The 483,845-nt window shown below is 36.0% G+C and overlaps 5 protein-coding genes across 16 annotated transcripts; 4 read left to right on the top strand and 1 right to left on the bottom strand.

Annotated features, from left to right (window-relative positions):
* Window positions 1-1,807: 1,807 nt before the first annotated feature.
* Window positions 1,808-61,525, top strand: LOC145663904 (uncharacterized). 5 transcript variants are annotated; one of them, XM_081730086.1, is made up of 6 exons: window positions 1,819-2,096; window positions 5,444-6,693; window positions 27,542-27,766; window positions 31,256-31,422; window positions 47,065-47,183; window positions 61,258-61,525. In XM_081730086.1, the coding sequence occupies exons 2-6, from the start codon at window positions 5,492-5,494 to the stop codon at window positions 61,501-61,503; spliced, it is 1,959 nt and encodes a 652-aa protein (XP_081586212.1). In that variant the 5' UTR covers window positions 1,819-2,096; window positions 5,444-5,491; the 3' UTR covers window positions 61,504-61,525. The 5 variants fall into 5 exon arrangements, with proteins under 5 accessions (XP_081586215.1, XP_081586212.1, XP_081586214.1 ...); XM_081730088.1 differs by having other exon boundaries at window positions 1,819-2,123; window positions 5,448-6,693; XM_081730085.1 differs by having other exon boundaries at window positions 1,820-2,123.
* Window positions 61,526-81,534: 20,009 nt separating this feature from the next.
* LOC145663903 (uncharacterized) lies at window positions 81,535-125,864 on the top strand. Of its 4 annotated transcripts, none has more exons than XM_081730083.1 (7): window positions 81,535-81,665; window positions 101,054-101,623; window positions 105,453-105,677; window positions 108,336-108,520; window positions 110,749-110,867; window positions 113,870-114,144; window positions 125,621-125,864. In XM_081730083.1, exons 2-6 carry the CDS (start codon window positions 101,100-101,102, stop codon window positions 114,104-114,106), a joined length of 1,290 nt encoding a protein of 429 aa, XP_081586209.1. In that variant the 5' UTR covers window positions 81,535-81,665; window positions 101,054-101,099; the 3' UTR covers window positions 114,107-114,144; window positions 125,621-125,864. The 4 variants fall into 4 exon arrangements, with proteins under 4 accessions (XP_081586209.1, XP_081586210.1, XP_081586207.1 ...); XM_081730084.1 differs by lacking the exon at window positions 81,535-81,665 and adding an exon at window positions 81,675-81,718; XM_081730081.1 differs by lacking the exon at window positions 81,535-81,665 and adding an exon at window positions 81,746-81,872.
* Window positions 125,865-137,537: 11,673 nt separating this feature from the next.
* LOC145663901 (uncharacterized) lies at window positions 137,538-178,810 on the top strand. 4 transcript variants are annotated; one of them, XM_081730078.1, is made up of 7 exons: window positions 137,538-137,741; window positions 156,837-157,278; window positions 161,132-161,377; window positions 164,264-164,448; window positions 167,912-168,030; window positions 176,670-177,008; window positions 178,584-178,810. In XM_081730078.1, the coding sequence occupies exons 2-7, from the start codon at window positions 156,878-156,880 to the stop codon at window positions 178,656-178,658; spliced, it is 1,365 nt and encodes a 454-aa protein (XP_081586204.1). In that variant the 5' UTR covers window positions 137,538-137,741; window positions 156,837-156,877; the 3' UTR covers window positions 178,659-178,810. The 4 variants fall into 4 exon arrangements, with proteins under 4 accessions (XP_081586204.1, XP_081586198.1, XP_081586199.1 ...); XM_081730072.1 differs by having other exon boundaries at window positions 161,129-161,377; XM_081730073.1 differs by having other exon boundaries at window positions 137,538-137,745; window positions 161,129-161,377.
* Window positions 178,811-186,331: 7,521 nt separating this feature from the next.
* On the bottom strand, window positions 186,332-245,568 carry LOC145663902 (RNA-binding protein 34-like). Of its 2 annotated transcripts, none has more exons than XM_081730079.1 (7): window positions 245,415-245,568; window positions 228,815-229,212; window positions 209,093-209,335; window positions 205,992-206,176; window positions 194,924-195,042; window positions 189,426-189,635; window positions 186,332-186,605 (listed from the first exon to the last, which is right to left on the bottom strand). In XM_081730079.1, exons 2-7 carry the CDS (start codon window positions 229,039-229,041, stop codon window positions 186,579-186,581), a joined length of 1,011 nt encoding a protein of 336 aa, XP_081586205.1. In that variant the 5' UTR covers window positions 229,042-229,212; window positions 245,415-245,568; the 3' UTR covers window positions 186,332-186,578. The 2 variants fall into 2 exon arrangements, with proteins under 2 accessions (XP_081586205.1, XP_081586206.1); XM_081730080.1 differs by having other exon boundaries at window positions 228,815-229,208; window positions 245,415-245,552.
* Window positions 245,569-263,010: 17,442 nt separating this feature from the next.
* Window positions 263,011-459,581, top strand: LOC145663900 (uncharacterized). The gene is made up of 31 exons (XM_081730071.1): window positions 263,011-263,180; window positions 270,721-270,833; window positions 274,660-274,743; window positions 277,422-277,529; window positions 280,763-281,007; window positions 283,408-283,567; window positions 296,546-296,751; window positions 302,718-302,862; window positions 306,299-306,424; window positions 308,932-309,042; window positions 329,881-330,182; window positions 332,292-332,484; window positions 355,108-355,319; window positions 359,357-359,498; window positions 363,658-363,759; window positions 368,377-368,484; window positions 381,911-382,051; window positions 385,297-385,431; window positions 385,916-386,040; window positions 388,101-388,296; window positions 391,812-391,879; window positions 392,221-392,437; window positions 394,885-395,003; window positions 409,670-409,853; window positions 415,657-415,959; window positions 433,559-433,797; window positions 436,452-436,524; window positions 438,994-439,205; window positions 442,893-443,098; window positions 455,308-455,440; window positions 459,278-459,581. The coding sequence occupies exons 2-31, from the start codon at window positions 270,761-270,763 to the stop codon at window positions 459,464-459,466; spliced, it is 4,857 nt and encodes a 1,618-aa protein (XP_081586197.1). The 5' UTR covers window positions 263,011-263,180; window positions 270,721-270,760; the 3' UTR covers window positions 459,467-459,581.
* The last annotated feature ends 24,264 nt before the right edge of the window (window positions 459,582-483,845 follow it).

The raw sequence follows: 483,845 nt of genomic DNA, 5'->3' as shown, positions 1-483,845 counted from the left end.
AATTGAAGAATGGGGTAAGTTGGAAGGAGTAAACGTATCGGAACATGTGAAATCCCAGACTAGTGCTTTTCCACTTTTCCACGGTACCAAGGTCATGCCATCAGGCCTTTTACCATCAGAGCGGCAACAACCATTTGGTTCTTTTATTGAAGGAACTCCCGTTGAAATGAGGGTTCTACAAATAATGTCGTTTACAATATGATGTCGAGAGTGTCATCCCGCAATTTTTTTTATATGAAAAACTATGTAATCCTTTATTTTCAACATATGCGTTGCAAGCAGGACAAAAGTCCTAATAGTCCAAAAGTCTAAGGAACTAATAGAAAAATATGTGCTCTATCAAAAAATACATGCTTCAGAATCCTGCAGTACTTCCGCAAGAATTTTTATAGAGGCAGTTAGTGAGTACTTCAGATTATATGCCAGTAACCAAACTGGCTGTACAAAAATCGTTACGTGACAACCTTAGGATTCTGAAACGTGTATTTTTGGATAGAGCACATATTAGTTCCTAAGGAAAGTCTTGACCCGACGACGGTAGGTCCCATAGTTTTGGAGCTATGGACACTTAAAGTTCATTTTTCATGTTTTCGTCAGCCTATAACTCCGAAGGAAGCACTTGTGCACCAAGGTTGGACTATATTGTTGAACTATATACTTTTTGACTTATTTTGATGTCAGGAATCACCTCCCAAACATTGTCCGTGTTGTTTTGAAACACCCTATATATATATATATATATATATATATATATATATATATATATATATATATATATATATATATGTATGCAATTACCAAATTTAAGAGTTTGGTATATGTTTCTCTGTCAAACTTTGAGGAGAGATCATCAATGCACCAACGTCGTATCATAGAGAATAGGCTCCTGCACTTAACCATATAACTATACCTAGTATAATGTGACAAAGGCTCATCAAAGAAGACAAATTAGGTCAATAATTGTCCACATGGTGAGCACATGGCAACACAAATAATTTACTCACAGAAAGTGATAAGATGGACTCCCCAAACTTTATATATATATATATATATATATATATATATATATATATATATATATATATATATATAACTCCTAGAGAACATTTATCAAATTTTATTTTTGACAAGTCTAAAATTTGCCTATGCGCCCCTCCGGAATTCATACTACATGTGCCTTATGAAAGTTTTATCAAAGTGTATAAAACAGGTCAAGAAGTTTCGAAATCAGAATTATTATACCTTTTTTTACCCATTAAAGGGAACGAGATGTACCAATCAAATTTGTATGCACCTCATATTTGTCATATAATACCCTATGAAAATTTTAAATTTGCTAATTTCCAAAATATAAAGAGATGGCCCCCTGCATCCCTCTAAAATTCTAGGGAGTTTTCAAAGTATTCGTGCAAAAATTTAGAGGAGGTGGTTCTATGTATTCATAGGCCCACCTTGCCTCTGGGCCAAGGGCCCGAAATATTTTGCTATCTGAATCGTGCCTACAGCCTTATTTCCTATCAGTTTGCGTTAACACAACTCATAATTCGAGTTTTAGTTTGCCATGTTTTGTATCAAACACTGATTTTATAATATCACTTGCTTTTGATCCCAGACTTTTTTTATTCAAGAAAAAATTGAACGAAATAACTACCTTTGGATGAAATAACCGTCTCCATTGACTGACAAATCCACACAAACAAGAACTTTGAATATGCTATTTAGAGTGATCCTCCCACACACAGACAACGGATATATCCTTTGTCTGTGCTCCCACAAGTGTGTAAAATCTCAAAACGTTTTTCTATTTTTCTTCGTTGATTGCAAAAAATTATAACTGCTGTGCCGACTATTCCTATTTACTACTACACTAAAACTTCGCATTACGTTTTGCGAAACATTCCGGAATGAGGTCCTACCAGTTTTGTGTTTGCTTCTGATAAACTTTCGAACATTAAACATACGTCTGAGAAGCCATAATGTTGATACAGAATAGATTTGATTTGGTGGTGTTCATAAATAGAAGAAGAATGCATTCTTGCACTTATCCATGCTACTGATCCTCAATGATCCTTGCACTGCTATATTTATTACATGTGGTATTTAGCTATGATGTAATTTTAGATGTGAGAGTTTTAACTTGTTTAATATTTTGTCATTGACGAAATTACGAAGTTTCAAATTATGATTGTATACTAATTTAAAATGTTTTTTTTTTTTTTATGTTTATTTTGTGCTGGTCAAGTTTTGACACACCACATTTTGAAAAATTTACAGATAAAATTCAACTCTCTGTATGAAAAGACATATTTATAAGAAACAAAGTTCTGCAGGCGGGAGAACTTAATACAAAGCAATGCAGTTGTATTTTAGGTTTACAAGTTTAGGGTTACTAGTCTAAAATCATTGCAAGTACTATACGACGGCTAAAATAAGTGAGTGCATGTGAAAGATGACTCTATTAGATGCTATTTTCTACCGGTGATGTATTTCTGAATAGTGAACAGAAGCTGTATTTTATGTTTAGAAGTGGAGCGTTACTAGTATGAAACTATGACAAGTGCTATTGAAACTCGGCAAGTTTTTACTTAGAGTAAAACATTCACGGGAGACTAACCTAAGCTAGCATAACCTATTTTAAATGAAGTGAAAACGAGCTTTAAAGAGGACTGGTTCCAGCCACTGTTCTAGTAAATGTAAAGTCCTACCGAAATGCACATTGTTAAAGTGTACTTCTTTTCACTACTCTCGCTTACGCGTATCCCCATCGTCGCTGACGCCCTGTACCCTTCAACGCACACCCTCGCTGTCGCGCGCGACCAGCAGCTTCACTCTGCCCTGACTCGGTTAAATAACATTTATGCCACAAATCCGGATGCCATATTTATACGCAAATCGTAAAAGAATTTTAATTTTTCAACAATTACTTTTGGTGTCCCCTTGAATTTTATCTATGCAAAGTAAGATGTTTTCTTGTCGCCCAGGGAAATCTTTTGGAGGACAATAAGAGGGAAATTAGTGAAAGAATTATATATATATATTTTAAACAATTATTTCGACTGGTGTGCCAAAACTTGGCCTGCGCAGTTTATTTCCATATTAAAGTGGAACTAGGTATTAAAGTGGAAGATAAGGTATTCGTGTGAAAAGGAAAATATATTATTTGCTGTTGTTTTTCTTTCAAGAATTGGTTTTGCATTGGTTTACTTATATTGTTAATATTTTGGGCTTCGTTTGTTTATATTAAGTATTATACTACGAAACTGTAAATTTTATGTTTGTGTAACCGAATCTAACGCGTTGTTGCGTTATTAAAATTATGGGCAATTTTCGAGTTCTAGTTTTTCATCCTTAGACAACACCGAAGTTATGTACGTCATAACCTGGTGTATACGGGATTTAGTTTCCACGGTTGTGAACCAAGAATCTAACATAAGGTAAGCTAACAGGTAACCCAGCTAACTATGGTACCAAAGGAGAAAAAAATAAGATCTTTAAGCAAATTGCAGTTTAAAACATACTGGTCCCACATCTGCGGAAATTACTCCTTAACGTGGACTGCGAATCACGATCGGTGACTGAATCGTGTGCAGTGGGATGCACAGACATCATTTAAGATTAACGTTCAACAGTATAGGTCATTCCCCACCCCATATATCATCTCAAAGAGAACTGGGTTATAGGACTATGGCACTAATCCTGACATGACAATTAGTAATATGCAGTTTGGTTCTTTCTCCGGAATCGATTCCTTTCAATCCGTTCCGAACAAGGATTCGTACTTCCGAATCGAATCCTTTGGTTCCGTCCAGTTAAATGAGTCAGAGTTCTGTGGTTTTCCAATTTGATTTCTCAAAACAAGAATTCATTCCTTTCTGGATTGAATCCTTTGGCTCCGATTGGTTGCATAATTCCGAGTTTCCAGATGGCTCTCCATTGTGACTCCTGTTTTCATCGAAAGTTGTCAAATCACTTTTATCGGCTAAGAAGTTGGTGCAATATGGTGTTCCGATGGGACGGAAGATTAGAATGAGTAGATAGAAATTATACAAGGAGAGATTGCGGTGTTACGAAACATGTTCATGAGGTTCCACTTTTCCTTTAAGAAATAATATTATACATAGGATAAGAACAAATACAAATATTGTTGTTTTTGCAGTTTTCTATGTATTAAAGCGTGTTACTATGAGTATGCATTAAAACTCTATCTATCTATCAATCATATATATATATATATATATAATTAACACTCAGAAATGTGTAATTCGGTCTTTTTTTTAGACTCTTAATTAAAAATAAGGGAATACATGTTTCGACAATTCTGCCTCTAATGGGGAAATGGGACAGTCTACAATATTCAAATTCCCGATTTTTTGTACGGTTAAACTTTATGTAAGTATACTTGTTTAATTTGGATTTAAGAAATCTGGTATATAAACTCCAACTTTAATTCGTCGGAAACGTGTTTTGGCCTTTTCAAAACTTTGGCTTGTAAAGGGAACAATTTCTAGCATTAAAATTGTCGATTCTTTATTCATAAAATGCTCAATGTGGTATTCGCTTATGTGAAAGACGTGAAATTCAATGTATAAACTCATAATTAAAAATGAGCAAATGTATGTTGTAGCGTTTCGACAATTCTGCTTCTAAAGGGGGAGAGGGAGGCATTTTTTACAGTATTCAGATTTCTGGTTTTATATTTATTAAATCTTATTCTTCTTCCCATGTAAAGAACGGCAACTTCTATTTGATCTATTACAAGCATTCATTTGCTTTAGTTAACATATTAAACACCTAACAGTTCAACCCCATTTGGGGAAAAAAATAGAGTTGAGAGTTCGATTTGTAAATTTTCAAAGTTAACAATTTATAATTAAGCCTACTAAAAAAAAATCATAGGAAAAATAAGTTACTCTATTAAGTTCGGTAAGTTGAGTGTGGAAAGGTGTACGAACTGTTATTTTGTAACTAAGACTCATGATGTGTCACTGGAATTTAAAACGACATTTTTTTTTTCATCCATATGTAAAATAACTTTCTAAATATATCAGTAACAGTTATAATTTAACGCTCAGGAATATATTTCTATAAGTAAGGAAGTGTGAGGAACAAGTTTAATAGTATTTCCGGGTATCCAGTGATTTTAAAATATTTCCTCTTCAAGGATAAATATGTAAGGAAAGAGCAGCAACCAGGCTCCAGAGAGAGCTGAAATGATATAATAAACCGAAGTGAATCAGTTATACAAGGTAAATGCTTTTTAGTTATATATTCTGTAGCATCCATTAGCGAATAGAACAGTTAACCTTTCATATATTACAATATATACTGTCAGCTCGCCTAGTAGATGACTGACTGTACATGCGTATAAGACGGAGTATTTTAAAGAAATATGTTTAATTAAGGTCAAACTACAGTGTTGCTAACTCTTTTAAATGTATTTCAGGTAGATTTCAAAGAAGTGAATTGGTGCTAAGTAATTTCAAGGGTAATAATGGAAAACTACGAAATAGGCAGTGTAGCTGATCTAATCTCAAGTAACATTCGGTCATTAAAAATATTGTACAAAACGCTTGGCCAAGTGAAGCATGAAGATTTTAAACAGTCCTTGCTAAGGAGAAAGGATGAGGAGTCGTCGGTTCAAGGGGTCAAAAGAATAAAAGTGAAAGAAGAGAAAATGAATGAAACTTCGGCTGATAACTGTGGCACACAGGGATTCAGTGGAAAGAATTCTGACATTAAGAACGAAAAGATCGAACTCTTTTGGGACGATTTGGAGTCTGATAGTCAGGTTAGTATGGATGGTGAACAAGATGAAGGAGCCAAAAGAAAAAAAGGGAAAGGACAGAAGATGGAAAAAACTCTGGAAATGGAAAGCTATAAAGTGGGGAGTGTAGCTGATTTAATCTCAAGTAGTAGTCAGTCAGTGAAAAAATTGTACGAAACGCTTGACCAAGTGAAGGATGAAGCCTTGAAACAGTCCTTGCTAAGGAAAAAGGAACAGGAGCCGTCGGTTCAAGGAGTCAAAAGAAAAAAAGTGAAAGAAGAAAAGATGAATGAAACTTCGGCGGATAACTGTGGCACACAGGGATCCAGTGAGAATAATTTTGACATTAAGAACGTAAAGATCGAACTTTTTTGGGACGATTTGGAGTCTGATAGTCAGGTTAGTATGGATGGTGAACAAGATGAAGGAGCCAAAAGAAAAAAAGGGAAAGGACAGAAGATGGAAAAAACTCTGCAAATGGAAAACTATAAAGTAGGCAGTGTAGCTGATTTCATCTCAAGTTATAGTCAGTCAATGAAAAAATTAAGCAAAACGCTTGGCCAAGTGCAGCATGACGACTTTAAACAGTCCTTGCTAAGGAAAAAAGAACAGAAGTCGTCTATGCAAGGAGTCAAAAGGAAAAAAGAGAAAATGGATGAAAATTGTACTGATAACTGTTGTGCACAAAGTTTCAATGAGGAGGATTCGGCCATGGTAAACAAACTCCCTAAAAACGATTCCGATTCTGGAAGCCACTTTAGTATGGTTGGGGAAGAAGATATACATGGTGAAGAAAAGGATGGAGATAGTGACGAAGAGGATGAAATTTGTGAAGAAGAGTCTGTAGAAGTTGATGAAGATAGTGAGGAAGAGCTATCTGGACAGCACCTTCGAAGAAACAAGAACTCGCCTAATAAAAGTAGGAGAAGGTAGGTTGTTATATTGAATATTAAAAGCTGTAAATATACCACTTTTGTTTACCTGAAACAATAACTTAAAACTAGGCTTATTATTATATAGTCCTGTCCTGATATTGTCTTCCATAAATCTGAAATCATCGAGAAGAATTATTACTAATAATACAGGCACGTGCTTCGGGTAGGGGAATGGATATTGCGCCATATCCGGCTTCGATTCTTGGTTTGGATGCAAAATTTTATTGGAGTCAGTCGGTGAGCTATAACAAGTAGAAATTCCAGCTTAGAAGTAAAAATCGTTGAGATGCGTTATGCTGACCACGCATTACTGAGTTAAAAATGCCCAGTAGTAACCTTTTGTGGGCTGTGTCACCAAGAATTTAATTTATACTGCAGAAATTAATATGGCTTATTGTAAACTAATGTGTCGTCGGTCCGACTTTCGCAATGAACTTAACACCATTAATTGTCAGAATCTGACCACGAAGTTAAAACTTAAACTGTATTTCCGCTCTTGTGCACTATTTTACCGCATTAGAAGGGCATATGAATGAACCACAGGTTATAAACATTTCTATTTAGCACCGAAGTTATGTGAGATATGAACATCCAATTTAACTTGGATCTCGAACCGCATGAGTTCTCACCGGAAATCGAACCCTTTACTCGCAGAAGGAGAATATAAAATATGCCCGTGAGTATAAGGGGTATTCAACTCCTCCTCTCAACATCGTCGGATAGACCAGATTACCGCTTCTCATATGTCCCACGTATTCACCAATGTGTTCCGTATCAGTCTGGATAATGCAGAGATTTCAAAGTGGCTTAGTAATTTGAGTCACCACCGGAACCATTTTTTTTTTTCGCAGAAGGTTGTAAAAGATCCGCGGATTGTAGAAAACAGCAGTACCAAGCAGGGCCGGCCTTAGGTGGTGTGGGGCCCCAGGTTTACAACTAACTTGCACCAAGGTCTGTAGAACTAATATATATATATATAACGAAAAAGGTTGAAATGAAATGAACGGAACAAAACTCAAATAGGAAATGCCATGGGACATATCGAATGGTGTTATCGCGGTGCCCCTCAGGGCCACCCTTCATGGGGGCCTACGGTCCAACTTTAAAATTTTAAATGGAACTATAGGGCAAGTGATATCTCGATCGATAGATCTTTAAAAACTAAAAAGCGTTGTGGTAAAAGATTTGTCATATCGATCACCGTATTCAAAATGACCACCAAGACATGGTATCTGTATCAGGTAAAACGTTCAGTGCCGTTAAAATGAAAACAGTTAAAAGATAAATGAACAGAATAAAACTCGTACAGGAAATCACAGAGAGTACTTATCATTCCACGGCTCGAGAATGATGCAACAGAGAAAAAGTCGATTAGAGTAAAAGTGCCATAATACAAAGGAGGAAATCTAATTCTTATAAAATTATCTTTCCGACCTTCCTCTGTAAGTGGGTGAAGCGGGAATGAATGGTAAAATCTCAAATGAAAACCCCACTTTTACTTCCAATAGGTATGGTTTATATGAAGCATTTGTGTGTACAAGTGACTGGTACTATAATGAATAAAAATAAGGTGAAATTCGATGTGAAGAGTAACATCCATTTTATTGCAAAGTGTGATTTGTTGGGGAAAAAGAAGCAACTGAAATGCGAAGCAGAGTTTTTAATAATAAATGTTTGGTATTTGCAAACATTTTGCTCATGAGAATTTAATGTAATGCGTGTAAAATGTTTGGGAGGCGTATGTACCGTTTCGTTGCTGAGGATCACAACTGAAATTATCGCTGAAAGTATTCGGAATATAACTGTGGACAACATCTCAGTGAACCGCATATTCTATCGCCTAAATTTTCCTCGCAGTTATACTAGGTAGGTTGAAAAGGGTATGCACAGGGACTCACGAAAAAAAAAAAAAAAAAAATACAGGCGAGGGGACTCACGCAGACAAAAGAACGGACGTGAGAGGCGAGGGAAATCACGAAAAAACAACACCCCGGACGTGAGAGGTGAGGAGAATCATAAAGGAAAACTCTGGACATGACATGGCAGGAGACACAGAAGGAAAAGAATCGAACCAATATCGTGGAGACGACGGTTGAACAAAACCAACGTTGGTACACATTGTTCTAAAAATTGCATTATTCAGCAATTTTGTTTCTTATTTCAGTTGATCCAGTTTTGCCTCAACTCATTGCCTGCAATAAAAATTGAAGGTGCTATTTGACATAAATTTTACTTCCTTTTTCCATTACAGAGACGCTTATCTGTTATAAAAGCATTTCAGATACTTTTGTTACGTAGATTCAATTTAGCAAAAACTAAGATTCTCATTTGAAATGCCACCCTTCCTTCCAGCTCAACTCACGTACGGAGGGAGGTTAGAACGATAACTTTCTAGCAAATAATTTCCTTCTTTGCATTATGGCACTTTTATTCTAATCATCTATTTCTCTGTTGCAACATTCTCGAGCCGTGGAATGATAAACATCCTCTGTGATTTCCTATTCGAATTTTTGTTCTGTTCATTTATCTTTAACCGTTATCATTCTAAGGGCACTGAACGTTTTATCTGATATAGGTACCATGTCTTGGTGGTCATTTTAAAAACGGTGACTCATATGAACAATCTTTTGCCACAGCACAAGTTGGGCCCAAGGCCCCCATGCAAGGCGGCCCTGGGGGTCACCGCTACATCAGTCGATGTGCCCCTGTCATTTTTCTGTTTCACTTTTTTGTTCTGTTAATTTACATTCAACCGTTTTCATATGAGTGGTACTGAACGTTTTATCTAATACAGGAAACATGTCTTGACGGCCACTTTGTATACGGTGATCGATATGACAAATCTTTTACCACAACACTTTTTAGCTTTTAAAGATCTATCGAACGAGGTATCACTTGCCCCATGTTTCCATTTAAATTTTAGAGTTCGGCCCTGGGATCCCATGAAGAGCGGCCCTGGTAGACACCGTGATAACACGATTCGATGTGCCCATGGCATTTGCTATTTGAGTTTTTGTTCCGTTCATTTATGTTCAACCATTTTCGAGAGATTTCCGTGGAAAGATTAAAATAGGCCATCCTGTATATATATATATATATATTGCACTCCCTACTGGTCTAGTGGTTATACCCATTTCCCTTTATAACGTTTTTCCATCTGCTCTGCTAAATGTTCTGGTGAAGACGCTCACCCTGTTCATTGCTTAAAGCAGCTAATTTTTCTGAGAAATAACTCAAATGGAAATGCAGACTGTGAATGATTTTAAAATACATATTTCACCCTTGTGCCTCGCAAATTTTCTTTTCTTACAAGTAAACCTATCGATGTCGAAATCTAGTTCCTTGATCGAACTTGGCAGAGAAGTGTGGAATATCAAGAAACGAGCGCAATCAAAATTTAAAGTGCTTCCGTCCACAAAGACGACCGCAATGGCCAAAATCCTAATTGATCAGGATAAGCCATAACAATGTGTTTCAAGTTTGAAAATTTCATTTTATTTGTAAAACGGGTAAAGGGATGAAAAACACAAACACATTAACCGACACCGGGAGGAAGTATATCTATTTGAGGTCAGCTTGAAGTGGCCATCTTGTATCTCATTCGCCTTTTTTTTTTTTTAAATAATAATAATAATAATAGGAAGGGTATATCAAATTGGGTTAGAATTTTAGGAGAAATACAATGGTGAAGTCTATGTTTCCATAAGTTTATATTTGTAAGACATAATGAAATGCACATTGATATGCAAGGATTTCTTAACAGCTGTATCTTTTTTGAATACAATTCGTCAGGAAAACCCCATGTACGCTAGTGAGAACATTGTAGGTAGCTACTTATGAAAGGTATAATCAGCTTGAAATCGTTATCGACTGCAGACAAAATGAAATAATGATGAGATGATCACAAACCTTAATGAACTGATGGAAGATGGATTACATATTTTCCATTTGATTAGTTGAGTTAGAAGACAAACCTTCATAAGTAGCCACCTATTTAGTACGCACTAGTATACATTACGTTTTCTTGACTTGATTTTAAAAAAATCCACGAGAGGGCAGAATTTGTTCTCAGGTTTTGTAATTTTTAATATAGCTATAAGAGAAAGGATATGCAAAGAAGTCGCTCATTTATTTGATATTATCTCGGTATACACGGTAGTATCACAGACATAATCAGTGAAAACACCAAGGACTTTTATTTAGTTTGTTGTTCAAAATAAAAGAGGGTGTGCACCGAGAATAAATACAAATCTTAAAACAAACTCAAAGAAAACAATATTTTTATGCCCGGGGTTATGTGTAAAGAAATTTGAGGAAGTATTAGGGATGTTTGAGGTATGCAGAATACTCCCTGGACATAATATTTATTTTTACAACAAAAGTTGTAAACTTATAAAAATCAAGGAACTACTGCAGCATTAAATTCAGAAAATATTTACTTATGCCCGGAAACTTAATATAAACTATTCATTTATTTGTTAGGGAAAGGCCATACCCTCCCTTGTAGAGTCCATGGATGTACCTGTATTCAATATATTGTTGTGTGTACTTGACAATCGAGAGTACCAGAGCCATCTTAACGGTACAATAGCCACTTGGTTGGGGGTCGCGCGAGCAGAATGGCATGTATTAATTACATGTATTAGGAGCAAAATTTAGTCATAGGAACCACAACACACTTGTGTAGAATTCTATATTCTTACTAAAAGAATATAAACACACCTCAATAATGACTAATGTATTACTGCAAACTTGTCCAGATCAATAACGCACTTAAGTATCAATGATCACTTTTATTTCTATACCTCTTATTGGTATACACTTCACAAGAACTATCCAACTATTATTAGTGGATATACAATCGCTACGGCTTCTAACTAAACATATTAATCTCAACTGACAAGTACATCCATTATTTACTTCGTAATCTAGCGATTCTCTCTTTTTATCAACAACACATATTATTTTTCTAACAACAGCTACTTAAAGGCATGTGTACAATTTCATGTAACTTCTTGCCTATACTACATCCCAACAACTTGTTGGTTTTAGGGCCTAATATGCTGTTAAAACGGCACTGGAGAGTAGATTAGATTCAAGACTAGACAGTAGAGTAGACAGCACTAGCGCGGGGCCCGATTGGGAGCAATCGGTCCAATCGGCTTAAGGCCGGCCCTGGTACCAAGTAGGTGATGTTGCGCACAAGTATGAAATAAAGGTGACAATTCAAGAATTAGAAGATATTTCCAAACGCATGAATTTGAAATTATAGGAAAATACGTATGGATTCAATAACACTAGAAAGTTTGCTGAAATGAATTACATTGATAAGTATGACATGAAAAGATAAATCTGTTTCAAAATCATATCAAGGAAGTAATAGTGATTTTGACGTAATAAAGCATTGAGAATGTTACACTGAAGAAGTAAAATTCAGCGCAAAACATAAAGAAATATGAAAGGAAAGCATGCATTATAAATATCGACGCAGAAACTTATATATATCACATATACTCAATAAAATTATGTGTATTATATTTTATAATTACTAGTAGAATCTATGGAACACATTATGTTATAATGAATTACTCACGTACTCATGTTCCTGTGTCAATTATTACATCGAATATTTCGAGTACTTCACTCGAGTACTCGTTGTCAGGAACAAGCACAGGCGTAAGTATTTTCTTTAGAGTAAGCTCTTTACATGATTAGTTGTATCGGTGGAGTGGAAATTATAAGAATGATTTACAAAAATAACAATACTTGGTGAGAATTTACAACCTCCCTTAAAACTGTAAACAAATATAGTTTTCTGTCTATGTAGAACAAACTGTGGGTCTATATAGTTACCGAAACACCTCCAATAAATAATTTTAGACCGAGTTTCCCCTAATATTGAAATAAACTGTTGGAGACATATTTCTTTAGGACAGAAGATCTAAAATTAAATACCAATAAAGGAAATTTAGAATGAGATTTGGACGTCATCATTACTACTTTTATCAACAAAAATAAAAGAAAGCTATAATAATCTTTATTACATTTAATTTCGACAATGTAATTTGCATAAACCTGGATGTTATTGCATCCTGAATGCATAAACCAGAAAATTTGTGGTATGGATGTTTGTACCAAATAGAATAATTGGTGTGGTTACACTGAACACACATTGATCTAGATGGCTCCCGACAAGAGGTAAGGATAGAGAGTCGAATATTTTTACAGTTGAATCCATTTGCTGATGAAATCTGGAATAAATAAGGAAAAAAATCAAACAGGTATTACTGGGTAGTTGGGTGTACTAAACGTTTGTACTTAGATTCATCGCGTATTTGTTGTATATAGACAGAAAATATAGTAGTTGCCTACTATTTTACTGGGGTTGTAAACTACCATCAAATACTCATCATCATCATTCTTATGATTTCCCTTGAACTGATACATCGAAACGTGTGAAGAGGTTATAAACATGTTAAAGTTTATAACATATATATTTATACAATAATATGTGTATGTTATAAATAGACTTCGGAATTTTAGGCACCAAAAAGTTTAATTTTAGGCGCCTAAAATAGGTACTAAAAATAGGAAAATAGGCGCTAAAAATTAAAAATAGGCTCTAAAAATAATAGTATAAATTATTACATACCCCTTTTTATTAACATCTTTTGTTTTCAGTGAATCAGGTGATTCATTCAGTACACAACTTGCTCATTCGTAATTTTGGAAACAGTAAATTACCAACAGTTTCTCAAAGTTTTCGACTGTCAATCTCTCTCTTTTGTCTGTAAGGATCATCTTTGCTGCCGAAAACGATCTTTCCACTGAGACAGATGTTACAGGAGCATACTTAAATTTCGATACATTTTTCATTTCCACTTCGTCGGGGATGGTTTCATCCTCTCCCATCAAAACTTTCCCTATACGAGCCAACACAAGAAATCCCTCATTCTTCTTCACTACACTTTCCCACTTACACTGCACTTTTTCCCCAACTTTCCCCGTAGCACTTTGGATTTTCTTTTCGGCTTCGTTAACTACTGACACCTGTTCACTAAGTGGCTTTCCCGTAGCTTCCAACTTAGTGATCGTCGTAGGTAAGAATGAAAAATTTGACTTGATATATACAAGATCTCTTTTGAGAATGGGATCTTTGAAAAGTTCCTTCAAAACTGAAACACTTGCAATGTTTTCCACACCAGGAAGTTCGCCAACAACACCAGCAATAGCGTCCAAGTTCTCTGCGTAATACAAAGCTGCTTCAAGCCATGTTCCCCAGCGCGTTAGGACAGGTTGTGGAGGAAGAGAAATGCCAGGCAGTTTTTCTTTAAAGACAGCGATTCTCGATGGGGCTTTGCAAAAAGTTTTTTTCATGTTAGAAATGAGGGCATTGACTTGAGGAAATTCGTTCCTGATTGTTTCAGAAATTCTATGAAAAGCATGTGCTACACAGGTAACATGGATGAGGTTGGGGTAGAAAGGTTTTAGGTTCTTAAACGCAGCAATCATGTAAGAAGCTGCATCTGTGCAAAGAAGAAGAATTTTAGAATCATCCACACCACTAGGATACAGAAGTTGCAAACTTTTGTTCACGGTGTAAGCAATTGTCTGGGCACTCACTTTCTTAATTTCCTTGCTACTTAACAAGTGAGGAGTTGAAGGTCCATCTTCATCAAGTTTTCCTACAACAACATTCACTATGTATCTATTGCATGCATCAGTAGTCTCATCGACGCCTACCCAAATGCTGGAATCGCCAATATCCTTTCTGATTGTATCAAGTGTATTGTTGTATTCAGAATCCAAACACGTTTTCCTGAGTGTTGACTCACACGGTATCGATTGCTGGCACCACTTCTGTAAAAACTGTCGGAATGTTTCATTTTGAAGTGTGTTCCATGGGATGTTGGCAGCGACAAGGGCTCTAGCAAGATCCGCATTAAATGTGTTCGCAGTTCCAGATTCAGATCCAGATCCAGAAGGCTGAGTTAACTGTGTCTGTTTCTGTTGTTTCTTCGCTTTAGATTTGGCAAGATGTCCAGCACCATCAATGTGTTGCTTTAAGTGGCACTTCTTTTCCTGAGAAACCTTAAAAAAAAAAAAAAAAAAAAAAAAAAAACGCTTAGAAATATATTTTCAAATGCTTCTTACAAAACTAGTGAAGATGGTGGCGTTTTAACTTTAATTTCGGTTTCAAATTCTCTAATTTTCTTCGTGTACATTGCGACTAGTATTTTCAAACGGGTCAGTTCGGGTCAGCTTATTGTTGGACACCCTCAGTAACGGGTCGGGTCAGGTCAGCCTAACTCGGGTCACGAGTCTGGTATCGTTAGACCAACTCAGTTCACCAGTCGGGTCGGGTCAAACTATCTCGGGTGACCCGACTCGACCGGTGAACTGAGTTGGTCTAACGCTACCCGACCCGTGACCCGAGTTAGGCTGACCTGACCCGACCCGTTACTCGAGGGTGTCCAACCAAAAGTCGACCCGAACTGACCCGATTGAGAGCACTAATTGCGACAACTACCATCACTGTTTGCTTGCCTTTCTGGTCGTAATGTGCTTTTTTTTTTTTTTTTTAATCGGTGAACGTTACATTATTGATTTAAAGTTGACAAAAAGGCAAACTTGTTGGCCTACCTCGTTAAAGACCAATATACCCCAGTCCCATTTCGAATCAGAACAGATCAAATAAAAGACTAATCGATGAGCATTTTACTTCAGAATAATCCCCAATTTACAGACAGAAGCAATAAAATTGTATATCAATATCTGAGAAATAATATTTAATTTTAAGCACTGTAACTAATTTAATTTTAAGCACTATATTTTATTTAATTTCGAATGCTGACACACTCCAACTTGGCAAAAATTAAAACATAATTTGGCAATATTTTGTTTGAGATTTGGATGCCAAAATAATTGCATGAAAAATTTCAAAATATCGTCCCTTTAAAATTTTCTTTAAAACTGTAATTTACAAAATTTTTAACTGATTTGAACCAAATTTTCCCCAAAATATGATTAAAATGTTTCAGTGTGAAAATCAGTGACCTGTCAAAAATTTAAAATAAGGGCCGTTTTAAAATTTCAAAAATTCAAAATTTTTGCAACTATCAACTGACAGAAACCAAAGTTAGAACGAAAATAAAGTATTAGCAATGCCTTAGTTGAGCGTGAACATCAGCATGATACAATAAATAAAATTGGCGTTTTTTAATTTTTTTTTTTTTTTGGAAATTAGTTGTCTCTTGCGGCCCTGCGACAAAAGGTGTATGGATATTCTTCATCAGGAGAGAGAGAGAGAGAGAGCAATCGATTAGAATTCCTTTTTTTTTTTTTTTTGGCTTTGGGGAGAGAACATCAGAGACAAATTCTTCCTTTCTTAAGATCTGTCCTAAAATAAAATTATCCGCAATTGTAATTCTTGTTAGACGAGTGTCAGACTGTTCTTTTCTTGCCCCTGTGTGGAATTTATTTGTCTGTAACTATGGATGGAAATCAATAGCATCTTAAGACAATAGACAGTAGCACCTCGAGCAAAATTGATAAATAAAAAAACAAAGAGACAAACAAGTTTCTGCTTCGTAAAACAAGTTCTGAGACAATCTATGAACCTCAAACGCCGTTATTTAACTATTAACAGATCTTTTCTTTCTTTTTCGAGAAAAATAACAAAAAAAAAAAAAAAAGGCCTTTAAACATTTTTCCTATCTTTTATGCTTTTCAAGATATTGACATTTCTAGTTTTTCTTTCAAACTGAAATCCTCGTTTTTAGATATTTTCGGGATGAAAGGATATATCCAGTTCCCTTAACTTTTTAAAGATAATCAATATTGGCATTGCACATTTCTTCTTTCAAACTTTTGGAACTGTTGGCATTTAAAAAAAAATTGAATCCCGCCTTTCTTAACTTCTTTCGTATTTTTTTTTTTCTTTTGAAAAACGAGATAGCAAAAATATGTTTTCTTAAGCTCCTGAAACTGTCGAGTAATTGCTGGCATTAAACATTTTTCTCCGAAAAGAGGACCCCTTTTGGAGTTACTGACACAATATGTCAACTTTAACTTACATTGTTTTTAACCTTTACCGCTTTTTTCGGGGGGGGGGGAGTCCTTCGGAAAGAACCGAGAATGCCATGTCCGCTTTTCTCAAGATCCCCGAGAATCCCTAAAACTGTTGAATGTGTAAGTCTAGACACTTTCTTCCATTAGCACTTTCAAAACCATCGTTCATATATTTCATTTAAGCAGGCTGCTAGAAGTCTTTACATTTTAAAGATTTTCCTGTGTTACAGGATTATTTTTATGTTTTTTCTTAACTGATCTAAATTCCATGTAAATTAGATTTTCACGAGTTCAGCAGCTCAGTAACGTTGTCTCTTAAAATAGTTAACCTCCCATTGATAAAGGTTTTACTTTAGCTAGCTATACAGAAACAAGGAGGGGGGGGGGTGTACAATTGATTTAATTAAATTTATAAATTCTGTAAATAAAAATAGCTTTTCTTACCTGCTTGCTGCACAATGGACAAAAGATTATTCTTCCATCGTATGTTAGATCTGGAAATTCTTGCAACCACTGGCGAATCAAGGTACTTTTTGAAGACTTCTCCTTTGGCATTGTTGCGTATGATACAAAACTTCTTTTTAAGAATCCTCAAGATCTGTGACTGGGCTGTAAGCCGTTGAGTCCAATTGTTCATGCGTTGTAGAGACGATGTATCGTTCTTGAACTACGTGTTTAAGATAAATCACTGCACTGACCCGAAAATGATACATGGATGGATACTCCAGTCAACTGAACCGCGTCACTTCATGAATCGTTTCTGTTCGTGGACTTTGGTTTTTCCCAAATATTGAAAGCGAAGACCCGAAGAGATTCTTGCTTCAATAGAGCTGTGTGTTGATTTGTGAATGTGTGTGTGTAAACTATTGTCCAAATTCCAGAGAGCTGAACGGATCACAGAAGAGCTGAAGTGAGCCGCTACAGAAGAGAAAAGGTGGAATAGTTCCAAGAATGCAGAACGGCAGGGAGGGGAATATTGGTTACTGCGATATGCACTTAGCAATAGCTTTGGTTTTGCCCCTGGGGAAAGAGAGACAGACAGAAAGAGATAGAGATCTTTCAGTACAGTGTCTGCAGGATGCAAAGGGATGGTTTGTCTTTGTCTTTCACAAATGGGCTTGACCTTGAGCAGAAATAGCTCAACTTTTAGAAACAATTTTTTACATACAACCACCCTCTGCGTTTCACTTCTTCATACGAGTTAGACTAAAATTAGCCTCGACAAACACACTCACTCTGCCTTCAGATTTGTCAATTAAATTTCACTCAACACTAAAAAAAAAGTTTATTTAAAAAATACAGGAATTTTGTATTTTTTGCAGTTTTAGGCATTTTTAGGCCAAAACGGCCAAAATAGGCGCTAAACTCCATTTTAGGCATTTTTAGGGCACTTATAAAGTGTTTTAATAGGCTTAATTCCTCATGATTCGTAAAGATCCGAAGTATTTTTTACTTCCTATAAAGGGAACAAAATAGGCATTTGCCTTAAAATCCGAAGTCTAGTTATAAACCTTAAACCTGTTTGTCCGTGAGGACAAGTGCCCGAATGAAGCACTCGAAATATTGGGTGTAATAATTGATGTACGAACATTAGTGTATGAGATTCGTTATATTTTATTTTAACTAGTATTGTTAGTTTTTCGAAGTGAAAATACGAGATCTATTCAAGAAAAACAATCGAGCTTTTGCTGGCCTTGCTTTATTGCTCATTATACAAATTTTCAACCGTTATCTTCTTCGAGGTGCTCCCGTCTACTGTCTATACAGCATTGCCATTTTTTCTTCCAATTTTAGAACGCCTGTTGGAAATAACTTTTTCGATGGTGTACAGTTCTCTCGTCGCATTTTCTTGAATCTCCTCTATGAATAGTAAGGATACCTGTTCCAAGTGGTTTTAAATTTGGGAAATAGAAAGTCTGCTGGGTCCAAGTCTGGAGAATAGGACGTGTGGAGCACAACGGAAGTTGATATGTTCTGCCAGATAATTGTATCAAGAAGCGATGCATGACCAACTTTCTCAGTCAAGGTTGGTGGCAAGATCCTAAACAGTAGAACCTCTTTAATCCGTCCCGTTTGGGACTGGGGGTATGGTCGGAACGCAAAAAAGGTCGGATTATCAGGAAATACAGAAGCTTTATTGTCGGAACGCCTACATTGAGTTCCTTGTGGGAATTTTTTTTTCAGTGAATCCCCTTTGTTCAGTTTTTGTATCACTACTAATTTTTTATTTAATGAAAGAGTAACGTGTTTACCTTTCACTGTTGACATGTTGAAAAAACACTGTACTGTAACGAACATAGAAGAACGCTGTCGTAATACCAACGAACAGTAAGCACTGAAAATTGCACAGTACAGTACAGCACAACGAAAGAAACGACACCGGAGATAACGGACCACTAAAGCGGGCAAGCGGTAACAGCTAAGAAATAACAATGTCGCGACGGCAGTAAACGACAATGGGCCTCCTGACTCACTGACGAGTCGGGACAAGTTCGGCTCGAGCACGGTCGGATAACCAGAGTGGTGGACCGGCCGAGGGCGGACGAGAGGGGTTCTACTGAACTTACGCCAACATCTTCAGCAAATTTACGGACAGTTAAACGACGATTTTCACGAATTGAGCGCGCACAAACTCAACATGTCGCGTCATATGTTGACATGGAAGGTCGTGTCCTTGGATCTTCGGCAGTCGAACTTATGCCCTGTTTGAAATTCTTAAATCAATCATAGTACTTTGTTCTGCTCATGCAGTCCTCCTTGTGTACTTGGTTAAGCATTCGCAATGTTTCCGTGAAAGTTTTCCCCGTTTTACGCAATATTTTACATAGATGCACTGTACCTTCAACTGCTTAATTGTTATTTGTTTTTATTAATTCGACGTCCGGCTTATGCACGACTTCACTCAGTGGGTAGTTACTCTACAACTAACACATAGATAGGAACCTCGTAAAAGCCGATCTTTTACCAAGATATGCCACTAGCAAGGGCGCCCCCTTTCCTAGAGGAAATTGTACTTCAGAATATCGAAAATCCAATAGGATTTTTACATTAGTTACAGCAAAATTTGAAACTCGCTTATACTTGCCCCCCTCCCCCCCTGGAAACCACAACATGGGCGCCTTTGGCTACTAGATGCGCACGGTAGCCGGAACATACCATTTAAAGTTGTTGGCCTGCTATTTTTTTTAACACACCTCGTATGTTATCTCGCATTGAAAATCTTCCTTCATGTTACTTCCTATGCTTTAAAATGTTAGCAATAGCAGTTCATTATTATTAGTATCGTTCTTCACAAATTATATGATGGCTTCATGAGAGTTCACGTATCAATAGGACTTCCTTACTAGGGACAAGTTATGTAGTTTCAAATTAGAATTATTTAATTAAGTGGTCAGATAACTATGGAAACGTATAAAGGAATCGCGGGGTTCTCTAAAGTAGATCTATACCCTAGGGTTGCCATTCATTCCGAAAAATCCGGAATCGAGATCTGCGTCCCGAAAATATCTCTCGGGACGCTTAAATGTTTCGGATTTCAGCGAAAAAGAAAGGAAGGAAATATTATAGTGTGTTTTTTTTTCACAGGATTAGGTATATAACTAGTCTCTTCAACTTCTAAGTATTTCAATTCAAAAGTTGGAAAAAAAAAAAAAACTTGAATACACAAAACATGGATTTAATTAATTTGACGATTTAACTACTTTGACATCGAGCGAAGCATTCGTTTGTCGGCCAGGGACAAACGGTTTTACTGCTCAATCTTATTGTTATATTTAGTATTCTGTTTCAATCTGCATCTTGCTTCTGAAATATTTAAATCAATAATCGCTGATCGATATTTTTGATAATTTTCCTGCTGATCTTTGAAGAAGAAATATATTGTTTTAATTGATAAAACTGAACAGACAACAATGGGAAAATGTTCGAGCTTTTTTTTTTTTATATATATATATATATATATATATAGAAGCTTATGAGATGGGGGAAAACATATTTTTTGAATTATTTGCGGCAGATTCTTTTTCGTTCTTTTTACGCAGCAATAGTACGCGTTTACCTTGCCCCTTCTGTGCCCGGCGTCCCGGATTTTCATTTTCGAACTATGGCAACCCTTCTGTACCCACATGTTAGCATGTTATGATTTACATGGCATATAGGTATTTTCAAACTTATATAAAAAAATAGATGACATAATCTTTAGGTTTATTTAACGGAAATCTTATACGTTAAAAAACAGACTTTGTTGTATTTCAGTTTTCGGGAAACTTATGCTGTAAATGGGATTCACTCCTTAAAGGTAATCCTTCAACTTATGCATGTTTTGGTTGATGTTTTCCATGTTTAAACATAAATCCAAGTACATATAAGTAATAAGCAAAATTTATTACCTTGACCTTCCAAAGTTATCTTCATTCATCGTACTAATTACGGCGAATGCCTCTGGTTCTGCTAAAATTAGCCGTGCTCAGCACTTGAAATGTGTATATATATATATATATAAGTTAGGTATGCTTATATTCTTTCTATCAGAAATAACACCTTCAATCAGCTATCACGATCTATCTATATTTTGTTGTAAGTTCGTTTGTTTTTGATCAAGATGACGTTTCACTTTTCATTTTAAAATTTGTAGGCTTCAAAGTTGCGCCAATGTAACAGAATAAAGTAATTACAAAAAATCAGTGCGTAAACATGAACGTAATACATAGAGGAATAAATCTATCAAGATAAGTACACGAATAAGGAAATTAAAATGTAATAAAGCGAGTAACAAAACAGTAAACAAGAAAATAGATATGTTTAAAATGAGGATGGGATTGGAGCTTGAGCGTAGAAAAATGGAGCAATATCAAGGGGCATAGACTACTGTTGAGAAACAGAATATATATATATAATGCACATTTTTATGATAACTTTACATTTTGAACGGATCTTTGGACGAAGTGTAATTCTGCCCTTTGAAGGATCGTTTTTGGAACCAATGTCTAAACCATAAATGCAACTTGACTCGCGTTTCCCAGTTTCCAGTATTAGTTATTTCTTCAACAAAAGGAGAAATAATTTATTTAAAAAATAAAAGAATAAAATAAAAAAAAAAAGTTGATAAGGAGTTCGTTAGCTATATGTATTTTACATTTATTTCGATACCCATGGACGTTAAATTCTTTCTTTGTGTTAAGATTCAACGTTTTAAACATTCTTCGAATCCCACTGGGTATTTTTCTTTTGATTTTTCCGCTCTTCTTTGGTTTACAGTTTCTGATTTGATGATTCATTTCCTACTTTGCCTCTTCAGAAGTCATGCTTTAGAAAGTAGGCGCCTGGTCACCGTTGGTTTTCACGATTTCCCAAACGATCAAGGGAACGAAGAATCTGATTTCTAAGTTGTGACAAAAATTGGTAAAATGTGTTCTTCTCCATTTTCAGGTATCAGAAATTAAGTCTAACGTTTGATCTCCTAGTGGATACTTCACCTTTCTCTCGTTCCTTTTGTCGTTTCAATTACATAGTCATTATTGCTGTCCTAGTTCAGTTTAAATCAGTAATTCACAGATTTTGTGTCGCGGTTCCTTAGTGCTCCATGAAAAACTTCAGTGCACACTACAAATTCTTTAATGATATAATTACGAACATAATTATATTTTTGGCAGAAAAGTCTTAGTGCATTGATCAAGGACGCAGGTAGAATTTTGGAACACTGACTAGGGGCCCGCGGAAAGACCTAATACAGAACTTACTTAAGTTCGAGGTCGCGGTCAAACGCATTTTTTCCCCCTTGAACAGGTGTGGTGACAAGTATTGAATTAAATGCATCTGCAGCTTTTGTTTAACAAGTTCTAAAAAGTGGTAATTTGAACAGGCACGAATCCCTAGGTAAATAAGTTTGTGGTGGACAACATCGTGTTCTTGAGTTTTGTTGGAATACTCCCGTTTCCTCCCACATTCTCATTCCACCAATGCTTCCATCACCTTTGATTTGCCTTAATTATCCGTCTCCTTTAGCCTAAAGGCCATAATTGTGGGACGTTAAATTGAAAGATTTCATTTATGAATAAGCACGGTCGTTCTGTGGGTGGTGAAACAGGAGCCGTTGCCCCCTCCGCGCTGTACAGGTTGGTCCGGAAGCGGGCGTATCCCCCTTTAGTTTCAACAGTATAGTGTTAGTTATGGTAGAATGTCTGTACTCAGTTACCTTGAAGTCTTAAGAATCATAAACATCGGTATCATCACCATCCATGTCGTAACACAGCTGAATTCTGCATCATGTTCTCGCAGATGTTTTGCAGAGATACTTCGGAGTCACGAGGGTGAAGGCGTGTTCCACAGCTCCTCGTAATTCCTGCGTTTTGTGATATCGAGTGTTTCTTACTTGTTGCTTTATGAAACCTCAGACAATGCCAAACAAATGTGGGTAAAACCTAAAACCGTCAGAATACACCAATTAGGGGTACGCTCACTTCCGGACCACGCTGTAGGGAGCCTGCCTCCCTCTATAGGAAGAAAGAAGGAGGGTAGGTCGTTTAGGAAGAATAACAATTTACTATTTCTGATTTATTCTTTGAAATCAAGATATTTAGAGATGATTGACCATGGTTTTGTAAGGCATTTTTACGACTGTATATTGTTAGTGTCGCGAAAGTTAGTCATGAAGTCTATAATGGCTACATTAAAGATAACTGAGATCCGATTTTAGCTTTAACGAGGCGAAAGTTCGTTGTAAATTTTACTGGGATCAGATATGAATTTGTAGATTATTCAATTCTAAACCGGAATGCCCTATATTCAAGAAAATAAAGCGCTGCGTATCAAAGGGTTCAGGCAAATGAATGCGTTGATAATTTATTATGTTAAAACTGGAGTGATTGGTCCGATCATTGTCTCACTGAATGTTAAAGCGCTGGTTACTGACCTTTTAGAACTCTTATCCTAATATAACAATAGCCTATCATATTGCCATTCCATTTGCCATTTCTATTACAGTTGCATGTGGGGAACACAATTTTTCAAAGCTAACAATAAGCCGACAGACATTCATGAAATGAGAACGCTTGAATAGGCGATTTCTACTGAAAGTGAAATAACAAAGGAATTGAGAAAGAAGGATTGATGTAGAATTTGCTTCTATATCAAGAAGAGTTCCTTCATTTTGAGGTTAAGTCTTCTTGTGTCAAATCAACAATGTAGCATGATTAAATAGTTTCCAATCCAGCCAATGGTAGTAACTGTCCACTGAAATTATTATTCAGTTTAACTGTTTTTCTTTCAATGACAAAGTGAGTGTCGTTGCTTGTTGTGTAAATACGGTAGGTTCCAAACCACGAGGTTTAATATTAAAACCGAAAGGGATTGGTCTATAACTTCCGTTTCCAATAGAGGGATAAGGTCGGTGCTGAATCTATTATAGTTCTTGCTTTTAGAGGATCAGAATATAAATCGAAAGTGGTGCAGATTTCTACAGCTTCCGGTTTATTTAGAAAGAATAGGGCGGAAATAGAACCTTTTCTTGTGACACTGAATTCCTATGAAGAAACCGCGTCTCGCTATCTATGAATATTTCTTTGTTTAAACCATTATCATTTTCCGTTTAAATAGGAGTAGAATTAAAGATAAAATCTATTCATGGGACGCTGAATCATTTCAAGAAACAGCTTCTCGCTATCTACCACGCTTCTGCTCTATGGAGATCAATATTGAAACCGGAAATAAGAGTAAATTTCTACCACACCTGGTTTTAGTGGAGAGATAAGGGTGGAAATAGAAGCTGTTCTTGGGTCACTGAATCCATAAAAAAAAAGAAAAAAAACTTGTCACGATGTTTGTATTATATGATTTTTGCTCTGTGTAATCGGTGTTGAAACCAGGAATAGTTTATTTCTACCATTTCCGGTTTGAATAGAGGGTTTAAAAAGGAGATGGGACCACTTGTTGGTATACTGAGTCCATATTAAGAAATAGTTTCTCGCTTTTTCTCACGCTTTTGTTCTGATACCTGTTGACATTCAAGACAAACGAGCGGACATAACAGTTCTATAAGACTTCCATACTATGCATAGCATATTTGAAAGTAGGATATAGACAATAAGTTGCTACTTTTAAAAAGTGTATTCTGTTGTAAATAGAACAAATTTGATGGTATGTGAAAGGTAGCAAATGATATTAAACGCATACCAACCATTGTATTGTATTTGTTATGAAGTGGGTTATTACTAGGTATTTATTATTTTACTATTATTGTCATTTTGTTGTAAATATTTAATAAGGTATCACTACCATTGATATGAAAAGCTAAGTTGGCTCTAAGTGATTTACTCATGCTGAGTATGGAATACTCACAAGGAACAGACATGAACGTGTCATCCGGACATCGGAATCAAACCTAGTCCATTCGATAAACATAACAAAGATATGTTCGTGCACAAAAAATTAGGTGCTATAGACAACGGAGTAAGTCCCTGAGACCCTCTTAACCCTGTTAGTATAAAGAAAATCGTAGACTCGCAGTGAAAGAGCTATTGCATCAACATTGTTCATTGGCAAGTCACGGTTCTCTTCAGCATGAAACAAGCTTTCCAGAGGTGTTATGTGTTGGGACCCATAACATACTTTAACAGGGAAAATTGGGAGAATGCGAAAATTTCCTCCAGAAATCTCATCAACTTCAGACCCCTCTAGAGTGGCCCGGGGTAAAAGTACACAATCCAAATGTATCTCCAAAGATACTATAGGGGTAAGAAATGTGTATACCAAGGTTTGTATTGATAGACAGAGGGAAAGTGTATATTGGTATACAAGCTTTTCCTTCATATCTATCCGTCTATCAATACAAAAGTTCTTACAATCATTTCGTATCCCTTATAATATTTTTCGAGATACATTTACCCGGGGCCACTCCAGTGGGGTCCAAAGTTGATAAGAGGCATTTCTGGGGGGAGGGGATTTCCAGACATTCTCCCAATTTTCTCTGTTAAAGTACGTTATGGGTCCCAATACATAGCACCCCTGGAAAGCTTGATTCATGCTAAAGAGAACCGTGACTTGCCAATGAACAATGTTGATGCAATAGCTCTTTCACTGCGAGTCTACGATTTTCTTTATACTAACAGGGTGAAGAGGGTCTCAGGGACTTACTCCGTTGTCTATAGCACCTAATTTTTTGAGCATGAACATATCTTTGTTATGTTTGTCGAATGGACTAGGTTTGATTCGGATGTTCGGATGATACATTCATGTCTGCTCCTTGTCACATACATTAATCCCTTAATTTACTTTTCCTTCAGGCTCCACAAATCAACGGGACGGCCCTGTGAATAGACATGACCGAGGAACAGTCATCTAGTACGCCATTATGAGAAATTGAGTTGCATATTTCAAAAGGGGTCATACGTCCATTGAAGATAAACCTCGTTGTGGTGCATCCTACACAATACCGATTCAGAAAACTTTTTGATGCCATTCCTGACATTGCATTGCAGAACCGAAGAGTAACCTTTTAGTGTGTTGTAGAGACAATTGGCATTTCGTATAAGAGGTTAAAACATGAAGTACCGAGCGTGAAGGAAATATCGGCCGGATGGAATCCCGAATTTCTGAATGCTAAATATAGCTGACAGTGAGTGCGTGCTGTGACAATATGATTTACTTATATGAATAGAATAAAAGCAGGTGTTACTACAGATGCGTGACTCAGTATGAGACATCCACTGCTTTGACCCTGAGACTAAATGAAAACATACTTCTCTTTCTGCTATCAAGTTATTTCATGTTTGATAGTTCACAACAAGGTGATGTCTAGTGTTTTACAGATTTCTTACAGTGGACTATCTATCAAAAAATGCTACTATAATCATAGTCTACTCTTGCGAACAAATAAGGCGTTTCGTAAGAGGTAGAAACAAAATTCCGTGAAAAGCTGTCAGAAATCGTCATAATGCATCAAGCTAACACAAATGTCTCAGATGTAACAGGAAACTGCGAAGAAATCAAATGTTATCCCACCTAATTTACACCTTCAAAAAAGTTTTTTTTTTATCTGTTTTCAGCTAAAAAAAAAAAAAAAAAAAGAAATGCTTAAAGGACTGTTCTATCAATGAAGGAGTTATTATGGCTGTTAATGATTTTCTCAACACTAGCACTCTAGATTTGTTCTCTATGGACTTGACGAAATTCTTCTGAAACAGTGTAACAAGTACTTTGAACTCAAGAGGAAATGCATTGAAAAAAGTAATAATAGTAATAATAATAATAAAAATAATAATAATAATAATAATAAAGTTTCATAAATTAAGATTTTCTTATTTTTGGTTTATTAAGAAAGTTGTCAGTCATTCCTGTAGATATATATCATACTGAGACTGTAAGGCAAGAATAGCGGAAAAATTATGTTAAAGAGATAGAATTACCAGTGAGATTGAAACCAGGTTCACTAACATTAAATCCGAACACAAAGAATCAATTTATCACGCATGGCTATCGAAACAAATGTCTTCAGTTGTATCTGTAGCTAATGAACTTAGCAATTTTGTTATTTTCCTATATCAAAGTTTTCTGTGTTCCGCACGACACTATTTTACTCTGAATGTAACATTGCATTAAGAGCGGAATATTTTAAACAATGGCTGTGAGCCCCTTCGAAGCTCATTTATCAAAGTGCAGCTTAGGAAAATTCACATGTACAACTAAGATTTGGAGTGTACATAGAGATATATTTTGAGATTTCTAAAAATTGTGAAACAAATCTAAGAAACTACTACGCTATACTTTTTGTTTACAGGAGCAAAGAAGATGAAATCGTTAAAGAAAATTCTAAAGATAAAGCAACTACGAGAAAAACAGCCCAGAGTGAAACGTTAGGGGAGGCAGCTGAGAAATCCTCTCGTACCATCTTCATAAGTAACTTGCCCAATAATACCACCGAGGAGCAATTAAAGGCGTTCTTCTCAAAATTTGGAAAGACAGAGACTGTCATGTGCCTATGCCGACCGTTGACCAATGGAAAGTGAGTATGATGTACTTCGCACTTTATATATTATATGCTATTTCGTAAGTACCTAAGTATCGCTAGCATTAATAGAACAAAATTAGTTTTTTTTTTTTTTTTTTTTTTTTTTTACGTAAATATCAAATAGCATTATGTTTTTATTTTGTTGTATCTAGTTTTTCGTAGTGCAGACCAAGTTAATGAAACTACCGTATGCTAATATTTATTTCTAGTCAGCAATTGACAGGTTTTTAACATTAGGAGATAAGTGTAATACTTACATTTTAATTCGAGGAGATTTCCTGAACAGATTTAACAACTTATTTGGAATAAAACAATATGTAAGCGTTTGCGAATGGTATTTCCAGACAGAAACAGGAAGATGAGTTTTTTTTTTTTTTTAATTTTTATTTTTTTGTCTGCATAGAGTAAAAGTTCAGCAAAAATGTTTTATCCCATTCGAGGTTCCAGAATCTCATGCATCTCTTGAAGGCACTTTCGTCAGCGCTTGACAAGGGCATTGATCCCACAGAAAAGAAGTTGTTTTGAATACATGCGTTACCATTCATACAGCACTGACTGGATCGTCATTTTGGAACCTCAATCCACTTAGTGCATAGTGGGTCAAAAGCATGGAAATTGTAACAAATACACTTATATGTGTGTATGTTCTTAGAAAATTAGTGGGTGAAGAGAAACCATTTTATAATAATGTGTCCCAGTACCGGGATTTGAACCTAGGTTCTTGTAGTGATGAAACTTTATCCTAAGGACGGGAATGCAATGATAAAATTAATCGCAAGAGCGCTTTCTCCCTAATACAGGTGTTTTAATTTTCTTCCCCACAACACGCAACAAACTCAGAAATACTTTCTATCAAAATAAAACTAAAGAAGTAATATTAAACGAAGTATTTTTACAATCTTCACGTCAATTGAAAATCTGTATGATGGATATGATACTTATCTAAGCATGTGTTTAAAATAAAACGTTCGAAAAAAGTCAAATTTTCAATCCCTTATATCACTGCATCTATTTATTCGAATCGGCGCTAAGATACTTTGGATGTAAGTTTTTTCGTCAGTTCAATTGGGTTGCTGTTGTAGAAACCTCCAACGTTCGGTTGTTTTGTGATGTTTGTGATGTTTTGTGATGTTTGTGATACTATAGGGTCCTTAGTGTGTAACACTGAGTTATAGATGTAGTATTATTAGTTTTCATGTAATATATAGAGTTGAAATATGTAATAATCTGACGTAATACCTTAAGAAATATTACTATATGTTGGACTGGCAACACTGTTAATTTGGTGGTATTGTGGAATGTCAAACGATGTCTTCGTATCAATATTTGCATCGTAGAAATTTTCATAATCTTTTATCAATTAATTAAAAAGGGAGTATCGGGATAAATGATTCACCTTATACATTTTTTTTTTACAGAAGTTACTAATACTATGGATTTTTTACAGGGGGTTTATAAATTCCCTTATATGTATTATTAACATACTTAAGGTTAGTGTAAAGGGACAAGTTTTGCCGATAGATGCCACTATACTCTTCGTATCTCTCCCATGTATTTTTTATCTTTCATGAAAATTTACAATTTCTTTTATAAATTTCAACCTAGAGACTTCAAATTTTTAGAGAAGGAACTTCATAACCTATTAAATGGAACAATCCCTGCCGATTTTTTATTTAGAATCTTCTTCATTGTTGAAACAATTCCATTGTTAAAGCTTTGGATATCCATTTCAACAATCAAGCCATTTCAACAATGAAGAAAATTCTAAATAAAAAATCAGCACGGACTATTGCCTTTGACAGATTATGAAGTTCCTTTTCTAAAAATTTGAAGTCTGTAGGTTGAAATTTGTAAAAGAAATCGTGAATTTTCGTGAAAGATAAAAAAATACATGGGACAGATACGAAGACAGTAGTGCCATTTATCGGCAAAACTTGTCCCTTTAAACCAACCTTAAACCCCAAGCAGTGGAGTGACTGGAAGCTTCACAGAAGATACAAGTCTTATTCTTGCCTCAAAATCGGATCATTTTGGTGAAAGATATCAAATTTTGTAATAGGGAACTTACCCTTTTAAGTCGCCTTTCTTGACCCATTTCAGCTCCAGCCAATGGAGATTATCGGGATGCCCTAAATAAAGTATACATGCTTTATCAAAATCAAACAATTTAAAATAGTTTTGCGTATATATGTTCAAGCATATAACACGAGATGTATATGTTCTCTTATGGTTTGTGGATTGCAATTTCAGAGCAAAGGGTTATTTTGAATGGTTGAATGAAGGCACATCCGAGTGTAATTAAAATTAGATTAGTTTTACGAAAGTTATTGTGGAACAGACAGCGAGCGAGCGAGAGAGAGAGAGAGGCAGGCAGGCAGGCAGGCATCCGATCAAGTCGAATGGTAGAGGCACGATACACTCTCTTCAATTGTTGAACAACTTTTGGGTTTTTAACAAAATGACAGGGAGCACACAAGCATGTACACTCATGTCCAAAATTATTGCCGCATGTCTATAAATATGTTGTTCTAGGAATATAATTTTATAACGAATTCTCCCGGTATTTCTTATAATGTTAGTATCTGTATAATCGGCAAAGACATGTATGGGGCAAATTTCATATCAAAAGAGCAGTAAATAAGAACAATATAACGGAAATAAATCTTTCTTGTCCATTTAGCAAGATTTTGTTTTACTCATTCTAATTTTCGTATTTATAATTCTTTCCCTATGAAATTTACCACAAATATACATGTCCTGATTATATACATAGTATCAGTATTAAAAGTGCTCTGCAACATCATTATCAAATTATATTCTTACCATAAGACAGCTATAGATATGCGACAATCATTTTGGACATGAGTGTACCTGCGCTATTTTCTTCATTCTTCCGTTTCTATGTCTCAGCCTTAGTTGCCTACTTTCTGCTAAGGACAACATCTTGTCTATATGCATGAATATTCGAACGAGAAATTTTGCTTCTCTGTATCCGCAAGATAAGAAGTCGTGGTAAGAACTCTTGTTCTAACTGGTTGAGTTTTTTTTTTTTTTTTTTAATTATAATTGTACATAACTTTCACTAAACAGATGACTGCAGACACAATTAATACAGATAATGATGATTCCTGGCGGGAGCGCATTTGGTTTGAATCTCACGTTAAGCTATAGGCCTATGCATATTCAGCAGCTGCTGAAGGGAACGCTAAACTCAAATCCATCCATGGAGAGAGACATTTTTCATCTAAATTACAGGTGAGTTGGTGATATATGTAGCAGCTAAATTTAACATTAAATGGCAACAAATATTAAAATATTAAGATATTTACAATTATAGTTACTTATAGGCACCATAAAACACAGTTCTTCCCCCATATATTCATGAAAGGTAATAGGAAAGCTTTTGTGTCTGATCTAAAAAATGCAAAAACAAAAACTTAGGTACTATTTATAACATATTAATATGATATTTGGTTGTTCTAGGAATTCCCATAAAAGCAGAACAAGTGTAGAGGCGTATCTAAGGTTTTATGAAAATGTGAGCGCTGAAAAGGCTGTAAGCGCAAACGGTAAAGTTTTCGAAGGCAGCCATCTGGTAGTTCATTTAGTGAGCAGCAACAGAACTATATTCGTAAAAGATGTGCCATGCGGTAAGTTTGCCTCTTGTCTATGAATTTAGTACAAAATGATTACTTCTTGGCAGGGGTAAAAGTGGATCTCAAAAGGAAAGGGGACGGTAGGTAGCGGCATGACGTCACGATGTCCCCCTGCCTATCTTTGTCCATTCTAATTTTTTTAGGAGCTGGGGGGACACCGTACATAACTTTTGAAGGCGGGGACGGCGTCCCCCGCGTTCTCCCTCACATTTACCCCTGCTTCTTGGTTATTCTTGTTTACTCTTTTGTATACGTTACGCAGTTGGGCTTCGGGAAGTAAGTATATGTGGTGTATACGTAAAAAATGCTCTTCCGATTCTCGCAGCAAAAGGTGGGATTTTAGGTAAGTTTTTATTTTGACGGACATACATTTGTCGGTACGGGTATTAGAGATAATATATTCTATCTACCTCCCTATCTACTTTCTTTCAAAAGAACACAGTCGTATTTGCTGGATTCTCCCATACATTTCTTTCTCACCCCAACCTAATTCGGTTAAACAAGCTTGACGACAGGGAACAGTGTATGTAGGTAGACTGCTATAGCGGTACAAATAATTGTGTATAAGTAAAGAAACCATGTACACTCATGTCCAAAATAATTGTCGCATATCTATAACTCTCTTCTTATAAGAATATAATTTGATAATGGTTTTGCAGGGTACTGGCACTATGGCTTCCAATAACGAATACTGACTGTAAAAGGATTTTTTTAAAAAAAATACAGCTTGGTAATCAATGATAGAAAGCTATAAATGAAAGAAGGAAGTGTTGAAACATGCAACATGCTGCACTTTCATCAGAATAATAATCCCCTGTATATTCCTACAACAACATATTTATAGACATGCGACGATAATTTTGGACATGAGTGTACATAAAGTAATTTTTTCGCAATATGTACTTTTCTTTCTGTAGATAATTCTAATAATATAAGAACTGTAATGTGTAAACACAATTCTTCCAAACAGTGGTGATATTCTTTTGATGCAGGGGTTCTCATCCTATGTTACGCGTACCACTGGTGGTACTCGAATCGCTGATAGCGGTACTTACTACGTATGGTAGTACTGATTAATAATATGCTTTGCTGGTACGTCGATGGGAAAGATTGAGAAACCTTGTTTTGATGTATTGTTATTGACTCTTGAAATTTAATACTGTAATTACAAAATTTCTGGCTGTGTTTGAAGTCAGCAAAAGAATTATAAATTTGCAGCACTGTATTTACAGTAAATTTTGGAAATTGTAATGACAGCAATTCATAATAATACTTGTAAAGGTAATTAGTGCTAATCCTATTCAATCATAAACGAAGTAAATTTTCCATATATATTACACCACCCCACTGTTTACACCAACGTTTTCGTCCAAAAGTATTGAATATCGAGAGAGTACAGTACGAATTGTCTGTAATACAATTTAAGAAGTGTTAAAGGTTTCCTACATTGCTGAATTTTAGAGAATAACTCCCAAATGCGGAGAGTAGTCAACTATCGTAAACACAGTAAAGAGGATCACACGAACGTAAGTCACCGTTATCCGTGAAGATGTTAACGGATTGATTCCATTAACGAACTGGGCCGAAATAATTGCAATAAGAAAAACTACTTATCCTTATATCATAGGCAACCAACATTTCTTTGCTACTGCACAGGTTGCATAGAAGCTAGGGAATGTTATGTAATAAACGGGATATGAATAGCCACTGTCACTCGTGAAGATGTTAACGGATTGACTTCATTATCGAACTCAAACGAGATAATTGCAATAAGAAAAACTACTTATCCTTCTATCATAGGCAACCAACATTTCTTTGCTACTGCACAGGTTGCATAGAAGCTAGGGAATGTTATATTTTAAACGGGATATGAATAGCCACTGTTACGCCTGAAGATGTTAACGGATTGACTCCATTGTCGAACTCGGCCGAGATAATTGCAATAAGAAAAACTACTTAGCCTTCTATTTTATTCAACCAGCATTACTTTGCTACTGTACAGGTTGCATAGAAGCTAGGGAAGTTTGTAGATTTTCAACGGGAAAGATATGGGTAGGCACAGTTAACGTAATTATTACTCGTAAAAATGTCAACGAATTGACTCCAAGGAAGTGAGTCTGATGGTGTGGTGCTTCTTGCAGGTGAAAATTTGTATGCAGCAGCTAGTCCTTGTGGTAGCGTGAAGTTCACAATGATTTCATTCAACTCACAACTGATATTTATAACTTTTGCAAGCCACCAATCACAGTCATACACATAAGCCACAAATATCTCTCTTTGTAGGATGTAAATCTGAATATTCTCCTGCCGTTCTGAGATCTCTATTAGAAAATGAAATTTCATCTTTCTTGCTTTTTAAAGCCCGTGCAGTATAAGTTCGTCCATCACTGAGAGTCCATATATGTGACTTTTGAATTCCCTTCATACCTTCACAAGGGTATTTTTCTTGGACCATACGTTTATTTTCTGCTGGCGAGATTTTTCAACTTCCTCTTTGGGCAATGAGATGAAGGCTGTTGATGCGCATGACTTCACCACTTCCGTAAAATTCGCGAGAATGTGAATTGCAGCTGTACAGCCACCAGCAAAAATATCTTCTCCCCTAAGTAATCTAATTACATTACTTGGGGTCCAGATTATTTCCAGTTTGTGAAACGACTGGACAGATGCAACCCAACTTACACGTAACTTTTCTCAGCACTAACAGCAGTTGGTAGCACTGAGTCAGATCTTTATGCAAGCAAAATTGTGAGTAGATGACGCACGAAAGAGTTCTCCATTTTGAGATAAATCTCTATGGTTCAGAGCGTTTTGTCCAATGAACACCATATATTAATCTCAATATTGCTGTGTATGTAATGTATTATTTCGCTATATACTGTATGTTCAGAGAAATAAAAATACTGACCACGCATGAATCAGAAAATGCTTGAAAGTAGATGAAAATATTAAATCTAGAATAACTACTGGAAATAAGTTTGTAAATGATGGCCTCCATTCACAGACCTTACCTTCTCCAATTCTCCTCATTTCAACGTCTTTTTCTTTCTGGAGAGAAGATCTTGCTTGTCGCACTAAGCACTTATTGAAATTGATATTGAAACATTTGAAAAAGTTTGAACCTGGCCGGGGTTTGAATCCGGGTCAGCCGAATAGAAGTCCAATGCGCTAACTATTTACCTACCGCGTCACTTCATCTTCCACGCAAACTATTAGCTAGTTAAAATCGTTACATGTAAGGCTATACACAAGATACTAAGCTCCTATAAGGAGACGTTCCTTATGTAAGTGTCACAATGACTTATTCGAGAATTCCTTCTTTACCCCAAAAACAAATTATATAGACCTTTGTGGATGAGAAAAATATCATAAATCGTTTTACAACTTGAGACTACCTCATTGATTTAACGATGGTCCAGATTTACATTACTATTCTTCCTCACGTTACCTTCAAATTTACAAAGAAGAAAATACGGCAGACATTATTTTCGCATTCTTTGAATTGTATCATTACGTATAGAAATAGCAAGTTCTATTTTTATTTTCCGTAATTACTAGTTTATTTTCATATCTTTGTATGGGGAATTTGTAGAGGAGTCGTAGGGAATGAAACTCGTATGGCAGAGATCCGGGTTCGAATCCCATTGTGGCAATTAGTTTTTCTTTATTGGATGGTATTTTTTACGTAATTGATATTGTAATTATGTTATTCCTTTATTATTATTATTATTATTATTATTATTATTATTATTATTATTATTATTATTATTATTATTATTATTATTATTATTATTATTATTATTATTGGAAAGTCGAGACTTGGCTACATATTTCATATTTTATGAAGCTTTTGATTGAATTTCAAGTCTTTTTGTTGATATGGAACGTATCTGAAATTGTGAATTGCTTAAAACATTAATATTTCTAGCAGCAGCAGCAGTAGTAGTAGTAGAAACTTATAAGCAATTGCTCGGAAACAATAACGTTTGTGTTTGATCAGTCGTATTTTTACCCATACTAACGATATGCCTTACGTATTCATCAATTGTTTTAAGGTTTATACGGCTGACGTCATGTTGTAGTCGTGTTTCGTAGTTTACTTTTCTATTGCGGGTGCACTGAAGAAAGTCGTCTCGACACTAAGACCGAGAGAAATTGAATATTTTTCACGTTACCTTACATTGAAAGTATCAATATTAGAAATGATAAAAATTTCCTTTAATTACCCAACGGGAATCGAATTCAGGACCATCGGGAGATAAAACCAACGCTTATCTCACTACTTTTAAGACATTGCTGTTAATTAAATGGGAAAAAACTTGGTGTGAAGTGTCTTCAGTAAAATGCACACTTTGACGATTCCATCGGTCATAATAAAATTTAAAATAGAAAGTGTTATGTAGAAACAATAGTGAAGAGAATTCAAATTTAATTGTCAAAGTAAATTGTTGAAAATGAGTGACAGAAGTAGTATTAGTGTCTGTTATTGCAACATTTAAATATGAGGAAGTTTAACATCCTGCTTGAGTATCGAGGCTAAATGTTTGTGAAACTACAGTTTAAATATATCTCTTTGGATATTTCTTTATAATTATATTCTTTCACGAGCCATTAATATGCGCTCAGATTGTCGAGTTCAACATTTTATCCAGTCTACTCGATATTGGGGAAATAAAAATCTCTAACTCTTGACCCGCGAGGACGTGATGTGTGGCCCGCGCACTCAAACGTATTTTTTAAACATCTTTTCTGTTTATTACGTTATTTTGTGTGGAAGTTATGTTTTTGTGAAATGCAGAAAAAGAAAACTTATAATGTAAACAAACTGAAACTCAAGCTACCCCATGCCGAAAGCGTCGGTGGACCAGCGATGGGCAACTAGTAACCTCTGGCAAAAATTGGACGCCCCGTAGCGACGTTCTGCTGTGATCTCACTTCCGTTTTGAAAAGTATACCATGAGCGGATACGCTCGACGAAACGCCAATGAATCATAGAAATACTCTCCGAAAATATGTTATATCGGTATTACTCGTTAGACGGTTCTACCAAATTTTGAAACATTGTTACATTTCAGGTTAGGGTAGAGTTTTGTGTTTCTTTTATCAGAGCATGCACTAAATGAGGAGCTCCATTGCTACTTGCAGATTGACTTCAGGAGGACTCAGCGTAAATACAAAGTGGAGGTATAGCATAAATACTACACTGCATAAAACACGAACCAAATTTTTTAGGTGGCCACTAAAAAGCACGAATGCTATCTAACCGAGTCAGGGCAGGAGCGCAGCAGGAGGTCCCGAGGAGTAGGGATGGGGTGCGTCCGTAGAAAGCATGCGCGTCAGCGACGGGTGTATACGCGTAAATGAGGATAGTGGAAGAGCACACTTACACATATGATACTTTCACTATCATTCCAAATTCATTTCAGTATGATGTGCACTGACAATAATTATTCATATTTACACTCTCATTCCTTCACGAAAAATGTTTCACATCGTATTTTATCTTTAAATTTTCTATTTGGTACAACGGTCTGCTCGAGTGAACCCGTTAAATCACCTATATGAGTGACTTGTTTACATTAAAGTGTCTAAAAAAACACTAAAAAAAATACCCCGATATGCGCGCGAATCACCAACCTTAAAATTACTAGCCGCGTCTTCTTTCGACTTCACCACGGAGGCGATGAAGGAAACGTCGCATGTAGAGGAATAAATCATTGAGTCTTCTTAATTTGGCCAGTTAGAGTGCTCCTTTAACCGTGTATATTCGGCGATAACCGATTGGGATCACATAAAATGCGTTTGCCATGTAATTTTATAATAAAATTATGCGCATCTACTTATTTCATAGTTCTTCTATATTCTTTCTAATGATAGCCAACAGTTGCCATCTAAATTCATACAATTATACGCACTCATGTCAAGATTTTTCACTTCATGATGTAGAGGCAGGGGTTACTCTTGACCTGCGGAACTCACTTTAGAAAGAAATCGTCTGGAAAAAGTAATATACAATAATAACCGCATGCACATGACTGGCGATAGTTCATGTTGATCCCTTAGGAATTCTTCGCGACGAATCGAAGGAGTGGGGCCAAAATGAAGTCCTCGTTGCCAGAGGCGGACTGGCCTGGGCGGGAAGGCAGGGATTCGGCAAGTGAGCCACTAGGTGTTGGCAAACGTTTATGGCATGGAGAATTGGCTTTTACAACCCAAGGAAAGCTAAAATATCTTTGAAATAAATAACATTTGTATTAATAATGTCCATTATGGGAAAAATCAATATAAAAAATATTTTCAAATTTGCCACTTTTCCATATAAATGTAAATGGAGTAAAGTTTTAAATTCATATTAACTTTAAAAAATAAGGATATATTTACAACTACAAAACCTCAGTTTTTTGTATTTAACTTTTACAAAATCGTTGACACGTATTTAAAAAAATGATTTTTTGGAAGAACACTGCTTTCATTTTTTAAATTGTGGCTCGCAACATGATGCCCAACTGGGCAAGTAGCCCGATGGAATCAAAACAACCTAGAGCATATTGGGCGTACATGACCTAGAGCATATTCATTATATTTTTCAGTTTTACATATATATATATATATATATATATATATATATATATATATATATATATATATATAAGCGCCGATCCATAGTATAGTCAAGGCTAGTAGACTTGGACGGTTAGAGAAATCGTAAACCGTAGTTTCGGTTTGTAATATAAGCCGGTTTCAAACGGTTAACAGAAACCAAACCGAACCAAAAAGTGGCTACAAGTATTTTCTATTGATTATTAACGTGTTCTTCCAAAGTAAGTTTTTAAGACAGAGACATGGGAAATCATAATTTCGTTCAAAAGTGAAATAGCAGATCCCCAATACTTAATCTAAAAAGAAATCATTACATATAGTTCGGGCTTTGTTTCAAAATATATAAGGATATTCTGAAAAAGTTCAATCCAGTGTCTGTTTCAAACCGAATAGAACCAATTATGATTTGTTTTTTGAAATAAACCGACATATTTGGTTTGAAACTTAAACCGTACCCAAACCGATTAAGCGCTTAACAAATATTTTGGAATGTAGTTAGTCTTTCAATTGTCTATCGTTATTTTGAACGCATCGGGCCACTTGAGCAGTTGGGTATTATGTTGCCGGCAACAATTTAAAGAATGAAAGCATTGTCCTTCCAAAAATCACTCTTAAAAACGTGTCAACTTTCGTTTAAAAGTTAGAAACCAAAAAATGAAGTTTTGTAGTTGTCTCAATTTTAAAAGTTATTAATATGAATTTAAAACTTTACTTCGTTGGTATTTATATGGAAAAGAGGCAAATTTTAAAATATCCTTGTTTTAACAATTTTTTTTTCCATATTGGACATCACTAATATGAATATTTACTTCTAAACTATTTTAGCTTTCTTTGGATTGTAAGGCCAATGGCTTGAGTTTCAGGTTGTTTATATTTTAAGTTTTATTTTTCTACATTTCACAAAAATAAAACTTCCATACAAAATAACGCAATAAACAAAAAAATGTGTTTAAAAAGTACGTTTGAGTGCGCGGGCCACACATCACGTCCTCGCGGGCCACCAGTTAGAGATTTTTATTTCCCCAATATCGAGTAGGCTGGATAAAATGTTGAACTCGACAATCTGCAATGTATATTAGTAGCTCGTGAAAGAATACAATTATAAAGAAATACCCGAAGAGATACATTTAAACTGTAGTTTCATATAACATTTAGCCTCGATATCTAAGCAGGATGTTAAACTTCCTCATAGCTAAATGCAACAATAACACCCACTAATACTACTTTTGTCACTCATTTTCAGCGATTTATTTTGAAAATTTAGATTTGAATTCTCTTCACTATTGTTTCTACATAACACTTTCTATTTTAAATTTTATTATGACCGATGGAATCGTCAAAGTGTGCATTTTACTGAAGACACTTCACACCAAGTTTTTTCCCATTTAATTAACAGCAATGTCTTAAAAGTAGTGGGATAAGCGTTGGTTTTATCTCCCGGTGGTCCTGAATTCGATTCCCGTTGGGTAATTAAAGGAAATTTTTATCATTTCTAATATTGATACTTTCAATGTAAGGTAACGTGAAAAATATTCAATTTCTCTCGGTCTTAGTGTCGAGACGACTTTCTTCAGTGCACCCGCAATAGAAAAGTAAACTACGAAACACTACAACATGACGTCAGTCATATTAACCGTAATTCGTACTGTCAGGGAACGTAACGTGTTTAGGGAACAAGTATAAGTAAAAAATACGACTGATCAAACACAAATGTCATTGTTTCCGAGCAATTGCTTATAAGTTTTTACTACTACTACTACTGCCAGAAGTATTAATGTTTTAAGCAATTCACAATTTCAGATACATTCCATATCATCAAAAAGACTTGAGCTTCAAAAACTTTATAAAATATGTAGCCAAGTCTCGACTTTTCAATAATAATAATAATAATAATAATAATAATAATAATAATAATAATAATAATAATAATAAAGGAATAACAAAATTACAATATCAATTATGTAAACAATACCATCCAATAAAGAAAAACTAATTGCCACGATGGGATTCGAAACCGGATCTCTGCCATACGAGTTTCATTCTTTAACACTCTTCTACAAATTCCTCATGCAAAGATAAGACAATAAACTAGTAGTTACGGAAGATAAAAGTACAACTTGCTATTTCTACACGAAATGATACAATTTAAAGAATGCGAAAATAATGTCTGCAGGTTTTCTTTCCTTGAAAATTAGAAGTGAGGAAAAATAGTAATGTAAATCGGAACCATCGTTAAAAACAATGAGATAGCTTCTACTTGAAGAACGTTTCGTGATATTTTCCTCATTGGTGAGGGTCTATATAATTTGTTTTTGAGTTAAAGAAGGAATTTTCGTCTAAGTCATTGTGACACTCACATAAGGAACCTCTCCTTATACGAGCATTAGTATCTTGTGTATAGTCTTACATGTAACGATTTTAACTAGCTAATAGTTTGCGTGGAAGATGAAGTGACGCGGTAGTCTGTTCGACTCACCCGGGTTCAAATCGCGGCCAGGTTCAATCTTTTTCAAATGTTTCAATATCAATTTCAATAAATACTGAGTGTGACAAGCAAGATCTTCTTCTCTCCAGAAAGAAAAAGACGTTGGAATGAGGAGCATTGGAGGAGGTCTGTAAATGGAGGCCATCATTTAGAAACTTATTTCCAGTAGTTATTCTAGATTTGATATTTTCATCTACTTTCAATCATTTTCTGATATATGCGTGGTCAATATTTTTATTTCTCTGAATATACAGTGTATAACGAAATAATACATTACATACACAGCAATATTGAGATTAATATATGGTTTTTATTTGACAATACGATTCGAACCATAGAGATTCATCTTAGAATGGAGAACTGTTTCGTTAGCCACCTACTTTACAATTTTACCTGCATAAACACTTGGATCAGGGCTACCAACTGCTGTCAGTGCTGAGAAAAGTAACGTGTAAGTTTGGTTGCATCTGTCCAGGCGTTCTCACAACTGCGAATGTTCTGGACCTTGGTAATGGAATTAGAGCACTTAGGGGGGAGATACTTTTGCTGGTGGCTGTGCTTGGAATGGGAAGATTAGGTTTTCGTGGCGTGGTGCTTCAGCAGGTCTATACCATCGCAAAGTCTCTTCCGATGACCAGTAGCACTGTATACCCACTCCATTGACACAGGCGACTTCGTCAATTCAAATAGTTGGTAACAATTTTTGAAGTGGCTAGGAGCACCATTAGAAATAATTATGATCTTTTCTGCCTGTGATTGCAGCTCTTGAAGAATTTTGCGTATTGCCAACAATGCATGTGCTGAGTTATGTCCTACAACTGCATCTATAACTGCAATACTTGTAATCTATTGTAAAAACACGTGGCTCTTGTTAAAATTGAAACTTGCTCATTGCTTCAGTGATACGCTAATATTTCTTGTGGCAGAATCACAGACAGTGTTCAGCAAAGTCACAGCGAAGCACTAAAGGTAGTTGTTCATCCTTGACACTTCCCCTTTTCCAATGTGTTTTTGTTGCAATTTCTTCAGATGTTAGTGTGTTACTGCTTTCAGTGTCCATTTCCCAAGTTTGTCAATGAAGTCAACGGGAACAGTTTTCTTAATGAGTTTATTTTCCTTCCATGTTGCATATGTAACCTCAAGAGTGTCACCTGCTATGTTTTCCAGATCAAGTGTCTGTAAGACGAATTACCCCTGTACAGCAGTACTACTCAACGTTTTTTTTCTCGCGTACCCCTAGACACAGTTCGCCATCCAATTGTGTTCCCCTGAAGCTGTTTAAAAGAAATTAAATCGAAATGAACTTACTATACTTAATACTATACTGTTGATTAAAAAGGGGGACAAATAGAGACCCAATAAAAGACAATCAGTGTGCCAATCAAAAAGACTTTACCGGGGGATATAGTGCACATCCGAAAAAAAAAAATAACATGGAAAATTTCAAAACATATGGGATACATCCAGTTCTACTAAGGTGGATTTTCCCCTAGTAATTCGTTCACTGAGGACAACGTTAAAAATTCAAAAACTAAAACTAACTTTAGAACGTACTACATGTATTTTCTCCAAGTATGATCATTCAATAAATATTGGAAATATACTTATTTTAGGATTATGTACCCCCAGAAACATCTTCGTGTACCCCCGGTTGAATAGCACTGCTTTACAGGGCAGTCACGACATTCCTCAAACAAAGAATCACTCGTTATATATCACAGACTTCTAACGACTTTTTATGTCACGCGTTCAAATAAGTAACTAAGAGTTATCGCGCAAGGTTCAAAATAGGTACAATATTTATAATACAGACATCTCGAGATGGATGTGGAACCACCCACATAGATATTAGTGCATAAAATTTTAATCTTCTAATGTGGGATATTGAATGCTCCTTCTTGTATATGGCACAAGTTCCTTTACTACTGGTCATGTATCTTTTCACTTCTGCTATTTTTTCTTCTGCTGCTGGTATAGAGATAGTATCCTTTTTTGTTGATGCTCTGGCAGGATTCCTACTGGTCAGGGAAATCAGGGAAGTCAGGGAATACTCAGGAAAAATGGCGCAGGTCAGGGAAACTCAGGAAAAATAACTTGAAATCTGGGAAGGTCAGGGAAATTTTATAAAATATGTTAAAAGAGAACAGTCCTAACATTAATTGTACACCAATTTCATTTTAGCCAACCATTAATGATCACAGTATGGAATGTTGCTCAGATTTTTATGCGTTGTAAGTGGAATGTACGTATGAACAATTGACTATTATTTATTTTTATAGAATAAATGTTTATATATTTAAACATTCACCGTTATTTATTCCTTATTTATATGTCAGCATCATTCGATACCTGTCATGAAAGTCAGGGAATGTCCTGCCAAAGGTCAGGGAGAAGTCGGGGAAATAGATTTCTCCATATCAGTAGGAACCCTGTCTGGAGAGAACAGTCCCATTTACCTTTTATATAAAATGATTTGTAATTTGAACATGTGCTTCATTCACAGGATGATTCTAATAGGAGCCGATTTTTGAAACACTTATTTTGAAGACCTCACATTTCTTGTTTCGTCCACCATATATTTTATTGCATATGGAATGTAGTGCAAAATTAGGGACAGTGGTATAATTGTTAGAACATGCATCTTTTAATTTTAGGATTCACACGATCAAGGGCGCCGATTTCTTTGTATTTGGGGGGGGGGGGGGCTATTCAGATACAGAAGGTATGTATATGAGGATTTTAAGACAAATTGCATTCAAATTATACAAAATATTGTATATTCATAAATGCAACACGGGGGCCACATGAGCTTTGGGGGGGGGGTGACACGGGCCCCCTTTCGCCCTTGCACACGATTCAACAGCTGGATTGATGTTTGATATAAATTCCCGGTAAGTCGCATGAAGAGTTCGGTAAGTTTTTATTTGGTTTACTGACCCAGAGCTGCACTAGTTTTCGCTGGGCATTCTTGATGCGTACAGCTTTCACTAACCTTAAAAAAAAAGTAATAATAAAAAATAAAAAAAAAAAATAAAAAAATAAAAAATAAATAAATAAATAAATAAACTGTCCTGTGGTTCTGTAGCTCCAGTCAGAAGACATTTCGAACTCAATTCTTTTCGCAAAATCTCCTACAACTCGATCAATCAACAGGATCCCCACAAAAGCTTACATTTGGTAAACTGCTTCCTTTGTTTTCTCTTGACAGCTTAATTGTATATTCATATGTCTTCCCTCTTATATGCTAGGATAAACACACAGAATTATCGGTATCGTTCCAAAATGTTCTAGAAGGTTGTTACGTTCTGGATTTACGTGGATGGTTCCATATTGTCCCACAAGACCTTTCATGATGTGGAAGGTACAAAATCCAGCAGAATAAAACATGTTTCAGCTTTGTTTAATTTATCGTTTCTATTCCGTCACATTAAGCACATTAGTATGGGAGTGGATTTTTTTATATATATATATATATAAAAACACTGCAATGAAGACATTAGCCACGGAAGTTAAAATATCATTATTATCTTTCAAATAAATATCTTGAACCGTTCGAGAGATAGAGCATGTAAATATTTTGCCGAAATTCGCACGTGAGAAAAAATTACAACCTTACAAGGTTCACTAGCGTGATTCTAATAAAGAAAATAAGTTAGATGTATCCAGAAAATACGTTAAATAAGCTAATGAGCACTCCCAGCTTAACCAAAAGCCTGGGAGGACAAATTATGACGTTGTAATTGTCAGACATTCAATATGAGAGGCCTTAAAAACCAGTTATTAATTAGTATTAATTAGTTCATTTAATATTTTGTTAGTATCTACTGACGTACTTTCCACATTTTGGAGTGCAGCTTCTCTTTCAACACCGAAGTTATATGAGACGTGGACCTACAGCTTAACGTAATATCCTAACAACATGAGCTCCCGCTGGAAATCGAACACGGTCCTGCTCGCCGAAGGCTGTTAGGCTACGAGACACGGACATCTTTCTCAGCTGAAGGAGGAGTAGAGGAGATTTTGATGTTTCCAATCCACGTAAATTTCTACGTGGTTAGGTATTATTTTATAAGTCTTAGGCCAGCTTTAGACGAAAGCATTTATCGTAGCATTTATCGTAGCAGATGTGCTGCCAAAAATCTCGTATAATATTCTATGGCATGAAAAGTATATTGTGCTTTTACATGGTAGCACTTTGATAAGCATTTTGTCGTGACGTAGCAAACAAATCACTGGAGAAGAGCGCAATTATGGCTCCAAAACTAAAAACAGATATTTCAGTCACTATTTCTTCTAAAGCCCGTTTTCGCATATGGTTATTATGATACAAAGGACTTTTAACGGTGCAGTTATACTATACAGATCCATAGATTTTAAAATTTACAGAAGAAATTTCTAATGTTTTAATAGAGTAGTGTATAAGTAATGGAAATATGGTGTGCACTTACATCTGAGATGCGTATTTATGTGGAAATATAGAAATTAAAGTCGAACCTGAAATGCACGTAATTTTCAATAAGCTGCCATAAAATTTTGGCAGGTCTGTAACTTCCCCATTTTGTATCGAAAACAGAACCCAACCATCCCCATCGGGGCTTCTAACCCATTCCCACTACTGCTGCTACTACTACTACTACTACTACTGCTACTACTGCTACCACTACTACTCCTATTCCAACTACTACTACTATCCGTTCCTACTCCTACTGCTATTCCTACTACTACTACTCTTACTATTACTACACCTACAGCTACTGTTACTATTACTAAGTACTCCTACTACTACTGTTACTACTACTTACTTCTCCTCCTCCTACTAGTACTACTACTACTATTATTACTACTACTACTACTACTATTACTACTACTACTACTTATACTATGGATCCGTATAGTAAAACTACACGTTACCACCTGTTAAAGTGAACCTGCACCGGAGAATGCAAGAGCACACCAATAAATGAAACGAGAAAGTTTTTTTTTAAAATGAATTTCTGTATGTATCGGTATAGTGAAACTGCACGCTTTGATGTTCCTCATATTTTTTTAATCAACATAATAATAGTACCCCTACTCTATAACTTTTTTCTTTACTACAATTCAATTTCCCACACATCGCTTCCTTTTAACACACCACGGCGCTGCAATCGGAGCAGAAATGCTGGGGAAAATGCTACGAAATAGAGCAGGTTCTATCGACAAGAAATGCCATAGGATATGCCATGGCATGGGAAATGCTATAGCATTTGCCACTTTACATGGTAGGATATCGATGATACGATTTTTGCTACGAGAAATGCTACGATAAATGCTTCCGTCTAAAACTAGCCTTACAAGCTTCAGAGACAGAATCCTTGGCTCCTTTTCAAGAAAATTACAGAAGAAAATTGAAAAAGAAAAACCAGAGAATGGAAAGCATTTAGAAATTGTTATAAACTTCTCTCGAACGCATCTTTTTTATTATGCGCTTCCCTAGTCAACTGCTTTAAGTTTGCAACAAGGAAGCAGGCGAGGTTAGATTTACATCGAATTTGCACCACCCGAGTATTAGGTATTATCATGGGTGTCAAGGTAAAAAAAAAAAAACGATCCCTCCGGGGCTTCTAACCCCCTTCGCTTGCTGACGCTCGCTCAGCTATGCTTTATAACGTAAGTAAATCACTCTTTTAAATCAATAAAGTTGTGTGCAAAGTCTTTCTCCTTCCTGGTGTCTCCAGCAACTCCCTCTCGCTATCTCCCACCTACATCTTATAACCCATCGCTTCGCGAGGAACCCACTTCTCATTCTCCTATTGGTTTATAACGTCATTGTTTATAAGGGTTATCAGAAATCTCTAGGTATATGTTGGAAAAAGCACAATTAATGCATTATATATTATATACAAGGGCAAATAAGTATTATTTTCATCTTATTCTAATGATAAAAGTATTATGAAAATTTTAAAAAATAATAAACTTGCCTTGGTCCGGGTTCGAGTCCACGCCAAACGATTTTTACCACTAGCTTACTTGCTAGCATGCTTGGCTACGTAAACCGACAGCATCTGGCGTTTGGTTTGTGCTATATGTATGCTATGTGATAAAAAAAAACGGACAACTCCGACCAATCAGAATCGTGTATTTACTTCGTATTGCTAGGGTCGAGCGTGATTTAAAAAATATGCCTCTTGAACATTCAAAGATGTATGAATTTCGTTTACACAGTGCAAAGTTTTCCTTTTCTGTGGGTTTAGAATTGTTATTTTGTGTATAATACTGCTTATAAATGGTTTCTACGTAGCGGGTAAGTTCATTAGTATTAATAATGTATTTTTATGTATTAAAACCACATGGGATACTTTTCTGTGTGTAAATTTTCTTGTGAGTATTCATTTCAGTCTAACATGTGCATTTAAGAATTATGTATATCCAATACCCCATACAACCCAAATTGGTCCTACAGTTCCGGAATTAAACCCATTTTTTTTTTTTTTTTTTTACCACTAGTTAGGTGGTGTAAAGTAAGTGATTACAGAGAGGTAAAATAATAATACATAAACCTTTATTTTCAGACGCAAAGAAAATGGACTTACGGAAGATTTTTAGCGATTGTGGAGATATACGGTCCATAAAACTGTTTCCTAATAAATCCAAACCCACGGGGAAACGACATGCATTCGTTAATTTCAGAGTACGTATAATCTCACTTACCTGGGTAGCAAGTGTAATAAGATTAAAGTAAACTTGTCAACATATATATGTATATCTTGATTTAAATACTAATTGAAATCCCCGTTCTTCGCACGGGAGATTAAGATTTATGTAATATATCATATTTGAAGGTAAATAAATAAGGAAGAGCAACGTCTTTGGCGTTGCCCCTGTCAATATGAATGAAATATATAAATATCCATGAGCGACACCTTAAGCGGTGCCCCTGTCAGTTCCCGGACTGTCTGTCATGTTCTTTCTTGCCTAAAGTTGGGCTCAAATGTCCTCAAGACTGATACCAATCAGTTTAGCTTTCCCGATAGCTATAGATTCGGTACTAATATCAGTTAATTTTGAACATGTTATTTTTCACACACCCCAGTCCCCATTGCGATAGGGAGAATATTTGGACTTAACTGTGTCGGGAGCTACTATCTATCTCAGCGACCCCAAAAACTAAGAATTTGACACTAATATTGGTCATTTGTACATGTTATTTTTCACGCCCCTCCCTCCCATAATAATGGGGGCTAATGTTAGACTTGAACAGCGTCGGGGATGTTATTATTCATCTCAACAACTCCGAAAACTATGAATTTAACACTAATATCCAGCGTCCCGGGTATTTATCGTCTTCCTTCATGCATACATTTGGACCCACCCATTGTTTGTCCACGTGTCAAGATTCGAAAAAAAAAAAAGCTTCGTATAAGGTTTGATCTGATGAAGATGTGTTCGTGTACGAATTTGGTTCTATTTGGTGGTTCTAGGTCACTTCTTTCTGTGAGAAAAATTGATGATAGATAGATATGGTCTGCCATACCCCAGCAGGACATTCAAGCCTTTTTTCGATGTCGGTGTGTTGCAGTCATTCTGACTGCCCATGGTTTGCTTATAGATTATTGACCGTCGTCATTTCTCCTCCGCTGTTATCAGGTTGTCATGCGTCACATAGAGCATTAAGTTTAATCATTTGCTACTTGTACCGTCCACAGCAAAAAAGCTGCAACATGAACATTAATTTAATTGTGAAACTACGCCAAACAGCGCAGGGAATCAACATAACGTGTAAGTGGCACGAATCACGCCAAGAGACACCTCGGCGTCCTCTCCTGCAGACTTATTTTGGAGCGAAAGACTTCGTCGTTTCACAATAAACCTACATGCTCATGTTGCAGGTTTTTTGCTGCGGACTGTACAATCAGATCTCTATCTCCCAACGCTACTATCTTCGCTCCTTCTTCGTGCGGGATTTTTAATAGTAAACAGTATATTAGAAGATTATAAAACAATATTGTGGGAAAAGTGTGAAAGTCGGAAGGTTTTTGTGCCTATTTTTTTTCGAGCGTGTAATATAAGGAGAGTTCAAAAAGAAACGAGCCGAAGGCTGTAATGTGCATACCGGTGATGGAATGGGAATATTGTTGCGTGTGGAACAAATAGACAGCGGAAGTTCACAACCCGTCGCTAGAGGTCACGTGTGCAAGCCACGTGACTTATAAAACTAGCAGAAGCAAACGCCAATCGTTCAGCGTGGTCAGTTGTGTTGTGAGCAGAGCAACAGTGAAATGGAGGCGTCAAAGGAAGAGCTAAGAGGTGTTGTTCGTTTTCTGACGGCGGAAGGAGTAGGGGGAACTGACATTCATCGAAGAATGTTACACGTGTCCCTTGCAAGGATCAAGGAGTAGCACCAACGCTTCAGAGAAGGACGGGTGTCGTTAGCCGATGGTGCACGGTCTGGAACACCACACCACATTACCGATGACATCGTCCAGCTGATTGATGCACTCATTACCCGGGACCGCAGAATTACAGTGAAAGCCGTAGCCGCCGAGGTCAACTTGAGCGTCGGAAGTGTGCACACCATCATGACGAGAAGACTGAACTGGCGCAAACTGTGCGCACAGTGAGTGCCCCACAGTGTTCAACCACAACAGGAAGCATGTCGAATGACCCACTGTCTTGATCATCTCCAGTGCTATGCTAGGGAAGGGAATCAGGTTTTTCCACGAGTGGTGGCTGGAGATGAGTCTTGGTGTCATCACTTCGAACCAGAATCGAAATGACAAAGTCTCCAGTGGAAGCATCCAGGGTCACCACCTCAAAAAAAAAAAAAAAAAATCCAAGGCCATCCACACAAGTGCAGGAAAGGTTATGCTGACGTTCTTCTTTGACCAAGAGGGCCCCTTTCTGATAAGACTTTCTGCAGCACGGGACAACAGTGAGTGCCAAGCGTTACGCGCAAACATTGACCAACCTTCGCCAAGCGATCAAATCGAAACGACTAGGTAAGCTCACCCGTGGGTCATTTTGCTTCATGACAATGCCCAACCTATACGGCCAACACAGTCAGGGCAGTCGTGCAGAAATTCAAGTGAGAGGTTCCCGGTCACTCTCCATACAGTCCAGACCTCTCTCCCTGCGATTACGTTATTTTTGGTTCCCTTAAAAAGGCTCTGAGGGCAAACGATTCACCTCGGACGACGATGCCCAGCAGTACGTTCGGAACTGGTTTGCAACGCAGCCCAGGGAATTCTACGAGACAGCCATTCACCGCCTTATGTCGCAGTGGGACAAGTGCCTCAACAGCTAGGACAATACTTCTAACATACAGGAAAGTGTGTTCCTCGGCCTCCGGCTTGTTTCTTTTTGAACACTCGTTATGCATTTTAATACAAAATTGAGATCAATGAGATATGTGGTAGTTTTTTTCAGGGATAACTTCCTATTTTTTCTCTGTACGTCGTGTTATAATTGCCAAAGATCGTCGAAGTACTCAGGACGTCCTTGTCATGTGAACAGCGGAGTGTTATTTGTGATGCAACGGACACAGCTACAGATATCCACAAGAAAATTGAACCGATGTATAGGGGAAGTGTTTAGCAGTGCGAAGTGTGCAGTGGTGGTGTAAGAAGTTTGAAAACGGACGAGGAAATGTTCAGAACAATGAGCGATCGGGCCGACCTCGTTCCTCCGTTAACACCAGACAACATAACGCATGCTGAAAAAATGGTGAAAGTGGATCGACGTGTTCACCAGAAGGACATTGTCAAGGAGCTTGACATTTTCAATGGTAGTGTTCGTGACATTGCTCACGATTCGTTGGAATACCATAAAGTGTCACTTGGTGAGTTCCTAAGCTTCATATTGTGTCAACAAGAGCAATCAAATTGTCATGTCACTGAATCATTTACAGCCTTACTTCGAGGAGGGCGACAAATTCTTGGCCTTATTATCATTTGCTAAGAAACGTAGATACTGTATTACACTCTCAAGTCAAAACAACAAAGCATGATGTGGAAACGTCCTGGTTCACCAGTAACAAAGAAATTCTCAACAACACCCTCGTCCGGTAAACTAATGCTCAGGGTGTTTTGGGACAGTCGGCGACCACTCCCACTGAATTTTTTTGTCAAGAGATGAAAGCAATGCAGGACGCTACTGCCGGACTCTCTCCCATCTGCAAGCTGCCATCGGAAAAGAGTGTCAGGATGTTCTGGATGTGTTGACGATGCGATTTTCCTCCATGACACTCAAAACCGCACATGGCCAAAAAAGCAATCGCCAAATTTCGCTCTTGGGGGTGGGAGATTATGAAGCATCTCCCTTACAGTCCAGAACTTGACCTTGGTCCATTGAAGAAGTTCCTAGCAGGACAAAGGTTCACGAATAATTCCGAAGCGCGAAAAGTTGTTCGTCGTTGGTTCCGTAATCAGCCGGACGCCTTCTATGCAGGGGGTATCGAGAAAATTGTCGTACTGTGGGACAAGTGTCTCAACAGATAAGGTAATTATGAGGAAAAATAGACAAAGGTACGTAGAATATTGTGTCTATCGTATTTTTCGTTTATGGTTTGTAATCTGGAAATAAATTAGTAGGCGCAAAGACTTTGATTTTTCCTCGTGTTTGTTTTTCATCTCCGAATGGATCTTTACTTAAATGGATTTAAAGCCAAGGACAGTATTAAACATCTTTTTTTTTGTGTGTGTGTGTGTGTGTGTGTGTGTGAAAAGGAAAGGCCTTCCTATATTTCTCTGTAACTCAGCAACCACAGTCTTCACTAGTGTCTGCGAAGTAGTCAACGCTTTCAAATTTCTAAACTAAACGACTTTTTCTTTTCTCAGGTGAAAGTTTCGTTTCTCCTCCGTTTTTCATTACACTGTTCACTCGTATATGTTCGTACTATGGTTTCGTTCTCCAGTGTCTCCCTGTCAGAGGAAAAATCATTCTACACATATGCAAGAGAAGACGTGATAGCCTTGTCTCCTAGCCTAGCACGTGTAGGAAATACTCATGTGGTTACTTGGTGTGCTTGCAGGAAATCCTGTTTCTTATGAAGGGTATGGATAAATGCAATTTTTTAAATGGTGCCCCTCGAGTTGTTGTTAAATCATCTTTTTTTTCATATTTGAGTAGCAGATGGATTTCATCTTCAAGTTTGCATTGTTATTATTTTTTTCATTATTTTCTAAATCGTAACGAATAGGGATGCGCACGAGACGAGATAACATTTTTCTGACAAAATTGGAGTCGAGACACAGCTCATCCAACAGAGAAGTGTACTTTTTTTGAGTCAAGACATCACTTTTACAGCACATTTTCGAGACGAGACAGCCTGTAGCGGTATTTGCTTATTCCTCACTTGAAGCATTCCGCTACTTTCACCATTAAAATGTAGGCGAGTGGGTGAGTGATAAGATAGTTCTTTTGTACCGGTACTTATTTTGACCTTAGTGGTTAGGAACATTACCGTCATAATAGCCTTGTACTATTGTTACCTTGCGAGTTCTCCCAGCTACACCCCGCCCGAATCCACCATGCAATAGTACCGTCTTTATTGCATACCGGACCCGCGCACTCACAAAGTTAACCTGTCACAACCATCACTTCCAACCTACTAAACCCAGAATTCGAAGACCAGAATGTGCTCGTGTAACCCAGTGTAAGGGTACAATATTAATCTGTATTCACAACGTTAACACTACAAATTAAATTAGACGTATGAACGGAACTTAGAGTTACTTGCTTGCTTAAAATGTTTTGTTTTCATGCATACAGGAAATAAAAAAAACACACACACACAAAGATATCATGCATAACTAGAAATTTATATATATGTTTCAATTAAATATCACTAAACACTCATGACAATTATTTTTATTTTATATTTAATTAAGGCCCTTTAGCTCAACTCGCGGTTCCCGTTCGCGTAAATTTCTTTTTAGAGGGGAAAAACTCTTTCAACAACCACTTATTTGAATTAAAAAGTTTTAGTCTGTCCTCCTCTCACGAGGCTACACCGCTCCAGCGCTCCGCTTCCATTTGTGACACTTATATTTCGCTACAATTCAAAGCCATCAATAACTTTTTTAATTACAAATTAAATAAATCGAAGCACCAAGTCTCTCCTGTACTTATACGTTTGACGTCTTCGTGTAGAATGAATGCACTGTTGCCAGTGCCTTCTCACAAAGGTGCTCCCAGCCACCATCACAACGCAATAGATAACGTAATAGTTAAAAATAGCCATGAAGCACTGTGATTAAGAATGCAGAGGGAGTAAATTTTATAATCATATTTGTAGAAGCGAAAGGATATTCTGCGTCGCAAAGACGCACACATACATATACACCAGGGGCTGCTAAATATGCGATTCGAACTGGCATTGGTCGCTGGAAGTGTGACGTTACGCGGAAGAGAGGAAATCGCGTCTTCTGCTTTTAGCATATACGTTTTGTATACTACGAGCATATTCTAATTTCATTTGATTGTTGAAACTACATAGAGATAAAAATATTACTAATTCTAACACTACAAATACGCAGGGTAAATTGCTGTATTATAATAAATTTATATTAACGTTATCATCCACTCATTGTTATTGTTTTATGGATATTGATAGGAAATGTTAGTGATAATTCTAATTGCAGCCCTCAGAAGTCACAGAACCCGGAATGCATTAATTGTTTTCCCTTGCACTGTGTTTCTTCATTGTTTGGGCTTTATTTTTTTTAGGTTGAGATTGCTCAAATAAATGGTCTTGTTTTTACATGTGTTTCTACTATATTTTGGGTTTAGTTCACGGAAAATGTGCCCGAATAAAATTCGTAAGCGCGAGTGCCAGGAGGCTAATAACTGTAAGTCTCATTAAAGGATCTGAGCCAGAACCTGACTAAGTACGAGCCTGAATGAAGGATGTGAGCTGAAGCAAAAATGAGTACAAGCCCTACCAACGCCAGTGAGCTCGAGTCCCACTGAGTGTTGAAGTCTGAGCCCAAGTAAGCGCTTGCCCGAAAGAGATCAGAGAGCACGAGCTCCAAGGAACCTAGTTAGTGCAAGCCTCATTGAAAGATATGAGCCCGAGGCCAAATAAACACGAGGTTCTACGAGAATAATGAGCATGACCACACTAAAGGTAATGAACCACATTAGTGAAAACCGCGCTGGTATCAGTGAGCTCGAGTTATATTGATGGTAGTGAGAAAGAGCCCAGCTGGCGGAAGTGAGTCAACACAAGTGAGCATGAGTCCAATCCAGATTAGTGTGCCCGAATCCAAGCAAGTGCGTGATCAAAGGAGACTAGACAGCACGAGTTCCAAGGAGCCTAGTGAGTTCGAACTTCATTAAAGAATGTGAGTCCTAGACCAAGGAAGCGCAAGCCTCAACGAGAATAAATAGCGCGAACCTCACTGAAAATATGGAACCCGAGCCCACATTAATACACACTGGTGTCAGTGAGTTTGAGCCCCATTGATAAGTGAGCTCGAGCCCAGTTGACGGGAGATAGCACGCGCGAGTGAGCAAGAGTCTAATTAAGATCAGTAACCCCGAACCTAACTAATCGCGTGCTCGCTCGAAATAGATTAGGGTGCGCGATCTCCAAGGAGCTTAGTGAGAGTGAGCCTCACTGAAGGATGTGAGACCGAGACCGAGTAAACGCGAGCCTCATTGAAGGATAGTTCAAAAAGAAACGAGCCGAAGGCTGTAATGTGCATACCGGTGATGGAATGGGAATATTGTTGCGTGTGGAACAAATAGACAGCGGAAGTTCACAACCCGTCGCTAGAGGTCACGTGTGCAAGCCACGTGACTTATAAAACTAGCAGAAGCAAACGCCAATCGTTCAGCGTGGTCAGTTGTGTTGTGAGCAGAGCAACAGTGAAATGGAGGCGTCAAAGGAAGAGCTAAGAGGTGTTGTTCGTTTTCTGACGGCGGAAGGAGTAGGGGGAACTGACATTCATCGAAGAATGTTACACGTGTCCCTTGCAAGGATCAAGGAGTAGCACCAACGCTTCAGAGAAGGACGGGTGTCGTTAGCCGATGGTGCACGGTCTGGAACACCACACCACATTACCGATGACATCGTCCAGCTGATTGATGCACTCATTACCCGGGACCGCAGAATTACAGTGAAAGCCGTAGCCGCCGAGGTCAACTTGAGCGTCGGAAGTGTGCACACCATCATGACGAGAAGACTGAACTGGCGCAAACTGTGCGCACAGTGAGTGCCCCACAGTGTTCAACCACAACAGGAAGCATGTCGAATGACCCACTGTCTTGATCATCTCCAGTGCTATGCTAGGGAAGGGAATCAGGTTTTTCCACGAGTGGTGGCTGGAGATGAGTCTTGGTGTCATCACTTCGAACCAGAATCGAAATGACAAAGTCTCCAGTGGAAGCATCCAGGGTCACCACCTCAAAAAAAAAAAAAAAAAAAATCCAAGGCCATCCACACAAGTGCAGGAAAGGTTATGCTGACGTTCTTCTTTGACCAAGAGGGCCCCTTTCTGATAAGACTTTCTGCAGCATGGGACAACAGTGAGTGCCAAGCGTTACGCGCAAACATTGACCAACCTTCGCCAAGCGATCAAATCGAAACGACTAGGTAAGCTCACCCGTGGGTCATTTTGCTTCATGACAATGCCCAACCTATACGGCCAACACAGTCAGGGCAGTCGTGCAGAAATTCAAGTGAGAGGTTCCCGGTCACTCTCCATACAGTCCAGACCTCTCTCCCTGCGATTACGTTATTTTTGGTTCCCTTAAAAAGGCTCTGAGGGCAAACGATTCACCTCGGACGACGATGCCCAGCAGTACGTTCGGAACTGGTTTGCAACGCAGCCCAGGGAATTCTACGAGACAGCCATTCACCGCCTTATGTCGCAGTGGGACAAGTGCCTCAACAGCTAGGACAATACTTCTAACATACAGGAAAGTGTGTTCCTCGGCCTCCGGCTTGTTTCTTTTTGAACACTCGTTATGCATTTTAATACAAAATTGAGATCAATGAGATATGTGGTAGTTTTTTTCAGGGATAACTTCCTATTTTTTCTCTGTACGTCGTGTTATAATTGCCAAAGATCGTCGAAGTACTCAGGACGTCCTTGTCATGTGAACAGCGGAGTGTTATTTGTGATGCAACGGACACAGCTACAGATATCCACAAGAAAATTGAACCGATGTATAGGGGAAGTGTTTAGCAGTGCGAAGTGTGCAGTGGTGGTGTAAGAAGTTTGAAAACGGACGAGGAAATGTTCAGAACAATGAGCGATCGGGCCGACCTCGTTCCTCCGTTAACACCAGACAACATAACGCATGCTGAAAAAATGGTGAAAGTGGATCGACGTGTTCACCAGAAGGACATTGTCAAGGAGCTTGACATTTTCAATGGTAGTGTTCGTGACATTGCTCACGATTCGTTGGAATACCATAAAGTGTCACTTGGTGAGTTCCTAAGCTTCATATTGTGTCAACAAGAGCAATCAAATTGTCATGTCACTGAATCATTTACAGCCTTACTTCGAGGAGGGCGACAAATTCTTGGCCTTATTATCATTTGCTAAGAAACGTAGATACTGTATTACACTCTCAAGTCAAAACAACAAAGCATGATGTGGAAACGTCCTGGTTCACCAGTAACAAAGAAATTCTCAACAACACCCTCGTCCGGTAAACTAATGCTCAGGGTGTTTTGGGACAGTCGGCGACCACTCCCACTGAATTTTTTTGTCAAGAGATGAAAGCAATGCAGGACGCTACTGCCGGACTCTCTCCCATCTGCAAGCTGCCATCGGAAAAGAGTGTCAGGATGTTCTGGATGTGTTGACGATGCGATTTTCCTCCATGACACTCAAAACCGCACATGGCCAAAAAAGCAATCGCCAAATTTCGCTCTTGGGGGTGGGAGATTATGAAGCATCTCCCTTACAGTCCAGAACTTGACCTTGGTCCATTGAAGAAGTTCCTAGCAGGACAAAGGTTCACGAATAATTCCGAAGCGCGAAAAGTTGTTCGTCGTTGGTTCCGTAATCAGCCGGACGCCTTCTATGCAGGGGGTATCGAGAAAATTGTCGTACTGTGGGACAAGTGTCTCAACAGATAAGGTAATTATGAGGAAAAATAGACAAAGGTACGTAGAATATTGTGTCTATCGTATTTTTCGTTTATGGTTTGTAATCTGGAAATAAATTAGTAGGCGCAAAGACTTTGATTTTTCCTCGTGTTTGTTTTTCATCTCCGAATGGATCTTTACTTAAATGGATTTAAAGCCAAGGACAGTATTAAACATCTTTTTTTTTTTTGTGTGTGTGTGTGTGTGTGTGTGTGAAAAGGAAAGGCCTTCCTATATTTCTCTGTAACTCAGCAACCACAGTCTTCACTAGTGTCTGCGAAGTAGTCAACGCTTTCAAATTTCTAAACTAAACGACTTTTTCTTTTCTCAGGTGAAAGTTTCGTTTCTCCTCCGTTTTTCATTACACTGTTCACTCGTATATGTTCGTACTATGGTTTCGTTCTCCAGTGTCTCCCTGTCAGAGGAAAAATCATTCTACACATATGCAAGAGAAGACGTGATAGCCTTGTCTCCTAGCCTAGCACGTGTAGGAAATACTCATGTGGTTACTTGGTGTGCTTGCAGGAAATCCTGTTTCTTATGAAGGGTATGGATAAATGCAATTTTTTAAATGGTGCCCCTCGAGTTGTTGTTAAATCATCTTTTTTTTCATATTTGAGTAGCAGATGGATTTCATCTTCAAGTTTGCATTGTTATTATTTTTTTCATTATTTTCTAAATCGTAACGAATAGGGATGCGCACGAGACGAGATAACATTTTTCTGACAAAATTGGAGTCGAGACACAGCTCATCCAACAGAGAAGTGTACTTTTTTTGAGTCAAGACATCACTTTTACAGCACATTTTCGAGACGAGACAGCCTGTAGCGGTATTTGCTTATTCCTCACTTGAAGCATTCCGCTACTTTCACCATTAAAATGTAGGCGAGTGGGTGAGTGATAAGATAGTTCTTTTGTACCGGTACTTATTTTGACCTTAGTGGTTAGGAACATTACCGTCATAATAGCCTTGTACTATTGTTACCTTGCGAGTTCTCCCAGCTACACCCCGCCCGAATCCACCATGCAATAGTACCGTCTTTATTGCATACCGGACCCGCGCACTCACAAAGTTAACCTGTCACAACCATCACTTCCAACCTACTAAACCCAGAATTCGAAGACCAGAATGTGCTCGTGTAACCCAGTGTAAGGGTACAATATTAATCTGTATTCACAACGTTAACACTACAAATTAAATTAGACGTATGAACGGAACTTAGAGTTACTTGCTTGCTTAAAATGTTTTGTTTTCATGCATACAGGAAATAAAAAAAACACACACACACAAAGATATCATGCATAACTAGAAATTTATATATATGTTTCAATTAAATATCACTAAACACTCATGACAATTATTTTTATTTTATATTTAATTAAGGCCCTTTAGCTCAACTCGCGGTTCCCGTTCGCGTAAATTTCTTTTTAGAGGGGAAAAACTCTTTCAACAACCACTTATTTGAATTAAAAAGTTTTAGTCTGTCCTCCTCTCACGAGGCTACACCGCTCCAGCGCTCCGCTTCCATTTGTGACACTTATATTTCGCTACAATTCAAAGCCATCAATAACTTTTTTAATTACAAATTAAATAAATCGAAGCACCAAGTCTCTCCTGTACTTATACGTTTGACGTCTTCGTGTAGAATGAATGCACTGTTGCCAGTGCCTTCTCACAAAGGTGCTCCCAGCCACCATCACAACGCAATAGATAACGTAATAGTTAAAAATAGCCATGAAGCACTGTGATTAAGAATGCAGAGGGAGTAAATTTTATAATCATATTTGTAGAAGCGAAAGGATATTCTGCGTCGCAAAGACGCACACATACATATACACCAGGGGCTGCTAAATATGCGATTCGAACTGGCATTGGTCGCTGGAAGTGTGACGTTACGCGGAAGAGAGGAAATCGCGTCTTCTGCTTTTAGCATATACGTTTTGTATACTACGAGCATATTCTAATTTCATTTGATTGTTGAAACTACATAGAGATAAAAATATTACTAATTCTAACACTACAAATACGCAGGGTAAATTGCTGTATTATAATAAATTTATATTAACGTTATCATCCACTCATTGTTATTGTTTTATGGATATTGATAGGAAATGTTAGTGATAATTCTAATTGCAGCCCTCAGAAGTCACAGAACCCGGAATGCATTAATTGTTTTCCCTTGCACTGTGTTTCTTCATTGTTTGGGCTTTATTTTTTTTAGGTTGAGATTGCTCAAATAAATGGTCTTGTTTTTACATGTGTTTCTACTATATTTTGGGTTTAGTTCACGGAAAATGTGCCCGAATAAAATTCGTAAGCGCGAGTGCCAGGAGGCTAATAACTGTAAGTCTCATTAAAGGATCTGAGCCAGAACCTGACTAAGTACGAGCCTGAATGAAGGATGTGAGCTGAAGCAAAAGTGAGTACAAGCCCTACCAACGCCAGTGAGCTCGAGTCCCACTGAGTGTTGAAGTCTGAGCCCAAGTAAGCGCTTGCCCGAAAGAGATCAGAGAGCACGAGCTCCAAGGAACCTAGTTAGTGCAAGCCTCATTGAAAGATATGAGCCCGAGGCCAAATAAACACGAGGTTCTACGAGAATAATGAGCATGACCACACTAAAGGTAATGAACCACATTAGTGAAAACCGCGCTGGTATCAGTGAGCTCGAGTTATATTGATGGTAGTGAGAAAGAGCCCAGCTGGCGGAAGTGAGTCAACACAAGTGAGCACGAGTCCAATCCAGATTAGTGTGCCCGAATCCAAGCAAGTGCGTGATCAAAGGAGACTAGACAGCACGAGTTCCAAGGAGCCTAGTGAGTTCGAACTTCATTAAAGAATGTGAGTCCTAGACCAAGGAAGCGCAAGCCTCAACGAGAATAAATAGCGCGAACCTCACTGAAAATATGGAACCCGAGCCCACATTAATACACACTGGTGTCAGTGAGTTTGAGCCCCATTGATAAGTGAGCTCGAGCCCAGTTGACGGGAGATAGCACGCGCGAGTGAGCAAGAGTCTAATTAAGATCAGTAACCCCGAACCTAACTAATCGGTGCTCGCTCGAAATAGATTAGGGTGCGCGATCTCCAAGGAGCTTAGTGAGAGTGAGCCTCACTGAAGGATGTGAGACCGAGACCGAGTAAACGCGAGCCTCATTGAAGGATATGAGCCCGAGCTTGAGTAAGAGCGAGCCTTAGCGAGAATAGTAAACGCTTTTCCCACTGAAAGTAATAAACTCATTGCAAGCCCCACTGACGTCATTGAGCACGAGGTCATTAATGGTAGTGACCCTTACTGTAATTCAGATTAGTAAGCCCAAGCTTTATTGAGTGTAGTGAACCTAAACCCAATAAACGTGTACTCCAATGAAATGAAAATGAAAATGAAATGAAATGAAATCTTTAAGTTTTACGTCCCACGATTATGCCGGTTAGGCTAAAGGAGACGCTGTTTATGAGAAATGAATGAAATGGTGGAATGAAGAAAGTGGGACGAACCGAGAGAATCCCAAGAAACCCACGAGCACGGTGTTTGTCCACCACAAAGTCCACACGGCGCGAGTTGGGATCGAACCAGGGACCTCAACCACCGGAGGTGAACACTCTACAACTGAGCCACCGCGCCTCCACCCCCAATGAAATTAGTGAGCACGAGCTCCCAGCAGTCTAGTCGCCCGATCGCCCCCCTGGATACACCCCTGCAATCGATTAAATTATATGTATTACTTAAACTCTTGGGGGGTATTTGCCCCCTCCTGCCCCCCTAAATGATGCTCCTGTGTGTTCGTTCTTAACAATTCCATACCAATTCGATATATGCAGAAAAGAAATTGCATAAGGGCGGAACTTTTTTTTCTTACAGATAGTTTATGAAGTTCGTGTTGTAAGTATGTCTCACAATCTTTCGGTAAGAAATGAATAAAATAAATATTAGCATTGTTTACATCGACTCTGTCTGCGCGTTTTCACCGAGAAACTCACTGTCGTTGTATCAACAACATTTTAGGAAAGGGTTGCTATGTTATACATGGAGTCTTCCTTTCTCAATTCGGACATTGAGCAACTACAAAGTTATTTTTATTCATTTTTGTCTCAATAAATTACCCATTCTGTAAAAATTTCACGCATCGACACCGTTTACTGTATTCCCTACAATGTGTTTGTTTCGTGCTCTCTTCCACGTGACGTCACGTCTCGCAAGAATTCTGGGTAATTTTTTCTCTCGATAGCAGAAAATGTGCTACCTGTAATACTGTATATACATTGCATATACACTTTTGTCTGTTTGCGAAGAGAAATTTCTCAGAGCTGCCTTTGTACGAGGTTTACTTAGAAAGTTAATTTTTTTTAGCTAATAATAAATGAGTTATCCTTTAATGTTATAAGCCTCAGATCTTGTCTCGTGCGCATCCCTAGAACGATAGTTTCACTGAACGAGCAGTCTGATAGTTTCACTATTAGTTTCACTTCTATTTTTATTCCTCCTGTCGAAGGGTAGAAGCCTGTGGGAAATATATGTTGCGTAATTATTTTCTGTTTTTATTCATTGTTATCAGTTTGAACATTGGGGATGTCTAAAATTGATCATGCCTGAAAGCATTAATTTTGTGATTAGGTTAATCATGACGTTACTTAGAATGCTAATTGTGACGTTTTATTCAACAGGATTCCAATGCAGTAGAATTAGCACTAGAAATGAAAGGAGCCACATATAAAGGTCAGAAGTTGACAATCTTGAGATCCGTACAGAACCCAAAGTGGAGATGGAATGAAGGATTTGGAATAGAAGGGAAACGTCCTAATTTTTCTAAACGAAGAAGGCCGATACGAAGGAGGAAATACAGTTCTAAACGAGGAAAGCCCACATCAAGAAAGAACGAGAATCCAGTTGGACCGCCAAAATCTTCCTAAGAAGAGATATCATCGCAACAGGGTAGGAAATACAATTTTAAGTATTTTGATTTAAATATAGCCGTTAGAAATGTTGTTATTATTTAGTTATTTTGGTTCACTGTCTTCTGCGGATTGCATTAGTAACTAACTTCTGAGTGAAATGTTTTTTGATTAGATTGATTGATTTTTACGTCCCGTTCAGCAGCGAGGCTATATGAGACGTGGACCTACTGATCAACGTGGAATCCGAACCACATGAGCTCCCACCGAAAATCGAACCCGGGTCTCCCGCGCCACAGGCGCGTTCGCAAACCGCTTAGCCACGGAGGAGCTCTCTGAGTAAAATGTGTTTAAAACTAATTTAACATTATAATCGCTAAATAGATCGTATGGAATAGAATTTAGAAAATAAAATTATTATAACTTTGTTTTATTTGTAAAGTATAACTTAAGCCTCGTGCACTTCTGTTCACAGAAACTTAAACTTGGATTCGCTTAAGTTAGAGATCTGAATTTACGTATAGCCTCTTATTAAAAATAAGGAAATGCGTGTTTGAGTGTTTTTGCGAAAAATTCCGCTTCTAAGGTGAAAAGGGTTGAGTAATTTGAATAATATTGAAATACCCCCTTATTTATCCACAAAGTGCCAAATGTAGGGATTTACGTAAACTAGAGATGGAAAATAACGATATATAAACTGTTAATTAAAAATAAGAGAGAATACGTGTTTCAGCTTTTTCCAAAATTCCACTTTTAAGGGAAAAAATGGAGACTATTTCCGTAATGTTGAAATTTCCCTTTTTTATTCAGAAAACGCTTAATATAAGGATTAATCTTAAGTTAGAAGTGTGGAATTCGGGTATATAAACTCTTTATTAAAAACAAATGAGTTCAGTTTCACATTTGTAAAACTACGATAGCGGTCAATACGAATTCAATATTGAAACATTTATAGCTTCTGGCTACAATAAAGGGATAATGTGCGAGAGAAAACCTGTTCAACTAATGCTGAATCTATACCCAAAACATCTCCTATCTCTTTTAATTATCTCTTACAACCACTTCTATGTAGGAATCAATATCGAAACGAATTAGGGATGCGAACGAATCGAGTCGAGTCGAAATTTAAGCCTGTCTCGATAAAATGTTGTCTCGACTCGAAAATATGTTTCTGTCTCGACTCGACTCGATGTCCCGAAATTCGAGTCGAGACAAAATATACGAGTTAAAAAATACGCACACATTAGCCAGAACATTATGACTAACTACCTACTTATCAGTATGTCCAACTTTGGCACAGATAACAACGGCGACGCGTCTTGGCATGGACGCAATAATCCTTGGTAGGTCGCTGGAGAGAGTTGGCACCACATGTGCATATACAGGTCACCACATGTGCACAAAGAAAGCTAAATAAATTCATATTAAATGTTATATCAGTGTGTAAATACGGATGCGCACCAAAGCTCGAAAATTTAATACATTGTTACTCCTATATAGTCAGCATGTATCAAGCAATCGTTCAGCTTTCATTTGAGAGGATGGAAATCCCAAGCTCCTGAACAACTATGTTACTAGAGTAAAGTGAGGAGTATATTTATCTTACAGTGAACTGCTCCGATACCAAGTGACCTAACTCCAAAATTGAAATTGTCCATGAACAATCCATATTTCTTTTATGTTGGGAATCAAAACCATAACTACTGTATGTAGTTTATTGTTTTATGATTTAGTTTACAAAAATTCTTTTTAAACATACCTATCTATAGAAGTGACAGGTAGTCTCGTATCATAATATGTGGCGTACAACAAATGTTACATTATATATTATCTATAACTAGTGATACGCTGTAACACATTAAAGCCTCAAAATAGTTGAAGCGAATAATCCAGAAGTTATGTAGCCCTATTGCGTTCATGGGAACGAAAACACAATAAATATAACTATACTAAATTACTAGACTGCCAATTGCTTGTTCAGATAGTTTATGAAGTTCACTTTATCGCAATAGTTTTATACAAACTAGATGTAGGCTACGGATAATAGTTTTATACAAACTAGATAATAAAATATTATTATTATTATATTTGAAGTAGAATCAACTATCACGACATAAATTATTAGTTTTAATTAACTGAATTGAGCTGAAAATTAAATCTTCATCTCGAAACATTAAGTATTAAGTTTATGCGTACTGTACCTTTCTAAAGTAATAAATGCTGAAATTGGTTTCAAGGCTGTTTCTGAGTGAATACTTTCTTCAAAATAATATTAAAAAATACAGAAAAATTTTCGATATATTTACGAGCAGTCTCGACTCGAAAATTCGAGTCGAGAAATACGTTTGTCTCGACTCATCTCGAATTTTACAATGTGTGTCTCGACTCGAATTCGAGTCGAGTCGATATTCGAGACATGTCTCGACTCGTCTGCATCCTTAAAATGAATGTTCTACTATTTCTTACTAGTTTCGGTTTGAGTCTCTGCTTCAATCCCTGGCCAAGTAAATTTGTGGTTAGACAACATCGTGTCCGTGTTTTTTTCTCGGGTTACTCCCGTTTCTTCCCACATTCTCATTCCCCCAATTCTTCCATCATCATCCTCTTGCCTTAATCATCCACCTTCTTTCGCCTAAAGGGTATAATCGTGGGAAGTTAAATTGAAATATTTACTTACGGTTTGAGTAGGAACATAAAAATAAATAATAAAGGAGTAAAATCGGAGATAGAAACTATTCTTGCGGTACTGAATTCATACCGAAAATTTGCTTCTCGCTCTATTACCATTTTTCAATATGGGGGATTAAAATCGGAAATAAGATTTCTACCACTTCCGATTTCAATAAAGATAAAGATAAAATTTATTCTTGGGACACTCAGGGACGGATCCAGGTCGGACTTCTGGGGGGCGGGGCGGTGGGTTGTAATACTACTACTTAAAGCTACTTTTAATAACTCAAAACTCTGCGATGGGTTTTATTTATATGTGTAAAATGAGAAAGTTTCCTCTTCTGGGGGAAGAGAGGGGCGATTGCCTCGTTGCCCCCTGGATCCGCCACTGGGGGACACTGAATTCATGTCAGAAAGCCATTACTCATTTTTTTTTTTCCGTTTTTGCTCTGTGATGATCAATATTGAAACCTAAAGTAGTACTCAAATTTCTACCACTTTCGATTGAAATAGAAGAATAAAGTTGCAAATAGAATTTATTGTTACAGTATTAACACCATATTAGAAAATAATCTCTTTGTATTATCGTTTTGCAGTATTGTGTTGAATGTTGAATCATAGATTTCCATTACTTGCGGTTGACATACAGAAATAAATATTGGAATTAAAGTTTTTCTTAGAATGCGGGATTGCTCCTGAAAGACTACTTCTTGATATCTCTTACCGTTTTCCCTTTATGGAAATCAATGTTTAAACAGGAAGTAGTACTAAATTATACCATTTCCATCTTAATAGAAAGATAAGTAGAAGATAGTCTTCCCATAAGAAGCTAAATCGATTCCAAAAAGCACTTATCACCAGAGATGGGCACCCTCACTCATTTTTGCCCTCAAGACGGCCGCCCTCACCCTCATTTCGGTAGATGAGGGTGTCTGAGGGTGAGGGTGAAAGAGTCTAATGAGGGTGAGGGTGTCTGAGGGCGACTATGAGGGAATCAACTGAGGGTGAGGGTGAAGGTGTCGATTGAGGGTGTCTGAGGGCGAGTATGAGGGAATCAACTGAGGGTGCCTGAGGGTGAGGATGAAAGTGTCGATTGAGGGTGAGGGTGGCTGAGGGCGAATATGAGGGAATCAACTGAGGGTGAAGATGAGGTAGTCAACTGAGGGTGAGGAAGTCGATTGAGGGTGAGGGTGAATGAGGGTAAGGGTGAGGGAATTGATTGAGGGTGAGGGTGAGTGAGGGTTAGCAAAAATGCCCATCACCAATCCAATCTCTTGGACCTTTCTCCACGTTGAGTGGGTCAGGTGAAAAAGCAAAGCTGTACACGAGTTGAGTTTCCGAAAGTTGCTTTTACAATCTGCATTTCCGCTATCTCGAAATCCATAACCAGAGGTACAGGGTCTGGGTATTCACTAAATTCACTGCACTGATGCACCACCGCACGAAACAGTTCTTCATATGAATTTTGTGTCTTGCTCTGCATTAGGGCATACACCTAGTAAAGGAAGTCTCACCTCAAATAACATATAGAGCCTGCGTGATTTTTTTTAAGGAGCCATTGAAAAGTTTCCGTCCACCATCCATGTTTCACTTCTCAATTGTTCCATAAGGCTATATTTAAAGGAAACTGTTAGAAATATTTATATGTTTTTCTTCCTTTATATAAATTTGTTTTCTTCACATATAAATCCAATAAGAATTTGCCAATGTTTAATCAGAGTTGAAATATAACATTCTTCTTTCAATAGCTCCTAAAAAAGATCTCTCTTTTCACATAACTTAGATAACGTGGAGGAAGGTCCAAGAGTTTGGGCTCGGAGAACGTACAAGAATGATGCAAATTTTCGTCTAGTTTGCGGGAAAATGAACGGATTGGCATATCTTCTCATATTTGTTTGCAATTTTCTGTTCTGAAATTTTAATATTGACGAAACTTAATATTTGTAAATAGTGATATATGAACCAATTAGTTCCCCACGTTGCTTTTGCTTTTAACATTTGCTGAAGCTGACACTATTTTCTTGTACTGGTGCTTGCTCCTGCGTCGACTACCCAAAACTTAAATTTTGCAGAGTTCAACAACAACCGAATGTTTTTCCAAGTTTGATTAAAATAACGTTAGCTGTTTAGGTCATTTACTTTGCCTCTACTTAGTTCAAGAAAGGTGAAAAAATAACCATGACAAAATTTCCTATATGATATGTATTTCTGTGATAGAATTACTAGAATTATTATTATTATTATTTATTTATTTATTTATTTCAACTTGCTTCAGTTGAAGATTAAAGAAAGCAATTTCAAAAGCTTTTTCGATTCATTCATTGTACTTGTATTATGTTCTAAAAGACACTGGTAATGAAATTATCATGACAAAATTTTTGGTGACGAAATTACCTATATGGTAATATTTTCGTGACAAAATTACCGGTGACGAAATTACCGTGACGAACTTTCCGGTGACAAAATTACCGCCGCCCGTTGGACATAAGTTCATCAGAAGTCTTATATTACAGGGGCGGACAAAAGCTCACCGATAGCAAACATAAGTTTATTTCAGGGACTTTTAATAAAATTCACCGAAATTTAGGCGTTGGCTACTTCCTAAGCGGAAAATGGAGCTACTATCTTATATCACTTATCAGGTGTAAAAAAAAAAAAAATAAAATAAAATAAAAAAATAAAAATAAAATAAAAATAAGGACGTTGGGGAGTTGCGTTGTATTAAACGTGGACAGACCTGGAGGAACTTGTAACAAAATACCCCGGATATTAAACTCTAGACATTGTCTACAATTGCAAATAGGCCTAAGAATTCAGTAGAGAGCAGAGCTACTAATGTTGCATAGCAGTTATCAGATATCAGAATAAAATAGGGATGTTGCAAGTTTAATGTGTTAAGCATGGGCGACAGTAGGCGTAATTTTTGCCCTGGAAATTTTGGAACCAAATTTTTCTTATAGGTCGGACAATTCATCACTGCATTAAAATATTTTCATGATTAGGCATGCATACTTACATAATAGAATTTGGTTATTTAACGGGATTCGTGATTCTGGTTTTTTGATTTTTTTTTTTTTAACGAATTCATCATACTCAGATGTATTTAGGCCTTGCTTCTTAGTGCTGTCGTCGTGTTTGCAGCTTACCACTCAAAGAAATCTCTTTCTTATTTACTAACACAAAGGTTTTTCTTTTGGTTCATAAGTTGTTGTTTTGTTCTTAATAAATAAAATAAGAAAGAGATTCATTTGATGAGTATTGGTCTGCAAGTATAATAACAGCCTTGAGACTTGAACTCTGCAACATTTAATATTTATTCTGATGTCTGATAACTCCTATATGACGTTAGTCATATAGCCTACTTTCTATTGAGAAGGTAGGCTTACTAGTAGTCAAGGCCCAGATTTAAATATCTGGAGCATTTTATTACAAGTTCCTCAAAGTCAACCCACGTTTAACACATTAAACCCTGCAACATCCTTATTATTTTATTCTGATATCTGACAACTGATATACAGTTGAGTTGAGTTGGGTTGATTTTGAGTTTTACGTCCCGTTCAGCAGCGAGGCTATATGAGACGTGGACCTACTGATTAACGTGGAATCCGAACAACATGAGCTCCCGCCGGGAATCGAACCCGGGTCTCCCACGCCAAAGGAACTGATATATAGCATTAGTAGCTCTATTTTCTATTGAATTAGGCCTACTACTAGTCAAAGTCTAGATTTTAATACATCTTCATACCCATCATACGTTTTTCTAAAGGGGGAGAGCGGTAGCTCAGTGGTAGAGCTTTCATCAATGGTGCTTCGGTCCCGGGTTCCATCTCAGTCCCCACCAAGTAAACCTTGTGGTGGACAACTACCTTGTAAGTGGGTATCCTCGGGGTTCTCCCACGTTCTTCATTCCACCATTTCATTCGTTACTCATCCGTCTTCTTTAGCCTAACCGGCATAATCGTGGGACGTAAAACTTAAAAGATTTCATTTATTTTTTTCTAAAGGAAAATGAAATATTTCTGAGTTGATTTCAGCCATAGTAAAAAAAAAAAAAAAAAAAAAAAGAGACCCTTTCACCAAAATTTCGTTTACCAATATTTCTGTGCTGCAAAATTTCCTGCACCGAAAGTTTCAGCATAGGGGAGGGGGTTGCATTACTTTCTTCAGTAAAAGGAAGTAGTACTCTTTTGTTTGTCCAAATCCGTTCTCAATTTATATTTTAATATTCAAAATCTACTTCATATTAACATTCAAAATCTGGTTTTCATTTTTGTCATATTTTCTGTTTGCCATTTTTCAGTGGCTTCTTTTATTTTATTTTCCTTTGCAGTTAAATTAGTTATCCTATAAATGTATTTAGTTATCATTATTGTATTCTTTATTGCATTAATTTCTTATAATATAATTATATTATTAGTGGTGAGCGTATGTCCGGGGAGCTTTTGTCCGCTTTTGCATTAACAAAGGTGAGCTTATGCCCGGTGAGCTTATTGCCGGTGAGTTTATGTCCGCGACCCTTTGATATTCTTTCTTGTCTTCGTGAACCCGAGCGCGAGCGATCCTAGTGCAAAATGGCTATTATATATATATATATATATACAAGTATATGAAATATAAATAACATTATACCGTAGATATAATGTATATCTACGTATATTACAATATATAAATTTCAATCACTTGAATGAGAATCATATTAACCCTTACTTATTGTTTATTTAGTACATAAAGGAAACTGTGAGTGTGAGGGAGTTGATAGAGGGTGGCTGAGGGTGAGGAAGTCGATTGAGGGTGAGGGTGGCTGAGGGAATCGATTGATGGTGAGGAAGTCGAATGAGGGTGAGGGAGTCGATTGAGGGTGAGGGTGTCTGAGGGTGAGGGAGTCGATTGAGGGCGAGGGTGTCTGAGGGTGAGGGTGTCTGAAGGTGAGGATGAGGGAGTCGATTGGGGATGAGGATGTCTGAGGGTGAGAGAGTTGATTGAGGGTGAGGATGAGTGAGGTTGAGGGTGAAGGAGTCGACTAAGGGTGAGGGTGACTGAGGGTGAGGGTGAAGGTGTCGATTGAGGTTGAAGTTGTGTGAGGGTGAGGGTGGTTGAGGGTGAGGATTAGCAAAAATGCCCATCTCTGCTTGTCACTATCAGTTACCATTTTTGCTCTATGACAATTAATGTTGAAACCGGAAATGGTGGATTTGCACTACTTCCGGTTTGAATAGAGGATTAATGGAAAAAGTGATATGTATTGTTTGGACCCTGAATGTAATCCTATAAACTACTTTCCCATACCTATTTCCGTTTTTGCTTTATGAAAATTAATGTTGAAACCGAAAATACAAGTATGTTCCTGTTTACCGTTTCGGAATAGAGTTACTGAGCTAGGCTAACTTATCTTGAGACACTGAATCAATTTCAAATAAGCGTTTGTCACTATTTATTATCGGTTTTTTACTACGGCGATTAACTTGGAAATGATCTCTACCACTGCCTGTTTGAATAACTTGTTAATGGAAGAAGTGAAAGTGATTCTTGGGACGCTGAATCAATTCCGAAAAAAAAACAAAAAAAAAAACTACTTCTCGATATCGATTATCTGGTTTTCTCTATGATCAATATTAATGCCAAAAATACCACTTCAGGTTTTAGTAATGTGTTACGGGTGAAGAAGACATGTCTTGTTGAGATAGTGGCTGGAGTAAAAAAAAAAAAAAAAAAAAAAAAAAAAAAAAAAAAAAAAAAAAAAGAAGAAGATTTATCGCTATCAGTTATCATTTTTGTACTATGACCATCAACGTTTTAACGAGAAATAATTTGTTTCTATCATTTCCAGTTTCCATAGAAGATTAATGGAGCAGATGAAATTATCTCTTTCTTATCTTTTACGATTTTTGTTTTACGGCGATCAACGTTGAAAGCTGAAGTAATATTAAATTTCTATAACTTCCGGCTTAAATAGAGTCTTAGCGGAGATGGAACCTATTCTTAAAACGTATATTGCACTCTCCACTTTTCTTAGGGAGAAACGGCTTCCGTTGAGTTTCTTAAATGTGCTGAATCGATCGCAGAAAACCGCTTCTCAGTATCTCTTACAACTCAACAGACGGACCTATTTCAGCGTTTTTGAAAATTTCGCTCGTCAATCAGACCCAGTCTAACGTATTATCTTAAAATGACACTCATAGATGCCCAGGTCATACTAGTATGCCTAAAAACGTGAGATTTGGACATAAAATTCCTTTTACTATGAAATCAATGAATAAGAAAAGTTTTTACGTGTGCGCTACGTGAAGTAAATGAGATTCAAATATTTTGCCCAGGATATAGAATATCACGTAAATTCCTGAAATTGGCAAGGCGAAACTCGGCATATAAACACCTTATTGAAATACACAGACATGTGTCCTCATATTCTTGAACATTCTCACTTTTAAGGGAAAGGGGTTTCTATAATTTTTTTTTTCTCTACAGCCAGTGGCCTTGTCTGTTATTTATAATCGCATCAGGGGAAAACAGCTGATAACTTTGAAATGAATTATGGAAAACACTTAGTAGTAGATTTCAGTCATTACTTTGGTTAAATGACGTATTCTAAGGGAAGTAGTGGTTTCAATTAATGCAAAAAGTATAGTAACTCTCCATCCCTCAAATGAAAATGAAATGAAATCTTTGAGTTTTACGTCCCACGGTTATGCCGGTTAATCTAAAGGAGACAGTGATGATGAGAGATAAATGAAATAGTGGAATGAAGAAAGTGGGAGGAAACGGGAGAACCCCGAGAAAACCCACGCACACGATGTTTATCCACCACAAAATTCACTTTGGCGGGAGCAGGGTTTGAACGCTCTACCACTGAGCCACCGCGGTCCATCCCTCAAGTTAGAAAGAGGGCACTCTGTATATAACTTCTCATTACAAATAAGCGGACAGATGTCCCAGCCTTTTCCAAAATCAAGTATAAAGGGGGAGACGGTGTTTCAGATATTTTCCATAATTCTATTTATCTCGTGCGATGAACGAGCATTTCAGCTAGTAATGTATATTGCACCCTCCACTTTTCTTAAGAAGAAACGGCTACCGTTGAGTTTCTTAAATGTGCTATACTTCGATTCTTTATATCTTTCTAAGCAAGAGTTTTAGTGGGCACAACTGGAAAGACCTTAAAATAAGGTTTCCTACCAACCAATGATTTAACTTCAATATGATCGCACAACTGATGCAGTAGAATCACTAACGAAAAAAATATATAAAGTTTTTGAAAATAAGGGTTTTGCTCTATCTACATTCTGCGATTTAAGTAAAGCATTTGATTGTGTAGATCATAAAATCCTATGTGATAAATTAGCGTATTACGGATTCCATAGTAGAAGTTTAAACTTTGTAAAATCCTATTTAAATGAACGTAAACAAATAGTTAGTGTTAACAATATGCATTCAAGCATCTTAGAAGTGAAATATGGGGTACCGCAGGGTTCTGTTCTAGGTCCGGCACTATTTTTAATAATAATAAATGATTTGCCTCTAAATAATAATACCACATCAATTCTATACGCGGATGACACTACCCTACTTAACATAAATACAAGCTTTGAAGAAGTGTATATAGAAGCTCAAGCTGCATTAACAGATGCAGCGACATGGTTTAAAACAAATGGTTTTGTGCTAAATCAAGATAAAACAAAAAAAGTAACCTTTAGTCTCAATCACTGCAATGATAGAGAAAACTATGATGAATCTGAGGTAAAAATTTCTTGGTATTCGTATAGACAGCCAACTAACCTGGGAACGTGTCAAATATGTATGTACAAAGCTCGCCCGAGTGCTCTTTCTGTTTAGAAAACTGAAAGATACAGTTCCGTATGAGTAGCTAAGGAATTCATATTTTGCATTTTTTTCACAGCATAATTGGATATGGGATTTTGCTTTGGGGTAACAGTAGCCAAGCACATGATGTTCTAGTTTTGCAAGAGAAAGCCATCAGGATTATTGTTGGAACACATGATAAAGAACACTAAACCACTATTTATCAGGCTTAAGATAATGACAGTAGTTAATGTATATATTTATCAAGTCCTAGTTTACACTAAGCAAAACCTTGCAAATATGTCACTCAGGGATGAAGTACATACATATAATACTAGATTGTGTAAGAAAATTGATATACCCTTCACTAGATTATCGAAGATCAAAAGTAGTTATTTAGTTATAGGACCGAAGATTTTAAATAAACTAACACCCTCCATATAGCAGCTGCCATTTAAGGTTTATAAGAAAAAGTTATATGATTGGTTAATAACGAATCCATTTTACTCGATTCAAGAGTTTAGTGAGTGTCAAGACATTTCGTCCTAATTTGCAGTCACATAAATTCAAATATTATTTGGTTGTTCATTATAATATTAACCAATAACTGATTGTCTGTATGTTATGATTACTTTTTTTTATATCTGATCTATATGTATATCTCATTCGGACATTCTCTATTGCTTGTAAAGCTCAATGACAATAAAATATTCTATTCTATTCTATTCTAATTGAATGTCACTTTCGTTTGAGTGATCATCAAAAATTAAGTTGTTGAAAATGCTTAATTAATAAAAGAGTTTAGTAATTAATTTATTAGATAACTGGATGATCCAAAAAATGGATTTTAGTATACTTGTCTCCAGAAGTTAAGAAAAGTATCACAAGAATGAAGATAGGAAACCAATGCCGATTAGGGATGGCCAGAACCGGTTCCTGTTGGAACCGGTTTTCGGGTCTGAACGGATCCGGTTCTAGAAGATCCGGTTCCGGAAGCGGTTTTTCGGATTTAGATCTGGAACCGGTTTTTCGGATCCAGGTTTGGAACCGGTTCTTCAGATCCAGGTCTGGAACCGGTTCTTTGGATCCGGGTCTGGAACCGGTTCTGAAAACCGACTATCCAAGAACCGGTTCCGCTAGAACCGAAACTTTGTGACGATCCCTACGCTAAACCCGAGCTGTTGAAAGGTTGTGAACAGTGTGTTAGATGAAATGGTGGAAGCAACAGGCAGGCACCCAGGCGGCGGCCGCTTGTCTCATTTGGCTAAATAAACTGGGTAACTGGCAAACTCAATGGTTAAACAGGCAAACTGGCCAACTCATTTGGCTAAACACCCACTAGTGGACCAAAATTTTTTTTCTGGGGGCACAAGCGAGTCTGGGTGGGGAGGGCTCAAGCGAATGGTCCTCTTTGCAGTATTTTGAAGGTAAAATTTGTGCCTCCTTTACGGGTCTTTGGGGGCTTTCGGATCCAGGTCTGGAACCGGATTTTCAAATGCAGATCTGGAAACGGTTCCTGAGATCCGGTTCTGGAACCTGGTTTTCGGATCCAGGTCCGGAACCGGATGATCATAAATGAATAAAATATAATTACCTGTACGAATCCTCCAAATGTTGATTTTTGTTTCAAAATAGTCACCATTACATGCAATACACTTGTCCCAACGTTTTTGCCAGACATCAAAGACATGCTGGAAGCCATTTTTCTTTACCAGATCCTTCAAAATCGCCTCCGCAGCTTTCACCACTGTCCCTGAAGATGCAAAATGCCGTCCCCGGAAGTATTTCTTCAAAGTTGGAAAAACAAAGAAATCACAAGGGGCTAAATCGGGGCTATATGGAGGATGGGGTACACACGAAACGTTGATCTTTGCAAGATAGTCAATAACAACATTGGCAATATTGGGCCTGGCGTTATCATGATGTAGCATCCATTCTGTTTCTTTCAAATGTGGTCGTTTCCGATAAATGTGACCTTGGAGGGTTTTCAGTACACCCTTATAATACACTCCCGTGACAGTTGTATGTAGTGGGGTGACATGTTGGTACACCATGCCTCGAATATCGAAAAATGAGATGATCATAACTTGGTTACTAGAAGCAACCACTCTCTCTTACTTAGATGTTGATGATGAAGAAGACGTTCACACAGAACTCTGCTGCTTGGACTCAGGGCCATAATGATGAAACAGAATTTCAATGAACTGTACTGTTCTGCACGTGTCACGTTCATGTTGCCTTATGCGAAACTAAAAGTACGTGTGCTTGAACGGCTTGCCAAGGTCACATTTCCGAAGTCATGGCCTTCAAACTTGCTCGATCTATTCGTCACTTCTCTCACTATACAGACGTGTTTCGTTTTCTGTGCTTTGCTCTTGTATTCACCTCATAAACACAGATGATCAGTCATTATTGATCAGCCTACGTAGTTTGATATAACGGATCTTTGGGGATATAGTATTCCTTATACCTAGTGAATAAAAATGAAATTTTTGAGTTTTACGTCCTACGGTATGCCGGTTAGGCTAAAGGAGACGGTGATGAAGAGAGATGAATGAAATGGTGGAATGAAGAAAGTGGGAGGAAACGGGAGAACCCCGAGAAAACCCACGCATACGGTGTTTGTCCACCACAAAGTTCACTTGGCGGGAGCAGGGTTTGAACCCGGGACCCCAAGCACCAGAGGTAAACGCTCTACCACTGAGCCACCGCGGCCCCACTACCTAGTGAAAGAATTTGTCATGTATAAAATGGAAATTATGTTTTTATTCAGTATTGATAGTATGCTTAAATTTTCTTATCTGATGCGATTCAAATGTTTTAATAGTTACGATTTACTTTGTTTACAGAAGAAAAAATGGAAAGAGGTCAGCAGAGGAAACAAAGGGTAACAAGCTGACTAGACTGACTAGAAATTACAACTAACAGTGAACAGTGTTATCTGCTTTTGACGAAGAAAAGAAAAACACACACACACACAAGTAATGTTAATATTACGACGTTTCGTTAAATGTATTATTGATTGTAAATTATAAATATTTAAGTAGTGTCTGTGCATAGGTTGACTTCGAAAAACGACCTTTTCTTGTGATGAAAATGAATTGCTAAAAACTGACATGTATATGAAGAAGTTTTATTCTTTAGAAATACGGAAATATCGTTATTTAATCATTTTCCTTTTCTGCATGACATTGTTTTCTATGATATGTAAAGTTAGTCTTGGTAAGAATTTTGTTATGTCATTAAAAAATAAAAACAGTACCAGTAGCCTTTCTTGTTTCATTTAAATCATTACTGGCGTGTCATTGTATGCCTGGTTCACTGTTACAGAAACAAAACTTCATCCTATGCCAAGTTGATATATGCCAGATTATCACCTTTCTCTCAAATCAGTGTTTATCCTATGATCCGCGTGGTCTATCCTACCTGTAGTGCCGGGTTCCTTGGTTCTATTCCAGGTTATGAAAGTTTGTGGTGAATTTCCGGGATTCTGCCGTTTCCTCACATTCTCGTACCAATTCTTTCAATCCCGGGTTCAATTCCCCTGAGGGAGCACTCGGTCGAAAAAGTGTAAAAGCTTTTTCAGGCCACCATGCTGAGTGCAGTTTTCCTCATTCGCACAAGGCAAATGCCGGGATGGTACCTAACATACAGGTCCCAGGCCGCTTCCTTCCCTGCCCAATCCTTTCTTTCTTCCCTTTCCTCGGATAGTGTAAGATTCCATGGCCTATGTTTAGCAGAAGAGGTCCCGCTATTTTTTTTCTAAAACCATGTGACGATTTTGGTAATTTCTGTTCACATTAGGTTTAGGTTAGGTTAGGTCAGGTCAATTTAGGTTAGTTTATATTATATTATGTTAGTATATGGGTCCAGCATAATTTTCTAAAAATCATAGAATTTCCCTTATTTCTACTAATATTAGGTTAGATTTGGTTACGTTATGTTACGTCCAAGTATTTGCATCATCCATTTCTCCTGTAAATTTTGTTTTTTTTACGTGCTTCTGGATCCCTTCTGCTAAACATACTCTGATTTCATTTTGTTAGATTTTGCAAATATAATGTTTAGTTTTGTGTCTGGCAACAGTGGAGTTTTTTTGTGTGTATTCTCAAGAAGAAGAAGAAGAGAGACAGACTGCCTCGTGCAAAGAGATGTGTGCTAAAATGGTAAAATAATTGAAAACGTTCTTGTTTGTATTATTAATATTTAGATTAAATAAAACCATTAAATAATCAAGTCCCTGTGCATCTACTCCCAATTTTTAAGAGGTTATGGGCCCAGACACGTTTCACTTACTACAATGCTCTCGATGATCAAGAAATTCAGACTTCAGAAACCCGTTAATCCGGCGGTCCATGGGAGGGCTGGGACCTCTTGAATCTTCGCACTTCAAATAATATGCTTCTTGTCTTAATCAATATTCCTATTGTTTATTAGTTTAGTATAATTTCCAACAGTTTTACTTGCAATGCTATCGCACGCTTAGAATTTGATTCTTTAGGTGAAACGACCAAAGACAAAACTGCATTGTGTATTATACGACATTTTTTATTTGTGCTAAAACACAAAAGTCTGTTATGGAATTATTGGAAAATTTCACTATCAATATTAATGTATTTTGTCGTCAGAACTGATCGCTGAAGTCCATGCCCTATATTTTTTCTTTTAAGCAAATTGTTGAGAAATATGAGAGAAAAGACGGGCGAGTAAAATATGAGCTAGTTATGGGATTGAGTCCTGTTCAGAGCATGGTTTATGATTTACTGACTCATTGTTTGAATTATTAGGCGGGCCATACACAACGAGATCAATCCTAGGAAATATCTTAGGATTTATCTTCGGAAAAATGTTATGACATATCTTGTAGGAAATCCTACCCTTTTGTGCCATACACGTGAAGAGTTTTCCTGTCTGATCGAATGACGTTTATCAACGGTAGTTGTATTTAATAAAAGTACAAAGTTGAAGAATTATTATGCTAACCAGACTGCACATCCTACTGACATTAATTTCAGGCGCTATTGTTAAATTGGATACCTATAAAAAAAAGAAAAAGGAAAAAGCATAAATGTCAGAAGGGTGCTGGCAAACTTTTGGCGCACCACATTTTAGAAGATTTACAAGTAAAATTTAATACTTTGCATGAAAAGACATATTTATAAGGAACAAATTTTTTGCAAGCAACATAACTAAATACAAAATAATACACCTGTATTTTATGTTTACTTAGGGTTACTAGTGTAAAATCATTATAAATGTTTTAACGACGGATAAAATAGGTGAGAGACAATGTTTAGCAGAAAGAGTCCAGCTATTTTTTCTAAGAAATGTTACAATTTCGGTAGTTTCTATTCACATTAGTTTAGTGTAGGTTGGTTCAGGTTAGTTACACTTATGTTACGTTAGATTATATTGGTATATGGGTCCAGCACAATTTTCAAAAAGCTATAAAATTTGGCTTACTTCTATTAATATTAGGTTAGTTTAAGTAAGTTAATTTCATTAGGTTAGATTTGGTTAGGTTGTGTTAGGTCTAAGTACTTGCATCTTCCACTTCTCCTGTAAATTTTTGTATGTTTTGCCTACTTCTGGACCCCTTCTGCGAAACATTTACCTAAGTGAATGCATATGAAAGATGACCGGTGATACTAATTTCCATCACCGGTGTATTTTTGCATAGTTTACAGAAGCTATAATTTATGTTTACAAGTGGAGCGCTACTACTACGATACCATGACAAGTGCTATTCAAACTCGTATCATTGCCAAAACCCACTCGTTTTCACTACATTCACTGAAGCGCCTGCTTCCTTCGCTCGCACCCCCTCGCTGACGCTCCGGCCCCCGCTACGCCCTGCTATGACTCGGTTAGATAGCATTCGTACTTTCCAGAAACCACCTAACAACTTGGTTTGCGTTTCTTGCACTATAGTTTTTATACTATATATCCGGCCCCCGTATTTGTACGCAAATCGTAAAAGAATTGCAGTTTATCAACAATTGCTTTTCATGGTCCCGAGGGATTTTATCTATGCTATGTAAGATATTTTCATGTCGGTCAACGCAAATCATTTAGGAAACAGTGAAAAATTATAATTTTTCATCAATTATTTCGAGTAGTACACCTAAAGTAAACCTGCACGATCAGAAGATACCTCATCAGTTGTGTTTTCACTTGTTTTCACTTTCTCTCACCTGATGTCGCTTAAATCGAAATCTTACGAATTTTCTTTCCGAAATAGAGCGTGCTCTAAACAAGAGAAATCTCATACGATCGTTCAGAACACAGGAAATGACATGCGATATGTTGCCATACACGTTGAGATTTTGACTCTAGGACAAATCGTAAGAGATTTCCTAGGATCTATCCTATAATGTATAGCGGGCCTTATTTTTTTTTTATCTTACACGGCAGGACCGTGGAGTATAATTAAAAAAGATAACATTTAATCCTCCAGTTGTTGCATATGGTAACATAAACCACCTGCGCACCAAATTTTTCTTGGAGGGGTCCAAAGTCAAGAGACTGGAAAGGGTCCAGACTCTTTCTACCCCCATGAATGTATCCCTGCTGCAAACAAGACACAAAATATCATTCGAAATGAGTTACGAACTATTAGTGTGGAAGGTTCAGACACGGTTCTTCCGTGGATGGTTTGTATATAATATATCTCCATACTAAGTGTAGGGATATTTTTCCAATATGAGTGATGTTTGACTCTAGTTATAGTTTTTTACCAGCGAGAACCTGGCAACACTGATTATTTGTGCATAATTATAAGAAAGGGGAAAAAAAAGCCGAACCTATAGATTAATACTAAAGAAATTTAGGAAAGGAGAAATTGGGAAAGAAGAAGTAATTCAAGCATGGAATGTGTATATATAAATAGCAAGGAAGATGCACACATAGCTAAAATGAAAGAAATAAGAAATTTCAATGAAGAAATAGCAGAAGAAATTCAGTCGGGGGGGGGGGACAGGGAAAAGATTTTGGAGATATGTCAGACAAAAACAAAACGAAACAAACAAAAAGACATTCTTAGAAATGAAAGGGGACAAATGCTGAAAGACAAGACGGAAATTGAGACGTACTTAACAAATTGAGCGATGAAGTAAAATTATGAAGAGCGGATAAATGAAACAAATAAATTAGCAAAAATAAGTAATAAGAGTGCAGAAGAAGAAAGTCAGGAATTAACATATGATATTGAAAATATGGAAATAGAGAAGGCTAGGAAAAACTAAGAAGAGGAAAAGCATCAGGAACAGATGAGGTGTCAAATGAGATGTTAATAAACCTAGATAATAAATCTTTGGAAAGTTTAAAGGATATTTTGAGTAATATACTTGAATCAAGAACCATTCTTCTAAGTTGGAAGCAAAGAAAGATTAAGTTAATATATAAAGGAAAAGGAAAAGATAAACATGACATAAAAAATTATAGACCAATAGCTATTACCAGCTGTGTAAGTTCTTTGCAATTATTCTAAGAGACAGATTAATGAACTGGCTAGAGAAAAACAAAATATTAAGTGAGTTACAAAATGGATTCAGAACAGATAGAAGAACAACATATAACATCTACATTATAACACAACTGATAGAAATATGCAGAGAAAGAAAAGAAGATTTCATAGTAGCATTTATTGATATTGAAAAGGCGTATGATACAGTCAAGAGAAAGATATTTTGGGAAGTAATGGAAAACTTAGGAATATCAAAGAAATTTATTATGCTCCTTAAGGAACTATATAAGTATAACAAATACAGATATGAAATGAGAAACATAAAATCAAAATGGATAGACAGTAAAAAGGTTTGAAACAAGGATGTCCTCTTTCACCAGTTCTATTCCTGGTATACATACACGAAGTGGAAGAAGCATTGATCAAAGCAAACAGAGGGATAGAATTAAGATTGCAAGGAAAAGAAAAAGTAAGAAAAATCCCTGGCACTCTATTTGTAGACGTTGTAGCATTGATGAGTAGTAATATTGAAGACATTAAGGAAATGTTAGAAACAATAATAGGAATGAAGAAGAAATTGGTTTAAAAATAAATAAAAAAAAAAGCAAGTTCATGGTTTTTAGTGGAGACATAGAGGATCAAAATATACAAGCAGGAAACATAGTAATAAACAAGACTGGAAAAATAGAATTTTTAGGAATTACTCTTGAAGAAGGAGAACAATACTTACTTGAACACGAGAAAAACTGAAAAACAAACTTCAAAAATATACAGCAATTATAAAAAATAAAGTAATGTGGTCATACAACAGATATGAGGAGTCAAGAATAATATGGAAAAAAGTAGCAGTACCGGCGCCAGGCCGATAGCCAGCCAAAAAATGTAGGGGGCCCGGTAGAAGTTAGAGGTGGGTGCGACCCAACTATACTATAGTTCATCACCATGTTATAGTTCATTTACAAGCCTATTGTGAAAATTTTAGGGGGAACAGTGAAAATTTAGGGGAGGGGCGGCCCACCCTAGGCCCCCGTGGATACGGGCCTGACCAGCGTTAACATATGCAAATGAAGTAATAACTTTAACGGATAAAACCAGGAATATTTTACAAGCACAAAATCAAATAGGAAGGTTTCCCCTAGGAGCAAATAAATTAAGTGCAAATGTAACAATAACAGGAGAGATGAGTAGAGTGATTTTAAAAAGAGAAAAGTAATGAGTAAAATAAAATATCTTGGAAGATTAAAATTTATGGAAGAAATAAGATCAGTTAAAGTTGTGCATGAGGCCACTAAACATATGAGAAAAAGGGAGAACAAAAAATGGTTTAGAAGAGTTAGGGAATTAGAAAGAAAATATGATCAAACTACCCGCTGGCACAGAGAAGAGAATTATAAAAATTAAAAAAAAATCACTAAAAAAGAATTAAAGAGAAAGCGCAGGAAAAGTGGTATGAAGAAATAGTCAAGAAGAGCAGTTTGAAAGGAATATACACATATAAATAGCGTTATGAGAAAATAAATTATATGGATAATGATTTATGGAGCATTTTAGTTTTCAAAGCCAGGTCAGGGAGCCTTGAAACAGGGATAAAATTTTAAAAAATAAATAAGTAAGTGAACGAAAAATGTCAACTATATTTTTAAGATGAAGCACTAAAATACTTATTATTAGAATATAAAGAAACCCTAAAAATAAGGGAATTAGCTTGGAGAGTAGGCTTTAATGTAAATGGAAAGGAACTCAATGAGAAAGAAATGAAAAAAAAAAAGAACTTCTTGAATTTTAGTGGAAAAAGATACTGGAAAATGTTAAATGAAAAAAAAAAGCAGTACTTGTTATTTCTCACGAATTTTTAATTTTTTTCTTCAAGAACCAAACTTCCGAATGAAGGAGGGAAAATACCTTGAACCCGATTATGAAATACAAATTAGACTTTTAAAAGATTAGATTTAAGTGCCGGCCACACATTGTATGTACGACTAATTATCGTAAATTAAAACGCAAACTTTGTGTTTACATCTACTGTCTTATGCAGAGTCGTTTTTACCTATGATTAGCGTCACACTACTGCAGGAAACATATGTTAGTCGAACTCTTTAGTATGACACTAATCACATTTCAGAACGACTCTACATAAAGCCCCTACTGTTTAAGCTTGCTTACACCTGGCTTATACAAAATACATATTCTTATGGAAGACACGTGTCTGAGAAGCTGTAATGTTGGTTACGACAGTGTTTAATCATTAGTAAGTAAATAATCTGTTTTATTTCTTATTACTATATAGGTCGCACGTGTTAGGTAAGAGAGAAATGTAAATGCTTCATGTGTTTATGTATTAAGACGTACATCAATTTACGGAATTTTGTAAGGTCTTATATTTTAGTGTGCTGTTTCAGGTTATTGAGTTCTACATGGTTCAACATTTTGGTATGCTGTTCGTATTTATTTCCGGGTAAAGTTTACAATACAGGCTCCAGGTGCCCATCGGTAAGTGGGACCGCTTTAAAATGTACAGTAGGATAATGTTGCATGAGTTTAGCGTTAGGGAAGTTTGGACCCATGTCACAATTAATTGAGTTAGCGTTAGGAAAGTTTGGACCCATGTCACAATTAATTGAGTGTAATGTTTGCCGAGTAACAATATAAACTGGGGCGTATTTTGTAAAGCTAGTAATTACTATGCTGAAGTAGAATTGTGAAAAATATATATTAAAAATTATACCTATGTATTGTTTTCTGTTGTTTCTCTTTAGGCAAGAATTAGTTTTGCAGTTTCCTTAACCAAAACTAAGGCGGTAAATGTTTAGTAATGGGGGGCCAACACTAACGAAGACAGAAAACAACGTGCCCTGCGAGGCGCTAACCCGCCTTAACTCGCTGAGGATTGCTCGGCAATACTGTCTGAATTAAATGTTATTAACGGCCTATGTTTAGCAGAAGGGGTCCAGTTTTTTTCTCTAAAAAATGTTACTATTTTGGTAATTTCTGCTCACATTCGGTTAGTTTAGGATAGAGTTGGTTAGTTTAAGTTAGGTTAGGCTAGTTTAGGTTACGTTAGGTTAGTTTAGTTTATGTTATATTAGTGTAGGAGTCCCGCATAATTTTCCAAAAAATGATAGAATTTCGCTTATTTCTACTAATATTACGTTAGTTTAGGTTAGTTCAGGTTAGCTTACGTTAGTTTATGTTAGGTTAGCTAAGATTTGGTTACGTTATGTTACGTCTAAGTACTTGCATCACTCATTTCTCCTGTAAATTTTGTGTTTTTTACGTGCTTCTGGACCCCTTGTACTAAACATACTCCTTATTAACCCAACCTAACCGAATGTGAATAGAACAAAATTCTTCTAAAAACCTTGCCTACCAAAGCTAAACAATAGCCAAAAAGGTCTCCGTTAACTTCCGTTAGATTATAAAACTCATGTTGGGTTAGGTTTAGAGGGTAGGCTATTATTTAGTTTCTCCTCCAGATCACTTGCTGGTGACTCTGGCTTACTTCATAAAGATTTTGGTTCGTTATTTGTAACTATGATGTAATCCTATAGGATCAATGTGGATGTATGTCATAAGAATTACAGTGCGTAAAACACGAACCAACTTTTGCGAGGTGGGGACTAGAAAGCACGAAAGAGATTAGACTGAGTCAGGGTGGGGGCGGAGCAGGGGGGATCGAACTGCAGCGAGGGAGTGCGTCCGTAAGGAGCAGGTGCGTCAGTAACGGTGGGTGTCAACATGAAGTCGTTTACAACAGAACACTGTAAGTCATAGTATCGGCAACGGACCCTTCGATGGATTTCGGGAAGATACTAAATATTATCCAGGTTAGGTTACATAGCTGAAGCTAGATTTATTATGATATAAGTGATCGTGGGGAAGTTAACATAACTCATTAACATAGCACGGTAGTTTTACGGTTAAAATGAGCGTGCATGAAATAGAAGCCGGCAAGATTTTCCTTTGGTTATTTCATTCATTTTATTCGATTCGGTGATTTGGATCTTTGGGTTCCGGTTTTAAAAATGTGTATGCTCTTCTAAGTTCCTTACTGGTATCGAGTCACATGGTGACTTACTGTTGCTTTTGTGCTTGTGGGCGGTAGTGTGAATGTGACTTGACGTCATGTAGTCTTGCTTATGATTTGATCATGCACTGTTCTTGGAGGTACATTTTTTGCGTGTTGCTGTGGTACTTTCTTGTGTGTTACGATGTTTTTCCTGGCGACTCATCGTCTCATGTAGTGAATGTTCCTTTGTCGTATATAGTGGTCAGTGACGACATTTAACTGCAACCACTCCTCTTATTTCATCAATCGTATTAGTAGAGCATGCACACAAAATATTGATAATGGTGATGTAGTTCGGCTAATGAAGTAGGAAATTTTGTTCTTGTTGTAATACTGGAAAGAAATAGTTATTCAAGAAATTAAGGTGCCGATGTACCGTACTAAAATTTTATGTATTTATTTCTGACTTTTTACAATTATAAGATATATGGGGCTAGTTGGTTGTGGCCGAGGGGTTCAGGGGCGTCTTCCCTTTCAAGTATATAATTTTGTGAGATGTTCGTATTAGTTTTAGTATTTTTTTAAAATTTTAATTGTTGTTTAGGGAGGTTAGGGGGACTTGCCCCTTCCCCCTCATGAATATAATCTAATATATGGCTCATATTTTTAATTTCTCTCTTTGTGTCTTTTCGTTCACTTCTGGTGCGTCGGTCTCTTTGTTTGATCCCAGCTCGCGCCAAATGAACTTTGTGGTTGACAAACACCGTCTGCTTGGGTTTTCTCGGGGTTCTTGTGTTTCCTCCCACTTTCTTTCTTCCACCGTTCCGTTCATTTGTCATCATCAACGTCTCCTTTAGTTTAGCCGGCATAATCGTGGGACGTAAAACTTAAACATTTCATTTCATTATCTTGTCTCTTTTCTACTTTGGATTTCAGGTTTCTTATTGTTTGTTGTGTGTCCTGTATAACGGGGGAGAAATTTGGAAGTATGATTCATCTTGCTGTAGTTTAGGTTTTCAGAAATTTAGGACTTTATGGGAAGTTAGCATAGTTCTAACTCTGTTAGCATTTGAATTTGGTAATTTTAAAATTAATTGTAGAATTATTACAGTTTGAACCACCATGATTTCTATCTGATTTAATTTGTGGGGAACTGGATGCTAGGGATATTTCACGCGAGCGATAGCGATATTTTAGGGAAGAACCAGTTCCCTACGAATCGATTCATTGAATGAAATGACCAAACTAAAAACTTGCAGAGAATCCGACTGAGGGGTGTTTAAGGTACTAATTTCCACCGGCGGGATATTTCTATAGAATCTGTATTTTATGTTTGTATGGGGAATCTATATTTTATGTCTAGGCTGCGGCCCAAGTAGAACCCACAGGGAAGGGCGAACTCACTGAATCCAAAATTTTGCAAATAAAAATTACATCTTGTTTCTTTGAAGGATTGAAATTATGGACCTTTATGCCGCAGAGTAGGTCCAGAATTTTCAGGCTTAAAAACTTTAAAATGCCATTTATCAGGAAACTAGTTGTTATAACCTTAAAAAGTGTTTATCAAGAATTCCTCGGTGCACATTCCCTTTAAGAGGATATCACCCGACTATTGGAATTTTCTGATTCAACGAGGAATTGAATGACCTTTCACGTAAAAATAAGTATATATATACTCACTATCTGTGTCTCTCTTCCCTAATGTTTTTATTTGATTATTTCAGCATTCCCAGTAGTGACAGCTTCCAATCATATATACTTTCCTCCCGGTTGGCTGCTGGGAAAATCAACAGGAAGGTGAATGTTTGCCATAGAAAAGTTATGAATAACAGGGCTTATAGCGAGTCACTTTTTTTTAAAAAAAACTAAAAGTTACTTTTTTGGGAGGTAAAGTGACTTTTTCGTGTAATTTATGTTTTTCATTGGAAGTTTTCTAAGAAAAATATACAAGTAAATAGAAAAAGGCAGAAACTTGTTACTCATTACTCTTCTGAAAGCTTCAGTACTTGCTGCCACACGTGAAACAGTCATCTTTATTCTCACTTCAGCTTTTCTTCTTTCTAAAGCACAGTGGATGGTTGGTGGATGCTTCACCTCTCAAGGTGGGGTTGAGGACCCTTCTGTGTCTATTCTTTCTTCTATCATAATAGTCTTTTGGTTTTCTCTCGTAATAGTTAATGCTCCGCTCAACGTTGTGAGTGTATGTTTGTGTGGTTATCATGTTCGTCTTGTGTGTTCTTCTTAAGAGTAGATGATGAATTTGAATATTTCATGGCTTTGAGAACTCTCAATGCTAAGTTAAATATAATGCCTGGGATGAAAAAATTCGGAAATAGGTCAGAACTGGTTCCACTTACTGAGAAGCTTCTTACATCTGCTAAATGTGCTTACCGTAACTACAAAGCATACTTAGAAAACCTAAGAAAGGAGGAAGCTCAAAAAGAAGAAAAGATGAAACAAAACAACAACAAACGAAGAAAGGTGATGGAGAAATTAACAAAGGAGAAAAGGGGCATGATGAGATTTTGGTCAGTTTTTCGTGTGCTTTTGGTGACTTTCCAACTATTTTCAAGAGACCAGACCACTATGACCCCTGGAATAAAATGAAATGAGAAAGATTATTGATTTAAGACGTGCAGACAATTATTACTACTATGCCACCTGGAAAATTGTTCACTGAAATTAAACATGAAATATTTCTTGTGAGATAAAATATACACATGATCTAAATAATAATTAGATTAAATAGTAATAAACCTTTTAAAATATGTGTACGCTTTCTTATAATTTTACTTTTTTAGAAAACAAAACGTATATTCTGGCCTTTTAGTACTCACGTGCTCAAGTTACGTGGAATAGGATGAACTTTATTTTAATAACACTGTAGCACTCGCAAATTTCACTATCGAACTTCACTTATTGACACTGGGGGGAATAAGAGTAAAGTGTTTCCGGTCTGCTTCGGGCGATGCTTGAAATCCTTTAGAATGCATATACCCATTGAATGCAAGTGATGGTTTTGCTCCTTGATGGTATGCTTTACTGTACTATGAGCTGCTTAAGCTCACTATCACCACCGCAGTGAAAACTAACAAATTATGAGGAAGCCTCATATTCAGCGGCATGAAACTGACGACTTTGATGTATTGTTCAATAATTTATTCGCAGACTAATATAATGAAGTGACCATATCGTCAGACTAATGATAAACACACGTACTTGCCTTTGGCTAAGGCCTCCGCACCAAATTTAAATAAATTGACTTTATGCTGTGCAAACTGATGCCTCATTTGCGTGCTTGCCTTTTGAGTCAAACCACCGAACAAAGTATATACATCTGAAATTATATTGTATAACAAATCGTTTTCATCCATTGTGTTTTAACGCTAAAATAAATACCATCTTAGGGTATTGGAAAAAAAAAAATCAAGGTTATATTAGACTTAATGTTCAGGTTGCATTAGCTTTAGCAAACAAAGAAGAAAGACGCAACGATAAAGTTATTATTTATCATCAGAAGATTTCCAAATTTTTGTTTTGTGGCCAACCAAGAAATAAGAGTTAACATTGTCCAGCTTAATTAGTATATATAAAGAAAACAAGCAATTATAACTGTCTAAGTTCAAGTTTATAAATCGCGTTTGAAATCATAAAGTCAAATTCTCAAGACTAGTTTATTTGTGCCATTAATTAACGATTACATTATAATAGATTGTTTTTTTTTATTTAAAAAAAAAATGTCATTAAACATTTGCCTCCATCATGGTATCTCAAAGATACTTTATCGACATTTTATATGGAAATATGGTATCATAGTAGTTTATCATATCCATATTATCAAACATGATTCTCAACGTTGATACATATAGGAAATTCTTAATACTAAAACAAAATTTGCGATCCATCCTCTCTACTTCTAGATTTCTAAATAAACATCTTAATTGAGCGTTCATTTTTTTTTATAGTATCCCTGTCGTATATCAAATGAAACACAAACATAAGCCATATCATTACTACTACAACGTCATTCTTTTAACTTCAATTGAATAAGTAGCATTATTACTTCACATTAGCCTATTCATCATTTTCATAACACATATAACGGGGAAAAAAAACACTGCTATCAATGAAGAATGACATATTTACAAATGTATAGTGAGTGAATGAAAAGAAAAATCTACTTGACAGGTTCAAATATTAGAACGCCTTTCCAACTATTATTATTTTAACTTATTATTGTCTCTGTTCATAATCAGTTTATCTCGAAGAGGAATGGATACGCATAAGGAATCATACTCTAATTGGATGAAGCAAGTTGAGACATATTGCAACGTTATTAGTTTCGATGAGGCAAACTGTATGTTTAATGGATTGAATAGGCACGTAATTATTATCATGACACGTTCAAAGTAAACATCTACCTACCGAAAGGAAAGAAAGAAAGAAAAAAAAAAAAAACGTTGCACGCAGTGATAGTTTTAGAAATAATGATATTAAATCCAAAGGTATGTCCGAATAAAATTTCACCGGATCAGCATAAACCGATATCGACATCAAAGAACACGTTAATTTTCTCTTAAATTTTTCCTAACCTACAATACTGAATATATGTTACGAAAACAAATGTGACAAGACATATGAAAGAGAATTTTAAATTACGAGCATATTACGAGATACTATGGAAAAGGGCACATCACTAAATACTAAAACATGTTCAAAGTACAAATTTTCCGATTTCATACATATTGCGCATGTAGAAATGTATTACAAATCAATATTAAAGAGCACACGATGAAATATGGAAAGCGCACATACAAGATATATTACGAACTAATATCAAAAGGACACACGACAAAATATGGAAAACACGTTCAAAGTATGATTGTTACTGGCTCTACACTTACGATATACTTCTCCCTGACCTACGCAAATGTATTTAAAAAAAACACACACACAATAGTATATATATATAAATGAAGACACTCTCAAAGAAATTTCATCATCATTAACATTCATCAGTGACATACGTTACGGAGCATTTAATATTCTAACATAAACCGTCAAGTTATCACAAGTGCGTTCAAAGTGAAGTTCACCCCGGCAAAACAAAATATATCACATGACAAAATAAAAGGTACGTATTAGATTTGACATCACAGGCAAAATTTAAATTCTCTAACCTAACCAAAATATTATGAGACACATCTTCTTTAAGTTCAGATTTAACCTACCTACAGACACATATTAGATTCGAAAGCACGTACAAAATTTAATTTCCTAACCTAACCGACATAATTATTATGATTCACACATTAAGTTTGACCTAACCTAACCTACCGCAACTACTTCACGAAACAAAACACCATTATGGGACGTGTGTTTAACTAAGCCTACCTAACCTAACATTCAAAAAAAAAAAAAAATCTCACAGTACATTACTATGAAAAAAAAAATGCGTGCAAAGTAAAGTTTTACCGTATCAACACACAAAATTTTCAGGTTCACGTATCAAGTACATAAGATAATACTTCGATCATACATGCTTATGGCATGTAAGTGTAAGTACATGAGTGGACTATGACAATGAGCTTGAAAGACGCGTAACGCTTTTCGATTTAACTACACATAGTGATCTTGAAGCACTTCATGACTGAACAAGAGAAAAACAAAGAAAAGATATTACCAGTTAGGAAGGTTCCGCAGGTTATGCAAGTCCAATCTTTCAGTTCAATAGGCAGGTTTCGTATACCCACTTCTTAAACTCCAAAATTGATGCCACTGGATCACCAGTTCGATACCCTACAGTCGTAAGAGACCGTCCGTGTGGCCCATTGTCGTCAACTTTGAAAAATTACATCCCCTTTGCCATCACTATACCTCACCAGCAATGGCGGAGATGGTATTTGGCGGCCTTGAGCCTAAATGCGTTTAAATTAATTTTGAAGTCAGGCTCCTCAGTTGCTTTCTTCACTTTCTAATTGTCTAGATTCACCAAAAGATTAAAATTTAGACAAGGTTAATTTCCTAAATATCTACTTTAGCTATCAAATTTCCAAATTTAAAGGAGCCTAACTCAGACCGCCTTCTATATTCTTTACATCATGGTGGTAAACTACGTCATCTTAGTCGCGTCACCAGACCTTAATAAACGCGATTTTAATATTACATAATCGACTACAAACTAAAACAAATTTATATGTCTTCTGTGACTATACAAAACCCTATTCAAATAAGCAGTCATTCTATCTATTAAATGACATTTCTTAATTATCGGAAATAACCACCATAAATTTCAAACTCACCTAACCACGTCTTGAAAATAATTCCCGTTGTTATGACGACCGCTGTTCTCACTGTTTAAGCGGGTCGCCATTTGCAAAATAGATGCCCGCATAGCGATTCAAACGCCCTCTTGTAGTGATAGCCAGAATGAGTCACAAATGAACATCAGGATGAACAACAAATGAACATCAGAGCGCATAACAAATGAACGATGGATAGAATTACAACTGAATAACTGACGGAATTATATAAGGTAAAGTAAAAGTATAAATTAAATTTCACTATATAAGCTATGATTATTAAAGTAACGCGAACAGTTGCAGAAAAGACAGTTCGAAATTTTGGTGGTAAATTATTGGTGTGTTTGCGTATTTCATATAAAACTAATCACCCTTTGCACCATTTATTTCATTGGCAACGAAACAAATTAACGTCAAAACAAATCTTTAGAAACATTAGGGCGCAGTATTACAATACAATAACCAACTTTAACGCTGCGTAAACCACCGGTAGACATTAAAATACGGGAACCAACTTAAACAGAAATGTAACCGGTAATCAGTCGGTTACAATTGTTCCTAATTAAAAACTGGTTTACGTGCTTGCTTTCTGAGCGAGGCCGCCACACAGTGCTTATATAGTTGAAATTACCGCAAACTGACAGTACTCGTATGTGCTTGCCTTACGGCATGGCAACGTTTGAGCGAATCGAAACGAAAATTTAACGAGGTTAACGCTTTCCAAGTCGATGATCGAGTCGTGATGCGTTGACGCAAAGCCACGATGAAGAGTGGTTTGCTATGATTGGTTGAATTAGACACGTGGTTAATAGTTCTCTTCAGATATCACAAACATTTAACAAATGATCGGGAATGGTTTCCAGGGCTATAGTTGGAAGTGCGTGAGAATGTGAACTTTACTAAAGCACTGAACAAAGAATTCTTTGTTTCAATCACAAGTGCAGTGGGTTTTATCAAATTTCACCAGCGCCAGAATTGCTGCTTCACAGAAGTTAACTGTTCACAACATAAAGTTAGAATAAATATTTCGTCCAAGTAAAAAATATAATGTTGAATAAAACTTTATGAATTTCCTGCCGCTGAAAATTTGGTCTTACGAGCTGTATTTAAGGAGTGACTCATTTTGCGTGTAAATACTGCGTCCACAAATAGCTATATTATAAAAATCAGAAGCCAACCTGTGCTAGATAGGTATTTAATGGCACGGATACTATCTAACCGAGTCAGGGCAGAGCACGATAGGGAGGTAGTGTAGAGTAGTGTATGTTAGGTTTGTGGGATAGGGTGTGAGTTTTGGGTAAATTTTACAATTCACCTTCTAGCTGCACATCGTTAAGTAGGACCGTTTTCAAATAGTATAGAAGAGTAATGTCGGGTTAATTTAGTATTAGGGAAATCGGGGCCCTTTTCTTAAAATTCAACGAGCATAATTTCTCGTGTCTACGTAAGGATACCAACTGGAGTAGGCATTGTAACGTTTATCAGTTTATTTTTTTTTCTCGAATGTAAGCCAGTACTAGGCTAACGTATTCTACCTTACCGTACCTTAACCTAACATATGCTACCCTACCCTAAACTAACCTAAAAAAGGATCATACCTGCAGACTATATCCCTAAGGTGCAAGGATGGGATTCTACCAAATAGAAAATTTGCAGGTGGAATTAAGTATTTGTGATTCTTCAGCAACATATAGAGTAACATTTTTTTTTTTTTTTTTTTTTAATCTTGTTTCAACAGCACTAAATTTGATATACTCGGGTTAAGTATGCAATCATTAAAAAGCTACATAGTTCGACAGACAGAAATATTCTACGGTAGAGGTTCCAAGAGTATTGATATAAAACAGATATGCTAGGGTTAAAGCTCGTTAATCTGGAAGATGCTCAGTGAGACAGATTCCTGCGCATACTCCTTTTTACCTGAATGGTTAACACGTTTGACGTTAGTTTCGATTTTATATGGGACACATTTTGCACTTCATCCAACATTGAGAGTGAATTCGGGAGCCATTTGAAATAATAATAAAAAAATTAAATAAAAAATAAAAAAAAAAAAAACTGAATTAATTACACTAGGAGCCTGCGCGCCACCTGGTGAACATCTTCGATCCTAAGCTCGACCAGGACTCTGGGTAACTTATTAATGACAACGAACGACGTCTGTAAAGTTGCAGCAGTTCCATTCAACAGTACCAACAAATGTTGTTCTAATCTTAAAATAGAATGTTTAAAGATTTATTTGACATGTATTTCGCATGCCTGTTTCTAGTACCTGATACATATGCACCACATCGGCGGTAAGTTGAAATAAGCCCAAGAGCGAAAGTGTTCAATGTGCACCATCTGGACGTGCATTCACTATTTAGTCTGTTGTAGCAGGGTTAACCGTGCTTGTATATTACGTTTCTCCTCGCTTAAATTTTTTAAAACTTCTTTCGTCTTTTTGTTTCCAAATAAAACTTTTAACATTATCTTTATGATATACTGTACCGTACATATATATACAGCTTGCTTATGAATAAATGGAGTAGTTTTAAAACTTTTAATAATAAATCTAATACCTTACACGACTAAAACATACACCTTAAGGAGTGGCAACTGTCCAAGTTTCTCATGCGCTACCTGATGTTTGTTTGTCATTAGTGCGATAAGCCCTTACACCAGCAAAGCGAAAAGGCATGATTTTTGTCAAAGAAGCAGTTAAAAATGGAGAGAAGATGGTTTTTGTAGAAAGATTCATCTTCTGCGATGAAGCCACTTTCAATGTAAGTGACGAGGTGAACAAGTAGAATGTCTGTATCTGGGGAAGCGAGAAACCACATATACAGATAAGAGCATCAGCGTGACTTTCCAAAAGTGAACGTTTTCTGTACAGTGTCCCGCGAGAAAGTGCACGGCCCATCTTTTTTTCCGAACAAGAAACTGTGACCGGTGACCAGGGTGGATTGATTTAAATCAGTCTGATTTAAATCACGATATAAATCAAGATTTAAATCACTTGATTTTTTAAATAAAAATCGTTGATTTAAATCGAATTCCGAAATAAATTAATTTAAAGTGAAAATAAGTAAAATCCCGCTTATGTTCTGTTATTTCGATTATGGAAGTTAATAATCATAATACAATGAGACTCAAATGTACAGTATAGTATGAAAACAAGTGTCATGCAGGGGATGATTAGGGAAAATCCCGTTTTGAACAGGTAACGGAGCAATCCTACTTTCTTCTTTTCGTAACATTGGGTTTGGGTTTTAAAATCGTTAACTATTCCAACGCGGAAATCACCATCGACATTAAAGATAAAAATTCCTTTTTGTGCGTGTCTGTTTGTTCCCAGATAATAGGGCGTATTTAGAGGGGTCCTATCCCCTCCATTTTTTTTATTAATTTTATAGCTTTAGGCGAAATTTGTGTATTTCATGCGGCAAGCTAGCTCTGAGATTTTAAAAATAGGCCCTTGCCAAATATAAGTAACTTTTGTGATAAAAGGGACATGATAGGAAAATGTGAATGTTACCGTTTCGAAAGCTGTTCTATTCTACGGAGAGTAATGTAAGTACCATGATCCTAGGATGAATAGGGATGATGCTGTAGCTGCTTGACTGAAAGTCTATAATTTACCTTTGAAAAGAGCTATAATTTAAAAGGGTTAAGAAACATTCTTTGGGATTGATATAGGTTAACGATTGGGGGTAATTCAAAATTCAACCCCAATACTTTCACTTAAATGGCATAATTAGCATTTAATACTAACTCCTAATGCTTTTTCTTCAGTTCGCGACTTGTGTTATACAAGAAGAAAGATTTGATTTAAATCAAAAGAATCAACGAAAATGATTTTTTTAAAAAAATCATGATTTTTTTCCACTCTGCCGGTGACTCATTTCTAGTCATGATGGAAATATGGTTGTTGTCCCAGCTGAACACCCATTACGATGATTACATTTTGCAACTGGATGCTGCTCCGCCCCATTTTCACAGGAATGTAAAGAGCTTCTTAATCGTGTTCTTCACCACCGCTGGATTGGACTTGCTGCAACAGAAGAAAACAACCTTGTCCACTGGCCACCTCGTTCGCCGGATTTAACACCATGCGATTCTTTCTTTGGGGATTTGTTAAAGGCAGAGTTTATGTACCGTTGCCGTCCCGTGAGGAAGTTTTTGATTAGATGACTATCACGGCGGACGACCTACACCGAGTGTGGAAAGAATTTGATCATTAACGTGTAGATATGTATCATGTGACCAAGTGTGCACATATTGAAGAATTGTGATTAATGCATCAGAAACTTGGACAATTGCTGCTGCTTATGCTGTAAGATTTGCCCATATAAGGTAATAAATAGATTTGTTATTAATTTTCAAAACTGAACCATTCATTAACACACAGTGTATATGCAGTAGTATGTTCAAAAATTCGATGATCAAACACCGGGAAGAGGTTCCTTATATCAGATGTTCTAATAAGAAAGAAAAGTTCTAATAAACGTGTAAAGTGTCTCCTTTCAAAGTTACAAGCTGCCGGAAACTATAGAAAATAAACATTACAGCTAGATACTCGAGAACTACGGAATTTATCGCAAGCGATTCAAGAAATCTCACAGAAACTAGTATACACTCTAGGTAAATGTTAATGGTTTACAACCCTCCGATAGCGGCGCAACCAATTGTACACAGGAAGTTAGGGTTCAGGGTGATACTTTTAAGTACTAGTTAAAGATAAATATCAATAGTTAAGTAATTCCCGTTTAAAAATGGTTTCATTTCTCTGTTAGTATTCGAAAATGACTAATATCAGTTTCCGTTCAGGTAGTAGACAGTGTTATTCACAAGAGTTATGCAACCTCACACAGCTTACTTCAACTTCAAAGATGTTATTAAAAAGCGGAATCCAATTTCGATATTAATAGTATAATGTGGAACGTTTTTAGGAACGCATTACAAACCTATTACTGTTTAAGAATAAAAATACATTATATCTTAAGAGTTCAACATCCGTTTGTATCTGGAAATACTTGCGATCGTAATTGTTTAGTACGAGCGAATTATTGTAATCTAGTTCGTCGTTAGAAGGTTGTATGCTAAATCGAGATCATGTCGTTCAACTGCAGATAACTGAATCCATGTCTCATTTGTTAACAGTTTCACAACCACGGAATTATCAGAGAAATGAGTTCTTTTGAGTTTTTTATAATGAAAATTTTCGAGCGTTTGTAATACAAGATTTCCTTTAAATGCTTTCAGAAAAGCCAGTTTTCTCTGGAAAATGATTTCGAGAGTTGTTAGGTTAACAGAATTTTATGAAATAAGCAAATACAAGAAAGTGACCATATCCGTGGCAGTTCAGCAATAGAAAACAACCGAAAATACTGAAGACTGTGTTTTCGGTTTTAGTGGGTTATTTGCGTTGCACGCTGCGAATGTTCCATCATATGAATTAGGATTATTTCCAAAACAATTATGTTAATTTTTGTATTGCAGAGACTGCTAGGCAAAATGTTGGACGATTGGGTTGGTTCATTTATAGTTCTGATGATAAGTAATGTTGACCGCGAGAGGAAACGAAAGAGAACTTTCGTGACGGGACCGTTTTAGCAACACAAACGACGAGGCATCACTTTCACAAGATTTTCTCAGACGAATGAGCTTAAATTTGTCTCGTACACTCACAGATAGTATTCTTTAGAAGACTGAACACTAACTCTTTGTAGACGTGTATAGAAAAGCATAAAAAGGAGGCAGTTGAAGATCTTATTGATCAACAGAGTTAATAGGCTCTAATTATACATTTACTGTTAGTATTCTCCTTACTTCGGATCCCTCTTCCAGACTTACGCCCAGTCATCTAACAACTTGTTAATAAATACACAATTAATGAGAACATGTTTAGTAAATAATGATATAGTAGAATAAATTCTGCATATCATGTAATATTTTAGTTAGTTATCACTTTACTCTTTAAAAGTAGGAGTTATTGTTGAGTCAACAAAACAATGTTGAATGTAGTCGGGGACGCGAAGAACGGCCAGCGACTCTTAGAAGCGAGATAATGTGGTGAGAGCGGGCTATATTGTGAGAAGTTGATATTTGAATGGTAGTCTGTGCACCCGCCAACTAGTTAAGCTCTGGTCATTATTTGGAGCCCCCACATTGATAAGTATCGCCATGCATAAACTCGATGTCGCATAAGGACACCGAACATAAAAACTCAAATATTAAATTGGTGCGAGCGGATCCGCGTTCGATTTACGGTGGGGACACTCCGTCGAAAAGGTGTACAAGGTTTTTTTTTAGACCAGCCATCCGGAATGAAATTTTCCTTATTCACACCAGGCAAATGCCAGGATGGTACCTAGCATAATGGTCCCAGACCGCTTCCTTCCTTCCCTTTCCTCGGATAGTGTGATCACCGAAGAATGCCATTCTTCATTCGTAACGTACTAACATGGACATAGAAACTGAAGCCCAGAAATCTAAATCCTAAATCCTTAAATCAGAATATCAAATTTCTTAGATTTGGATAATTATGTAAGTATTTCTGATGCCATTGATCCAATTTGCTTTAATCTTCATCATTGTTTAATTCATTCATCATGAAGTTGTAAGTATTTCTCGATGTCTACTTTCCGAACATCTATTTCGTTAAAAGCTGTCACCAACTTCGTGGATACAATTAACTAGATATTTTGTGTTAAAAATTAAAATTTGTTATTTAACTAGATTAAGAATATATACACCCTCCATTCCAAAAGAAACCGAACGTTAACCCTTAACGGTTCACTACTTTTCAGTCTGCTTTCGGCACTGCTTGCAAAACAACATATCCACAGACTACTTCCGGCGTAAAATTCATGAGAATTGTCACCAAAGGGCAAGAGATGCCCTACCATCGCGGAAAGTATGTACACAAATAACCACAACAAACAATTCCTGAAAATAATACTCTTCAAACGCAATATGCAAGATCAAAAAATGTGTAACCAAATGGTTACGAAAACTCGTTAAGGGTAAAAAAAAAAAAAAAAAAAAAAAAAAAAAAAAAAAAGCAATGTACATTTTGGAACAGATCATTTTTATTAATCAATGTATTCCCTTTCTGCATCGATACACATATTTGCACGCTCCAACAAGTTGTCAAACGACTTCTCATGCCCTTTATTGGAATGGTCTTTAGGACGGCGGTCGTCGCCTTCTCAATGGCATCAATCGATGCGTGCCACTTTCCTTTCATCGCCAAATGCAGTTTCGGGAACAGATAGAAATCGCACGGAGCGAGATCTGGTGAATAGGGCGGATGATGCAACCGAATAATGTGATTTTTGACCAAAAATTCAGTTAAAAGTCGCGAACGATGTGATGGTGCATTATCGTCCAAAAGAGTCCAACTGCCGATTTCGCGATATTCGGCCCGAATACGACGAATTCTTGCCAGCAAACGCTTCATGACGCCCAAGTAAAACTCTCCAGTGACTGTCTGGCCGGACTGAACAAATTCTTTGTGGATAATTCCTTTTGAATCGTAAAAACAAATCAGCATCACCTTAACTTTTGACTTCACCAAGCGACTTTTTTTGGGTGTTCCTTCATCCGGCGCTCTCCATTCAGCACTTTGCCGCTTTGTTTCGGGCTCATATTCAAAACACCACGTCTCGTCACCAGTTACAATCGATTTCAAGAAGTTTCGATCCTGCCGAGCACTTTTTACGATGTCTTTGCAATGCGCAATTCGATCAACTTTTTGGTCTTCGGTGAGTTTGTGTGGTACAAACCGCGAATTAACCTTCTTAAGGCCCAAAACTTCGGTCAAAATGCGGTATGCGGTTGTTTGAGGAATGCCTAATTCCATTTCAATAACTTTCAGCGACGATTTTTTGTTATGTTTGATGAATTCACGCACTTTTTCGATGTTTTCTTCCGATAATCCGGTTCTGGGACGGCCTGATCTTGCGTCATTATCCAGCGTCTCTCTACCCGATTTGAATCGCCTGAACCACTCGTAAACTTGCGTACGGGATAGACACTCATCACCATATGCAGTTTGTAGCATTTGGTGCGTTTCACTAAAAGTTTTACCCAGTTTAACACAAAACTCAATTGCAGCTTGTTGTTTGAAACTCATTTTCCGACCGATGTACACAACACACTGACAGTTGAAACGCAATAACTTTGTTGCCGTGCATCCAAATGTCATGACATTTATACCAGTTGTCAATGAGGGACTACGCCATCTACCGGTAAAATATTACAACAGATGGCACTAGTGGTACTATTTGTTTTCAAAAGTTCGGTTTCTTTTGGAATGGAGGGTGTAGCTGGATACAAAAATATAGTTTACACGCAGTGCACTGCACGTGCAGGAATGAAAAAAAAAAAAAAAAAATCTGATAGCTTGAGTGGTGACTAACCTAATCCCAGTCTTCCGCATTTTAGAAAGTCTTTCGTCAAGTTTTTCAAGCGAAGCTTAAGTGACGAGATGAATTCTGAAAATTATTTTACAGAGATAATTAACAAATTTGTGAATATTTTAAATTAAATGTACGTGATGTTGTAATGCATGAAAGAGGCAGCTGCCAGGCAAACAGAGATCGAAATGCCAATTGTATCCAGGCCCGTATTTAGGTAAGTGCTATTCTGTGCTCGAGTACAGTGTGGCAGAATTTAGGGGGCGGCAAAATTTTGGATTTTATAAAAAGATTCACAATAAAGTAATATTTACATGGGTAAAACTAGCAATCCGCAGTCTCGCGCAAGCGCAAGAAAATATGTTCATGTGTTTAATTCGCTCTAATTACAGTAGTTACTAATTGGGTAGCTTATCTGATTATTTTTAAAAAGTTTTCCTCTCCCACCTCCACCCCAAGGGGTGAGGCTGACCTTGAACATCATGAAAACTGATACCGTTCAACTCAGCGACCTCGAAAACTATGAATTCAAACTAATATCTGTCGTTTTCGATTATTTTTAAAATCTCTCCCCCTTCCTGGGAAGTGGATTATGACCTTGAAGTTGAATTGGATTAAAACTGTCACTATTTATCTCAGAGATACCAAAAAACTGTGAATTCAACTCAAATATTAGTCGTTTTCGGCGGGCGAGGCAGAAAAATTTGTGCGGGGGCGGCAAATTATTTAGAGCACAGGAGCGCACAATATATAAGTACGGGCCTGGTTCTATCCATTCCAACATCTATATTTTTTTAAGGCGTGGAAAGTGTTAGTGTTTTGTACTGAAGAAATGCAAAATAATAGTAATAATTAAAATTTTGATTATTTTTTCTATTCTCATGACATGGACCAGAGTGAGTAACTATGATACCGCAAATTCCCCAAGTGATTGAGAAACCATTGTCAAACTAGAGGACCTACATTCAATTCTCTGTCAGTTTAACAAGATTCTTGTTTGTAATACATTATATATTTTCTAACGACCAATCTGTAAATTTCCTTGCTCTTATTAAAGAAATTACGATCACAGATATTTCCAGATACACACGATTTTCGAGCTCGTAAGATATAACGTATTTTGTAATTATTATTTTTAAACAGAAGCATGTTACTAAATATGGTCTAAAAATGCTACCACATCATATGTTAATATCAATGTAATGAAAAATGAAGTGATGGAATTATTTTATAATGAAAAACTTCTTTGAAGATAAAGTATGCCGGGTGTAGTTGCAAAACTATTGAAAATAATATTGGCCACTACATGAAAAGGAAAGTTGTATTAGTCATTTTCGATTACTAACAGAGAAAACAAACCATTTCTAAATACAATTAACAGAATGCCCGTTCTTCGCACGGGAAAAATATATTTCATTTTGTATATAAAGGGCACCAAAACTGTTACTGATCAACTTAGAGACCCCAAAAACTGTGGATTTGACACTAATATCGATCATTTTTAATTATTTTTACATATCACCATTCCCCATTGGGAGTACTACTGAAGACTGAATTTAGATTTAAATGGCATTGGAAGTGTCACTGTTCGTCTCAGCGACCTAAGAAACTATGGATTCGACGCTAATATCGGCCATTTGGATCATTTTTATATATCTCTCCTTCCCAAGTTGCGAGGCTGAATTTGGATTTAAACGTCATCGAAAGTGTCACTGTTCATCCCAGCGATCCCAGAAACTATGGATTAGACGCTAATAGCCAGTTGGATCATTTTTATATATCTCCCCTCCTCCTTTGCTAAGTTACGAGGCTGAATTTGGATTTAAACGTCATCGGAAGTGTCACTGTTCATCTCAGCGACCCCTAAAAGTATGGATTCGACACTAATATCGGTTATTTTCGATCATCTTTATATACTCCCGCTTCCCCAAGTTGCACATTCAAAGTGAAATGATAAAAAGCATCCCAGGCCCGAACCTCGCCTATGTTGAAAATTCGCTCGAGATCGGTTGGGTGGTTCAAGGGTTATGAAGTTACAAACATAGTCACTTTAATTTTTATATGTGTAGATTTTCTTGAGTATTGCCATTTATCCATAACATATACATGTACTTCACCACGTATTCCAATACAATCCAGTAGTCCAGTATATAATTCGTTGCACCGGTTCGTAGGGTTGTGGAACACGGATATTTAAATAGAGCGCATGCTGGTTTCTGTGAAATTGCTTGAATTGGTTGCGGTCGGTCGTGTAGTTCTCAAACTATGTTGGTTTAAGGGGGCAGACTACTAAATATTTTTGAAAAGCTAACAAATTTTCTTTTGTCCGAAGTACGGAAGTTAGTACAAAAAAATAAGTTATTACAAAATAAATACAAACATTATTTAAAAAGTAGTAAACAAGGAACCAAGACAATATGATAAGTAATCAACTACCGTTGAGTTTATTTTTCTAGTTGCTGCCTTATCCTAGATTTTTGGGTAATTCAAATTTTGGACACACTGTAATTTCTATGGATGGCAACACTGATCATAATTCCGATTCGTATTTTCGGATGTAGAATAACATTATCTATTTTTGTGGTAAGTTACATTTCATTATCTCTTTTCACTTACGAAAATCGGGCAAAAGAAAATTTGTTAGCTTTTCAAAAATATTTAGTAGTCTACCCCCTTAAAGTTTATTTTTCGTTGTTTTTGGAAGCTTATCTTTTTGAGGAGGTGTTATTTTGATTAAGTTTATCAGATTTTTGTTCTCTTTCATTTCATATAAGGAATCACCTCCCGGAGTTCGGTATTGAATTTTTTGAACTGTCAGTGTGCCTAGCAGGTGGTTGTGCATGGTAATGTGACGGAGTACTTTAAGGAAATATGTTTAATTTAATACACAATGTAGTGTTGCTAAGTTTTTATGAATGTATTACAGGTAGATTTGAAAGAAGTGAATGGATGTGAAGTAATTTCAAAAGGAAATGGAAAGCTTTACAGTAGGCAGTGTAGATGATTTAATCTCAAGTAATAGTGAGTCAGTGAAAAAGTTGAACAAATCGGCTGGCCAAATAAAATATAAAAACTTTGAACATTCCTTATTAAGGAAAGAAAAACAGGATTCGTCGTTTCAAGAAGTCAAGAAAGAGAAAGCGAAAAACAAGAATATGAATAAAACTTGGGCTGGTAACTCTGACGCACAGGGATCCAGTGAGGAAGGTTCTGACATGGAGGACGAGGGGATCGAATTCCCTGGGGACGATTCAGAATCGGGCAGTGACGTTAGTATGGATGATGAAGAAGGGAGTGATAATGCTGAAGAAGAGGATGAAGATAGTGAAGAAGAAAATGATAATGCTAAAGAAGAGGATAGAGATAGTGAGGAAGAGAGTGAAGACGGTGAAGAAGAAAATGGTAATGCTAAAGAAGAGAATGAAGATGGTGAAGAAGAGCCATCTGAACAGCTCCTTCGAAACAACAAGAACTCGCCTAATAAAAATAAGAAAAGGTAGGTTGTGATATTGAATATTAAAAGCTGTAAGCATACGAATTTTGTTTGTCTTGAGCTATAATTTTAAAAACTAGGCTTTATTATTATGAGACAGGTGACCAACTTGTCCAAATTTTCCTCACCGAAACATCCCACCAGTGTCCGGCAATTACGCACTGTTTCGTTTGGACGCCACCGCAGCGCTAGTGTCGGCGCTAAACGCTGTGGAGTTATCGTTGTCTTTACTAAGAGAGTGTTTCTTTGACGAAAATTTGGACAGGTTTATCATCTGTTTGACAAGTGTTTGAACATTCGTGGAAACTAGGTCGAAAAATAGATTAAGGTGTGTTCTTTCATGTAAAATAGAATTTGGCTTGAACAAACTTTTTTATTTCTTTGAAACTGTACTCACTTTCCGGATACGCCTGTAAAAATCATTAAGATGAGTTCAAAATGTCCAGTCATAACCTTCCGTGTGCTGCGGGACCATTAATTTAATTTATACTGCAGAAATTCATATGGCTTATCGTAAACTGGGTCCTCCGTCCCACTTTCGCAGTTTACATATGAACGTTTAAATAAATAAATCAATAATAAAAAACTCCATTAATCGCCAGAATCAAACTGCGTCGTTATAACTCGACTCTTATTGTCTCTCTTTCTGTGCATTATTTTGTATAGTAAAAGGGCAAATGAATGAACAACAGATTATTAATAATTATTGTTTAGCATCGAAACTATGAGACGTGGATATCCAGTTTAACGTAGCACCCAAACCACCAGTCCCCACCAGAAGTCAAACCCGCATTTTCCATCGAATTAACCATGCCGTTACAAGGAAGTTTTCATTTTTTTTATTTATTTATTTATTTATTTATTATTTTTATGAATCTATGGAAATCACTAAACTAAAAAGACGAGACAACTTCTGGTAATCTAATCCGACATTCATGAGTGTAAGAAGTCAGGGTTGGATCCAGGACCGACTTCCGGAGGCGGGGGGTGTCATACTGTTACTTTTAAGGGCTCCAAACTTTGGGATGGGTTTTATTTATATATATAAAATAAAGTTTCCTCTTCTGGGGGGAAGGCGATCGCCCCCTCCCCTGGATCCACCCCTGTAAGAAGTTATTACAAACTTAGACTTAGCTGGGTTTGTGCCAATATTTTTAATTATTATATAGTTTCACTTGCGGCATGGCATTTAAATGTAAAATTATGCTGCTTAAAGATGTCAGTACCTGTACAAGGTAGTAAACGTCTCGCTCAAGAAAATTTTACATTTAAATCCCAAGCAGTCTGAATTAGTGATGTGATTAACAGCCAAAGTTTCACTACTACCATTGATGAAGGGGAATCTCTTTACTTTGAAACTGTTCGGTAATTAAAAATATTGACGCCGATCAAGGTACGTCGTAGAGTGTAATTTGATTATGTTTCCTTTGCCTCATTGGGAATAAGTTAATGTTAAGACTTTAAGTACCATGTGCGTATATTCTATATACACTTTGTCTAATACTGGGACCATGTGCGTATGTTTTATGCAGCTTTCACGTGTCATTCAATAGGCTTGTGTTCAAAATGCACTGCTGGCCCCGGAGTATAAGATCTGACTTCGAGGTTTGGCGCTTGCCTGTTGTTCGCCGAGCTGACCCATGTTTTGAATTTTATTGAGTAACATAAAAACTATAAAGAACATCAAAAATATAGAAAGTAACCATAAATATCTGCAAAACACTATTATGAACTAATAACTGTTTTCAAGAGCTTAGTGTATCTTACGTTTATAGAACAATTGATAGTGTATGAAGTTTTGATGCCCAACAATTGTGACGTAAGAAATTGCATACACAAATTTCTGGTCTTCTAAGAAAAGGTTTGGAGTCGATTATTAGCTTATTTAATTGCGAATAATTATACTAATGCATTATAATGTTGGAACTAGAAAAGAAGTTGGCGTATAAAGTAAATTCCTTCAGGAAATTTCTCCTCGCTTCCCTTTTCTTCTTGCACGTATATTACTATTTTGAAGTTTACTATCCATCACAACAGGACAAATATTGGGAAGTAGGCTTTGGGATTATCAGCAGTCAAACTACATTTAATCGTTTTCTTTGTCTCCAGGAACAAACCGAAACACATACACGTGACGTTGTAAGGGGAGAATCAAAGAAACCTACCTGTTGAGCTCCAAAATGAGCATCCAACTGTTGTCAAATGTAGACAGTGTTTTAAATAGCTTTCAAATGGAAGAAGGGTGGCTTAGCGGTATAGAGCTTATCCCTGGTTCGATCCCCGACCAAGTATGTGGTGGACATCTGTCCTTGGGTTTTCTCCGGGTGCTCTGGTTTCCTCCCAACATTCTCATTCCACCAATTCTTTAATAATCATTCACTTGCCTTAATCACCCGTCTTCCTTAGTCTAAAGGACAAAATCGTGGTACCTTAAACTGAAAGATTTCATTTTTTCAGATGGAAGAAAGAAGAAAAAAAAATAGCGCGTTCTAATATTACCTTAGCAAGAAAAAGTAAATATATAGCATTAATAATAATAAACATCTGAACGAATTTCGAAATGTTTAAAATAAAGTTTCCATAATACTTTGGAAAGAAATATGTCATGTTATTATATAGGGGAATTCTGTTGCATCACAGGTGTTGGACACAAACATCAACTCTGTATTTTTCAGTGTCCTATTCCCTTTAAATTTTTCAGGGACAGAACTATTTAGGATGGGTACATAAGGACGCAATAAGGAAAAGTGATATTTAAAGAAAGGTCCTTAAAAGGACCGATTTTATGTACAAAAATTTGCACAAGATACAGAGGTAGTTTACTTGTTATTTACGACAGAATCCCAATTTCTATATGGAGATACTGCGGTTACGCTATGGTTAAAGACATGCTATTAATAAATTGTGTTTAACTGGAGACCACAAAACGGAAGATGCATTATTTTCAATTGTGGTGGTGTTGGAATCGATGCCAGATTAACACAATTGAATAAAAGAGAACTAAAATCGCTAAGGTTTCTTAGAAGTTTTAAATATTTCTACCATGCGGTTACGCATTGTTTTATTTATGATTTACATAGAATGAGACATAAGCTAGAGGTATTTATAGTAATAACATTTTTGTTGTTAGTAATTTAGACATTGATAATTTTGTACCATATATATATATATATTGAAATGAAGGAATAGAATTTGTGGGGGAATGTTTTTAATGTGTGTAATTTTTGTTTAGCTGAGTTTATTTGAAATTTTTTAAGCACTGACTTAGGACTATTCATTGACAAATATGAAACAGTTATATACCTTTAAATTATTGATGTAGATTTTTGATGATTGATGTAGTACACTACCAGTAACAACGTGTTCCTCGTGGGAAGGCTTCGTCGCTACTAGTATGGTTTTAGAAAAGCCAAGTAGTTTTGATGCCTGACTCGAGCTGAGGTTATTTAACTTGTGGCGAAATATATAAGGACGTCTACCTCTGAAATTCATTTTAATATATATATATATATATATATATATATTTGTCAATGCATGATTTTATATGTTGAATTGCGAAAGCTAGCTGACTTCAGTGCGTGACAACGAATTCAAAGAGGAATTACATAGCAGTTTTACAGATGAAGAATTAATTAATTAATCACAATTTAGTTTTGAAATATTTACTATTTTTGTCGCTGTTCGTTGAATGTTTTTTAAAGAATATTGAATTAAAAGTATAATTATGGATAAAAGTTTACTATTAATATTGATGAGCCTTCGTGACAATATTTATGAACTAAATTATGAAACAAATGTAACTAGTTCTAATGCTATACTCTTTTGTTTCCAGGACTAAAGAAGATGAAAGCAACGAAGGAAAAACATCCCGCAGTAAGACGTCAAAGAATGCGGATGAGAGAGCTGTTCGTACCATCTTCGTAGGCAACGTGCCAAAGAATATCGAAAAGAAGCGATTACGCGCGTTCTTCTCAAAGTTTGGGAAAGTTGAAAATGTCAGGTTCCTAACTCCGCCGATAGCTAATCCCAAAATAGCCAAGAGAGTGCCTGTGAAAGAGTGAGTATGATATATTTTATACTCTGTATGTAATTTTAAATGTCATTTATTAAGCACTAGGTTTTTCTAACATTAATGCAGAAAAATCTAAAATCTTCATAAAAAATATTAATAGCATCGTAATTTGTTTTTGTTGCTCGAGGGCCGTTCGGAAAGTAACCTCCGATTGGTTAAAAGAGAAACACCAATGTAAATAAGAATAATTTACTATATATATCTCAAAACTACTACTTTGCTCTATTTTTCAACATAGTTTCCATAAACATTTAAGCACTTATGTCTCTGTACTAGCTTAGAAATTCCATCAGCATAAAATCTCCCGCCTGTGCCTTGAGCCACAGTACTTCCTGTAGCCTCTGTGTCACTGCGTCATGTAACACAGTCCTGAAAATATGCGGAAATTCATTAAAAAGCTCCGAGATTGTGAAACGTCGATTGTCACAAACTTTTCCATCAATTTTCTAAACGAGTTAATCAGTGAATACTGATGGCCTGCCACGCCTCTCTTCGTCATGAATGTTTGTTCGTTCATTTTTAAATGAACGAACCCATTCACGAACAACTCCTTCACTCATCACACTTTGTCCGTACACGGCAAAAAGTTCCCGATGAATAGCTGCTGCTGAATATTGTTTTGCCATAAGGGAACGTATAACAGCTTGCACTTGGCGGGGTTTTCTATTGCAGCACACATTTTGAGATGCTACAAAAGTGGAACTAGTGACAGACAACTTTCACTTTACCACGACTGGATGCAGAATGATCTACCGCGCACGTCTTCTAAAAGATGGTAGCGCTGCTTCCACAATTTCACGCGGTGACGAATCTGAGGTTACTTTCCAAACGCGCATCGTATTTACTTTTTTTCGATTAATGCAGGTCAAGTTAATGAAACTGTGGTACGTTAATATTTATTCATAGAATGTAATTGACGCATTTTAAATCTAATTTACAAAAGAAATAAGGAACGCTTACCTTATTGGTCAATTGTGTGTGTGAGAACTTTGCTGAGCAATTTCAACCACTTATTTAGAATAAAGTAATGTTATCATACGTGAATAGGAAAGTGAGATCTTAATGTCTGTATGGGGTAACGAACAGTTCGAGAACGAGCTGAAATCATCACCTGAATTGAAGGGTGTGGATATATACATTGGTGCACTCATGTCCAAAATTATTGTCGCATATCTATAAATATGTTGTTCTAGGAATATAATTTGATAACGAATTCTCCCGGTATTTCTTATAATGTTAGTTTGTGTATAATCGGCAAAAAACATGTATGTGACAGATTTCATGTCAAAAGAGCATTAAATAAGAACAGTGAAACGAAAATAAAATTTTGTTGTCCATTTAGCAATATTTTATTTTACTCATTATAATTTTCGTGTTTATAATTATTTTCCTATGAAAGTTACCACAAATATACATTTCCCGATTATGCACATAGTATCAGTATTGAAGTTCCCTGCATAATCATTATTAAATTATATTCTTACAAGAAGACAGTTATAGATATGCGACAATCATTTTGGACATGAGTGTACATATGCACATAAAGGGTGGACTATTTATCTTGTAACGTCTAAACTAATGGATAAAAACGCTGAAATTTCTAATTATTCAAATATCAAGAACGGAAAATTACTTAATAAACTTCGCAATACTACCATATTAAGTGTTGCCAACCCACATAAAGACTTTTTTTTTTTCAAATGACACTACATCAGTTTATTATGTATTAGAAATCTACAAGTTAAGCGAAAACTTACAATACCACAACTATTATTCAGTGGTGCAATCTAAGGACACTTCATTGTCGTAAACACTTTTAGTCTTCTACAACGGTAATAACGAAACCACAGTAGAACCACATTGAAATTTGAACACATCACAGTGCTTGTGATTGCATCTGAAACTGTTGCTCTACCTTTTACGTAGGATCGGTGCTGGAAAGAAATAATAAAAATAAATAAATAAAACTACCGACATTCTAAGCCAAAGCATTGTAGGGGAGGGGGGGGGGAGGCTTGAGATTGGGAAACTTCAGATAGCATATATTCCATATTCTACCAAAACTACTATATTTAAGACGAATGGTAGAAGCACGCTACACTCGCTTCAGTTATTAGAGGAACAATTTTTGTCTTATCAAAATGACGGTTAACATACAAGTGAGTACCGATGCTTCCTTCTTTATACTTTTGCTTCAGCATCCCAATCTCGGTTGCCTACGCTTGAGCTGGCGAATAAGAAACGTTGCCTGTTTCCATCCTGTGGATGAGAGAATTGTGGTTCTAACTGGTTGTCTGATTATTCTAAGCATACGCCAAACAGACGACTGCAAACGTAAATAATGGAGATTATGATGAGAGCTGTTTACATTTTTCACCAAGGCGCGTCTTAGTTAAAATTTTCTCATAATCACCAAAAGTGAGTTGGTTATATATTTAACGGTTGAGTTTATTTAAAATACAGTAATTAACTATCTAAACAGGCATTTATAGGCACCCTAAAAGTACTATCCATCTCCATATGTGTGTGAAAGAAATCTGTAACACGAAAGCGTATATGCTTCTGATCAAACAAACGGTATAGGCTTCTAGGCAAACATTTAGGTTTTATGTACAACATTAATTTAGTGTTTGATTATTCTAGCCGTGAATTGTATGAAAAGAGAACGAGTATAGAAGTGTATGTGAGATTCCGGAAGAAGGAGAGTGCTCAAAAGGCATTAATTGCAAACGGTGAAGTTTTTGAAGGCCACCATTTGCGAGTTGATTTGGCGACCAACAAGAATCACGGTACAGGAAAAGCCATATTCGTGGGAAATTTGCCATTTGGTAAGTGCCTGTCAATCTTTCTTATTATTTGATTACTCTGATTACTTGCTCTTGCATACTTGACGCACTTGGACTTCGGAAAACAACATGATACGAAAAAAAAAAAAAAAAAAAAAAAAAAAAAACTACACTTCTAATCCTTGCAGTAAGGTATGGTATTTTAGATAAGTTTTCCTTTTGTCCGTCATAAATTTAGCAATACTGGTATTAGAGAAAATCTAATTGTCTCACTTAACTATTTTCTTTCAAAAGGACGCTGTCATATTCAGTGGATGCTGGGAAATTTCACTCCTTTTTCACGGCAACCAATTTGGCTTAAACTATTATCAAAGTTTGACGACTGGAAACTGTGTACTATAGCGGTAAAGAAAGCATACGGTACATAAACTTTTCCGCAATATGTACTTCCATTAGATACTTCTAAATAATAATAATAATAATAAAATGCTTCTTCTACACAGTGATGCAGTTTGGTGTATTATTATTAGCAGTAGTAGTAGTAGTAGTACTAGTAGTGTTATTTGTCAAATAACTGATTGTGTTTCAAGTCTGCAATAGAATTATCTTTCAGTTTAACGTCCTACGATTATGCCTTAAAGCTAAAGGAGACGAATGATTAACGTAAAGGAATAAAGATGGAAAAATTGGTGAAATGAGAGTGTGGGAGAAAGAGTACCCCATGGACACTATGTTGTTCACCACAAACTTACTTGGCCGGGTATTTGCAGTATAATTATAATAGCGATAGTGCATTTATAGGATTTTTAAAAATTTATTTTATACAGAAATTACGATTCTTTTTAGTATTCATTTGTAGACAGTTATTTTAGCATCGGTATTTCGGATTCTGTAATCGAGTATCTCTCTTCAGAACCGGACATCAGCTTAAGTCATGTTTTGCAATAAGTTCATGTGCTCATTGTATCAATATATTTGGAAGTATTGAAATTACGTAACACAATGTATCAATACGCATTAGTAGTAGAGATTCCCAGCTAACATGAAAGCATCACCATTTTATATTTAAACATCCAAAATTACAAACGTATGCACAAAAGTTTAGTGCACTAAAGTACTAACAAATACCTGTTTATTTTCCTTGTATTATAATGTATTTCAACTATTAGGTTCTTCTATGAGTATAGGTGTAACAGAGTCCACATCACTAATAAGGTGAAATCATTGTAGGTTCAGTATAGCCATATCAAATTGTTATTGGTGTTAGTGTATTCGGTGATTTTCTATATGTACCAGATTTCGTATGCCAAATGGAATAATATGTTTTTTTTTTTTTTTTTTTTTTATTCTAATATTTGTGTGGATAGAGACAATGACAGTCCGGGATTCTAGCCCTTCACTTAATTTATTTTACAAAATATTACAAAAAAGTATTTGTGTCTACAAATTTAATATCTTAGATCTTCCTTATGACCAGAGAAGTGAAGGAAGGAAATGTTTTATACAGGGACCCCTTTAGCTCATAGCAGCCTCCCGGATGTCTTTCAGCGACTACAGGATATAGTCCTTTTGGTAACCTCCTTAGCTCATGGCAGCCTCGTGAGGTACAGTTTGTGATTAGGAATCCCCTTCATTCAAAGCCAACCCCCAGGGGTTTAGGCAGGGTAGTGCTCCTTTGTCCAAGGGTGACCTCCAGAGCAGGTATGGATTAGCGATCAATAGTCATCTGATGCCACCGTCTTCTTTGGGTCCACTTCTATAGGCCATTTCTGGGTGGCTCGTTCCTCTTCGGTTCCCATCGTGCTGTTCCTCGTGTCTTCCTGGTTTTGTGTATCGTGTGCTGCACTGATGCTTATAAACGATAGCACGTATTGCTTGAATAACATGTGCTCACGCTGTAAGGTAGGGATCATTACAGTATATATGGTTATAATTGGTCTTATTTTTATTGATAATATTAGTAATGATGTTAATCTATTCTATGTCTAAATTACCCTTTTCAGTGTTTCGTTTTGAATTTTTGTTCTAATATTATGTACCTTTAATCTCCATTTCATCCCCTTCATTTTTAAGACTACTTCTGAACTACAACGGCTGATATCTCCTCCCTGTACGGAGGTAAGTATACTCATCACTTCATACAAACCAAATTTTTTGTTCTTTTTTTACAATAAAGCTCAACTTTTCGTCAATAGTGAAATTGTGTTGTAAAATAAATAACTAAAACGGAGATAAAAACAAAAATTAAATTCCGTATTTTTTACTTTCAGACGCAGAGGATGAGGACTTATGGAAGCTTTTCAGCGACTGTGGAGATATAGAGTCCGTGAGAGTGGTTCGGAATAGTTTTACGAACGCAGGAAAAGGAATTGGATATGTTAATTTCAAAGTACGTATAATTTTACTTCTTATCTGTGAAGCCAGTACAATTAGATTAAAGCTTGACCTTGGTTTGTATAGTATAACCGTTTACTTTGCTTAGTGATGTCGAATGGTTTAGCTCATCTACGTTTCCGCTTGTTCCAGGATTCGTTTCCACGGCTGTCTACAAAGCGGTAAATAGAGGCTAGAGAGTTGATGTGCAAACCACATATTACTCAGCGAAAATCAAGCTGTTTGCCTATAGCCTTTCTTAACGTTAGGAAGTGATTTATTATATTATGAAATATTTCAATCGAATAAAAAGAAACTCATTTGGTTGTTGGATTGGAGTTTACGAGTGTGATTCAGAAAGTAATGCCTCCAAGGTGATGATACCTTTATTTGTGTTTGGCAGATAACACCGATATATTATCATTTTGGCATAATTTTTCAACAAAGTCCCCATTACGGGCAACACACTTGTGCCAACGCGGAACAAGATTTTTTTATGCCGTCGGCGAAGAAGTCTGGTGGCTGCTGGCGACACCATTGCTGAACTGCGGCTTCCACCTCCGCGTCACAACTGTAGCGTTGGCTCTTGAGGTGATTCTTAAAGAAGAGTCAAAAGTCGCAGGGCGCAATATCTGGACTATAGACAGGATGAGACACAATATGAACAATACTTTTTTTTTTTTTTTTTTTTTTTTTTTTGCGGAGGAGAGGACGTATGATGGTACTATATCGACTGACGCTTCGTTTCCAGACGTAATAGTGTATCCATGACTCGTCGCCGGCGATGAATGCTCCTGAGTGCACAACCTTCCGCAGTCAGAAATTCAATGACAGCCTGCTATTTCAACCGGACGTCACCAATGGATGCCCTGGATTGCTCCATTACTCTGGATCGAGAAGAAATAGGAAGGGGAGGTAACGAGAAGAGATAGGAAAGTGAAACAAGTTATGTTCTATAGCTTAAACATCTGTACATTAATGATAAACAGTTCAGAATGTTTCCAGTACTATTCGCCAAGTAGTGGACTTGGGAGCATTACCTTCTGAATCACTCGTATTATCCCTTTCAGCACCGAAGCTATATAAGACGTGAACTTATAGTTTAGTATGGAATCTGAAACACCGTAATACGTTCAAATTGCAAGGCTCTGCAATCGGCAATCGACGCGCGACCCCGTGCACCAATACCTTTTAAATAACCAAGTAGCTATCACGTATGGTTTTGGGTTCGGCGCGCAAGGAGAATACTTCCTAGTTCGTACACTCACTTTACGCAATGAATATGGATCTAGTCTGAAAAAGACCATCTATCGGTAAATTTTAATCAATCAATCAACGGATGATTTAAATCCGTTGTCAGCAGCGAAACTATGTAGGACGAGACCAACAATTCGAAGACTTAACAGGAATCGAAGCCGGGACCTCTTGCACAAAACACACATTCTTGCAACTAGATTAAGGAAGAGGGCTTGTCAATGAATCGAGTAGAAAGTAGTAATTAATTGTATTAGCACAGTTCTTTAACAATATTAGGTTAGCAGCAAAATGCATTTGCCATGGATGAGATAAGAGGAAAGGGAAGTGCTTTTTATGTATTAGTTTCCAAGTAGAAGATGGCTTTTATATCCAAATTTGGATCTTTTTTGTTATTTTGAAAATGTGCCAAAGAAAAAACATTTTGATAATTATGGTAGCAGTATAATAATTTCACTTATTGTTTGATCTCTTCTTTTACTCTGCCTGTTGGAGCATGTAAGTTCAGGTAAATATATTGTATGAAAGTAACGTATGTAGTTTTTTGCTACCAATTTGAATGAGATAGAGTGTAACTAAAATTGGTTAGACCTAAAAGAAGTACAGGTTGTTCGCTGTATATCAGACCATTTTCGATTCGGTGCTGCCACCTGGCATATCATGTTGGAACTATGGGTTTGCTGGCCGGAGCAGTGTTGAGTCTGACTTTGTAGATGCGTGAGTGTTATCAAATTCCGCCGAAAACCAACCGGAAGGGGTACGTAATGGCCCTTTGTCATGCTAAGTTTTCATACGTACGCATTGTGAAACAGTGTCGGGAGAATGGGTTAACACTCCGGATGATGACTGCGGAACTTATTGAGGCTCCCCTTGCGAATCATTCACCCACGAAAACCACTAGGAGAAAGCTGCGAGCAAAGTGATACCCATAGTGCTAAGGGAGATCAGTCGATTGGCGTGCCAAGAAAATCCCCCGACTCATCGGAATATGGGCCACAGATTCCAGCTCGCACCGTCAACTGTGAACAAAAGAATCACAAGCGCCTTAGGCTGAACTGTGTGCGGAAGGCTAGTGTACACCATGTACTACCTCGTCACTTTGCCGAACGTAAAAACTGTAGAAAACTATGAAAAATACCTAGCGGGTTCCAAATGGAAGAAAGTTGTCAATTGATGAATCATGTGTCAATCTCATTACTGGTTGTCACATTCGGGCGATCACATGCTGTAACATTGACGACAAGGGGCGCAGCATCTTTATTCGTCAGTGCAGGAAAAGCTTCCCTCGTTGCTTTATGGCTACGGGATTCGGATATATGGGTAAGTTGATGATACACAAGGTGGACAAAAACGTGAAGGTAAATGCAAGATATTTCCAAGAATCCATTCTGGTCTGGTCGGTCGGAGAGACATCTTACAGTTGTATGGAATGGACGTCTTCAACATCTCCGCCCGCGCACCCTGGATGGTCTATAGAGAGTTTGCAGGAAGGAGTGAGACAATTCCCGTGTTTGTCCTGCATCGGAGATTGCAGCAATGGAAACTGCGATGCCGTGTGATAGTCCACAGTGTTGGGGGTCCAATAGAACATGATCGGTGGTGGCGGTGCGGTATCTCTTAAGGTGAGTACCCGACAAAAATGGTGGGATATAAAGCGAGCAACCTTCTGTGATTACAAATTTTTTTTTTTTTTTTTTTATTTATGGTATACAGTTTTATCTTGATGCCATTACTTATAATGCTAATGATTGTTACATTCAACAGAATGCGGCTGCAGTCGAATCGGCATTAAAAATGAACAAAAAATTTAAAGATCGGGAGTTAGTAATCCAAAAAGCGGTAAGGAAATCAAAACGGAGATCGAATCGAAGTTTTGGAAACCGAGGAAGACGCTCTTCTTCTTCTTCTTCTGGTCGAGGGAGGTTCACACCAAGGAAGGACAAGAGTCCTAATTTTCGTAGACAAGGAAGGCCCACAGCAAAGAAGAACGATGGATCATAGAAATTTCCAAGCAAGGCAACGGGATAAAGAGAAAGAAAGTAAGTGGTGTGGTTTAAATATGGCTGTTGTATTATTATTGCAAGTAATACTGTTATCTGCGTAAAGAATATATGTATAACCGTTCGCAAAAGACAAACATCAGTAGATAGGATCTGGTAGTTAATGCTGTATTTTACTATATATAAAGGGTATTACAATATTTTGGGAGCAGATTCCTTACACCAAAATAAGAAAAAATGTTCATATAAACCTGTGCTCAAAAGTGGATAGTTTCGTCATTTATAGGGTGCTGAAAACGTGAAACAAGTGAACTTTTCAAGTTCATAGCTGCACTACTGTGGGACCTATCGTAGTCGGGTCAAGACATCACTAAGTAACTGGTATGTGAACTATTCAAATATCCATGTTTAAGAATGCTCGAGTACTTGCACAACAATTTTTTAGAGAGGTAGTTGGAGAGTGATCAAGTACTCCCAAACAACCTCTCTAAAAATGATTGTGCAAGTACCCGAGGTTCTGAAAGACGGATATTTGGATAGTTGACATACTAGTTCCTCAGTGATGTCTTGACCCGACTTCAGTCAGTCCTATAGTAGTGGACCTGTGGACCTTTTAAAGTTCATTTTCTGAGTTTTCGGTACCATGTAACTACAAAACTATGTTCTTGCGACCACAGTCCATATAAACTTTTTTCTTATTTTGATGTGAGTACTCTATTCCCAAACTATTGTGACGAATTTTTGTAACACCCTGTATATACACTATATAAATACAGTAACTATTTTTTTCTAGCAAAATAAAAGAACTATCCGTTATTATTGGAACGAAGGACGAACATTTTAGCACTTAAAAATGTTTGTTTTTTCGAGTTTCTCAAAAACTACGCATGATAATTTATCTTCTAATATGGCATTATGTTTAACTTGATGCGATCTATCAATTTATGTATATGCCTTAGATTTGTAGAATATTTTAGCTAAACGAACATTAAAATTTGAGTTAACCCTGATTTTGGGCTATATCTCATCAACCAAAGCACTTAAAAAGTTTGTTTTTTCATGATAATTTATCCTTTAATATGTTTAACTTGATTCGATCTATCAACTTATGTATATGCCTTAGCTTTGTAGAATATTTTAGTTAAACGGACATTAACATTTGAGTTAACCCTGATTTTGGGCTATATCTCATCAACCAAAGCACTTAAAAAGTTTGTTTTTTCATGATAATTTATCCTTTAATATGTTTAACTTGATGCGATCTATCAACTTATGTATATGCCTTAGCTTTGTAGAATATTTTAGTTAAACGGACATTAACATTTGAGTTAACCCTGATTTTGGGCTATATCTCATCAACCAAAGCACTTAAAAAGTTTGTTTTTTCATGATAATTTATCCTTTAATATGTTTAACTTGATGCGATCTATCAACTTATGTATATGCCTTAGCTTTGTAGAATATTTTAGTTAAACGGACATTAACATTTGAGTTAACCCTGATTTTGGGCTATATCTCATCAACCAAAGCACTTAAAAAGTTTGTTTTTTCATGATAATTTATCCTTTAATATGTTTAACTTGATGCGATCTATCAACTTATGTATATGCCTTAGCTTTGTAGAATATTTTAGTTAAACGGACATTAACATTTGAGTTAACCCTGATTTTGGGCTATATCTCATCAACCAAAGCACTTAAAAAGTTTGTTTTTTCATGATAATTTATCCTTTAATATGTTTAACTTGATGCGATCTATCAACTTATGTATATGCCTTAGCTTTGTAGAATATTTTAGTTAAACGGACATTAACATTTGAGTTAACCCTGATTTTGGGCTATATCTCATCAACCAAAGCACTTAAAAAGTTTGTTTTTTCATGATAATTTATCCTTTAATATGTTTAACTTGATGCGATCTATCAACTTATGTATATGCCTTAGCTTTGTAGAATATTTTAGTTAAACGGACATTAACATTTGAGTTAACCCTGATTTTGGGCTATATCTCATCAACCAAAGCACTTAAAAAGTTTGTTTTTTCATGATAATTTATCCTTTAATATGTTTAACTTGATTCGATCTATCAACTTATGTATATGCCTTAGCTTTGTAGAATATTTTAGTTAAACGGACATTAACATTTGAGTTAACCCTGATTTTGGGCTATATCTCATCAACCAAAGCACTTAAAAAGTTTGTTTTTTCATGATAATTTATCCTTTAATATGTTTAACTTGATGCGATCTATCAACTTATGTATATGCCTTAGCTTTGTAGAATATTTTAGTTAAACGGACATTAACATTTGAGTTAACCCTGATTTTGGGCTATATCTCATCAACCAAAGCACTTAAAAAGTTTGTTTTTTCATGATAATTTATCCTTTAATATGTTTAACTTGATGCGATCTATCAACTTATGTATATGCCTTAGCTTTGTAGAATATTTTAGTTAAACGGACATTAACATTTGAGTTAACCCTGATTTTGGGCTATATCTCATCAACCAAAGCACTTAAAAAGTTTGTTTTTTCATGATAATTTATCCTTTAATATGTTTAACTTGATGCGATCTATCAACTTATGTATATGCCTTAGCTTTGTAGAATATTTTAGTTAAACGGACATTAACATTTGAGTTAACCCTGATTTTGGGCTATATCTCATCAACCAAAGCACTTAAAAAGTTTGTTTTTTCATGATAATTTATCCTTTAATATGTTTAACTTGATGCGATCTATCAACTTATGTATATGCCTTAGCTTTGTAGAATATTTTAGTTAAACGGACATTAACATTTGAGTTAACCCTGATTTTGGGCTATATCTCATCAACCAAAGCACTTAAAAAGTTTGTTTTTTCATGATAATTTATCCTTTAATATGTTTAACTTGATGCGATCTATCAACTTATGTATATGCCTTAGCTTTGTAGAATATTTTAGTTAAACGGACATTAACATTTGAGTTAACCCTGATTTTGGGCTATATCTCATCAACCAAAGCACTTAAAAAGTTTGTTTTTTCATGATAATTTATCCTTTAATATGTTTAACTTGATGCGATCTATCAACTTATGTATATGCCTTAGCTTTGTAGAATATTTTAGTTAAACGGACATTAACATTTGAGTTAACCTTGATTTTGGGCTATATCTCATTAACCAAAGCACTTAAAAAGTTTGTTTTTTCGAGTTTCTCAGAAACTAGGCATGATAATTTATCCTCTAATATGGCATTGTGTTTACTTGATGCGGTCTATCAACTTATGTATATGCCTTAGCTTTGTAGAATATTTCAGTTAAGTGGAAATTAAAATTTGAGTTAACCCTGATTTTGGGCTATATCTCATTAACCATAATTTTGAGTATCTTTTAACTCCCAATATTTCCTTCTATTTTTCAAACATCGATCAGTTGTATTCTTGTTCCTATTTCTCGCTTTCGTTCCATCTTCCCTGGTATGGCGGTATGTAGAAGACAATTTCTTCTCAAGAAGTGTCCAATTCAGTCGGCCTTCCTACGAAGATGCTGGTTAAAAGCGTCCTCTTCTCGATCTTCCTCCAATACTACATTTTGAGGCTCTCTAAATATTTCTTCTCTAGCTTCCGTAATTACCAAGTTCAGGGTTGGCTGGTTTAAACCAAGGTGGTTTAAACCAGCTGGTTTTTTTTCAAAAAAACCAACTGGTTTAAACCAAAAGACAAAAAATGTTCGTAAAAGTGTAAGTGTTTGTAAAATCTTGATGAACACACATTTGTGGGTTATCACGTTTCACTCCCGTATATTATTCGTATTATATTCAGACCTAAATTCCCCATTCATTACTCAAAAAGATTATACTACAAAAGCAACTTTTTTTTTTTTACAAGTTTATAAATGTTTATTTTGTGATTTTTTGTAGTTGTTATTATTGTTATGTAATTGCAATCGAAGAAAAATTCTAAATACTGTTTCGTTTCAATGTTTACTATGGATAAAATACATTGAAAATGTCGTACTTTTTGTGTGTGTGTGGAGGGGGGGGGTGTCATACAGACCCCACAAGAGGCATTTAGTGAAATAAGTATCTTTGGTATCTATCTAGGTATAAATGAGTTTGAGCCAAAGTGGACTCAAATAATTCGTACCTTTATTCACTTTTCTTATTGATATGCAGATTAAGTCGGTATATTTCTTTAATTTGGACCAATAAAAGTCGTTGTTAACTAACTTGAACTAAATTAGTTCTTCTGTACTCCGTAGTACTTTGAAATTGTTCATATGTAATTCTGTGTAATGGTTTCACTTGCGCAACTGTTTATCTTTTTGTCCTTCTGAAATGACTCGTGACAGTTATATTAAGAAGCATGTAAAGATCAGTACAACGTATTTTTTTTTATCAGGATTCCTTCGTGAGTGAGTCGGCAGACGTATCTCATTTGTGGCCAATTAGTCCTGGTTCTGAGTTCAAATGGAGGACAATTTCTCTCGGATGTAACTCGAAAGCGGTTTTTATTCCGCTTTAAGCTTATGTGACCCCTTCCAGCATAACCCGGTTGTTCCATAATAAGATCAAGGCGAAACAAACTTATTTCTGTCCATATATGATATGTAGAGCAAATCATTTAAACCATAAAAACCTGGTTTAAACCAAAAAAAAACCTGGTTTAAACCAAAAAAACCTGGTTTAAACCAAAAAAACCGTTTTTTTTTGTTTTTTTAAATAAAAACCATGGTTTTTGCCAACCCTGACCAAGTTTCAGAACCATACAGTCCAATCTTCATACGAGGGCCATCCGGAAAGTGATACCCGTTTGTGCAATAAAGACATAGTAGTACATATTAACAAATATACACATTTTTATTGGAAAGAGCATACTTTACACTATTTCTCCACATAATCACCAAGCAAATTGAGGCATTTGTCATACCGTGTGACGAGTTTTTGTATTCCAGCGTCATAGTCCTCCGCCGCCAGCGTGTTGAGATACGTAGTCACGCCTCGTTTAAGTTCATCTCTGTCAAATCTTTTTCCCGCCAGAAAGTCTTTAAGCTTCGTAAAGAGATGAAAATCCGAAGGGGTCAAGTCCGGGCTAAACGGTGAATGGTCGAAGGTTTCCCACTTGAATTGCTGCAGAAGTTGTTGTGTTTTCGCAGCTGCATGGGGCCTGACATTGTCATGAAGGAGAATGACGCCTGTAGACAACAGACCTCGCCGTCGATTTTGTATTGCCCGCCGTAATTTCTTTAATGTTTCACAATACGCATTAGCATTAATTGTATCTCCATGGGCCATAAAATCAATGAGCAGTACACCTCGTCGATCCCAGAATATGGTTGCCATGAGTTTCCTGGTGGACGGAACTGTCTTGATTTTTTTTTTTTTGGTTTGGTTGGTGAATGAGTGTGGTGCCACTCCATGGACTGTCGTTTACTCTCAGGTAATGCATAACAAACCCATGTTTCGTCCCCTGTAATGATGCGATTCAGGAAAGAGTCTCCTTCATCGGAATAACGTCCCAGAAACGTCAGTGCTGCAGACATACGCTTGGTTTTGTGCTCATCTGTGAGCATGCGAGGGACCCACCTTGCACAGATTTTTGAATAATGCAGATGGTCTTTGACAATTTCATGAACAATTGTTCGAGACACATTAGGAAAATGTACACAGAGTTCATCAATTGTGATGCGCTGATCGTTCCTCACGCATTCATCTACTGACCTCAGCAGTTCGTCTGTAATGACAGATGGTCTCTCTGAACGCTCCTCGTCGTGTGTACTCCCTCTCCCCAGTTGGGGTCCCGGGTTCGATCCCAGCCTCCGCCAAGTGCTCGTGGGTTTTCTCGGGGTTCTCCCGTTTCCTCACACTTTCTTCATTCCACCATTTCACTCATCTCTCATCATCACCGTCTCCTTTAGCCTAACCGGCATAACCGTGGGACGTAAAACTCAAAGATTTCATTTCATTTCATTTTCCCTCTCCCCAGGTTGAAGTTGCGACACCAGCGCCGAACAGACGACTCGTCGATCACATTTTCTCCATACACCTTCTTTAATTGGCGATGAATTTCAAAGGTCGAACGTTTCGTGCATTAAGAAATTTAATCACGGCCCTCACTTCGCAACTGGCGGGGTTCTCAATTCGTTTAATCATTATAAACGAGCACAGACACAACACAGGCACTGCTAGCGTCACGCAACCTCGCACAGAGCAGGCAGACAAGCCACTGACGCGGTCTGATTTTGCCCAGCGGCTCCCCGAGTCATCAGCGCTTCATGCGTCGCTAACGGGTACCACCTTCCGGATGGCCCTCGTATATGAGAACTCGACCAACTTTTTCCTTACTCCAGCATTAAGCCAGCTAGTTAAGAATGATCTTTTCTTGTTGAATGCTTCTTTGGCTATGGCAATTCTTGACCTGATATTTTTGGTGCAGTAAGCATCTCTTCTCAAAATACTTCCCAAATACTTGGAAGTTATCGACCTCTTCAAGTACTCCTTGTTCTTCTTTGACCCGTAACGACGCGTTTTCACGCGACATTCTCATGACTTTCGATTTTTCGATGTTGATTTCCATTCCATATAGTTTTCCAGTGTCAAGTATTTTGACAATCATTTCCTGTAGTCCTTCGGTTCTAGCTATAATAACGGTATCATCTGCATACCTGATCTTGTTTATGATATGCCCTCCAATCATGATATCTCCAATTCCCATTAAACGTTCACATCCTTGTCTGTGACTCCTCTTCCAGTCTCCACACTATTGGTTTCTACTTCATTCAAGCGCAATTGTACTAAAGTCTGTTCCAGGCAACCTGATAGGAAACTCCCCTACCTCCCTCCACTTACAACTCCAGAAGGCGAAAGCAAATCGCTGACCTTCATAGGGAGGGTAGCTTTTCTAATAAACAAAATCGTGTAAACTCTTAAATTCGTCCGTCAATTCGCTCGCGTCTAATGTTGAGAAAGCACTGCTGTTCCTTTTAGCTATTAACCCCGAGTAACAATCAACTACTGTTTTTAATTTTTATCCTGTAGAAAATTTACCCTACTGTAAAACATGTTCTTGTCTTAATAAATATCGAAAACATTAAAATTAATAGGAGCTCAATCTGTTTAATTTTGTATGAATGTGAAAGTTGATCCCTAACACGAATACCAGAACGGGAACTGCGGGGTTTCGAAACTAAAATGTTGGATACAAGAGCATACAAATATTTGGAGTAAAAGAGGCATACATTCAGGTGAATGAAAACGCTATACAAGCTTTTATTTCATAACTACAGGTTACCGAATAGAAATAGTTAAGTTAATATGTATAAGATAAGCATAACACGTTGCTTGTATGGGAAATAAGCACTAAGTCACCAAGTCCTATTCAAAAAGTCTAGAAGAAAGAGACTATTAGGTGGCCTTTCGGCTTCAGGACAGTTTAAAGCGAATCTTTCAAGGATGCTTGATAACAAACATGGTACATTGACATGAGCCTTTGAGCCCTAAGGCAAAGTGTTCGTTATTCTTGTATAATTGAACAAACTCGTATTCATCGTTACTCTTTTTTTTTTTTTTTTTTTTCTTATACAATAATCAACTCTTGTTACAACATTAGACTATTCTGCACGCTTGGAGCCGCTGTGGCTCAGTGGTATAATTTTTACTTGTGATGCATGGGGTCCCTGGTTCGATCCCAGCTCGCACCAAGTGAACTTTGTGGTGGAGAAACACCGCGTGCGTTGGTTTTCTCCCATGCTGTTCATTCCACCATTTCTTTCATTTCTCATAATCACCATCTCCTTTAGCCTAGCCGGCATAACTGTGGGACGTAAAACTCAAAGATTTCATTTCATTTCATTTTATATTTGCACGCCATAATCGTCTCTCTCTTGCAACTTAATTATTGCAATGATTATTCCTATTAATGGAGACCGATAATATTTTTAAGACAATAAAATGTCATTTTCCCCTCTTCTGCAAGAGAGGCTCAGCACACAAAATTAATATTGGAACACTATTATCAGTGTATTTTTTTTTTTTTTTTTAATGTAAGAACATCTGTTAATAAGAGAGGAAAAGAGAAGTTTTTTAGCATTTCAGTTCTATTGGTATCATCTTAACGCTCTGATAATTTAACAATACATATTGTACTTTATTTTCGATTTTACACCGTATGCGTGGGTTTTCTCGAGTTCTCCCGTTTCCTCCCACTTTCTTCATTCCACCGTTTCATTTCTCATCATCACTGTGTTCTTTAGCCTAGGCAGCATAATCGTGGTACATAAAACGTATAAAGATTTCATTTTCGGTTTTCGATGAAATTATTGTATTAATAAGTAAGCACCCATTCAATTACCAACCCTGCCATCCGTTGCTATTCCAACATTGTCTCAACCCGACTGCCAAGAAGGAAAATATCCGTGCTAGGGGTCCCGAGTTCGATCCGAGCCCCCGCCAAGTGAACTTTGTGGTGGACAAACACCGTGTGCGTACGTTTTCTCGGGGTTCTCCCGTTTCCTCCCACTTTCTTCATTCCGCCATTTCATTCATTACTCATCATCACCGTCTCCTTTAGCCTAACCGGCATAACAGTGGGACGTAAAACTCAAAAGATTTTTCAAAAGAAGGAAAATAAAGAACACAACTGTTCAATAAAATTTCCATTATAATAACACGTGTTACTTACTTCACCAGTACAGGCAAATGTAATTAAGTGTTTTAAAATACGTCGCGTTATTATGAAAGTTATAACTTATTATTTAGACATATTTAGATACACACTATACTTCCGAGTGCGGAAGCTGATGGTGGAAGACGGAACACCAACATTCACCTGTACTTGAGCGTGGTGGTGGTGGTGGGGGGGAAACTTCTTTTTCCTATCAGGTTACGTGAAACAGATTATAGTTGTCCCACATACAGTTTGCGATTGAGTCGTCGGTCTCTTAAGCTGAACCCGATTTCTTTAATTATCTTCAGAATTTTGGTCGATTCGACCCGGTCGAAAATGTTTTGCCAGTCGGTGAAGCACAAACTCTTTCTTTATGTCGAGAACTCATACTGATATAATTCTCATCAATTCAATAAGCTTCTCTGGTGCCTTTGTCTTTCCGGAATCCAAATTGATCTTCTTCCAGCATCTCTTCTATCTTACTTTCCAGCCACTGGTTCAGCGAAATAATCTTTCGAGTGTGTGAAATAAGGCTAATGGTTCTGTGATCGCTGTGCTGCTTTGCTTGCATATTCTTGAGTAATGCAAACATTGTAACATCTAGAAAATCCCTTGGCCATTCTCCACTCAAATAGGTCTTGTACAGTCCGCAGCAAAAAACCTACAACATGAGCATGTACGTTTATTGTGAAATGACAATGTCTTTTGCTCCAAAATAAGTGTGCAGAGGAGGACGCCGAGGTTTCTCCTGGAGTGATTCATGCCACTTAGACGCTTTGTTGATTCCCTGCGCTGTTAGGCGTAGTTTCACAATAAACTTACATGGTCATGTTGCAGGTTTTTTGCTGCAGACTGTATATAAAGTGAAGTCAGTACTTTCATTGCATTATCTCTTAATCCCTTGAGTAAATCTAGTATGTTGTTGTCTGCAATGGCTTTCCTCCTTCTCATGTCTTTGATGGCTTGTATTATTTCACTTTTCAATATACTGGGGCCTTTTTCATCATCATCCACCTTTTCCTCTGCTTCGACCGCAATATCTTTGATGAATGATTATGAAGGACTTAGTAAAATGAGGAAGTGGGAGGAGACCGAGCATTGTTGTCCACCATAAACTTATACGGCCTGGGATCGAACCAGACCTCTCGCACTAGAAGTGAGTGCTGTACTATTGAGCTACCTCCTCAGCTGAAAGGCACTCGGCGGGGCCGGCAGGGCGTAACTATATAGCACACCTCCATATTTAATACCGTATAAATAGGTCGTTTTCTTCACATAATACGTGAATTGAAAATGAATGATACTCTGGAAATATTTCAAATAGACTTCCTAAAAATAACGTCAAAATTCAAATACCTGCAAAAGAATTCTAATACATTCAACCTTACGACAACGAAACGCTATTTGATCATTACTTGAAAGATTCAAATAAGGATAATAATAACGTTCCCAAAAATTCATTGGAAATATATATAACCATAAATGTCTCCGAAAAATATATATATGTATATTAAATTCACAGAAATAACTATAGAAGATTACGCTCAATACTATACAAAAGACACGAATATCTAAATTGAATAGCAAATACAAAAGCCAGCTTATTAAATAACTGGTCACTTCCAACATACCACATTTTTAACTTGTTGCGGTAGACGTCTGAATATTTTTAACTATTAATCTTAAAGCCACAATATAATCGTGCCTTACTAAATTCTATAATATTAGCGTATAAATCACAAGAAATATAACTTATCGTTAACACGGAATACAATTCGTTCACTTACTATAATTCTGAATTTAGATTAAGCCGCTTTCATACCCAGTCTAAAAATGGAGCTGGTGACTCCCTCTTCATTCGGTTCGAAGTCTAGTTAATTATTATTGCTTGTCGCGCTATTAGTCTAAACAGCGTTTTTCAGAAATATGACTTTTTTCAATTATCCTCAATTCATTACACGTGAGTAACTTATTTTTAAAATTTTTATTACCATTATTGGATTTTACATTTCCGGCCCATGAACATATTCGCCACTTTGTTTCCAAACTAATGTGTACCAGAATCTTAAACTTTATGATTTATGTATAGTATGTTGAAAATAAATAAATAAATAGCATTGAATAGTCCTGTATTTGTTATAGATGAACTAAATTATTTATATATAGTGGCGGATCCGGGGGATATGATCAAGGGAGGGGCTAAACCATAATTTGCCACTTTATCCAGTGTATACCTGAGCATCAAGCGGGGCTGTAGCCCCGCCCTTGATCTGCCAATATATATATATATACTTTAATTGAAACCTCTGTCAAACTAGAAAACTAAAATATAGTGCGTAAGATGGCAAGAGATGAGTACCTTTAAAAGATGATGAGTACCAGAATTTTTTTTTTTTTTAAAAAATAACTGTACCTGTATGCGTTCTATGTCTTGAGTGAAGTTCCCTTTAGATTTTAGAAAATCGGATTGAATTTGCTAGTTATGGGTAAGTGATGAACACCTCCATAATTTTTGAAGTTTCGCCATCGACGTCGAAAATGACATTTAAGAAAAAAAAATCCTAACGCAAAAACTGTATAGTCCCTTCAAGTCATTTATTACACTTTTTCATACGTTTTTCTTTCTTCTTTTCACTTTGTTAACCCTTGACCGTTTAAGGATAATTGGTGTGGTGCTGGAGGGAGATTATTATTTGTTGTAACAGATCGCCCGAAGGTAATATTCTTTAAACGTAATGAATTTTTGCTTTGTGTAAAACTTGTTAGTTTCACGAAATGTAATTTACGTGTATTGTTACTTTAATTCTGACAATATGCTTGAATTTTTCTTATCAGATGCTTAGTAATTATAGTTTACATGTGTTTACAGGATGAGAGATGAGTCGATAATGGGCCAGCTGACTAGAAACTTCATATCAGTGACGAGTATTATCAGCTCTCAGAAACATGCACCAAATTCGTATCGATGGCGACGTTTCGTTGATTGACTTGACTCATACTATCCATAGATTGACTTTGGAAAGCAACCTACTTGTGATCTAATAGGATTTTTTTTAAAAAAGAACGACATGTGTAAAGTTTTATTGTGCAGAAATATAAGACATAATTGTGTATAGCTTTGTTTTCTTATCTGCATGACCTTCTTTCTGTGTGTGGCATGTGATGTTAGTGTCGGCAAAAGATGTACCATACAAGGATGATTCATAAGTCTTGTAGTATTACTTATGGTTGTGTAACTATGTGAGAAATATTGCAAGGACTACTAAATTGGTTGAGACATTACAGAAACCTCTGCATAAAGGAAAAAGTTGGGTGGGTCGAAGAGCAGGAAAAGGAGTTTCAAAAATTAACCCTCTCGAGACAGGATCACTTTCGTACTTTCAGTTAATGAATTATAACTCAAAGACTACTCGATTGATATGGTTAAGACCTTGTGTTTAGAAGAAGGACGTGGCAAATTTATGACATAAGTTTGATTGCAGTGTTACCAACGGGAGGAAAATTATGAAGGGAAATGTAGGGATGAAAATTCACCAAAAAATCCCTAACCGAATTTTAAGATTTTTGGGAACTGGCCCCACTGCCACATGGGTTCAAGTCACCTGAAAAAATTCTTCGGTGTGTCAATAACATACAATCAAAACGGAAAGTCGTTGGCTGTCACACAAATACAGAAAAAAATATCTCACCGTACACACAAAAATTTTACACTTTTTGCCTCAGAAGCAAAAATCAACAGTTATGCAGGTGCTGCAGCTTCCCTAATTGTCTTATTGAAACTTTTTATGCTGCATTGTGTTGGCCAAACACAAGGCTTTCAGATACTGGTACGTTTGTTCCAATGTGGCCAACAAGAGGGAAAAGTGGGATATTTTCCAAATTTTTAACCAGAAATCAGGAATTAAAAATGTTCTGTGGCTGGGAACACTGTTACCAGACAAGCGCAAACTATCGTAAAATAAATTTTGGTATCCCTCTAAAATATACTAGAAGTATCGTGACTATATCCAATAAACCAAGCATGTCATTAAAAAAAAAAAAAAAAAAAAAAAAAAAATCTCATTCTACCTAAAAAAAATCTATCAATTAGAGAACAAGATCTACTGTAAACCTCAACTTACTTCCCCTAATTATCCTATTGAAACTTTCTATGGCGTGCTGTATAGGGCAGGGACGAAGCTTTCAGACACTGGTACGTTTGTTTCGGTGTAGCCAACAAGACTGAAAAAAGTTTTTGGAAAAAAGATTTTTTGCTTAAAATAGGGAATTAAAGTTTCTATGGCTGACGTATGTCTGGAAAACACTGCTAGCAGACGCAAACTATCTTAAAATAAACTTTGGTACACCACTAATAGGCCTATATCCTAAAAGTATCATGTCGATATCTAAGAGACGAAGCTTGTAATTGAAAAAATAGATTATGGTAGATAGAAAAAAAATCCCTCATGGTTTAGGACCTAAATTCGAATTGTTCCTGCGCCTCCTAATTACCCACTTGTAACGATCTATACTTGCTTTTGTTCAGTAAGGACTGATGTTCGACTGGCGTAAATTGACTTGCGTTCTTACGTATAGGTAGGGATTTACAAATAATTTTCAAAAATTAAAAAGTTTTGACCGAAAATAGGAAAATTTTAATTTTCCTAGTTAGTAACACGAATTGTGAGTTGTTCAAATTGATTTGGTATCCATGTAGAGTATATACATGACAAATTCTATGTAGATCTCTCTAAAACGAAGGAAGTTATACTGAAAAACTAAACAAGGAAATTAGAAATTCGAAGTCTCGAATTTTTGTCTTTGGACTCAAATTTTCCCGGTATCTTAATTAGTGTTCATACAGGAGAGGATTAAGTAAGTGTCACCACCGTTAGTGACACTGGCCACCCGATCTCGAAGGGGTTAAAAGCAGTGGCAGCCGGTGGATTGTGGTTTCGGGTGTTGCAGTACGAACGATCGGAGACAGAAGATATGAAATGGACTCATTGACTAATCAGCATAACTTTAGATGCAAATGCTACGTAACATGTGAAATTAAATAACATTCTGTTAAAAAAAATAATAATGTGGAACATTTTAACCGATTAGTCACCTTATTTAATTAGTAAGTTTATTCTTCTCTATTTGATTGGAGCAACTCTGCCTAATACATGCTGGTTGAACCCTAGTATTCTTATTGTCAGGTCTTTTCCGATGGAAAGCATAACCAATGGTGATAACCTTTCTTCGGACATTCAATTTCTTGAAAGTGTCAATTCTTTTTGATGTGAAAAAAAAAAAATCTTTTACTGACGCCATAGGTACAGTTAATGTTAATTTCAGAAGCTTTGTAGATTATTGTGAACAATTCATTCTAGCAAACTCAGTCCCTGACAGTGATCCGAATTCCTCTTCAGTGTAGACTGAAGAGAGTTCGTAGCAGAGATTAATGTTATAAAAAATGTACATTGAACACGCTTTATTCACAATTTATCTAGGAAAATTTTAAATAAATTGTGGAAATGTATCTAGTGCATACAACATTACTGCCATAAGATGTCCTGTAAATTTAAACCTTTTTTTTTTTTTCGAACACACTCCTGAATTGCACTTTGCTTGTTTTGTCTAAGCCTTAATTGTAAGTTTTTCCTCAGTTGAAAGCTGGGCAATTTTTCTTTGTAAGTTATTTACAGAAGTCATGGTATGCAATTCATTCATTATGTAGGTTATGTACAGAATTAAAGCGCACACAATAAAATTAGATCTAATAACTAATAACCAAAACAGCTGATACAAAAGAGATACTGGTATATGAATTGCGAATGTCACATATTCATATATAGGGCTGTCAACTGGCCGGCTTTTCATTGGCCTGGCCGGAAAAATTGCTGTTATTTTGATTAAAGCCAGTGACGGGTACAAACTTCTCACCAGCCCCTTTATAACCAGGTTTTTTTTCTTTTTTTTTCAAATTTGTATCTAGTTCGAAGTACAGATATTGAAAAGTAGTTGTCATTCTGTAAACTCAAAACTGTTACCTTTCACCATCTATCAACGATTAATATATTTTGTTCACCTGTTTAGAAACTTTTAGAGAGATGACAGGGACTGTATCAGGGAAAATTTGAAATTTACTTTCAAGGAATTTTATACATTTATTAAGAGTGGAAAAGGACTTCTTAAAGCAATTTCCTATAGTTGAAGTAGAGAGTATATGTTTAAAGAGTGAATTTCATTTTTCAAATCCAAAATTGTCACGTAAAGATTATTATACTTTTGTTCATCTGTTTCGATAATTTTAAAGAAATGATATTTACTGGTAAATACAATAAATTGATCAATGCCGATTGATCAATTTCAGTTTCTCATTTATAGCACAATGTATCTATTAAGCTTATTAGTGAATGTTTTAAGGACATACAGTATATATATGTGTTAATGCACTTTTGTTCACGATAGTACATTTCTTTTCCATGGATAGGTCCGAACAGAGATACTTCACGCTGACAGACCAATATCATAGAGAATTTTGAGGAAGTGCCTTTTTCTTATTTTACAGAGTTGGCAACCCTATTCATACATCAACACACACGCACATACATGTGCGTAAAAGAAAAAAACTACATTCCAAATCATCCGTCTTGGTTGTTACGCAATGCACGATGAACACAATATACTTCCACATGAGAGGAAACAATTTTTATCGATGTCATACGTTCTGGAAAGCAACCTTGTATCCCGCCAGATATAGGAACAACATGTTGACTGGGAGGGGCCCAAAGTATTTTAGGAAGGTCCAATACGTCTACGTAATAACGAACCTGTCTTATACAGTAAGTTTTACCCGAAAAGATTAGTAATTCTTAATTACTGTCACCTATATTTTTAGAAAAAATGATAGAACGATTATTTCTATAAGAAAAGAAAGAGTACAGATGAGACGTAAAATAAAATATTTAGCTCACATCAATCATTTCTCTGTTAAACAAGTATAGTTCGTTAAGAAAGTCTACAAATGCCAATCGAGTTTCGAAATTTTGGGGAGGTGGCTACGCCTCTGAGCATTGCTAACTAGTCCCAAATTTAATATGGCGTTTTATCAAGAGTATAAAATATACTTATTTTATAAAAGAAATATGTGTATACTATAATACTATCCACAGGGGGGGGGGATTCTGCATATTGACTTATTAATATTTGGTTCATAAATTACTGTAGAAGAAACCTTCATTATCTATATAAGCTAAGAATTTACTCTTAAATGCGGATCTACTTTCATTTGATTTCTGTTCTACTACATATTTTCTTTCTTATTTTGTAATTCTGCTATTACTTTTTTTAATTATCATTATATTGATTTGCTTCAGTATGGTCCTGTAATTTAAAAATATGAATGCATAAAAACAAATTCCATTTGTTAAGTGCTAGTGAAAGAAAATTTAGAAATCTTATTTAGCGTGAAAAACCTTCTCGTTCACTGGAAACGGTGCTGTGTTGCAGAAGCACTGCAACGACCAGTCCCTTTAACTTCTGAGATAGGGGAAAGGAGACTTAACATTTGCTCCAATTGCCGCGCTGAAGGAATATGGTCGTTGTATGCTCGCTGCAACACAATATAAATTAGAAACTCTGTGACGGATTATTTTTCCCTTTTTAAAACGGATTAACGAAACGGACAGTTACAGAAAAAAAAAAGTTATTTAAAGTATATTTGGGAGTATTAGAAAGTTTTTCTAAAAATACTTTGGTCGTTGCGCAACGCTGCAACACTAACATTAGCTACCACTGGTTAAAAGAAGTTTTGGGAAAGCCCCGTCTACATTGAAAGATAATCGTTCCTGTTGTTCCTTCTTCCTATTTCCTTCGTTATTCCACCTAATTCTGTAACCGCCGTGGAGTTATTTTCTCACCCTCAACATCCTCTTTGTGTCAAATCATTAAAACAAGGCCTGCATTAACCACAACACTAAACTCTTGCGGTATCGTTCTGACGCGTGATTAGTCTATACTAAGGAGTTCGACCAACATATGTTTTCTGCAGTAGTCAGGCCTTTAGTATAACGCTAATCACATATCTAAACTACTCTGCATCAGGCCCAATAGTTATAATTAATTTTTGCATAATTTGTATTGCGTTACACTCCTCAATCTTTGCGAAGGCTGGCACGGAGTAAGGCTCCAGTGATCTTTGTGATTAGAACTTTGACCTGTGACTGATCACCAACCACATTATGCAAAGTCGTTTTGACGTATGATTAGCATCATATTAAAGTCCTTTCTACATGAACTCAGGGAATTTTTGACACCCTCCTTGTGATAGGGAATATCACCCCCTGGCAAGACAGGTCGATACCCTCAAGAGGGTGTACAATTTTTTATGTTATTACTATCATCGGTGTCATAACTATAAAATATAGCCCAATAAATAATCTCTTGATGATACTCTTCTGGTATCTGGCATGAAACTCAACAATCTAAATATTAGCTTCAATAGCTTCCATCCGAGTTCTCAGACATAAATGGAAGATAAATTCTGGGTATTTGTATACGTTACATAGAGGCTTGCAAACTGATGGAGACCTTCGTTTGTACTGTTCCAGTTCAGTCTACTAAGGCAGAATGCATCAAAGAGACAATTATTCAAGAAATACATAAAATAGGGCTTAGTACTGCAAAACTGACTGCTGTGGCTTCTGATGGTGCTTCAAATTTCAGCGGTGAAAAACCGGAGTTCAGGCACGTCTCAAAGAAGATTTGCCTAGGTTGATTTTTGTTCTTTGCAGAAGCCAGCTTTTGAAACTGGCTTTGATAAGGGCGTGTGGAGCTACGAAAGATATCAAAAGGTTGTAAATGTAGTGAATAAGCTGTACACAGCATTTCATGGGAGTCACAAGCAGCTGAAAGTTCTGCAGGAAGTGGGATCTTCAATAGACGCTTTTTCTCACAAATTGGTGCAACCTGCTTTCACTAGGTGACTTTCGTATGAAGGTAGTGTTTGTGGTAATCAAACATTATGCTGTAATATGCATTGCATTAGAGCACATCAATGTTGATGCAGGAGACGTCATCAGATGCTGGTGGACTATTGCTGGAACTAAGAAACACATCGACAACTTTCACACTAGTACTCTTAAATATATTTTGCAGCCACTTGCGAAACCAAGCAAAAATCTGCAAATGTCAAGTGGAAATGACATGGTTACAGCGCTGAAGTTGGTAGAAGGTGTTATTGCACATTTGGAAGATATAACTTATGAAGGACTTTAGAGTATGCTGAAAGTGTTATAGGAAAGGCAAAATCTGGGGGTGTGAGATTGGAAGAAAACTTGAAACCTCAAGAACTCAAGGCCCTTCTCTCCAATTACACTAGTTAACAAATTTAAACTTTTTGTATGTTACATGAGAAAAATCACCTGATCTTAATGGAACTTTTTGCGCTGAATTCGAATATGCACTCGGTTTTTCTCCATCACGTACAGTTTTCCCGTAACAAAGGGATTTTCGGGAAATTCCCTCAAAAATTTCCCTTTTCAGATATTTTATTCCCCTAGCTCCTGTCCCCTTACATATAGTAACATAGAAATTATACCTAAGTATACCTTGATTTATATTTAATAAACCCTAAAAGTTTCGTAAAAATCGCTTTGTTCTTTCTAGAGAAATAAATATATTTGTATGTATACTGTGTGCACTGTTTATTGCACCTGATAGTAATGCTTTCAGATCTCCTGAGTTGGGGTAAAAACGATTTGCTTTATTACTACAAACACAGACATAAAAATGAATATTTACAATAGTCAACAACACACTTGTATTGCTCTCTGTAAATTAGAAACGAGTATAAAAATAGAATGTACTTCCAACGTATATTTTTTTTAAACATACAGTATATGTATATCTTAATACATATATATACAATTCTCCAAGTTTTTTCGTTTTGTTCATGAAATGGTTATCAATATTTGTTATCAAATGTAACAGAATGCAAAAGAAAGAAAGAATGGCATGTTCAATTTTCAAGCTATTTCTCAATGCAAGATAATGTGTGCGTATGTACGGATATAAATGGGTTGATGGCGGAGCTAGGAATTCCTTACGTTCCAGAAGAATGGAGGTTATTTATCGACGCGTCAAAGGTCAGCCTTAAAGCTGTCCTTTTACATAATGGAAATAAAAAAAACCTTCTATACCACTTGCGCACTCAGTGAAGATTAAGGAATCCTATGACACCATGTCAACTTTGCTAAATCTTATAAATTACAAGGACCATTGTTGGCAAATATGTTGTGATCTCAAGGTAGTTGGTATTTTATTAGGACTGCAGTGCGGTTACACGAAGTACCAATGTTTTTTGTGTTTATGGAATAGCCGAGCTGATGACAAACATTATGAAGTGAAGGAATGGGAACCTAGAGTGAATTACGTACCTGGAGAATGCAACGTCAAATACGCTCCTTTGGTAGATCCTAATAAGATATTACTACCGCCACTTCATATCAAGTTAGGACTTATGAAAAACTTTGTCAAAGCCATGGACACACCTGGTGAAGGTTTCAAGTATTTGCGAGATAAGTTCCCTAACCTGAGTGATGCTAAGATTTCAGCGGGAGTGTTTATTGGTCCCCAAATTAGGAAATTAATGCTTGATGATAGCTTTGACAGCAAGTTAAACAGTGCTGAGCTAGCTGCCTGGACAGCATTTAAGTGTGTTGTGCGCAACTTTCTGGGCAATAACAAAGCTGAGAGTTACACAGAAATCGTACAGGACATGATACAGAAATACAAAGAGTTGGGTTGTAGGATGTCTTTAAAAATCCACTTTTTGCACTCCCACCTCAGCTTCTTTCCTGCTAACCTAGGTGCTCTCAGCGACGAACAGGGGGAAAGATTCCACCAAGATATAATGGCAATGGAGAAAAGGTACCAGGGACGATGGGATCCTTCAATGATGGGGGACTATTGTTGGGGCTTGTTAGAGAATGCAACATTTCTTACAAAAGAAGGAAGTAGTGTACGTTTTTGTAACCCAATGGAAGTTTCATATATTGTGATAGTTTTGATTGTCTTTTCATGACCTTTTGGTACATTTGTATTATTGTTTATTGTAAATTGTCACACTTGTAAATTATATTGTATTATATTTTATATATGTGTTTATGGTAATAAAGCAAAACGTTTTACCTCAAATTAAGAGATCTGAAAGCATTACTATAAGGTGCAATAAACAGTACACACAGTATACATACAAACATATTTATTTCTCTAGAAAGAATAAAGCGATTATTACGAAACTTGAAGGGTTTGTTAAATATGAATCAAAGTATACTTAGGTATAATTTCTATGTTAGTATATGCAAGGGAACAAGATCTTGGGGTGTAAAATAAACGAAAAGGGAAATTTTTGAGGGATTTTCCCGAAAATCCCTCTGTTACGGGAAAATCGTATGTGATGGAGAAAAACCGAGTGCATATTCGAATTCAGCGCAAAAAGTTCCGGCCTATGTTTAGCAGAAGGGGTCCAGCTCTTTTTTTCTAAAAAATGTTACAATTTTGATAATTTCTGTTCACCTTCGGTTGGTTTAGCGTATAGTTGGTTAGTTTAAGTTAGGTTAGACTAGTTTAGGTTACGATAACTTAGTTTAGTTTATGTTACATTAGTGTAGGAGTCCCGCATAATTTTGCAAAAAAATGATAGAATTTTGCTTATTTCTACTAATATTACGTTAGTTTAGGTTAGCTTACGTTTATTTTAGGTGTGGTTAGATTTGGTTACGTTATGTTACTTGTAAGTACTTGCATCACTCATTTCTCCTGTAAATTTTGCGATTTTTACGTGCTTCTGGACCCCTTGTACTAAACATACCCCAAAGTTCCTTTAAGAACAGGTATTTCCTTTTATGTAACAAAACCTTTGTTAACTAGTGTTATAAATCAAACATTATCATCAACATGAAGGAAAGGATTGGTGATCCTCTCTAACAGCTGTTTCACTTCTATCATGTGCTCTGAAATGTGAAGCATTTGTAATGTTAATAAATCTGAACTGGAACTGGAGTATAAAATTTACAAAAGAGCTCTTGCAGGTCCTAACACCAGCATCCACCAAAAACTCTTGGATCTTACCTGTGAAGAAGGAAGAATTTTGTTCCCAACTCTGTCCGAAGTAGCAAGTGTTCTTCTATCACTTCCTGTGGGCACAGCAGAAGCAGTGCGTTCTTTTTCTACAATGAAGAGAGTATTATATTCAGAACGATGCCGACTAAGTTGCAGGGACGGATTCAGGGGTCGATCATGGCGATTGCTCCCCCAGAAGAGGAAATGTTCTATTTTATATTAAATAAAACCCATCCCAGAGTTTGGAGCTCTTAAAAGTAGCTCTAAGTTGCAGTATTACGACCCACCGCCCACCCGAAGTTCGTCCTGCATCCACCCCTGCTTAGTTGTGAACATGTAAACGATTTAATGAAAGTATTTATAGAAGGCCCCTATATTCCTTATATTTACTCCGGTTCTGAACAAGAAGAAGATGAAAGACTCTCACAGAAATGTGTAGATAGCTATTATGCATAAAGATACGTGAAGAACGAATGAACGTGGTGCAGCTTTGGGAGAACTAAAGATATGAATGAGGGCAAGTATAGGACCTATGTCTGTGTCAGCGTGAGAGTGAGAATAACAAAATGTGTTCATACAATAACAAATAAAAGTGAAAGGAAAGTATTGTTCTTTTCTCCTATTCATTACTAAAACAAATAATACAATTCTATGCCGTAGTTATGCTGTAATGTGTATGTAGTAATGTGGTATTTAACCGACTCAAAGCAGGAGCACAACAGAGGACCCGCAAGTTAGCGCAAGTTTCCGTCCGCAAGAGGGAGGGGCGTAAATGACAGGGGTGTGCGCGTAAATGAGGATAGTGCGAAAAAACGCTTGATGTTGCATTAAATCACATAGGTTAGAGAACATGTAATTGTTTCGCAGGTAAATATTTAGCAGAAGAAGTCCAGAAATACATAAAAATGCACTATTTACATAAAATGCAAGATACAAGTACTTACACCTAACCAAATATAACCTAAAGTAAATTAAACTAATCTGAACTAACTTAATAATAGAAATAAGTGAAATTCTATCTTTTTTCGAAAATTACGCTGGATCCCTACACTAATATAATGTAACATAAACTAATTAAAACTAACCTAATGTAAACAAAAACTACCAAAATTGTAACATTTTTTGACAAAAATGACTGGACTCCTCCTGCTGAACATTGTCAGTTTCGCATTCCTGAATTACATTACTGGTTTCCTACACAGAAAAAAAATCCTTCAGAATTTAATATCCTACATAATTCTCTTTCATATGCACTTTCTCATTTTAACTGTAAAACTATCTTTTTCATGATGAACTATTTATTCTTAATCAGTGCCTCAAAGTAACAGAAGTTACTGGAAAATTAACTGAATTAGACGAAATTTAAGCATCAGACTAGCAAATAGAATATAAATTGATACGTATTTAGTGAACAAGAAATAAAGCATGTAAACAAGAATTATTTGGAAATGGCAATAGAGGAGGAAAATGAGACAGGAGTAATTGTGAGTTAGTCATTCCATTCATTTCTACAACCTTATACATTATAGTTATTCGACAATGTACAACCACAAAACTAAACGCGTACGTTGAAGTAATCTAACAATTGAATCAAGATATATAAACAAATGAGCAAGATATTCATCCTTAAATGTGATCGTTTGTAGAGGTTGCAAAAGTTTCAGCAAAGTTATTTGACAAAATTATAATCAAAGAAAAGTTTGATACATTTGATGGAGAACTATGACGGTGTCTAATAGGCTTTAAGGAATCATTTAAAGCTAGGAAAGTGAAAGAAAAAATTTTCTTTATTTGAAGGAATATTCCTAATCTACACCAATTTTTGAAGGCCACCTGCGGTACTCAGCCTAATATTCTTTAATTTTATAGTTTTAGAAAACAGGATACTGCTAGTTTGCATTAAAAGAATTTCAACTACTTAACGCACATCGATCTTCATTTCTTTCTATGATGCAGTGTTGGATGGAAATAGAACAAGTCCTATTTTAGAACAGTTGTATCAAATGTTAAGCAACCCCAAAATTGCATACAACTTGGTATCGTGCGTATTCAAATTCCATTTTGTGAAATATTTCATAGAATATGTGATGGAATGTTTGTTCGTCTATAACAAGCTTAATGTATGTGATAGATTATAAGAGCCTTCTGTAAGTAGAGAATTTTTCTCTGTTGAAGGTAAATAAATAAATAAATAAATAACAGTTAATTTAGGTTCACCCCATTCCGTATTTAATAAATATCTTATAATTGTGAGAAACTACTGTGAATTAGGCCTTTTCGGTTCGTCTGTATCACATATTTTTATTATTTTCACAGTTTTGCTGCATATATATGTTTTAACGAATTCTCATCTTATAATCATAGATGAGAATTCTTCTACATAGATAAATTTTTAGTGCTTTGGTCGACATTGGTCTAGCTGCAACCGTAGTTAGAAGTTGATTATTTAATTTGGTCTTGAAGATAGAAATTAAAAAAATATCATGGTTTGAGCGTGCATTTATAGAGTCAGTTCAATTTTCATGGTAAGCAGACATGTAAACCATTCATACGTAGAATTTAATTTAATTTAAAATTTTCTCCTTGCGTGATACATGAAAATTTTAAGATTTGTAGCCTATAGAAATATGTGGCCGAAGCAGCAAAATTTTCTTTATGGTTTCTTAAGAAGAGGAAGAAGAAGAATTATATCGCATAGCTGTATTCAGTTGTTTGTGTGCATGTGTTTAATATTTTGTTGTGTATGGTCCTATTATATGGGATCATACTAAAGTTTAATTACTTCTTTCAAAGCTGGTCAAGTGTTGACAGACCACATTTTGCAAAATTACAGGCAAAATTCAATACTTAGTATCGAAAGACAAGGAACAAATATCTGCAAACGGCAGAATTAAATAGTAAGTATGAGCTGTATCTGATGTTTATTAGCGTAAGATCGTTACTAGTGCTTTACGACAGTTAAACGAATTGAGTGCATTGAAACATAACTATTAACTGCTATTTTCTGTGCAAATCAAATTTAGATACACCACTCGAAATAACTACTGAAACATAATTTTTTCACGAACTTCATCGTTAGTGTTCTCCAAAAGATTTGCGCTGGGCGACATGACAATACACCACTTCGCATAGGTGAAATTTAAAGAATAGTGAGGACTACAATTCTTTCATGATTGGCGTATAAACACATTGGTGCTGGTTTACTTTTGGCACACTACATTTTAAAAGATTTTCAGGTAAAATTGAATACTCTACAGAAAGAACAAATTTTTGCAGGCAATGGAGTAAAATAGAAAGTAATAATCCTGTATTTTCGTTTTATAAATGTAATGTTAATAGTGTAGAATCATTACAAGTGTTTTACAACTGGTAAAATAAGTGAATGCATGTGAAAGATGGTTATTAGGTACCTTTTCCACTTGGTGTTTTTCTTTACAGTGTACAGAAACTGTATTTTATGTTTACAATTGGAGCGCTACTAGTATGAAACCATAACTCGCATCATTGCCAAAAAACACTTCTTTTCACTACCCTTGCTTACGCGTACTCACCGTCGCTGACGCGCCTGCTCCCTTAGGACGCAGCCCTCCGCTATCGCTGGGGATCCCTAGATTCGCCCTACCCTGACTCAGATAACATTCGTGCTTTTAGTGGACGCGTAGCGCAGGTTTTTTAAATTTTTTATTTTGCACTGTGGTTTTTATGCTATATATGCGGGCCCATATTTGTACACAAATCGAAAATAATTATAATTTTCAACAATTACTTCTGATAGCTCCCTTGATTTTTATCTATAGCAAGTGAGATATTTTTATGTCACCCAACGCAAATTATTTACGGGACAATGAGAAGGAAATTAGAGAAAGAGTTATAATTTACAACAACCATTTCGAGTTGTGTGCGAAGAGTAATCTTGCATGTATATGCTATAAACGTTATAGTATAGAAGACAAATCAACCTGTGCTAGGTGGCAACAAAAGAGCATGAGTGCCATCTGACCGAGACATGACAATGCGAAGCCGGTGGACCTGCGCGCGCGGGGATTTGTCCGAAGGGAGCAAGCGCGTCGGTGATAGGGGGGGAGGAATTGCACGTAAGCAAAAGTTGGGACAGCACATGGGTTTTCACAGTGATACGAGTTGCTATGTACTTGTGATGGTTTCGCACTAGTAAGGCTACTCTTATAAATATAATAAAGCGCTTTCATACATGGTGCAGAAATATTCCGCCGGAGGAAAGTATTGTCTACTACAGTCATTTTCATATGCACTCCTTATTTTAACCATTATAAAGCACTTATAATGATTGTACACTAGTAGCCCTACACTTGTAAACATAAAATATTACTGTATTATTTAATAATGGCGCCTGCAGACATTTGTTACTTATATGAGAAGTGAGAACTTCACCTATTTTTGGATCAAAAGATCCAATATACGTATTTTATTTTATTTATTTATTTATTTTTTTTGTAGGCCTTGTATCTGGAGAATTACATATAGTGTAGCCAAACCCAAACTATCGGTTAACTCAATATGATTTACTTATTCCATAGGAAATACGATTTAGGGGACATTCAAAAATTTTGTGGCCCCTGATCCAGAAACTAATTACTGTACTGGCCAAGATCGCAATCTTTTGATTCATTTTTATTTTCTAAAATTATTGTTCTCAGAAACTTTCCTCGGGAAGGGAGAAACCTACCCAAATATTTCCAGTTTTGTAGTGAATAGAAGTCACCCATAAGGGTGTCAGTGAACTTTTTAATAGAATGTTTAATAGCTCTAGAAAGTAAGATCATTCATATATTTATGTCACAATACTGGCCTGAAAGTATTCCTGTGGTCACTCAATTTCTTGAAATGTTCAATATTCTAGCAAATTTTTCAAGTGTTCATCCTAAAGATGGTTTCAAAACTTACATCATGTCACGCAGTTAGCTGATTACATGTTTATTAGGCCCTACAGACTAGAAACCTTACCATAACATCTACCGGAAGACTTGGAAAGCATTGCCATTATGCAGGGTGTCTATCGGTCACGAAATCAGAAAACGGTCATGAAAGTCACGAAATTTAGCTTTTGGGTCACGATTTTTTTAAAAATTGTCCAAATGTAAGTACAGATTGGAACATTTTGTTCTATAAAACGTCAAAATCCGCCACCAAAAATGTCTATAGTCGGCTTTAGACTCTACCAAATCGCAATCAAAGTACGTTTCTATCGCATGGATGAAAATTCAGCCTAATTCGTACCCAAGTTTGCTCTTGAAAATGTTAGGAAATTTTATGATTTGGTAAAGAAAAGGTCACGAAATTTCATTTTGGAATTTTAGTAGACACCGTGTTATGGTTATCGCCAATGGATACACTCAAGGTTAAGATAAAGCACACTCAAGGTTTTTAAGGGTACAAATACTGGTAATTCAGTGAATCCCGAAAATAAGGAAAGAGACAATTCCAAATGGGTTACGTTTCTATTATTTCCTTGTTTGACTTCTAGAATGCTTAAAATTGTTCAAAAATACAACTTCAAAGTATATGCTAAAGCAGCCTGAGTCAGCACAAGAGTTACTTTGTTGATTAAAAAAGTTATTAAGTAGCTTTTAGCAAGTAATAAATGTTAAGTAATGAACCTTACATAGGCATGAGGAAAAGAAATATTATTACTGTGGGCACCGGCTCATTTAATTAAAAGGAACAGAAACTAACATCCTAAATTAAATGTTCCGGCCACCAACAAACACTCACAAGTGAAAATTCACCCTTTGTCCGTCAAGGTGGCAAACAGCAGGAATGCGCTTCCTCGTAACTTGCTCAAAAACACAGATAAACCAGCTGCAAGAAAACCTAACAAATGGCATGCGATAATAAGCTAAGTGGATCACTCAAGACTATTGAATTTTTAAAACACAATATTTATTTGGCTGAGGCCCAGTAAGTAGTAAGTATATTACAATATAAAGATTGATTAAATGTTCGCCCACAATTCTTTCAAAATAAAGACACTTATATCAAGCATGTAACCTACCCCTCCTTTCCCCTCTCTGTTACCTTGTTAACCACCAGTAGATTTCCCGATGAAAACCACTGGAGGCAAACTTCATCCGAAGATATTTTTTTTACCGTGTTACTTGCTCGCACAAGGAAACTAATTGGGGCAAAGAGAGAGAGGTAAAGTTTGGGGGAAAAGACGTAGAAGGCGAGTGTAATACTGATAATTAGTTCTTTAGTCATTCAACCTTAAATTATATATGTACGTATATATCTGGAACACAATACTTGCGATATCTCTAACATTTACGCACCTACGTCTCTCAGAATATAACTGACGATTAGTCACTAAAGAGTAATATATTATTATTATTAATTTTCTAAAAGAATACGAAAACTAATATTATTAATGAAGTTACTATTTACATTAACGTAAGATAACTAAAAAAATTAACGAATAGAATGAAATAAAGAAATAGCACAAACTTACCACACACATATACCGGGTGCACCATTTATAATGTCCCACCTTTATAACAGAGGAACTAAGAGAGTGAGAGAAGCGAAACTTTGCACAAAGCAACTACAGGAAGGGGGACATCTATCCATGTATTGGGTAACATCACTAGGTAAACAGTGTTGCCAACCCAATATAAAGTTATGATTTTTTAAATGGAATGACCTAAATTTAATACCATAATTCGAATCAGCAATGAAAACAAAGACGAAAGAGATGACACTCGCAGATCAGTGTTGCATACTTTTTGAGAAATATTGTAAAACATATGTCAAATTTAGACGCCTTTAACACACACAAGGAATGAAGTAGTAACTATTTGTGTACATTAAATGAAATACTGGGAAGAACTCTTTAAAATGACTTCAAGTTTAGAAGGATCAGTTAAACAGTGTTGCCACAACAGGAGAGAGAAAAATTGAGTTTGGAAATAGTGCAATAACTTGGAAAAAGTCCCTAGTACAGTATAGGTTTAAATGCATAGAGGAAATCAGTATGTCGTAAGGAGTATTGTCACGTTTATTTGAGATCGATAAGTCAAGTACTTAACAAGATATTCGGTACTCTGTAAAAGCTGAGAATTTTGTGCTGTACAAGATGGTAACGCTGTTTTAAAATTCCCTTTTTCCCTCAGCGTTGGAGAAATCGTGAAGAAATTATTAAAATGAAATTAAACATTAACCAATGGACATACAATGAAATAAAACCCATTTGAGTCCTTGAAGGGACTAATTAAACGTAATGTGAATATAAATTGTTGTTGAGTTAGTAATATCAATTCAAATTTTAACAGGATGGTAGAAATACGTTTACGAGACTTACCTAATAGCTATTTCGTGCAATGAATATACTTATTCTCGTGCAACTTTAGGGGAGTAATATGGAAACAATTCAATATTATCTGTAAATATTACCGACTTGTTATTATTTCTTTCTTAAACACGAATGAATGAAATAAGTAAGAGTGTTCCAATTGAAGCAATACAAAGGATCATTTGTGAGCACAATTTCTTTGGCTGTATTGTAGCTGTTTGGTGTAGCCAAGTGGTGTAATCAAGATAATTATTCACTTTCTTCGTTTGCACGTCTACGAGGATCATTCGGTAGCATTGTTCAAGAAATTGTTCATACAAGAAATGCAAGAAGTCATTATAACTGCTATGCCGATTATCACTAACAAAATGTTAAATATTGCTTTGCGTTGACGTAACCCATATCGGAATAGTTTCCTAAGTCTTTGGCATTACCCATCAGGTCACGAAACACATTTTTTTGTGTGGTATACTTTGTACAGATGAACTCTCACTTAGGAACTTAAAATTTTAAAGTCCTAAGCCCTAGTCCCTAAGTCCTAAGTCAATTAGCCCTAACTGACAATTTTTTATTAATTATTATTTTGCTACCATATTATAAATCGCTACAAAGGTTAGCTGTATGAGTTGTAGCCTATATGCACCAATGAAATAGGCATTTTTTTTCTGGAAATATCTAATTATATGTACCATAAAATTCGTGTATTTTTTAAATTTCTACTTCACACTTCACGTTATATTTTGTATTTGTCAGCTCATTTATTGAATGTATAGTTACAAATCATCGAATAAGTTTGAAACGCGCTACTGCCTTTCATGTGAAGCTCGACATAATGTTTTAAGTACATTTTTATGAAGATTTCTCGTGCAGCTTTACTTTTGCCGTACAACTCGAAATAATTGTTCAAAAATTACAATTCTTTACAAATTCCTTATTATTGTTTACTGAATGATTTGCGCTGGCCGACATGGAAACATGTCAAATGGAATAGTTGAATTTCAAGGGGACCATCATAATCAATTGCTGAAAAATTAAAATTCTTCTAGGATTTGCGTGTAAATACGGCGTCCGGATGTATGCGTGAAAACAGCAATGCAAAAAACAAGAAACAACCTTTGCTAGTAGGCACTAAAAAGCACGAATGCTATCTAACCGAGTCACGGCAGGGCGAAACTGAAGGGCATCTCTAGAGAGGGGGTGAGTCCGAAGGGAGCAGGTGCGTCAGCGAAGGTTGCTATATGCAAAAATAAGGATAGTGAAATGAGTGGATTTTGGTAATGATATGAGTTTCAATAATACTTGTCACGGTTTCATACTTGTAGCGTTCCACTTGTAAACATAAAATACAACTTATGTACACTGTGCACAAATACAGCACCGGTGGAAAATAGTTTCTAATACAACCATCATTTATATGCACTCACTTATTTTATCCCTAGGAAAGTACTCGTAAGAATTTTACACTATACTCCGCGCCACCCGAATTGGCGTGTGGCATCAACCAATAAACTCACAGTGCACTGTTACTAAACCTTCAGGGAGGAATCAAATCATTCATAATTAATTTTGTTCGTATTTGTGGACAATTATGAATGAATAGGTTCCTCCCTGAAGGTATAGTAACAGCGCACTACTATCTTGTTGGCTGATGCCACACGCCAATTCGAGGGACGCGAACTATAGTAATCTACACTTGTAAACATAAAATACAGGTGTATTACTTTGTATTTAACTCTATCGCTTGCAGAAAATTATTCTTTATGTCTTTTCATGCAAAATACGGACTTTTACCTGTAAATCTTTCAAAATTTGTTGCGCCAAAAGTAAAAAAGCATCATATTTACTATAAATTCAAAGGTAAATAAATTGACCAAAATGCAAGTACTAGCAAGTAGTAAGACTGACGTAATGTACTGTACACTGGCTCACGCACAACAATGCGTGATATCAGGGCCGGATTTCCCAATAGGCCCGGGCCTATGGGCGCAAGCTCCCAGGGGGCGCACGGCCGAGAGAAAAAAATTAAAAATATCTAGCAATAAAAATAAATAGCCATAACTTATTTTTTGAATTGATTAAAAAAATCAGGCTAATAAAGCATTCTGATTTTGAAGTTTTGTGTCACGTTATCAAAATACTTCATGTAAGCTGTGTTTCTGAGATTAAACCTATTTTATAATGTATTACAGAGTTTTTTTTATTTATTTGCCAAAATGGCTAAATTGAACAAGACCAAAGTTATTCACCAATCTTTTGTTAATACATTAACGGTATTTTGTTAAGCCCAGAACCAAGTAAATTCCTCAAAAAAACTTGCAATGATAAAATTGCATCGTGGAGTGGTGTTTAAGCAATTAACTTATAGGCCTAGTATAATTTTTTAATAAAAGGTTTTTAGGAAAGTAATTTTAACCAGACTAGGGGGCGGAAAAAAAATATTGGGCCTAGGGGCGCCAAAATGCTAAATCCGGCTCTCCGTGATATATTTGTAATATAGTGCTGATGGGATTCACTAAAATTTTACTTAGGTGTTTTTTTCTTTTCTTTCTTTCTTTTTTTTCTTTTCTTTTTTTTTTTTTTTTGTCCTTTAACATAAAATATGAGTTAGGATACGTAGGTTGGCTTTGGCTAGCTTAGTTTAGTATACATTTAGTAAACTCCTTCTATGATACTGCAGCAAACGTAAAAAATTGTGAATTTTGCATTAATATCACAAAAATCATTGGTTCAAGTTTTCTCTTACATACACAATTGCTAGGTCGTAATTACTGAATGTCTTAAAATGTTTTATACGGCATCATTCTGCAGTGAATTGTGTTAACGAAATTTAAAATATGGCTTTTTTCCGATTATCGATATGCTATAATAATAATTATTGCATCTTTTCTGCGTTCGTTTGCGATTCGCAAATTTTGCGAACATTATTACGAAATTAGGCTCATATACTGTTATTTAGCGTGGCACATAGACTGTTATTTGTTATGGTACCAATAGCTTCTAATGTTTGCAATTAGCATTTAGATGTACCGCTACGTACAACATTATGTCCTAGCAACTGTTCGGAAAATTTTTTGCAATATATTGTACGACAGTCACTTCGAAAGTTCTGCACACTGAAAGATGTTATACAAGCTAATAATTTGTTGTATAAAATATCTTTACAGGCGTTCAATACAATCCTCATACTTGTTTATGACAACTTCCCAACATTTGGCAAATTCTGTATTCTGGACAGGGCACCTTCATTGTTGAGGTGTCTGATCACTCGGGTCACCTCACTGAAAGCTTCATCAATCGAATCAAAACGTTTTCCACAGAGTGGTTGTTTTAATTTGGGAAACAATTCAAAGTCTGGTGGGCTCAAATCAGGACTATATTGGGAAGGAAAGTATTTCCCATCCATACTTGTTAAGTGTCACTCTTACTTGTAGAGCAGTATGCGGCCTTGCATTATCGTTCAGAATACCCCAGCTGCAAGAATGTCGGGATTTCTTTAAATACTTTTCGGATGCAAAACATTTTGCAGAAACAGCTTGTAATATACGCCTGGTATAGACGTCCCCTATGTCACTCTATTGTAGCCATCTCTCCATTCGTATTATACGCGAAGATCATCGTGAGTAAAACGTTTGATTGTTGCTAGCATAATTTCTTCGAGCGTGAAGAGTCTAAACTGTTTTAATGTGACGACTGAAACTTCAGTTCTGGTTCAAACTCTCGTATCCAGGTTTCATCAATTGCAACAGTCGTTTGAAAAGCTGATCTCCTTCTGTTTCATAACGTTGAAGCAATTTTTCTGCGATTCTTTTGCAACATGCTTTCTGCTCTTTACTCAGATCATGCGGAACCCATCTCGTCTTCATTTTCAGCTTTTCAGTAATAATTTTGTAAAGTGAAGTGACAGATATTTTGGTCTCATATGCAATTTTCTTACATATTTTCGTCGACCCTCTCTCAAAATGTCATTCACAATAATCTCAGGAGTGTAGTCTGTTGCAGTTGATGGTCTTTCACATCTTGAGGTGCCCGCAATGATTACACGACCTTCACGGAAACGAGCTGAGCACCGAAATACAGTGCTATGATCCACTACACTATTTCGACAAACCTTCCGCAAAACATTGTAAATTTCAGTTGAATTCTTTCCACATAGAGTTTCGATGTTGATGTAGGAACGCTTATTATCATGCGCATATACACTGTCGGTGAAATGCCTCCTCCATACGGACAAAAGCCCGTGTGAGTTTGCAACTTCGTTCAGTTCAAATAGATGAAATGATAGTTTCTAGTGACCACCATGCATGGGTTTGCACGTATTTTTCCGAGAATAATCGCTTTTCAGAAATATCATTTTGCAGTATATCATAATTCTGTATTCAATTATTGTGAACCATTGTACAAAAAACAAAAGATTTTGATTGAATTATAATAGGAAAATACTGTTGTTAAGCCTTCTTAAAGTTAAACTGCGAGGGCACGCTTTCTCAGTGGTACAGCACTTACTTCTGGTGCGTGGGGTCCCTGATACGATTTCCGATCCAGTAAGTTCGCGGTGGATAACATCATGTACATGGGGTTGTCGGGTACTCTCGCTTTCTCTCACATTCTCATCCCATTAATTCTTCTATTGTCAGTCACTTGCCTTAATCATTGTCTCCCTTAGCCTAAATGGCATATACGTGGGACGTTATACAGAAAGTTACGCTGCGCTAAGTAATACGATGTCGTATATAATTTGCAGAAGAACTATGGAGTATTCTTTACACAGTATGTTTACACTATTTTGTTTACAAGCATACCCACCTTTGCTAACGCGCCTGATCCCTATAGACACCTTGATTTTCCACTACTTTGACCCAGCCCTGACTTGGTTAAATACTTCCTTGTTTTTTGTGGCCATCCAGCATAGATTTGATTTTTTTACACTCTATTCGTTTACTCGTCAACTCACTACGGATCCAATCGTTCATGGGCCCACAGGTTCTCCATTTCCGATCAGATACATTTCCTGTTTTTAATGGACATCTAACAGGGGTTGTTTGGTGTTTGTTCCATTATAGCTTTTATGGCATATTTCTACTTGCTGTACTTTTACTCGTAACGTTTGGGTCCTCATAAGGGAGTCGGCATCTATGAATCCATAAATGCAACTCACTTCTTAAAAACAATTTATACATTATTTGTAGTTAATTTCGTGGTGAATGAAATACAAAATAAGTTGTGGATGGTCCCCTAAAATTGGTCAGTACGTATAAATATTGGATGATCTGAAAACTTTTGCTACCATTTAACAGAACTTAGCCTATGTATTTTCTATTCAAATTTTACAACTATTAATATCTACGTTTTATTGTCTTTTCCAACTTATATTCAGGAGTAAGAAATTAAATTAAAGAAATATATGTTTATGATGATCAAGAAACAATTATTTGTAACATACATTACAAAATTCATGAAACAGAAAAAATATTCTGTTTCCTTATTTTAAATATTTTGCTTTAATTCAGCATGTCACAGAATATAACTTGTGTCACAGATTAGTACTTTAATATTTCTCCAAGGCAGAGGGAAAAAAAGGGAATTTTGAAACAGCGTTACCATCTTGTACAGCACAAAATTCTCAGCTTTTACAGAGTACCGAATATCTTAGTAAGTACTTGACTTATCGATCTCAAATAAACTTGACAATGCTCCTTATGACATACTGATTTCCTCTATGCATTTAAACCCATACTGTACTAGGGACCTTTTCCAAGTTATTGCACTATTTCCAAACTCAATTTTTCTCTCTCCTGTTGTGGCAACACTGTTTAACTGATCCTTCTAAACTTGAAGTCATTTTAAAGAGTTCTTCCCAGTATTTCATTTAATGTACACAAATAGTTACTACTTCATTCCTTGTGTGTGTTAAAGGCGTTTAAATTTGACATATGTTTTACAATATTTCTCAAAAAGTATGCAACATTGATCTGCGAGTGTCATCTCTTTCGTCTTTGTTTTCATTGCTGATTCGAATTATGGTATTAAATTTAGGTCATTCCATTTAAAAAATCATAACTTTATATTGGGTTGGCAACACTGTTCACCTAGTGATGTTACCCAATACACGGATGGATGTCCCCCTTCCTGTAGTTGCTTTGTGCAAAGTTTCGCTTCTCTCACTCTCTTAGTTCCTCTGTTATAAAGGTGGGACATTATAAATGGTGCACCCGGTATATATAGATAGATATATTTCAATAAAATGAATATTCTGCAAAGTTTACAAATACGGCAGGTGTCTGCACATAGAAATCTTGAAATACTTCTCAAATTTTATGTACTGTCTCAGGTAATTTATTTAAAAAGAAAATATATATATATATATATATATATATATATATATATATTTTTTTTTTTTTTTTTTTTTTTTTTTAACGAAGATCCGTAGGAACGATGACTTTAGCACAATGGATTTTTTTACACTAATCGCTTTTAGAATGTCTCACTCGTTTTGATGATGCACTCGCTTATGTTTTATAAATGTAGCCATATCATCACACAAATGGTGGACGCATCTGATAAGTTTTGAAAAACATGCAGTTACATATTCCGATATTTCACACTATTTATAACGTCTGTAGCTTACTTTTAGAAAATACTCAATTTCATATGAGTTACAACGTGTGTTAGAAAATAAATTTTCTATTGTTTGTTTATGTGTGTATTCGTGTCTACTGTTGTTCTCAGATGTTCGCTTTCTCGGGACCAAGGTGCGTTTGAGTATATCACCAGTTTAACCAGCTACAAGTCTATGTGGCCATCACAGAAGAATAGCTCGCAACCGGGGATGCACTCACTCGCTCCATAGTCATGGGAGAAAGAATCGAACTCAGAAGACCTGCCCTACAGGTGTATTATCTAAATGAAGTTTGCGCAACGGAAAAAAATAAATAAATAAACTCGAAAATTTGGAAAAGTAAATAAAAAAAAATCTCAGGATTCGTGACATTCACTGATGGGTTCCCCGTAACGTTTCACTCATATCATTTTCTCTTCGATGATTCATTTATCGGATTGATAGGAAGACGCACTATTTTGATCTCGACTAAATCATGTTTTACTATAAAATTTCTACTCTACTGTATCTCTTGTATATGGAATAAAACATAATTGTCAACCAGAAGCTTTACTTGTTTCACCGAAGCTCTATACAAACGGTTTACATTTAGTTTAGGGGCACAACAATACATCGCATTACACTTTTAAAGAACTATTTTTCCCGTGCATGTCACAATTAGTGACCAGCCATTTTAAAATATTACATGCACACATACTCTCATAGCTTTCAATTTATTTTACATATTCCCAATATTTAATACTTTTATTAATAGTCATTTATTCTCGACTATATCAAGGAAAGTGCCTTTCATGGGCATTCATATCTTTCATTTAAAAAAAAATGATCATAAATCTTATGTTTTAGCTGTTCACAGCAGCTACTACTACTAGGCACCCCTTTTCCATATTTATTCATTTCTTGCCTACACATTCTGTTACAAAATACACATGAAATCACTAAATCCTTAACCTACACTAACCTAAGACACATTCACACCAACAAATTTGTTTGTTTACAACGTAAAAACGCTTTGGTTGGCAGTCCAGGCCACATTTCTTTTAATGGGAATTTGTTACTTAAAAACAATTATATGAATGTTCGCACGGTGTAGAAAAACCAATTGCCCCTATCGAAAACCTGTGACAAAACGACTCATCGTGCTTCTTTTATCAAAGTACAACTTCGGTTTATTTTCTCATACTTTACGGATACGTTAAGGTTAAAAAAAAAAAAAAAAAAACTTTTAAAAATAAATAAAATATATTGAATATATGTTCTATACCGGAGAACGTCATTCCTATCCTATTTGTTTAACTTGGTTCTAATGGACAGCCAAATGATGCATAGCCAAATAAAAAAAAATCAGAACAATAATAAAGAATACTGCATATAGCCTTACACAAGATTTAGGCTTTCTTTGAATAACAGGAATTTAGATGGTCACTCTCAATGAAAATTTACACTCGCATGTATATTCCGTCAGTATTTGCTCTACCTTTTATTTCCCCCCCTTTATAGATAAGCCTAAGCCGTCACATATTGTCTCAGTAATTGTATAGATCCTACGGGAAAGGAATTTACGAAGACATATTATTATGCTTCACTGAACATCATATTCCAACTGTATAACTTGGTGAATTTCGAGGTTAAAAAGAAAATATTCATAAATCCAGGCTACCAAGTTACTTCGATTGAAACCACTTTAGAAATAAAGTAAACCTTACTTACAGTTCGGATGAGTTTATATATAAGAATCCAATGGTTGTCCTTACGAGTACCAGTTCCTGTTAACCGTTCTTATTAATTTTTGTGATGAATTTCATGGTTCCAGAAGAAAACAACTATCACTCACATCCTTTATAATATCCAGTCCAACCTGAACCAGTTAATGTCTATTAACTATCACGGTTCTTCCAAAAAAATCAGGATCCAAATATGTAGAAATCAGATTCCGTCCATAGTTCATACAGACAATTCACAACATTGGGCTGCTTCGCTTCACTAATTCCCCTCGCTACTCGCTCCGTTCCGTTCCAACAAATAACACAAAATATCGCAAATTTTGCAATCGAACATTTTTAGATCTTTTAGTAGGAAAAATCCGTTCTGGAGCGGCTTCCTTTATCACTTTATGCCGATAATATCTGACGGGCAGTAACTGAGGATTGCTTTCTTAGGCTGACGCCATTACAGTACAACAACAATGTGACGTAACAGTCTGAAGATTGAAGATGAGCTAATTATCAGAGAGTTCAAAGGAAAGCGACCAATTATAAATAATTCTGTAAATCTGTGCTACTGACGTCACACAAGACAAGATTGAAGATGATGCACCAAACCGAGTGAATCTTGACGATTTTCTATCAAGATGGCTGAAAATCTGAAGAATTTTATGAAGAATAATTTTAGAATAAAATTTTTAAAGAAAATTTTGGGAGAATTTTCAGAATGTTTTGGAGATAGGAAAAGCGTTCTACAGATGAAAATAAAAGAAATAAGCAGAATATTATTAAAGAAATATAGGAAATTAAGATAGAGATAAACAAAACATAGACATTAAATACGAAATAAAATCCTAACCTATTTTAATGCACGTCCTAACTTAATCCTACCTTCTAATATTACAAGAAAATTAAATGACAACATTACATCCTTACATATCCTATACTGTATGTTATTCTACACTATTATACAGGGCGTTCGAAAATTTTCAACATGATAACTCCATGTTGGGAGGTATCACGTGCTATTCACTTAATTACTGTGTATGTATCACACGTAGTTTCATATTAAACCTGACATTCAACTTCACAATAATACAACAAAATACTAAGAATAACTGTAAAGGATAATATCTAATAACAGAGCTACTCAACTCCATTGTAATATGATATAACGAATTTACGATGGATTCCAAAGAAAATCTTTTATCTAAGAAATAATTCAGCTACTGAGAATAACATATAATTAATACTAATTGAAACTGTTAACAACTTAATTCGCACTATAACTGTGGAAGGAATATCATACGGTTATCAAAATTGTTATCAAGGATAATTATCCGGTCAGACCTTTAAACTTCTTAATACTTCCTAATCTGTGTGTTTGTACTAGCGTCTGCCGTCTTCGGAACCATACTCAACACCATCCTACATGTCAATAATTTCATGAACATATAACCACTTTTTACCACTATTTGAATATGATTTTTTTTTAGTTGGAAATAACTCACAAGTAAAGGCTACTGGGTTTTTTCTTAGTTAATTTAATTTTTTGTACTGTTGCCAACGATAATAATAATCATAAATTTTCCGCTTCCAATATCAGTAGTAAGCAGTATGTAGCATTTCACTGGTCGTTCAGATCTCCTACGTAATATTAAGTGCAGTTATCGTATTTGTACTCCTTTTTTTCTCAAACAATACAGACTACAGAAGAAAAATGCAATAAGACATTCTTTCAACTAAGCATGACAAAAATATTACTTCAACACTAGCAGCAATTAAACAGAATACATATACACACACATAAATATTCGTATAGGCCCTTCTCACTATATGCATGTATGCGTCATATTTCAACGATCTATATATATGCATATCATTATCGTTACTATTTGTTTTAAGCACTATATCATGATAAGGTCGGAGCTTTAGGAACCCCTAAGATTAAGTATTCTATAACGCATATACTTCAGATAGAAGCAAAACAAAATAAACGCATTGAAATTTCTTTTATGCCATAAGAAGTAATGGGATTTTCGAGAGCATTAGTAGCATGAGATTGTCGGACAGACGAGAGAGCAGAGTATATACAACGAGAGCTACATTAGGTGGACGAATTTAGTTGGATCTTAGCAAAATACGGTTTGCCCAGTTAACGGGGCGAGCTTAGGTAGTTTTGCATTACATGGTTAGTGGGTTGGCTTTAAAGCTTACTCGTAATTCATTGTTAGGGATGTGTTGCCCAACAAAATAAAGATATCTACATAAGCCATCTTTATAACAGAATAAACGCACAACAACAATTCTTCAGAATATTTACGCACTTTGTGACGCTTATTACACCTATGAAATATCAGGTAATATTTCTCAAAATTCGTATTAGAATAAATTATTCATTGACACAAGCCAATTTATCACTTGCTAGCACGTTCAAAGTTTACCAAGCTGAGCCACAATATACGGTGACAAACTTCAATCATAGAAATACAGCCACTTCTCTCGTTAGTTCGATGGCCTGCATAGAATTTTTTTTTAAAATAAATCACTTACGCTTCTTGAAAATTTATATAAATACATATACTTATATTGTACGATATCTTGTTTTTCCGAAAAACACAATCCAAAACTTGTTTAAATTACTACTTCTTTCAACGCCACAACAGCTTGCGCCAAAACAAAAAATGCTTCTGCACATTTTCCTTTTCTTCTTCTTCTTCTACTACTCTGCAAAATCGTCTCTCGTTCTGTCCTGCACCCTTCAATGCACACTTAGCTTACGATTTTAGATTCTTATATCGTTAGTACGCCTAAAACAATGCTTTATAGTTTAGCACTATGCAAACTAGCTTACTACAGATGTAAATTATTTCTAAATTGTTAAATTACTGATTTTTTAAATAATTTGTGGCCAGTAAAATAGCATAAATATCTGAGATTCGCAAAATTATACGCAAAGAGTGTTATGGGAACCACACAAATCTACATATGTGACATGTACGTTACAAGCAGCGAAGCGCATGAACAACCTTCTTCTTTCTACACGTTCGGAGACCACTACTTGATCCATCCAGCGCCGACTTCATTTGAACGAGTTGCTCCTGCTGCTCGTAGGGCCGCGGTGGCTCAGTGGTAGAGCGTTCACCTCTGGTGCATGGGGTCCCGGGTTCAAACCCAGCTCCCGCCAAGTGAACTTTGTGGTGGACAAACACCGTGTGCGTGTGTTTTGTCGGAGTTCTCCCGTTTCCTCCCACTTTCTTCATTCCACCATTCCATTCATTTCTCATAATCACCATCTCCTTTAGCCTAACCGGCATAATCGTGGGACGTAAAACTCAAAGATTTCATTTCATTTTTTCCTGCTGCTCGTAGATTATAGCTGCCTGGTAGGCTCATCGACTGGATGGCAGCATTGCTAATCTGTCGTGTGAGGTCACACGGGTGGCTGTGTTTACGTCACCTGGAGAATTCTGTGGGGTAGACTACCACAATACCGGAGTAAAGAAACACATTAGGGAGTCTAAGGAAGACAAAGGAGCTATTTCAGACACGATGTTCTGGGGCTATTTTATACCGAGTAATTTCTCAAATTGAAAGAAATGTATTTGAGTTGTAGTACATTATAACTAAAAATCTGAGAACACTGAAAAAGAAGATCTTGACAAAGACTAAGGTAACATTACAAATTTTACTAGAAAAATCTGAAACCGAAACTATTTAAGATTATTTTTAATTCTACGAAATTACACTGCCATTTCCTGTAGAAGGTTTGTTGATAAAAATCACAAAATTTACCAATTTGGATCAAATATGTATTTGACAACAGTAATTCTCGAAGTTCACAACTAACATGATTGTTGTTTTCGATATAGTGGTTGTGTGATTTGAAGAATTATAATAGATCATCCTATATAAGATTTTTTTTTTTTTTTTGTATTTTTAAAGTCTTTAAATAGACTGTAGAAATCAACCATTGATTATCCAGTCGTTAATAGAACGTGTGCATCTTGAAATAAGTGTAAAACAATCTTTATAGGGAGTCTCCGCTATTGTGTTTACGTACTGGTATCCATAGGTACACTCATGTCCAAAATGATTGTCGCATATCTATAACTGTCTTCTTGTAAGAATATAATTTGATAATGATTTTACAGGGTGCTTTGAATACTGATACTTGTCGCATATCTATAACTGTCTTCTTGTAAGAATATAATTTGATAATGATTTTACAGGGTGCTTTGAATACTGATACTATGTGTATAATCGGGAAATGTATATTTGTGGTAAATTTCGTAGGAAAAGAATTATAAATACGAAAATTAGAATAAGTAAAATAAAATGTTGCTAAATGGACAAGAAAGTTTTATTTTCGTTTTATTCTTATTTACTGCTCTTTTGACATGAAATTTGCCACATACATGTCTTTGCCGATTGTACACATACTAACATTGTACGAAATACCGGACGAATTCGTTATCAAATTATATTGCTACAACATATTTATAGACATGCGACAATAATTTTGGAGATGAGTGTACATATCAGGTGTTTTGAAAATGGCGCCCGCGGACCACAGAACACTATTCAATAGGCCAAAATAAAACGAAAATGTTATATGATGGTATACCATTAGGGGCCTCGTTCAGCCGCTATGGGGAATCAACATTTCACAATGTGGCAACGTCGCAGATTAACTTGGAGCAATTGGCATTACTCTGCGAATGCAACTAGCATTTGAACCGATTGCTACACTTATAAGTGATGCTAGTGTCAATCAATGTCGACTTAGCTACCATATGGAAAGAATCGATGTAACTGTTTGATAGATTGGTAGATCTATCCTATGGTTCTTTATTTACGATGTTGCCACATAGGGCAATTTGTGTGTCCAGACGGGAAATTCGAAAGGTATACAAATATATCTGTTTTTTTTTCTTTATTTATTTTGACTTGTAGAATAATTCTCTGTGGTCCGTGGACTCCATTTTTAGAACACCCGATATAATGACTTTGTTACTGGTAAAGCTTATCAGAATTTATACAGCGTGATCAGGTAGCTGTGTGACAAGCTTTAAAACAACCCTGAGGATGAGCAGTCGAGAAATGTGCTCGAAATATTGATGAATATTTGAAGCATTTTGCTCGCCATAGAAATATTTTTAGGGGCCGCGGTGGCTCAGTGGTAGAGATTTCACCTCTGGTTCTTGGGGTCCCGGGTTCGATCCCAGCCTGCACCAAGTGAACTTTGTGGTGGACAAACACCGTGTGCGTGGGTTTTCTCGGGGTTCTCCCGTTTCCTCCCACTTTCTTCATTCCACTATTTCATTCATTACTCATCATCACCGTCTCCTTTAGCCTAACCGGCATAACCGTGGGACGTAAAACTCAAAGAAATATTTTTAGATCAGTATTTTGACATAAATTAATAATTGTTGTTTACGTTCTATTAGCAATTAAGATAACTTATATTTGAGCACTACCTAATTAAATGCGAGGGTCAGTTAAAAAGTTAGTTGCACTACTTAAGAAAATAAAACAGGATAGAAATTTTATAATAACTTTATTTGTATCGTAAATTTCCAGTCACAATCTACTTTTCAACGTAATTACCTCCGTTATTTAAGTATTTGTCAAGGCGTGGTACAAGTGTTTCTATGCTTTCTGCAAACAAATCCCGTGCAATGCCCGATGATCATTCTTGGGCTGCAGCTTTCACCTCGTCATCCAAATGGTATTGTCGCTTTGAAACTTCGTCTCTTATGGGAACCAAACACAGGAAGTCACGCGGTGAAAGGTGTGGACTATAAGGAGAGTGATCCCACACTTTCCACCTAATCTTTGTCAGAAGTTCGTACGTTTGTTGTCAATGCCTGTACGTCCGCTCTCAAACATATGGCACCACTTCGCGATAGCTTGACGTGACATTGCATTTTCACCATACATTTCATGTAACTGCCGATAAATTTCAGTGCAGTTACTCCTTTTCGCCCACAAGAAACGAATCACTGCACGCATTTCTAATTTGGACGCCACGTGCCTCGTGAAAGCCGCTACGTCACATGATATAGCTACATATCTGCAGTGTTGCCACAGTTTCATCAAAATAGCCTTTGACGGAAAATACTTATGAAGGAGTGCAACTAACTTTCTGACTGACCTACGTATATGCCATCTGGCCGTTCGTAAACCTCCGTGGTCTGTTGTAGCAGGGCGTACACCTTCAGCCTTTCATGTCTTACAATATATGTTGGCAGGTAACTGTGAATATCAATGTGACGGAATACTTTTAAGAAAAATGTTAAAAACACAAAGTTCAGTATTGCTAACTCTTTCTTATGTATTCAAATAGGTTTGACAGAAGTGAATGGATGCTAAGTAATATCAAAGGAAATGGAAACGTATAAAATAGGAAGTGTAGCTGATTTAATCTCAAGTAGTAGTCCATCAGTGAAAAAGTTGAACAAGTCGAGTGGCCAAATGACGTATAATGTCTTTGAACAGTCCTTGCTAAAAAGAAAGAAACAGGGTTCGTCGTTTCAAGAAGTCAAAAGGAAAAAAGTGAAAGGACAGGAGATGAATGAAACATTGACTAATGACTCTGACTCAGAGGAATCTAGTGAGGAGGATTCGGCCATGGAAAACGAAGAGATCGAACTCCCTGGGGTCGATTCAGAATCTGGAAGTGACAGTATGGATGAAGAAGAGAATAAGGATACGTCGGGAGAAGAATCATCGATACCTGTACAGGTCCTTCAAAGAAACAAGAACGCGGCTAATAAAAATAAGAAAAGGTACGTTGTAATGTTGAGAATTAATTTTTTTTTTAAGAGTATGTACACTAAGCCAGGGTTTCTCAACCTTTTTGCACTGGCATCCACCAAAGCATACTATTAATTAATACTACCATAAGTCGTACGTACCACCAACAGCGTCTCGCGTACCACAGGTTGAGAACCCCTGCCCTAAGCAATAAGTTAAAACTAAATTCAGTAATGTTCGATAGAGGGTTCCTTCTGACATCCTCTTCTATAAATCTAAAATTATGGAAATAATTATCACTAAAATCTTTTGCTTCGTTTAGGTGCTAGGTGCTAGGAGTCCTTGGTTCGATTCTAGACCATGTGAGTTCTTGGTGGACAACATTCCGTCTGTGGAGGGGGCCGCGGTGGTTCAGTGGCAGAGCGTTCACCTCTGGTGCATTGGGATTCTTGGTTCGATCCCACCGACGCCAAGTGAGCTTTGTGGTGGACAAACATCGCGTGCGTGGGTTTTCTCGGGGTTCTTCCATTTTCTCCAATTTTCTTCATTCCACCATTTCAATCATTTCTCATCATCACTGTCTCTAGCCTATCCGGCATAATAGTGGGACATAAAACTTGAAAGATTGATCGGGTCCGTGGATTTTCTCGGGGTTTCTTGTTTCTCCCCACATGACCATTCCCCCAATTATTTTATAATCATTTTTCTCCTTTAGCTCAAAGGGCATAACACTAGAAATTGCGTTTCACTTCCGGTTTGATTCTCGGAATTTGTATACAATTTCATCATTTCAGCCTGTTTAGGATCTATAAAAAAGTAGCATATTCTGGTTTAGAAATATCTTACAAGAACAGTTATTTGAGAACAAATACGATTACCACGCATCACTATTATGCCACTATTATCACTCGATTAAAAATGGCTAGTTGTAACCTTTATGAGCTCTGAGAAGTTTAATTTGTACTGCAGAAATCCATATGCTTTATCCAAGGTAATGAGTAAAATGGTTGGTTCGACGTCTGCATCTTACGTCTTTCTTTCTCTCTCAGTTTGGTTCCCTTCCAGCATCTCGCCTCGTTGGGTCTTGGATATTCACGAGGCCGCATCATCATCTATCGTTATGCACTTGCTACCACCTTTAAAAATGGCCTATTAATCAGTGACAGCAGCACCAGAATCTGAGTGTGTAGTGTGTGGCTGATATCTGTTTCTTCTGTGCACTATTTTGCCATAGTGAAGGGCCACATAATAACGCCATGCTTATTAATGTCCCTATTCAACATCAATGCTATGTAAGACGTGGGAGCCGAACCGCATGAGATTCCACTGGAAATAGGACGAGTGTTTTCTTCGTCGAAGAAGCAATGCGAACCATATAAGTAGATGGAGGCTTCCAAAGACTTTCATAGAATGAATCACAAGAAATCCAGTAAACTTAAAAGTCGGAACTGGACTTAAGGTAATCCAATTTGATGTCTGTAGTGTAAGAGCGTATTTTATGGTTGAAAAACAAAACAAACAATCAAACAAACACATACACACACACACACACAAAAAAAAGTAATGCTCTTTTCTGAAACCTTACATTTTGATGGGATTTTTGTATAAAGTACAACATTCTGCCCAGTGGAAGATCAGTTTTGGAAGCAATATCTAAACCTCCAATGCAACTTAATTCAAAGTTTTGTCCAATTGATGGGTAAAATACCTCCAAAGGATTTCCCCAGCACCAGTAGTTTCTTCTACAGAAGATGAGTCTTTGTTTAAGTATAAGGACCTCAATTTCTACATGCAAATACTGGTATTTATGAGCTTTCTGAATTTGTCAAATAAATCTCTTAAGAAATCGCCATGCTTCCCATCGGGAGCTCATGTGATTCAGATTCCGCGTTAATCAGTAGATCTACGTCTCATATAGCCTCGCTGCTGAAAGGGGTGTTAAACTCAATCAACTCAAGAATTACTGTAGATATATTTAAGATTTATTCCAATTATGCAGCCAAACCACAGCAGTGAAGCAAGCGATATAGATCTTTTCTAGGCTTATGAAATAAGGCAAACCATATGTAACAATATTAACAGGTTAAATGTTTACAACGAAACTCACTCCAACTTACATATAATATGGTTAGCACCTTTATTAGTGTTGGCTTCACAACTTCTCTGTTGACATACTGATATTTTCTGAGTTGTGGCAGTTTTTAATATGTATGTGAACATCAGTGTAGTGGTAGGCGAGCTATGCAATTTAAAAAGAATTGAGCACTCCCTGTAGTTTCAGGAACCATGAGTTCATGGCAAGTTGAGCAACCTGATACCCGTACATTTTTAAAAATGTGGGCTTGAAAACTGTACATAACTTTGTGTAGAGGGGCCTGGTTTATAGCTTTAATTTTTTTCATAATATGATCTTTAAACCGTATTAGGACCATAAACCTTTCGGACAATGCTGACCTTGAAATCGTGTTGGGAACCATAAACCGTTATTTTCCATTCCCAGTCATCGCAGTTCAGCTGGTAAAATATCTGAATAATTTCTAAATATCATCTGGAAGGTATAAAAATTGCGCCGTTATTTTTTTTAAGCGTAGGATTGCTCCACTGGCTACAAACTCATGACTGCCGAGAATGCTGCGTACTTTAAACCACATAGCTTCCCCACCACTACATTGTCGTTCACACAGTGACGTATTAAAAACCTTTATAACCCACTGGGACACCCTTTAAAATTATCCTTCAAATTCGCGAATGATAAAACGTCACCACGCGAAATTATTATAACACCTTTGTTTATAAGTCAAAACACACAAAACCGTGAATAGACTATTACTTATCAGCACTAAGTTCGGTCCATAATATCTAAGTACTTTCTGCCCAACTTGAGAACTTAAACAATTATTTCTTCTTATATCATTTCGATTTTTTTCCTGCTGAAATCTGTGTTGTAATATTTCAAGCACGACTTCTGCAAGGATAAATATGCAAGGAAAGAAAAGCAGCAGGAGGAACGTTACTCACGAAGTCCTCAAAGAGGGCTGAAGTGAGTAAGAACATGGTTTGGATACAAGGGTAGTGCTTGGTATTTAATTACAAATTTATATACGAGAGTTATCCAGAAAGTCCCAGACGTTTTGGCCTATTGCGGCAGTGAGCGGGGCTAGAGTCGCCATCTTGTTGTGAGAACTTTGCCACACTCAGTACGCAGCCAGCTGTGGTAGCGTAAGGACTGTGACACTCTTACTGTGTTTTCTGTGACGTGTTACAATGTGCGGTGCAATTGAAAATCCCAGCGCTCTTGTGAAGTGTGTTCTGTGAGTAGGTTTTTATTGGTAAAAAAACACAAGCCAATTGAAATCCGTCGCCAACTGTGTGAAGTGTACGGACATATAATAATAAGTGAAGGCCGAGTGAGGCAATGGTGCATTGATTTTAAAAATGGCCATTCCAATGTTCACGATGAGGATCTCCAGTTGACGGGAGATGTTCGATCACCCACCATACAGTGCGGGTTTGGCGCCGAGCGACTACCACCTCTTCCAAGCGGTGAAGACATGGCTCGCTACACACTTTGATACTGACGCCGAACTGTACGCCGGTGTGAACGAGTGGTTGAAATCGCAGGCGGCAAATTTTTACCGCGACAGTATTTAAAAAAAAACTTGTGCCACTGTATGATAAGTGCGTTAATTTGCATGCCAATTATGTGGAGAAATAGCTTAAGAGTGTACCTTTCACATGTATACAATTTGGTTTGTTCATTTTGTTACTTATTATTATTATTTCAGAACGTCTGTTACTTTCTGCACAGCCCTCGTATATATATATATATATATCCATCCTATAACGTCCAGTAGCAACTAATGTTTATTTCCTATTTCCCAGCAGGAATATACAAGATGAAAGGAACGAAGATAATTCTGAAACCACAACAGAAAAAACATCTCGCAATAGGACGCCAGAGGATTTGGTTGAGATAGCTGCTCGTACTATCTTCATAGGCAATGTGCCAATTACTACCGAGAAGAAACAACTAAGCGCATTCTTCTCAAAGTTTGGGAAAGTTGAAACTGTCAGGTTCAGATGCCCGCCGATAGCTAATCCCAAAATGTCCAAAAAAGTGGCAGTAATAAAGTGAGTATGATTTACTTTGTAATCTATATATTACATGCTAGGAGGATAATCCCAGAAGAAATATTATTTTTTTCTAGAACTACAAAGAACTTTTAAGATCATAAAAAAATTGAAGGGGGCAAAAAAAATTGTTACTGTAGCTATAATGAGTAGAATACCATATATGTACTTATATTAAAAAAACAAACTCAAATTTGATATTTCACCCTTCCGTTATAAACTTCAGCTTTAAAAACTGGAGTTTGTGAACTTTCGCTACTAAGGTTGTGGAGTCATATTCCCTATTAGGGTTCAATTAAGGCCTTTCATGCTAAGAGACAAAATTAAAGAAAAGAAAATGGCGTTTGTCTTTTTTTTTTTTTTTTTTTTTTGAATAATCCAGTCCTAAGATTTACAAGTTTACGGTAATGTCTGCAAAGTCCTAATTGACACGCTCTGCTCAACAAAAATGGCCGCCCGCCACTCCCAAACAGGCTGGGATTAACGTTTTTAAAAACAGTTTTGTGCTGCCAGTGTACATGGTAATAGTATATATATTTTTTTTAATAAAAATGGTGAAGCAAGCCTTTTTTAACCACTTCATATGAAATGACTCAAAGGCCGTATCCAGAAAAAAATTGAGAAATTTGTCTTATATACCTAGTCTTGCCATAAATACTGTCACAGGAAGCAGTAGTCCTAATGTAAAGAAGACAGCAAATCCAGAGAAATAAATTTACTTGCAAAAAGCGTATACACCACAGATACAAAATGTGCAGACGTTACTCAAAATGACCACCATACGCTTTGAGAAAAGCCCTTAAACGTCGTGGCCAGTCATCAATGGCTGTACGCACACAGTCCATCGAAAACGTGTCCACTGTTTTGATGAGGGCACGTTTGAGACACCCCAACTTGGGGTGGCGTTTGGTACAAGATATAGCCTCTAATCGAGACGACAAGGCATAGTCTAGAGGATTGAGATCTATGCTGGCCGAGGGCCAATCACTGGTAGTAATGAAGTCTGTCACATTCGTTTCCAGCCATGTTTGGTTCAACTTAGTTTTATGGGCCTGTGCACGGCTTGTTGGCAAAGAGTGTGTTGCCTAAAGGTTTTACAGCTACTTCCAAGCTGTTTTCACAATACACTTGAGCACTTGTTTTGACACCTTGTTTGCAGAATTGCAACTGTAGACCCCATCATACGACTCCCCCACCAAACCATCAACGACATCCCCCACACAACTTGAAAAACTTTTCTGGATGTGTGAGCATACACCTTTTCATTTTGTTTGTTGAGGTTTCTTCAATGTTGAAAATTTTCTCATCAGAAAAGAAAATTGATCTGTCTTCATCCGCGTACCTCTGAAGTAGGGCCTTGGATCTCACCTTCCTGTTTGCTTTCAGTGAAGGGGTTAGGAAATATCCCGTTGATCAGTGGAAAGCACCTTCTTTAAGGTCACTTCTGAGTATCCTCGACATTGTCCTTTGCGGAATGTTCATTTCCCAGGACATAATTTTTTGCTACCGAAGTGGGTTTCCACGAATTCTCTGTCTGACAGCCTGGATGGTTTGTGGTGTTCTACTGCTCCGCAGACATCCTGGTCTTTGGCTGCCAGTGCAGAGGAAATCTCACAGTACCTTGCTATGGTCCGATAGACGAATCTCAGTATGCTTTTTAGAGATTGGAGAAGTTTGAAAATCTTCGATGATTTGTGACCACACTTGTGTAATTCAATAACAGCTACACGGTTCTGTTCCTGACCTGACTCCATCCTTACCATATCACGGACCTGTAAAGAAACATGAATTATACAATAAACAAGAGACAGATTATTGACAGGAGTAAATTCATTAAAGTCTATGCGCTATAAACGCTCGGTTCTGATCTGCAACTTTTGTGACAGTATTTATGGCCAGACTAGGTAAATTAAAATAAGCCGGCTTAAAAGACAGTTAAATCCAGGATACATGTGAGAATTTTGTTTAATTCCCGGTGGGGGCACTCGAAAAAGTGTAAAAAGCTTTTTAGGCCAGTCATCCTGGATGAGGTTTTCCTCATTCACACCAGGCAAATGTCGGAGTGGTACCTAACATATAGGTCCCAGGCCGCTTCCTTCCCTGTCCCCGGATAGTATGATTGCCGAGTGACGTCATCCTTCCATATGTGACAGGCTAACATGGTCATAGACGCCGAAAGCCCAGAAATCTAAATCCTAAATCCTAAATGTAAGAATTTTGAAGATCTCTTACCCATTACCTCTAGATAGGTCTTAAAAGCCCCTATTCATTTTGATATGTTGCATCTTGAACAAGGTGTATACTTCCGGCAGAGAATTTGACATTTTAACTTATATATACTAATGGAACGGAACACTGTACTACTATCATGATTTACATAATGTTAAGGTTGCACTAAAAATCATTCTTTCTTTCTTTTTGCTCGTTTACTGTACTGTTCTATTTTAAATTCCAATGCCCAAGAAGGAAACCAAAGCAGGGTTGTAAACACTTACTTTTGAAACGAGCTGAGCTGAGCTCAAACTCAAGTTTTTAAAAAGGTGTGATTCTGCATACAAATGGAAATTTTAGGGTAAAACACTTGACAAAGAAAGAATACTGTCTAAGGAACTCGATTAGCGTTGCCTTCCGCTACCTGACAACTAGCGCTACCTGTAAAGAAATTAAATGATGTTCATTAATAACATTGGTAAAATTTTCCGATATCTCTTCGAATTAAAATATATATTTAAAAAAAAAAAGCCTAAATAGGACCCCATTCCCATATGTGTATAGAAGAAATGTGTAATATGAAAGCATATGTTTCCGATCAAAGAAAAGATATAGGCATCTAGGCAAAAATTTAGGTTCTATTTATAACATTAATTTATTGTTTGATTGTTGTAGGCGTGAATTCCATGAAAAGAGGACGAGTATGGTGGCGTATTTGAGATTCCGGAAGAAGAAAAGCGCTCAGAAGGCATTAGTGGCAAACGGTGAAATTTTCGAAGGCCACCATCTGCGGGTTGATTTAGCAAGTAACCAGAATCATGATACAAAAAGAGCCATATTCGTAGGAAATTTGCCATTCGGTAAGTTTGCTTCCTCTTCTTGCACATATTACGCACTTGGAAGTCTGAAAACCAGTGTACTATATGTTAAAACCAGCATATACATGAAAACTAAATTTGCGATCCTGCAAGTTAGTTACGGTATTTAAAATAAATTTTCATTTCAGCTGACATAAATTTATTTTAAATATCGTTGTAATAGCTTTGCTTAAACATTTCCACTTTCTTTCAGAGCAATGCTCTCCTATTTAGTGGGTTTTAAATTTCACCTCCCATATCTTCTTTCCAAATTGCTCTCTTTGTTGCTGAGATTAACACCATTCATTAAATTAAGCTTAATATCTTAGGTAGTCCTCACCGTTATTTCGTTAAACTATTACCAAAGATTTACGACTTGAAACGATATAAGCATGACTACAAAAAAATTTTAGCAGTGTGTACTTTTTTCTCACTAGATTTATATATATAAAGATTAGTATGTATCTTCCACATAGCGGTGACGTTCTTTTGATATATTATTATTCACTAATTGCAAAACTATATTTGAATTTTTCAGAAAAAAAATATAAAACCAATACTGTACTTAGAATAAGTTTTGTAATTTGTATTTTGTCTGTACACTTTAAGAAGCGGGTGGAAAAAAACAAAACTAAGAAATCCACGTGCGTGAAATAAACAAAGATTTCGTTAAAATTGATTTCCATTTTTAGATTCTAAGTCCACAATACATAAGTTTCTTATGAATCTTTGATCTTTCCATTCCAATCCATCAGCAACTCACAGTTCACTTGATCAAAAGCCTTCTTTAGATCATAAATACAACATACACTTGTTTCCCTTTCTGTATGGATTACTCTTAATAAGCCAATTGCATTACTTCTCTCTCCTAAACCCAAACTGTTCTTCATCAATTTCTTCATTTATCCTTTCATATAATCTTCTGTTCAGTATTTGAAGCACAAGTGTTTGAAATATGAGACTAATAGTGTAGTCCATGATAATGTTCACTATAAATCTTTTAGCCACTTTCTTGTTTGATATATTTCATTGCAGAATCGGAACAACTTTTTCTTTGCCCTTTTCTCTCATATTTTTAATAAACTGATTGGTACATTACCTATCCCGGTTGTCTTTCCGTTGCTAATTTCGCATATAACTTTTTCAGACTCATCCCAAAGAATATTAAACTCTTTATCATCATAACATACGTAATATTCTACTTCAATATCTAGGTTACGCGGTCTATCCCTACTGTCATACAAGTCTTCAACATCATTTTAATAGCTCATGTAAGCATTGATCCTTTAAGCTGTTGAGCTAGAATTCCCTCCTCCTTTTCAAAGAAATTACAGAAGAAAGAGTGAATCAAAAAGAAATTAAACTGAATGCAAAGAATATTTTACCATTTGTTATAAAACTTTTGTCTTACATTCAAACATATAAGAAGTTCGTACCATTATTGAAAGTTTATTGTTCGTGTTTGAAGTTTAGAATTGCTACTTTGTATATAATATTGCTAACAAATTGTTGGAACACAGCGTACACGCTCACTAGTGTGAATAATATATATATATGTATCACTGGCGCAAATCCCGGGGGGGGGGGATGAGGGGGACATGTCCACTCCAATCTTGGAACTGAGGAGGTCTGTCCCCCGCCAATAATCCGTTCGAAATGTGTTTTTGGAGAGAAATATAATTATTTTTGTCGGATTGCCACAAAGGAACGTGAGATGAAATCGATGTTCCCCAGAGTACCTCAAATCTGCTCACCTCCCAACGTTGTTGAAGACAACTCTGATCCTCTACAACATTGTTTTTCAACTTCTTAAATATTTTGGACATCGTAAATATATATATATATATATATCAGGGTGGATTGATTTAAATCAGTCTGATTTAAATCAAGATTTAAATCACTTGATTTTTTAAATAAAAATCGTTGATTTAAATCAAATTCCGAAATAACTTAAAGTGAAAATAAAAAAATGAAATGAAATTTTGAGTTTTACGTCCCACGGTTATGCCGGTTAGGCTAAAAGAAGACGGTGATGATGAGTAATGAATGAAATGGTGGAATGAAGAAAGTGGGAGGAAACGGGAGAACCCCGGGAAAACCCACGCACACGGTGTAAAAGTGAAAATAAGTAAAGTCCCGTTTCTGTTCTGTTATTTCGATTATGGAAGATGATGATCATAATACAATGAGACTCAAATGTACAGTATATACAGCATAGTATTAAAACAAGTGTCATGCAGAGGATGAATAGGGAAAATCCCGTTTTGAACGGGTAACAGGGCAATTCTGTTTTCTTCTCTTCGTAACATAGGGTTTATATTGTAAATCGTTAACTATTCCAACGGGGAAATCACCATATCGATATATTTAAGACGAAGATTCTTTTGTGTGCGCGTCTATATATTTGTTCCCAGATAATAGGGCGTATTTAGAAGTGTCCTATCCCCTCTCCGAAATTTTGTTAGCTTTTATAATTTTAGGCAAAATTTATGTATTTCGTGCCGCAATCTAGTTACAATTTCCTTTAAAATATGCTCCTGCCAAGTATCAGTAACTTTTGTGGAAAAAAGTGTCACTTTGATAAGCGTTGCTGTATAAATTTTCCTTAACGCTTAACCTTTTAAATTATATCACCTATTTTTAGGTGATAGGATAAAATCTTCATTGTTCGATCAAAAAAGTTCCAATAAAGCTTTTTACGTCGTTTTTTCAGGACTGAAGGCATTGTAGAACACGTTACATATGCTTTCACGCCTCTCTGCGTCGAGACATAGAATGTGATAACGTCATAAATTTAAAAAAGATATTTTTTGTTGTGCCTATTTTTATTATTTTTTGGCGGGCCTACATTTTGCATTCAGAAGACTGAAATTCTGCACACTCGTTCAGTGCACCCTTAGTATTTTTCAGATGATTTCAGATCTCTGCGTGAAAGCAGGGGGTCCAGAGGGGCAAAAAAGTATTTTAAAAAAATAGCTTTCTTCGCGATTTTTCCGCCTAAGATGGGCGAGGAGAAAGATTCGATTTAAATCAAAAAATCGATTTAAATAAAAAAAAATCATCAAAAATGATTTTTTTTAAAAAAATCATGATTTTTTTCCACCCTGATATATATATATATATATATATATATATATATATATATATATATATATATATATATATATATACGGGAACGGTCTTACCTGCCCCCCCCCCTTCCAATGTTGAAGACAGATTTGCGCCGCTGATATATATATATATATATATATTGTCAACTAAAGCCTCCTAATAAACTTGTCTACTTCGTACATTTTCTTTTGCTTACTCGTTTCAGTCTACCACATGCATGTAAGAAATAAGTGTACTAAGCAAATTGGATTTCCTATTTGAGAATGAAACGCAACTTTTTGGCAGTGATGAGATAATAGTGTAAAATAAATAAGTAAAAGAGAGGTAAAAAAAAATGCATATGCTTTATTTCCAGACGCAGAGGAAGAGGACTTATGGAATCTTTTCAGCGATTGTGGAGATATCGAGTCCGTGAGAGTGGTTCGACATAGACTCACAAACATGGGGAAAGGAATCGCATATGTTAATTTCAAGGTACGTAGCCAGTATAACTAGATTAAAGACAAGCTCATTTATATAGCATAGACTTTTTTTGTTTTTGTTTGTTTGTTTGCAGAGTAATATAGCCGAATGGTTTAAGCTCATCTGCTTTTTCACTTGGGCACGAGTTCGTTTCTCCGGTAGGAAACTTTTGTCTACAAAGTAATAGCTATAAAAGCTGTTGTGCTGACTACATAGTACATAGCGAAAAGTAGTCTGGCTGGCAATAGCTGTTCGTACCGTCAGGTAGGGTAATCTCTCTGTATAAAAGAACTGCCTGACTGATCGATGCCTAGGCAGAACTAATTAAGCTAGAAACTTGAAATTTGGACAGTACACAGGATACATAAGGTAAAGAATGATTTTTGGAAATTCAACGTGAGAGTTGCAATTATTATAATGTATCCATATTTCGGTTTAAGACATGGAATTTTGTATTTGGATAAAATAATTAAACACGTGTTTCAGCGATTTCTGATATTTGACCTAGAAAAGAAGAAAAAAGGGTTGTAATTATTATATTATATCCATGTATCATATATATACTGTTCACTGAAATTTGGTGTTTGGAATTGGAATTTGGTCTGGTGAAATTGGAGACCAACGGACATGATAAAAGAAAGTTAAAAATGGAAAGGATAAGAAGAAAGAACCAGAAAAGTAAGAAGAAGAAGGAATATAAGAAAGAAGAAGATGGAGGGGAAGAAAAGAAGCCATGGTGAGAATAGAAAGTATAGGGGAAGATACTGAGATAATCAAGAGAGTTCTAAAGAAAATAGGGAACGTTTCAACATACAGGAAAGGGAGTAGAAGACTATTGGATGTGTTAAGAATGAAGAAAAAGAACAGAAAGAGGAAAGCCGATGGAAAGAAGAGGAGTGGTTTATAAGATAAGATGTGGTGATTGTAATAGCTGTTATATAGGTGAAACGGGGAAGAAACTAATAGAATGATTAAAGCAACACCAAGATGATGTGAGATTGGAAAGAGAAAGAAATGCCATTTTTAAACATGTAAGGGACACGGGACACAATATTAATTGGTGCGAGATTGAAGTGTTAGCACGGGAACAAAGGACGTTAATAAGGAAGTGGAAGGAGGCCAGGTTCATCGAAAAAGAGAAAAGCTGTGTTATGAATTGGAATACAGGACTTAAAATTGACGAGCAGTGAGGCAAGTTATTCGAAAGACTTAATTTGTAGCTTAGTTTTCCACTGGACCAGAGAGGATCTTACTGTTTAGTTTCAATTTTGATCATCTTCTATCATGATTAGCTGATTCTTTATTGATCAGCCAATCAGCGTTCAGAATTTTCCGTGTTTCCGTTATATATGTCTGCTAAAAGAATTAAAAAATTTTCGTAACAATGACTATATATATATATATGTTAAAAGAAATTAAACAGCGTTCCCAGTGTTCAATCTCCATCAGTTAATTCAGCGGAATCAGTTGAAATCGATATCCCCGGCAATGACTTGGACTCCAGTACTGGCAGGCCTGTCAGAGGCCACTTTTCAGCCACTCCTAGATTTGCGAAGGTGTTACCTTGTCCTCCACTGTGGAAAATTTTATGTGAATGCAAGAGGATTAGCCATTCATATAGGTAAAAAGCATCCGATCATAAACGCAGAAGAGGATTGTCTTCATATCAATAGTAATTGCTTTCCTGACTGTAGAGCCACAAATATAAGAATCACTAACTGCAATCACAGGATTTAACGTTATCTAACTTGGGTAAACTGTTGACTTTATTAAGATCATCTACACACATCTTAAGACGTGTCCCTCGTGGTGCTCGAACTGAGGTTGCTGATGCACTTTCCAAGTTATTACAGCAAGTAGCTATTTCAAATGCAGAAAGAGAATGGATCAACCTGTTTATATTTCTATTTGTAGCACTAACTGCTCCCAAACAATCCGAAAATATAAAAAATCTTACCTCATGGGTAAAACAAAAAGTTCGTGTTTGGGATAATATAGGTATTGACGCCTTAACCTTATACTTGCAAAAGATCAAGAAATCTTTACCTAAACAGAATGTGTCAAATCTGAAGATTATTGAAAACAAACTAGCCGATGGTGATATCCGAGGAGCAGCCCGTTTACTCATGTCAGATGATACAGTAGCAGCCCCTGACACTTCAGTGTTTGAGACGTTGTTGGAGGAACATTCAGCCCATCCTGGTACATTTACTTCACCGAATCTTCCAGAAGATCAAAACAGGGTTCAAGGAGTTTCAGTAAACGAAGTTAAAAATGCTACAAATTATTTTCCATCTGGCAGCTCGGGAGGTCTGGATGGTCTTCGCCCTTCGATTCTCAAAGATCTTTTATCTTCCCAAATATTTGAATCGAAGGAAAAGCTATAAAAGTCATATTGCGTTCTATTCAATCTAATTATTTCGGGAAAATACTCTTAGAAGTTCGCCCGTTGTTTTTCGGAGCCAGACTTATCGCTCTTAAAATGAAATGTGGTGGAATCAGACCTATCGCCATAGGGAATATTTGGCGCAGAATATCAGCCAAAATTATATGCTTCAGAATACGAGAGCCTGTTAAGAACTTTTTGTCTCCCCATCAACTTGGAGTTTGTATTCCCAACGGAGTCGAAGCAGCTCTTCATGCAATCAGGGTATATTTTTTCTCCATATACAACGCTCCAAAGGCTGGAAGCGTAAAGCTAGATTTTCGCAACGCTTTTAATGAACTTCGCCGGGACTCCATGCTTACTGCAGTGTTGAACTATTTTCTTGCAATATACCCATATGTTCACCAGTGTTACGTTCAACCCAGTAACCTATTCTTAGGCCAAGACACTATTTCATCCCAGAGAGGAGTACAACAAGGCGATCCCTTGGGCCCAGCACTTTTTGCCATAACAATACATTTTTTAGTACATTCAATTAATACTGAACTAAACATCTGGTATTTGGATGATGGGACTATTGCTGACAAACCTGAGGCTGTCCTTTCAACTTTAACACATATAAATGAGAAAGCATCAGCTCTTGGCTTACATTTGAATTTCTCAAAATGCGAAGTTGGTTTTCTTGGATCAGATGAAGTTACATCCGACCAATTATTTAGAAGATTTGGAGCAGTTGCCCCAGGAATACGTCTTCAAACTAAACATGATGCTTGTCTTCTAGGTGCTGCTCTCACAAAGGAAGCATTTACAACTGTGCTATCAAACAAAATATTACACTTAGAATATTCTCTGTCTCGGCTTGACTCGATTTCAGCGCACGCAGCTTTTTTTTTTTTTTTCTTTCTTCTACGTACTTCATTGTGAATCCCTCGCCTAAACTACTTTCTACAGTGCTTTCCATCTTGGAATGAGACTCCACTGCTGAAGAAATATGATCATATCCTCAAAATGGGTCTGGAGTCAATTTTGAACTGCTCCTTACGTGACGACTCTTGGATGGAAGCATCCTTACCTGTTGGATTAGGAGGCCTTGGTATTCGACGAACCGTTGATATGGCGATTCCTACCTTTCTAGCGTCCTATCACGAATCTCTTCGTTTAATCGAGGCTCTCCTTTCTCAAGGTTACCACCTGGACCCAGATGGGGTAGTTCAAGAAGGCTCTAGCAAATGGATAAATATAACAGATACGGGCCTTCCAGAAATCAGCAAGAGGTTCTCAGGCATCTTGGTACACACCAGTAGCAGCACATTTCCATGAACTTTTACAATCCGTCGCTGTTCCAGAGGATAAAACCAGACTTCTTGCTGCGTCATCCCCCCATGCTGGGGCATGGTTAAATGGGGGCTGGGGCACCTTCTCCCCAATTAGGTCTTCACATGACTAATGAAACCTTTCGAATCACAGTAGCCTTAAGACTAGGTTCAACTGTTTGTGAGCCACATCGCTGTCCAGCTTGCGGGGATCAAGTTACCCAACGCGGCCTACATGGCCTCTCATGCACGAAGAGCATTCATCTGGTGGCAGAAACACCAGACATTCATCTGTTAATGACATCATTTTGCGAGCCCTCGCGACGGAAGGAATTCCTTCTATTCGTGAACCGTCAGGCTGTTGTTGTTCCGATGGTAAATGACCTGACGGCATGACATTAATACCTTGAATGAGAGGCAAATTACTAGTATGGGATTTTACATGTTCGGACACATTTGCCCATTCAAGCCTCCCATTGACTGTTGTGAATGCTGGAGAAGTTCCTAGACGTAGAGAAGCAGAAAAGGAAAGGAAATACAACAACTTCCTCGAGCAATTTATTTTTGCTCGAATAGCCATCAGACCGTAGGGCATGGGGTTCTACAAGCCTTGATTTTATTAGAGAGGTAGGCAGACGCACATGTATCGTTTCTGGAGATGTTCGCTCAGCATCCTTCTTAATCCAACGTATATCCATTGCAGTCCAACGTGGCAACGTTTCGTCAGTTCTTGGTACGTTGCCGCCTGGAAGGAAACTGGAGGAGGTGTTTCTTCTCTAGTACAACAGAAACAAGCGAACAATAGAGTAACTATAAGTGTTAAGTACATTTTTTAATGTAAAAGTGATTTCACAAAATTCTTGTAACATAATCCAAAACAACTATGCTCTATTTTATTTATATAAGAAATTAAATATTTTTTCTTAACAATGAATATGTCTGTTAAAGAATTTTAAAGTTTGTCATAACAATGACTATATATATATATATATGCATTTTCATTTATTTTCGATAGTATTTGAAGAAGGATATGTTAAATACTCGAAACTGTCACATTTATTATGTTATTATTTTATAATAAAACAGTGCTTTGCTCAGCATTTGTATTTTAGTGTAAGTTAAATATTGTATTGTATTTGTATTTTGAGTAAAATAATTAAACACAGTTTTTGATAGAAGGGAAGAACAAGGGTTTGGAATCTCGATGAAGTTGTACAAGGGAGAAAAATGTTCTTGCCGTTTGTGATCGTCAGAAACAGAGACATACAGCTCATGGTACTTAGCATTAAGTTTCGATGTAATCTTCTTCCCCTTTTGCCAACCTTTCTGCGGCTGCGCAATGCCCTGGCATTGAAACTCGAGTGTCTTGGACACAAAAGCAAACAATAGCGAACGAGCCTCCATTTCTCTTCGACACTGGATGAGCTGTAATTGCTATGTGTGCGCAACGTACCTATATTACCCCCACAGGTCAAACCAGCGTCGGGATGTGACTCCCTTTATCGCTTAGTTCTTTGAAACTGCAATCAGCCATTGGTCCTCCAGGTTGGACGTTATGCCGGGAAAATCACCCGATATTTAAAACTGCGATCGAGCAAAGTACAAAGATAAGCGTCGGAAGTGGACTGCTTTCTCTGGATGCCAACTTTGCTATGGCCAGTTTCTGATAATTGGGTTTGTGATTTGGAAGACGTATGGACCCGGAGCTATGACACGGAGGAGTGAAGCACATGCACTCCCAGCAGAAAAAGATAGAGTGGTGCCCAAAATGGTTCGTGGGAGTCTTGGGAAGTGGATGGTCCGTGGACGTCCTCCTCCATCTGAGGTGGAAGTGCCTCATTCCTGCCGACTGTTTGCGTCCAGTGTTTGTGTTGTCCGGTCTCCAAGTATTTGAAAATATTAAAAAAAAAAAAAAAAAAAATATATATATATATATATATATATATATATATATATATATATATATATATATATATATATATAGAACAAATAAATAAATAAATAAATAAATAAAAATAAAAAATAGCACAAAAAATCCGCTGGTGGGGTCTATTTTTTTTATTCGACAGGTTGTTGGAACCTGCTAAACGCCTGGGAGGAGGAGATTAAATCAGAGCTGGCTGACCAACACGTTGTAGTCGCATCAAAAGTAAGAAGTCAGATGAATCGAGTAGTAAGTGTATGAGTAAACCAATAGTTAACAGTGGAAAGTGAAAGTGCTGATTTTATCCGCAACCCGACTGAATCTTCAGGAAATAGACTTGGAGCGAGGGACATCATTATTATTTAAAAAAAAAAAAAAAAAAAAAAAAAAAAAAAAAAAAAAAAAAAAAAAAGAAGAAGAAGAGGAAAGTTCCTTTAGCCCACTTGCAGCTTAGCAACTATAGACTGGACGACCTTTTCATTTCTGACTTTTTTTTTTTTTACTTAATGGAAATACAGGCAGTTAGGCAACTTATGATAAGGACGCCAGATTTGCTACACTGCGACTATCAAACAAACAAAAACTCAGTAAACGTGTCCCGTACATCGAAACAAGAGAAAAGTTTATTTTGTACTTTGCTGAGATAAACCCACACATTTTTCTTCTTTTGATGTAAAAAACACGTTGACTGAGTTTGTTGATGGTCGCAGTATAGCCAATCTGACATCACTGTTACTAAATTACCTACAACTGCTTGTATCTCCGAAACTACACACTTTTCAGCAAAGTTCAAAATAAACTTTTCTGGTGTTTTGATGTGAGAAATATGTTTTCGAAGTTTGTCGGTTTCCTCCTGAAACACTTTGTATGTTTCTATTACAGCTTTGTTTTTGATTGGATTCCTCTCAAGGAGAAAAACATACCGTGTCCATATGTCTTCGAGAGAGATATAACAACTTTATTCCCAGCGTGTATAGGAAAGACTTACCGTCACTTAGGGTTTGGTCGTGCGTGCAGGAAATGCTGTTACTTACGAAGGGCATACATAAGTAAAGACCGTTTAATGGTGTTCCCGAGGGTTTTTTTTTTTTTTTTTTTTTTTCATGAGAGCAATTCAATAAGTACCTCTCAATAATTTTTATGTAGATGAAAATGTAATTGGAAAAATATCAAGAATATACAAAGTTAAGGGTCATATTAAAGTACGTTTCAAGAGAGCCGCCCAGTTTCTCCACGGCATCAACACATTTCTTCCCTCGTGGCACAAGTTTCAAAATACTACCTTGTTAAAATAATGTTCATAGAAGTCTATCATTTGAGGGCATAGCCATTTGCGCACAACCGATTTGACTTTGTCATCGGAATTAAAACGTTGACCGGCCAAGACTAAATTTTTTCGGGCGAAAAACATGATACTCTCAAGATGCCAGATCGGGACTGTACGGTGCGTGCTCGAGCACCTACTCAAACTTCTCGGGTTTCTCACAAACAGAAGGAGCAACATGGGAACATGCGTTGTCATTAAGAAGTTTGGTAATTTCAGAATGTTACGGCTTTTAACGCGAAACGCTATTGTGGCAATATTGTTTCATCATTTTTTTAAAAAAAAATTCTTTGGTAGGAAGTCAGTATGTTTCTATTCCATGGATGACCGCTTGTGTGCCAGGCGTGTAGTGATACGCCCAGGATTCATCACCTGTAACAATACCTTCAAGAAAAATATGTCCTCATTCAACGTACCATGCTTGTTAAGCATGTCATCATCCGTTGCCCTTTAGGATGCCTGTGAGGTTCTTTGGCACCCACCAAGAAATCACTTACCAAAATTTCACTTTGTCATGCACCACACAATACCGTACAAATTGTTGAACATGTTTTAATATGTTCGGAAATGGATTCGCTGGTCATTACCAATTGCCTCTTTAGTTGCTGAGAGATTCTGTTTGCTTGATGCTAATATTGGATGCCCGGCATACAGTAAATCCGCAAGGTTCACACGGGTGTCTTCAAAGAGTTTGCACTATATGAAGATATGTGCTCTGATTCATACAGTCTTTCTCATACACACATACCATTTCTCTGTGAATTTCACCCGGGTTTTGTCCTTTTGCCCACAAGAAACAAACATAGACTATAACACACGCACCTTCTTTTCTCAATAGTTTACGTTTCTGCCATTAGCTGATTTCCTTGTAGCTACATAGCTAATGTACGCGCCTTCGGCGTGAGAAACTCTGATTTGATTATTGTTGGGAGCTCGTGGTTCGAATCCCACTTTAAGCTTTAAGTCCATGTTTCATATAGCTTCGGAGTCCAATGGGCTCTAAATTCAAATAAACGAAGCTCTAGCGCTAGAAGTACACTCGATCGAACAACTGTTAACTACAATACGACTTTCAAAGTACTTTTCTTTCAATTTTCACGTCTCGTATCATTATAATATCGCATGAAAAAATTGTTACTTATTGACCCGCCCTCGTATACAGGGTGGCCCAAAAGTAGGTAGACACTCTCGTATTGATCGACTTATGGCATTTTACATAATTTACTTATTGTTATCCATACTGGTTTAACTTAGGCTACTTTATTGTTTGTTTTCAATTTCTTTTCACTTATACATTAAAGTCGGAAAGACCGAAGCAAATAATCTCATTATCTAAATAAACTGTCATAGTTAATCAATGCAAGGTTGTATACCTAATTTTGGGCCACCCTGTATTACTTTCTTCGTGCAAGATGGCTTTTGTCTCCAAATCTGGATTTTTATTCTTAAGTTATTTTGGAAATCGTACAAAAGAAAGACCGTCTAATAATTTCACTTTTTACCTGGACTTTGACTCTATTGGTCGCAGCGTGGAAATCTTCATATGTAATATATTGTATGGAAGTATTGTATTATAGTTCCATTTATTGTTACCACTTTTAAAAAGAAAGAATATGGGCTGAAAGAAATAGTTAAAAACATTTTGTTATGTATGTTTATCTTCACATTATTATTTATAATGTTAATGATTGTTATATTCAACAGAATTCAGCTGCAGTGGAGTTGGCATTACAAATGGACGGAACAACATATAAAAATCGGGAGTTGAGAATCCAGAGAGCCGTAAAGAAGCCAAAGCGGAGCTCGAATGAAGGATTTGGAAAACAAGGAAGGCGTCCTAATTTTCCTAGAGTAGGAAGGCCCGCACCAAGGAGGAACGAGGGCTCAAATTTTCCTAGACAAGGAAAGCTCGCATCAAGAAAGAACGAGGATCCTAATTTTCCTAGACAGAAAAAGCCCAAAGCAAATAGAAACGAAAGTCCAGTTGGACCACCGAAATCTTTCCAAGGGGAGATAGCAAAGCAACGGGGTAGGGGAAACAAAGTAAGTATTTTGTTCTAAATATGGCTCTTGGTTTACAGTTTTGTGTGTTCGTGGCCACAACATTACGTTAATAACACAAACTTACCAGTAAAGTGTGTTTAGAGTTGATTTATATTGTTCATCTTTTTCTTTCGATTCATCCAGTTATTTAAACACGATTGCAAAATTGCAACAATGGTAACAAGTAATCTTTCGCCTGTTATCAATCGACAGTAGCGACACCATACGGCGGAATTCAGCTCTGAGCTATTTGACTGCTGCTTCACAAGTTATTCTATAGACGTATAGATGCGGGAATGTGCTACCACTGGTGGCGCCATTGCTACGAGAAGAAACCATTTGCATAGTTGACGGTAATAATTAAATGTAGCCCGGCGTAGCATAGGCGCTAATGTTCTCGCCTTTGGTGCGAGCGGTCCCGGGCTCGATTCTCAGTGGGGACACTCGGTCGAAGAAGTATAAAAGCTCTTTCAGGCTAGCCATCCTGAGTCAGGTTTTACTCATTCACACCAGGCAAATGCTGGTATAGCACCTAACATATATGTACAGGGTGTTTCAAAACAACACCGACAACGTTTGGGAGGTGATTTCTGACACCAAGACAAGACAAAATGTATAGACCAACCTGGGTGCACAAATGCTTCCTTTCGCAGTTATAAGATGCCGAAAACATTAAAAAATAAACTTTAAAAGTACATAGCTTCAATACCATGGGGTCTACTGTAGTTGGGTCAAGACTTCAGTTAGGAACTAATACGTGCGCTATCCAAAAATACATGTTTCAGAATCCCAAGGTACTCACCAACTACCTCTATAAAAATTGTTGCGGAAGTACCGAAGGATTCTGAAACATGGATATTTGAATAGGGCACATACTAATTTCTAAGTGAAGTCTTGACCCGACTACGGTAGGCCTCATAGTATTGGAGCTATGGACTTTTTTTTTTTTTTTTTTCATCATGTTTTCGGCAGCCTATAACTCCGAAAGGAAGCATTTGTGCACCCAGGTTGGTCTATACTTTTTATCTTATCTTGATGTCAGGAATCGGTGTTGTTCTGAAACACCCTGTATATATACAAATGCATACCAGATGAACCCCCTGCTCAGGAAAAATATAGTTGCTCCTTTTATATTATATAAGTTGTAACCTGGAAAAGTCAGAGAATTCGTGTTGGCCAAGCAAGTGTGATATGTGTGTTGTATGTTTTGAACATAAGAGTTGCCTAGCAATCAGATCGAATTAAGTTAGTTGTGAATAAGTGAAGTAAATCACAGTATAATGTTGAAATTTCGACAAGTTTTATATCTAATGTAAAAACTTTATAGTTCAGTCAGATACTTTATTATGCATTGATAGGTCATTTCTTTGGCATTTAATTCTTGGCAATTTAAGCAAAACTTAATCAATTCATTCTGAAGAAGCATTATAGCTTCGTGTAACAGATCACCTGAAGTGTAGTATTCTTTTAAGTGGAATTTACTGCTGTCTAGTACTGATTACATGCCTATTTTTTATTAATTAGATGCGATGGATATTTTTTAACAATTGTAATTTACTCTTGTTCTTTTTACAGTATAAGAAAATGGGAAAAGATCAGAAGAAGAAACAGGCGATAGCAGCCAAGCTGACTAAAAACTACAAGGAATAGTGAACAGTATTCTCTGCTCTTCACGAAAATCGAGGACTACATTTTGTTGAATGTAATGTTGATTGTAAATAGTAAATATTTACGCAATATCTATTTATAGGTTGGCTTCGGAAAACAACCTATGCGTGTGATCTAATTGGAATTTTTTTTTTTTTAAAACTGATATGTATATGAAAACTATTTTTCCTCAGAAATATAGAACGTAATTGGTGCCACTGTTTTTTCTTATCTGCATAACCTTGTTTTCTATGTATGGGAGTAGTGTTAGTCTTGGCAAAAAGATCTGTCATACGAGGTGCTACTCAAAATATCCGAGAAAGTCATTGTAATAATCACAAAACTATATTTACGTCCTAGTCTTCTGTCACCTTCAATGTTGTCCCCTCCGGCATGTATGCAACGATCCCAACTTTGTTCCCACTTTTGGAAGTCTGCAGGGTTAAGAGTGTTCAGGACCCGTTGCGATTTCGCTTGGATGCCTTCAATGGAGTCGCCCTTTCTACGAGATTTTCATCTTCGGGAACAGCTAGAAGTCGCACTGGGCTAAGTCAGGGGAGTAGGCAGGGTAGGAGACCGTTGCCGTGTTATTTTTGGCTTGGAATTCCCTTACAACGAGCGAGGTGTGCGTGGGCGCATTGTCATGGTGCAGCACCCAGTCTTTTGTTTCCCACAGCTCTGGCCGTTAGCACCTAACACCTTCCCTCAGTCTCTCTGAAACCTCGCAATAAAAGTTCCCGTTGAAATTCTGACCAGATGGAACAAACTCCCTGTGCATAATTCGTCGAATGTCGAAAAAAAAAGTGATAAGCATTGACTTGATGTTGCTGCGAATTTGTCGAGCTTTTTTCGGCCTTGGAGAGGATGGCGTCTTCCATTATAGTGATTGCTGCTTCGTTTCTGGGTCATAACTATAGACCTAAGATTCATTACTTGTAATGACTGGATAAGAAGTTGACACATGAAATTTTTGTTGCAGCTCAGTACACGTCTGAATCCTGAGGTTTCTTTGGTCGCTGCTAGAAGGCGAGGAACCAACTTCGTTGTAATTCGTCTCATGTTCAGTTCATCGAATAGAATTCCTTGACATGTACACTCATGCCCAAAATTATTGTCGCATGTCTATAAACATGTTGTTGTAGGAATATAATTTGATAGCGAATTCGACCGGTATTTCTTATAATGTTAGTATGTGTATAATCGGCAAAGACATGTATGTAGCAAATTTCATGTCAAAAGAGCAGTAAATAAGAACAATAAAACGAAAATAAAACGTTCTTGTCCATTTAGCAATATTTAGTTTTACTCATTCTAATTTTAGTATTTATAATTCTTTTCCTATGAAATTTACCACAAATATACATTTCCCGATTATACACATAGTATCAGTATTAAAAGTACCCTGCAAAATCATTATCAAATTATAGTCTGACAAGAAGACAGTTATAGATATGCGACAATCATTTTGGACATGAGTGTACCATACGACAGTCGAAGTCTGTTAGAAACATCGTGAATTGTCTGCCTACTGTCTTCGCGAATCTCATCACACATTTTCATGATCATTTCCGGTGCTGTGCATGTTGACAATCGGCCAGAATGTTTGTCATCTTCCAGAGATTCGCGGCCTTCTTTGAAACGCTTGAACCACTCAAATGTTCTTGCTTGACTAAGTGCACTCTTACCAAATGCCTCTTTCAGCATGCAGTGGGTTTCGACTGCAGTTTTTTTCAACTTGACACAAAACTTGATGCAAATCCGTTGCTCCTTGCCGTCAGGCAATTGAGAAATCGCAGAAGCACTGAAACACTTCCTGACACGCACAACTACAACTGAATGCGCCATAGATGATGAAACTTTGTGGTACAGTAGCTAATACATGTTCCTCGAGACTTCTAGCGACAGAATGTCCTGCTGCTACTGGTTTGCCCGGTAAAAAAAAAAAAAAAAAAAAAAAATAATAATAATAATTGGGTAGCATCTCTTATTGAACAAAAAAGAAAGAAAAAAAAGAAACTCGGCTTTACTGGCTACCAATAATTGAACTAAAAAAAAACTCGTAAAGTTCCACATTAACAGTTGCTACCACAGACGACTTAATGGGTAAGAAATTCCATAATTTTTCAATAGTTTGTTTTTATTGTTATTCTACTCTATTTTCTAAAGTGGAATCCTTAAAAGAAAACTTGAGTTGAAAAATTTTATACATTAAAATAGCATGTTAATTATTCAAAATTCCGAAATATTTTGTACCCTTAATTACTTTGCCTAGAACATTCTTGGATGTCAGTGTTAAAAATATAGAAGAAGTGAGTTCCTTATAAAGAAACTCCCACGATTATCCTCGAAGACTAAGGGAGTCAGTGATAAGAATGATGATGATGTGATATAAATGAAGAAAGTGAACAAACCAGAGAACTCCGAGAAAACCATGCACATGGTGTTTGATTACTACATAACCCACTTGGCGCAAGATGGGGTAGAATCAAGGACCACAGAGCTACCATGATCTGAAGTGAGTTTTGTTTCAATGAAATAGTAGTCTTTCGAACACTAGGGACCCAATATTAAAATTGGCAGGACATCAGTGGCTCAGTGATAGAGCGTGCACCTCTGGCACGTGGAGTCGTTGGTTCGATCCCAGCTCGCGCCAAGTGGACTTTGTGGTGGACAAACACCGTGTGTGGGGGTTTTCTCGGCGTTCTCCCGTTTCCTCCCACTTTATTTCACCATTTCACATAATCACCTGCTTAGCTGGCATAACCGTAGGACGTAAAACTGAGACTAGAATAACAATAGAAGATGGAAGCTATTCTTGGTACATTGAATATGTACACTTATGTCCAAAATTATTGTCGCGTCTATAAATATATTGCTGTAGGAATCTAATTTGATAACGAATTCGCTCTGTATTTCTTATAATGTTAGTATGTGTATAATAGGGAAAGACATGTATGTGGCAAATTTCATCTCAAAAGAGCAGTAAATAAGAACATCAAAACGAAAATAAAACTTACTTGTCCATTTAGGAACATTTTGTTTTACTCATTCTAATTTTCGTGTTTATGATTCTTTTCCTATGAAATTTACCACAAATAAACATTTTCCGATTATACACATAGTATCAGTATTAAAAGTACCCTGCAAAATTATCAAATTATATTCTTACAAGAAGACAGTTATAAATATGCGACAATCATTTTGGACATGATAGTACTTGTATTGAAAAAGCACCTCCTCGTTACCTCTTGGCGATTGGTTCAATGGGAACCAATGTTGAAGCCGGAAGATCTAACACTTCAGGGCTCAATAGAAATTTTGAGCTGCTTTTTATTTTGCGTCCTACACGACAGCGAGACTTAACTGTCCACGTGAACTCCAAACCACTGCTGGGGCATAAATCCCATGCAGTTGGCTGTTGCGTAAATGATAATTCAAGATAAACCCTCACAGTATGCTGTTCCTCACCACACTATATCGCCTCAAAAAATCTGAATTACAGAACCACACCATCGATAGAAGGATAAGACATGATATAGAATACAGGGCTAGCATAAATCATTCATTCATTTTGAAAAAGCTATATTTTCAAAAGTATTACACATACACATATGAAAAGAACCACAAACTCACCAAGTTTGTATTGTGTATTCCACGTGGCAGCACGACTCCATTATTTTTCGATCGAATGTGACAGTGTGGCTGTACGTGTCGTGTCACCAAAGGGGCAGATATTGAACATTTGTAGAGGGTGTATAAACTTGGTGAGTTGAGTTGAGTTGATTGAGTTTAACGTCTCGTTCAGCAGCGAGGCTATATGAGACTGGACCTACTGATTAACGTGGACTCCGAACCACTTGAGCTCCCGCCGGGAATCGAACCCGGGTCTCCCGCGACAAAGGCACGTACGCTAACCGCTTAGCCACGAAGGAGCTCTATAAACTTGGTGAGTTTGTAGTTCTTTTCATATATCTTTCATGTGTGTACGCGTAATACTTTTGAAAATATAGCCTTTTCAAAATGAATGAATTATTTATGCTAACCCTCTATATGCTTTGCATTAAAGGCGCCATTTTTCAAAAAATGTAAGAAGAACCGGCAGAAAGTGAAGAGTATGGCGCCTGTGGCGTTACTGCTCAAAAATCGAATTTAAGAAGAATCTGCCTACTAGGCTAGAACCCGGCGGTTTAGTGCCTAAGGAGCCAGTGAAAATTCAAACTTCGAATTAGTAGAATAGAGGAAAGAGCAGCCCCTAATATTTTATCTATCTATATATACCTCTCTCTCTCTCTCTCTCTCTCTCACACACACACACACAAGGTGCACACCAAAAGCACGTGCTCTTTCGTTATAATTGAACTTTAAAACAAATTCCTAGTAATTATTCTAAATCAAGAGTTCGAGTTTACTAATTGTCTTAAAGCAAAGATCGATAACTCAGTTCAATTAGCGTATGTCCTTATTCCAAGTGTCTCACAATCCTTATATTCTACTTAAATCACCTCTATATGGATATTTTACTGAAATGGTCTTTTTTTTCTTTCTTGTGTATATATAAGGATATAAATAAATTTTGTTTCTGTTAAAGATTCTTTTTTACTTTGTTGGACACGACTACTAATCTTCGTAGCAGTAGATAAAATGATATTTTTAGACTATTCTGTCAATACTCGCAGGCAATTTACTATTATTATTATTATTATTCAGAATATTCCTTAGGTCTTGATATACACAGGATAGGTTGTATAACAAAAATTTCGTAAAATATACCGTTGTTGCTCTTAATAAGTTCGTTGCTCGTTCTAAGTTTGCTATGTATTCAAATTAAATTTCTTGTGATAATGACTTTGTTGCTTTTGTAATAATGACTGAATGTTTACAAAATTCTATTTTTCAGTAACGTATACTATCGCGAAATTCTCATGTCAGAAAGCAGGCAAAAGCAGCTTATCCCTGAGAGAATCTTGTTCCGAAACACACTTTACACGGGTGAAAGAACTCAATTCATAGTTGCACAATTCTTCAGTGAACATAGTATACTTCACACTAAATCATTAGTTAAACGTCACACAAACGAGATAGTAATTACTGAGATAATGCTGTAACAATGAAAGAAATGCGAATACGAGAGGAAATGGACACCCCGAGAAAGACCCCTTCCCCACCTGTTTATTTACCACAAAACCAATATCGCGCCCTCAAGGTTTGAACACAAGAACTTTGGCGCCAGAAGTGAACGCTCTGCCGACTACGCCACCAAATTTGTGTTATAGTATCAACATGTGAAATATTTGAAACCCACATAACATTGCAAGAGGTTTGATCCCTTGAATCAGTTTCTTTCATTCAATGTGACACACGATAATTTAATTGTATGCAAGAAGGAACCTATTTGCTTCCCAAGTTTCAAAACCCAAAAATTTTGGAGAAAAACAAGGTGTAGAACAGCAACATATGAACATAACGATTTTTTTCCCACAATAAAGGTATCAAGATGTGAATATTAAAACAGGAATTGCGCATCATGAAACTTAGTTACTACGACATTGTACTGGAAACAAATATTATTTTACGATAATTTGGATAGGAAATTCTAACTGCCTCTTTTCTTTCATTTCATGGCGCACTATTAAATAAAGATATCCAAGTCTTTGTTACGTATTTTCGGAGAGGAGTGCTAGTAAGGGTGTCCCCATGGCACACCCTCAACCTCCAGAACAGTTCCGGTGTCCCTCTTAAGAGCTGATAAGTTTCATGTTGGCAATAAATAAATAAATAAGTATGAAAAAGCATTCAACCACATTTGAAAGCATGTTAGAATTTTCATTTTAAAGGTTTATAAACTGTCAATCTGCGAAATTACTTGATTCTTAACAGAATTCCCAGTCTTCCAGTTTTGTTGCTACCTTGAAAATAGGATAAGTAACTTCAGCTCACATCTGATAAGGCCTACTCACTAATCTGTAAGAACACTGCAGACATTTGTATTAGCATATTTCGCATTACGACATACAGCATTTAGCAGGCGTTTTAAGATCAATTCTACAAGATCTACGTAGTTAACAATAGTGAATCAAGTTGTATTGCTAGTTCCATTCAGTCACTTTCTTAAAACATTTGGTGAGAAATATTTTTTAAACTTAGAAGAAACATACAGGAAACCACTGATGGATTCTTAACTTGTTCTTAATTAACAGTATAGGATACAGTAACACATTAAAAAAAAAAAAAAAAAGCGAAGGAAACGTGGCTACGAAACAAATTAGAAGAATTTCAGAGTAGGATGGGAAAAGTCAGTCAAGAAACAAATGCAACAGAGAAGGCAAAAATGTATAAAAGAAAGTTCAATAGTGCATCAGTTCTCGAAAGTAAGCACACCGAGGATAATTATACGCGATTTGTTCAAAAAATATGGAACCTTATGTTTTCCCGCGTAAACCAACAAGCGTGGGAGACATTCTTCAGTGTAAATGTAGAGGGGACACTCATGCGCAGTCGTAAATTTTTTTCCCGGCCACAGAAAGCGTCAGACGCTGGCAGTCGGCCAACAAGTGAAGACGTGTAGTGAGCGGTCATCGGATTTGTTTTTTGTAAAACGACAGAAAAACTTCAGCAGCGATATTGCATTTAATTTTGCCGAAAGCTTGACGATACCTAAGCAGAAAGCATTCAATCGGATTAGTACATTCAATTATGAACGAAATTTGGGCATGAGGAGAGTGTCCGCGAAATTCGATTTAGACTTTCATCGCCAAACACAACATTCCTGTGTGTCGTCAGGCCTCTACTCACCCGACATGGCTCCGTGTGACTTTTGGTTATTTTACAAGCTTAAAATGCCACTAAAAGGGAGCCGATTTGAGTCAAGACAAGACATCATGGGAAATGGGAGAGCACGGTTGCGCACCATTCCAAAAACTGCATTCCAGGTGTTAGGAGCGCTGGGAGAAGTGTGTGTATTACCAAGGAGGCTACTTTGAAGGAGATTAGTGTTTCGGATTTTCAAATCAATAAATGTATTTTTGCCAACCAAAGATTCGGGACTTTTTGAACACAACTCATATAATAATAATAATAATAATAATAATAATAATAATAATAATAATAATAAAACGTATAAACAGATAAATTAGGAAAATAGTGGATTGAAAGAAATCTCTTAATTACTAGTTACGAAAGGTGCAAACTCCCACGCACCATACATATTTCAATATATTTCGTAAATGATAAGTTCTTCCTCCGAAAATTTATTGTACTAAGAGAATGTAGATTAATCAAACGTGCCCTCTCTCCTTGGTCCTAATTCTAACGAAGTTTTATCTATCTTCATTATTTTTGCGCGTTGAAATATTGTACCTGATTGTTGTTTATTTTCCTTATTGAACTTCTGATAAAATATTCCAGGAATTTTCGAATCTTTGGGGTTTAAGCTTGTGCTGTCCTTGTACCCCATACGATTGTGCATGAATGAAATCTAGGACTAAAAATAATAATTTTTTACCTGACTTTGATTTAATATTTTGGATCTTGCAGCAGATAGGTTTTCGACTGGTCACAGCGCCGAAATGAAGCACTTCTACACCTAGGTTGATGTCTTACCTTGGTGTCAAGAATCTCCTCCCAAACGTTTTAGGGATTTTTAAAAACACTCCTTCTATAGAAGAAAACACACAACAAACAATTAGATTCTGTATTTTTTCATAATAAAACAACTTCTTATACATGGCAGTTTAAAATATCCAGTTCGATCATATAAACATAGACTGTTGATACGAAGAAGAAACTGCATAGACATTCACAGTCACCAATACATTCATTGGAATGTACATTCTTCGATTTTAGTTTTTTTCTGTGTATGAATACGTGAAGTGACTGTCACGGTTTGCAGTTTTCCGTCAGCTTGCTAGCCAACGCCTATTTCTTCTACTGTCCTTTCCCCGTTCCCCTATTCTGTAAACAAAAATAAACTTGAATTATTAACATTTCTCTTTTCCATTCGAGAAAAAAATGTTACCAGAATTATAGCATTAATAAATTTAGATTCTACTTCGTGAAATGGATGAGTATAATACATGAATTACAATAACTATAAACAAAACTACAATTCGGAAGATCTCTTTACATCAAATGATAAACCTAAAATATAGCAATGATTTTCTTTAAAGTACGAGGGAGGATCAGAAACTAAGGTTACAAGGCCGATATTTCTGGAGTTTCGTCTGTTAGAGAGGAATGAGGAATATGCAGTGATTTTTAATACATAGAGTTGGCAACTGTGTTGAGTTTCAGCCACCTACGGCGCTAGTTGTAGGTAAACAAAAATGGCGACTCGTTTGGAAAACTGGTCTCGAAAAGAAGTCCGTTCAGTTATTCGATTTCTGTGGGCGAAACATGTAACTGCGACGGAAATTCACCGGCAGCTGGTAGAGGTTTACAGAGAGACTGAAATGGTTCGTCAACATGTCACAGAATGGTGTTGAAAGTTTGCGATTGGTAGAAAAAAAGTTACCGACAAGGAGCACAGTGGCCGACCCAGCATGGCCTCAACAGATTTGAACACAGCACGATCTTCTACACCCTGGACTACGCTTCTCTTCAGACGAGGAGGTGAAACAGTTCGTGACAACATTGTTGAACACGCAAGGACAGGATTTTTACCAGAACGGAATCTTCATACTCATCCCCACGAAGCGACAAGTACCTGAATAGATACGGAGACTATGTCGGAAAATAACCTAATGTACGTATTATCTATTAGCTGTATTGGTTGTATGAAATAATATAGACATGTTTCACTGCAGGCTTAGTAACCTTACTTTCTGATCACTTCTCGTATAAGATTTTTTTTTTTTTTTTTTAAAAAAAAGAAAATAATTGAAGCGCTTGGAGGATAAAGGTGTTATGTAACAAATTGAATATGACGGGAAAATTGACTTTCACAATTTTGTCTTAACATACTGTCCCCATCCTTTCAAAATATCTGCAGCCAGACGAGGACTCATTAAATAATGTGTTACGTAGCATGATTAGCATATAATACGTGCATGAACCGCCAGAATGCAACGTTTCAAAAAATGTAACATAACACCTTTATCTTCCAAGCGCTTCAATTATTACCAATGTACAATAGGCGAAAGCATGTTTTGAAGATACTATGACGTTTTTATGATACAGCACTTGGTTCATTTATTTGTATTTTTGAATTGCATTTGAGGATAATTGCAAAATTATGGACGTGATCCCCACATCCACCACAGTTCCTTTAATTCAATATGATTAGATAAGCCATGTTCAAAAATTCTGCTGATCATGCCTATTAAAAGACCTTATTCTTATAATTTTACGTAGGAACTTTTAATACTATGGCTTGTAATAAAGATTCACACTGAAGCAACTATTACACAATATATATATATATATGTGAAAAATTATAAAAAGGAAAAGGTAAAACACTTTGAATAGTAAACTATAAAAAGCAGACACAAAACCTAGGCTTAATATCAACGTACCAGCACTGGAAGAAATCCAATGATCACTTAAAATACTTAGTAGTGCCAACAATAACAGTGTAATATTCAACAGGGCAAGGTTACATTCACGGAAAAGTTATCAAGCAGGATGAATTACCACTTACAAAATTATACAGGGTGTCTACTGGAGTTGAATTGGGTATTTCCAGTGTCCTGCTAGAAAAAATTCCAGTATTTATAGTGAACTGTAAAATATAAGTGAGTGTCACATACAACTGTATGATGTTATGAAATCAAATCTTTCAGTTCAACGTCCCACGATTATGCCCTTTAGGCTAAGGGAGACGAGGATTAAAGCAAGTGAATGATAATGGAAGAATTGATAGAATGAAAAAGTGGAAGGAAACGGGACTACCCGGACAAAACGCACCGACACGATGTTGTATGCTGTGGTAATTAACAGTCTGAGAAATATGTTGAAAAGTCGGAAGCCTTCTTTAATATCCTAATAAACAAAAATGCACTGAAACTAGTGGGTTCTCCCAGAATGCATGTCGTAAACCACACTCACTTTATTCTTTTTTATTTTTGAGCGACGAAAGGAAAGGTGATCGTGGAAAAATATCGAACTGGAGATTTCAATAGATTTACACGTGTTTCATGGTCCATAGATACCGAAAAAGTGGTATTTCCGAAATTTGTTCGTCCTGATACACGGGATGGACAAAAATATGGAAACAAGTGGGATAAAAGAGAGAGCTATTTCAAACACGATTTGCGCCTGAATGGTAGGTGTCGCTGTAGTCACCGGCACATCCTGTGAGGTATACAACCTGGCCAATCAAACAGATGGGCCAGTTACAGTTCAGCGACAGGCCCGTGCAGATTATCGTGAATCATGTTTGAGCTGACAGTTTCAAAGACGGCAAATTGTGGGTGCGCGTATGGTGGGAGCTTCTGTGACGAAAGTAGCGGAAATGTTTGGTGTATCAAGAGGCACAGTCTCAAAGATCATGACCGCCTGCGAGTGTTCCGGAAAAACCGCATCAGCGAAGCACCAGCCTGGACGCTAGTGTGTGCTGCGTGAAAGAGACAGATGCACACTAGGTTGGATTGTGAACGAGCAGAAGATGACCACGGTGCCAAAAGTCACAGCTGAGCTGAAAACAGCGCTTGCAAAACCTGTTAGCGTTAAAATAGTTAGAACTCCATAAGCAGGGTATTTATGATATCTTGTTTCAACTAATTCGTCATATAGAAGTTTAATAAATAAAAAGTAATCGAACAGTTATATACTTACCATATTTCTTCTACCCATTTCCTTCGGTGTGTGCCTCTGTACTTTAGCTGGACTGTCCTTCTTCGGGCTGGGCTTTCCTCGGCCAGGCCCTCTTTTAAAACTGCCATTCTTGCTATGTTTTTCTTTCTTTATTGCTGTATTAACTCTCAAGCGTCGACCACCATACTCTCTTCCGTTCAACTTTAATGCCGACTCCACTGCAGCGACATTCTGTTGGATAAAAAAAAAAGTCACCATCAGCATTCTAAGTAATAATACTAACACAAACACACACTACAGAATGAAATTATTTCAGCCTTGATCAACTTTAGTGATCAATTACCTTTAAATTGAGAACAACGATTAAAAACAGAACGTCACTACGGTATATTACTTCCATAAATATATTTCACATGGAGATTCCCACGTTCCGACCGATAGAGTAAAAGGTAAAAATCAGAAGTGAAATTATTGATTTTTTTTAAAAATGCAACCAAAGATAAAAATCCAAATTTGGGTGGTAAAAAGTTGTGTTTTACTCAGTAATATGATTGAAAAGAGAAGGCGTATTTTGCTCAAAATAATAGACAGAAAAATATTAACTAACTACACTTCGCACACATCAAACAGGGAAAGACCTTTTCCTTTGTAGTGACTGTCTGGTTCATGTACTTTCTCCTGCTTGATGCTCGATTGACTGACTGGACATCAACTTCCCTTTCCACCAACCAATGCTATCTGGGTCAGAATCAATTGCTTAAAGTGGGATACGATTAAGGGCGCCGATTTCTCTGTAAATTTGGAGGGGCCCATTCAGATGCAGAAGGTACATATATGAAGATTTTAAAACAAATTGCACTCAAATTATGCGAAATATTGTATATTCATAAATACAATAGGGGTACACATGAGCTTTGGGGGGCCCGAGCCCCCTCGCCCCCCAGGATCGGCTCCCTTGGATACGATGGTTATATCCACAGGAATTACTCTCACCGGAACCCGAAACTATATGAGACATTTATTTGGCTTCAAAGGGCTATTTCTTATTCATTAGCAATTTTTACAGACTACAAATTACGCTTATGAAGTGATATGGTCAGCCACACTACTTTTCGTTGGGAAATACGTGGTCAGCACATCAGCTCCCATTGCCGTCTTTCTCGCCTTCTGTCACATGCGTTCACTATGAGACCCTAAAATGATAGGTCTCAAGTATAACTCTTCGTGAAGTAGCGGTACTCAGTTCTGGATCTCACGACAGGCTGTGATGCCCCTATACGGATTTCACTTGTTAACATGTGCAAACAAGTTGTTTCAACTCCTAAATATTATCTTGTATTCGTACCTGATTTCGTAGAGATGTAACAGAAGGGAGCGAAATAATAAGCGATACTAGGTGCAAGCAAGATGTAAAAATCCAGAATAGCTCAGACGAAGAAGACATCTGACGAGAAACAAAAGCTTTTATCTCGAAACATCGATATACACTCGAAAAAAGATTGATGAAAATATATGTATGAAGAGTGGTGGTGTATGGATGTGTACCCTGGAAAAACGGTACGGTATACAAGATGTAGAAAAGGAAAACGGAAATGGAAGTGTGGCTCAGGATAGAGAACAGTGGAAATAAAAGAGAGAAGGGACAGGGAAGGACCACTCAGAGGACATCAACGTTGTGTGCAATGGAAAGCAACAAACATGGACAACACTGGAGAGCCTAGTTTTTATACAAGAAAGGTGGATAAACACAAATTCTGCGCAGTGTGTGTGTGGATATCCTGCGACGGTCTTCAGAATTTAATAATCTGAGAGTAGACACAGTCCGCGTTCAAAGGAATGCCGTGTAGTCCAAGAACTAGTGTAACTGAAGTTGTGGATAACATTATTATGAATAACAGGTAAGTGACAATAGACGAGGTAATATCAGAAACTGTAATATCTCATGGAACAGTGTCTACAATACCCAATGACGAGTTCAAAAACAAAAATCTATATATGACATCCGAAGAGAAGGAAACATGAATAAAGAAATACAGAGGAACTTTTGATCCTGTACCATAAGGATATAGAATAGTTCTTCAGGTACATCACTGATGGTAAGTTGTGTTTTTTTATTACAGCACACTTGGCTTAAGAGCCAATCGAAGCAATGTAAACAATAGCAGCAATCTTCCCCCCCCCTTTTTTTAAGAATTATCTTCTGGTAAGAAAATGGTTGCTATCTACCATTGGTTGGTTTCTAAGACAAGAGGGAATAGTGTACCTTACCAACTACATGGTTAATACAGATGCTGCCGAACGAATTCCAGACAGGGACACCTTTCATCCCGGGCTTCACCAAGCAACAAAGCTACGCACACGCGTATGAGTCTTCCAACTGCTGTATAATAATAGAGTGAAGGCGTTGTAGTGGGAAAAAGTGTCGAAAAGTCGCTTTTGCGAAGGATATATTTACGGCTCTTTTCCTTGCGAATTTTTAAATTTCCAGCATAGTATTAGCTTGGTGTGAATGAAATGTCCGCCTCGACATCTAATGGGACACTTACCTCAGCAACACAATACAGGGATGGACGAAGGTCATGCGTCTAACTTCACAAACTCAGTACACGTCCAGCAAACAGGCTGGGTACACAAGTCAACACGCAGTGCGTAATTTGGACAGAGTAGTATCAAAGTGGAGAATGGGAAACACAATTGTGATTTTTCTTTACAAATTCAAATTGTGTCAGTCCAGGTAATAGGCTATAAAACAGTGCATATCGACCAGAAACGACGAATGAACGAATCATTTGCTGTTGGTTTTCAATTTCGTTCTGATGACACAGCATTGTATAATAAGCCCCATGGGCACCGACCAACATGTTTGGATAAGATCGTCACGAACACTGTGGAAGCAAATACTGGGGAAAACGTTCGGCCTTGCAGACGAGACAGTTATACACCATACTATTGTTGTTCGGTAGCTGCGTGCAATCGGATTTATGGGTGCCACATGAGTTCGACATTGGCCAACAAGAACTTCCTTTCTGGAGGTGTGCAGTTCTTTGAGTGAAAGGAAGAACCAAAAGTTTCCTGCACTGAATAGTCGCTTTTGATGTAACATCGATCTCCTATGAATCTTTAGACCCCGCCTCACCTCAGACACTCCCTCGCAACACATCTAAAATAAGGCCACCTTATATGCACTTGAGTCAACTAATTGCGAGCTCACAAGTTGGCCTCTTGAAACTCAGAGGTTTCCAATTTTGAATAACCAGTCTCCCTGTTTCAACACAAATACGTTATACCTCTGTCTCACATACTACAGAGTTTCTCCAGGTAATTTACTATCAATTTCCTTTACTTTATAACCGCTACCAGGTTATAGAAGGATTTTTCGTGGACACTCTGTATATTTCGTAAAAACTGTGATTATTATTTTCGATTTGTACGTTATTCTGGAACGCATATAAGTTCTTTCTTTGGTGGTAATTGCTTCTTTCCCACACAATTGGACAAAGAAGTCTTTCATCGTTTTTCATATATATATTTAAAACGTTGCTTTTAGTGAGAACATTTCAGTTAGTGACGAACCATTTCAGTGTTTCTCCCTGACTCATTATATGCACAGTATATATTCTATAGTTATTGAGAACTGCATTAAGTGTTTTCTTTAATCGCTTATGGAAACATTACAATAGATTAGAGAAATACGGGCTGACCAGATGTCCCAGTGGCCAAAGTGGCACCAGCCTCACAATTTTTGCAGTCCGTTATCTGTACTTTCTCACGCCAAAGTTATCGCCGTGTCTAGTGCATTATAGGCAGTTGACTAAAATTAACATAAATTGTTTTCTATATTCTGTTTGTATGTGCATACAGGTGAGTTAACTGAGTGATTTTGGAAATGATCTGCCAACACTTTTAGTTGATCATTGCAACCTGTACCTTGAGCTTGGATGCTCAGGGAGTTCGACTCCAGGTCTGGAAGCCGTAGCCGTAACCCGCGCATGTCATGTCGAGCTTCAGATACGACTTTTTGTGAAGGGGCACAAGCTATTTAGCCGGTGAAGGACGATTTCTTACGGCTAGCCCCAACTAGTGAAATCCCAGGTCCGCAGACCTTGTGCGTTTAAAAAGTTATATACGCGCCCTCCAATATCAGTATTCCACTGTGGAGATCTTCTTTTTTTAACTTGCTAAAGATTCACCTTTACGCTGCATGACTGTTCAGCGTAACAACTGGATTCATCGTGGGACGATCCAGATAACTTTTCCCCAGTGCTAACCCCCCAAGTGTGTCAATGGTGTGTGAGAAGCATTTGTAGTGATATCTGAATTATAATCATATATATGTAAAGGGCTATATTGCCCGAAAAGGGCAAAGCGTGATTTCAGCGACTAAAATTGTTATACATCCTCAGTGTTCAGTGTTGTATGCATTTCTTTTCGTTATTTATATATATATATATATAATAGTGCTCTAATAAATAAGTATAGTGTCATTTAATCCAGTGTGTTTTCGTTGTTTGCATGAGTGATGTTTGTGTGCGTTATGGTCTGGATGACCATCTGATCGTCCGTGAGGTTTTCGAGACGAGACACCGAACCTCTCGGCGCCTAATGCTCATCTCATTATTGAGACCGACGAGCGATTTGGAAACAGTTTGTAACCTTTTCTTGGAGAGGTCCTTCATCGTCCTGTCCAGGTAAGTTAAAGTATCAGGAAGATACTTATTAGCAGTACCACGAGCCACGGACAGCGACCAGATTACACGGATTGATTACAAATAAATGTTCGCCTGAACAGTGACCCGAACTCAGGACGGTTACAACTTTAAGATAAATTTTCCCTTTTAAAATCTGACTCCTTTTCCTCCCTTTATAGCTGACCATACCTCGTCTTGTTCTCTTTTCAGGTTACTTTTAATATTAAAATTGACTGTTTAGTTACAAAGTAAGAAATATATATAAACCTTCCTACAAATGTTTATGTCACATTTTAATATTTTTTTTCAATTTCTATTGTTTTAATTCCTCCTGTTTCGTGAACCCTAACAATATACACAGTCTATATATACCGATTACATGAAATTACAATTGAATGTTCTGTTACATATCGATACAAACTACTTAAGAAATTAATAACACCTAAAACTTTAAATATAATTTTTGGTTATTTATTCTTCTTCTCCCTTTCCCCCTCCCTAACAGTTTTGTTTCAATTCTTGTACTACTATAATGTCAATATCTAAATTCCACGGAATGTGCTAGTTTCTTTATGAAACTAATACACATAACGAAATTTTACTTTTCTTTCGCAGTTCTTGTACTTTGTTTTCAACGTCTAACTGCATAGAGTTTGCTCGACTTAACAGTTCTACACGGTCTGAACCTCCTTATCAATGGTATCGCATTACCTGACACAGATTATGTGTTCCAAACAACATGTCTTTACATTATTTAGATAACCATGACAAGACTTATTCTTTAATCTAAATTGTACTAGCTACACAGGTATGAAGGAATATTATACATACTTTGAAATTAACATATGCAAATCCTTTTCCCAGGTTTGTGAGTTTATCCCGAATCACTCTCACGGATTCCACATCTCCACAGTTGCTGAAAAGCTTCCATAACTCCTCATCCTCCACCTCTGGAAATAAACGATATGTATTTTTATTTACTTATTTTTACCTTTGTTTTACTAATTTATCACCTTCCACCATCTCACAATTGGTAAAAAGTTGCGTTTCATTTCGAAAGAGGAGGACCAATTTGGTTTGTAAAGAGTGAAAGGTATACTTAATTCTAAAATGCATAGGGTAGACTGAAAGAAATAATTATACAGCGTTAATAATATTATATATATATATATCGGGTGTAACAAAAAGGTGCGGCAAAATTTCTGGGGTGGATTTCTTATGGATAGACAAGTAAAAAGAAGTTCATATGACCATATGTCGGGAAATGCATCGTTACAGAGTTGTGGCCATTGAGCCATCTGACAGTGTGAAATAGTCACATTCTGAACGTCCCTCAACGTGACTCAATTTAAACCTCAATGGCTCAGTTCCTAATAAAGTAAGAATATAATTTTGGTATCAATGTCTTCCGTAAGGATGAATTACGTGTAAACCCTATGCAGATATGGCGTGTATGTAGTCGAACGAGGCTGTATCCATATCACTTGCAGCGAGTGCAGTCTTTGTCAGCAGCCGACTATCTTCCACGAGTACGCTCTTGCGAGTGATATCTCCAGTAGTGTGCCGTTAATCTCATTTTCCCATCTACAATACCTAGGTAGTGTTTATAAATGAGGCTTAGTTCACATGAGAAGGTATCTTCAATTACCATAATGTACATGTTTCAACGGACGATAATCCTCATGCGATCAGTCCAAAGTAACATCAACAACAGTTTGCTCTCAGTGTGTGGTGCGGTATTATCTGTGACACTTTACTGGGTCCACACAGTCCCGCAGAGGCTGATGGGAAATACCTATCGAGAATTCCTGGAAACCCACATTCCGGATGCATTCCCCTTGGCTCTGCGTTCACCGTGAAAATGCGTATCAGTGGAATTATACCAAAATTGTAACGATGCATTTCCCGACATATGGTTATATGAACTTTTTTTTCTTATCTACCCATAAGGAATCCACTCCTAAAATTTTGCCGTACCTTTATGTTTTATATATACTATTAATACTAATGAACTTATGCACCATATTGCAACAATTTATAAGTAGTATTACATACAAAATAGCAACTGTAAACCTATAGAAAGGAAAACTTAAGACTGTATCTTGAAATTTTGTATAAGTGTTTTCCTTAAATAAGGCTTGTTCTTTTTTAATAGGGCCGTATACTGGGAAAGGAAGACTAATATTTTTTGCCGTTGTCCAGAAGAAAAGAAGGGCCAAAAGGGCCCTTGAACATTTTCGACTTTTACCAGATCTTCGGAACTCTTGGGTATAAAAACTTGAAATTTTGTACAAATGTTCTTCTCAAACCCTAGGTCGCGAGTTATTTAGAGTATTATGAAATGGCACTACTGCAGGGAAAAAGGTAGTCTTAAAGCTTACCTCCAACTTCTACCAAATCTTTGGAACTCTTGAGTGTAGAACTTTAAAATTTTGTTCAAATGTGCTCATTGAATCGCCCCAAAAATTAAATCTAATGAGCAAAAGCGGGCTTGGACTGTTTTTATCTGTTCCAGAACAGTTGGGCGTTTGGGCGACTGAAATTTTCTAAAGGTTTCTTCAGACTCTAGACCACGAATAAGATAGAAATGTCTGAAATGAGATACAAAAGGGCAGAAAAGGATAAACCTCTTCTTGGTCTAGGGAATTTCTTTTTAAAGACAGACCTTTGAGTGACTTTACTCTGAGGCGTTTATTGAAAATTTTCCCATTATTACGAATTTCTTTTGAAACATTCACCCTACAATCATAAAAATTATGTACTATATTGACGCACGTGTTATGAATATCTTATAGAAAAAAATAATTTGGACAATTACCTACACTGGGAAAACACTTACCTGCTCTTGGAAAATTCAACTTGAGTGATATACGTTTTGTGTAACAATTTCCGCGAAACTGAGAATCTTCCGATTTCGGGTGTAAGAAAGCAATTCTACAACTTAAACAGGGTGTCTACTAAAATTCCAAAATGACATTTCGTGACCTTCTCTTTCCCAAACCCCCCAAAAAATTTAGTAACATTTTTAAGAGTGAATTTGGGTGCGAATTGGGCCAAATTTTCATGCATGCGACAGAAGCGTGCTTTGTTTGCGATTTGGTAGCGTCTAAAGCCGAGTATAGACATTCTTGGTGGTGAATTTTGACCTTTTATAGAACAAAATTTTCCCGTCTATACTTATATTTGTACAAATTTTTAAAAAATCGTGACCTAAAAGTTAAATTTCGTGACTTTTTCTTGACTTTCATGACCGTTTTCTGATTTCGTGGCTTTTTCATGACTTTCGTGATCGATAGATACTCTGATTAAATAACAAAATAGACGCCTTTAAAAATATATATTTCGGGATGACGGAAGTGACTAAAATTTGCCTAACGATTCCTGTAAATTTTAAGTGAATTCATTATTTCCGGATGCGAGAAAACGACTTGACTCGGCTTGGACGTAGTGAAAAATTATTTAGGAGCAATTTCGTGAGCACTTGTGAGCGTTAAGTTCAGGAAATTCGAACAGGAATTGACAAGTATTTGAAACCAGAAAAATATTGTACGAGGAGATATCGTAAAGTTTTACCACAGGGAAGTTTTAACACAAGATATGATGATCAAAATTTTGTCAGTGCTATGTTTTGTTTTTGTGTATAAGATGTTAAGAAAATAAGCTTTTTTAAAAATTTTTTTACAGAGTGTGCCAAAAGTGTAAGATCTGGAAGACTATCGCTGACGACCCAAGACCTGAAGAACATCTCTGACGGATGATGCGGCCATTGTGAAAAAAGTGGAGTGTTTAATTCTCGAAGATAAACGTGTGTCCATCCAAACGATTATGAATGAGACTGGTTTCAGTTGTTATGGTACTGTGTGGAAAATTATCCATGACAAACTTCATATGTCTAAGGTATCTTCGCACTAGATTCCTCGTTTGATGACACCTTTCATCTTTTTCAAGTCATTTATCTCAAGTTGCTGTCGACAAAGCAAGAGCGTCTGGCTTCCAGGTACCGCAGCATCTACCTTATTCTCCCAACCTCGCACCCAGTGACATTTCCAGATTCCCCAAATGAAGAATCCGTTAGGTGACCGCCATTTTGACAACACAGATGACGTCATTCACGAGGTGGAAGAGTGGTTTAAAGCACAATGTGCAAGACTTCTACAATGACGGTATTTATAAAGTAGAGATGCAAAAAAGCCGGCTTTTTTGAATCTATGTTTTTTTTTCACATAAAAAGCCAGCTTTTTTAGAAAAAAAAACGAGAATTTTGGAAATTTTGGCTTTTTTTCATTTTCATGATTTTTCTATCTAAATAGCTTTCTTATAGTATATTCTATAGTTAGATAAGAATTCCATGACCTAAATGCCATATTTCGCTCTAAAATTCAGGCATCAAGATGGATGGAGCACATGTTTTACGAATTAAAGCTAAGATGAAGAATATAGTATTTGAGGGCAATTTTAGAGGCTATTTAACTTTATTTTAACTTTTGAGTTATCGACATTTTTTTCTTCTTCTCTAGATCATTTTAGTTTGTCATCCGTATTTCCTTTCTAAGAGCTTAGCACTCTAGCTTCTAGCGCAAAAGTTAAACTTCCGTCAAACCGTACGTTTTTCAATATACGTATCCATCAAACCGTACTTCGACATTTCTGTTATACTGTAGCTGTGCAACGATTTAGCAATAATTTTCCGGATACAACCTTGAATATTAATTTATACAAATAATCACTAACGGATTTAGAAAAGTACTTTGGGAGGGTTTTTTTCTGATTGTTTCGTTTTCTAAAATGTCCTAATTTTATTTGCGAGGAGCTTGAAGTTTATGAGTACAAGCATAACTAATATTTCGTTTCGTTTATATATTTAGCGATAATCTTCCGGATACAACCTTGAAGATCATTTTATACTGAGAATCAGTGGCGGATTTACAAAAGTATTTTGGGAGGGATTTTCCTTACTAATGTTTAGTTTTTCTCATCATTCGTAATTTTTATTTGACGGGAGCTTAAAGTTTATGAGTAAAGTCATAACTAAGATATTTCGTTTGTTTTAGACATTCCGTAATTTTGGGGAACAGGTTTCAGTCCGGAAGACCGCCCCCCTAACCTTCGCAAAACCGTCACTGCTGGTAATTAGTAATAATAACGATTTAAAAACAATAAGAAAGGAAGTCGGCCAACTCTCAGTACACGCACTATTTCTACTTCACAGATGGAATGAAGAAAAGCTTTGTCAGAATGGTCGAATGCTGAGTAGAATCCCGGACTTCCCGATAGAAGTGCAAAAGCTTCACTCAATCATGTTTGTTGTGCAGTTGTATTTATCTTAACTTAAATATATTCCGTAGGTTTTTTTTTTTTTTTTTTTTTTTTTTTTTTTTTTTTTGTGGTTGGGTGTGGAGAGTTCCGTAATGATACGGAGGGTGTGAGCCAAGAACATGGTAACTAACAAATTTTCAGTTGCTAAGTTATGCAGCACCAGATAGACAGCAACGCACACCACTTCGTTTAATCCTTCATGTATAGTCTTATGTGAAAAATCAGCTTTCCGACTTTCAAGATGGATTGTGCAGCAGAAAATTAATTTCTTAAAAGAGTAAATTTTGGGTTTCCACGTACTTGCCTCACATCCTTCATATGTTGAATCCCTCTTGTTAAAAATTCAGAAAACTTGAGGACTGAGTAAACCGTGATGGTGGTTATATAAAACTAGAAAAATCAAAATGAAGTGAAATCTTTGAGTTTTACGTCCCACGCTTATGCCGGTTAGGCTAAAGGAGACGGTGATGATGAGTAATGAATGAAATGGTGGAATGAAGAAAGTGGGAGAACCCCGAAGAAACCCACGCACACGGTATTCGTCCACCACAAAGTTCACTTGGCGGAGGCTGGGATCGAACCGAGGACCACAAACACCAGAGCTGAATGCTCTACCACTGATCCACCGCGGGAATGCTCTACCACTGTAGAATTTCAAGAATATACAAAACCAAAAGTTCTAGATGTGCAGCCTTTAAGTGTATCATATAACTCTAAGTATTTTTCTTATGTTATATTTTAATTTTGTTCCAAAAAGAGGATATGGAATATTTTGAAGTAAAAATACTACATAGAATTTTGCTAGTTATTTGTGTATATTTTTAAAAGAAGTATTTACTTTTAGGGTTGGCTGGTTTACACTAGTTTTTTTTTTTTTTTTTTAAATAAACAAAAAGAACGAAAAATGCGAATCGTGTGAACTTCATGGTGACGTTTTTACACACCAAACCATCTGCATTCGTTTTATTTCCTTTTCACCTTTTAATCAAGGTGTCCCATGTTCAATTCTCGGTCGAACCACAAGCTTTCTTTCATTCGTAAACAAAGTAGCGGTTCGGATGTAACTTTAAGCGAAAGTCTTCTCCTTGATAACCTCGGTATTACGTAAGGATGTTACGTAATACGCCTGAACATACGAAACGAAACCAAATTGTATATTTCTGCATGCCTGAATCCCTGTTGTTTTATAAAGAAGCCAAGGTTGCTTAAATATATTGACACAAATTGGCAAAATTTATCGATTGCCTACGTAGCTTCCAACATTAGCTTAGATTGGACTTTCAATTACATGTACGTACTAAATTTGTAATCTAATACCTCAGTTTTAGCGTACTGATTATGATACGTTGACCTTTAAATTTCACATGCAAAGCAATGACAGGATTTTTCCGTTATTGTTTTACATTTAGAGTAATGACGGGATTTTCCCGATGGCTAGGGCGGGAGTTTCCCAATTTAAGAAATTTACTGAGCGGACTTCTTTAAGCTTATGTGACCTCTTTCAGCATAACCCCGTTGTTGCATAATAACACCAAGGCGAAACAAACTTATTTCTATCAATATGTAATATAAATACATAAAGCAAAATATCTAAACCCAAAAAAACCTAGGTTAAACTCCCCTCAGAAAGTGGGTTTTTGGCATTTTCAAAAACAACCATGGTTCTTGCCAATCCTGCTTATTTTTATATATAGGAGGTTAAAAAATCTTATTATATACATTGGTTAATCCTTTGGAATTCATAATGTGAATATGTTGAGAAGTAAAACTGTTTGAAATATCTTTTCGAAATTCATGGTTTATTTTCGAGGTTTTATATTATTATCGGCATCAACCACTAATTAAATGACTTTTTGTGTTACAGAGAAGCGAAACAAAATCTGGTTTATTAATTTAAAGCAGAATTTTGAAAAAAGCCCAAAATTTCCCAAGCAAAAAAGCGAAGCAGAAAAAGCCGTTTTTTTTTTCGAGCCCTTGCATCTCTATTATAAAGTGAAGGAACGCTGGGATAAATGTGTAAATCTGGGTGGTGACTACATAGAGAGGGGTTAACAACTACAAATCACAACAATCCCTGTATCCTGATTGTTTAACTACGATAATTACAACTTTACGATACTCTCTCGTATATAGCTTTCAAATATTTTCCCTAAAACTTATTCTTTCCGTGCGAAGAACGAGCATTCTGCCAGTTTCATTTTAATTGAGCTGTATTTTTCTCATAATACGAATCATAATCTGATAAATATATAACATGGAAGTAAAATTTTATTTAAATGATTTTCCTTTAATGACTATATTTCCAAATTGAGGTGAAATTTACCTTATTACCTTTGTCCGACTTTTATGCATCTCGTTCAGGTCAGAATGGAAAGGAATTACGAATGCACAACGGAGTCTGTCAGGAACTTTTTTGATGGTATTATCCTTGATTTCTGATACTTACTCGGTGGAACAGAGAAAAAGAAAACTTTAAAAATATGTTAAAATGTTCGGCCACGAAATTCGAATTTATGGTGAATTTGGAGTCACCACACTACTGAGTCAAGTACAGGGTGCCAATAATAATAGTGTAGAAACCATTAAGAGGCCTGAAAATGGTGTTAAATCATGTGCAAATATCGCTGGAGAAAAATTATCTCGCCTAATAGATAAATTACAACATTAATGACTTTTGCTGTTTGCTGGCGCCAAAGGTCATATTATATTTAATGGACGCTTTTACTAAAAATCTGTGAAGAAATTCGTTTAAAAATCGATGAATTATACAGCAGAGTAAGGAATTTACACAACAGTTCTTTTGTTTTTACTGATATCTATTGCTTTAGACCGAATATAAAGAATCGACAGAATAACAGCAGACACAGTGCAAATATGTAAGATTATTGAAGATGACTTGCATGATGAACTTTAAAAAGAAAAAAAATCACAAGTAGACACAACAAACAAGTTCTACGTCCCACGATAATGCCGGTTACGCTAAAGGAGACGACGATGATGATAAATGAAGGAATGGTGGAATGAAGAGTGGGAGGAAACGGGAGAACTCCGAAAAAACCCACGCACACGGTGTCTGTCCACCACAAAGTTCACTTGGCGCGAGCTGGGATCGAACCAAGACCACCATGCACCAGATAATTCTCTGATGAATGTACGACACATTTTCAATTAATTTTTAAAAACACTGGAAAACATTTCACAGTCGATGAAACGAACCCAGAAGTTCCCATGGAATACAGCCTCCGTTACCGAACCGAGCTTGTCCCTGGCCGAGCTCAGCCACCGAATATAGAAATATTCATTCCTTAGACGATGGGCTACTTGCTCACCATATTTCGTTCAGATCCGACTAGTAGTTACCTAAAAACGAAGGACTACATATAAGCTAAGTTGAGCCGCACCTGTTCCTGACCGAGTTCGGGTATCAAATATAGGATCTTTATTCCTTAGACGATGCGGTACTAGGCCATCATATTTGGTTTATATCCGGCCAATAGTTACCAAGAAATGAAATACCACATACAGAGGTTGTTCAGCCTACATTTGGCCGATTTCGTTCTTCCCCCTTCCCCCGGACAGAATGGACTCACCCGACCTGGCTCGTGGCGTCCTGCAGTGTTGTGCAGTGGCTTCCTGGGAACGGAGTTGTTTTTCCGCACGGACGACAATAACGCACAAAACAGGACCATTGTTGTGAGGGTTATGTTAAATTTGTTTCCAAGTGTGTGGGTTTCCTCTCTGTGACCAAAATGCCGCCCAAACTAAGCCGGTTTTGGGAAGGCTATGTTGCGACTCTTTATGACGCCCAGTTTAGTGTTTCTGTCATTAGAAAACAGTACAAGAAGAATGGTTGCAACATCAGTTTAAGTGGAATAAAAAATGTTATTAAAAAGTACAAGGCAACGAAGCTCCACCATTTGGTTCACCAACGAAGTTGCCTAAGAAACGAGAATGCAACAAGGCCACCTTCACTATGCAGAGGAAACTTCGCAAAATGGCAATGCAAGAAAATCCGCCAACACAAAGGTGTATGGATAATCGTCTTGACGTGTCTTCGAGGACTGTGAGTCGGACCTTACACCATCAACACAAGCTGGAAAAAGTCATGAAAGCTCGCGGCAATCTTCTCACGGATGCCCACCAAAAGGAACGAAAGTGTAACGCCCGAAAGCTGTACGAACGGCATCTGGCAAAACAAAGGTGGATGTACGTCGTAACGCTCGATGAAGCATGTATTTATCTTTCCGACTGCGGCAAACAGAGAGCCATCATGTACCGAGAGAAAGGCGCCAAGAACTTCAAAAGGTGGGTCCGTGCCTGTAAAGAATCCTTCCCAAAAGGGTTCATGGTCGTTACTGGCTACTGTTACCGAGGTAAACTGAAGATTCGTAGGGTAGCGAAGAACTGCAAAATAAGTTCGTAGTATTTTCAGAAGCAGATCATGCAGCCGATCTACGAGCATGAGATTCCAACAATGTACGGAAATCACGCCAATCTGATGCACATTCACATGGACAAGGCCTCATCACATACCTCGCATTCTACAGGGAGATGGAGGCAGCAAGTGGTATACAGGTTATACCTCTCAATGAGGTACCTGTTAAATCTCCAGACGCAAGTCCTATGGACTACTGTGGATTTGGATTGCTGAAGCGGGCTTTGGGAAAACGGCGTGTGACAACTGTGGAAGGACTTTGGAAAGCTGTGCAAAGGGAATGGGACAAGATTCTCCTGCCAGTTCTTCAGAGAAGCCTATTACTGTAAATTACGCTGTCGGGCTATTGTTAGGAAACAAGGGAAACACATCAGGCACATACGGACCTGGCGCCATGGATTCTTCTAAATTTTAGGTAAGTCGAAATTGGCAAAATGTAGACTGAACAACCTCTGTAAACACATTCCTACAACTGAAGTACAACTATAAGCCCCTGTATGGGTGCGCCCGGAGCTAATAATTACTTAAAATTTGAAATATTTTAATACCAAGCTCTGTAATAATGCATTTTCCATTCCAGCAAGCACTGTAAATATATTCAAATTTTAACATAATTTTATTACAACTGTAGTTTTAATTTTTCTATTTCAAGTAAATATGTGAGTAAAGTTATTTTTATATTTGAAATTAGAAAAAATAATAAAGGAGTGAAAAAAACATTTATTTTATTTTTGCATGGATAAAGCGTATCTTTTAGAACAAGAATGAAGAAAAAAAGTGATTGTCTTTTCCCCTTTTTAAGATATTCCCTCAGTGCAGAGCTCAGTATTTTAACACATATATAAAATACTTCAGGATTATTTCTGATCATGTATAGATATATGTTGGTTTATTCTTTTCTAGATTCCTTACATTCGGATGTATAGTAATAAAAAAATTCATCAACACTGATTGATAAATAAGGAAGATTTACGGGCCGCGATGGTGCAGTGGTAGAGCGCCCACTCTTGGTTCATGGAGTCCTTGGTTCTATCCCAGAACGCGTCAAGTGAACTTTGTGGCTGGTTTCCTCGGGGTTCTTCTGTTTCTTTCCATTTTCAACATTTCATCATTATCACCTATTTCATTCATCACCATCCCGTTCAGTCTCGGTGCAAATTTATATATATAAAAGCAAACTGCGTTTCCTCCGCCCGGTTGATAAAAACATCGACATTTCAAGAACTTTAATAGACTGTAAAACCTAACCTGCTTGGAACAGAGAAAAACAATATGCTTACTTAAATCTATAAAAGGAACAAACATGCCAAGGAACATCAAAATCTGAAACCATAAGTCTCAAATCAATCTTTTTTTCTGGTTGATTTAACATGGATGATCCCTCAGAAACACAACACAGCGATGGACTAAGGTCACGAGTGTAACGTAACAAACTTTATACGAGAGGAGTGGGAGGGTATGTGGATGTTCTGGGAAGCGGACTGAGTTGCGTAGTGGTTAACGCATCGGCACGGTATGCCGAAGATCCCGGGTTTGAGTTCCGGTTCAGTCATTCATATTTGTCACCCTTTGTGTGTTAAGCAAAAAGCCTGTTTGTAAAGTGTGGACTGAACTATATTTTTCTCTTTACAAAAGTAGGACTTTATATTGACGCATGGATTTTCACGAAAGAACAAAACCTATACCATGTCCTAAAATGAAATGAAATGAAATCTTTAAGTTTTACATCCCACGATTATGCCGGTTAGGCTAAAGGAGACGGTGATGATAAGTAATGAATGAAATGATGGAATGAAGAAAGTGTGAGGAAACGGGAGAACCCCGAGGAAACCCACGCACACGGTGTTTGTCCAACACAAAGTCCACATGGCGGGGGCTGGGATCGAACCCGGGACCCCAAGCATCAGAGGTGAACGCTCTACCACTGAGCCACCGCGGCTTCCCCTATACCATGTTCTAGTTGGCAGTGTAGCGTAGAAGAAACATTGATAAAAGGACCACAGATGCGCTTAGGTTTCTGATGTCTAGGGTATGAGGTACGATTATTGTTTTTTGATATTAAATACTCGTATGTATCCAATAGCCTCAGTAAGTGAATATCCAAGTTGTAATTTTGCACTAGACTTCAGAACCAAGAAATAAACTTACCAAATGGCAAATTTCCTACGAATACTGATTTTTCTGTATCACGATTTTTGTTAGTGACTGTATCAACTCGCAGATGGTGGCCTTCGAAAATTTTACCATTTGCTACTAATGCCTTCTCAGCGCTAGAGTTGCTAGCAAACCTCACATACGCTGTTATACTAATCTTGCTCTGTTGGAACTTGCGCCTGAAACAAAAAATACTAAATTAATATGTTATAAATAGAATCAGAGTTTTACCTAAAAGCTTATTTACTTTCTACGTTCAAAACACGCTTTCAAGTTACATAGAGACTGTGCGTTTATGGTGCCTATAAATATGATTACGCTTTTGAATACCTATTTTATTATTTATGGTTATTTATTTTAAACTAAATGTGTTTCCCCAACTGAGTCGTGTTTTTGTGAAGGACGTAAACTGTTCATCACTAACCACATTAACTGCCTTTGCAGTTATCTGTTTGGTAAGATTACAGTATGGTTAGAACAAACGCACTCGGTTAGAAGCTAAGTTCTTGTCCCTGTCTGCGTTAAGTACAGTGGTTCCCAACGAGTGTGCCACGCAGTCCCATAGGGTGGGTCGAGAAATTTTAGAATTTAAAAGTAATGAAGCATTTCATGATTAGTTAAAAACCAATTTTTTTAAGTTTTATCCTCCCTGTGCGAAGAAGGGGCATTTCAACTAGTACAGCAGAATAAAGTCATGTACATGTAGACGGATAGGCTCAACGGGGAAGAGAAGTGAACATACACTTTATCTGCAAATGTACCAACGTGCTACTGCCGGCAATATTTCACATTTTTTCTTTTACATTTCATATAGAATTCGCGTGAACATGACGTCTCGCAGATATTCGAATACATCGTATAGACATCTTAATAAATCATCCACTCTTTTTTTTTTCTTTCTTCTATTCTAGGTCAAACGTTTAAAAATGATAAAACGAGTGTTTAATTCCTTTCAATGAAAAGTCCACACAGGAAACTTCACGTCTCTAACTTTAATCCTTTGGAGATTTATAGTACGAATCTGTACCATGGAGTAGGGTTGTGTATAAACGCTTAAGCTCATATAACACGTACTGAACCCGGTTTTTTTTTTTATTGGTCAAGTCCAGCATGGACCAAAGAACACCCCAGATGCGTTTTGGAACCGGATGGTCAACTTGGCAGCGCCAAGTGGAGGCGGAGGGGCGTGACTTTTTCTTATTTTTTTTCTTAAGGCAAATTTCAAAATTTTTTCCAGCCCTTACTTTTCAAGCTATCAGTTTGAAATTTGTATACACATTGTGTACATAACAACGTATTTTTCAAGAGATTTTTAAATTCGTATGTGAACCCAGGCCCAGATTAGAAGGGTGCAAAAATTCTGATTTTTTTTTTTTTTTTTTTTTTAAAAATTACCGTTTTTCCTGTTTCTGGTATATAAGCAAGTGGTACCGTTGGAAAGGATGCTCTCTTCTATATTATTTCGTAATTTCTACATTGTATCAAAAAAAATTGTACAATGCAATATTTAATGGAAAATGCTCTTCTTTCGAGACAACACATTACACGCTGTTCACGTCAGAGAACCCAACACTTGTTTATGTTCCCATTAAGTTAACTTACATAACATGCCAGAATTTTGTAGTGGAAGACATGCTTTATGACATAGCTTCGACATTGCAGAACACTTTGGTTTTAGCATAAATAAAACTGAGAGAAGACGATTCGACATTCAGAAGCTAGACTTAGAATTAGCTTGATTAGACCTATGTCTGGTCCTTGATCTGTCGCCGTTGGTTATTACTGAGCGATTAATAGGGAAGTTTTGTTAGAGTAGGCTTTTAAACAACTCGATAAGCAAGTTACCTTCCAGGATTCAAAGACTTTATGTACTTGGACATGAAATATGTCTTCCATTACCTACATTTTACACTATGAACATTGAATAGTACTCTTTTTGTTTTAATCCTATGGATCCCTGTTATTCCAGTGACTTAGATATGAGAAAGGCTGAGCATATGGTGGTTTTAAATCACTTTACTTTAATCAAAGCTGTTTTGGTTTCAAGGAGATAACTTTTCAGTTAAATAGATCATTGTAACTTTAGGCCAATTGGCATCAAAAATCAAAGCCAGGACACACATTTGATTATATATGAAGTAAATGTTGGAAAAGTTCAGTCTCCTCTTATATTACGCGGAAGATGCGTAGAAAAAGTTCTTCCAAACGTTCGCCTTAATTAAATGACAATGAACCGCTTGCATCTGCACAAAGACATCACCTGAAGTAAGCTTTCTGTATACTGTAGTGTGAAATTTGTACTACTTCTGAATTACACTTAATTGGATACAAAATTAAGATTATTTTAGTTTTTTTTTTCCCAATATGTATCCTATAGGATCTATAAATAAATACAATGTAAACGTTTGATAGCTTCATTAATTTGCCTACACTAAGCGAAAAAAATAAACACAGTCAGTCGACGACTTACAACGGTTGTATAGATTAGATTTACTGGTTATTAGTATCAACGACCTTGAATAACAACATACATTACTAATATAAATAGATATTGTAACTAAGATTATAGAAATGTAAATAATTTTGTATATGCAAAATTATACATATGTGCATCGTTATTTTTGGAAATAAATTAAATACAATTAATATAAATTGTAAAAGTACGTACGACAAAATTGTGTACGAATTCTGATTCAATGTCATGGGCGTCTCTGGCGGGGGGGACGCGTCTCCCCAATATTTTGAAATACGGAATATTCAATATTTTATTTTAATTTAATTTATTTAGATAATCACTAGCAGTGCGTTTACATGCCAGAGACGCCAATGCCCAAATTATACATGCCAGAGACGCCAATGTTCAATGTAATCTCATACCGACGAGTGAATTGCACAATATGTTAGTCTTGATAGACTTATTACCAAATCGATCTACAATCGGGCACTCGTAACTGAAGTTGGTCATCAGTCGATGACTAAATGTACAAACAAATAAAAATATTATCCTACAGGCTTTTAATAAAAATTGGTTTTTATGTTACGAAATCTTAATCCTTATGAAATAACACTAATATATAGAGAAAAGTATGTCATACTTCTCCTTCGGCACTTTCTTGGATTTGGGATCGGCTAGCAGCGGACACCGCAATCTGACATTTTCAATCTTCCCAAACTTTTTGAAAAACGAGGCTAACTGCTTTCTTGTTGTAGTCTTGGGTACATTGCCTATAAAGATGGTACGAGCAGCTCTGTCAGCAAGGTTCTTCGGCTCTCTTTTGCGGGGAGTTTCCCTCGAAGTGTTCTCCTTAGCTTCATCTTCAGTACCTTGGTCTTCATTGCTGTAAAGAAAAAGTACAGGATGGCAATTGATAGAGAAGCTACTTCTTATGTAGAGGAAATTAATGGTATTTAGAAACTCTTTTGCAGGTATTTAAATCATCAAAAGTAAAATTGCAAATTGCATTGCGAGTAGAATTGCATTAGCGGTATAAACACTGATTCCAAACACACTGTCGCGGAATGCTCAACCTAATATGTTTGTTTGTTTAACTTTCCATGATTACGATGTGCATATATATAGGGTTACAAAAATGTGTCACAGTATTTTGGGAATCGATTCCACACAAAATAAAACAAAGAAGTTCATATGGACATGTGGTCGGAAGCGCATAGTATCGTAGTTATAGGATACCGAAAACGTAAAAAGAAAACCTTTAAAGGTCCATAGTTCAACTACTATAGGACCAATACTAGTCGGGTCAAGACATCAGAAGTGGCTTTAGAATTTTAATTTTGGGTGGGCCTACTCCCTCGCTTAAGGATACATATACACATTTGATTAATGACAGTAGGAAATTACTTTACAGTAGTGAATGATGCTATTTGTTAAATAATATATCTACAATTAATATAAATAGTGGAAAATATATATACACTGTATTGTATCTTTTAGCGTTTATATATTTTTCAAAATTTTTGGGTAGGCCCGTGGAGTTTATTTCTAAACTGGAGTTTACTCCTTTTAATAGCTCTCCAACTGGAAACTTAACTGTCGACCGGGAAGAACTATTGATTCCACTGCAAGAAATTATTATGGATAAATCTCGTTAAAAATAACAGTATAAAGCACATTTCTCAAAAAACACATTCCTTTCAAACAAAATATTTTTCTACGCTTTATTTACAGAAAAGGTTATTTTTGAATTGTAGAAGTTAGCTTTTGTAAGGGAACGTATTGTATTTTATACCACTAGGGTGAACATGAATTTCCATATATATGAACATGAATGCATAGTTGTTATGGGATACAGGGGAGAGGAAAAGTGAAAGAAAGACATGGAGAAGTTACTTTTTTTAAAAAAACTGCGCCCCCTCCCCTGTTATGCTACTGCTTCTCAAAGGAAAAAAAATCATTTTATGAATCCTGGATGGGTAAAGCCATTTTTGTTATATTCTAATATTTTGTTTTTGAAATTAAATGATTTAAGTTCATCTCCATAGCTACAAATCCTGGGTGCAGATGCCATTTTTCTTATAGTTCTTTACACCATAAAAATAAATATATTATTACTATTGTTATGCGCAACGGTTATCAATTCAGAATCAAAGAGAAAATAGAAAAAAAATATTTACCTAATACTCCAGGAATTTGCAGTAATGCCACTCCGATAAGACATCTCAAATATAATGTTCCTGCATTCGCATCTTATAGAATACTATCTTAATTAATTTTTTTTCTTGTACCAATAAATAAGTAATTTAACTGTAGGTAATACATTTATTTTTCCTCTTTTTGTTCAACAGCAAGAATCAAACATCAAACAGAAGAAATAAAGAAAAAAAATCTATTTGAAACTATCGTTATAAATTTCAAGAGGAGGGTTATAATTTGTACAATAAGCAGTTACATTTTAATCATTAAATATTTATGATTTTAGAAATGTACTTCATTGTATATAAATTATTATAATAAAATGGTTATTATTGTTGTTCAACATACGTCTATTCATTTGTTTAGATATTTGTAAACCACAATAGTTAAAAATTCCAGTCAGTTTAGGAATGGTTTTATCTAAACGCTCTTTCATGCAGTATAAACGACGTAAACATTACAACAAGTGGTTCCTACAACGGTTCACAGTGGTGCTAACTTATCAACTTTATCATCATTATATATATATTTTTTTTTAGCATTTACTTTCATAAATATCGTTACAATTATACCACATGCATTTCTGTCTTTTGTTTTACATGAATTGGGTCATAGCATATTCATTTCAATTATTCATATTACTAACTAATAAAACCCTAATCTAATCTAACCTAGACATATCATTTATACATTAGCAATAAACATTTTAAAAAAAAGCTATAGCACACTTTTCAGCATTCACCGTGAACACTAGGAACATTCAATCATTACCTTGTTACCTAGACTGAGCCTAAAGTAGCAAATGAGAAGTTTACAGTTATCATTGCTAAGGTTTACTTGTCACGATAACTATCAGCATTCAGAGCAAAATTCAATCATCGTGTATAACTGTCATAATAATTTAACTTATAAATTTCTGGGTTAATTATGACTAATGGGACTATTCAGTAACGTATTCAATTTTAAGAATAGTAAGTTGGCTATGTTCAGAGGACATTGATGAATTGTTATAGACATGTTAACGATAAGTTTTAACCATCTCCATAGGCCTACCTAGACTTGTGTGCCGACAAAACGAGTTTAGTTGCTCATCGTAAGAAACTTAAAATCCTCCTATAAATCCAACACTATTATGGAAAAGTTTTCTAAATCGCAATTTTTCTCTTTATCACTCAAATTACGGATTTGTACCAAGATGGCTACCCATGATCTTAAGAGATGTTCCCGTGGGAAATAATCATATCAGAAAGTCTGTAAACAATATTTGGAATTAAATTTCTACTTTTTATAGAGATAAATGCTATGGAAATAAATCAACCTGTCATATATATGACATATACGTAGGCCTATTTCAGAAACATGATTATTTATTTTGTTCTCTAACATGTTTATGGGTAAAATACCCCTGCTTTACACGTCAAGCCGGTTCCATCACTGTCCTCTGAACAACCCGATTAACATTAATAAGTCAAAATTATTGCCTGAAGAGCAAGCTTAAATAGCGGTATTAAAAAACATGCGTAGTGCAAAGTGTAAACATTGTCAGTAGAAATAATATTAACCCGCGGGCGCAGGTTATGAATTACAACAAAATACTTTGGTTTGTGTAATATTTACCTGTACCTTGGGCAGAAAGTACTCATACATATGCACTGTGCTTAGTAGAATGTTCATTTCATATTAACAAAAGAAGAATGTTTTTAATATATATGTAAGTGATTATTATGGGATAGCTTATGATATGGACAGGTTTTATGGTTACCTAGTCTGTGAGTTTGTGTACTTAACAGTTTTAAGAAAAGGATATTATAAGTTATAACAAATAATAAACCAGTTTAACATTGTTGATAGACGTTGTCAGTTGTATTAAAAAGGTGAGATTAATGATATTTAAGTATCGCAACTAATATTTTTATGACAAAGAATTATTACCACTTCGGATTTTCATCCCAGCAAACGAACCAGGTTTACGACTATCTTTTGATAAGTCGTTATAAAAATTTGGTGTACCTCACCCGGGACTTTGTAAATTCAATTCCCGAAGAAGAAGAGTAAGGCTGAATTTACTTTCATATTACAGTTAATGAATACGAACTTAACAATATTGCGAAGTGGTAAAGTAATCATGAGAAAAATGGACAACGAAACAAGGCAGCAGGAATCAAATACTAGTGACAGCGGTGAGACTAGTGTAACACCAGGATTGGCATCGGAAGATATCTTGTTAGCTTTACAGCGACAAATAATGCAGATGTCTACCGAGATAAAGCAGACCATAGAACAGAAGTTCAACGAAGCTAACAAACAAAATGAAGAATTAAAGCAGACCATGGAACAGAAATTCAATGAATCTAACAAGACCATGGAACATAAGATAGAACTGAAGTTTGACGAAGCTAACAAGCAATATGAAGAATTAAGTAGACGGATAGAACAGAAATCCGACGAAACGAAACAGACAATTATCCAGGTGGTTAACGACATTTCCTCACAGTTCGAGGAAAAGTTAAAAAGGATATCCGATGATTGTCAAGAAAAGCACAATCAACAAAACCAAGAAATTAGTGCTGTAAAAAAAGATTTAGAAGTAACTGAATCATCCATTAAACAGCAAAAGATCCAGGTCAGCAACAACTCTAATAACATACGTGTAAATACACAGTTGTTAGCCACTATTCAGGAAGAGATTAGAACGTTACAGGCTAAAGACAACATTTTCCGTAATAACTTGGGTAGTGATCGCTTTGAGTTGCCCCACTCACCAGAGATGATCTCGCCTTCGCCCGGATCTGATGAGGATATTATACTAGAAGAAAGTTGTCCAAAGAGCACTGATGAGCGAAACATCGATGGTGTCATGACACAGCACGTCACGGATAGGAACAATCACTCAATAAGAACAAGGAATGAGAAAAAGAAGGTAAAATTAAGTGTTAAAATGAGTGAAATTAGAGCTATGAGCAAATTCAGTGGTAAGTGTAATGAGAATGCTACTTCTTTCTTAGAGAAATTCCAAGACGAATGTAATATAATGTCTATCGATCGATCACAATATATGAAATTAATACCCCATGTATTACTCCCACCTTGTTCCTTATGGTTTAAAGCAATACGTGATCACATTAATACCTATGAGGAATTCAAAGCGGCATTGATCGCAAATTATGAAAATGACTTTTTGCTGGCAAATAGAGATGCCACCCTTAGAAATCAATACTTCAATCCTCGATTGCACAAATCTCTTGTAGAGTTTGTTGTAAATGTCTACGACGACTTAAAGGTCGTTAATCCTTTGCAATCGGAATCGAGAATAATAGCATCGATTCGAAATTTACTTCCATTTAAACTGCAACAGATCTTATTTTCCACACAGAGTATGAGTTTCAGCCATTTATTGATGCTTGTCCAATGCTACGAAACTCAATACCATGCCATGAACCCACAATCAGGAATGGGTAAAAATAAGAATAATTCAGATCATTTGGTGCCTGTTCGGAATTTAAATATTCGGAGTGTGAATAATACCGGACCTAACCTAAGCCGAGTATACTCTAGCAATCAAAATGCGCACAATAGGCAAGGTTATGAAGAGAATCCGCCTAACCTAATTAATAGTAGCCATTCGTATGTTAGACCATATAGTCAAAATAGATTTAAAAATCGAAGTACTGAGCGAAATTCCAGAAATGCAGCGAACTACGTGGATAGACGTAATTGGAGATCAAGAGATGGGACTTCATACCAAAGTCAGAATCACGATGAAAGACATGTACAACACAATGTAGAACCTAATCATGATAGCGCAGTACAGTGTACTTTATTAGAACCGTATGCAAGTTCGAATGTAACCTGATTACCGTTACTGAAATTATGTTAAATTCATGTTAGTTGTAGATTCTTGTAAATTTTCATTTTAAGTTTATGTGTTAATATCAATAATGAAAACGATTCTTAAAATTACTTGAAATGCTTAAATAGAGTTTTAGGTAGACTGGAAAATTAATTTTCAAATGATTTTTTTTCTTTCTTGTTAATATGAGGAATTATAATTCGATTTATAATTAATTAAAAGCAAAGATTAATTATATTAGATTGATTTGTGTTGAAAACTTAATTATCAAAGATTATGTTAAAAAGAAGCTCAATTCTATAAAATCAATTATACAACGACTACCTTGAAAGAAATTCTTCTTTATTATAACATCTTAGTGCTACTATGTATACCTTTAAATGCAACATCCGACTTATTTGTTATTTAATGCGCCCGTAAGGATTAATATTATTTGTAACCCACGTTTGTCCTTTACATTTTTTCGAAATCGCACCCATCGACGATTAATTAAATAAGCGACGATATTTTAATAAGGAAATATATTAATAATATAGTGGATAATAATAAAATAAATATAATTAATGTAATTAAAGATAAATATTGATAAAATGAAAGAATTGTTATGAATGTATTTATATATATATATGTATATGTGAAATATAATGAATAGATATACAAGGTGAGTAGTAGAAAATGGATCGATCTGGATCAGACCTGGGCCAGTTTTAGCCAACTCACAAGCCCCTGGGAAAATGACCACCTTGCACCGTGAGCCCACGGTCTTTTACGACCTCCATTTTAGGGGTGAATTTGTTCCGTTTTATGACCACTTTTTAGGGGGTGTATTCGTTCCCTTTTATGAGCATATTTTTCAACCCCTATTTTAACATAGCAGAAATTACACTGACACTACGTAACACACAGCAGAACAGATAACAGATAAGAATATGAAACATAGAAGGGGTGTATTCATTCTCTTTTATGAACATATTTTTCAACCCCTTACACTGAGACTATGAACACACAACAGAACAGATAATACATAACACATCTAATAAAAGAACATGGCTTATTTTCCAATTACACTGAGACTATGAACACATAGCAGAGCATAAGACTACGTAACACACAACAACCTCCATTTTAGGGGTGGACTCGTTTTTCAACCCTTACGAACACATAGCAGAGGTGTATTCGTTTTCAACCCCTTAGCATAAGACTATGCAACATAGCAGTTACGAACACATAGCAGAGCAGATAATAAACACAACAACCTCCATTTTAGGAGTGTATTCATTCCAACACCTATTTCAACATGACAGAGACTACGAAACATGGCGGACATAGCAGAGGGCTCCACCCCTAATTGAACATAGCAGAAATTACACTGAGAGTACGTAACACACAAAAACTTGTTCCCTTTTTCAACCCCTATTTTAACATAGCAGAGAATAGAAGTGTACTCGTTTCCAACCCAACATTATTTTCTTTTACGGGGGTAGCAACACCCCCAACCCTCCTCCTTTCTCATCCAGGGCTTGGGACCGGCAATGGCGGAGTTTAAAAAAATAACATCATCATACTCTCATAAATGAATAAAGCATAATATCATTAGCATCAATAGTAGACGAAACATAGTAGAGGTGAACACACAGCAGATACATAAGACTTGTTCCACCCTATTTGAATCCATGGTCTTTTAGAGGGGTGAACTCGTTCTCTTTTCCAACCTCTATTTTAACATAACTGAACTATGAACACACAGCACAACAGATAATACATAGCTACGGAGGGAGGGTGTACTCGTTCTCATTTTTCAACCCTTATTTTAACATAGCAGAGAATACATTCGAACCCTATAGCAATGGTTCTAACCTATATTTGAACATAGCAGAGATGATTATTTAAAGAATGCGAAACTTCCGTGTTTTGTTATCACTTACATAATAACTTCCGCCATATGTAGATAATTCTCATTACGTCATTTATCCGGATTTGAAAAAACATTGACCTAGTTTTCTCTTTAACAGACAATAACTTGTCGTCATTCAACGATAGGAATCCCTGAACGTAATGTAATCAATCACAAAGGTATAAAAAAAAAAAAAAAAAAAAAGGGGAATTCCCGAGGATGACTCATACTATTGCGCAATATGACGCAATGCTGTCAGACAGGTATAAAAGACTGACCGACATGTTTTTTTGTAATCACTTCCTGTTCAGCATCCGAAGCGTAAAGTTCAGATATTTTTTGTGTGTGTGCGTTTATATTAGTAGTGTGGTTTATTAATAGTGTGGTTTGGTTTCTTTTGTAAGTAAGACATTTTATAATAATACTATTCATATTATATTATAAAAACTCAGTTCAAAATTATTATAGTAACTTTGAAGAGTTAGTTTAAAAAAAAAAAAAAATGGCAACAAAAAAGGTCAAATCAAATATTATCAATTCTGATACTCTATTTAATAATAATTTAAAAAATTTTATTTTAAAATGTGATACTGATTTAAATGAGGATAGTGGATGTTTCTTAAAGAATAAAAGAAAAGACTGTTTAGATATATTACAACAAGAACAAACTAAGACATCGTTTAAAGTAAATTTTTCGTTGGCTACAACTTTTGTAAAACCAGTAGATTTAGAAACATGTCGATTCTTTGTAAATAGTGGTAACGAAATTATTTTGCCGAGTACAGATTTGAATTCTATAATTGAAAAACTTTTTAATAAAATTTTAGTTGAACAAGAAAATAGGGCAATTAAGAAATCAGGGTGGTCTTTATGTTCTGAACCAAACCATCACTTAGAAATTAAAATCAGTAAATATGATCCGCTTTCCGCTTCTTCTTTTATAAAATTACCTCAATGGATTTTATCCAAAAAGAAATGTGTTTTAAATATTCAAAATAATGATAATAGATGTTTTATGTACTGCATTATAGCTGCGTTGCATCCAGTAAAAGAACATCCAAATCGTGTGAATAATTACATACAATATAGTAATACTTTATTACCATTATTTGAAAAAACCAATATACAATTTCCCGTTGAAGTAGCACACATAAGCAAATTTGAACATATGTATAATTCCATATTTCCTAACGAACAAATTTCCATTAATATATATGGCATTAACTATGATAATGAAACTATTTTCCCATTACATATAAGCGAAAATGCAGGTGTATTTAAACATATTGATTTACTGTATTGTGAAGAAAATTGCAACAGTCATTATTGTCTAATAAAAAATATCAATGCGTTATTGAAGAGTCATAAAGAGAAAACTTATATAAAATTGCCTCAATGGATTGTATCCACAAAATGTGTTTTAAATATTCAAAATAACGATAATAGAAGTTTTATGTATAGTATTCTAGCTGCGTTGCATCCAGTAAAAGATAATCCACATCGTGTGAATAATTACATACAATATAGTAATACTTTATTACCATTATTTGAAAAATTTCCAGTCGAAATAGCACACATAAGCAAATTTGAACATATGTATAATTCCATATTTCCTAAGCAACAAATTTCCATTAATATATATGGCATTAACTATGATCATGAAACTATTTTCCCATTACATATAAGCGAAAATGCAGGTGTATTTAAACATATTGATTTATTATATTTAAACTCTCATTATTGTTTAATTACAAATTTAAATGGTTTAGTCAGACATCAGTTAGGTAGTCATCAAACATTTATTTGTAGACGATGTTTAATATCTTTTTATAACAAATCAAAATTAGATGAACATGACAAATTATGTAAAGAACACACTCCAACCAAAATTAACATGCCGAAACAAGGAGAAGTTTTAAAATTTCGAAAATTGAAATTGTTATTACAGAATGATGTGATAATAATTGCAGATATGGAAAGTTTATTAAAACCTATAAATAAACAAAGTGGATCTCATACAGTACAAATTCACCAACATATACCATGCAGTTTTGGTTATATTGTATGTTGGAGTAACAACTATATGAAATCAGATTTAGTTATTTATCGGGGAGAAAATGTATCGATGAAGTTTATGTCTGCTATGGAGAATGAATTAAAAAAAATCATAAACATATTAGATCAAGAAAAACCATTAATACCATTAAATAGTTCTCAGTTACAGGAGTTTAACCTATCCACTGAATGCTCAGTTTGTGATAGTAAATATACGAGTGACAATAGAAAAGTTAAACATCATAACCATTTAACTGGTCAATTTATTGCCACGGTGTGCAACAATTGTAATTTACAAATTAAGCGTCAAAGTAATTTTATCCCTGTCTTCTTCCATAATTTGTCTGGGTATGATGCACATTTATTTGTGAAAGAATTAGGTTGCACCCCTGGAAATATTTTTGTAATTGCTGAAAGCACTGAGAAATACATAACATTCTCTAAGCACTTTAATTTTAATGGTAGACCTATCGAGTTACGTTTTGTAGACTTATTTAAATTCCTACCGTATAGTCTCGAAAATTTGGTGTCAAAATTAAAACCTGAGCAATTTGTCTATACAAAGCAATATTTTTCTGATGAAAAGTTTCCTTTAATTCTCCGTAAGGGAATTTATTTTTATGAATACATAACAAATTTAGATACATTTAAAGAAACTGAATTTCCTGGAAGAGAGGCATTTAGTAGCAAATTGAATGGAACACAAATTTCCGAGACTGATTATCAATATGCAAAACTGATTTGGCGTGTGTTTAAATGTGAAAATTTAGGGGACTACCACGATCTATATTTAAAATGTGATGTACTTCTCACAGCAGATGTGTTGGAGAATTTTAGAAAGACATGTTTAAATGCTTTTTGTATTGATCCGATTAATTGTTTTACTGCACCTGGGTTGGCATGGCAAGCCATGTTATATAGAACAAAAATTGAACTTGAACTTTTATCAGATATCAATATGTATATGTTTGTAGAAAAATCGATTCGCGGAGGTATTACTCAAGCTGTGTTAAGATATGCCAAAGCTAATAATCCTTACGTACATGATTTTGATGTGGAAAAAGAAAAATCTTATTTACTGTATATTGACATGAACAATCTGTACGGACTATCAATGATTGACTATTTACCATATGGTGGTTTTCGGTGGGAGGATAAAATTGACAACTGGCAAGACAAACATAAAATTATCAATTGGCCCACGGATAGTGAATGGGGATTTTTTCTAGAAGTGGACTTAGAGTATCCAACTGATTTACACGAATACCATTCTGATTTTCCGTGTGCTCCAACTAATGAAGTTCCACCGAATGGTAAATATTCAAAATTACTATTGACACTTAAACCGAAATCGAATTATATCTTGCATTATAGAGTATTACAATTTTATCTAAAACAAGGTTTAATATTGGTAAAAGTACATAAAATATTATGGTTTCGTCAATCTAAATGGCTTGCATCTTATATTCAAGAAAATACTCAACGCCGTGCAAATGCTACAATTGAATTTGAAAAAGATTTCTATAAGTTATTAAATAATTCGGTATACGGAAAGACAATGGAGAATGTACGAAAACGAATTGATATAAAATTAATTAACAATGAAAAAAAGTGTAAAAAATTAGTAGCGCAAAATCAGTTTGAAAATTGGGTAAAATTGGCTGATAATTTGGCATTGTTTCATATGGTAAAAAAATCGGTAACCCTTAATAAACCAATTTACGTAGGAGCGACAGTTTTAGAATTATCAAAATTAGCAATGTATGAATTCCATTATAATATAATGAAACCGCGATATGGAGATAAAATTAGAATTGCATATATGGATACTGACTCTTTCATTTACCAAATTAAAACTAACAATATTTATAACGATATAAAAGATATGAATGAGTATTTTGACACCTCAAATTATCCTGAAAATAATTCTTTATATAGCATACAAAATAAACACGTTTTGGGTAAAATGAAAGACGAATTAGGTGGAGTTCCTATGATTGAATATGTTGGGTTACGAGCAAAAAATTATGCTATAAAAACTGGTGAAAATAAAGAATTGAAAAAATGTAAAGGGATCAAGAAAAATATAGTTAAAGAACAAATTACGTTTGACGATTATAAATCATGTATATTTAAAAACGAAACGATTCATAAAACACAATTTGAAATTAAAAGTAAATACCATAATTTAACAACAAATCAGGTGAGAAAATTAGCGTTAGATCCGTATGATGACAAAAGAAAAATTTTAAATTGTAATATACACACTGTTCCTTGGGGGTATTATAATAATAAAGATGTAAAATGTACGATTTGTATATTGTAAATACGATATAATTTTTTTTTTGATATATTAGTATTAAAAAAAATGTCACAATCAGTTCGAGAACAAATAGTTGCAGAATTACATAAAAGTGCAAGACGAAACTATCCTCGAATACCCGTTATAACGAAAGGGATTCATGATTTATGGCAAGCTGATTTAGTTGAAATGAATAGTGGAAAATTGAAAGGTCTAGCAAAAATTAATCGAAATTTCAAATATTTATTAACTGTGATAGATACATTCTCTAAATATGCTTGGGCTATTCCTGTGAAAAATAAAACTGGGAAAGAAATTACACAAGCATTTATAACAGTACTGAGAAAAGCAAACAAAAGCCCTAAATTTTTACAAACTGACAGGGGTCGAGAATTTTATAATTCAGAGTTTCAGAAGACGATGAACCAAAATAAAATTAAACATTATTCCACGTACAGTGATGTGAAAGCAAGTATTATTGAAAGATTTAATAGATCATTACGTAATTTAATGTGGAGACAATTTACACTGCAGGGAAATTATAAATGGATTGGCATTCTGCCGGAATTACTACATAAATATAATAATACTATTCATTCCACTATTAAAATGAAACCTATCGACGCTGTTAAAAAAGAAAATGAAAAACATCTATTGACAAACATCTATTGCAAAAAGTTTTCTGTGATAAAAAGAAAAAGTAAATTTAAGATAGGTGAATATGTAAGAATTAGTAAACTTAAGCGTCCTGGTTTTGATAGAGGTTTTACACGCAATTGGAGTACAGAAATTTTTCGAATTGCTAAAGTTTTCTTTACTAATCCTCCGACATATCACTTAGTAGACTCAAATAATAAACCTATTGAAGGAAGATTTTACGGACACGAATTACAATTAACGAAATTTCCAAACACATATTTAATTGAAAAAGTGTTGCGAAAGAAAAATAATAAGGCCTATGTGCAATGGTTAGGTCTGCCAAAAAGTGAAAATTCTTGGATCGATTTAAAACATACTATATTGTAAAAAAAAAGAGAAGTCAAGAATTTATAGATGAAGCATGTCATCACAAGTTTTTCTTGTAGATTTTATAATTTCAAAAAGTGAATTTTATATTTTAAATTCTAGCAACACTGTAAATTTTCGTTGCTTAGTTAAATTGTCATCATCACGAGGTCTATCAGTATCACAAGTTCTTCCACAAACGCTGTTTTTTTTATGTAAAGGAGAAAAGAAAGCAAAATATTTAAAAACGCTATTTAAAATAAATGCAATATATCTGTAATAGAGATGGAATGGAAAATTCCTTTTACATGTATGGTAGCAGGTCCCACAGGTTGTGGAAAATCATATTTTGTTAAAACATTTCTTGACCATTATAGCAAGTTATTTAAAAATATTGTATGGTGTTATGGTGAATGGCAACCGTTGTATGATACTGTTTCAAACTGTACGTTTAAAGAAGGTTTACCTCAAAATAATGAATTTCAAGCACATGAGGGTCCACATCTTGTCATTATAGATGATTTAATGCGTGAGTGTGACCATCGGATTGTAGATATTTTTACTAAGGGTAGCCATCATAGAAATATAAGTGTAATATTTATAACACAGAATATTTTTCATCAACAAAAAGGAATGCGGGATATTTCGTTAAATTGTCATTATATTGTTTGTTTTAAAAATCCTAGAGACCAAGCTCAAATTAATTATCTCGCACGACAATTGTATCCAGGTAATACAAAATTTATTCAAGAAGCATATCAAGATGCAACTCGAATTGCACATGGTTATTTACTCTTTGATTTAAAACAAAATACTCCTGATGAGCAGCGAGTTCGAACAAATATCTTTCCAACAGATTCTTTTAATTATGTTTATGTACCTGTAAAAAAATAATAATTGTAATATGGTTTATATTCTAACAACTATTTGTGCTTTAATAGCTGTAAAAAAAAAAATGATTAGTAAGGAAAATGCACATTTGTTAAAACTTTTAGCAAAGTCAAAACCGAAAGCACGTAAGGCAATTTTACAAAATGCAGATCCTGATTTAATTCGTTCTATTTGTGAATGTTCCTATAACGTATTACAAGGAAATGTTCCATTAAATAAAACAGAGATAAATAAGCTAAAAAAATATAAAAAGGAACTGAGATATTTGGTGAAAAAAGGTCCGTCATTAAAACAAAAGAAAAAACGAATAATTATACAAAAAGGTGGTTTTCTTACTGCTTTGCTTGCACCTATTATTGGAGGTATACTATCTAGTTTAATTAAATAATTATGCAAAACGCACAAAAACTTATTTTAATCGCACCAGAAAAATTACATCATTATCAAACGATATCTAATCTTGATGATGAAATGAAAGAAATTTTAAATAATAAAAGTTTAAATGCAGAAGAAAAATGGACAAAATATAGAGAAGTCTTACAAAAATATTTAAATATAATTCAAAAACCGGCAGCAGTTACAACAACAGCAACTACCACTACTACTATGGAGGAAGATGAAGAAGAGGATGATGATGAGGATGATGAAATAATATCTACTCTCCCTGAAATTTGTAAACGTAAAGCGAGACCTTTATTACGTAAATTGAAACAAAATCCAAATATTCAATGGGACGATAATGGAAATGTGAATATTAATAATAAATTAATTCCAGGTGCAAATATAGTGGATTTGATATCCGATTTTGTTAGATGTCGTAAGAAAAATATTTCAGTTGCCGGCTGGAAACCTTTTGCTACATTATTAGCAAAAGCCAATATACCTTTAGAGTACATTGGTAATCCTCAACGAATAGATTATATTAGAAAACTAACAGAAGAAGACGAACAAGACGAAGAAGAAGATGGTCCTCCACCCCGTAAACGCAAATGGTGTACTTATAAGCAATAATAATAATAATATTCTATTGTAATCTATTGTTATTTTTAAGTATATAGAAAGAAAGATGAATGAGCCGTACCTCAATTACTACATATATCAAGCAGGAGGTAATTATAACGTGTATAGAGGTACAGCATATCAAGAAGGTTATGGCATTGGTAGTTTTCTAGGAGGTTTATTTCGTACTGTATTTCCTTTATTAAAACAAGGTGCAAAAACTGTTGGTAAAGAATTGATACGTACAGGAATTAATGTAGCAGGAGATGTACTAGATAATAATAGACCTATTGAAGAGTCTTTGCATGATCGATGGCAAGAAGCTAAAACAAATTTAAAAAATAAAGCTCAAAATAAATTAAATCAGGTGTTGGAAGGATCTGGAAGAAGAAGAAAAAGAAAGAAAGTTCATTTTAGTGGTGCTGGTGTGAAACGGATAAAAAGATCCAAAGATATTTTTGATTGATTAATTATGGAGCAAAGTGATAGTTTTTATCTCACACTTCCTAGCAATAGTTCTATGAAATATTTTCCTCAAAATACTCTTGCTTGTTATACTACTAAATTATATCAACCTATTGTACTGGAGAAAGGAGTGTGGGAAACAGCTGTTGTTGAAGTGCATTATACAAGTTCATTTCAGAATGTTTCCAATTATACAAATAATATTTATTATCGTCTCATGAATACAAAAAACTGGAACATAACTCAAATCTTACCAGGCCACTATTATCATGTTGATGATATTCTATCTCAAATTAATCATAAAAGTGATATATTAAATTTACAATTAAAAGTCAAAGCATCAGTGAAACGAATTGAGGTTAATAGAGTAATAAAAGATCAAGAGAAGCATATACAAGTACGCCTATCTCCTGAACTAGCCAGAATACTAGGTTTTGATCATATTCAGCAAGAAGATATTGCAGTTGTTCATCATGCTCGTTATCCACCTGATTTACAAAAAGCGCTACCTACACTTATGTATATTTACAGTGATATTGTAGAACCACAAATGGTGGGTGACACCGTAGCTCCATTGTTACGTATTATAAATACAAATATTACAGAGCATGGTATTAATAATGTACATATTTTTGATAATCCTCATTATGTCACTGTGCAACGTAAACAATTTGATCAAATTATTATTGATTTAAGAGATAGTACAGGTAATCCACTTCCGTTCCAATATGGCAGTGTATGTGTAAAATTACATTTTCGTAGACGTAATATGGTATTGTAAATTTTACCATGTGTGAATATTAATAGTAAGAAAAATGCAGTGTGAGTGTATGAAATCAGAATTAGATTTATTTGCTGGTTTACCCACTCAAACCAGTATTATAGGTAATAAAATAGTTCCATATAAACCTGTGGCTTCAATAGCTGATAATGCACCAATAGAATTTGTAGTCCCCGGTCATGGGGATGACTATATTGACTTACCGCACACAATGTTATATGTTAAAGGTAAAATTACTAAATCAGATGGTTCTAATTTAACTTCTGCCGATAAGAAAATCGGCCCTGTAAATGATTTTCTCAATGCAATGTTCAGTGAAGTGCAATTATATTTAAATAATCAAATTATTTCCTACTCTTCACATACATATCCATATCGATCGTATATTGAAAAACTACTAAATTATAATGCTGAAGCTAAAACAACGCATCTTCAAACATCAATGTGGTTTAAAGATACTGCAGGGCATATGGACAGTGTGGCCGATGCTAATGTAGGATTTAAACAACGTTTTCTTCTCACTGCTTTAAGTCAGTCATTTGAATTATTGGGTTATATTCATGCTGATATTTTCAATCAGGAGAAATTTTTACTGAATGGTGTACAATTGCGTATTAAACTAATTCCAGCTAAACCTACATTTTGTCTAATGGGTGACGCAGATGCTGATGGAAAAGTTGTAATTACAGATGCAACATTACTTGTGAAAAAGGTTGATGTATCACCAGCAGTTAAAATAGCACAAAATAAAGTGTTACAAAATCCTAAATTTAGAATAAAATATCCTATAACAAAAGTGCAGGTGAAGACAGAAACTCTGCCACAAGGAATTATGGATAGTACACTTCCAGATCTGTTTTCAGGCATAGTGCCTAAACGTATTATTATTGGTTTTGTTACTAATGCTGCTTTCAATGGTACTTATCAAACAAATCCATTCAATTTTCAACATTTTAGTATGTCATTTTTTACATTGTATGTTGATGGAAATCCAATGCCCTTCAAACCTTTACAACCAGATTTTGATAATAAGCTATATGTACAAGCATATTCTACGTTATTTACAGGTTCAGGTATTTATTATTCTAATCAAGGTAATAATATTTCACTCGCTGAATATCCTAATGGTTATACTCTACTAGTGTTTGATTTAACTCCTGATTCAAGCGCAAGTGCTGCATTTCATACTAGTCCACAACGGCAAGGAAGTGTACGTTTAGAGGTTCATTTTAAAGAAGCACTGTCATCTCCTGTAACAACAATTATTTATGGTGAATTCTCTTCAGAATTAGAAATTGATTTCCAGAGAAAAATATATATTAATTAAAGGGGAAAATGTTAAATACAATTGAGCTTTATGAAGCATTACAACAAAATTTGCCTAAAGATCATTTTATTGGTGTGTATGCTGCTGATGAGTTACCTTTGTTTATTCATACATTTCCAGCCGCCATAATTATAAACACTGATTCTAGTGATAAGCCTGGTGAACATTGGGTTGCTGTTTATATATCTAATATGTGTGTGGGAGAGTATTTCGATAGCTATGGTATACCTCCCTATATACAACATCATATAAGGTTTTTAAAACGAAACTGTCTGTATTATACATGGAATAATAGACGTATTCAAGGTGATTTATCTCAATTTTGTGGACATTACTGTTTCCTATATTTAGCATGTCGTGCATCTGGTTATTCGATGCAGGATTTTTTAAACAAATTCTCACTCACTACTATTGATGCTAATGATATTATGCTTTATTCATTTATGAGAGTATGATGATGTTATTTTTTTAAACTCCGCCATTGCCGGTCCCAAGCCCTGGATGAGAAAGGAGGAGGGTTGGGGGTGTTGCTATCCCCGTAAAAGAAAATAATGTTGGGTTGGAAACGAGTACACTTCTATTCTCTGCTATGTTAAAATAGGGGTTGAAAAAGGGAACAAGTTTTTGTGTGTTACGTACTCTCAATGTAATTTCTGCTATGTTCAATTAGGGGTGGAGCCCTCTGCTATGTCCGCCATGTTTCGTAGTCTCTGTCATGTTGAAATAGGGGTTGGAATGAATACACTCCTAAAATGGAGGTTGTTGTGTTTATTATCTGCTCTGCTATGTGTTCGTAACTGCTATGTTGCATAGTCTTATGCTAAGGGGTTGAAAACGAATACACCTCTGCTATGTGTTCGTAGGTGTTGAAAAACGAGTCCACCCCTAAAATGGAGGTTGTTGTGTGTTACGTAGTCTTATGCTCTGCTATGTGTTCATAGTCTCAGTGTAATTGGAAAATAAGCCATGTTCTTTTATTAGCTGTGCTATGTATTATCTGTTCTGTTGTGTGTTCATAGTCTCAGTGTAAGGGGTTGAAAAATATGTTCATAAAAGAGAATGAATACACCCCTTCTATGTTTCATATTCTTATCTGTTATCTGTTCTGCTGTGTGTTACGTAGTGTCAGTGTAATTTCTGCTATGTTAAAATAGGGGTTGAAAAATATGCTCATAAAAGGGAACGAGTTCACCCCCTTAAAAGTGGTCGTAAAAGGGAACGAATTCACCCCTAAAATGGAGGTCGTAAAAGACCGTGGGCTCACGGTGCACGGTGGTCATTTTCCCAGGGGCTTGTGAGTTGGCTAAAACTGTTCCAGATCGATCCATTTTCTACTACTAAGGTGCGATCAAAATATGATGGACATATCTAATATAAGAACACTAATGTAAACGGACCAGTGGTTCTTGAAGATAAAAGCCAAGCCTACTCATGACTTTTATATTCAGTCCCTTTGTCGAGCGACATTTTTATACAACAAAATACTTTGGTTTGTGTAATATTTACCTGTACCTTGGGCAGAAAGTACTCATACATATGCACTGTGCTTAGTAGAATGTTCATTTCATATTAACAAAAGAAGAATGTTTTTAATATATATGTAAGTGATTATTATGGGATAGTTTATGATATGGACAGGTTTTATGGTTACCTAGTCAGTGAGTTTGTGTACTTAACAGTTTTAAGAAAAGGATATTATAAGTTATAACAAATAATAAACCAGTTTAACATTGTTGATAGACGTTGTCAGTTGTATTAAAAAGGTGAGATTAATGATATTTAAGTATCGCAACTAATATTTTTATGACAAAGAATTATTACCACTTCGGATTTTCATCCCAGCAAACGAACCAGGTTTACGACTATCTTTTGATAAGTCGTTATAGAATAAGTAGTCCACAATGCTTCCTCTCGAAAATAAACAATAACATTCCCAATGCAGAGTATACACGTGTTTGTAGTTATGAAAACATGTAAAAATTATGACGACACAGTTCACTGAAAAGTGGACTGTAACACCCCCTTACTATCAAACACGGTTATCACCCTAGGAAATAAAATTAAATCTTGAAGTGTTACATCCCACGGTTATGCAGGCTAGGCTGAAAAGGATGATGAGGATAACAAATGAATGAAATGGTGGAATTAAGAAAGTGGGAGGAAACGGAAAAACCCACGCACACGGTGTCTGTCCACCAAGAAGCTTACTTGGCGTGAGCTGAGATCGAACCGAGGACCCCATGCACCGGAAGCGAACATTCTATCATTGAGCCACCGAGGCTCGGGTTATCACCTTAGAGTTCATTATAATTGGACACTATTGGTTGCAATAAGATATGCAGATATCACCAGCAATTTCTGAAATGAAAAATATTCTTCAATCTTGAAAAACTTGGCCAATCTTGTAACGACGAACATTCATATTATTACTGATTTTTTTTTTTAACCATTAAGTTCAAAGTTATAGAAAACAACAGCAGAAGGAATCCTTTTTCGAACAAGATTTACAATACTGAGCTCAGTGTTTAATTACCGGTACCAGTGCTTAAGACATTTTTTTTTTTATAGCTCTTAATTTTCAAGTAACAACCACCTACCTTTTCTCATTTTTACCAGGCGAATTGTTCCCTTTTTGAAGAAGCTGTCCAGGTGTCGATGTTTTCGCTTTCAATGCATCTTCACTCTCCTCATCATCCATACTAACGTCGCTTCCAGAATCCACATCATCTTCATCCTCAGGATGATCCACCTCTTGGTTTTCCATTTCAGAATCCTCCTCACTGGACTCTTGTACGTTAAAACTTCCAACCCAAGATTTATCCATTTGATTTCAGTGTCTTTTGTTTCTTTTTGCTTAGCAAGGACTGTTCAAACTCTTTATGGTGCACTTGCCCTCTGATGTCACTGCCTGACTATTTCTTGCAATTAAATCAGCTACACTGCCTGTTTCTTAGATTTATGTCACTTAACATTCATTTGCTTCTTCCAAATCTACCTGCAACACATTAATACGAGTTAGCAACACTGAACTCTGTTCTTAATTAAGAAGCCCCATCACGGCGAAATTAAAATACCGCTGATTTTACAGTAATCCTGTAATATCTTCAAATAGATAAAAGATAATCAAAAAGTGGAACAAGACCTCCCTAGACAATATTATTTTACATGAGATACCGTTATCACCACTCACTTATCTACTTTCGATTTCCAGCCATTTAGAAACCCGGCATTTATTTTCGCGTTTCTACATGGCTGCAAACGGAAAGCTATTAGGTGGCTCGTGATAACGGTACCTCATGCAAAATAATATTGTCCAGGGCGCTTTTGTTCCACATTTTGATTATCTTACGTCTATTTGAAGATATCACAGAATTACTGTAAAATTAGCGGTATTTTAATTTCGCAGTGATAAGGCCTCTTAAACATATTTCTTAAGGATACTAACTCACGTAGCATGCACGCCACTTGCCAGACGGACGGACCATATGTATTGTAACATACGAAAAGTTAAATAAAGATATATAGACCTTATATGCATAGAAACATTTTGAGTGAAGTAAAACAATATACAGGGACGTTTAATCTGCTGCTACAGACCACGAGGATCTATGGAGGAGGAGCTGCGGTGGCTCAGTAGAACGCTCAACTCTATAACCACACAAGAACGAAGTTACACATATTGCTACAGTTCGTGTATTTCTATTCTGGAATACTTATTGTTTGTGACTATTTACAACATAAATAAGTACTCCTTAAGTGTGGTAGCCTTATTATTCAATATATTATAACTATATGACGTATACATAGCAACAAACTCACATACGTCCTTCTAATTCAACGTTCTGATCTGTTATATCTTCGTTATATTGACCGATTCCATTTCAAATTGTCCAGGTAAAACAAAATTCGTCCCTATCATTGTCTCAGATTTAATTCATATTTTTTAAATATGGTATCTACATGCAATATTATTAGATCCGTATTTTCTCTTTTTGCTGAAAAAATTTCTACTTAGATATACAGCCTTCCAAAATGCCTGCCCTCCTCTCGGATTGCTTGAAAAACTGAAAAATATGTCAAATTAAAAGTTTTATCGTAGAGAAACGAGTATACTTAGTAACATAATCGCAATAGTAGAAAGAATATATAGTAGTGTGTTTCGGTGGAAAGGGAAAATTCGTCTGCTGGTCCAATAGGAATCACGCAATTCGCTCGCAACTTGGGTGAAAATTTTGCTTCAAATATTTTTATTTCTGGCCTCACGAGCCATATCAATCATCTGCTTGTGGTATAGAAATCTACTCCATAAGGTCTCTTGAAAAATGTAAAGGACTTATGTTTCTGATTATTACATTCTAGTTATACTATGATGAAAAGCTGAAAATTTCATTAAGACGCCATGTTTGGCTGCCATTTTCTCAAAAATCCCACCTTTTTAAAAATCCGAATTTCTTACAACTATTGGAGAAGTATCTAAGTATTTAATATCCGTTAACCGTTCATGCGACTGCAACCCTAACGTTCGCAATTACTGAAATTTTGACTTTTGTACTTGGAATGTAAATATTTCCAATGGGCATTTAGGTTCTACACACAAGGCGATTTGAAAGAAATATGAAAATTGTCCGAGATAAAGCCTGACATCAAATCGAGTAGAAAAGTTCCTATAAACATGAGTCGAATTCTGCTTTGTTTTCGAACTTGGGACCCAAAATCGGCTCGCGACAATGAAAAATAAAATATATATTTCGCGTTAAATCAGAAACTATGTTAAAGTTGTGATGAAATTCAGAAAGTTGATTTGTATCAATATAATGATTATTACATGCGTTGTAATTCGGTTGGCAGTGCTACCGGGAACCGGTCAAAACCCCCACAGCCAAAACACCCACACTCAAGAAATGTCAAAAAGCCCACACAAACGGTCATAACCCCCACACAAATGGACAAATCTCCCAAACACACGAACGGTCATAACCCCCACACTCAAGAAATGTCAAAACGCCCACACGATCGGTCATAACCCCCACACAAATGGACAAATCTCCCAAATACACGAACGGTCATAACCCCCACAGCCAAAACCCCCACACTGGTAATCGGTCATAACCTCCAACGGTCATAACTCCCACACAAATGGACAAAACAGCCACACATAGCAACGGTCACAATCCCCACATAAATGGACAAAACTCCCACACAATCGGTCAAATCTCCCACACTCTGAAATGATCCTGGTTGTATGTCTTGCCCTTGTACTTTTTAATAACATTTTTTATTCCACTTAAACCGATGTTTAGTTCCACTTAACACTAAAGTGGGCGTCGTAAAGAGCTGCAACAAAGACGTACAATCACGATATTTTCAGAGTGTGGGGGATTTGTCCGATTGTGTGGGGTTTTTGTCCATTTATGTAGAGATTGTGACCGTTGCTATGTGTGGGAGTTTTGACCGATCGTGTGTGCGTTTTGACATTTCTTGAGTGTGGGGGTTATGACCGATCGTGTGGGCGTTTTAACATTTCTTGAGTGTGGGGGTTTTGACCGTTCGTGCGTTTGGGGGATTTGTCCATTTGTGTGGGGGTTATGACCGATCGTGTGGGCGTTTTAACATTTCTTGAGTGTGGGGGTTTTGACCGTTCGTGCGTTTGGGGGATTTGTCCATTTGTGTGGGAGTTATGACCGATCGTGTGGGCGTTTTGACATTTCTTGTGTGTGGGGGTTTTGACCTAGACCCGTGCTACCAACTTGATATAACTTTTACTTGTTTTCAAATGACACTACGTGGATTTTACTTGTGACCGTCAGCATGGCCACCACAAGGTTACACTTTTGGACAGTGTATTTCTTTCCAACTTTTATTCATCTTACAAATCATTATTATTTTATTCATGGAAAAGAAAAGTTATTTTTCTTGATTGGTTCTGAATGCTTCCAAGCTGGTGAGAAACTCAGTTCTTTCTTTCTCTGCAGGTGTTCCTCAGTTTTTATCGCCTCTGACGACAAAACAAAGGACTTGTTGTTTTCCCAACGCAACTCATATCGTCTTGACCCCCAAGTGAAGTTACCAACCCATGGTTTTCGCTACTGTGACTGTTTTGTATATATTTTTCATAACTACATTTATTACGGTTGGAAATCTTTTTAGATATGAAGTTATTACAGTGTGAATGAATGCTCGTCGAATGTTGCGTTCCCACGCATTAACATTTCGTCATCCTTCCTACCATGGGAATAGTGCTCATAGCCTGTAGGAGTCACAGACGAAATGACGAACGAAGCCACACAATTGCCAATGTGCATTCTTTTCCACTGAACTGTTTTATATAGAATCATAGGGTCAAAAATCCATCAGTCGTGGAAGGAATCTTCAAGTTTAGTCTGCAACACTTCTTTAATCGTAGTCTTCGAGTTTTTGTTCCCACACAACTGAAACATGTGTTGCCAGAGTTCTTAAATCTACCACCATTATATTTGTATTGTGTAGGAATATACAAACTTCGATACTTCTCTTATTAATTTTTACAATGTATTACCAACCCGAGGTATGGTGATCGGGATGTTCCCGAGTATTCGGGGGTAAAAGCGAGGAGAGAGAATCCACCACCGAGAGAGGAAGGAACGAAAAATTCTTTGATGAGTAATTTATCTACATATTAGTACAGGATGATTACGAAGAGTAATTAAGCGTGTGATAAAATCATAATTGTGGTATCAACCGGAAAAGTGAACAAAGTGATGTTCTCATAATTATCTTCTGAAGTACAGCATTTTCCGAGTTACGAACCTTCATCAGGAGTTAGTGTTCTCTCCATTCCCCACACTCATTTTGACCCCAATTACGCAGTGAAAGTCTCGAATCAGTGCGAATAATAATCATACAGTGCAAGCGATCACAAAAGGGCTATGTTCCTAGTGTTTTTATATATCATATACATATCTACGTCTATTTTGCGATATTAAGTGTTTTATCTTCCTCGATTTCATTCATTCAGTTGTGTGTGTAATTTCTTCTGTTTGAGAATTCGTGCTATGTGAATTGAAAATTCTATGTGTTATTAATATCTTTCATTTTACTCCGTACACACGTATGTGTCTATTCAATAAATAAAGAGTTCGTCTAAGGGGATATTATCTTCTTTATTTATGTGTGTGCGAATCCTTACGAGTAGTCGGATTACCAGTCACGTATATATATGCGTATGCAAAAGTAAGTATAACTAAACCTAAGTCTCGAAATCACTGAAGCTACTCATTGCAAATCACTTGTTTTATTTTACTGCCATCAATTTGCTCTTGGACAGGACATGAGCTTGGAGCAGTTATCAGCTGTTTCTTTAGGGAATACTCCGGAAGCCAGTACCCGAGGGAGACGGTAGGTTGCATACTTGATATTTGGTATTCAGTAATGATTGTAAACATCATATGAAGCACATTTTCCCCACATGACCACAGTTTTCGAAAACCTACATGTATTTCATTAAAAGGGTTTTTTTCTTGTGCGTTATTGATAGTTTGCAACATTGAGTGTGAATTTCACAATATTGCGAGTGAACTGCACGATTCCGATTGGACCAACAGAAGAATATTTCCCTTCCACCGAAACACACCACTTTATATTCTTCCTACTGTTGCGATTATGTTACTACGTATACTCATTTCTCTACAATAAAACTTTCAATTTGACATGTTTTCCAGTTTTTCAAGCAGTCCGAGAAGAGGGCAGCCATTTTGGAAGGCTGTATATCGAAGAAATTATTTTTTCTCCAAAAAGAAAACATACGAGTCTAATAATTTTGTATGAAGTTTCTGATTTTAAAAAATGAAATAAATCTACAGTCGTGTGAACCACCCTGGACGATATGAAATGGAATCACTCTATTGATAAAATTAGTACATAGATACCGTACTATTTCCTGGCAACCGCAATCAGTACAGATTTGTTGCCATAATAACACGTAAATTACAGAAATCAACATAAAATAATGAAATAATAAACAAATCAGTATTAAATTAGTACATTTTAAATTACTTTTCTTTTTCTTTCTCTTCTGGTTAATGCAACATTTAAAAGCACTTTTTGCCCTAAAGATTATACGCAATCGCACATAAATGTTATCGTTACAACTCTCCAAGGGGTTCCTGGTTTGATCCTAGTCTCATGTCAAGTCGGCTTTGCGGTGGATAAACACTTGTGGATGGGTGTTTACGGGGTTCATCCGTTTTCTCCTACTCCTTCATTCCACCATTTCGTTCGTTGTTATCACTACATACTCCCTTTAGGCTCGGAGCATATCGTAGGACGTTAAACTTCAAAAAGTAAATAAACAAATAAATGGCGCAAACTTAACTAGATGATATTTGAAACTTAATGCCATTGATTCAAACTTTCGGGACTGACATTTGCTGCCTTTGATTTCTGAGCAACTTTCCACTTTATTCATAACGTTGACATAAGGTGGATCACTACGTGTTCTCGGTGCTATGCTAAACGCTGCTTCAATAGTGCAGCGTTGCCAGATAGTGTCGAGTGTTACTGACGCCAGACAATAAAGGAAGTAATGATGGAATTCTGCTTGGATAATTACTGGAGAAATTAGTTTTCGATCTTTCCCGCAATTCACAACTAAGTTACGCTTCTCAAACTGCAACGCTAGAATCCAGTAATTTTCTTATTATGACTACCACAGTAAACGTTCAAATTTGGCAATAACGCATTATGGCGGTCTGCGCAAGCTTCTTATCAAAATCTATTTCCTTAAATGTAAATTAATATTTAAATAAAATGTGAAACATAACACGAAAAACGGTCAAACAATATATCTATTTCGTAACAAGATCGTTACTTCAAAATACTTTACACATACAAATAAACATTTCTTAAAACTGAGCACTTCCACTAGGATTTAACAGCGAGTGCCATCTTGTGTGTTCATTGTAAAACTAATCAAATATTTTCTTTTATTTGCTATCTTTTTCGATATCAGAAGACAACCAAATGAATCAGTATCTTGTATTGTAGCTGAAACAGAACTCTATCTTACAGTACAATATTTATAATATGTAACGTTTCATTGCCAAGTAATTAAGGGAATGATCTAAAATATGTATTGACTTCCGGATGGTGATCCACCTTAACTGAAAAGTGTGCCCCATCAGAAACTGAAACCAAGGCTACACGCCATTGTTGCACAATCTTACATAATTTACTTGATGTATTTGAGGAGTTTCAGAAGCACTAGTATGACGTCTCCGTCGGGCACATGAGAGAATAAACGCAATTTGCGTCAGCTGACTCAGTACATGACTCCTGCAAGCAGGAATTCAAACAATATTGGGCACATACTGATGCTCAGTGACATCTCCTGAAGACAAATCCTGTAACTAGCAAATAGAAATTAATCGAACCACTGCTAAGTACAGAAAACATAAATAACACGGTACAGTCCGCAGCAAAAAACCTGCAACATGAGCATGTAAGTTTATTGTGAAACTACGCCTAACAGCCCAGGGAATCAACGTCTAAAATGGCACGAATCACGCAGGAGAAACCTCGGTGTCTTCCCCTGCACACGTATTTTGGAGCAAAAGACTTCGTCATTTCACAATAAACGTACATACTCATGTTGCAGGTTTTTTGCTGCGGACTGTACAAGTCAAAATGTTCCTCGGTCATTCCACCGAAAATCGCACATTTTTTTCTGCACTTAAACATTTCTGGTAGTGGAAAAAATGAAATGAAATCTTTAAGTTTTACGTCCCACGATTATGCTGGTTAGGCTAAAGAAGACGGTGAAGATGAGAAATGAATGAAATGAAGAAAGTGAGAGGAAAGGGGAGAACCCCGAAAAAAGCCACGAGCACGATGTTTGTCCACCACAAAGTCCACACGGCGCGAATTTCTGGTAGTGGAAGTGTGAAAATTCTGAATATTATGCTAAATAACCTTTTATTCATAATATACTTGCGGTAAGAAAACAGAGTTTTAGAGTTGGCAGGTATACAAACTGTAACCCTGGAAGGTTATGTATAAAATGATGTCACGATACAAGGGAATGGCATGCACTTCTTTCAGCTGTAACACGTACAATACGTGAAAATAGAACTAAATATGAGTAGAACAGTAAAATATCAGTTATTAACAAAGTATGAATAAAAATAAGTGGATCATGCTGTGTCGCCGGACCACACGAAAATGTCTGTCTGTCTGTCTGTCTGCCTGTCTGTCTGTCTGTCTCTCTCTCTCTCTATATATATATATATATAAATTATTATTTAGTTTCTTTCCCAGAGTACTAGGTTGACCTCGGCTCACTTGGTAGTGATTATTGTTCGAAATACAATGTGGACGTATGGCATAAAAAATAGTGCATAAAACACGAACCAACTTGTGCTAGGTGGCTAATAAAAAGGACTAATTCTATCTAACTGAGTAAGAGCAGGAGCGCAGCAGGAGGACCAAGCATTAGATAGGGGGTGCATCCGAAGGGAGAAGACACGTCAGCGGCGGTGGCTATACGCAAAAACGGATAGTGAAAAACCACTTTGTGTATCACAAAATGCATGGACTATGTGTTGCACGGCTTTGGGGAAGATACTAATTGTCATCCAAAAAAGTACCTGAGCTCCTTCGTGGCTAAGCAGTTAGCGTACGCGCCTTTGGCGTGAGAGATCCGAGTTCGATTCCCGGCGGGAAATCACGTGGTTCGGTTAATCAGTAGGTCCTGTCTCATATAGCCTCGCTATTGAAAGGGCCTCACCTCAAAATCAACTCAACCCAAAAAAGTACCAAAATGTACTAAATTAGGTTAGGTTTGGTTAGACGTTCCTCTTTTTTTCTGTAGTTTCAAATTATTTCTATAATTACGACAAATTGTTCGCCTCTTTAGTAGACCATGCCTTTCACACAATTGGAACAACTGACATTTTTCATTTTTGTACAACTCGATAAAACTCAAACACGATATGTGACAATCTTGCCATTTACGCACCATTTCCACTCTGCCTTTCCCATAAATCATAACAAGTTTACCTCTCCGCCAAATAGACTCTTCCGCCCCCACATACCTTAACATAAAAAAAACAACTAACAACAAGTATTTTCGTAACTTCAACTATTCCCCTCACCTGACTTTCATTCACTCTTTTTCACAAACCAAGCCAAAATTCTTCAATTCATCACTCCTGGTAGATTTGTCGGGATATAAAATCCAATCGTGAACATTAGCATTGGTTTCATTGCCTCTACGCCAGGAAGTCTACGAGCAACTTCGGAGAGTCTTCTCATCAATTGGAACAACAAAAGCATAATCGAAAACAAAGGACAACTTAGGCAAATGCTCGTATCATAACATTTAATTTTCTTCTTTCCATTCTTTTACCTTGCACAAATCTAGTCGCTATTTGATCGTTTCCTTTCTTGAGGATTATTTATGCATTGAAGCATAATCTTTCATAATATTAGTTGCGTGTGAGTTGTCAGTTCTCACCCCATTAACAACAGTCTGAGCAATTACGGTAATTCAGGAGTAAATCATACATCAATATCTGAGCTAATCAAACAGATATTCGACACCTGCAAAATAGTGTTATCTATCTTTATATATATATATAAATGAAAGTGACTATTTTTGTGACATAATTCTTGAACCATGAGACCGATTTCGATCAAATTTTCAACATAAATGAAGTTCAGGCCTGGGATGGACTTTATCAATTACGTTTTGACGGTGCAACTTAGAAGAGGGGTGAGATATATAAAAGTGATCGATATTCGAGTCGAATCCATAGTTTTCGGTGTCGCTCAGATGAACAGTGACACTTCTAATGCAATTTAAATCCAAATTTAGCCCAAAATAATAGTACTTAATATTTAAGGAAAAAAAAAAAAAACTGTTAGAGAGCGCTTCACTAATAGTAAAAAGTGTCCCAGCGAAGCGGGTAATTGACGTTAGTACTTCACTAACCAACTAAAATCCTATTTAACAATTTAACTGGATTTTACCAGGATGTTAGACATATGACTAACGTTCTATAATGGACAGTAATGTTTTACTGTTGTGCACAATGTTCATGGTATCGCGCCAGAAATCCTAGAATATATATATCTTTAGTAATTGTGGTTTTGGAATTATTACTTACCGTACTGTAGACTTAGTAAGATTTCTGTTTACATAAAAAAGGAATTTTTAATTATTTTGTCATTTAGTTACACGTTTTCTTGGTTAAGTGACTATATCATATTTCAGTGGTTTGAATAACGGGAACGGCATAATAGCTTTTAATACTGAAATAATAATAATTAAGTAAGCAAAGCACTCAAGATCTCATTATTATTATATAATTTCATACGTCACTTTTTTCTCCATTATTATAATTTTTACAATTGATCCCAATCATTTTCAAAAAAAGCCCCATATTCGTTTATGTGAATAGACGATTATATAAACGAATATGGGGCTTTTTTCACTCTACAGAATATTACAAACGATTGGAGGAAGTATTTGAGGAAAATCTATTTTAGTCGTCAACTTCAATATTTCCTAGAACTATTTCTGTGAACAGTTTTCCAGGACTCATTTCCACTGAACACTGATATGCAAAACAGTGACGCTAACGTCGGTTTTTAAACTTTTTAATTTAGTGCATTGTCAAATATGTATATAATGATTTGTGACATACTGGTTACCAAACGCATCGTACTTGACTTTTTTTTTTTTTTTTTTTTTTATAAAAATGGTAGTAGACCAGAGTTCGTGAAGGTTTCTCCCATAGCTGAACGAACTCTTGGATGGCATTTAGTATCTCCCCCAAATCCATCGACATCTCCGGAGCCGACACTGTGATCTATAATGAGAAGTTGTGCCCGTAAACGACCTTGACTATGCGCATACCCTCTATCGGTGATGAGCCTGCTCCCGACGGACGCACCCCCCGTTAACGCTCGGACTACCCTGCTGCGCTCCTGCCCTGACTCGGTTAGATAGCATTCATGCTTTTGTGGTCACTTAGCACAAGCTGGTTCGTGTTTCATGCACTGTAGTTTATATGCCATACGTCCACATAGTATTTATACTCATGACAATTACAAATAACGAACTGTAATTACCACTAAGTGAGCCAGAGTCACTACCAAGTAATTCGGAGAAGAAACTAAATAATACCCGAATTCTATAAGTCTTACAGCTGCCTCTACTTTATCAACCATTAACAAAACAGTAAAATTTACGCTTAGTTTGGTGATCTATTCTCTTGTTTCCAGATATGGCACCATAGCAGATCATGATTTGCAAATTAGACTGGTAGCGCCATCTGGCGTGCGCAGGGAAAACGAAAAGCTAAAAATGGTGTATGTGTGTATGTATTTATGTAAGTGCGGGTGAAAACACAATATTATAAATGGATGGATGGAAAGACATAGCCTCAAACGCGGATAAAGGGCAAAAATCTTAAACGTATAAAAGAGAGAAATGAAATATTCTCATCGAGTGATGACTTGCTGAAAAACTTTTATTTTACTGTATGATAGTGATAAACTATTACCCTGGGGAATTCATTATAAATATGTTAAGAGAAACATGCATGGTTCTGAGTTAGGCGGGAAAGGATAATTGACATGATATAAAATTTGTCCTGTTTGATTTTCATTCCTACAAAAGTTAAGAGGATTCTGAAGCGCTAATTGAAAAAATATCTGCTGCTAACTAAAAGTAACGTAAAACTTTTATTAATCGGACAATATCAAAGTTCCTCATGAACTATCCGCGTTATGTAGTTTGTTCGTGTCGTACTTAAGTACTTAGTAAGGCAGAAACTAAACCTAATAATACAAACAACGTAAAGCCTTCTTATATCTGATCCATGAAATAAATACGTAGTATGAAGTAATTAGTGTCATGCGCTTCGTATAAGTATTTAGCGTGCACTTTTACTATACGGATTATTATTATTAATAGCAGCAGTAGTCGCAGTAGGAGGAAGTGGTTAGAAGCCCCGCAGGGGTTTATCGCGTTCTATTCTTGACATAAAAGGGGCAAATTAAAAGATTTCCCCTAGATTTTCCGTACATTTTACAATCTGTGGATCCGTATAGTAAAACTGAACCATATTTATTTATAAGAAACTTTGAAGCAGGATTGTGTAATCTATATTACCCAACCGTTCCTCCTCCATATGAAGTCGCGACAGGTGTAACCTAAACCTTATTGGTGTCTCCACTTTTGTGTGTTATCGTTCCCGGTAAGGTCAAAAGTGCACTTTGAGCAGAACATTAACACGTTGACTGCTGAGCTTGGTCGCACAGGTCGTCGGATATGCTAAAAAATTTTATTGTTGGATATTGATGCTTTTGCTTTGTTTTACAACAATATAACAGTTTTACATCAAATATATATGTTTATTGCGCAATTGTTGTAAGGACGCCGAAGGGCGTCTTGAGCATATGCCATCAACTTTTCATCCCATGTGCATTATTTTCAATTTTATAACCTGAAAGAAATATAATATATATAAGAATTTTTACATATATAGTTCAGAACAGCTTGTACAAATTTTATTTTGTCATGGTAATCATTAAAGCACGGCTGCAAACCCAATCCAGGCTCTCCAGGACACTTCGCGCAATGGTAGGTATTATCTTTTCCAATGTTCTTCTGTTTGCATTTCCTGCATTTCTTTATCAATATTCATCCTTTTGGCCAACAGAACATTCCGTTGACAGGTGACTTTTCTTTTGTACATCCAATGGCGGAGTTACTTGGGCCTATTGTTTCACTTCCAAAAGGTGGCATTTGTTGACGAAAATCATACAGCGATATTTTGTTCAACGAATTGTATTTGCTGTAAAGCAGGGTTGGCAAAAACCATGGTTTTTATTAAAAAAAAACAAAAAAAAAAAAAAACGGTTTTTTTGGTTTAAACCAGGTTTTTATGGTTTAAATGATTTGCTCTATATATTCATATCATATATGGACAGAAATAAATTTGATTCGCCTTGATGTTATTATGCAACAACCGGGTTATGCTGGAAGGGTTCACATAAGCTTAAAGCGGAATAAAAACCGCTTCTCGAGTTACATCCGAGAGAAATTGTCCTCCATTTGAACTCAGAACCAGGACTAATTGGCCACAAATGCGATACGTCTGCCGACTCACTGACGAAGGAATCCTGATAAAAAAAATACGTTGTACTGATCTTTATATGCTTCTTAATATAACTGTCACGAGTCATTTCAGAAGGACAAAAAGATAAACAGTTGCACAAGTGAAACCATTACACAGAATTACATATGAACAATTTCAAAGTACTACGGAGTACAGAAGAACTAATTTAGTTCAAGTTAGTTAACAACGAATTTTATTGGTCCAAATTAAAGAAATACACCGACGTAATCTGCATATCAATAAGAAAAGTGAATAAAGATACGAATTATTTGAGTCCACTTTGGGTCAAACTCATTTATACCTAGATAAATACCAAAGACACTTATTTCACTAAATGCCTCTTGTGGGGTCTGTATGACCCCCCCCCCACACACACAAAAAGTACGACATTTTCAATGTATTTTATCCATAGTAAACATTGAAACGAAACAATATTTAGAATTTTTCTTCGATTGCAATTACATAACAATAATAAAAACTACAAAAAATCACAAAATAAACATTTAAAAACTTGTAAAAAAAAAAAAGTTGCTTTTGTAGTATAATCTTTTTGAGTAATGAATGGGGAATTTAGGTCTGAATATGATACGAATAATATACGGGAGTGAAACGTGATAACCCACAAACGTATGTTCATCAAGATTTTACAAACACTTACACTTTTACGAACATTTTTTGTCTTTTGGTTTAAACCATGGTTTAAACCAGCCAACCCTGCTGTAAAGGATCCAAGAATAACAGTAACTGTGAAAAGTGGAAACAAAATTTCTTGTTCCATCTGATGGTTTCCCGTTCGTATCGATGATAGGTCACCATTTGGTTTTGTTGACCAACACCCTTCATGTAACTAACAAAGGGTTTTTTTCTTTTTTGTTCCTTTTTGTCTTTTGGAAATTCAAATGTATCAACATTAATATACTGTGGATTTCGCATTCTCTTGGAAGGCCCACTCATGGCGTAGGCACAAGGAAAGAAATACAGTATAATATGTATTTTACTGGCACAAAATCATAAATCATCATTCAAAAGTCCAAGAACAGATATTTTGTTCAACAATGCCTATATAAACACAAAGCACTGTAGACCGAAACGAAGGACACTGCAAGGTACCTTCGCTCCTTAGTAATCACTGTACAAAGTGTGAGTGCACTAGCGTGCACATGTAGGTATTGGCGGGAAAGTGAATCAGCTGCGGTGACAGGCGCCTTACGGCGTCCTGTGCATATACCAAATTCAGTACTGGACGCCGATGGGCGTCCTCAGCAGTGAACGTGTTAATAGGAACCGATACCTAATCTATTACGTACAAATAACAGTGATTCAATTCCTCCAATGCCATATCCTATGGCAAAAATATGAATGTTCGGATATAGTATACAAGAAGCTGCATTAGTTCCCGAAGGAGCAGGACGCTCATACTTTTAGGGATTATTCATTGAGTATGTACGAACGGCAAGTCTTTACTTTGACTCAAACTGTGCCTTTAATCGGTTCTTATAGGTTCAGTCACTTCCTAGAACTGTTTCTGCGTGAGTCACTTGTTGGAACTGTTCGTGCCTTTGGTGTGACGTCTTAGTTCATATTTTCCCCACTAGGTGTCTCTGTACAGTCATATGGTAGTTTGTAAGTGTGATGTCACATGTTCTGTCTGCTTGTATGTGTGTGCTATTGCTGGTGGCATGCGGGAAGCGCGTAATTGAATTTTCGTTTCATGGCGACGATCGAGTTAGCAAATGCAATTAAGAAACCGTTTCATGAATTTAATACAAAGAATTTAAACTTGTCGTTTCTAATAAGTTTGTATTAGATTCGGATATTAACTCATACCGCTTTGCGGCACTATGTGGTTTAATTGAGTTAGAGAAAACATGTGATGGTTGTGGTCGAAGGCTGAAGTTACTTCCGAAGTATGGGAGAAGTGGGCGTTTATTGGTTTTCCTTGTTTGTAATAATAGCAAATGTGCTCGGTTTAATAAATCGACGTCTGTGCGGAAAGGAACACTTTTCATTGTCACTTGGAGAGCGATATTTTCAATTTTTACGGCATGCTGGATATGTCTATCATTAGCGGTGAGTGTTTTCATTTTTTTAAATTTATATTATTTTTATTCTTGATTTGTTTTCCGCATCTAAATTAGGTTTATAGTAGTGGTTTGATTATTTATTGTCGTTTTGGATGTTTTTATGGTACTTGAGCGGGAGGTTTGGGGGGCGGTAGCCCCCCCATTTAGATCTAAAATTGATAGTCACCGCTTCACCTAAATTGATATTTAGTAACATTTTGGCCCTTGTACTTATAGTATAATTCTTAACATCGTACATTACTTTCACTCTGTTAGTAACTGTAAGCGATTCATCTGATCCGGTTCCGGGAGCAGTTTAGGCATGATTCCTAAACTGCTCCGGAAACCGGATCAGATGAATCGGTTGAAGTCACTGTTTGAGTCAAAGTAAAAATTTGCCGTACGAACTTACAAAGGGGGTAACAAAGCGATTTTATTTATCTATCGACTGATACGAAAATAAAAAAGAACGTACCTGTACTATATATCTGCATGTGTAGTGCCCTTGTACTTTATCTATGATTATGTGTCTGTGTGTGTGGGGGGGGATTTAACGCATATCGCATGTCTTGTGCACATGGATACTTCTTACTATTGCACTACGTAGAAAATTTATGGTATTTCATGTAGAAGTGGTAATAGAACACAGAAGAAATGCAGATCAGGGGGTTCTCATGTATACTATTACCACTGGTAATATTTGATGAGTGTGACCTGGAGGGACCTGTGAAGATCGGGTGCTACGCTCAAACCGAAGCCTCTCCAGACAGAAATAAGACTATAAAACTGTTACCTAAGGAAATGGGATAGATATACAAAAGTTTCCCACCAGTGATGGTCTCGGACGACTTCAGCATATGGCATCGGGGGGTCTATTATTTAGCTTTGGGAGGCCAAGTTTTTAACCGACTTTTTTGCGACATTCTATTCACATTTGGTCAGGTTAGGTTAATAACATTTAATTTAGACAGTACTGCCGAACGAGCGTTAGCAAGTGCAGGCAGGTTAGAGCCCCGTAGGGAGTTTTTTTCTTTTTGTATTCATTAGTGTTGGTCATCCATTATTAAAGAATTTCCCAGGCCTATGTTTAGCAGAAGGGGTCCAGCTCTTTTCTCTAAAAAAACCTACACTTTTGGTATTTTCTGTTCACATTCGGTTAGTTTAGGGTAGGTTAGGTTAGGTTAGTTTAGTTTATGTTATATTACTGTAGGGGTCCCAAAAAAATACAGAATTTCGCTTATTTCTACTAATATTAGGTTAGTTTATGTTAAGTTAGGTTAGATTTGGTTACGTTATGTTACGTCTAAGTACTTGCATCATTCATTTCTCCTGTAAATTTTGTGTTTTTTACGTGCTTCTGGACCCCTTGTACTAAACATACTCCTTTTCCCATCGGGGAAAAGCACCATCTTAAGTCGTCCAACTAGAGTAACAAGATTCAATTCTCCTGGGTCTACTCTATGGCAACCCCCCCCCCCCCCTTTTACTTTAACTACTGTTACTCTGCACGAAAATTCTTAATTTTCAAGAATTAATTCTGATAGCCACCATGAATTTTACGTGTTCCAGGACGGTAACTGTCACGCACCTCAGTACATATTTGCCATATCTGCATATCACGAAAATAATTTTTAAAGACTGGAAGGGAACTGGACGAGATATTTCTTCTCTAGTAGAGTAAAGCGGGGCAAACGGTCGCACTTAATGTTCAGCATGCTATTGCTGCTATACCAAAAACAATATTGAGATGATCCATAATTGTTATTTTTTTCTCGAAAGCCATGTGAAATGAATTATTTCTGGGCTATTGCTATACAGTCTTTCCCAAATACTTTGAATAGCAGAAGCGGAAGAGACAATTAGTAAAAGAAACAATTTTTCATCAATTATTTCAAGGAATTATAAAATTTAAGCTTTATGACTTAAAACACCAAATGTATGGTGTAAGAAAATATTAGACATGCAACACTTACTCTACAATTCCTTATACTGAAATATTTTCTACTTATTCATCACCACACTTTTATACCTATCGTGTAGCATGGAGCTCATGCGGTGCGAAATTAAAATGAACGAAAACACGTTGTGTACACCTTCATTTTTTTTAAAGTTACAACAGAAGAAGAAAAAGACTTCATACTGTAATATAAACATTATAGTGCTTCTCAGATGCTTGTAATCAGTATAATAGGATTTTATGTAAGGGGCGCGCTCATTGAATTACGTAAGGGTCTGCGTCAACGCAATAGAAAATATGCGTTTTAGTTCGCAATAAATCAGTATAGTACTTTTTATTGCTTTTTCCAGCTTTTGCGTTGCAGTAAGGTTCACAAAATTTTGCGAAGACTAGTGCGGACCAAAGATGTATTATAAGGTAACTTTATCATACTTTCAAATTTAATTACAAATATAACGAAAGAAACGATGCCGGTCAAGTTAAGGCACACCTCATTTGCAAAATTTACAGGTAAAATTCAATACCCTATTTGGAAAGACATGTTTATAAGAAAAACATTTTTGCAGTCGGCAGAATTAAATAGTAAGTTATCAGTTGTAATTTACGTTTATAAGTGTATGGTTACTGGTGTAAAATTATTTCAAGTGCTTTACGACGGTTGAAATAGGTGAATGCATATGAAAGATGACTATTAGATAGGCTTGGCATGTTTTTTAGTTGACAAACCGGGACACTAAAAGGAGGGGAATTAAAATACACCACAATATTTTTATATTGCTACTTTTTCTCTATTACAGTGTTGGGTACGTCTGTACAATATGATCTCCAATTAAAGCTAATTATAACGACCTTGCCAGCTATTTGGCCAAATTCAAGCCTGCTTGCAGCAATCTGTCTGTAGGCTAAAGACATGCAATAGAGCATGCTATTAAGATTATTTTTTAAACCACTCATAGTTTTCACTTGACTGCACATTTCTCAATATGTTCTTTTTTGTTTTATATTTTGTTATAAAATTCACTGCAAGTAAGTACAAAACTTACTTTACACAGCATCAATGCACGTACTGTTGACTCATGCATCAAACCTCTGTCATCGGCCTAAGCGTTATTCATCAACGAGCTGAAGCTAATGTTCCGGGAAGTCAAAAGATATATTCAACTATCAGCTGAAGACTGCACATTGGGATGTCATTTTGCTTAGCATGACTGAAGAGTTGCATCCAGGGGTCCCGAATGCAACCCCATTCTATAGAGCGTCCCACCCTTAGATTGCAGTACAGGAGTAAATGGCAATGCTTTTCCTTATGCCCATTGTTGCCAAACTTGACCTGAATTTTAGAAATAGTTTATTTTACTAGGTATGAATAAATTATTGTAGAACATTGTATTCTCTATCAAATAATCTGTTTTTCTCACATCGAGAAGAATTTTCAAGTATTGAAATACATTGAAAGAGTGAAATCTTGCTAATGGCAAATTCTAACGTCGCGTTAAATATATCACGTCATAAGTTCGGAACTCTAAGAGATACAACATTGAAACTTATAAAGCTATTAACACCATATTTGGTGCCAATGTTGGAAAAGTTTGCATTGAATTTTAAAATAAAAAATAAAATGTAAGAGAAAGTGCGTATACTATTGCAATGCAATATCTAAAAAGTTGACTAGTGAGAAACTTTTTTATTTTTCAGGTTAGATGGGGGTACAAAGCGAGAAAAATATTGAGAAAGAATTGAAGTTATTTTTAAAACAAATTGCAGCTCGATATCTTTCTTTATTTAGGTTTTATGAGTTTTAGTGTTAAGAGTCAACTTTCCAAAGCGCGCGCATCTGACCAGAAGAAAGGCAGTGACAAATCTTGCCAATGCTATTTTCCTTATAATGTTTGTTTTAAAGTTACTGATGTAGAGTATTGTGCTATACCGATTAGTGTTTACTGTTGATGCTATGCGAGCACGAATCTACTGCTTAACGGAAGCATATTCGCAAAATCGAAACCTGGACCTCACCTACGATAAACATTGAGTCAACTCCACTCAATCTTACGTTCCACTACTTACTTCGCTTGTTTTCCTTGAGTTGCACGCACGCAAGCACGTACACACACACACACACACACACACACATATATATATATATATATATATATATATATATATATATATATATATATATATATATATATATATATATATATATATATATATGACAAATATCTATTAATAATAAATCTCCTCATTCCTGGAGATAAAAAGCTATTAGTTTCGTAATTGATTCATTATGGTTCGCATGTAGTCCTTAATGCTGTTTCAGATGCTGACAATTTTGACAATAAAAGTTGGTTTCGTTTGCAATTCCACTTCTCTTATTTACTTTGAATACACAGATGAAAATGACAAAAGCGTTCGTAACAAATAACTTTATGAGCTCACAAAGCAGAATGAAAGGCCTCTTTATTCTCTCCCCCCCCCCCACATGCTTCTTTAGGAAGCAGGGTTTGATAATTTTGTTTGGTTTTGTTTCCTCGCCCAATGATTTGTATCTTGTTAGCTGTCACTATACGTGATTTAAAGTCACAACTTGCGCGTTTGTTTAGAACGGATATAATAGGGTTTATTTTCATTCTTCTTCTGTTTCCAGACTGATATTGTGTGTCTGAGGTGTCAGAAGTGAGTATAGAAACTAGGAGGTTCATTTCCTATTCACCATTGCATATGTCATCATCATCATCATCATCATCATCATCATATTTTATTGGCAGACCACTTGCTGCAACTCAGAAGCTTCCATGATCCACGGTCTTCGGTTAACTTCTTCGTCTTCACGCATGATTTTTATATTTTGATATCGTCCAGTAATTGTAGTCTCTTTTCGTCCCCTACCTCTTTTTTCTGCCACCATACCCTCTAGCACGTCCTTCATGATACAGTCTTAAACATCAGAAGTGGGGAGAAGCCGCCTTCACAATATACTTCATGATGTAACTTGTTTGACAAACGGAATTGGATTAGAGGATATTTTGCGTACACAGACGAATGAACGTTCTCGTACGTCACATTTTCTCGTCACTTATCATTATCACCCTACTCCAGTTTTCACTCTTATCCAACTTCAGTAGCAGTATCTTACCCATTGCTATTCCTTAGTTTTACGCACAATCGGTGCAGGAAATTTCTGTTTAGAACTGTTTAGCCTGCCATTTATTTCAATTATATGTTTTCTATTCGTTTCATATGTTCTCTCGATTTCGTATTGCTTCCATCAAAATTTTATTGCAACGATTTATAAACCATCATTTAAAAAAAAAACTTCTAACACACAATTGTTAGACTGTTATTTCGTACCCTCCAATTCGCCGTTCTAAATGAATTTGCGCGATTGAAATGACAAGAGTTGAAAATATATCAATTTAAGAAGGATTTATTTACAGACTCATCACTCTTTCTTTCTTGTTCTTTCTTCAAAAGAAAACATACGGCGGAAGAAATGTGGCAACAGCGCGCTCCATTTACTCTGTACTGCAATCTAAGAGTGGGACGCTCTTTAGAGGCGGCCCATCTGCATGGTTGTATATTGCGTATGGTGTTTCTGGTGTTTAATATACGAGGTTTGCTATATTACTCATACATTTTCGAGAGCTAGAGAGAGCCCGGGCCCCACCCTGCCCTACCCTTCGGGCACACATGGTTGCATCCATTCTTCTTCACTCAATAGCTTTTAGTTGTTTTCTTTCTTTGTTCTTTCCAAAATTCCTACTTCAGAAGAGGGGCCCAGTGGCTCAGTGGTAGAGCGTTCACCCTCCTGTGCCTGGGGTCCCTGGTTCGATTTCAGCTCGCGCCGTGTTGACTTTGTGGTGGACAAGCACCGTGCTCGTGGATTTTCTCGGGGTTCTCCCGTTTCCTCCCACTTGATTCTTTCCACCATTTCACTCATCTCTCATCAGCACCGTCTCCTTTAGTCTCAAATGCATAAGCGTGGGACTACAACTTAAAGATTTCATTTCATTTTTTGACTACTTCAGTTTGTTACCACTCCCTGTAATCTGGTCGCTGTTTGTGGTTCGTGGTCCTACCAATAAGTATTCTCCTGAGACTAGAACTTACCTGGACAGGACGATGAAGGACCTCTCCAAGAAGTGGCTACAAATTGTTTCCAAATCGCTCGTCGGTCTCAATGATGAGATGAGCATTAGGCGCCGAGAGGTTCGGGTGTCTCGTCTCGAAAACCTCACGGACGATCAGACGGTCATCCAGACCATAACGCACACAAACAACGAATACACACTGGATTAAATAACACTATACTTATTTATTAGAATAGTAATATATAAAAAAAATAACGAAGAGAAATGAACACAACACTTAACACAGAATATGTGTAGTAATTTTCATCACTGAAATGACACTTTGCCTTTTTAATGCAATGTAGCCCTTTATATATATATATATGAGATTATATCTGAAATATGAGTGCTTCTCTCACACCATTGATGCACTTGGGGGATTAGCACTGGGGAAAAAGTTGCCGAGACAATCCCGCGTAGATATCCAGTTGGCGCACCAAACAATCCTGAAGCGTTAAGATGCGTCTTCAGCAAATTAAAAAAGGTCTCCAAAGTGGAATGCTGATGTTGGAGGGCGCGTGTATAACTTTTTAAACGCACAAGGTTTGAGAACCTGGGACTTCACTAGTTGGGGCTAGCCGTAAGAAAACGTCCTTCGCCGGCTAATAGCTTGTGACCCTTAACACAAAATCATACTTAATTCCCGACGCAACGTCCGTGGTGGCTGCACACAATTCCGGAGTGAAACTCCCTGAGCACCAAAGCTCAAGGTTTGGGTTGCAATGGTCGACTGAAGAGTGTTGGCAGTTCATTCCAAAAAACACTCAGTTAAATCACCTGTGTGCACATGCAAACAGAATACGGAAAATAATTTATGTTAATTTTAGTCCACTGGCTACGATGCACGAGACACTGCGATAACTCTGGCGTGTGAAAGTACAGATAAGGAACTGCAAAACCAATGTGACTGGCGTCACTTTGGTCACTTGAACATCTGGTCAGCAAGTATTTCTCTAAACTTCCGCAATATTTCCATAAGCGATTAAAGAAAGCACTTAATTTAGTTGCAAATAACTGCAGTATATATACTGTGCATAATAATAAGTCAGGGAGAAACACTGAAATGGTTCGTCACTAACTGAAATGTTCTCACCAAAAGCAATGTTTTAAATATATATATATATATATATGAAAAAAAACAATGAGAGACTTCTTTGTCCAATCGTGTGGGAAAGAAGTAATTCCCACCGAAGAAAGAACTTATTCGCGTCGCAGAACAAAGTATAAATCGGAAATAATAATCACTGTCTTTACGAAATATACAGAGCGACCATAAAAATACTTCTATAACCTGGTGGCGGTTATAAGTTTTTTTTTTTTTTTTAAGCAACGACAACTTCGTCAAAAAGTTCATTTAAATTTATCATAGCTTTACCAACATTTTTGTTTATCTTTTCTGCGCTTTCTTCTATATTATTTCAACAGATATTTTTGTTCATCCAGGCAAAGTCATTGGCATCACCAAAACTGTTCTCCCAAAGTTCTATGTAAGATATACAGCGATTATAGAATGCCTTGAAGTCATTTTGTATGGTGATATAATCTACCTGACTTTTCTTACATTTTCTTTTTCAAAAATTTTTTTCACCAACAGGAACAAAATTACAGTTCCTTCTTTCTTCCAGATTTTCTTTCAATTTTTGGAGTGCTAAAACATCAGTGGCACTTGATTTTTTTTCTCTCCGTAGCTAAAACAGTCTTATGATAGCTTTCCTGCACTGACCGGGACATTTCGACAATAGGCGGGACACCGGGATTACACTCTGAAACCGGGACATATGGCTAACCTACTATTAGATAATATTTTTCACCGGCGGAATAACTCTACACAGTGTAGAAAAGCTGTAATTTATGTTTGCAAGTGTACCGTTACTAGTGTGAATCCATTGCAAGTGCTATAGGAAATCGTATAACTGCGAAAACTAACATGTAGTCACAATTTTTGCTTACGCGGATATCCACTATCGCTGACGCGTATGCTTCCTACGGATGCACCGCAGCACAGGCACACCAGATTCACTCTGCTCTGACTCGGTTAGAGATGCTCTTTAGTGGACACCTAGGACAGGTAAGTTTGTGTGTCTTGCACTTTAATTTTTATGGCGTATTTTGGGACGCTGACTTCCACCAATGACTTCCTGTGACTGAGCCGTGGTTATAAATTCTAAAGTTCAAATTGTGAAGAAGGATCTACCATTTAAGTTTCACTAAAGATATCTCTTCAAGGATAAAGCTTTTACGAATGACAAATTATGAGTCATGTTTACAAACCCTAAAGTTCAAAGTGTGAAATTGTTGTTGTATATAATTTGGTTTTCATTATTACCTATCAGGTTTCAAATTCTAAATTTATAACTTTTACTTTGGAGACAAATATACGTATATGACGTCAGAACATTTAAAACACATTACAAAAATGTATCTGCGGTTTGTTCCATGTTTTAAACCATCAAGTGAATAGTTTAAGCTTATAACATTGTCATAAGTTTTGCTTTGGAAAAAAAAAAAAATATGTGGGTGAGACATCAGAGCATTTTTGTAGAAAGCAATAATGCAATACATGTCAAGATATTGTTATTATTACTCAATGCTATGTATTAAAAGTTTTAGTTTGATTTTTTTTTATAATTTAAAATTTACAATTTGAAACTCTTTTTTGCACTTTAAGGAAAGATCACAAACTGAAAATATTTTAGAATAAAATCCTGAGACGAATATCTGGACCCAAGAGGAACATCAATTAGGAATGGCGGGAACTTCATAACGAGGAACTACATAATTTACACCCCTTACCAAACATGGTTAGAGTCATCAAATCTAGTAGGCTCAGGTGGGCACAGGCACGTAGCCAAGGGAGGGGGTCCGGGGGGACAAAATGAAATGACAAAAAGAAGGATCAGCGTTAAAAATTAAAAAAAGAAAACTACAGGAAGCTTTTGCTTACTCTTTCTTATGAGGAGATTTGTATTACTTGCAATATGGTGGCAAGGTAAGCGGGTATTCTGGAAGAGTCAGGGAATTTGAAATTTCAAGAAGAGTTATGGAATTCTCAGAATTCCTGCTACTAGTCAGGGAGATTTCAAGCTTTCGAAAGCATAAGTGTCGTTGTGTAACAACGTGGACATTTTTAATCATAACTTTTTGTCATCGCATCCTTGCAGTATCAAACATGTTATTTCAAGGACAATTTTCTGTTGCTCCTTTAACCTGTCATTTGGAACCGACAGTAGTTTGACGGAATAATAATAATAAAAAAAAAATGTTGAAAGAAAGTTCTGTTAGCATTTGATTCAACAGAGAAAGGAACGCATATATTGTAAAACTAGTTGAATATACACATGCTTCGCACAGGGGCTGTATTTGGAAGTCAACGCCTGTGGGAGTGTCACCATTAATCTCAGCGACCGCGAAAACTATGGATTTGATACTAATAGCTCAAGTGGTAGAGCGTTGGCTTCGCATTCGGGAGGTCGTGGCTTCGAATCCCGCTGCCTACCATCCTGACTGAGGTTTTCCAGGGTTTCCATCAGTCCTACCAGGCAAATGCCGGGATGGCACCTACTAAACAAGCCCTGGCCGATACCTTCCCAAATCCTTTCCATTGTTAATGTTGTTGGATATTCAATGTAAAATGTCCTCTGAGCTGTATCTGGTGATTGTTAAATAAATAAATAAATAAATAAATATTAGTCATTTTCTACTACTTTTACATGTCCCGGTAAACGCTCCCCTTGAGACTCCTCTGGTTCGAATTTCGACAAAAACGTTTAACTCTGGTCTGGAGCCTGGACCAAGGTATTCGTGACTAAAATTTGGTAACTCTTGGTCAATTTATCTGGTTCCCAAGCCGGTTCCCGTAAACGCCCCCCTGAGATCCCACTGTTTTGAAATTTGAAAAAAAAAATCTCTTCGTCTTGATCTGGGGCCTGGGCAAGGTACCCCTGACCAAAATTTGGTAACTCTCGGTGCACTCGTCTGGTCCACAGGCCGCACACAGACAGACAAACACACACAAAAACTCTTTATATATACAGATGGTGATCAGAAAAATGGAAACACCTGAACGAAATTGCAACTTACCAGATTAATATGGTGTCGGGCCACCTTTCGCTTTCAGAACAGCCTTGATGCGACGTGGGATGGAGGCATAGAGGTCGTGAATGGTAGCAAGTGGAATTTTACACCATTCCTCGTGCAGGGCATCGGCCAGTTCTGTGAGAGAGAATGGAGGTGGAAATCGTCGCCGGAGTCGTGTTTCCAAGACGGACCACAGATGTTCAATTATGTTGAGATCTGGGGATTGGGAGGGCCAGGCGAGGTGTTGAACTTCTCACCGATGTTCCTCAAACCACGCTGCAACAACGTCAGCTGTGTGAATGGGTGCATTATCATCCTGGAAGATGGCGTCATTGATCGGGAACAACATCCGGACCATAGGATGCAAGTGGTATCCTAAAATTGCGACATAATCGTTGGCAGTGATTCGTCCGCTAAGTGTGACCACAGGACCCAATGAAAACCATGATATGGCGGCCCACAGCATCACCGAGGCGCCTCCATGTTTCACAGTTGGGCGGAGACACTGCAGATCATAAGCTTCTTTGGGCGTTCTCCACACTAAAACACGGCCCGTGGTTGGGAATAGGGTGAAGGATGACTCATCCGACCATATCACACGTTTCCAGTCCTCAACGGTCCAAGTTGTATGGTCACGGCACCATTTGCGGCGTACGAAAGCGTTATGGTCCCTGATGAGCGGTTTGGCCCGTACAACACGACCCCGTAAGTTCATGTCATGTAATTCGCGGCGGACTGTGATTGTCGAAACAGGATGGGGGAGGTGCTGATTGAGTTCCTCCGTCACTTGCTCCGCAGTAGCACGACGGTTCTGCGTGACAATGCGCTTTAATACCCGGAGTGACCTGTCACTCATGATTTTCTTCCGCCCACTGTTCCGCTTCCCCGATGTGGTTTTCCCGTGTGCTGTGTAGGCCGTCATCACCTTCGACACTGTCCCACGCGACACACCTAACACAGTAGCCACTGCCATCACACTCACTCCACATAACCGCGCACCAACAATTTGCCCTCTTTGAAAATCTGACAGGTCTCCCATTTTACCCTACCTCCGTCTGCTGCAGCCACTGGACACTGCTGTTCCACTGTGCCTGACGTAGTATGGAGACCGACCTAACACACCACCACCAGCGGTCCGGCGCTGCGGGCGCCACGACACCACTGCCAACCCATACATCTGACGTGTTGCCAACTACAGGTGTTTCCATTTTTCTGATCACCATCTGTATATTAGAAGATAGTTTACAAGACAGTATTCATATGTATTTTTTTTATAATAATTGAGGTCATAACGAAAGGAAAATTGTTATATTTGAATAAACAGGAGAAGGACGTAAATATTGCAAAATCTTTTTCAATACTTTTTTTATTATTATTTTGCTCGAAATTTCTTCATAGTTTGTTATTAAAACACTTGCCAACATATCCTCATTTTATTGTCCTAACAAACCAATATATGTTGATAGTAAAGTAGTTTAGATTGATCGAGCTCCTGGGCCTTCACAATTTCATGTCTCCCCCCCCCCCGTTACGAAATCCTGGCTAAACGAACCAATATATGTTCCAGTAAAATAATTTAGAGTGATCGAGCACCTTTTGTGATGACCACAATATTTCATGTCACGCCCCCCCCCCTTCACGAAATCCTGGCTACGTGCCTGGTGGGCAGGTCATGTAGCGATAATGAAAGTAGGAACATTTTCAAAGTTTTGACAGGAAATCCAATTGGAAAACGTACATTAGGAAGACCTAGACGCAGATGGAAGGACAATATTAAGATGAATCTCGCCGAAATAGGAATACAAAGTAGAAACTGGATTCAGTTGGGTGAATACAGAAGTTACTGTATAGGTTTTATGAACGCGGCATTGAACCTCCGTTTTCTATCTAGGCCATAGAGTTAGTTCTTTTACGGTAAAAAATATTTTGTGAAATGTACCGAAAATTCAGAAGATTTATATTTTTTTTTGTCTGAATGTAGATAGATAAAACAGAGCACAACTGATACCTATACACAGAAAACATATCCTGGCGATACAAATATTTAATGTAGAAATGATCCCGGTAAATTCCTTTAAATTGGAAGCATTTCGTATGTCAAGGGAATAAAAAAAAAATCACTGATAGTGATTAGTCTTCAAAAAAGACGGAATTCGCTGGGTTAAGTTCTGACCCTTTTAGACCCTACTCTACAATTACGAATATGTTATTATTTCCCTTGTTTACATTCATTTTCATTATTCCCGCGCAAACAGCAACTTGCATGTGTCTCTTCACTCTCCTCATATTCATACCTTCATTCTCTCCGTCGTGATTAATCCGATTGGGTAGAAAAGCGTGATTAACTAAAAAAAAAAAAAAAAAAAAAAAAAAAACCTCACGACCTTCACAACGCTGAATACGTAGGCCCTATTTCAGACTTTCACCGTTTCCGATTTTGAAAACGCTCCTGCGTACACTATAACTCATTACTTGACACCTTACATATTACATCGTCATTAACAAATCGTGTATAATAACTTTAAGTAATAAGTAAAAAGTTGTTGTGATACTTACTGAAAATCTTGGGTTGCGAGCGGAGCGAGCAAGAAAATTTTTAACAAATGTATTTCTTTGAAAACTGACAACAATATTGATTTAATAGGGCGCCAATTCTTTTACGGGGTGCCGAATCGTTTAGTCTTTTCCAACACCTTTTCTTTCTTCTTGCTCGTTCGGCGCCCCCTTGCTTTCAGCGCCCGGGGCAACCGCCCCGCCTCTTAGCTACGGCTCTGGTCCTATGTACCCCTCCCAAAATTTGAAAAGGGTGCACCGTAGTGCCTGTGTCCTATTCAAAAGTATGGAGCCTGGTACTAATTCATATTACCATATTATACAACAATACATCATCAAAGGGGGTAAATTAGGTCAATAATTGACCAAGTGGTAAAACATATTGATTACATTTATATATCTCTGAAAACTTTTATTTATGGAAGGGACAAATAGTACCAATCAAGTTTACGAAAGTATGTATTTGTATAGTAAACACTTACCAATATTTATCTTTTGAGAATTTCTAAATTTAAGGGGTTATCCGAGGTAAAGCCATATAGCGGGTGAGTATGGCGCAATTTGTGCCATAAATTTTTTTGTGGGAATTTGAAAATTTGGGAGGAAAATTAAAAGAAATATTGAAGTATTTGTAAAATAAAAGCCCCTGGAGCAGGGACTATCGACCCTGAGCCATGAATGCAGGAGTAGAAACTTGTACCAAGTGCCCTCACTTCTACTGTCATCTAAAGCGTTTCTCCTTACACTTCGAAAGGTGGCTAATAGGAAAAATATCCTAAGTAACTAACTAACTCTATGGCCTATGCAACCCAGGGGTTCAATGCCGCGTTCACAAAAGCTCTCCACTGACTTCTATCCTTAGCTAACTGAATCGAGTTTTTACTTTGTATTCCTATTTCTGTGAGATTCATCTTAATATTGTCCTCCCATCTGTGCCTAGGTCTTCCACTTAAGACCTTGAAAGCGTTCCTACTTTCTTCCACGAATTCCCTGCTTTCAGTCGACATTTAATTTCTTCGTGAATATGGTTTTCGTCTGTTAATATTGATCCTAGAGATTTGATAGTGTCCGCTTTATCAAATGTATTATTTGATATTTTAACACATCCTTAATTTACCGTATTACGAACCCGAGGACTTCCATGTATTTAGTTTTCTCTGCATTTACTGCTAAATCCATATCCCTGCAAGCGTTTAATAAGACGTCTCCATTTCTTTCTATTGTTCTCCTATCATCTCCTATTAAATTTACATCATCGGCATACGCCATAACCTGGTGAACACCATTCAACTCTAGGCCCTGGTTGCAATTTTTGATTTTGCTTATAGCGTATTCCAGAACAAAGTTGAATAATACTACCGATAACGCATCTTCTTGTTCCAGGCCATTCTCGACGTGAAAGCTCGTGGACAAAAATTTTCCTATCCGGACTTTACTTTGGGATTCATTTAAACATATCTTAATTAATCTAATTAGCTTCCTCGGTATTCCAAATTCTGTAAGAATGTTGTACAATGTTTCTCTCCTAACCGAGTCGTAACCTTTTTAAAATCAATAAATAGTTGATGTACCGGGGTATTGTACTCCCACTTCTTTTTGAGTATTTGTCGAGGTCGATAGTTGATCGATTTCGTCTGAATTCGCACTGATAATATCTAATAATTTCATCTGTGTATGGGGCCAAACTTTTTATTAGAATGTTTGAGAGGATTTTATAGGAAAATATTCTAAGTATACTCTCTTATTTCCGTATACAGAGATCACAATATGTTACCACATTTAACTATGCTCTCCTCCCATTCAGAACTCGGACTGAAAAAATAACGGTATTTGAACCGACTCACTCTTAGGTTCCTCTGACAGGTTCTTCTATAGAACGTATTGAAAATTGTCACACTAAAAAGGGTTTCATTCTGAAGTTAAGAACAAGATTCGGTTCTCTTGGATAGCGCACATATTAGTTCCTAAGTGAAGTCTTGGCCTAACTACGGTAGGTCCCATAATATTGCTGGTATGGACCTTTCAAGTTCATTTTTTAAATTTTTTTCGCCAGCCTACAACTCCGAAAAGACGAATTTCTGCACCCAGGTTGGTATAAACTTTTTATATCATCTTGATGCCAGGAATCACCTTCCAAATGTCGGTGTTTGTTGTTTATATATATATGGGCTGTTTCAACTAACTTTGCGACTTAAAATATCTCCGAAATGTGTAAAAAAAAAATGACAAATCTAGTTACGCAAAATGTACTCATCAGGGGCCTATAAAATTCTGTGAATAACAAGTGCCTAAGGGGTCATATCATAGTTTCCCGGGGGGCAACTGGATCATTTTAAATAGAAACACTGTTTTCTAATTGCAGATTCGGATTCTGCGACCGAAAATATGCAAATTTTACTTCAAGTTCCTACTAGGGCGCTGTATTAGCAAAAAAATGAATATCATCGTACGTCACCTAACACTTCGACCTAAAATTTTCCGAAATTACAAAAAAAAAAAAAAAGGAAAAATCCAGTTACGCAAAAATGTACCCATATCAAGGGCCTATAAAATTGTGTGAACAACAAGTGCCCTCAGGTGTCCCATCATAGGATAGCAGGATACGAAGACAGGACAAGGATTTTTATTATCGAATTTCATGTCAACGAATATTGCAAATGAACTGTAGTTAGTGTTCAATGAAGTTAGGTTTATGTTAAATCCAAGTGTATCAGTGACCCCTCCCTAACAATTAATTAAACTTTGAGAATGCGTTCATGAAGCAGTTGGATCTACTGACTCTGGGATTTGGAAAGATTGTGTTAGACTATCAGATTGATATATGTTGAATTACAAACGGCACTCATCTTTGACAAGGAAGATAAGATGCATGTATTTACAAAAAAAAAAAAAAAAAAAGTTTTTCTCTAATTTAACATAAGCTACATCTCATTGTGACTAAATAAACTGAGTTATTAACCTTTGAAATCGGGAAGGTCATTTACAGTAGTCATGTACATCAATTAAATTTCTTTGTGCTTTATCCACGTTTTGTAAATTTCTTCTTCAGTGAAATCTCTTATCATTTGTGCTTTTACGTGTAGGTGTGAAATAATGATTTTACTTAATCTGTTCGTGTCACGTCATATTTAACGAACATGTTGTTCTACTTGATCTTTACACTTCCAGGAAAGATGTTTCTTGCTGCAAAGCACAAAAACGTTCTGTCACATCGTAATGGCTTACCACGATCACACTGAAATGTAAATGAAAGCAATTTTGTTTTATGCTAAGCCTTTTTAAAACATTGGACACGAATTTCGTGCGTCTTTAATTGAAAGTGTATTTCTTGAGATGTTTAGTTTATTAAATAACTAGCAGCGTTCACCCCGCTTCGCTGCGGTCACCCCGGAACGCAATAAACTTTGTTACTTAGATAATTTTTACTTTTTCGCTTTCAAGTGATATGATAAAAACCATAGAAGATTGCATTAAATGTTAACATTATATCGCCTGTCATTTATGTTAACCCGCCCCGCTTTGCTGCGGTCACCCCGGAAGTTTTCGCTTTCAAGTGATATGATAAAAACCATAGTAGATTGCAGTAAATGTTAACATTATATCGCCTGTCATTTATGTTAACCCGCCGAGTGACACGGTCATGCGGGTTGCATATAAATACGTTTATTTTTACCTATAATGAACTAACAAAGGATTTGTACGTTATGGACACTTGAATGGTCAATTATCTCAAGACACTGGTAATTAAAAATTAAAGTGATATGATAAAAACCATCTAGGGTCCAAATCCTAATAACCCCCCAAAAATAAAAGAAATTGGTTCAGCCGTATTAGCGTGATGAGGTAACAAAGGATTTGTGCGTTCTCTTTTATATATATAGATATTATTATTTTTTGCGATTACAGCGCCAGCTAGTAGGATAGCGAAAAAGCACTTCAAGTGAAATTTGCGTATTTTCGGTCGCAGAATCCGAATCTGCAATAAAAATAGAGAGTATCAATTTGAAATTTTCAAATTGGCCCCCGGGGCCTGCAAGGTGACATTCCTGACTTTGCTGTTTTTTTAAAAGTGATATCCATATATTAATTTATTAAATATTACTATGGTCATTTGATGTTTTAATTTAAATATTTTAAAAATCCAGGTCTGAGTGAATGAAGTTACTGTCTTTTACAGTGTGTCGATGACCAGCCCCCATTTCAAACATTGCTCCGTTCACTTTAGGTTGTGGGGTCCAGGTAAATTGCAACGTTGCATTTTCATTTAACATTGAGCGCATAAAGAGTGTACAGCTGAAACAGCTCGTCCGATGTAAAAAAATCCTTCATTTTAGATTGAAAATATTATATTTGGAGACGGTTTCCCCCTCTTACATTTTGTTGTAACTCTGCTAATAACAGAGTTAACCTATGTCAGGGGACTTTTGAGGCCCCCTGTATATGAATTCACACACGCGCACATACATCCTTACACATGTTCTTTGTATGTTTTTATCGATACCTTCGTTCTCTCTCTTTTTTTAAATATAGGTCTATAGGGTTAGTAGTAGTAAGGGAGTGACCTGATCGCGTTTTGGACTTTGACCCCGACATTTGTGACGTCATAGGTGAAAGGTCACTGACCTTGGCCAGGGGTCAATGACCTAGGGGTACTTAGGACCACCCCCTCTAGATTTTGGTTGGGGTACCTTGCCCTTCCCCCTAAATTTTGGCAGGGGTACTAGGACCATCCCCCTTAAATTTTGGAAATTGCCAAATCTAAAAATTGGGTGTAGTAGCCTAGGACGATGGTATGTTCCTGTATCAGTATTGGGTGTCTATGTCGTTCCCTTTCATGGGTAAAAATTTGCCAAAATGTTAAATTTCGGAGGTTTTTGACTTAATTTGTCCCCTTTGATGAGGTCTTATTACCCTATATAGTTATATGGGCGTATACAGGGGCCTATTCCCTTTCATAAGATATGGGTATATTCACTCACCACTTTAAAATTTTAGGAGGGGTACCTTGGCCCACCCATATGAATGTGTTCAGGGGTTTATTTTCTTTTATAAAGCATGAGAACATCGATGCTTTCATCTTAAAATTTGGTAGAGGTACATTAGCTCACCCTTAAAGTTAGGAAATTGCCCAATTTGGTATAATAATATAGGTTCTTAATATATACCATTATAAATTTCGTTCCCTTTCATGGGTAAAAATTACCAGAAATTAGTATGACCACGTGTTCGATTATTGCCTCAATTTATTCCCTTTGATAAGGATTTAGCACGTTATATGGGTATGTACAGAGGTTTATTATCTTTATATTTTTATGTTCTCTTTTAAATTTTGTTGGGATACATAGAACTATTCCTTAAATTTGGAAATTATCAAATAACAAAATTCGGTAAACGTTTTCTAGGACCCTTTGAAAAATGTTGGTGTCCCTCTTGTGGCCAAATATTCAAATTTCGAAGGTAATTGACCGGCTTTATCATTGAATGAGTACAGGATTTATTACTTTTTTCATAAGACACAAGTGTATTCGTGTACCAATCTTAAATTTTAGGAGCGGTACATTTCTTATTGTCATATCAATAATTGGCAGTTGTTCTTAGAATTGGGTGGTATGTCATTCTTTGGGTAAATCATTGTCAAATATTAGTATGATCACGTGGTCAGTTATTGACCTATGATGGGATTAGGAGTCCATGACATTGGTACATTGAAACTTTGTAGGATAATTTGAGAATTGTCAAATGAAATTGCGTCATTGGTTTTGATTATTCCAGCCTATGGACCAAATATAAACGTAAGCAATACGATGTACCACGTGATTGACCTTGATGAGATAGTGTACAAGGATTCATTTCCTTTGTTGTGGTACTTCTTAAGTTTGAGTACACACTTCTAAAAACAGTTGGTTCTGCTAAGGTAAACAATTGGCGGAGATTATTGACCTTATTGAACATATAATGATATGGTTAATTTTAAGACAGGTATATTAATTGAATTGACCCCGGGCCAAGGTCATTGACCCTTGACCTATGACGTCACAAATGTCGGGGTCAAAGTCCAAAACGCGATCAGGTCACCCCTTACTACTTTAGTAATCGGGTTTAATCATTTAATGTTGTTATTGTATCCTCTGAGTAATAGAAAAGTTATGGATTTGCCATTAGGTTTAATGGACTTTCAACGAATTCTGAAAACTTTTATACGTGTTCATCCAAGGTCACCGCTGTGCAGGAGCTCAGATACGATACAGGCATCAGAGACTAATGTCGTTCGTACGGAAGTTATGCATTTGTCAGTAGGTTGGTCTTTCAATGGATTTTTTTTTTTTTTTAACTCATTCAAGGTTTCCGTTATGCTGATGTGCAATCGTAGGCCTGGGAGTTGTTGAACATATTTTTATTTTCACCACAGTTCATAATTTAAATTCGTAAAGACTTTCCGAAAATCAAGATTTGCCCAACGGGTTCGAGATTTACTGAATAGTCGACATAATCTGGAGTTTCTCCCAAGATTTTTTCAAATAAAATCTGTCAGTAAGGGTTGAATATTTGTGGTGATAATCTGAATAGGTGTTATTTATCTGGAAGTTAGCAAAAAGCATATAATTATATTTCAAGTTGCAGCGCGTATATATCATTCTAACGTCCAATTTATTTCCGATTTTATTTAATTATCATCTTCTATAATCTAATTAACAAATATCTATAGTGCTACTAAGCACCTGCTGACGAAGAAAGAATTCGGGGACTTCCCGATAAAATCATGCAAGATATTATATAACATATGACCTTGTGATCCACAAATGGTTTACGGTTTATCAAGATGTATGAATAGAGAAGTTTCTAAAGCCAATGGTCAGTCACAGTTCAAAAGTTCAGTCGTAGAAATTAAGCACAGTGATAAGAAGCTAATCGTTGTTGTCTGTAGTCAAAATAGAATGCCACTATTGATTTCGTATAGTGTGCTCAAGACTGGAAGTTTATTAACCGTTCCGAAGCTTAAAAAAGAAGTAATAAGTGCTTTTTTTGTAAGTAATCTAATTAGTACATAAGTAATAGATTTTTATTTTCATTAATGGATTTGAAACAAATAATACTATTTACCAGAGATCACAAAAAAAGAAAACTTATAACTCAATGTTGTAAAGTTTTTAATTGATGAACGAAAATTTTGTTCTTTGATTTCGTGCATTCCATTAGATTTAAATACAATAGTTTGCAATACTATAGAAGTAAAGCAGTATTTCATGGCTGTGTTAAATTTATTTACAAGTAGTATGCAAATTAAACAACAATCTTCTTAACAATGTATTTTGTTACATATAGTTAGTGCTGGTAAGTTTGGAGGGGCGACAAAATGTGTCATAAATACATTATTTAAAATAAATAATTTTTGTTAGTAACAGATTTCGTGATGATGGTAGTTAAATTTATATACTAAGCTACAGACCCGTATCCGTGGGGGGCAAGGGGGCCGGGACCTCCTAAACTTTGGCTGGCCCCCATAAAATTTCACGGTAGGCTTGCAAATGAACTATATAATATGGTAATGAAGTATAATATGATTGGGTCGGGCCCTCCTAAAATTTTGGGCTGGCTACGGGCCTACTAAGCTAACTTATTTGAATACTACATTCATAAATCATGTTTAGGTCCCATTAGTTTAAGGTCACATGGATAGTGCTGTAGTAAATGGCCAAACAAATCCCAGCATGAATTGCTTGATTGTTGTTGAATACAAGAACTCAATTCTGGAACAGTAGCGAACACTTGTTCCATTTGGTTAGTTATCATAGTTTTGATATGGAAACTAGTCTTGACTCTGTGACAAACAAGTTCTTTATCATTGAAGGTGGAAACAAGTTTTAATTATTATTATTATTATTATTATTATTATTATTATTATTATTATTATTATTATTATTATTATTATTATTATTATTAAGAGAGATAGAAGGAAAATTAAGAAATAAAGACAAAAGTGGTGGTTGCAGTGGTATATTGAGGTTGAAGTTCGATATTGAATTATACTAAAATGTAAAATAATAATAATAATAATAATAATAATAATAATAATAATAATAATAGTAATAATAATAATAATAATAATAATAATAATAATAATAATAATAATAATAATAATAATAATAAGAAAGGATTGACAACATTTCTCTGCAGGTGTGTTTGCTTTACCTTTTACTAACAATATATTATTATTTAAAGGAGAAACAGACACAACGAGATTGTATTTGTAGTGTTCAGGATATTCTGAGTGCGCGTACCTTTTCCGTCCCTTTCGTTGTTTATGATGGGGTAACATTTAAAATCGTGACTTTTAAGATGTGTTCTTTCTGAAGAAGGTGGGGGGGGGGGAAAGTTAATGATGCCATTTTACGGGGCGGCAAATTGTCCAGACCCTGCTTATAGTGCTACAGTACATAGGCTACTTTTTACTACAACAAAAGTTCGTTTTTCCGATTCCTTTGAAAACTATGCATGAAAATTGCTTTCTTGTTTAGCTTGATTTGATTTATTGACTGATATGTCATATTTGGGCAATATTTTAATGAAACATAAATTAAAATTTAAGATTAGTGGCAATTTTAGTGTTTATCTCATTAAACACACAATGACTGTCGTCTTCCTAGAATTGTTATAGAGTTGCAGTTAATGGTATTCAGGGGTAAAGATGCGGGAAACGCGGGTGAACGCCGTACCTCCACCTCCAAAAAATAAGTAGGGCGTCCCCCTGTTCCTAAAAATGTTACAATGGGCAAAAATAGGCAGGTGGACGGCGGGACGTTATGTCGCTACCTACCGTCCCCCTACTTTTTCAGATCCACTTTTACCCTTGATGGCATTATAATAGAGAACTTAATGAAAGACATCTTTCAGTATCAGTTTCACTCAGTTGCGGGGGTGGGGTAGGGTGAGTAGCCCCATAACCAGACCAAAAATTTAGGTGGGGGCCGGTAGAAGTTAGGGGGGGCGACCCAATCATATTATACTTTATCACCATATTATAGTTCATTTGCAAGCCTACCGTGAAATTTTAGGGGGACAGCCAAAGTTTAGGGGGGAACCGGCCCCCTTGCCCTCCTGTAGATACGGGCCTGAGGGTGAGCAATGATTGTCCAGCAATATAAGCACGTTATTTTATTAGTATATTAGTGTACAGTTTATTCTTTAAGTTCAGTTGGGGAGGGGTAGGAGCACTTGTTCTCTTGCCGTCTCCAAACGTTGCCTCTGGTTTCACCTCAATAATGGCATGGTTTTCGTATAACATCAAGTTTTAGGTTTACAACTGAATTGTTTTCTCCGAATTTTCCTGAGAACAAGGCATGAGCTCCTTACACTCACGTAAATCATTTTGTTAATTTCATTCAATAGTAGCAGCTATGCATCGATTGGCATGTCTGTCTCGTCTTTGGACATTGTTTTATTGTAGAATTATTATAGTCTACTATTTTTTTTAAAATCTATTTTATAGGAAAAGAGTGGAGATAACACCCGTAAATCCATTCTGAACGTTAATCCTCTTTCATATGTAACCACCGAGTGGTGCAACCGAGTTGTACCAATGCTTGTGAAGCATTGCTTTAAATTGGAGCTTTCGTACGGAACAACTGCAGTTGCTTCAACTAAAACAGTTGCTGCCACCGTCTGTTCTAGGCGCATTTGAATCATCGAAGCCACGGATCTACGTTTAATATAGGCGTTTTTCACAGTCCTTTGCACCTTTCAAAAACAAACCGCGCAACTTGATGTTGTATCACTGCGCGCACGACTATTTGCTGATTGGTGAAAAGGAAATTGTTTCGTCTGTTTCTCGCAATATTTCTGCTGTAGCACGTGCATGAATTTCTGCTGCTGCGGTGTGCATTACTCGTCTCACTCTCACACCATTGCCGTGATATAAGGCAAAATACCCAATACTATATAATCCCCCCTCCTTTAACAGCAACTGAACATTGTTATTTTTCTCCAAACTGTAATTATAGATAAAATTACAATGAGTTATGTCAAATTATCAACTGAACGATAAAGAGATGGTGCTGGTATGTAACAGCAAGCATATTTATCATTATGGGAGAATATTTCTTTTTCATCAATTACCTAAATTATTATGCATATCCATGAAAAACATGGTACTTTTCCCCCTTAAGTTCAATTTATTGATGTGCTTTCTTACATTGTATAGCATGCGAATGTACAAATACTAACTTCAGTACTACAAAGTAAGTAAATAAATATTCTATGAGAACATAAAAATTAGCTATTATAGGTCTTAATTTTCTTCAAGTGAATTGAACAACGTTGATATCGTTTGATAAAGTATTTGCTTTTCTTCTGCACTTACGGGTTTGCCTTGTTTATATTTAACAGAATAACTCCGAGCAGCAGGTAACCTGCTGGCTTCCTTGGGCGACATCTTTAAATTGTGGCGCGCACTTCGTGTGTTTTGTCATTTGTTGTAACAGTTTTCTCTTACAAATTCGATTTTGGTTCAAGATTTCGATCCCATATAGATACATAGTTTGAGTCAAAACCTAAATGTTCTTACTGTGCCTTAACAATACATTAATTACCATAATACATTGCATTTGTTGTGTACTATTTGCTCATGGAAGAATAACTGTTATTAGTCTCATTTTCAATGTTGCTAACTCATAGTTATTTTTCAGTTTTTCACAAAGAGTGGTTGTCAAACAGTTGTGTCATTTCATGAAAATGGGCTAACAAAATGAAAAAGAGAAATCAAGTGAACTCGCTGTTCTTATTGAAGATAATAAGTTCCTTATAGTATTTCAGATCTTCGTTTGACCTTTCATTAGAGATGAGGAAATAGTCATTAAAAAGAGAGAGAGAGAGAGAGAGTGTGTGTGAGAGTGAGGGGGATAGAGAGAAATTAAAGAGGATAAAACCTGTTTTAGTGATTCATTACGAAGTAATATGAGGCTAATATTTTCAGTTATAATTTGTATATCGCGCTTTTAAAATGCGATCAGAATAAATGACTATTTAAAAGATGCAAAAACCGAGTATTCGGTGCCAGAAATGAAATAATGTACACAGGAATCTTCAACATTTAAGAATTTTTATAATATTGGATAGGAATGTTCATAACATTTGAGTCTTATTTTTTCTGGCTGCAGTGAAATTAAGCGGAGGTACTATGTGCATGTTAAATAATGTGTCTTTATTCCTATGTAGAATCTAAAAAGTTTCTTGGAATTTGTTGAATAAGATGTCGATAGTCTTCATACTCTCATGACTGATATTAGTTTATGGCGTAACTTTTCTGTTAGATATCAAATGAAAGGATAAGTCATGAGGATTCAAAATATATTTTATAGGTATTTTATTACATATAACAAAGGAAATAAAATAATAAATTCTCTATTCAATAAATAAGTAAACACAGTAGTTTTCAAGTTCTTGCAGAACGAACAATTGTTTGTTCCAAACACTCGCTCGCCTATAATGGAAATGTACAAGGAACTCAATTTTGAAATGAAATGAAATTAATGTTTCCAGTTTTACGTCCCACGATAATGCAGGTTAGGCTAAAGGAGGCGGTGATGATGAAAACATGAATGAAATGTTGGAATGAAGAAAGTGGGAGGAAACTGAAAGACACAGAGGAAACCCACGCACACGGTGTTTGTCTACAACAAGGTTCACTTGGCGCGAACTGGGATCGAACCAGGAACCTCATGTGCCAGAGATGAACGCTCTACCACTGAGCTACCGCGCCCTCCCAAGAGTTCAATTTTGAATATAAGTCGTGAGTACAACTGCACATGTTTTTCTAGATCTGATAATTAACTCCTTTCTGGCTATATGATCCGCGTACTCGTCGTCGGACGGGAGACCCGCGTTCGATTTCCGGAGGAAATTCATGTAGTTCGGATCACTCGTTCTGCTGTAGATCCAAATCTTATAGAACCTTGTTGTTGAAGGGGACGATAAACTTTAATCCATCCATCCAACCATAGATCTGCTAGTAGGAACACTAAGTCATCATGTAATAGTGGATCTGAATCCTAACATTTTAGGCATATTCTCAGCTAGAGGAAACGTTAGGAGTGGGGATAGTAAGTTTTAGTTGTAATTTACAGTGGTAGAAGAAATTCAACTTTCTGCGCTTCTTCCTCCTGATGCGTGTCTGCGTTTACATAGTAGTTCAAAGATTCAGGAGAGCAGTGCGTACGCCACTGCAAACGAGAGAAAATGGTTCCTGATTCTCTTATCACAAGCCCATGCCATTTTATTTTTAATCTCATTGTTTTCCCCCCTTCAGTTTGCTTATTCATTTCTTAGCACAAATTTGCATATAACATTTTTTGTTTAATTAGTTGGCAACATTTCTGCACTGCGGTCTGCATTGTTTACAAGGGGTGCAAAGCTTCGTGAAAATCAGATAGCCTAGGTTCCATGTATTTCTATATATTTCTTACGTCCTGGCAACCCCATCCCAGTACAGAGAAAACGAGCGTGTTGAAAGATTAAAAAAAAAAAAAAAAAAAAAAAAGTTAGTGTCTGCTATCAATTGCTTTGTTTATATTTCCGTGCATCACAAAACTAGGGGCGCAACTCAAGTTACTGTGTATGAAAGGACTGTTACATCTGCTGCTTAACGTTTTAAATGTATGCTGTAGATGGAAAATACTACAGAATAGTAATTGAGATTTTAACGGCAAAATGTGTTGAAAATGAAATTACGTCCCACGGTATGTCATTTAGTTGAAAGAGGGGGCTGATTATTAAAGTGAATGATCCTGGAATGAACATGTGGGAGGAAACGAGCAAATTCACGATCACACCGTTATCCACAAGAAACTCACATGACTTGGGATCGAACCAGGGAGGTGATCGCTGTATCACTGAACCATTGTACCGCCCACAAAATATATTATTTCATTAGGAAACACTATAATGCCTAATGGAACTTCAGTAGGCAATATACACGTAACTAAAGAAATGAAACTAATAATGGTGCAGATTAAGAGTCTGGGTGCCAGTATTTCAAGATAAAAATACTATAAGATACGAGGTGTTCATTCAGAAAGAAAGATTGGTATTTTATGGAACTTATTTTTTCAGGTGCCAAACCACTGAATTCGAAATAGCGCCAGCATCGAAGTCAAATATTCTATATTCTGTTGTATTTCCTATCACTTCTTCATTCTTGTATACTCTCTGGTGGTTTATGAAACAAGTTTTCTTGTCCCATAATTCTTAAAGAAAATGAAACCTTTCAGTTTTACGTCCCATGGTTATGCCATGTTAGGAGACTGCGATAATAAGAATGAATGAAATCATGGAATGAAGAAAGTGTGAGGAAACGGAAAAACCTCGAGAAAACCCACGCACACAGTGTTTGTACACCACAAAGCCCACTTGGCGCGAGCTAAGATCAGACCAGGGGTCCCACGCGCCAGAGGAGAAACATTCTACCACTGAGTCAGCGCGGCCCCTTAATTTTAGTAGGGATATGAAGTTGTTGATAGAACACGTTTTTTGGGCATAGGAAGTCAATTTTGTGTTCCGCAGCAAAAAACCTGCAAGATGAGCATGTAAGTTTATTGTGAAACGACGAAGTCTTTTGCTCCAAAATAAGTGTGCACGGGAGGACGCCGAGGTTTCTCCTGCGTGATTCGTGCCACTTAGACGTTATGTTGATTTCCTGCACTGTTAGGCGTAGTTTCACAATAAACCTACATGCTCATGTTGCAGGTTTTTTGCTGCGGACTGTACAATACACAAAGAGCATAGCAATGGTGGTGGTAACGATCCTGCACACCTCGTTCTTCGCGGTAGGAACGGGTTAAATAATAAACTTATTCGCACAGGGTTAGTTTTTAGTTCTGTGTGGAAGCACGCAGAGCCGCTACTGGTATATAGCCATCTATATGTGCGATTCTTATTAATTTACACATAGGAAAAGTGAAGATCTAAATATATATCTCTATAAACTACATTCTCTGAAGACATTATTAAGTATTCTGACTGTTTTCAGGTCCTCGGACTAAAATAATAATAATAATAATGAGTTATTATTATTATTGTTATTATTATTATTATTATTATTTTAAAATTCGGGCATGAAAAAGTTTCTTTCACGTTTCTCAATTTTCATCTTCATTTTTTTAACTCCCTATTTTTCTTCTATTTTTAAAATTATCAACCAGTTGCCTTTTGCTTCCCATTCCTTGTTTTCCTTCCATCTTTCCCTCTATGACAGTACAAACAATTTCTTTGCAAGATATGTCAAATTTAATTGACCATCTTACGAAGAATGCGCGCTAAAAGCGTCCTCTTCCCTCCTACCCGTTTTAAAACATTTTCGTTTGTTGCTCTCTCTGTCCGTTTTATCTTCTCCATCTTCCTTCAACATCACATTTGAAAGCTCTCTAACTTATTCTACGTACAGATATAGAACAACTGAACACAAATTTTAGTTATTTTCATATGAAAGCCACAATTCTGATTGCTATCCATGAGAAAGGTAATGGCATATGTTCAAATGCTTGATGTTACGTGTTCTGGCTTGTCTCTTTCTAGGGTCCACCTTCAGTGTAAATGCACCCAGGGTTGTAATCCAATGTTTCAGACGCACACCATGACAGTATTCCAGCGGTGTATTTTTCTAATGCTCTTGTCTGCAGCTACTGGAGGTAAGTGATACTATTACCAATCACGTCAGAACAATGTATTTCTTGCTTTTTATGTGGCAAAACAGGCTTGTTTATTTTTATTACAAAAACTTCTTTAGTTGGCTTAGAGTTTGACATTCCTTTCACCATCAAAGCTATATGAAATGTAAACCAACAACTTAACGTCGGATCCGAACTCATCGGGAATCGAACCCTGGTTTCTCGCATAGAAGACTAGCCATCTATCCACGGAAGAGCCCAATTATGAAAGTGTAATTTTATTACATAAGCTATTCAATTTGCGGCTACATAACATGGTAGATTTTGCCGTATAGGAAGAAATGGAGCTACTTCTGCTACCACTACGAAATTGCCATTAAGTCTTAGTGTTAGAGTAGCTAGTTATGAGTTCATATGTAAATCTACACTACTACATAGAATAAGCATAGACAAACGGTAAGCAATGTCCATGTTTGGTCTTAGAGTTTTGCAATATGAAAAGGTAAATAGAGCAATTCTATATGCGCGGGTATTCTTCGTACGGGACGAAGAGGTTGATGGCAAAGTTTTGAAAGGTATAGAACAGGATGTCCCATAAAACCGGTACGCCTCACGTACCAGTTAATAATCTCTAGTTAAATTGCTTGTGGGATGACAACACTGTCTCGAAAGTTGTCTACACTGTATTTTATCGGAAAGCTGTACGCAGTATTCCAACAAGATGGAGCAACCGCCCACACATCCAACCGAAGTATGGCCTACATCAGCAACGTGTTCCTTGAAGACATACTGGTCAGTAGATACCTTTGGCCCCCAAGGTCCCCGGACTTAACATCGTGTGATTTTTATTTATGGGACAAACTGAAAAACAAAGTGTCTGCTGACAATCCTCACACAATAGACCAGCGTTTCCCAACCTTTTTCAACTTGCAGCACACTACAGGTGTAACTTGAATTCTCGCGGCACACCTATATATATATATATATATATATATATATATATATATATATATATATATATGTATGTATGTATGTATGTATGTATAATTACTAGTATTATTTGTAAATATAAAATACCGTGGTATTTTAATGTGATTACTGATCTCCTTCTTACAGAGAAGAAAGCTCGATCACTGATTTTACCTTGTGGTAAATCATTATGCTTATTTTTCATTCTAATTTTAAAATAGAAAACAATGGCAATGAAATATAGAACTCGGGTTTTTAAAAATCCACTTTCTCTTTCGAAAACTGTATCTAACCTTTAACTAAAAGGGAAGATCACTAAATAACGAACAAATAAACAAATTCCTATACTTTTAAAACACCAATGTAGGTAATTTGTATGCATGTTTGCTTTGTTGAATTTATTGAATAATATGTTAAAATTTCAAGTTGCGAAATAGTCTGCAACAGTAAAGAAGCAATAATGGTCATGACAATGATAAATACGTTTTTCAACATTAAAAATCTACAGAAAAGTAACAAGAGGTTCATAGTAATGTGAAATACAAATATATATTTTCCCCTATGTCTTGCAATTTGGTTCCTATAGAATTAATAATTTGTTTCAATTTCCTCGCGGCACACCAGCGGCCCATTCGCGGCACACCAGTGTGCCGCGGCACACCGGTTGGGAAACGCTGCAATAGACGATCTTAAACGGAGCATTACTAGAAAAATTAACAACATCATGCCTACAGAATTAAAGCGTGTTGCTGGTAATGTCATTAAACGAGGTCAGCGGTGCCTGGATTTTCATGGCCACAACTACCATCATCTCTTATGAACAGGTAAGTGTTTAATGCTACTATTATATATTCATTGTTAGTTCGTTCATTGTTGCTGTTAAGGCGTTACTTGAATCTCGTGACTGAGGAGTACAGGTTTTATGTGGGACACCCTGTGGAATCCCATTTTTCTCCTTAGCAGCAGCAGCATTTCAGATTTTGCTGGGGGAGGGGAGCAAGGTTTTTCATCAACATAAGAAGTTTCACTTTTTAAATTAATCTATTAGTATAGAATTGATTAGTATATCTATGCATTATTCAGGGGAGCATTTGCCCCTGCCCTTCACAAATGACAATAGCAGCATTGATGTCCGTTCACAAAAGAGTTGGTCTCAGTCAGATGTTGCAATAATCGCCACTTGTTTGTTTTTAAGAGTCTCCTTATGGAGATAGGATTCACGCCACTTTCTATAGCCACACGTCGTGTGCTCCTTTGAGGGTTTTCCTGAACAGACACCAAAACTGTTAGTGTTGTTTCATCCGTAGCCGTTTGAGGCCTGTCTTCAACAGCCCCTGAATTTGGATAGGAGGGTCGTAACTGTGTAGGGTGAGATAGGGTTCCTTTTAGGATAGCGATAATTGAAACTATCTGCGATGACGCGTTAATTGGCCACCAAAACAATCTCTAAAAATTCTTGCAACCTCATCTTTCTATTTACTCTTTACACATTACAACTTTCTGAAAGCAGGAAAGATATCTCCACCCATGCATCAATGCACTACACTGAACAAATAGTGAACCTCATTAAAAACCTGTATTTTGGCGCACTTCCTCTCCCCGCCAAAAGGATCCATCATTTCGGAAGTGGCGAAACTTCTTCTTTATGTCAGTGGGAGGGCGATGGCAGGTAGCAAGCAAGACGACCCAGTAAGTTGCACATGGTTTGACTCCTTGCAAGATAAAGAAAATGTGGTATGTCCCTTTCAAGGCTACGTTTACTTGGAAAAATATTGTAGCGTTGCAAGTTTTTTTTTTTTTTTTTTTTTTTTTTTTAAATAACAATAGGTACAAGATTCTTGTAAAGTGACAATCCAGCTTAAGACTTCCTGAGCAAATTTTAGTGCTAGATGGTATGTCTCACACTCAGAGCCGGATTTAAATTTGATGCCCTAAGCTATTGAAAGTGGCCCTTTATACGTCAAGCTTTCTGTTTCAGCGACAAACTGTCGCCGTTTTTTTAGGTTTGAATATATGCTATATGCTAATTTATGGACCTAATGGATATCTAAATGGAAACAAGGGCCCATTACAAGCAGGGCTATAAAACGGGGTCCCAATTATAAGCGGGGCTGGATAACAGGAGTGTCATTACAAGTGGGGCTGAGAAATAGAGCCCTATTACTTGTTTATAAAAACCTAGTACAAAACAAGACAAAACACCATTGTTGTATGTGCGTTTTATCTTATTTGCTTTTCTTGTTATTTGGAAATTACATTACATTTTTTCTTTAAATTTTTTTGACCCCCAAGCAAGTGGGGCCCTAAGCTATAGCGTGCTTAACTTCACATAGATCTGGCATTGCTCAAACTTTGATATTTTGTGACACCCTTTCGCACTTAAAACTTTTAAGTTCAATACAAGATGGCGGATTTCAAGATGGCCCCTTAAACGTGTTATAGTCTGTGACTTTTCCTTCGTTTTAACATAGGTGAGATCATTTCATTACTGTCTGTCGCGCATGATTTATTGTAATGGGCTGTCCTACGACTTTTAGTCCACACACACACACACACACACACACACACACATATATATATATATATATATATATATATATATATATATATATATATATATATATATATATATATATATATATATATATATATATATATATATATATATATATATACATATCGAAAGAGAGAGAGAGAGAGTTGAATTGAGTTGATTTTGAGTTTAACGTCTCTTTCAGCAGCGAGGCTATATGGTACGTGGACCTACTGATTAACGTAGAATCCGAACCATATGAGAGATTACATGTAATCCTTATTAACAATAGCCTCATATCAATAATAATAATAGATAATAACATGTTTCATTTTCTTGTTTCAGAGATCTATGATGTGACAACCATTTTGAGGCTGAAAAATGTTGGTGATATCCTGGAAGCTGAAGAAACTGATTTTGGATCAAGAAGTAAGCAGAGCTTTATTTTAAATTATTTTGGTGAATATATTATGGCCAAACATTTCAGAGAGTAATCTTAAGATATTGGTATTTCAGTATTTCCAAAATAATTAGTTTAATTATCACTTTATTTGTGAGGAGGATGAAGTTTAACTTCGTAAACTTCTAAAGGGATTGAGGTTTATACTAATTTCTGAAGGTTTTTTCTAACATCATGCGAGAATTATTTAGTGTTATCAAAGAAATTAGTTAGCGAAAGAATTTTGCTATCGATAAAACAAAAAGCTGGAATTGCTTAATCTCTTAGTCGCAATCCAGCAGCAGGTCTCTAATCGTTCATGAACGGGTAGAATCTTCCAACGAGATTATTTGCACTGAATATTTAGTTGCACTATCCTATTTGTAAATGAGGTACTTCTCATTGCTTCATTCTGTGCGTCACGCTAATATGTGTCACTACATGCGCTGCTTGCCAGGCTGACACCAATAGATGTCGCTAGCCAGAAAGCAGTTTGACAACTGTTTTCAGCAGACGTCAAGAGGATTTAGCTAGAATGAAGTTTTTATCCAGAACCTACTGAAAAGATATACAAGATGTAAAACATATGATACGTCGCACTCCAATAATATTTAAGAATATATGAAAAATAGATTGTGATTGAATTTAGGTAAGATATATGTTCTAATCAACTATTACATAGTCATGAGTCATGACATATTTTATATAATTTTCTGATTTTCATAATCGCATCCTCTTTGCTCATGAAACAGATTCTTTACAAAAAGTGAAGCAACTTTTATAGCAGGATTCGAATCCATACTGTAAAAAGAACGAAAAAAGTGGTAAGTTTTCTTGAATTAGTTTATTGCAGGTTTTCTCAACTTGCGGGTCGGAACCTTTAAGAGAGTCGCGAGAGAAATATAAAAGGAGGTCGCGAAGAGAGAGATTAAAAAAAAAGAAAAATGTGATTAGGATTTAGTAGCGGAAAACTATATTTTTAAAGTTTATTTTGAACTTTCTTATCTTGATAGACATTTTTATTTCTATACTTAAATGTAGCAAAGAACACTAAACAAAATTTTAAACAAATAAAGAATAGTTTAAAAAGCAATTGGAATACTGTAAAAGAGAAACGAAATAGGTGAGAAACTGCAGATTGAAAACTAATTCAAAATAAAGGCTGGTGTGAAATCTGAGGCTGCTGTGATTTTATTAAGCGTTGCAATCGATAATCAGTACTAATCAAAAAGCTTGTTACGAACCGAAAAATGAGCTCCTTCGTGGCTAAGCGGTTAGTATACGCTCATCTGGCGTGGGAGACCCCGGGTTCGATTCTGCCGAAAGCTCATGAGTTTCGGTAGGTTCACTTCTCAAATACCCTTGCTACTAAAAGGGACGCTAAACTCGAAATCACATCACATCACACGAACAGGAAACTACTTATGGAAGTCGCTGACGAGAAGATGTAATAAGACGAGGGGGTATCACATGAAACAGGGTGAGAAAGCTGGTTTACTGTATTTTTTTTTTTTTTAATTTTACGAGTATTTCTTCTTTGAAGAGCCGCCAATGCAAAATCATGTCCTTTATTTATTGGACATTTTTGTGACTTCTGGGTTTCAAATTAACATTGAGTGGTAAGTTACCTCTCAAATTAACTTTGAGTAACAGTTAATCGAATAAAGGGAATCTCTTATAATTATTACTGAAAATAATATTCCATATGCAGTAAGACTTCATGATATGATTGATAATGTCTTTCGATATACAGAATTAACACCAGTATGTCAGTAAAGTCGTTTTATTTCAGTTATCCCTGTAAAGATAAAAAATATATATTAATTCAAGTGTTTTAAACCTAATTACGAAACTCAATATGTTTTAAGTTGATATCCAAGAACTGATGGGTTTAGAAGTAAATGCAGAGAAAGCTAAATACGTACATGGAAGTTCTTCGGGATCGTAATACGGCAAATTATGGATGCGTTAAAATATCGAATAATTCTTTTCATAAAGTGGATATTTTCAAGTATCTAGGATCAATATTAACAGACGAAAACCGTATTCATGAAGAAATTAAATTCAGACTAAAAGCAGGGAATTCGTGTTATTAGTCACTTCAAAATCTCTTGTTGTCGTAAATTCTGTCGAGGAATTTGAAGCTTAAAATATATAAAACGATAATCATGCCTATTGTTCTGTATGGTTGCGAAAGATGGTCGCTTACTCGAAAGGAAGAACATGGACTGAAAGTATTTGAGAACATGGTTCTGAGACGAATATTCGGACCCAAGAGAAACGTGAATGGGGAATGGCGGGAAATTCATAACGAGGAACTACATAATTTATACGGTTTACCGAACATTGTTAGAGTTACCAAGTCTAGGAGGCTCAGGTGGGCAGGTCATGTAGCCAGGATGGAAGAAAGTAGGAACGCTTTCAAAGTCTTAACTGGAAGACCAATCGGAAAACGACCATTAGGAAGACCTAGGCGCAGATGGGAGGACAATATTAAGATGGATCTCGCAGAGATAGGAATACAAAGTAGAAACTGGATATAGTTGGCTTAGGATTGAAGTGAGTGGAGAAATTTTGTGAACGCGGCATTGAACCTCCGGGTTTAATAGGCCATAGAGTTAGTTAGTTAGTTAATTCAAGAACTGACGGTAATTCTTAATGTTTTCAGATGATGCTAATGTGGAGTATAGCCTTTCGAACGCATGGACCGTTCAAAACTGGGACTATGTAAGCCATATTGAAACCTATGTAACAGCACCGGTTCTATATAAGGAAGGTAAGACATGTAAAATTGTAAAGTTAATTTATTCTTAGTTCATTTTAAGTATAGATTGATACCATTTCCTAATTACCTATATTCTCTTCATCCATTCCATTTAAACATGTATCCATACCCGCGCAAATCTTTGTTATTTAAATGATGATGTTTATATGATGCTCAGTAGACATACAGATGGTTATCAAAATAATGGAAACACTAATAGTAAGATGTGTAGCATCACAATATTGAGGATTCGTGTGCACCATCTGTGTTTGTTTTTTAAGTGATCGTCTATAGTACAAGTACAGTAATCATCTATAGATACACAAATACGTACTTTTGCTAATTTTCGACGTAGTCACTATGAACCTTCTAACATTTATGGTAGGTAACAAAAAAAACTTCAGTATACCATCTTATGTAAAAATTTGCTGCCTGAGAATGCAGCCAGTCCAGAACTGATGTCTTGAGCATTTCACTTTCATTGAAACATTTCAATGGAAGCCACTTTTTGAGATGGAGAAAAAGAAAGAAATCGATAGCGAGCAAGGTAGGAGCTGTAAGGGGGATGATTGAATACTTCCCATTGAAATCTTTGAATTGTCTCAACAGTACAAGCACCCATGCGTGGGCGGGCGTTATCACGGATCAAAAGAATTCCAGATAGTAGCATTCCTCTCTTTCGATTCTGGATAACACATCGCAGATTATTCAATATTTGGCAATACATATATGCATTGAGAAAAAAATGTAGGTGGCGTACTTAAAAAGATAGGTTACATGCATAATTCCTGTAGTTTTTTTTTTTTTTTTTTTGGATTTAACGTACAGCAAACGTATAACTGAAAACGCATGTATTATAATACTTTCTGTATAAGTGTTCCATCTATACGTACTTTCTGTATGAAACAATATAGGCGGTCAGGATCTCACATACAAATGGACGTATATAACATATAGCAGACGAAGGTAACATAAGTATATGCATGTGATATACGGAAAACTGTTAGATGTCAGACATCCTGCAACGGCATGATGTAACATCTAAGGGCAGTGCCTACGTAGCATACGGATAACGTATGCTCAGTATTGATTTCTATAGTAAGCAAGAGGATACCGTATATTTGTACAATATACCGCTGTCCGGAGAACGGATTTTTCTCTGTGTGCTGTAGCTGTTTTCCTGGTTCCAAGAATTCTACAAGAAACACACTCTCCCGGAATAACAGCTTCTACACGCTTTCAGGCAATAATGAGATGGATCTTGGGAATGTTTGCTATTGTGTCCACAACAGTTGCCTGAGAGGCGCAAAGGTGTTGTGTAGATGCTTACTAGAGTCTCTCTCAACCACGTTCCATCGTAATAGTCCATTGGATTAACACCTGGCGAGCTGGGGAAGGACACATGTGTGAGAGACATGGTCGTGAAAATTGTCGGCCAGCCATTCTTGGGTGGTATGGGCTGTATGGGATGGAGCGGAGTCCTGCTGAAAAACATACGGCTTCCCATACGCTACACCAGTAATCCAGACTTCAGAACTGTGTTTAACACCTTGGTGTAAGAAGTGGCATTGGCTCTGGCAGCTTGAGGAAATAAATGTAGAGACCTCACGTCGCCTTCATTCATTATGACACCCAGAATTATCTCTAAGGATAAAAATATGGTGTGCATAATAATCGGAACCTCCTCCTGGCTTTTGCACAGCCACCAACCATTTTTGCAGTTCACCTTCTGGCCCTGGACAATGTTTTTTTTTTTTTTTTTTTTTTTTTTTTTTTTCATTGGAGAAAATCCGGAGCATTTCGAGCTCTTTCGGAAGTTTCAGCTTGTTCAGAAAGTGCTTGGCTCTTGTCAATGGATTCAACTTGGTTCACTAGGACAAAAACTATCCTCTCCATATCACTTACAATTTATAACGAAAGTTCTCAGTAACCACATGTTATATGGTGGTCTCGTCAACTCGAAGCCTTTTGATAAATGCCAGCATGGCATTCCCAGGATCTTTATGGATGACATCTTGAACAAAACGGACGATTTTCTGCATCCTAACCATGTACGAGCGCAGACAATGACGTTTCTGTCAGAAATGTTGGCCTCATTGCCCCTGGCAGTCCCTGCTCTCTTCGAACTCTGAAGACCGGGCGACATTCAGGAATGCAACGATCGTTGAATCAGAATGGCCTGCGGTCAAGGAGACGATGACAGCATACCTCTTCATTTCCTAAGTTACCCTAGACTCTTCCATGTTTATCCGCAATATATCGCAATATATAGGATTTGAGATTATGACATAGAGGATAGTAGGTTACATCCTGTACAGATGTTACACAAAGTCAGGTTTCTTTACAACCTGATGAATAAACAACTTCTTACGGAGCAAACGTTGTTAAATAACGCTTATGGAAGTAACGATATAATTGGTCTATTTCAATTCTACACAGTTTCTCCATAAATTAGTGTGCTTGCAATTGTGTTAATAACTTCATCAGACGAGAAAACTAATCGTCAACAGACATGGAGAAAAACATTGTTCATATAAATAAATACGAGTTCCAGTAAAATGATGGTATTATGTTATATACAGTATGTCTTTAAGTGTAGGATCAGAAACAATATTAAGGAAAATGAAAGATCATATATGAGAAAGAAAACTGATTTTCCATTAGAGGAGTAAATGCGAGCTTTCCCCATCACTTCTTGACTATGCATTTGTAAGCCCAGTGCTTTAGAAGATTCTTGGGGCGTTCATCTCTGGTGCATGGCATTCTTGGTTCGATCCCAACTCGCGCCAAGTGAGCTTTGTGGTGAACAAACACCGTGCTCGTGGGTTTTCTCGGGGTTCTCCCCTTTCCTTCCACTTCATTCCACCATTTCATTCATTTCTCATCATCGCCGTCTCCTTTAGCCTAACCGGCATGATCGTGGGACATAAAACTTGAAACTTTCATTTCATTTGCACAACTCTTGGCGTTGTGATCGTTGATTTTGTAATACTGCTGAAACATGTATGTTTATTGAAGTCACGCTGTCGAGTTTCACAAGAATTTTCCCTAGATGTACTGGCATCCTAAATATTCCGGGTGTGAATGCTGATTAATGTATAAATATAACATGTATTAGTACAGTATTTTTAATATTTTCTAAAGATTTAAAAATTGTAATACTAAAGATATCAACATAAACTTTTGGCAATCGGCATTAAATTTGTGAACATTGATTCTGGTTTATTTTTGTCTTTCTCTTCCAGGAAAAAACGTGATGAGTGATAAAGAAACCATGACTAGCTCAATGAAGTATCAAGGTGGACGGTTCATAATCAGTGGAGTGAATTTTGCTTTATATTTGTCAACAGACCCTGACGTTCATCAGTCAGATATGTATGTTGTGAATTTTTTCGAAAATATTCAAGTTTTGAAATGTTCCAACAAAGAAAGAGAGAGTCACTCTTTTCCTACCTCTATCACAAGGAAATGTAAACACTTATTGACAACAGTAAGTATGCAGGCTAATGAAATAAAACGAACTATGAAATTATTTGTAAGTTACAAAGGCGTAATTTTTTTAAAACACACACTTCCTATACGTTGTATTTAACAAATTGGATTTTACTTTTCCATTTAAAGTATGGGGGAGGGGAACGGTGGCTTGGTGGTAGAGAGGTTATCTCTGGTACGTGAGGTGTCTAGTTCGATCCCCCAACCATGCAATCTTTTGATGGACAATATCATGTCCACGGGTTTTCTCCTGGTATTTTCGTTTCTTCCCACATTTTCATTCCATCATTACTCACTTGCGTTAATCATCTGTCTCCCTTAACTTAATCGTGGGACGTTAAGCTGAAACATTTCTTTTTTTTATTTCAAGTGTGTTTAGGAATGTAGGTCAAAGAAAGAGAGAGAAACAAAATTATAATTACAATCAATACTCTAAACCATTGTAGAATAATTTGAGTGAGAACTAAGAATTATTCAATATTGTCTCGTAATTTACTTGAACTTAATTTATATAAGCGCCTTGCACATTTAAGAAAAAATAATAATTTTATTTTTTAAAAAAACGGACAAATTTTTAAAAAGATATAATGATACAAAATCATACCTGCTTGCTAATATGGTTTATTTTTACTACTACCTATTATAGCGCAGACCTGAAAGAACCGGCTCGGTTTATTTTAATCACAGCTTTAAAATTATCTCCTGTAATTAAATACATCATATCCATTGGTAAAGCTCACATTAGATTACCATTTTATTTTCATAGCACGAAAGTGTAATTTCGAAATTACCTCCAGCGCAAGAATTCGATGACTTTTTGTGTGCTCCTGAGCAAGCACCCCCTTAATTCATAGTCTATGTTCAGATGGATTGTGTAAAATTTTCTAAGTTAAACGACAGCTTTAAACTTCTGCTAGGCTTGGAGGGTTTTCAAAAGAGGTCATATCTCCAAACATGCACGAAATCACTCCTCTCTTAGCATTTTATCCATTAATATCATGGCTAATGTGCAAGCATGTAGTATTATGCTTGCTACAAAATGTGGCATTATGTCAAATGTAACATCATTCACTGGTACGAAATCAAGATTTATTTATTTATTTTGCACCTATTACAGGGCATGAGCCCCAATTACAATAGGCTTACATACAATAAAATATACAAATTTCGTAAATAGAACAAAAATACATAGATTCAAACAAAGTAAGTAAATAAAAGTTACAATAAGAAAAAAGAAAAAGAGAGAATTACATACTTTCTTTTCAAATTATTCAAGATTCTTCAATTTCAAGATTCTATCCAAGTTCTGAACAGTAAAAAATTAATTATTTCCTTATTGCATAAAAAAATGTTTATTTTACAATCAACTCGATTAGTATTCTGTACCGATTAATCATTCGATTTTTCTTATTTTGTTTTCGATTTGTTAAGTATTTCGATTTAACAAATCATTCGATTTGTTAAGTATTTTAAAATCTTAGTACTACTACGGTACTTGTATCACAGTTTCGTTGCGTATTTCATTCAATTTACAAATGACTTTGAATTAATTATAACGATGGTTATCTTTTCCTGGTATAGGACATTGTTCAGTAATATATCTGGGTATGCGAAGTAATTTACAATTCATTTCAAATTATATCATGCACCAACGTCTATAAACTTCAAATTACTAACAAATGATTTGTACGAATATACTGTGTACTAAAATTAGTATAATAAACTTTGATCTTGAAATATTATGCAACATATAAAAAGTTTTATATATATATATATATATATATATATATATATATATATGTGTGTGTGTGGTGATGAGGAGACGCCAGAAGAACTCCTAAATCCATATCGAACAAGCGAAATGTTCGAAACTTGCAAGAAAGCTAGAGAATCTGTAGATATAAAAGCAATAAGATGAATTCTTTGGTGCACATACACGGAACATACATTATATGATTCTTGAAATAAATTAAAAAAAAAAAAAAAAGAATATAAATATACAACCATGAAAATTGGCATTATTGGAGGACTAAACATTTACAGAGCGTAATTTGATTATAGAACGTACTTGTATATACACTAGCAAGAAAATTTACTTGTAAATATCTTACTATAGAATGTACCTTTAGTGGTCGTGATTTCTGCTTTGTTTCCCAGTACGAGCAAACGATTTTTGGCGTTAGCTTGATCTCACAGCAGTCGGTGGCTTACTTGAATTAGTTCCAGCTACAAAGTTAGAAATGTTGGCTCTAGAAATCGATGAATTGACCAATCATCATCCAGTTGAATATGTTCCATCTGGGGGCATATAGGACCCGGAAATATGGCTTATAATGTACTCAATGAATCTATATATATACGTGTGAAAAATACTAAATTTAATTTCTTCTTATTTCAGGAAATATCAGGTCTTGACTACGCTGTAGAAGTTTTGGGGAACATCACTATATTTCAAGATGGGACTGATGAACCAATAATTATTCACGATGAAATGCCTTTACCAGTCAATTACATCAGTCTTGGAAAAAGTGAAGGATCATCAATCACTTATGGACATGGTAATATACATTCTGATACTATATTGTTCATTCGCCTTCTTTAGTTTAGGGTAAAAATTTTAGCCTCGTATATCTATATGTGAAAAAAAAAAACAAGGGACTACTTATAATGTCAGAATATCAAACTGCTTTGGTGTCACTTTCATAATGGCATCGTTTCAAAATGGCAGTCATTTAAATATGGCGGCTTGAGCGTTCATAACATGTGCGTTATCTTGAGTTTCCCTATTTCAATTTTGACATTTTTTTCAAATGGTAGATAATTTAATACTCCTTAGTGTTGATTATCACGAATTTTCACGTATTGTCAACAGTTTTAAAGTAAAATATGAAAAATTATTTTTCTCACTTTCTTTCTTCGAAAATCTAGTGTAGCTGTTTGTCATTAAATGCTGTGCATTTATTTTTAATGGATAATTTCATAGTCATATCGCACATTTCTTTGCCAAGAATAATATAATGTACATTTGCAATATTTAATTGAAAGAACAAGAGGAGATATTGCATTTTGAAAATAGAAAAAAAACTCGGTAGTAACATCTGTCTTGTAATAGGTAATTTGTATCTCTTCATGGACTGCTTATACAAAGGAAAAGACATGGTACAATACTATTTGTTTTTACGTGTGTGTGCGAATATAATAATGGATTGTCTTCATTAGACTATCTTCATGACATCACTTTCAAACACAAAGGTTTCAGTAATTCCACTATTCTCGCACAAATCCTCACTTCCCGCACAACTGCACATTTCTGTACAGGGTACCGTACATTATTTGTTGAATACTTCCAACGATTGGTGTTACATTTTACCTTGACATAGCTGCACATTATAAATTCAAGTGTCGCTTCAGGAGCCGGAGGATTGCAACACATTACAGGAACTAAATGCTTGTTTTTACGCTGCCATTACAGGATCTGATAAAACTGGATTTCGTCTGTCACATTGATGCCATACCATTGTGTGCAAATGTACCTTCAGAATAGCCAGTCTCACATCAGCGACGTTCTAGTTGGAGGAAGATATTTACTGATAACTTGCTTTTGTGTAAATAACCACTACCTCAGTTCTCCAACCGTATTTTGCATATGAATCTCTCAAAATCGACTATTATATCATCAGATATATCTGTTTTACCGAAGTCGACAAAGAATTGCAAAATCTTGTTACCACCTAACATATTCGTAAATGACTTTCAGAAACTCAGCTTTCCCTTTTTATTAAATGAGCCAGTGACATCCGATCTTGATATTGAATGTAAGCCAATGAGAGCCTCTGCTCCTAGCTAAAACTTTTCAGCTAGGAAATTGAACAACTCGTCCTTTGTTTCCTCATGGGAAAGACTCTTCTGCTTTGGTAAATTCTGTAATGAGTGGCTCAGTACTTCCACGACGCTTGGACCTTATAAATTATTTCAGAGAATCATCAATCTCGTATGTATCAAATATTATTTCTCTGTATAGAGGGGTGGACTGACTCCATGGAAATGGCGGAAGTGCAGATTTTCGAACCGTGCCATAGTAATTGGTCGGTGAGAAGGATGCCATATCATTAATATAAAAGTAAATTTCAATAACAACCGTCATAAGTCGAATCAAATGATACGAATTAAATTAGTGAAAAAATCTTATATTTCGGCCACAAAACAGAAGATTACAAACGAACTACACGTCTAAAGTATTAAATGTAAATATTTCAGTGGAATTCATTCATTTCACTTTCGTTCTTAATTATATTTCCAAGGGGGCATAAAGGAGAGAACATCCCGGGCATTTTCGTGGTTGCCCGGCGGGCCGGCCCACTTTTGATTGTATACTATGAAAATTTACTTAATAATTAATTCTTATTTGAACTTGATGTCGTGCATCTTATGAACAAGAACTACGATGTATATATACTACAATATGTCACACTGTCGTATACTCAATATATCAGAAAGTTGTACACGTACGTAATATAGGGTAGGTTTCTATAAGAGTACGCACTTAGTGTTAGAAGTAATATTACGGGAACTAAAACAAACAAAAACACAAAACAACTACACCTACTTCTTAAGTAGTATCTTTACTTTCGTATTTAACGAAATATAATATGAATGTAAACACAACATAGGATATATACTTCTTTTTTTAATAGATACAAAATAGTACTTTTAGGGGACAGGTCCTTAAAGAGTACGCAACGCGTCCTCAAAGATTTCGCATGGAGATAAAAGATACAAAATGTTTAACATATGTCCCACTGAAAGGCACCTTGTCCTTGATGTGAAGAACAAGCTTCATGCCTCCATTGCTCGCAACATTTAATCCAGTGTTCTTAATTGGGTCATCGTAGGTTTCGTGACCTCCTAGGTACATGGCATCTTCTTGAAGGTCTTCAGATGTGAAAGGTACAGCAGCGTCAAATTTTATTAGTTTTTTTTCTTTGCAACGCTTGCTTTCTTTACTTGGTTCCTTGCTTTTGTATGTTGCTCACTCCACTGTTGGTTTATATGGTGATGATGTCATTATTTCGGATTTCTTTCTAAGTCTATTGCGCTTCAACTCATGCTTGGCTTTTGGCAGAGGAAACAAATCAGAAGTACATACTCGTATATTACATTCTGACTGTTCGTTTCTGACATTGTCATTTCGACAGCATTTTTATTGGAACTCCTGGGATGTTGAACATCATCCTCATGAGACCCAGATGAAATGTCTGAACATTGACTAGTTTCCGCCTAGTGTGTTGCTCTCCTGTAAATATATACAGAAACAAAAATAACTATTGTTACAAAATTGATCTTTTACATATGCATTTATGCGCATAGGATACTTTATTTTCGTTATATTTGTGATTCAAAATATGTAAATTCTTACATCTTGAAACAAATATAATAGATTCAAGGAATTTTACTACATTGAAACTACTGTCTCCCTAAAGATCACGCACGCGAACTCTTTGGGCACTGTTTAATGCTTACTCTTTGAGGACAACGCCACTTTTAATGTTCAGTCACCAAATGGCAGAAGCAATCAGACTAGACATCTGAAATGTACACCTTTGTTTTCTCAAGGCGTGAAAATATATTTAGTATAAAAGCCATTGTCTTCCAGTCATAGCGTTATTGGGCAGACATTATATTCTACATGTGTAATATTACAATGAAGTTGTATGAAAGTACTTACCTGATAATTACTCAATTCTTGTCAACTGCTTGTTACTTCCTTTATGCTGATACACAACCTTCCGTGCTGCTGCTTGCTAACATCTAGACGTTACCATCACGCAATGCTACCAACTTTGGAAATGGGCACTGCGTACTCTTTCAAGACCACATACTCTTCAAGACATAGGAACCTACTAATTAGTCCCGACAAAGGCCTATTTTTTTCCCTTTATTGACTGGACTTTACGTAGTTCTCCACATACAAGGCATAGAAGAAAATATTTGAAATATATTAAATTTTTTGGATCAGGGGCCATAAAATTTTTGAACGGTCCCTAAATCGAGTTTTCATATTTTTTTTACGGAATAAGTACATCATACTGAGTAAATTGTTAGTTTTGGTTAGGCTACGAGTTCAGTCAATAAAGGTTTTGTGTCGGGACTAATTAGAAACAAGCTGAATTTTTCAGAAACGTTAGACCACAATATAAGAGGTATTTTGTGAAGAAAAGTCCCCCTACCCCTCTTGCTTTCCCCTCTATCTCCCTTAACTATTTCCGACTTTTGCATTTTTTGAGGAAAATATTGACTCTCAGTTAAGTAGCTACTACTTCAGTGTTATTCGTCCGAGTATCATGGTTATATGCGTCTTTCTCTTCAGAATAAAACATGCTTTCAAATGATATCATGCGAATGTTTGCATGATCTACAAGAGAAGGGAAATTAAAGTATTTTCCCTCCAAAAAATCCTTTTAAAAAAATGGTGTCCTTTGGAGCAGCCCTGTCCACACGTACCTGAATATAATCTACCTTGCAAAATACTATGGTCTACATGTAATGTGTGTTCCAAGTTTTATTGCAATATCTAGAATAGCTACGAAGGAAAAATATTTCTCAATCCTGCTTGACAATACCTAATTTCAAATATAAATAAGGAAAAGTAGGACATATATATAAAATAAGTTTCTAAACACAATATTATACATCCTGGTATAGTGGTTAATACGTCATTCTTTTCAGAATGAAACAAGACTTTAAATGATACCATGGGCATATATTTATAATATACAAAAGAAGAGGATTTTGGGATAAATATGAAAATTTCCCTCCAAAAATCCATTTTTTGAAATTTGGGGACCCCTGATGCGGTACACTCATGTCCAAAATTGTTGTCGAATATCTATAACTGTCTTCTTGTAAGAATATAATTTGATAATGATTTTGCAGAGTACTTTAAATAGTGATACTATGTGTACAATCCGGAAATGCATATTTGTGGTAAATTTCATAGGAAAAGAATTATAAATACAAAAATTAAAATGAGTATGAGAAAATGTTGCTCAATTGACAAGAAAGTTTTATTTTCGTTTTATTGTTCTTATTGACATGAAATTTGCCACATACATGTCTTTACCGATTATACACATACTAACATTATGAGAAATACCGGGCGAGTTCGTTATCAAATTACATTCCTAGAACAACATATTTATAGACATGCAATAATAATTTTGGAGATGAGTGTACCTGTTACAGGTGCCTGAATATAACCTCGAAAAATACTATTTTCTATATATAATGCGTGAGCCAAGATTCGTTGCAATATCTAGAAGAATTACGAGAGGAAAAAATATTTTTTAATCCTGTTTGACAATACAAATGATATACTTTCGGAGAATCGAATCCAGTAACAGCACTCTTACCCTTCTAGCATACCAGGAAAATATGACAAACAGAACAAGATATAACTCTTAGCTTTAAATTGTATACATTATTAGTTTGCACATAAGTTAATATTTTATTTATAATGGTTATTACATATTTTGGTTACTATATTTTATTACTTGTGTTATTGCTAATTAATATGGCCAATTTTGGTTCAGGGAATTATTCCTAAAGCCTGTCTCAGACGGGACTGAAGTAAGGCTGCGATTCACGATCTAAAACTCACGACCTAACTTAACGATCGTGTGAGAGGTAACTTGCCCTTAGGTCAGGTTGAAATTTTCTGCTGTCTTTATTTGGATCCTGATTTGGAAGAAATAGAAGCAGTTTCTATTTTCTCTGGACCATACAACTACCAATAAGAAAAGAGTAGCGCCTGACGACATTCAACTTTATTTCTCGCTGTAATTTCAAAACAATGCTGCCTGGACAAGAGAAACAATAATAATATTAATAGAATCATATGAAAAATATGAATTTTTAGATAATGTGAAGCACGATTTATATTATTTTTAAAAAACTGCAAGAATAAAGACCTTAGAGAAGGTATGCAGTAAAGTAAATAGTGTCCGCCCGAACACGACAGGTGTAAGCATATATAATTACATCTTTTAAAAGAAAAAAAAGATAGGTTATTTAAGTATGTTGTGCAACTCATATACCAAAAAATGTAACATGTTTTTAAAAAGCGTGCAGGTTTACTTTTGGCGCACCACTCGAAATAACTGTTCAAAAATTAGGATTCCTTTACTAATTTCCTTCTTATTGTTTTCTAAATGATTAGTGCTGGCCGACATGAAAATATCCACATGGCATAGTTAAAATTCAAGGGGGTATCATAAGCAATTGTTGAAAAATTATACTTCTTTTACTATTTGCCTATAAATACAGCGTCCGGATGCATGCATAGAAACTACAGCCCAAAAAACACAAAACGACCTGCGCTAGGTCGCCACTAAAAAGCGCGAATGCTATCTAACCGAAGCTGGATGGCCCGTGTTAGCGAGGGGGTGCGTCAGTGAAGGCGGGTATCCGCATAAGCGAGGGTAGTGGTAACGAATGGGTTTTGGCAATGGTACGAGTTTCAATAGCATTTGTCATGGTTTCATACTAGTAGCGTTTCACTTGTATACAAATATACAACTTCTGTACAGTTGTGCAGAAATTCACCGCCGGTGGAAAATAGTTTCTATACAGACATCTTTCATATGAACTCACGTATTTTATCCGTCGTAAAGCATTTGTAATAATTTTACTAGGGTTACCAGATCGTGAAAGTGAAAAAAGAGTACACTTAGCAATGACTCTTGAAAAAAAAAACAATATAAATGACTAAAGTGTAACTGAAATTTCACTGTAATAAATAATAATAATAATAATAATAATAATAATAATAATAATAATAATAAATATTATAGAAGTTTCCCATAATTTATCAATAAAAATAATTGCAATAATGAGTTTGATAACCAACAAATGTTCAACATTCTTTCCACTAAAATACAGTAAAGCCACGACTATTCGCGGAATCGGGTGGCAAAGGATTACCCGAAAAGAGAGACTAAAAATAAGGTGCAAACACGAAAAAAATATTTCAGCATAAAAACTATTTTCTATTGTACAAAAAAACATAATAAAACTTTTAATATACTGTACAACAGAAACCTTTGCTCTACGTCTAAATCACTAAAATAAAGAACAATAAACAAAGGACAATACTATTCTGTAAAACAAAAAGTTTTTAGTTACGCCTTTTTAAAACAAATCAGTCACTCATCTTTGTTTCTTGCTTTCGAAACACCTTTTCACAGCACTCGCGGATAATCGCGGCTTTACTGTAACATTTTTTAAACATTGTAACTTTAAATTGACTGTGATAATTACTATATCAAGATTAAAAGGAAGGAAATGAAATCCTAATTAAAATAATTACGATTGTCTACAATATTTTAACCACATACTTAAAACAAAGTTTTACCTTACAAATTAGTTGTCCTTCGATGAAGTTTTGACTTTCTGAAGTAGGTCTCTGTCTTTCAAGCAAAGTTCATAGAATTGGACGCAACTAAAGTCTTTGAAATTGTACTGAGTCAACAATAGGTTTTTAACTGAATCCACTGACAGTCTATTTCTTTCTTGGGTCCACTGTTATTTCATTAAACTGAAAATCCTTTCCACGTTGGCATTGTGAGCAGGTATTGCATAGAAAAACTGACATATCTTCAAAAGTTCAGAATAAACCGATACTTTATTAACACTGAAATAGTTCACCGACTTCTTATGAGACAATGCCTCATTGAACTCTTTATCATTTTCCTTTTCGGCCAGAAAAATTTTCAAATTCGAAAGTTGATCAAACGAAAGGGACTCCTCGATACTAATGCCTTTATCCATCATAAATTCTACACTTTTCTCGATATCTGTCCATTGTGGAATTTTATGGAGCTCCATCCATTGAAAAATGTGAAACTGATCAAAATTTTCAGTCCATTTCTTCAGATACTCCAAACAGCTGTCATATACATACAATAATGTCTTTCTTAAAAATAAACACTGATGCTCACATTCCTGTCTCTTTTTAATCACTTCCTTAACTTTTAATCGCAAGAATTCTGCTTCTTTTCTTTCTCTTATTCGCCCTTCCACGGAAGTAAGAATGGATATGATTTCCACAAGTGGTTATTCTTATTTTCCATTGCCTGAATTTTATTATGAAACATAAACATCAATGAATGAAGAAACCAGAGGTAACATTCACATAAAGGGTTTTCAAAAAACTGTTCTAGGACAACAGTAGGATGTTCTAGGGAGAGGAAATATGATTTCAGGGCTGGGAACATCTCGAGTATTCTGTTCATAGCAGGGAACAAAGAAAGCCATCTAGTTTTGGAGTGATAAAGAAGTTGTTTGTATTCAATGTCGACAAAAGATGAAAATTCCTTTAATCCTTCAGTTCGGACGGTGTAAATTGAAAAATAGTTAAATATATTCAACAAGGCTTTCAATGTCGATTGCCCAACCATCCACACCATGCTGTACACAGTTATTTAAGATATGAGCAGGGCAACCTATTCCTAAAATAGTTTTATCAAGAGAAGTTTGAATGTTTAAAAAAAAAAAAACATTATTAGTCCTCTTCCTATTTAGACCACCAAAATTGCTATTGCAATTGTCCCCACTGAAAGCTATGCATTTATCAGACATTTTTGTGTTTTTTAATGCATTAACCACAACTTTCGAAACTATGTCAGACTTTTCATCTGGAATTGATGTAACATCTAACAGTTAATGACATACCTGTATTCGCATCAAAGTACTGAATCAAAATAGGACACATCTTGATTGCTCCGTGATTGGAAGTGTCACTTGAAACACCTATATATTTTATATTCTGAATGTTGGGCTCATTTGCTATTATGTTCAAGGAATGAGGAGCCAAAAATCACATGAGTGATTTTTCAGTCATTTATGCTATGCTAGGATTATTATTTTTGTCACTACGAATCGTTTCTTGAGTTTAAAATTATATCTAATAATGAACTGCAATATAACAAAATCCCTGAACACATAATTTGTACATATAGTAGGGCTATTTGTTTGTTTTTGTTAGCATGTTGAAATTCACATTGATTATTAGCCCACCTAAAAAGAGTACAAAAGAGTACTTCACTGAAAAAAGAGAGAGTACAAAAGTACATGCCTTGGAAAAGAGTACATGTACTCTTAAAAGAGTACTTCTGGTAACCCTAGTAATTGTATAAACATAAAATTCAAGTGTGGTACGGGAAAAGTAAACCAGCAACAGAAACAGAAACAATGAAAGTTAATTGTCATCAATGTTGTGTGGCCTTCGTGCAATTTTAGGGAACAGTTCTACAATGCTGGCACAATACAGAAAGTCCGGGTGTAGTGCATGAGAGGAGCTCCCGGCGCGGGATAACTTTACTTTATGGGTTATGTGTGCATTTTTTGTGGGTAGTGAGCTGAGCGTATACACTCAGTATCTATACTAGAAAATTGCTCTTTCTTTATTTTAGCTTTCCGCGCCTGATAACTGTCCTCATTTACATATCTGGACAAGTCATTTGATTTTCAGTTCTACAATCTGGTGGATACAAGGATCTCCAGACCTTTTTTCAGCTGATAGACTCCCTCTTGTTCGTATCTCGCTGCCGAATTTTCGGAGTTACTAATTTCAATAGCGTATGGTATTCTGAATAGTCCACTCTGTAGATTTTTTTTGTAGGAACGAGTATCTTCTGTATGTAGTCCATTATTCACCATTGAAAATACGGTGCTTTACTGTGCATCATTGGGGCGAAGAACTCACTCCCTGACCAGCAGCTTCTCTTTACTCTTTCTCTCTCGTTTTTTGGGGGGAGGGGAGGGCGGATTTTGTGTCAACAATGGAGCAAATATCACTGCTACAGCTATTTCATCTTCGGATGAACTCATATTCTGAAATAGATAAATAATAATTTTTACAATTACGACAGTTGATTGCCCTGTGCGTAACACATTCTTCAAATGTTTTAGTCTGTTTTATACACCGACCACGAGAGGTTCTGATGGTAAAACCTACCTAGTTTTAAGGATCGTCTGAGACCCTTACATCACCTAAGGATAAAAGAAATTGTATGGAAGTTTGAGTTAAAAGTTGTAGCCTGGATTGAGGCCTTAGTTCAGATCCGTGTGAGACGGGCTTAACTTAGATCAGGGCTGTTCCATTATCCACTACCTATAGACCCGCCATATCCTGGACTGGCAACAATCGATAAGTGCTTAACAATGCAAAATAATGTACTTTGTACTGTAATAACATAATCACTGACCACCAGGGACGAACGCAAGGGGTGGGTCCTGGGGGTCCGAACCCCCCCGAAGTCTCGACTTTTTGTAAAAGGAGTCTACTTTTAGGGGCAATTTTAGAAATTTTTATATAATTTAGCTTCAAATTGTATTTGGACCCCCCCGAAACGTTTTAGACCCCTCCCGAAATAAATTCCTGCTTACGTCCCTGCTGACCACGCACCCAAAACACACTGAATGTAGAAAGTACATTCAAATATTCTATTTTATACAATCGATATTTCCTTGTTGACTGATAAAAGTCAATTCAGTTCTCAATCCAATCTGGTTAAAACAAAATGCTACAGTGTCCCCATTCGTCATTATTAAAATCGATAACATTGTCTAGGCAGGAGAATTATCGCAGGAAAGTCCATTACAGTGTTTACACATGTAGGAACAATCTAACCCTACATTTCTACATATACAGAGTGCGGCAGAACCAACTAAGCAGTTTTAAGGAGCAATAAAAAGTAAATCTGCATATATAGAGAAAAAAATATTTTCTAAATTAGTACAATATACCATTTTACATTCATTTAGTTTTGAAAATAATGTCCTCAAGATAGCGGCCGTTAGCATCAATACATTGTTGTGGACGATTCCTGAAGTTTCGAGCAGCTCTTGCACACATATCGCGGGGTATGGCATTCACTTCGTCAATAATCCGCTGTTTCAACTCTGGTAGGGTGTGAGGGCGGCTTTTGAAAACCTTTTCCTTCAGATATCCCCAAAGAAAATAGTCACAAATGGCAAATCTGGTGACCGCGCAGGCCACTCGACATCACCCCTCAAAGATCGTTGTGTAGCGATCACAGATCTGTTGTTTTCATAATAAGCGCGAACGGCAAAACCACGATGTGCACCGGTCCAGACCATATTAGCTACTGAAATGGGGTCAACGACTGAACAAAGGCAGACAACGTGCAACTGCCTATCCCCACCACAGCTCTTGCGCTAATCGATAGAAACTGCTTAGTCTTTTCTGCCGCACCCTTAGTTGGCTCAAGGGTATCCACAGCTGTGAGAAACGAGACGAAGATCACCAGTTGAAGAGGGCTTAGAGTTTGGTACCGGTATCAAAGCATTCCTTTAATATGTTCCATCTTCACGATAAACGTCAAAAACGACAGTGACATTCCTTTTGTATGCGATTACAATGCTTACTGAATTGCGACCACTCTTACACAAGAAAGTGTGACGAGCAGCGGAGCAGACTATATGACTACCCCGAATGGTACTATTAAAAGAGAAAGAACATACTCGAAGTTCATGTTGGCAGACAGCCCACTGTTATAATGGGAGGTGGACAGGATTTATCCGCATTTTAATAGGGTATGATTGTGGGTACCTGAGCAATAGGTACGTCAATAATCCAGACAGCAATTCTTGTCGGATGCATCCGTCCACATGTAGTGAAAGTGTACAAGAAGTGGAAAGAAAATGGAGTATCCAAGACACGGAACTAGGGAAGGTCAAAACGTGGGGCGAGCGTCGCGTCAAACAGCTCGTGACAACCAAACGAACCATCAGTGTCTATGAATTACGTCACCAATACAATGGAGGATGCACAACACCATGTCCTACGTAACAATACGACGTACACTGACACGCATGCAGTTCCACAGCAGACTACACACTCGTCACCCACTTGTATGACTCGTCACCGCAGACTTCGTTGCTATCGGTCACAGGAACACGCTAATTGAACCATGGATATTTGGAAAAGGGTGTGTTGGTCCGATAAATCACGGTTTGTGGTACTCCTTTCGGACGGGCGTGCCCATTATTCCTGACAAAGGCCTATTTTTCCCTTTTATTGACTGGACGTATGTAGTTCTCCACATATAAGGCGTACAAGAAAATGTTTGATTCAATGAAATATATTGAATTTTTTGGATCAGAGTCCACAAAATTTTTGAACGGCCTCTAAATCAAGTTTTCGTGTTTTTTACGGAATAAGCACATCATACTAAGTAAATTGTTAGTTTTGGTTTGGCTACACTATATGCAGTTCTCGAGATATAAAGCCTACAAGAAAATTTTTGCCTGAAATATATTGGATCTTTTGATCCAATAAAAAAAATAATAATAGACTAGTGGTTTTTAAAGTGTGAAGTGAATTTTAGCTCATATACTTTTTATGTTGATTTTCAGCCACTCTTGAATATCATTAAATACTCGTTACATAAAATCAACTGCTCCCATTTTAAATCCACGCCCACTAACAACTCTGATTATCCGTTAAACTATTTCTCTTCTCAATATCGGTTACTAATTCGGTCTCCCCCTAGTGTATTAAGCGCCTTGCTAACACATGCCTTTAGACGTTGCGTTGAGTTAGGTAATTGAGAGATGAGGACCGAATTGTTATGGCAACACTACAGCAATGATCACAGATCAGGTTCGTAGCTTTTGTAATTTTTCGTTCCAGAGATTCTTCTGTTTCCAGTTGACAAATCAGTGCTGCCAGTACACTGATATATGCAAAGAGAGAGAGAGTAGATGGACAAGTAGATAAATAGATAAGAAAACAGACCATACCAGCTAGACAAAAGCAAAATTTTTACTGGATACCACAAGTGACCAGTAGAGACCTACACAGCATCATAATACAAGGTAGAGTCACATAATTAGGTATCACTGCTAATATCTTGGAAACGAATCGTCCAAGTTAGATGTTGTTAAAAAGTATTGGAAAGACAACAGCCCAACAATGAATCGACAATATTCTTGATAATGGTATGTATGCGTTTCAAATATAAATAACCCTCACCACTACACTCATGGTGGTTTGATATCTGAGCATTTGAAATTAAGAAATAAAAGTTTATATACTTTGTTCTGAGAGATCTTGAGTCTTATGCAGAGTCGTTTTGACGTATGATTAGCTTCGTACTAAAAGTCTGACTACTGCAGGAAATATATGTTAATCAAACTCTTTAGTATGAAACTAATCACACGTCAGAACGACTCTGCGTTTAACCATTTAGTTGTAAGAATTTCTAAAAACAAAGACAGTTAAACTAAAATTTACTGTTCCCGGGGTATAACTTTGTAAAATTTGCTTTTATGTCTGGGTATAAGAAACGGTTCTGCGAACTCGAAATATTTTAACAACCGTTTTTAGTGAACCGGTCCGAACAGACTGAATAGTACCTCTCATTGGTCTGTAGGTAAAATATAGAAGAAAGCGTATCTTCAGTTTAGTTATAATGGAAAGCAATAAAATGCTATTTTGGTTTTATCTATTTCAGCTTCGAAGTTCTTTATGTTGAAAGGATACAGTGGAATTCTTCTAAGCCCAAAATTTAAATGGACCCAATCTGTCATGTGTATTGCTGTCACTCACTTTATCGATACAAGCACACCTAATCCTGACAGACATGTAGTTGTTGCTTTACGTTATGACGGAGGAGAAATGGTTTTAGGTGAGCTGAAGAAGACGTCTGACAAGAGTTTTGTAAGTCTAATATCTTAAGATCTGCCTTATATAGATGGAAGCACTTATACTAACATTTCTCACGGCTTTTCTCTTAGAGCCAGAGATGGATGAAGGTTTTTCAGGTTGTTCCTCAATCTCACCAGTCCAGTTGGGATGAAATCTGTAAATATAAACCGTAGGTATCATTACTTATTGTCTTGACTAAATTTGTGGGTTCAACGTAATCTTAAAAAATACACTGCCGGTAAGCAATTATAACTACTGCTATGCCGATTACTGGAAACCAAAATGTAAATTTACGTTATGTTGGTATAAGGGACCTCTGACTAACTTCCTTCCAAAAATGAATTTCTTTCTTTAAGCCCATAAAGATTCTATCTCAGCAATGTCCAACCTGCAGCCCGCGGTAAGTTGAACATTTCGTGAATATAGAAATTGAGATTGAGTTGAGTTGAGTTGATTTTAGTTTAGCGTCCCTTTCAGCAGCGAGGCTATATGAGACGTGGACCTACTGATTAACGTGGAATCCGAACCACATGAGCTCCCGCCGAGAATCGAAATTGAGATTGAGTTACACACTACAACTGAAGAGCTCTAAATTGAACTTAAAACCCATTCCATGAGGAATAAAAATGTAGTGGCGTTTGTTGTCAGAACATTAATGTATTATTTGTTAAACAATAACATGCACATCTGTTTGAGTGTCTGGCATCCCTGGACCGACTGATATGGGGAATACAAGGATGTTAGAAAATAGAGAATCTATCTATACAACAAAATCTTGAAGCGATACGTCACAGTTTCGCCACTCCCACTCTGTCCACTGTACTCAGGGGTGCCCACAAAGGGGGGCTATGACGCAAACTGCGTCATTGAAATATTTGGGGGGTTAAAAATCTATATGAATATGTTTGAGGGGCTGTAAAAATTAATTGAAAAGATTTTTTTTTCAAGGAAGAACACTACGGATAGACAATTGAGGGGGGTGCGTCATGGACATGAGGGGGTTTGGGCACCACTGCTGTACTCAATAAGATCGCAATGTTTTGAGCGAACATTCATGGCAGAAACGATATTAGCCTATCAGACGATGGCGGGAACAAGAGTAGCCAATCAGACGTGCCGATGCTCAGTTGTTTTTTGGCTTCATTGAGTTGAGATACATATGGGCAAATTCTCTATTTTATAACATCCTTGGAGGAATATGATAATTAAATCATGACATCTGTGATTTGATGGGAAGGGACAACAAAAGTCTGAAGCACATGCGTACGTTGTAAATACAAACTATGCATAGTTAAGATAAGTGAGAACAACATAAAAGAGAAACGAAAAATGTATGAAACGAAGGAAAACGTCGTAGAATATTAGTAGTAGTGGGATAGATTAGATTTGACTGTAAAGACGTCAATGATAAAACCTTCAGAGCGAAGTGGTCATGGTTTAGTGATTAAGGCAATAGCATATCAATTCAAAGAGCAGTAGTTGGAATAAATAGAAAGAACACTTTTTCTTTTATTATTTAAAATTTTTGCGGTGCTTGATAAGCGATATGCCAAATATTTTAATATTTTCCTCTGAAGTAAGACACATGTTATACTATTGTTGACAATAGAATTGTGTGACGATGAAAATTAAGTTTTTATGATCACGAATACAGCAATGTTTAACTTTAACTTTGTAAACTTTGGTATGATTGGATTTTTTAAAAAAAGATTATACTTACGTTTTCTTTGCACTGAGGCTATATAAAGAGAGGACCTGTAGTTTAATGTGAGTTCCGAACCGGACCTACCGTGAATCGAATCCGGGACCAGGCACATAACTGTGACATGGGAACGAGTTATAATATAGGATTTCCCCCCAAATTTAATGGATTACCTTGTATAAACTACTTGACAGATTGGAAAGTGTTTTACACAATTTGAATGTCTACAAGGAATTGTGATAATTTTTCAAAATTCATTTCAAAATTTTCATAAACATCAGATGAGTATCATGTTGAACAGAGTTTAAAGTGAAGTTCAAATTATCTGCACACATGACGCAAATATACAGTAGACCATTATCCAATATCCGCTGATTCATTCTTTTAGAGATTTCCTGTTTTCCTGTATAATTTTAATAGATACCTATAATACTATATCTACGAGAGTTACAGTATTTTAGCAAAACTTAGAAAATGTATAAGGCAAAATTTCAGGCATCTGACACGTTACCGTCTTTGTAATCCGTTCGGCTGATACAAAGTGATCTGTTTCGTGCAAGTGATTACAGTGTAAACTTCGTGACTTGCGTTCTCGTAACTGGTTGCGTAGTGCACAAACACCTAAACATTGTTCGGCGTAAGCTCTAAACTGCGATAAACAAAGCTACGTGAAACTAAATCTCGCTGATTTGCTGTTGGCCTACCGACGCTTGTACTCCTCCGCAAAATAGTTCATGTGATTGGATTATTACTTTTACTATGAAGCTTCATATAAAACTGCTATATTATTATAAATGACAAGAATATAATACGGATTATCTAATAATACTGCAATCGAGCGTGGCTAATGAACAATAGAAATAAACACTAAGCATGCGCAGTAATTATGGCGCCAACTCAACTGCGGACGGGTGTTGTTCTTTTAAAGTCTGAAAGATGGCTGGCATGAATCCCAGTTCAGCGGGTGTTGTGGTGAAACACCAACAAGGCAAACCTTTACTCACTAAGCAACAATTGTTTACAAGTGAAGTAATTCAAATTTTTTTTAATCTTTCGAGTTTTTTTTAAATCTTTTCTGCTGCTGCTGTAAGTATCTGGGCAACACGAGACAGTATTGTCAAAATGCACGTGTTTAATTTGCTCCTCCCCGTGGGGAGTTCGAGTGATACATCACTAGCCAATCGTATTTGTGACAAGCGGAAGGATACAAATATTTTGTTTATCGGAGTTTAGAGCTTACGCTGAACAGGGAATAGGTATAAGGCGTCATACGAATATTTAAATACTTGAGAACCTCCACATGACGAATCATTTTAAACTAAATTCCCAATCGGTTCTTCTGGTTATGGAAGATATTTTCTTGAAACAGAGAATGAAAACCAAAATAGTTAAATTTCGATTCAAAACGAAGAAGTGAGATAGTTCATAACAGCGCTCATTTATATATCCTTGTGAATGGGACAACACAGCACTAACGTCTAACTGAATAGTGACTTACTGTCTGAAGCTATCGTAAAGACTTATTTGGCCTGAAGTTTAAGTAAGCGCTGTATAATTCAAACTTCTTTTCTTCCCACTTGTTCATCTTACCCATTCTGCAATTTCACTTGCAGCATTAAAGCATCAAATCTTCAATTACAACAATAATAATAATCTCAACATTATGGGCCTTATGCAGAGTCCTTTTGACGTCTGATTAACGCCATACTACGGGATTGACTAATGAATGGGTATCAAAATTGTATTCAGAGACTCTGATTAGGACGTAGTATTTGACGAAGTTAATCAGATGTGACTAATTAATCTAGAGCAGAGGCTAATCATTTACAAACGGTTTAGCGTGAGACACAACAGTTCGTATTTCGTATTTCACGTATTTTCATTTTTACAGACTATGCATGCGCTCATCTAATTTACCTTAGTTGCCACATTTATTTTTCTCAACCGATGCATTGGGTTTATATTAGTTAATCATACCCAAATTAACGTTTTAGTTGTACTCAAAGTTGACTCTGAATACCAAAAGGTGCACCTTACTTAGTAAGGATTTAGTATGATACTAACTAGTCTGTGTCTAACCACCGATTAACGAATTCTCTCTGAATACCGCCCTTTATATTTATTTCTAGCATAGTATTTTAGTGCAGGATTATTATTATTTTTTTTACCAAGTTCTTTCTTAGCGAAAGCTCATTTCCTATCAGGTAGCTACTTTGTGTTAGTATAGTATTAAGTTTAACTTGATTAATTTAATGTCTTTGTTACAACATTCGTAATATTTGTAATTACGTTTGTAATTTATTTGCCTGTAGTTTCGGTCACCCTTTGTTGCTCTGTTCATGCCCTTTAGTTGGCACTTAACTCAGGTTGCGAATCACTGCTTAAGAGCGAGGTATTTTCATCCAGCCTGTTAAAACTTTGCGTTGTAACTCGTATTAGAAAGTTGATCTTTCTGGGCCTTTTGCAGAGTCGTTTTGAAGAACGATTAGTGCCATACTAAAGAGTTCGACTAACATAAATCTCCTGTAGTAGCCAGTGTTTTAGTATGATGCTAATCATACGTCGAAACGACTCTGCATAAGGCGGTCTATGTTTCCGCTGCGCATAACCGGTGAATCTCTTTAAGGGATCCTAAATAATTTTGATAATTTATATAACATTGATAACCGAATACAAAATAGAACAAGTATCAATTATATATGTTATTCGTCAAACAGATACGATGATCAAAAATTACAATAGACTTATTCCGCCTTATGTAGAGTCATTTTGAATTATAATTAGCGTCATACTAAAGGCTTGACTACTGCAGGAAACATGTTAGTCGAACTCTTTAGTATGACACTAATCAAGCGTCAGAACGACTCTGCATAAGGCCCATTATGTCAGGGCGAATAGCTTTAAATTTGAGACAATACGAAAAACATTTCATCCTGTAGCTAGATGTGTTAATCGAACATGTTTGGTGCAATTGCTAGCCAGTGACCTAGCCAAGGAGTATGACATGTTTGTTTTCTCATTGGCAGACCTTATTAGTCATTATTTCAAGTCCTACTAAAGTGCACCATATTTTTAAAAATAGTTCCCGAAGTATCTGGGTTCAGAAAAGTAAAAGCGGAAATAGCTTTACCACTGAGCCACCATGCACCCTTTTACAAATCAAGGGAGTACAGTATAATATTGAATAGCAAATTTATTACCAAATCCTAACTTATGTACGTATGACATTGGTATTATATTTAAAGGATGTATTTTGTCATATTTGTCACTGTGTTAAGTTGAAAGACCGAATATTTAGTTGGAGTCTAACATCCGTTTCTAGTATCAGGTTTATATAAGAAGAAACCTATTTTAAAGTGGAATCAGACACTACTCTAGTTGTAATGTGAGGCAAGCACCCCTATCTAGAATAGTTATCATACATAGTAATATTTGCATTATAATCTTATATTTTTCACTTATTTAGACAGATTTTGTGATTTTTCCAATTGAAAATGTATAACAAGAAATAATACTACCTTTTTAAAGGAAATAAACTTTTACTGAATGATTTTATGTAATGAATCAGAAGGTAGTAAATTAAACATACTTAATATTTTATTTTGAGCTATGGCATTTTGCGCCCGCATATTTCTACTAATAAATTCGAGAGGAAATAGTCGTAAAAGTGGCATTATGAGAAATGTTCCCATTCTGTGCATTTAGTTAGGCGCACCCTGAAAAATAATTTTAAGAGAAGACTTTGTATAGGGTTTGAACACGTACGCATTGCATTAACAAACTACTCACTCAAACCGCATAACTATTTCTTACTTTATCTGAAACTTACTTTAAACATCTGTATAATGTTTCTCTGCTTCCAACTAGCTTTTGTTTACAGTCAGATACGATTGAGTTTACGTCAAATGATTGGAAGTTAACAAGCTCTTGTAATGTATTAACATATTTGTTTCCTAAGTAGAAATTTAATATTACGTAAAAGAGGTTGAATTCATGAAATGAATAGAGTTGGAATGATCGTAAATGCTTATATAATCAGGAGACTGGATCTGCAAATCTGCTGAATGTGGGAATTTACATTATTGAAATTGTGTACGAGTGAGTATATGCATTTTATGTGAATTTGAAAGTGTCGTTAAAAGTAGGTAAGACAGATTGGAAAACTCTTTATAGATCTTAATATGGCCCACCAACAGCAACAGATGAAATATATTTATTCTAGATGGAACATTGTTTATTAATAAAATAAAATACATTTTTTAAAAATTTATTGTAGGAATCTAGATGGATTGAAGAAAAACTATGTGTGAATTTGGAAGATAGAAAACACAGTGATCTGCAGCTTCAGATAAAAGCATCAAGATCCAGAACATCTGATATTTTAATAAGTGACGTATACATAGGCGACACAAAACAGTTAGGTAAGTACATAAATTCTTATCATTTACATGTAGTATAATGCGAGTAAATTATTCCTACCATTCCTGAGTTGTGTCGTTGCCACTTGTATTTATTTATTAGCAATGTAACCTTTAGTCAGAGTGGTAAGTCAATAACCAGTCAATTTTTTTTAAAATGTATAATTACTGCATTTACTACCGTATTTTTAATTTAAATGAGTCCACTGGTATGTTAGAACAGAAGTAAGTGAGTTCACAACAAAAGTGAATCGAACCATATAAATTTTAAAGGTTTATTTATTTCAGTAAACATCAGGCAAATAGCAATGAAATCTTTTACGACTCGCAACAACTAGAAATACTTTATTAAACAGTGTTGGAAATCTTTCTAGTTTTCGTGATTTGTGAAAAATGTCTGAGAGCGATTTTCTTGAAAACCCAATCGAGACAAGTTTTTCTTTTACAGTATGTTATACAGCTCAATTAACTCTATCGAATGCATGAATTACTCGTATTTCGACTCAGCTCCGTAGCGAACCTACTTTTCTTGTTAATCGGATACAAAAGCGTGAGAACTCAGTTTCTAGAATAGGAACCCCCAAAAATTGTCCACAAAAGTACATTCAATAAACCTCCTTGACTAGTAGATAACTCTTCAGAATAGTGGAAACTCTTCTATTGTAATTGTATAAACTTCATACTCAGAAAAGGTTAAAATATCTGCATCATCCATAAAGCTAATTTATCCCCATCAGGAAGTCGCGGTCGGAAAGAGGGATTGGCGCAGTCGACGGTAGCGGGCGCCGGAGGCAGTCGCCACTCGTTCGCGGCGGCACGATTATCTAATTGTTCAAAGTTGCCGACCTTCCGCCGAGGCGGCAAGCGGTCGAAAACCGTAAAATAAAATGTCCTTTGCCGACTCTTTGCCAACTGTTGGCGATCGTCAGAGTTGGCAAAACAGTCGGAAAGACCTCTTTCCGACCCTCTGCCGACTCCTTGTGCCGGTCTCTTTTCGACATGCTCATTTAATGCTCATTTCCGGCTGTTTGCCGAGTGCTCGGCAAGGCAACTATTCGTCGCGGTCGAAAGTCGCGCGGAAGTGTCCGGCGCCGGCAGTCTGACCGCGGCATCTAGTCGGCATGGACAAATTGTCCGACTGTAGGCGGCAGAATCCTGATGGGGATGCTTTATAATTTTGAACGCAACTTCTTGAGAACGTGAATGGCATATTCTCGATGGATTCGTCGCCATTCTTAACTCTTGTAAATCATAAAGAAGCTTATCTTGGTTTACTCACTTACCACATTCCTACCGAATGCTTCACATATTATTATTTCTGTTTGACTTCGACCAGGCTACCAGTTTAAACTTATAAAGCATACGGACCGTGAGCTGCACAACTCAGATTTCATAAAACTTATAAAGGACTGTAAAATTAAGTACTATGCAACTTATAGTGAACTAACAGCATCTGTAATTGAATACTTCAGTCATACACATAGCAACCACATGTGGAAAGGCTCCACGTTAGAAGCCAATCACAAATGATTTGATATACTGCCAGAGCTGTTAACTAGACAGCACAACACAATTAAAATGAGACCCGTAGATGTAAATAAAGAAAAAAATCACGAAATGGAACTCTTGACTAGAGTTTATTGCAAGCTTTATATCCGCTCGCGCCTAAACATGCTGCCTAAGTTCGAAGTTGGTGGCTTCGTTAGAATTAGTAAATGGAACCTAAAATTCAAGAGAAGCTTCATATCTAACTGATCTAATGACATTTTTCAAGTAGCTAAGGTTCCCATCGTTTATGAAAAAGACTATATAAAATACAGCATAGTTGTGTATGCAAAGTATATCCACTAAATGGCTTTTAAAGGAATGACATAGGTATCTGTATTCATCTTCTCGTTTTGGGGAAGAAAATATACATTGTGTAGGCCTCCTCTTCCGTTTTTACACATACACAAAAACAACCCCATACCGTCATAGACTGAGAGTGTTTAACGGTCGGAGCCGTTCACTTTGGATCGTATTGACTTGAAGATGAGGACGTCGAATTGTAGCAACTCCAGTTTGGAAAACATGTATTGAACTTTTGTCAGGAAACATTATCTTTCTCCACTGTGCTTAAGTTCAGTGTTCATATTTCTTCACGAAAGTAAGTTGTTGCTTCTTCATGCGATCGGTGATTAATGACTTTTTCGTAGCGGTACGTCACGGCAACCCCAAGTCTTTCTCCACATGGTGTTCAATTGTACAAACACTAACATCATATTAGAAGTGCAGATTCAAGTAAAGATATTAATTGAATTTTATTTGTTTACATTAGTTACATTTATCATAAGTTCAATTCTTGTAGATTAAGGCATGAGAATAAAGCTATCAGCATAGAAGTTAGTTAAAACTATATATTGTAATGTTTATGTGGGTAGAGACAATGACAATCCGAGATTCTAGTCCTACACCTAATTTGTTTTGTAAAATATTACAAAGTAGTCTTTGTATCTACAAAGTGAATATCTTAAAATCTTCCTTACGACCAATGAGGTGAAATAATGAAACGTTTTATACGGGAACACCTTTAGCTCATAGCAGCCTCCACGGTCTTGCAATGACTTCACGATAAGGTATTTTTAGTAATTTCCTTAGCTCATGGCAACCTCCAGAGGTTCAGGTTGTAGTTCGGAATCCCTTTCGCTCATGGCAGCCTTCAAGTATTTAGGTAAGGTAGTATTCCTTCGTACAAGCGACTTCAGGAGCAGGTGTAGATTAAGTAGTTAGTGGTCAACTGATACTTTTCTCCTCTAGGGTCGTATTATGCTGGAGATGATGAATTCTTTTAGTGGATGCAAGGGCCAATTGAGTTCTAGTATTTCTCCTTAGGTAACACAGCTTACTGACAGAAAAGAAAAAAAGTTTTGTGTCACTAAATAGGAGGGTTAAGGGAGGATTCAATTACGACACACGTTTTTTGTTTTGACAATAAACAATTGGAAACTTCGAAATCGTATTTCGAGATCGGAAAAACGAAAGAAGACTTTGTCTTTGATTTCCGGTTAGTGTTTGCAACCTGACGCAGCATAAAATCTCTTCAGAACATCAAAATTTTCCCTTTTCAGTCCAAATGTTCCACGATGCAAATATTTTAAAATAAGTAATGTGAATATTCTCGCGCGTGTATAACTATGCCCTATATAACGGTCTAGACCGTCTTTTAACAGTAAATGGAAATCTGGTAATACAGCACGCACATAGGAAAATTACACTTGGAACGCAATGGGTTAAAAATGATTGAAAAGCTATACCAAAATGTAATAATGAATTCCAAGAAAATTATACATAAAAGGTATTGGTACCTGTTAATGGAATTTCACTACTTGAACTAACTGAAAATAATAATTTATTTTTAACAATAATTGTTGTAAAGTGTAACATGACTTTGTCTTTACAGTTTTTCACCAGCAGAGGATACTGGTTAATAAGGATGTAGATTATGAGTGTCATGCTAGAACTAATGCTTTGGATTTGGGCTTTAGCATAACGAAACTACATGATCAAGATAGTAAGAAGAACATAGGTACGCACAGCTCTTTTCTGCTTACTCTTATTTAATTGTAATTAAACGAACAAACTTGTTTTGGAAACCAGTTTCTCAAATGACACTGAAAGATCAAAAATATACAATCTACTCAGTGAAACTAATGCTTTTTTGAAAATTAATTAGCATCAAATGTTCAAAATGTAAGTGTATTTTCTATTTTACCAGTATTGACACTTTAAGCTCCAAGCCCTAAATACAATGTTTTACCCCGGGACCAGCAGGATTCACAGTTCTATTGCATAACATGTGAAGCGTGCATAACATACATATATCCCCATGTCCACTAGTAATAGACCAATGTGCACAAAATATATGCACATGGTACTTGAAGTGTTAAAAATTCCATTCTGTTCTGAATATTATGGTTTCTTGAGTGGAGTGTAGTAATATTTCGAAAACGTTTCGGATTCGAAGCTGGGGGTATCAAATCTGACTAATATAGTCAGAGTTTGTCCTCAGTTTGACCAGAGATTGACCCGTAACTATAAGCCCTAGCTAATTTGCTTCCATTTCCTTTCCCATTGCTTTTGTTGCTGGTATTGATTGTTAATGATACCAGTATAGATGGGGCGGCAATTTTTGGGACATAATAATAAAGGAAGTCTTAGCTATCTCAAGTGCAAACAATCTCAATAGAACCAATGGGTTTCAGCTTAGTCCTATCTGGTCGGCCCTTTTGAGGAACAAAAAGCAAACTTCAACAAAGATACTTCTTGTAACCACAGCAACAGCCAATCAGGAGCCAGCATTTCCCTCAGCCAATTACAGGACCCCATTCATAACTCCGCCTGTTCATAGTTACTATATATATGCCCACTATCTCCAATTTCTTCATAATAATCACTGAAGATGAATGCATTGCATTCGAAACGTCGGAAGTCAAAATTTCCATCTGGCTGATAGCACGAGAAGATTTACTAAAATCACGTTGCCATAAATGATTCAATTCTGTCTTCAGCAAGAAACTTATTTTGATTAGGATTCAGAATCCGATGAATAGCTTGCATTTCTTACATTACCACCTTATTGCTGCTGGAAATTATAGATCTACTGCCGGTTTCAATATTTAATTCGCAAATTTGAAAGTTTACCGTATTTGATAATGTGAAATACTCAAATGTTTTGGGGTGTCTCGGTGGCTTAGTGGTAGAGCGTTCACCTCTGGTGCACGGGGTCCCGGGTTCAAAGTCTGCTCCCGCCAAGTGAACTTTGTGGTGGATAAACACCGTGTGCGTGGGGTTCTTCGGCGTTCTCACGTTTCCTCCCACTTTCTTCATTCCACCATTTCATTCATTTCTCATCATCACTATCTCCTTTAGCCTAGCCGGCATAACCGTGGGACATAAAATTCAAAAATTTCATTTCATTTTCATTTCAAATGTTTTGGGTAGAAAATTAAGTAATCATATCTTTTTTTAATCATATTTCATATAAAAGGGAGTTTTGTTTGACATTTTATCAATGTATAAGTAAATAAATGTTACAACACACGGTTTGAGAAATGATAATTTCTGGGAAACAATATTACTCATTTGGTCTTTTGTCATTGGTGATTGTATACACAGGGGTCTGCCTATACAGTAAAATATCGCTGAGGCAAGCTCACTTTTGTCGTTGGGGATGTGGACTTGCAAAGTAAGAAAGGAAATCAATATTTTAATTTTATCGAAATCTTTCATGTTTATTTCTTAGTTTTGTTTTTTCCATCCACTTGTTAAATTTTCCAGATAAGCCAGAAAAGAATGTCTACATTTGTAAATTCTGTTGTTTTGTCTCCGTTGTATAACTTCCGCGTCACATAAACCTGTGTATGCAACAAAATCGAACAAACTGTAAGATTTTCCTAGTTACATTATGCTGAAAAACATACTTCTCTCAAATTGACATTTTTCTGCACACGCCGAGATTTTGGATTTGAGATGCCACAGGTAGTACTTTTCCACGTTTTCAGTATTATTCTCTCCGTGGTGTATAAACTGAGGACTTCCTAGTTTTATTGATTCAGTCTCTAGTATAGTCACCGTAATTAGCAGACCAATACCTTACCCCTTTTAGAGATAAACATCTTAGTCCGCAACGCTAACTCTGAACTCAACTTATTCTATCAGAAATAACATTTTCAGTTACGGCCTATCTTCATTCCTTCCAAAGATTAACCGCAAAATTTTATCCTTGAAAGAAAACTAAAACTATATACAGTGAACTGAAAACCGTGTTTTTCATACGGAGTGTATAGAACGTGCTACTATCTTTTGTCGTCGACTGGATAAACATATTGCTAAATTAAATATTTCAATGGAAGTCAATTGGGCACTTGCGCTCTCTTAATCCCGTGACGTGGTTTTCTATAATTGAGGAAGTCCTAGAGATTGATACAAAATATCCCTATAATAAAAAAAAAGTGAAATGTAACGGAACGTTTAATAGATAAGGTAACTGTTAATCTTGAGTATTTTATTAGACACTTTTCCACTTATTTACAGATGTAAATGTTGGTGTTGATAACGTAAAACTAAATCTTCATAATCCATACATGAATTGGACGACTAATAACTGGTCAATTGTGGATATGGTAGATGACCCATTTCTTGGAGGTAAGAAAATCTTTCTATGTAATAATCTACAGAAAGATGTAAGCTAGTAAGGGGTTAAAATTTGATTATTTTCAATTTGTAAACTTTATCAAATGACCGTCAGAATATTGTATGAAAATGTAATATACCGAAATTTTATTATGTTGAATGCTTTTATGTCTGAAACATCTAATATAACCAAAAGGAAAACAATTTGTAACTTGTTTATGATAAAACACAAATTCTGTTTAAGTAGATAACGGAGGCAGATATACATCACGCATACTGGTTTAGCATTTCTTGATATTTATCATTGACATATAATGAAAATAATATTGTAATTTGTAATTGAAACTCCTTTTCTTCTTTAAAATGACATTTTTGGATATTAAACATCTTAAAAATTGTAAATGTAATACTTCCATAATGGATGTTGTATGATGTCCATTCGATAAAAATAATGAATCCAAACGTACAAAAAAAATCTTTAAAAATTAAGTGAACAGCTTGAGTTTACCTTAAGAGACGCATTTTAATGAGTTGCGTCTTCTTCTCTTAGTATGTTAATAGCATTTTATATCAAAGTAACAAGGAAAGTAACTCCAATTTTATCCATAATGCAAAAATCTATTACTTCCATTTGTGTGCCAAATGAATTTTAATGCTTCATAATGTCAATGTAATCATTTTATGTGAAGCAATATTATTCTCGTGATTGAAAAAAGGGGAGTCGCTATATCTTCAAAACTTCCAATTTAATAGTTTAGAGAAAAAATATTACAATATTGTTACTTTATGCGTATATCTTGTTATTGGTTAATTTAGTATCGGACTTCCGCAGATAAACATCAAAAGAATTTAATGACCGTTTATAGCGACGACTCCCAGTCACGACTCCTCTTCAGTTTTAAATAGAAATAATAAAATAGAGTGAAAAAATGAGAAGATAGAAGGAAAGAAGGAAAAGAAGAGAAAGAAATGAGAAAAGAAGAAGGAACTAGAAAAGAATTACTGAATAATGATGGAAATATAGTAAATTTGAGTAGCTTTTGAGAAAGGTGATTCATACCCGAATGTTATTACTTGAGGATCAATTCTGAACTGATCCCTCAGTGGTAGAGCGTTCACCTCTGGTGCTTGGGGTCCCGGGTTCGATCCCAGCTCCCGCCAAGTAAACTTTGTGGTGGACAAACACCGTGTGCATGGGTTTCCTCGGCGTTCTCCCGTTTCCTCCCACTTTCTTCATTCAACCATTTCATTCATTACTCATCATCACCGTCTCCTTTAGCCTAACCGGCATAACCGTGGACGTAAAACTAAAACATTTCATTTTCATTTCATTTTCTGAACTGATCCTAAAGAGACACATATTCCCTCATACTACCCTGACCTGGATCCAGTCAACTACACAATTGGGAGTTGCCCTGACCTAGCCCAGGTGATGAGAAAGTTTAATTTAATCGTTTGTCTGTTATTTCGAAATGTTAAATAACCTTTATCTAGTATCTGAATATCCATAATGGAGATCGAACACACATTTGAATCAGCCAAGAAAAACAATGTAAGTAATGTACATATTTTCTACAAATAGAAGTTATCGAGATTTCGGGGAAAAATATAGATATTAAGATATAGATATTAAAGCTCATTCTGTTGTTTTGGCTTTAATCCCAGGGCCGATTTAGAGTAATTTAGGGTTAGTTACCTATCATGACTTCTGTCATGTACCAATATACATATATTTTACACACATATAGTAGGTACTATCATCGTAAATCAAGATTAAAAGCTACTACTTAAAACAAAAATTATTATCCATTCACTCACTCACGCATATGTACTGGACAATGTATTGGTATAGGTGAAACAGTTTGAAAGAAACTATCATCCAACTACGATTGGTGAATATTTATTACATCTATCGAAAAGTAAACACAAAATGTTATGAACATGCAACTGACAAGGTACATTCGCGAAGTGTCCCATCGGGATTCGTCTAAAATTAATTTGAATGCAAAGTTCTCCGCTGCCCAAAGTGTATTGTACTAATTATAGCGGCCCATACGGGTAATTTGCATATTTATGGGCCTTCATATATCCGGAATTCATACATTACTATAACGCTTGGTCACAAAATTGCTTTTGGTTTCTTTAGATGTAACTGAACGTGAAAATTTATTTTCTTTTTTTTATTATCCCTGTGGTAGATCCATATTCCTTGCGTCAACCTATAGAAGCGTAGGAGTACGAGCTATGCGCAATTAAAGGACCAAATGAATACTCGCCTTTAGAACCTTTCAGAAGACAGTGGCTTCTCCGCCTTTTCAGGGTTTAAAGTTCAGATGTTGTATTGGCAAGTCTACCACTATTGCGCATTTCGCCGTCGCAAGAGTGATAAGTCGAAAGTGGGGTGATTACGGCGTTCTCTCCCTTTCTCTCTCTCTCTCTCTGGATGTGTGTTTACTTACACTGTATTATGGAATCCCTAACGAATAGTGCTTCGAAAATTTCTATGCAGTTTAGCGTCCCTTTTTAGCAACAAGTTTATATAAGACGTGGAGTTACAGATTACGGTGGAATTGGAACCACCGTAATGTGTTGGAATTTTCAACGCTCTCCGAATATGAATCGAACCCAGAACTATGTACATTAATGGCCCACGCATTAGCTACTATACCAGCGGGAACAGCTGTTTCGAAAATATTGGTTAACAGCTCATTTAAAGAAATTATTCTCACTTGTTTGCAAGTCACTGAATGGATTTTAATAGCTTATAATAAAATTATTTTCTGCGAACTTTGATGCTTTCGAATGACATTCTTTTCCCATTAATTGCCTCTACACCAAAGCAAGTTAAACCAGTACTGGAAAATAACCGTAATGTTCTTGTTTTAAGTTGCTATGCCGCTGCAGAAAGTTATCACTTGCGTAAGGCTGCTCAGAAAATAAAATTTGAAGTTTACAACTATTAACTTATCTACAAGTATACTATAGGACAACGGGACTCACTAATACACTGAGTATATACGTAGATGGAGGGCAATGGTGGATTTAGGTATTTTACGGCCTAGGGAAATTATGGTCGAATACCCCTTCGCCCATCACTGCACCACCTCCTGGTTCGCTATCCACTAATGAAATTGTTCCAAAGGTTGATTTTTTCTTTTGCTGTCCTTCTGAGCTCAGTGGCACTAGACAGTTTGTCTAGTCGCAGATCCCACGCTGGTGAAGGGAATAATGGAAATACTTTTATCCATGTTGTATTTTCTGGTGTTCTGCAGGCATATTTTCCAAAAACACTCAGCCCTAGCCAGAAGGCATTGCAAGCGAGTTACGTTTCGCAACATCGCACGGAAACAAATGAATGTTGAATTGCATTCTAACCCGTTCCTACTACTAGTACTTTTGTTATGAATCTGTATAGTACAAGGGCAAACTTATTTTAATGAAAGAAGTTTAATTAAAATTAAAAAATAATAGTTAAATCACTTTTTGAAAATTATTTTTAATCTTATTTTAACGAAAGAAGTGTCATAATTTTTTTAAAAAATAAAAACAGCTTTCCCTACTCAGAGCTTGAACTCACGCCAACAACGATTTTACTTAGCAGCATGTTGCACTAGCTTTCTCGGCTACGAGGGGCGACTGCACCTGGCGTTTACTTTGTGTTATGTAGGTGATGTGATGTCACCAACAGGATCGCGATATAGCCGTCATTTATTTTTCCTACATTGTTGCCAAGCGTAACCTGTTCACAATGCCTTATGGCTAGAGTTCAGTGTTTTTCGAAAATACGCGTCCTGCAGATGGGCTACTTATAACACTGATCGAATCGCTTAGGACTTCGTAAACTTCGTAATTTTAGTGGATGACGTACTTGACCATACATGTGTCTTCTATGATCAAGGGCAGTGCTCTGAAGTAGACAGTTGCCCGAGTCGCTGTATGTAAAGGCCGTCGCTGATAATCCCTGATCATTCATACCTTTGTGTTTTGAGTTTTCATTATTATTTGTTATATATCTATTTCCTTTTTTTCTTTGAGTATAAAGTATAATATTTGATAATTAGTTGATTTTATACATCCGAAGTCTAGATTTTCCGAATGGCACCACATTCCCTAGAAATGAGGGGCATCATTTTCCCACACCCTCTGTAGGAATGACCATAGAGGACACACACACACACACACACACACACACACACACACACACACACACACACACACACATATATATATATATATATATATATATATATATATATATATGTGGGGGGGGAGGTGGGGGGTGTATGGTGTTGTGTTTACCCAATTCTTGATGGCACGGTTCGCCATTGAAGAAGACCTGAGAGATCCATTCATATGCCGTCATGGGAATTTGCTGTCCCAAAGTCCACAGCCCACGATGTGTTTCACAACCATCTCAAGCTTTATACATAGAAATTACAAGTTTTACTTAAGTTGAAGCGCAACGACAAACCGAAACGAAAAGCATTTGCTTCATGGACAATTTTGACCTCATCGAGATCAACAACTTTTTAGCCAAAGCTCACTTTTTTGATGAAGCAACATTTGATTTGATTTGATTTTGAGTTTAGCGTCCCTTTTAGCAACGGGCCTATATGAGAAATGGACCTACAGATTTTAATGTGAGATCCGAACCACGTGAGGTCCCGCGAGGAATCGAACCCGTGTCTCCTACACCAAAAGTCGGACGCTAACCGCTTAGCCATGAGAGAACTCTGAAACATTTCACCTAAGCGGCGTGGTCAATAGACAAATCTGTGAATTTCGGATAGTGAATATCCTCGAGAAAACACGGAGTATGAATGCAACAGGCTCAAGTTCAACGTCTGATACGAGTTAATATGCATGAAATCATTGGACAATTTTTCTTCGCAGAGGGAACTATCAGAGGTTTGACGTATCTTGATATGCTACAAAGTTTTGTGTTCCATCACTTAAAACATCGACTTCCAAACAGGAGCGTCATTTTAGATTTTGCTTGCTGGGTGCAAGACCCCTTGATATAAGTAAAATTTCGTGTTTTTCACTGACTTACTACTATTATATGAATAAAATCTATATAAATCTCAAATTCAGGGGGAGCGCAATTACCTCCTGCCCCCTCTAGTAGGATGGAATATTTCTACACTGGAATATGGGAATCTGGAGCATATTGAGTGGGGAATTCCTACAAAAATGAATAGCAAGATTTGCTCCAATTTCCTGGCCATTGCCCCTGGATTTTACCTGTGGAAGTATGTTAAGGAGATGTTGTATACAACAAAAATGACAACTGCGGAAGAGCTTCGTGAGAGCATCTGCGGAGGTATTGAGACACTTAACGCCACACATGTTACAGGCAACCTGGAGAGAAATTAAATATCGCCTAGACATTCTCCCTGCTACTCGTTGGGCACATACAGAAATAAACTGATTATACAGACAAAATTGAATGCTCACCTGCATTCATTATTGTAAATCTTTTTAATGCATTAAATACGTATTGTATTAAGCCAGTAGGCCGTTTTAATTTGGATGCTCTTGATATTGTAATGCTCTAAAGGCATTTGTGTTTAAATATTACATGGTTTATGTAGCTAAATGGAAATAATTATACTATCGGTAATGGAGCTATTTGACAAGTTTCAGTGGCGTATGAATTAAAATGTTTAGCTCTATCATAGAATAATGAATACCTAGATTATCCATTTCCCTATATCTACAGCTACAGCTGCAGCTGCAGATGTTAATTCGTAGGTAGATAGGCCTAATTTTCTAGTTTCGATTTTTGATTTTAAACAAATTCCTTTCAAAGCTACCATATTTCCTTGCACTTGAGAGCCTGTAATATATCAATTACCACACATTTTGCATTTTTGACAGCTGCCCAAAAGTGAAATACAGATGAAAAATTTCTTTCTCCACATTTATCAAAGATTTCACAAATTCCTCTTGATAGTTCTTTACTTTGGCCATTTCATTTTTTTAATTCTTCGATTCAGGGATTTGATCTTTCGGTTCCGGTTTTCAGAACTTGCCTGTTAGCTCATATATATATATATATATATATATATATATATATATATATATATATATATATATATATATATATATATAAAGTTAGTAACTAGGTTGGTTCCTTTCTATACCAAAGTTTAATATTTAATTCACATATTATTGCCGAGCGAGCGTAAGCGAATGAAGGCAGGTTAGAAGCTCGCAGCGCACGTTCTTTTCAGTCTTGGTTACGAATCGGTTCATTGAACAATTCACTGAATGAAATGGCCAAAGTAAAGACTTGCGTTCCTTTTAATTCATTAACCCCATTACGAATTAATCCCATTATGAATTGATTATGAACAAATAATTCCTTCGGTATTCTTGAACAATGAGAGCCACTACATTGCATACTGTATTTTTTCATAAAACCGTCTCTTAATTTTCATAAAATTCTTATTAGATTAATAGTACCATTTTATGATTATATTTGGATGAGGGGATTTATTTCGTTACTGAGTAACCACTTTCGTAGTGGGAAGCATGTAGGAGAGGCAACGGGTATATTTGAAGAAAGATGCAGGGCGCCGAAAGCATGGTGAAGTGCACGCAAATGTTGAAGTGTATACAATGTACAGAACTCAATTTAAGCGGGCTTATAAGATAGTAATCTTATATATATATATATATATATATATATATATATATATATATATATATATATATATATATATATATATATATATATATATATATATATATATGTAGATATAGATATAGATATAGATATATATTAACATATTACTTTAATTAGGGTTATCCACCTTGAGTACACGTGATCCTTATAAATTGGTATTTCATATGATAAAGTTCTTCTCGGGCAATCAGCCAGGTGAAAACTGGTGGATAGGCCAACGTTTGGAGAGCTGTCATCGTTCTCATCATCAGGGCAATTATGTAGAGATCAGCGGATATAAGTAATATATACTCTGGGCTGGCGAAAGTGCTGGTTCCTGATTGGCTGAAAATGCTGGTTCCTGATTGGCTGATTCAATCTGAAAACTGGAGCTGTGATTGCCTGGCTATGTAATGTTGCTAATTCGAAGCGAGTGAAATGGGTATCGTATTTGTGCGAAGACAGGAATGACGTTCTGATCTCTGCATCTCAAAAGGAAGGCAAGAGTACAAAGTGTTCGAGCATTCTTCTTACGCAGGTCTTGAAGTTGTAATATGCTGAGTAGGATTTCCTCCCCGTATATGTGTTTGAAGTAAGATTTGAAGCTTTCCTGGCGGCGTATATGATAAAGTTCTTCTCGGGCAATCAGCCAGGTGAAAACTGGTGGATAGGCCAACATTTCGAGAGCTGTCATCGTTCTCATCATCAGGGCAATTATGTAGAGATCAGCGAATATAAGTAATATATACTCTGGGCTGGCGAAAGTGCTGGTTCCTGATTGGCTGAAAATGCTGGTTCTTGATTGGCTGATTCAATCTGAAAACTGGTATTATATAGTTATATAATAGCTTTTTCCTATAAATATTGGTCCTCATATTGTTCAACCCCACCACTTCTTTCCTTGTCATTCTTGTAAGTGTTAACTTTTACATGCTCAAAGGAATTATACTCAATATGAACACTCTCCCAAAGCAGTTTTGAGCCACATTATTGTAAATAGCGCTCCCCTCGGTATCTTCGGTGTCCTAACGCTCTTGCAAATTGCCTACTTTCACCTGCAATAAAATTCCTAAGTTACTTCGCAACAGTGTCATCAGCGCCCTAGCCACCAGTACTACTTTTCTTCCGGGGGATTAATAAATATTCCCTCGCGCAAGCATGTCTAATAAAATAGAACATCCCCAATAGTTTAGTGTTTTTTATGCTGATAAATATTTGCAGATACGGCAAAGCTGAAGCTCTTGGCATGCATGAAAGAAACTCTTAAGTCATTTTATGGTTATGTCCCATTAATATAACTGGAAAGTCATTCATCTAAAAAAAAAAAAAAGCATGTTAATTTTTCTTGTATTCGAAATTCTCCTTTCTTTTGTTATCAATGTTCCATATTCCAACACGATGAGGTGCTGTAAACAAGTGTGGATCAAAAGCTAATTTAGCGAAGTGTACACTATTTAGTGTGCACTCCATTTGCAGACTTCGAGTGTGCACCCTCGATGTGTGCACTATGCACTTTTGGACACGGCCTAAATTTAACATGTCTCTTTCCATACTCACTAGTAAAAATGTGTCCAAAATCTCTTCAGACAAACTAGCTCTGAGATTTGGTTTCACCAACTTTCAGTGCCTTATTTTTGCTCGTGTTGCACTTCAAGATTTCGTAATCTGTCATGTCCCTCGTGGCTTGAATCAATAATTTTTACCGCCACCACGTGATAGTAGTAGGGGTCGACGTATGGCTCGCCGAGTCAGCAAAAATTTCTCGATTCTGATTGGCTGAGAGAGGTCATGTGACTTGAGGCCCCGCCCACGCGGGAAATTCAAATTTTCAGGTCACGTGGTATGACGTCATGAGTCACCCCGCGGGGAAATCCCTCACCAAGATTTTTGAAATTTGTTCCCTTTTACGGGTAAGATGAGTACTTTGATACCTCATTCTGATTGGTTGATAGCTGTCACGTGATCTTAGACCCTGGGATATTTGAAAATTCGTTCCCTTTTACGGGTAACATGAATGCTTTGGTACCACGATGCTGATTGGTTGATAGAGGTCACATGATCTTAAGCCCTGGGATTTTTGAACTTCGTTCCCTTTTACGGGTAAGATGAGTGCTTTGGTACCTCGATTTTGATTGACTGAGAGAGGTCACGTGACTTTAGACCCCGCCCACGCGGGAAATTCAAATTTTCAAGTCACGTGATATGAGGTCATGAGTCACCCCGCGGGGAAATCCCTCACCGGGATTTTTTATGTTCGTTCCCTTTTACGGCTAAGATGAGTGTGGTAATCATCTTATATGTCAAAGAGAACGATAATATTTAAGGTAAACTTCAGTACAATAACTTTGGTACCTCGATTCTGATTGGTTGATAGAAGTCACGTGATTCCAGACCCAGCACACGGTGAACAGATTACATGATATAACGTATGGAGAAACCCACACTCATTTGTTTCCTTTTTTTACGGATAAGATGAATGTTTTGGTACCTCGATTTTGATTGGCGGATAGAAGTCACATGATCTTAGCCACAGCCCATGTGAGAGATTCAGAGTGCTGTAACGCCGATCCACACTTGACCGTGATTTTAAAATTTTGTTCCCTTTTTTGGTACCTTAAAGTTCCCATGGAGGGTTCAACCCACTACTTAAATAACCCTTTTTTTATGGTATCATGATATTGTACTGAAGTTTACATTAAATATTATCGTTCTCTTTGACAGATAAGATGATTACCAGCTTTCTTACCTTTTTAAACAATGGTGAAAGAGGGGTCCATCCTTGTCGCTTGTAGATTTCTTATAACACATTGTTGTGAGTTTAAGCGATTTTTTTAAACGCTCAGTAAACGCTTCATTAATGGAAACAGTGTTGCCAGATTTTTCTTACCTAAACTGCTCCGATTCTTTTCGAAACGGTTCCGCAGAGTGCAAGAAATTTTAAACTAAAATTTTTCGAACTAAAAAAATTTGTAACTAAAAAATTTTAAACAAAAATTTTCAAACAAAAAATTTTCGAACTAAAAATTTTGAAACAAAAAATTCAAAAAAATTTCGAACTAAAAAATTTAAACAAATTTTTCGAACAAAAAATTTTAAACTAAACTACATTTTCAAATCAAAAAATTATTGAACTAAAAATTTAAAAAATTTTCGAACCCAAAAAAATTTCGAACTAAAAAAATTTAAAAAATTTCGAAAAAAATATTTAAACTAAAAACTTTCGAACTAAATTTTCAAATCAAAAAAATTTCGAACTAAAAAATTTCAAAAAAATTCGAACCAATTTTTAAAAACAAGTTTCGAACTAAAGATGTAAACCACATTTGAATATTTTCAAATCAATTTTTTTGAACTAAATTAAAAACCAAATTTTGGACACTAAAAAAATTCTTTAATTAATTTTTCGAACAAAATATTTCCAACTAATCATTTAAACCAAATCTTGGATATATTTTCCACCTTAAATTTTCAAGATTACCATTATTTGGAAACATGTGTTCAAGGTTTCAAGAAATAATAAAACATATTTTTTTTCAACTTGTTGTATTTTAACAAAAGGTTTATTAACATAATATATACAGAATCTAGTTAATGAATATTTTGGACGTGTCATAATCTTCGAATCCTGTAGACGTATCCTGTAAAGAAAACGAAGAAACAATGGATTACTTTATGAATTTTTTTTCTGAAACAATAAAAACGAGTCAATATTGATAAGAGAGAAATAAAACTTACTCGTAAAAGATGGATGTGTTTTGTTCCATCCTCCTCCTCGGGTACGAGATGACAGCATTTCTTCCACTGATGGTGGTTTATGAACTCTTCTGGGTACTGCATTTTCTTGGTGTTGCTGCTTTATGGTCAAGGTTCCTCCTTGGATACGAGATGACTGCATTTCTTACATTGATGGTGGTGTTGGTGGTTTATGAACTCTTCTGGGTACTGCATTTTCTTGGTGTTGCTGCTTTGTGGTTAAGAAGGGAAAAAAGAAAAGGAAAAGGAAAAAAGAAATGGCGGCCTCATTGGGTGTTTACAGTTTTTTCTTCATCTTCTTCTTTTTCCAGTTCCATCTTCTGTTTTTTAACGTACCCGTACGGAACCGTATCATAGGAATTGAGTTCTTTAAATCGACGTTTTGTGTACTGGATGCTGTACATTTTTTCTTCTTTGCGTGTGACGATGGTATGGTCTTTGGTCCTGCATATTTTATTGGGGATGGTAATGGTGACTTGTCCACGGCATTGATTTGTAATCATTTCTTTTAGCGTGTTGAAATTTAATTGCTGCCCTGCATTGTAGTTTAATGTAAATCCTCTAATTTCACATATGTAGCTGGTGACGTTGGTGTCTGGATTGTATATTTCTAAGCTGTAATTTTTCGGTCCTCCACTAACAAATGTCTTGATGTACGCTCGTTGGCCATAAGACTCCATCTCATCCGATAAGCATCCCAAGTACGTTGAAGGTTCAATGGTTGGCTCTCCAGGCTTTTCTGTAAAAATCACAGAATCCGTGTCGAAATATAAAACACGTTCCTGCAACATTTCCAGGTACTTGTACAGTTCTAGACGTGCCTGACATGTTGTAAATGCACCTAACACGACATTGGTGTTTCGGTTTTGAACAGGCACATATTCATTGTACTCCCAGAACGCATATAACATGGTATCATTGATGGGTACAATTTGATGGAGTTTAATGTCGGGGGAAGTGAGTTTTTCATAAAATTCTTCCGGCCGATCAATAATTGTGGTCTGGCTAAAGTTTGAACGCTGACAAAGCTTTCCCCATAGAGAGTTAACACAAAGCTTAGATAAACTTCTTCGTGCAGGATTATTTTCAATTTTGGTCGGATCCAATGCAATACCTTCACGCTCCAGGACGGTTTGTATAAATTTTGATTTGTCTTCTTCGGTCACACAGGAACTGGGCCAGCCAGAAGCTTCCATTTTCGATTTCAAAAACGTATTGATGTATTCCGTGAACAAGCCACCTGTTTTCGTGATGGGATCATATTGTTCAATGTCATAATCCCAAATTTCAAAGATTTCCACCGGTTGATATCCTAATTCTATTGCCTTTTGTATTTCATATGATACCCATGTTCCAGTGAGGCACCGCTCCTGATCATTGTGTGTACATGTTGCTGTAGGGTCTGGGTTCATTTCTTTGGCACACGCAGCACACAGTGGAAACAATAGTTTCTTGTTGCATCGGTAAGGCAGGAGGCCATGATAAAGATGGCGACTTGGCAATATCGTCATTTTGATCAGACCATTGACTTTATTTATTGGTGGTATATTTTCATCACCCTGTAGATAAATTCTAGGATGTCCTACAGGGTATTTAGCACACTTATTTATGTAAGGATAAAGCAAAAGAATATCGAAATATTTTATTACTTCTCCTGCTTTTTCGTCGACTTGGTGGTACAATTTCACACAATTGGTCCTTCCTCCAAAAAAGTTCTCTTGGATTTAATGGTCTGCGGTTCATGTACGGGTGATTCTTCAGATACGTCGCCATTGCTGGATTTTGTTTCAAGAACTGTTTAAATTCGCACTCCCACATTTCATGTACAATGTACCCCAATTCACGCAGTCTTGCATTTTTTCGTTGCGTTCGTTCATAACGGAATTCCATAGTGTCTTCTGGATTGCCGTAGATTGGATGATTACGGCCTGTAGTAATACACACTTTACAGCCGTGATAAAAACAGCCGGCATGCTCGTAGATGTGCTCCTCTAACGTCTCAGGATCTTGGTAGTGGCCATCAACATGGAATCCCGCAATAAACACTTCTTTTTGTCGGGCCGCATGTAAGATTTGTTTTCCTTCGGTTTTTTCAATGTAGGCCAGCCATTGCATTGCAGCGATCGATTGGGTACTTCTCCATCGATAGCCATGTGCCGGTAGAATTCCAATGGTGTTGGGTTTGAGGAAATTCCGGCGGAATACTAAATTAGAAGCACTTGCAATCGTTATCGTCTCCAAGAAGAAATTCACTTTGGTTTCTGCTTCAAATGACGTCATAAACGAAACGCATGCTTGTCGCAGTACATTGACATCTTGAATACAATAATTGATAATTTCCTTCTGGAAATCAAACGTGCCATTACGATGATCGTTGTACCACTGCATGAACTTGTTCCTGTCTTCGACGGCCATTTCATTTGCGCCATAATACTTCGTTTCTGGAAGTGGTCCAATATACGATTGATTTTCTTTGGTGTTGAAGAAATGCGGGAAGTAGCCTTTGGTTGCGGGTAAATTGAACGCTTTTGACAATTTACTTAATGCCATAGGTAGGAAGTTCAAAGAGTCAATGAACATCAGATTATTCAAGGTTAAACTCAATATCTTGGTCCCATTTAATATGACGTCAGGTCTCCATTGACATTGTTCTACCATGGTCTTTAGAATAAAATGTCCATCGTAGCCCTTCGAATTGTGAGCGAGACAGAAAATCCTATTTATATTGGGACGACGTTCCCGCAAGTACTGGAGAAAATTAAAAACTGGATCGTCTCCTTGGAAAATATGCTGGCGCTGACCACACGTACTACAAGCCTGCTGGATATTATCGTTTTCAACACATGCATAACACACTTGTTGTGCAACCAATAAATTCGGAACGTGTACATACATATTATCATCAATATTTTTGTCCTGCATAGATTCTATATCATAGAAAATCAACAAGGCTTTCTTTGCGTGCATGAGTGATGGAACACTAGGTTTCAAGCATTATCGATCAGGAAGCATAAAACATTGATGCGATCCTGGAACAATCTTCTTACATACATTGCAAAAGATCTCATTACAGTCATGAATGCGTTGTCCACTTCGTACAAAAGAATATACTCTGTAACATTTAGTACATTGCTTCACCATTCTACATATAGGTTCCCCATGATGATATATTGCATTCCGATGATTGTTAAAACATTCTTCGCCGTAAAATTGACGATTGCAGTCGTTGCACAATATCGGTGTTTGGTTCTTGTCGCATAGAGGTCTCTGTAAGCATTTTGAACATGTTACAGGACATTTTTTCACATGTCTGTTACGTTCACTATACTTTTTATGGCACGCTTCACAGTAGAAATTGGTAGGAAAACAAGCAGTTAAAGATTGAATGATGTCAAAATGTCCAGCCAAACAAATCAAATTTATGGGAGTGCGATTTTCATCGTTGGGTCTCTCGTACATGATGTCATGACCTGTGAAACTGGTGTACACTGTAATTTTATATTCTTTGAGGTATGACTGGAATTGTCGAATTTCATTTACACTGGCACCATGATCCAAATTGACTCCTGCATTTGAACATAACGTCTCGACTTCTTGGCCCACAACACATTTTCTCTGATTTTTATATTGCGTATGTCGTTTCATATCTACATTCTTGTATTTTTTCAGGCCAATAGCAATAACAAGGGCGTACGCCAGACACCTTGAATCTTGATTTCTTACACGTACAATCCCTCGCTTGCTACGTAACAATTCTTCGTTCTCCAGTACTCCTTGCCACAAACCGCCATAGCCACGTGGAATATCGACACGATGAAAATGAACGGTGAATGGTTCGTGCAGGAGAAATGAATTGTTACTTTGTAAAACTCTTTCAAACGAGGCCCACATCGTCTCCAGAGTCAGGTTTCGTGCTTGGCGAAAACTCACCCAAAATGGCTTATTCGTGTTGCGTGGCGATATTACCGATAAACCAACCATCGCCTCATCGTCGACATTGGCTAATAAATGGTCCAGCATTGCTTGGAAACTATTATGAACGTATTGGATAATATCGGTTCCTACGGGTGGTGCGGTAAATTGTACTTCCAACATTCTGCCTTCAATGTTAAATCGTCTATAATGACGAGTGATTTCATTACAAACAGTAAAACCCGATTCGGCCATGGTTAAAAAAGGAAAAAACAAACAAACAGGTACGGTAAAAGAAATATGTAATGGGAAAAACAGGAATTGACCAACGTGAATTTACTACAAAAGAAAAGAAGAAAGAAAAATCTTAATCACCTGATAAACAGGAAATCATAACATTCATGATAAATTCTTAACTAAGCAATTCATGTAAAGGTTCTGAGTTTGATTCCCTGGCGGTGGCGTTCAGAATCTCATTATGAAAGCACACGTACTAGAAATCAAAGTTTTTTTTAATAATTATGTTACTGAAATGAGTGTTTTATTGCTGTCAAACTCGAGACCATTGCATCAGCATTTAACTGACCTACCATTCTATAGTGATAAAAAGAATGCATGAAATGAATGAATGTTTTAACAGTGCTGAGATGTGACAAAGTACGCGTAAGCATTTTTTCCACTCACAACGACCTTTAAAATGATGCGTTTGCAAGTTGAAGAGATTCATCAAACATTAACGTTACGCATACGTAATTGTCAAAACAAAATCTGTATAGCGTAAAACTTTTAACCAAATATTCATGCACTCTTTTTTTATTTTCATCATGGCTAAGCGGTTAGCGTACATGCTTCTAACATGGAAGGCCCTGGTTCAACCCTCGGTGGGGTTTGCTTTGCTGTCAATCCTTTTCTGAAATTTAATATTTTCATGCGTTATCATACATTCATTTCAAAACTAAGCTAAATGGTTGACGTACACACCTCTGGCCCCTGGTTCAATCCCAGGTATTTGCTCGAATATTACGATAAGCTGAAGGTACGCTAAACTAAAACAATGCATTTGCAAGTTTAAGAGATTCATCAAACATTAACGTTACGCATATGTAATTGTAAAACAAAATCTGTATAGCGTAAAACTTTTTAACCAAATATTCATGCACTCGTGGCTAAGTGGTTAGCGTACATGCTTCTAACGTAGAAGGCCCTGGTTCAATCCTCGGTGGGTTTGCTTTGCTGTCAAGCCTTTTTTGAAATTTAATATTCTCATGCGTTATCATACATTCTTTTCAAAACTAAGCTAAATAGTTGACGTACACACCTCTGGCCTTGGTTCAATCCCAGGTGATTGCTCGAATATCACGTTAAGCTGAAGGGACGCTAAACTAAAATAATGCTTTCAAAGAGAATCGAACCATATTATTCTCAGGCATAGTTTTTAAAATTCTGTAATGCATTCTTTTCAAAACTAAGCGCACACATTTCTGGCCATGGTTCAATTCCCGAAGGGTGCTCAGATTCAACATTAAGCTGAAGGGACGCTAAACAATATCATTTCTCGTGCTTAGTTTTAATGTGTGGGGATTCCTGATTCGTACTCCCACTTTCCCCTTCCACTAATTCCTTCATAGCCTAAATATTTCGTACTAAAAGTAAAACAGTGTATTCGTGATCCGCCCACAAATCTATTATATAAAAGAGAACGTACAAAATCCTTTGTTCCCTCATCACGCTAATACGGCTGAACCAATTTCTTTTATTTTTGGGGGGTTATTAGGATTTGGACCCTAGATGGTTTTTATCATATCACTTTAATTTTTAATTACCAGTGTCTTGAGATAATTGACCATCAAGTGATAATTGACCTTTGTTAGTTCATCATAGGTAAAAATAAACGTATTTATATGCAACCCGCATGACCCTGTAACTCGGCGGGTTAACATAAATGACAGGCGATATACAGCGGAAAATAGCTTGAATCTTCTGTTTAAAATTTTTTAAAAGATTTGCTTATTTTTACAGACACTTTTACAATATGCCAGCACCGGGATGACCGCAGCGAAGCGGGGCGGGTTAACATAAATGACAGGCGATATAATGTTAAGATTTACTGCAATCTTCTATGGTTTTTATCATATCACTTGAAAGCGAAAAAGTAAAAATTATCTAAGTAACAAAGTTTATTGCGTTCCGGGGTGACCGCAGCGAAGCGGGGTGAACGCTGCTAGTATGAAATAAAAATGATTTTTCGAATCTTGTGTGAAAAATAAAATCTCACTGAACTTACCTCAAATTCAATGAACGAAAAATCGGTGCAATGAAGACATTTTTAAAAAAGTAGACCTCACTTGACAGTTGAGAGCGGTGTAGGATTTGAAAAATGAAATTTAGATTTTTATTTAGGTCGCTATGAAAACGTCACCGTCAGCCAATCAGAAACGAGGAAATTCATAAAATGATGTCACAACGAACCAATCAAAACGCTGCTTTTGTCATGAATCACGAACCAAAACGATGTGTAACAATCGATCGTGACGTCATTCACGTTTCTCAATAGTTACATCATCTAGTATCGCAATTCCGATCATAACATCATCCCAAATGTCTTCTGTCAGGATCATGTCACTATCTGTCGCAACTGTGACGACATTTCATTTTCCTCATATTCCATACGAGAATGTCAATGTTTGCTTTTTTCATGAATCATGCTGACACGTTCGTAGTAAAACAAAAGTAATACGATACAACATTCGCTGACGTTTGCATTCAATCATATGTGCTTCTATGTCAACACACAAAGAAGTCTATCAGTATTTTATTTTAATCCACGAACGGAAGCGTTACACTGTCAGATTTATTTTCTTAAAGTATAAGTGCATCCTTTTCAAGGACCATGGTTCGAAACCCACCAAGCATGATTAAATCCGATCTCATTTAAGCGGTTAGCATACACATCTTTGGTTTGAAAGACCTGAGTTCGATTCCTGAAAAAAAAACATTTATTAGGATTTTTCTTTTTAGTTTTCTAAAACTTGGTTTAAATTTCTACTTCGAAAATTTTAAAAGTTTAGTTCGATAAAAAGTTTGATTTGAAAATTTTTAGATGTGATTTACATCTTTAGTTCTAAACTTTTGTTTTTAAAAAATGTTTTAGTTCGACAAAATTTTGTTTCAATTTTTTAGTTCGAAAATTTTTTGAAATTTTTTAGTTCGAAAATTTTTTGTTTGAAACTTTTTTGTTTCAATTTTTTTTGTTCGAAAATTTTTTAGTTTCAATTTTTTTAGTTCGAAAAAATTTTAGTTCAAAATTTCTTGCACTCTGCGGAACCGTTTCGAAAAGAATCGGAGCAGTTTAGGTAAGAAAAATCTGGCAACACTGTTTCCATTAATGAAGCGCTTACTGAGCGTTTAAAAAATCGCTTAAACTCACAACAATGTGTTATAAGAAATCTACAAGCGACAAGGATGCCCCCCCCCTCTTTCACCATTGTTACTTCCAGAGACATAGGCTACTAATTCAAGGACAGGATCTCTATACGTAAACATATAAGGCAAGCTGTCTCTCCATCAAAGTAAGAAAGCTGGTAATCACCTTATCTGTCAAAGAGAACGATAATATTTAATGTAAACTTCAGTACAATATCATGATACCAAAAAAAAGGGTTATTTAAGGAGGGGGTTGAACCCTCCATGGGAAATTTAAGGTACCAAAAAGGATAACCATAAAAAGGGAACAAAATTCTAAAATCCCGGTCTAGGATGGATCGACCGATCACATGACGTCATATCACGTAACCTAAACAAAAATTGAATTTTCCTCATGGGCTGGGGGGGCTAAGATCATGTAACTTCTATCAATCCAATCAAAATCGAGGTACCAAAACACTCATCTTACCTGTAAACGGAAACAAATCAGTGAGGGATTTCTCCACGTTATACCATGTAATCTGTTCACCGTATGGTGGGTCTGAAATCATGTGACCTCTATCAGCCAATCAGTATACTCATCAAAGAAAATACCAAAGTACTCATCAAAGAAAATATCCGTAAAAGGGAACGATTTTCAAAAATCCTAGGACCTAAGATCACGTGACCTCTATCAGCCAATCAAAATCGAGGTACCAAAGCACTCATCTTACCCGTAAAAGGGAACAAATTTCAAAAATCCCAGGGCTTAAGATCATGTGACCTCTATCAACCAATCAGCATCGTGGTACCAAAGCATTCATGTTACCCGTAAAAGGGAACGAATTTTCAAATATCCCAGGGTCTAAGATCACGTGACAGCTATCAACCAATCAGAATGAGGTATCAAAGTACTCATCTTACCCGTAAAAGGGAACAAATTCCAAAAATCTTGGTGAGGGATTTCCCCGCGGGGTGACTCATGACGTCATACCACGTGACCTGAAAATTTGAATTTCCCGCGTGCGCGGGGCCTCAAGTCACGTGACCTTTCTCAGCCAATCAGAATCGAGAAATTTTTGCTGACTCGGCGAGCCATACGTCGACCCCTACTACTGTGATCATAACACTTCTTTGACGTAACGTGAATCAACCTCTTACAGTAGACGCAAAAATAATAACTTGGCCGCTAAGGAAAAGGCATTGCTCACTGCAGGGCTACGTTTATTCTGAGCAGGTTCTACTCTGAAATGTCGTGCATTGTCTTCTGATTAGCAATCACGTTATTTTGGGTCTATTGTAGTAATTACCTATACCATTATTTTCAACCACATACTTTATTGGCATTATCGACTACTGAACATGATTACGATAGAATATTTTTATTCCAGACCTGGATAGAATTATGGTATTTATGCTGGCGAAAAATCCATGTCAACACTGTAGCATAAGCTCCAGCGATAATTCCAAAAACGCAGCATGTTTTAACCGATTAATTGTAACCGATGACTACTGTCCAACTAGCCACTGGTTTGGGACTATAAGTCATAGAGAAGTGATATTTTGCGATTTTTTAAACAATTTGAGCCCTCTGTTTTGAGCATGTGTCTTCGTAAAACAACTTATCGTAGAACGTTTCTTGAACAAAACATGTGGAAAAATTTAGTACTCAGGGAAATTATAAAAGGGTAGATACATTACAAGAATTGTTTTATGAGTATAATAATAAAAAGTACATAGAACAATTGGTATATAGCCTGTAGAAGTTAATAAGAAAAATAATTCTTTTTAAGTTCGTTCTGGCAACGCTCTTGTATCATTCTCAACTTTTTTTTTGTTTAATATATCGATGGCAAATTTACGGCCGTTCTTTTATACTAAAGGATACATAATAGGAAGTGCTTATCTGGATATTTTTCAGGTACTTTCTTTGGCAACAAGAGGTGTGCCATGTAGTGACCCACCCAGTTTGCGGCACAGAATTGGAGCAGCTGTCACTTCCATTATGCTAGACATGCTGATGAAAGTATTGGGGAATCTCATACATCAGTTGGATATATGAATTGTGATTCCAACGTTTGCTCTGAATCCTCATACGATAAATAGGATTTAAAGATACATGTAATAGTTAAGGAAACGATAAAAATCATCGGTAGAGGATAAATATTGCAATAGTTCTTTTGGATTCTCATACGACATTCAAAATTTAAAGAAACTGGGTGGGATACTTGAAAATATGTCAAAAATGAATAATCGGGAAAGAATAATCGCTGCTATGATTGCTGTAAATCCTGACTTAATAAGCATTCGAAGAGGCATGTTGGAACACTTGAAGAATAAAGAATCTTTGGGAGAGTATAATCACTTCAACGTTTGCTCTCGACCCTCACAAGATAAAATGAAGTCAAAGAAATACGCTGAAATAATAAAGAAAGCGACAAGAATTAACAATATCCGAGAAAGAATAACCACTGCAACTGTTGATCAGAATTATCACATGGTAAACAGAATTCAAGGGAAGATGGTAGAATACTTAAGGAGTAATGAGAATGAAGAATTTCCGAGAAATAGAACCACTGTAACGGATCCTCACGAAGATTATTCATTATCTTCACTTCTTCAATTATCCATCATGATGCTTATAATTCAGTTCGTCGTATGACGATCGAGAGCAACCATTTGAATGGTTATTCTCTCCCGGGCATTATTAATTTTTTATCACTTTCTCAAGTGTTGAACCCTATTTCATTCAATATTTTGTGTTTGTATGTGTTATGCGTGAGGATCCGGAGTCACTGCTAAAGTGGTTATCATCGCTAATATCGATAATAACGCGTGTCAGGAATATTCATATCTTACACTTCAAATTTTAGAATTTCCATGTGACTCATTGCATCGGGTTAAAATCAGCTGACTAAGCTGATTTACTCTCAATTTAGCATCTGAGAAACTTGCCATCTAAATTAATAGCGCCATGGTTTGAGGCTTGTTATAGCTTTTTGTATATACAATAACGTGTGTTCTCATTTGTTGTAACAATATGTGTGCGTATACTTCAAAGAAATGTTAGTTTGACTAGCAGTAATGTACAATTCTTCTAATTTTAATTTCAGGATCTACATTTGGCGGAGTCACCGAGAATAATGCCACTTCATTCAAAACTTTTGATGGTGATGTCTCTTTGAACTTCAAAACATTTTCCAGCAAAGGACACATACAAATATTTTTAGCTGAACAGAAGAATTTGAGGTCTTCAAATATGTATTTCATTCGACTTGGAAAATATGACTATAGAGACATATACATTTTGAAGTGTACAGATAATCCAGGCAGTTCAAATGACAAATATGAAGGTTATCATGTTGGACATAGGGATATGGATAGTAGACGTTGTATAAAAATGGAAGAAAAGAACGTAAGTGCAAATAAATTAGAAAAACAATGGTGTAAGTATTGCTATTGAGTAATATGCACATTAAAAATTCGTAAAAGCTCAGGACTCTAGAAATGTTCTCAGCGTTTTAGCACAAGTTAAATTTGAAGACTCCAAGATGTTGAATGAACGCTGATGCAATTTCTATGTATCACATTTTATTGCTGCAATTTTGTTGTATTGAAGAAGAGATACGCACAAGCAGATACCTATGTAAGATTTTATTCTAAAATGTTTGACTTACAGATAACATAATGAAAAATTATTATTATTATTATTATTATTATTATTATTATTATTATTATTATTATTATTATTATTATTATTATTATTATTATTATTATTATACGAGGAATAACTTAATTGAAAGCATATGTGGAAATCTCTGATGTATTACCTCTATTTGCCTCGTCCACGATATCCGAATTTGAAGACCATGACGACCACAGGGAAGAAAGATTAAGAGTTTGTTCTGGCTTTTTCTATTAACATAAATGAAAGGAATAAAACGCAAACTCTGGACACCAAAAATTATTTAACCCCTTTTTCTTTTCTCCCCCTCTCTCTCTTTCGTATTGCTGAAAGGCCCAGCTTGCCACAACGTACTATCCTCGTACAGTGTTTACACCCTCTTCACCGAGAGCTGGGTACGATGAATTTGATGTTTTAGGTCTTACTATAGATCATAACCTGACATGGGAACTTCATATAGAGTGTTATTAATAAATAAAATAAAATGTTATGCAATAAGCAGGGCCATGCCGTGAAGGGGGCGAAAAATCGCGAGAAAAGGGGGCAAAGGAAAGGAAAAATTACTTGGAATATATGTATGGGGTGCCGTCGTATACTCTCGCCCCGGGCGCTGATTTTTCACGGCACGGCCCTGGCGCTAAGGATTATTAGAAAGAAGGCAAATTTAAAATTAGCTAAAACCCTGTACCATTCACGTTTTAACTCTATCCTCCAATATGGTATCATGTTTTGGGGAAATTCAAGTCAGAGATTTAATGTTTTCAAAATTCAGAAGAAAACCATAAGAATACTTTGTGATAAGAGGCCGAATTTTTCTTGTAGACATTTGTTTAAGGAGGTCAATATACTTCCACTGGATAGTTTATATTTGTATCGGCTCTTTTGTATTTAAAAGAACACTCATCAGCATTCGTAACAAATAAGGATGTACATAATCATAATACGCGAAATAAAAATGATTTTCATTTGTGTAATCACCGTTCAGCAATGTATCAAAAAAGTGTAAGTTATGGTGGTGTTAAGTTGTACAACATGTTGCCTATTGATATAAAGTATGAAGAAAATATGAAAAGGTTCAGACAAAAGTTAAAATTATTTCTATTAGAAAATTCTTGTTATACAATTAAGGAGTACGTAAATATCATGTTGTTTTACTCATGTAAATTTTTGTACATATGACGCATGTTACACTTACTTGAGGCCATTCAACATACTTGTAAGTTCATATAAAAGTCCATACAAAAGATCTTCGCTGCGAGACAACTGGCAGTTAGGCAGTTCTCTCTTAGATTATATATTTACGAAGTTTCATTGAAGTATGATTAGTACGTGTGGAGACAGTAGTGCCCCCCCTCATGTCAATGACGCACCCCCCCTCAATTGCCTATCCATTCCACGAAAAAATCTTTTCGATTAATTTTTACACCCTCTCAAACATATTTATATAGATTTTTAACCCCCCAAATATTTCAATGACGCAGTTTGCGTCATAGCCCCCCCTTGTGGGCACCCCTGTGTGGAGATACAAAGTTACTTGAACCTAGGAGAACAATTTTGTAACTAATATGACTTTGGGAGAGAGAGAGATGGGAGGTAATGGTCAAAGTGTACGTGTAAGGAAAATTATATCTTCATATGATATGGGCGCAGAGCACGGTTAGATTCCCTTCAGGAGCTCATGTGATTCCCTGAAGGAGGAAGCTAAACTCCAATGAACCAATACCTGTAAAGAAAAAAGAAATGAATTTAACAAAACCAAGTGTACTAATGGCTTGCTGTATACATATTTATCGGAAATCTGATATACTTACCGTATAATTTTAATTTCTTTTTCTTTAGGTATATACGTATTGGAATCCAGGCCAAGTTTACAATGCAGACGTCAAAATTACAGATAACAAAATAGCTGTTACTTTGGAAAAGGAGGGAGAATCGCTTGTGCATATGAGTGCGGAAGACGTATCTCCATTCAAAGTAAAATATATTAGTATGGGATCTGCAAAAGTGAAGACTTTATTCCTTACTGAAGAAGGTAAATTTTTACTTTTTGCAGCTTGGATTAAGTGAATAGCTTATTCTTAGAAAAAAAGGCCCAATTATATATCAGTTTGCGTCAACACAATGGAAAAGTTACGTTTCAGTCTGTGGTCATTGGTATTATGTGTTGGTTTTGTGAGTTTTTGATATGGCATCAATAAAGCAAATCTCATTTTGCGATCATCTATCCTCTGTAAATATTGTCTGACTTAACATCACAATTCTTTAAAAAAAAATATGTTTTGCGTTGTTTGCGATCGACAATTTTATGTAGATATATTTAGTGATACCCCTAACCCACTTCGCGATATTATTATTATTATTTATTTATTTAAGTGGGTGTGGGACCTTCTACTGATTAATGCCAAAATAGAGTGGGGAGCATTATCCAGTTCTCACCGATTGTTCCATTAGAAAGGGGTGCGGGCATAATTCTCAGGCACCTCACACCAGATCTTACGTATCAGAATTCAGGCTTCCTGGCACATGGCCATGATGTCCAGCGTCGATCCACTAAACAAATTGGTACGTTAGGCGCCGCCCCAAACCCAATATTGCTACAAACCATAAATGAAGGATACAAGGAAAAAAGGGGCTCATTGCAATTTTTGCGAAAAAGCCGATATGGACACTACCTGTTTGTGCTAGTTTGCAGTGAAGAAAGTGACTCGTTGCAGAAAAACTTACACAAGAAAAACAACTAAACAAGGAAAGAAGGCACCCATCAACATTTTAAATTGCTTCTCCTGAAAAAATGTAAAATATCGATTATCTCCTTCGTTCCGTGTACCCTTCAAATGCTACCGGGCATTGGAGGCAGGTCGAGCGTCAATGCTTTAAACTGGTACAGGCGTAATGCCGACATCGACAAATCTACCACCTGATACAAGTGCTTAGGTAAAATATCTAGCATCAATCCACCAAACTTATATGTGTCATAATGCTGCTCAGATAAAAATCAGACGTACACACACATACACTCATGACCAAATGCTCTCCCTAATTCCATTATCTGTCTTACCTCGCAAGCGCATTTAGCAAAGAGACTCAGAGCTCAACAACAGATCATTACACATGTAACCCTCAGTTACAGCATAAGTAGTATATATATATATTTTAAATTCCGGTCCGAATAATTTTAGATTGCATTGTGTAACTATAGTAGGTATGATCATGTTTTACTGTATAACATTTTAATTACATACTAAATCTGTTTTGTTTTCGTCCAAGTACAATTAATTTAGAAGTTTTAGAGTAATAAAGTGTGTAGATTTCCGGGAAGTAATGTATTTTTCTCTTTATATATTATTTTCTCCGTAAATTTTCGTGTATCGGCATCTCATTTGGATAATTATAAAATATATATTATTATTTCCATGTAATTTATATGTTAGTGCTTGGACAAAATTTTCTGAATGTTCCTAGGACCCTTAGGATCCGTTTCGTCCCGATGAGATACCCATATCCTGCCAAAATCGGGTTGTATCCAGTTTTTGCAATGTTTTATTCATTTTGTAATCCCGCCGCAAGAAATTTCTGCGCTGTGATTGGAAACTAGATGCAAACTTAGTGATTTGGCGTGTCTCTACACTGTCTTTGTTTTACAGCCGTCGTGGAGTCAACACGTTTTGTATAGTCCAGTAAGAAATTTAATAAATTTTGCAGAGAAAGCTACCAGACACAAGATAATAATAGTTTAAATTGCTAATATAAGACAGATGCAAAAGTGGAGTCCTGAATAACTGAAATATTCAGAAATTAACTAGTAAACTACGAAATATGGAATTTCAAATTGTGATCGCCATATTTGATGTTACAATCATTTTAGGGCAGGCCTGAAGGAATAGTGTATTGGTTTTCCGGCATTGTGATGTTTACAAACTAACATTTGGAAATTCAAACACAAAATTTTCCCCTTTTCATTCTTCGTGTAGTTAGGTCGAGTAACCTGTGCGTAATATAGTTCCTTTATGATAGTAGTATTAATGTAAAATATTGAACATGGCGGTATACGTGATTTTTGTATCAGTTGAGTCAAATGTCAAAATGTCACAGTAAATTTCAATAGGGACTCCTATTTACTCTTATTTGACCTAGCTTCCACACAACTAAATATGGGTTGAACAACGACTTGAAGATTCCTTTCCCTGCAGAAGATAATCTTCCTTAATTTTTTCCTTTTGATCAAATTCAATATTATAATTTAGAAAATGGGTTAGGTTTAGGTACAAGGACCAACTAGTCCTAGCTATTTTTCCCGTTAGAGCCGTTGAAAGACGTGTTGATTTTTAGAAAAGTGTACCCATATTTAGTGTAGATATGTAGATTTTCATTTTGTATACTAACATGTATTTATATGTGTGTAGTAATATATGTATGTTGTGAGTAGATATATGTGTGTGAGAATGTTTGAGAACTTATTTAGTGACAATGTACTACTGAATTTTCAATCATTCATCTCTTCCAGATTAACCTAATAAGCAATCTATTTATAAATTAGCTTTAGTGATTTTGCATATTTAGCTAGTAATATGGAATGTATAGTCTGTCAATAGTACACATCGCATTTTTTTTGCGGACAGCACCATCTGACGCGAGGAAACAATTGCACGACGCGAGTCTTTTGTTCACATCAATAGTTAAGAGCTAGGTAATGTTTAAAATGACGGGTTTTTTGCATATGTTTAAATTCAACGATGGATGCTATTCCCTAAGTAGCTAAATCTTCAAAATACACTATTGAGAGTTTATCCTAGAAATTGTTATACGTTCTGTCATCAAATAAATGCACAGTTATAAAAAATCAACTTCGCGTATAGTCTTAACTATAATGGGTTATTAAGAACGCTACTCCCGTCGTCGAAGACCAGAATTGTTTATATTTCACAGCTTTAAACTTTTCCTTTTTCTTTTCTTCTGCGAATACTCTTTTAGTTGATCTTCAGAATACCGGTATATACATTCGTAAATGAGTATAATACTGAAATATAAATCGTTTCGTACAGCAATGTGCATGTTAGGAGAGAAATCAGTATAATGTAACAACGACTTATCAAAATGATAGTCGTAAACCTGGTTCGTTTGCTAAAATAAAAATTCGAAGTGGTAGTATTTCTTCCTCATGTAAAAATTAGCTTCGATATGTAAATACCATTAATCTCACCTTTTTAATAAATATGACAACGTCTATAAATGGTGTTAAACTGATTTTATTATTTTGATATAACTTAAATATCCTTTTCTTTAAACGGTTAAATATACAAAGTCACTGACTAGGTAAACATAAAACATGTCCATATCAACAACTATCCCATAATAATCACTTACATATATTAAAAACATTCTTCTTTTGTTAATAGGAAATTAACATTCTACTAAGTATAGTGCATATGTATGAGTACTTTCTGCCCTAGGTACAGGTAAATATTATTCAAGCCAAAGTATTTTGTTATATAAAAATGTCGCTCGACAAAGGGACTGAATATAAAAGTCATGAGTAGGCTTGGCTTTTATCTTCAAGAACCACTGGTCCGTTAACATTAGTGTTCTTATATTACATATGTCCATCATATTTTGATCGCACCTTGTATATCTATTCATTACATTTTACATATACATTAAACAAATCTTACATTTCATCAATATTTATCTTTAATTACATTAATTATATTTATTTCATTATTATTCACTATATTATCAATATATCTTCTTATTAAAAATATCGTCGCTCATTTAATTAGTCGTCGACGGGTGCGATTTCAAAAATCGTAAAGGACAAACGTGGGTTACAAATAGTTCGAGCGCATTATATAATAAATAAGTTAGATGTTGCCTTTAAAGGTATACATCGTAGCACTAAAATATTATAATAAAGAAGAATCTCATTCAAGGTAGTCGTTGAATAATTGATTTTATAGAATGGATCTTATTCTTAACATAATCTTTGACAATTAAATTTTCAACACAAATCAATCTAATATAAATAATCTTTGCTCTTAATCAATTATAAATCGAATTATAGTTCTTACATATATTAAAAACATTTGAGAATTATCATTGATTAATGAGAATTAAAGAGAATTAAATTGAATAAAAATAAAATAAATGTTCATGAAAATTTAGAGCTGATATGGGTTTAACCAAATTTCATTAACGGTAATCAGGTTACATTAGTACTTGCATACGATTCTAATAAAGTACATTGTACTGCACAATCATGATTAGGTTCTACATTATGTTGTACATGTCTTTCATCGTGATTTTGATTTTGATATGAAGTGCCATCTCTTGATCTCCAATTACGTCTATCCATGTAATTTGTCGTATTTCTGGAATTTCGCCAAATGTTTCGTCTATTTTGCAAACTATTTCGATTAGGGGATCTGACATAATTATTGTTGTGTTTGGTTAGATTAGGTTGATTCCCTACATGGCTTTGCCTATTTTGCTCACTTTGATTGCTAGAGTATACTCGGCTTAGGTTAGGTCCGGTATTATTCACACTTCGGATATTTAAATTCCGAACAGGCACCAAATGATCTGAATTATTCTTATTTTTACCCATTCCAGATTGTGGGTTCATGGCATGGTATTGAGTTTCGTAACATTGGACAAGCATCAATAAATGGCTGAAACTCATACACTGTGTGGAAAATAAGATCTGTTGCAGTTTAAATGGAAGTAAATTTCGAATCGATGCTATTATTCTCGATTCCGATTGCAAAGGATTAACGACCTTTAAGTCGTTGTAGACATTTACAACAAACTCTACAAGAGATTTGTGCAATCGAGGATTGAAGTGTTGATTTCTAAGGGTGGCATCTCTATTTGCCAGCAAAAAGTCACTTTCATAATTTGCGATCAATGCCGCTTTGAATTCCTCATAGGTATTAATGTGATCACGTATTGCTTTAAACCATAAGGAACAAGGTGGGAGTAATACATGGGGTATTAATTTCATATACTGTGATCGATCGATAGACATTATATTACATTCATCTTGGAATTTCTCTAAGAAAGAAGTAGCATTCTCATTACACTTACCACTGAATTTGCTCATAGCTCTAATTTCACTCATTTTAACACTTAATTTTACCTTCCCTTTCTCATTCCTTGTTCTTGTTGAGTGATAGTTCCTATCCGTGACGTGCTGTGCCGTGACATCATCTATGTTTCGCTCATCAGTACTCTTCGGACAACTTTCTTCTAGTATAATATCTTCATCAGACCCCGGCGAAGGCGAGTTCATCTCTGGTGAGTGGGGCAACTCAACGCGATCACTACCCAAGTTATTTCGGTAAATGTTGTCTTTAGCCTGTAACGTTCTAATCTCTTCCTGAATAGTAGCTAATAACTGTGTATTTACACGTATGTTATTAGAATTGTTGCTAACCTGGATCTTTTGCTGTTTAATGGAAGATTCTATTACTTCTAAATCTTTTTTTACAGCACAGATTTCTTGATTTTGGTGATTGTGCTTTTCCTGACAATCATCGGATATTCTTTTTAACTTTTCCTCGAACTGTGAGGAAATGTCGTTAACCACCTGTATAATTGTCTGTTTCGTTTCGTCGGATTTTTGTTCTATCCGTCTACTTAATTCTTCATATTGCTTATTAGATTCGTCGAACTTCTGGTCCATTCGTCTACTTAATTCTTCATTCTGCTTATTAGATTCGTCGAACTTCTGGTCCATTCGTCTACTTAATTCTTCATTCTGCTTATTAGATTCGTCGAACTTCTGGTCCATTCGTCTACTTAATTCTTCATTCTGCTTGTTAGCTTGGTCAAACTTCTGTTCCATTTCGTCAAACTTCTGTTCTATCTTCTGTTCCATGGTCTGCTTTAATTCTTCATTTTGCTTCTTTATCTCGGTAGACATCTGCATTAATTGTCGCTGTAAAGCTAACAAGATATCTTCCGATGTCAATCCTGGTGTTATACTAGTCTCATCACTGTCACTAGTATTTGATTCCTGGTGCATTGTTTCGTTGTCCATTTTTCTAATGATTACTTTACCACTTCGCAATATGGTTAAGTTCGTATTCATAAAAGTAAATTCAACCTTACTCTTCTTCTTCGGGAACTGAATTTACAAAGTCCCGGGTGAGGTAAACCAAATTTTTAACAACGACTTATCAAAATGATAGTCGTAAACCTGGTTCGTTTGCTAAAATAAAAATTCGAAGTGGTAGTATTTCTTCCTCATGTAAAAATTAGCTTCGATATGTAAATACCATTAATCTCACCTTTTTAATAAATATGACAACGTCTATAAATGGTGTTAAACTGATTTTATTATTTTGATATAACTTAAATATCCTTTTCTTTAAACGGTTAAATATACAAAGTCACTGACTAGGTAAACATAAAACATGTCCATATCAACAACTATCCCATAATAATCACTTACATATATTAAAAACATTCTTCTTTTGTTAATAGGAAATTAACATTCTACTAAGTATAGTGCATATGTATGAGTACTTTCTGCCCTAGGTACAGGTAAATATTATTCAAGCCAAAGTATTTTGTTATAATGTAGATGAGAGTGAATGTAAACAAACAAGTAAACTGCTAGTGCCTATGTACCGCGTTATGAGTAGGTGATTTTAGTTCGCGCAGCTGATTAGGGAATGTCTTTACTTAGAAGTGTAAATTGGTAAATAATACAAAATTTTTGCTTGCGGATACACTTCAACAAGCTGCAAAGTGTAAACATGGCGTATTGTTTGTATTGGGAGAAGTGAATTTTGGTCCGTGCGAATCTTAACGTATAGCGCTCCATCATTCTTATTAGATAATGCGAATATGAGTTATAACAAGTAGCTTATAGTACTTATTTCTAATGGCGTATATGGTTTGGGCGTTTCTAAGAATTGGGTGTCTTGAGGGTGTACCTCTACGAAATGAAATATGAATAAATGAATATAGTAAGTAATTATATATGAGAATATTGTAAGCGTCGTTGAATAATAGGGCACCTCAATGTATATGTTAACCGACTTTATTCTCTTTTGCCACTGGTTAGGGTCATGTTTTAAATATAATTGTATGAATGTTGATGTATGATAGTGGATGTTCAAGCAATGGTCCCGGCATCGAGATTTCATACGGAAGGGAATGTTGTACACATGGTTGGCTATATTTACATTTTGTAACTTGTCTGTGTAACCGTAATTGTTTAAACTGAGATGAAAGCATTGCGAGTAAAATAAATTGGTCGAATAGTGAAAAGAATAGTGTTGTTGGAAACGATTAGTATTTCGTATTTTTTATATTTTTTTACGCATATCAGTGACTTAAGCAAACCTGATCTGTAAATGTTTGTGTGTTCACAGTTTACCTGGCCTGACGATGTGGGTAGTGTTTGCTCATTAAATATTTCCGTGTATCTTAAGAGAAATCACAGAAGGTTATACCTAATAAGTGAATTGTTGTGCAGGTAAAGTAGACGTGTGCCCTTAACATTTGGCTCGCGATAGCACCTGTTGTTTGCTGTTTAAACTCTTTTTCCAATGTTGTTTATACGAAGTTACGTTAGTTACTGTTTGCCTAGGTGATAGGACAGATGAAAGCGAATGACATATATTCTACATTGATATTTTACTTCCCGTACTAGGGTGCCAGAAGTACTTTGTCTATGAATCTTCATTTTCTTTACTTCTAAAGATATAGTAATTGAAATTAATTAACAAGTCTTGCGGACTGAAAGTGACTGGCAAAATTTGCCTTATATTACCTTGCTATTACAAAATTACTTTATTTATTTTTTTAATTTTGGTTATCCCCGTTTCGGATATCTCTTCACTTATTGACTTCTGAACTATTTTACTCCATACTTTAACCTAAAATCTTCTTAGTTTTCCAAGGGTCTGATATTTTTTGTTGTATAGAAATTTCTAAATTAAAAAACACACCATCCTTCCGGTAGACCCGACTGTAATCCCCATGAGCTTGGCCAGATACAGTGTGTGGTAAGAATTTCATAAAGTTTTTCTTCTTTGTAAGATTCTTATCGTGGGCACGGACTCTTCTCGCGTATGGGGAGACATTTTAGGCCACGCATTTAGTAGGGAACCCGTTTCGCTATATTAAGGTACAGGGTTGGCTTTGAAGTCGACGATTGCCTCATTTTTTAAAATCCGACTACTTCTTCTATCTTACTTTCCTCTGTATACTTTTATCTTCTTTCTGTCTGTCTATCCTCTTATCTTCTTTCCTAAGATATTTTTTGTAACCTGCTTCCTTGTTTAACTTGACAGTTTACATAACCACTTAGTATAACTGTTTCAAACTTATAGATATTATCTTGATATTCGTTTGGTTTTGCACGAGATGTTCTGAGTTATCATTTGTAGGGTTATATGTATATATACGTCCGTCGTATGCCGAAGGACAATTTACCATCACTAGTGTTGACCTGCTGTAGTTGTGGACGATTGTCCGATTAACGACTTACTTATATTCTCATTTTCTCTACAGTGAAATAACATTGAAATACTTTACACATTTTTTAACCTTGTCATATCAATATGAAATATTTCTGGTCCCACAACCTTCGCGGTCATTGCGTTCAATTTTATTTCAATACCACATTATAGCGATGAATCTTTACTGATTATGTTTACGTGAGCTCACGAATTTATTACCAAATTCTTTTAAATTTGTCATTCTGTATTGTAAACTGCAAGATTTTCAATACCATAAATCAATGTGCACGATCTGTTCATTATTATCTGAAAAATGTTTCGTAGTCATGTCTGCCTGCTACTCATAATATCTACGATTTTCGAATCACTAAGGATTAAGTAAGATGTAAACATGTTTTTTATTGTTGTTGTTTCGTGAGGTTACTCATCTGATTTATCGAGTTTCTTTTGATATATGATGTAGTTACGCAACCTTGAGATTATAGTGAATGGGGTAGTTAACTGCGAATCATAGAGGATGATTAATTATATGTATTTTAAAATATAAATATGTAATAGATGTACGTTTTATTCTGAAGAGTATCGTATGATGTAGAGATACGTCGTTTTGGTGTAAATGAAGGGTTTCATTGCTTTCCCCGATTGGTTGCTATATAATTGATACCTTGTTGCTATAGTTTTCATATATTTAACAAACATAAAAGTTAAATGTAGAGTATACCGCTTTGTACTTAAATGTTATCCTTGTCCTTGTGATGTAATTTAACCTATCTATGTGTCTAACACCTATGTATCACCTTACTAATTGCATGTTGTAAGTGGTAAAGAGGCAGGTTATTGTCACTCATGGCTAACCTGATATATATCCATAAATATTGTGAAATCTAAATTCTTTAATGTAAATAACATCTCTATTCCCTCTCTGCAATTTATGAATTTCCAAAATCCAATACTGTCATGCATCTAAGTGAAATTACTGTTATCGATTCGTAACAGTGCTAAGCAATCTTTGCAATAAAAGTTTCGATATAGTTAAAGTTTTGTGACAAGTCCACTTAAGGAAACTTTATAGTGATCACTCTCCATAACTTATCGTAAACTACATTAGCGTAATTTCGGCCATTCAAATCCTCAAGACATCTCAATTTTGACTATACTTTAGATAAGCGACGAAAATAGATTTAGTTTGTTTTAAAACTGAACAGTGGATTAAGTAAATCTCAAACTAATATAATATTATATAATTACTATGCATACGAAATATGTTCTAGTTTGAGATACATAATCGTTATAATATTTATACGTTGAAGATAGACACAGCGTGTGGACACTTCATGAGTAATAGTTTCGGCACGCAAACTAGTTGATATCGTTTAAAGCACGAGTAAAAACAGACTCATGTCAGAAATAGAGTTTCATTATTTTTTCAGTGAACGAGATTCGATCTCCTGTCACTAATACTCAATTCATAGTGACCCATGTTAAATCTTATAATTTAAATATGATGAATAAATTCTCAAGTTTTATGTATATATATATAGAGCACTAATTATGTATATATATAAAGCACTAATTAACCTAGTTACCTGTATTAATACATTGTTAAATAAGATATGAATGCGTGATTAAATGAATAGTAATTCTAGTCTTAAGTATGAACTCAAAAGTTTAGTGCAAATTAATAATCTTTGTCATGTGTATGTTTTAATTGGAAAATGCGTTTACATATGATTGATCGTCATGAAGGTTACTAATCTCTGATTAATCCAAATCGGCTCTAAAAGGCAAGCCGAAGCAAATGGAATGGAATTGGGGATAATAACAGTTTGTCCAAAACTTCAAGAACTCCGATTTACAGAAGATACGCTTATCACCTGGATTTTTTCCTGGCTAACTCAAAGATGTCTTTGGTTCACTGCATAAGATGCCGTAAATGGATGAAAATTATTTGATAATCAGAAATGACGAATAAGACAATTAATTAAATACTTCTTACCATCTGGGCTGGGTCAGGATAACTACATCTTGTGCAGTTACCTGGATCCAGGTCAGAATTGACTGAGTAAACATGTGTCTTACCATGAATAGTTCAAACTCGATTCTCAAGAATTAGAACGGGAATATGAAGAATCTTCTATATCTATTTAAGCTTCTTTACTATTTCGATAATTATCACGTATTTTTTGTTGTTTCTATTTCTTCTTTCCCTCCCTCTTTCATCTTCTTCCGTCTGCATCATAGACTATCCTATATCCCTTTCCCGTAACATGTTATTCTTGTCCTTCACTTTCTCCGAAGTAATATAGTTTCATCAGAAGACGCCCATTCTCTTACTTCCATTATCCCTCTTCTTCTTCTACTTCATTTACCTTCCCCTTGACTTTCGTATATATATATATATATATATATATATATATATATATATATATATATATATATATATATATCAGACTCTCTATTTAAATTACAAATGAAGGAAGCTGTGACTAGAAGTTGTTGCCATATGCGTAGTCAATAAGTTTAATCCGTTTCTTCGGAAGTACGATATGGAATAATTCTTAAAGAAATACATGTAAAATATTAAATTTAGCGATCAAATCGCTTCGCCCATTAAATTGATATACCGATGGTAGAGTATATTCTTTCAGTTTCAAATTGGCGACCCTTCACTTCTCCACTTGTTCCCTGTTGTCTTCTGCTTCTTTCTTCACACCTTAGTCACTTAAGGCTGTTATAATCCGTAATAAGTAATTGATCTTTACTTAATTTATAATTGGATCACTAGGATTAATGAAGGGACCGCAGGGAACGTGAAATTTGAACAGAAATTTTTTGTCACAAAAATAAAAGATAAGAAAAATTAATGAAGTATTTTACGGAAAGTGAAAATGGGCTTCAATGTTTTCTTTCTTTTTCTTTTTCTTTTTCTTTCTTTCTTTCTTTCTTTCTTTCTTTCTTTCTTTCTTTCTTTCTTTCTTTCTTTTTTTTGTAAAATATGGAGTATTTCACGAATTCCTGCAACTAGAAATATGAAAATCAGCATATAAATTCCTCATTAAAAATAACTCAAAATATATGTTTCAGTGTTTTTTTTTTTTTTGTTTGAAATTCAATTTCTACACGGAGAAAAATGCATAATCCAGTCGGCATGTAAATGCTATTTTTACCAGGTTACGCGCGTCACCACATTAAGTAATGTTGTTTCACCCGTAGCACGATCTACACCACCGTCCAGCGAAAATTTTGTATTGTGGGACTACCATTTCATATCTAGAATTAACGCCATACCCATTCCGACTGTGGTAACTTACGTATATAATGTTGTTACCACCTTCCTACGACTGTCCCCTCTTGGTTCTTTCTAAATTTGTGACTTCCTACCTTACGAAAGTAATAGTTTTCAACACGAAATCAATCATGTAAATAAAATTATCCAGTCACAGCGAGTCTAGTTCGACGCCGAACTCCAGACTTTGCATGGTGTTCCCACCTGCTGTACTTTTATGCATGAAATTACATTACTTAAGGAGCGCCCCTGCGTAAATACGATGTATCCACACTGAAATCCTAGTCCTTTTTTCTCAGTGTAAATGGAGAAAGCTTGGGGGGAGTTATAATTTGAAAATGCCCAACATGAGATTTTGCTTGCGTTAAAGGTGTGAAATTTGGTATAGCAATTCTTAATTAAAAATAAACGGAATAAATTGAATTAATATAACAATTTCTGTAACATTAAAATTTCTGGAGCTCTATTCATAAAGTGCCCAATGTCACTTTCAACCATTGTTTGCTTTGGTGGAGTGTTGGTGACGATATGCTCTCTTCAAACTTTAAATGGATTACAAAAAACCGCTTCCAGCTCTCTGTTATCATTTTTGTTTTATGGCGATAAGTGTAATAAATTTCACCGAACGTAGTAATAGTAAATTTCAACCACTTCTTGTTTTGGCAGAATGTTACCTGAATCGATTGCAGGAAACCTCTCGTCACTATCTAATAATATTTTGTTCTATTCAGATAAATGTTGAAACCAATGGTTAATTTGAACAATTTCCAGTTTGAATGTAAGTTAACGGAGGAGATGGAAATTATTCTTGGGACAGTGAATCAATTCCAAGAAACCGCACCTCGATATCTGTTACCGGTTTTGGTCTATGAAAATCAACATTGAAACCGGAAGTAATAGTAGCCAATTTAAACCACTTCCAGTTTTGATAGAATGTCGTGAGTTGTGATAATGTATTCTCTTGAGACACTGAATCGACTACGGAAAACCTCTTGCCACTATCTGTTACCATTCTTGTTCTATGGTGATAAGTGTTGAAACCGGAAATGACTAATTTGAACCACTTTACGTTTGAATAAAAGGTTAAAGGAGGAGACAGAACCTGCTCTTCGAAAGCTAAATCGATTGCGAAGAACTGCATCTTGATATCTCTTACCTTTTTTACTCTACAGAAATCAGTATTGAAACCGGAGATAATATTGAGTTTGAACCACTCCCCTTTTTTGTAGAGTTTTCGGGATAGTCATTTCATGTTGCTATGAGATGTTGAATCGTTTGCAAAAAACCGCTTCTTCCTATCTGTTACCGTTTTCATTCTATGACGATAGACATTGAAACTGAAAATGACTGATTTGAACCACTTCCAGTTTGAATTGAGAGTTAACGGAGGACATGGAAACTATTTTTGGCACGCTGAATTGATTGCAAAAACTGCATGTTGACATCTCTTACCGTTTTCCCTCTGATACTTGTCCACAGACGGACGCACAAAGCCGTTCTATAAGATTTCCGACTTGTGATGAGAGCAAGAGTCTTGGTTTTGCAGTTTATGCAAGATTCTTGCATGCAAAACCAAGACCAAGAATAAGACCAAAACCAGGAATCCCGATGCAAGACCAAGACCAAGACCAAGGGGTGCAAGACCAAGACCAAGAGCAAGACTCTTGCTCAATAGTCTTGCACAAGTACTTGTACGGTGTTTAGAAGGTGACCGACAGCATAATTCTATGAATTTTTACAAGGTATAAGAACTTCAGTGTCTGATTTACTTTGATCATCATTTGATTCATTTACGGCAGTCCATGATTGGATTTTGGGAAATCATACGAAGAATAGTTGCGTCCATAAGAAGCGGATCAGCAAAAAGTAAACTAAAACATGTTGTGTCCACGGTGGCTCAGTGGTAGACCGTTCACTTCTGGTGCATGAGGTCTCTGGTCCGATTCCAGCTTGTGCTATGTGGGCTCTTTTTGGTGGACGAACTACGCGTGCGTGGGTTTTCCCGTTTATTCCTAATTTCTTCACTCCATCATTTCATTCATTACTCATCATCACCGTCTCCTTTGGCATAACCATGGGACGTAAAACTCAAAGATTTCATTTCATTTCATTGAATAATTGTTTATCAATATAACTTTTAGCTTCCTTAGGTATACGGAATTTGGTAGTTGGAAATAATTGAATAAGGACACTACGAACTAGTTGTTCCATAGTCGTTTTACGGGTGCTTAATTTGAAAAGTATTTTCAAAGAAAGCTGTGTCGTCAAAGTGAGATTCTTGGGATGTTTCTCAAGGGTAGAACGGGTCCTGGGACCGGACGACACCCGTCTGATTTTAAGAGAAGTAAAAATAAGGATTTCAGCTTTTTTGGAGAGAGGGAGAGAGTGGGTAGGCGAGAGGTGAGGAAAAGAAAGGAAGAAATCTGACGTCACAGTACCTGTAGCTTCATCTTCTCTACTGGGTTACCTGCTATCCTCCTGTTGTTCGTCCGTCGTTCTGTATGTCGACAACCAAATTACAGATTGTTCGCTTCGTTTTCTAATTTACTCTCGGTGTACCCAATTGACTGCCGTGCACTGCCCGGACCGACTCCGTTGACAGTCTTTTGACAACTCCGCAACTGAGTCCTATGATGACTCCGAAGACCGACTCTCGACGGACTCTGGAGACTAACTTCTATAACCGACTTCAAAGACTCCGACTTACTCCATAGGCTCCATGTGACTCCGCAAACTGACACTGTGAAAACTCCCCGTTTCCGGGTTGGAGGGAATATTTGAAGACAAAGATATGCTGGTAATCCTGTTGACTCCAAGCACGTGTAGATGAGATGTTTTCGTCTCAACAGGTACTCATGACGTCACAGATGGATAGATAGTTGGGAAAGGAGCTCTCTCAGCTTTATTACATAAAATACATATTGACATAATACATTATATAACATAAACAAACACTTCCACGATTTAGCTACGAAAACACAAAATTACGGAAGAAAAACATTGACTAAATTCTCAGACATAAATGAATTTCATTAAGAGTTCCGAATAACTGGCGTTCTTTGACACATAAGAAATAATTTTATGTAATTAGGAAGAAAAAAAGAAATAGCCTCACAACACCGATGATAAATCTTAAAGAATATCATGTTTCTTATACAAGCAATAAATGATCTTGTGGGAGATCAACGAAAGTCAATAAATAATAAATATTAGTCTCTTCACAGTCGTGTGATTAGAGCGGCTGTCTTAAGCTCCGAAAGTGAACGGTTCGATTCTGGGCGTGGGTCTTTATGTTCTTTTTCTAATCGTTTCTGACATTGTTCATATTCGTGAGAAAAAAATATTATAAGTTTCCACGTGAATTGCAATTTGGAGGCAACAAGTCGTGTGATTATGTTTGTGGGAAAGTAGTACGCAATTTTTATCAAATTATAATGAATATAAATTAAATGTGTCGCGGAGTGTCGTAATGTCGTATTGGAAAACTCCTTGCTTTCCACGCAGCAGTCCCACGTTCGAGTTTTTATTATTTTATTCTTTGTGCAATTGAGTGGTGAAATTTCACTTGGTTTTACTGTGATTCACATTTCTCTCTCATGAAACTCAATGGAGACATGAATTAGGAAGTACGATCACTGAAAGTGCTTTTTAGAGAAACGTGACGTAACCTAAGTTGCGAATACACAAACCTTGAATCACATAATACTTAATGTAAAATGAAATCTTGCAGATTTACGTCCCACGATTATGCCGAGTAGGCTAAGGGAGACAGTGATGATGAAAATAATGAAATGATGGAATCAAAGGAGTGGGAGGAAACGGGAGATCCCCAAGAAAACCCACCACACCGTGTTTGTCTACTACAGAGACCCCTTGGTGCGAGATGGGATCGAACTAGGGACTCCACTTACAAGAGGTGATTGTGCTAGTGATGGGCACTATCGAATACTTTTCCTATCGAATGATCATTCGATAGTTGTTTTGAACTATTGATAGTTTTAATTCGATAGTCCGATAGTTTTTTATTCATTCAAATATTTTGTTCGTACGTGCTTCTCTGCTACCTAAACGTTCATTCGATAGTCTGACTGACAAGTCTACACTGGACTACACGCCTGGAGTTTCCTGGGAGAGGTCCGCAGAACAAGGCTGACGAGGAAGGAAGAGCGTTGTTCGCATGAAAGTCGGCAGCAAAAGAAATTCGTTTCTCCTTTGCAATGTTTATGACAGATTTTTCCCTCAGCTACTATTCAACCCAATCTCTTCGTTCTTTAATTTACTTTATGATGTTCATGCTATCATATCAAACACATTATTGATAACAGTAAAAGTGGGACAAAAAATACATTTCGAGAATGCAAAGATTGCTTGGGGATTGTTTCTTTCTCTGAAGTGTCTCTTTAGAGTTCAAGAATGCTAAATTTTACAAGTAATAATAGTAACGTTTACCACTTTGTAGTGTTTTAAAAGACGCCTCTAATAATTGCACTAACTGCGAATTAGGTACCATCCTAGTATTTGCTTGGTGTGAATGAGGTGAATTAGGAAAACCCAGGAAAAACCTCACTCAGGATGGCTAACCTGAAAATGCTGTTACATGTTTTCGACCGAGTGACCCATCGGGAATCGAACCCGGGACCGCTCGCACCAAATGCGAGAGCGTTAATAACTACGCCACGAAGAGCCATGTGATAGAATTGAAATAAGAATTACAATTCCTTAATTGTTGGGACTGCAACAATATTTGTGTGTAGAGTAGACATATCCCGTTAAAAATATGTCTGGCTACGCCTACATCGGCGCAAATATGTCTTCAACATTGGGGAGAAGGGGACGAGTAAAATTCTTTTGGAGTAGGAGACCCGGGTTTGATTCCCGGCAGGAGCCCTTGCGGTTCGGATTCCACGTTAATCAGTAGGTCCACGTCTCATATAGCCTCGCTGCTTAAAGGGAAGCTAAACTAAAATCAACTCAACAAAATCATTCTTTTTTAGCGATGTTCAAATATTTACGATATGAAGTTGATCCCCCCATTTCTCCCCCACAAAAATTTCAAATCGGATTATTAGGAGGGACAGTCCCCTTCAATTCCAAGAATGGAAGGACATGTCCCCCTTATCCCCCCAGGATTTGCGCCAATGCCTAAGAATACTAATATGTTGACTGCGCAGCGCATGTAGTCAGAAATTGTCCTCAAGCCACTGGTATAATAATGTCCCTTGCACTAACCACCCTTCCCCTTATCTCATAATACTATGCTGAAAAAAAAATCCAAATTTCCACTTAAAGGCATAACTGTTGACCATTAAATTAGATTTTATTTCTACTTTAAATTCCCTAAGAAACCCGTTTTAAACCACTAAATGCTTTCAGTCCAATTATGAAATTATAATATTGCCAGAAGAAAGAAAGATTAGTATTTTCAAACTCTCAGTTACGGTAAGTAAGATCATAAGATTTTCCTCTTCGCAGCAAATATATATATTTTATCATACAGTAACTTGTGCGCGCTTGAAATTCCTGAGATCGGCTGACAGTTGTCCACGTAGGGTAAATAAACTCTCCCCTTAGATCGGGGCATCTCTTTTCGGGATGCAATACACCTCGAAATGGAACTTAAAGGAGATTTATACTCTCCTCTCTTCTGGTGACACGATAACGTTGTAAAATGAGCATAAGTATGCAGTCACTTCTTTCCTCAATTCTCCATTACCTGCCATTGGCTGAAATTCATTCAATAGTTTTTAACAGTCTGCTATTGGTTGAAATTCATTCGGTAGCGTAAAACTAGTAGTGATATTAAGCCTTTTTCAGGGCCTCATAGCAAGACATTACGGCTCCTGAAGTCTTAATATAACTATCAATAATACCAAGCATTTTAACAGGCTGGAATTCAGTCGCTGCTGTTCAAAAACATTCATTCATGAGACCCGGAAGAGGGCGTAATAACACTACTGGTTTCTCCCTTTCAACATACAGTAAGGCAGCAGGGTCCCTGAAACGGTAAACTATCGGTAGTCTAATCTGGAGAACCAAAGCAGCCTGTCAGATAGTTAAACTCAAGTGCTGGCGTGTTTGCCTCTACAAAGAAAAAAAATCATTCGATAGCCTGATAGACCTATCGAATACATTCGATAGTACAAAACTATCGAATAATTCGATGGTGGCCATCACTAGATTGTGCTCTATCATTGTGCAATAGCGGCTCGCAATACTTAATGTAAAACAGCTATTATTTAAGCACATTGCATAACTACAATGAATACGTTCAATACTATAGTATGTAAGTAAATCTAATGTATTCTGACATGTATCTAGAAAGAACCGAAATTGTTTTGCAAATCCAGAGTGGAGGCAACGCCCGCTGTGGGAAACCATGGTCGCACTTTTCCCCTTTATTTATGCTAATTCCGTAAGCAGTTCTAAGCTATTCAAGTGTTGTTGCCTTACAGATTCTTATTATTGATTATAATATTAACTCAATACCAATTTGGCACTTTGAGGTATTTGTTATAAACGTACCCCTTTGGAATTTGTGGATTTTAATCCATTTATCTCGGAACTATATTCAGGACAGAAAGTGCAACAAAACTTTATCTCAATTCTTATAAATATATTTACAAAGTTTGAGGTCCACACACCCCGAACCCTTAACCTGGTTATCTCCTGCTCCTAGAGATGCTTTTAGTGTCTTACCTCTACAGTAAATTTTTCCTTGATAATATATACGTATGCTAAATTTGTACGAAATTCTTCTAGGAGTCTGTGGTGTATCCTACGAGCTACTAGACTTTTTTCTTAGTTACCTTTCCGCACTATATTTAAACTATTTACAGTAAGGATCAAATATTATAGTACCACCCGACTGCTGTCACTGTGCAAAATTTCATCATAATCTGCCGTAGGACAATGAGTGGAATTAACGTTGTAAGAATTGAAATCAAATTTGCAATATTGCAAGTAAAAGAAAAATATAATAAGAAGTCTCATATTTGAAAATAAATTCGGCTCAAACTGCATGAGACTACATATAAGTCTTGACAGAACTTGTGGAATGCTCAGAATAAATGTTGCTAAAAACAATGTGTTTTGCGTGGACCCGAACCCGTGACCCTACATGTAGAAATCCAGCACGCTAACCACTCATTTAGGAACCCTAACGGAAAGCATTCCTTTGTTTCTCAAAAATATATGAGTTTCATCTCTTGTCCATCTCTATTAATAAATCAAAGACTTACATTTTTTTCAATTTTTTGAGAAATGCCCTCACACACAATTTACGGACTTTAGCCCAAAAGTCCCCTTCCTGTAACCGGCACTGCTTTATGTAATGATGATACAATATAATTCTCAAACAAATATGAAAAACTTACCTGACATTCACATTTCAATTGCTATTTTCTTCATATTCTCTATTTAAAACGTGCCTATTATGATGTTTGTGTTTCTTATCTCATATTGCCGGAGCATTTCTCACTAGTTCTATTAATATGTCACAGTGCATTAAAACCTCTCGAGTATAGATATACAGAATCCTCTACAGACGAAATTTTAAACAAATGAAGACTTAATTCCGTGCAGCGCTTTAGGGAGAACCAAAGAGAACATGAGCCACAGCGATGCTTCCGCTGAACATCGATGTAAAAACAAACTCGGTTGTTTATTATCGCGACCAGTAATTCACCTCGGGGTCGACCTTCAGGTCGCGATGTAGCGTACATCTTCGGCAAGCACATACCCACTTGAATCCATGAGTTTGTGCAAGTATCGAGGGCACGACCGCGATTTAAACCTCGACCAAGATCGCGAGGTCTCTTCGGTATATTTCTACCCTTAGTCCTTATTTTAACAACTTATGCAAATGTCGTAGGTTCCACACCTCCTGGCTACGCCATTGCTTTGTAGTATCCATTGTTCCTAAACATCATTAGTCTGTTCACTCCCACCTTCAGCCATAATTTTATTCTTTCAAGCCAAAGAGAATACATTCGTTCTCCTTCGCATTTGTCGTTTTTAAAAGTAAAATTATGGTATAATTAAACGTGCGATTTTGTCATTTTCAATGTAAATTTCTGTCCCCTCCTCCGCAAATCAAATCTCACGGGCGCAACCTGCATGTATGCTCCTCCATGTTCCAAATAGCAAAAACGAATTTGGATATTTTCTGCAAAACTATTGGCGAGATATAGAATTTCATATCCAGTATTTCTGTTTACTTGGTATTGGAATTAATAGAATTGAAAGTAATTGTTTTGTGTAAGTATAATTGTGCAGAACAGCCACGGATGAATGTTTTTTGTTGCTATAAATGTATGAAAATTGTTAGGAAAGTTTCTAGAGGGGTGGAAAATATTCTTTCAAGGCTGGAACAACAGTAATTAAGTTAGTGCCAGGGAAATAAAACTAGAGATAAGGAGTTTTCCTAGCTTTCCCCCTTACAATAACGTTTTGTAAGTAACAAACATTCTATGTCTGACGTATGACTGCCTCTCGTTCTGTGTTGTTCCGTGGATGAATGAGTAGAGTTATTGCTTGGTAATCGTGAGTTTTATGTATCGAATCCCGTCCAGGGAAGTTGAAGTTTTTTCATTCTTTGTTTCCCATACCTTAAGGTGTTTCTCCCTCCTCCGTAATTATCTGATGCTCTGAACTCAGTTCTCCACTTGAATTCAACAATTGGTAGTGGGATGCTCTCAGGTTCGGGTGAGCTTTTACATGTCGACTTACAAAATCAAAATATGGATGCTATCCGATCATTTTGTCTGAAATTCTAAATTTGCACATGTGACTGTATCTCTCTTTCATCATATTTGCATCTCTTGTTCTCCAATGTCGTCAGCTATGACATAAGATGGTTTGGGAGCAAAACTTCAAATAATAAAAGTGCTATTCCAATGGGCTCACTCTCACTAAGCATTTGATTAAATGTATGTGTTTTCACACTGCAAGAGGGGGTATTTGCTCTTCCTACCCTTCTGAAGTGACAGAATTCAGGCTTTGCAAAGTCGTTTTAGATCAAACGATTGAAAGAGTGTTCATTCCTACAGCAACAGGATTGAGTTTTCATTTTTTGTTGCAGTTTATCTTTACGAATAGGACAAATATCAAGTAATATGTTTGCCAAAAGAACTACACGTTTGAGATTCATCTCATTTTGGAGAAATGATGCTGTAGATGATAGTGGGAATTTCGCCAAAGTGTACGGGAATTTTCAGTGCCTGGCGATTATGCCACTCGCCTTCCTGTAAAGCTAATTCGGTTGCAATACTTCCTGACAAATGCTTCGGACTCAACTGGTGAAGCAGTTTTGCAGTAAATCTCCGTATGACTGTACCATCCAGAAGTGTCCTTTACTGTACATAGTGTACATGTTCAATTTCAGTGTTAACGAATGCTATCTTTCTTTTTCTTTTTTATTTCTTTTCTTTTTTCTTTTATATACGTATTTCAATCTTATTACTTGGATTGTTTAAAAATGTATGGCACTATATTTTTTGTATTTAGAGGAACCGTTTACTGAAGAACAGAATACAGATTATATTATAGGCATTTCCCGCCAATGTCTATGCACCTTGGCATCGTTCAGCTTCCGTATTCGCGTAGCAACCATTCTTTTGGGGTATCCGGCGCCACTGGTTAACAACTACATAAGTTCTTTATTGGTGATGAACTTCTTACCCCGCATGACCTCTTTCATTGCGTCGACTAGGGTATAATCGCTCGGATGAATATGGAGGATGTGGTAGCACAGAAAATTCTAGTTCACGCATGGTGACAGTGGTCTGGTGACTGGTATGTGGCCGCACATTATCGTGTTGGTGCAGAACGCCCAAGCCGCATTTTCCGTGGTGGCGTTGTTGAATGCACCGGCGGAGCTGGTGCAGTGAACTGCATTACCGATCACTGTTGAGGGTCGTATTTAGAGGGAGTCAATACATCAGCGGTATCCCTTCCTGACCACAGAATACATTCACCTGTTTTGTCTGCACGAATAGTCCCGGCCGTGACTTTTCGGGATGAGCACTCCCAGTATGCTTCCACTCCATACACTGGCTTTTCTTGTCTGGAGTCTCGTGGAAGAACTATGACTAGTCGACGATGAATAATCGCTCAAAGAACTTCATTGGACTTGCATGTATCTGCACTGTACTATTGCACCAACAGTTGGCATATGTCCACATACTTCTATTTCTGCGCAGTGGTGACGGAATGGGGCATCCACTGTGCACACACCTTCTTCATCTTTTAATCCTCATGGCTGGTGGTGTGGTGGGTTTTCCGTGATAGTCCTCTTGCCTTCTCTAGTTCATCAAACGTGATTTGCTTCTGTCTCAGAATCAAGTCATTGACAGGGCGCGCATTGTTTGGTTTGCGAGCAGCTGCTGGACGCCCAGTGCTGTTGCGTTTTTCAGCACAATTACTGCCGTCTCTGAACTCTGATACCCAACTAAACTGCGACTTGGCGCTGTATCCCCACACATGGCTACTAACTTCTTGTGGATGTCTGAAGCAGTCTGTTCTTTCCTCTAGAGAAACCACACTGCTACCGTTGCCCATGCTTGTCCGTTGCCCATGTTTTCTTATCGCTGTTCACTGGCGTTCTCGCAAGCCGGAATAGTGCTGCTGCAATGCGTCACCTATGGGAAGCAGCAACACCATCTGGTGGCGGTAGACAGTAGTATAGTCTATCTACCCGCATACATCGACGCACATTTCAAACTGTTACTTTGCAGAAGTTATAGGGGGAGTGCCAATCAATACTGAACGAATTAAATATCAATTTTATATTCAGTGACATAGATGTTAAATTATCGTTTTATTTGGTAGAACTCATTTCTATTTTTAAGCTGTGGTTACACAAGCAATACAAATTATATAACGTGCTTTCTTTTCCGTTTAGGAGGTCTTGTTGCTCGTTTGGACACGGAAGAAGGCTTATTGCGCAGTCCACCAGTAATTCCATCTGGCGACACTTTGTGCCTTTCTTCCATCTATTATTTAACACCAGGATCTGGTAACACGATTAATGTTAAAGCAGAAGTTGAAGGATTCGATGTGGAATTATGGGAAGATTATGGGGAGAGCTATGAAGAGAACAGAGAAGATTTTATGGTAAGTAACTGTTTCAAGTAGAAAATACTCGTATCTTATACAAGCCAACACAAATTATTCATTTATCATCTTTGGTGATGAGTGCAAGTTACTGCCTTTATACAGCTATAACAGTAGTACAGTATAAATGGTGCGTTCAGAGCACAAGGATTTCACTTAAAAAAAAAAAAAAAACATTATAAGAGTTATTTACAATATCTAGACATGCATCTTTTAAGCTCTGATAGGAACTTCAGACAGAAATCTTAAAGATGAAGATACAAAATGACCACAAGTGGACCTGTTTCCCTTATTCACTGAACGCATCAAATGTCTGACAAGGATGCCAAATATTACATTTCTTATATGAGGCAACGAGACTAGATTTATTTACCATGTTTTGGACCTCCTTAGTACAACTTTCTGTAGTTGTAGTTGTAAAAGAATTCTGTGACAAGGCTTCTTAATATTACATTTCTTACACGAGGTAACAAAAGCTGAGTCTTTTTACCATCTCTGGTTCTTCCAACACAATCGTCTATGGGTGTAGCCGCAGAATAGGTGTTTGACAAAGATCTCAAGTGTTGCCTTTCTTATATGAGGAAATGGAAGTTGTCGTATTTACCATTTTCGGTTCTTCTCAGTATAACTTTCTGTAGACACAGTTGGTACAAAAGTCTGACAAGGATTTCAAAATATTATATATTGTATACGAGGTAAAGCAAATGAATTCAAAGAGATAACCCAGTAGGTTTAGAATGCAAGAAATGATATGGCAAAAAGCCTGCCATATAACACTGAGGCAGATGATCTTAATCCTTAAAGTAGTCATTTTAGCACTTAGTAGTCATTTTAGCTTGTTCATATACATACTAATAGCATAAATTATTACAAGTGTTGAGTAACTACAACCTGTAGTTTTTAGCCTGAATTGATTTCTATGTTCGTATAACAACTTTATCAATTCATAGATGTTACACTATGAATCATGTAACACTAGAGCAAAGCTTGAGAACCAAGGCTTGAGTGAACTACTCTTCCTCAAGAGACTCCAAATATGCTTCGCCCCGAAAGCAAGACGAGAATTTTCATGTTTCTCGTCTTGTCTGGAATTTAAAAAATATTATGAGGTGAGAAAAAGAATGCCGATTAGTTGTGCAATTAACGGACAATCCCTGCAATCAATGAACCAATCATAAGGTGGTAATGCAGGCCTGAGAAGGTAGAGTAATTAGTATAGACCGGATGTTAGGTAAAATGCCTATTCTTTATGATAATATCAAAGATATGGTGAAAAATAACGTTTAAATCTTTATATGGGCGATTATAGTTTCAATTTAAGCCAATTTTATTTTGCTTATTTCGCCCCTTTTTTCCTAAATAATTGCTTTAGTGCCTAATGTTGCCTATTCTATGAATTTTCTTCAAAATAAGTCTTTATTGGGTATTTCCAAAAAGAATTCTGCCTCTTCCGAGAAATATAGGTGTTGTTTGTAGTGATAAGATGTAAAACTTGGACTGCTATGTGCACTGATAAAGCTGTAAAACTTTGAATTGTTATGTGTACTGATAAAGTGCATAAAATTTGGACTGTTATGTGTAGTGGTAAAGTGCTGTAGAGAATGTATTTACCAAATATACATGGAATACATGTCAAGCTTCGTTTTTATATATACTGTAAAATAAGATATTAACAAACAGTTATGTTTCTATATTCTTTGAACATTATCTATGATTTGAATTTATTTTTCATTTGTATCGAGCATTTATCTTCAGTATTTTGAGTTACATTTTAGTGCCTATTTTTTAAAATTTTAAGTGCCTATTTGCCTGCCTATTTTCCAGCACACATTCAGTTTCAAATGCCTAAACATTTGGGGTCATATGCTGGGTCGTTCTGACGCGTGATTAGTGCCATACTAAAGAGTTCGACTAACATGTTTCCTGCAGTAGTCAGCTCTTTAGTATGACACTAATCATACGTCAAAACAACTCTGCATGAGGCTTTCGGTATCTAGTGATATCCATCCCATAAAGGAAGAGTTACAAGTGTAGTAGACACTAGTGATAGGCAAAACGATTCACCTCTCAGATCGTCACTCAATGTTTTACTCACAAAATGACTCGGTTCAGTAGAACAGCTCCGTGAATCACTTATATTTTTACAACCGAGAGGGAAGGAGATTAAAAACTAAAATCGTATTATGTGACTAAATGCATTATATAAAACAAATTTTAAAAGGTACAACTCCAATTTTAGATTACAAGCATATTCTTATTACCAAATTTAACTTTTAAAAAATCGCAGGAAGTTACAATTTTAGAGTAATGCAATTATAATTAACAAACGTAACGCACAAAGAAATACAATTCAAATGCAAAACACATATGGAGTTAAGTGTAAATAAAAGTATTAGATAGTAAATCTAAAAATACAACGGAAATAGAAAATGCGTATACAATTTGGACTAAATCAAAGTACTATTAATAAGTGTGTAATTTCTGTATGTTTTAAATAACAGGGTTTGGTCTTGCATTTCGACCTAGTACTATGTCAGGTACTAATCCTTATTAAGAGCTACTATATGTAATGTAGTTTGTTTTAAAATAGCAAAATATACTTGATTACACTGATGTCATTATTTTTCATCCGTGTTAAAAATAATAATGTAAAACTTTCGTTTGGTAGCTCCGAGTCAGGGTGAGTTTCGTAGCTCCGGGCAGATCGTTCTCACTGGATCACCCCTGAGTGTACCGACAGTTGCTTGAAGATTCGAATATCCTGTATATTTGTAAATAACTCTAAAAGCTGTTGGAATGTTCATTTTCCAAGGAAATATATGTAGCTGTAAGTGCGAAGGAAAGAAACTTAATAATTCCATAATTGGTATTGTAAAAGTATTTCAAGACTTGTTGAGTGGCTCTGCGTAATTTTGCCTTTGGTGCGAGGGTCTCGGGTTCGATTCCCGATAGAGACACTTGGTCGGAAAGGTGTAAAAGCCTTTTCAAGCCAGTTATCCTGAGTCGGCTTTTTCCGGGATTTTCCTCATTCACACCAGGTAAAAAGGTACCAGGCCGCTTCGTTCCTTCCCTCTTCATTTCTTCTTTCCCCACTTCCCACGTAGTGATCGCCGTGGGATGCCATTCCTCACACGTGACGGGCGTAGAAGGCTAGATGCCGAATTCCGAATTCCTAATCCTAAAAGAGAATTTTGTTGAGTAATATAAATCTTTTTATGAAGTCAAAAAAATTCCGTTTCTTGAAAGTCGATCATATAGTAACTAAGGATGTTATAAATAGAGGATCTGCCCTTACAACAAAATCATGATGCCATACGTCACAGTTTCGCCATCCCTACTCTGCCCACTCCGCCCAATAAGATCACAATATTTTGAGCCAAACATCATGGCGGAAACGAAAGCAGCCAATCAGCCGATTGCGGAAACGAGAGTACCCAATCAGTCATGGCGATGCTCGATTGTTTTTTGGCTTCATTGATTTAATAGAATGAAGATATATACGGCCAGATCCTCTATTTTTAACATCCTTGATAGTAATCTTATCCAAAGGCTACATAATAGGGGGAAAGGTCGGTAAAATGATCCCTCCGATAAAACAAGCACCACCCTTACAGCGAAAACTGGTGGCGCTGCTTGTCAAATCACCTGCTTGTTATATCACTCACCAAAGATTTTCCTAATTCCAGAGCGAAAGTTGGAAGAAGAGCTGTTTGCTTTATTGCAATAGAGCTGTTTCATTTAAGGAAGTATTTTGTAAAGATTTTGTAGACGAGTTACACTGAAGTATGTTAAGCTAACGCTATGACAAGCCAACAAATGACAAACAAACATTAAGCTTTATACAGAAGTTTTCGGGATGTAGAACGAATTATTGGAATCTCCATTATTTTGTAAGAAAAGTTTCAATTCGGGATACGAAATTAATGTGACACGAGTACCCAACTTTCTAGAACGAATTAGTCTTTCTGAAATCGAAATACCGTATGTCTTTTCTCAGTAATTCTACAATGAAACATGTAACGTATTATCTATTCTAGTCAGTTGGCTGGCACCATAAGAGAATACAGATGAATACATCACTATACAAAGGCCAAAGAGTAGAAGTTGTAGTGACAGGCAGCAAAACAGATACTACTACACATGTGTTTCTAAAAGAATTTCAACAATGTAACTCACAAGGTAAGTTTTAATTTTGCAACGAAATGTATGGTTTAAAAAAAGTTTTTAAAGCACACAAATTAGATTGACTTTCATTAGTTTACACCGTGCAACTCTTCACTTCCGCAATACTTTAAAGGAAAACATTTTTCTTTTACACCAGGAGGACAGAGATTTTAAAATACCTAGAAAGACGGAGATGAGTCAAAATGACTCATGAAGCTATTTTTTTTCTAAGATGTAAATGATTAGTAACACGTAATATGTACTACTATTACCAATAGTATCATTAATGCTACTACCCAGTGGCGTATTTAGGGGGGCTTCCGGGCTTAAGCCCCTCCCTAAATCTTACTTACTATAGTAAAGTATATGAAATATCTTGCAGAATATTCACATTTTCAGGCAAAGCCCCCCCCCCGAAAGTTAGCAAAGCCCTCCCCGAAACAAAATCGTAAATACGCCACTGCTACTACCACTACTATTACTACGACAACTAGCATAAGTTGAAAGAGAATTCGCGACATAAAATGTTTGTTTTTAAAATATATATATAATGATTAGAAGAATATTTCTCAAAGTGTTATCCGCGGACTCCTGGGGAAAATTATGCGCAATAGACTATATGATAAGAAACCGGGGGAGTTTTGCTAGATGCACTCAACAACGACATTGTTCATCGACTTCATATGTTCATGGCATTCGTGAAGAATAATATTGAGCCTCTTCACATGGTATTTGTGAAAATTATCTGCATATACAGACCAGGGCCGGATTAAGGGGGGGCTGTAGCCCGGGCCTGTAGGTGGACGGGGGACTCAACTCTGATCAAAATCTCAACTGACTGCCTAAAAAGAATTATACCAGATGCAATCATCAACATAAGATAAAATATGACTAAAAATATGAAACATTATTCCCTTAACTTTCCTGCTGTACTTTCACAGAAATGTATTAGGCGAAGTCAACAGGGGTCGCATATTTTTTTCTAGCCCTGGGCCTCCAGACGTTTAATCCGGTCCTGATAAGACCTTTCTTCGATGGGAGTTTCATTTCATTCACACTTATGGCTCAAAAGTTCTGATAATGCAAATTTTGGGTAGCGCGACTTTCCGGACACCCTGTATGTATAATATAGCAGTTTTAGTGTAATTAATGTTACACCATGACAATAGTCTGAACGTAATCTAAGCATATTAATTACGATATCTCATTCAGTACTGTATTTTTAATACTTAATTTGTATCGTTAAATTGTTAATCTAAAAGTGCTGTATCATGAAAAAGTAATTTGAAGTACAATTCACGTCAAATTGTATAATGTGGGTTATTAACGATAACTTTTTCAATGTATAAATGGTGCAATAAAATTATAAGTTTTGTACTATGTATGTGTCCAGGGGTTATAGTACTATTACTCAATTAGTTTATTTAAGCAGCTATAATAGGATATATTCGATTACAAAAATAATAAATATATCACTTGGCGAAGAATATTTTTTGACTTGTAGATTTTTTAAGATGGAGTATTGTGACTATGAATTACTGTTACCAGGTGCGGATCCGGGGGGAGGGGCAATTGGGGCGATCGCCTCCCCCCAGAAGAGGAAACTTTCTTATTTTATATATATATAAATAAGACCCATCCCAAAGTTTGGAGCCCTTAAAGTAGCAGTATGACAACCCACCGCCCGCCCCAGAAGTCGGTCCTGGATCTGCCCCTGACTGTTACTGTCCAGCATTCTGCCTATTGGCAGGTCCTGAAAACAATAGCAGATTCCCTGGCTTAGGTTAGGATCTGAAAATGTTTCTTCAACGTTTCTAGCTCTTCAGCTTCCTCTAGCTCTTCAGCTCTTCAGCTTCAGCTTTCTAGCTCTTCAGCTCCCTCATCCCAAGGATGTTATAAATAGAGGATCTGCCCATATGTATCTTCATCCCATTAAATCAGTGAAGCCAAAAAGCAACCGAACATCGACACGTCTGATTGGCTACTCTCTTTTCTACCATCGGGTCTGATTGGCTACTTTCGTTTTTGCCATGATTGTTGGCTCAAAACATTGCGATCCTATTGGGCGGAGTGGGCAGAGTAGGGGTGGCGAAACTGTGACATATCCTTTATTTTATAAGATCCTTGTTAACTCGCATATTTTCTTCTATTTTTCAAATCATCGATAAATTGTGTTCTTTCTCTTCCTAACCATGGCTTTCCTTCCATCTTTCTCAATATGGTGGTATGCAAAAGGCGATTTCTTCGCAAGAAGGATCCAAACTAGTTCGCCTTGCTACGAAGGATATTGGTTAATAATATTCTCTTCTTTCCTATTCTTTCTGAAATATCTTAGTTTGTTACTTTATCCATCCATTTTATCTTCTCCATCTTTCTCCAGCGCCACATTTTGAAGTTCTATCAATATTTCTTCTTTAACTTCCGTAATGTCCAAGTCTCTGAACCATGCAATCCCATGCTCCATATACATCACTTGACCAGCTTCTTTCTTAGTCCAATGTTAATCCTCCTAGTTCGGCGTGATCTCTTTGACCTGATATCTTTGGCACAGTAAGCGTTTCTCGTCATGATACTTCCCAGAAATTTGAAATGGTCGACCTCATCAAGCTTTCTTTGTTCTACTCTGATCGTAATGGCATGCTTCCACTTTGATATTCATTTTCATTCCATATTGTATCCCAGTATCAACTATTTTCTCCATTATCTCGTGTAGTCCTTTCTCGGTTCGAGCTATAATAACAGTGTCGTCTGCATACCTCACCTTATTAATGACCTGTCCCTCAATCTTGAAATCCCCAACTCCCATTAATCCTTTCTTCTTTAAGTATTCACTGTAGATATAAATAATTGAGGTGACATACAACATGTTTGTTTGATTCCTCTCCTAATTTCCACGTTGTTGGTCTCTTTGGTTCTGGCGCAACTTCATTCTTTATCCTATATATAGATTGTGAATGAGTCGACGATCCCACCAGTTTATTCCCGTTTCTCTAAGTATTTCCAGAAGTTTTTGGTCCAATTGCCCTGGTCGGATAGTTTTTGACAGTCGATGAAGCACAAACGCAACTCTTTCCTCATGTCAAAATCTCGTTCTGATATAATTTCCCTCAACCCAATAGCAACTCTGGTGCTTTTCCATTCTGGAATTCAAATTTATTTTCTTCCACTAACTCTTCTATCTTTCCAGTTGCTTATACAGTACGCATGCAATAATTTTTCCAGTGTGCAAATAAGGCTAATGCTACTGTAGTCACTGAACTTCTTTGTTTTCTTTTTCTTAGATAATGCAACCACTGTAACATCTAGAAAATCTTTCTGACATTCTCCTCTCATGTAGATCACGTTAATAAGTAAAGTCAGTAGGACTATTTTCATTACATTGTTTTCTAATCCCTTGTGCAAATCTGCTGGTATGTCATCGTCTACAGTGGCCTTCTTTCTTCGCATATCTTTGATGGCTTGTACTACTTTACTTTTCACTATACTATGTATTTTGCCTTCTTCATTCACTTCTTGTTCTGCTTCGATTATAATGTCTGTTGGGTGATTCATCTGCTGCTATATATTCTTTATGTATTCCTCCGAGATCCTAAGGATTCCTTGATAGTCGATAACTATGTGGCTTTGTTGATCTTCGATTCCAAAGATCGGTATACCTCGTTAGTTCTTCCATCCAATGTCTGTCCTTTCTGATACATCGATCATATCTGACGCGTTATTGAAATTCAATTATTTCTTCACATACCTAACGACACATTGACATCAAGTACAGACTTTTAATGGCCGTGATAATGGTATGCTGTAAAAAAAAACAAACACCCGTTTTCTGCTTTATAGCGTAATATGGCAACGCGGACGATACCAAGACAGTATCAGCAGGGTCATCACATGTTGCTGGTCACCACCTATCCTGCGGATAGACTGTTACTAACAAAGTTCAAACTAGGAAATAACTAAGGGAAAGAATTACACCTAACTATTTGTCCCTGACAATGGCTTCCTCAATATGATTTGCAAGTTTCTCGTTGACTAGAAAATACATTATAATATAAGGGTGACTAATCTAATATCTATACAAACTATAAAATATTATCTACCTTCGTCCTGAAGTTCAGCAATAAATAGTTTCTATTGTCTTATGTTTACTTTTTTGCAAGAGTATTTTTCTTTACAGAACCTGGGGAAGATATTGCAATTGTATCACACAATGAGATTGCTGATTTGAATGGGACAATTTGCAACATTAAGACGTTCTTTCAACCATTTTTTCAATCAGGTAAATTAATTTCAATGTGTACCGCAGGACATAACATTTGTTAATTAATTTGGTGTGTATACCATTCGTCTAGCTTTGGATCAATCCAAAAATGAGAACAAATTTAAAAAATGACTAACCATATATTAATAACTCGTGTTGCAGTTTCGGCAATTTACTATTGTCGTCATCCGACACATTATAAAGTATATTGGAAGGTTACAATAAGAAAATCTTCAAAGTATTAGAACAAATAGAAAAAGAGAACGACATAGAAAAGTAACATATACCAAAAGTGAAAACAAGAGTTAGATGTAAACGAGCTTATATATATATATATATATATATATATATATATATATATATATATATATATATATATTAAACTGGTGCTAGATATAATGTGTCAAAAGGAGACAATAACTTAATTGGGATTAACTTTGCAATGCTCGCTCTAGCTGGTATACTCACTCAGAAACGAGAAATTACGCTCTAAATTTTATGAAAATGTTTCAAAACTTCCCTAACTCTAAGCTAACCCGTTCCTACTCTTCTTATTCCTATCTTACTCTACTCTACCCTACTCTACTCTACAATACTCTTTCAAAGCGGTTCTACTTATCGATGCGCAACTGGAGCATGTAATGTAAAGATTACCCCTTAATTGTTTTATTACAGGTAAAAAATGCTAAATAAAAGTAAGTTTATGCCTATTTACTGATTGAATCTATAGGGTGCACATTACACAAATATCAGTATACATACCTTTGTACCGCAACGAATATCCTATTATTTGTGGATTATTTTAATCAGCTGCATGATCTTCGAACGAAATAATATAGACGTCATTAGTTAAGGTAACAAAGTTACAACAGAAACACCGATTCTACATAGCATATAATTTTTTAAATGAATTTTTAAAATTAGGTTTAGTATCTTGTGTAAAATATAAATGTTTTCACATGTTATAAAGGAGAGCTTCCGCTGGGAAACTTACAGTGATTTTTAAATCAAGAAACTAATTTCACAAGATTTTAATCTGTTCGTTTGAAGGTATAGATACACTTTTTATTTCATATCAGTTTGAAAGAACATTTTATAAGAAAATATGATCTTGTACTGGTGTAGAAATTATGGATGCAGCAAATTATACACCTATAATTATTGATTTTTAAAATCAAATCTGTGTCCTCACATTTAGTTTACAAAGGTACAACATCAATGCTGATTAGTTAAATATCAATTTACCAAAACGGATTTGATGTTGAGGAAGATCACAGAGCTGATGGAAATAGTTCACAAATAATAGACTATTCGTGGCGGTACAAAAGTAGATATACATAGATTTAACTTTATGCCTAGTTGTTTTGAACTGTGGGAAAGTGGAAATTCTTTAAAATATGCACCAAATTGAATGTAAGATCTGTGAAAAATGAAAGGGGAGAAACTGATAAACTGTTTATAAATAAACGCGGAAGGTTTCTAGGCTGCAACAAGGCGCAAAGGGTCATGTAGGACTTCTAATACATGTACTTTGACACAGTTTATAAAAGTATTTTTAATTTATTAATCTAATTTCATCGCAATTTATCGTATCATACATAAACTTTAATGTAATAATGAAAAGTACTATCATATATAATGACAGATAACAGACATGGATTATAAAGACCATACACTAACTACTATAATATTATCTACTTATTATAACTATAACTAAAAAATAATCAACCATTAATGAATATTAATAACTTAAATATCACATTATAAACATTAAAATATGTGCGAATAAATTTTCCTTGCAAATTGCAGATAAAATCAACTATATTTATTTATAATCCAAAATATTTTGCAAATAATAATGGTCCATTTATTTATTTATTTATTAATAATGAAAGTGAATCAACTACGAACATACATATGTACCGCCGTAAAAATACAATACAATGCAATTTAATTCAATTATACACATATGCTGTCAACTTGAATTCATATCTGCAACTTAAAAGAAACACCTTTATAGATGTTAACACTAAAACTGAAGCTGAAATTAAGGGAACCTGTTTTCAATTGTGAAGACACTTAAATTGTCCTGAGAATATACTTTTATAATGTGTTTACTGAAGATATTGATCAGTTACCGAAGCTGTAACACATGTTAGTTGTGTATTAATATGTACGCATATTTGGAGAACTAACCAGATTATACAATTTATTTTCAGTTGTATGGCGTAATACAAGAATGGTATTTTCTGACTTGTTAGTCTTGCAATCCGAACGTTCATGTTTAAAATAATATGGTTTTAAGTCTTATAAATTTACTTATTGTTAGCGTGTTTCACTTACTTGTTGAGGTAATAGATAGTAAATATTCAGCTGTTAATGACTGAGCACAGTCAATACAATTAAACAAAAGAAATACAACCCAATATACGGGTATCCCATAAAGAATGCAACTTTGGAAATGTCCATCATTTCTGTTCTAATAAGTTGTCAGCACTGAACGTTACATGATTTTGATCCGATGATCGTCATCTGTTTTCTGCACGCTTCACGACAGAACAGCGTGTTGTCATAGTTAAAACTTATTACAGATGTGGTGAGTGTTGTGCAGAGATTGTCCGCAAACTCCGTGGAATGTTTATCAACGTAATGCACCGAATAAGTCGACTGTGATTAGACTGATTGCTAAGTTTGAGGAAACCAGTTCGGTTGTGGATATTAAAGCCTGGATACGTTCTCGTGTTAATAGTTCTGTGGAAAGCATCGTCATAGTGAGTGATAATGTAGGTGAAGTCCATCCAGAAGACAAGTGATAATCATAAGTTGTTTGTTGCTCCGTTATTGCTAACCACAATGACAACAGATGAAAATCGTGTAACGTTCAGCGTTGCCAACGTACTGGAACAGAAATGGCGGGTATTTCAAAGGTTGCGCCCTTTATGGAACACCGTTTAGTTACTAAAAGACTACTGATCAGGTGCTGACCTGGAATGGTCCTGCTAGTAGCACCAATAGTTATGTACCTCCTTGATTTCCACGTTCCACGTGCATTGCGTCCTTTAATTGTTCAGAAGTTTGGTTTTACCTACATATTCTCCTTTCTATATTTACCTTGTTTGTCTGTATATCTATTCGTTAGTCCAGGAGACAAGAAATGTGTCCGTCCGTCCGGAAGACAAACAATCTCCAGAGCTACTTGATAGAACACTAATTTTGACCAGAATGTAGAAAGTGAAAAGTTAGGAATCGATTATAGATGTGATCCATCCAGCAGAAGTGGCAGGTATTGACAATTTTGTTTTAACTTTGATCGCTGTAGAGTAAAATTGGTCATGGATAGCGAGAAGCGGTTTCCTGTAGGCGATTATTCTTCAGAAGAATGTATTTAATCTTTATCTTTTACTCTCTAGTAAAGCCAAAACTGATAGAAACACACTAGAACTTCCGGTTTCAAAATTGATTTACATAGAGCAAAAATGATTGGAGACACCTAAACACATTTTCTTAAAAATTGATTTAGAATTCTAAAAATTGCTACCATCCTCTCTCTCTTAACCCTGTATGCAAACCGGAATTGACATAAAACAACCTAATCTGGTTTTAACAGTGATCGATATAGAGTAAAAACTGTAATAAATAGCGAGAAGCACTTTCCTGCAGTTGATTAAGTGCCCCAAGAATGCATTTCATCTTCTTCCTTAACTATCTACTAAAACCGAAAGTTATACAAATCTATTATAACTTCCAGTTTCACTATTGATCTACATAGAGCAAAAATGTTCAGAAATAGCGGGAAGCTATTTTTGGAATCGATTTACCGTTCTAAGAATAGGTACCATTTTCTATCCTAACCCTCTTTTTAAATTGGAAGTAGCAAAAATTATTCACTTCTGACTTTAACAATAATTGCTTTAGCGAAAGCTGTAATAGACAATGAGAAGGATTTTCTGTAAGCAATTAAGTGCCCCAAGAATATATTCTATCTCCATTCTACTAAAACCGGAAGTGATAGGAATCTACTACGACTTCCACTTTCAATATTAATTAAGAAGATATGATGTCATACAAAGCAAACTTCTTCATGCGTTTTACAAGTGACACTGCTACTGGTTATTTTTGGGACTGTATTAAATATAAAATCTACGAGCTACCTTTACCACCCACCATGCATGATCAGCAAGTATACATCAGTCAATCGTGACATGAAAGAAGCATCCCTATAGGCTTGATGTATGGAGTGGTAAAGGGGACCCCATTAAATAACTCTGACGTGAAAAATATGTTTGGTATCAATCGAAACGTTTTGAGTTTCTGTTTTCATATATCTAAGTATCATTAAACGTGTTATGACTGTTTGGAATCGTGAATATCATTTGTAATAACCCTGTACTTTGTGGTTATTTTTTCTACTGCTCGCAACCAAAACTTAGTAAAGACGTAAATTTGACAATCTTGAGTTTCTTTATTAAGTTTTTCTAATTGTTACACTGTTGCTCATAAGTAAACATGCCTATTTAATATTATATAAAAAGTTAATTGTGGATAATAAACTTTTGAATAAAAAGGTAGCTGGTTTAAGTAGGAAGAATATGTTTTACTAGGACAATAACTTAGTGACGTTCATATTATTTGAAGATTCAGAAGAATCAACAGCTAACATTTGTGAAAACGGAGGGATCAATGAAGTGAATGGGAAAGGATGTATTTGTCCTACAGGGTTTAGTGGAGCACGATGCGAAAGAGGTAAGTGTAATTCTATTATAAATAGTTAAATAGGAAAAAATGTATTAATACATATGTACAGGGTGCGGCACGTAAAGTGAACATATAAATGAAATGTAATGTATTGAATATGACTACTCACCTTCACAGCAGGTGCTGAAAGTGTCCTCCGCCCACTTCAACACACATGTGAGCACGATTGAGGAGATTCATATATACCCTTGTCAGTTCTTGTGTTGTAATGCTATTGGTGACATCCTGGATCCTGGTCTTGAGTTCTTCAATTGTGTGTGGATTTGTTTCGTATACTCTTCCCTTTAACAGTCCCCATAAGTAAAAGTCACACGTGGACAAGTCTGGTGACCGAGGAGGCCACAAGCCTTTGCTGATTGTCCTCTCTGGTGTAAACATCTCATGCACAAGGGACAATGATGCAGCTGATGTGTGGCATGTTGCACCGTCCTGCTGAAAGTAACATAACTGACGCTCCTCTTCGGTCAAGTGTGTATAAAACTCCTCCAGGATTCCCATATACACGTCACTGTTCACTGTCGTCTCAAAGAATATGGGCCCAATAACACGTGTGGCGGAAATGGCACACCAAACACCAAGCTTCTCATCATGCAAGGGTACCTGGTGGATTGCGTGTGGATTTTCTGTCGACCAATACCGGTTGTTTTGGGAATTTACGTACCCAGACAGGTGGAACGACGCCTCGTCACTCATGATGAGCATTAGTGGATCCAAGAAACCACTGGCAACATTGCTCAACAGCCATGAACAGAAATGCACCCTCTTCTGCAGGTCAGGCTCCTTCAGTTCTTGCACAACACTTATCCGGTACGGTTTTAACTTCAGTCCCCTTAAAACACGTCTGCAACTTCTCTCACTCGCATGAACCTGTTGACTCAATCTCCTGGTTGACCTTCGAGGGCTTCTTGTCATTATCTCCTGCACCTGCATCTTTAATTCAGGTGTACAGACAGATGGTCGTCTGTTCCTGGGAGCATTGTGAACCGATCCTGTACGCCGCCATTTTTCAATCAATTCCTGAATGGTGCTTTTTGCTGGCACAGAACATCCTGGAAATTTCTCCCGAAACAAATTCTTTGTTTTCACAAAAGATCCAGTGAGAATGAACCCGTCAACAATGGCAAGACGCTCGGGTATCGAATACGGCATTATCACACACTGACTGTATTTAAGTGTTGCCAAAAACACAATATACCAGAATAGTATGACGGGCCGGTTTTACGTGCCGCACCCTGTACATCATAAATACACAAATAACATATTTATTATTAGACATCCAAACTATGTTATGCGTAAGTATCCAAAGTCTTATAGAACGGCTGTGTCCGTCCGTCCGTCTGTCTGTTAACAAGTATCAGAGGAAAAATGGTAAGAGATAATGAGAAGCGTTTTTCGCAATCGATTAAGCGGCCCAAGAGTTTCCATCTTCTTCAGTAACATCTTATTCAAATTAGAAGAGGTTGAAATTGTTCATTTCTGGTTTAGCGTTCCATGTTCTCCATTAACCTCTTATTCAAACTGAAAGTAGTTCAAATTACTCATTTCTGGTTTCAACGTTCCATCTTCTTTATTAGCCTCTGATTCAAATTAGAAGTGGTTGAAATTACTCATTTATGGTTTCAATTCCATCTTCTCCATTAATCCCAGACTCAAATTATTAGTGGTTGAAATTACTCATTTCTGGTTTCAACGTTCCATCTTCTCCATTAGCCTCTGATTCAAATTAGAAGTGGTTGAAATTACTCATTTATGGTTTCAACGTTCCATCTTCTCCATTAGCTTCTGTTTCAAATTAGAAGTAGTTGAAATTACTCATTTATGGTTTCAACGTTCCATCTTCTCCATTAGCCTCTGATTCAAATTAGAAGTAGTTGAAATTACTCATTTATGGTTTCAACGTTCCATCTTCTCCATTAGCCTCTGATTCAAATTAGAAGTAGTTGAAATTACTCATTTATGGTTTCAACGTTCCATCTTCTCCATTAGCCTCTGATTCAAATTAGAAGTAGTTGAAATTACTCATTTATGGTTTCAACGTTCCATCTTCTCCATTAGCCTCTGATTCAAATTAGAAGTAGTTGAAATTACTCATTTATGGTTTCAACGTTCCATCTTCTCCATTAGCCTCTGATTCAAATTAGAAGTGGTTGAAATTACTCATTTATGGTTTCAATTCCATCTTCTCCATTAATCCCAGACTCAAATTATTAGTGGTTGAAATTACTCATTTCTGGTTTCAACGTTCCATCTTCTCCATTAGCCTCTGATTCAAATTAGAAGTGGTTGAAATTACTCATTTGTGGTTTCAACGTTCCATTTTCTCCATTAGCCTCTGATTCAAATTAGAAGTAGTTGAAATTACTCATTTATGGTTTCAACGTTCCATCTTCTCCATTAGCCTCTGATTCAAATTAGAAGTAGTTGAAATTACTCATTTATGGTTTCAACGTTCCATCTTCTCCATTAGCCTCTGATTCAAATTAGAAGTAGTTGAAATTACTCATTTATGGTTTCAACGTTCCATCTTCTCCATTAGCCTCTGATTCAAATTAGAAGTAGTTGAAATTACTCATTTCTGGTTTCAACGTTCCATCTTCTCCATTAGCCTCTGATTCAAATTAGAAGTAGTTGAAATTACTCATTTATGGTTTCAACGTTCCATCTTCTCCATTAGCCTCTGATTCAAATTAGAAGTAGTTGAAATTACTCATTTATGGTTTCAACGTTCCATCTTCTCCATTAGCCTCTGATTCAAATTAGAAGTAGTTGAAATTACTCATTTCTGGTTTCAACGTTCCATCTTCTCCATTAGCCTCTGATTCAAAGTAGAAGTGGTTGAAATTACTCATTTATGGTTTCAACGTTCCATCTTCTCCATTAGCCTCTGATTCAAATTAGAAGTAGTTGAAATTACTCATTTCTGGTTTCAACGTTCCATCTTCTCCATTAGCCTCTGATTCAAAGTAGAAGTGGTTGAAATTACTCATTTCTGGTTTCAACGTTCCATCTTCTCCATTAGCCTCTGATTCAAAGTAGAAGTGGTTGAAATTACTCATTTATGGTTTCAATTCCATCTTCTCCATTAGCCTCTGATTCAAATTAGAAGTAGTTGAAATTACTCATTTATGGTTTCAACGTTCCATCTTCTCCATTAGCCTCTGATTCAAAGTAGAAGTGGTTGAAATTACTCATTTATGGTTTCAACGTTCCATCTTCTCCATTAGCCTCTGATTCAAATTAGAAGTGGTTGAAATTACTCATTTATGGTTTCAACGTTCCATCTTCTCCATTAACCTGTTATTCAAACTAAAGGGTTTCAAATGAGTATTTTCTTTTGTTTCAACGTTTTTGGAAGTACTACAAAAACGGTAGTAGATAACGAAAAGTGGTTTCTTGTAATCGATTCAGTATCTCAAGTTAACATACCATCTCTATTTACAACACTCTACCAAAACCGGAAGTGGTTGAAACTTATTAGTACTTCCGGTTTCAATATTTATTTCCGTAGAGCGAAAATGTTAAACGATATCGAGAGGCTGTTTTATGCAATTCGATTCAACATTTCAAGAATAGGTTCCACTCCCTGCATTAACCCTCTATTCAAATTCAAAGTGATAGAAATGAACAATTTTCGGTTTATACGTATATTGTAATAGAGCAGAACGGTAATAGATAACGACAAGAGGTTTTTGGCAATCGGTTTAGCGTATCAAGAAAAGATATCATCACCACCTACAACACTCTACCAAACTGGAATTGGATGAAATTTACTAGTACTTCCATAAAACCTCATACAGCCTCGCTACTGGAAGGAACGCTAAACTCTAAATCAACAATTCATGACTCGCTGTATAAAACAATGTAAGTGCCAAGAACAAGAGTTACTGTAACAGTAGAGACAAAAGATAGTAAATTGTGCCCAAGCGTCACAAAATAGAAAATAGTATTGCTTAGAAATATAACCTAGCATATAACAAAGTATGATAATCTAACTAAGGCATAAACGTCTTTTAAGAAATAAAATAAGTGAAATAAATGCAAGGTGGCACTTATATTGTTTTCTACAGCGAGTCTTCAATTATATATTCCTCTATTTGACAGCAGTGAACTGAAAGGTACATAAAGGAGTAAGCAGGGGCGACTTACGCAGGGAGTTCACCGGATCCGTACTCTTTCCCCCACCTTCATAACTCGACATGGAATTGTACACTTTCTTAATAAAACTATATGGGCCTTATGCAAAGTTGTTTTGACGTCTGATTAACACCATACTACGGGGTAGACTAACGGATGGTTATCAAAATTGTATTCAGAGTCTCTGATTAGTACGTAGTATTTTACCAAGTTAATCACATGTGACTAATTAATCTAGAGCAGAGGCTAATCTTTTACCCACGGTTTAGCGTGCGACACAACATTTCGTATTTCATGTATTTTAATTTTTAAAGACCACGCATGCGCTGATCTACTTTTCCGTAGTTGCCACATTTTTTTTTCTCACCTGATACATTGAGGTTGTGTAAGTTAATCATACCCAAATCAACCTTTTAGTTGTACTCAAAGGAGACTCTGAGTACCAAAAAGTGCACCTTCTTTAGTAAATAGCTAGTATGCCTTTAACTAGTCTGTGACTAACTCTCGATTAACGAATTCTTTCTGAATACCGCCCTATTTGTTTAGCACAGAAGTGATTCATACAGCCTAAAGATTTGATTTTACACCTCAACTGCATACTTTCTTTTCGTATAAAAACAATCTACAGTTCTATCATGTTTGTAAGGAAATAAATAACAGAACTTAACAATTACTTATCGTCTTTTCAAATGTACAATAACAACGGTTCAATACACGTACAATGTATACATCTAGTGTAGGACTCCCTTAACTTTGGATCACTCCCAACAAAAATATATGGTACACGCCTGCAAGTAAGTATCAGTTTGGAGATACCATGAAGCTAGTGGAGTTGTAAAAGTTCTAATTTTCTTTTCATTGCTGTGTAATAGGCCTTCAAATGCTTTGTTCTCATCCGTCAGTCTGCTTCTAACAAACACAATTGCTAAGGATAGGTGCTGATTGCCACGGGTGCTGACTGTCACAACCAGGGTGCGAAATCCTGGGGGGACGGGGAGAATTTCCCCCCACCAAAAAGTTTATGCTTCCATTTCCCTCCCACCAAAATCTGTAAGGGGGAACACCGTAATATGGAAATATAAGTATAATGAAAATTTTCATACAATTTTAAAAGCATGCCAGCTCAAAAAAAAAAAAAAAAAAAAAAAAAAAGAAAGAAAGAAAGAAATATTTTAGTTATAACGATATGAAGACCTTTATCCTCTGGCGTAGACTTGGAGTTATCTAAAAGAAAATACAAGTTCATTAGCTCTCTTTATATACAATGTTTGTCCGATGCTGACGACCGGTCGGAGGAGTGTCGATAAGGATGGTTGAGGCTGACAGTTTTCTCTTTTTGCCTGTTTTTTCTACAGTTGTTTCCTTGAGATGAACAAACAATTGCAAAATTACTAATATAGTATACAGGGCACGGTGGCCCAGTGGCGGTGCGCTCACATCCAGTACGAGACATTGATATGCAGTTTTTCACATGTTCCAAATCGTGAAATACTGTAAAAAGCTATTATATATTTAGTATAAGTATCAAATTTTGTTATTGTTTCATGTTGCAGTTTAAGATTTCTAGCTTCATTTTTGCTTTAATTCTGCGCCCTTTATACAGAGCTAATTAAGAGTATTTTTTTGTTTTTATTGTTAGGATGTACTGTACATATTTATTATTAAGATATATTAGTCATCTTTATTATTAAGATATATTAGTCAATCAGTGTTTCAAAATAGACTAAAACGTTTACCAAATTTTTTTACCTTTGCGTCTATTATAGAACTTTTTTCTTTGTTTTGCTAAACCAGTTACTATTTATACAGTACTGACTATTCTATTACTATAATGTTTAATCGGAGATCAAGGACGATATTTTCTCTTGCTGTATCACATTGTTCTGGTTTTGCTGTAAAACTGGTTACTGTATTTATAATATCCCCCATCCTCCTTTTGAAATATTGCGAATTTGAAATTATCTGGTCAAATTTCCGATCCTCCTTTTGAAATTATCTGCTGAACTCCCGTTTCATGCTCTCTCGGAATCATGTTTTAATTGACATTGATCAAAAGGCACAATGGACACAGTCCACAATAATAGACTTTATTCCCAATAAACAGGGTTGTAGTGCCAAATTTATCTGTGCTGGAGTGCTTGCTTACAGAAAAGAGAACAAGAAATATAGACCCTAATTTAAGCATAGACCCAAAACTGAAATCAAATTATGAATGTTTATTTTAATATTATATAGCGTAACAGAACATAACAGAAACAGCCGTACCATAGCACAATGCTTTCCTTATTCTGTACTAGAGCGTCTTTCCTCTCTCAAAACATGTGCCAATAATAACTAGCATATTCACAATAGATTCATTAAAAATTATTACAGAACGATTTATATTTCAGTAAATGCAGTGTGTTATTGGTTTGGACTGATTTGTGTTTAGTGTCCCTCTCCAACACCCAAGCTGAATGGGACAGCACCTAATGTTTAAAGTGGTTTCAGAACTACTACTCAATTTACATTCGAGATCTTTGAGTTTTACGTCCCACGATTATGCCGGCTATACTAAAGGAGACGGTGATAATGAGAAATTAATGAAATGGTGGAATGAAGTGGGAGGAAACACACGCGCACTGTGTTTATCCACCACAAGGTTCACTTGGCGGGAGCTGGTATCAAACCCGGGACTCTACGCAACAGAGGTGAACGTTGTACCAGTGAGCCACCGTGGCCCCTCAATTTTCATTCGAGACAGGAAGTGTGAAAAGAAAAAAACGAAATCAAAATAAAACATGTGAATATATACTGCTTGTTTTGTGTACAAGTAATTCCTGAAATTGCGGGTTGATGTCTTATATAACCTCGGTGCTGGAAAGGACGTAACTCCAACCAACCAACTAAAAGGGATTCGCGAGAACCTTTTTAGTTGTGTTATAAATCACTGGAAAGGAAATGTTAGTTTGCCACTTTCTGCCACCAAGGCTATATTAAACATGGACCTCCATTTTAAAGGCAAATTAAAACCATCGTAATGTACACATTTCATGTCTACGAAGAAATAAATACTTAGCGAAGAAACGAAAATTTCATAATTAATATTTATAAAAAGTATACTCTGACTCTACAGCTTATGGAGATCTATCACTAGCCAGGTGGAGCGCATCAACTTTGAAGGTCTAACGCTTGGTTAGCAAATTGGTTCTCAGACGCCATTATTTCTGACTTCTAGATCTCATACCGCTTTTTCCGTGAATGCAGTCCTCCATATAATGGCAAACACAAGGGAACTGTGCTCCCGCAGGAGTCTAACCCTCGACCATACGCACCGAAGTGTAAAAATGAAATGAATTTTTTGAGTTTTACGTCCCACGGTTATGCCGGTTAAGCTAAAGGAGACGGTGATTATGAGAAATGAATGAAATGGTGGAATGAAGAAAGTGGGAGGAAACGGGAGAACCCCGAGGAAACCCACGCACACGGTGTTTGTCCACCACAAAGTTCACTTGGCGGGAGCAGAGTTTGAACTCGCGACCCCATGCACCAGAGGTGAACGCTCTACCACTGAGCCACCGCGGCCCACACCGAAGTGTATCTTAAATGCAGTAGATAAGTGTACCAATTTAGGTTAAATGAATAAGTAACATTATTAAATTATTTACCGAGCGAAGTAGCTCAAGTGGTAGAGCGTTGGCTTCGCATTCGGGAGGTCGCGGGTTCGATTCCCGCTGCCGACCATCCTGATTGGGGTTTTCCAGGGTTTCCCTCAATCCTACCAGGAAAATGCCGGGATGGTACCTACTAAGACAGGCCCTGGCCGATACCTTCCCAAATCCTTTCCATTGTTGTTGTTAAATATCCAGTATAAAATGGCCTCTGAGCTGTATCTGGTGATTGTTAAATAAATAAATTTTAAATAACAATGACGACTAGCTTGAACAATTATTATTATTATTATTATTATTATTATTATTATTATTATTATTATTATTAATAATAATAATAATAATAAATGAATATTTCAACTTTTTGGATACCCCACTTCATTTGTGAAGCACAGTGAGGCATCAACTTGGATCACTGAACTTCTTCCCCCCCACCACTTTTAAACGATTTCGCACCCTGGCCACAACCAATTATTGGTGCTGATTGCCACGACTGTCGCTGATTGCAAATATGAAGGTGCTGACTTGCACGACGGCATGCTGACTGCCACGAGCCTGGGAGAAACTGTATTTGAAAAGAGAGGAATTAATCCCTCATACTAAATTTATGATTATTAATTAATTTAGTAGGGATTAATTTAGTAATCATCACAGCAAATCTATGTGGCATCCTATAAGTTACAAAGTTGCTCACTAAGTGGAACGACATACACTTGGATGTTTATAAAGGGATTGTCTTTTCTGTTATATGTACAATTTGCACATTTCATTGTTTATATTAATTGTTTTATTGTATTATTTAATGGATATGATGGTCTGAAGCCAGCTGACAAGGGAAGTTTGGGAGAAGCACTCGCCTGCAGAGAAATAAGCATGTCATTTGAAGGAGCAATTCAAGCTGATTACAATAGGTAATAAAACTCCTGTACATTGAGAATTGTTCGAGATATTCAGCTTGGAAGTTTATATGAGAAAATGAGTGGATGCACGTTTCAACGCGTTAAGTATTCTCTCCCATGGCGAAGCCTGATGGTTTGAACTTGCTATTGCTTGATGACTGGGGTCCATGGGCGCCCACGGAGGGGGGCAAGAGGTGGCAATTGCCCCTCCCTGGATTTTCGAAAAAGGTTAACATGAATTGATTTTAGTTTTGGAAATAACTTAAAAACGTTTTATTTAAGAAAGCAAATAAAGCAAAATCATTCTCAGTAATTACTGATGGAAATATGGATATGAACATTTCTGGCGTAGAGCAGTTGTCAGTAGGACTCAACACTAAATCAATCCAAGATTCGAGAAGAATTCCTTGGTTTTGTGGCTCTACAGGAACTTAATGCAAAGGCAATTGCAACTGAAGTTTTATTCTTTTGTGTCAAAATATGGCCTGATATGTCGAAATTATAGACAGGGTTAGACGTATGCGCCACATTGGTAGGAGCGGAAGGTGGTGTGAAAAGAATAATGGAAAAACAATATCTTAAGGCGTTGTTTTTTCACTGTGCTAGCCATAAATTAAATTTGGTTATTAATGACACTAATGAAGTTAAACAAATTGGAAATTCAGTTGCAACTATGCAAGATATAATCAATTTTTTTCGTGAAAGTTCCTTCAGATGAAATCTTGTCCCTAATATGCCTGTCTTCTGTGAAACACGATGTTCTGCAAAGAACAAAAGCATCAGAATATTTTTGGAAAACTTCGCAGAAATAATGAACTGTCTACAATAGCTGTCTCTAGTAGTAACTGCAACGCTCAACAACGTGCTCAGTACCTACATTCTTCAGCGTCATCTGGTACATTTATAATATCAATGCACATCATGGCCAATTACAGTGCTATTTTAGAGCCAACTACAGCGAAAGACAATAGACCTTTCCAAGGTACAAGAACATATTGAAGTTATTTTGGACATGTTTGAAAATCATCGCTCAGATACCACCTACACCAGCTACACAATTGCCAAAGCCTCGGCTGTCGCTGTTGGAAATGTAATAGAAACATTTCTTTCGATTTCAGCGACTACTTGCCCAGTAGAAGGTTCATTTAGTACACACGGAAAAGAAAGTATTCTTCAGTTGACAAATTTTCTTTTTCCCATTAACTCGGGAACAAATGAATTAATCTGGATCTTTTTGTTGTTATCTTTAGAATAGTTATAATTTAATAACTTGCCAAAATTGGTAATCTAGAAGATTAATTTATTCTTCAGTTATTAGAAAAAAAATTAACTGAAGAGTACTTTCTTTCGTGACTGTACCTTTAGTAACAGTAAAAACTTGGTTAAGCTCAACAATGGAGGAGGAAAGACTCAGTGGACTGTGTATGAAAGTGTACATCCAGAACGTGTGCTTGAAACAAGAATGTCATTTGGCGTGGGAGATCCGGGTTCGATTCCCGGCGGGAGCTCATGTGGTTCGAATTCCACGCTAATCAGTAGTCCACGTCTCATATAGCCTCGCTGCTGAAAGGGACGCTAAACTAAAATCAACTCAACTCAACTGAAACAAGAATGTGTTGATAGAGCAAGCAATTACAAGATTCGCTAAGGATAGTTATCGTCGGCTGCAAGTTCTGTTTGATGGACGGTGAATGAAATGTACGGAGATTATATACATTGTGTCTTTTTCCCGTCAATGATATCCTAATATCTAATCTATTGATTTACTATATAGTTAATGAAGTTATACTATATACTAAAATAATTTATCAGTCTGACATGAAGGGTTATGTGCACACGTCCCTTAAGGCAATTGTGTGAGGGAGGAAATATATATATATATATATATATATATATATATATATATATATATATATATATATATATATATATATATATATATATATATATATATATATATATATATGTGTGTGTGTGTGTGTGTGCGTGTGTGTTGCCTCCTCTTGGAAAAAATCCTGCGGGCGCCCATGCTGGGGTGCATTCATAGACAAATTGTCCATTATAAGTTGCATGACGGATGGCAAAAACGTAATGGTTAAGAAGATACCAAATAATTGCACACAATTTGTGCAACCATTTGATGTGTTTTGATTCCGATCAATCAAAGATTATGGCAGAAGATTTGTACATAGTATGAAACTTCTTCATCCGGACGTTATAATGTACGAACGAAACAATCAAATAAAGTTCGTGTCCATACGAATCACTTCCGATCACCGCGATACATTGGATTGTTTCAGTTTGCGTTCTGCAAGGCAGGTTACGAACAAATTATAGGACTATAACTTTTGAATCACTTGTCGAATTTGCTTTTTGCTTTGGTTCTGCGAACTGTTCCCTTAACGGATGCAACGCAATTGTACATATAAAATGTTCATGGTGCAAGGGAGTCTTTTGCCTGCGTTATTTCTTGATGAAACAGAAGAACAACGGTGATTAATTTTCATGTCTAACCTGTGATTGTTGTGAACAATGTAATTACTAATTGTATCTAACAAACCCGTTAGTTATTGCGAAACATTTTTTTTTTTTTTTTTTTGGTTATTCCCGATAGCTTTCAATTCGTATGTCAATATTCGTTACTAAATATGTTGTGCTTAACGCGTATAAATGCGCATATAATAATTTTCTCATATAAACTTCCAAGTTGAATATCTCGAACCGTTCTCAACCGTACAGGAATTTTATTAGCTTGTTGTAATCAGCATGAATTGGGGTTTCAAATGGCATGCTTAGTTTCTCTGCAGGCGAGTGCTTTCTCCTGAACTTCCCTTGCGAGGAACAGCCAGCAGTGCTTTTTGATGGAACTTTCAAGAGCTGCTCTAAACAATTTGCGCAGCTGTACACAGTTCATGCTGACATAGGGAGTTCAAGTGAGAACACATAAATCGTACCAATTTTGTGCGCACCGCTCCCTGACAAAACTAAAATTCAAAATTATTCACATATCTATAATTGTCTTCTTGTAAGAATATAATTTGATAATGATTTTGCAGAGTACTTTTAATACTGATACTATGTGTATAATCAGGAAATGTATATTTGTGGTAAATTTCATAGGAAAAGAATTATAAATACGAAAATCATAATGAGTGAAATAAAATGTAACTAAATGAACAAGAAAATTTTATTTTCCTTTCATTGTTCTTATTTACTGCTCTTTTGACATGAAATTTACCACATACTTGTCTTTGCCGATTATACACATACTAACATTATAAGAAATACTGGGCTAATTCGTTATCAAATTGTATTACTAGAACAACATATTTATAGTCATGCGACAATAATTTTGGACATGAGTGTACATACAGAGACCTGTTTACCTTTGTTAGGAGTTGGTCTGAACAACACGATCCTAAGGTTCATCACGTTTCTTTCATGCTTCTTGGCGTCCGGTAATGTTACGTCTAGTAACTTTCTCTCAGGCTCGTGGCAGTCAGCACGCCATCGGGGCAATCAGCACCTTGATATTGGCAATCAGCACCAATAATTGGCTATGGCAGTCAGCACCTGTGGCAATCAGCACCCCACCATCTAGTGTAGGACTCCCTTAACTTTGGCCCCCTCCTAAAAGATATATGCTACACGCGTGGAAGTAAGTATCAGTTTGGGAATACCGTGAAGCTGGTGGAGTTGTAGAAGTTCTAATTTTCTTTTCAATGCTGTGTAATAGGCCTTCAAATGCTTTGTTCTCATCCGTCAGTCTGCTTCTAACAAACTGAATTGCTAAGACCAGTGCCGTGCCGTGGAAAATCAGTGCCTGGGGCGAGAGTATAAAACGACGCCCCTGTACATCTGAGTGAGGTCAATAGACAAGCCGCGAAGCGCAAGAAAATTTTCAAAATTAAACCCTAATTTTCCTTCATTTTGAACACATTTTATTACCTTTTCTCTTATTTTATATATCGTCACATGGGAACCAGAGGAACGTAACTCCAAAAATGCGGTTTTCGTTTTCTTCATGTTTGGACATAATTTTGAAAGCCCCACTTGGTGTAAATGGAACGTAACGCCATCTGTTCTTATCAATCATCTGTTATAATGTAACTAAATTACCATCTTATTAAAAACACATCTTTCTAAGAAAATGATATTTTTGTCCTCTCGCCTGTAAACCTACGAAAATGGAGTTACGTTCCTCTGGTTCTCATGCGACGATATGTGCACATACATTTGCCTAACATGAGTAACATTATAGGACCACTTCCTAAAGCAGGAGCAAAAAGTATAAATCTGGTTCGAGTCAAATTAAATAGTAGTTAGAAAAATACTGCTGTTGATCTAAAAAACTCCAATTATTTTTCTCCCTCTCTTTTTTCTTTCCTTCTTTTCTTTTTCCTCCCGAATTTTGCGCCCCCGTACTTTGGCGCCCGGGGCCGTGGCCCCTCCCCTACGGCACGGCATTGCTAAGACTTTACTGTCTTTAGTGAATATACGCTATATTCCATTATATAAAATTTCAAATCTCCAAGAAATTTTGGTGCAAAAGTGTTTATGTTAAAAGTACTTACAAATTCAGTATTCCTAATTTTGTAGTAGTTGGACTGCAAAATAACTTCCTTTTCATTATTTGATGTCATTGAAATGACGTGACATTTACAGCAGAGGAAACCTAACATAAATGCCACTGTTATACCACTAGTAGTGAGGATAAGTCTTATATTGCAGGTTGTGGGAAAAATCTTTATGGTGAAGACTGCAAAGGAGAATGTTCTGCCACAAAATACGGTTGCAAAGGAATGTATTTATGCAAACCAAAGCTAGGCTGTATGTGTGGTCCAGGAATTGAAGGTGCCTTTTGTCACAAAGGTAAGGAGATCAACCAATTTCCTTCTATTAAAAATATAAAAATCCTTGTATTTTTTGTAATTCATTAAGTTATGGATTCGCTTGACTATTGAGTTATTAATAACCATGTTTAGACAGTAACTTAACTAATGACACTTTACACGAATTATTTAATTAATATAAATCTATAAATTGCACACTTTGTTCCTTTGGGATATATTTTGGTTACCCTGGTGTAAGTATTCGGTACTCCAGTTCAGACATGAGACGAATAAAAATAAATAAACAAAATATAATAAAATAAATCATCTCATGTCTTAAAGAGATTACTATCCATAATCTAAGTGGTGTGATTTAACACAATAGAAAGACAAGGATCGCAAATTGCACATTTAAATATTATTAAATGAAAACTTGTACTTACCGATCCGCAGTGTTTTTATTATGCTGGAAACAGATCCAACATACAGTACATGTCATTGAAGTACACATTATAAAAGGTAACACAAGGAAGAATTTTTACCTAATCAGGACGATAAAGGCATAAATAATATTGAAACTGTATCTAGTATAATAAAAGTATTGGGCATTGCCAGGTACATATTTAAATTCAATAGCAACACCATCGACTTTATTTATTGGACACTGAAGAATATGTAACACTGAAAAATAAAAAAAATAATAATAGAATTAGGAAAGGCTTTACAGATATCTGTATACCAACTACGTAGGTCATGCCTACAAGCTCATACAGTAATATAATACCGGCGTCTTTGAAATCTTTTCCAAACATGTCAATGTTGACATTATTATTATTATTATTATTATTATTATTATTATTATTATTATTATTATTATTATTATTATTATTATTATTATTATTATTATTATTATTAAGTATTCTGCTTTTTGGCAGGTTCTATGACTAATGAGGGTTCTTTTTACGAAACGAAATGTTTTCAATTACGAAATTCAATTCACATTCTTGCGAAATGTTTTCAATATGTTTCTCTTAAAGTATACCCTTTCACCTTAAAGAGTTGAAAAAATAGAAAAAAAGAGAGATAAATTCTTGAAATAAGTGAACAGATTGCAATGCTACAAATAATAGCCAATGTAGTTAATGCTGAGTTATAATAATGAGAATAAGTGGAAGTTTCGAGCTAAAGAAAGGAAAAATGGAAGCCATCTTTACTTTTAGACTCTTTTCAAAATGTGAGTATTGGTATTGTAGACTAACTTTGATTCCTTGTTTCATTTTTATAAGTAGGGACGTAAAGTTTTCGTTTCATTTTACCCCTGAAACCGGTGTTATTTTGTCACAAATCGGTATTACTTTCCGCGATTTAATACAAGCAAATAGGGATTATTTGCTTGATTTTCTAATGGTTTTGAAAAGCTAGTACCGTATATTGTAAATATAGAGAAGGTGGTCTGTGAAAGCTGGTTAAAATAAAATATAATTTTAAAATTAGACGGATAATTTTAAATTCTGACATCTTAAATTTAAACGAATAAATTATATTTTTGGACTTACCATCTGACAGAAATTGGCTCGTTATCCCCCTGAAACTTGGATTTATTTAATGTATAATTTGAATACATATATGGACTAAAAAGCACACTGCAGTGTTTCTTAACATTTTCTTCACTTTAAAAATATCCACAATAGGGCCTACACTTATCTAAAAACGCAATTCATAGCATAGTGTTTCTTAACATTTTATTCACTTCAAAACAAAAAATCAATTCAAAATATACTTATTTAAAACACAATTCGTATCATTATCAACACACATTTTCACTTAATGGTGAATTTATACTTTCTTCAATGTTTCTTATTTTTCAAAGGACAAAATTTTCAATATTTCCAACATTTTCTTCTTTAAGGTCTTACCTCCTAACCGTAACTACGGAGTTGTGTTCTGAAAAATATCCTTCAGAATCAATGTTAGAAGCTGGCAAAGATATTGCTTCAAGAGCACATGCAGCAAAATCTCAGGGGCAAACTTTCACTAACCAACCGGTCTAAAAATAACAGAACTGATGGTCTTCTGTGAATCACATTTTGTTGCAAAGGAAACTTGTGTTATTTTATTAGTATTACCGACCAACATGACGATTTCGCGAATCTATCGTTTTATGCAGTGCACTTCGGTGTTATTTTGAAAAAAAAAGTACCAAATTCGCGTTATTTCGAGATTTAAAAACACCAAAAACGGCCTTCTAACATATAATTAGGTATACCTATATACTTTAATTTACCTTTTTCAAGTTTTCGATGTTATCGTTAAAACGAAAACTTCACGTCCCTACTGATAAGCATTTATGTAAATTGAAAACGAAAATATGTTTTAGCAAATAACATTGAGTACAGGGGCGTCATTTAGGGGGGCAGGGAGGGGAATTTGTCTCCCCTGAGTTTGAGATGTATATAGATTTTATCAATTGAATAGTAGTAAATCAGTGAAAACGCGAAATTTTACTTATGTCAAGGAGTCTTGCCCCCCCCCCCCCACAAGCAAAATCTGAAATGACGCTCCTGATTAAGTGGTACACAATGATGGCAATGGAAAGATAGTGAGATTCCTATAAACATTTCTACATGATCTAAGTGTTATAAATCCATAATTGTCACGGCTAATTTCTCTAGCAACAATATTCGCATACTTTTAGTCAAGTTACTCCAAGAAATAGTACAATATAATCAGTATCGATTCGAACCTACAGTCTTGTAAACTATTTTCTGCATATTTTTAGAACTGGGGGGCCAGAATATTTTGCTTAAATTTCTTGCTTTCTTGCTATACTTTCTGTATTTTTTGATGGTTTAGGTTAGATTGTCATTTAGGTTAGTTTAGGACTTTGGATTTGGGGAGCCAAAATTCTTTGCTTAAAATTCCTACTTTCTTCCTACATTTTTTTGTGTGTTTTTGATGGTTTAGGCTAGGTTAGATTAGATTTGGTTAGTTTAGATTATGTAAGTACTTAGTAATTACACTTACATCAAATCAGCTAATTTCTCATGTAAACATGGTGATTTTACCTGATTTTGGTCCCCCCAGTTCCAAAACTATCCCCTATTTTCATGGTTATCGATCGATTTAAAGCAAAATGTGCGATTTACCCAGACTGGAGATTGAAAATACGTATTCAATAACATTAAACATTATTTTTGAAATTTGCATTTCTGTTTGCATCAATTATCTCTATTGCCATTGAGTTCTGAAAGTAGAAGTAATCATTTTTATTTGATGTTATTTCAGACTGTAAGCAAGGAAGGTACGGCGCTGACTGTAGGGAAACGTGTGGTCGATGTGCGGATTCTTCATGTGACATATACACAGGTGTCTGCCACGAAGGATGTGAGGTTGGCTATTACCCACCATTCTGCAAAGAAAGTAAGACAGTCGTCCATCACGTAAAACGTACTAAATTTACGAAGATTTATAAATTTAATTTAACATATTTGTGCTTTATATTAGGCGCCTATTAATTTCATATAATTTCAAATATGCAGTTAAGCTTTATACAGGCATAATATTATAAATTTCTATGTGATTGTGTTAAAATATAAATGTACAATATGTTTTTGCTGTGGTAAACTTACGTTGTGTAATGTGATTTTATTATGCTAGGATTATATGATATATTGTATACAATTTGAAGTTTCTTCAATATACAATACATTTTGATACAAATATATTTCTGATGCATATTTGATGCCATTAGACTAGATGTACGAATGTGGTTAAGTGAACACAATATACGGATATTATCTCATTCCTGTACTAATTAATTCATTTATTATATTTTTTGATTTGGTTGTAAACTGAATTCAACAAACCTTCCTTCCTAGTGTATATTAAAATTATTTATCTTTAGCCTACTCGATTTTGTCTTCTGCTCCTATGCTGGTGCTATCAGACTACACATTTCTTACTGTAAATTTCAATCCGCGAGAGTACAGAGGAAAAGGAACACCAATATACTATCAAATACAGTATAAGGTGAGCAGTAAGTGAACATAATGGTAGTGCTTAAATTAGTAGTGGAAAATTCTAAATTGTGTATCACTTATTATTTGCTAGTTATGTCGGTGGTATTAACCTGATCAGGATATGTTACATCTTTTACGCTTTCTTTTTCTTTTTTTTTTTTAAAAAAAGAAAGATCGATCAAAATCGAAAGATTGTGTGTGTATGGTAAGTTGTTTAACAACATAGAAAGAAAACCAAAACCAGAAGAAAGAAAAATAAGGTATTTGTGCTGTAGTCTATATATATAAAAATGAAAGTGAGTATGTTTTTGACTTCGCACCGCTTGAACCACTCAACCGATCAAACTTTCAACATAGATAAGGTTCGAACCTGGGAGTGTTTTCATCATTTCACTTTGACGGTGCAACTTAGGGGAAGGGGAGATTTTCAAAAATGATTCAAAAATGACCGATATTAGTGTCGACTCCAATGGTTCTCGGGATAGCTGAGATGAAGAATGACACTTCCGATGCCGTTTAAATCCAAATTCAGCCTACAATAGTAATTAATTTTTTACTGTCATTTTTTACCTAAACATGACATAAGGAGTTGTGCATTTAAAGTTTTTATATCAATCCAGCGAAGCGGGTAATCAACCCTAGTACATTAATAGTGTATTATTAAATAATACACTATTAATTGCACAATGCAGGAAAATCTGTGATCACAAAGTGGATTTATCAGTCAATAGTTATAAAGGCAATTAATTTCTTACATTCATTTGGTTACCTCTATAGCATTTTTCTCTCGTATATAGGGAAACGAACTAAAAAACTACTCTGTAGTATAGAAATGGAAACAAAACGAACAGAAATGAAATAAAAATTCAACGAAATGTGAAAATCTCAACTTGAGAGGAATATATTTGAGTATATTATCAGAATCATGCGTTTATCTCTTAATGTTGATGAGGATATTTAATTTAATATTGGCACAACATTATTTATAATTTCTAAATGCACAACAACGGTTATTTCTACAAATATTGATAGTATATAATGTGTATACCTGGCAACAGTGAACAATCAATTGGTTTTCTTTTTTTCTTCGTTTCGTGTTTAGATCTACGTTTCTATTTATACAATTTATGTTAATTTAACTTATAACTTTCTTTCCTGTGCTATATATATTTTTCTTCCAATATATTTTAACCTAACAGGTTCTTGAAACATTCTGAAATAAACAGTGAGTTACCAGAAAAGTTTCGGTGTTATTCTCTATTACATAGTATTTGGGCAAGATAAGAGCTGTATGTTACCTTGGTTTTCACCTAACTTAAAATTCTATGAACGTTATACTCCGAGAAAGTAATTTCTGCTTTACGTTTTAAGATATTTGTTATCGAGTTGGATGTTATTATTATCATCATCATAGATAATCTGCCATGATTGGCAGTCCACTTGCTGCAACTGAGAAGCTTCCATGTTCCACAGTCTCCCATACGTCTTCACGTACGACTTCTCTCTTTTGATATTGTCCATTAATTGTAGTATCCTTCGCTTTCCCTTTCTTTCCTCCGTCCATTCTATCTGAAACGTCCCTCATGATACAGTTCCTTCTTAGGCAATATCTTAACCAGTTTCTCTTCCTCTTCTTAATAATATCTAAAATTGTTCTTTCCCCCCCACCATTTCTAACACCCTTTCATTCGTTTTCCGCTCAACCCAGCTAATTCTCACCATTCTTCTCCACACCCACATCTCAAAATTTCCAGTTGTTGGCCATCGTATTTGCGTAATGTCCATTTTTCTGACCCATACAGCACAATACTCCATACGAAGCACTTTTTAAAAGTCTTTTTTGTCAACTCTCTGTTCAAGGTCGTACAAAATAGAATTTTTTTCCTCCTAAAAGTTTCTTTCGCCATTCCTATCCTTGCTTTTATTTCACGTTCACATTTCACATCATCACTAATAATACTACCCATATGTTATTATGGTATGAATAAAATTAAGAACATTGATTTAGTTTGATAATTGGTACTTATCTTAAAAGAGTATCTGCGCAAATATATGTCTTTTCCTCTATAGGAACAATACCAAACAGCTTGGTTAGAACAGCAACCTTATTCAGTATCTGACTCCGTAAGTGGACTAGTGGAGAAAAATGTTACTGGACTTCTTCCCGGGCGTCTGTACAACGTCAGAGTAATTCTATTGGACAAAGATGGAAGCTCTTATGAAGGATATGAAGTTCCATCGTTAGAAGCTCGCACGAAATGTGACGGTATGTTGCAGCATTATCATTGTGAAATTTATGAAATATTTAAAAAAAAAAAGATTTATTAATTTTTTTTAGTGAAATTTCTTGGTGACATGGTGATTTGGAAATTAAAAATAAGAAAAAATCCCCATCAAAAGATAAATTTAATTTTGCTCTTGATTTCTTTTGAAAAATGTGATTACCAAATTAGAGAGGAATCGTATCACAATTTTTAACGTTTTTAATGCGTCCTATAATATAGTAGAATAAAATATAATAAAATGCACAATGTATTTTATTTATTTATTTATTTATTTATTTATTTTTAAAACAACTTTTCATTTATCGTAAAATATGAAATCCCTAGGTAAATATGTCATTTTAAAGCCGACGTTTGGTCAAGAGCATTTTAAGTTTCTGCATTATACAATTTCTTTAATCACATGATCTTCCACGAATTATTATGGTAAGATCCGCGATGGCTCAATGCTAGAGTGTTCACTTCTAGTACCTGAAGTCTCTGGTTCAATCCCATTCTCTCCAAATGAGGTTTATGGCGGACAATCACCGTATGCGTAGGTTTTTCTGGGGTTCTCACGTTTGCTCTCATTTTCTTCATTTCACCATTTTATTTATTCTCATTAAAACACCATAATCATGGGACAAAAAACGAAAAATTTCAAATACGAGCTCCCTGTTTTAGAATTGAACTCGGTTCGTAAACGTTGTCGTAAAACAACTGTGCTGATCGAATACTTTAATAGTTCAAAATTATATGCATAACTGGGTAAATGACTTCTGACATGGTCTTTATCTTGTACTGTAGTCCATACTATTGTAAAAATATTGTGCACTAAATAGGTTAATGATTCTTGACATGTTCTGTACCAAAGCTCAATTGTGCATGTATATGATACGCAATAAATAAAATACAATATATCTATATTATAAAATTGAAAATGACTATGTTTGTGACAATCTCTTGAACCACCAAACCGATCCCGATCAAATTTTTAACATAGATTAGGTTCGAAATTGGGACTGTTTTTATCATTTCACTTTGACGGTAGAACTTAAGGGAGGGGAAATTATAAGAAAGAAATAAAACTTAATAACTCTTGAACCAAACGTCCAATCTCGATCAGATTTTTAACGTAGATGAGTTCATGTCTGGGATGTTTTCTATCATTTCACTTTGACGGAGCAACGTAGGGGAGGGGGAGATATACAAAAATCAATACATATAAAAATAAAAGTGATTATGTTCAGGAGTAAATAACTCTTGAACCACCCGACCGATCTCGATCAATCTTTCAACACAGAGATAAAGATCGGGCCTGGGATGTTTTCGGCGTTTTACTTTTATGGTGCAACTTAAAGAAGGGGCAGGCGGGAGATATATGTAAAAAATAAAAATAAAAAGGACTTTCTTTGAGACTTCATCACGCTTAAACCACCCGACCGATCTTAATAAAATTTTCAACATAGATGAGGTTCGAACCTGAAAAGGTTTTTATGTACAGGGTGTTTCAAAACAACACCAACAACATTTGGGAGGTGATTCCTGACACCAAGATAAGACGAAAAGTATAGACCAACCTGGCTTCCTTTCGAAGTTATAGGCTGCCGAAAACATGAAAAATGAACTTAAAAGGTCCATAGCTCCAAAACTATGAGACCTACCGTAGATGGATCTAGACTTCACTTAGGAACTAATATGTGCTCTATTCAAATATCGAAGTTTCAGAAACCTGCGGCACTTTCGCAACAATTTTTATAGAGGTAGTTGACGAGTCCTTCAAATTATATGTCCGTAGCCAAACTCCCTCTATATAAACTGTTGCAGAAGCACTACAGGATTCTAAAACATTGCTATTTGGGTAGGGTACATTGTAGTTCGTAAGTGAAGTCTTGACGCAACTACGGTAGGTCGCATAGTTTTGGAGCTATGGACCTTTAAAATTCAGTTTTTCGTGTTTTCGGCAGCCGAAAGGAAGCATGTGTGCACCCAGGTTGGTCTATATTTCTTTGCCTTATATTAGTGTCAGGAATTACCTCCCAAACGTTCTCGGTGTTGCTTTGAAACACCCTCTATATATGTGTTTTCACTTTGACGATAGAACCTAGGGGAACGGGAAGAAGAAGGGGACATTTATATATAAAAATAAATAAAACCTAACTCTTGAACCACCCAACCACCAACTAATCTCGATCAAATTTTCAAAGATGACGTTAGGACCTGGGAAAGTTTTTATCATTTAAATTCGACGATTCAACTTAGGGGAGGGGGAGGAGGAAATATATGTAAAAAAAATAAAAATGAAAGTGATTGTGTTTGCGACTTCATCACTCTTAAACCACCCGACCGAGGATGGTATTTATCTATTCACTTTGACGATAAAACTTATGGGTGAAGAATATATATACTGTAACTTAATAACTCTTGAACCAACGAGAGCTCCTTCGTGGCTAAGCGGTTAGTGTGCGCGCCTTTGGCGTGGGAGGCCCGGGTTCGGTTCCCGGCGGGAGCTCATGTGGTTCGGATTTCACGTTAATCAGTAGGTCCACGTCTTATATAGCCTCGCTGCTGAACGGGACGTTAAACTTAAATTCAACTCAACTCTTGAACCAACGAATGGATCTCGATAAAATTTTCAACCTAGGTGAACCTGAGGTGCTTTTTGTCATATTACTTTGACGGTGTAACTTAAGGGATGGGGAGGAGAGAGACATTTAAAACTGATCCAAAATGACTGATATTAGTGTCGAATCTATAGTTTTTTTGGTCACTGAGATGAAGTGACATTTCTGATGCCGTTTAAATGCAAATTGAGCCCCATAACTTGGGGGAAGAGGAGTGGGAGATATATAAAAATGATCGAAATGATAAAAATGATGAATACCAGTGTCGAATTCATAGTTTTCGGGGGCGCTGAGATGAACAATGACATTTCCAATGCCGTGACCCGCAACATGGAGAGGGAGGGGGATAGATACAAATGATGGAAAATGACAAATATCAAAGAGAGCTTTAGTAATAGTAAAAAGTGACTGACTAACGAAACATATTACTATATTTTTTCTTAACTTATCCCAGCGAAGCGGGTAGTTGATGCTAGTATATTATAAGATAGGTACGTGGGAAGTCTGTGCAGCGTTGCAGGAGTATTGGTGGTCATCAATGCGAATTGAAAGAATAATTCAAGTTTCACCACCATAGAACGTAGAAGAGTGGGCATATTCATAAATATAAATGAGGTCGGAAGAATCACAACTACAGACTATCTTTGTAATGGGTTGATGGCAGATGATGGTGTCGAATATGTAACAGTTTTTTACATATTGATTTCTGATGTTTCTTTTCGATTAAGCTTTTCAGAACTCGGAAACTTCTAATTGACTTCGAGATAATGAATTACTTCCATTATTAATTATAAAATAAAATTTAATGAATGATTGCTGTCTTTGCTATATGTTGTTATTGTGTGGTCATTTTATTGTTATTTATTTATTATTTTTATTTATTTATTTATTTTTAGCTACACCTTTCGACTTCGAGATTTCTGTTACAAATGTTACAGCTACAAGTTTCCAAGTAAATTGGAAGGTAAGCTGAACTTAAATAAAAACTGTTAAATTATTAATATAATTTTATAAGAAAACAAAATGTCACGAAAACTGCCCTTTGAATATTGCTTTGCTTATGTACGGTACTTATTCTTACTATTGTAACGAATCGTAACAAAGCGAACAGATCTGTGGCTACACAGGTTATCTCTCAGAACGTCACACAAACTACCACAGATATCTATTAAATCATGAAGTGTGTGTGTTTACTAATACCGTAATTTTTTTTAGGTAAGTATCTAGATGATAATACAGATATATGTATTATAGTCTCGTATATGTTCCTCAACAATAAATACAGACACTTTTTTTTTTTCGTAGGAATACAATGCTGATGTAAAATCTTGTCAGATGCGGTATTACGAAGTTCACGTGAAAGAGGGATGGAAATGGAGTGTACACAGTGAACAACAGACGGCGACAGCCAACTTCGTTAATCGAATTCCAAACAAACAATATCAAGTAAAAGTAAAAGGGTTAACCACTGCTGGAAATGTTGTTCCATCGAACGTTGTAACTGTTGTTACAAAAGCTGGAGGTACGAGTGTTTGGTTTCATATTTATGTGACATTTTGCAGTTTTCTAACTTAACCTTTTGCTTACGATATTTGAAAGTTTTCTGAAAGAGGACAGGATATATGTTTCTTTCATAACTTGAGGATCGGTAGGCGTATCAATTTACTTAAAATGATGTAACTTTAATGTTCTTTAATATTCTCTAATAAAACAAAAGATAAATGTTAAAAGATACTTTCAGCAATGGACTAATGATGCTTTAATGTAGTAGGCATTTAGTTTATTTACCATTACAGTCAGTAGTGTATTTAGCATTCTGTTTCGGGGGTGGGCTAAGCACATTCTCGTGAGTTCGTGTATATATACTGGGTCTATGTAGGTATACAGTTATTATATATACTATATATAAGTTTATCTATTTCGGAGGGGGGCTTGAGCCCGATAGCCACCCCTTAAATACGCCACTGATTACAGGTAATATACAATATACTTAATATTTCCAGAGTTGTACAATATAATTAATAGAATCAATACAGGTAATCAATTCTTTCTATTCTAGCAGCTTCGGAATTTCCTCTTGTAGTTCTAATATAACAGAATATCAGAATTATCTATATTAATAAATTCTTTCAGATACTTCTAAACTTTTAAACAAGAATTTTAGGAATGTTCCAAAAAATGGATCAAAAGATTGCGATCTTGGCCAAGAATTTTAGAAATGATCCAAAAATGAATGAAAAGATTGCGATCTTGGCCAGAAATTAGTTTTTTGATCAGGGGCCACAAACTTTTTAAACGGCCCCTAAATCAAGTTTTCGTATTTTCTACGGAATAAGCACATCATACTTAAGTGATGGTTTGGATTTGGCTACACTATATGTAGTTGTCCAGCTATAAGGCGTAAAAGAAAACTTTTGATTGAAATGTATTGGATCTTTTGGTCCATAAAGGGAAATTGCAGGAAATCTACAAGTACCATTAATACGTTCTTTTTTATGTAAAAAATCTAATAAAACCGTTTCAATTGGAATAGGACAAAATAAATCTTTCTTGGAAATTATTAAATATCTTTCAATGAATATATTCGTTTATTGTCTTTCGTTCACTTATTAGCTTAGTAATTGTTGTCTTTTTTCCAAATGTTGAAATTATAACTTTTTTGCAATTCTGTCCATTTGAACTATAATAAATGAATAATTAAATAAATAGAATGTTTATTATGTGGATGCAAAACAATACAAATTTCATAATAGGTAACAGTAACACTCATACATAGAAGTATTAAAACGTGTTGCTTTTACTAATTTGTTTTTATATGATTTTTAAACATAAATAATTATTTTAAAAAATAATCCTTTTACTATAAATGTAATGATTTGTTTTTGCTATTAAATATATTTATTTTCGTAAAACATGTGGACATTAAATTAACTACATAAGGAGTTGCTACAATCAGAACCATCAGAAGAGTAATACTTTTTATTTTCGTGGAAAAACCAACGAAGAGCTTTTCAAGACCTTGGCTTAATTCTATAACTTTCAGATAAAAACTAAATGTAATATTATTATTTAACTTCAAAGCTGATGAGAACATTTAAGTGAAATACATTGTTACAGTATATTTTTAAGCTGACGTACATCTGTATACGAGGGCAATTCGAGAAACAAACCTCCGTTCGTGCATGTGCAAGAAATTGCCGGGAAGAGTGACATCAATCCTATGGTGCTGTGTGCAGTAGCTCAATACACAGTGAGTAGTGGAAGGAAGGGGTTGTGTTGCAGTTCACTCGTCCGCTATAACAGTTAAAAATGAACGTTCTAGTAGAAAACCCCGTCAAATATGAAGTGCGTGCGGTAGATCTTCAATTCAGAAGTCTGAAACGTTACAACTCAGACGAGCCATCCATAATAAACTTTGGGGTATGCTAACTTCCGGTGTGATGTTGCTTCGCGGTAATGTTCTCGGGCACATCGCTGGACGTACTCAAAAACTTTTGGAGCAGTTCCACTGAGATGTTTTAGATTTGGTCCCGAGAGATTATAACCTCTTGAGGCACATGAAACTGTGGCTTGCGTCGCACCGCTTTGACAATGACAATGCGCTTCACAATGTTGTTAGCGGGTGGCTTCATTCCCAGGCGGGAGATTTTTTTTTTTTCAGAAGGAATTTAAAATATTGTAAAACGTTATGACAGGTGCCTCAATTTGGATTGTGAATATATTGAAAAGTAATGTAATGTACTTTCGTGGATATAACAAAAATTCTGTATCGGCTGGTTTATTCTATTGATAAGCATTTTTTTTTTTAAATTGGCCTTGTATATTTTGGACAATAAGGTTCAAGGCTAAAAGTATGACAAAACTGAACTAACACACTGGTTTGAACAGTCAATCTTATAATAAAAAATATGTCAACCTTACTGCAACATAACAACAACACATTTTGATAACATTTTACCTATTTTTCAGCGTCTAGCGGTGTCGTGAATCTAAAGACAACTACAAAATCGTCGAAGAACTTTCAAGTTTCCTGGGATCCTCCACTTCATGCTGGAGGAATTATACGTTACTACCAAGTTTCATATCAGGTGAGTGGTTTTCCAGTTCATTGGGATAGACAAACACAAATGAAATGAACAAAGGCTTCATCGATCATTATATTGTAAAGGCTTATTGTATGAAATAACGGGAGTCAGAATTCATAATCAGTGACAATTTCGAAGAAGACATTAACTGAACGATTTTATGCAAGAAAAGAAAAAATACCATTATTCACGTATTTGACATAATGTAGAAGATGTTAACCCATTGCGTCCCCTTGGCAACCAAGGCAATTTTTCGTCATAGCTTTGAAACTCATGAGTTGTCATTGCTGTTTTTAACCTTGAAGTAAGCTTGGAGTATGTTTCGTCAAACCATTGTTGCATTTTCTTTGTGTGATATTTAGTTTCTAGATTAGCACTGTTTTTTGAGTGCTATGTGTAGTGAGGAGAAAGATTTAACTGGGCTGATTTGAAAGATGTAAGTATACAATCATTTGAAGACAAGTTAACGGTATGTTTTTTTTTTTTTTTTTTCGTAATTTTGATGAAGAAAGGTTTAGTTTATTAGGTATTTTAGTTTCCGAGATCTATGTTCAATGCGTTTGGCAGGAGAGATATTGAAACACACGTGGCAACTTTAGTTGCCAAGGAGAAGATGCGAAGTCAAAATCGGGATAGTTGTATTTATTTATTTTTCTCTTTCATACAGAAAGTCATATAAAAGTGTGAACTCTTCACTGCAGAATATATCGATAATACTACTGCCATTTTTTTAGTCACTGCCTTTGCCAGTATATGCACAAGGGAAGTGAGGGCAAATTATTTTGTCCATATAATTTGTGGTCACTCATTGGTTGGACAAGGAACTCTCTCGCTTGTTCTTGTAGTTATGCATGTAAACTTTTCTAATGTGCGTGTGCCTATCTGTGTCAAGAAGATCTTTGTTCTACTGCTTGGCTATTGGCTAGCAGTTTGCCTTTGGTGCGCGGGTCCCGTGTTTGATTCCCCGGTGGGAGGTACCGTTAAATGAAAGAGAAGTTCGGATTCCACCATTATCAGTAGGTCCACATCTCATTTTCTCACCATGGTATAACCGTAAAAACTCCATGAAATACTTGATGCTCTGGAGGAAGATGATAATGGTTTTCCACACAACGTAGCTGTATGTCCACCAGATGAAAAACAAGTAGCAGACAGCGATCATGATTCCCACTGACCTCATGTCAACCCCGAAGGCAATTTTGATCGTCTTCCTCCTAATCTCGTTCGTTCTAAAATACTTGTTCGTTACTCAGATGATAATGAATCACAATCACATGCCGAAGACCTGGGCAAAGCACTCCTACATCTAGAAATACATCAAAGCGCAAAAGAATGCGGCAGAAATGTACACAATTAGTTTGGAAACCCACTTCTTCCGATGCAAGATTCAATATTGGTGAACGTAACGTAATTTATCATCCTAATGCTGAAGATTATTATTATTATTATTATTATTATTATTATTATTATTATTATTATTATTATTATTATTATTATTATTATTATTATTATTATTATTTTTAGTAAATCAATAAAATCAGCTTTGAACGCTCGAATCGCAGAAACAGGTTTTCGATTTGGAGAGGATAGTAGTGGAAAATGGATCGATCTGGGCCAACCTGGAACATATTAGAACATATGAGGACAACTCACAAGCCCCTGGGAAATTGAGCACCGTACACCGTGAGCCCACGGTCTTTTACGACCTCCATTTTAGGGGTGAATTTATTCCCTTTTATGACCACTTTTTAGGGGGTGTATTCGTTCCCTTTTACGAGCACATTTTTAGGGGTGAACTCGTTCCCTTTTATGAGCACTTTTCCAACCCCTATGTTAATTACGAACACATAGAAGAGAAGATAACACATAACACTACGTAACACACAGCAGAACAGATAACACATAAGAGTACGTAACATAACAAGGGTGTATTCATTCTCTTTTATGAGCATATTTTCCAACCCCTATTTTAACATAGCAGAAATTACACTGAGACTATGAACACACAGCAGAACAGATAATACATAGCACAGCTAATAAAAAACATGGCTTATTTTCCAACCCCTATTTTAACATAGCAGAAATTACACTGAGACTATGAACACATAGAAGAGCAGATAACACAAGGGTGTATTCGTTCTCTTTTATGATCACATTTTAAGGGTGAACTCGTTCCCTTTTATGATTACTTTTTCAACCCCTATTTGAACATTTTAACATAGCAGAAATTTATGAACACATAGTAGAGCAGATAATAAACACAACAACCTCCATTTTAGGGGTGAATTTATTCCCTTTTATGAGCATATTTTCCAACCCCTATTTCAATATGACAGAGACTACGAAACATGGCGGACATAGCACAGGGGGTGTATTTATTTTCTCCACCCCTATTTTAACATAGCAGAAATTACACTGAGAGTATGAACACATAGCAGAGCAGATAATAAACACAACCACCTCCATTTTAGGGGTGTATTCATTCCCTTTTATGATTACTTTTCCAACCCCTATTTTAGAAATTACATAAAAAAAAATTTTTCAACCCCTATTTTAAGACAATGAATACCTATGTAACATAGCGATTCGATACGCTCTTTGAACCGATTTGGATGAAACTCGGCATATGGGGGTTTTCGGACATGCTGATTACGAATATCATACTTATTTTTACCTGGGTCTTATAGTTTATGTGGGATACGCCCTTCGTATGACACTTAAAAACCCAATAACTCGAAAACGAAGCAACGTATTGAGGTGGCGTTTCCACATTTAGCAATAGGCCATCAGGTACTACAAGTTCCAAAAATAATGGCCATCGAGGTCAAAGGTCACAATACTTAAAACCCAATAACTCGAAAACGAAGCAACGTATTGAGGTGCTGTTTCCAAATCTAGTAATAGGTCATCAACTAGTACATGTTAAAAAAGTACTGATCTTCGAGGTCAAAGGTCAACATACTTAAAACCTAATGACTCAAAACCAGAGCCACATATTGAGGTGATGTTTCCACATTTAGTAATCGGCCACCAACTACTATAAGTTCCAAAATAATGATCATCAAGGTCAAAGGTCAACATACTTAAAACCTAATAATTTGACAACTGAGCCACATATTGAGGTGCTGTTTCCACATTTAGCAATAGGTCATCAGGTACTACAAGTTCCAAAAATAATGGCCATCGAGGTCAAAGGTCAAAATACTTAAGACCAAATACCTCGAAAACCGAGCCACATATTGAGATGGTGTTTCCACATTTAGTAATTGATCATCAGGTACTACATGTCCCAAAATTAGTGGTCATCGAGGTCAAAGGTCAAAATACTTAAAACCTAATAACTCGAAAACGGAACCACATATTGAGGTGCTGTTTCCAAATCTAGTAATACGTCATCAACTATTACATGTTCCAAAAGTACTGACTATCGAGGTCAATGGTCAAATATTTAAGCCTTAATAACTTTAAACAAAGCCTGTGTGACCTATTCAGTTTTGTACCAAGCAGAGAGAAGTGAAGAAGGAATAAATTTGAGTGGCTTATTTATTTTTGTATTAATGAGAAAGAAATCAAAGGAACACAATTTTAACTAGCGCAGACTTTCTGTACCTTTCTGGGCTATTCAAATGGATTAACAAGAAAGAAAGCAAAGATATGCCATATTAACTAGCTATGTATTATTTAAGCAAAACGAAGGGCTAAATTTGAGAAAGCGAACATGAACCATTTTACTCAAATTTGAATGGAGTATTTAGTTTTGTATGAACCAGAAAAAAGTGAAGAAGGTTCAATATTTCTATACAATTTTATACTACCCAAATAAACGAAATTTTATTTTTGTACCAATCACAAGAAAATCAAAGAAGGGTCATTTTATACCTTTTTGTGCTATTCAAATAATAGAGGGAACAAATTTCAGTGGTCTATTTTATTTTTGTACCAATCAGAAGAAAAGCAAAGATATGCCATTTTAACTATTTAAACAAACGAAAAGATAAATTTGAATGACCTATTCAATTTTGTACCAACGAGAAATACCATTTTTACTAATCAAATAAACAAAAAAACCGAAGAAGGATCATTTTAACTAACTCAGACTTTTATACCATTTTGTACTACTCCAATAAACGAAGGAATACCAACCAGAAAAAAAGAAGTGAAGATTAGGTGAAGAATTTTCTTTTGTACCAACTGGAAAAGAGAAGAAGAGCTACTTTAACTAGCTCAGAATTTATGTAACTTTTGAACTTACTGAAATGTTCTATTTTTGTATCAATCAGAAAAACCCGAAGAAGGATCATTTTAACAAGTTCATAATTCCTGTAACGAAAGAATAATTTCGATGTTCTACTTTTTATACCAACGAGAAAAAAATGAACTAGCTGAATATACGAAATAATAAATTTAAGTGACCTATTCAATTTTGTACCAATGAGAAATGGCATTTTAACTGGCTCAGAATTTTACTACTCAAATAAACAATGGAGTATTTAGTTTTGTACCAACGAGAAAAAAAGAAATTGCATCATTTTGGAGTATTCAAATAAACAAAGGACTTATAATTTGTGTCAACTATAAAATCAAGTAAACGAAGTAGCATTTGAGTGAGCTATTTAATTTAAAAAACCGAAGTTGAGTATTTTATACCATTTTGTATTATTCCAACAAATAAAGGAATAAGCAAAAAAGGATCATTTTATATCATTTTAAACTAGTATAATAAACGAAGGCATAAATATGAGTGAGCTATTTAATTTTGTAGCTGAGTATTTTCACGAAAGAACAAAATTGTACTAATCAGAAAAAGCGAAGAATTTCTGTACCTTTTTGTACTATTTAAACAAACGATGGGATAAATTTGGGTGACCTGTTTTTTGTACTAACCAGAAAAATCGAAGAAGGTACCTTTATACTAGCCCAATGAACGAAAGAACAAATTTGGGTGTTCTACTTTTTTATACCAAACAAAGAACCATTTTGTATTACTCAAATAAACGAAAGAAAAAGACCTTTTTAACTAGCGCAGAATTTCTATAACGCAAAAACTAATTTGGATGGAGTAACAAGAAAGAAAGCAAAGACATGCCATATTAACTATTTAAATAAACGAAGGGATAAATTTAAGTGATCTATTCCATTTTGTACCAAGGAGAAATGCCATTTTTTATCTAGCTTAGAATTTCTAGTGCATGTTGTATTATTTAAACAAAACGAAGGGCTAAATTTGAGAAAGCGAACATGAACCATTTTACTCAAATTTGGATGGAGTATTTAGCTTTGTATGAACCAGAAAAAAAGTGAAGAAGGACCATTTTAACTAACTCAGATCTTTATACCATTTTGTACTACTCCAATAAACGAAATTTTATTTTTGTACCAATCAGAAGAAAATCAAAGAATGGTCATTTTAACTAGCCAAACAGAAAAAAGGAAAGAATTAACACTTTGTACTAATCAAGTAAACGAAGGTATAAATTTGTACTAACCAGAAAAGGAGAAGAAGGATCAGCATTCTATACTTTTTGTGCCATTTATTGAGGTGTCTATTTCCTTTTGTACCAACGAGAACCATTTTTAACTGGCTTAGAATTTTATGCCTTTTTGTAAAATTTGTATCAAACCGAAAAAAGCAAGGAAATACCATTTTTAAATAGCTCAGCATGTTACAGCTTTTTGTGTTTTTGGTCTACCCAATTCCTTGACCATGTTGTACTATTTAAACAAACAAAGGAATAAATTTGTGTGACCTATTCACTTTTGTAACAATCAGAAAAAGGAAAGAATAAATTTGAGTGGCTTAAGCAAAGAAGGTCAATTTATACCTTTTTGTGCTCTTAAATTTGAGTGACCTATTGAAGAATGAATAAATTTTGTTTTCAATTAAAAAAGCGGAGAAGGTCTACTTTCTGTACAAACCAGAGAAAAACAAAGAAAGACCATATTCTGCTACTCAAACAAACAAAGGAATAAATTTGTCTAACCTATTCACTTTTATAGCAAAGCGAAAAAGCTCCTTTTAGTTTTGTACCAACCACGAAGGTCCATTATTACAAGCTCGGTATTTTTATACCATTTTGTATTACTCTCATAAATTTGGGTGATCTATTTCATTTTTGTACCAATCAAAAGTAAAGCTCAGAATGTTATACCTTTGTGAGGGATTAAAATAGTTGTGTCATAATTCAATTATAAGTTAATTCTGTAGAACATACTTTATAGCAATTAGGGTTATTAAGAGACTAAAACGTTCTAAAGAAAACTGATGAAGAACGAGGAATCATGACAGCATGCTTGGCCAATTTGAATCACAGCAGAAGAAGAGATCATATCAAAGTAAGAAAAGTTTTCAAAGTTCCATGTTGCTACATATATTTAAGCAACGTTGCGAATGCGTTACCTAACATATGTATTGCTAAGGTACTGCCTATTGCTCAACGATTCAATTATTTTTTAAAATTTTCTTTCCTCGTCTAAGTCCAAAAAGACAAATATATATTTTTGCATTTATGTATTTTATTATAATGGAATATAAGTTTATGGAGTATATTTGGAAATAATAGAACATACATCATGATGTTGTATTATTTCCAAATATACTCCATAAACTTATATTCCATTATAATAAAATACATAAATGCAAAAATATATATTTGTCTTTTTGGACTTAGACGAGGAAAGAAAATTTTAAAAAATAATTGAATCGTTGAGCAATAGGCAGTACCTTAGCAATACATATGTTAGGTAACGCATTCGCAACGTTGCTTAAATATATGTAGCAACATGGAACTTTGAAAACTTTTCTTACTTTGATATGATCTCTTCTTCTGCTGTGATTCAAATTGGCCAAGCATGCTGTCATGATTCCTCGTTCTTCATCAGTTTTCTTTAGAACGTTTTAGTCTCTTAATAACCCTAATTGCTATAAAGTATGTTCTACAGAATTAACTTATAATTGAATTATGACACAACTATTTTAATCCCTCACAAAGGTATAACATTCTGAGCTTTACTTTTGATTGGTACAAAAATGAAATAGACCACCCAAATTTATGAGAGTAATACAAAATGGTATAAAAATACCGAGCTTGTAATAATGGACCTTCGTGGTTGGTACAAAACTAAAAGGAGCTTTTTCGCTTTGCTATAAAAGTGAATAGGTTAGACAAATTTATTCCTTTGTTTGTTTGAGTAGCAGAATATGGTCTTTCTTTGTTTTTCTCTGGTTTGTACAGAAAGTAGACCTTCTCCGCTTTTTTAATTGAAAACAAAATTTATTCATTCTTCAATAGGTCACTCAAATTTAAGAGCACAAAAAGGTATAAATTGACCTTCTTTGCTTAAGCCACTCAAATTTATTCTTTCCTTTTTCTGATTGTTACAAAAGTGAATAGGTCACACAAATTTATTCCTTTGTTTGTTTAAATAGTACAACATGGTCAAGGAATTGGGTAGACCAAAAACACAAAAAGCTGTAACATGCTGAGCTATTTAAAAATGGTATTTCCTTGCTTTTTTCGGTTTGATACAAATTTTACAAAAAGGCATAAAATTCTAAGCCAGTTAAAAATGGTTCTCGTTGGTACAAAAGGAAATAGGACACCTCAATAAATGGCACAAAAAGTATAGAATGCTGATCCTTCTCCTTTTCTGGTTAGTACAAATTTATACCTTCGTTTACTTGATTAGTACAAAGTGTTAATTCTTTCCTTTTTTCTGTTTGGCTAGTTAAAATGACCATTCTTTGATTTTCTTCTGATTGGTACAAAAATAAAATTTCGTTTATTGGAGTAGTACAAAATGGTATAAAGATCTGAGTTAGTTAAAATGGTCCTTCTTCACTTTTTTTCTGGTTCATACAAAGCTAAATACTCCATCCAAATTTGAGTAAAATGGTTCATGTTCGCTTTCTCAAATTTAGCCCTTCGTTTTGTTTAAATAATACAACATGCACTAGAAATTCTAAGCTAGATAAAAAATGGCATTTCTCCTTGGTACAAAATGGAATAGATCACTTAAATTTATCCCTTCGTTTATTTAAATAGTTAATATGGCATGTCTTTGCTTTCTTTCTTGTTACTCCATCCAAATTAGTTTTTGCGTTATAGAAATTCTGCGCTAGTTAAAAAGGTCTTTTTCTTTCGTTTATTTGAGTAATACAAAATGGTTCTTTGTTTGGTATAAAAAAGTAGAACACCCAAATTTGTTCTTTCGTTCATTGGGCTAGTATAAAGGTACCTTCTTCGATTTTTCTGGTTAGTACAAAAAACAGGTCACCCAAATTTATCCCATCGTTTGTTTAAATAGTACAAAAAGGTACAGAAATTCTTCGCTTTTTCTGATTAGTACAATTTTGTTCTTTCGTGAAAATACTCAGCTACAAAATTAAATAGCTCACTCATATTTATGCCTTCGTTTATTATACTAGTTTAAAATGATATAAAATGATCCTTTTTTGCTTATTCCTTTATTTGTTGGAATAATACAAAATGGTATAAAATACTCAACTTCGGTTTTTCAAATTAAATAGCTCACTCAAATGCATTACTTCGTTTACTTGATTTTATAGTTGACACAAATTATAAGTCCTTTGTTTATTTGAATACTCCAAAATGATGCAATTTCTTTTTTTCTCGTTGGTACAAAACTAAATACTCCATTGTTTATTTGAGTAGTAAAATTCTGAGCCAGTTAAAATGCCATTTCTCATTGGTACAAAATTGAATAGGTCACTTAAATTTATTATTTCGTATATTCAGCTAGTTCATTTTTTTCTCGTTGGTATAAAAAGTAGAACATCGAAATTATTCTTTCGTTACAGGAATTATGAACTTGTTAAAATGATCCTTCTTCGGGTTTTTCTGATTGATACAAAAATAGAACATTTCAGTAAGTTCAAAAGTTACATAAATTCTGAGCTAGTTAAAGTAGCTCTTCTTCTCTTTTCCAGTTGGTACAAAAGAAAATTCTTCACCTAATCTTCACTTCTTTTTTCTGGTTGGTATTCCTTCGTTTATTGGAGTAGTACAAAATGGTATAAAAGTCTGAGTTAGTTAAAATGATCCTTCTTCGGTTTTTTTGTTTATTTGATTAGTAAAAATGGTATTTCTCGTTGGTACAAAATTGAATAGGTCATTCAAATTTATCTTTTCGTTTGTTTAAATAGTTAAAATGGCATATCTTTGCTTTTCTTCTGATTGGTACAAAAATAAAATAGACCACTGAAATTTGTTCCCTCTATTATTTGAATAGCACAAAAAGGTATAAAATGACCCTTCTTTGATTTTCTTGTGATTGGTACAAAAATAAAATTTCGTTTATTTGGGTAGTATAAAATTGTATAGAAATATTGAACCTTCTTCACTTTTTTCTGGTTCATACAAAACTAAATACTCCATTCAAATTTGAGTAAAATGGTTCATGTTCGCTTTCTCAAATTTAGCCCTTCGTTTTGCTTAAATAATACATAGCTAGTTAATATGGCATATCTTTGCTTTCTTTCTTGTTAATCCATTTGAATAGCCCAGAAAGGTACAGAAAGTCTGCGCTAGTTAAAATTGTGTTCCTTTGATTTCTTTCTCATTAATACAAAAATAAATAAGCCACTCAAATTTATTCCTTCTTCACTTCTCTCTGCTTGGTACAAAACTGAATAGGTCACACAGGCTTTGTTTAAAGTTATTAAGGCTTAAATATTTGACCATTGACCTCGATAGTCAGTACTTTTGGAACATGTAATAGTTGATGACGTATTACTAGATTTGGAAACAGCACCTCAATATGTGGTTCCGTTTTCGAGTTATTAGGTTTTAAGTATTTTGACCTTTGACCTCGATGACCACTAATTTTGGGACATGTAGTACCTGATGATCAATTACTAAATGTGGAAACACCATCTCAATATGTGGCTCGGTTTTCGAGGTATTTGGTCTTAAGTATTTTGACCTTTGACCTCGATGGCCATTATTTTTGGAACTTGTAGTACCTGATGACCTATTGCTAAATGTGGAAACAGCACCTCAATATGTGGCTCAGTTGTCAAATTATTAGGTTTTAAGTATGTTGACCTTTGACCTTGATGATCATTATTTTGGAACTTGTAGTAGTTGGTGGCCGATTACTAAATGTGGAAACATCACCTCAATATGTGGCTCTGGTTTTGAGTCATTAGGTTTTAAGTATGTTGACCTTTGACCTCGAAGATCAGTACTTTTTTAACATGTACTAGTTGATGACCTATTACTAGATTTGGAAACAGCACCTCAATACGTTGCTTCGTTTTCGAGTTATTGGGTTTTAAGTATTGTGACCTTTGACCTCGATGGCCATTATTTTTGGAACTTGTAGTACCTGATGGCCTATTGCTAAATGTGGAAACGCCACCTCAATACGTTGCTTCGTTTTCGAGTTATTGGGTTTTTAAGTGTCATACGAAGGGCGTATCCCACATAAACTATAAGACCCAGGTAAAAATAAGTATGATATTCGTAATCAGCATGTCCGAAAACCCCCATATGCCGAGTTTCATCCAAATCGGTTCAAAGAGCGTATCGAATCGCTATGTTACATAGGTATTCATTGTCTTAAAATAGGGGTTGAAAAATTTTTTTTATGTAATTTCTAAAATAGGGGTTGGAAAAGTAATCATAAAAGGGAATGAATACACCCCTAAAATGGAGGTGGTTGTGTTTATTATCTGCTCTGCTATGTGTTCATACTCTCAGTGTAATTTCTGCTATGTTAAAATAGGGGTGGAGAAAATAAATACACCCCCTGTGCTATGTCCGCCATGTTTCGTAGTCTCTGTCATATTGAAATAGGGGTTGGAAAATATGCTCATAAAAGGGAATAAATTCACCCCTAAAATGGAGGTTGTTGTGTTTATTATCTGCTCTACTATGTGTTCATAAATTTCTGCTATGTTAAAATGTTCAAATAGGGGTTGAAAAAGTAATCATAAAAGGGAACGAGTTCACCCTTAAAATGTGATCATAAAAGAGAACGAATACACCCTTGTGTTATCTGCTCTTCTATGTGTTCATAGTCTCAGTGTAATTTCTGCTATGTTAAAATAGGGGTTGGAAAATAAGCCATGTTTTTTATTAGCTGTGCTATGTATTATCTGTTCTGCTGTGTGTTCATAGTCTCAGTGTAATTTCTGCTATGTTAAAATAAGGGTTGGAAAATATGCTCATAAAAGAGAACGAGTACACCCTTGTTATGTTACGTATTCTTATGTATTATCTGTTCTGCTGTATGTTCGTAGTCTCAGTGTAATTTCTGCTATGTTAAAATAGGGGTTGGAAAATATGCTCATAAAAGAGAATGAATACACCCTTGTTATGTTACGTACTCTTATGTGTTATCTGTTCTGCTGTGTGTTACGTAGTGTTATGTGTTATCTTCTCTTCTATGTGTTCGTAATTAACATAGGGGTTGGAAAAGTGCTCATAAAAGGGAACGAGTTCACCCCTAAAAATGTGCTCGTAAAAGGGAACGAATACACCCCCTAAAAAGTGGTCATAAAAGGGAATAAATTCACCCCTAAAATGGAGGTCCTAAAAGACCGTGGGCTCACGGTGTACGGTGCTCAATTTCCCAGGGGCTTGTGAGTTGTCCTCATATGTTCTAATATGTTCCAGGTTGGCCCAGATCGATCCATTTTCCACTACTGAGGATGTTGTACATGGCAACCCGGCATATAACTCGATTTTGATAATTTTTTCATCTCAGGTCGGTTACTTCAAGAACTAAGTTCAAAAGGTTTAAGTGGAACCGGAACCGAACCTTATGGGAAAACAAGTATTCTCGAAACATGAATTTACTAGAGAAGAAACTGTGGAAAAATAAACCAAGTTTTAAGTTGGTCGGAAGCTTATCAAGTGATTTTTATGTGTGAGTTGGAACGACAACAACCAGTTCTGACAAATTGGGATCAAATTGAGCTCGGAAAGACTTCAACACTGTACTCGCGTGTCAACAAGAAAAAAAATTAGTGTTCAGATACCAGAGTTATTGCCCAATTCAAATATGGCTGGGGTGGATTTGTGAGATCAGTTTGACAAATTATTTATCGCTGTACAATTCGCATAAAGAATTGGTGGTAGCCATTCTTTGCATGGGCTGTTCATGTATCATATGTTCAAGGTTGGTTACTTTATAGAAAACTTGATCACGATGTATCATTACTAGATTTTCGACGTCGGTGTGCGATGTTCTTACTAAAATTGTTTGCTACCCCACTAGCACCCTCAGGTGTTCGGTTCTCTTTTGAATTTTCTCACGCTCTAGAGGACTTAAGATTGGATGGAACTGATCATATGGTAATCGAGGGAAAATGCAAATACAGACGTTGAAGAGTTTGTAAGAATTGCACAAAGTTCGTCTGTGAAAAAAAAATGTGACTAGCCTTTGCACTCAAATGAATGTTTCAACGTTTTCACAAAATCCCGTGACATGATCGTTGAAAGATGTCTTCTTAAAATTGAAATACAAAGTGCCACTAATGACATTCAATAGTTATTTTGTTGCAGTGCATTTTTTCTCCTCAAGATTGTAACTTTTTAAAAATGTTCCGTTGCCAGGGTAAAAAGCAAGGACAAAATAAATATTTTTTTAAAAAAAATATTCTAATATGTAATTTAGAGTACCAGTAGGACCAAATTGGCGAAAAAAACTTGTCAAAATACTAGCAGGGAATTCTGGGCACTAATGGGTTAATTAGTTGGCTAGAGTTAACGTTCCTTCCACCATCGAGGCTATATAAAATGGTACCTGCAGCTTCAAGTGGCATCCAAATGATTACTAGAGTTTAATTTCAACTAAATACTTTCACCGGGAATCGAATCCAGAATGCATAGAAAGCACGCGAATAGCCACTTTGGTACAAACGGAACTATACTCTACTTAAGCTAAGTTAATAGGCAAGCAAAACAAACTCTCCTTCTCCTCACCTCTCTTTTATTGTAGAAGGCGAAAACAAGTCGTTAAGTTGGACAGGGACGGAGATACCTTTTTAAGTAATAGTATCGTGTAAAACCTAAACGGTTACTCCAATGTGTTTGCACGTGTTGTTGAGAAGGCATTGAAGGCATTACTGTTCCTTTTAGCCACTGTCAAACCCTTCTTCCAATGTTTTCAATTTTTAATGTTTGTTTTAAAACAAGTATTGTTTATCATTTATGTACTAAAGATTTGAAAATTGAATTACTAGAAATAAGGACTTATCTATATTATAAAATTGAAAGCGACTATGTTTATGACTCTTAATCTCTTGAACTACTTGACCGATCTCAATCAAAATTTCAACATTGATAAGGTTTTGGCCTTGGAGTGTTTTCATAGTTTCACTTTGACGAAGGAACGTGGGGGAGGGAGAGGAGGGGGAAATATATAAAAATGAAAGTGACTATTTTTGTGACTAAATAACTCTTGAAGCACCCGACCGATCTCAATCAAATTTTTAACATAGATGAGGTTCGGAACTGAGAAGTTGTTTATAATTACACTTTAACGGCAGAACTTAAAAAATGCTCCTATTTATAAACAACTAACACACCTTACTATGGAGTTGCAGACGACGGACACAACTGCGACATCACCAGTCACATGACGAAGAGGAAACAGCAGCACCATCGCCAGCAGCAGTGCTATATATAATCGAGAGGATTTCATGGACAGCTATTAGTTTCGACCGGTCAACCCCTCCTCTAGCTTGCTTGGAACTCTAGGAGAAACCCAACCTAAAATCGTCTAGTTTGCTTCAGAACTCTAGCCTTCCTTTCTGCCCGCTTACCTTGCTCGGAGCTCTGTCGGGATTCCTAATCTCAGTCACTTAGCTTGCTCGGAGTTCTGTGACTCTTAACCCCTCTATCTGCTTGCTTCGGAGCAATGGGGATTCGTAATCTACTCCACCTAGTTTGCTTCGGAGCTCTGTGGAGATTCTGTCCTAGGCTGCTCGGGCCTTGGGTCACGTTTTTCTACCTTACATTAGAGAAGTTACATCATTTCTGTAGAAGCATTTCTGTAGAATGCTGTTTATAGAGGATTTTTAATAATAAAAACCGGTAGTGGGATACGATTCCGGAGTGTAATTTGCTCTATCTGTTCCACCACAAGCAGAACTTTACAATATTTTAGTCAAATACAGGGCCGTGCCGTGGGGGGGACGATTGGGGCGACGGCCCCGGGCGCCGAAGTAAGGGAGGAGAAAAATTCGGGAGAAAAAGAAAAAGATAGGAAAAATTACTTGGAATATATGTATGGGGGCGCCGTCGTATACTCTAGCCCCGGGCGCTGATTTTCCACGGCACGGCCCTGGTCAAACATAAATTAAAGTAAGAGCCAATGATTATTTTGGGTTACCTTATTAGTCATTCTGTGTATTTTCATTTTGTTAGTGTCATAATGGAGAGCCTGCTGAAGGTAAACGTCAGTATTAGTTTCAACTTAAATAGGTGATATGGTTCTCGTATAATATCAATTTTTAGATTTACAAAAATAATTTTCTTTTGTCGAAAACTACACATGAGGTTTAACACACATCTATATATTTTGTTTAGCTTAATCAGATCTATGGATTGGTGTAAGCCTCACGTTTGTACATTATTTTCGTTAAAACTATTAATATTCTCGAATTTCTCATTTTGTTTTTCTTTGATTTCTTTGTCTAGTGCATACGTCTTCTTGCGTGTAAGAACTTCACTTGCAGATCGTCTTCTGGTGATGTAAATATTGCGTCCACATCGGTTACCCTGTATGGCTTACTTCCACTGGCTCAGTACGAAATTAAAGTGGCAGCGTATACAGGAGTCATGGGAGAGTTCGCAAGGATACTTGAATTAGTTGATTCCGCAGGTAAACGTTATATTAATATTTTTGTCTTTAAAGAAAAAAAAAATCATGTGTACTTAAAGACATTAATGAGCAAACGTAATAATTTTGGAGAAAGAAATTTCACTTGAAAAAAGAATGTTCAACTTAAAGCAAAGATTAGTGCTCTCTATAAACATATCTACAAACTGCATTAACACCCATTTCTACTTATTTTAGTTTTAAGTGTCTCCAGTTACAAAAATTAAATAACTCTCTTTACCTCTCAATGAGATATAACCCCATCTTTTTCAGGCTGAAAATTTCAGCAATATTAAAAATAAATGACTCAAGTTTAAAAAATATATAAATCCAGTAGCGTAGCTAGGATCTGTGTTTTTTTTTGAGGGGGGGGGGCAAGTGCTGTTATAGGTACACTCATGTCCAAAATTATTGTCGCATATTATAACTGTCTTCTTGTAAGAATATAATTTGATAATGATTTTGCAGGGTACTTTTAATACTGGTACTACGTGTATAATCGGGAAATGTATATTTGTGGTAAATTTCATTGGAAAAGAATTATAAATATGAAAATTATGATGAGTAAAATAAAATGTTGCTAAATGGACAAGAAAGTATTATTTTCGTTTTATTGTTCTTATTTACTGCTCTTTTGACATGAAATTTGCCACATACATGTCTTTGCCGATTATACACATACTAACGTTATAAGAAATACCGGGCGAATTCGTTATCAAATTATATTCCTAGAACAACATATTTATAGACATGCGACAATAATTTTGGACATGGGTGTACATATAGAAAAATTACAAACAAAAAATATATAAACATAAAAATATATAAAAATTACAAACATCAAAGTACCAAAGTACATTGTCGGACCACTTTAAGGGGGGCCCGGCCCCTCTGGGCCCCCTTCCCTACGCCACTGTATAAATCGTTGAGTCATACTGCGTGTCTTAATATGCTGCTGTACAAATTCAAATGGACGAAGGTTTTTTCGTGTGTTTTGCACAGCCACCGCACTGAACGTTTTTCGCTCTTATCCCTCAAATGAAATCTTTATTTATGAAATATGGACAAAATAGCCTGACTCGGTTTTTGATAAAATCCGAATGAGAAATCCAGTTATGAAGAGGTAGACAAAAGCAATTGAACATAAAACTAAACACTTTTTGGCTTATCAACAGGTATCTCGTCTGCGTCTGTGTTACCTTCTACTTCAAAGAAGGTCACAGCTTAGAAACAGAATGAAAATACTCTACGACAAGGAAGTCGAAAGCAAAGAAGACAGCTGGTCTCAGCAAATTGATGATGAGTAGGGGAAGTGCGCACAGTGCCGGACACCTAAGGTTTTTTCGAATTCACGAGATAAGTAAGAGGTACATCATGAAAGTAATGCAATCATATTAAAGTTCGACATGTGTTATATGAGCTGACGTAAAAGAAACTACAACAATAGAGAGCATATATTTTTAAAATGAAAATGAAAATCAGGTTCAAATTCACACATACACAAAAACGTTACCCAGTACCGGACACAACATAAAATACATTGTTTCCTTTTATATGCAACGAATAGTATGATATATAAACGTAAATAACGTCTGAAGGCACTTCTATAAATATTTAAGTAAATAAAACACATCTCATTGCAGAAACAATAATAATACAAGCAAAGAAATGTCAAGCCAATATCCCAGTACTGAACAAGGAGTGTGAAAATGTGAATTAGTCCTATCTCACCTGAACATAAACAAGCACCAAACAAATTTGCACCGATCACATAAATAATAGTCAAGATTCTCTTGATTTGTGCATGCAACATGTGTCCATTTATGACACAAAATACACTGCACTCACTCTTCGTCCACTGTTTCAGAATAAATGATGCATTCAGTGATGATGGCTTTTAATCCACTGCTGCACTTATCTGTGCCACCGGTGTCAAAATTCAGTTTTTTTCTTATTAACTTCTTACTTTTCTTTACACCTGTCTGTTCGCTTTCATTAGCTACCTTTTCGTTATCTTCGTCTACTTGAAACTGCATGCTCTTCAGTTTCGTTTCTTCTATCACTTGTGCTTTGCTTCCTGTTACGTTTTTCTTCTAATGTTTTCCTGTATGGCGTAGATGTTAGAATTTGGCTGGTTTCACTTCTGTTTCTTCTCATTGGTAACCTGCTGTTTGTTTCGCTTGTGACTAAGTAGATCTCTTGAGCTACTGTCTGAAATTGTCTTGAAGTTGACGGCATACTAGGGTCGAATGAAGACCTTTCTTAAGCTGAGCGAGAAATCGTGCTAACAGAACTGTGTTTCACACCCTGTAAAGTGAAAAATTTCTTTTTGTTCATTGACAGCAATTGGTTGTCCAAGTCCTTTAGATGATTAACAAGCTGCGTCTCCATTTCTTCTGAAAATGTTGTATCATAACGGCCCATTTGAGGAGTCATTTCTATTGTTTCCAATTTTGAAGTCCTTCACTCTATCCTCTAAAGTGCTCTTAGGTACCAGAATGTTACGTGCTGCTACCCTCAGATTCATTTGCCCTTCCATGACTGCTTGCGTTGCCTTCCTCATTTCCTCTTCCACCCATTTCCCCCCTTTCTTGCTTGCCATCTTGCCTGGAAAAAACAACAACGAGAAACGAACGCTACTATTATAAAATTTCCGTAACGACGACATTGTGTCCTTGTCCGATACTGGGAACATACATGCTGTCCGGTACTGGGAAATTAACATGTTAACATATAATGTTGGATCACGTAGTAATACGTTGCGTAGTTCAATATTTATTAGCATTCTTGGGTACATCACACAATAAGAGAAGTCATATATGTAATAAAATGCTCACTTGCTTACCCGTACAGTCGACACAGTAGACAAAACTTAACATACAGCACCAACGTACACAACAATTCAGCTACAAACGCCAATATCTTTCTCCACACTGGCCTGATACAAGTCACAACTTGCTCACCAACACCTTGAACTTACACAATGGTGATGATAACCAGTACACGTCCGTCATCTATCGGATACGAACTCTACAACTACTGTCCGGTACTGGGTAACGTCCGGTACTGTGCGCACTTCCCCTATATAGATCTATCTTACATAGCGCACACTCGGTGAAAGTGTGTTACAACTCAAAAAATGGGAATTTTGAGTTATCATCACTCAAAAGAGAAGAGAGAGAGAGAGAGATGTGAACTCTACCTGGTGGTATTTTCGCATAAACGTAACTAAACAAATTAACCCCTACATGGCAGAAATACCAGTATTCCAGGGAGTGATTTTGATAGAATAACAAACTAAAAGTCATGTTTTCACAAATGTGTAATTTTTACTTGTAACAGTCTTCCACCGGGTCTGCGATAGGCAGTGACGTAACTAGTTTTGCTGCACCCTGGATCGACCGATCATCGATTTACTCATACCCGCCCCTGTATATTATATATATATATATATATATATATATATATATATATATATATATATATATATATATATATATATATATATATATATATATATATATAGGATCGGATCCAGGATTTTCTGACGTGGGGTGCACCAATAACTACCAGTACATTTGAATTGAATTTGATTTTTTAAAATCTCTGGGCATCTGACGTGTGAATGAGGAATTACCTTGGAAATGCTAAGTGTCTCCTCTTGGTGAATCATTTTCTTTCAACTTTTAGCAAATTGACTTAAACTATTGATTCTGCAAACGTCCCTTTGTTTTAAGCCCAAATGAAAATATGACAGCAGAAATTTTCAAAAGTGTTGCTATTTACACACCTAGCTTCTCACTTTATTTAGTGTATATTTACAACGAAGGAGGGTGTACGTACGTACACCTTCCACCCCTTAAGTTCGGCCCTATGTATATACTAACAGTATACAGAGTTATTTTTATTAAGAAACCTTAAAGTTTTTACTTATCTTTTTCCTAATTTATCACTACATACTGAATCTGAATTATGTTCATAGGAAATTAAATTAAAAATGATTTACTGTATTTGATTCAATTTAATAAAAAAATAACAATGACTCATTATGCAAAACTTTCACTAGGCAGCTAGCTAGACAAACATTGTAGTGACGATTGTCCTGGTATCGCCCAGTGGGGATCCAGAAAGGGGACACGGGGATCGCACGCCCCTCCATGAGGAGTAACATACATAAATTAGTTCCTAATGAAACGCTTGTTGAAAGGCTGCGGAAAAAAATGTTTTAAAGTTTCTCTCAAAAGAAAGATTCTGAGTGCGTTCTCCACTCGTTGCAGATAATGTATGCGTTTCCAGTTCATATTAATCCTGGATTCTCTCGTGTTGAACAACATGGATTTCCTCAATGCCGCCTCCAGAAGGGCGGAGATACCTGTAAATACGTATTGTGAAGCACCGCAGTCCACATTTTTAGTTTGCGAACCAAATATCGAAAAATGTCTCAAGTTTATTTTTCAGACCTGCGCCCCCTCAAAAATTCGTGGATCCGCCCCCGGTATCGGCTGTTGCCAATTAACTGCTAATGGTCATAGCGTACCTTTTGAAATGTTTTCAAACGTTCTTTGCATAAGGAACAGTTTTCCATATTTTTTTCGCCCTTGTGCCCTTTCACTGTGCGCCCTGGAGCAACTGCTCCGCTCGCTCCATTGTAGTTACGCCACTGGCGATAGGACCTTGTAATGTCAAGAGGTGTAGCGAAGGTGGTGAGTGCAGCTGCGTACAATGCGAAAAATGTTACAATATACACTGTATTGCTTATATCTTCAAATAAGATGTGCTATTCATGTAAATTAATCTATCACCACTAGAAAATTCAAAAGGGAGGAAGAAACATACAAATTGAGAAGAGTGCAGAACTATCAGGATCTACTTCTTGTGAAGTGTCAAATATTAACATTTACAACGAGTATTGCATTGAAGGAGTGTCTCTAGATATTGAGAGGTTCAACAAGAAAAGTATAATTAAACAAAAGTACTCACAATAACGGTGATTATTTGGAGAGGAGATTAGTGTCCGAATAAGAGATTTAAATATGCCTATAAAACACGGTAATTTAGGTAAAAAGAAATACTGAAACATCATTAAAAGCATAAACGTCCCGACTTAAGAGCAAAATATGTATCAAGCATGTGTTATTCTTGACTTGCTCTATAGACATTCACTCTCTGTTCTATAGACATTCTAAAATTCATAACAATTCCCTCCCTCCCCTCTATTTCGCTGATAGCTCGTTGAATTTCCTCCTAAAGTTCAGGATTTATTCGCTTAGACTTTTGACTTGAGAAATGTCCAAAGGAAGTAGTGATGCCAGTTTCGATCACCACTGTGAAAGAGTAACCACCTTGCGAATTTTTCATGTAGCAAGACAATTATCTCACCGAAGGTGTGGCAGGTGTTGGCACTGTTGAAACCACATACGTTCACTTAAAACAAAAAAGTTCGTTCTCATTGAGACCACAAAAATCTGATAATCGTGTCATAGTGCACTCACAATCAAAACGCACCATCTTTTCGTGTAGTGCTCCATGTCTACCAATCTGCAGCAATCACTGACAGCATGCTCATAACAACAGTGTTACCGATGTAACGAAAACAGGTGCTGCGCAAATTAAAACCTGCATTCTAAAATCGAAGCATTAACCCTATGTCATAATATTCATAAAATCAGATATTTTTATTTATATAAACTTTGTATAAAGATAATTAATACGTCAATTTTATTGAGACACCTGTTAAAAATTGTGTAACCATAACTCTCGATATTGAGAGCCGAATAATCTTGATTCGTCTATTTTTATATTTCAGTTCCCTCTGTTCAACCTTCGCCGAGTAATGAACCAATTTCAAGAACGAACACCAGTTTTACTGTTCGCTGGAATCCGCCAGAGAATTGCACCGAACTGAATGGTTTTCTGTACGGCTATAGATATGAATTGTCTCGAGCAGATACGAAAGTTAGTCTTCTGACTGGCGATACTGAAGATACATCAGCAGACTTCGACAATCTAACACCTCACACGGATTACATAGTAAAAGTGTATGTGGTGACATCTGGTGGATGGAATACTAACTTGCCACTTATTATATCAGCGACCACTAGAGCTACTAGTAAGTACATTACGTTAATGAATAATTTATTTGTGCAAATTAATAGTCGTAATAAAAGTTAATTGTGATAAACTCTCGTCCCTAAATATCTTGTATTTGCACACGAATGTGACTATCTACTCTGAATATTAAACTCTTACGTAGTTAAATTTTATTTGACATTTTTAGGTTATAACGTAGTTTTCTACCATCTTGTTTCATGATAAAATGTTTGTAATATGAGGTGCCTGACTTCTCGCTTTAGTGAACTTGTGCTAATTTATTTTTATTCATGCTCTTGCCTTGAGATTAAACAGAACATAAGAGGCGGTATTCAGAGAGAATTTGTTAATCAAGCGCTAGTCATGCGATTAGTTAGTGCTGTATTAGTTCTGTACTATGAAGGGTTACTTTTTGGTATTTACAGTCTGCTTGGAGTTCAGCTATAAGTTGATTTGGGTATTATTAACTAGTATAACACCAATACAGCATATGAGAAAAATAAATGTGGCAACTACGGAAATATAGACGTGCGCATGTGCAGTCTGTAAAAATGAAAATATGAAATACTAAATTCGAAATGCCTTATGCAGAGTCATTCTGCAGCGTGATTAGTGCCGTGCTAAAGAATTCGACTAACATATGTTTCCTGCAATAGTCAAGCTTTTAGTATGACGCTAATCATAAGTCAAAACAACTGTGCATAAGGCCCGAAATGTTTTCTTTGTGCTTTGACACAACAGCAACTTATAAATAGTTACGAAATCGGATTATAATTAACTTATTTATTTCTGAGTCATGTATTTATGACAGGAGTAAGCAGATGTCAATTAATATTAGCGGCAATAGAAAGATTATGTTGTAATTATAAGGAAAGATAATTTATCGATCAGTTGTATGTATCCCTCACTCACTGTTCACTTAAGAAATAGTTCTGCTATAGTAGTGGACTCGCTGCTTCATAGTTAATTCACCCGATAAGGTGAAAGGAAAGAAAGAAAGACAGGTAACTAATTGCCTTTGGTTTCTCATAATGTAAGTTTAATGTGGCTAAGCCGTGGTCAAACATGGGTACCCTCTGCCTTAAATTAATTAGTCACATGTGATTAACTTAGTCAACTGCTACGTGATAATCACAGATTCTGAATATATTTCTGATAACCATACATTAGTCAAACCCTTAGTATGGAGCTAATCATGCGTCAAAACGACTCTGCATAAGGCCCATAATGTCTAAACTTGCTCAATTATTATTTAACTCTCGCGCAAGGGCGCCCATCAGGGGGGGCAAGGTGGGGCGATTGCCCCCTAGAGGAAATTGTACTTCCGAATATCGGAAACCCAACAGAATTTTTAGAATAGTTACAGCAAAATTTGAAACTATATTTGAAATGTCGCTTTTTCTTGCCCGCCCTTGAAAACCACAACATGGGCGCTCTTGCTATCGCATAGTTCTTGAAAGAGAACTAATCTGATTTTCACGAAGCTTTGCACTCCTTGTAAACAATGCACACTGCGGTGCAGAAATGTTTCCAAATAATTAAACAAAAAATGTTATATGCAATTTTGTGCTAAGAAATGAATAAACAAACTGAAGGGGGAAAAACAATGAGATTAAAAATAAAATGGCATGGGCTTATGATAAGAGAATAGGAACCATTTTCTCTCGTTTGCAGTGGCGTACGCAATGCTCTCCTGAATCTTTGAACTACTATGTAAACGCATACACGCATCAGGAGGAAGAAGGGCAGAACGTTGAATTTCTTCTACCAGTGTAAATTACAACTAAAACTTACTATCCCCACTCCTAACGTTTCCTCTAGCTGAGAATCTATCTAAAATATTAGGATTCAGAGTATAGGAGGCACACATATAGCTATGTTTTATTTAAAATTTTTGTTAATTTCACCCGAAATTTTTGCATAATATTAGAATAATTTACATATCTATAGGTTAATTAAGAATATATATGTAATGTTAGGTTAATTAGTATATAAAATAGGTGAATTAAACATTTTTATTTGGAATATAAAAATATATGTAGGAAAGAAAACTTAACTTGGAAAGGCTCCACTGAGTTTTTTTTTAGAAAGAAAGAAAGAAGGAAGAAAATGTTCCGTAGCAGTTAAAAGCTGTGTACATGCACCCAGAATTGCTATCTAAGGTTAAAGAAGAATTGTGGTATGAGTGAAATTTTATCTAGGTCATATATTTAAATCATACTTCTAACTTAGTTAGGTAGAAGTGAGCAGAGTTGCTAATGTTGCTGCAGATAGTGCCCTGGCGACATAGATCCTATCCCATTACCTTTGTATATTTCTGCTCAGATATTTTAGCAAGTGGGTTAGAATTCTTGGGAACAATAAGGCGTTAGATTTTCTTCAAGTGACCATTTTTGACACTAGAAACTTCGAAAGCGTCGGTTGGATCCCGCCAGAAAAAAAAGCCTATATTTTTTTTTCTTCAAAGCGCGGTTTCGACAAGGAAGAGCTTCTGCTCTTCCTGCGAGTGGGCTTTCCCCCCATTGAAAATTATGAATGCAGTCATATCTTAGCATTATTACATATTTAGAATTGTAGAAATGTAAGATAAGATGTAATTTTGGTCAGAAAAGATTTTTCGTTGTTACCTTAACTTTAAAACAAGAGCTTATTACTTTACTGTGCTTGGTGTTGACATTGCTGTAATTGAGACGACAGCGATACGCAGTACCGTGAATGTCATAGTAGTCGATATGTGTATATTTATTGATTATTAATTCTAAATTGAATGTCACTGCTGGAATCCTATGTAAATATAATCAGAGGAATATTAGGTACAATGTAATATAGAATATATTGTTAATTCATGATAATTATTGTGAAAAAAAGTGAAAAACCATGAACTAATGGGTGTGTGGAGGTTGCAAGAGATCACCGCTAGAGTACTCTGGCGATGTAAACAAACGCACATGGACTGGTTCGGCAAGGAAGATTGTTTACAAAGAAAATGTACAGTGACGCCGGGGAAAACAATACGAAAACAAGTATTCAACATTTGAATAACAAAGTGTATGATACACCGTTTTAAAGCTTAGTATTTCCTCTATCCAGTGGTCAAACTCAATACAGATGACAAGCAATAATAATCTAAGAATAAATGAAAGATTACATGAAAGTGTACTACCCAGACATTTTGGCGACAAAACCATTAGGGTCCGCGAAAAGGGACTATACATTGAATTTTGGGTAGGTCAGGAGCGAGCCTTTGAAAATCGTGTTGTTTCCTCTAAAAGAAAACTGTTTGACAGGGAAGGAGCGAGTTAGTTGGTGTTAAGACGCGATATACAGAGGTCATCCTCTGTGACAGTTAGTGCAAGACTCATTGTGACAATGGTCTGTTTTGTGAGATAGGCACATTTTAAATAGCTGAATTGCGACGTTACTCGAGATTGAGTTTTTTTTTCTTTCTTTCGTCTCAATCTGAAATATCAACTCTAGTAAGTCTTTCTCAGAACTTTACGTCATCTCAGAACTTAACTGTGCTTTACGGGAAACACATGTTGCGAGACGAGATGTTGAAAAAAAAAGAGGAGAGTTTGAATATTTTTTTTTAAAGCAGAGACTGAGTCTTAAATCTGCAGCTAGGACAATGACTACTAGCGTATAACTCTCGTATGTAGTTTGCCGTGTGATGTATGTATAAAATTCGAAAAGTAAAGTTTTAAGTGCGTCATATGTGGCAGATATAGTGAGAACTTTGAAACTGGACCGTAGAATCAGTACATTTCCAGACTTTTGAGGCAATACAGATGAAAATTATCCAGTAACACTGCATGAACCAGATGTCTTCAAATGGATCCAGAGATAATAAGAGAGAGACACCAGTGCAGCGGACAAACAACCAGAGCAGCGCCCAGTAGCAGCAATTGTTATCATCTAGGAGGTTCCAGGATGCCGAGCGAACTTCAGTGAGAAGAGAGAGGACAGAAGGAAGAAGACAATGAAGAACGCATCAAAACTATACGTGCACGAACTATGAACAGAAATGTATAATGGCCAAATTTTCATAAAATAATAATTATTTTTTTTTATCGACCGGTCACTTCGATTTAATAGTCATGTGAATATAAAATAATTTTTTTTATGTGTGTGTGTGAATATCAGTGTTTAAAATCTGTATGATTTCTGTGGAGGAGTGGAGTGTTTACTTTATCATCATTAAATATTCAACAAAATTACACGGAAGTCTTTCTTGTACGGATTCCAGACATCAAATAAGGTATGTGGAAAATTTCGCATATGTTTTTCTTTTACAGCATGGCAAGAACATGTACAGAGAAGGGTGTATGGTTGTAACCTGACCATTTCAATGGAGCATCTGTACTGAAGTAAAGCCACTGATTACCTGAGTTAAAGAGTATTTTGTATATTTCAAATCACTTATTTTTTTTTTTTAAAAAAAAAGCTCTACCGAATATTTCTTTTATATCTTTAATATTTTAAGTAATCACAAGTAATTCATATAATTCATTTACATAACTTCTGTTTATCACTTAATTTAAATACTTTTTGGGACTGTCCATTCAGGGCACTCCACCATTGTGGTGCAAATATTTAAGTATTTTAATTTTGAAATCTGGCTATGTCCAACATGTTCACTTTAGCCCACCACAAAATCTGGCTTACCCAGCGTGGGGCGAGATCACTTCAGTGTCACGGGTTGTAATATTAGAAAAAAAAAGTGGATGCTGTCAATGAAATGTTCAGGGCCATACACCAACAATGAAGTAATAAGCTTTGTGTCCGGCAACATTTTATTTACGAATTTTGTTTCTTTGTTTCCTTGTTTTAAAAAAAGCCAAAATTACATGTTTTATTTGTAAGAATTTAGAGTTATTTTGATTAGAGTTTTTCCATGTGTGCCTGTCGGAAAATTTAAGAGGGGGATAAGATTTATTTTGCGTGTTATTTTTATAAGATACAGAAATTAGCATATCTTAGAAAGTTAGAGTATCTCTATTAAGTTGATGGTGGTCACTAGACTACAGAAAAAGAAAATGGAAGAAGACCTGGTTAACTTTCCGCAGAATCAGCTCGGCGAGTTAGAGTTAGAGGAGAGAATGGCGAATATAGAAAGCCAGGGAGAAGTTAGTAACGGAAACGGAAATCAGGGAAGTCAGGAAAACGAAAAGGAATCGATCCCTGGACCATCCAGTGTTGTAAACATGGAGACAATGGATCCATCTATGAATCCACTGTTTGTAATGTTACAACAGCTGGTAAAGAGCACTGTGAAAGAACTCGTTGACAAACAGGAAAGGTCAGTAAAGGAATTAGTTGATAAGCAGGAAAAAATCGCACAACAGCAGGAAAAGTCAGTACAAGAATTAGTGAAAAGACAGGAAGTAAATAGCAGTAGATTAATGAACAGTATAGCTGAACTGAGTACTCGGCTGGATGCAACAGCTGAATCGTTCAATGAGCGATTAGCTGGAGCATGCAACGAGTTACGAGGTTCAATAAGAGCGAACGATGAGAGGGTACAGCAGCTCGAGGCGAGTAGCAATAGAAAATTAGATGAGATACAATTAACGTTAGGACAAGACATTGTGAGAGTAGACAACCAGGTAGAAAGCGTCAGGACTTGTGTAGAACAGGTGACAAGTAGGTTGGAAAGCGTTGAGGGTTCAATTGCTCAAGCGGAGAATAATATGCAGCGGGTAGAAATACAGTGGAGAGAAGAAATGGGTCGATTACGCGAAGAAATTGGTCACGAAAACCAGCTTGAAGAGGTGCGGAGCGAATATCGGGATGGTATGCAAGAGATACAACAGAATATTACTTCTGTTTGCACCAAATTAGAGAAAGAACTTGCTTCTTTAAAGAAATCGGTTCGAGAAATTGATGACAGAGGTGAAAGAATAAACAATAACCAACCCGGGACCTCTCGAGACGCTCCTTGTTTTGTTTTTCGAGACGAGACAGAATCCCGCGTATCGTCAAACGCTCAGCCGCCTGTCTCTACGTGCCAGCTAGCATCAGCTGTGGGACTGATGCATCGTGATCTGTCTCTTCCTATATTTTCTGGATTAGAAAGTGAGGTGCAGTCTCATAATTTTCTTGTCGAGCTCGATAATTATTTTGATCTCACGGGAGTACCGGAAGATCGAAAGCTACAGTTTGTCTCGAAATGCTTTAGAAATACATCACTGCAATGGGCTCAAGTAACCTTAATTAAGTGCAAGACGTATCAAGATTTTATCATGCATTTCAAACGGACCTATCTGAGCGAAGAGAAGTTGGCGAACTTACGTGCGACCATTCTAACGGCTCGGTTTGATAGCCGCTCAAATAGGCTTCCCACGGAGTACCTTTTAGACTTGCTGCATAAGAATAGTATTTTATCGCCGCCATTAGAACCGCAAGTACTTTTAAAGATACTGCCAAGACAACTGCCATCTTGGATTTACAGGTCTCTGATATCATCCAAACCAAAAACAATTGAAGAATTGGTTGGTCTGGTGGCAGAATTGCAAGTGACGTATCAAAATAATAGCGGAAACAATAACATTAGAAGGGGGATTAATATGATGTCAATAGAAGAAAGCAATAATGAAAGGTCTAGCGGTACATCGTATAGACATCGCCCATATTCCCCACGAAAGAATCGCAATAATCAGAATCGTGGTGGAAATACACAGAGAGGTAGAGGGAACACGAGTAGGCAGTTTGGCAACCATGGAATGACATGGCCACCAAGGGATAGAAATGGTGAGAATAATAACAATGAAAGGTCTCAGGGTCGTTCAAACAACCGAGGTTCCTTCAGGGGCAGAAATAATCCCAGAGGTCGGAGGAGATCATACTCTGGTGAAGAGCAGGTTAACAATCTGGAATTCAGTAGGGGTAACGGTTCTTCTAATGAAAGTGAAAACCAAAGATCTAGGTCACAGAGCCCCCGGAATATGAGACAAACAGTTTCTAGACAGTGAGAAATGTACGCACGCTGTCTAGGAGCTACAGATAACTGTTCTCTATCTGATAGTGCTAAATTTTTACCTAGTAGTGTGCGTAATGAGGATAGTTCTTATCATGCTGAACATAGTAAGGAAGAATGCGAAACTCTTGTCAAACAGTTAGAAATTATGAGATTAGAAAATAATAGTCGAGATTGCATACAATGTGACAAAATTATTAATAAACAATATTTTTCGCATGATAAAGGTGCCAAAGGTAAAGATAAAGAATTATGCTTGCTTTTGAGAAGTGGAAAAGAGATTAAATTAAATAAAGGTCTTTTTGATGAATCAAATGCCATTTTTCGAGATTTATTGGAAACAGATGAAAGGGAGAATGTACCTACCAACAATGTTATAACGTTACCAGAAGTAGAAACCTGTTTATTTGGTAAAAAAGTATGTGGTCTTCTTGACAGCGGATCATCAATTAGTGCAATTAGTAGTGACTTATGGGCACAGGTAAAGAATACCACTCCACCCCCTGCATTCCTAAAAGCAAACAATATAAAGGTTAGTTCGGCTTTTGGAAAATCTGTAGCCAAAATCCTTGGTCAAGTGATGTTAGTAATGACATTCAGTAATCAAGAATTCTATACTGTGGGATTAATTGTACAAGGATTAAATCGTCCCTTGATTATTGGGTCACAGTTCTTTGCTGAGAGCAAGGCTGTGCTAGATTATAATGTGGGAGTTTTGAGACTAAATTCACCAACTGAGGTTCAGGTTAGTTTTCGAGATGTAGAAATCGAAGAAAGTGAGTTAGTGGTCAGGAGTTTGACTTTAGAGTTTGAAGATGAAGATAGATTTTTATATTCATTTCCCATAGGCGAAATAGGCAAAATGGGCGAAATAGGCGAAATGGGCGAAACGGGTATAGAACCCATCTATGCATTTCAGATGGATGATGTAAGAAATAGAGAAGGGCATAGTAAGGAGATGACTTCTCTCAGAACCCATCTGGATGATGGAAAATATCCGACAGCTACTGAACTTGCCAATGTAGTGTACAGCCCGCATGAATGGAATAAAGTACAAACTAAAGTCACACCAGCTGAGATTTCTAGCCTCGTAGAAGGGTACACTGACCTCAGTGTGGTCGAAAAGCAGAAATTAAAAGAAGTGTTAATGAAGCATAGAGAAGTGTTCGATTTAAAACCAGGGTGTATAAAGGGTTATGAACACAGTATAGAATTGCGTGAAGAAGGGAAATTCAAAGCTAAAATGTATCCATATGCATTGAAGTTTAGAAATCAGGTGACTAACATCATTAATCGGTGGGAAGCATGGAAAATAATTAGAAAATCTGAGACTTGCTACACCAGCCCGCTTGTTGTAGTTCCAAAAAAGGACGGAACTGTTCGTATTTGTTTGGATGCGAGACGATTGGCAGAGGTCACTGTTAGTCAAAGGGATCAGCCAGTCCCAGCACTTAGTACACTTAGAGAACTATGTGATAAACGTTGGAAAACTTCAATTGACTGTGTAGAGTCATTTCTGCAAATCCGAGTAAAATCTGACAGTCAAAAATACTTAGGATTTTTACATAATGGAATTTCTTACGTATTCCAAAAGTTACCTTTCGGCACAAAGCAATCTCTTTCATCATGTGTGAGAGCGATTGATTCAATCCTCTCAGAGTGCAGAGAGTTTTGCGGTAATTATGTTGATGACGTCATCCTTGGAAGTTCGTCTTTTGACGAACATATACGTCATATAGACATTGCGTTAGGCAAAATTAAAGCAGCAGGCATGACTTTACGTCTGAAGAAATGTGAATTTGCGAGACGAGAAATTAGCGTCTTGGGATATAACTTGTCCCCAGATGGGATAGGAAAGTGCCCAGAGAAACTTGAGAAGATAATGACATTTAGGAGGCCCAGAAATGTGAAAGAATTGCGTAGTTTCATTGGGTATTGTCAGTTTTATCGCATATTTAGTACAAAGTATGCAGAAGTCCTTTTTCCTTTATTTCAACTTTTGAAAAAAGGAGCAAAATTTCAATGGACTGAAATTCATGAGGAGGCATTTCGAAAAATAAGGGAAATCTTTCAGGAAGATGTGGTGTTAAAGAAGCCTCTTCCGGGCAAACAATTTATTCTTGAATGCGATGCTTCAGACGTCAGCTGTTCTGCGCACTTATATCAAATAGATGATGATGGCAACATTAGAATTATCGAAATGACATCGCGAATTTTTAACGCTGCTCAACGCAACTATGTGATAACTGAGAAGGAATTTGTTGCGATAATAGATGGTGTAAACAAATTCAAGCACTATTTGATAGGGAACAGGTTCAAGATTAGATCTGACCACTTATCGATAAAATTTATTTTGTTGTGTAGAATAACTAATCAACGTATAGCAAGGTTCGTGTTAGCGTTAAGCATGCTAGACTTCGAATTCGAGTATGTGCCTTCAAAACAGAATTTAAGTGATCATTTTTCGAGATACCCCCCTAACACAGGAAAAGAGTTCGACGTTAATAGAAAACTAGAGATAAAAGAGTCATTGATGACAATTTTGACAGGGATTCCCGGAGAATTGCGCAAGTTGATCACAATCCTTCCTGAAATGCAATCATCTGATGCATTCTGTGGAAAAATAAAGAAGTGTATAGAGAGCGGAGACGTTAGTAAGAAGATAAGAAGTGATAAGCACACTTACGAAATAAGTAACGGAAGATTGTGTAAACGCGATTGTAACGGTCTGCGCATTTGTATTCCCGAAGTGCTGGTTGAACCTTTGCTGCAGTACTACCATGACGAGAGAGGTCACTTATCTGCAAGCAAGCTTTTTCCTCTTCTTTCTGAATATTTCGTTTGGCCTAAGATGAGGAACATCATCAGAAAATATACAACATCATGTGACATATGTCAAAAGGCATCACCGCCTCAGTGTTACCAACCTGGAACACTGAATCCAGTGCTAGTAGACAGACCAAATCAATTGATATGTTTAGATTGGTTAGGGCCACTTCCAAGAGGGGTTGGTAATGTAAAATATGTATTAGTCTGCATGGATGCTTTTTCGAAATTGATCGGCCTATATGCATGCAAGACAGCTACGTCATGTTCGGCCATTAGAAAGCTTAGAGAGTTTCTAAAACTATGTCCAAATGTGGATTTTGTGTTAACTGATAATGGGACACAGTTTAAATCTCAGAGATGGAAAAACGAGATGAGAGAATTAGGGCTAAAACACATTACTAGTACGCCTTATTATCCCCAGGGAAATATGGCAGAAGTGAGTGTAAAATCCACAGTGCGAATGCTGAGAAAGTACTGTCACGACAGACAGACTCAATGGCCAAAATTTTTAACGAAGGTGGAGAAGTGTTTGAATTCGGCCAAACACTTGTCAACAAACCTTAGTCCATATGAGGTACATTTTGGACAAACAATGTCAAAAGACATCGCACGATTATTTGAAATTCCAGAGATAGAAGATAGAAAGGACATAGAGTATTATGTAGAGATAGCATCCCGAAATCTAAAGAAAAGTGCAGAAAAAAGAAAGAGGGAATTTAATAAACGGCATGCAACAGTGCAATACGAGGTAGGAGAACTTGTTTTAATTAGGGTATTCCCAAAATCTGATGCATTTTCAGGAATTACAAGGAAAATGTTGCTCTTATATTCCGGGCCTTTTTCTATCCTGAAGAAGACAGAACACAATGTTTATGTTTTGGGTGACCCTGTGACAAAAGAAGAGAAATGTAGGAGAAACGCCTACCTGATCAAACGATACAAGGCAAGGACACCGCAGGAAGTCTGAGACAGGTAGTGCGGTTAACAATACGAACTTGAGGTACTCTCGAGAAAAAAAAAGAAAAGAAAAGAAGAAAAATGTATTCACGTTCAGACTCAGATAGCTCTGTTAGTATACATTTACCTATTTAGAGGTTAGACTTGTGTATAGCAATAATTACTTGTATATATATGTAGAGATATCAGATTATTTAATATGTAGAGGTGTTGAAATTTTAAATGTACTTAGGAATACATTAAAAATTTCAAAGGGGGATGTTATAGGAGGCACACATATAGCTATGTTTTATTTAAAATTTTTGTTAATTTCACCCGAAATTTTTGCATAATATTAGAATAATTTACATATCTATAGGTTAATTAAGAATATATATGTAATGTTAGGTTAATTAGTATATAAAATAGGTGAATTAAACATTTTTATTTGGAATATAAAAATATATGTAGGAAAGAAAACTTAACTTGGAAAGGCTCCACTGAGTTTTTTTTTTAGAAAGAAAGAAAGAAGGAAGAAAATGTTCCGTAGCAGTTAAAAGCTGTGTACATGCACCCAGAATTGCTATCTAAGGTTAAAGAAGAATTGTGGTATGAGTGAAATTTTATCTAGGTCATATATTTAAATCATACTTCTAACTTAGTTAGGTAGAAGTGAGCAGAGTTGCTAATGTTGCTGCAGATAGTGCCCTGGCGACATAGATCCTATCCCATTACCTTTGTATATTTCTGCTCAGATATTTTAGCAAGTGGGTTAGAATTCTTGGGAACAATAAGGCGTTAGATTTTCTTCAAGTGACCATTTTTGACACTAGAAACTTCGAAAGCGTCGGTTGGATCCCGCCAGAAAAAAAAGCCTATATTTTTTTTTTCTTCAAAGCGCGGTTTCGACAAGGAAGAGCTTCTGCTCTTCCTGCGAGTGGGCTTTCCCCCCATTGAAAATTATGAATGCAGTCATATCTTAGCATTATTACATATTTAGAATTGTAGAAATGTAAGATAAGATGTAATTTTGGTCAGAAAAGATTTTTCGTTGTTACCTTAACTTTAAAACAAGAGCTTATTACTTTACTGTGCTTGGTGTTGACATTGCTGTAATTGAGACGACAGCGATACGCAGTACCGTGAATGTCATAGCAGTCGATATGTGTATATTTATTGATTATTAATTCTAAATTGAATGTCACTGCTGGAATCCTATGTAAATATAATCAGAGGAATATTAGGTACAATGTAATATAGAATATATTGTTAATTGTTATAGTGAGAACTTTGAAACTGGACCGTAGAATCAGTACATTTCCAGACTTTTGAGGCAATACAGATGAAAATTATCCAGTAACACTGCATGAACCAGATGTCTTCAAATGGATCCAGAGATAATAAGAGAGAGACACCAGTGCAGCGGACAAACAACCAGAGCAGCGCCCAGTAGCAGCAATTGTTATCATATATTGTTAGAATATATTGTTAATTCATGATAATTATTGTGAAAAAAAGTGAAAAACCATGAACTAATGGGTGTGTGGAGGTTGCGAGAGATCACCGCTAGAGTACTCTGGCGATGTAAACAAACGCACATGGACTGGTTCGGCAAGGAAGATTGTTTACAAAGAAAATGTACAGTGACGCCGGGGAAAACAATACGAAAACAAGTATTCAACATTTGAATAACAAAGTGTATGATACACCGTTTTAAAGCTTAGTATTTCCTCTATCCAGTGGTCAAACTCAATACAGATGACAAGCAATAATAATCTAAGAATAAATGAAAGATTACATGAAAGTGTACTACCCAGACATTTTGGCGACAAAACCATTAGGGTCCGCGAAAAGGGACTATACATTGAATTTTGGGTAGGTCAGGAGCGAGCCTTTGAAAATCGTGTTGTTTCCTCTAAAAGAAAACTGTTTGACAGGGAAGGAGCGAGTTAGTTGGTGTTAAGACGCGATATACAGAGGTCATCCTCTGTGACAGTTAGTGCAAGACTCATTGTGACAATGGTCTGTTTTGTGAGATAGGCACATTTTAAATAGCTGAATTGCGACGTTACTCGAGATTGAGTTTTTTTTCTTTCTTTCGTCTCAATCTGAAATATCAACTCTAGTAAGTCTTTCTCAGAACTTTACGTCATCTCAGAACTTAACTGTGCTTTACGGGAAACACATGTTGCGAGACGAGATGTTGAAAAAAAAAAGAGGAGAGTTTGAATATTTTTTTTTAAAGCAGAGACTGAGTCTTAAATCTGCAGCTAGGACAATGACTACTAGCGTATAACTCTCGTATGTAGTTTGCCGTGTGATATATGTATAAAATTCGAAAAGTAAAGTTTTAAGTGCGTCATATGTGGCAGATATAGTGAGAACTTTGAAACTGGACCGTAGAATCAGTACATTTCCAGACTTTTGAGGCAATACAGATGAAAATTATCCAGTAACACTGCATGAACCAGATGTCTTCAAATGGATCCAGAGATAATAAGAGAGAGACACCAGTGCAGCGGACAAACAACCAGAGCAGCGCCCAGTAGCAGCAATTGTTATCATCTAGGAGGTTCCAGGATGCCGAGCGAACTTCAGTGAGAAGAGAGAGGACAGAAGGAAGAAGACAATGAAGAACGCATCAAAACTATACGTGCACGAACTATGAACAGAAATGTATAATGGCCAAATTTTCATAAAATAATAATTATTTTTTTTTATCGACCGGTCACTTCGATTTAATAGTCATGTGAATATAAAATAATTTTTTTTATGTGTGTGTGTGAATATCAGTGTTTAAAATCTGTATGATTTCTGTGGAGGAGTGGAGTGTTTACTTTATCATCATTAAATATTCAACAAAATTACACGGAAGTCTTTCTTGTACGGATTCCAGACATCAAATAAGGTATGTGGAAAATTTCGCATATGTTTTTCTTTTACAGCATGGCAAGAACATGTACAGAGAAGGGTGTATGGTTGTAACCTGACCATTTCAATGGAGCATCTGTACTGAAGTAAAGCCACTGATTACCTGAGTTAAAGAGTATTTTGTATATTTCAAATCACTTATTTTTTTTTTTTTTAAAAAAAAGCTCTACCGAATATTTCTTTTATATCTTTAATATTTTAAGTAATCACAAGTAATTCATATAATTCATTTACATAACTTCTGTTTATCACTTAATTTAAATACTTTTTGGGACTGTCCATTCAGGGCACTCCACCATTGTGGTGCAAATATTTAAGTATTTTAATTTTGAAATCTGGCTATGTCCAACATGTTCACTTTAGCCCACCACAAGAGCCACTATTACATGATGACTTAGTGTTCCTACTAGCAGATCTATGGTTGGATGGATGGATTAAAGTTTATCGTCCTCTTCAACAACAAGGTTCTATAAGATTTGGACCTACAGCCGAACTACATGAACTTCCTCCGGAAATCGAACGCGGGTCTCCCGCCTGACGACGAGTACGCGGATCATATAGCCACAAAGGAGTTAATTATCAGATCTAGAAACATGTGAAGTTGTACTCACGTCTTCTATTCAAAATTGAGCTCTTGTGGGGCCTCGGTGACTCAGTGGTAGAGCGTTCACCTCTGGCACGTGGGGTTCCTGGTTCGATCCCAGTTCGCGCCAAGTGTACCTTGTGGTAGACAAACACCGTGTGCGTGGGTTTCCTCTGGTCCTTCAGTTTCCTCCCACTTTCTTCATTCCAACATTTCATTCATGTTTTCATCATCACCGTCTCCTTTAGCCCAGCCTGCATATTTGTGGGACGTAAAAACTCGAAAAATTTAATTTCATTTTAAAATTGAGCTCCTTGTACGGTTCCATTATAGGCGAGCGAGTGTTTGGAACAAGCAATTGTTCATTCTGCAAGAACTTGAAAACTACTAAGTTTACTTATTTATTGAATAGAGAATCTATTATTTTATTTCCTTTGTTATATGTAATAAAATACCTATAAAATATATGTTGAATCCTCGTGACTTATCCTTTCATTTGATATCTAACAGAAAAGTTACGCCATAAACTAATATCAGTCATGAGAATATGAAAACTCTATCGACATCTTATTCAACAAATTCCAAGAAACTTTTTAGATTCTAAATAGGAATAAAGACACAATATTTAACATGCACATAGCACCTCCTCTTATTTTCACTGCAGCCAGAAAAAAATAAGACTCAAAAGTTATGAACATTCCTATCCAATATTATAAAAATTCTTAAATGTTGAAGATTCCTTTGTACATTATTTCATTTCTGGCACCGAATATTCGGTTTTTGCATCTTTTAAATGGTCATTTATTCTTATCGCATTTTAAAAAGGCGATATACAAATTATAACTGAAAAAATTAGCCTCATATTACTTCGTAATGAATCACTAAAACAGGTAATATCCTCTTTAACTTCTCTTTATCCTATCTCTCTCTCTTTTTTTTTAAACGACTATTTCTTCATCTCTAATGAAAGGTCAAACAAAGATCTGAAATACTATAAGGAACTTGTTATCTTCAATAAGAACAGCGAGTTCACTTAATTTCTCTTTTTCATTTTCTTAGCCCATTTTCATGAAATGACACGACTGTTTGACAACCATTCTTTGTGAAAAACTGAAAAATAACTATGAGTTAGCAACATTGAAAATGAGACTAATAACAGTTATTCTTCCATGAGCAAATAGTACACAACAAATGCAATGTATTGTGGTAATTAATGTGTTGTTAAGGCACAGTAAGAACATTTAGGTTTCGACTCAAAGTATGTATCTATATTGGATCAAAATCTTGAACCAAAATCGAATTTGTAAGGGAAAACTGTGATAACAAATGACAAAACACAAGAAGTGCGCGCCACAATTTAAAGATGTCGCCCAAGGAAGCCAGCAGGTTACCTGCTGCTCCGAGTTATTATGTTAAACATAAACAACGCAAACCCGTAAGTGCAGAAGAAAAGCAAATACTTTATCAAACGATATCAACGTTGTTCAATTCACTTGAAGAAAATTAAGACCTATAATAGCTAATTTTCATGTTCTCATAGAATATTTATTTACTTACTTTACATTCGCATGCTATGCAATGTAAGAAAGCACATCAATAAAGTGAACTTAAGTTGGAAAAGTACCACCTGTTTTTCATGGATATGCATAATAATTTAGGTAATTGATGAAAAAGAAATAATCTCCCATAATGATAAATATGCTTGTTGTTACATACCAGCGCCATCTCTTTATCATTCAGTTGATAATTTGACATAACTCATTGTGATTTCATCTATAATTACAATTTGGAGAAAAATAACAATGTCCAGTTGCTCTTAAAGGAGGGGGGATTATATAGTATTGGGTATTTTGCCCTATATCACAGCAATGGTGTGAGACTGAGACGAGTAATGCACAGCACAGTAGCATAAATACATGCACGTGCTGCAGCAGAAATATTGCGGGAAACAGAAGAAACAATTTCCTCTTCGCCAATCAGCAAATAATCATGCGCGCAGTGATACAACATCAAGTTCCGCGGTTTGTTTTTGAAAGGTGCAAAGGACTGTGAAAAACGCTTTTTTTTTAGTTTGTTTACTATACGTAATAGTGTCGTTTCGGAAAAGATGACAGTGGATATCATTCTGCCATTTATTGGCAGGTCACTTACCGCAACTGTGAATCCTCCATGCACCACAATCTTCAGCTAACCTATCGCCTTGTCATAAGGATTTTCTGTTTTAATACCATCCAACAACTGCAACCTTTTTACCCTCTTCCTCTTTTCCCTACACTTTACCTTCTAGCACGTCGCTCATAATACGAGTACAGTTTCTTCGCAGCCAATGTCAAAAACAGTTTCTCTTCCTCTTTCCAATTAGAAAATAATTCTTCGCTCCTCTACTACTTCTTAAAATTTCAACAGGTAAGCATTTTAAAGATATAATCGTTGTGCGAGAAACGCACCAATCACATTTTTGCCTCCCTTTTTTTCCATTTCACGCCTCGAAAATCTATTGCAAAGTTCTCTCGCCCTTGAAACAATAAGTTTATTTTCCTTAGGAAACAGAAAATATCCATCCCATTTAGCTCGTAGACAGCCATGTAATCAGCAGAAATCCTATTTCCTCCGCTCCCGCTCGCCGGAAGGATATGGTAACTGGAAATTTTGTTTTCAGTCATGGTGAAGTGTGTTTCCGATGTACGTAAGGGCAGGCGTTTAGTAATAGAAAGAGACAGACCAGAACGCGTGAATAGAGAGTAACCTGAAACATCGTGATTTACGCTATGTTGCCAAATGAAAATAGCTGAAAGTCGTCTTCAATCATTTCTCATTCGTATATAGGCATAATGTCCAAAAATGTATACCGGTATATCTTTTGATATTAGTTGTGAAGTCACATGACTTGATGATTTCATTATAGAGCCGCCACTGAATAGAAAGTAATGCAAGTATAGGCATATAAGGTATTATTACTTCATATTTGCTTGATTCTAACTTGTGTGCAAGGGCACCGATCCTGGGGGTGGTCGGGGGCCAGTTCCCCCAAAGTTCATCTGGGCTCCCTTATTGTATTTCTGAATATACAATATTTGGCATAATTTGAATGCAATTTGTCTTAAAATCTTTACATATATACGTTCTGCATCTGAATGGGACCCCCCAAATTTACAGAGAAATTGGCGCCCTTGCTTGTGTGTATAATAATTCTCTGAAAAAATGTGTCGATACTCAAAATATAGGGAAGATTATATTTCTGGTTTCAGTAAGCTTTTCAGGCGAATTTTTATTTATTTATTTGTTTGAAAAACAAAATTAGTTGAATGTACAGATCTTCTGTCACTTAATAATTCTTCTCAACCACCTGTTGTTGTTTCATAGCCCCTGAAGCTGTTAAAGACCTAGTTGTTTATAAGAAGTCTAGACGAATGTTGGGATTGAGATGGTCAAAGCCAAAGCAGACGTATGGATCGTTGGAATCTTTCACTGTCACATACCGAAGAGAGAGCGACGGAGAACAGTTGACTGTAGTAGTACCGCCAGTGCCTTGCCCATTGTATCCAAATATGTTTTGTCATACAATCACAGCTCTACAACCGGAAGAGGAATACGTTATATCGGTAAGTTAAAAACAAGATAACGGAGCATAATATTTACTAACGCACTTTTAATGGAGTACTATTCTATTATACATAATAAGGGACTTATTTTTCACACATACACACACGTACAGTCACTTGCGTATGTACGAGTGATTAATTATATATCATTACCAGCTCTTAATACTTTCAAATCTGTAAAATGAACTAATTTTATTTTTGAAATGTACATCTACACTGTTGTATTTTATACAGGGTGTTTGAAAACAATATCTACAACGTTTAGGAGGTGATTCCTGACCCCAAGGTAAGAAAAAATATAGACCAACCTGGGTACACAAATGCTTCCTTTCAAAGTTATAGGCTGCGGAAAAGATGGAAAATGAACTTTACAGATTCATAACTCCAAAACTATGGGACCTACCATACTAGTAGTCGAGTCAAGACTTCACTTAGGAAACAATATGTGCGCTGTCCAAAAATACATGTTTCAGAATCATACGGTACTCAGGAAGCAATTTTTATAGAGGAAGTTTGACTATGAGCATATAATTTGAAGTACTCATCAACCATCTCTATAAAAATTGATACTGGAGTACTGCAGGATTCTGAATCATGGAATTTTTGGATTGGGCACATATTAGTTCCTAACTGAAGTCTTGACCCGACTATGGTAGGTCCCATATTATTGGAGCTATGGACCTTTAAATTTGTTTTTTTTTTTTTTTTATGCTTTAGGCAGCCTATAACTCCTAAAGGAAGCATTTGTGCACCCAAGTTGGTCTATACTTTTTGTCTTATCTTTGTGTCAGGAATCACCTGCCAAACGTTGTCCGTATTGTTTTGAAAAACCCTATAGATATCTTTATATTTTCGCTTGACACGATTGGGAGTAACAAAATGCGACCACGCAATCGTCTTCAAGATAATAAGCTTATATTAGTATAATAAACTCCAAACTAGCAGATACGACCAAATAATAACTAAATAGGAAACCAGGGAAATGAATCGCTTTTATTTTTGTCTTAATTATATTACAAAACATTTAAAAGCTATTTAAAGTTAGTTGTATTTATTTAGTTTATAATTTTCCTTCCCAATTACAATGTTAAATTACAAGTTTGAAGTAGCTTTCTTCTTTTTCTATTATTATACCTCATTTTATTGCTGTGGTTCTAAGACTATTATTTATAGTTTCCATTATTATTACCATATTAAAGGTAATTATGTATAAAGCATCAAATTCATGTATTCTACTTGTTAAACAACCAAGATCATGCAACTAATAAAAAAAAAAGTATCCTTCTTTCTATTCATGGTCCTCAAATTAGTAGGAAAAGTGCAATTAGAAACTTATCCAAGCGTGAGCACTTTTCACCAGAGCCATAACCATGTCTGTTCTTCCTATATTCAATCAATACTAATATTTTCTAACTTATTGTTAATGAAAATACTATATATGACGGGTAATTAATTGTCGTATGTATTAACAAAGTAATTGCAAATATAGACCAATACAACATGTTCTGTTGTATTTACCCAAGTGCAGCAAATGAACCGTTAATTCTATAAAAGAAATTGTCTAAACTTGCATAGCATTGGGTACAGAAGCGAATTCTAGGTCTTATATATATATATATATATATATATATATATATATATATATATATATATATATATATATATATATATATATATATATATATATATCAAGTTGTCTCAACTTGCATAGCAATCTGTACAAAAGGGTATACCATATGCTTATATTTTCATCACTTCAGTGTTTCAGAAGATGAGTAATTTAGCGTAATGTTTAAACAGATGAGTAATGAGGGATAAGCAAACTCATTGATCTAAAAAAAAACCGATTTTTTAGAAACGTTATTTGATTTACGGAAATTAACTATATTGTGCTTAGCGGATCAAGTTCAAAATAAATAAATAAAAAAGTTTTGAGACTAAAGTCAGTTCACAATTTAATTTATCGATTGATCTCAAATAATATTTTTGTATTTATTGTATGTATAACGTAGCTAAATTAACTTTTGTTTGTGACATTTTAAGCTTGATGAATCTTACATGCAATTATTGACAAATCTACCTCCGAAGTGCATTTTTACATCAGACTAATCTTGGACGAAAACCTAAACTATTATTATTATTATTCTAAATCAGAAGGGAGGTTACAATCACTGGCGCAAATCCCGGGGGTATGAGGGGGACATGACCTCTCCAATCTTGGAACTGAAGGAAAACTGTCCACCCCAATAATCTGATTTCAAATGTTTTTTTGGGGAGGGGGGAGAAATGTGTTGATTTGTGTCCGATTGCCACGAAGAAAAATTAAATGAAATTGATGTTCCCCCAGAATAAGCCTCAAATCTGATCGCCTTCCAATGCCGAAGGCAACTCTATTCCCCTGATCCTCCAAAGCATTGTTTCTCAACTTCATAAATATTTTGAACATCGCTTATATATACGTATATCGGAACGGTCTGACCCGTCTCCCCGAATATTGAAGATAGATTTGCGCCGCTGGTTACAATACATTCATATTATGAGTATAATACTCTCAGAAATATTTTATAGTATTTTAAATGTATATAATTGCATTAAACTGAGCAATTTATTCAAAGACCACAAATGGTAATTATAAACTCATTTTCTATTCGTAGGTGAAAGCAAGGAATGTAGAAGTGGCTGAGGATGGCGAAGAAGCTGTCGTTAAGGCTGTAACAAAGGAAACTGGTAAACAAAAACTTTCTTTTTCTTCGTTAAAAGAGATTCTCTAAAAAATATCAATGAAAAGTATTGTCTTATTTCCTTAGATTATACATATAGCTCTGCGCTGGTCTAGTGGCTAGCGGGTGCTTCTGTTCTGCATATGGTCCCGAGTTCGTTTCCTTGTTTTATAATATCTCCAGAGTGGTTTTTGATTTATCAAATTGTTGCAAATATCGTTATGATCTTTGCATCTATTGAAAACTATTTATGTGATTAAGTATGATATTTATCTAAGCATTTTTTCTCAGTAAGATTTCCTTTTAAAAAAACACTTTCCCACCGGAATCGTTTTCACTTTTCTCTAATAGTTTTTTTTTCTGAAACCGGTGCGATTTTCGCCCAAATAAGTACTCGTTTCCGAAATAAGTTGACGGAGAAGCAAAAACTTGCTCTCAGAAACACAAACATTTTTAAAACCAAAACCGGTTTCAAATTCAAAACCTATCTCATAAAACCAAAACTATTTAAAGAAAATAAAAGAAACGAACCTGTTTTGAAAAACTTAAGCAAGTTCTAGAAATTCGAACCCGTTTATTGAAAGTTTTTAAAAACTGGTTTTGGTTCTCCTTAAAAAAAAAAAAAAAAAAAAACTGTTTTTGTAACCCAATACTTGTCCTTAATTTGCAACACTGACGAACAAATTCAAAGTTTTCGTTTAAGCTGTAGAGTTGCAATATATAATATTTTGATGAAGTGCTATTTTAAAAAATACAACATTTTGGTTGATAACACTGTTAATCTGGTGTATTGAAAAGTTTGTGAAACAATGTCACTCTCTCTATATTGGCATCGTACAAAACTCTCAGTATTTTTATCTGCTAATTAAAAAGTTACAAGGGAGGTTTAATATACCGTAAGTGGTCCAATCTATGTATGCTGTATACGTTGCCTATATATTAAGGATTGTCTTGTATTTTACAATCTATTTTTCTATTCTTTATGAAGCTAGTACAATAAATACATTTGTCCTTTGCGAGTACAGACAGTTCAAATCGTTAAGCCATGCCATAGAGTATCGTTTGAAAACTTAATCAAACACGTTTTAGATGTGAAAATAACTTACGTATTGCATACTATTTTTAAAATATTTCTGGTTGTTTTTAAACAACACGGTGTCCTCTTTTTACAGCAGAGTAATATGGCTTCTGAATTTATGTAGAAATGTTCCCTCTTGTTGTTAAATAAATTATTTCCGTATAAAAAATTGTTTAACATTTTGATAATAGGCTGGGACATTTCTACAAAAATTGAGAACTAGAAACGTTTTATATACGAAATTGAAATAACAATTTTAAAACCACAATTAGTCTCAACTTTTGTGACTATCCAAATCCAAACGAAAACAAAAATTATACTTCTATGATTTGGTTATGTTATGGCTACACTGGATCACTTTTTCTTTCAATTTTTAGTTGTTAGGTTCATGTAGTGGATTTTTTGTGTTGCTAAGTAGTAGAAAAGAAGCCATTCATTACTGGAGGACAAGACATTCTGAAATTCAAACATTTCTGTAGAAAGACTCAGTTATTACTAACGTATAAATATGTGGTTATCATTCAAACTCTGTTTCTTAATATGTTCCTTACAACACTTACGTATTAGGAGCATACAGAGTGGATCAAATTGAGTGTTACAAGCCAATATCCTGCGAACTATGCTCAAATAAAAAAATGTGAAGAGTCAATGTAAAATACAGAGGGACCTACAAAATGGGTCAAATACAAGGTTTCCCCTTTCCCCATTGTGGGGGGAGGGGGTGTACGTAGAATTTTTAAATGGCGACATAGATCGAGTGATACCTTGTAACACTCAATTTGACTCACCCTGTATATAATTTTTAAACTGCGAAATTGTATTAATGTCATTATATGTTATCATCATCATCATCATCATAGGTATTCTGCCATTATTGGCAGCTTACTTGCTGTAACTGAGCTTCCATACTCCACGGTCTTCCGATAACCTCTTCGTCTTCACATACGATTTCTCTGTTTTGATACCGTCCATTAATTGTAGTCTCCTTCGTCTTCTTCTTCTTTTTCCTGCCACCATACTCTCTAGCACGTCCCTTATGATACAGTTCCTTCTTAGCCAATGTCCCAACTACTTTTTCTTCCTCTTCTTAATAATATTTAAAATTGTTCCTTTCTCTCCCATCATTCCTGATACCCTCTCAGTCGTTTTGAGCTCGACAGAGCTAATTTGCTCCACTCTTCTCCACACCCACATTTCGAAAGCTACCAGTCGTTTTTCATCAATTTGCGTAATGTTCATGTTTCTGACCCATATAGTATAATATTCCACACGAAGCATTTTATGAGCCCTTTTGTCAACTCTTTATTCAAGATCCTTCAAACTCACTATATGTACGCGTAGTAAGTTCATATACAGTATATAAATGTGCAGATAATTTATGATAATTCTTACTTGCAGCACCAAGCAAGCCACGGAATTTGCACTTAGTCAAAAGGAATGCAACTTCTCTCACAGTGGAATGGAGTCATCCAGACACTGCAAATGGAAAACTTAGATCCTTTCTTATTAACGTGGATGAAGTAGATTCCTACAATTCTTCCAATTGCTGTGAATATTATCCAATCCATGAATATATCGTCAGAACCGAACGGCCTACGTATGAATATCAAGTAAGTGGTTTCTGTTTGTTTCTCTATTCTTTGTTGCAAAAATTTACAGCTTTTAATTCGTCATATGAGTGAAACATTGCAATGGTGTCCTCATACCTCACCTAATGGCTTATCAGGATTCAGCATTTAGATTTCTGGCCTTTCGGCATCTATAACCATGTTAGCCTGTCACTAAGATTAGGATTAGGAATTAGATTTTTGACTTTTCGGCATCTATAGCTATGTTAGCCCTTCACTAGGATTAGGATTAGGAATTAGATTTCTGGGCTTTCGGCATCTATGGCCATGTTAGCCCTTCACTAGGATTAGGATTAGGAATTAGATTTCTGGGCTTTCGGCATCTATGATCATGTTAGCCCTTCACTAGGATTAGGATTGGGAATTAGATTTCTGGGCTTTCGTCATCTATGACCATGTTAGCCCTTCACTAGGATTAGGATTAGGAATTAGATTTCTGGGCTTTCGGCATCTATGGTCATGTTAGCCCTTCACTAGAATTAGGATTAGGAATTAGATTTCTGGGCTTTCGTCATCTATGGCCATGTTAGCCCTTATCTAGGATTAGGATTAGGAATTAGATTTCTGGGCTTTCGGCATCTATGGCCATTTAGCCCGTCATGTATGAGGGATGACGTCCCTCGGCGAGCACACTATCGGGGGAAAGGAAGGAAGGGATATGTTAGGTACCACCCCGGCATATGTCTGGTGTGAATGAAGAAAACCAAGGAAACCCTCATTCAGGATGGTTGCCTGAAAAAGCTTTTTAACACTTTTTCCACCGAGTGCTCCCACCGGGAATCGAACCCTGGACCTCTCGCATCGAAGACGAGAGCGTTACCCACTAACTCTTATCTCAGTTAAATGATAAAGAGGGAATTTCTGAACTAAAGGTTAAATTTCTGTATTAGGTTATTAACCACTAGGATTACAAAATTGTGAAATTGAAAAGCGAAATAATTATCATTCATTCTAAAATAAACAGACCGCAAGTGTTTGAAAAGACCATAACTAAATACCCGAAATAAAGGGTGTAACTGTGGGAGAGCTATCCTCTTTACTAGTATTAATTTAAGAAACAAGCAAATGTATTGTATTTATGCCTTATATAATGCCACATTTGATATAGTCAGAAGAAACGTACTTCAAATCACAGTTTAAGATTAATTACTGTTGCAAAACTAATGAAGTTGGAAATATTAAAAAGGTTTTTACTTATATAATATTAAATTATATTATTAGAAGCTGGCTGCGGTTGAAATCGGTCGAGGATAACCTACCACAAGGGAATAAGTTTCTCTCCCCCCAAAATTCGAAGAGTTCTTATTTAAATAACCCTCCGTAGTCACACTGGGGTCTGACAGACCCCAGAGAAACTTCTTTTAGTTCTGATTTTTTCCTGTTGTTTTTTGAAATCTTTCTCATCCATGTAAATTCAATTGACAACACTGCCTGTTGTTATGGCTGGTACGCTGCGTCTATAACCAGGTTTGTATCCAGGGGGGTCTAGGGGGCCGCCCCCCCTAAATTTTTGTTGGTCCCTCTAAAATTTTCACGGTAGGCTTGCAAATGAACTATAATATGGTGATGAACTATAATATTGTTGGATCGGGCCCCCCTAACTTCAGCCGCCCCCACCCCTAAATTTTTGGGCTGGCTACCGGCCTGTCTAACAGAATGGTAAAAGCAAGAAAAAATCAAAAAAGATATTTAAAACATTAAATAACATTAAAAAGTTTCTGGGGTCCATTTGACCCCAGTCTGACTTCCGTGTCACAAAAAATAATTGTGACAATGGAGGGATAAGATGAAAAGACAAAATAAAATCCCTGGCGGGAGCTCATGTGGTTCGGATTCCACGTTAATCAGTCCCGTCTCATGTAGCCTCGCTGCTGAAAGGGACGTTAAACTCAAAAACAAATCAACTCAATAATTTGAATCGATAAGCTTTACTAAAATATTCTATTTTGATGCAATGTGGCGTGTATGTTCTTTGTTGCTATTCTATAATTCTATGCTTCGTTTTAAAGTTTGTCAGGAATGAAAGGGTGAATTTAGCTCTTCCCAGCCTCCCTGCCCTTTAACAATATCTTTCACCAGTCTTCGTAAAATATAACTGTATTCTATTTTGAAGTAATATGGCACATATTTCCTTTAACGATCTCCATCATATGAAGTTAAAATCAATACAGAAAAAAGTGTAAATTTACCCCATCCCGAATTTAAAATATATTGCGCAATAACTTTCGTAAATATACAGGGTGTTTTAAAACAGCGATAACGTTTGGAGGTGATTCCTGACCCGGAAGCATTCGAATCCTGGAAGCATTAGTGTACCCAGGTTGGTCTATACTTTTTGTCTTATCTTGGTGCCAGGAATCACCTCCCAAACGTTGTCAGTGTTGTTTTGAAATACCCTGTATATTCGACTTTTTAAAACAAATAAAAATAAATACGGCATTTTTTTTATCAGATCTTTCCCAACCATGCCTACTTCTTGGGTTTAAAATCAGTCGAGAGTAAAAGAGTAGATTTAGCCCCCCGCTCCGTAGGAAATATGTTCCTCGATAGCTTTCGTAAAAAAAATATTCGATTTTGATAGAAAACAGTGTATATGTTTTATGAGGCTTTCCCACAATCCCTACTGTTTGGTGTTAAAATCATTCAATAATAAGGGAGTCAATTACTCTCCCCCTCTTCCTATTAAGAAAATGTTCCACGAAATTTTCGTATAAAATCTCCGATTTGTATGAAACAGTGAAATTGGTAACGTGTAAAGTGATGAAAGTCAATGATAGTATAACGGATCTACAGTTACATGATTTTTTTTACCCACGTGTACAATGTATTTTAACCAGAATTTATTTCTTGGTAGTATTTCTCATTCTGTGTGAAAAATGCAGAAGCTATTTTTTTTTCAACGAAAAATGCACTTTTTATTCAAGAGACCAGCCAGGTGCTTCTTTATACATTTGTAGTCAGCAAACTGTTGATAAGACACAAAAAGTGTACGGAAAAAATAACATTTTGTAAATTCCAAAGCCTAACTGGGCAGAAAGCCAAACGAACGATAACACATTCAGAATTGCCCATTTATTTTTAATTTTCGAATTGTTTTCTGTGTATCGTTGACCTAAAAAAATAATCAACTCTTTACATTTTTCATTGAAGTTAATTGTAAATATTTATGGGAGACTACGTATGAACCGTGTAAAATTTTTGTTGGATTTTTTTGCAAGAAGGTAAAAGCGAGCACCCTATAATCTCAGTGTTAGAAAAGGATGTCCAATTTCAATGAATCAACCTAAAATACATTTTATAAATTTGCCCACGTGCAAGGGCGTCCATGTTGTAGTTTCCAAGGAGGGGCAAGTATAAGCGACGTTTCAAATATAGTTTAAAATTTTGCTGTAACTAAGGTAAAAATTCTATTGGGTTTTCGATATTCTGAAGTACAATTTCTTCTAGGGGGTGGGCGAGCTGCCCCACCTTGGCCCCCTTGATGGGCGCTCTTACCCACGTACGATTTATACTGTAGCGTTTAAGAATTCTAAATAACACAATCTGTAAATTACTGAAATATTTAATTTTTAGCATTTACAGCAGTAAGATATCCAACGAAATAATTTTCACTGGAAAATTATTGGATCGTATAAAATATGTAATTTCTCTTTTTCTGTACATAAATAGTTCACAAACTTGAAGCCAGCGTCCTCTTACACCATAAGTATATCTGGGAAAACCATAGCGATTGGTCCTTCGGTGCAGTTAATCACAGCTACGACACCACCTATACCATCTCTTCAACCCCCATCACAGATCAAGGCAGTTGGAGAGATGAACACGACATTTGAAGTCACTGTTTACCCAGTGGAAGAGTATGAAGAACTTGTAAGGTACGTCCATAATTATATCAAAGTTTCTTGCGTTTAAAAATATTTTCTTCTGATCTAATGTAAGATTATGAGATCATCTATAGTCATCGTATTATAAGTAATTAAATCATGCAAATATATTCTGTGATGTTACTTTTACGAGATGCTCTCGCAGTGTGCAACTCTATGTGCAGTTATAACACATAGAGTTGAAAAATATCCACTCACTAGATTAAGTAATTGATTCCTCATAGGGATGCGCTCGAGTCGAGACATGTCTTGAATCTCGACTCGACTCGACTCGAATTCGAGTCGAGACACACGTTGTAAAATTCGAGACGAGTTGAGACAAACGTATTTCTCGACTCGATTTTTCGAGTCGAGACACGAATCGAGTCGAGACTGCTCGTGAAAATCTCGACTCGACTCGAATGTCTCGAAAATCTTTCTATAATTTTTAATATTATTTTGAAGAAAGTATTCACTCAGAAACAGCCTTGAAACCAACTGCAGCATTTATTACTTTAGGAAATTATAGAACGCATTATTATTATTATTATTATTATTATTATTATTATTATTATTATTATTATTATTATTATTATTATTATTATTATTATTATTATTATTATTATTAGGTATTCTGCCTTTCGGTAGCTCCTGGGACTAATGAGGATTTTTTTTTACTCAATTTTAGATTTTGGCCTGGTAATGTTTCTTCCACTTTTCTCGATCTTCAGCTTCCTCTTTTAATTCCCAATATTTTCTTCTATCTTTCAAATCTTGGATCAGCTGTATTCTTCTTCTTCCTATTCCTCGCTTCCTTTCCATCTTTCCTTCTATGGCGGTGTTAAGAAGACAATTTCTTCGCAAGATGTGTCCAATCCAATTGGCCTTTCTACGAAGAATGGTGGCTACAAGTGTCCTTTTCTCTCCTATCCGTTTTAAAACATCTCCGTTTGTTGCTCTCTCTGTCCATTTTATCTTCTCCATCTTCCTCCAACACCACATTTCGAAGCTCTCCAAATATTTCTTCTCTAACTTCCGTAATGTCTATAATATATAATGTAACATTTGTTGTACATCACATATTATGATACGAGACTACTTTACATGGTATATTACAATAAATGGACTGCTTGGATGCCAAGAACTAGTAGAGATAGGTACCTTTCACTTCTATAGATAGGTATTTTTTAAAAGGATTTTTGTAAACACTAAATCATAAAACAAATAAACTACGTACAGTAGTTACAGTTTTGGTTCTCAACATAAAAGAAACTTGGATTGTCCATGAGATATTGAACTTCAACTTTCACTCCTGGAAAATTTCAATTTTGGAGTTAGGCCACTTGGCATCAAAGCAGTTCACTGTAAGATAAATACACTCCTTACTTTACTCTAGTAACATAGTTGTTCAGGAGCCTGGGATTTCCATCCTCTCAAATGACAGCTGAACGATTGCTTGATACATAGGAGTAATAGTGTATTAAGTTTTCGAGCTTTGGTGCGTCTCTGTATTTACACACTGATATAACTTTTAATACGAATTTATTTAGCTTTCTTTTGTTATTGACTTAACACCGACTTCTCTTTATTATCATGGAGGTGTTCATTCGCTAGACGTTGATTCTGCGCACTGCTGAAGGAGAAATGTGTTTAGTAATTTTTATTTTCCGAAATTCACGTCCGAAATGTATTTCACTTACTAATCTTTTTGCAACGCTATTTGCTTTTTCTTTTTTTTCTTTTCATGACAGTTCAAAATATATTTTTTTTTTTTTTGGTGCTGGGAGTATATTTTATATTCACCTAATAAAATTACGGGTTCATTTTGTAATCAGTTTTAAAATTTACAGAAACTATTAAGTTCAAATCAAATCGCGCTAATTGTTTAATGCATTTCAAAGGCTTTTGTTTTTATGCAGCTCATTAAGGAAAATCTATTTCATAATCGTATCATTCATTGCTTTAAATACTAAGAAACTATAAAGGTAAAGTGGACTCGACCTAGCCCCGGGGCCGCTGTGAGTCAGGGGCACAGCTTTTACCCTTGGTGTGTGAAGACTCTGATTCGATCCCAGCTGGTACCAAGTGGGCTTTGTGGCATAGAAACACCGTGTGTGTGGACTTTCTTGTGGTTCTTTAGTTCCCTTCCACTTACTTCATTCCACCATTTCATTCATTCTCAACATCACCGTTTTCTTTAGCTTACAAAAGACTGTTTACTTGCCCACTAGTTTTATTATTGTGAACTGAAACTCAAGTGCGCAGTTATCTTGGATACTTCTGTCCCTTTTTACTTTACAACTTGAGGTGGGATGAGGGTCAGGATAAATCTAATGATATACCGCTGAAAGAAATGCTTCAGTACAGTGTCGGAAGCGGTATGTATTGTTTGTGTTACTTACAATGTTACTTCCCTATAAAATATAAATTCACCCTTTCTCCCCTTCCCTTATTCGAATACAGTGAACCGACTCTTTTGCTGAAGAAAGATGCTAAGGGAAAATTGAATTATCTGTGTCTTAAAATTTTCTTTGAAGTGCAGTCTTTTGTGTTTGTAAGGTTTTGCGAGTATGCTTTCACATCGATATGAAAAGATAGCGAGCCAAATGTTTAACCATGGACTCCTGCTGCGAACTGACCGTGACTAAACACCTAATCTCGCTCTGCTCATTTTCTCTCGCACACGTGAAGTGGGTTTGTTGTTTCCAAAACAAATGGAAAGACAGTTATCTGGTGCTTTTGGGTATTTTCCCCGCACACAGGCATCATCGTTATGTTTTAATGATCAGAAGAAGTATCAAAACCATCCGATACACATGATACGAAAGAGCGAACAGAGGGAGGCAAATATTATAATAGACCAAGTTTTCCGCGTGGTACCGCGTGGTAACAATACTTCATATCATGTGGTGCACATCTCTATGAAGTTGTTTTCCACATAAGTATAGCTTACTTATTTTCGAAATAGCTTCTTCGTGTCACAGCTGTTTAGTTTTGTTTCGTGCTAGGATGAAAGGGAGAAATGCAACATTTGCTTCTCAGTGAACTTATCAGGGGCGGATCCAGGGGGGGGCGATCGGGGCAATCGCCCCCCCCCCAGAAAAGGAAACTTTCTTATTATATATATATAAATAAAACCCATCCCAAAGTTTGGAGCCCTTAAAAGTAGCAGTATGACAACCCATCGCCCCCCCAGAAGTCGGTCCTGGATCCGCCCCTGGAACTTATATATATTATTAAGATGAGCGGTAATAAGCGAGGTTTAACAAAGAGTGGCTTTCGGATCTACAATTTAACGTGTAGTTGCAGTCCGTGCTGAGAATCGAACCAAATCTATGTAAGACCTGTTAACATTGAGCTCTTTTGTGGTAAAAGTGAACTTCAGAAACACAAAAGACTTGAAACATCAAGCTAATGTAAATGAATTGCAAAATGTACTGCATCTTTTCTGTGGCAAGGAACATGCGTGCACAGCAACACAAGAATCGTGTTAAGGCCAATATGTTTTTCTTCTTGCCGAACTTAATATCCCCTTCCACACCACAAAAGAAAATATAATGTTTGTTAAAAGAAAGTACATCTAATATTTTTAAATTTTGTTTGTGATCTTATCACGTATAATCATATATAATGCCTTTCATACATCGAGAATGAATTCAACTGTACGTCATAGCACCTCTAACGCGATATTTTTCAAACTTATTTATTGCTAGATATTGAAAATTTACGGTATCTATCTTATTGGGTGGGAAATTTTGCGTCTAATCGGAAAATTTCATGACTTCGGACAGGAATTCGCAGTTACGAAATTTGCATCATTGTCTTCTAAAAGGATGTCTAGAAAAAAAAATACTACTGGAAAATAACTGAAAACACAAGATGAATTTGATAGCCAAATTTACGTCATCTTGGTGCGTCATCATTTTTCTTTAAATACTTGTATTTAGTATTCGATTAGAGTTTAGTATACGTTTTAGCATCGAGGCTATATGAGATGTGAACTTACAAATTAACTGGGATCAGAACCACAGGAGTTCCCACCGGAAATCAAACCTGGGTCTCCCGCAACAAAGACGCGTACGCTAACAATATAGACACAAGAGGGTTCAATATTTGGTACTGTGTACATAAAGTTGTGGAATTGCGCTTGTATAATGTTAGTAGTTCTACCTAGGTACTAACATAAATTTTCACAATACTCAGCTTAATAAAGTATCTTTAAAAAAAAATGTCACTCTTTATGTTTCAGTTCCTGGTTCGACTGAAGGATGGTACAAATTCCAATGACCTTTTTAGGGATCCTACTTTATGAAATAGATCCATCATAAACTGGGTGTTTGATACGGATAGCTTACAGATATAAATTTAAGTCACATTCAAATATCTTTAAAGTAAAATTGAATGTATACATATGATGTGCTATTTACTAAATCATTTTTATCGTTTGTGTAAGAGTCATGTTAATTCTTTAATACAAGTACATGAATACAGTTAGCTCCTCTTAATGAAAGTAAGTGGTGGCTGGTCTTTAAAATTAGTGTGGAAAGATAAGTAAAGAATCTGGCATAATTTAGAAAAATCTATCGTAATTCAGGCGCGTGTTCGGCATCATTGATTGTCTCAAGTGTAGTAACCCTGACTTAAAGGTTTTGCTTCGAGAAAGATGGATTCTCTGTTATATATCAGATATATAGTCTCAAGTTGGAGCAGTATTTTCTATGACAGTATATCTGTTTAAATAAGTTATTTCGAGTGTATGACTGGAATTAAGAACTATTTTGAATCAGATAGACTTGTTTCTAGTTAAGACTAGGTAAATCAATCCCCAGATAGAGAAATAGATTACTCTTATATTATTTCTTAGCAGGGTGAGAAAAAATAATTTTTGTTGATTTTTTTATTTAAATCGATTTTTTTTTATTTAAATCAAATCTTTCTCCTCGTATAATACAAGTCGCGAACTGAAGAAAAAACATTTGGAATTAGTATTAAATGCTAATTACTCCATTTAAGTGAAAGTATTGGGGTTGAATTTTGAATTATCCCCAATCCTTAATCTATATCAATCCCAAACAATGTTTCTTAACCCTTTTAAATTATGGCTCTTTTTAAATGTAAATTATAGACTTCCAGTCAAGCAGCTACAGCATCATCCCTATTTATCCTAGGATCATGGTACATACATCACTCTCTTTAGAATAGAACAGTTTTTCAAACGGTAATATTCACATTTCCCTATCATGTCCCTGAAGCGGGAAATTTTGAGAGTAATCGGAATTTTTTAAATTTTCTTTTTAATCTTGATCCCCTCTGGACTCCCCTGTGTTAATGCACAGATCTCAAAATCAACTGGGAAATACTAAGGGGTGTACGAAATGTGTGTACGAAATTTCAAGCTTCTATCTTGAGTAGTAAGGGTGAGGATACTATTTAACAATGAGCTAAGAACATTCCCACAATGCCCCAGATGACCCAGATGTAATATAAAAATTTCCTCAGACATCCCTATTTATTGTAGGATCATGATTTGTGCATTATTCTCTTCAGAATAAAACAAATTTTCAAACAGTACCCTTCACATGTCTCCATCATGTATCTGGGGCGGGTAAATAACGAAAAAAGGAATTTTCTGTTAGGGTGAGGATACTATTTAACAATGAGCTAAGAACATTCCCACAATGCCCCAGATGACCCAGATGTAATATAAAAATTTCCTCAGACATCCCTATTTATTGTAGGATCATGATTTGTGCATTATTCTCTTCAGAATAAAACAAATTTTCAAACAGTACCCTTCACATGTCTCCATCATGTATCTGGGGCGGGTAAATCACGAAAAAAGGAATTTTCTGTTAGAAATATCCTCTTTTTTTAAATGTTTACCTCTGTGGACCCCTCTCCCTGTTTTAAGGCAGAGATCTGAAACAAATCTGAAAAATACTGAGGAGTGCACTGAATAAATATGCAAAATTTCAATCTTGTAGGTGCAAAAGTAAGCCCGCGGAAAACAATATTCCCCAAATACCCCAGATTTCCGTATGAAACAGGATCTCAGGCAACAGTTTCCTGAGACATCCCTATTTATCCTAGAAGCATAGTATCTACATCATTTTCTTCAGAATGGAACAGCCTTTCAAACGGTACCATTCATATGTCTCCATCTGAGGCGGGAAAATCACGAAAAAAGCTATTTTTGTTAAAAATATCTTTTTTAAACATTTTTGCCCTCTGGACCTCGCTGTTTCCACGCAGAGATCTGAAAACATCTGAAAATTATTAAGGGGTGCACTGAACGAGTGTCCAAAATTTCAGTCTTCTGAATGCAAAATGTAACCCGCTAAATAATAATAATAATAATAATAATAATAATAATAATAATAATAATAATAATAATAATACGCATAACAAAAATATCTTTTTAAATTTATGATATCACACACTATGCCTCAACGCAGAAAGGCGTGAAAGCATATGTAACCTGTTCTAAAATGCCTCCAGTCTTAAAAAAAACGAAGTAAAAAGCCTTATTGGTACTTTTTTAAATCGAATAATGCAGATTCTACCCTATCACCTAAAACTAGGTGATATAATTTAAAAGGTTAAGCATTAAGAAAAAAGTACAGCAACGTTTATCAAAATGACACTCTTTCTCAATAGCTACTGATATTTGGCAGGGGCCTATTTTTTAAATACTCAGAACTAGCTTGCGGCATGAAATACATAAATTTCGCCTAAAGTTATAACTTTAACAAAAAAAAAAAAATAAATAAAATAAGAATTGGAGAGGGGATAGGACCCCTCTAAATACGTCATATTATCTGGAAACAAACAAACAGATGCGCACAAAAAGAGATTTTTGGTCTTAAATGTCGATGGGGATTTCCCCGTTGGAATAGTTAACGATTTTAAAACCCAAACCCAATGTTACGAAAAGAATAAAGCAGGATTGCTCCGTTACCTGTTCAAAACGGGATTTTCCCTAATCATCCTCTGCATACCACTTGTTTTCATACTATACTGTACATTTGAGTCTCATTGTATTATGATAATTAACTTTCATAATCGAAATAACAGAACAGAAACGGGATTTTACTTATTTTCACTTTAAATTAATTTATTTCGTAATTCGATTTAAATCAACGATTTTTTAAAAATCAAATGATTTAAATCTTGATTTAAATCGTGATTTAAATCACACTGATTTAAATCGTGATTTAAATCAGACTTATTAAAATCAATTCACCCTGTTTCTTAGCAGGGAACATCTAACGTTTTCACGGGTGACAGTGTCTGTTTATGGATATTGACATTTGCACGTTTATTTAAGATTGCTAGCAATACCTGGTTTCCATAGTAATGGAGCCAGTCGTAGGGATTTTAGAGTGAGAGCCTTATTTGAAACTTGAGCAAGGAGGGCCCTTGTTTACGAGGTTCAAATACTTTTTTTTTTTTTTTTTTTTTTTAACCGCAGTCAGTCTGACTGCATTCAACTGAGTGTGAACGTAAAGAATACTGGACTCAGTTTTCGGTGCGAGAACTTGACGACTGTTTTTGTAGAAACTTAACCTCAAACGAAGATTCTGCTGAGGGCGCTTCGCTTCTCTGGTGAGAGGAATTTTCTTATATTCAACCAACTCAATTTTATAAGTAACAGAATTCACCTTTTTGATTGAGCGTCTGTTTATAGACCATTCCATGTTTAGGACTTTAGGTCAGACAGCTTTCTGATTAATGAAATTGTCTTTAAGATGTTGAGGGAGTTGATGTAAGAAAACACATGTCCTGCTCTTTCATGATTAAAGCACAACTTAGCTGCGTTAGAGAAAATCGGTTTGAAGTTATGGTTTTATGAAGGCTTAAGTAGGCGACTTCACTCCGGACTGAAAAGTTGGTCTGTTGTTTCCTGACAGTTAACTTAAAGAAACTCTTCTCAAATCAGAGTACCATTCTTAAGCACCAAAATGTCCTGTATGGACTGTAGAAATGCTTTATTTATCAGTTTCTCTAAACGTGTGGTGTGTACTGCTCTGTGCTTGGTAATTACCCTACACAAACTTCCCGAGCCGTTCAATTTTTTTGCAGGTAAAGAAATACTATCAAATATCATTGGGCGCCCCCACCTTTCTACTGATGTCGGACGTCGTAGGCTGGGCAGACTTGGTAAAACAGGACAGGCAGCGAACTGTGGCGGAACAAACATCAGACTTTTTAAAGCTGGGCAAAGTACAAGTGTCTCTGAACACACAGTGCACCGAACACTCCCAACGATGGGCCTCCGCAACCGACGATCCATCCATGTGCGAATGTTCACAAAATGACATCGGCAACTACGACTGAAATGAACACGTGACCATCGCCACTGGATCTAGGCACAGTGGCAGAGCGCTCCATTGTCTGATGAATCCCGATACCTTCTTCATCATGACGATGGGAGGGTACCAATCCGTCGTGTTGCAAGGGAATAACTTCTTGACACCTGTACTGCGGGACGGAGACAAGCTGGCGGCGGATTAATTAAGCTCTGGGGAACATTCACGTGAGCATCCATGTATCTAGTGGAGCTTGAGCAAGGCACCATGACGCCGAGGAGTATCGCACACTGCTTGCAGACGACGTACAGCCCTTCATGACGACCATGTTTCCCAACGGTAGTGGAATTTTTTGACAAGATAATGCACCATGTCACAAGGCCAGGAGTAATGGAGCGATTCGAGGAACATAGGGGCGAGTTCCAAATGATGTGCTGGCCCTCCAACTCGCCGGATCTGAACCAAATCGAACGCATCTGGGATGTGATTGAACGTGACGTTAGAGCGCATCATCCCCTCCCCGGAATTTACGGTAATTAGCTGACCTGTGTGTGCACATCTGGTCCAATTCTCTCCAGTGACCTACCAAGGATCATTGCGTGCATGCCAAGACGAGTCGCCTTTGTTATCCGTGCCAAAGGTGGACATACTGACAATTAGGTAGATAGTCATAATGTTCTGGCTGACGTGTGCGTATATTTTAACTCTTATATTTTGTCTCGACTCGAATTTCGAGACGTCTCGACTCGAATTCGAGTCGAGTCGAGACAGAACATGTCGAGTCGAGACAGAAACATATTTTCGAGTCAAGACACGAGTCGAGACAACATTTTCTCGAGACGAGTCGAGACAGGCTTAAATCTCGACTCGACTCGACTCGTGCGCATCCCTAGTTCCTCATATCATACGTGATACCATACATGATATCATACATGATACGTAAAGGCATAAGTAGGGGTATAGGAGTGCTCTAGCGCACTGATATTTTTCTTTAAATCCCAAAACCGGTACTTAAAGTTAACACAAATTTAAAAGAAAAAATACGTATTTCTCACAAAATACTAGGTCTTTTTATCAAATAAAGTATTCTTGCGGTGACATTTTAATAATTGATCAATCATTACACATAATTATGATGAACATAATTAGCGTATTTGAGTACCAAATTGGCATTGCGCTCAGCAAACCCTGATTAAAAGATGTGATTACGCTTACCCAATCTAGCAGTATGGATGTTGCAGTTGAACAGAATCATGAGAAACTAGAACGTAGAGGTCATTGTTCCTGGGAATGATGCCTGCCTCGGATATGACCCGAGTAGGGATTTCGATCCCTCGTTAAAAGCAGTAAGCGCAATATTTCATAGTATCGTACTGAAAAGAGATGTAAAACTCCAATGAGCCTGTTATTAATCTAGCTCAATGGAATTTCCATTTCTTAATTTAAGAACCATCTGAATAATATTGATCAATGTTAGTAGAAGAGTAAAGAACATCTAAGTCATTGTATTTACTTGAACAGCATAATGCTTTAAAATCAGTTATTAATACCTGAATGTCTTCGGTGTCGGATGAATTCCTGAAGAATACGTGGAAGATGACCTACAAAATAGTTAGTACACAATATACCACACTAAAATATCTCGTTAAAGTAAAAACTTTCGACACATGGATATCAAGTGAGTGAATGGCAGTCAGCATTATACACTCTGCGAGTGTAATTATTATGGGTGAAAGTGTAATAATTACACACTCCGCACATCATACTTGATTGGTTCGGATTCCACCTTAACCTGTAGCCTTCCACTTTCTTATAGCTTCAGTGATTAAAGGAACGCTAGAAGTCCAGCCAAACTCTGTAATTCTTAAGAAAAAAGCAAGAGAATTTATGCATCTGACTGTTGTAAGGGACTACCGAAACTTCCGATTCTTTGCATGAAAATAACAAGGTTTAATAAACTCTACATTTATACGATCATGTGTGTGGCTATTCATGGCATACATTGCGTTATCGCCAAACTTCCACCGGGTCGAGTGTTTGAAGATGGCAACGCAATGCGAGCAGGATTCGTCCTCCATCCCCTTCTGTCCCTTTCTATGCCATATATCAAGAAACGCAGAAACATGGATTTAGTTATTTTAAATGAAAAGTCTACATTCCTAATTTAGTTTTTCTAAACTTAGAAGATTCCGAGATATTGATATCTTCTTATAAAAATTACAACTCTCATTTCACCCTTTCCAAGTCGAATTTCCGATAATAGGTATTCGTATCCCTTAAATTTGGAGATATGTAATTAAGAATTTCGACTTTTGAATTAAAAGAATTAAACATATGTTTCAGCGTTGAGCTGACCACATCACTTCTTGCAACGAGCCCATGGAAATGTAAAACTCGCCTTTACATCAATAAAATTTCCACGTATCTCATCTCTACCTATGAACTTCCATGGAGCGAGCATTTTATTTCCAATACACAGAGCTTAAATTGGGTCATTATATTTATAATTGCTCATAGTTGCTATAGGATGCATATTGAACACCTCAATTGACATCTTACCTTGTATCTGGAAAATTAAAAATCCTTTGAAACAACTTCAATATTCGCTGACATTATCAGTGATAACAGAGGGTGGATTCCTTTCTGTGGAATCCTCCTGAGAAGAAAGCAAATGATATCTGAATTTCTTGAACTGTGTTGAACTTAACCTCTTGAAAAAATGCAAGGTTTTATTTACTTTCTTTTCTCAAAAATGTTGCACAGATAGGAAGAAAGCCGCTCATATATAACCATTGTAACAGTGAATAGAAGTCATTGAGAAAGATGCCAGTGAACATCGAAACCTTTTGAAAGGACACTCCTATTCACATAGAATATGTAATATTTAAAATTTGACACTTTTAATTGTTATCGTTCATTAATAGTGAATATACTGCAGTATTATTAACATGAAGAATTATTGATGCGTACAATAAACAATTTATGGAAAATATACTTCTTCAAGTTGTAAAATTTCGTATTATTTTAAGGGTTCGTAGAATGGGAAATAGCTTCATAGTATCTAGAGGAGAAGGTAATCTTCTGTTTTTATAAAATTAACGATTCCTTCTCATTAGCTTCATTAAAACTTAATTATTAGAGAACCTTAACATCGTGAAGATATACCAAATATCTCAAAACATTCATCTGGTACCCTGAGAAAAGTCAATGAACAGTAATTGAAATTATAGGATAGCTGAATCTAATTTTCATTCTACAATACAAAACATGTAAAGGCAGTAAAATTTTGTACACTATATATTATTCACTGTGCGTAATCTCAATTTCATTCAGGTTTTATTTTATTTTTACGTTTACGTACCTTTTAAATAACGAGTTTACTTAATAAACCATATCTGAATAGTAATTCGTTAATATTGTGGATAACTTCAGATGGTTAGTCATTATGTTAATCATATGATTATTTGTTGATACAAAGCTGTTTTATTTTCTTGAATCATAGCGTTCACGTTATCTTAATAGTACAAAATGTGCAATGATTGATCTAAATTTTAACTCTCGATTTTGCATCTATCTCTCTCTCTCTCTCTTTCTATATATATATATATATATATATATATATATATATATATATAGAGAGAGAGAGAGAGAGAGAGAGAGAGATAGGGTGGCTCAAAAGTAATGGCGAAAATGAAACAATAGATTCCTGCCACCAAAACAAGAAATGTTTATAGTCCGCAATATATATATATATATATATATATATATATATATATATATATATATATATATATATATATATATATATATATATATATATATATATATATATATATATATATATATATATATATAATATGTGTGTGTCTGTCAGTTTTTAATACTATTTCACTTGTTGCCTGTTTTTTTCAGTCGCTACTTGGTTTTAGTGAGAAGTGATGATTCGAAAAGCAACATACCTGTTACCAAGATCAGTGGGGACATACAAAAACGAATTGAAAGTTTGGTGAATGAAGATTTTTATGTTGCAAAAGAATTATTTAAGGTGTGTATAAACACCTATTATTTTTTATTGTTTATTTAAGAATTTAACTGCCAAAGAATTTCAATGTTTTTTAAAAGATGATTAAATTAGAAATAAATCCGTCATTCTTGTTTCAGATGAACATTAATGAACACCGTTTCAGTTTATATGATTTTACAATAATGAGTTTTGATTAAAGTTTTCATTTTTACGTAGACTTTATAGTAAATAATCTGACTATTTGTCTTTAGTTATGTAAACTATATTTACTCTTGATAATTTTGATAGATTAAATTTCAATTTCTTATTTGGTCTATTTTTCAATTATATTAATCTTGAACCTAATATTTTTCTAATTTCTAATTTTATTATTTCTATTTTTTCTTCTAGCATTTGACCTCATCATACTTCTTCATTTCCATTGTATAATTTGTGTTTCCGTATTTTTATTTTCCATATTTCTTCATTTCCATTGTATAATTTGTGTTTCCGTATTTTTATTTTCCATATTTCTTCATTTCCATTGTATAATTTGTGTTCCCATATCTTCATTTTCCACACTTCTTCATTTCCATTGTACAATTTGTGTTCCCATATCTTCATTTTCCATACCTCTTCATTTCCATTGTACAATTTGTGTTCCCATATCTTCATTTTCCATACTTCTTCATTTCCATTGTATAATTTGTGTTCCCATATCTTCATTTTCCATACTTCTTCATTTCCATTGTATAATTTGTGTTTCCATATCTTCATTTTCCATACCTCTTCATTTCCATTGTACAATTTGTGTTCCCATATCTTCATTTTCCATACCTCTTCATTTCCATTGTACAATTTGTGTTCCCATATCTTCATTTTCCATACCTCTTCATTTCCATTGTACAATTTGTGTTCCCATATCTTCATTTTCCACACTTCTTCATTTCCATTGTACAATTTGTGTTCCCATATCTTCATTTTCCATACCTCTTCATTTCCATTGTACAATTTGTGTTCGCATATCTTCATTTTCCATACTTCTTCATTTCCATTGTATAATTTGTGTTCCCATATCTTCATTTTCCATACTTCTTCATTTCCATTGTATAATTTGTGTTTCCATATCTTCATTTTCCATACCTCTTCATTTCCATTGTACAATTTGTGTTCCCATATCTTCATTTTCCATACTTCTTCATTTCCATTGTACAATTTGTGTTCCCATATCTTCATTTTCCATATTTCTTCATTTCCATTGTACAATTTGTGTTCCCATATCTTCATTTTCCACACTTCTTCATTTCCATTGTACAATTTGTGTTCCCATATCTTCATTTTCCATACCTCTTCATTTCCATTGTACAATTTGTGTTCCCATATCTTCATTTTCCATACTTCTTCATTTCCATTGTATAATTTGTGTTCCCATATCTTCATTTTCCATACTTCTTCATTTCCATTGTATAATTTGTGTTTCCATATCTTCATTTTCCATACCTCTTCATTTCCATTGTACAATTTGTGTTCCCATATCTTCATTTTCCATACCTCTTCATTTCCATTGTACAATTTGTGTTCCCATATCTTCATTTTCCATATTTCTTCATTTCCATTGTACAATTTGTGTTCCCATATCTTCATTTTCCATATTTCTTCATTTCCATTGTACAATTTGTGTTCCCATATCTTCATTTTCCACACTTCTTCATTTCCATTGTACAATTTGTGTTCCCATATCTTCATTTTCCATACTTCTTCATTTCCATTGTATAATTTGTGTTCCCATATCTTCATTTTCCATACTTCTTCATTTCCATTGTATAATTTGTGTTTCCATATCTTCATTTTCCATACCTCTTCATTTCCATTGTATAATTTGTGTTCCCATATCTTCATTTTCCATACTTCTTCATTTCCATTGTATAATTTGTGTTCCCATATCTTCATTTTCCATACTTCTTCATTTCCATTGTATAATTTGTGTTTCCATATCTTCATTTTCCATACCTCTTCATTTCCATTGTATAATTTGTGTTCCCATATTTTCATTTTCCATACCTCTTCATTTCCATTGTATAATTTGTGTTCCCATATCTATTTATTGTATATATAAAGAAGCATGGAACCTAGTAGTAGTCAAAGCAATAAGGAAATATCAGGATGACAAGAACAATGTATAGAATATTTAAAAAGAGAAATTGAAACGGGTTAAAACACTGTAACTAACTAAAGATGTAATAGTATTTGTGTAGAAGGAAATTTCATTGAAGGTAAGCTGATTTTTAAGAAAGATGGAAATTCGATGCGCCATATTAAACAGTATTAGATTCAACCTAAAACTTTTGAAGTACTGAGGGATGCTATCACATATAAAGGTAGTATATACACTTTATCTATCGTGAATCTTTACCTCGAGTATTCGCAAAAATGTGAAGGAAGTTTGACCTGTTTATTCAGGCTAAGATAACCGTTGTCAACATTTACTGTAGTGTAGTATTATTATATATCTGTGCCATAATTCGCTACGGTGCGACTAATCGCAGCCTACGCGTTTACAGTTGAAACAATGTTTACTTCATACCATGCATAAACTGCACAATCTGTATCACTCTTTGATGACCGTTCCGCGCTGTACGTCTGATTCGTCAAGGTTAAATGTATACAGAAAGTAGGTAATGATAATACATCATGCTATACCCGTAGTTCGATTAGAGTTGACAACCAAAATTTGCAGTCATGTGAAGATAATTAATCTGAAGAAGAATTAAATCCCCCTTCAGCAAATGAGATGGTTGGATGGTGAAGATTATGAGTGACAGCTATTAGAAGAATGAGGCGTGATAAAGACTGGAATTTCAATTTAAAAAGAAAACCCAAAGCTTTTTAGTTTTTCATCATATACTAATTTAAAAATATGTGTAATATTTTACGGTATTTTTATTTTCCGAATAAAATTATCTCAAGAACTTGAGATCGTATTATATTCCATGTCATTCTATGTTCACGCCAATACGGTACCTTCATTTAAATTGATCTCAAAGTATTATACTCAGAGCAAAGTAACAGATGAATTGACGGTTAGAGAAAGGCCTGTGGTTCTGTTGCCAAGCTATATGTCGCTGAGGTATGTGCTATAATTACTTTTTCAAATGGAAGGGGAGTTATAGGAGACACCTCTGCGGGATATTCAGTATTTGGCAACAGAGTAAGAGGTCTTTCTGCAAATGTCAACTCATCTCTTGTTTTGCTCCAAATATCCAGGGTGTCACAATATTTGGGAACAGATTCCTCAACATCAAAAAAAAAAAAAAAAAACTCATATAGACCTGTGCTCAAAAGTGGATAGTTTCGAAGTTATAGGGTGCCGAAAACGTGAAATAACCGAAATTTAAAAGTTCATACTCCGTTACTAGGGACTGTTGTAGTCGTGTCAAGACATCACTGAGGAATTAGTATGTGAACTATCCAAATACCCATCTTTCAAAACCTTCGGTACTTGCACAATCATTTTTAGAGAGACTGTTTAGGAGTACTTGATCACTCTCCGCCTACTTCTCTCAAAATTGTTGTGCAAGTACTGGAGCATTGTTAAACGTGGATATTTGGATAGTTCATATATCAGTTCTTCAGTGATGTCTTGACCCGACTACGATAGGTCCCATAGTAACGGAGCTATGAACTTTTAAAATTCACTTATTTCACGTTTCCGGGCACCCTATAACTCCGATACTATCCACTTTTGAGGTCCATATGAACTTTTTTTTCTTATTTTGATGTAAGGAATCTGTTTCCAAAATATTGTGACACATTTATGTAATACCTCGTACATCACGGTGTTATATCCTACTAAACTTTTATCTTTGTATTATCTTACAGAGTGAACTCCAGAAACCATTGACAGTTACCCTGGGCTCCGGAGAGGAAACAATAAGCGATTTTGGTATTTTCAACGATGCAGTCTTTGAACCAAATGCTGTCTACAGGATTGGCTTAGCTGCTGTTCTGGAATATGAGGGAACTGTAGCAGTTGGATACGCAGAGAGCGAACCTTTTTATACAGGATAAAACAAATTGGGATTCTCTTATAAATTTCACTCTTGTTTCTGTAACTAACATAAAGTGTTTGTTTCTTTATAAATGTAGTGCTAATAAAAGAATTTGATATTTCTTTAAAAGTCAAGTGTTATTTTCAAATAAATTCAGGGTAACAGTATTCTTAACCTCTTATTATTGCCATATCCTTGCAGTCCAAAGATTACATCCCATCATCATGTGTTCGCCCATACACTTGCAAGTAGCAGAGATGGAGGAATGGGTTAGTGGGTCAACAAGACGTGACTCATTGCTACCCACTCCACCGTCATCCACTGATCTACCATGACCCAATCTGATCCACCGATTTACTACAACTCACCAACCCACTGTGCTCAGTGCATTATAGACAGCATCTTCTGAATATTGGTGAATTTATCTATGTTTTACTTTCAAGGCCTCCCTTTTTCTTCCTTTTTCGTTTATTTCTATTTACTTACCTGAGATGAGTATATATAAGTGAAAAAGAACTTGAGGCACTTTTAGATATTGATATTTGTAATTGTAATTATAGCAATAGGACTTACTACTTGGCTTTCGAGACACAGCGAATTTTACAGTTTTTATTTTTTCCTTTATGTTGGTCTACTTGACCTTTATTTGAGATTCAAATTTCTTCCTATTTTCTACTGAAAATTATCTGTAATTCAAGAAGGAAATAATTCTATATGATAATTAAATTGAAATTCATACCAATATGGCCAAAGACAAACACTTTACCGTTTTATATCGTAAAGGTCAGATCCGCTGGTATTGTATCAGAGCTGTGCTTGAGTGATTGCCCGTAGAAATTCAAACTCCGATTAGTGGTAAGTTCACAGCCTTATTTCATTACAGGTAAACTCTTCAGTCAGTGGCAAGGAGGGCGTGGATCATTGATCATAGTTGATGACAATAGGTTTTGGTGGGTCAGAGTGGGTCACGGTGAGTTGTGGGTCATGGATCAAGTTTTCATTGACCCACTCCACCTCTGGGAAGCAGAATAGTTCGATTTTTATTAATGAGATTAGGGCCTACTTTCTACATTTTTAAAGCTCTCTGAATTGGTGTATCTATATATTGTCATCTCTAAATGCGGAAATTATTGACATTAAATCATACTTACCAATAAGAACTTTGATTTAGCATTTTGCTGACTATTCAGTTGATATTGAGCCGTTCGATTCTGAAAAGTGATTGTTTTTACAACTTACACAATATTTCATATATTTCGTTCGGTGATAAGGCAGAATCACATTGTCAAATGTTCTGGTTCTTTTATCACATATCATATCATAAACACTGTAATTTTATTACACAAGGCTCTCACTCATGTATTGATCAAATTATTGTAGATAGGCGTTTTTCAAACTTGTTTCCAATGGGGGTTACTTTCATTAGTTAAAATGTTCTACAGACCATCCTACTTCTGCCTCCTTTAAAAGCAAATTTATCATTCGAATTTATCGTATATATACGTACGAATTTTTTTGTATACAAAAGGTTTATATACAAGTATAATATATATAACTTTCGTATATATATTATACGAAAGTTATCATATAATTTTTACGAAACATATCGGCTAATCCACACACATTATGGGGCTAAATTCACCTCTCATTCTTAACTGATTTTAATTCCAAACATAAGAGTTTACGGAAGAGAGTCAAGGAAAATATTTTATCAAAACCGGATGAGTTTTGTGTAAGTTATTGTAGTACTCTAATAATAATAATAATAATAATAATAATAATAATAATAATAATAATAATAATAATAATAATAATAATAATAATAATAATAATAATAATAATTGAAGGTGGGTGGATAATACCACTGCTTCATTTTTTATGGATTTCAACGCCATACTAAGCGAATGATTGTGAAGCCCTAAAGAGAATGTACGACATATTATAGTAAAATTGAACAGTTGTAACGGAAATTATCATGGAATATTTTTTTTAAAGAGGGAGGAATGTTTAGACTTAAAAGAAAGGAAAAGGATCTAGTAGTGATACAGACATATGCACCTATGACTTGGCATCAATTGAAGAAGTAGAGGAAAATTATGAGAAAAATAGAAGAAATTATAGACATGGAGAAGAGGGGTGCATGTTTAAGTGTAATGAGAGATTGCAATGCAGTTGTGGGAAAAAAAGAAGGAAGGTAGTGTCGTAGGCAAATATGGTTTAGGAGAACGAAATGAAAGGGGAGAGGGTCTGGTCAATTTCTGTAGACGGGAACACGTGGTTCACTCAGCACAAGAGAAGGAGCTATACATGGAAATCCCCAATAGACGGCGGAAGATAACAGATAGACTATGTTATGATTCAGGACAGGTATCGGAATAGCTTGAAGAACGAGACGACTCTTCCCGGGGCTGGCATTTTCACTGATCAAAATCTTGTGTTGGCCGAAGTGGATATTCGACTGAAAAATATAGGCAGAAGAAAAGTGGGCAACAAGATGTTGAATATGGAAAAATTGAAAAGCGAGGAAGTAAGAATTCTTTTCGTTGAGAAAGTTGAAGAAAAATACTGAAACGGGGAAAGGATATGTGCAGGTAGTAACAGACCGTGTGAACATATTGAACTTTGCATATAGTAGACTGCAGAAGAAGTAGTAGGTTACCATGAACAAAAAACGGCTAAGAAACTATGGCTTAAGGACAGATGTTGCAAAGAAACCAGGGAAAGGAAGACGTGGAAATAGGTTAACACGGAAGAGGTCAGAAAGATGTACAGGAAGTTAATCAATGAGTTGCGAAGGGAAACAGACAGAGCAAGGAAAGAGTTTTACAAAAGAAAATGCAAGGACATAGAAGAATTAGAAAGAGTTGAGAAATATGGAAAAATGCACAAGGAGGTGAAATCTATAGAACTTCGGTGGAAACAAGTGGGTATTATGATGGCAGTGGCAAATAAGAATGGAAATGTAGTCAGCGAGAGAAGTGAAGTCTTAGGAAGATGGAAAGAATGTTTTGATGACTTATATGAGAGTATGAATAGACCATATGGTCTAGATGTTGAAGTAGAAAATGAAGTAGGCGAGGATGACAAAGGGTTTAGTATTCTACGGGATGAGTTTGATATAGATATATCCGAGATTAGGTATGGAAAGGCAATCAGGAAAGATAATATGCCAAGCGAATTCATTAAGAATATGAGAGACAAGTGCAAGAAAGAATTCTTCAGACTCTGCAATGAAACATAAGAAACAGGAGAGTGGCCAAAAGACTTCATGACGACGATCATGATACCGATGGCTAAGAAATCGAACCCAAAGAGACATGAGGCTTATCGAACTACTAGTCTCATATCTCATGCAGCAAAAAAAAAAAAAAAAAAAAAATGCTTCGAATTCTGAACAGATTATACGGAAGAATAACTGAAAAAGTTGAGGAGGAACAAGTCGAGTTCAGGAGAGGTAAGAGCACAAGAGATGCAATTAAATTATTAAGGGTGATCGGTGAAGGGTTTAAAGAAAAAGGGAAAGACGTGTGTGCGGTGCTTATTGATCTACAAAAGGCTTTTGACCACACGAATTGGGAATTGTTGTTGGAAGTTCTAAAGAAGGTTGGGTTGGAATGGAAAGATCGAAGACTCATAAGAAACTTATATATGAATCAACAAGTAACTGTTAGCATAGGGGAGGAAATGACAAAGGAGAGTGCAATTGGAAAGGGAGTTCGACAGGGTTTTGTCTCTCGACATCAATATTTAATATATATCCAGAAGAACCTACAAAGTGAAGAGGACATTTCAGTAGAAGGTAGAATGATTTGGATGGTGTATATGGTTTGAAGATGATATGGCGCTTGTTGCAGAATCTGAAGAGGAACTCAATAAGATGTTAAAAAACTTGAGAAAGGACTGTAAAGAATATGGAATGAAAATAAATGTTAGAAAGACAGAAGCCATGGTGATTGGACCGAAGAGGTCGGTGTCGAATATAGAAGTAGGAGGGAATAAAATAGAACAGATGACCAGTTTTCGATACTGGGTTGTATTATTAGTAATGATATGAAATGTGAACATGAAATAAAAGCAAGGATAGGAATGGCGAAAGGAGCATTTAGAAGACAGAAAATACTATTTTGGTTGAGCTTGAATAAAGAGTTGAGGAAAAAAGACTCATAAAATGCTTCGTGTGGGGAATGTACTGATGGCTCAGAAACATGTACATTATGCAAAAAATGATGAAATATGAATGGAAGCTTTCAAAGTGTGGGTGTGGGGAAGAATGGAGAGAAATAGCTGGGTCGAGCGGAAAACGAATGAGAGGGTGTTAGAAATTGTAGGGGAGAAAAGAACAATTTTGGATGTTATTAAGAAGAGGAAGAGAAACTGGCTGAGACATAGGAACTGTATCATGAGAGACGTTTTAGAGGGTTTGGTGGCAGGAAAGAGAGGGAGGAGGCGAAAGAGATTATAATTAATGGACGATGTCAAAACAGAAAAATCATACGTGAAAGGGAAGAGGTTAGCGAAGACTGTAAAGCATGGAAGTTTGTCAGTTTCGGTAAATACCTATCAATTATGGCAGAGTACCTATGATGGTGATCATCAGAGGGAATAACTGGGAAACCTCAAGGAAAATGCACAACATATTACACCAAAATCGAACATTTTTTAAACGAAAATTATTATGAAACATATTTTTGAAATTGAGGGACTTTCACACTTTTATTCTTGGGAGATTTAAATCTCAAACATATTGTGAGAATATGTAGAATATCTGAAGAAACATATATTAAGTTTTTCATAATTGACTTTTTTAAACGTGGTTTATACTGGAAAAAATTGTCTTCCATGTGTATGTGTGTATTCTGTACACTTGATAGATTGGAACATCAAACAATAAGAGTATTTCTCCAGGTGGAAAGAAGACACATGCCAAGTTTCATCAAAATAAGGTAAGTTTTACCAGAGTACGTGGAACAGACGTACAGACACACAAATGCCAATTGAGTCGAATGGTAAAAGCTTCACTAACGCTCGTTTCAATTATTCCCATTTTGAAACTAATTGTTTTGATTTCTTCCAATATTATTGTTTCGGAAAGCTTTTGTTTCCCTTCTCATTTATTCCTGGAGATAAATAATTATCTTTCTTGAAGAATATAAAATGGATAGTTTAAGTTACTTAATCGTTTATTCTATTCGGGACTTTTGATTACACATTACTAGATGTTACCTCTTTCTGTTGATATTTCACAGATATTTGTGAGTACCGCTACCAAATAAATTCTCAATAATATCATCCAGAGCAATGGTTCCCAATCTGAAAGGGTTCGACGACTGGGAGCGAGAGACGTACTCTACTGACAGAAATTAACTGCATTCATAATTACAAATTTTACGAACATTGTAAAAAAGAGGCTTTAAACTAAATACTATACGAATACAAAATAACTATTGAACAAGAACAAAGATGTTAAAAAAAAGTACTGCACTACAACAGTATGCAGGACCTTCGTTGGAAATAAATATAAGTTATTATTATTATTATTATTATTATAGAGAATTTGAGCATTCAAAAGGGGCCAGTCCAAGTAGCTGTAAGGAAGGAGGGCGTGACGTATACAAAATTAACTAACTCTGTGGCCTAACCCGGCGCGGCGGTTTAGTGTCGCGTTCACAAAAGCTCTCCCTTGACTTCTATCCTTAGCCAATTGGATCCAGTTTTTTTATTCCTATTGGTGCGAGATCCATCTTAATATTGTCCTCCCATCTGCGCCTAAGTTTTCCTAATGATCGTTTTCCGATTGGCCTTCCAATTAAGACTTTGAAAGCGTTTCTACTTTCTTCCATCATGGCTACATGGCCTACCCATCTGAACCTCCTAGATTGATGACCATAACAATGATTGGTAAACCGTATAAATTATGCAATTCTTCGTTATGAAGTTTCCGCCATTCCCCTTCCTCTTGAGTCCGAATATTAATTTCAGGATTTTATTCGGCTCACGAAGGGCGCTCAAGGTAAACAAGGTTGCGAACAACTGGTCTAGAGAGACAAATATTGTTTTGTTCCAACCTTATTGGAAAGAAAAGAGTTGTAAATCAGATATCATAAGACCTATCGTTTCATGATCAGCAGGAGCGGACTGGGTATATTAGGGCCTAGGCCGCGGTTACTAAGGAGGGCCCTCGGACTATAACACTAATTTTTAAAATAGCGTACAGTGAACATCTGAGATGAGCCATTGCATTATGCAGTTGTAAATTCGATGTTACTTCGTAGTTTTAGCAAGCTATGATGTACCATGGGTCACAGGAAATCTGATGTCACAGCAAGTTTTAATGAAACAGTAAAGCAGAGGATTTTCAGAAAAATAAACTCTCGAGAGAATAAAATATTTTATTGTATTGCCATATAGTAGCTGAAACTCTAAACAAACATAGTCAATAACGTTTTACTGTGGGATGAACAGGACAGCTTACTGAAAATTAAACAATAAACAACTAATAATATTTTAAAAAGTTAAGATTCTTTTCAGTTCAGATGATGAATTGCAGAGTTCATGAATAATTTCGTCCACGGACACTAAATTTAACATGTCATTTTGCATGCTCAATAGTAAAAATGCGTCTAAAATATTTTCAGACAAACTAGCTCTGAGATTTGTTTTCACCAACTTTAACTTTGAGAAGCACCTTTCACATGTTAGTTGTGTACATGGTAAAGACAAAGCATATTTGTATACAATTAAAACAACTAGACTGACAGAAATTGATACAAAATTTTCCTTGCACAAGACAAACAATTTTTACACAAGGTGTTTGCAGTATTATTATCGCTCTTACCGTGATCCATCTATTCCATCCTTTATCACTTTGTTACATCTCACATAGCAGGCATCAGATGTATAATAATAATAATAATAATAATAATAATAATAATAATAATAATAATAATAATAATAATAATAATAATAATAATAATAATAATAATAATAATCTACGAACTCAAGGGCATCATTCTCTTCAAGATAATCAAAAAGCTGAACGTTTTGTGACAGTGTTATACACGACAGAGAACTACTGTAGCTTTACACATTTCCTCCTGTTTTCTATTTAGTTTTTTCGCAAGAACTCTGAAAGCTCCTGCAGGTACGTCATTCTTCTTGATTTCCGAAAAGTGCTTAGGATCCAGCATTTGAAGTTCACACATTAAGTCTTTCAGACAGTAATCTATCACTGACACACGTAGCAGTTGTATTCAAAATTTCGTTGAAGTTTTTTTTTTAATCTGAATAAATCATATTCACTTACATTTCTTTCCCAGTTCATCTGCGGCAAGCTCTCCTGCATTTTCTTCTTTGAGATTCTTTCGCGCGGAAAGTTTTCTATTTCTGTCTCTACACTAGATTGCATAGGCTGTTGATTTATCTTCTCACAAAATATTTTTGTATTTTCGTAATTGCCTCTATTTTCTTCTGAAGCTGCTACTGCAAAAAATCTCCAGGCCGTAAGATAGTCCAATCCGTAAGACTGCAGGTATTTTGAAACAGGCTCCGTTCCTGTGAACAATTTCTGATACACAGAGCACATCATTACAGGTTACATTTTGTCTATTTATTCAGCAAAGTATCAGCTTGAAATTTTGATTTCGCATCAAAGAGCCTGTTCTGTACAACATCATTGAGAAACAATAAAAATATAAGACATCGTTATGATGATGGACAGTTGTCCTGGTCTTGGCTTCCGGTTTCGTAGCTAAACTCGTTAGTGTCAATTATCGCATTCGGTGCCTTGTTTTTGCTCCACCATCTTATTACACCAACTTTTTGAAGTTTTCGTAGTCTGTCATGCCCCTCATGGCTTGTATGAATCATTTTCTTCCAAGCATCCATTCTTTTGTAGGATTCAGCCAGGAACACACCACTGGTTTGAACCACATCAAATAAGTTTCAGGGATCTGCTCAGTCGAATTTGTCATAACCTAATTAAGAGCATGACCCATGCAGTGGGTGTAAATGATTTCAAGATTTTTCCTTCTCCGGTAATGTTTTATCTCCTTCATAGCATCCACTCAAGCTAGCAGCTCCATCAAAAGAGCAGCCTACAATATCAAACATCAAAACATTGTTGGCAGAAAGTGCCCTTTTGATTTCATTATAAGTTCCTTGTCCTGTAGTGTCACTGTTTACGACAATTGCTAACAGGCTCTCAAATACTTGACCCTTTATAAGGTAGCGAATTACTATAGACAACTGATTGAGCACTGAAACATCTTGAGTAGAATCAAGATGTTATGTTGAAAATGCCCGCTTTTTTGACCGTCTTCCACTATTTACTTCTGTTATAACTGTTCAATAATACGGATTAGGTTATTTATAAATGTTTTTGGTAGAAAAGTCATTAGAGATTTTCTTCCCTGCCTTTTCAGATTTCCACGACGTTGCTGCAGTTCCTTGCGCTGTTTATTGACCGATATTGCTTTCTTAACATGCTCTTTCAGTACAGCATCATATTCAGCCACTAACAAAACCAATTCCACTAATAAAACCCGTGGTTGATATTTCTGTCATCCAGTTAATAGGCAGATTCAGTGTTCCCTGTTTTCCTATAAGCTAAGTGTTGACTTCCAATGAACAAAATAATATCAAATAACCATTTAATCAGAGTTCGCTTCTCCTCTACTTGTTTTTGATGAAGATTTCTTGCATTAATATTACAGAGAGATAATATATATCTTTCTTTGCTCCAGCGGTTATGGTTGCCTCCGCAGCCTGAACGTGAAACAAGGAATTTTCATAGTGTTTTACATCATTGTACACGTTTTTCACATTCACTCTATATTCTATGACAAACTGACTGCTTGGAGGGGCAATTTATGCTGGCGAAAAAATTCCATGTCAACACTGTAATATAAGTTTCAGCGGATAATTCCAAAAACGAAGAAGCATGTTTTCTGTTCTAAATGAGCTTATTTGGACTTGGCAAAAGTAAATACATTTTTAAAAAATGCACTGTTTTTCCATTTTTGAGATCAAATATAGACCTACAAGATGTGTTAACATCTATAAAGGACCAATCAACCTGTGGCTAAATATGGGCCCAGCTACAAACCAGGACCCTATCTTCAACGATGAAAGGGCCCCAACTGCCCACATAATGAAAGACTGCCCAATATAAAGAAAAAGGGCCCAAGGCCCCAACTGCCCAACATAATGAAAAGAGCCCAGGGACCACTTCTCAATGTTATGAAAGAAGGGCCCAACTGCCTAATATAATGAAAGACTGACCAACATAATGAAAAAGGGCCCAGGGTCCCAACTGCCCAATGTAATGGAAAAAGGACCCAGGACCACAACTGTTCAATGTAATGAAAGAAGGTCCCCAACTGCCCAATATATTAAAGGAAGGGCCCAAGTTCCCAAGCACAAAGTAAGTCGCAGTTTCCGATAATAAAACAGCATAGTGAAAGATGAGCCTAGTCACAAATCTAGTAACAAAACGGCCTTATTGAAAAGGCTCACTCTCTACTCATTGAAGGATGGAAGAAAGGTGTGTGTGTTAGCAGCATAACCAATCATCTACCAAATTCTTTACCTTTCTTCTGTTTTAGCTTTTCTCTCTTTCTCTTTCTTTCTTTATTGTTTTCATTATTTTCGTTCTGAGAGGGCCTAGGGCGCGATTGCAGCCTAGCGGCCCTGGCTAGTCTGCCCCTGACACTCAGACATACTAGTGTCATTGGTTACAATTAATGATAACTAAAGCCCGGATGTGAAGCAAAATGCTTATTTTCTAATGTTAGAAATATATTATAAACGTAAGAGGTGAAGTTCATTTGGGGGATCTTTGCATCAATTTGAACAAAATTTATTTTGCGTATTCGACTATATGATGATTCCCGGCAGGAGCTCATATGGTTCGGATTCCACGTTAATCAGTAGGTCCATGTTTCATATAGCCTCGCTGCTGAACGGGACGTTAAACTCAAAATCAATTCAACTCTATTGACTATATAATATCTATGTTGTTGATTAGATGCCAAAATTGCTATTTAAAAAATATTCAAGATGAGAGACTTCATTAGGTAACTACAAAGATCTTCAGCTTTCATAAGGTTTCTGACGTTTCAAGAAATAACAATAAGTTTAGTTCAGGTAGGACAAGATCCCCTTCTCGAGTTGACTGATTTTGAGTTTAATATCCAGTTCACCTGCGAGGTTACATGAGACGTGGACCTACTGACTAACGTGGAATCCGAACCACATGAGCTCCCGTCGGGAATTGAACCCAGGTCTCCAGCGCCAAAGGCGCGTACGCTAACCGCTTAACCACGAAGGAGTTTAAGATCCCCTTCCTAACACCACCGTGACAAATATGAGTGAGGAACTGTCACTAACACGGGCTGAGACAAATTTAAGGCAACTGAACACAAGTACTCAAAGGAAATAATATATCGGTGAATTTGATCCAAATGTTCTTGCGGGCAGGTCAATCCAAATGAAATCGGCAAATGACGGTTGCTGCCAAAATTTAGTTTTCTTTAATAATTCTTTACCTAAGTTTGTACCACATTTAAGGAGTTGAAAGCGGATATTCATTTATTTTTTAGCCGCGCAGGTTTATTTTAGGTTTTAAAGATAATGAGTTCAAACCAAACCCATATGAAAGATAATGGAATGGACAACATTCTGTGTTGTATGCACAATGAGACGTACTTCAGAACGTCGAAAAAAGAACCTCTGAATATTGAGGTTGGAAACCTACAAATTGCCATTTTGAAATGTACATTTTGACACGAAATAAATAAGACTCAACTTATATTCTTTGTCTGCATAGAGACTAGATAATAGACTATGTCCTAAATAAGTTTCAGATCTGAAATATATACTTGATTTTTGGATTTTTTTAAACATTGCGAATTTTCGAAAATTGTGTATTTTCACCATCAAATATCTCAGGAAGAACAAAAGTAAAAAAAAAAAAATCTCAAATTTGCACAAAATAAATGATAGTTATACAGTAACAAATGGGTAAAATTACATCACTGAGACTTGAGTAGTTTCTGAGTTATAAGGTTTCTCTTCACTGGGACTTAATATCATGAAGCACCATTGGAATGAATATAAACTTTATAGCAAAAGTCAAAATAACACGACAGTAATGTTAAATGGGTAAAGTATCCATAATTTATGAATCAAAGTCGTCTGTTATTTTTCTGCCTACAGCGCTGCTGTTAAGACATCAGTAAGATAAATAGTTGACTAATTTGTGTACAAAGTTTGGCACTAATAATAATTGAAAGTACGACCTGTAGGAGTTGTGAATTCTGTGGGTGTGAGTTTCCTTCAAACCTTAGTGATTCGCACCCACACTTTGTCATTCGTACATAGTTTAAAAGAGTTCTCGGGCCATGGGGATGGAAAAAGTGATGAAAAAGATCGTTATTTTCCTGACTGATGTTTTCATTTCCTCCAACCCACCAATTCTGTCAAAGTGCAGGGTACGGTATCATTAGGTGCAAATAACAGCATGCTAGGTTCTGGAAGTACTCAAGTACTGCAATCAATAAATTCATCTGATTATGACTATTCATAACATCTGATTTGAGTTTTCGTCAGAGGTACAAATATATGATATGATCTGGTATAAATAATTCTTTTACAAGTAGCAAATCTCGAATTTCTTGCTGTTTGACTGCACTTCTTCTCATGAAATATAGATAAATTGTATGCCTGAGATACTACAAGTATATCAACACAAAACCTGCACATCTGTTCAGTTTTTTAAAATGGAGATTTTCACATCACTGCAACAACTTATAGACCCTAACTCAGAAACTACTCAAGCCTCAGTGATGTAATTTTACTCACTTGTTACCGCAGAACTTCCTCTATTTGGTGCAAATTTTGGATTTTTCACTTCTGTCCTCCCTGAGATATTTGATTGTGAAAATACACGATTTTCGAAAATTCGCAAAGTTTAAAAATTTCCCAAAAAATCAAGTATATGGGTCTCAGATCTGAAACTCGTTTGGGACGTTGTTTACTATCTAGTCTCTATGTAGACAAAAGAATTGAAGGTGAGTCTCATTTATTTCGTTTCAAAATGTACATTTCAAAATGGCCATTTCTAGGTTTCCAATGTCAATGTTCAGAGGTTGTTTTTTCGACATTCTAAAGTACGTCTCAATGTGCATAGGACACAGAATGTTGCCCATTTCATTATCTTTCATATGGTTTTAGTTTCAACTCATTATCTTTAAAACCTAAAAAGTTACAGCGTTTAACGGAATGCTCTGAAAGAGCAAAATACGCTTACGCGCCTATACAAAATGGCCGCCACAAACAAACCTGCGCGGCTAAAAAATAAATGAATACCCGTTTTCAACTCTCTGAATGTGGTACAATTTTAGGTAAAAAAAAATGCATCAAGTAATGCATCAACTTACTACTAGAAAAAATATTTTTCGAAATCAGGATTAATGATTCCTTGTGGTAGACTGCCATTTTTTTTTCGGACTACTGCGTGTAACGTGCTATAAAGTTTTGAGCAGTTGAACGACGTAATATTAGGCTATAAACAGTGATGTAACTAAGGGGGAAAACGAGGCTTGTGCCCCGGGCGCCGGATTGGAGGGGGGCGTAAAACTGGGCAAATACTTATTTTCATTACAAGACAAGGAAAGGAGTTTTAGCGAACTAATACTCATAAAAAAATATCTCAGAAACTTAACAGGACAAAACGACTCACTAACCTTAAGGTCATGTCCATAGATTATAAGTTAGTTTCAAAGATATCTTTTGAGGGCATTGTAAAAACCTTTATAGCCAAATGAACCCGCAAAGTTAAAATTTAATTTCCAGCTTTTCGTGTTTTCATTTAATTTACATCGATTTAAGAGATTTGTAAAATGTCCGAGTAAAAAACTCGAGACAACAGCTTGACTGTTTGTCATAATTAAATATTCTATTCTAAAGCAACAGATTGTTGATTCATTCTATACATATGCACATCCTGATATAATTCCAAAAATATTGTAATTTGCAGTTATTATGATAAAGCTATAAGAATATATCAAGCATGCTACTCTCAGATTATTTGGCAATGAAATACTAATTAGTTTGGTGTTTTATCTTGTACTAAAACAGAAATTATGTACTGCAATTTTGAAATCAATCTTTACCACTTGAAGAAAGAATGGAGTAGGAGAGTTATTGTATGATGCCAATATGAGGTGTAGACGGGGATTGTTTTAGTTTGGCTGGTCAGGGAAGGGGCGCTAAAGCGAGTTGTGCCCCGGGCGACAACTAGCCTAGTTGCATCGCTGGCTATAAATAATATATGTATTTGAAATACATGAAAATAATTTTATGTTTCTTCCTTTTGTTCTCCGCAAACAATAATAAGATAAGATTTTAGATTATACGAACGTTATTCATGATTTCATTTGAATTCCTAAATCCTTATGTTTATTAGTTCCAGTAAGATTTTAATGTATATTTGCTGTCTATATTTTAAATTTTAAGTGGTTATTTGCCTGTGAATATTCTGCATTTTAAGTGCCTATTTAAGTGCTTATGCTGTGAATTTTAAGTGGTTATTTGTATGCTTATATTTTGAGATTTAAGTGCCTATTACCTGCTTATATTTTGAATTTTAAGTGCCTAATTGCCTGCTTATATTTTGAATTTTAAGCGCCTATTTGCTTGTCTATTTTGCATATTGTTAATGCCTTATATCCTGTCACTAATGATAACGCATTATGATTGATTCTCAAATCCATTTTTTTTTTTTTTTTTTGTAGTCTATAACATAACCGACCTTTAATATCCAAATTAAGCTTTGATTTCCTAAATTGCATATTAATTCTTCTTTGAAATTTTCATATGGAATATTTGTACGTTTTCTGTTTATTTTATTAAATCCATCACCAACTAGAACGTTCAAAATTTGCTGATATGAAAGTTTCTCTTTATCTTCGTTGTAACCATTTATTTAACCTACGTTATCATATTCTTCGAAAAAAAAAAAATAAACACTTGATGCCCTGTCCATATGTCTATAAATGACTGCCCTACTTAGACTAAACTGTTTGTTATCAAAGGCTGAGTCTGCTTATTTTCTGAACCCTGACCTATTGCTGTCTCAACTACTATTTTTCTTGTTCAATCATTCTTGAATTAGGTTAAGAGGGTCACGGTGGGTGGCTCAGTAGTAGAGCGCCTACCTCTGGTGCGTGGGGGCTTGGTTCGATCCCCTACCAAGTTAAGTTTGTGTTGGACAACATAATGTGGGTAATCTCGGGCATCTCCCGTCTCCTCTCCCATTCTCATTCTACCAATTCTTCCATCATCACTCACTTGCCTTAATAATCCTTAGCCTAAAGGGTATAAACGTGGGACGTTAAACTAGGGATGCGCACGAGACGAGTCGAGACAGGATTTTCCTGACAAAATTCGACTCGAGACACTGCTCTTCCAATAGAGAAATATACATTATTCCAGTCGAGACATCACTTTTACAGCACATTTTCGAGACGAGACAGCCACAAATCTTGTCTCGTGCGCATCCTTACGTTAAACTGGAAATTTTATTCTTTTTTATAGGATTAGATTGAAATTTAGCGTTTCTTTGAGCACCCGAGCTCCCTCGTGGCTAAGCGGTTAGAATACGTGCCTTTGACGTGGAAGACCCTTGTTCGAATCCCGTTCGCATCCCACATTAAGTTGTAAGTCCACATGTCATATAGCCTCGAGCGCTGAAAGCGGGCTAAATTCAAATCAAATGAATCACTGATCACTGAGGCTATATAAGATGTGAGCTAACAACTTAACGAGGAATCCAAACCAAATGATCTCCCGCCGGGAATCGCACCCGGGCTGCTACGCCGAAGGCGTTATGTCTTCTTGTTTGATTCCTAGGGTCGAATTGTTTTCTTTTCATTTCCTAATAGGCGTGATAAACTGGGTATATATTAATAAAAACAGTAACTGGAAGTAGTAATCGAATCTACTTCGTGCTAAGTGCAGTGCACCCAGAAATTTTTGTTCCAGATTGGTCGGAAGTTAGGAAGGAGGTCAAATACTACAAGAGCTCCATCTATGTAGCATTAAGCTGGTGTTACTCTACATCCAAGAAAACGAGAAGATGAAAAACTGAAATTCACTTCTCGCTGAAAAAGAAATTTCACTCGTTTTGCTCCAATAATGTAGGTCTAATAACCTGTAATCCCCAAGAAGGGAAATATTTCACACAATACGCACATTCCAATACCTTATATGTACAGTAGAAACCAAAAATAGTGCGGTTCGAAACACCGTGATTTCAGATGTAACGCTCTGAAAACTACTTCCCCAATAAAAAAAAAATGCCGTATATTTTTTTAAGAAAATAAAACTATTACTTTTGAAGGATGAGTGAAAACTGAAAATTCTGAAAAGAGTGGTTCTATAGTATAATTTTATCCCTAGAGTGTACTTCACATTAATAATATTGTAATAATATTGTAATTTACTAGTGCACGAATGTTTTCCTTCACGACCTCTGCAGGATCGATTTTTCATTTCTACGCTCACATTTCGATATATTACGGTAAGGTTATAAATCGGGAGTAAAGTATATCATGCAGCGACCACATTATATCAGACTGCTATTGTTTTACATAGAATACCGACAAAAAGTAATGCATTATCGTGTATTTCTAAAACCATAGCATTTCTGATCATCACCATTGTATATATAGATATACATGGTGGACAATTTATCTGGAAAATCCGTGGTAACGGAGAAACCAAAAGAGGAAGAAAAACGGAACTTTGCACGAAGCAACTAGGAGGAGGAGGAGGAGAACAGTGTTGCCACCCCAGTATAAAATTATATTTTTTCAAATGACACTACGTCATTTTAATACATGTTCGGAATCAACATGTTAAACATCAACATATCTAAAACTTAAAATATCACATTTAGTATTCAGTGTTGCAAACTAAGGGTGTTATAGTATCACAAACATCCAAAGTTTGGAAGCCTCTATCACAACACATATAGCACAACGGAGATGGGCAAGACAATGAAAATCTTAAGTACCTTAGCGTTGGATACTATGGTCATGGTATGTATGACTTGTTTTGAATGAATAGCAACGAAGCTACAAGGGCTTGAAAATTTGATTTTTTTGAAAGGCTTTATTTGGAAAATATGTTAGGTGAGTATCATATCTAATTAGGTGTGTGGTTTCCAATTGGCAAACAAACCATTTTGCCGTTTACAGCACTTCGATATCTTACACCGTTCCGAAGATAAGATAAACATTGATAAAGTTCGCAACATTGCTGAAAATGGCGTATTTCTGGATAATATTTAAGCTAATTGTTGCTTTCCTTCTCTTTTATAGCATTGCAGGAATAACTGTTAGTACATGTAACTACAACAAGTCCTCACAATTACATGATTTAAGCAGTGTTGTAAACTTAAGCAATGTTTATCATATCCCCGGAACAGTTTGAGATATCGAAGTGCTGTAAACGGCAAAACAATTTACACATCAATTACAAAACACACAAGTAACTAGATATTATACTTATCTAAGCTTTTTTTCGAAATAAAGGCTTTCGAAAAAAATCAAATTTTCAAGCCCTTGTAACTTCGTTGCTATTCATTCAAAACAAGTCATACCATAAGGTACTTCCGATGTGCATTTTCTTGTCTATCTCCGTTGTGCTGTGTGAGTCATAGAGGATTCCAAACTTTGGATGTTTGTGATATTATTTTAACACTGAACGTCCTTATTTTGCAACACTGAATAATAAATGTGGTATTTTATGTTGTTGTTTAACTTGTTGATCTGACGTAGTTCCATTTGATAAATTATAACTTTATACTGGGATGGCAACACTGTTCACTGGGTGGTGCTGTTTAATTTGTAGAACGATGTCCCCCTTTTTTATAGTTGCTTCATGCAAAGTTCCGCTTTTCTCCCTCTTAGTTTTTACGTTATTAGGGATGTTTCAGATAAATTGTTCACCCTGTATATATATTGGTGGGGAGGGAGAGAAGACTTTCCGATATAATTTCACGTTACTTAGTGAGGTAAATGGTCTCCTTGAAATCCCAAATGACGCCCCTCGTCTGAAGAAGTATTTTGGCATTATTACCTAGGTAACTCCGGAAACCGCGCAACCAGCACTGTTTTCATCACGGACTTGTGTTCTGTAATCCTCGTTGAGAAAACATTGTGTTCGTTTGGAGTTTACAGAAATAAACGTTCCTCATTCTTTAATACTTTCAGAATCTACGAAAAAATTCGTGGTTGCGAATCTCATCTTCATGCAGAAGTAGATTCTCTTGTTTCCTCTCTGGTGCATGGGGTCCCTGGTTCGATCCAAGCTCGAGCTACGTGAACTTTGTGGTGGACTGTGTGCGTGTACAGGGTTTTCATAAAGTCTGGACGGATTTAATTTGCTTATAATTTTCATAAAAATGCTCATAATGAAATCAAATAAAGTGCAAACGGTAGCGGAAGGATTAAATTTTTAGTTGGCAACACTGTTAGATAAGCGGCAACTCTAAACACGTTGAGAGAGGGAGAGAGAGGACAAGGGTCAGTTTCTTACCAAATTCCATCCCTTGTTGTTTTCATTGTTGTTTCAATGTTGACTGTTAAAAGTAAGTTGTAAGCTGTATTGGTGTGTGTGTCTTTATTTATTTCTTTAAAAGACACACACACCAATATAGCTTACAGCTTACTTTTAACAGTCAACATTGAAACAACAATGAAAACAACAAGGGATGGAATTTGGTAAGAAACTGACCCTTGCCCTCTCTCTCCCTCTCTCAACGTGTTTAGAGTTGCCGCTTATCTAACAGTGTTGCCAACTAAAAATTTAATCCTTCCGCTACCGTTTGCACTTTATTTGATTTCATTATGAGCATTTTTGTGAAAATTATAAGCAAATTAAATCCGTCCAGACTTTATGAAAACCCTGTATTTCCTTGGGGTTCTCCCATTTGCTTCCTCTTTCTTTATTTCACCATTTCATTCATTTCTCATCAGCACCGTCTCCTTTAGCCTAGCCGGCATAAGCGTGGGACGTAAAACTCAAAGATTTCATTTCATTTTCATTTTTTTTTCTTGTATCTGTTTCCCAAGAAGTAAGGATAAAGAAAACTCGAGATGATACGCTCGTTGTTTAGTCATACTTTCTGACATTCATTTGTACCGTCAGGCATACATAAGATTCAGTGGCGGCCGGTGGGTTGTGATCTCGGGTATTGCAGTACGAACGATCTGGACAGAAGATAGAGACTGGACCCATTGACTAATCAACATAACTTTAAACGTAAATACTGTGTGACATGTGAAAATAAATAAAGTTTTCTTTAAAAAAAACTAAAAACTAAAAATTAGAACATTTTATCCAACTACTCATCCTATTTAAATACGAAGTCCATGCAGCAATTTGTCTATTACACGCTGGTTGAAGTCTGGTATTCCCATTATCAGGTCTTTTTCGATGAATGCGAATGCTAATAACCTTTCTTGGGACATTGAATTCTTTAAAAATATCTTAATTGTATTCAATGTGGAAAAACACCTTTTCTCTTCCGCTGACGTTATAGGTACAGTTAATATCGGTTTCAGAAGCTTTGTAAATTCACAAAATGATTTTCCTAGATTATTCCGAACAATTAATTCTAGTAAACCTACATCCCTGACAGTGACCGAAATTTATCTGCAGCGTACACTGAAGACAGTTCGTGGCAGAGATTACTGTTATTTAAAAAATCTCTAAATTAAACACATTTTATTGACAGTTTATCTACGAAAATTTGAAGTATACTATGGAAACATATCTGGTCCAAATAACATTGCTATCATGAGATGTCCTATGAATTTAAACCGGGTTTTAGCTTCATAAATTACAACATCGCACACTTCTTTGGATTCTCTGTTTCATTTTGTACTGTCACTCTTCTTATTTATTATTATTTTTGTTTTATTGTTTTTGTCGATTCCATTCCCTTGCTCCTGCCATCATCAGTTTGATTTCTTATTGCATTAACGTTCGTTTCAGTCAAATGTGAAGCCAAAGATTTGTATCTTTTTTTTATGTTTGAGCATAAATGGTTTAAATCGGTTATGCCTGATTTTGTCTACAATTCTTCACCACCAAGCAATAGACGCGGAAAGCAAAGCTGTATTCTTTACTTCGCACCCACACAACTATTCATTATTATTGTATACATAGACGCCGACTTTGGGAGGGCAGGACACTTCCCCCCCCAATATTTAAAGGTGGCTTCCACGCCCCCCAATATAATCCAGTTGAGGAAAAATTAACAAAGAGGAGTAAGAATTTCTGTCGTAAACTTAGTCTTACGTTTAACCCTCGGTTAGTCGCAACATTTAGATCCAAGGTTTTTGTCGCAATGTATCAGATTAATACATTTGACTTTCCCTTTGATTTAATACTAGTAGTTATTTTTTATTTTATTTTTTTTAAAAAACATGAAAGCATTGGCTTATGCTATGGTGATTCATCGCATTTAAATGTTCTAATTTGAGGAAAAAACAAATTTTAAAAACACTATGAAATGAGAGTAGCTCAAGAAAAAAATAGTCATTGAATAAGTCGCTAGGAATCAGTAGATACACAAACTTCTGGAAGCGTTCTGCTTCATATGCTTTTGCGCCTAGAACACAAACATATTGCATATTGCTTTCATTTATTCAAAATCTAAAGCACTAGACAACTAAAGCAAGATTATTGTTAACAAGTCAATCCTCTGTGAATGATATTCCTAAGCACAAACACTGCTTAGTAATGTTGTAGTGTCTCTAAACAAAGTAAGTATAGAAGAGTATATAGAAGAAAATGAACTTATATTAAGTCATTATACCCCTGATATCGTGATAGTTCGAATTCAAAAAAACATAGAAATATAAACAATCACAAATCATTTACTCGTCACTCGATTCAACTTGTATTGTTTCTAATCGAGGAAAGCAATCGGAGCACACGGGATCCATATGCTGGAGACAAATTGGTCGGCTGCATTCCTTGCATTTAGTTCTGGTCAATCTTCGGTTTTTGTTCTTCCTACATGAATCGCAGCTCCATCGCTGCGCTGAACGTTCAGTTCCTTCACCAACTGGTTCTTCATCTGCTCCATTTGCTGGTCGATACTTTTCCAGACTCGCTTGCAAAGCAGAAGGAATCCCTTGCCTTAGGAAACTTCTTTTGCAGAGCTGCTCATGCACAAGCTCATGACTTACTTGTTTCAAGAAAGGCCTCCAAGTAATTTTTGCCTGACCATTACCAACAAAGAATATTTGTGAATTTATACCAGCTATATTCAACATCGAGAAAAATACAACACATGGCCAGCGCTGTGTATTTCTGGCTATACGTGAACGAGGCACACATTTCGTCCAAAATGTCAACACCTGATTTCGTTTGATTATAAAAGGTAATCATTTCTGGATTTGCGGCAATACCACTTCTTTCATTTATACGATCATCAAAATGCTTGATACTACTAAAACGTTTCGGTTTTTCTTCTGTACATAGGAAACGAAAGTAACATCATTTGAAAATGCAAACATGCTTGACTTTTCAGGCCTATACTTTAAATTCAAAGTTCCAGTGGCAACATATATAAAAATCACACTTGTCCTGAAATGATACGAGATTGAGTTTTTGTACTCTTCTCCACTTCGGTACGCCACTGCTTTCTACTCATAGCAGAACGATTGTATGGTGGAGAAAGATTACGTTATTTACTTGGAAGTTCATGCAAGTACATTTTTGTTTAGACTTCCAAATTATGCATTGCATATTTGTCGGAATTCTTATACAACGGATGTGTTCGTCCGTCTGTCTGTTGACAGGTATCAGCACAGAAACGATAAAAGGAGGCAAAAACGGTTTTTGGAATTGATTCCCCGCCCCAGGGACGTAAGCAGGAATTTATATCGGGAGGGGTTCAAAGCTTTTCAGGGAGCCCAAACACAATTTTAGGCTAAATTATATTAAAAATTGTAAAATTGACCCTAAAATTAGATTAAATTTACAAAAAAGTCCGGATTTGGGGGTCCGGACCCTCAGGACCCACCCCGTGCGTACGTCCCTGCCCCGCCCCTAAGAATAGATTTCATCTTTCTACCGTTAACCTTCTATTCAAATCGGAAGTGAAATAAACCATTTCCGGCTTCAACTTTGATTGCCAAAGGTTTTTTTTTAATTGATTCAGCATATCCCCCTCAAAAAGATTATATTTGTACAGTTAGGTCAATACTGAAACCAAAAGTCATAGAAGTTTTTACTATTTCGGGCTTTAAAATTGATTTCCATAGAACAAAAGCTTTAAGTGAAAAAGTTTTTTTTTTTTTTTTTTTTTTTTTTTTTTTTTTTTTTAAATATGGATTTTGTGTGCCAAGAATTACTTTTGTTTTGACCCTTTATCACTCTGTTCAATCAAACTGGAAATGGTAAATATCTCGGTTTCAACCTTGTTGTCACAGTGATAATGACTAAATTGTAATAGATAGCGAGAAGTGAAGTGATTACACTGCCGGCGATTGGACGTTAAAAGTGGGAGGGCAAGACATGATCTGAATATTTGTACATCAATGTTAGTTTTCCTGGTTGTTTCTAACACAGGGGTTTTCAAACTTTTTTGAAGTTGAGGCTCCTCTGAACCACCAAAATCTGAACGCGCCTCCCCTCTCAAAAATGAAACGTGTCAACAACATAAATATTTGTGTCCCTAAAAAAAAAGACTATCACTATGATAAACTATGTTTAATTTGTTAATCACTAATGGAAATATCTCATTAACATATTGTGGGATAACACTGATATTAATGTTAAAAATTGAAAAATACGAGCACAAAAGGAATTTAAATAATAAAAACTGGCACTTATAAATGTTGAACAAAATCAATGAGATGTATGAGTTTGTTTTGAGTCACACAATTTGTTAAATCTCGGCACATATTTTGAAATGACAAGACACAAGACGGTTTCCACCAATGGAAATAAAACAAATAAGACTATTTGTAAATGGCGGTAGTACTTTAGAAAATATTAAAACTCAAGAATCGTCCCAAAAATAATAACAGAAAATTAAGACAAAGAAAAATTCAGCTCTCGTGTCGTTGTGCGAAATTCCAGACACATTTAAGAAGACATACTATTCTACAGAGATAATGTAGAACATCATTAGTGTCCATCTAAGAAGAATTATACACATTTAAACCTAAGGTAAAAGGGTCATCCGTGATTGTATGTGGAATAGAAATGATACAAAGGCTTAGTCAACTATGTATTACTTAAGAAGAAGGGTGCAGACTTAAGTATGCGTGTTACATTATAAATATGTTCCTTGTAGGACTTTTTTTAAAAAAAAAAAAAGTTCTCGCGCCTCCCCTGACAACTTTCGGCGCCTCCCCAGGTGGCGTGCCGCACAGTTTGGAAACCCCTGTTCTAACACTATGTTTCACGAAAAGTTGTATGACTAATAGGATACTATCTTTTTCAGTTAAAATACCTATATCATATTTCACATTTTAGTAAGTAAATTGACAAGAGCAACGCAAGTAGGTAGTGGCACATTGTACATTAAACAACGAAAGTGTAAGAAGAAATTTGATTTCTTGCTTCATGAACATCTTAAAATTCTGTCTGGAAAATTGCGTGATCAGATTATTTAATAACAGATTGGGAAAACAAATAAATAGAAAGGATAATGAGGCTTGGTTTGAAACTGGGGATTAATAAACGACTTATATTTTTGACTCCACCCATGCCATTAAATGTATATTATTACTCTTACCTGTTAGAAAATAAAAGACAGTAAATACTACAAGCAGATGTTACGACATTTAAAGAAATACGCAATTGCAATATTAATTGCTTTGAATTGTGATTAAAACGAAATTTCTGTAGCTTTCTCAACTCCACGGGAAGAAAATAACAAATACGTACTCACGCAACGGCGTATTACATGGCACCATTTTTCCCTATGAACCAGTAATACATAGAAAAAATTTGCATTTCCAAATGAAACCATATACATTAAGGGGTCACGCCGCCGCCCATATATGTATTGATCCAATACTACAAGAATAGATTCTATCTCCGAGTTCATCTATTGCAACCGTAAATGATAAAAATATACATTTCTACTACACCGAGTTCCAATAGTGATTTGTACAGAGCGGAAAGGATAATAACAAGTGACAAACTTTTTTCCCGATATGGATTCAGGATCTCATATCTTCTACTGAGACCGGAAGTAGTAGAAACTAGTACAACTTCCGGTTCTTATATGGATTCCTATATAGCAATACCAGTAATTATAAGGGATAGCGAGGAATTATTATGGTTAATATGGATTCAGTGTCCGTTCCACCTCAGAACTTATCTCTCAATTGCAACCGGAAGCTATAGCTCTACTACATCCGGTTTCAGTCGATTAAAAGTACAGCATTTCGTCCCCCTGTTTTCTACGTTGATAAGTGCCGCAACCTGGAAGTACCTAACTGAAATTTCCGTAAAGGAAATTGTGAGCTGGACGTATCGATGCGAGAAGTCGTTTTGTTTTGTAGTGATTGTTCTATTGTTTAATAATTATCAGAAGCAAAAATGTTTTGTTTTGTTGGTTGTGACAACACTCTTAGCACTAAAGGTAAGTAAACGCACCACAATTTTCTGTCTACAAATAGATTATAATGTCTATTTTAAGATTGGAAAGTTGTAATTGTTTGAAGCACGAGCGCTATGCGCACTTGTCGTCATATTGGAGAATGGATGAGTTCCTAATTTCGTCCCCTTAGGTATACCTAATTTTCATCCCCGGGACGAAATTTGGAACAATTATTTCTCTCTCGTCTCGGTTTAGATGTTAAAATAATGGAATCTGATGATTCGTTTCCTATCTAATTTCAGATGCCCTTGTCACCAGATTTCCTCACATGACATTCAGAAGATGGATGAGAAGAAAAATATTTATAGTTGTGTATCTACTGATATAAATAAACCTCTAGAAAGGTTCACGAAAAGACTTCTTCCGGAAAGTTCTGCAGAAAGTAGCTGTAAAATATCTAGACCTACTGAGCTAAGCACCTTTACGTTTTGCCTTAAGTCTCAGCAGGGATCATTTAGATCTAGGAAACGAGCAAATACTGTTTCTGTGAAGAACAAGAAACCGAGAAGATGAGTAAATGTCCCGTCATCAAGTGAGGAAGAAGAAGAAGAAGAAGACGAAGATACTCCATATGTATCGACTGACAATGAAGACAGCGAGAACGAGGATGTTGACTGTAACATTTTTGGGAAGTCCTTCTCCGCAGACAAGAAAGGGGAAAAGTAGATACGGTGTACACAGGGCTTTCAATGGTGTCACG

The sequence above is a fragment of the Thermobia domestica genome, chromosome 11, assembly GCF_964235325.1.
Source record: "Thermobia domestica chromosome 11, izTheDome1.hap1.1, whole genome shotgun sequence".
NCBI lineage: Eukaryota > Metazoa > Arthropoda > Insecta > Zygentoma > Lepismatidae > Thermobia > Thermobia domestica.
Note: the sequence above shows the minus strand (reverse complement) of the source record. Positions and strands in the feature narration are given on the sequence as shown.

What these genes read in the sequence shown, in the direction of transcription:
- LOC145663902 (XM_081730079.1), bottom strand. Translation starts at nt 229,041, where the DNA reads ATGGATAAATCTTGGGTTGGAAGTTTTAACGTACAAGAGTCCAGTGAG. An exon ending in CCTGGTAAAAATGAGAAAAG is followed by an intron (nt 209,336 to 228,814) that starts GTAGGTGGTTGT and finishes TTTTCTTTACAG; the next exon opens with CAATGAAGACCAAGGTACTG. An exon ending in AAATGGGTAGAAGAAATATG is followed by an intron (nt 186,606 to 189,425) that starts GTAAGTATATAA and finishes TTTTGTTTACAG; the next exon opens with AATAGGGGAACGGGGAAAGG.
- LOC145663901 (XM_081730072.1), top strand. Translation starts at nt 156,878, where the DNA reads ATGGAAACGTATAAAATAGGAAGTGTAGCTGATTTAATCTCAAGTAGT. An exon ending in TCGCATATGTTAATTTCAAG is followed by an intron (nt 168,031 to 176,669) that starts GTACGTAGCCAG and finishes TATATTCAACAG; the next exon opens with AATTCAGCTGCAGTGGAGTT. An exon ending in AACGGGGTAGGGGAAACAAA is followed by an intron (nt 177,009 to 178,583) that starts GTAAGTATTTTG and finishes TTCTTTTTACAG; the next exon opens with TATAAGAAAATGGGAAAAGA.
- LOC145663904 (XM_081730086.1), top strand. Translation starts at nt 5,492, where the DNA reads ATGGAAAACTACGAAATAGGCAGTGTAGCTGATCTAATCTCAAGTAAC. An exon ending in CGACCGTTGACCAATGGAAA is followed by an intron (nt 27,767 to 31,255) that starts GTGAGTATGATG and finishes TGGTTGTTCTAG; the next exon opens with GAATTCCCATAAAAGCAGAA. An exon ending in CGTAAAAGATGTGCCATGCG is followed by an intron (nt 31,423 to 47,064) that starts GTAAGTTTGCCT and finishes CTTTATTTTCAG; the next exon opens with ACGCAAAGAAAATGGACTTA.
- LOC145663903 (XM_081730083.1), top strand. Translation starts at nt 101,100, where the DNA reads ATGGAAAGCTTTACAGTAGGCAGTGTAGATGATTTAATCTCAAGTAAT. An exon ending in CGTGGGAAATTTGCCATTTG is followed by an intron (nt 108,521 to 110,748) that starts GTAAGTGCCTGT and finishes TTTTACTTTCAG; the next exon opens with ACGCAGAGGATGAGGACTTA. An exon ending in TTGGATATGTTAATTTCAAA is followed by an intron (nt 110,868 to 113,869) that starts GTACGTATAATT and finishes TACATTCAACAG; the next exon opens with AATGCGGCTGCAGTCGAATC.
- LOC145663900 (XM_081730071.1), top strand. Translation starts at nt 270,761, where the DNA reads ATGTTTCAGACGCACACCATGACAGTATTCCAGCGGTGTATTTTTCTA. An exon ending in CTTGTCTGCAGCTACTGGAG is followed by an intron (nt 270,834 to 274,659) that starts GTAAGTGATACT and finishes TTCTTGTTTCAG; the next exon opens with AGATCTATGATGTGACAACC. An exon ending in GGCCTACGTATGAATATCAA is followed by an intron (nt 439,206 to 442,892) that starts GTAAGTGGTTTC and finishes GTACATAAATAG; the next exon opens with TTCACAAACTTGAAGCCAGC.